Source organism: Phallusia mammillata, chromosome 3 (assembly GCF_965637545.1).
Source record: "Phallusia mammillata chromosome 3, kaPhaMamm4.hap1.1, whole genome shotgun sequence".
Lineage (NCBI taxonomy): Eukaryota > Metazoa > Chordata > Ascidiacea > Phlebobranchia > Ascidiidae > Phallusia > Phallusia mammillata.
The window spans coordinates 27,024,897-27,527,362 of record NC_137254.1 but is presented as its reverse complement, the minus strand read 5'-3'; the positions used below and the strand labels follow the sequence as shown (position 1 = coordinate 27,527,362).

At 37.9% G+C, this 502,466-nt stretch overlaps 53 protein-coding genes, 10 long non-coding RNA genes, 1 other non-coding gene and 8 pseudogenes across 93 annotated transcripts in view; 54 read left to right on the top strand and 18 right to left on the bottom strand.

Annotated features, from left to right (window-relative positions):
• Positions 1 to 3,784, bottom strand: part of LOC145218891 (uncharacterized) — a 5,259-nt gene extending 1,475 nt beyond the window's left edge. Inside the window, exons 1-2 of the long non-coding RNA XR_013857776.1 lie at positions 3,343 to 3,784; positions 1 to 3,224 (exon numbers count right to left, since the gene is read on the bottom strand). The exon at positions 1 to 3,224 is cut by the window's left edge and continues 1,475 nt beyond it. This is a non-coding gene — a long non-coding RNA (uncharacterized LOC145218891). The remainder of the gene's footprint in view (positions 3,225 to 3,342) is intronic.
• A 68,506-nt stretch (positions 3,785 to 72,290) lies between these two features.
• Positions 72,291 to 93,288, bottom strand: LOC145218805 (apelin receptor B-like). Of its 2 annotated transcripts, XM_080086211.1 has the most exons (12): positions 93,106 to 93,288; positions 90,824 to 90,933; positions 89,746 to 89,886; positions 85,658 to 85,761; positions 85,084 to 85,162; positions 82,902 to 83,122; positions 79,065 to 79,189; positions 78,288 to 78,416; positions 77,538 to 77,623; positions 75,149 to 77,143; positions 73,814 to 74,982; positions 72,291 to 73,582 (listed from the first exon to the last, which is right to left on the bottom strand). In XM_080086211.1, exons 1-10 carry the CDS (start codon positions 93,265 to 93,267, stop codon positions 77,026 to 77,028), a joined length of 1,275 nt encoding a protein of 424 aa, XP_079942337.1. In that variant the 5' UTR covers positions 93,268 to 93,288; the 3' UTR covers positions 72,291 to 73,582; positions 73,814 to 74,982; positions 75,149 to 77,025. The 2 variants fall into 2 exon arrangements, with proteins under 2 accessions (XP_079942337.1, XP_079942336.1); XM_080086210.1 differs by having other exon boundaries at positions 73,814 to 77,143.
• Positions 93,289 to 94,938: 1,650 nt separating this feature from the next.
• LOC145217848 (solute carrier family 25 member 44-like) lies at positions 94,939 to 102,185 on the bottom strand. Its single transcript, XM_080085189.1, has 6 exons — positions 99,990 to 102,185; positions 99,778 to 99,888; positions 99,638 to 99,718; positions 99,101 to 99,231; positions 98,307 to 98,643; positions 94,939 to 96,977 (listed from the first exon to the last, which is right to left on the bottom strand). Exons 1-6 carry the CDS (start codon positions 100,125 to 100,127, stop codon positions 96,684 to 96,686), a joined length of 1,092 nt encoding a protein of 363 aa, XP_079941315.1. The 5' UTR covers positions 100,128 to 102,185; the 3' UTR covers positions 94,939 to 96,683.
• Positions 102,148 to 102,839, top strand: LOC145217850 (intelectin-1b pseudogene; annotated as a pseudogene).
• A 1,016-nt stretch (positions 102,840 to 103,855) lies between these two features.
• LOC145219920 (intelectin-1 pseudogene) lies at positions 103,856 to 104,969 on the top strand (annotated as a pseudogene).
• Positions 104,970 to 106,208: 1,239 nt separating this feature from the next.
• On the top strand, positions 106,209 to 107,879 carry LOC145217851 (intelectin-1-like). The gene is made up of 2 exons (XM_080085191.1): positions 106,209 to 106,838; positions 107,541 to 107,879. Exons 1-2 carry the CDS (start codon positions 106,209 to 106,211, stop codon positions 107,772 to 107,774), a joined length of 864 nt encoding a protein of 287 aa, XP_079941317.1. The 3' UTR covers positions 107,775 to 107,879.
• Positions 107,880 to 113,317: 5,438 nt separating this feature from the next.
• LOC145217849 (intelectin-1b-like) lies at positions 113,318 to 114,426 on the top strand (annotated as a pseudogene). Its single transcript, XR_013857508.1, has 2 exons — positions 113,318 to 113,872; positions 114,188 to 114,426. The product of XR_013857508.1 is annotated as an intelectin-1b-like (transcript).
• Positions 114,427 to 116,618: 2,192 nt separating this feature from the next.
• LOC145219919 (intelectin-1b pseudogene) lies at positions 116,619 to 117,828 on the top strand (annotated as a pseudogene).
• Positions 117,829 to 120,114: 2,286 nt separating this feature from the next.
• Positions 120,115 to 121,117, top strand: LOC145220072 (intelectin-1b-like). Its single transcript, XM_080087368.1, has 2 exons — positions 120,115 to 120,708; positions 120,887 to 121,117. Exons 1-2 carry the CDS (start codon positions 120,199 to 120,201, stop codon positions 121,115 to 121,117), a joined length of 741 nt encoding a protein of 246 aa, XP_079943494.1. The 5' UTR covers positions 120,115 to 120,198.
• A 2,982-nt stretch (positions 121,118 to 124,099) lies between these two features.
• LOC145219070 (intelectin-1-like) lies at positions 124,100 to 125,233 on the top strand. Its single transcript, XM_080086443.1, has 3 exons — positions 124,100 to 124,151; positions 124,265 to 124,875; positions 125,003 to 125,233. Exons 1-3 carry the CDS (start codon positions 124,106 to 124,108, stop codon positions 125,231 to 125,233), a joined length of 888 nt encoding a protein of 295 aa, XP_079942569.1. The 5' UTR covers positions 124,100 to 124,105.
• A 1,493-nt stretch (positions 125,234 to 126,726) lies between these two features.
• LOC145218779 (intelectin-1b-like) lies at positions 126,727 to 127,798 on the top strand (annotated as a pseudogene). Its single transcript, XR_013857735.1, has 2 exons — positions 126,727 to 127,395; positions 127,537 to 127,798. The product of XR_013857735.1 is annotated as an intelectin-1b-like (transcript).
• A 1,141-nt stretch (positions 127,799 to 128,939) lies between these two features.
• Positions 128,940 to 130,587, top strand: LOC145219918 (intelectin-1 pseudogene; annotated as a pseudogene).
• Positions 130,588 to 132,489: 1,902 nt separating this feature from the next.
• Positions 132,490 to 134,886, top strand: LOC145219917 (intelectin-1b-like; annotated as a pseudogene).
• Positions 134,887 to 136,233: 1,347 nt separating this feature from the next.
• Positions 136,234 to 137,266, top strand: LOC145219916 (intelectin-1b pseudogene; annotated as a pseudogene).
• A 1,150-nt stretch (positions 137,267 to 138,416) lies between these two features.
• LOC145220642 (intelectin-1b-like) lies at positions 138,417 to 139,444 on the top strand. Its single transcript, XM_080087852.1, has 2 exons — positions 138,417 to 138,936; positions 139,206 to 139,444. Exons 1-2 carry the CDS (start codon positions 138,432 to 138,434, stop codon positions 139,442 to 139,444), a joined length of 744 nt encoding a protein of 247 aa, XP_079943978.1. The 5' UTR covers positions 138,417 to 138,431.
• A 2,050-nt stretch (positions 139,445 to 141,494) lies between these two features.
• LOC145218230 (intelectin-1a-like) lies at positions 141,495 to 142,578 on the top strand. Its single transcript, XM_080085632.1, has 2 exons — positions 141,495 to 142,102; positions 142,300 to 142,578. The coding sequence occupies exons 1-2, from the start codon at positions 141,497 to 141,499 to the stop codon at positions 142,531 to 142,533; spliced, it is 840 nt and encodes a 279-aa protein (XP_079941758.1). The 5' UTR covers positions 141,495 to 141,496; the 3' UTR covers positions 142,534 to 142,578.
• Positions 142,579 to 142,834: 256 nt separating this feature from the next.
• On the bottom strand, positions 142,835 to 158,569 carry LOC145218229 (tyrosine-protein kinase HTK16-like). The gene is made up of 18 exons (XM_080085630.1): positions 158,495 to 158,569; positions 157,497 to 157,689; positions 156,890 to 156,961; positions 156,197 to 156,369; positions 155,153 to 155,332; positions 153,219 to 153,345; positions 152,653 to 152,828; positions 151,902 to 152,040; positions 151,293 to 151,430; positions 150,727 to 150,851; positions 149,897 to 149,978; positions 148,660 to 148,833; positions 147,741 to 147,887; positions 147,349 to 147,479; positions 146,562 to 146,708; positions 145,790 to 145,916; positions 145,051 to 145,133; positions 142,835 to 144,973 (listed from the first exon to the last, which is right to left on the bottom strand). The coding sequence occupies exons 2-18, from the start codon at positions 157,614 to 157,616 to the stop codon at positions 144,853 to 144,855; spliced, it is 2,262 nt and encodes a 753-aa protein (XP_079941756.1). The 5' UTR covers positions 157,617 to 157,689; positions 158,495 to 158,569; the 3' UTR covers positions 142,835 to 144,852.
• A 1,428-nt stretch (positions 158,570 to 159,997) lies between these two features.
• On the top strand, positions 159,998 to 176,224 carry LOC145219131 (uncharacterized). Its single transcript, XM_080086518.1, has 11 exons — positions 159,998 to 160,553; positions 163,512 to 163,738; positions 165,267 to 165,444; positions 166,359 to 166,465; positions 166,531 to 166,663; positions 167,260 to 167,327; positions 167,389 to 167,467; positions 169,679 to 169,871; positions 170,628 to 170,767; positions 170,949 to 174,578; positions 175,817 to 176,224. The coding sequence occupies exons 2-5, from the start codon at positions 163,640 to 163,642 to the stop codon at positions 166,654 to 166,656; spliced, it is 510 nt and encodes a 169-aa protein (XP_079942644.1). The 5' UTR covers positions 159,998 to 160,553; positions 163,512 to 163,639; the 3' UTR covers positions 166,657 to 166,663; positions 167,260 to 167,327; positions 167,389 to 167,467; positions 169,679 to 169,871; positions 170,628 to 170,767; positions 170,949 to 174,578; positions 175,817 to 176,224.
• A 1,587-nt stretch (positions 176,225 to 177,811) lies between these two features.
• On the top strand, positions 177,812 to 179,646 carry LOC145218730 (uncharacterized). The gene is made up of 5 exons (XR_013857714.1): positions 177,812 to 177,851; positions 178,116 to 178,168; positions 178,790 to 178,939; positions 179,229 to 179,286; positions 179,508 to 179,646. It is a non-coding gene; the product is annotated as an uncharacterized LOC145218730 (long non-coding RNA).
• Positions 179,647 to 180,531: 885 nt separating this feature from the next.
• Positions 180,532 to 180,881, top strand: LOC145217673 (uncharacterized). Its single transcript, XR_013857453.1, has 3 exons — positions 180,532 to 180,606; positions 180,680 to 180,738; positions 180,818 to 180,881. It is a non-coding gene; the product is annotated as an uncharacterized LOC145217673 (long non-coding RNA).
• Positions 180,882 to 189,562: 8,681 nt separating this feature from the next.
• LOC145217730 (uncharacterized) lies at positions 189,563 to 190,027 on the top strand. Its single transcript, XR_013857469.1, has 3 exons — positions 189,563 to 189,617; positions 189,760 to 189,850; positions 189,970 to 190,027. It is a non-coding gene; the product is annotated as an uncharacterized LOC145217730 (long non-coding RNA).
• Positions 190,028 to 190,369: 342 nt separating this feature from the next.
• Trnas-gga (transfer RNA serine (anticodon GGA)) lies at positions 190,370 to 190,443 on the top strand. Its single transcript has one exon. It is a non-coding gene; the product is annotated as a tRNA-Ser (tRNA).
• Positions 190,444 to 193,653: 3,210 nt separating this feature from the next.
• Positions 193,654 to 194,438, top strand: LOC145218778 (uncharacterized). Its single transcript, XR_013857734.1, has 4 exons — positions 193,654 to 193,749; positions 193,817 to 194,070; positions 194,182 to 194,251; positions 194,332 to 194,438. It is a non-coding gene; the product is annotated as an uncharacterized LOC145218778 (long non-coding RNA).
• A 1,874-nt stretch (positions 194,439 to 196,312) lies between these two features.
• On the top strand, positions 196,313 to 197,480 carry LOC145219219 (uncharacterized). Of its 2 annotated transcripts, none has more exons than XR_013857893.1 (5): positions 196,313 to 196,367; positions 196,435 to 196,688; positions 196,800 to 196,869; positions 196,950 to 197,330; positions 197,429 to 197,480. It is a non-coding gene; the product is annotated as an uncharacterized LOC145219219 (long non-coding RNA). The 2 variants fall into 2 exon arrangements; XR_013857892.1 differs by having other exon boundaries at positions 197,400 to 197,473.
• A 443-nt stretch (positions 197,481 to 197,923) lies between these two features.
• On the top strand, positions 197,924 to 199,296 carry LOC145219995 (uncharacterized). The gene is made up of 8 exons (XR_013857934.1): positions 197,924 to 198,243; positions 198,311 to 198,368; positions 198,457 to 198,536; positions 198,628 to 198,691; positions 198,751 to 198,819; positions 198,907 to 198,987; positions 199,059 to 199,124; positions 199,232 to 199,296. It is a non-coding gene; the product is annotated as an uncharacterized LOC145219995 (long non-coding RNA).
• A 124-nt stretch (positions 199,297 to 199,420) lies between these two features.
• Positions 199,421 to 201,309, top strand: LOC145219241 (uncharacterized). The gene is made up of 8 exons (XR_013857901.1): positions 199,421 to 199,490; positions 199,571 to 199,951; positions 200,021 to 200,121; positions 200,247 to 200,311; positions 200,543 to 200,865; positions 200,933 to 200,990; positions 201,079 to 201,160; positions 201,252 to 201,309. It is a non-coding gene; the product is annotated as an uncharacterized LOC145219241 (long non-coding RNA).
• Positions 201,310 to 201,378: 69 nt separating this feature from the next.
• Positions 201,379 to 205,986, top strand: LOC145219240 (uncharacterized). Its single transcript, XM_080086628.1, has 20 exons — positions 201,379 to 201,443; positions 201,531 to 201,615; positions 201,684 to 201,749; positions 201,857 to 202,115; positions 202,195 to 202,573; positions 202,643 to 202,742; positions 202,843 to 202,911; positions 203,006 to 203,202; positions 203,310 to 203,387; positions 203,499 to 203,565; positions 203,647 to 204,002; positions 204,072 to 204,171; positions 204,274 to 204,338; positions 204,409 to 204,850; positions 204,925 to 204,995; positions 205,079 to 205,160; positions 205,314 to 205,371; positions 205,482 to 205,551; positions 205,663 to 205,768; positions 205,892 to 205,986. The coding sequence occupies exons 11-14, from the start codon at positions 203,879 to 203,881 to the stop codon at positions 204,435 to 204,437; spliced, it is 318 nt and encodes a 105-aa protein (XP_079942754.1). The 5' UTR covers positions 201,379 to 201,443; positions 201,531 to 201,615; positions 201,684 to 201,749; positions 201,857 to 202,115; positions 202,195 to 202,573; positions 202,643 to 202,742; positions 202,843 to 202,911; positions 203,006 to 203,202; positions 203,310 to 203,387; positions 203,499 to 203,565; positions 203,647 to 203,878; the 3' UTR covers positions 204,438 to 204,850; positions 204,925 to 204,995; positions 205,079 to 205,160; positions 205,314 to 205,371; positions 205,482 to 205,551; positions 205,663 to 205,768; positions 205,892 to 205,986.
• Positions 205,987 to 206,102: 116 nt separating this feature from the next.
• Positions 206,103 to 209,306, top strand: LOC145219242 (uncharacterized). 2 transcript variants are annotated; one of them, XR_013857903.1, is made up of 13 exons: positions 206,103 to 206,463; positions 206,538 to 206,608; positions 206,692 to 206,773; positions 206,943 to 207,020; positions 207,155 to 207,239; positions 207,343 to 207,448; positions 207,572 to 207,672; positions 207,784 to 208,136; positions 208,197 to 208,283; positions 208,368 to 208,443; positions 208,538 to 208,597; positions 208,679 to 208,779; positions 208,857 to 209,306. It is a non-coding gene; the product is annotated as an uncharacterized LOC145219242 (long non-coding RNA). The 2 variants fall into 2 exon arrangements; XR_013857902.1 differs by having other exon boundaries at positions 208,365 to 208,443.
• A 1,010-nt stretch (positions 209,307 to 210,316) lies between these two features.
• On the bottom strand, positions 210,317 to 269,194 carry LOC145218408 (uncharacterized). 9 transcript variants are annotated; one of them, XM_080085820.1, is made up of 10 exons: positions 269,045 to 269,194; positions 268,540 to 268,654; positions 268,382 to 268,445; positions 267,031 to 267,105; positions 265,260 to 265,368; positions 218,589 to 218,855; positions 218,262 to 218,444; positions 218,112 to 218,186; positions 218,012 to 218,041; positions 210,317 to 217,943 (listed from the first exon to the last, which is right to left on the bottom strand). In XM_080085820.1, the coding sequence occupies exons 1-5, from the start codon at positions 269,144 to 269,146 to the stop codon at positions 265,302 to 265,304; spliced, it is 423 nt and encodes a 140-aa protein (XP_079941946.1). In that variant the 5' UTR covers positions 269,147 to 269,194; the 3' UTR covers positions 210,317 to 217,943; positions 218,012 to 218,041; positions 218,112 to 218,186; positions 218,262 to 218,444; positions 218,589 to 218,855; positions 265,260 to 265,301. The 9 variants fall into 9 exon arrangements, with proteins under 9 accessions (XP_079941946.1, XP_079941944.1, XP_079941943.1 ...); XM_080085821.1 differs by lacking the exon at positions 218,012 to 218,041 and having other exon boundaries at positions 212,290 to 212,302; XM_080085818.1 differs by lacking the exons at positions 265,260 to 265,368; positions 267,031 to 267,105; positions 268,382 to 268,445; positions 268,540 to 268,654; positions 269,045 to 269,194 and having other exon boundaries at positions 210,317 to 212,302; positions 212,372 to 217,943; positions 218,589 to 218,854.
• An 863-nt stretch (positions 269,195 to 270,057) lies between these two features.
• On the top strand, positions 270,058 to 271,882 carry LOC145217886 (WD repeat-containing protein 74-like). The gene has a single exon (XM_080085264.1). The coding sequence runs from the start codon at positions 270,505 to 270,507 to the stop codon at positions 271,660 to 271,662; it is 1,158 nt and encodes a 385-aa protein (XP_079941390.1). The 5' UTR covers positions 270,058 to 270,504; the 3' UTR covers positions 271,663 to 271,882.
• LOC145217887 (vesicle transport protein GOT1B-like) lies at positions 271,882 to 273,205 on the top strand. The gene is made up of 5 exons (XM_080085265.1): positions 271,882 to 272,010; positions 272,082 to 272,173; positions 272,232 to 272,410; positions 272,645 to 272,726; positions 272,805 to 273,205. The coding sequence occupies exons 1-5, from the start codon at positions 271,986 to 271,988 to the stop codon at positions 272,841 to 272,843; spliced, it is 417 nt and encodes a 138-aa protein (XP_079941391.1). The 5' UTR covers positions 271,882 to 271,985; the 3' UTR covers positions 272,844 to 273,205.
• A 292-nt stretch (positions 273,206 to 273,497) lies between these two features.
• On the bottom strand, positions 273,498 to 286,793 carry LOC145217885 (serine/threonine-protein kinase 26-like). Its single transcript, XM_080085263.1, has 12 exons — positions 286,664 to 286,793; positions 285,788 to 285,920; positions 285,559 to 285,660; positions 284,302 to 284,430; positions 283,585 to 283,641; positions 283,304 to 283,412; positions 281,321 to 281,478; positions 277,932 to 278,117; positions 277,271 to 277,410; positions 276,461 to 276,611; positions 275,941 to 276,077; positions 273,498 to 275,213 (listed from the first exon to the last, which is right to left on the bottom strand). The coding sequence occupies exons 2-12, from the start codon at positions 285,824 to 285,826 to the stop codon at positions 275,186 to 275,188; spliced, it is 1,236 nt and encodes a 411-aa protein (XP_079941389.1). The 5' UTR covers positions 285,827 to 285,920; positions 286,664 to 286,793; the 3' UTR covers positions 273,498 to 275,185.
• Positions 286,794 to 288,803: 2,010 nt separating this feature from the next.
• Positions 288,804 to 295,759, bottom strand: LOC145220649 (uncharacterized). Of its 3 annotated transcripts, XM_080087860.1 has the most exons (8): positions 295,437 to 295,759; positions 294,937 to 295,060; positions 293,827 to 293,910; positions 293,655 to 293,714; positions 293,015 to 293,092; positions 291,853 to 291,921; positions 291,641 to 291,759; positions 288,804 to 290,120 (listed from the first exon to the last, which is right to left on the bottom strand). In XM_080087860.1, exons 1-8 carry the CDS (start codon positions 295,752 to 295,754, stop codon positions 289,866 to 289,868), a joined length of 1,107 nt encoding a protein of 368 aa, XP_079943986.1. In that variant the 5' UTR covers positions 295,755 to 295,759; the 3' UTR covers positions 288,804 to 289,865. The 3 variants fall into 3 exon arrangements, with proteins under 3 accessions (XP_079943986.1, XP_079943989.1, XP_079943987.1); XM_080087863.1 differs by lacking the exon at positions 291,853 to 291,921; XM_080087861.1 differs by lacking the exon at positions 293,655 to 293,714.
• A 26-nt stretch (positions 295,760 to 295,785) lies between these two features.
• LOC145220644 (E3 ubiquitin-protein ligase DCST1-like) lies at positions 295,786 to 310,120 on the bottom strand. Of its 2 annotated transcripts, XM_080087854.1 has the most exons (15): positions 309,974 to 310,120; positions 309,701 to 309,910; positions 309,129 to 309,268; positions 308,632 to 308,797; positions 307,243 to 307,386; positions 307,033 to 307,157; positions 306,462 to 306,616; positions 306,216 to 306,315; positions 306,051 to 306,146; positions 305,386 to 305,530; positions 305,135 to 305,236; positions 304,217 to 304,473; positions 303,747 to 303,938; positions 303,157 to 303,310; positions 295,786 to 295,851 (listed from the first exon to the last, which is right to left on the bottom strand). In XM_080087854.1, exons 1-14 carry the CDS (start codon positions 310,104 to 310,106, stop codon positions 303,188 to 303,190), a joined length of 2,088 nt encoding a protein of 695 aa, XP_079943980.1. In that variant the 5' UTR covers positions 310,107 to 310,120; the 3' UTR covers positions 295,786 to 295,851; positions 303,157 to 303,187. The 2 variants fall into 2 exon arrangements, with proteins under 2 accessions (XP_079943980.1, XP_079943981.1); XM_080087855.1 differs by lacking the exon at positions 295,786 to 295,851 and having other exon boundaries at positions 303,092 to 303,310.
• On the top strand, positions 300,644 to 302,929 carry LOC145220651 (uncharacterized). The gene is made up of 2 exons (XM_080087865.1): positions 300,644 to 300,867; positions 302,267 to 302,929. The coding sequence occupies exons 1-2, from the start codon at positions 300,713 to 300,715 to the stop codon at positions 302,457 to 302,459; spliced, it is 348 nt and encodes a 115-aa protein (XP_079943991.1). The 5' UTR covers positions 300,644 to 300,712; the 3' UTR covers positions 302,460 to 302,929.
• A 136-nt stretch (positions 310,121 to 310,256) lies between the features above and the next one.
• On the bottom strand, positions 310,257 to 312,201 carry LOC145220648 (ankyrin repeat domain-containing protein 53-like). Its single transcript, XM_080087859.1, has one exon. The coding sequence runs from the start codon at positions 312,050 to 312,052 to the stop codon at positions 310,676 to 310,678; it is 1,377 nt and encodes a 458-aa protein (XP_079943985.1). The 5' UTR covers positions 312,053 to 312,201; the 3' UTR covers positions 310,257 to 310,675.
• A 261-nt stretch (positions 312,202 to 312,462) lies between these two features.
• LOC145220650 (transmembrane protein 11, mitochondrial-like) lies at positions 312,463 to 313,622 on the top strand. Its single transcript, XM_080087864.1, has 2 exons — positions 312,463 to 312,780; positions 313,064 to 313,622. Exons 1-2 carry the CDS (start codon positions 312,573 to 312,575, stop codon positions 313,447 to 313,449), a joined length of 594 nt encoding a protein of 197 aa, XP_079943990.1. The 5' UTR covers positions 312,463 to 312,572; the 3' UTR covers positions 313,450 to 313,622.
• A 74-nt stretch (positions 313,623 to 313,696) lies between these two features.
• Positions 313,697 to 317,516, bottom strand: LOC145220646 (E3 ubiquitin-protein ligase RAD18-like). Of its 2 annotated transcripts, none has more exons than XM_080087857.1 (12): positions 317,426 to 317,516; positions 317,267 to 317,348; positions 316,605 to 316,666; positions 316,474 to 316,544; positions 316,330 to 316,390; positions 315,837 to 316,260; positions 315,597 to 315,729; positions 315,399 to 315,512; positions 315,126 to 315,324; positions 314,929 to 315,010; positions 314,748 to 314,870; positions 313,697 to 314,573 (listed from the first exon to the last, which is right to left on the bottom strand). In XM_080087857.1, exons 1-12 carry the CDS (start codon positions 317,453 to 317,455, stop codon positions 314,410 to 314,412), a joined length of 1,545 nt encoding a protein of 514 aa, XP_079943983.1. In that variant the 5' UTR covers positions 317,456 to 317,516; the 3' UTR covers positions 313,697 to 314,409. The 2 variants fall into 2 exon arrangements, with proteins under 2 accessions (XP_079943983.1, XP_079943984.1); XM_080087858.1 differs by having other exon boundaries at positions 315,837 to 316,257.
• Positions 317,517 to 318,409: 893 nt separating this feature from the next.
• LOC145220645 (glutamate decarboxylase 1-like) lies at positions 318,410 to 326,606 on the bottom strand. Its single transcript, XM_080087856.1, has 15 exons — positions 326,469 to 326,606; positions 326,026 to 326,121; positions 325,795 to 325,947; positions 325,484 to 325,573; positions 325,248 to 325,338; positions 321,324 to 321,430; positions 321,117 to 321,232; positions 320,962 to 321,041; positions 320,726 to 320,897; positions 320,116 to 320,259; positions 319,737 to 319,886; positions 319,512 to 319,561; positions 319,380 to 319,434; positions 319,214 to 319,303; positions 318,410 to 318,863 (listed from the first exon to the last, which is right to left on the bottom strand). The coding sequence occupies exons 1-15, from the start codon at positions 326,548 to 326,550 to the stop codon at positions 318,684 to 318,686; spliced, it is 1,656 nt and encodes a 551-aa protein (XP_079943982.1). The 5' UTR covers positions 326,551 to 326,606; the 3' UTR covers positions 318,410 to 318,683.
• Positions 321,873 to 324,503, top strand: LOC145220643 (intraflagellar transport protein 80 homolog). The gene has a single exon (XM_080087853.1). It carries the CDS (start codon positions 322,055 to 322,057, stop codon positions 324,335 to 324,337), a length of 2,283 nt encoding a protein of 760 aa, XP_079943979.1. The 5' UTR covers positions 321,873 to 322,054; the 3' UTR covers positions 324,338 to 324,503.
• Positions 326,607 to 328,922: 2,316 nt separating the features above from the next.
• On the top strand, positions 328,923 to 334,177 carry LOC145217556 (pre-mRNA-processing factor 17-like). Its single transcript, XM_080084815.1, has 12 exons — positions 328,923 to 329,190; positions 329,399 to 329,491; positions 329,597 to 329,723; positions 329,783 to 329,836; positions 330,158 to 330,450; positions 331,055 to 331,174; positions 331,486 to 331,677; positions 331,861 to 332,008; positions 332,145 to 332,260; positions 332,667 to 332,800; positions 333,002 to 333,179; positions 333,537 to 334,177. The coding sequence occupies exons 1-12, from the start codon at positions 329,008 to 329,010 to the stop codon at positions 333,756 to 333,758; spliced, it is 1,860 nt and encodes a 619-aa protein (XP_079940941.1). The 5' UTR covers positions 328,923 to 329,007; the 3' UTR covers positions 333,759 to 334,177.
• A 48-nt stretch (positions 334,178 to 334,225) lies between these two features.
• On the bottom strand, positions 334,226 to 348,988 carry LOC145217561 (uncharacterized). 2 transcript variants are annotated; one of them, XM_080084825.1, is made up of 4 exons: positions 348,663 to 348,988; positions 348,238 to 348,405; positions 335,325 to 335,429; positions 334,226 to 334,933 (listed from the first exon to the last, which is right to left on the bottom strand). In XM_080084825.1, the coding sequence occupies exons 3-4, from the start codon at positions 335,421 to 335,423 to the stop codon at positions 334,751 to 334,753; spliced, it is 282 nt and encodes a 93-aa protein (XP_079940951.1). In that variant the 5' UTR covers positions 335,424 to 335,429; positions 348,238 to 348,405; positions 348,663 to 348,988; the 3' UTR covers positions 334,226 to 334,750. The 2 variants fall into 2 exon arrangements, with proteins under 2 accessions (XP_079940951.1, XP_079940950.1); XM_080084824.1 differs by lacking the exons at positions 348,238 to 348,405; positions 348,663 to 348,988 and adding an exon at positions 336,227 to 338,475.
• On the top strand, positions 338,524 to 340,564 carry LOC145219915 (ubiquinone/menaquinone biosynthesis C-methyltransferase UbiE-like). The gene is made up of 5 exons (XM_080087216.1): positions 338,524 to 338,740; positions 339,369 to 339,480; positions 339,613 to 339,733; positions 340,021 to 340,164; positions 340,478 to 340,564. The coding sequence occupies exons 1-5, from the start codon at positions 338,524 to 338,526 to the stop codon at positions 340,562 to 340,564; spliced, it is 681 nt and encodes a 226-aa protein (XP_079943342.1).
• LOC145217560 (methyltransferase-like protein 27) lies at positions 341,460 to 343,466 on the top strand. 3 transcript variants are annotated; one of them, XM_080084822.1, is made up of 5 exons: positions 341,460 to 341,676; positions 342,121 to 342,232; positions 342,665 to 342,785; positions 343,003 to 343,146; positions 343,364 to 343,466. In XM_080084822.1, the coding sequence occupies exons 1-5, from the start codon at positions 341,460 to 341,462 to the stop codon at positions 343,439 to 343,441; spliced, it is 672 nt and encodes a 223-aa protein (XP_079940948.1). In that variant the 3' UTR covers positions 343,442 to 343,466. The 3 variants fall into 3 exon arrangements, with proteins under 3 accessions (XP_079940948.1, XP_079940947.1, XP_079940949.1); XM_080084821.1 differs by having other exon boundaries at positions 343,003 to 343,152; XM_080084823.1 differs by lacking the exon at positions 343,003 to 343,146.
• On the top strand, positions 345,096 to 348,198 carry LOC145217559 (methyltransferase-like protein 27). Of its 3 annotated transcripts, XM_080084818.1 has the most exons (5): positions 345,096 to 345,312; positions 345,716 to 345,827; positions 346,408 to 346,528; positions 347,002 to 347,145; positions 347,489 to 348,198. In XM_080084818.1, exons 1-5 carry the CDS (start codon positions 345,096 to 345,098, stop codon positions 347,564 to 347,566), a joined length of 672 nt encoding a protein of 223 aa, XP_079940944.1. In that variant the 3' UTR covers positions 347,567 to 348,198. The 3 variants fall into 3 exon arrangements, with proteins under 3 accessions (XP_079940944.1, XP_079940945.1, XP_079940943.1); XM_080084819.1 differs by lacking the exon at positions 347,002 to 347,145; XM_080084817.1 differs by having other exon boundaries at positions 347,002 to 347,515.
• A 228-nt stretch (positions 348,989 to 349,216) lies between the features above and the next one.
• On the top strand, positions 349,217 to 352,423 carry LOC145217558 (protein lifeguard 2-like). Its single transcript, XM_080084816.1, has 9 exons — positions 349,217 to 349,507; positions 350,090 to 350,156; positions 350,217 to 350,327; positions 350,514 to 350,567; positions 350,636 to 350,726; positions 350,925 to 351,008; positions 351,095 to 351,232; positions 351,541 to 351,588; positions 351,901 to 352,423. The coding sequence occupies exons 1-9, from the start codon at positions 349,321 to 349,323 to the stop codon at positions 352,042 to 352,044; spliced, it is 924 nt and encodes a 307-aa protein (XP_079940942.1). The 5' UTR covers positions 349,217 to 349,320; the 3' UTR covers positions 352,045 to 352,423.
• A 1,978-nt stretch (positions 352,424 to 354,401) lies between these two features.
• Positions 354,402 to 361,338, top strand: LOC145217744 (uncharacterized). 2 transcript variants are annotated; one of them, XM_080085091.1, is made up of 15 exons: positions 354,402 to 354,778; positions 355,003 to 355,084; positions 355,246 to 355,320; positions 355,460 to 355,574; positions 355,640 to 355,702; positions 355,767 to 355,812; positions 356,159 to 356,249; positions 356,425 to 356,568; positions 357,797 to 357,869; positions 358,102 to 358,150; positions 358,314 to 358,432; positions 358,529 to 359,525; positions 359,767 to 359,877; positions 359,947 to 360,016; positions 360,292 to 361,338. In XM_080085091.1, the coding sequence occupies exons 1-15, from the start codon at positions 354,561 to 354,563 to the stop codon at positions 360,739 to 360,741; spliced, it is 2,703 nt and encodes a 900-aa protein (XP_079941217.1). In that variant the 5' UTR covers positions 354,402 to 354,560; the 3' UTR covers positions 360,742 to 361,338. The 2 variants fall into 2 exon arrangements, with proteins under 2 accessions (XP_079941217.1, XP_079941218.1); XM_080085092.1 differs by having other exon boundaries at positions 354,426 to 354,778; positions 360,298 to 361,338.
• A 2-nt stretch (positions 361,339 to 361,340) lies between these two features.
• LOC145217743 (baculoviral IAP repeat-containing protein 3-like) lies at positions 361,341 to 375,081 on the bottom strand. The gene is made up of 12 exons (XM_080085090.1): positions 373,955 to 375,081; positions 373,550 to 373,742; positions 372,708 to 372,777; positions 372,516 to 372,616; positions 371,939 to 372,344; positions 371,569 to 371,761; positions 371,259 to 371,472; positions 371,098 to 371,198; positions 368,840 to 368,957; positions 365,838 to 366,069; positions 364,502 to 364,600; positions 361,341 to 362,252 (listed from the first exon to the last, which is right to left on the bottom strand). The coding sequence occupies exons 1-12, from the start codon at positions 375,012 to 375,014 to the stop codon at positions 362,106 to 362,108; spliced, it is 2,934 nt and encodes a 977-aa protein (XP_079941216.1). The 5' UTR covers positions 375,015 to 375,081; the 3' UTR covers positions 361,341 to 362,105.
• A 4,572-nt stretch (positions 375,082 to 379,653) lies between these two features.
• On the top strand, positions 379,654 to 383,295 carry LOC145217625 (uncharacterized). Its single transcript, XM_080084919.1, has 8 exons — positions 379,654 to 379,855; positions 380,233 to 380,328; positions 380,401 to 380,542; positions 380,689 to 380,868; positions 381,290 to 381,389; positions 381,502 to 381,656; positions 382,023 to 382,192; positions 382,924 to 383,295. The coding sequence occupies exons 1-8, from the start codon at positions 379,706 to 379,708 to the stop codon at positions 383,119 to 383,121; spliced, it is 1,191 nt and encodes a 396-aa protein (XP_079941045.1). The 5' UTR covers positions 379,654 to 379,705; the 3' UTR covers positions 383,122 to 383,295.
• Positions 383,296 to 383,365: 70 nt separating this feature from the next.
• On the top strand, positions 383,366 to 391,549 carry LOC145219914 (uncharacterized). The gene is made up of 2 exons (XM_080087215.1): positions 383,366 to 385,136; positions 390,481 to 391,549. The coding sequence occupies exons 1-2, from the start codon at positions 384,213 to 384,215 to the stop codon at positions 391,405 to 391,407; spliced, it is 1,851 nt and encodes a 616-aa protein (XP_079943341.1). The 5' UTR covers positions 383,366 to 384,212; the 3' UTR covers positions 391,408 to 391,549.
• LOC145217627 (matrilin-1-like) lies at positions 386,197 to 389,191 on the top strand. 2 transcript variants are annotated; one of them, XM_080084921.1, is made up of 8 exons: positions 386,197 to 386,349; positions 386,490 to 386,585; positions 386,849 to 386,990; positions 387,167 to 387,346; positions 387,413 to 387,512; positions 387,631 to 387,782; positions 388,180 to 388,352; positions 388,921 to 389,191. In XM_080084921.1, the coding sequence occupies exons 1-8, from the start codon at positions 386,212 to 386,214 to the stop codon at positions 389,113 to 389,115; spliced, it is 1,176 nt and encodes a 391-aa protein (XP_079941047.1). In that variant the 5' UTR covers positions 386,197 to 386,211; the 3' UTR covers positions 389,116 to 389,191. The 2 variants fall into 2 exon arrangements, with proteins under 2 accessions (XP_079941047.1, XP_079941048.1); XM_080084922.1 differs by lacking the exon at positions 388,921 to 389,191 and adding an exon at positions 388,720 to 388,755.
• Positions 391,550 to 391,831: 282 nt separating the features above from the next.
• LOC145217628 (uncharacterized) lies at positions 391,832 to 395,506 on the top strand. Of its 2 annotated transcripts, XM_080084923.1 has the most exons (8): positions 391,832 to 392,000; positions 392,295 to 392,390; positions 392,965 to 393,103; positions 393,671 to 393,850; positions 393,923 to 394,022; positions 394,153 to 394,307; positions 394,725 to 394,897; positions 395,161 to 395,506. In XM_080084923.1, the coding sequence occupies exons 1-8, from the start codon at positions 391,863 to 391,865 to the stop codon at positions 395,353 to 395,355; spliced, it is 1,176 nt and encodes a 391-aa protein (XP_079941049.1). In that variant the 5' UTR covers positions 391,832 to 391,862; the 3' UTR covers positions 395,356 to 395,506. The 2 variants fall into 2 exon arrangements, with proteins under 2 accessions (XP_079941049.1, XP_079941050.1); XM_080084924.1 differs by lacking the exon at positions 392,295 to 392,390.
• A 675-nt stretch (positions 395,507 to 396,181) lies between these two features.
• On the top strand, positions 396,182 to 400,182 carry LOC145220508 (von Willebrand factor A domain-containing protein 2-like). The gene is made up of 8 exons (XM_080087720.1): positions 396,182 to 396,355; positions 396,551 to 396,646; positions 396,838 to 397,033; positions 397,443 to 397,625; positions 397,780 to 397,879; positions 398,210 to 398,361; positions 399,135 to 399,307; positions 399,748 to 400,182. Exons 1-8 carry the CDS (start codon positions 396,206 to 396,208, stop codon positions 399,940 to 399,942), a joined length of 1,245 nt encoding a protein of 414 aa, XP_079943846.1. The 5' UTR covers positions 396,182 to 396,205; the 3' UTR covers positions 399,943 to 400,182.
• A 79-nt stretch (positions 400,183 to 400,261) lies between these two features.
• Positions 400,262 to 404,033, top strand: LOC145220509 (collagen alpha-1(XII) chain-like). Its single transcript, XM_080087721.1, has 6 exons — positions 400,262 to 400,720; positions 401,123 to 401,299; positions 401,709 to 401,808; positions 402,205 to 402,359; positions 402,823 to 402,995; positions 403,617 to 404,033. Exons 1-6 carry the CDS (start codon positions 400,582 to 400,584, stop codon positions 403,809 to 403,811), a joined length of 939 nt encoding a protein of 312 aa, XP_079943847.1. The 5' UTR covers positions 400,262 to 400,581; the 3' UTR covers positions 403,812 to 404,033.
• A 1,113-nt stretch (positions 404,034 to 405,146) lies between these two features.
• Positions 405,147 to 408,491, top strand: LOC145217626 (uncharacterized). The gene is made up of 8 exons (XM_080084920.1): positions 405,147 to 405,427; positions 405,492 to 405,587; positions 405,641 to 405,782; positions 406,210 to 406,389; positions 406,804 to 406,903; positions 407,073 to 407,227; positions 407,584 to 407,756; positions 408,087 to 408,491. The coding sequence occupies exons 1-8, from the start codon at positions 405,287 to 405,289 to the stop codon at positions 408,279 to 408,281; spliced, it is 1,182 nt and encodes a 393-aa protein (XP_079941046.1). The 5' UTR covers positions 405,147 to 405,286; the 3' UTR covers positions 408,282 to 408,491.
• Positions 408,492 to 409,174: 683 nt separating this feature from the next.
• LOC145217624 (matrilin-1-like) lies at positions 409,175 to 412,782 on the top strand. 2 transcript variants are annotated; one of them, XM_080084917.1, is made up of 8 exons: positions 409,175 to 409,584; positions 409,638 to 409,733; positions 409,806 to 409,947; positions 410,209 to 410,385; positions 410,751 to 410,850; positions 411,310 to 411,464; positions 411,887 to 412,059; positions 412,418 to 412,782. In XM_080084917.1, exons 1-8 carry the CDS (start codon positions 409,279 to 409,281, stop codon positions 412,607 to 412,609), a joined length of 1,341 nt encoding a protein of 446 aa, XP_079941043.1. In that variant the 5' UTR covers positions 409,175 to 409,278; the 3' UTR covers positions 412,610 to 412,782. The 2 variants fall into 2 exon arrangements, with proteins under 2 accessions (XP_079941043.1, XP_079941042.1); XM_080084916.1 differs by having other exon boundaries at positions 409,197 to 409,584; positions 410,206 to 410,385.
• Positions 412,783 to 414,038: 1,256 nt separating this feature from the next.
• Positions 414,039 to 417,106, top strand: LOC145220504 (matrilin-1-like). The gene is made up of 8 exons (XM_080087718.1): positions 414,039 to 414,217; positions 414,273 to 414,368; positions 414,447 to 414,588; positions 414,675 to 414,854; positions 415,281 to 415,380; positions 415,766 to 415,920; positions 416,357 to 416,529; positions 416,888 to 417,106. The coding sequence occupies exons 1-8, from the start codon at positions 414,074 to 414,076 to the stop codon at positions 417,077 to 417,079; spliced, it is 1,182 nt and encodes a 393-aa protein (XP_079943844.1). The 5' UTR covers positions 414,039 to 414,073; the 3' UTR covers positions 417,080 to 417,106.
• Positions 417,107 to 418,202: 1,096 nt separating this feature from the next.
• On the top strand, positions 418,203 to 419,117 carry LOC145219913 (uncharacterized). Its single transcript, XM_080087214.1, has 4 exons — positions 418,203 to 418,259; positions 418,320 to 418,458; positions 418,580 to 418,759; positions 418,949 to 419,117. Exons 1-4 carry the CDS (start codon positions 418,203 to 418,205, stop codon positions 419,050 to 419,052), a joined length of 480 nt encoding a protein of 159 aa, XP_079943340.1. The 3' UTR covers positions 419,053 to 419,117.
• Positions 419,118 to 419,253: 136 nt separating this feature from the next.
• Positions 419,254 to 420,331, top strand: LOC145218917 (matrilin-3-like). The gene is made up of 3 exons (XM_080086323.1): positions 419,254 to 419,624; positions 419,688 to 419,860; positions 419,926 to 420,331. Exons 1-3 carry the CDS (start codon positions 419,582 to 419,584, stop codon positions 420,115 to 420,117), a joined length of 408 nt encoding a protein of 135 aa, XP_079942449.1. The 5' UTR covers positions 419,254 to 419,581; the 3' UTR covers positions 420,118 to 420,331.
• A 2,557-nt stretch (positions 420,332 to 422,888) lies between these two features.
• Positions 422,889 to 428,484, top strand: LOC145217769 (ATP-dependent zinc metalloprotease YME1L1-like). 2 transcript variants are annotated; one of them, XM_080085109.1, is made up of 16 exons: positions 422,889 to 423,038; positions 423,223 to 423,354; positions 423,415 to 423,562; positions 423,790 to 423,851; positions 423,914 to 424,094; positions 424,284 to 424,364; positions 424,424 to 424,585; positions 425,131 to 425,283; positions 425,467 to 425,599; positions 426,037 to 426,215; positions 426,510 to 426,662; positions 426,804 to 426,955; positions 427,021 to 427,102; positions 427,336 to 427,457; positions 427,666 to 427,749; positions 428,119 to 428,484. In XM_080085109.1, the coding sequence occupies exons 1-16, from the start codon at positions 423,009 to 423,011 to the stop codon at positions 428,377 to 428,379; spliced, it is 2,115 nt and encodes a 704-aa protein (XP_079941235.1). In that variant the 5' UTR covers positions 422,889 to 423,008; the 3' UTR covers positions 428,380 to 428,484. The 2 variants fall into 2 exon arrangements, with proteins under 2 accessions (XP_079941235.1, XP_079941234.1); XM_080085108.1 differs by having other exon boundaries at positions 424,421 to 424,585.
• A 62-nt stretch (positions 428,485 to 428,546) lies between these two features.
• On the top strand, positions 428,547 to 432,311 carry LOC145217773 (uncharacterized). Its single transcript, XM_080085113.1, has 7 exons — positions 428,547 to 429,163; positions 429,763 to 430,072; positions 430,135 to 430,292; positions 430,464 to 430,570; positions 431,111 to 431,239; positions 431,477 to 431,622; positions 431,949 to 432,311. The coding sequence occupies exons 2-7, from the start codon at positions 430,036 to 430,038 to the stop codon at positions 432,053 to 432,055; spliced, it is 684 nt and encodes a 227-aa protein (XP_079941239.1). The 5' UTR covers positions 428,547 to 429,163; positions 429,763 to 430,035; the 3' UTR covers positions 432,056 to 432,311.
• Positions 432,312 to 433,579: 1,268 nt separating this feature from the next.
• LOC145217770 (uncharacterized) lies at positions 433,580 to 437,589 on the top strand. The gene is made up of 7 exons (XM_080085110.1): positions 433,580 to 433,817; positions 433,880 to 434,037; positions 434,193 to 434,299; positions 434,676 to 434,804; positions 435,070 to 435,215; positions 436,139 to 436,405; positions 437,049 to 437,589. The coding sequence occupies exons 1-7, from the start codon at positions 433,781 to 433,783 to the stop codon at positions 437,228 to 437,230; spliced, it is 1,026 nt and encodes a 341-aa protein (XP_079941236.1). The 5' UTR covers positions 433,580 to 433,780; the 3' UTR covers positions 437,231 to 437,589.
• Positions 437,590 to 437,800: 211 nt separating this feature from the next.
• Positions 437,801 to 443,088, bottom strand: LOC145217774 (uncharacterized). The gene is made up of 2 exons (XR_013857486.1): positions 443,024 to 443,088; positions 437,801 to 439,500 (listed from the first exon to the last, which is right to left on the bottom strand). It is a non-coding gene; the product is annotated as an uncharacterized LOC145217774 (long non-coding RNA).
• On the top strand, positions 440,359 to 443,424 carry LOC145217771 (uncharacterized). Its single transcript, XM_080085111.1, has 6 exons — positions 440,359 to 440,495; positions 440,663 to 440,769; positions 441,591 to 441,719; positions 441,824 to 441,969; positions 442,280 to 442,615; positions 443,032 to 443,424. Exons 1-6 carry the CDS (start codon positions 440,424 to 440,426, stop codon positions 443,229 to 443,231), a joined length of 990 nt encoding a protein of 329 aa, XP_079941237.1. The 5' UTR covers positions 440,359 to 440,423; the 3' UTR covers positions 443,232 to 443,424.
• Positions 443,425 to 443,731: 307 nt separating this feature from the next.
• On the bottom strand, positions 443,732 to 447,101 carry LOC145217772 (uncharacterized). Its single transcript, XM_080085112.1, has 6 exons — positions 446,956 to 447,101; positions 446,539 to 446,645; positions 446,145 to 446,273; positions 445,533 to 445,675; positions 445,001 to 445,276; positions 443,732 to 444,732 (listed from the first exon to the last, which is right to left on the bottom strand). The coding sequence occupies exons 1-6, from the start codon at positions 447,052 to 447,054 to the stop codon at positions 444,545 to 444,547; spliced, it is 942 nt and encodes a 313-aa protein (XP_079941238.1). The 5' UTR covers positions 447,055 to 447,101; the 3' UTR covers positions 443,732 to 444,544.
• A 2,464-nt stretch (positions 447,102 to 449,565) lies between these two features.
• On the bottom strand, positions 449,566 to 462,715 carry LOC145218258 (sortilin-like). Its single transcript, XM_080085667.1, has 18 exons — positions 462,412 to 462,715; positions 462,066 to 462,205; positions 461,816 to 461,903; positions 461,605 to 461,756; positions 461,103 to 461,257; positions 460,707 to 460,834; positions 460,315 to 460,462; positions 459,191 to 459,300; positions 458,272 to 458,415; positions 457,694 to 457,805; positions 457,154 to 457,319; positions 454,982 to 455,169; positions 454,227 to 454,413; positions 453,785 to 453,896; positions 453,464 to 453,550; positions 452,534 to 452,694; positions 451,689 to 451,893; positions 449,566 to 451,091 (listed from the first exon to the last, which is right to left on the bottom strand). The coding sequence occupies exons 1-18, from the start codon at positions 462,640 to 462,642 to the stop codon at positions 451,074 to 451,076; spliced, it is 2,532 nt and encodes an 843-aa protein (XP_079941793.1). The 5' UTR covers positions 462,643 to 462,715; the 3' UTR covers positions 449,566 to 451,073.
• Positions 462,716 to 463,357: 642 nt separating this feature from the next.
• LOC145218262 (cathepsin L-like) lies at positions 463,358 to 471,412 on the top strand. Of its 2 annotated transcripts, XM_080085672.1 has the most exons (12): positions 463,358 to 463,621; positions 464,283 to 464,431; positions 464,570 to 464,641; positions 464,846 to 464,918; positions 466,150 to 466,324; positions 467,736 to 467,866; positions 468,426 to 468,574; positions 469,082 to 469,259; positions 469,685 to 469,869; positions 470,207 to 470,297; positions 470,441 to 470,499; positions 470,762 to 471,412. In XM_080085672.1, the coding sequence occupies exons 1-12, from the start codon at positions 463,576 to 463,578 to the stop codon at positions 470,834 to 470,836; spliced, it is 1,383 nt and encodes a 460-aa protein (XP_079941798.1). In that variant the 5' UTR covers positions 463,358 to 463,575; the 3' UTR covers positions 470,837 to 471,412. The 2 variants fall into 2 exon arrangements, with proteins under 2 accessions (XP_079941798.1, XP_079941797.1); XM_080085671.1 differs by lacking the exon at positions 463,358 to 463,621 and having other exon boundaries at positions 464,178 to 464,431.
• Positions 471,413 to 472,029: 617 nt separating this feature from the next.
• On the top strand, positions 472,030 to 473,132 carry LOC145218266 (uncharacterized). Its single transcript, XM_080085677.1, has 4 exons — positions 472,030 to 472,588; positions 472,646 to 472,714; positions 472,817 to 472,898; positions 472,970 to 473,132. Exons 1-4 carry the CDS (start codon positions 472,391 to 472,393, stop codon positions 473,014 to 473,016), a joined length of 396 nt encoding a protein of 131 aa, XP_079941803.1. The 5' UTR covers positions 472,030 to 472,390; the 3' UTR covers positions 473,017 to 473,132.
• Positions 473,133 to 473,170: 38 nt separating this feature from the next.
• Positions 473,171 to 474,601, top strand: LOC145218267 (uncharacterized). Its single transcript, XM_080085678.1, has 4 exons — positions 473,171 to 473,641; positions 473,707 to 473,775; positions 474,149 to 474,230; positions 474,289 to 474,601. The coding sequence occupies exons 1-4, from the start codon at positions 473,459 to 473,461 to the stop codon at positions 474,333 to 474,335; spliced, it is 381 nt and encodes a 126-aa protein (XP_079941804.1). The 5' UTR covers positions 473,171 to 473,458; the 3' UTR covers positions 474,336 to 474,601.
• A 46-nt stretch (positions 474,602 to 474,647) lies between these two features.
• On the bottom strand, positions 474,648 to 483,104 carry LOC145218257 (N-terminal kinase-like protein). Of its 2 annotated transcripts, XM_080085664.1 has the most exons (20): positions 482,854 to 483,104; positions 482,610 to 482,743; positions 482,396 to 482,519; positions 482,228 to 482,324; positions 481,826 to 481,961; positions 481,673 to 481,763; positions 481,281 to 481,436; positions 481,061 to 481,219; positions 480,674 to 480,814; positions 480,302 to 480,382; positions 480,048 to 480,203; positions 479,779 to 479,910; positions 479,388 to 479,520; positions 478,583 to 478,708; positions 478,168 to 478,334; positions 477,315 to 477,443; positions 476,410 to 476,584; positions 476,160 to 476,323; positions 475,775 to 475,922; positions 474,648 to 475,564 (listed from the first exon to the last, which is right to left on the bottom strand). In XM_080085664.1, exons 1-20 carry the CDS (start codon positions 482,968 to 482,970, stop codon positions 475,437 to 475,439), a joined length of 2,694 nt encoding a protein of 897 aa, XP_079941790.1. In that variant the 5' UTR covers positions 482,971 to 483,104; the 3' UTR covers positions 474,648 to 475,436. The 2 variants fall into 2 exon arrangements, with proteins under 2 accessions (XP_079941790.1, XP_079941791.1); XM_080085665.1 differs by lacking the exon at positions 477,315 to 477,443.
• Positions 483,105 to 485,344: 2,240 nt separating this feature from the next.
• Positions 485,345 to 493,237, bottom strand: LOC145219912 (uncharacterized). Its single transcript, XM_080087213.1, has 4 exons — positions 493,205 to 493,237; positions 491,965 to 492,402; positions 486,189 to 486,424; positions 485,345 to 485,581 (listed from the first exon to the last, which is right to left on the bottom strand). The coding sequence occupies exons 2-4, from the start codon at positions 492,356 to 492,358 to the stop codon at positions 485,345 to 485,347; spliced, it is 867 nt and encodes a 288-aa protein (XP_079943339.1). The 5' UTR covers positions 492,359 to 492,402; positions 493,205 to 493,237.
• Positions 493,238 to 497,835: 4,598 nt separating this feature from the next.
• Positions 497,836 to 501,667, top strand: LOC145219148 (uncharacterized). The gene is made up of 3 exons (XM_080086541.1): positions 497,836 to 499,400; positions 499,466 to 499,579; positions 500,192 to 501,667. The coding sequence occupies exons 1-3, from the start codon at positions 498,509 to 498,511 to the stop codon at positions 500,593 to 500,595; spliced, it is 1,410 nt and encodes a 469-aa protein (XP_079942667.1). The 5' UTR covers positions 497,836 to 498,508; the 3' UTR covers positions 500,596 to 501,667.
• Positions 501,668 to 502,466: the final 799 nt, after the last annotated feature.

Below are 502,466 nucleotides of genomic sequence, written 5' to 3'. Positions count from 1 at the left end.
AACGATAAAGCAAACACAAAAACAAAGTGTCCACTGGATGATGATGAATTCTGAAACAAGAAAACAGCTGATTAAAACGATAAACAATGCACATAAACGATAAAGCAAACACAAAAACAAAGTGTCCACTGGATGATGATGAATTCTGAAACAAGAAAACAGCTGATTAAAACGATAAACAATGCACATAAACGATAAAACAAACACAAAAACAAAGTGTCCACTGGATGATGATGAATTCTGAAACAAGAAAACAGCTGATTAAAACGATAAACAATGCACATAAACGATAAAACAAACACAAAAACAAAGTGTCCACTGGATGATGATGAATTCTGAAACAAGAAAACAGCTGATTAAAACGATAAACAAAGCACATAAACGATAAAACAAACACAAAAACAAAGTGTCCACTGGATGATGATGAATTCTGAAACAAGAAAACAGCTGATTAAAACGATAAACAAAGCACATAAACGATAAAACAAACACAAAAACAAAGTGTCCACTGGATGATGATGAATTCTGAAACAAGAAAACAGCTGATTTAAACGATAAACAAAGCACATAAACCATAAAACAAACACAAAAACAAAGTGTCCACTGGATGATGATGAATTCTGAAACAAGAAAACAGCTAATTTAAACGATCAACAAATAACAAACACAAAAACAAAGTGTCCACTGGATGATGATGAATTCTGAAACAAGAAAACAGCTGATTAAAACGATAAACAAATCACATAAACGATAAAACAAACACAAAAACAAAGTGTCCACTGGATGATGATGAATTCTGAAACAAGAAAACAGCTGATTAAAACGATAAACAAATCACATAAACGATAAAACAAACACAAAAACAAAGTGTCCACTGGATGATGATGAATTCTGAAACAAGAAAACAGCTGATTAAAACGATAAACAAAGCACATAAACGATAAAACAAACACAAAAACAAAGTGTCCACTGGATGATGATGAATTCTGAAACAAGAAAACAGCTGATTAAAACGATAAACAAAGCACATAAACGATAAAACAAACACAAAAACAAAGTGTCCACTGGATGATGATGAATTCTGAAACAAGAAAACAGCTGATTTAAACATAAACAAAGCACATAAACGATAAAACAAACACAAAAACAAAGTGTCCACTGGATGATGATGAATTCTGAAACAAGAAAACAGCTGATTTAAACGATAAACAATGCACATAAACCATAAAACAAACACAAAAACAAAGTGTCCATTGGATGATGATGAATTCTGAATCAAGAAAACAGCTAATTTAAACGATAAACAAAGCACATAAACGATAAAACAAACACAAAACAAAGTGTCCACTGGATGATGATGAATTCTGAAACAAGAAAACAGCTAATTTAAACGATAAACAAATCACATAAACGATAAAACAAACACAAAAACAAAGTGTCCACTGGATGATGATGAATTCTGAAACAAGAAAACAGCTGATTTAAACGATAAACAAATCACATAAACGATAAAACAAACAAAAAAACAAAGTGTCCACTGGATGATGATGAATTCTGAAACAAGAAAACAGCTGATTAAAACATAAACAAAGCACATAAACGATAAAACAAACTCAAAAACAAAGTGTCCACTGGATGATGATGAATTCTGAAACAAGAAAACAGCTGATTAAAACATAAACAAAGCACATAAACGATAAAACAAACTCAAAAACAAAGTGTCCACTGGATGATGATGAATTCTGAAACAAGAAAACAGCTGATTTAAACATAAACAAAGCACATAAACGATAAAACAAACACAAAAACGAAGTGTCCACTGGATGATGATGAATTCTGAAACAAGAAAACAGCTGATTAAAACGATCAACAAAGCACATAAACGATAAAACAAACAAAAAAACAAAGTGTCCACTGGATGATGATGAATTCTGAAACAAGAAAACAGCTGATTAAAACATAAACAAAGCACATAAACGATAAAGCAAACACAAAAACGAAGTGTCCACTGGATGATGATGAATTCTGAAACAAGAAAACAGCTGATTAAAACGATAAACAAAGCACATAAACGATAAAACAAACACAAAAACAAAGTGTCCACTGGATGATGATGAATTCTGAAACAAGAAAACAGCTGATTAAAACGATAAACAAAGCACATAAACGATAAAACAAACACAAAAACAAAGTGTCCACTGGATGATGATGAATTCTGAAACAAGAAAACAGCTGATTTAAACGATAAACAATGCACATAAACGATTAAACAAACACAAAAACAAAGTGTCCACTGGATGATGATGAATTCTGAAACAAGAAAACAGCTGATTTAAACGATAAACAATGCGCATAAACGATAAAACAAACACAAAAACAAAGTGTCCACTGGATGATGATGAATTCTGAAACAAGAAAACAGCTGATTTAAACGATAAACATATCACATAAAAATAAACGATAAAACAAACACAAAAACAAAGTGTCCACTGGATGATGATGAATTCTGAAACAAGAAAACAGCTGATTTAAACGATAAACAAATCACATAAACGATAAAACAAACACAAAAACAAAGTGTCCACTGGATGATGATGAATTCTGAAACAAGAAAACAGCTGATTAAAACGATAAACAAAGCACATAAACGATAAAGCAAACACAAAAACAAAGTGTCCACTGGATGATGATGAATTCTGAAACAAGAAAACAGCTGATTAAAACGATAAACAATGCACATAAACGATAAAGCAAACACAAAAACAAAGTGTCCACTGGATGATGATGAATTCTGAAACAAGAAAACAGCTGATTAAAACGATAAACAATGCACATAAACGATAAAACAAACACAAAAACAAAGTGTCCACTGGATGATGATGAATTCTGAAACAAGAAAACAGCTGATTTAAACGATAAACAAAGCACATAAACGATAAAACAAACACAAAAACAAAGTATCCGCTGGATGATGATGAATTCTGAAACAAGAAAACAGCTAATTAAAACGATAAACAAAGCACATAAACGATAAAACAAACACAAAAACAAAGTGTCCACTGGATGATGATGAATTCTGAAACAAGAAAACAGCTGATTAAAACGTTAAACAAAACACATCAAATAAAAAAACCAAAACACAAAGACGAATTGTTCGCTGGCTGTTGATGATATTGCGTGTCCATGGATTTGTAATCATAGAGTAGTAGAGAGTAGTAGAGTTTCTAAAACAAAAACAAAACCAATAAAATAGAACAAAGGAATAGTTACAAAGTTTTCTGACAAGCAACTGGACAATCAAATGTACTAACTAAGTCTTCAGTGCACAGGCAAATAACTTACCGTAGATTTTATAACAAAGCACAGGCAGCAAGAGAGCTGAAGAGAGAATGCCTCCTAAGGCCTGAATCAAAGTTATTTAGCTTAAGTACCATGTTTTGATTACTCTGTCTTCTCTTTAATACAGTTTACCACAACTCCACAAAGTATTGTTCACTGCGGCATGCACACCGAATAATTTCACTAGTTAAATCTCAATCTGAAAATTTGACTCCTTTTGAAACAACGACCTTCACCACCAGTTGCTAAAGAAAGAATGACAGATCACACACGGCCAAGGTCTGTCGGTTCCCCTTTTTTTCTTTTGTTTAACCAATCAGAACACTGGCTTTGAAAACGTCATATGAACAGCGCCTTTAAAGCACCAATCAGTGAATTCCACCCTTACACAAACGCTGGCAAAATGCGGAACTGGTGCGACGTGGATTAATTGACAACGCGAAAAACAGACCTGAAAAACAATTCAAACTTAAAAAATAGGCCTTCCGTCGAACTTCTAAAAGATGTAAATCGGAATCAAAAAACTGCTACTTCAACTAGAATTTCGTTAGTGGTCTTTACATGCAATGCAAAACTAAATGGACGAAAAGCTTATGACAAATCGAGGTCTTCAGTTTTCGGAATTGCGACATCAAAACATCCAAAAAACCTTAACTTCAGAACATAAAGTAAATCGAATGTGGGTTCCTGCTGCAATGTTTCTATTTTAATTAAATTGTCGCCTCCCTACTGCTCCACTCTCATAAAGGTTGAAATTGTAATATTCTAATTTTAATTAGGTTTTACACGCCCATGGTATCCTACTGAACCTCCAATGGGTTGATATTGCATTCGCAAATTTAAGATGTAAATTGGAATTTGAAAATTTAACGGAAAGGCTATAGCTTGCAGCCGTTTTCGATCTCGCGAAATAAAGATATCGAAAAAAATTCAATTTGGGGTAAGGTACTGCCGGAATATTCGAATTTTTATTGGGTTCTAGACGCCCATGGCCTCCTATTGAACCCCCAATGGGTTGATATTGCATTCGGACAACTAACGTTTGAACTGGAATTGCAAAATCGACGGAAAGGCTATAGCCTTGCAGCCGTTTTCGATCTCGCGAAATTAAAGTATCGATGAAAATTCAATTTTGGGTGGGTTGCTGCCTGAATATTCGAATTTTAATTAGGTTCTAGACGCACATGGCTTCCCGTGGAACCCCAATGGGTTGATATTGCATTCGAAAAATTGAGATGTAAAGTGGAATTTGAAAATTTGACGGAAAGACCATAGACGTGCAGCCGTTTTCTATCTTGCGAAATTAAAATATCGATAAAAATCTCAACTTTGGGTGGGTTACTGCCGGAATATTCGAATTTTAATTAGGCTCTAGACGCCCATGGCCTCCTACTCAACCCTCAATGGGTTGATATTGCATTCGGACAACTAACGTTTGAACTGGAATTGAAAAGTCGACGGAAAGGCTATAGCCTAGCAGCCGTTTTCGATCTCGCGACATTGAAACATCGATAAAAATCTCAACTTTTGGTGGGTTACTGCGGGAATTTTCGAATTTTGATTAGGTTCTAGACGCCCATGGCCTCCTACTGAACCCCCAATGGGTTGATATTGCATTCGGACAACTAACGTTTGAACTGGAATTGAAATGTCGACGGAAAGGCTATAGCCTTACAGCCGTTTTCGTACTCGCAAAATTAAAATATCGATGAAAAAATCAATTTTGGGTAGGTTACTGCTGGAATATTCGAATTTTTATTAGGTTCTAGACGCACATGGCCTCCCGTGGAACCCCAATGGGTTGATATTGCATTCGGAAAATTGAGATGTAAAGTGGAATTTGAAAACTTGACGGAAAGGCTATAGACTTGCAGCCGTTTTCGATCTTGCGAAATTAAAATATCGATACAAATCTCAACTTTGGGTGGGTTACTACCGGAATATTCGAATTTTAAGTAGGTTCTTGACGCCCATGGCCTCTTACTCTACCCCTAATGGGTTGATATTGCATTCGGACAACGATCGTTTGAACTGGAATTGAAAAGTCGACGGAAAGGCTATAGCCTTACAACCGTTTTCGATCTCGCGAAATTAAAATATCGATGAAAAAATCAATTTTGGGTGGGGTACTGCCGGAATATTCGAATTTTAATTAGGTTCTAGACGCCCGTGGCCTCCTACTGAACCCCCAATGGGTTGATATTGCATTCGGACAACTAACGTTTGAACTGGAATTGAAAAGTCGACGGAATGGCTAGCTATAGCCTTGCAGCCGTTTTCGATCTCGCGAAATTAAAATATCGATGAAAATTCAATTTTGGGTGGGTTGCTGCCGGAATATTCGAATTTTTATTAGGTTCTAGACGCACATGGCCTCCTGTGGAACCCCAATGGGTTGATATTGCATTCGGAAAATTGAGATGTAAAGTGGAATTTGAAAATTCGAAGGAAAGGCGATAGCATAGCAGCCATTTTCGATCATGCGAAATTAAAATATCGATGAAAATCTCAACTTTGGGTGGGTTACTGCCGGAATATTCGAATTTTAATTGGGTTCTAGACGCCCATGGCCTCCTACTCAACCCCCAATGGGTTGATATTGCATTCGGACAACTAACGTTTGAACTGGAATAGAAAAACCGACGGAATGGCTATAGCCTTGCAGCCGTTTTCGATCTCGCGAAATTAAAATATCGATGAAAATTCAATTTTGGGTGGGTTACTGCCTGAATATTCCAAGTTTAATTAGGTTCTAGACGCACATGGCCTCCCGTGGAACCCCAATGGGTTGATACTGCATTCGGAAAATTGAGATGTAAAGTGGAATTTGAAAACTTGACGGAAAGGCTATAGACTTGCAGCCGTTTTCTATCTTGCGAAATTAAAATATCGATATAAATCTCAACTTTGGGTGGGTTACTACCGGAATATTCGAATTTTAAGTAGGTTCTAGACGTCCATGGCCTCTTACTCTACCCCTAATGGGTTGATATTGCATTCGGACAACGATCGTTTGAACTGGAATTGAAAAGTCGACGGAAAGGCTATAGCCTTACAGCCGTTTTCGATCTCGCGAAATTAAAATATCGATGAAAAAATCAATTTTGGGTGGGGTACTGCCGGAATATTCGAATTTTAATTTGGTTCTAGACGCCCATGGCCTCCTACTGAACCCCCAATGGGTTGATATTGCATTCGGACAACTAACGTTTGAACTGCAATTGAAAAGTCGACGGAAAGGCTAGCTATAGCCTTGCAGCCGTTTTCGATCTCGCGAAATTAAAATATCGATGAAAATTCAATTTTGGGTGGGTTGCTGCCTGAATATTCGAATTTTTATTAGGTACTAGACGCACATGGCCTCCCGTGGAACCCCAATGGGTTGATATTGCATTCGGAAAATTGAGATGTAAAGTGGAATTTGAAAATTGGACGGAAAGACCATAGACGTGCAGCCGTTTTCTATCTTGCGAAATTAAAATATCGATAAAAATCTCAACTTTGGGTGGGTTACTGCCGGAATATTCGAATTTTAATTAGGCTCTAGACGCCCATGGCCTCCTACTGAACCCCCAATGGGTTGATATTGCATTCGGACAACTAACGTTTGAACTGGAATTGAAAAGTCGACGGAACGGCTACAGCCTTACAGCCGTTTTCGATCTCGCGACATTGAAACATCGATAAAAATCTCAACTTTTGGTGGGTTACTGCCGGAATATTCGAATTTTGATTAGGTTTTAGACGCCCATGGCCTCCTGTGGAACCCCCAACGGGTTGATATTGCATTCGGAAAATTGAGATGTAAAGTGGAATTTGAAAATTGTACGGAAAGACCGTTGACGTTCAGCCGTTTTCGATCTTGCGAAATTAAAATATTGATAAAAATCTCAACTTTTGGTGGGTTACTGCCGGAATATTCTTATTTTAAGTAGGTTCTAGACGCCCATGGCCTCTTACTCTACCACTGATGGGTTGATATTGCAATCGGACAACTATCGTTTGAACTGGAATTGAAAAGTCGACGGAAAGGCTATAGCCTTACAGCCGTTTTCGATCTCGCGAAATTAAAATATCGATGAAAAAATCAATTTTGGGTGGGGTACTGCCGGAATATTCGAATTTTAATTAGGTCCTAGACGCCCATGGCCTCCTACTCAACCCCCAATGGGTTGATATTGCATTCGGACAACTAACGTTTGAACTGGAATTGAAAAGTCGACGGAAAGGCTATAGCCTTGCAGCCGTTTTCGATTTCGCGAAATTAAAATATCGATGAAAATTCAATTTTGGGTGGATTGCTGCCTGAATATTCGAATTTTAATTAGGTTCTAGACGCACATGGCCTCCTGTGGAACCCCAATGGGTTGATATTGCATTCGGAAAATTGAGATGTAAAGTGGAATTTGAAAATTCGAAGGAAAGGCGATAGCATAGCAGCCATTTTCGATCATGCGAAATTAAAATATCGATGAAAATCTCAACTTTGGGTGGGTTACTGCCGGAATATTCGAATTTTAAATGGGTTCTAGACGCCCATGGCCTCCTACTCAACCCCCAATGGGTTGATATTGCATTCGGAAAATTGAGATGTAAAGTGGAATTTGAAAACTTGACGGAAAGGCTATAGCCTTACAGCCGTTTTCGATCTAGCAAAATTAAAACATGGATAAAAATCTCAACTTTGTGTAGGTTAATGCCGGAATATTCGAATTTTAAGTAGGTTCTAGACGCCCATGGCCTCCTACTGAACCCTCAATGGTTTGATATTGCATTCGGACAACTAACGTTTGAACTGGAATTGAAAAGTCGACGCAAAGGCTATAACCTTACAGCCGTTTTCTATCTCGCGAAATTAAATTATCGATGAAAAATTCAAATTTTGGGTGTGTTATTGCTGGAATATTCGAATTTTTGTAAGGTTCCAGACGCCCATGGGTTCCTATCGAACCCCCAATGGGTTGATATTGCATTTTTCAATTTTGAGTTGGTTACTGCTGAAATATTGGAATATTTATTAGGTTCTAGACGCCCATGGCCTCGTGCGGAACCCCCAATGGGTTGATATTGCATTCGGAAAATTGAGATGTAAAGTGGAATTTGAAAATTTGACATAAAGGCTATAGCCTTGCAGCCGTTTTCAACCTTGCGAAATTAAAATATCGATGAAAAATTCAAATTTTGGGTGGGTTACTGCTGGAATATTCGAATTTCTATTAGATTCTTGACGACCATGGCCTCCTATCGAACCCCCAGTGGGTTGATATTGCATTTTTCAATTTTAGGTGGGTTACTGCTGAAATATTCGAATTTTTATTAGGTTCTAGACGCCCATGGCCTCCTGCGGAACCCCCAATGGGTTGATATTGCATTCGGACAACTAACGTTTGAACTGGAATTGAAAATTGGACGGAAAGACCGTTGACGTTCAGCCGTTTTCTATCTTGCGAAATTAAAAAAATATTGATAAAAATCTCAACTTTTGGTGGTTTTCTGCCGAAATATTCGAATTTTGATTGGGTTCTAGACGCCCATGGCCTCCTACTCAACCCCCAATGGGTTGATGTTGCATTCGGACAACTAACGTTTGAACTGGAATTGAAAAGTCGACGGAATGGGTATAGCCTTGCAGCCGTTTTCGATCTCGCGAAATTAAAATTTCGATGAAAAATTCAATTTTGGGTGAGTTACTGCTTGAATATTCGAATTTTAATAGGTTCTAGACGCCCATGGCCTCCTACTGAACCCCCAATGGGTTGATATTGCATTCGGAACATTGAGATGTAAAGTGGAATTTGAAAACTTGACGGAAAGGCTATAGCCTTGCAGCCGTTTTCTATCTCGCGAAATTAAAATATCGACAAAAATCTCAACTTTGGGTGGGTTACTGCGGGAATATTCGAATTTTAAGTAGGTTCTAGACGCCCATGGCCTCCTACTGAACCCCCAATGGTTTGATATTGCATTCGGACAACTAACCTTTGAACTGGAATTGAAAAGTCGACGGAAAGGCTATAGCCTTGCAGCCGTTTTCGATCTCGCGAAATTAAAATATCGATGAAAAATTCAATTTTGGGTGAGTTACTGCTGGAATATTCGAATTTTAATAGGTTCTAGACGCCCATGGCCTCCTACTGAACCCCCAATGGGTTGATATTGCATTCGGACAACTAACGTTTGAACTGGAATAGAAAAGTCGACGGGAAGGCTGTAGCCTTACAGCCGTTTTCGATCTCGCGAAATTAAAATATCGATAAAAATCTCAACTTTGGGTGGGTTACTGCTGGAATATTCGCATTTTAAGTAGGTTCTAGACGCCAATGGCCTCCTACTGAACCCCCAATGGGTTGATATTGCATTCGGACAACCAACGTTGGAACTGGAATTGAAAAGTCGACGGAACAGCTATAGCCTTGCAGCCGTTTTCGATCTCGCGAAATTACAATATCGATAAAAATTCAATTTTGGGTGACTTACTGCTGGAATATTCGCATTTTTATTAGGTTCTAGACGCCCATGGCCTCCTACTGAACCCCCAATGGGTTGATATTGCATTTTTCAATTTTGAGTGGGTTACTGCTGAAATATTCGAATTTTTGTTAGGTTCTACACGCCCATGGCCTCCTGCGGAACCCCCAATGGGTTGATATTGCATTTTTCAATTTTGGGTGGGTTACTGCTGAAATATTCGAATTTCTATTAGGTTCTTGACGACCATGGCCTCCTATCGAACCCCCAATGGGTTGATATTGCATTTTTCAATTTTGGTAGGGTTACTGCTGGAATATTCGAATTTCTATTAGGTTCTTGACGACCATGGCCTCCTATCGAATCCCCAATGGGTTGATATTGCATTTTTCAGTTTTGCGTGGGTTACTGCTGAAATATTCGAATTTTTATTAGGTTCTAGACGCCCATGGCCTCCTGCGGAACCCACAATGGGTTGATATTGCATTCGTACAACTAACGTTTAAACTGGAATTAAAAAGTCGAAGGAAAGGCTATAGCCTTGCAGCCGTTTTCGATCTCGCGAAATTAAAATATCAATGCAAAAATTCAATTTTGGGTGGGTTACTGCTGGAATATTCGCATTTTTATTAGGTTCTAGACGCCCATGGCCTCCTACTCAACCCCCAATGGGTTGATATTGCATTCGGAAAATTGAGATGTAAAGTGGAATTTGAAAACTTGACGGAAAGGCTATAGCCTTGCAGCCGTTTTCTATCTTGCGAAATTAAAATATCGATATAAATCTCAACTTTGGGTGGGTTACTACCGGAATATTTGAATTTTAAGTAGGTTCTAGACGCCCATGGCCTCCTGCGGAACCCCCAATGGGTTGATATTGCATTTTTCAATTTTGGGTGGGTTACTGCTGAAATATTCGAATATTTATTAGGTTCTAGACGCCCATGGCCTCCTGCGGAACCCCCAATGGGTTGATATTGCATTCGGAAAATTGAGATGTAAAGTGGAATTTGAAAATTTGACATAAAGGCTATAGCCTTGCAGCCGTTTTCAACCTTGCGAAATTAAAATATCGATGAAAAATTCAAATTTTGGGTGGGTTACTGCTGGAATATTCGAATTTTTATTAGGTTCTAGACGCCCATGGCCTCCTGTGGAACCCCCAATGGGTTGATATTGCATTCGGACAACTATGGTTTGAACTGGAATTGAAAAGTCGACGGAAGGCTATAGCCTTACAGCCGTTTTCGTTATAGCGAAATTAAAACATCGATAAAAATCTCAACTTTTGGTGGGTTGCTGCCGGAATATTCGAATTTTAAGTACGTTCTAGACGCCCATGGCCTCCTACTGAACCCCCAATGGGTTGATATTGCATTCGGAAAATTGAGATGTAAAGTGGAATTTGAAAACTTGACGGAAAGGCTATAGCCTTGCAGCCGTTTTCTATCTTGCGAAATTAAAATATCGATATAAATCTCAACTTTGGGTGGGTTACTACCGGAATATTTGAATTTTAAGTAGGTTCTAGACGCCCATGGCCTCCTGCGGAACCCCCAATGGGTTGATATTGCATTTTTCAATTTTGGGTGGGTTACTGCTGAAATATTCGAATATTTATTAGGTTCTAGACGCCCATGGCCTCCTGCGGAACCCCCAATGGGTTGATATTGCATTCGGAAAATTGAGATGTAAAGTGGAATTTGAAAATTTGACATAAAGGCTATAGCCTTGCAGCCGTTTTCAACCTTGCGAAATTAAAATATCGATGAAAAATTCAAATTTTGGGTGGGTTACTGCTGGAATATTCGAATTTTTATTAGGTTCTAGACGCCCATGGCCTCCTGTGGAACCCCCAATGGGTTGATATTGCATTCGGACAACTATGGTTTGAACTGGAATTGAAAAGTCGACGGAAGGCTATAGCCTTACAGCCGTTTTCGTTATAGCGAAATTAAAACATCGATAAAAATCTCAACTTTTGGTGGGTTGCTGCCGGAATATTCGAATTTTAAGTACGTTCTAGACGCCCATGGCCTCCTACTGAACCCCCAATGGGTTGATATTGCATTCGGACAACTAACGTTTGAACTGGAATTGAAAAGTCGACGGAAAGGCTATAGCCTTACAGCCGTTTTCGTACTCGCGAAATTAAAATATCGATAAAAAAAAATCAATTTTGGGTGGGTTACTGCTGGAATATTCGAATTTTTATTAGGTTCTAGACGCCCATGGCCTCCTACTGAACCCCCAATGGGTTGATGTTGCATTCGGACAACTAACGTTTGAACTGGAATTGAAAAGTTGACGGAAAGGCTATAGTCTTGCAGCCGTTTTCGATCTCGCGAAATTAAAATTTCGATGAAAAATTCAATTTTGGGTGATTTAATGCTGGAATGTTCGTATTTTTATTAGGCTCTAGACGCCCATGGCCTCCTACTGAACACCCAATGGGTTGATATTGCATTCGGAAAATTGAGATGTAAAGTGGAATTTGAAAATTGGACGGAAAGACCGTTGACGTTCAGCCGTTTTCTATCTTGCGAAATTAAAAAAATATTGATAAAAATCTCAACTTTTGGTGGTTTACTGCCGAAATATTCGAATTTTGATTGGGTTCTAGACGCCCATGGCCTCCTACTCAACCCCCAATGGGTTGATGTTGCATTCGGACAACTAACGTTTGAACTGGAATTGAAAAGTCGACGGAATGGGTATAGCCTTGCAGCCGTTTTCGATCTCGCGAAATTAAAATTTCGATGAAAAATTCAATTTTGGGTGAGTTACTGCTGGAATATTCGAATTTTAATAGGTTCTAGACGCCCATGGCCTCCTACTGAACCCCCAATGGGTTGATATTGCATTCGGAACATTGAGATGTAAAGTGGAATTTGAAAACTTGACGGAAAGGCTATAGCCTTGCAGCCGTTTTCTATCTCGCGAAATTAAAATATCGACAAAAATCTCAACTTTGGGTGGGTTACTGCGGGAATATTCGAATTTTAAGTAGGTTCTAGACGCCCATGGCCTCCTACTGAACCCCCAATGGTTTGATATTGCATTCGGACAACTAACCTTTGAACTGGAATTGAAAAGTCGACGGAAAGGCTATAGCCTTGCAGCCGTTTTCGATCTCGCGAAATTAAAATATCGATGAAAAATACAATTTTGGGTGACTTACTGCTGGAATATTCGCATTTTGATTAGGTTCTAGACGCCCATGGCCTCCTACTGAACCCCCAATGGGCTGATATTGCATTCGGACAACTAACGTTTGAACTGGAATAGAAAAGTCGACGGGAAGGCTGTAGCCTTACAGCCGTTTTCGATCTCGCGAAATTAAAATATCGATAAAAATCTCAACTTTGGGTGGGTTACTGCTGGAATATTCGCATTTTAAGTAGGTTCTAGACGCCAATGGCCTCCTACTGAACCCCCAATGGGTTGATATTGCATTCGGACAACCAACGTTGGAACTGGAATTGAAAAGTCGACGGAAAGGCTATAGCCTTGCAGCCGTTTTCGATCTCGCGAAATTACAATATCGATAAAAATTCAATTTTGGGTGACTTACTGCTGGAATATTCGCATTTTTATTAGGTTCTAGACGCCCATGGCCTCCTACTGAACCCCCAATGGGTTGATATTGCATTTTTCAATTTTGAGTGGGTTACTGCTGAAATATTCGAATTTTTGTTAGGTTCTAGACGCCCATGGCCTCCTGCGGAACCCCCAATGGGTTGATATTGCATTTTTCAATATTGGGTGAGTTACTGCTGGAATATTCGTATTTTTATTAGGTTCTAGACGCCCATGGCCTCCTACTCAACCCCCAATGGGTTGATATTGCATTCGGAAAATTGAGATGTAAAGTGGAATTTGAAAACTTGACGGAAAGGCTATAGCCTTGCAGCCGTTTTCTATCTTGCGAAATTAAAATATCGATATAAATCTCAACTTTGGGTGGGTTACTACCGGAATATTTGAATTTTAAGTAGGTTCTAGACGCCCATGGCCTCCTGCGGAACCCCCAATGGGTTGATATTGCATTTTTCAATTTTGGGTGGGTTACTGCTGAAATATTCGAATATTTATTAGGTTCTAGACGCCCATGGCCTCCTGCGGAACCCCCAATGGGTTGATATTGCATTCGGAAAATTGAGATGTAAAGTGGAATTTGAAAATTTGATATAAAGGCTATAGCCTTGCAGCCGTTTTCAACCTTGCGAAATTAAAATATCGATGAAAAATTCAAATTTTGGGTGGGTTACTGCTGGAATATTCGAATTTCTATTAGATTCTTGACGACCATGGCCTCCTATCGAACCCCCAGTGGGTTGATATTGCATTTTTCAATTTTAGGTTGGTTACTGCTGAAATATTCGAATTTTTATTAGGTTCTAGACGCCCATGGCCTCCTGCGGAACCCCCAATGGGTTGATATTGCATTCGGACAACTATGGTTTGAACTGGAATTGAAAAGTCGACGGAAGGTTATAGCCTTACAGCCGTTTTCGTTACAGCGAAATAAAAACATCGATAAAAATCTCAACTTTTGGTGGGTTGCTGCCGGAATATTCGAATTTTAAGTACGTTCTAGACGCCCATGGCCTCCTACTGAACCCCCAATGGGTTGATATTGCATTCGGACAACTAACGTTTGAACTGGAATTGAAAAGTCGACGGAAAGGCTATAGCCTTACAGCCGTTTTCGTACTCGCGAAATTAAAATATCGATAAAAAAAATCAATTTTGGGTGGGTTACTGCTGGAATATTCGAATTTTTATTAGGTTCTAGACGCCCATGGCCTCCTACTGAACCCCCAATGGGTTGATGTTGCATTCGGACAACTAACGTTTGAACTGGAATTGAAAAGTTGACGGAAAGGCTATAGTCTTGCAGCCGTTTTCGATCTCGCGAAATTAAAATTTCGATGAAAAATTCAATTTTGGGTGATTTAATGCTGGAATGTTCGTATTTTTATTAGGCTCTAGACGCCCATGGCCTCCTACTGAACACCCAATGGGTTGATATTGCATTCGGAAAATTGAGATGTAAAGTGGAATTTGAAAATTGGACGGAAAGACCGTTGACGTTCAGCCGTTTTCTATCTTGCGAAATTAAAAAAATATTGATAAAAATCTCAACTTTTGGTGGTTTACTGCCGAAATATTCGAATTTTGATTGGGTTCTAGACGCCCATGGCCTCCTACTCAACCCCCAATGGGTTGATATTGCATTCGGACAACTAACGTTTGAACTGGAATTGAAAAGTCGACGGAATGGGTATAGCCTTGCAGCCGTTTTCGATCTCGCGAAATTAAAATTTCGATGAAAAATTCAATTTTGGGTGAGGTACTGCTGGAATATTCGAATTTTAATAGGTTCTAGACGCCCATGGCCTCCTACTGAACCCCCAATGGGTTGATATTGCATTCGGAACATTGAGATGTAAAGTGGAATTTGAAAACTTGACGGAAAGGCTATAGCCTTGCAGCCGTTTTCTATCTCGCGAAATTAAAATATCGACAAAAATCTCAACTTTGGGTGGGTTACTGCCGGAATATTCGAATTTTAAGTAGGTTCTAGACGCTCATGGCCTCCTACTGAACCCCCAATGGTTTGATATTGCATTCGGACAACTAACCTTTGAACTGGAATTGAAAAGTCGACGGAAAGGCTATAGCCTTGCAGCCGTTTTCGATCTCGCGAAATTAAAATATCGATGAAAAATACAATTTTGGGTGACTTACTGCTAGAATATTCGCATTTTAAGTAGGTTCTAGACGCCCATGGCCTCCTGCGGAACCCCCAATGGGTTGATATTGCATTCGGACAACCAACGTTGGAACTGGAATTGAAAAGTCGACGGAAAGGCTATAGTCTTGCAGCCGTTTTCGATCTCGCGAAATTACAATATCGATAAAAATTCAATTTTGGGTGACTTACTGCTGGAATATTCGCATTTTTATTAGGTTCTAGACGCCCATGGCCTCCTACTGAACCCCCAATGGGTTGATATTGCATTTTTCAATTTTGAGTGGGTTACTGCTGAAATATTCGAATTTTAAGTAGGTTCTAGACGCCCATGGCCTCCTGCGGAACCCCCAATGGGTTGATATTGCATTTTTCAATTTTGGGTGGGTTACTGCTGAAATATTCGAATTTCTATTAGGTTCTTGACGACCATGGCCTCTTATCGAACCCCCAATGGGTTGATATTGCATTTTTCAATTTTGGTGGGGTTACTGCTGAAATATTCGAATTTTTATTAGGTTCTAGACGCCCATGTCCTCCTGCGGAACCCACAATGGGTTGATATTGCATTCGGACAACTAACGTTTAAACTGGAATTAAAAAGTCGAAGGAAAGGCTATAGCCTTACAGCCGTTTTCGATCTCGCGAAATTAAAATATCAATGAAAAATTCAATTTTGGGTGAGTTACTGCTGGAATATTCGCATTTTAATAGGTTCTAGACGCCCATGGCCTCCTACTGAACCCCCAATGGGTTGATATTGCATTCGGAACATTGAGATGTAAAGTGGAATTTGAAAACTTGACGGAAAGGCTATAGCCTTGCAGCCGTTTTCTATCTCGCGAAATTAAAATATCGACAAAAATCTCAACTTTGGGTGGGTTACTGCGGGAATATTCGAATTTTAAGTAGGTTCTAGACGCCCATGGCCTCCTACTGAACCCCCAATGGTTTGATATTGCATTCGGACAACTAACCTTTGAACTGGAATTGAAAAGTCGACGGAAAGGCTATAGCCTTGCAGCCGTTTTCGATCTCGCGAAATTAAAATATCGATGAAAAATACAATTTTGGGTGACTTACTGCTGGAATATTCGCATTTTGATTAGGTTCTAGACGCCCATGGCCTCCTACTGAACCCCCAATGGGCTGATATTGCATTCGGACAACTAACGTTTGAACTGGAATAGAAAAGTCGACGGGAAGGCTGTAGCCTTACAGCCGTTTTCGATCTCGCGAAATTAAAATATCGATAAAAATCTCAACTTTGGGTGGGTTACTGCTGGAATATTCGCATTTTAAGTAGGTTCTAGACGCCAATGGCCTCCTACTGAACCCCCAATGGGTTGATATTGCATTCGGACAACCAACGTTGGAACTGGAATTGAAAAGTCGACGGAAAGGCTATAGCCTTGCAGCCGTTTTCGATCTCGCGAAATTACAATATCGATAAAAATTCAATTTTGGGTGACTTACTGCTGGAATATTCGCATTTTTATTAGGTTCTAGACGCCCATGGCCTCCTACTGAACCCCCAATGGGTTGATATTGCATTTTTCAATTTTGAGTGGGTTACTGCTGAAATATTCGAATTTTTGTTAGGTTCTAGACGCCCATGGCCTCCTGCGGAACCCCCAATGGGTTGATATTGCATTTTTCAATTTTGGGTGGGTTACTGCTGAAATATTCGAATTTCTATTAGGTTCTTGACGACCATGGCCTCCTATCGAACCCCCAATGGGTTGATATTGCATTTTTCAATTTTGGTAGGGTTACTGCTGGAATATTCGAATTTCTATTAGGTTCTTGACGACCATGGCCTCCTATCGAATCCCCAATGGGTTGATATTGCATTTTTCAGTTTTGCGTGGGTTACTGCTGAAATATTCGAATTTTTATTAGGTTCTAGACGCCCATGGCCTCCTGCGGAACCCACAATGGGTTGATATTGCATTCGTACAACTAACGTTTAAACTGGAATTAAAAAGTCGAAGGAAAGGCTATAGCCTTGCAGCCGTTTTCGATCTCGCGAAATTAAAATATCAATGCAAAAATTCAATTTTGGGTGGGTTACTGCTGGAATATTCGCATTTTTATTAGGTTCTAGACGCCCATGGCCTCCTACTCAACCCCCAATGGGTTGATATTGCATTCGGAAAATTGAGATGTAAAGTGGAATTTGAAAACTTGACGGAAAGGCTATAGCCTTGCAGCCGTTTTCTATCTTGCGAAATTAAAATATCGATATAAATCTCAACTTTGGGTGGGTTACTACCGGAATATTTGAATTTTAAGTAGGTTCTAGACGCCCATGGCCTCCTGCGGAACCCCCAATGGGTTGATATTGCATTTTTCAATTTTGGGTGGGTTACTGCTGAAATATTCGAATATTTATTAGGTTCTAGACGCCCATGGCCTCCTGCGGAACCCCCAATGGGTTGATATTGCATTCGGAAAATTGAGATGTAAAGTGGAATTTGAAAATTTGACATAAAGGCTATAGCCTTGCAGCCGTTTTCAACCTTGCGAAATTAAAATATCGATGAAAAATTCAAATTTTGGGTGGGTTACTGCTGGAATATTCGAATTTCTATTAGATTCTTGACGACCATGGCCTCCTATCGAACCCCCAGTGGGTTGATATTGCATTTTTCAATTTTAGGTTGGTTACTGCTGAAATATTCGAATTTTTATTAGGTTCTAGACGCCCATGGCCTCCTGCGGAACCCCCAATGGGTTGATATTGCATTCGGACAACTATGGTTTGAACTGGAATTGAAAAGTCGACGGAAGGTTATAGCCTTACAGCCGTTTTCGTTATAGCGAAATTAAAACATCGATAAAAATCTCAACTTTTGGTGGGTTGCTGCCGGAATATTCGAATTTTAAGTACGTTCTAGACGCCCATGGCCTCCTACTGAACCCCCAATGGGTTGATATTGCATTCGGACAACTAACGTTTGAACTGGAATTGAAAAGTCGACGGAAAGGCTATAGCCTTACAGCCGTTTTCGTACTCGCGAAATTAAAATATCGATAAAAAAAATCAATTTTGGGTGGGTTACTGCTGGAATATTCGAATTTTTATTAGGTTCTAGACGCCCATGGCCTCCTACTGAACCCCCAATGGGTTGATGTTGCATTCGGACAACTAACGTTTGAACTGGAATTGAAAAGTTGACGGAAAGGCTATAGTCTTGCAGCCGTTTTCGATCTCGCGAAATTAAAATTTCGATGAAAAATTCAATTTTGGGTGATTTAATGCTGGAATGTTCGTATTTTTATTAGGCTCTAGACGCCCATGGCCTCCTACTGAACACCCAATGGGTTGATATTGCATTCGGAAAATTGAGATGTAAAGTGGAATTTGAAAATTGGACGGAAAGACCGTTGACGTTCAGCCGTTTTCTATCTTGCGAAATTAAAAAAATATTGATAAAAATCTCAACTTTTGGTGGTTTACTGCCGAAATATTCGAATTTTGATTGGGTTCTAGACGCCCATGGCCTCCTACTCAACCCCCAATGGGTTGATATTGCATTCGGACAACTAACGTTTGAACTGGAATTGAAAAGTCGACGGAATGGGTATAGCCTTGCAGCCGTTTTCGATCTCGCGAAATTAAAATTTCGATGAAAAATTCAATTTTGGGTGAGGTACTGCTGGAATATTCGAATTTTAATAGGTTCTAGACGCCCATGGCCTCCTACTGAACCCCCAATGGGTTGATATTGCATTCGGAACATTGAGATGTAAAGTGGAATTTGAAAACTTGACGGAAAGGTTATAGCCTTGCAGCCGTTTTCTATCTCGCGAAATTAAAATATCGACAAAAATCTCAACTTTGGGTGGGTTACTGCCGGAATATTCGAATTTTAAGTAGGTTCTAGACGCTCATGGCCTCCTACTGAACCCCCAATGGTTTGATATTGCATTCGGACAACTAACCTTTGAACTGGAATTGAAAAGTCGACGGAAAGGCTATAGCCTTGCAGCCGTTTTCGATCTCGCGAAATTAAAATATCGATGAAAAATACAATTTTGGGTGACTTACTGCTAGAATATTCGCATTTTAAGTAGGTTCTAGACGCCCATGGCCTCCTGCGGAACCCCCAATGGGTTGATATTGCATTCGGACAACCAACGTTGGAACTGGAATTGAAAAGTCGACGGAAAGGCTATAGTCTTGCAGCCGTTTTCGATCTCGCGAAATTACAATATCGATAAAAATTCAATTTTGGGTGACTTACTGCTGGAATATTCGCATTTTTATTAGGTTCTAGACGCCCATGGCCTCCTACTGAACCCCCAATGGGTTGATATTGCATTTTTCAATTTTGAGTGGGTTACTGCTGAAATATTCGAATTTTAAGTAGGTTCTAGACGCCCATGGCCTCCTGCGGAACCCCCAATGGGTTGATATTGCATTTTTCAATTTTGGGTGGGTTACTGCTGAAATATTCGAATTTCTATTAGGTTCTTGACGACCATGGCCTCTTATCGAACCCCCAATGGGTTGATATTGCATTTTTCAATTTTGGTGGGGTTACTGCTGAAATATTCGAATTTTTATTAGGTTCTAGACGCCCATGTCCTCCTGCGGAACCCACAATGGGTTGATATTGCATTCGGACAACTAACGTTTAAACTGGAATTGAAAAGTCGAAGGAAAGGCTATAGCCTTACAGCCGTTTTCGATCTCGCGAAATTAAAATATCGATGAAAAATTCAATTTTGGGTGAGTTACTGCTGGAATATTCGCATTTTTATTAGGTTCTAGACGCCCAGGTCCTCCTACTGAACCCCCAATGGGTTGATATTGCATTCGGAAAATTGAGATTTAAAGTGGAATTTGAAAACTTGACGGAAAGGCTATAGCCTTGCAGCCGTTTTCTATCTTGCGAAATTAAAATATCGATAAAAATCTCAACTTTGAGTGGGTTACTGCCGGAATATTCGAATTTTAAGTAGGTTCTAGACGCCCATGGCCTCCTACTGAACCCCCAATGGGTTGATATTGCATGCCGACAACTAACGTTTGAACTGGAATTGAAAAGTCGACGTAAAGGCTATAGCCTTGCAGCCGTTTTCGATCTCGCGAAATTAAAATATCGATGAAAAATACAATTTTGGGTGACTTACTGCTAGATTATTCGCATTTTTATTAGGTTCTAGTCGCCCACGGCCTCCTACTGAACCCCCAATGGGCTGATATTGCATTCGGACAACTAACGTTTGAACTGGTATAGAAAAGTCGACGGAATGGCTATAGCCTTGCAGCCGTTTTCGATCTCGCGAAATTAAAATTTCGATAAAAAATTCAATTTTGGGTGAGTTACTGCTGAAATATTCGAATTTTAATAGGTTCTAGACGCCCATGGCCTCCTACTGAACCCCCAATGGGTTTATATTGCATTCGGAACATTGAGATGTAAAGTGGAATTTGAAAACTTGGCGGAATGGCTATAGCCTTGCAGCCGTTTTCTATCTCGCGAAATTAAAATATCGACAAAAATCTCAACTTTTGGTGGGTTAATGCCGGAATATTCGAATTTTAAGTAGGTTCTAGACGCCCATGGCCTCCTACTGAACCCCCAATGGTTTGATATTGCATTCGGACAACTAACCTTTGAACTGGAATTGAAAAGTCGACGGAAAGGCTATAGCCTTGCAGCCGTTTTCGATCTCGCGAAATTAAAATATCGATGAAAAATACAATTTTGGGTGACTTACTGCTAGAATATTCGCATTTTTATTAGGTTCTAGACGCCCATGGCCTCCTACTGAACCCCCAATGGGCTGATATTGCATTCGGACAACTAACGTTTGAACTGGAATAGAAAAGTCGACGGGAAGGCTGTAGCCTTACAGCCGTTTTCGATCTCGCGAAATTAAAATATCGATAAAAATCTCAACTTTGGGTGGGTTACAGCCGGAATATTCGAATTTTAAGTAGGTTCTAGACGCCCATGGCCTCCTACTGAACCCCCAATTGGTTGATATTGCATTCGGACAACTAACGTTTGAACTGCAATTGAAAAGTCAACGGAAAGGCTATAGCCTTGCAGCCGTTTTCGATCTCGCGAAATTACAATATCGATAAAAATTCAATTTTGGGTGACTTACTGCTGGAATATTCGTATTTTTATCAGGTTCTAGACGCCCATGGCCTCCTACTGAACCCCCAATGGGTTGATATTGCATTTTTCAATTTTGAGTGGGTTACTGCTGAAATATTCGAATTTTTGTTAGGTTTTAGACGCCCATGGCCTCCTGCGGAACCCCCAATGGGTTGATATTGCATTTTTCAATTTTGGGTGGGTTACTGCTGAAATATTCGAATTTCTATTAGGTTCTTGACGACCATGGCCTCCTATCGAACCCCCAATGGGTTGATATTGCATTTTTCAATTTTGGTAGGGTTACTGCTGGAATATTCGAATTTTTATTAGGTTCTAGACGCCCATGTCCTCCTGCGGAACCCACAATAGGTTGATATTGCATTCGGACAACTAACGTTTAAACTGGAATTAAAAAGTCGAAGGAAAGGCTATAGCCTTGCAGCCGTTTTCGATCTCGCGAAATTAAAATATCAATGCAAAAATTCAATTTTGGGTGGGTTACTGCTGGAATATTCGCATTTTTATTAGGTTCTAGACGCCCATGGCCTCCTACTGAACCCCCAATGGGTTGATATTGCATTCGGAAAATTGAGATGTAAAGTGGAATTTGAAAACTTGACGGAAAGGCTATAGCCTTGCAGCCGTTTTCTATCTTGAGAAATTAAAATATCGATATAAATCTCAACTTTGGGTGGGTTACTACCGGAATATTCGAATTTTAAGTAGGTTCTAGACGCCCATGGCCTCCTGCGGAACCCACAATGGGTTGATGTTGCATTTTTCAATTTTAGGTGGGTTACTGCTGAAATATTCGAATTTCTATTAGGTTCTAGACGCCCATGTCCTCCTGCGGAACCCCCAATGGGTTGATATTGCATTCGGACAACTAACGTTTAAACTGGAATTAAAAAGTCGAAGGAAATGCTATAGCCTTACAGCCCTTTTCGATCTCGCGAAATTACAATATCGATGAAAAATACAATTTTGGGTGACTTACTGCTGGAATATTCGCATTTTTATTAGGTTCTAGACGCCCATGGCCTCCTACTGAACCCCCAATGGGTTGATATTGCATTCGGAAAATTGAGATGTAAAGTGGAATTTGAAAACTTGACGGAAAGTCTATAGCCTTGCAGCCGTTTTCGATCTTGCGAAATTAAAATATCGACAAAAATCTCAACTTTGGGTGGGTTAATGCCGGAATATTCGAATTTTAAGTAGGTTCTAGACGCCCATGGCCTCCTACTGAACCCCCAATGGTTTGATATTGCATTCGGACAACTATCGTTTGAACTGGAATTGAAAAGTCGACGGAAAGGCTGTAGCCTTGCAGCCGTTTTCGATCTCGTGAAATTACAATATCGATGAAAAATACAATTTTGGGTGACTTACTGCTAGATTATTCGCATTTTTATTAGGTTCTAGACGCCCATGGCCTCCTACTGAACCCCCAATGGGTTGATATTGCATTCGGACAACTAACGTTTGAACTGGAATTGAAAAGTCGAAGGAAAGGCTATAGCCTAGCAGCCGTTTTCGATCTCGCGAAATTACAATATCGATAAAAATTCAATATTGGGTGAGTTACTGCTGGAATATTCGTATTTTTATCAGGTTCTAGACGCCAATGGCCTCCTACTAAACCCCCAATGGGTTGATATTGCATTCGGAAAATTGAGATGTAAAGTGGAATTTGAAAACTTGACGGAAAGTCGATAGCCTTGCAGCCGTTTTCTATCTTGCGAAATTAAAATATCGACAAAAATCTCAACTTTGGGTGGGTTAATGCCGGAATATTCGAATTTTAAGTAGGTTCTAGACGCCCATGGCCTCCTACTGAACCCCCAATGGTTTGATATTGCATTCGGACAACTAACCTTTGAACTGGAATTGAAAAGTCGACGGAAAGGCTATAGCCTTGCAGCCGTTTTCGATCTCGCGAAATTAAAATATCGATGAAAAATACAATTTTGGGTGACTTACTGCTAGATTATTCGCATTTTTATTAGGTTCTAGACGCCCATGGCCTCCTACTGAACCCCCAATGGGCTGATATTGCATTCGGACAACTAACGTTTGAACTGGAATAGAAAAGTCGACGGGAAGGCTGTAGCCTTACAGCCGTTTTCGATCTCGCGAAATTAAAATATCGATAAAAATCTCAACTTTGGGTGGGTTACAGCCGGAATATTCGAATTTTAAGTAGGTTCTAGACGCCCATGGCCTCCTACTGAACCCCCAATGGGTTGATATCGCATTTTTCAATTTTGAGTGGGTTACTGCTGAAATATTCGAATTTTTGTTAGGTTCTAGACGCCCAAGGCCTCCTGCGGAACCCCCAATGGGTTGATATTGCATTTTTCAATTTTGGGTGGGTTACTGCTGAAATATTCGAATTTCTATTAGGTTCTTGACGACCATGGCCTCCTATCGAACCCCCAATGGGTTGATATTGCATTTTTCAATTTTGGTAGGGTTACTGCTGGAATATTCGAATTTTTATTAGGTTCTAGACGCCCATGTCCTCCTGCGGAACCCACAATAGGTTGATATTGCATTCGGACAACTAACGTTTAAACTGGAATTAAAAAGTCGAAGGAAAGGCTATAGCCTTGCAGCCGTTTTCGATCTCGCGAAATTAAAATATCAATGCAAAAATTCAATTTTGGGTGGGTTACTGCTGGAATATTCGCATTTTTATTAGGTTCTAGACGCCCATGGCCTCCTACTGAACCCCCAATGGGTTGATATTGCATTCGGAAAATTGAGATGTAAAGTGGAATTTGAAAACTTGACGGAAAGGCTATAGGCTTGCAGCCGTTTTCTATCTTGCGAAATTAAAATATCGATATAAATCTCAACTTTGGGTGGGTTACTACCGGAATATTCGAATTTTAAGTAGGTTCTAGACGCCCATGGCCTCCTGCGGAACCCACAATGGGTTGATGTTGCATTTTTCAATTTTAGGTGGGTTACTGCTGAAATATTCGAATTTCTATTAGGTTCTAGACGCCCATGTCCTCCTGCGGAACCCCCAATGGGTTGATATTGCATTCGGACAACTAACGTTTAAACTGGAATTAAAAAGTCGAAGGAAATGCTATAGCCTTACAGCCCTTTTCGATCTCGCGAAATTACAATATCGATGAAAAATACAATTTTGGGTGACTTACTGCTGGAATATTCGCATTTTTATTAGGTTCTAGACGCCCATGGCCTCCTACTGAACCCCCAATGGGTTGATATTGCATTCGGAAAATTGAGATGTAAAGTGGAATTTGAAAACTTGACGGAAAGTCTATAGCCTTGCAGCCGTTTTCTATCTTGCGAAATTAAAATATCGACAAAAATCTCAACTTTGGGTGGGTTAATGCCGGAATATTCGAATTTTAAGTAGGTTCTAGACGCCCATGGCCTCCTACTGAACCCCCAATGGTTTGATATTGCATTCGGACAACTATCGTTTGAACTGGAATTGAAAAGTCGACGGAAAGGCTGTAGCCTTGCAGCCGTTTTCGATCTCGTGAAATTACAATATCGATGAAAAATACAATTTTGGGTGACTTACTGCTAGATTATTCGCATTTTTATTAGGTTCTAGACGCCCATGGCCTCCTACTGAACCCCCAATGGGTTGATATTGCATTCGGACAACTAACGTTTGAACTGGAATTGAAAAGTCGAAGGAAAGGCTATAGCCTAGCAGCCGTTTTCGATCTCGCGAAATTACAATATCGATAAAAATTCAATATTGGGTGAGTTACTGCTGGAATATTCGTATTTTTATCAGGTTCTAGACGCCAATGGCCTCCTACTAAACCCCCAATGGGTTGATATTGCATTCGGAAAATTGAGATGTAAAGTGGAATTTGAAAACTTGACGGAAAGTCGATAGCCTTGCAGCCGTTTTCTATCTTGCGAAATTAAAATATCGACAAAAATCTCAACTTTGGGTGGGTTAATGCCGGAATATTCGAATTTTAAGTAGGTTCTAGACGCCCATGGCCTCCTACTGAACCCCCAATGGTTTGATATTGCATTCGGACAACTAACCTTTGAACTGGAATTGAATAGTCGACGGAAAGGCTATAGCCTTGCAGCCGTTTTCGATCTCGCGAAATTAAAATATCGATGAAAAATACAATTTTGGGTAACTTACTGCTAGATTATTCGCATTTTTATTAGGTTCTAGACGCCCATGGCCTCCTACTGAACCCCCAATGGGCTGATATTGCATTCGGACAACTAACGTTTGAACTGGAATAGAAAAGTCGACGGGAAGGCTGTAGCCTTACAGCCGTTTTCGATCTCGCGAAATTAAAATATCGATAAAAATCTCAACTTTGGGTGGGTTACTGCCGGAATATTCGAATTTTAAGTAGGTTCTAGACGCCCAAGGCCTCCTGCGGAACCCCCAATGGGTTGATATTGCATTTTTCAATTTTGGGTGGGTTACTGCTGAAATATTCGAATTTCTATTAGGTTCTTGACGACCATGGCCTCCTATCGAACCCCCAATGGGTTGATATTGCATTTTTCAATTTTGGTAGGGTTACTGCTGGAATATTCGAATTTCTATTAGGTTCTCGACGACCATGGCCTCCTATCGAATCCCCAATGGGTTCATATTGCATTTTTCAGTTTTGCGTGGGTTACTGCTGAAATATTCGAATTTTTATTAGGTTCTAGACGCCCATGGCCTCCTGCGGAACCCACAATGGGTTGATATTGCATTCGGACAACTAACGTTTAAACTGGAATTAAAAAGTCGAAGGAAAGGCTATAGCCTTGCAGCCGTTTTCGATCTTGCGAAATTAAAATATCAACGAAAAATTCAATTTTGGGTGAGTTACTGCTGGAATATTCGCATTTTTATTAGGTTCTAGACGCCCATGGCCTCCTACTGAACCCCCAATGGGTTGATATTGCATTCGGAAAATTGAGATGTAAAGTGGAATTTGAAAACTTGACGGAAAGGCTATAGCCTTGCAGCCGTTTTCTATCTTGCGAAATTAAAATATCGATATAAATCTCAACTTTGAGTGGGTTACTACCGGAATATTCGAATTTTAAGTAGGTTCTAGACGCGCATGGCCTCCTGCGGAACCCCCAATGGGTTGATATTGCATTTTTCAATTTTGGGTGGGTTACTGCTGAAATATTCGAATTTCTGTTAGGTTCTTGACGACCATGGCCTCCTATCGAACCCACAATGGGTTGATATTGCATTTTTCAGTTTTGCGTGGGTTACTGCAGAAATATTCGAATTTTTATTAGGTTCTAGACGCCCATGTCCTCCTGCGGAACCCACAATGGGTTGATATTGCATTCGGACAACTGACGTTTAAACTGGAATTAAAAAGTCGAAGGAAAGGCTATAGCCTTGCAGCCGTTTTCGATCTTGCGAAATTAAAATATCAATGAAAAATTCAATTTTGGGTGAGTTACTGCTGGAATATTCGCATTTTTATTAGGTTCTAGACGCCCATGGCCTCCTACTGAACCCCCAATGGGTTGATATTGCATTCGGAAAATTGAGATGTAAAGTGGAATTTGAAAACTTGACGGAAAGGCTATAGCCTTGCAGCCGTTTTCTATCTTGCGAAATTAAAATATCGATATAAATCTCAACTTTGGGTGGGTTACTACCGGAATATTCGAATTTTAAGTAGGTTCTAGACGCCCATGGCCTCCTACTGAACCCCCAATGGTTTGATATTGCATTCGGACAACTATCGTTTGAACTGGAATTGAAAAGTCGACGGAAAGGCTGTAGCCTTGCAGCCGTTTTCGATCTCGTGAAATTACAATATCGATGAAAAATACAATTTTGGGTGACTTACTGCTAGATTATTCGCATTTTTATTAGGTTCTAGACGCCCATGGCCTCCTACTGAACCCCCAATGGGTTGATATTGCATTCGGACAACTAACGTTTGAACTGGAATTGAAAAGTCGAAGGAAAGGCTATAGCCTAGCAGCCGTTTTCGATCTCGCGAAATTACAATATCGATAAAAATTCAATATTGGGTGAGTTACTGCTGGAATATTCGTATTTTTATCAGGTTCTAGACGCCAATGGCCTCCTACTAAACCCCCAATGGGTTGATATTGCATTCGGAAAATTGAGATGTAAAGTGGAATTTGAAAACTTGACGGAAAGTCGATAGCCTTGCAGCCGTTTTCTATCTTGCGAAATTAAAATATCGACAAAAATCTCAACTTTGGGTGGGTTAATGCCGGAATATTCGAATTTTAAGTAGGTTCTAGACGCCCATGGCCTCCTACTGAACCCCCAATGGTTTGATATTGCATTCGGACAACTAACCTTTGAACTGGAATTGAAAAGTCGACGGAAAGGCTATAGCCTTGCAGCCGTTTTCGATCTCGCGAAATTAAAATATCGATGAAAAATACAATTTTGGGTGACTTACTGCTAGATTATTCGCATTTTTATTAGGTTCTAGACGCCCATGGCCTCCTACTGAACCCCCAATGGGCTGATATTGCATTCGGACAACTAACGTTTGAACTGGAATAGAAAAGTCGACGGGAAGGCTGTAGCCTTACAGCCGTTTTCGATCTCGCGAAATTAAAATATCGATAAAAATCTCAACTTTGGGTGGGTTACAGCCGGAATATTCGAATTTTAAGTAGGTTCTAGACGCCCATGGCCTCCTACTGAACCCCCAATGGGTTGATATCGCATTTTTCAATTTTGAGTGGGTTACTGCTGAAATATTCGAATTTTTGTTAGGTTCTAGACGCCCAAGGCCTCCTGCGGAACCCCCAATGGGTTGATATTGCATTTTTCAATTTTGGGTGGGTTACAGCTGAAATATTCGAATTTCTATTAGGTTCTTGACGACCATGGCCTCCTATCGAACCCCCAATGGGTTGATATCGCATTTTTCAATTTTGAGTGGGTTACTGCTGAAATATTCGAATTTTTGTTAGGTTCTAGACGCCCAAGGCCTCCTGCGGAACCCCCAATGGGTTGATATTGCATTTTTCAATTTTGGGTGGGTTACTGCTGAAATATTCGAATTTCTATTAGGTTCTAGACGACCATGGCCTCCTATCGAACCCACAATGGGTTGATATTGCATTTTTCAGTTTTGCGTGGGTTACTGCTGAAATATACGAATTTTTATTAGGTTCTAGACGCCCATGTCCTCCTGCAGAACCCACAATGGGTTGGTATAGCATTGGGACAACTAACGTTTAAACTGGAATTGAAAAGTCGAAGGAAAGGCTATAGCCTTGCAGCCGTTTTCGATCTCGCGAAATTAAAATATCAATGAAAAATTCAATTTTGGGTGAGTTACTGCTGGAATATTCGCATTTTTATTAGGTTCTAGACGCCCATGGCCTCCTACTGAACCCCCAATGGGTTGATATTGCATTCGGAAAATTGAGATGTAAAGTGGAATTTGAAAACTTGACGGAAAGGCTATAGCCTTGCAGCCGTTTTCTATCTTGCGAAATTAAAATATCGACAAAAATCTCAACTTTGGGTGGGTTAATGCCGGAATATTCGAATTTTAAGTAGGTTCTAGACGCCCATGGCCTCCTACTGAACCCCCAATGGTTTGATATTGCATTCGGACAACTATCGTTTGAACTGGAATTGAAAAGTCGACGGAAAGGCTGTAGCCTTGCAGCCGTTTTCGATCTCGTGAAATTACAATATCGATGAAAAATACAATTTTGGGTGACTTACTGCTAGATTATTCGCATTTTTATTAGGTTCTAGACGCCCATGGCCTCCTATCGAACCCCCAATGGGTTGATATTGCATTCGGACAACTAACGTTTGAACTGGAATAGAAAAGTCGACGGAAAGGCTATAGCCTTGCAGCCATTTTCGATCTCGCGAAATTACAATATCGATAAAAATTCAATATTGGGTGAGTTACTGCTGGAATATTCGTATTTTTATCAGGTTCTAGACGCCAATGGCCTCCTACTAATCCCCCAATGGGTTGATATTGCATTCGGAAAATTGAGATGTAAAGTGGAATTTGAAAACTTGACGGAAAGTCGATAGCCTTGCAGCCGTTTTCTATCTTGCGAAATTAAAATATCGACAAAAATCTCAACTTTGGGTGGGTTAATGCCGGAATATTCGAATTTTAAGTAGGTTCTAGACGCCCATGGCCTCCTACTGAACCCCCAATGGTTTGATATTGCATTCGGACAACTAACCTTTGAACTGGAATTGAATAGTCGACGGAAAGGCTATAGCCTTGCAGCCGTTTTCGATCTCGCGAAATTAAAATATCGATGAAAAATACAATTTTGGGTAACTTACTGCTAGATTATTCGCATTTTTATTAGGTTCTAGACGCCCATGGCCTCCTACTGAACCCCCAATGGGCTGATATTGCATTCGGACAACTAACGTTTGAACTGGAATAGAAAAGTCGACGGGAAGGCTGTAGCCTTACAGCCGTTTTCGATCTCGCGAAATTAAAATATCGATAAAAATCTCAACTTTGGGTGGGTTACTGCCGGAATATTCGAATTTTAAGTAGGTTCTAGACGCCCAAGGCCTCCTGCGGAACCCCCAATGGGTTGATATTGCATTTTTCAATTTTGGGTGGGTTACTGCTGAAATATTCGAATTTCTATTAGGTTCTTGACGACCATGGCCTCCTATCGAACCCCCAATGGGTTGATATTGCATTTTTCAATTTTGGTAGGGTTACTGCTGGAATATTCGAATTTCTATTAGGTTCTCGACGACCATGGCCTCCTATCGAATCCCCAATGGGTTCATATTGCATTTTTCAGTTTTGCGTGGGTTACTGCTGAAATATTCGAATTTTTATTAGGTTCTAGACGCCCATGGCCTCCTGCGGAACCCACAATGGGTTGATATTGCATTCGGACAACTAACGTTTAAACTGGAATTAAAAAGTCGAAGGAAAGGCTATAGCCTTGCAGCCGTTTTCGATCTTGCGAAATTAAAATATCAACGAAAAATTCAATTTTGGGTGAGTTACTGCTGGAATATTCGCATTTTTATTAGGTTCTAGACGCCCATGGCCTCCTACTGAACCCCCAATGGGTTGATATTGCATTCGGAAAATTGAGATGTAAAGTGGAATTTGAAAACTTGACGGAAAGGCTATAGCCTTGCAGCCGTTTTCTATCTTGCGAAATTAAAATATCGATATAAATCTCAACTTTGAGTGGGTTACTACCGGAATATTCGAATTTTAAGTAGGTTCTAGACGCGCATGGCCTCCTGCGGAACCCCCAATGGGTTGATATTGCATTTTTCAATTTTGGGTGGGTTACTGCTGAAATATTCGAATTTCTGTTAGGTTCTTGACGACCATGGCCTCCTATCGAACCCACAATGGGTTGATATTGCATTTTTCAGTTTTGCGTGGGTTACTGCAGAAATATTCGAATTTTTATTAGGTTCTAGACGCCCATGTCCTCCTGCGGAACCCACAATGGGTTGATATTGCATTCGGACAACTGACGTTTAAACTGGAATTAAAAAGTCGAAGGAAAGGCTATAGCCTTGCAGCCGTTTTCGATCTTGCGAAATTAAAATATCAATGAAAAATTCAATTTTGGGTGAGTTACTGCTGGAATATTCGCATTTTTATTAGGTTCTAGACGCCCATGGCCTCCTACTGAACCCCCAATGGGTTGATATTGCATTCGGAAAATTGAGATGTAAAGTGGAATTTGAAAACTTGACGGAAAGGCTATAGCCTTGCAGCCGTTTTCTATCTTGCGAAATTAAAATATCGATATAAATCTCAACTTTGGGTGGGTTACTACCGGAATATTCGAATTTTAAGTAGGTTCTAGACGCCCATGGCCTCCTACTGAACCCCCAATGGTTTGATATTGCATGCGGACAACTAACGTTTGAACTGGAATTGAAAAGTCGACGGAAGGCTATAGCCTTACAGCCGTTTTCGTTATAGCGAAATTAAAACATCGATAAAAATCTCAACTTTTGGTGGGTTACTGCCGGAATATTCGAATTTTGATTAGGTTCTAGACGCCCATGGCCTCCTACTGAACCCCCAACGGGTTGATGTTGCATTCGGACAACTAACGTTTGAACTGGAATTGAAAAGTCGACGGAAAGGCTATAGCCTTACAGCCGTTTTCGTACTCGCGAAATTAAAATATCGATGAAAAAATCAATTTTAGGTGACTTACTGCTGGAATATTCGCATTTTTATTAGGTTCTAGACGCCCATGGCCTCCTACTGAACCCCCAATGGGTTGATATTGCATTCGGACAACTAACGTTTGAACTGGAATTGAAAAGTCGACGGAAAGGCTATAGCCTTACAGCCGTTTTGGTACTCGCGAAATTAAAATATCGATGAAAAAATCAATTTTGGGTGGGTTACTGCTGGAATATTCGAATTTTGATTAGGTTCCAGACGCCCATGGCCTCCTACTCAACCCCCAACGGGTTGATGTTGCATTCGGACAACTAACGTTTGAAATGGAATTGAAAAGTCGACGGAAAGGCTATAGTCTTGCAGCCGTTTTCGATCTCGCGAAATGAAAATTTCGATAAAAAATTCAATTTTGGGTGAGTTACTGCTGGAATATTCGTATTTTTATTAGGCTCTAGACGCCCATGGCCTCCTATTGAACCCCCAACGGGTTGATGTTGCATTCGGACAACTAGCGTTTGAAATGGAATTGAAAAGTCGACGGAAAGGCTATAGTCTTGCAGCCGTTTTCGATCTCGCGAAATTACAATATCGATAAAAATTCAATATTGGGTGAGTTACTGCTGGAATATTCGTATTTTTATCAGGTTCTAGACGCCAATGGCCTCCTACTAATCCCCCAATGGGTTGATATTGCATTCGGAAAATTGAGATGTAAAGTGGAATTTGAAAACTTGACGGAAAGTCGATAGCCTTGCAGCCGTTTTCTATCTTGCGAAATTAAAATATCGACAAAAATCTCAACTTTGGGTGGGTTAATCCCGGAATATTCGAATTTTAAGTAGGTTCTAGACGCCCATGGCCTCCTACTGAACCCCCAATGGTTTGATATTGCATTCGGACAACTAACCTTTGAACTGGAATTGAATAGTCGACGGAAAGGCTATAGCCTTGCAGCCGTTTTCGATCTCGCGAAATTAAAATATCGATGAAAAATACAATTTTGGGTAACTTACTGCTAGATTATTCGCATTTTTATTAGGTTCTAGACGCCCATGGCCTCCTACTGAACCCCCAATGGGCTGATATTGCATTCGGACAACTAACGTTTGAACTGGAATAGAAAAGTCGACGGGAAGGCTGTAGCCTTACAGCCGTTTTCGATCTCGCGAAATTAAAATATCGATAAAAATCTCAACTTTGGGTGGGTTACTGCCGGAATATTCGAATTTTAAGTAGGTTCTAGACGCCCAAGGCCTCCTGCGGAACCCCCAATGGGTTGATATTGCATTTTTCAATTTTGGGTGGGTTACTGCTGAAATATTCGAATTTCTATTAGGTTCTTGACGACCATGGCCTCCTATCGAACCCCCAATGGGTTGATATTGCATTTTTCAATTTTGGTAGGGTTACTGCTGGAATATTCGAATTTCTATTAGGTTCTCGACGACCATGGCCTCCTATCGAATCCCCAATGGGTTCATATTGCATTTTTCAGTTTTGCGTGGGTTACTGCTGAAATATTCGAATTTTTATTAGGTTCTAGACGCCCATGGCCTCCTGCGGAACCCACAATGGGTTGATATTGCATTCGGACAACTAACGTTTAAACTGGAATTAAAAAGTCGAAGGAAAGGCTATAGCCTTGCAGCCGTTTTCGATCTTGCGAAATTAAAATATCAACGAAAAATTCAATTTTGGGTGAGTTACTGCTGGAATATTCGCATTTTTATTAGGTTCTAGACGCCCATGGCCTCCTACTGAACCCCCAATGGGTTGATATTGCATTCGGAAAATTGAGATGTAAAGTGGAATTTGAAAACTTGACGGAAAGGCTATAGCCTTGCAGCCGTTTTCTATCTTGCGAAATTAAAATATCGATATAAATCTCAACTTTGAGTGGGTTACTACCGGAATATTCGAATTTTAAGTAGGTTCTAGACGCGCATGGCCTCCTGCGGAACCCCCAATGGGTTGATATTGCATTTTTCAATTTTGGGTGGGTTACTGCTGAAATATTCGAATTTCTGTTAGGTTCTTGACGACCATGGCCTCCTATCGAACCCACAATGGGTTGATATTGCATTTTTCAGTTTTGCGTGGGTTACTGCAGAAATATTCGAATTTTTATTAGGTTCTAGACGCCCATGTCCTCCTGCGGAACCCACAATGGGTTGATATTGCATTCGGACAACTGACGTTTAAACTGGAATTAAAAAGTCGAAGGAAAGGCTATAGCCTTGCAGCCGTTTTCGATCTTGCGAAATTAAAATATCAATGAAAAATTCAATTTTGGGTGAGTTACTGCTGGAATATTCGCATTTTTATTAGGTTCTAGACGCCCATGGCCTCCTACTGAACCCCCAATGGGTTGATATTGCATTCGGAAAATTGAGATGTAAAGTGGAATTTGAAAACTTGACGGAAAGGCTATAGCCTTGCAGCCGTTTTCTATCTTGCGAAATTAAAATATCGATATAAATCTCAACTTTGGGTGGGTTACTACCGGAATATTCGAATTTTAAGTAGGTTCTAGACGCCCATGGCCTCCTACTGAACCCCCAATGGTTTGATATTGCATGCGGACAACTAACGTTTGAACTGGAATTGAAAAGTCGACGGAAGGCTATAGCCTTACAGCCGTTTTCGTTATAGCGAAATTAAAACATCGATAAAAATCTCAACTTTTGGTGGGTTACTGCCGGAATATTCGAATTTTGATTAGGTTCTAGACGCCCATGGCCTCCTACTGAACCCCCAACGGGTTGATGTTGCATTCGGACAACTAACGTTTGAACTGGAATTGAAAAGTCGACGGAAAGGCTATAGCCTTACAGCCGTTTTCGTACTCGCGAAATTAAAATATCGATGAAAAAATCAATTTTAGGTGACTTACTGCTGGAATATTCGCATTTTTATTAGGTTCTAGACGCCCATGGCCTCCTACTGAACCCCCAATGGGTTGATATTGCATTCGGACAACTAACGTTTGAACTGGAATTGAAAAGTCGACGGAAAGGCTATAGCCTTACAGCCGTTTTGGTACTCGCGAAATTAAAATATCGATGAAAAAATCAATTTTGGGTGGGTTACTGCTGGAATATTCGAATTTTGATTAGGTTCCAGACGCCCATGGCCTCCTACTGAACCCCCAACGGGTTGATGTTGCATTCGGACAACTAACGTTTGAAATGGAATTGAAAAGTCGACGGAAAGGCTATAGTCTTGCAGCCGTTTTCGATCTCGCGAAATGAAAATTTCGATAAAAAATTCAATTTTGGGTGAGTTACTGCTGGAATATTCGTATTTTTATTAGGCTCTAGACGCCCATGGCCTCCTATTGAACCCCCAACGGGTTGATGTTGCATTCGGACAACTAGCGTTTGAAATGGAATTGAAAAGTCGACGGAAAGGCTATAGTCTTGCAGCCGTTTTCGATCTCGCGAAATGAAAATTTCGATGAAAAAATCAATTTTGGGTGGGTTACTGCTGGAATATTCGAATTTTTATTAGGTTCTATACGCCCATGGCCTCCTACTGAACCCCCAACGGGTTGATGTTGCATTCGGACAACTAACGTTTGAACTGGAATTGAAAAGTCGACGGAAAGGCTATAGCCTTACAGCCGTTTTCGTACTCGCGAAATTAAAAAAATATTGAAAAAAATCTCAACTTTTGGTGGGTTACTGCCGGAATATTCTTATTTTAAGTAGGTTCTAGACGCCCATGGCCTCTTACTCTACCCCTAATGGGTTGATATTGCATTCGGACAACTATCGTTTGAACTGGAATTGAAAAGTCGACGGAAAGGCTATAGCCTTACAGCCGTTTTCGATCTCGCGAAATTAAAATATCGATGAAAAAATCAATTTTGGGTGGGTTACTGCTGAAATATTCGAATTTTTATTAGGTTCTAGACGCTCATGGCCACCTGCGGAACACCCAATGGGTTGATATTGCATTTTTCAATTTTGGGTGGGTTAATGCTGAAATATTCGATTTTTGTTAGGTTCTAGACGCCCATGGCCTCCTGCGGAACCCCCAATGGGTTGATATTGCATTTTTCAATTTTGGGTGGGTTAATGCTGAAATATTCGAATTTTTGTTAGGTTTTAGACGCCCAAGGCCTCCTACTGAACCCCCAACGGGTTGATGTTGCATTCGGACAACTAACGTTTGAACTGGAATTGAAAAGTCGACGGAAAGGCTATAGCCTTACAGCCGTTTTCGTACTCGCGAAATTAAAATATCGATGAAAAAATCAATTTTAGGTGACTTACTGCTGGAATATTCGCATTTTTATTAGGTTCTAGACGCCCATGGCCTCCTACTGAACCCCCAATGGGTTGATATTGCATTCGGACAACTAACGTTTGAACTGGAATTGAAAAGTCGACGGAAAGGCTGTAGCCTTACAGCCGTTTTGGTACTCGCGAAATTAAAATATCGATGAAAAAATCAATTTTGGGTGGGTTACTGCTGGAATATTCGAATTTTGATTAGGTTCCAGACGCCCATGGCCTCCTACTCAACCCCCAACGGGTTGATGTTGCATTCGGACAACTAACGTTTGAAATGGAATTGAAAAGTCGACGGAAAGGCTATAGTCTTGCAGCCGTTTTCGATCTCGCGAAATGAAAATTTCGATAAAAAATTCAATTTTGGGTGAGTTACTGCTGGAATATTCGTATTTTTATTAGGCTCTAGACGCCCATGGCCTCCTATTGAACCCCCAACGGGTTGATGTTGCATTCGGACAACTAGCGTTTGAAATGGAATTGAAAAGTCGACGGAAAGGCTATAGTCTTGCAGCCGTTTTCGATCTCGCGAAATGAAAATTTCGATGAAAAAATCAATTTTGGGTGGGTTACTGCTTGAATATTCGAATTTTTATTAGGTTCTATACGCCCATGGCCTCCTACTGAACCCCCAACGGGTTGATGTTGCATTCGGACAACTAACGTTTGAACTGGAATTGAAAAGTCGACGGAAAGGCTATAGCCTTACAGCCGTTTTCGTACTCGCGAAATTAAAAAAATATTGATAAAAATCTCAACTTTTGGTGGGTTACTGCCGAAATATTCTTATTTTAAGTAGGTTCTAGACGCCCATGGCCTCTTACTCTACCCCTAATGGGTTGATATTGCATTCGGACAACTATCGTTTGAACTGGAATTGAAAAGTCGACGGAAAGGCTATAGCCTTACAGCCGTTTTCGATCTCGCGAAATTAAAATATCGATGAAAAAATCAATTTTGGGTGGGTTACTGCTGAAATATTCGAATTTTTATTAGGTTCTAGACGCTCATGGCCTCCTGCGGAACCCCCAATGGGTTGATATTGCATTTTTCAATTTTGGGTGGGTTAATGCTGAAATATTCGATTTTTGTTAGGTTCTTGACGCCCATGGCCTCCTGCGGAACCCCCAATGTGTTGATATTGCATTTTTCAATTTTGGGTGGGTTACTGCTGAAATATTCGAATTTTTGTTAGGTTCTAGACGCCCATGGCCTCCTGCGGAACCCCCAATGGGTTGATATTGCATTTTTCAATTTTGGGTGGGTTAATGCTGAAATATTCGAATTTTTGTTAGGTTTTAGACGCCCAAGGCCTCCTGCGGAACCCCCAATGGGTTGATATTGCATTTTTCAATTTTGGGTGGGTTACTGCTGAAATATTCGAATTTCTATTAGGTTCTTGACGACCATGGCCTCCTATCGAACCCCCAATGTGTTGATATTGCATTTTTCAATTTTGGGTGGGTTACTGCTGAAATATTCGAATTTCTATTAGGTTCTTGACGACCATGGCCTCCTATCGAACCCCCACTGGGTTTATATTGCATTTTTCAATTTTGGGTGGGTTACTGCTGAAATATTCGAATTTTTATTAGGTTCTAGACGCCCATGGCCTCCTGCGGGTCCCCCAATGGGTTGATGTTGCATTCAAACAACTAACGTTTAAACTGGAATTAAAAAGTCGAAGGAAATGCTATAGCCTTGCAGCCGTTTTCGATCTCGCGAAATTAAAATATCGATGAAAAATTCAATTTTGGGTGACTTACTGCTGGAATATTCGCATTTTTATTAGGTTCGAGACGCCCATGGCCTCCTACTGAACCCCCAATGGTTTGATATTGCATTCGGACAACTAACGTTTGAACTGGAATTGAAAAGTCGAAGGAAATGCTATAGCCTTACAGCCATTTTCGATCTCGCGAAATTACAATATCGACAAAAATTCAATTTTGGGTGACTTACTGCTGGAATATTCGTATTTTTATCAGGTTCTAGACGCCCATGGCCTCCTACTAAACCCCCAATGGGTTGATATTGCATTCGGACAACTAACGTTTGAACTGGAATTGAAAAGTGGACGGAAAGGCTATAGCCTTACAGCCGTTTTCGTTACAGCGAAATTAAAACATCGAAAAAATCTCAACTTTTTGTGGGTTACTGCGGGAATATTGGAATTTTGATTAGGTTCTAGACGCCAATGGCCTCCTACTGAACCCCCAATGGGTTGATATTGCATTCGGACAACTAACGTTTGAACTGGAATTGAAAAGTCGACGGAAAGGCTATAGCCTTACAGCCGTTTTCGTACTCGCAAAATTAAAATATCGATGAAAAAATCAATTTTGGGTGGGTTACTGCTGGAATATTCGAATTTTTATTAGGTTCTAGACTCCCATGGCCTCCTACTCAACCCCCAACGGGTTGATGTTGCATTCGGACAACTAACGTTTGAACTGGAATTGAAAAGACGACGGAAAGGCTATAGTCTTGCAGCCGTTTTCGATCTCGCGAAATTAAAATTTCGATAAAAAATTCAATTTTGGGTGAGTTACTGCTGGAATATTCGTATTTTTATTAGGCTCTTGACGCCCATGGTCTCCTACTGAACCCCCAATGGGTTGATATTGCATTCGGAAAATTGAGATGTGAAGTGGAATTTGAAAATTGGACGGAAAGACCGTTGACGTTCAGCCGTTTTCTATCTCGCGAAATTAAAAAAATATTGATAAAAATCTCAACTTTGGGTGGGTTACTGCCGGAATATTCTTATTTTAAGTAGGTTCGAGACGCCCATGGCCTCTTACTCTACCCCTAATGGGTTGATATTGCATTCGGACAACTATCGTTTGAACTGGAATTGAAAATTCGACGGAAAGGCTATAGCCTTACAGCCGTTTTCGATCTCGCGAAATTAAAATATCGATGAAAAATTCAATTTTGTGTGACTTACTGCTGGAATATTCGAATTTTTATTAGGTTCTAGACGCCCATGGCCGCCTACTGAACCCCGAATGGGTTGATATTGCATTTTTCAATTTTGAGTGGGTTACTGCTGAAATATTCGAATTTTTGTTAGGTTCTAGACGCCCATGGCCTCCTGCGGAACCCCCAATGGGTTGATATAGCATTTTTCAATTTTGGGTGGGTTACTGCTGAAATATTCGAATTTCTATTAGGTTCTTGACGACCATGGCCTCCTATCGAACCCCCAATGGGTTGATATTGCATTTTTCAATTTTGGGTGGGTTACTGCTGAAATATTCGAATTTTTATTAGGTTCTAGACGCCCATGGCCTCCTGCTGAACCCCCAATGGTTTGATATTGCATTCGGACAACTAACGTTTGAACTGGAATTGAAAAGTCGACGGAAAGGCTATAGCCTTACAGCCGTTTTCGATCTCGCGAAATTAAAATTTCGTTAAAAAATTCAATTTTGGGTGAGTTACTGCTGGAATATTCGTATTTTCATTAGGCTCTAGACGCCCATGGCCTCCTACTGAACCCCCAATGGGTTGATATTGCATTCGGAAAATTGAGATGTAAAGTGGAACTTGAAAATTGGACGGAAAGACCGTTGACGTTCAGCCGTTTTCTATCTCGCGAAATTAAAAAAATATTGATAAAAATCTCAACTTTTGGTGGGTTACTACCGGAATATTCTTATTTTAAGTAGGTTCGATACGCCCATGGCCTCTTACTCTACCCCTAATGGGTTGATATTGCATTCGGACAACTATCGTTTGAACTGGAATTGAAAAGTCGACGGAAAGGCTATAGCCTTACAGCCGTTTTCGATCTCGCGAAATTAAAATATCGATGAAAAAATCAATTTTGGGTGGGGTACTGCCGGAATATTCGAATTTTAAGAAGGTTCTAGACGCCCATGGCCTCCTACTGAACCCCCAATGGGTTGATATTGCATTCGGACAACTAACGTTTAAACTGGAATTGAAAAGTCGACGGAAAGGCTATAGCCTTACAGCCGTTTTCGATCTCGCGAAATTAAAATATCGATGAAAAAATCAATTTTGGGTGGGGTACTGCTGGAATATTCGAATTTTAATAGGTTCTAGACGCCCATGGCCTCCTATCGAACCCCCAATTGGTTGATATTGCATTTTTCAATTTTGGGTGGGTTACTGCTGAAATATTCGAATTTTTGTTAGGTTCTAGACGCCCATGGCCTCCTGCTGAACCCCCAATGGGTTGATATTGCATTCGGACAACTAACGTTTAAACTGGAATTAAAAAGTCGAAGGAAATGCTATAGCCTTACAGCCGTTTTCGATCTCGCGAAATTAAAATATCGGTAAAAAAATCAATTTTTGGTGGGTTACTGCTGGAATATTCGAATTTTAATAGGTTCTAGACGCCCATGGCCTTCTATCGAACCCCCAATTGGTTGATATTGCATTTTTCAATTTTGGGTGGGTTACTGCTGAAATACTCGAATTTTTATTAGGTTCTAGACGCCCATGGCCTCCTGCTGAACCCCCAATGGGTTGATATTGCATTCGGACAACTAACGTTTAAACTGGAATTATAAAGTCGAAGGAAATGCTATAGCCTTACAGCCGTTTTCGATCTCGCGAAATTAAAATATCGATAAAAAAATCAATTTTGGGTGGGTTACTGCGGGAACATTCGAATTTTTATTAGGTTCTAGACGCCCATGGCCTCCTACTGAACCCCCAATGGGTTGATATTGCATTCGGAAAATTGAGATGTAAAGTGGAATTTGAAAACTTGACGGAAAGGCTATAGACTTGCAGCCGTTTTCGATCTCGCGAAATTAAAATATCGATAAAAATCTCAACTTTGGGTGGGTTACTGCTGGAATATTCGTATTTTTATTAGGTTCTAGACGCCCATGGCCTCCTACTGAACCCCCAATGGGTTGATATTGCATTCGGACAACTAACGTTTGAACTGGAATTGAAAAGTCGACGGAAAGGCTATAGCCGTACAGCCGTTTTCGATCTAGCGATATTAAAACATGGATAAAAATCTCAACTTTGGGTGGGTTCATGCCGGAATATTCGAATTTTGAGTAGGTTCTAGACGCCCATGGCCTCCTACTGAACCCTCAATGGTTTGATATTGCATTCGGACAACTAACCTTTGAACTGGAATTGAAAAGTCGACGCAAAGGCTATATGCTTACAGCCGTTTTCTATCTCGCGAAATTAAATTATCGATGAAAAATTCAAATTTTGGGTGGGTTATTGCCGGAATATTCGAATTTTTGTAAGGTTCCAGACGCCCATGAGTTCCTATCGAACCCCCAACGGGTTGATATTGCATTTTTCAATTTTGAGTGGGTTACTGCTGAAATATTCGAATTTTTGTTAGTTTCTAGGCGCCCATGGCCTCCTGCGGAACCCCCAATGGGTTGATATTGCATTCCGAAAATTGAGATATAAAGTGGAATTTGAAAATTTGACATAAAGGCTATAGCCTTGCAGCCGTTTTCGACCTCGCGAAATAAAAATATCGATGAAAATTTAAAATTTTGTGTGGGTTACTGCTGGAATATTCGAATTTTAATAGGTTCTAAACGCGCATGGCCTCCTATCGAACCCCCAATTTGTTGATATTGCATTTTTCAATTTTGGGTGGGTTACTGCTGAAATATTCGAATTTTTGTTAGGTTCCAGACGCCCATGGCCTCCTGCGGAACCCCCAATGGGTTGATATTGCATTCGGACAACTAACGTTTGAACTGGAATTGAAAAGTCGACGGAAAGGCTATAGCCTTGCAGCCGTTTTCGATCTCGCGAAATTAAAATATCGATAAAAATCTCAACTTTGGGTGGGTTACTGCTGGAATATTCGTATTTTTATTAGGTTCTAGACGCCCATGGCCTCCTACTGAACCCCCAATGGGTTGATATTGCATTCGGACAACTAACGTTTGAACTGGAATTGAAAAGTCGACGGAAAGGCTATAGCCGTACAGCCGTTTTCGATCTAGCGAAATTAAAACATGGATAAAAATCTCAACTTTGGGTGGGTTCATGCCGGAATATTCGAATTTTGAGTAGGTTCTAGACGCCCATGGCCTCCTACTGAACCCTCAATGGTTTGATATTGCATTCGGACAACTAACGTTTGAACTGGAATTGAAAAGTCGACGCAAAGGCTATATGCTTACAGCCGTTTTCTATCTCGCGAAATTAAATTATCGATGAAAAATTCAAATTTTGGGTGGGTTATTGCCGGAATATTCGAATTTTTGTAAGGTTCCAGACGCCCATGAGTTCCTATCGAACCCCCAACGGGTGTAAAGTGGAATTTGAAAATTTGACATACAGGCTATAGCCCTGCAGCCGTTTTCGACCTCGCGAAATGAAAATATCGATGAAAATTTCAAATTTTGTGTGGGTTACTGCTGGAATATTCGAATTTTAATAGGTTCTAGACGCCCATGGCCTCCTATCGAACCCCCAATTGGTTGATATTGCATTTTTCAATTTTGGGTGGGTTACTGCTGAAATATTCGAATTTTTGTTAGGTTCTAGACGCCCATGGCCTCCTGCGGAACCCCCAATGGGTTGATATTGCATTTTTCAATTTTGGGTGGGTTACTGCTGAAATATTCGAATTTCTATTAGGTTCTTGACGACCATGGCCTCCTACTGAACCCTCAATGGTTTGATATTGCATTCGGACAACTAACCTTTGAACTGGAATTGAAAAGTCGACGCAAAGGCTATATGCTTACAGCCGTTTTCTATCTCGCGAAATTAAATTATCGATGAAAAATTCAAATTTTGGGTGGGTTATTGCCGGAATATTCGAATTTTTGTAAGGTTCCAGACGCCCATGAGTTCCTATCGAACCCCCAACGGGTTGATATTGCATTTTTCAATTTTGAGTGGGTTACTGCTGAAATATTCGAATTTTTGTTAGTTTCTAGGCGCCCATGGCCTCCTGCGGAACCCCCAATGGGTTGATATTGCATTCCGAAAATTGAGATGTAAAGTGGAATTTGAAAATTTGACATAAAGGCTATAGCCTTGCAGCCGTTTTCGACCTCGCGAAATAAAAATATCGATGAAAATTTAAAATTTTGTGTGGGTTACTGCTGGAATATTCGAATTTTAATAGGTTCTAAACGCGCATGGCCTCCTATCGAACCCCCAATTTGTTGATATTGCATTTTTCAATTTTGGGTGGGTTACTGCTGAAATATTCGAATTTTTGTTAGGTTCCAGACGCCCATGGCCTCCTGCGGAACCCCCAATGGGTTGATATTGCATTCGGACAACTAACGTTTGAACTGGAATTGAAAAGTCGACGGAAAGGCTATAGCCTTGCAGCCGTTTTCGATCTCGCGAAATTAAAATATCGATAAAAATCTCAACTTTGGGTGGGTTACTGCTGGAATATTCGTATTTTTATTAGGTTCTAGACGCCCATGGCCTCCTACTGAACCCCCAATGGGTTGATATTGCATTCGGACAACTAACGTTTGAACTGGAATTGAAAAGTCGACGGAAAGGCTATAGCCGTACAGCCGTTTTCGATCTAGCGAAATTAAAACATGGATAAAAATCTCAACTTTGGGTGGGTTCATGCCGGAATATTCGAATTTTGAGTAGGTTCTAGACGCCCATGGCCTCCTACTGAACCCTCAATGGTTTGATATTGCATTCGGACAACTAACGTTTGAACTGGAATTGAAAAGTCGACGCAAAGGCTATATGCTTACAGCCGTTTTCTATCTCGCGAAATTAAATTATCGATGAAAAATTCAAATTTTGGGTGGGTTATTGCCGGAATATTCGAATTTTTGTAAGGTTCCAGACGCCCATGAGTTCCTATCGAACCCCCAACGGGTGTAAAGTGGAATTTGAAAATTTGACATACAGGCTATAGCCTTGCAGCCGTTTTCGACCTCGCGAAATGAAAATATCGATGAAAATTTCAAATTTTGTGTGGGTTACTGCTGGAATATTCGAATTTTAATAGGTTCTAGACGCCCATGGCCTCCTATCGAACCCCCAATTGGTTGATATTGCATTTTTCAATTTTGGGTGGGTTACTGCTGAAATATTCGAATTTTTGTTAGGTTCTAGACGCCCATGGCCTCCTGCGGAACCCCCAATGGGTTGATATTGCATTTTTCAATTTTGGGTGGGTTACTGCTGAAATATTCGAATTTCTATTAGGTTCTTGACGACCATGGCCTCCTATCGAACCCCCAATGGGTTGATATTGCATTTTCAATTTTGGGTGAGTTACTGCTGGAATATTCGAATTTCTATTAGGTTCTTGACGACCATGGCCTCCTATCGAACCCCCAATGGATTGATATTGCATTCGGACAACTAACGTTTGAACTGAAATTAAAAAGTCGAAGGAAAGGCTATAGCATTACAGCCGTTTTCGATCTCGCGAAATTAAATATCGATAAAAAATTCAATTTTGGGTGGGTTACTGCTGGAATATTCGCATTTTTATTAGGTTCTAGACGCCCATGGGCTCCTACTGAACCTCCAATGGGTTGATATTGCATTCGGAAAATTGAGATGTAAAGTGGAATTTGAAAACTTGACGGAAAGGCTATAGACTTGCAGCCGTTTTCTATCTCGCGAAATTAAAATATCGATATAAATCTCAACTTTGGGTGGGTTACTACCGGTATATTCGAATTTTAAGTAGGATCTAGACGCCCATAGCCTCCTACTGAAGCCCCAATGGGTTGATATTGCATTCGGACAACTAACGTTTGAACTGGAATTGAAAAGTCGACGGAAAGGCTATAGCCTTACAGCCGTTTTCGTACTCGCGAAATTAAAATATCGATGAAAAATTCAATTTTGGGTGACTTACTGCTGGAATATTCACATTTTTATTAGGTTCTAGACGCCCATGGCCTCCTACTCACCCCCCAATGGGTTGATATTGCATTCGGACAACTAACGTTTGAACTGGAATTGAAAAGTCGACGGAAAGGCTATAGCCTTACAGCCGTTTTCGTTACAGCGAAATTAAAACATCGATAAAAATCTCAACTTTGGGTGGGTTACTGCCGGAATATTCGAATTTTGATTAGGTTCTAGACGCCCATGGCTTCCTACTGAACCCCCAATGGGTTGATATTGCAATCGGACAACTAACGTTTGAACTGGAATTGAAAAGTCGACGGAAAGGCTATAGCCTTACAGCCGTTTTCGTACTCGCGAAATTAAAATATCGATGAAAAAATCAATTTTGGGTGGGTTACTGCTGGAATATTCGAATTTTTATTAGGTTCTAGACGCCCATGGCCTCCTACTGAACCCCCAACGGGTTGATGTTGCATTCGGACAACTAACGTTTGAACTGGAATTGAAAAGTTGACGGAAAGGCTATAGTCTTGCAGCCGTTTTCGATCTAGCGAAATTAAAATTTCGATAAACAATTCAATTTTGGGTGAGTTACTGCTGGAATATTCGTATTTTCATTAGGCTCTAGACGCCCATGGCCTCCTACTGAACCCCCAATGGGTTGATATTGCATTCGGAAAATTGAGACGTAAAGTGGAATTTGAAAATTGGACGGATAGACCGTTGACGTTAAGCCGTTTTCTATCTTGCGAAATTAAAAAAATATTGATAAAAATCTCAACTTTTGGTGGGTTACTGCCGGAATATTCTTATTTTAAGTAAGTTCGAGACGCCCATGGCCTCTTACTCTACCCCTAATGGGTTGATATTGCATTCGGACAACTATCGTTTGAACTGGAATTGAAAAGTCGACGGAAAGGCTATAGCCTTACAGCCGTTTTCGATCTCGCGAAATTAAAATATCGATGAAAAAATCAATTTTTGGTGGGGTACTGCCGGAATATTCGAATTTTAAGTATGTTCTAGACGCCCATGGCCTCCTACTGAACCCCCAATGGGTTGATATTGCATTCGGACAACTAACGTTTGAACTGGAATTGAAAAGACGACGGAATGGCTATAGCCTTACAGCCGATTTCGATCTCGCGAAATTAAAATATCGATGAAAAATACAAATTTTGGGTGGTTTAATGCTGGAAAAGTTGAATTTTTATTAGGTTCTAGACGCCAATGGCCTCCTACTGAACCCCCAATGGGTTGATATTGCATTCGGTAAATTGAGATGTAAAGTGGAATTTGAAAATTGGACGGAAAGACCATTGACGTGCAGCCGTTTTTCTATCTTGCGAAATTAAAATATTGATAAAAATCTGAACTTTGGGTCGGTCACTTCCGGAATTTTCGAATTTTAAGTAGGTTCCAGACGCCCATGGCCACCTACTCAACCCCTAATGGGTTGATATTGCATTCGGACAACTAACGTTTGAACTGGAATTGAAAAGTCGACGGAAAGGCTATAGCCTTGCAGCCGTTTTCGATCTCGCGAAATTAAATTATCGATGAAAAATTCAAATTTTGGGTGGGTTATTGCCGCAATATTCGAATTTTGTAAGGTTCCAGACGCCCATGAGTTCCTATCGAACCCCCAACGGGTTGATATTGCATTTTTCAATTTTGAGTGGGTTACTGCTGAAATATTCGCATTTTTATTAGGTTCTAGACGCCCATGGCCTCCTGCGGAACCCCCAATGGGTTGATATTGCATTCGGACAACTAACGTTTAAACTGGAATTAAAAAGTCGAAGGAAATGCTATAGCCTTACAGCCGTTTTCGATCTCGCGAAATTAAAATATCGATAAAAAATTCAATTTTGGGTGGGTTACTGCTGGAATATTCGTATTTTCATTAGGCTCTAGACGCCCATGGCCTCCTACTGAACCCCCAATGGGTTGATATTGCATTCGGAAAATTGAGATGTAAAGTGGAATTTGAAAATTGGACGGATAGACCGTTGACGTTCAGCCGTTTTCTATCTCGCGAAATTATAAAAAAAATGGTGAAAATCTCAACTTTTGGTGGGTTACTGCCGGAATTTTCGTATTTTAAGTAAGTTCGAGACGCCCATGGCCTCTTACTCTACCCCTAATGGGTTGATATTGCATTCGGACAACTATCGTTTGAACTGGAATTGAAAAGTCGACGGAAATGCTATAGCCTTACAGCCGTTTTCGATCTCGCGAAATTAAAATATCGATGAAAAAATCAATTTTGGGTGGGGTACTGCCGGAATATTCGAATTTTAAGTAGGTTCTAGACGCCCATGGCCTCCTACTGAACCCCCAATGGGTTGATATTGCATTCGGACAACTAACGTTTGAACTGGAATTGAAAAGTCGACGGAATGGCTATAACCTTACAGCCGATTTCGATCTCGCGAAATTAAAATATCGATGAAAAATACAAATTTTGGGTGGTTTAATGCTGGAAAAGTTGAATTTTTATTAGGTTCTAGACGCCAATGGCCTCCTACTGAACCCCCAATGGGTTGATATTGCATTCGGTAAATTGAGATGTAAAGTGGAATTTGAAAATTGGACGGAAAGGCTATAGCCTTGCAGCCGTTTTCTATCTTGCGAAATTAAAATATCGATGAAAAATTCAATTTTGGGTGAGTTACTGTCGGAATATTCGTATTTTTATCAGGTTCTAGACGCCCATGGCCTCCTACTGAACCCCCAATGGGTTGATATTGCATTCGGAAAATTGAGATGTAAAGTGGAATTTGAAAATTGGACGGAAAGGCTATAGCCTTGCAGCCGTTTTCTATCTTGCGAAATTAAAATATCGATAAAAATCTCAACTTTCGATGGGTTAATGCCGGAATATTCGAATTTTGAGTAGGTTCTCGACGCCCATGGCCTCCTACTCAACCCCAAATGGGTTGATATTGCATTCTGACAACTAACGTTTGAACTGGAATTGAAAAGTCGACGGGAAGGCTATAGCCTTACAGCCGTTTTCGATCTCGCGAAATTAAAATATCGATAAAAATCTCAATTTTGGGTGGGTTACTGCCGGAATATTCGAATTTTAAGTAGGTTCTAGACGCCCATGGCCTCCTACTCAATCCCCAATGGGTTGATATTGCATTCGGACAACTAACGTTTGAACTGGAATTGAAAAGTCAACAGGAAGTCTATAGCCTTACAGCCGTTTTCGATCTAGCGAAATTAAAATATCGATGAAAAATTCAAATTTTGGGTGGGTTATTGCTGGAATATTCGAATTTTTGTAAGGTTCCAGACGCCCATGGCCTCCTATCAAACCCCCAATGGGTTGATATTGCATTTTTCAATTTTGAGTGGGTTACTGCTGAAATATTCGAATTTTAAGTAGGTTCTAGACGCCCATGGCCTCCTGCGGAACCCCCAATGGGTTGATATTGCATTCGGACAACTAACGTTTGAACTGGAATTGAAAAGTCGACGGAATGGCTATAGCCTTACAGCCGTTTTCGATCTCGCGAAATTAAAATATCGATGAAAAATTTAAATTTTGGGTGGGTTACTGCTGGAATATTCGAATTTCTATTAGGTTCTTGACGACCATGGCCTTCTATCGAAATCCCAATGGGTTGATATTGCATTCGGTCAACTAACGTTTAAACTGGAATTGAAAAGCAGACGGAATGGCTATAGCCTTGCAGCCGTTTTCGATCTTGCGAAATAAAAATATCGATGAAAAATTCAATTTTGGGTGAGTTACTGCTGGAATATTCGAATTTTAAATAGGTTCTAGACGCCCATTGCCTCCTACTCAACCCCTGATGGGTTGATATTGCATTCGGAAAAATGAGATGTAAAGTGGAATTTGAAAATTGCACGGAAAGACCATAGACGTGCAGCCGTTTTTTATCTTGCGAAATTAAAATATTGATAAAAATATCAACTTTTGGTGGGTTACTGCCGGAATATTCGAATTTTAAGTAGGTTCTAGACGCCCATGGCCTCCTACTCAACCCCTGATGGGTTGATATTGCATTCGGACAACTAATGTTTGAACTGGAATTGAAAAGTCGACGGAAAGGCTATAGCCTTACAGCCGTTTTCGATCTCTCGAAATTAAAATATCGATGAAAAAATCAATTTCGAGTGAGTTACTGCTGGAATATTCGAATTTCAATAGGTTCTAGACGCCCATGGCCTCCTACTGAACCCCCAACGGGTTGATATTGCATTCGGACAACTAATGTATGAACTGGAATTGAAAAGTCGACGGAAAGGCTATAGCCTTGCAGCCGTTTTCTATCTTGCGAAATTAAAATATTGATAAAAATCTCAACATTGGATGGGTTACTGCCGGGATATTCGAATTTTAAGTTGGTTCTAGACGCCCATGGCCTCCTTTTCAACCCCCAATGGGTTGATATTGCATTCGGACAACTAACGTTTGAACTGGAATAGAAAAGTCGACGGAAAGGCTATAACCTTACAGCCGTTTTCGATCTCGCGAAATTAAAATATCGATGAAAAATTTAAATTTTGGGTGGGATATTGCCGGAATATTCGAATTTTTGTTAGGTTCCAGACGCCCATGGCCTCCTACTGATCCCCCAATGGGTTGATGTTGCATTCGGACAACTAACGTTTGAACTGGAATTGAAAAGTCGACGGAAAGGCTATAGCCTTGCAGCCGTTTTCGATCTCGCGAAATTAAAATATCGATGAAAAATTCAATTTTGGGTGAGTTACTGCTGGAATATTCGCAATTTTATTAGGTTCTAGACGCCCATGGCCCCCTAATGAACCCCCAATGGGTTGATATTGCATTCGGAAAATTGAGATGTAAAGTGGAATTTGAAAATTGGACGGAAAGGCTAGAGCCTTGCAGCCGTTTTCTATCTTGCGAAATTAAAATATCGATAAAAATCTCAACTTTGGATTGGTTACTGCCGGAATATTCGAATTTTGAGTAGGTTCTCGACGCCCATGGCCTCCTACTCAACCCCCAATGGGTTGATATTGCATTCTGACAACTAACGTTTGAACTGGAATTGAAAAGTCGACGGGAAGGCTATTGCCTTACAGCCGTTTTCGATCTCGCGAAATTAAAATATCGATGAAAAATCTCAACTTTGGGTGGGTTACTGCCGGAATATTCGAATTTTAAGTAGGTTCGAGACGCCCATGGCCTCCTACTCAATCCCCAATGGGTTAATATTGCATTCGGACAACTAACGTTTGAACTGGAATTGAAAAGTCGACGGGAAGCCTATAGCCTTGCAGCCGTTTTCGATCTCGCGAAATTAAAATATCGATGAAAAATTCAATTTTGGGTGACTTACTCCTGGAATATTCGCATTTTTATTAAGTTTTAGAAACCCATGGCCTTCTATTGAACCCCCAATGGGTTGATATTGCATTCGGACAACTAACGTTTGAACTGGAATTGAAAAGTCGACGGGAAGGCTATAGCCTTACAGCCGTTTTCGATCTAGCGAAATTGAAAGATGGATAAGAATCTCAACTTTGGGTGGGTTAATGCCGGAATATTCGAATTTTAAGTAGGTTCCAGACGCCCATGGCCTCCTACTGATCCCCCAATGGGTTGATGTTGCATTCGGACAACTAACGTTTGAACTGGAATTGAAAAGTCGACGGAAAGGCTATAGCCTTGCAGCCGTTTTCGATCTCGCGAAATTAAAATATCGATGAAAAATTCAATTTTGGGTGAGTTACTGCTGGAATATTCGCAATTTTATTAGGTTCTAGACGCCCATGGCCCCCTAATGAACCCCCAATGGGTTGATATTGCATTCGGAAAATTGAGATGTAAAGTGGAATTTGAAAATTGGACGGAAAGGCTAGAGCCTTGCAGCCGTTTTCTATCTTGCGAAATTAAAATATCGATAAAAATCTCAACTTTGGATTGGTTACTGCCGGAATATTCGAATTTTGAGTAGGTTCTCGACGCCCATGGCCTCCTACTCAACCCCCAATGGGTTGATATTGCATTCTGACAACTAACGTTTGAACTGGAATTGAAAAGTCGACGGGAAGGCTATTGCCTTACAGCCGTTTTCGATCTCGCGAAATTAAAATATCGATGAAAAATCTCAACTTTGGGTGGGTTACTGCCGGAATATTCGAATTTTAAGTAGGTTCTAGACGCCCATGGCCTCCTACTCAATCCCCAATGGGTTGATATTGCATTCGGACAACTAACGTTTGAACTGGAATTGAAAAGTCGACGGGAAGCCTATAGCCTTGCAGCCGTTTTCGATCTCGCGAAATTAAAATATCGATGAAAAATTCAATTTTGGCTGACTTACTCCTGGAATATTCGCATTTTTGTTAAGTTTTAGAAACCCATGGCCTTCTATTGAACCCCCAATGGGTTGATATTGCATTCGGACAACTAACGTTTGAACTGGAATTGAAAAGTCGACGGGAAGGCTATAGCCTTACAGCCGTTTTCGATCTAGCGAAATTGAAAGATGGATAAGAATCTCAACTTTGGGTGGGTTAATGCCGGAATATTCGAATTTTAAGTAGGTTCTAGACGCCCATGGCCTCCTACTCGACCCTCAATGGTTTGATATTGCATTCGGACAACTAACCTTTGAACTAGAATTGAAAAGTCGACGCAAAGGCTATAACCTTACAGCCGTTTTCTATCTCGCGAAATTAAAATATCGATGAAAAATTCAAATTTTGGGTGGGTTATTGCTGGAATATTCGAATTTTTGTAAGGTTCCAGACGCCCATGGCCTCCTATCAAACCCCCAATGGGTTGATATTGCATTTTTCAATTTTGAGTGGGTTACTGCTGAAATATTCGAATTTTAAGTAGGTTCTAGACGCCCATGGCCTCCTGCGGAACCCCCAATGGGTTGATATTGCATTCGGAAAATTGAGATGTAAAGTGGAATTTGAAAATTTGACATAAAGGCTATAGCCTTGCAGCCGTTTTCGACCTCGCGAAATTAAAATATCGATGAAAAATTCAAATTTTGGGTGGGTTACTGCTGGAATATTCGAATTTCTATTAGGTTCTTGACGACCATGGCCTTCTATCGAAACCCCAATGGGTTGATATTGCATTCGGTCAACTAACGTTTGAACTGGAATTGAAAAGCCGACGGAATGGCTATAGCCTTGCAGCCGTTTTCGATCTTGCGAAATTAAAATATCGATGAAAAATTCAATTTTGGGTGAGTTACTGCCGGAATATTCGAAATTTAAATAGGTTCTAGACGCCAATGGCCTCCTGCTGAACCCCCAATGGGTTGATATTGCATTCGGAAAATTGAGATGTAAAGTGGAATTTGAAAATTGGACGGAAACACCATAGACGTGCAGCCGTCTTTTATCTTGCGAAATTAAAATATTGATAAAAATATCAACTTTGGGTGGGTTACTGCTGGAATATTCGAATTTTAATAAGTTCTAGACGCCCATGGCCTCCTACTGAACCCCCAACGGGTTGATATTGCATTCGGACAACTAATGTATCAACTGGAATTGAAAAGTCGACGGAAAGGCTATAGTCTTGCAGCTGTTTTCTATCTTGCGAAATTAAAATATTGATAAAAATCTCAACATTGGATGGGTTACTGCCGGGATATTCGAATTTTAAGTTGGTTCTAGACGCCCATGGCCTCCTACTCAACCCCCAATGGGTTGATATTGCATTCGGACAACTAACGTTTGAACTGGAATTGAAAAGTCGACGGAAAGGCTATAACCTTACAGCCGTTTTCGATCTCGCGAAATTAAAATATCGATGAAAAATTTAAATTTTGGGTGGGTTATTGCTCGAATATTCGAATTTTTGTTAGGTTCCAGACGCCCATGGCCTCCTACTGAACCCCCAATGGGTTGATGTTGCATTCGGACAACTAACGTTTGAACTGGAATTGAAAAGTCGACGGAAAGGCTATAGCCTTGCAGCCGTTTTCGATCTCGCGAAATTAAAATATCGATGAAAAATTCAATTTTGGGTGAGTTACTGCTGGAATATTCGTAATTTTATTAGGTTCTAGACGCCCATGGCCCCCTACTGAACCCCCAATTGGTTGATATTGCATTCGGAAAAATGAGATGTAAAGTGGAATTTGAAAATTGGACGGAAAGACCATAGAATTGCAGCCGTTTTTCTATCGTGCGAAATTAAAATATTGATAAAAATATCAACTTTTGGTGGGTTACTGCCGGAATTTTCGTATTTTAAGTAGGTTCTAGACGCCCATGGCCTCCTACTCAACCCCTGATGGTTTGATATTGCATTCGGACAACTAACGTTTGAACTGGAATTAAAAAGTCGACGGAAAGACTATAGCCTTGCAGCCGTTTTCGATCTCGCGAAATTAAAACATGGATCAAAATCTCAACTTTGGGTGGGTTAATGCCGGAATATTCGAATTTTAAGTAAATTCTAGACGCCCATGGCCTCCTACTGAACCCCCAATGGTTTGATATTGCATTCGGAACACTAACGTTTGAACTGGAATTGAAAAGTCGACGGAAAGGCTATAGCCTTACAGCCGTTTTCGTACTCGCGAAATTAAAATATCGATGAAAAATTCAATTTTGGGTGACTTACTGCTGGAATATTCGAATTTTAAGTAGGTTCTAGACGTCCATGGCCTCCTACTCAACCCCCAATGGGTTAATATTGCATTCGGACAACTAACGTTTGAACTGGAATTGAAAAGTCGACGGGAAGGCTATAGCCTTGCAGCCGTTTTCGATCTCGCGAAATTACAATATCGATGAAAAATTCAATTTTGGGTGACTTACTGCTGGAATATTCGCATTTTTATTAGGTTCTAGACGCCCATGGCCTCCTACTGAACCCCCAATGGGTTGATATTACATTCTGACAAGTAACGTTTGAACTGGAATTGAAAAGTCGACGGAAAGGCTATAGCCTTACAGCCGTTTTCGATCTCGCGAAATTAAAACATGGATAAAAATCTCAACTTTGGGTGGGTTAATGCCGGAATATTCGAATTTTAAGTAGATTCTAGACGCCCATGGCCTCCTACTGAACCCCCAACGGGTTGATGTTGCATTCGGACAACTAACGTTTGAACTGGAATTGAAAAGTCGATGGAATGGCTATAGCCTTGCAGCCGTTTTCGATCTCGCGAAATTAAAATTTCGATGAAACATTCAATTTTGGGTGACTTACTGCTGGAATATTCGTAATTTTATTAGTTTCTAGACGCCAATGGCCTCCTACTGAACCCCCAATCGGTTGATATTGCATTCGGAAAATTGAGATGTAAAGTGGAATTTGAAAATTTGACGGAAAGGCTATAGCCTTGCAGCCGTTTTCTATCTTGCGAAATTAAAATATCGATAAAAATCTCAACTTTGGGTGGGTTACTGCCGGAATTTTCGTATTTTAAGTAGGTTCTAGACGCCCATGGCCTCCTACTCAACCCCTGATGGGTTGATATTGCATTCGGACAACTAACGTTTGAACTGGAATTGAAAAGTCGACGGGAAGGCTATAGCCTTACAGCCGTTTTCGATCTCGCGAAATTAAAATATCGATAAAAATCTCAACTTTGGGTGGGTTACTGCCGGAATTTTCGTATTTTAAGTAGGTTCTAGACGCCCATTGCCTCCTACTCAACCTCCAATGGGTTAATATTGCATTCGGACAACTAACGTTTAAACTGGAATTGAAAAGTCGACGGAAAGGCTATAGCCTTGCAGCCGTTTTCGATCTCGCGAAATTAAAATATCGATGAAAAATTTAAATTTTGGGTGGGTTATTGCTGGAATATTCGAATTTTTATTAGGTTCCAGACGCCCATGGCCTTCTGCGGAACCCACAATGGGTTGATATTGCATTCGGAAAATTGAGATGTAAAGTGGAATTTGGAAATTGGACGGAAAGACCATAGACGTGCAGCCGTTTTCTATCTTGCGAAATTAAAATATCGATAAAAATCTCAACTTTGGATGGGTTACTGCCGGAATTTTCGTATTTTAAGTAGGTTCTAGACGCCCATGGCCTCCTACTGAACCCCCAATGGGTTGATATTGCATTCGGACAACTAACGTTTGAACTGGAATTGAAAAGTCGACGGGAAGGCTATAGCCTTTCAGCCGTTTTCGATCTCGCGAAATTAAAATATCGACAAAAATCTCAACTTTGGATGGGTTACTGCTGGAATATTCGTAATTTTATTAGGTTCTAGACGCCAATGGCCTCCTACTGAACCCCCAATGGGTTGATATTGCATTCGAAAAATTGAGATGAAAAGTGGAATTTGAAAATTGGAGGGAAAGACAATTGACGTGCAGCCGTTTTTCTATCTTGCGAAATTAAAATATTGATAAAAATCTCAACTTTTGGTGGGTTACTGCCGGAATTTTCGTATTTTAAGTAGGTTCTAGACGCCCATGGCCTCCTTTTCAACCCCCAATGGGTTGATATTGCATTCGGACAACTAACGTTTGAACTGGAATTGAAAAGTCGACGTGAAGGCTATAGCCTTTCAGCCGTTTTCGATCTCGCGAAATTAAAATATCGATAAAAATCTCAACTTTGGATGGGTTACTGCCGGAATTTTCGTATTTTAAGTAGGTTCTAGACGCCCATGGCCTCCTACTCAACCCCTGATGGGTTGATATTGCATTCGGACAAGTAACGTTTGAACTGGAATTGAAAAGTCGACGGAAAGGCTATAGCCTTACAGCCGTTTTCGATCTCGCGAAATTAAAACATGGATAAAAATCTCAACTTTGGGTGGGTTAATGCTGGAATATTCGAATTTTAAGTAGATTCTAGACGCCCATGGCCTCCTACTGAACCCCCAATGGGTTGATGTTGCATTCGGACAACTAACGTTTGAACTGAAATTGAAAAGTCGATGGAATGGCTATAGCCTTGCAGCCGTTTTCGATCTCGCGAAATTAAAATTTCGATGAAACATTCAATTTTGGGTGACTTACTGCTGGAATATTCGTAATTTTATTAGTTTCTAGACGCCAATGGCCTCCTACTGAACCCCCAATGGGTTGATATTGCATTCGGAAAATTGAGATGTAAAGTGGAATTTGAAAATTTGACGGAAAGGCTATAGCCTTGCAGCCGTTTTCTATCTTGCGAAATTAAAATATCGATAAAAATCTCAACTTTGCGTGGGTTACTGCCGGAATTTTCGTATTTTAAGTAGGTTCTAGACGCCCATGGCCTCCTACTCAACCCCTGATGGGTTGATATTGCATTCGGACAACTAACGTTTGAACTGGAATTGAAAAGTCGACGGGAAGGCTATAGCCTTACAGCCGTTTTCGATCTCGCGAAATTAAAATATCGATAAAAATCTCAACTTTGGGTGGGTTACTGCCGGAACATTCGTAATTTTATTAGGTTCCAGACGCCAATGGCCTCCTACTGAACCCCCAATGGGTTGATATTGCATTCGAAAAATTGAGATGAAAAGTGGAATTTGAAAATTGGAGGGAAAGACAATTGACGTGCAGCCGTTTTTCTATCTTGCGAAATTAAAATATTGATAAAAATCTCAACTTTTGGTGGGTTACTGCCGGAATTTTCGTATTTTAAGTAGGTTCTAGACGCCCATTGCCTCCTACTCAACCCCTGATGGGTTGATATTGAATTCGGACAACTAACGTTTGAACTGGAATTGAAAATTCGACGGAAAGGCTATAGCCTTACAGCCGTTTTCGATCTCGCGAAATTAAAATTTCGATGAAAAATTCAATTTTGGGTGACTTACTGCTGGAATATTCGTATTTTTATTAGGTTCTAGACGCCCATGGCCTCCTACTCACCCCCCAATGGGTTGATATTGCATTCGGACAACTAACGTTTGAACTGGAATTGAAAAGTCGACGGAAAGGCTATAACCTTACAGCCGTTTTCTATCTTGCGAAATTAAAATATCGATAAAAAATTCAATTTTGGGTGAATTACTGCCGGAATATTGGAATTTTAAGTAGGTTCTAGACGCCCATGGCCTCCTACTGAACCCCCAACGGGTTGATATTGCATTCGGACAACTAACGTTTGAACTGGAATTGAAAAGTCGACGGAAAGGCTATAACCTTACAGCCGTTTTCTATCTTGCGAAATTAAAATATCGATAAAAAATTCAATTTTGGGTGAATTACTGCTGGAATATTGGAATTTTAAGTAGGTTCTAGACGCCCATGGCCTCCTACTGAACCCCCAACGGGTTGATATTGCATTCGGACAACTAATGTATCAACTGGAATTGAAAAGTCGACGGAAAGGCTATAGTCTTGCAGCTGTTTTCTATCTTGCGAAATTAAAATATTGATATAAATCTCAACATTGGATGGGTTACTGCCGGGATATTCGAATTTTAAGTAAGTTCTAGACGCCCATGGCCTCCTACTCAACACCCAATGGGTTGATATTGCATTCGGACAACAAACGTTTGAACTGGAATTGAAAAGTCGACGGAAAGGCTATAACCTTACAGCCGTTTTCGATCTCGCGAAATTAAAATATCGATGAAAAATTTAAATATTGGGTGGGTTATTGCTGGAATATTCGAATTTTTGTTAGGTACCAGACGCCCATGGCCTCCTACTGAACCCCCAATGGGTTGATGTTGCATTCGGACAACTAACGTTTGAACTGGAATTGAAAAGTCGACGGGAAGGCTATAGCCTTTCAGCCGTTTTCGATCTCGCGAAATTAAAATATCGATAAAAATCTCAACTTTGGATGGTTTACTGCCGGAATTTTCGTATTTTAAGTAGGTTCTAGACGCCCATGGCCTCCTACTCAACCCCTGATGGGTTGATATTGCATTCGGACAACTAACGTTTGAACTGGAATTGAAAAGTCGACGGGAAGGCTATAGCCTTTCAGCCGTTTTCGATCTCGCGAAATTAAAATATCGATAAAAATCTCAACTTTGGATGGGTTACTGCCGGAATTTTCGTATTTTAAGTAGATTCTAGACGCCCATGGCCTCCTACTCAACCCCTGATGGGTTGATATTGCATTCGGACAAGTAACGTTTGAACTGGAATTGAAAAGTCGACGGAAAGGCTATAGCCTTACAGCCGTTTTCGATCTCGCGAAATTAAAATATCGATAAAAAATTAAAATTTTGGGGGGTTAATGCCGGAATATTCGAATTTTAAGTAGATTCTAGACGCCCATGGCCTCCTACTGAACCCCCAACGGGTTGATGTTGCATTCGGACAACTAACGTTTGAACTGGAATTGAAAAGTCGATGGAAGGGCTATAGCCTTGCAGCCGTTTTCGATCTCGCGAAATTAAAATTTCGATGAAACATTCAATTTTGGGTGACTTACTGCTGGAATATTCGTAATTTTATTAGTTTCTAGACGCCAATGGCCTCCTACTGAACCCCCAATGGGTTGATATTGCATTCGGAAAATTGAGATGTAAAGTGGAATTTGAAAATTTGACGGAAAGGCTATAGCCTTGCAGCCGTTTTCTATCTTGCGAAATTAAAATATCGATAAAAATCTCAACTTTGGGTGGGTTACTGCCGGAATTTTCGTATTTTAAGTAGGTTCTAGACGCCCATGGCCTCCTACTCAACCCCTGATGGGTTGATATTGCATTCGGACAACTAACGTTTGAACTGGAATTGAAAAGTCGACGGGAAGGCTATAGCCTTACAGCCGTTTTCGATCTCGCGAAATTAAAATATCGATAAAAATCTCAACTTTGGATGGGTTACTGCCGGAATTTTCGTATTTTAAGTAGATTCTAGACGCCCATGGCCTCCTACTCAACCCCTGATGGGTTGATATTGCATTCGGACAAGTAACGTTTGAACTGGAATTGAAAAGTCGACGGAAAGGCTATAGCCTTACAGCCGTTTTCGATCTCGCGAAATTAAAACATGGATAAAAATCTCAACTTTGGGTGGGTTAATGCCGGAATATTCGAATTTTAAGTAGATTCTAGACGCCCATGGCCTCCTACTGAACCCCCAACGGGTTGATGTTGCATTCGGACAACTAACGTTTGAACTGGAATTGAAAAGTCGATGGAAGGGCTATAGCCTTGCAGCCGTTTTCGATCTCGCGAAATTAAAATTTCGATGAAACATTCAATTTTGGGTGACTTACTGCTGGAATATTCGTAATTTTATTAGTTTCTAGACGCCAATGGCCTCCTACTGAACCCCCAATGGGTTGATATTGCATTCGGAAAATTGAGATGTAAAGTGGAATTTGGAAATTGGACGGAAAGACCATAGACGTGCAGCCGTTTTCTATCTTGCGAAATTAAAATATCGATAAAAATCTCAACTTTGGATGGGTTACTGCCGGAATTTTCGTATTTTAAGTAGGTTCTAGACGCCCATGGCCTCCTACTCAACCCCCAATGGGTTGATATTGCATTCGGACAACTAACGTTTGAACTGGAATTGAAAAGTCGACGGGAAGGCTATAGCCTTTCAGCCGTTTTCGATCTCGCGAAATTAAAATATCGATAAAAATCTCAACTTTGGATGGGTTACTGCCGGAACATTCGAATTTTAAGTAGGTTCTAGACGCCCATGGCCTCCTACTGAACCCCCAACGGGTTGATGTTGCATTCGGACAACTAACGTTTGAACTGGAATTGAAAAGTCGACGGAAAGGCTATAGCCTTGCAGCCGTTTTCGATCTCGCGAAATTAAAATTTCGATGAAAAATTCAATTTTGGGTGAGTTACTGCTGGAATATTCGTAATTTTATTAGGTTCTAGACGCCAATGGCCTCCTACTGAACCCCCAATGGGTTGATATTGCATTCGAAAAATTGAGATGAAAAGTGGAATTTGAAAATTGGAGGGAAAGACAATTGACGTGCAGCCGTTTTTCTATCTTGCGAAATTAAAATATTGATCAAAATCTCAACTTTTGGTGGGTTACTGCCGGAATTTTCGTATTTTAAGTAGGTTCTAGACGCCCATGGCCTCCTACTGAACCCCTGATGGGTTGATATTGAATTCGGACAACTAACGTTTGAACTGGAATTGAAAATTCGACGGAAAGGCTATAGCCTTACAGCCGTTTTCGATCTCGCGAAATTAAAATATCGATGAAAAATTCAATTTTGGGTGACTTACAGCTGGAATATTCGTATTTTTATTAGGTTCTAGACGCCCATGGCCTCCTACTCAACCCCCAATGGGTTGATATTGCATTCGGACAACTAACGTTTGAACTGGAATTGAAAAGTCGACGGAAAGGCTATAACCTTACAGCCGTTTTCTATCTTGCGAAATTAAAATATCGATAAAAAATTCAATTTTGGGTGAATTACTGCCGGAATATTGGAATTTTAAGTAGGTTCTAGACGCCCATGGCCTCCTACTGAACCCCCAACGGGTTGATATTGCATTCGGATAACTAATGTATCAACTGGAATTGAAAAGTCGACGGAAAGGCTATAGCCTTGCAGCCGTTTTCGATCTCGCGAAATTAAAATATCGATGAAAAATTCAATTTTGGGTGAGTTACTGCTGGAATATTCGTAATTTTATTAGGTTCTAGACGCCCATGGCCCCCTACTGAACCCCCAATGGGTTGATATTGCATTCGGAAAAATGAGATGTAAAGTGGAATTTGAAAATTGGACGGAAAGACCATAGACGTGCAGCCGTTTTTCTATCTTGCGAAATTAAAATATTGATAAAAATATCAACTTTTGGTGGGTTACTGCCGGAATTTTCGTATTTTAAGTAGGTTCTAGACGCCCATGGCCTCCTACTCAACCCCTGATGGTTTGATATTGCATTCGGACAACTAACGTTTGAACTGGAATTAAAAAGTCGACGGAAAGGCTATAGCCTTGCAGCCGTTTTCGATCTCGCGAAATTAAAATATCGATGAAAAAATCAATTTTGGGTAACTTACTGCTGGAATATTCGTATTTTTATTAGGTTCTAGACGCCCATGGCCTCCTACTCAACCCCCAATGGGTCGATATTGCATTCGGACAACTAACGTTTGAACTGGAATTGAAAAGTCGACGGAAAGGCTATAACCTTACAGCCGTTTTCTATCTTGCGAAATTAAAATACGGATGAAAAATTCAATTTTGGGTGAATTACTGCCGGAATATTGGAATTTTAAGTAGGTTCTAGACGCCCATGGCCTCCTACTGAACCCCCAACGGGTTGATATTGCATTCGGACAACTAATGTATCAACTGGAATTGAAAAGTCGACGGAAAAGCTATAGTCTTGCAGCTGTTTTCTATCTTGCGAAATTAAAATATTGATATAAATCTCAACATTGGATGGGTTACTGCCGGGATATTCGAATTTTAAGTTGGTTCTAGACGCCCATGGCCTCCTACTCAACCCCCAATGGGTTGATATTGCATTCGGACAACTAACGTTTGAACTGGAATTGAAAAGTCGACGGAAAGGCTATAACCTTACAGCCGTTTTCGATCTCGCGAAATTAAAATATCGATGAAAAATTTAAATATTGGGTGGGTTATTGCTGGAATATTCGAATTTTTGTTAGGTTCCAGACGCCCATGGCCTCCTACTGAACCCCCAATGGGTTGATGTTGCATTCGGACAACTAACGTTTGAACTGGAATTGAAAAGTCGACGGAAAGGCTATAGCCTTGCAGCCGTTTTCGATCTCGCGAAATTAAAATATCGATGAAAAATTCAATTTTGGGTGAGTTACTGCTGGAATATTCGTAATTTTATTAGGTTCTAGACGCCCATGGCCCCCTACTGAACCCCCAATGGGTTGATATTGCATTCGGAAAAATGAGATGTAAAGTGGAATTTGAAAATTGGACGGAAAGACCATAGACGTGCAGCCGTTTTTCTATCTTGCGAAATTAAAATATTGATAAAAATATCAACTTTTGGTGGGTTACTGCCGGAATTTTTGTATTTTAAGTAGGTTCTAGACGCCCATGGCCTCCTACTCAACCCCTGATGGTTTGATATTGCATTCGGACAACTAACGTTTGAACTGGAATTAAAAAGTCGACGGAAAGGCTATAGCCTTTCAGCCGTTTTCGATCTCGCGAAATTAAAATATCGATGAAAAAATCAATTTTGGGTGACTTACTGCTGGAATATTCGTATTTTTATTAGGTTCTAGACGCTCATGGCCTCCTACTGAACCCACAAGGGGTTGATATTGTATTCGGACAACTAACGTTTGAACTGGAATTGAAAAGTCGACGGAAAGGCTATAGCCTTACAGCCGTTTTCGATCTCGCGAAATTAAAATATCGATGAAAAAATCAATTTTGGGTGACTTACTGCTGGAATATTCGTATTTTTATTAGGTTCTAGACGCCCATGGCCTCCTACTCAACCCCCAATGGGTTGATATTGCATTCGCACAACTAACGTTTGAACTGGAATAGAAAAGTCGACGGAAAGGCTATAACCTTACAGCCGTTTTCTATCTTGCGAAATTAAAATATGGATGAAAAATTCAATTTTGGGTGAATTACTGCCGGAATATTGGAATTTTAAGTAGGTTCTAGACGCCCATGGCCTCCTACTGAACCCCCAACGGGTTGATATTGCATTCGGACAACTAATGTATCAACTGGAATTGAAAAGTCGACGGAAAGGCTATTGTCTTGCAGCTGTTTTCTATCTTGCGAAATTAAAATATTGATATAAATCTCAACATTGGATGGGTTACTGCCGGGATATTCGAATTTTAAGTTGGTTCTAGACGCCCATGGCCTCCTACTCAACCCCCAATGGGTTGATATTGCATTCGGACAACTAACGTTTGAACTGGAATTGAAAAGTCGAAGGAAAGGCTATAACCTTACAGCCGTTTTCGATCTCGCGAAATTAAAATATCGATGAAAAATTTAAATATTGGGTGGGTTATTACTGGAATATTCGAATTTTTGTTAGGTTCCAGACGCCCATGGCCTCCTACTGAACCCCCAATGGGTTGATGTTGCATTCGGACAACTAACGTTTGAACTGGAATTGAAAAGTCGACGGAAAGGCTATAGCCTTGCAGCCGTTTTCGATCTCGCGAAATTAAAATATCGATGAAAAATTCAATTTTGGGTGAGTTACTGCTGGAATATTCGTAATTTTATTAGGTTCTAGACGCCCATGGCCCCCTACTGAACCCCCAATGGGTTGATATTGCATTCGGAAAAATGAGATGTAAAGTGGAATTTGAAAATTGGACGGAAAGACCATAGACGTGCAGCCGTTTTTCTATCTTGCGAAATTAAAATATTGATAAAAATATCAACTTTTGGTGGGTTACTGCCGGAATTTTTGTATTTTAAGTAGGTTCTAGACGCCCATGGCCTCCTACTCAATCCCTGATGGTTTGATATTGCATTCGGACAACTAACGTTTGAACTGGAATTAAAAAGTCGACGGAAAGGCTATAGCCTTGCAGCCGTTTTCGATCTCGCGAAATTAAAATATCGATGAAAAAAATCAATTTTGGGTGACTTACTGCTGGAATATTCGAATTTTAAGTACATTCTAGACGCCCATGGCCTCCTACTGAACCCACAAGGGGTTGATATTGTATTCGGACAACTAACGTTTGAACTGGAATTGAAAAGTCGACGGAAAGGCTATAGCCTTACAGCCGTTTTCGATCTCGCGAAATTAAAACATGGATAAAAATCTCAACTTTGGGTGGGTTAATGCCGGAATATTCGAATTTTAAGTACATTCTAGACGCCCATGGCCTCCTACTGAACCCCCAATGGTTTGATATTGCATTCGGACAACTAACGTTTGAACTGGAATTGAAAAGTCGACGGAAAGGCTATAGCCTTACAGCCGTTTTCGTACTCGCGAAATTAAAATATCGATGAAAAATTCAATTTTGGGTGACTTACTGCTGGAATATTCGAATTTTAAGTAGGTTCTAGACGCCCATGGCCTCCTACTCAACCCCCAATGGGTTGATATTGCATTCGGAAAATTGAGATGTAAAGTGGAATTTGGAAATTGGACGGAAAGACCATAGACGTGCAGCCGTTTTCTATCTTGCGAAATTAAAATATCGATAAAAATCTCAACTTTGGATGGGTTACTGCCGGAATTTTCGTATTTTAAGTAGGTTCTAGACGCCCATGGCCTCCTACTGAACCCCCAATGGGTTGATATTGCATTCGGACAACTAACGTTTGAACTGGAATTGAAAAGTCGACGGGAAGGCTATAGCCTTTCAGCCGTTTTCGATCTCGCGAAATTAAAATATCGATAAAAATCTCAACTTTGGATGGGTTACTGCCGGAACATTCGAATTTTAAGTAGGTTCTAGACGCCCATGGCCTCCTACTGAACCCCCAACGGGTTGATGTTGCATTCGGACAACTAACGTTTGAACTGGAATTGAAAAGTCGACGGAAAGGCTATAGCCTTGCAGCCGTTTTCGATCTCGCGAAATTAAAATTTCGATGAAAAATTCAATTTTGGGTGAGTTACTGCTGGAATATTCGTAATTTGATTAGGTTCTAGACGCCAATGGCCTCCTACTGAACCCCCAATGGGTTGATATTGCATTCGAAAAATTGAGATGAAAAGTGGAATTTGAAAATTGGAGGGAAAGACAATTGACGTGCAGCCGTTTTTCTATCTTGCGAAATTAAAATATTGATAAAAATCTCAACTTTTGGTGGGTTACTGCCGGAATTTTCGTATTTTAAGTAGGTTCTAGACGCCCATGGCCTCCTACTGAACCCCTGATGGGTTGATATTGAATTCGGACAACTAACGTTTGAACTGGAATTGAAAATTCGACGGAAAGGCTATAGCCTTACAGCCGTTTTCGATCTCGCGAAATTAAAATATCGATGAAAAATTCAATTTTGGGTGACTTACTGCTGGAATATTCGTATTTTTATTAGGTTCTAGACGCCCATGGCCTCCTACTCAACCCCCAATGGGTTGATATTGCATTCGGACAACTAACGTTTGAACTGGAATTGAAAAGTCGACGGAAAGGCTATAACCTTACAGCCGTTTTCTATCTTGCGAAATTAAAATATCGATAAAAAATTCAATTTTGGGTGAATTACTGCCGGAATATTCGAATTTTAAGTAGGTTCTAGACGCCCATGGCCTCCTACTGAACCCCCAATGGGTTGATATTGCATTCGGACAACTAACGTTTGAACTGGAATTGAAAAGTCGACGGAAAGGCTATAGCCTTACAGCCGTTTTCGATCTCGCGAAATTAAAATATCGATGAAAAATTCAATTTCGGGTGGGTCACTGCTCGAATATTCGAATTTTACATAGGTTCTAGACGCACATGTCCTCCTACTGAAACCCAATGGGTTGATTATGCATTCGGAAAATTGTGATGTAAAGTGGAATTTGAAATTTTGACGGAAATGGTATAGCCTTAATTGCAGCAGTTTTCGTACTCGCGAAATTAAAATATCGATAAAAAAATTCAATTTTGGGTGAGTTACTGCCGGAATATTCGTATTTTTATTAGGTTCTAGACGCCCATGGCCTCCTACTGAACCCCCAATGGGTTGATATTGCATTCGGAAAATTGAGATGTAAAGTGGAATTTGAAAATTTAACGGAAAGGCTATAGCCGTGCCGCCATTTTCGATCTCGCGAAATTAAAATATCGATAAAATCTCAACTTTGGATGGGTTACTGCCGGAATATTCAAATTTCAAGTAGGTTCTAGACGCCCATGGCCTCCTACTCAACCCCCAACGGGTTGATGTTGCATTCGGAAAACTAACGTTTGAACTGGAATTGAAAAGTCGATGGAATGGCTATAGCCTTGCAGCCGTTTTCGATCTCGCGAAATTAAAATTTCGATGAAACATTCAATTTTGGGTGACTTACTGCTGGAATATTCGTAATTTTATTAGTTTCTAGACGCCAATGGCCTCCTACTGAACCCCCAATGGGTTGATATTGCATTCGGAAAATTGAGATGTAAAGTGGAATTTGAAAATTTGACGGAAAGGCTATAGCCTTGCAGCCGTTTTCTATCTTGCGGAATTAAAATATCGATAAAAATCTCAACTTTGGGTGGGTTACTGCCGGAATTTTCGTATTTTAAGTAGGTTCTAGACGCCCATGGCCTCCTACTCAACCCCTGATGGGTTGATATTGCATTCGGACAACTAACGTTTGAACTGGAATTGAAAAGTCGACGGGAAGGCTATAGCCTTACAGCCGTTTTCGATCTCGCGAAATTAAAATATCGATAAAAATCTCAACTTTGGGTGGGTTACTGCCGGAATTTTCGTATTTTAAGTAGGTTCTAGACGCCCATTGCCTCCTACTCAACCTCCAATGGGTTAATATTGCATTCGGACAACTAACGTTTAAACTGCAATTGAAAAGTCGACGGAAAGGCTATAGCCTTACAGCCGTTTTCGATCTCGCGAAATTAAAATATCGATAAAAAATTCAATTTTGGGTGAGTTACTGCCGGAATATTCGTATTTTTATTAGGTTCTAGACGCCCATGGCCTCCTACTGAACCCCCAATGGGTTGATATTGCATTCGGAAAATTGAGATGTAAAGTGGAATTTGAAAATTTAACGGAAAGTCTATAGCCGTGCCGCCGGTTTCGATCGCGCGAAATTAAAATATCGATGAAAAATTCAATTTTAGGTGGGTTACTGCCGGAATATTCGAATTTTAATTAGGTTCTAGACGCCCATGTCCTCTTACTAAATCCCCAATGGGTTGATATTGCATTCGGACAACTAACGTTTAAACTGGAATTGAAAAGCCGACGGAATGGCTATAGCCTTACAGCCGTTTTCGATCTCGCGAAATCAAAATATCGATAAAAATCTCAACTTTGGGTGGGTTACTACCGGAATATTCGAATTTTAAATAGGTTCTATACGCCCATGGCCTCCTACTGAACCCCCAATGGGTTGATATTGCATTCGGACAGCTAACGTTTGAACTGGAATTGAAAAGCCGACGGAAAGGCTATAGCCTTGCCGCCGTTTTCGATCTCGCGAAACTAAATATCGATAAAAATCTCAACTTTGGGTGGGTTACTGCCGGAATATATTGGGTGGGTTACTTGGAAATTTGATAAGGCCAGGTAGATAACCGGTAGTCTTAAATTGAAACGAACGAGAATTTAAACCGGTTTCAAAACCGTAAACCGGTTCCGACCGGATAATTTGTCGAAACCCGAACCCGAAAATATACATTTTTAATAACCTGAACCGAACCCGAACCCTCAAAAACAAAACCAAGTAAACCCGAACCGGACCTAAATCCATATGAAAAGCGATTCGACTCCCTGATTGCAACCGAAAATATGACATTTGGATTTGTCCTGAAAAATAGCTTTGCGCCTTTTTTGAATTTGCGAAGTTTACAATTCTAGTAAAGAAACATTTTTTGATCGGTTTCTGCCGGAATATTATAAGTTGCAATTTAAACTGTTATGGTCTCATACCGATCCCCGATGGGTAAAATGCAATTAACAGCGACTTTTGCAAACTTGAAAAGATCAGTATAAATTCTTACTCGTGGTATCCTGCTTGGTCTGTATTCTGAAAGTTTGTGTCAATTTCCGTAAACCTTGAGCGAAGTGATGTGATACTTGTTGTTGGTGCAGATGTGATTGCGCCTGTGGTATAGCGAAGAAATATAACTCTTGTTTGTTTTAAATTTTACCAATCTAAAAGTTCAGTTTTAAACACAAGCTTGGTTTAAATAAAATTATAATCTTTATTTTGTTTAAAAATGTGACATTACGTTCTGCCAATTTTAAAGAGAAGCTCCCCTTTCGCAACTTTACTCTATTAACTCATTAAATATGTTTTTATTTGCAAGAGTCGCGGGCCTTAAAAAATTTTACACACTGAGTTTGCCACAAAATAACGAAAAAAGTGCACGAGTATGTCAGACGGAGATTGAGGCGAAAAACAAGGAGATGTGAAAACCCGCACTATTTCACCTTTGGTCGCTTGTTTGTGCTAACTTCAATAAACTGAGAAGACGCCAGAAAATATTGCCAGTCATTGGGATGTGATTTGGCTGCTTGGGTCATGAGAAACGCCACGATTCGCAAGTAAGGTGACACTTTAGCTTTATATACTGTCGATTCGTGCAAGCAGGGAGTAAAAAAAACGAGCTAAAGGCGAATCATTAAAATAATAGAAAAAAGAAACCACACTTCTAACTGACTCTACATTTAATGTTATACTCCACTTCTTATCTCAAAACTTTTAATTTGTGCAATTTTGTTTTGGCAAAAGCGGTGTTTTATATACAAGTGCTATCATCAACAATTTACCGCCCCATCCGTCAGCCAGTTACTGGATCGGAATGTCTGATATTAAACAGGAGGGTAATTGGCAATACATCGACGGTGTGCCAGTGACAGAAAACAACACAAATTTCGCACATGGGGAACCAAACGACAACCCCCCAAAGCAGGAGCCGAATGTGGAGAGTTATGGGATTCAGAAAATTTTCAAATGGACGACTTAACTTAGCGGTAACACTAAGAAGATGAACGACTATGCTAACTGCAAATAACTATATTTAGGACTTGTACATGGCAGGGGTCATTAATGCTGTTTCTCGATGGATTTGTTACCGGACGTTTATAACTTGATTGAAGGCAGTTTCGCGAAAAAATGCCTACCTTAGGTTCACGATAAAAACTCTTTTAGATTTATATCCTTACACAATACATCAATGCAAACAAGCCACAAATCTTGCCGGCATCGCAGATTGTGCCTCTCAGTCCAAAATTCTTAGTTAAAGAATTCGTTATTTGTTAAACGCACAAAAAATAAAATAATAACCACCACTTTGTTGTCTTAAATCTATATTATAACAGCCAATGCATATTTATTTGCAGGCAAGAGTTTACCTATTTTTTTCGCCCAATCATTTTATTCACTATATAATTAACCGGTGCGTTTTATGAATATAGTGCCGTTGCCACTTTTGTTTCAATATTTAAGCTGATGTCACTCAAAATATGTACAAAGAAGTTTTTTATCTAAATTGTTTCAAAAAGGCTTTTTGTTAACTTGTATTAAATAACATAAACAGAAAAAGAAAATGTCTAAGGACAGGCAGAGACAGGGGAAACTGCTTGCTAACACCAGGTTGTGTAACAAAACTAACACAAACACCTCCTTACATACAATCCAATGCTATCTTATCTGTTATAAAAGGTAAACAAACTAATCCACATGTTAATAAAATAGTATTAACAGAAAAAGTTTTACTTTCACATGTAAAATTTTGTTCATTTAATTTCTTACCTTCATTCTCGAGTGCTTTGGTTATTTATTTCTATATTCAACAAGAGCAGCTTGAAGGTAATGAAAAAATCAGACCAGCATCACATCCATCAAGACTAAAGCACCAGCTATCAAATAAGTTACAGTTAATGCATAACAGCAGACTCTACAGAAAACATAGCAACTAAGATTGCAAACTACGACACGCTAAACCAGATACAATCAGTAAAGGTTTAATTATTGTAGCTTACTTGCTGGCCAAAAACTAAGATACCATCAGAACGCAACACTTTTTACCACACACAAGAGGTTACTGCAGTTCTCTGACTCACTGCGAAACAATTAGCTGAAACAGCGCGAGCACCTGCAGCACGTCTTGTGCTTGCGGCTGAGTAAACAAAACGAAACGAAAAAATAAACATCAACCCTGTTCAAGCAAATTTTAAATTTTTCGTGCTATATATTTATTTTAATAGAAAGCAATAAACCAAAAATGTATCAGCTATTAAACCAAACTAAAAAAAATAGTCAACAATAAACAAAACTGGAAATATCAACGCAACTTGCCTCTCCGTGACTTTGGGCGCTTCATGTCACAAACAAATTGACTTTGACCTCAAATTTTCGTTTAGGTTCTATGTTGTTTTTGATGTATGTAAATCCTTCTCTGTTGTTTGTGGTGTAAATCTGCAAATAGTTCATAAAACTTGCTACGTTGCCTAAAATATAAAAGAAGCTGCGTCAACAGTAATTGCCTAATAGTGGTTTTGAAGTAGATTCCAGAGTAAAGTTCTTACACCAGTATAACTAATTTAGCTTTATGTATGTGCACACAAAATATGTCAGTACAAGTATCAACCAGCCTTCCTCGAAATTACTATGTAACTATTTATACCACCAAGGTCGCAATTCTCAAGTTTCGCAGTCAGTAACTTGCAACAACACCAATCGCCTTTGAGACAAAACCCAGGTTACTAAATCTCAATAGTTAAACAGTTTCCTATATATGTTGTTTTAATGTACAAGGGGTATGTATTTTAAAGATAATCGTCGTTGTTTACGCTTTTTATAATAGTCATGTAAAATCCAGATACGAGTTCTCAATCCCAATCATATTTTGCCATATCATTAACCAGTGCTTCGAATTTTTCAGCTTCAAACTCAACTTTAAAAAAACTTACACTGCCCTCAAGCGGAGGAAAATACGAGCAATTCGAAACCAACAATTCGTAATGATTATTAAAAACGCTATGGTGTACTATTTATTTATGGTAAACCACTCAAAGACAAGCTACCAAACATGCTGTGCACGTTGGACCAAAGACTTTTTGTCTAGTTTGTAAGTATGAAAAAAATGTCTGTTTGTGCACATTACTTAACTTATATTTAAACCCATAAACTGAAAATAAGTTTGGATGTAAGCAAAGACGATTACCCGCAAAAAAGAAAAAAAAATCTACTTAAGCAAAAAGAGTAAAAACTGTCAGCTAGCAACATTGTCAAAAAAAGCACATCCGACGCATTAACCAGTCAATCACTTAGTATTGCTTATAAAACCAACATCCCAAATAACCGCAAAAACATTTTATTTGAAAGAACCTATCAATACGTTCTATAAATACTACTTGGTTGTAAATACCAAGGATATAGTTTCTTACATAGTATAAGCAAAATGTTATTTCAAATTTCCTACTTTAGTTCCAGATTGCTTTAAACATTCGTTTCTGTATCCAAACTGAACAGCTTGCAGGGAATAGAAACATTACATACAGCATTTCATCAAGGCTACAGCCCTTTATACCAAAAGTACAAACTACAGGAGCATCCAGAAACATAATATCCAGAATTATATTAGGACTAGAACACCCTAAACCGGATTAAATAAGCAGAGATAATTAGGTGTTGCAACCTACTATAGCTAGATAAAAACAAAACATCTGACATAACATCAGCTAGCATAACCTTTCAACACACACAAGAGACTACTACAGCTCTCCGGGTCACTGCTAAACAAATGTAATGTAAACTAGCACCGAGTGCGCACCTATGGCAGATCTCCTGCCTGCAGCTAAAACGAAATAAAAAAGACTGCCGGAAGGCCTATAGGGGCACGTGTTGCCGGTTTGGATGCGTGTGAAGTGAATTGTGCATCGCAAGCATCGGGTCTAAGCGTTTTTTTGGCCGACACATTTAAGAGCAGCGGGGCAAAAAAAACATAAAAATGACCAACATTTACGTTAGGTTAAGCTTCAGGGCAAGTCAAAATGTTCCAAACATCTGGGAATGAAAACATATGAATATGGAATAACACTGCAGCATTCACTACTTGCTACCTCATTTTTGTAGATTTCAACTTTTTGCCTCAAATTGATTAACCGAAACACGAAACATATTAGCCTTTAAGACATAGTCAGTCATTTCTCCCAAAGCTTAGATCGCAACACTAAAGCCGATTAAAACTGTGCACAGAAAAACTCTCCACAAAATTTTACTTGCAGATATTGATCAGCGGTAAACAAAGAAGCACAATATAGAGAATACTAATAATGTCCATTTCATTTTTTCTTGTAGGCTTATGTCACTTTACTAACAACATGATATTTCGCGGAGGCTAACAACCAAATGAATCGTTTGCGGTTAGTTCAAGATTCTCTTAGAGATAGCGAGTGCATTTGTTGCACACCAACCATCGACCATCCGGAAGTTCAAAGTTGTCCAGTAAAAAGGGCATTGTGGGTTCATACAGCACCGCCATTAACATATTTTCAAACTCTTTGTTGCTCAAGGTCAGACAAGCCAATCCAATAATGTCAGGGGAATAGCACATTTTTATTGATCGAACTTGAACATAGTGATTTTATATAAGGCTACTTGTTTGTCAGAGCCAGAAATGCCTTACGCCACATTTTTTCCTGAAAACATTGAACCATCAAACTAAAATTACATCTTACTCTTATATGTTTTTATCTTTGTTTCTTGACTACTAAATTTCAACCGCTAAAACTGTCAGACATTTTTTTTATTATGTAGCCTATAACATAGGAACCAAACCACGACAATATAGTGTATCTTTTATTGGTACTGTAGGACCATGTAAAACTACAAATCTGCTTCAGAAATTTGACTTTTAAACCCGCAGAATTCATACTGATCCCTTCGACCTCCAAATGTTATTCAAACTGCAAATTTTACGCCGTGTTTTAAACCCATGCCCCGACTGGAAATATGCAGAAGACTCGGATAACATCACAACGTCAAATCTGGATAGGTTTCAGTGGATGTAACGAAAAGTTGAGATAGAAACATACCAGAGTGTTTGGTCGTGCTCGCTGGTATACATAGTTCCCACCGGTTATAAAACCACCTGGTGAATATGTTGTACCTAGTAGTTAAGTCCAAGGAAAACAGGGATGCCAATATAACGAAAAAGGAAACTGCAGAACCACAACCCAAAAATGTTTCCTCAAAACCAATCGCGGTAGTTCAGTTAGTAAAGTTTAGGCAGTTGATGGGGCCAAACTGAAATAGTTACGCAAAAATACACAATACGACAGCTAAGGCGAGAAGAACATACATCCAATAGTGTAATCAACCCGAGCGATCACGACCCACTTCATAGTATTTGAATAAGAAGATTAAGAGGCCTACAATTTAAATCAACTAATACTTCATCAGGTTTCTTACTAGTTTATAAACATTTTGCACAAAGGAACTTCATCTGAACGATGATTATTTAAATATCAGGGCCGTCTTGGCATGTTGTTTTTAACAGTGCACTGGGAAATTTTGATTTAACGATAGACGGGTGCGCCCTTTAAGTAACACTGCAATATATATAGACGAGTAAAACATAACAAAACTTGTGATTGGATGATGATTATCGTTATGAAACTGAACTGCCTGTCTATGTTTTATGGTAAACGAAGCAATAAACGAAAAAAATAAAAGCCATACACTAAAAAAACATAGTTCACCGAATAGCTAACGAAACTATACCATACACTTCTAAATTTACAACGAACGCAATAAAAACACAATAGTGAAGAACGTATAACATACATATTTACATCAATAAATACATAGATCTATAAAAGTACAACAACAAACTTACACTAAACAAATACGATTAACATATGTGCATATTGATCTACAAACACAAAAGGAAATTTTATTTTACGAAACCACACAAAAGCGCCAAAGCAAAAGCACAATCCAGTTATTATCTGCAAGTTTAAGGGGAGAGAGAGGCATGACGTCATCAATCCACTCTGACGTATTGTCCGTATTCAATAAATGTCCGTAGTTGTGTGATCATCATACTCTTTTCCTCAAACAGAACTTAGATTTGTTACTGAAACAAGAATACACAACAGACTAAAAAATACTAGTCCACAAACTGTTGCATTAAACTATTTACTAAACTTACAGCTACCGGCTAAAACAGTGTGCACCCATAATAGCCTTTAGCAATATACTACTTTATTAAAATCAGAACTAGGATTTTGAATTTAGTTCGCATTAATCTATTTCATTACCTTTATTCATTTAATTGTCATCTACTATAGAGTTTATCACAATTTACCCCTGAAATGTAATCCTTTCCAGAATTGATTGGTGGAAATAAACCGGAGTTGCTTGAATCACGTCGGCAAAGAAACTATACCCAGTATATTGGTTCGGTAAACGTCATTTGAACAAAAAAACAGTTTATAAACACACAAATATACGGATGCTGATTACAGCAGTGGTCGGCAACCGACGTCCGCGGCCTGATACCGGTCCGCGAAGAGTTTGTCACCTGGCCTTATAATTTTTCAGGTTAAATGCTATAAAACATTTTGGCCATGTATCCCGGGGATGATAAACTAATTGAGGCGTTTCATCGCTAAATATTTGTAGTTTTTTGAAGACCGGTCCGCGATAAAATTTCACTTTCAAAAACGGTCCGCAGTGCCAAAAAGGTTGCCGACCCCTGGATTACAGAAAACACAAAACAATCAAGTGGACATGCAAAAACAACCAACACCATGCTTGCTATTTACAGCAGCATCGGTATAAGTGGATTACTAAACGACAAGTTAAAAGATATCAGCCTTAACTTTCACTTAATGTTGCGTCCTAATTAGTCAAGCAGCACAGTTTTCATTTTCTATACATTTCTAATAAAAAAGTTGTAATATCATGCGTAGACCGCACAAGTGCACTTTATACAGTCCCCACATGCTGACCCTACTATACGCTATACAATTCACATTACAACTGCAATGTTACACATACGCACCTGTTCAACTAGATGACTGACTATGTTTGCTTTAAACCAAAGGTTGTCAAATATGCAGCGAGTAGTCATACCTACACCTACTGGGATCGAGACTTATATTAATAATAAAATAATATCACTTAACTGAATACTTTGATGCTTTTTGTTATCGTTGCTTCACCGTCGCCCAACACTTTTGCAGGAACATTTTCCTGCAAAACAAAGCAAAAGGAGTACCCGAAATTCACAGACAATTTAAACTACAATAAAAAAGTTTTAATTATATCAACATGCGTGAACCGCATAAGTGCACTTTACACAGTCCCCACATGCTGACCCTACTAGACACTATACATATACATTCAACATATATAACTGTTACTTGCCTATTTGAAGTTCCGTGTTGGCTGTTGCATAACATGTCAGGATTTATCTGTCGCCTGGAAGCTATGCTTTTCCGTTGTGTCATTGAAGAGCAGCCATTGGATAACCTGAAACAAAATAAACCAGCAGCAGAAACGTGTATTCAAAAACTAACCTCAATACATAATCTTGCAAACTATACATTTCGGTATCAGTGCAAGAAGTTGCCCAGTGTGCACCCAAGTTTACTTCTACACAGACACCGAACAAGTTGATTTACAACAAACAAACTACCTGCAACTTTTCCATCTTCTAGCAGACTCCCCTCGACACAGCCACCTTCATCACAAGTTGATAAAGAAAGAATGACCGACCACACGCGTCCAAGGTGACAAGCCGATAGGCAATGGAATATAACAACACTTTTCCGCTAGGGGACAGTAAATATATTTTTGTATTTTTGGAGAAACTATTAAATTCTTATGATTGCGGTTGGTTTTAACGTTATTTATGATTTTAAACCTTCACCTGACCCGAATAGCCCTAACCTCCGGCATTTCTACAAGTCTGCGAAACAAAAGGTAAAAAATCAGCGGGATTGGAACCCAAAACTTATGCGTAAGAGGCATTGTTGCTACCCCTACATTACACAAGCAGTCGCATTGCAACGGTTTAAACAGCACCTATAAACTACGCATTTAGTTATACATTGAAGGTACTTATGAAATTTATGGCTTTTAAAATTATTCAAAATTTACAAGCATTTTCGGCGATAAAATATAGGTTTGGTATTATTTTATTAGTACATAATACTGACCCGACCAATTATTCAGGATTCAACAAAAAATGCACCCAGCGGAAACAAGTGGTTATGTTCCACTGCTTATCAATTCGTTCCAAGGTGTGACGGTTATTTTTTTTTTCTTTTTGTTTCGACCAATCAAAACGCTTGCCCATTAAACGTCATATCGGCGCGCTGTAACCGTCCAATGGCAGGCTTCATTGCACCGATTAGTGAGAAGTGTTTAAAGTCAACTGATTGATTGCGAAAGGCACAACCTCCGCCGAGAAAGCATTTGAAAGCCAGACAAAAATCAATCAATTTTTAAAAAATACGGGTGGTTTCACGTGTAAAAAATGTGCTGTAATTAATATGTTTTTCAGCTTTTAACGTTTTTACTACAATTTTTGACGTTTGTATTTTTATGGTTATCCAAGAAATCAGATTGTGTTGCAGTAAACCAAAAAATATTTAGGTTAACATGATTTATTACTTCAATCGGAACTGTAACAGTGCACACAAAGCAATGTGTTTTAGCAAATCCGAACAGAGCTAAAACGAGGAGTAATATGCTTCACTTTAAGCTAAATAGTTACTATGTAAGACGTATATATAGTGCGTCTATACGGATTAGCTTAATTATAACTGGCACATGTTACCAAGGCTCAAACGAAAATCAAACCGAATATACCTTGCTTAATCATTTGTAATACTTTGTTCTGGAAAAGGCAACTATAAAGTTAGTTGGAACGTAGGGAATATAATGTATTTTACCGCAGTGAGCTTAAATCTGCTATTTTTTGCACAACAGAATGTTGGGAATTATCCTTAGTAACGATTATGTCAAATACCGCAGAAACCAATATGTTATTTAAATTAGCCATTGCCACAAACCTTTTCTCATAGGTCAAAGCATTATAATCATAATAAGTCCTTTCAAAAACGGTTGCTTGGTCATATTACCAGGTACTTTAAAACACGTAGGCAAAAATATGAAACTAGCATTAATCGTATACAAAAATGTACCAAAATCGGCTGCGTTGGACTTACACAAAGTAACAAGCGTCAATTGGACAAGTCATAAATAATACTGCAGAAAGTAGCAAAAAACTGCAGCTCAAAAGTCGTGAATAAGCCAAAAAGAGTCTGTGAAACTTCATGGAAGGTGAAATTCGGTGACAAATTCACACAAAAACGTGCAATGCCTATCCTGAGGCACCAATAATTAAACTGGTAGTACCACCATACCTGCAGTAACAGCAATGCTTGCAGTTCCAGGCGTACCTTTGATACCCAACATACCGGAGTGTTTGAAGGCAAATATAGTTCGCAACTATAGATAGATGAACAGGCACGTTCGGTGCTTGTGTTGCCTATGAGGCAAGTAAAGTCAAAGCGTTGAATTTTGATGTGTTGGTTTCAAGGTTTTGTTTGGTTGTGGCGGAGTAAGAAAGGCCTTTGTCTCCACTCTCTGATTAAGCTCCATGCTCGGACTCTCGCAGTTCTTGCTGTAACAAATAGGATCGACTTGAAAAAGGATCAGTTGCTCCAGCCGGGTTTACTCGGATATAAAGTATGACCAGGGTTGCATGACCGTAGGACTAAAAGCGACTGCGCTCAAACTTTTTAAAAGGTATTTTCTGGCAGCCGAACAACATTAGATTCCTTGCTGGAAAAAATCGGGTTCGTTATGTGGCTTAGTAGTTGATGGTTTTTGCTAGCCTTTGATTTAGGCAGGGCCAATACACAGACAAACGGATTTTAAATACGAAACTTGTTTAAAAGTCACCACGCTGGCGGACTATTTGAGGCTAAAAACACGCTGGCGAAATAAATATTTTCTGCTTCGAAAAGTTTCGAGAGGTTTGATAGGTGATGCACAACAATAAACAAAGTATATACCTAGTTAAATTCGTTGATCTTGTCACCAGAAGACCGTCGATGTCACAATGAACTTCCTCGAAGCTGTCCCCTTTAGTTGCCGAAACCTGAACAAAAAAAATGTTAAAAAGCACTCGTTTTTGCCCCTCTAAGATGCCAAACTTGCACAGCTTTTGGAGTAATAAGTAATAACACATTTTTGCTGTTTGCCGTTTCTATTTAGGGCTAAAAACATCAAACGTGGTCGAAAGAAATTAATTGCAATTTGATTATATTGTGTGAAGTTGTTTTGGATAAATAATAAAATCAATAAAAAGTTGTATACCGTTGTCATGCACATCTGAATTTCGTAATCAAGCTCTGCGGCTACTTAATGACATGAACGCATAGCGAAGAAAATCGATATTTCGTGGCCCACTTGTCAACACGGAAAGTGATTGGTTTGGACACATAAATGCGAAGCATTACTTGAAAAATTTGGACGTGTTTCTAAAAGTAACCCATAAGGTTTCGATAGCTAACTGATTTTAGCCTGCAAATAAATGTTTCCTAACTTGTGCTTTATAATATAAAAGGTGGAAATCGTTAAAAGAATGGCAACAGAATTGGGCATAATTCCCTGGACCAATTCACTAGGATTTAGGACAAACGGTTTCGAATTTCTAAAACACTTCTGGCAATAGTATTTTTGTACTGACGTTTCGGCGTAAGCTTTCGTCTCGTACGCTGGAAAAGAAGCTTTAGTGCCTTGTTTAAACATTTCTCACTTACTATCACAACATTGGGAGCGGCGTGTAGATTATTTAAATTCTCTCGTTTCGATTTCGCTTTGGCAAAAAGTTCTTCAGCTCTTGTGACGAGACCACATTTCGCTCCTGCTTCTTTGAGTGTGTCCACGATCTGAAAATTCCAAACTTAAGATTTACTGGTATTACAAACAGGATAAACAGGACAGACTAACAACCTGGGCGATATTAAGTTGGGTAAACCCCACTTTAGTCATACAACTGCTGGGTGAAACCCACTTTAGTCATACAACACAACATATTTGTGGCATCGAACAAAATGGTTTTATGGACTGTTACTCCCAACAAACTGTCGTTGGATGGCTACTCTAGTCAATAAGATCTATACTCTCGTCACCAGCTGTACTGGTAAGAACTTATAGGTCGGAACAATGTTGTCTGCTTGTCACTTATTGGCTTGACCAGTGTTTTTTTAAGGTGTTTTGGGGGACCGTTCTCCAGCGGTTTCCCAAAATTTGCCAGTAGCCTAATAAATAATTCGTTTAAGCAAATATGGCTATTTTTTGGTATTTAAATGAAACACTTGCGGTCTCTTAAAACTGCTTAGCGGTCACCCAAACCAAACCTTAAAAAAAACCTGGGCTTGACCATATTTTATTTCTAAATATGCGAGTTTCCAATTAATATCACTGCATTGTAATCAGAGCATTATCTTGTGAAAAACGCACTGTGACCTGTATACAACTCTGATTTCGGTCTTAAGCTTTCAGGGTTACAACTCTGATATAACTTAAGCTTTTACCTTGGTTTTCAAGTCTCTCCGCATAATCACATACAGTATCGGATTGACACAGCTATGTCCCCACGCTAAACAGGTGCTGAACATATGGATGTAATAATGGAGTAGAGACGGGCAATCCGGTTCGGCTAAACATAGACAACGAAATATAAAATACTGAACATAACAGTGCCCCAGCATTGAACAGTAGACCGTACTATAACAACATAAAAACCCTAGCTATTAAGGAAACCGAGCTGTTTTGACATTGTCGGTCGCATCACAGTCACCTTGATTCTGCTGAGCCGAGATAAAAATCTCATGGCGGGACACCGTGCGTCTACTTGCCATTTAAACAATATTTTTTGGCTTCCTAAAAAAAAATAGATACAGAAGCCAAATATCTATCAAAACAGTTTTGTTATCAATTACAGGGCCTCAGCGTATGCAAAACTTTATTCGCAAACGGTAAAAGCCGTTTCACCAAAAGTTTTGCACCATTATTAGAAAGACGATTTATTTTCTCGCTCAGTTTCTATGTAATCCCCTTTGCTATTGCATGTACAGAGGAAGATGTACAATCCGAGTGTTTAAGGTCAACATTCAGAGAACAGTTATCTCTCGCTGGGACGCATGACTGACACCCAGCGGCATAAATATTTAATGTCGTTTTGACGAGAAACCACAGGTCGCATAGTTAACGAGCGATCACCATGTTTGTGACCCAATCACACCATGACGTAAAGCCTGCCGCTAAAATTCCGACTGCCTTCAATCATGATGAAACCTTCTGATTAACTAGAGCCGTGGGATTAAATCTATTTCAGAAAGGTGACACAAATGTTTAAATATAAAAATTTGTTTGACAATTATGTAACGTGCTCATATAGGCTACGTTTTAGTTACATTTCAGCATTTTTTCAATGTGCTAAAAAGTCATATACCAGCAATACGTAACTGTTTTATATTGCAATAACTTCATGATAAAACTACAAATGACAAGCTGTTTTACGTAACTGTTTAACCATGACAATGTAAAGAAGCGACAACGCAAAAAATTGACTTGACTGTGACATTTACGCCATCTCTAAAAGAAACAGGCGAATTAAATAGTTTTTAAGCGACCCAACTTTAGGGCCACTGACCCAGAATAACAGCGTTTAACCTACAGCGATCTGTACTATTCAATTTTTAATGGGCGGAACTGGAACTAGAAATAATTTATTTTGTAAACAATTGTCCCTTGACGCATTTTTAATGTTGGGGGTGGTGTGCAATTTTTTTGGGGACGCAGCTTGTATGTTTTTTCTACGAATCTACCCAAAGTGCAGCATGGACTATTTAAACATTGATATCGAACTGAAGGTGCCAGTTGGGCGAAATATATATATTTCATGTAAATTTATTGACTGATTTTGTTACTTGGAAATGATTTTTCATTCTTAGCTTTATGTTTTTATGCGACATTTGATCAATCTAGATCAGGTGGAAAATAATAACAAATTTTGGCGTACACAATCGTGGCTCCTTCATTAGAATATATATGTACTGGCGGCCGTGCATAACAAAAAAACGTTAAATATTCGCCATCTAAAACTGCTCTTCAAAGACTTTTCTGTCAAAAAAATATTTTATTAATTAAGGGCCAAGTATAGGCATATGCATCAAGCCAGAAGATATAATAGTTAAGTTCATTGAACACATTGGCGATCATCGGCGAGTTTAGAAGAACCTATAATACAGCCTTTAATAAGTAAAGATTATGCGACTTAGATGTAAATAAACGGAAAATAGTCAAAATTCCGCATGATGGCAAAATCAATATATTATTCATGCTTGACACCCGTTTAAGAGGCAATTGACAACGCAATATAACAGTATTTTTACACATGCTCTTGTAAATGCACATTTCTACGTTGGACAGAAATGCCTTATATTAAACGAGCGTCGTTTTTGCGAAGTTATTAGATCTCCTGTAAGTTTTAAACAAACCCACGGGGATCCTTTAACAAAACACCTGATCCGCCCAAACCGATTAAGAAGTGCAATGTGGAGTCAACTTGGCGATAAAACGGGTCCGGTTACTTTGAGTTTGTAAATGATACCGTTAAGCTGCGAATGAATCCCTTCAGCAGCAAAGGAACTTTTTACGGCTTTATTGCTGAGCTCATCAATATTGCATGGTTGTATATTTTGATATGCAGCGAAATACAACTGTGTTATGCAAGAGATTATCTTTGACCGTGTACGTTTAATTTGACTATGTACGTTCATTGCTAAGCGATAGATTTATTGCATTTATTTACATAGTAATATGCTGTGTTTTGCAAAACGGTTGTGGTCTTAAAGTTGGCGCGCAATGTTTTGTTTGATAAATTGGAAAAAGCGCTTTTGTGCAAAGTTATTCTGCACATGAAATACCAACTCTGAACCGCCTAATGTACCTCTGGTACTGGCCACCTTTACAGTTTTGAAGTTATGTGGGGGTGGGGGTCAAACACTTTGGTTTTAAGTAGGTGATGCAGTAAAAATGTTTATAGACCAATTTGTTTGACCCCCACCCCCACATAAGTCCAATGCTGTTTAAATGCTTACAATGGAAATTGCTAAAAGCCACAAGAAGACTGACAAGAAGCAATTACATTAAATGCAAAATGTGTGAATTCGCCTAAAAAGAGTAACTATATTACAATGCAAGCATCTCGCAATTTTAAATAGAAAATTGCTGTGTAAAAAGAAGCACTCGCAAAAAAACTAAACTAAAAAAATTTTTTTTTTTAATTTAAAGTTCCTCAACTGAAAATTGTTTCAACGTATTAGCAGATTTGTCAGGTTATTGTGATTCTTACGTAACCGTTGTAAAACGCAAGGGAAAACTACACAGCAAATCGATTGTAAACCCTGTCTGATTCCCTGATATTTCCCAATGGGTTTTGGGACTTTAAACGAACAGCCAAATATAATATTTGTTGCCAAAATCACCATTAGGTGCCACGTAAGGTTCGCCAAACTCTCATTTACAGCTTGCCGATATGTTAAGAGTTTTTTTTGGAATGATGCATGACTTAACCTACCTATAATGTCGTGTTATCGTTCATTATAATGGCAGGTGAATGCATTACAGTAGACAGGTTTCAATCTACTTCAGGTCAGCTTTTAGTCATACATTTTGAAACAGGGTAAATCCCATAGGTATTTTTTGTCCACTTTCGTTTAGACACACTCTCAGTCAGCTAACTGAAAACCCACAAAACCAAGTAAGCCTGTAAGTTACCTATTGATCTGTGCCATTTGTCAGTCATTTTGTTACAATTATTTTCGACTTGTTTGTCTTATCGCTTGGCCTTTCTGCGTTTGGTGGCAAGCCACATTTGATAAGACTTTCTATTGCGTTTACATTGCATGCGCTATTTTTTGTTAGTGAATTTATTACACAAAGATATGAAACGTATTTGGAATATTTGCATGTAATGAGTAAGCTCTTTTGGCAAGAAGCATGAACTTCCTCAAGAGCAAAACATAAAAGTCATATTTTGATATGGTATGAAACAACTAAATTACTTATCAATTTTGACATAAAAAGTTTCAACGTTGCGCAGCAAAATTTACTGCAACTGTTTAAAAGGTGGAAAGCAACGTTAATCTCTTTGCACCATTGAAATTTCCAGTCGAACGTATGCAACATTAATGACCATATTCGTGACCTACAACGCTTTCTGTATATAAAGTTTGAACGTTGCGCACCAGTTTTGCCTGGTTGATTTTTTAGTGCTATTGCGTAGCTGTGTGTTCCTTTCGCAAACAAAATAAACTCAACTCAACTCCTACACACTGGGTTTGCCAATAGATTAACTGACTTACCCATAAGCTTGAGAGCTTGTAGCACGTAAACTATATTGGAGACTTGGTTGGGAAGCCAGCAGACGATAAAGACAACGATCACCACCAGCACCAGGACTGTGACCCGTTCCTGTAGTTTTCCTGTTAACTTTCCTCCAGTTTTACGAGTCTTGAGGAAGACAGCAATACTGGTGTAGCAAGCAGCGATTACCAGCAGGGGCAGTGTGAACCCGATTACAGATCTGATGACCAAATAGCAAACATCAATTGACTTAGTCAAGATGAACACAAATGGGATCAGCCCTGAAGCGTCTGTGCAAACCAGCGATCAACACACAAATCTTTTAGCCTGCGCCATGCCAAATGGAAATGCTAGGAGTTCGGCTGATTCGGTATAAGTTTTAGGTATCAAGTTAGTGTGTCAAGGAACCGATAGTAAATTTTATCTTCAAAGAGGTAAACGCCATGTTTTTGCCTTAACGTTGATGCAAATACAAAAAGTTTGTACTAAAGGATAAAACTATTTAGACATGATTGTATGGAAATACAAAACGTCAAAATTTAAAAATCTGAGATCAGACAAAATCAGCGTTATTTGGTTACATTATCTTGTACAGGTTGGTCCCATAAACACATTTCTAAACAAAGCAAGATGTTAAGATTTCTTACGACTAGTAATGGTATAAATGTTTTTTATGAATGAATTTAAAGATGTTTTCTAAGAATTTCAAGCAGAAATATTCGTGTATAAAGACCAAATGAAACTCTAATTCCCCGAGCTTCTGCATAACATAAGGAGAGCTATAATTGCCAAACCGCCATAAACTTGATAAATTATACATAAGATCATATACGTTGGGTCGAAATAATTAAAGCCGAAAAACCTAAATTACGTTGCATCGAGATGACAGTGGTCGCATGTTGATCCGCCAACGAGATTTATTTCACCGATTTGATGGGTTACATGAAATGTCAAGAATTAAAGTTTGATCTAAGGCAAGACTTATTATTAATCTTTTGTCGATTTGATAAGAACCAATAAAATCACATTGTTTTAAGTCAGTGGTGGCCAACCTATGGCGCATGCGCCAAACGTGGCGCATTGCATGATTAGAAAGGGCGCATTGCCTTCTTTTGATAATCATGAAAATCAAATTACCAAACTAATAAATAAATAAATTAAGCCAGCCCCATTAATTATATATATATATATAGTTTATCAGAGTTATTTTTTACTTAATAGTTCTTATTTCTTATTACTATCCTTCTCATGCAAAAGTTGTTTCTTTCTCTTTCTCTCTATATACAAGAAGAAGTCATAGAAGGTGGGGTTACGAGACATTTATGGCGCATCCAACACAGTATGTTAAAAAGTTGGCGAATGGTATGTAGAAGGTTGGCCACCGCTGTTTTAAGTGAAAGCATATAACACGTGTATATGGAGTTAACATGGGAATGATTGATCTAATTAATATGACACATTTGCAGACATTGAAGTGAATTTTATAATTTAAACATGTTTTATAGGTCTTTTCAAAGCATATTGTCAGACCCTTTTATGAAACTTTATCCCTACCAAGTTAACGGTTACAACATTTGTGCAAATAAGACAACCACAAATATCTCGTTACAACTATGATAATCACCATATTTGAATACAGAACCGTATGTATTAGTGATTTTGCCCATATTTAACCCGACTTAATCGGTTTCACAGGTAAGCCATACGTTTTGGTCAATAGCCTGGATGTAAATTTGGACTGGTTATTACACTAAATTGTAATATAGATTAGCTTCGGAAAGTGAAAGAGAGATGTTATTTTTTTTGTTTTACTGCGTGACATCACAGAAAACAGGACATGCCAATGCGACAGTTTGATTCTTCACTGTGGCAACATTAGCATGCTTCTCTACTAGGTCGTTCTTTTTATATGTTTCTTACGACAGGGGTCGGCAACCTTTTTTGCACTGCGGGCCGTTTTTTAAACTGAAATTGTATCGCGGACCGGCCTTCACAAAACTACAAATGGAAAGCGAACATTGGTCATAGAAACGTTTGAATTTTAAATGCACATTTTTCCAGTAAATTTGTCTACATATTTTGTTATTATGACGTCCTCAAGCAAAACCGGGAGTTAAATATATTGGCTTGTTTATTACTTATCACATCAAGTTAGTCGTTAAAAAGTTCAAACTTATTTACCTCGAAACAAAGTGAAAGATGAAGAAAGGCTTGCGTTCCGGCATCGTCTCGTTAAAAGTCCATGTGCAGTGGTATTTGCCTGTTTAAAAAACAAACATTTGTTTCACGCAAAGTTTCTTTGATTGCTAAAGCTATAGAACACTGCGAAATATTAAGTATTATTCCGGAACTTTTAAATAAATAAAATCCCGAAGTGCTAAAACTCAACCGCGTTAGAAGGTCGATGCGCGATTTTAGATTTGACATTTGGAAAATCCCGATCTATTATAAGCCCAACATATTTTGGAGTTTGATTTGAATGTCAAGCAACAATATTCATGCATATACATATATATCACGTTCTGATGGATAACGTAAATATACACAAACCCAATTCAACCGTTAACGAAAAATATTTTGGTTTGAGATAAATAAGCTTTAAATGGAAATAGAAAGGAGACTTTTTCTGCCAATTCGGTGGCGAAATACAAAAACAAAATTGTGTTAAACAATATATGTAAACATCACACAGTTAGAGAATATTTTGTCAATGAGGTTTGTTTTAAAAATAGGCTAGTTTGTGCTGAAAACATGCCTGTTTCAGTTTCGTTCAGTCCTCGAAACACGGCGGGAACAATGCTAAGACCGACTGATATAATCCACACAGCAATTGATCCAATCAGCGCTGTTGAGCGGCTCCTGTCAATAAAACATCATCAGTATTAAATTCAAGTTCCATACATTACAGGGTGGTTAAGTGTAGTTAAGAGGCAGGTACATGCACCATTTATATAAAGGCAAATCAATGGTTTTGCAGAGTTGCATATAAATATATTTTAAAACGTTTTGTGTATAAGAAGATGTTGAAATCTGTCAATCAATGACACGTTTGTCTGGTAAGAGGATTGGGTTGTTTTTCCACAATAAGTTATTGGCAACCTTCCATGTAAGAATAACGGTAGATTACATCTGTGTACTCTAGGTTTTGTATTTGTGTATCCCTATAGGTTCTGTCGGCCCAGTAACAGATCCCACACACGCGTAGAAAGTTATACAAAAGTTTTTAATGTTCAAGTTTAGCGATATTCACATGTCCACGTTGCTATCTAATATCCTGCCAACATAATATATCGCTGTCCGGCACGCAGACAAATTTGTGATATAAAGGAACACACCGCCAGACGGTGCGACAGATCCGTTTGAAACAGTTCATATTGCAACAGAATATAAGGGCTCTTATTGCAATAAGTTTCATCAAATCCCACATGCTGTAGCCTACATGGTCAAAACAGAGCTCATATTCCACTTGGACTTTGTATTGCAGTGAGCACACAACTCTGACCACAGATGAGTCCAAACCCGACCTGAACCCAAAAGTACAATCACGAACCTGAATTGCTTTTAAGAAGCCGGTTTAAATCCGCAAGTTTGATTGACAGGTCCATAAAAGCCAACAAAAAGTATGTCAGTATAGAATACAATAGAGCAGACATACACGATGGGCAATAATAAACATTGGCTTAAACAGGAAGTTAGGCTTTAGGTTAAGTCCTGCAACTGGCTACTTAGCTGGGTAATTATTGTCAAGTTAGGCCCAAATCAAATCCGTTTGTTAAAAAACAAAACAAAAAACAACTGTGAGTTTAACGGATTGAGACATGATTTTGAATACTTATAACCAACTCGAATTCAATTTTAGTTGAGATTAATGAATAGTCATTTTATCAAAATTGTTAAAAGTTAATATAAGTTCAAAAATTAAAAGATTTAATTTCTAGCAAATTTTGTTAGTCCATAATTACAGTCTAATGTTATGAAAAAGGTCGACACAACAAATTTCCGCACTAAGAACGTTGAAATCCCAGCATGTTTGTTGGAACGTTTATATCACCGAGCTGTCGTGGCGTCGCGTGCGTTACGTTCGGGAACGAAACGAGACGTCAAAATATTCGTCTGAAATATTAATAATTGATGGCGCGTCTTTTGCCATGCAACATATCGTGTCAGCAGCACAATTATCACCGTGAAAACACCAAACTCAAGGCTCTGTGGTTGTATCATACAAACCCTGTGTTCCAAGATTTATGACAGACTCGACTGAACTTAAATATAAGACACTGGGGTTACTACAGGTTTCTTAACTTTGAGTCCACGATCTCCTAATGACACAGAAAAACATATTCAAATTTTAATTTCTGTTTCATTACATGATTTTTTCAATTCCGCCGATGGTCACTCATAGCCTGAAAGCTTAAAAAGCGCTGCTCTGGACGATTTGGATTAGTTTTGAACGAACCTAGCTTACGCAGTTCAAGCTAGCAAAAGTTGATTAAAAAATAACTACTGTTTGGGTAAAAGCGTATTTAAAAGACATTTTAAGGCACAAAGTCATGCTTTGGAAAGGTTATCATTAAAATAATGAAAATGAGCCTTTGCTGCATGCTCGACATGGCATAAGTTTTAGTACCCGTTTTCTAGCTGCTGAAATAATATATTCGTATTTGACTATGTGTATTGATCCGTTTTGGGTTTGACATTCACGATGGATTCGTGCAACGAAGTGCACGTCATACGGCTGAAATACTGGCCAAATTATACCCCTTTCCAATGCCAGTTGCAATGCCAAAGTTTTCCATTGAAAAAAACATGCTTGCAGCCATTTCAAAATCTTGGATACCACGCTTATTAAATACTGCAACGTACGCAGAATGCTAAAGGGTGGCATAAATAGATGCCTGGCTAATAAAATGCTAAAGAAGTGTCATATGGCGGCCTTTGAAGATGTCACATGGTCTTTGGGAAGTCAGTTACCCCCGGATGCATGAGTCCCAATAGACTGGGCCATTCCCTAAGGTTAATAGGCAAAGCGATGGGATTAAATCGGGCTTTGTAACCCGCCATTTCATTAACCCTTTTTAAGCCATGACCCGTACCCTCTGCATGGTCAAATGTTACGCGAATATTAGATTATTCATGGTAATTGACTCGCTGCATGGACACCATGGTATGCAAAATGACACCCTCAAGAGTAAACAAGCCCATTTTGCACCAAAACTATAGACAGTGATTATTAACTACTTTAAATACTGTAATTTTGTGACTTAATCGTTTTGGCGCATATGTTGTATAGACTGTAATATGCAAAACTGATACCGATGCTTCAGAGTCCCTAGATCAGTGGTTCTCAAACTGTGGAACGCGCATAACTAGCGGTACGCCGGAACTTTTCAGGTGGTACACGAGTATCTTTCTGTGATATACCTAACCGAGTTTAAGCCTAATATCTAATTTCAAGCCGATCTAAAATTGCAACTCATCCGACCCGACTGATCAGCCTTGGTTTAGGCGAAACTCGTGTCTTGGACATTCTTTTGAAATTGCTAAATATGCTAAACAGGTTGAGAAAGTGGGATTATTTCTTGGTCTATTCATTCATACCGGGTTTAGGTTTGGGTGGTACGTAGTGATATACAAAAAAAAATGTCAGGTGGTACGCGATCCGTACAAAATTAAGAACCACTGCCCTAAATCTGCCGACTCAAATAAAATCCACCAAAATTTTCTTGAGTTCGCAACCACTTAGGGACATATAAAATCATTTTTTCAAACTGTTTCATTACATTATGCTTATTCGTCGAGACAGCAAAGGGTTATGGTCAGGCAAGATCGTCCCCATGACATAAAAGAAGTTTTAGACCTATTAAGAAAGTTTTAGACCTATTAAGTTTCCATAAACAAAAATAATACTTATACAACAATCATAACGGAATATCAAGGTTGTTTCTAGGCGATCAGTGGAAAATGACATGCATTAAAACCTTTTGTTTATAACTGATTTAATTAAATTTTCTTCGTCGTTGCTTTATTCTTATTTACTGTTTGATTTAAATTGTTTGAAACTGTTCTGGTTTCATGTACAGTTGCAGCACTATATGAAACCTTTACTACGACTTGTTGTTTAAGCTGTGCCAATCTGTTGTATATCAAACCCAGCCTGTCAATCAAATGCTTTGACAGCTGACATATTATTTACACGAATGCGCGATCCATTCGTTTTCCTTTTTACAACTTTTACCAAAGTCGATGGTAATTGCGAAAGACCATTGGAGTTTGTCCATCCATATTTCATCCTTACAAAATAAATTTTCTCGCAATAATTGCCGCGTAGACCGATTTAACTCCGCATGACGTCGTTAAGGACCACAAACCTCGTTACAGAACAATTTTGGAAGGTCGTATGGTCACAAAAACATGGGAATTCGAAATAAGAAAGTTTGTTAAGGTCGGAGTGTTAATAGGATAGCATGAAATCGGTAATTGGACATTTTAGTTGTAAAATATTTCTGGGTGTTGTTTTCAAAACCTAAACGACGTGTTTATTGCCTCATAACAGTGTAAAAAATACTTGTTGTAAAGACATACGTTGTGTGAACATTTCATAGGTAACAGTCCTAAGTGAGGAACATTTTTTATCCAATGACAATATCCCACACAATAGTTTGTCTCGTCAAGATTAGGTAATTTTTTAATTGGGAAAACATCAATAAACTTGTTGAACGATCAGACGAAAATCAGATTTATGTCAATATTATTTCCATACATTTATTTATATTTTTAAATATTTTTTGGGGTATGTACATTAAACCCTGTTTATAAACTATTTTAAAAACGTCCATGACATACCTCAAGGCTCTGCAAGTGTTAGCAAACACCACAGCAAGCAAACGATCAACTGCCATCGCCGTAAGAAAGAACACGCTGGCGTACATGTGAAACAAAGTGCTTGCACTTGTCAGCTTGCACAGAACATACCCGAAGATCCACCTGAAAACGAGTTGAAACCGCTTTAAACTGGATTTGAAATTGACGACACGCTTACAAATTAGGACTATAATCAATAAGAAAAGCTCAAAAGAAAAATATCGTTTTTTTTACCTTGTCAAAAACCGGAAAGTAAAATTGAAAGAAACAACATAAAACGCATCGATAAATAGTGTTAATAATGTGATGCTAACATGTGAATGATGTATGTAGACTACAAGTAAGTTCTTTAGTCAGTGCTACAGCAGTTCGATATTAACGATTTCTGGAAAGTGGGGAACAAACTAAGAGTTAAGTGACACTAAACCTTTTAGGAAAGCTATTTTAGCCAAACCACTGAAGAATACTGAATGCAATAACTGTTAGTCAATAGACACTAAAACGTCTTGTTTATTGGATTTTTTAAAAACATTATCGATTAAACTTCATCTTTCGTCAGGTTGTTTTATTTATTGGTCCTAGTTTGCATACAGTTTCCATATTTCTGTCAACCTTTAAAATCGACCTACACAAGCTAATATATGTTTTAAGTTGTGTTGGCCGATCGAAAAGCAAAAAAACGCGCTTAAATTGAGGCATTTTAGTGTCTTCTTTATCGCAGTTTCGCGACAATACTGACGTTTTACATAAGCTACACGTCGGCTAACGCACTTAGCTGTATGGTTAATATCGGGAAATTGCCGCTATACTTATCACTGAGTCGGACCCATGTTTAGCGGAAAGAAAGAAAATTGGTTTTGAAAAAAAATTAAATTGTGTGTTAATTAACATTTATAGGCAAAAAACGAAATGTCGCTGAACCAACTTTAGGCTTTAAATAAACCGAAAATTGTGTACTTGTAAGTCAATTGTCTCTGAAATAGGTTTACATGCGCTTTGATGGGTGAAATACAATCTTTCAAATGAAGTACGTAGTTTATGGTGTTTGATTTGTGTTCACCTGTTGTTTAATGCGAGTTCGGTTGTCCAAAACGGCAACATTGATAGAAAAATGAAGTCGGCAACTGCAAGATTGGTCACAAAAATGTCGGTGATACTTCGACGAGCTACCTGCAAAACAATACAAGATATTCATAAACCAAAAGTGTATCACACCTTTGACAAGTTCGCAACGTACAAAACTGTGGCTGCAAATTGGGTTTCTTGTCGCTATAGGAAGGCAAAAAAAGTTTTTGTTGTCATGTTTACCAACAATACTCTAAACTCGTAACAAGCTTCTTGTTAAAGATTTGTAATGACGGTGTAGCTGCAGCGTGTTTAATTCATTAACAGTGCCCTACACTTTATTGTGCATCACAATGTTTACTGAAATTGTGTCGCCGTGTTTTTCTTTCACACAGCAAATAAAAAGTACTTTACTTTAAATTACCCGTAAAGAAAGTCACAGCAGTATATACATAACGAACAGTCAACAACAGTAGGACTAACTGTGTTAAAGCCTTATTTGGAAGGTCGAATGTTTGATGGCAAACATACTGAAGTTAAATCAATGGGATTTCAATGTGGGCTAGAGCAACGGCTTTAAGTGGTCTATAAAAATGTCCCCCGTATAACAGTACCAATAGGTTACACCTGTATGGGTAAAAAAATCGTAAATTTCCGGAATGGTTTTGAATATTTTTTAAGGTTTTCAGGATATTTTTCTTCACACCTCATTAAAAATGCCATTAAAACTTAAAGCAATGTAGTTTTAGTCTTATCTTATAACACTAGCCAATTAGCGAAAGTGTACGCAAAGGCGCGTGTGAAAATCAATAGGACGTTTCCATTTGTCAAATGTGATAACAAACACTGATGAGAATTTTCCATTAATCCAGCAGGACTAAAAGATTTTACCTTCAAACCTGTCAGAGTATCTAATAAGATAATTCAATTGCTGGTATGTTGTACTTTGAGAATTAGCTCTTTACACCTAGCTAACCTTGAGAAACCGTAAGTGCGCCTAATAAATTGAAACAAAACCGTAACAGTATAATTGCACATTTCGGACAGAAATGAACTATTTTAGTGCGAAAAATAGCAAAGCCACACAACCACAAACACAACGATTAGCGAATACATATTATGCGGCGTTGAATAGCATATAGTGCATGTGTTGACACTGACTTTTAATAGAAGGACTATTTGTTCAAAAAGATATGTAATGTTTGTAATGGTATTCACGTCACCCAGTGAAAGCACATCCGGTCGTAAGTGGAATAAAAACAGTGCGTGGTTGGCAATAACGAAAGTCTGCAATAATCAAAACAAGTCGCATTGTTTTTCGTTTGCAATTATGTTTCTCAACAAGCATTTCAATTAAACGCCATTTTTTTAAATGAATTAGCATAGCAAAATAAGAAAAGCGAATATTTTGTTTTTGCGCACAAATACTATACCACAACGTGATGATCTTTGCTATTTACACAACTCAATTAGTTATATTAATGGCACAAAACAGCACGACTTAGAAAATTAGCTTTCAGTTTCCAACGAGTCAAACCTTTCAAGCACACCTTGGGACACTGACTACGTACGGGAGAACCCATAGGGAATTGCATTAGTCGTTTCTAACTTCATTTTGTTTCGTGCCCGTGTTGACAGGTGAGTCAAACAGCCACGTTTTTGTGTTAGTATTTTCGTAGGTTTTAAACATGTTCTTATCTGCGGGGTCAGTTGTTATCGATTACATAATGTGTACGCTTCACCAAACACAAAAAAGTAAAGTGAATGTGGCTGATTCAGTCAATCGAAACAAAAAGTTGGATTGAAACAAAGTCGCTTGTTTTCAATCTTATTTAATAACTTGACCATCGAACATTGAAATGTAAAAAAGACCCTTTCTAACGCTAAAATGCGTAACCAACTTGCAGAAGTTAAAATAAGACTCAAGTAAGTTTGGAATGACAACCGTGTAATGATTGTAAGAAAAGGCAATTCCGCCACAATATTACATATATTGCCTTACAAATAAACCTTCACCACATGGTTTAACGTAGGTGATTGACTGTCGAGAACGTTTCTGTCGAACAAACTTTGATGGACGGTTTAGCATTTAAATTTGCATAAAAACAGGTTGACAGAACACTGGGTCTCATTTGCGCCGCAATCTTATACCCACTTTCAAGCCTAATTAGTGGCTTATTGTAGGCTACTTGTAGGTTCGGGTCCCCATTTCAGGTTTGCTTACAACAAAATGCCACAAATTCGTAAAGAAACCGTATGAGCTCAATCCCTACTTACTTTAAACTGCATAACATATAGCACAAGTCCATTTCCAATTAGTCCCACCACACAGACTAAAGTGAAGATAGTGGGAAGAATAATAGTTCTAACGACAAGTTCAGTGGATAATCCATGTTCTTCGGTCGCATTGCCAGTGATGTTAGGCGCATTACAGTTCATCCTATCTCAGTACGATATACCTGCCGATAAACAAAATTTGTTAACAAACAAATAATAATGTTACTGGAAAACTTACTGGAGATATGAAAATCAGTAAAAACATAATTTTCGTCGTTAAAACACTTCAGCATTAAGTAGAAAGTGGTTTAAAGCCTGAATTTTGTATTTGTTACACATAAACACGGTTACATCCAGTTTAGCCTACTCTCATCAATCAACGCGATAATGGTAATGTTCAGCACACAGTTAAATAAAATCTATCTTAAATCAACTGCGCGCCATTTCATATCCACTAAGTCCTTGTCAACACAAAGACATGGACACAAAGACATTTTGTATGGAACATATACATTAGTTGAAGACAGATGGAAACATTATCAGTCCTCAAACAAAGTCGTAACCGGTTCTTTCTTCCCAAACGACTCTTATAATAGGTTTATGATGCATGCCTTCCCGTTTAAAGATAAATACCATAATTGCATATAGGTTAATTGGTAGTGCCTATACTATAGTTAGACATTATTATGTGTAAATATATATGTACTTTTTTTGCACAAGAAATTGGAATGGCAAAATCGCTATCATTGTCAAAGTTCACAAATATGCGGCAAAATCTTGAGATTTATTGGCTGTCAAGCCTGTACCTTGCATATTAAATAATAACACAACTAACATACACTCTATCTAAAACACAAGTATTGTAAGGTAATCTCCTCTCTACTTGTCTTCAATTCAAACTGTTACAGAATACAACTACTGAACAGCTGAACGGACTTGAGCCATAGCGTTTAAGGCACAAACGCAAATGAGGCACGTTCGAAACAAGGCGCGACTTTTATAACAGCACTGCCCGGCGCCTTTCTTTCCCTAAAGCATTTTCCTGAGCAGCCAACGTAGCACAATCCACCTCAAAATCAGGACCACCGTGAAGAGTAGATCATAGCGTCTTGTTTTTTTAGCCAATAAGCACTCATATTAAAGTACACATTTTTGAGCGACGCTATCTCATATTGGGTAGTCATTACTTACATAAGCTTGACCCTAGCGCTTCAAGAAAGTTCAGTGACTTAAATGCAATTGGCTGGCTTCGCTTGAACGTTAATACATAGGGTTTCTTCACTCCGCGTGTGTGGTATAGGGTTGCTTTATACTTATGTTATAATTCTACACGTCTGTGTGGGATTATCTTAAGATTTCAAATAATAGGGATTTTACTAACAGTGTGCAATTTGTCACATAGTGATGTCAAGGGTATAGTTTGAGGTAGAGTTTTTGATGCTTGCAATATTACTTTGCACGAATGCAGAAAAATGTTAATTATGTATCACAGTTTTTAAATATTTTGGCGCCCTACTGTTCAATCATAGTACTGGTGTTTCCTACTGTTCAACTATGGGTTTTTCAATATAGAACTTTTAACGTTATTGTTCAAACATAAAAACATTTTACAAACGAAATTGATTTTAAAAACTTCAAGCTAGGTGGCACGACACAGATTTTTTCAAACTTTGTTAGGGCAAAAGTCTTGTGGTGGTTCGGGCTTTTAAATAAATAACGTCAAAACTCTTTGCCCTCAGCAAGTGGCTAAATATTTTACATGCACTTTACCACTCGAGCACGCAAATGTGAGCACTTGGAAAAGTGAAAAACAACATTCTTTTCAATCATATGTTTGCGATAACAGCCGTATATTTCATCTATTCTACGTTCGTGGCAACAATACGAAACAACGTAACAAAATCAATTAAAATACACGAATTTGCCTGACAGTCAATCACAGTGTGTATCGGAAACGATGTCCATTGCAAAGGACGAAATTCAATTAGCAAATTTGAGGACAAAAACACACACAAACAATTTGACCTAAAATCACATGCGAAATTCACACAACAAAAAACGGTGCAACGACAAATGTATATCAGTTTGTTTTTGCTATTCCCTTACGTTTGTTTGTGACAAACAAGCGCATAAAGGAACAAGAAAATATAGCATGGGATATGGTGGAAGCAATCACCAAGACAAGAGAAGTGACAACCAAACTTACCACGGGCTAATGTAAACGCTATATTAAAAGATAGTAGATGACAAAATGTATTTGCAACCATTTTTGTAAAACAAGTCGCCATAACTTTTTTAGGGCGCATGTTAAGCACTATGACCACATTATACACTGTTTACCGTACGGCAAGCAAAAAAATTTCGAATAAACGCAAGTACATTGCAATTGCGTTGTTTTAATCAACCTGGGTTCATTCAACATTGAAGTACGAATTCAGCTCCCAATGCAACATTGATAAACGCATGTCAAATGCCAAGTGTCAGACCAGGGGTTCTTAAATATTTTTAGAACTCTTACCCAACCTTCCAAATGTAGTTTAAGTCAAAACTGGTTTTTGTTTCACCGAAAATGCAGTTTTAAACTTTCAAACAACATCAACCAGCAAACTATTACAAGATTCAAATTTTTAACGTTTAAATTCAATATGAATTTGGGCGTATGAGCATTTAGAAAGAAAGTTTTTTAGGGAATTTCTGTGGAAATGCCCATGAAAACTTATTAGAACCATTGATGTAGAACGAAAGTACAAACGCAACCAAGATGTACATACTGTTAAGCAAACACAGACTTGAGGTCAAGCATTACTGGTCGTTCACATTCAACTGCATAGAATTTTCTGCACACATTCTCGTTCCATCTAACATTGTGTGAGAGCACGGCGTACATGGCAGGGTTTAAGGAGTTAGAGTCGAACTCGGTAGTACTCGTTCTCTTTAAAGTGGAGTAGGAGTTATGTTTTTTTAGACAATACTGATTGCCGGTCAGTTTTGTTAATAACCAAGAAAAGGTTGTGCAATGGCAACATAGAAAAGGTGCTGGAAATTCCTTTATGAAGAGGAATTTGGGAGCATGTTTAATCGAACCTACAACTAGGACACACCTAGATAGAAACAATACGAATCTTTGGTGTACTTACATTACACACAATATACGCAATGCATAAGCCATATCATCACATGTCCAAAAGAAGTGTTTTGTGATGTTTTGGACACATCATCCCAATCTCTGTTGTTTTACTCACCTTACTGTTTAGGAGTAATTGTCAAACGAAGCGCGTGGCATTGTTGCCAAGTCAGAAATAAAACGCAAACGCGGTGATAGGAGAAAAACGCAGAATAAATAAATAAAACATAAAAGTAGTTTCGCAACTGACAACACACACACACACACATGCCAAATCATTGGCTAGTTGTTGTTTTTTCTAAAATAAGACAATAAAATAATTTGATACGCCGACCGGGGGACTTTGTTTCTGACTGCAGGGCAAAATATTAAGACCGCCTTACGACAAAGGGCAACGTTTCCCCTTACTTAGGGCTAAAAACTGCGGTTTCTTGATGCAAGAATGAAAAAAATGCTATTTGGTAGCAGTCGGCACAAGGCTGACGTCATCGATATCGCCGTACCGTGAGTGGTCAAGAATCTTGTGGGTGGTACGGGGGTGTGTCTCGTAGCCGTTTCGCGCCCGGGCGTCGTCATTAAGGCTTGATTTTTTGATGTACTCGTAAGCAAGGACGATGACACATGAACTAATCGAGGATTGGGCGATACGTGCCGACATGCCACGTGTTAGACCGTGGTAGCCTTCTTTGTTAAGTAGAGTTCGAAAAATTTGCCAACTGCCCACCGATGTTCCACTACTGTTCGCCACCTAATTAAATGCAATACAGATCAGATAAGTGATAATGCATGGAATATAGGTCACGGTTTGGGAATGAATTTCCTAATCAGCTGTTCTTACCACCGCCTTACTAGAAGTGTAATACTTATTTCAAAGCTGATTATTACATAATTCAAATCATACAATTTAAAGTAATAGGTAAGAATGGAAGCAGCCATGATAAATGTATGTTTGCGTTGTGGGGAATTTGATCAGCCAAAATTTATTAGAAACCACGTTGAATTGCAAAGCAGCGAGGTGTAAAAACAGATGTAATACAATGTGTTTTACATTACTACTTACATGTCTATTTACTCCTGTATATTACTTATTTTATTAAAGGCGTTCAACGAAAAGAATAATAAAAACAACGCTAATAGCCGTTATCTACAGCAGGGGTGTGCAACCTGTGGTCCACAACCAAGTACGGCCCGCAGAGTCGCTTGGAATTCAAATGTACTGGAAAACGATTCCAATTATTACATATTTTTGAGCACATCAATGCACCCGGTGGTATTTTTTTGCAATCTGACACTAGAGCGGAAAGAGACAGATGCATTGTCAATTGACGCAACACATTACATATGTAATACACTCAAATGCTACAACCAGGCTTGGGTGCACAAAGAGTGCTTGTTAAAAACGCGTTTGACATGAACAGTGGAGTATTATGTGTGTCGACATACGTATGCATAGAATCACGTAGTGATGGTACTAGATTTCAAGGAAACCAATGTTTTCAAGACAAAATATTCGTGACTGATACGTTCACGTAACAAAACGTAAAAATGCGACGTTGTTTGAAGTATCGCGCAATAACGCCTAAAATGTGTTTTTAATTAAAGTCATCAAACAAACATTACATAAAGATTTGCTAAAGAAACACCACATGAGAACTAATGGAAAATGGTAATTAGCCAAACAGCCAAAACACAACAAAATTTCGAAAAGAGTTTAGAAATGAAGATGATAAACTTGTTATTGTAAAGGTGTAAAGCATGACAGGTTTTTTAAAGGGTTGTTTGTTTGTTTTAAAAACAGATGTTGCCGTTTAGCTGTTAAAAATACATCTGACTAGCATGGTACTGGGTTACTAAAATGTTTGCAAAGAAAAAAAGTATTTTGGTAGCATAACAATGCTGCCAAAAAGATAACATTGAACTTATATCCAGATGTTACCAAGATGTTTAAGAAAAAAATGTAAGTACTTTTGTGCGCTTCATACCCTAGTGTAGCACAGAGTCCTTAGTTTGTCACACAGAAACATTATACACTAGCAGTATGTTTACATAAATAAATGTGCATATAAGAGTAACATACCTGTAATTGATATCTTGTCCTAACCACATCAAGAGGATTTGTCAATAACACTGCAGTGGTAGAACCCAATAGACCTGCGGACAAAATCCTAAATTGTTCTCGCACCCAACTGTCACTGTGTGGAAGAACGCCTTCCAAAAGTTCAGAGTATAGGTAGTAAAAGCCCCAGTAAAAAGCACTGTTGCTTCCGTATGTGGATAAAGAAACAAGGTAGCCCCTGTACAGGCCTTTAAGTCCTTCCGTTTTTAATATGTGCCTAAAAATGCGTACAGATTGTCCGATAAAGCTGAGTTTCTTTGTTTGTACAGCTTCAGTTGCTATAACTTTGGCTCCGTTTCTGTGGAATAATGGTAAAAAACAAGTTCCAAAGTTAAATACACACTTGTCATTGTCACTTATTCCAGGATCATTTGCATCCAATCATATCTTTATATGGTTAGTATTAAAATAAAATACTTTTGAATCTATACATGGATCTGTTTATAAGTTTCATAAGGAAAATGACGGCTCAAATAGACAAATAGCTTTATTATTTAAACGTCTGGCAAATCAGCGATATGAGGGGTGAAATTCAGTTATATCCATTTATAAACATGCGAGCTACACAAAAGATTGATAAAAAGGTGCAAAGCAAGCGTCACATAAAGTTTGAATAATTAGGCATGTCACTGTTTTAAGTCTACTCAGGCTGTTATTTCATCAATAATAGTTTTCAATACCTGAATATTAAAAAACCATTCGCAAGGCCACTATGTGTGAAAGTGTTTCACATGGCCAATAAGTTAGAAACCTACTTGGTCTTTTTGAGATCCACAGATGTCATTTTATGTCTGGAACCTAAAACTTGTTGGTGTTGCGCAATAATATCAACGGGTACCATGATTGTTTGTGAAACAGTGGAAGCCATAAAACCACCACATAAATGCTGAAACACAACATGGACAATTTACACAGAGCAGAAGCATAATGGACTGCAACTTTAAGCAAATCTGTATTGTTATTGTGTTAAAATTATCAATTTGCTAAAGGATGTTCAAACCGTACAAATACAAATTTTACAATACCTTTTAAATCCAAACTTTATGGAAAGAAATTTAAGCACCAAAGGCAAAACCATAAACTAAAGTTTAAGTCTATCAAGTGGGGCAAATTTTAAAAAATTGTAGGTTTGAGCTAAATTAAATATATATATATATATGTGGGAGTACAGGGCTTACAAGTTTGACCTTTCAAGTTTTGTCATGCTTATGCAAGCTATATGCCAAGTAGATATGATTTGGGAGTGTGCCTTATAAATATACAAACACTGTGCTCTTAGAGCTTTTACATACCTGCACCATTAAGGATTGATTATTAAAAATGGTTTGTTTGCTAGTTTCATAGGCAGTGATGTAAAGTTGTCCAGCAAACACCTAAATAAACAACACTTTGTCAAGCTAGTCACCTTATCAACACAAATATATCATCTTACTTGTAATAAACTTATTGGAAAACCCTTGTAAAAGCCTCTTATGCCTTCCCTTTTTCCAATCTTTTTAAAAGCATCAATCAAACCATTGTATGCAGTTTTCCCTTCTTGGGCCTAAAAATCACTTGTATTAATTGATTTGTTGGCTATAATATATCTTTCGCTATAGTGTAGTGTGGGGGAATCATTGTGCAAAAACAAGAACAAAATGTCACCTGTAACCGCGTCTTGACAAGGTTCATTGGGTAAATTGTAAACCTCAAAACACCAGACATGGCCAATCCATAAGCATAAAACTTTTTCTTGTCCAAATCGGTCCACTCAATAATTTGGATATTTTTTCCTTCCTTCATGGTTTTATTTTTCTTAACTCCACTTTTACAATGTCAAAGAATATGACAGTAATTCGTTGTATTGGATGAGGTTTTGGAATACAATCTCATATTTGGCAATACATCATCAACATCACACTCCCATTAAAAGCTAATTTCTACACCTACAACTGAAACTTTGGTGAGTCAAATATTTAGCCTTTTATCCATGATTAAAGACAATACACACTAACTAAACGAGTGGTTCTCAAACTTTTTAGACTTGTGGCACATTAAAGAACTATACAATATAAAGATACATAAAGAACTAATGTCCTTTCCATGGCACATTTCGCAGTTAAAAATAACAAAAGTTGTTCAAAGAATGTTAATTTTCAACCTTATTGTGGTGGGTAAGGATGATTTTTAGTACCGATAACCAAAATATGAACTTTAAAGCGTTGTTATGTTTACTATTATCTAACCATCAAGTCTTTAGCACCAGACAATGTTTCCACTTTAAAATATAAAATATCTTGCACGACACTTGGAAATCTCTCACGCCACATAGTTTGAGAATCACAGAACTATAAACATTATCTTCTCTTATAGGAGGTATGGTGTACTTTATTGTACAAACGTAATAGCTTCATAAGCCTTTGATCTACTGTGACAATCTTTACATATAATGAACTATGTCATAACCTGAATACGTCACACACACAGTGACGTCACTGGTCAATGCGACATCATCAGTTTACGTCAATGCTTCGGTATTTCTTACAATTTTATGACTTCTTTCTTATTTTTTGCTGGTCTTCGCAATTTTGCGGGCAAGTATCTATCAAAACGTTTTGAACAAGCTGACAGCACCAACACTAAGCAAAACGTAATTAAATAATGGTTTTCGCTGTTTTCATTACATGATGAAATAAAAGACAATGCAGCTAACTGTAGGGTCATCCGAATGAAACATATCCGATGATCTGTACGTATATAGTTGGAACAAGTTAAACTTCCGTATTGTCTTCGTGCACCAAATATTTTTAAAGGCGGACAATTAAACCCCGGGGTGTTATTAAGAATGTATGTATCTCAAAATCACAATTTAAATGCAGCATGTACCCCTTTTTGTTTTCAAATAAGTGTTTATGTAATGAGTTGTGCACACTGCGGTCAGGTAGCGGCCACTTTCATTGCGTTTAACGTGCATGCTAAATTAAGTTTCTAAATCTCCAAAATATGTTGAAAAGCTACTATGCAATAAGACAAGGCGTGCATGCATGGAAAAGCGCCGATAAACAACGTTTTCAAACACATAAGATGAAGGATCATGCCCTTTTCCACTTCGGACCAAGTAATCAACCTTTTATTTGTTGTGTTTTCATGTGCACATTTTCTCACGAGACTGAAATAGCCTACATCAAGACATCAGCATGTTTTACTTGTGATGCGGTGTGTACCAAGAGGGTCAAGAAGTAGGCCCCGGAGTAAAAATGTTTGATAAACAATACCGTGCACAAAAGGAATACAGCTTTCCACACGTCCGATTCCAGTTTATCCACTTAATACAAAAGTACACAAACGCTTATCAACGCTTTAATGTTAGCCTTGTGATAAATATATGGATGGAGGGAGAAATGTCCTAAGAAAACCATAGATGGGAGATCCAATTAACGTAGCATTTTGCCTTTAAATAGCTGGTGAAAAATATGACCTGGTCAGTAATCAAGTACTTAAGGCTCTGAAACAAGAAGGACAAGACTTTTTTAGCCTTAGTAGAAAATGGTTTAGCTGCAACTAGCAAGAAGTATTAGGTGTAAAGCATACCAGTTAAACGACAAATTTAAATTAAACCAACAACTTTTACCATGTTGTTTCTTTCATTGCAGAACTTTCTAGAACCTGAAAACTATGTTGCGGATAATACTTTTTTTGTTTGCAGTCGCCAACACTGCTTGTAAGTTTAAGCATGTTTTGATGTTGTTTGTCCTGATCACCACCTAAACACCGCTTTAACAAATAATAAAACTTGGTCTATTTTGGAAACAAAAACATTAGTATTTTTGCAGGGGCACTTTTAACTTGTGAAGGAATGAAGGGAAAAACATTTCGGAGTGGTGTGTACAATCTCAACACAACAGATGGAGTCGAGTACCAAACCTACTGCGACATGCTCACCGACGGTGGAGGATGGACTCTGGTTGCATCAATACATGAAAACAACGCACATGATAACGGAAGATGCACAGTTGGAGATAAGTGGTCCAGTGAACAAGGTAACAATGAACTAACAAATCATGGTGACGGAAATTGGGAGAATCTAAAAACTTTCGGCAACGTTGCATCTGCAACCAGTGACGACTTCAAAAGCTTGGCTTATTTTTCCATCGATGACGCCAAGGACATTATGATCTGGCAGGTTCCAAATAATACCCCATTGTCGATGTGGAGAAGCAACTCGTATCTTCGATATAGAACCTATGGTCAATTCCTTTCTGGGTTAGGCGGTAACCTGCAAAATTTATTTCAAAGCTACTATCCTATTAAACAAGGAATTTATACCTCTGGAAGCGACAGCGGACCAAGTTTTCCAGTCAAATACGATGAAGGATCGCCAGCTGATACTCTTTCCCACTTCGGAACGGAAACCCAAATGTATTTAACAGCAGGATATATACAGGTTATGCAGGAGTTTGTTTTGAAACCTCCCTTTTTAGGATAATGCGTTTACGTTTAGGCCTTATGTGTAGTTAGTTGGTACATTCAAAAGAGGGTATGTATAGTTGGTTATTTGCATTGATCCTAAAATTTTGGACCAAGACTTGCGAAAAAGCGCTTTTGGGGTCTTTTTGCGGATAAAAGCGGAAACATATTCCTAATTGGGCATATAATCGTTTAACAAATAATTATTGATATTTTATTTCAGTTTCGTACTGTGAACAGTGCGCAAAACATTAATGCTCTCTGTCCTGGAGTAAAGGTCGACCCTACATGGGGCGGTTACCCACAAACTTGCATCGGTACAAGTGGATACTGGGGCTCTGTTTTCAACTGCGGAGATTTCAGTGGAATGGCAGTAGATGGTTACATAATCAGAACTTAAAATGCGAATTGTTAAAATCAGTCTCTTGATTTCAAAAACTATGCGTAATGTCTATTTAATAGCGATTCGTGGCTCAACACGTGCTGTAAATTTAGGCACAAAAAAATAACTCAAAGACAGGCGAAACGGTTTCTAGCAATTTATTTTTAATGAGATACATGCTCCTGAAATTTGGCTACAAGATACGGAATTCTTTGCAAATATCATGTTTTTCAAAACAAAGTGCATAATATCTACAGTATAACAAAACAGTAGAATCTGTTCACATGGCTCTGTGGCCCATTGAAAATGTCTTGGTGGCCCAGTACTGGGCCATGGCCCACAGTTTGGGATCCACTGAGTTAGGACACACCACACGGACACATGTGATCAGTTTTGTAGGCGCGCCTTCTTTATCGAAAAACATCTGTGGCATGATGAGTATGATTTGTTCAGTGTCGCAAGATTTCTAGGTACTTAAAGAGTAAAACCTTACTACAAACACTTGCAAATAGGCTAACAATAATCCAGCAACAAAACACCACTGCTGTGTTTGTAGTTGATGAGTTTAATACTATTCCAATATTTGATTAACTTACAGGTAGGCCTACAGACCATTAATATTAATATTTGAAACTTAGAAATATATCAACAAATTTCCTAGTCCTGTGGGAACCATATAAATATGACAACTCAGCATCAGTTATGTTCACAGATTCTGCTACAAAGACATGGCGCTTGTAGGGTTTTAAATAACGTTAGTAAGGTTAAAAAAAATTAATGTATAAAAACTGTTTTGTTTTTATTTATATGTGTTAATTAACATTATAAAAAGGTATTACTGCACCAGTATTCGGAAGGAAAAACAATGTTCACGTTCTTAAAGTTCTGTGTCTTCCTGTCAGCAAGTTTGTCTTTCTCACGTAAGTACAAAGAAACAATAAGTTCAACATAACAAAAGCAATTTAAGTTTCACGTACATAATCATATAAAGTTGTACAAAAAGATTTTTTTTTCACAGACGGAATACAATCCTGTGAAAAATTAAGGGAAAGACGTTTCGGAGTGGTATGTACAATCTAACCACAACAGATGAAGTTGAGTACCAAACTTTCTGCGACATGATCACCGACGGTGGAGGATGGACTCTGGTTGCATCAATACATGAAAACAACGCACACGATAACGGAAGATGCACAGTTGGAGATAAGTGGTCCAGTGAGCAAGGTAACAATGAATCAACCAAAGACGGCGATGGAAATTGGGAGAATCTAAAAATTTTTGGCAACGTTGCATCTGCAACCAAGTGACGACTTCAAGAGCTTGGCTTATTTTTCCATCGATGACGCCAAGGACATTATGATCTGGCAGGTTCCAAATAATACCCCATTATCGATGTGGAGAAGCAACTCGTATCTTCGATATAGAACCTATGGCCAGTTCCTCAACAAATTGGGCGGCAACCTTCAAAATCTGTTTTAAAGTTACTATCCAATAAAACAAGGTGTGTATACATGGCGAAGCGACAAAAATTAGATAGACTTATAATAGCAATCCGTGTTTTGCAGTTCCGAACAGTTAATGGTACCCAACAAGTCAATGCCATATGTCCTGGCGTTAAAGTCGACCCAGCACGGGATGGTTACCAACATTCATGTATTGGTGGAAGCTCGTTTTGGGGCGGCGCTATACACTGCGGAGATTTCAGTGGAATGACAACGGACGGTTACGGAACAGGAACTGGCCTCAGTGTCGACAAAACTTTGATCGAGACAGCTTTCTTGATCTTTTACCGTTAGCACTCTGATACGGAGTGACAATAATGCACATGATGAGTAATTTCCAAGGTGCTGAATAAAACAAAATGTTTTAACCCACAAATGTGTGCTGATCATCAATAAACCTATGATACAATATCAGAAATTTAAACGTTGATAAGAATAAATAAGATCAGCTTCTTGCTTTTGAAAACTCTGAATTGTTCATATTTTGAATTGAATTTTGCCTGCAAAGTTTGTCTGTGAGATCGAATACATTCTCGAATGCTTACAAACGCCACTGCATGACGTCACATCTACGTCATCACTCGAAGACACAATGATGTACATGTGGGTCAGGTAAAGACAGAAGGGAGTGCGCACGTATCTGCATAGAAGAAAAAGTGTAACAAGAAAAACAGAAATTAACATGATCAACTAAGACGGGATTGAATCTAACTAAGATGCGTGACATTCTCGAAAGTATGTAAAAATAGGTTTCCGTCCAAATTTATAATGAAAAACTACAAAAACGACCAATTTGTTTGTACGCTTTGTCAAAACTGAACCGATCAAGGCAAATCATTTTGATTTAAATTTTCTAACATTTGCAAGCTTAGAATTGCAAAAACTAATTAAGGAAATACGCCTAGACCTGAAACACCGACAGCTTTGAAAACTGATTCTGAAAAATTTTGACACCAAATCGTGGAAGATCGATAATGTTTAAATGGAAAGAAAGCGCTCGCAAAATCAAACTTCGTTGCAAATGGCAGATCAAGTAGGTAACTAGGACAAAGGCAGTGGTCGTAAAAAGTAATAAATTTGCGCCACCATCGACTTAAATCATCACAACGTTCAACGAATTGTTTCTTTGCATTGTTTGCCTTAACGATTTGCAAACATACATACACAGCTACGACCCATCGGTAGTTATGCTTAAAACTTAGAAAATTATTGACAAGTTTCCAAGTCCTGCGGAAACTCTGAACAACAAGTCGCATCAGTTATGTTCATAGATTCTGCCACAAAGACGGCGCTTGCAGGGCGTTAACTTCGTGGGGTTTAATGATGTTTCACAATTACAAAAAAGTTTTCATTTATATGTGTTGATTTAGATTGGAAAAAAATAAGTGATTAAGAAAAAAAACAATGTTTAAGCTTCTGGAATTCTTTGTTTTGCTGTTGGCAAATGTGTCTTTCTCACGTAAGTACAAAAAACAATAATGTCTATCATAAACATAACACTACAAATCTGACGCATTAACACCAAGTTGAACAATGACATTTTTCTCCACAGACGGAATGCAGTCCTGTAAAGACATGAAGGGTAAAACGTATCGGAGTGGTGTGTACAACCTCAACACAACAGATGGAGTCGAGTACCAAACCTACTGCGACATGCTCACCGACGGTGGAGGATGGACTCTGGTTGCATCAATACATGAAAACAACGCACACGATAACGGAAGATGCACAGTTGGAGATAAGTGGTCCAGTGAACAAGGTAACAATGAACTAACAAATCATGGAGATGGAAATTGGGAGAATCTAAAAACATTTGGCAACGTTGCATCTGCAACCAGTGACGACTTCAAAAGCTTGGCTTATTTTTCCATCGATGACGCCAAGGACATTATGATTTGGCAGGTTCCAAATAATACCCCATTGTCGATGTGGAGAAGCAACTCGTATCTAAGATACAGAACCTATGGTCATTTCCTCACTAGCTTTGGCGGAAATCTCCAAAATCTATTTCAAAGTTACTATCCAATACGACAAGGCGTGTATAACCCTGCAAGCGACAACGGACCAAGTTTTCAGGCCAAATACGATAAAGGATCACCCGCTGATACTCTTTCCCACTTTGGGACGGGCATCCAAGCTTATTTAACAGCAGGATATATACAGGTTATACAAGAATTTTTTGGAATCCTCCCGTTTCAAGATAATGCGTTTTTTTGCGATTGTAATGATCGGAAGGGTTTAGGATTGTCACGTTTCCGATTTCACGGATACGCAAAAGTTTGGGACTGACTATCGGAAGTTCCTTTAACGACTAACGCTCGTGTACTCTGATCGGCGGCAAACCCTTTCCTTTTACATTTATTCACGTTCAACCATACGTACTCAAAACGACAAACAAACAATCCAGCACTACTTCGCAGTTATCTCTCAATTCTATCTTATATTCTATGTATATCATGTTATTAGATGGGCGCTCTTATATAGCATGCGTAACAATAACGGGGAAAAAGGCGTTAACTCACTGTGACGATTTCCTTCAGATAAAACAATGATGACTTGCACCCCGTAACAGCGCGACCTGATAAGTTGGCACATTGAACACATAAACAAAAGAAGTGGTAGTGTGAACGGCGATTCGCAACAAAAGACTTGACGGTGTGAAACGGCCATTCGCAACAAAAGACTTGACCCACACAGTTAACCTCCAGCCGTTTTGGGATAACGTCGCTTGAGAACTGGGTGGCAGGATATTATCATTGGGCGGTCTAGAATATTTGTGACAAGGATCAAGAGATACAAAAAATAAAAAAAGAACCGTGACAGCATCAGACAACGTAATAATGAATGTCACCAATTTATTTTTAGTTTCGAACCGTTAATGATTGGCAAAACATCAATGCCATCTGCCCCGGTGTAAAGGTTGACACATCAGGAAAACAGAACTATCAAAATGCTTGTATCGGAGGAAGTGGATTCTGGGGCAGCGATTTTAACTGTGGAGATTTTAGTGGAATGGCAGCGGATGGATACGGAACAGGAACTAGCCTCAGTGTCGACAAAACGTTGATCGAGACAACATTTTTGATTTATTATCGTTAACCCAACAATAACAAATAACCATTAATTGAACAAGGTGTAATTTACAGGTAATCAATAAAACGATTCTATCATTCATTGTTTCGAATAAATGCTGACCATAGACAACTGCACAAAAACATTGTTGGATATAGAAGTATCAACAAAAATACTCGGGATCCGCCGAAGTTAAAAAATAAAACACTCTATAAGGTGTAAAACGTATGTGATACATTCCACTAATTTGTGTGGTAAACAAAACACAGCAATATTTCTCGATGGCTGCATATTGCTCAGTGGCGTCATCCAGTGAGATTTTGTGCAAAGTAAACTCACAAGTGAGGTGACGCACTCTACTCTTAAGTAGTGGCAACGCACTTGACAGCAACTTAAGATTAGTGACGAGATTAAACCGTTTCCAAAAAGGCTGACAGAAGAAAATTATCGCGTAATGATTAAAAGTGCCAACAACTAACATTTTACATCGCAAAATATAATGTTTAAAATTCATAACGTTTAACTTTTGTCACTGCTTGAATGAGTATTGAGTTTTGTGTAGGTCAACCCTGTCGTGTTGGGAAATATCATTAGAGTTAGCATAGAGTAAGGTTCATTAATAAAGCACCCGAAACATACAACAAAAATGATCTGGTAAAGAATTTTTTTTTAATTTGAAATGTCAACAAAAGGACAAAGCCATACCTATTTTACACTTTGTGGGTTTGACAACCAAATAATGGCGTTTCGAATGTTTAAGTATCGATGGTGTGACCAGAGATTTGATGCTCAATACAAAAACATGTCTTGAAAGTCTCTCTGGCTAATACTTCGTCAGCAAGAAACAACCTTTAGTCCGTAAAACTTTAGATATATCAGTTGAACTTTATTTCACCACACAACGTTACGTGCTGCGTTTCCACATGTAAACTTTCTCACAACGTCAATTCCAGCTACTCTGATGGTTCTGACGCGTGAACAAATATTTATGAACCGCAATGTTAGTCTTGCGACAAAAATATACTCATAATCCTGGGATAATGAGCAGATGATAGATTAAACGAAGTTGATTAAATTCGATTAATTAATCATTTCGAAACAACTTTAACCTAATCCATTATCAAAACGTAGTAAAATCAAAACATTTGTTTGTTTTTTCCGACGGCACAACTAAAAATCTCCAACCCCGAATGTGTTTCAGCACCAAAACCTCGAAGCATTCAAAAACTAGCTAACGATTTGAACACAGTAAGCCACGCGTTATGCAACAATTGTAACGCAACAATTGTATTTAGTTTCGAACTGTTGAAGATTCTCAAAATGCCAATGCTCTCTGTCCTGGAGTAAAAGTTGATCCAACTTGGCGTGACTTTGAGCATGCCTGTATTGGAGGAACTACATTCTGGGAGCGGGATTTTAACTGCGGCGATTTTAGTGGAATGGCGGCGTCTGGGAACGGGACGGGAGATATAAACAGCGTCGACCTAACTATGATCGATTTAACTTTCTTGATCTTTTATCGCTAAATCAACGACGCATGATAAGTAATTATAACTTGCACAACAAGTAATTTTGAAGTGCCAAATAAAATCGGTGATTCGACTTGACGAATGTGTGATGACCGCCGAGAAATGCTCAAAATTAAAACAAGAACGTAAAATATCCCAAAACAACATCAACTGCCATTTGATGGAAAAACTTGAACCCTTCTTACTTGTGTAACTAGATTTTAAGCGCAAATTATGCCTATAAGGCATATAGAACTCTCGTAAGCTCTCAGCAACCAACGCGTGACGTCACATATACGCCATCCTGCTAAGAAACAATGATATTAGAGCACAGGTAGAAGGGAAGGCGCGCCTACTTTCATAGAAGTAAATGCAGCACTCAATTATAAAGCAAACAAATATGAGATGAGGTGTGACTATGTTGATGTGTGACACTGATTTGAACTATACCACTAAAAAGGGTGACAAATCTTAACAATTAAGTCAGTTCTTTAAATCATAAGCCAAGTTAGTCCTCTTGCATAATATTAGAGTCTCATTTGCGTCTTGGTGACTTTAGTTTAATTTGATGAAAGATGGCTTATTTGTTCTTTCGGTCAACAGTTTTGCTTTCAACAGGTCGATAACTGCTAAAATTCTCATTACGTTTTATAATTGATGACAGAGAGCAGCAGACCAAGACAGGTTACAACAAAGCCATATCACCAATAGGTTTAAAGCCAAATGAAACAGACAGGTTTAGAATTATCATAAAAACCAAATGCTTATGAATAAACCTTTCTTTGCGATGGTCAATTTCAAAACATTTGCACAATCTGTAGAATTAAAGCAAGTTTGTAACCAGATTTTTGTTACAGCATGAAGGACATAAAGTCAAATGTATCACGCAAAGTCGACTCTAAAATGAGCTGACCATAACTTGGGGAACGATGCTCTATGCATTTTCCCTATTGGTAACAAATTTTAGGGACAGTGTCGCTCGCAACAATATTTTAGGTTACAAATCTGTGACCACGTAAAGAACGTCTTCATGAGCTAATGCACTAATCCCTTTGGCCATGCTACAAACAAGAAAAAAATGTAACATACGATGCAAGCTATATGACATTATATTGTCATAAAAAGTTGACGATCACAACAACCCCGTAAAGTCCAAAAGACACAGAACCACAATGGTTTCATCTTAATGAGTAACCAACCCCATGGTAATACTGCTGGTAATTTGACATCAACTTTACACTAGTGGTAATAAAATGAGCATCGTAAAATTAGGGTTTTTTTTGTAACAGAGAGATTAAAAATTGACAGGATTTTACAAGGAATGTGACAAAGCGTGGGGTACAATACACGCAATACAATGACGGAACCAGTCAGGGGCGGCTCGTGCGAGGGGGCTGCGGAGCTGCAGCACCCCCAGTATTTTTACTTGACATTCCTATTCCAAGTTGTTATACAAAACAATCTTTACATATAGCTTTTATGTTTGATCAGTGTATACTAAGAATAATTTTTATGGCATTAATCGGCATTTTATTAAAATAAAAATAATAAAAAATTTGTATTATTTAAAAATTAAAAAAAAAACAATAAGTTATCTATGGCGGAGCTGCAGCTCCAAATTCGTGACGTTTCGTGTCGTTTTCAGTTTTGCGCATGCGCACTTAGAAAAGCTACATGCCGGGCGAAATAGGCGAGAGGGGACTGTGGCTCGCGCAGCCCCTCCCGTGACGTAGCGCTAGTTGTGTTGTCTGCTTCGCGTCAGTGAGCTCCAAAGCCCAACCCGTGTGCTGTATATTTAGGGTTCGACGGTGGGTGCAGTTAAATAATTATTTTGCTATCATTAAATTTATTGTTTGTTAGTCTTGACTTTTTAAGATGACTGTAAGTGGGTTTCAGTTTTTATAGTTATCATTGAATTAAATAAGTGTATCTAACACCTTAAAAAAGAAAAAAAGGGTTATCTAACACCTTGAAAAGTCACAATTAACCTTTATAATAAATAACTGAATTAAAAAGTTTTATGAAAGTATGGGAAAAAACATCTGCTACTACAATGTCATGCAGGAATAAGCAACAACAAGAAATACTGATTTTTTGTTCTTAATGCTACCAAAGAAAAATTAAATTTGTGACTGTGAAGTTAAATGCCTCACTGAAATTCAGGCAATATCAAATGCAGAACAAACAATTGCAGAAGCAACAGAAATTTTAAAATACCTGAGTGAAGACAATTTAAAGTGTGGATTTCTTAACACACCATGTGGACAGTATTTGCAACCAAGTGCAATCATGTGTATTGATATAATGGACATGTACTGTTTGTCTAAACAGTAGCTGCTAAATTGCTTCACAGGAAGTGTTTCTTAAGAATGAACATTCTACAGACAAGATAGTAGTGACACCAAGCACATCCTATTGTTGACAAAGAAAAGCTGGTTGCTCAAATGAAAATGTTTCTGTAGATCTGATGTTCATGATTACTTTGAAAATAATTAATCTAGAGATGATGTTTTGACAAGTTAAATTACTAGGATGAAAAATTTTTAACACTGACAAAGATGCCAATTTTTCTGAGGAACACCAATATTTCCAAAAGACTTACACTTGCAGTGCTAGTACTAAATAGAAAAACAGTTTCTTAGTTATCATTTGGGATTAAGGAAGAAGCTATCATCATGCCTAAACTGTAACTTCATGATTCATTTTGGTTGTAAAAAGAAAGCACAAGATTTAATAATATGGTTTAAATTTGAGAGCGTTTCGTACTTAAAAAAGGAATTATAAGCTATTTGCCAGCAAGCAGCAACTATAGCAGTTAAGAAACTAAAATACAATTAATAGTCTGTATACAAAAATTCAAGAAAGGTGTTTAAATGAACAAGTTCTTCAAGAAAAGATGTTTAAATGAACAAGTTCTGAAACCAATGTAATGTGGTTGTTAAATTTGTTAGTTATGATACCAATAAAAAGCTGTATGGCTAGTTTTTTTGTGTGACAATAATCTGTGAAGTGTCATAGAATATGTTGAAAACGCTGACTATGACTAAATTTACTTAAATGAAACATGACAATTTTTGTTGTCGAACTAAAATACTTCGACCTTTTTCGACTCATTTATATTTATTTTTTCTATTACTTTTTTTTCTATATTCCTGTTGTGTTTTACCGTATTTACAACCGCTTCGTTTCGAAGCTGTGCCACGTGTGTTTTTGTTTTTCACATTATTACTGCATGTTATTGTGTTTGGCCCGTCGCTGTGCAAGTAAACAAAATACGCAAGTGATGCCGTCTGCTGTTTACACTCGTGTACATTATTGCGTAACAAAAATTACGTCACAATGGAGTTGCTAATACAGATTTGTATTACTTGTTTTTCTGCACAAAACAATAGCTAGAAAACTAGAAATGTAGCTTTTCAATATATTGCCAACTTATATGATATGTATGTTCAGTAAAGGCTAAAATTTGTGTGGGCAGCACCCCCACAAATTTTAGGCACGAGCCGCCACTGGAACCAGTATAAAGTAAAGCTTGTAAAATTTCCTCCGCACTAAAGCATGCCTCGTTTTATGTGTTCAACTCCCTGTTGCACAAAACCATTTAAACCAACGACCGAACTTACGGTACAATTACTATAACTGGATAAATATAGATGTCTGTTAACGAGATCCTGCCAAAACAACTTCAAATAAACGCACAAGAAGATTTTCAAACCATTTTAGCAACGTACCCAGCGCTATGGACACCCTAAACTGATGTTTCAGCTAATGAGTTATAAAGTATTAAACATGTTATTTTTTGCAGTAATAAGATATGACTGTATAGCAATAAAATACAGAAAAATGTTCAGATTTCTGCCAAGTTGTGCTTATCTGCTGGCAACAATCATCGCGTGTTCAAGTACGTGTAAGTTTGAATTAGTAACCGTCAATACATGCATCACACATCACTACCTTAAAGTTTTTTACACATATAGGCCTACTTGGTTAAGAATTATACTTGCACACAGACGCATTGCAATCCTGCAAAAAAATTAAAGGAAAAACATTTCAGAGTGGTGTGTACAATCTAAACACAACAGATTTGAGTATCAAACCTACTGCGACATGATCACCGACGGTGGAGGATGGACACTGGTTGCATCAATACATGAAAACAACGCACACGATAACGGAAGATGCACAGTTGGAGATAAGTGGTCCAGTGAGCAAGGTAACAATGAACTCACAAACATTGGTGATGGAAATTGGGGGAATCTGAAAACCTTTGGCAACGTTGCATCTGCAACCAGTGACGACTTCAAAAGCTTGGCTTATTTTTCCATCGATGACGCCAAGGACATCATGATCTGGCAGGTTCCAAATAATACCCCATTGTCGATGTGGAGAAGCAACTCTTATCTTAGATATAGAACTTATGGCCAATTCCTTGATAATTTCGGTGGCAATCTTCAAAATCTGTTTCAAAGCTACTATCCAATAAGACAGGGCGTGTATAGTCCTGGAAGCGATAACGGACCAAGTTTTCAGGCCAAATACGATGAAGGATCACCAGCTGATACTCTTTCCCACTTTGGATCTGGCACTCAACCTTAATTAACAGCAGGATATATACAGGTATAGTGATACCTCGTAGTTGGCGAAAAGTACCGTTTTGGAAATGTTTTGTTTCTGTCCGTAATATATTTACGACTACAGCGAAATCTTTCAAAACATCTGTTGGAACAGGTCACTTAGATAAATTTTACAGATTCGGCCGAAATTAACCCGTTTAAAACCTGTTTATGTGGGTCTGAAACCCGTTTATGTGGGTCTTATTACGTCTGAAGTTATTTAGATGACGTGAAAGTGATTTAAACTAATAATTTTGGATCTGACAAAGAAAAATTTAGCATCAGTTAGTTGATTAACAACTTTAATGATTTGTTTCAGTTCCGAACCGTAAACGGAGCGCAAAATATCAATGCCATCTGCCCAGGACTTAAAGTCGACCCAGCAGGAATAAATTACTTTCAAGATGCATGTATCGGTGGAAGTGGATATTGGGGCGACGATTTCAACTGCGGAGATTTTAGTGGAATGACAGTGAATGGTTACGGAACAGGCACTGGCCTAAGTGTCGACAAAACGTTGATCGAGACAACTTTCTTGATATTTTATCGTTAATGATTGCTTAGGGACTGAAACTTATCTCCAAGAATAACTTCCGATGAGCTTGATAAAAAAATATGCGATTTATTTCTTCAATCGTGTGAGCAAAAATCTCTCAGAACGAAAAATGTCTAAAAATAGCAGTCATTGAGTAACACACAATTTATTGTAATGTAATTGCACTAATTGCATCATGTGTCTGACACAAATCTTACATACCTAGAATTGCGTCATCATTACAATGCACAATGAGATATAACGCATGTCGTTTCTTATGTGTTTAACTCCTTGGTACACAAAAGATTTGAAATTAACGACCGGACTCACCGTACAACCACTTCAATTCGGTAATTAATGATGTATGTTAACGAGATTCTGCCAGACAAGCGTCGACCAAGTGCGCAAAAAGATTTTTAAACTTTTTTACATTTGTCTATTGTAAGATGTGTTATAAAAATTGCTAAAATGCGAGTTAAGCCGACACTAATGAACAAAATCCTCTGTAAAGAATGAAACATTTTATATTCATTCCACCACTTTTATGGGCTTAAAAAAATGTTTTTCTTAAGGGTTTTGGCGTAATGTCCTGTATAGCAGTGCTCGGCAACCGCCGGTCCGCGACGAGTTCGTTACCGGGCCGTATAATTTTTCAGGTTAAATGCTATAAAACATTTTGCTTATGTGTCCCGGGATGAAAAACTAATTTAGGCGTTTTATTGCTAAATATTTGTAGTTTTTTTTTTTTAAGACCTGCACGCGATAAAATTTCACTTTCTAAAGCGGTCTGCAGTGCAAAAAAGGTTGCCGACCCCTGCCGTATATAGGATAAATCAATTTTGTACAAACATTTAAACCTTTTTTAAGCCAGCTAAAAAGTTACTAGATATCCGCATATTGCTCCACAGCATCGTCAAGCGAGATTTTGGAGCAAAGTTGACTCGCACGTGCGGTGACACAAACACTCTACTCTTAAACGTAGTGGCAACGCATTTAACAACAACAAATGATCAATGGGGTGACTAAAGCGTTAGAAAAAGCATGAGAGCTAGCATTGTCCGACGATTGAAGTTCAACATTAAAAAAATCCAGGACATACAATAAAATGATCTAGACAACAATATCTTAAAGATTCATATTTTAACAAATAAAGACAATAAAGCTAAGCCCAACTGTTTTACTCTTTGTTCAGAATAACGTTTTAATTGTTCAGAGCTTGATGGTGTTACCATAGATTTGAGAAATAGAAACTGATGAAGCTCGATATAAAAACACGATAAGAAAAAAACATAAATTCCGGTATCTCAGACAAATACTTCGTTAGCAACAAATAACCTATGTCCATAAAACTTTAGATTTGAAAGTTTAACTTTAGTTCACCACAACGTTACGTGCTGCGTTTACATGTGTGTATTTTCTCACAACGTCAATTCCAGCTACTCTGATGGTACTGACGCACGAACAAATACTTATTAACCCCAAGTGTTAGTCTTGCGACAAAAATATACTCATTAAGTAATGAACATTAGGTTCGGACTAAGGTTTTAAAAAAACGGGATACATATGGGCTTAAGGCCCAGATCCTTAACATTTCTGTCACAATTTAGTCTATACTTTATGTGGACATATTTCCACGTGCGCGGGTTGTGTATTAATTTGTTGCAGCAAAATTTATTCGTAAAGTGCATTTTGAGATTCAATTGTTCAAAAAAGTATTGAGTTCGGACTAAAATTAGTACCCGCTAACGCCTTTAATAGAGACGGCAGTAAGGAAAAAAAACTAGGCAGATAGGGAAACTGATCACGTGATGACAGCGACAGGACAAAAAAATTGATCACATAATGTGGTTCCTCGGGAAATTGTAGAAAGCTTATTTACGTTGAACTTTGGTTCCCCACAACGTTACGTGCTGCGTTTCCATATGTACATTTTCCAACAATTCTAATTCCAGCTACTCCAACAGTTCTGAAGTGCGAACAAATAGTTATTAACACTTAAGTGTTAGTCTTGCGACAAAAATTACTCATTGGGTAATAATCCTGGGATAATGAGCAGATGATAGATTCAACGTACCTGATATTCTATCTTTAAAAGGCAGGTGGAAAACACATGATTAGCACAACCAAGTTAATCGCCCGTCGAGAAAGATGACAAGGCATGCTAAAAAGCTGAAATAATTATTTTTGTTTGTTGCAAAAGCTTGAAACTAAAAACATGTGTGGTATTATACTACTTTTGTTGGCGGTGGCCAATAATGCAGGTAAGTTTTAGCTCTGTTGTTTTGTTAAAGATAAGGTAATGTATTTTGGTTAACTCAATACTGAAACCAGTCCAATTGTGCAGACGCACTTAGGTCCTGTGACGAGGTCAAAGGAAAAACATTTCGGAGTGGTGTGTACAATCTAAACACAACTGATGGAGTCGAGTACCAAACATTCTGCGACATGATCACCGACGGTGGAGGATGGACTCTGGTTGCATCAATACATGAAAACAACGCACACGATAATGGAAGATGCACAGTTGCAGATAAGTGGTCCAGTGAGCAAGGTAACAATGAATCAACTAAAGACGGCGATGGAAATTGGGAGAATCTAAAAACTTTTGGCAACGTTGCATCTGCAACCAGTGACGGCTTCAAAAGCTTGGCTTATTTTTCCATCGATGACGCCAATGACATTATGATCTGGCAAGTTCCAAATAATACCCCATTGTCGATGTGGAGAAGCAACTCGTATCTTCGATACAGAACCTATGGTCAATTCCTTTCTGGCTTAGGCGGAAACCTCCAAAATCTGTTCCAAAGTTATTATCCAATAAGACAAGGCGTGTATAACCCTGGAAGTGACAGCGGACCAAGTTTTCCAGTCAAATACGATGAAGGATCCCCAGCCGATACTCTTTCCCACTTCGGACCCAGCACACAACCTTATTTAACAGCAGGATATATACAGGTTATACAGGAGTTTGTTTTGAATCCCCTGCGTTTTTGTTACGGACTTATGTGTAGTTTATATTGTTTGTTTTTTTGAAGAGGCAATGTAGTCTATAATAGATAGGTTGCGTTAAGAGTTTAGGGCCAAGATTTACAAACATACGCTTTTGGGGGTCATTTGACAAATAAGGTGGCATATATACCTAATTCAGCTTTGTATAACTTTATTTAAAAGTGACGCCATTTTTTCAGTTTCGGACCGTGAACCACGGACAGCGCATCAATGCTATCTGTCCTGGAGTGAAAGTCGACCCAGCATTAGGAAATAAGTATTATGCGTATGCTTGTATTGGTTCAGATGGATACTGGGCATGCGAAACTTGTTGCGGAGATTTTAGTGGAATGACAACGAATGGTTACGGAACAGGCACTGGCCTAAGTGTCGACAAAACCTTGATCGAGACAACTTTCCTGATATTTTATCGTTAACCCAATAATACCAAGTAGCAAGGAGTTATTTCCAAGTGCCTAAAAAAACCAAATTGTGATTCAACTTGTATAATAAATCCTGAACATAGACAACTGTACAAGTCCAATGTTGGAAATTAACATATCAACAAATAACACTCGAGACCAGTCGGTATCGAAGAACAAAACACTCCATAAAGAATAAAACATCTTTGATTTATTCAACCACTTTTATGGAGCAGACAAATCGAAGCAATACTTTTTCCATGGGTTTTCAGCTCAAAACCTATTAGAAAACGATTTTGGATGAGTACTTTAAATGATTTTAAAACCAGTTAAAAAGTTAGTCTATGGCTGTACAGTGCTCGGCAGCGTCGTCAAGCGAAATTTTAAAGCAAAGTTTACTCGCACTCGCACGTGGAGTGACATACACACCCTACTCCTAAACGTAGTGACAACAAACTTGGCAGCAACTTAAACACTGTAAAATGACTGAAGCGTTTGCAGAAAGAATTACAGAAGAAAATAATGACTTGATAATAAAAAATGTCACATACAACTAATTTTTTACATCGCAAAATATAATGTTTAAAACTTATAACGTTAACATTTTGTCACTCCTTTTGAGTAATAAATTTTGTTCAAGTCAACCCTGACGTGTTGTGAAAAATCATAACACGGAGCATTTTCTAACGAGTAGGATTCAGTACTATAATCCCAGAACATACAACAAAAATGATCGAGGCAACAGAATTTTAAAGATCCACAATTTAATAGATAAAGACAACAAAGCCAAGCCCAACTATTTTAAACTTTGTTGGTTCGGAACTAAAGAATGACGTTTCAATTGTTTAGACATTGATGGTGTTACCATAGATTTGAAAGTATAAATTATGAACTGATTAAACTCCATATAAAAACACGTTTAGCAAAAAATATAAATTCCGGTATCTCTAGCGAATACTTCGTTAGCAAGAAACAACCTTTTGCCCATAAAACTTTAGATATAAAAGTTGAACTTTAGTTTACCACAACGTTACGTGCTGCGTTTCCATATGTAGATTTTCTCACAACGTCAATTCCAGCTACTCTGATGGTTCTGACGTGCGAACAAATACCTTTGAACCGCAATGTTAGTCTTGCGACAAAAATATACTCATTAAGTAATGAACACAGAATAATAAGCGGATGATAGATTCAACGAGCCTGAAATTCGATTTTTTTATTTTGATATAGATTAAACGTTTGACCTAAGTCGTTATCAAAGCATAGCAAAATCAAAACACTTGATTTTCCAAAGGTAAGCTTACAACTCAAAACCTTCAACCCCGAATATGTTTTAACACTAAAACCTCGCATCAAAAACCAGCTAACAATTTGAACACAGTATGCCACACATTATGTCTTGCACGTAATGACAACCAAATTTGGGTAGGGTTCGGGCTGAGGTTTTTTGAAAATAACGGAATACTTACGGACTGAAGGCACGGCTTCACCACATTTCTGTCGCAAATTAGCCTATACTTTATGTGGACATATTTCCATCTGCGATGGTTGTGTATTAAGTTGTTGCTGCAAAATTTATTCGCAAAAGTATATTTTGAGGCCCAGTTGGTGCTTTAAATTAATGTTTAGAAACATGTATTGTGTTCGGCCTAAAAATTAGTACCCGCTAACATCTCTGATTGAGATGACATTCAGGACAAATTAAGCGGAACAAAGAAACTGACCACATGATGACAGAGGCTATAGAAAAGCATATTGACCACATAACGTAGTTTCTCGGGGATTTTAGATGACTTTATTAGGTTGAACTTTATTTCACCTCAACTTTCCGTACTGCGTTTTCATAAACATATTTTCCTACAATTCCCATTCCAGCTACTCTTCCAGTTCTGACGTGTAAGCAAATACTTATTAACCCTTAAGTGTTAGTCTTGCGATAAAAATGACTCGCATGAGGTAATAATACTGGGATAATGAGCAGATGATAGATTCAACGAGCCTGATGTTCTGTCTTTAAAGGGCAGGTGGAGAATACAGAATCAGCATAACCAAGTTAATCGTCAGTGGAGAAAGATGACAAGGCACGCTAAAAAGCTGAAATAACTATTTTTGTTTGTTGCAGATTTTATTGGATTGAAGCAAAAGTTTGAAATTAAAAATATGTGGGGTAATATACTGCTTTTGTTAGCGGTGGCCAATAACGCAAGTAGGTACTAACATTCGTGTTCTGTCAAACATAATATACTCTGGTTTACTTTAGACTGAAACCAGCCCATTTTTGCAGAGGCACTTGTGTCCTGTGATGAGGCCAAAGGAAAAACATTTCGAAGTGGTGTGTACAATCTAAACACAACAGATGGAGTCGAGTACCAAACCTACTGCGACATGCTCACCGACGGTGGAGGATGGACTCTGGTTGCATCAATACATGAAAACAACGTACACGATAACGGAAGATGTACAGTTGGAGATAAGTGGTCCAGTGAGCAAGGTAACAACCAAAATACTAAACATGGTGACGGAAATTGGGAGAATCTAAAAACCTTTGGCAACGTTGCATCTTCAACCAGTGACGACTTCAAAAGCTTGGCTTATTTTTCCATCGATGATGCCAAGGACATTATGATCTGGCAAGTTCCAAATAATACCCCATTGTCGATGTGGAGAAGCAACTCGTATCTTAGATATAGAACCTATGGTCAATTCCTTTCTGGCTTAGGTGGCAATCTCCAAAATCTGTTTCAAAGTTATTATCCAATACGACAAGGCGTGTATAACCCTGTAAGCGACAACGGACCAAGTTTTCCAGTCAAATACGATGAAGGATCACCAGCTGATGCTCTTTCCCACTTCGGTCCAAGCAGTCAACCATATTTAACAGCAGGATACATACAGGTAAAGTAACATTTACATTGAGCAAGGCTTTTTGGTGTGAAAGCTGGGTTGAATTTATTTCGTTTGGTAAAAGAAACACAATTGCACTAAAAGTGGGTAGAGGAATTACGGTTAGAAAGTAAGGCAGTTCATGTATTTTTTGAGATAGATGATTGACCGAAATTTTCTTTTTTTTCAGTTTCGAACTGTGAACGCAGGGCAACATATTAATGCTATTTGTCCTGGGGTTAAAACCGACCCAGTATGGACTAGTTACCCATTTGCTTGCATTGGTGGAAGCTCATTCTGGAGCAGCATGCATAACTGCGGAGATTTCAGTGGAATGGCAGCGGATGGTTACGGAACAGGCACTGGCAAAAGTGTCGACAAAACTTTGATCGAGACAACTTTCTTGATCTTTTATCGTTAACGCTATGACGTGAGTGTTGACAGTCCAATGCACAAGGAGTAATTACAGTTGTCAGAAAAAATAAAACACAGATAACTTAACCAACGAATATGTTCTGATGATCAATAACTGAAAAAGTAATGTTATAACTTAAAATATTACAAAGAATAATCAAGGTCCGTCTCTTGAATTCAAAAACGTACCATTGTTTTCTCCCCCTCTTAATTTTAGTACGTACGTTATAAGCATAAAGTACGTTATATTGCACTCTCCAATGCTCATAACACCTAGACATTGACGTCACACCTACGCCATCACTCGAACACACAATGATATATATTTGGGTCGGTCGGGTACACACCGAAGGGAGTGCGCAGGTACTTGGATAGATATAGAAGGCGAAACAATGAAGAAGAAAGGCAAAAGCAGCGAAAACCACAAAACAAGAAGACGAGATTGGATGTACCTACTAATGTTTCAAATTCCTGCAATGCAAGTTATAAGAATGTGTTAAAAATATTCCAGTATTTTTTTTAACTTATCTTCGTGAAGTTTGATCCCCTAGAAGACGACTTGACATTCTCGAAGCAAATACGCCCATTGGCAATTATTCAAAGGAAATATTTCACGCACGGAATGACGCTAAGGAAGGCACACTAGTGGCAAAACACAGAACAACAAAATATTATTCGAATGATTTTTGTGTGTTTTTTGTGAAAAACAGCAGGACGTGATCACGTGATATTAGTCAGTGATCGAAAAAAGTTATCCTGTCACCAAGCGTTAATATATTTTTAGAAAGGCTGTAAGTCTATGACACACACACCCTACCCTAAACGTAGTGACAACAAACTTGAGAACAACTTAAAATCCGTGGCATGGCTGAAGTGTTTACAGAAAGGAAGACACAAGAAAATGATGACTTGATAATAAAAAGTGTTCACGTGCAACTAAGTTTTTTCATCGCAAACAAAAGTGTTTAAAACTCATAACGTTAAATTTGTGCCACTCCTTATGAATATTGCGGTTCGTTCTGGTCAAAGTGTTGTGAAAAAACCCAAGAGCTAGCATATTCCAAAGAGTAGGGTTCACACAATAAAAAAACACACCCAACTGTTATAAACTTTGTTGGTTTGATAACTAAAGAATGTCGTTTCGATTGTTTAGACCTTAAAGGTGTTACCAGAGATCTGAGAAAAATTAAATGACTCAATACAAAAACACGATAAGCAACACCATTCTGGTTTCCCAGGCGAATACTTCGTTAGCACGTAAGAACCTGCTACCCATAAAACTTTAGATACAAAAGTTGAACTTTAGTCCACCACAATGTTACGTGTTGCGTTTCCATGTGTAAACTTTCCCACAATTCCAATTCCAGCTACTCTAATGGTTCTGACGTACGAACAAGTACTTATTAACCGCAATGTTGGTCTTGCGACAAAAATATACTCAACAGGTAACGAAAATAGGATAATGAGCAAATGACAGATTCAGCGAACCTGATATACGAACTTTTTAAGTTGATACAAGTTTAATCTATTCCATTATCAAAGCGTAGTAAAATCAAAACATTTTTTTCTAAAGGTACCACTCAGAACATCCAACTCCGAATGTGACACCAGAACGTCGAAGCATGTAAAATCAGCAAGCGATTGCAAAGAACACAGCATGCCACACGTTATGTCTTACACGTAGTGACAACCAGTGTTTGAGTCGGGATCGGACTAAGGTTTTAAAAAAACGGGATACATATGGGCTTAAGGCCCAGATCCTTAACATTTCTGTCACAATTTAGTCTACACTTTATGTGGACATATTTCCACGTGCGCGGGTTGTGTATTAATTTGTTGCAGCAAAATTTATTCGTAAAGTGCATTTTGAGACTCAATTGTTTGAAAAAGTATTGAGTTTGGACTAAAATTAGTACCCGCTACCGCATTTGATTGAGACGACAGTTAGGACCAAAAACTAGGCAGATAGGGAAACTGATCACGTGATGACAGCGACGGGACAAAGAAATTGATTACATGATGTAGTTCCTCGGGAAATTTTTGCAAGCCTATTTACGTTGAACTTTGGTTCACCACAACGTTACGTGCTGCGTTTCCATATTATATTTTCCAACAATTCTAATTCCAGCTACTCCGAAAGTTCAGAAGTGCGCGGATAAATACTTATTAACACTTAAGTGTTAGTCTTGCGACAAAAATTACTCATGGGGTAATAATCCTGGGATAAAGAGCAGATGATAGATTCAACGAACCTGACATCTCGTTGCGTTTACTGTATTATTACTGCATGCTAAATTAAGTTTTGAAATTTCAAAAATATGTTGGAAAGCTACTATGCAATAAGACAAGGCGTGCATGCATGGAGAAGCGACGGAAAACAACACTTTTAAACACATAAGACAAAGGATAAGCAGCTGATGCCCCGTTCCACTTCCGACAATAGAGTCTCCAATATTTGTTGCGATTTTATGTGCATATTTTCGCATAGCCTACTTTAGGACATCAGCATGTTTATCTTGTGATGAAGTGTGTACCAAGAGGGTCATTTAGAAGTGGACCCTGGTGTTAACATGTTTGATAAACAATACCGTGGACAAAAAGAATACAGCTTTCTACACGCCCGATACCAATTTATCCACCTAATGCAAAAGTACACAAACGCTTATCAACGGTTAAATGCTAGTCTTGTGATAAATATGTAGATGGAGGCAGAAATGTCCTGAGAAAAGCACAGATGGGAGATCCAATTGCCTTTAAATAGAAGGTGACCAGATCAGAAACCAAGTAGCCCTAATCAAGGCTCTGAAACAAGAAGGACATGGTGTTTTAGACTTTAAGGAAAAAGTTTAGCTACAACTAGCAACAAGAAGTATTTTGTCTTGTAGCACCACCAACAGTTGAACAACAATTTTGTTAAAAATTAAACTAACTGTTTTTGTCACCACTTTTACTACTTTGTTTCTTTCATTGCAGAACTTGTTAGAACCTGAAAACTATGTTGCGGATAATACTTCTTTTGTTTGCAGTCGCCAACACTGCTTGTAAGTTTAAGCATGGCTTTGATGTTACTTGTCCTGATTACCATCTAAACACCGCTTTAACGAATAATAAAACCTGGTCTATTTTGGAAACAAAAACGTTTGTATTTTGGCAGGGGCACTTTTATCTTGTGAAGAAATGAAGGGAAAAATATTTCGGTGTGGTGTGTACAATCTAAACACAACAGATGGAGTCGAGTACCAAACGTTCTGCGACATGCTCACCGACGGTGGAGGATGGACTCTGGTTGCATCAATACATGAAAACAACGCACACGATAACGGAAGATGCACAGTTGGAGATAGGTGGTCCAGTGAACAAGGTAACAATGAACTAACAAATAATGGAGACGGAAATTGGGAGAATCTAAAAACTTTCGGCAACGTTGCATCTGCAACCAGTGACGACTTCAAAAGCTTGGCTTATTTTTCCATCGATGACGCCAAGGACATTATGATCTGGCAGGTTCCAAATAATACCCCAGTGTCGATGTGGAGAAGCAACTCGTATCTAAGATATAGAACCTATGGTCAATTTCTTTCTGGGTTAGGCGGCAACCTCCAAAATCTGTTTCAAAGTTACTATCCAATCAGACAAGGCGTGTATACCCCTGGAAGCGATAACGGACCAAGTTTTCCAGTGAAATACGATGAAGGATCGCCAGCTGATGCTCTTTCCCATTTCGGACCGGAAAGTCAACCTTTTTTAACAGCAGGATATGTACAGGTTTGTACAAACAGATAGTTTTAGAAAATTTTGTGGAAAGCACTCCAGGCCAGATAAAAGTAGTGTTACTTCGTATAGTGTAATTTTGAAATTAGAAAGAGTAATGGTAGAAATTAATCCTTTGCAGTTTCGAACGGTAAACGGTGCCCAACATATCAATCCCATTTGTCCTGGCGTTAAAGTCGACCTAACATGGGGTGGATGCCAACATGTTTGCGTTGGTGGAAGTTCATTCTGGGGCGATGTGAAGAACTGTGGAGATTTCAGTGGAATGACATATAGTGGTTACGGAACAGGCACCGGATGGAGTGTCGACAAAACTTTAATCGAGTCAACTTTCTTGATCTTTTATCGTTGACAAAATAATGTGTACTTAGTTACTATAATGTGAAGAAGGAATAATTTCCAAGGTGACAAATAAAACAAATCTTTAATTTCATCCACGTATATGTGCTGATCAACAACAAACGCAAAATACTCAATTAGAACTTAAAGTGCGGAAAATAATAGCTCAGTCTCTTGATTTCAATAACTTTGCGTTATTCATATTTTGAACTTGAGTTTCGCCCCCAAAGTTTGCCCGCTGTGAGGTATATTACATAATTGCGTGCTTACGATATTCGACATATGACATCAAATCTTCGTCATCGCCAGGCACAATGATAGCCTATGCATTTTTGTCAAAGGGGAGTTTGCACAAACTCAGATAGAACAATAAAAACTGCAACGTTTAAGAACAATGGCAAATGCAGAGATAAACTAATTATTCCTACCACACGGATGCACATGAACCATTTTGCAACGGCAACTTCATTCACTGAAAAACGTCTTTGATGTGATGTGTTCAATTGGTGTAGCATTAAATGATTATGTAAACTAAAAGAGTATAGCCTTATTATGAACCCTTACACTTGGTTAGGAAACTAACAGTAAGCATTGTGTTACTATGCTTCGACAAACACATAATAAAGCTACGTTATAATCAAGCCATGATTTTGTTTCAAAAAAACGCAAGGCACTTCTGAAGTTGCGGTTTATGAATGAGCGAAAATGTACTATCTTACGTCGTCAAATATGGTCAAAAATTATGGATTCAGTCTCAAGATTTCAGTCTCAACAACATCTTTCAGTCTCAACAACATCTTAATTTCGATTTTCGGAGGCTGTTGGAGTCAATAATTTGGGTTGCAAGCACAAAGCTAATAAGATAAAGAAATCAGAATAACGACTGTCACGATACAAAAGCCCCCAACCAACTGCGCAAGAACAATGCACCAGTACGTGCGGTCGAGTTCCGAGCAAACGGACATGTAGGACAACAAACAATGTGCGTCATATTTGACGTGAAGTAACAAAAAGTTTAATAAATTCTGAAATGAATTAATCGAGGTTATAAGTAGGCACGCATTGCAAATAACAATAATCCAGCAACAAAACACCACTGCTGTGTTTGTGGTTTATGAGTTTAATACTATTCCAATATTTCTTTAATTCACGGGTAGGCCTACAGACCATTAATATTGGTATTTAAAACTTAGAAATATTCCAACAAATTTCCTAGTCCCGTGAAAACCTTATATATATGACAACTCAGCATCAGCATCTGTTATGTTCACAGATTCTCCTACAGAGACGTGGCGCTTGTAGGGTTTCAAATGACGTTCGTAAGGTTTAAAAAAATTAACGTATAAAGACTGGTTTTTTTTTTATATGTGTTAAATTATGAAAAGTTATTACTGTACAAGTATTTGGAAGGAAAAACAATGTTCACGTTCTTAAAGTTCTGTGTCTTCCTGTCAGCAAGTTTGTCTATCTCACGTAAGTACAAACAAATAAAGTTATAACATCATCAAAACAATTAAAGTCTAACATAACCATATGAGGTTGGACAAAGAGATTTTTTTCACAGACGGAATGCAATCCTGTGAAGAATTGAAGGGTAAAACATTTCGGAGTGGTGTGTACAACCTCAACACAACAGATGAAGTCGAGTACCAAACTTTCTGCGACAGGCTCACCGACGGCGGAGGATGGACTCTGGTTGCATCAATACATGAAAACAACGCACACGATAACGGAAGATGCACAGTTGGAGATAAGCGGTCTAGTGAGCAAGGCAACAATCAAAACACAAACAATGGAGATGGCAATTGGGAGAATCTAAAAACTTTCGGCAACGTTGCATCTGCAACCAGTAACGACTTCAAATGCTTGGTTTATTTTTCCATCGAAGACGCCAAGGACATTATGATCTAGCAGGTTCCAAATAATACCCCATTGTCGATGTGGAGAAGCAACTCGTATCTAAGATATAGAACCTATGGTCAATTCCTTTCTGGCTTAGGCGGGAACCTCCAAAATCTGTTTCAAAGCTACTATCCAATAAAACAAGGCGTATATACATTTGGAAGCGACAACGGGCCAAGTTTTCAAGTCAAATACGATGAAGGATCGCCAGCTGATACTCTTTCCCACTTCGGACCGGACAGTCAGCCTTATTTAACAGCAGGATATATACAGGTTTGCATAAACAGATAATTTGAAATTCTTGCTATCGATATAAGTGCGGGCAAGACTTACATGATAAAAACGAGATAAAAGTAGTTTTACACAGTAAATATGCAATTAGATAGATTAATGATAGAAATTTATATTTTGTAGTTTCGAACTGTAAACGGAGGGCAACATATCAATGCTATCTGTCCTGGAGTTAAAGTCGACCCAACGTGGGGTGGATACGCATTTGCTTGCATCGGAGGAAGTTCATTTTGGGGCGATGTGAATAAATGTGGAGATTTTGGTGGAATGGCACATAATGGTTACGGCTCAGGAACTGGTCTCAGTGTCGACAAAACTTTTATCGAGACAACATTCTTGATCTTTTACCGTTAGCACTCTGATACGGAGTGACCATAATGCACATCAGGAGTAATTCCAAGGTGCTGAATAAAATAAAATGTTTTAACCCAAGTGTGTTGATTATCAGCAAACCTAAGATACAATATCAGAAATCAAAATGTTGATAGGGATTAGTAAGATCAGCTTCTTGATTTTATAAACTCTGAGTTGTTCATATTTTTAACTTGGGCTTTGCCAGCACAGATTGTCTGTGAGATCAAATACATTCTCGAATGCTTACAAACACCACTATATGACGTCACAGCTACGTCATCACTGGAAGACACATTAGTATACATACGGGTCGGTCGGGTACAGACAGAAGGGAGTGCTCACGTACTTATACAGAAAAAAAGGATAACAATGACGGACAACAAGAAAAACGGAGATAAACATGATCGACTAAGACGAGATTGGACCTAACTAGGATGCGTGACATTCTCGAAAGTATATAAAAATAGGTTTACGTCTAATTTATAATGAAAGGCTACAATAAGGACCAATTTGTTTGTACGCTTTGTCAAAACTGAACCGATCCAGGCAAAAACATTTGATTTAAATTTCCTGATATTTGCAAGCTTAGAATTGCTAAAACTGATTAAGGAAATAAGCCTAGATCTTGAATACCGACAGCTTTGACAACTGATTCTAGAAAATTTTGACAACAAATTCTAGAAGGTCGGTAATGTTTAAATGGAAACAAAGCGCTTGCAAAATCAAATTTCGTTGCAAATGGCAGATTAAGTAGATAACCATGACAATGCCGCAATGTTCGTAAAAGTTATTAAATGTGCGTCACGAACGACTTAATTCACCACAACCTCAAACATATTGTTGCTTTAAATTGTTTGCAGTAACGACTTGCAAACGATTTGGTATCTGATAAACAAACAGCCCATACGGCTTATCTCTTTTATAAACATTTCCTCAAACGCATTCACGCAGCCATCGGTAGTGATACCTATCACAAAAAACTATTGACAAATCTCAAAGTCCTCTGGAAACAAGACAACTCGGCATTAGTTACGTTCATAGACTCTGCCACAAAGACGGCGCTTGCAGGGCATTAACTTCGTGGGGTTTAATGATGTTTCACAATTACAAAAAAGTTTTTATTGATATGTGTTTATTTAGATTGAAGAAAAATAAGTGATTTAGAAAAAATAATGTTTAAGCTTCTGGAATTCTCTGGTTTGCTGTTAGCAAGTTTTTCTATCTCACGTAAGTACAAAGAAACAATAACTTCTATGATAAACATAACAATACAAGTCTAACATAACCATATTAAGTTTACAATTTTTTCCCAACAGACGGAATGCAATCCTGTGAGGAAATCAAGGGAAAAACGTTTCGCAGTGGCGTGTACAATCTAAACACAACTGATGGAGTCGAGTACCAAACCTACTGCGACAGGCTCACCGACGGCGGAGGATGGACTCTGGTTGCATCAATACATGAAAACAACGCACACGATAACGGAAGATGCACAGATGGAGATAAGTGGTCCAGTGAGCAAGGTAACAACCAAAACACAAACAATGGCGATGGAAATTGGGAGAATCTAAAAACTTTGGGCAACGTTGCATCTGCAACCAGTGACGACTTCAAGAGCTTGGTTTATTTTTCCATCGATGACGCCAAGGACAATATGATCTAGCAAGTTCCAAATAATACCCTATTGTCGATGTGGAGAAGCAACTCGTATCTAAGATATAGAACCTATGGTAATTTCCTTACTAGCTTTGGCGGCAATCTCCAAAATCTGTTACAAAGCTATTACCCAATAAGACAAGGCGTGTATACATGGGGAAGCGACAACGGGCCAAGTTTTCCAGTCAAATACGATGAAGGATCGCCAGCTGATACTCTTTCCCACTTCGGACCGAACAGACAACCTTATTTAACAGCAGGATATATACAGGTTTGTATAGACCAGTGGTTCTTAACCTTTTGGGTGTGGTTTCCCACTAAAGTCAATCACCAAGTTCAAATCACCAAACTGATATTTTGTGTCCTACATTAACAAAACAGTATTCTTCGATTGAAATAATTTTGAAGCAATTTGGTCTGGACGTTACAGGCACACTGCAATCTAATTAAGTTTGAATTGTGCTTTCGTGAGGAAGTAAATTTGTGTGAAATATTGGAGTCTCATCGGCTTGCATTAGTCATTTACTCCATCACAATCAACAGAGGAAAGGCATTTATTCGTGAACAATAACACAGTCATTGATACTTTTAGTAATGTCTGTGACGCAACAAAAAAAAAAGTTTTTCTGCGCATTGTAGAACTGGGTGATATTAATCTTACATGTTATTGTGGAAAAAAATTGGATTAAATTAACTTTTAATAGTTAATTCAAGGCCGGATTCGACCCGCTGGCCTGAGTTTGGTGACCCCCGACTCACCCAATTTCCCTCTGAAAACATTAAATTTCCCACTAGTGGGAAATTTCCCACCGGTTAAGAACCACTGGTATAGACAGATAGTTTAATAAGGCACTGCAGGCCAGACTTATCCTTACATGACATGGTGTAATTGTGCACTTAGATAGACTTATAATAGCAATCCATGTTTTGCAGTTTCGAACGGTAAACGGTGCCCAACAAATCAATGCCATATGCCCTGGCGTTAAAGTCGACCCAGCACGGGATGGTTACCAACATTCATGTATTGGTGGAAGCTCGTTTTGGGGCGGTGATATACACTGCGGAGATTTCAGTGGAATGGCTGAAGACGGTTACGGCACAGGAACTGGTCTCAGTGTCGACAAAACTTTGATCGAGTCAACTTTCTTGATTTTTTACCGTTAGCACTCTGATACGGAGTGACAATAATGCACATGAGGAGCAATTTCCAAGGTGCTGAATAAAACAAAATGTTTTAACCCACAAATGTGTGCTGATCATCAATAAACCTATGATACAATATCAGAAATTTAAACGTTGATAAGAATAAATAAGATCAGCTTCTTGCTTTTGAAAACTCTCAATTGTTCATATTTTAAATTGAATTTTGCCTGCAAAGTTTGTCTGTGAGATCGAATACATTCTCGAATGCTTACAAACGCCACTGCATGACGTCACAGCTACGTCATCACTCGAAGACACAATGATGTACATGTGGGTCAGGAAAAGACAGAAGGGAGTGCGCACGTACCTGCATAGAAGAAAAAGTGTAACAAGAAAAACAGAAATTAACATGATCAACTAAGACGGGATTGGATCTAACTAAGATGCGTGACATTCTCGAAAGTATGTAAAAATAGGTTTATGTCCAAATTTATAATGAAAAACTACAAAAACGACCAATTTGTTTGTACGCCTTGTCAAAACTGAACCGATCAAGGCAAATCATTTTAATTTAAATTTTCTAACATTTGCAAGCTTAGAATTGGAAAAACTAATTAAGGAAATACGCCTAGACCTGAAACACCGACAGCTTTGACAACTGATTCTGGAAAATTTTGACAACAAATTGTGGAAGATCGATAATGTTTAAATGGAAACAAAGGGCTTGCAAAATCAAATTTCGTTGCAAATGGAAGATCAAGTAGGTAACCAGGACAAAGGCAATGGTCGAAAAAATAAATTAAATCAACATCGACTTAAGTCACCACAACTTTCAACACATTGTTTGCAGTAACGATTCGCAAACATAATTGTTGAAGAATAGCAAACAGAACCTATGGTCAATTCCTTGATAATTTCGGTGGCAACCTACAAAATTTGTTTCAAAGTTACTATCCAATAAGACAAGGAATTTATACTCCTGGAAGCGACAACGGGCCAAGTTTTCCAGTCAAATACGATGAAGGATCACCAGCTGATACTCTTTCCCATTTCGGTCCAAGCACTCAACCTCATTTAACAGCAGGATATGTACAGGTTTAGAAATAGATTTAACGTATTTCCTAAGCAGTTATTCAAAATACATTACGTGTTAGGCTATACTTTTTATGTACTGGGTCGATTAAAACATTTTGAGACAAGTTTCAAAAAACGTTTTCTATGTCCTATGACAAACAATCGCCGAGACCGTTTTCCTATTCAGCTTTAGATCATTTAATAATAAGTAACACCATTTTTTTTAAGTTTCGAACGGTGAACAACTCGAAAAACATTAACGTTATCTGCCCTGGAGTTAAAGTCGACCCAGCAGGAATAAATTACTTTCAAAATGCATCGGAGGAAGTGATGTCTGGGGCGATGTTTTCAACTGCGGAGACTTTAGTGGAATGACAGCAGATGGTTACGGCACAGGAACTGGCCTCAGTGTCGACAAAACTTTGATCGAGACAACTTTCTTGATCTTTTATCGTTGACAAAATGATATGTACCAAATTACTATTATGTGCACAAGGAGTAATTTCCAATGTGACCAATAAAATACATCTGTAATCTAACCTACGAATGTGTGCTGAACTCCAATAAGCGCAACGTACATAATCAGAACTTAAAATGCGGATAAGAATCGTTAAAATCAGCCTCTTGATTTCAAAACCACTGCTTCATATATATTTTGAACTTGAGTTTCGACTGCACAGTTTGCCTGCTGTTCGGTATACTATATATTTGGGTTTTCACAATAACCAACATATGACGTCAAATCTACGTCATCACTAGGCACAATAATAATAATCTATATGTTTTGCACGGTCGTTTTCAAGAAATATGTAGTTGACGCATATTATGATTGAACAAAATAAGATCATAATGTTGAAGAACGATGACAAATGTAGCAACAAACCAGTTAGATCTATTACCTAGACACAAATGATCAATTTTTCTGGCGCGTACATTTTCATCGAAAAACATCTTTGGAATGATGTGTGCAATTTGTGTAGTATCACAATAGTTTTATGCACTAAATAAAGCCGTACTAGAAACACTTACCGTTGGTCATGAAACTAATGGTAAGAAACACATAACCATACTTCGACAAACACATAATAAAGCTTCGTTGTGACCGCGTCAATATTTAGTTTCATAACAAAAAACATTAGGCACTTAATCTAGTTGTGGATCAGGAATGAGCAAAATTGTTTTTTGTTGTTGTTGTCAACTATCATTAAAGATAAAGGTCTTAAGGCAAGTCCTTCGATTACAATTTGAATTCGGACTCCGTTTGGCGATGACTTGCATGATTTCCAAACACAAAACTAATGACCTGATTAACGACGGTAATGATACGAAAACGCCCACCAACACTTCAGCAAACCGTGTGCGATTGTAATAAAGTATGATAAGACGTTTCGGAGTGGTGTGAACAACCTTAACACAACTGATGGAGTCGAATACCAAACATTCTGCGACATGCTCACCGACGGTGGAGGATGGACTCTGGTTGCATCAATACATGAAAACAACGCACACGATAACGGAAGATGCACAGTTGGAGATAAGTGGTCCAGTGAGCAAGGCAACCATAAAAACACAAAACATGGTGATGGAAATTGGGAGAATCTAAAAACTTTGGGCAACGTTGCATCTGCAACCAGTGACGACTTCAAAACCTTGGCTTACTTTTCCATCGATGATGCCAAGGACATTATGATCTGGCAGGTTCCAAATAATACCCTATTGTCGATGTGGAGAAGCAACTCGTATCTTAGATATAGAACCTATAGTCAATTCCTTGATAACTTCGGTGGCTATCTCCAAAATTTGTTTCAAAGTTACTATCCAATACGACAAGGCGCGTTCACATAGGGAAGCGACAACGGACCAAGTTTTCCAGTCAAATACGATGAAGGATCACCAGCTGAAACTCTTTCCCACTTCGGACCAAGCACACAACCTTATTTAACAGCAGGATATATACAGGTTATAAAGGAGTTTGTTTTGAATCCTCTTCGTTTTTGTTATGGACTCATGTGTAGTTTATATCGTTTTTTTGAAGAGGCAATGTAGTCTATAATAGATAGGTTGCGTTAAGAGATTAGGGCCAAAATTTACAAACATACGCTTTTGGGGGTCATTTGACAAATAAGTTGGCATATATACCTAATTAGGTTTCGTAAAATTTAATTAAAAGTGACACCATTTTTTTCAGTTTCGGACCGTGAATCACGGACAGCGCATCAATGCTTTCTGCCCTGGAGTGAAAGTCGACCCAGCATTAGGAAATAAGTATTATGCGTATGCTTGTATTGGTTCAGATGGATACTGGGCATGCGAAACTTGTTGCGGAGATTTTAGTGGAATGACAACGAATGGTTTTACATGAGCGAATCGAATCGTGTCGTTGATGCGCATTGTGTGACGTCACGATTTCGATTCGCTAAAGCGTAAAATTGCATGTTGCCGAAACGAATCGCATTCAAGGTTTTCAGATTTGCGCAAAAATGGTATGGTGGTTATTGTAAAGTGATATACAAACATAAGGTCGCTTAATTGTTAATTTTAAAGTATTTTTAGACTTTTAGTCTATTCTTCCGAAAAAATCTGAATTAATTTGTGTGCAGCAGTTGTTTGCGTCGAGTATAGACACCAAATGTACGAATTTCTTTATTGTGAACAGTTAAACTATCAGGAGTAGTTGGAAGAAACATTCAAAGTGTATAGATTACTCTGACTTAATTGTCCAATAGTAATAGCCTACGTGCTGATTTCTAAGTTTACATACTAAAACTGCATTACATTTCCAGGCCATGTAGCACATTAAAAAAATCCTTTATATGACTGTACAAATCTATTAAATTTGTTTCATTAGAGTCTCTTGTGCGTTATGTGTATAAAAAACGACTAATTTGTATAACTTTGCACCAGTTGGACGAAAAAATAATGAAAAATATAACTTGGTGTAGGGAACGTACGTTCAGCATTAACTACAAATTTCCCCGTTATATTCGGCACTAAATTTGAAAAAATACATATGGTTTCAAGTTGACTTACTTGTTCCCAAAAGAGTTCTTCTAAGCGTATTAGCGCCTAAGCGTATTCAAACCACCTGTGCCGAGCGCATCGAGAATCGGAGAAGTCCAATACGCTTTGCTTTTTTTCTTTTTCGAAAACGAGAGAAATGCGTATCGAATAAGCGTATCAACTACGCTTAAACGCTCCATGTAAAAAACCTTGATCGAGACAACTTTTCTGATATTTTATCGTTAACTAAATAATACCAAGTAGCAACGAGTTATTTCCAAGTGCCTAATAAAACCAATCTGTGATTCAACTTGTCGAATAAATCCTGAACATAGACAACTGTACAAGTCCAGTGTTGCAAATAACCCCATCAACAAATAATACTCGAGGTCAGCCGATATCAAAGAACAAAACACTCCATCTTCCATTTATTCCACCACTTTTATGGAGTAAACAAAACGAAGCATTATTTTTAAAAGGGTTTTTAGCTCAAAACCTTTTAGAGAACGTATTTGGATGAATATCTAAAATGTCAGGTGAAAAGTTAGTCGATGGCTGCACAGTGCTCCACAGCGTCGTCAAGCGAAATTTTGAAGCAAAGTTTACTCGCACATGGGGTGACATACACACCCTACACCTAAACGTAGTAGCAACGCACTTGACAGCAACTTAAATTAGAATTAGTGTCATGACTGAAACTTTTACAGAAAGCCTGAACAAAAGAAACTGATGACCTGATGATAAAAAGTGTCAACAACAAAGTATAATGTTTAAAACTCATAACGTTAACATTTTGTCACTCCTATATTGAGTTTTGTTCAGGTCAACTCATGACGAGTTGTAAAAAAACATAAGAGCTGGCATTTTCCAAAGAGCAGATTTCAGTATCAATATGCCCAGATCATACTACAAAATTTCTCTAGATCCATAATACAACAAATAAAGACTTGTCAACAAACGAAAGCCCAACAATTTTACACTTTTTGGATCGGTAACTAAAGAATGACCGTTTGAGTATTTAGGTCTTGGTGTTACCAGATATTTGAAAAGCATCAACTACTTTGGCTCAATATACAAACATGATTCAAAACTGTATATTATTGTCTATTTGGCGAATACTTCGTTCGTAAAGTACAAGCTTAGTTGAAGTGAACCAGAAGGTTATGTAGCTACCAAGTGCAGACTTTCCCACAAGTCCAATTCCAACTACTCTGCCTGTTCTGACGTGTGAGCAAATATTGAGTAACGCCAGTGTTAGTTTTGTGATAAAAATATACTCATTAGGTGCCGAATGGTCCTGGGATAATAAGCAGATGATAGATTCAACGAGCCTGATATTCAGTCTATAAACAGTAGAACGAGAAAGAGAACAACATTTTTTGAAGACTGTAATAAATTTTCTTTCGTTGCAGAACCTGGTAACTGAAACATGTTGTTTATTATAGTACTTATATTTGCAGTGGCCAACGAAGCAGGTCAGCATTAAGATTATTGCTATATTAGATTTTCATTTTGTATTACTATTACCGTGTGAAGCATAATATATTTTGTGTGACTTAAAATTGATACCAGGCCAATTTTGCAGGGGCACTGATGTCCTGTAACGAAGTCAAAGGAAAAACATTTCGGAGTGGTGTGTACAATCTAAACACAACTGATGGAGTCGAGTACCAAACATTCTGCGACATGCTGACCGACGGTGGAGGATGGACTCTGGTTGCATCAATACATGAAAACAACGCACATGATAACGGAAGATGCACAGTTGGAGATAAGTGGTCCAGTGAACAAGGTAACAACCAAAACACAAAACATGGTGATGGAAATTGGGAGAATCTAAAAACCTTTGGCAACGTTGCATCTGCAACCAGTGACGACTTCAAAAGCTTGGCTTATTTTTCCATCGATGACGCCAAGGACATTATGATCTGGCAAGTTCCGAATAATACCCCATTGTCGATGTGGAGAAGCAACTCGTACCTCCGATATAGAACCTACGGTCAATTCCTTTCTGGATTAGGAGGCAACCTACAAAATCTGTTTCAAAGTTACTATCCAATACGACAGGGAATTTATACTCCTGGAAGCGATAACGGGCCAAGTTTTCCAGTCAAATACGATGAAGGATCGCCAGCTGATGCTCTTTCCCATTTCGGTTTAAGCACTCAACCTCATTTAACAGCAGGATATATACAGGTTATAGAGGAATTTTAACCTATACTCAAAAAGCAGCTCTTCAAGATATATTCCGTGTGATAGTTACGGCTTCTTTAAGTTAAAACATTTTAAGAAAAGTTTTCAAAAATATTTTCTGTGTCTTACGACAAATAATAGCCGAGACCGTTTTCCTATTTAGCTACAGAAAATTTAATAATAAGTGATACCATTTTTTAAGTTTCGCACGGTGAACAATTCGAATAACATCAATGTTATCTGCCCTGGAGTAAAAGTCGACTTGGGGGGAGATGCATATCAAAATGCTTGTATCGGTGGAAGTGGGGTCTGGAACGACGTCAATAACTGCGGAGATTTTAGTGGAATGGCAGCGGAGGGTTATGGAACAGGCACGGGCAGAAGTGTCGACAAAACTTTGATCGAGACAACCTTCTTGATCTTTTATCGCTAAAATAATGAAGTGTACCAAGTTACTATTATGTGCACAAGGAGTAATTCCAAAGGTGACCAATAAAATACATATGTAATCTAACCTACGAATGTGTGCTGATCTCCAATAAAAGCAACATATATAATCAGAACTTAAAATGCGGATAAGAATTGTTAAAATCAGTCTCTTGATTTTTAAAACTCTGCGTTATTCAAACTTTAAACTTGAGTTTCGCCAGCAAAGTTCGCCTGTTGTGAGGTATATTGCATATTTGCGTGCTCACAATAGCCAACATACGACGTTAGAACATTAGCAAGCATAGAATTGGTGAAACTGATTAAGGAAATAAACCTAGACCTTGAATACCGACAGCTTTGACAACTGATTCTGGAAAATTTTGACAACAAATTCTGGAAGATCGATAATGTTTGAATGGAAACAAAGCGCTTGCAAAACCAAATTTAGTTGCAAAGGGCAGATCTAACCAGGTAACCGTGACAACGGCGCAATTGTCGTCAAAGTCATTAAATGTGCGTCACCATCGACTTAAGTGAACATAACCTGCAACATATTGTTGCTTTACATTGTTATAGTGACGATTCTCAAACATTATTGTTCCAGATTAACAAACAGCACCATATTCGTAAGTTACGATTAGATCATGTTCAAACACTTCCAATACCCAGCAACGGGCCATTGGTAGTTATGCCCGGAACTTAGAAAATTATTGACAAATTTCCAAGTCCTGTGGAAACTCCGAACAAGACAACTCGACATCTGTCATAGATTCTGCAAGAAAGACCTACGACGCCTACATAACGTTACTATTCGTAAGGTTTCAATAAAATCTACTTTCAAAAACTATAGATCATATTATGTTTTTTTTTGCATTTGTGTTGATTTAGATTATAGAAAGGTATTATAACAATGAAAACAATGTTCAAGCGTTTCGCGTTTTGTGTTCTGCTGTTAGGAAGTTTGTCTATCTCACGTAAGTACAAATAAACAATAATGTATATCATAAACCTAACAATACAAGTCTAACATTGCCATTTTAAGTTGTACAAAGAGATATTTCTGAACAGACGGAATGCAGTCCTGTGAAGAAATGAAGGGAAAAACGTTTCGGAGTGGTGTGTACAACCTAACCACAACATATGGAGTCGAGTACTAAACCTTCTGCGACATGCTCACCGATGGTTGGGGATGGACTCTGGTTGCATCAATACATGAAAATAACGCACACGATAACGGAAGATGTACAGTTGGAGATAAGTGGTCAAGTGAGCAAGGTAACAACCAAAACACAAACCATGGTGACGGAAATTGGGAAAATCCAAAAACTTTTGGCAACGTTGCATCTGTAACCAGTGACGACTTCAAAAGCTTGGCTTATTTTTCCATCGATGACGCCAAGGACATTATGATCTGGCAAGTTCCGAATAATACCCCATTGTCGATGTGGAGAAGCAACTCGTATTTTCGATATAGAACCTATGGTCAATTCCTTGATAATTTCCGTGGCAATCTTCAAAATCTGTTTCAAAGTTACTATCCAATACGACAAGGCGTGTATAGTCCTGGAAGCGATAACGGACCAAGTTTTCAGGCCAAATACGATGAAGGATCACCAGCTGATACTCTTTCACATTTCGGACCAAGCACACAACCTTATTTAAGAGATATTTACAGGTTTAGTGATACCTCATAGTTGGCGAAAAGTGCCGTTTTAGAATTGTTTTGTTTCTGTCCGTAACGAATTGCAACGACAACATCGAAATCTTCCAAAACATCTAAATGGAATCGGTCACTTAGATAAATTTTACAGATTCGGCCGAAATTAACCTGTTTAAATCCCGGTTATGTGGGTCTTATTATGTCTGAAGTTATTTAGATGACGTGAAAGTAGTTTAAACTAATAATTTTTGATATGGCAAAGAAAAAAACTTTAATGATATGTTTCAGTTCCGAACCGTAAACGGAGCGCAAAATATCAATGCCATCTGCCCAGGAGTTAAAGTCGACTCAGCAGGCTTAAATTACTTTCAAAATGCATGTATCGGTGGAAGTGGATATTGGGGCGACGATTTCAACTGCGGAGATTTTAGTGGAATGACAGTGAATGGTTACGGAACAGGCACTGGAAGAAGTGTCGACAAAACGTTGATCGAGACAACTTTCTTGATATTTTATCGTTAATGGTTGATTGATGACTACTTTTCTCCAAAAATAATTTCCGATGAGCTTGATAAAAAAAATATGCGATTAATTTCTTCAATCGTATGAACAAAAATTAATCTCAGAACGAAAAATGTCTAAAAATAGTAGTCATTAAGTAACACACAATTGATTGTAATGTAATTGCACTAATTGCATTATGTGCCTGACACATATATTACACACCCAGTCATTTACAAATTCAATGAAATACGTCATCATTTCAATACACAATGAGGTTTAAATCATGTCGTGTTTTATGTGTTCAACTCCTTGGTACACAAAAGATTTGAAATTAAAGACCGGACTCACCGTACAACCACTTCAATTCGATAAATAATGATGTGTGTTAACGAGATTCTGCCAGACAAGCGTCGACCAAGTGCGCAAAAAAATTTTCAAACTTTTCTACATTTTTCTATTGTAAGATGTTATAAAAATTGGTAAAATGCGAGTTAAGCCGACAATATTGAACAAAATCCTCTGTAAAGAATGAAACATTTTAGATTCATTCCACCACTTTTTTGAGGTTCAAAAATATGTTTTTCTTACGGGTTTTGGCTTAATATCCTGTATAGGATAAACCAATTTTGTACAAATATTTGAAACCATTTTTAAGCCAGCTAAAAAGTTACTAGATATCCGCATATTGCTCCACAGCATCGTCAAGCGACATTTTGGAGCAAAGTAGACTCGCACTTGAGGTGACACAAACACTCTACTCTTAAACGTAGTAGCAACGCATTTGACAACAACAAATGATCAGTGGGGTTACCAAAGCGTTGGAAGAAAATGATCGCGTCAGGATAAGCGCCCACATTGCACTATTTTTTGCATGGTCACATGTCATCAATAAACCAAAGATACAACATCAGAAAATATAATGTTGATAAGAATGGGTAAGATCAGCTCCTTGATTTTAAAAACTCTAGATTGTTCATATTTTTTTATTGAATTTTGCCTCCAAAGTTTGCCTGTGAGATTGAATACATTCTCGAATGCCTACAAACACCACTGCATGACATCACAGCTGCGTCATCACTGGAAGACACAATGGTATACGTACGGGTCGGTCGGGTACAGACATAAGGGTGTGCTCACGTACTTATACAGAAAAAAGGATAGCAATGACGGACAACAAGAAAAACAGAGATAAACATGATCGACTAAGAAGAGATTGGACATTACTAAGATGTGTTACATTCTCGAAAGTATGCATAAAAATAGGTTTACGTCCCAATTTGCATTGAAAAGCTACAAAAACGACCAATTTGTTTGTACGCTTCGTCAAAAATGAACGGATCAAGGCAAAATATTTTGACTTAAATTTCCTGACATTTGCAAGCTTAGAATTGGTAAAACTGATTAAGGAAATACGGCTAGACCTGAAATACCAACAGCTTTGACAACCGATGCTAGAAAATTTTGACAACATATTCTAGAAGGTCGATAATGTTTAAATGGAAAGAAAGCGCTTGCAAAATCAAATTTCCTTGCAAATGGCAGATCAAGTAGGTAACCAGGACAAAGGCAATGGTCGTAAAAAGTATTAAATTTGCGCCACCATCGACTTAAATCATCATAACGTTCAACGAATTGTTTCTTTGTATTGTTTGCATTAACGATTTGCAAACATACATACACAGCTACGACCCATCGGTAGTTGCTTAAAACTTAGAAAATTATTGACAAGTTTCCAAGTCCTGTGGAAACTCCGAACAACACAAGTCGACATCAGTTATGTTCATAGGTTCTGTCACAAAGACGGCGCTTGCAGGGCGTTAACTTCGTGGGGTTTAATGATGTTTCACAATTACAAAAAAGTTTTCATTTATATGTGTTGATTTAGATTGGAAAAAAATAAGTGATTAAGAAAAAACAATGTTTAAGCTTCTGGAATTCTTTGTTTTGCTGTTGGCAAGTGTGTCTTTCTCACGTAAGTACAAAAAACAATAATGTCTATCATAAACATAACAATACAAATCTGACACATTAATAACAAGTTGTACAACGACATTTTTCTCCACAGACGCAATGCAGTCATGTAAAGAAATGAAGGGTAAAACATATCGAAGTGGTGTGTACAACCTCAACACAACAGATGGATTCGAGTATCAAACATTCTGCGACATGATCACCGACGGTGGAGGATGGACTCTGGTTGCATCAATACATGAAAACAACGCACACGATAACGGAAGATGCACAGTTGGAGATAAGTGGTCCAGTGAGCAAGGTAACAACCAAAACACAAAACATGGTGATGGAAACTGGGAGAATTTGAAAACTTTCGGCAACGTTGCTTCTGCAACCAGTGACGACTTCAAAAGCTTGGCTTATTTTTCCATCGATGACGCCAAGGATGTTATGATCTGGCAGGTTCCAAATAATACCCCATTGTCGATGTGGAGAAGCAACTCGTATCTTCGATATAGAACCTATAGTCAATTCCTTTCTGGCTTGGGCGGCAATCTCCAAAATCTGTTTCAAAGTTACTATCCAATAAGACAAGGCGTGTATAGTCCTGGAAGCGACAGCGGGCCAAGTTTTCCAGTCAAATACGATGAAGGATCACCAGCTGATACTCTAACCCACTTCGGGACGGACATCCAAGCTTATTTAACAGCAGGATATATACAGGTTTTGCAGGAGTTTGTTTTGACTTATTACGTGTTGTTGAGGTGATATTTTTAAAGAGAGTTTGTATAGTGGGTCGGTTGTACTGGTCGGGAGGGTTTAGGATAAAGATAAACAAAAATGTTTTAGACTGTGAATAAGTTAGGTCGCAAATCACTAGTTCAGCATCAAATAATGTAAAAAGTGAAACTTTTGTTTAGCTTCGAACCGTAAACCATGCGCAACACATCAATGCTATGTGCCTCGGAGTAAAAGTCGACGCATCAGGGAAAGAACATTATGCAAATGCTTGCATCGGTGGGAGTTCGTTCTGGGGCGGCGAAAGCAACTGCGGAGATTCTAGTGGAATGACACAAGACGGTTATGGAACAGGCACTGGCAGAAGCGTTGACAAAACATTGATCGAAACAACTTTCTTGATCTTTTATCGTTAACACAATGACGTGTACTAATTGACTATATAAAGTGAACAAGGAATAATTTCCAAGGTGCTCAATAAAATATAATCTGTAATTGAACCTACGAGTGTGTGCTGGTCATCCAACTGAAAACGCCAATGTTTTGAAACAAAATGTCACAAAGAGTAGGCAAAGTCTGCCCTTTGCTATTAACAATATATCCAGAGTTATTTAATTCTTACGCTCGGAGTTATGACCGCAAAGCAAGCCTATGAAGTATATTGCGCTTTCAAATGCTCATAACACCCAGACATTGACGTCATAGCTACGTCATCACTCGAAGACACAATGATATATATTTTGGTCAGTCGAGTACAGGCAGAAAGGAGTGCGCGCGTACTTGGATAGATATAGAAGGCGAAACGATGAAGAAGAATGGCAAAAGCAGCGAAAAAACACAAAACAAGGAGACGAGTGTGGATGTAAATAATATCTACTGATGTGTCAAATTCCTGTTATGCAAAAGTTGTAAGATTATGTTAAAAATAACCCAGTAACGAGATTGAACATCACAACCTATCCGCAAACATATATGTCACAAAATATGTCGTGGCAGTTACACGCAACCTCAAAATATTGAGAAATCATTTAAAACAGAAGGGCAAAGAGAGAAGATAAATTTCACAGTTTCTAGTGCAGGTCATATGTTGATAGGTTAGGATCTTTGGACCAGCGCGTAACACCTACATGTAATTGGTGTTCCAACGATTTTAGCAAGCTAAAGATAGCGTGTACACCACGGAATGCAAACTCGAATCTGTTTACTCGTCTTACCAATTCTTCGTGAACTTTGACTCCCTAGAAGACCGCTTGACATTGTCGACGCAATAAGCCCATTGGCAATGATTCAAAGCAAATATTTCACGCATTGAATAGCGATAAGACAAGGCACACTAGTGGCAACACTCAGGACAACAACAAAAAATTATTCGAATGATTTTTGTGTTTACAGAAAAACTGACTGCAGGACTTGATCACGTGACATTGGTCAGTGACAGAAAACAACTCTCCTGCCACCAAGTATTGATAATTTTTTAAGGAAAAGCTGAAAGCCTATTTGGAATTGCAGAAAAACGTTCAGACATTAGCAAGAAAAATGGGGACAAATAACGCAACAGTTTTTCGGAAACAAAGTCGTTGTAAAATCCTTTTTAATGACACAATACTTCTAAAATCCAAGGCGATTTTAGCCACCTTTTGCATTGAAAAGCGGTTCAGTCCAGCCACAAAGAGCTAATATAAAATCTTAATTCTCAACGTCGGTCGGACGCATAAGGCACAATATGGAAACAAAGTACACACAATAACAGGGGTCTGGATAACAAGCTGGTAATGTTTAAGGAATTCGTGATTCGGGGTCATACATTTTAGTACAGTGCACTCATTACAGTGGGCTACACAAGCTGATAAATGTTGAAAGTAAAGAAGTTTGAAGATCTATGCGCAATTGAGACCCTTGGACGGATTAAAACTTGCTAAAACTTAAAAATCGGTGGACGGCAAAACTTTGGGGACAAACATAAAATACTCGTTAAAAGTGACAATACAATGTGAAACTGATGGAATGCAATTTTCCAATTGAGTTAGCCATGTAGGAATATAAAATCTGATCCAAAATTGTTGATATATTTCAGAGTTCTTCTAATTGAATCAACTCAAAACATTTTCAAAATGGGTTATGAATTACATGTTTAAGGCTTCTTTGTTGAAATCTATAACCGAAAAATTACAAATACTGGTTAAACTCGGCAAATATGGCAATTAACACAAATACCATTTGAAGTGCTCTTTTCTTCATGAGGCAAATAGTCTTGCCATGATACATTCCAACTGTTAAAGATCAAACATTCTATATCCATTGCGCATAGAATCACTTGAATGACTTCAAATACTATTGCAAATGCATTGCGGCACATGATGTCCTTTCTACAGTTTGGATTCCAATTCATTTCTGGCTTTGTACAGCAGAACATAGACAGAGATTAGTAGCATCGAGTGTTCAGCAGCATGTAACGAAAAGCTGACAAAGACTGCTTAAAAGATTGTTGACGAGATTGAACAAGGCTTCACCAATAGAAATCATACGATTTCCACGCATCACTGCGCAATGACGTCATCATCAGCCATTTTAAGCGCACCTGGTTAAAACGAGAAACCCGCAAAGAACAAAAAATGAAACTATACACTGCCTGACATTGGGGAAAACCCACGTAAGGGGTAAATGGGGGCTCGTTTCACCCCTAAGTGCACAGCGCTGGAGCCATGGAGAGTCCTGTGACGTCATCAGCACCTACGTCACGAGTCGAGGTTGTCACGGTGCCCGGGCACTTCCATGTTAAAATAGTCGGGGTCACTGCGAAACTTATGATGCAAGCGGAGAAAGGTCGGTCGCTCTTTTGGGTTGTACGCCCAGCACCTGGCGGGAAATCAAAGCAAAATTTCAGGGTAAAAGAGCAATAGTTTCCTGATGGTATTTAACAATGCTGCACGTACTGTAACATAATCGAGTAGACCTTCTCAGGGCATCCTTCAGGTCGTATTAGTCTTCGCTTGTCGTCTTCTATGTATTGTATTACCTGCCAAATTGGAAACAAGAAAAAATGAAGTCAAGCTGGTCAGTTGAAATTAAAATTTGCTGTTTAAGAACAATTCTATATAAATCTTCTACATTGCATAAAAAGCTATTGGCAAATAACCGAGGCTGATAGCTTGACAACTGTAGTCAACAAATCTACATGACATCAAGAGTTGCTAGTATAACAATGCAAACGCACTGAAACTTGAATATCAGGCGAGATCAGTGGTTCCCAACCTTTCGTGTACGATGGCCCCCTTAAAGTAACTTTTTGGCCTCGTGGCCCCCTTCAAGTTACCTTGTAGGACCTGTGCCCCCCTTAAAATGTAGATAGCAATCTCGCGTTGGAATGCGGTATTAATTTTGGCCTTAAACAGGTCTAATAGAGTAAATGAGCGTCACTACAAACAAATAGTATGTGAAATAGTCGATTAAATTCGGGAATAAAGTTAAAGTGAAAATGACTTTTAGTAGGTGTTTCTTGTGAATCTACGACCGTGGCCCCCCGGAACACAGCTCGTGGCCCCCCAGGGGGGCCATGGGCCCTGGTTGGGAACCACTGGGCAAGATATTTGTATGTTTAACCTACATGAAAAATAAAGCCTTCAGCAAAAAATTGAACCAATGTTTTTTATGTTTGTCAACACAACAGCTGACCTGAGCTCCAGTCATTGTCCCGTAAGGTTGCTCTCCCTTGGAAAAGATTTCCCACAAGGTTATGCCATAGCTCCACACATCCGAACTCGATGAAAAGGTACCATAGTTTATACTCTCTGGCGCGTACCTAAACAAATACAACAACCAAAATTTAAGATTCTTTGTTGGATAAAAGATAAGAAAGTTCTTTACACTTTGCGTAATGAAACATAAATAACATTTAAAAACGCCTCGATAGACAAATGAGGGTTGGAAAAATACAGGTCTTGGGGTCGCGCTCGTTACTTCAAAAGAGAGTGCTAGTCAGTCCATTTTAACCTTTAGCACACAGTCGTAACAACGCTGGTAGACTTTTGATATCTTTTACAACGCAACAAAACTACTCAAAGTTACGGTTGAAACCGTCTTTCTTATAACATACATATCTTCAATATATTCCAATAAATTTGTGTAACAAACCCAAAAACATTTCGAGTGCCCCCAATCATGGTCATCAGCCTCAGTTTGCTAAGCCATGATGTGTTTAACCCCGAGTTATAAATCAGACGGAATTTACTGGCCGGGTTCGGGCTTGATTTGAGTCTGCAAACACATTCGGCTTCATTTTCGCCGCATGTTTGCCAAGTTTTCAGGCTTTGTTTGTTTAAATGTCGGGCGCGGGTTTGGTTTCGGGCTTGTACTTTCGGTTTCGGGCAGCCATTTTAGGCCCGTGTTTAACTCTGGTTTAACCTGAACACAGCTAGGTAACACATAAGGTCAGGTGTTCACCTACCATTTGACAGGCCACCTTCCACCAGCTGATGCTTTGTAGTAATTGCTTCCGGCTCCTACTGCTCTACTTAATCCGAAGTCAGAAATCTTTACCAAAGCTTTCGACGCCAGCAGGATGTTCCTCAACGCTAAATCTCGATGAACAAACCTAATGAGAAGTTGTAAAGTAAACGTACGAGCCAATAAGGTATGTACACATAGTTCATTGTTTACAACATATTCAAATTACAATGTTACGAGCAGTGCCGAATCTTTGAAAACTTGTGGCTAAAATTGGGTTCCAAAATGATATTTTCGTAGATTATGGCATTGAAGCACTCAAACCAAATTTTCTTGCTATGGGCTAAAATCCTAAGTGCTCTATTTGGACAAACTTTGAGCAAGCTATGCAAATGCTCAGGCCACCAATACATGACAAAACAATAAACCGTTCGATCAATTATTCTTTAAAACTAAAATATTTCCATATTTCATTCTTTAACAAGATGCGCATGCGCATACGAACTTGACGTTGAATGCTTCACTATTTAAATATTCGTAAAATGAACTTTGTTTGTATATTATTTTGGCATCATTGACATTCAGCCGCATTTATGCGAGCGCCAAGAACCACTTCTGTTGTTTAACTGTACACTAAGCATCAATAAATGCTTAATGTCAAGCATTTGGGTACCGGCATATCCCTACAATTCCCTACTATATTATATTATATAGGTATTTTTCACAACTCGGGTCTAAATTCTTTAGCAGTTCGCCATCATTTGTGTATCACATAACAAGGCAATCACCCTTTGGATTCAAGGTAATTCATTCCACTTGCAATCTGGGCTCCCCACAATTTGAAGTCAGCTTGACCAACAGCAGAAGGGTAATCAAGAATATAATCAAGTGCTGATCCCATAGCAACCAACTCTTGTACCTAAAGTAAATAACAAGTAACATCACATCACAAATTTAATAAGAACCAGCAACATCAAAATATATGCCAACAGTTTATGGTTAGAAGTATTTAAAATTACAACATATCTATGCATTCTTGCAAGAACACGAAGCATTTGTAAGCATATATTCATTGATAGGATCTGTGGTTATGCAATAATACTTAGATAAAACATTCATATGATTCAGTAGGATAGACTGGTGTACTGTGTTTTACAGAATGCTGTTAGCTGATACTAACCATCATCATGGTTTCTCCTCTGCATATTCCATACAACTTGACAATACACAAATGATTGAGGCCCATCATGACACCGGCTTCACGCTCAAATTCAGCCTCTCCAGTATTTATGTGTTCACCATGCAAAGTTTTCAAGGCAACCGGAACCTAATCAATGAAAAAAGGTAATGTCAGTGTCAATTAGGGTAAGACTGTAAACATCAATCAGCTACAACCCTTACTTTACAAAAGTTCTTGTAATATTTTTGTGTCTGGGCATGCTGAGTACCACTCTTGTGTATTGTAAATGTTTGAACAGTGCAAAATTGTAAAGCTTGAAAGGAGCATTGCTCATGGCTGAGCACCACTTTACATCATACTGTTGCTCATTATTGTACAGAAGTACAGCTGACTTTAATTGAAAAACTGTGCATCACTTACTTTGCTATTCAAACGCTTGCATGCAAACATAATTTTTAAGTTTGCAACAAATACTTTAGTTCATATTCAAATAAACAAAGCATGTACAGTAAACTTCATTTAAACCAGATTCGATTAATCTGGATCTTTGCCTAATCAAACAAAATTTGAGGTAGAAATGACTTGTAATGTGGTAAGGCTTTAACATTGGTTAATCCAAATCTTTGCCTAATCCCGACAATTCTTTTGGTCCAAAGGGGCATCGATTAACCAAGGTTTACTGTAATAGGAAGCATATAAGATAGTATGGATAGGCAACAAAGACTTGGAATGAATTGAACCATTTTTTCATTGAACGTCAAAGTTTAACCTGGAGTTCTGTGATACTTAAAATAGATTTTCACGCATGTAGAAGCATTAGCCTTGTTTACTATTCAGTGTTGCCCCTAAGCTTGTAGTAAACTCTGATTTAAATCAATGTACATGTACAAACAAGAAAATAATACAAAAAATCAGTCACCTTCTTTCCTAGTGGGTTTGTCCAAACTCCCATTAACACTGATCCAAATTCACCCTGACCCAACTCTCGGCCAAGAACAATACTCGATGGTTCAATATCTTCCAATGTGTCACTTGGGTTTGGCAACAAACCAGGAATATAACTCTGCTGGATGACTCCGTGATTTTTACTTGGCTACAATGAAATAATTTGTTGCAGAAATGCACACTTCATTTAGGTGTAAAATAAAAGTTATAAAAATGCAATAAACATCAATTGCAAATTCTGAGGGATCCATTTTAAAGAACGATCTCTGTCTTAGACTTTTCTGTTTTTCCGTTTATTTGAAAAATTTTGACATCAGGTGATTAAATGTAATACTTCTCCAGAAGGATTAGTTTCCATTTTCAAAATGCTTCTCTGATTTGAAAACCTTGCACCATGTTTATCTCTCTTGTTCAGATGACAAAATGCAGACAAGATTGTGGAATCATATGCCCAACTTTAACTTCATTCTTCAAAAACTGTTCCTGGCTCCTCTTGACTCTCAAAAATTAACTTCAACCAAAAATGCTATTTACTCTTTAAACTAGTTTGACACATTTGTTTTAAGTCAAGTTTACTTTAGCTTTACCTTACCTGAAAGCCCATTCCACTTTAAAAACTCTATATATTTTCTAAAATCAGGGAGCTGTTGCTTTTCTTTGCAGATCTTTACAACCAAACATTTAATGTCGGTTTTTAGTTTTCTACAATCTGGTATATGTTATATGTTATTTAGAATAGTTGGTGCTCAGAGCAGAAAACTGTATTCTCGCTTACAGATCACAGTACAATCCCTGTGTCTGGTAAAACAACATTGAAACTCAAACAAATATTTAACGTTTATTGCACAAATCTTCTATGTTTCTGATATGCTTACAATACTTTCACTATACCTTAACAATCTTGAAAGAATATCTTTTGCTGGAAACTAGAAAACTTACCTTGTCAACTCTTAACTTAATAGTATTTTATACTCAGAAAATGCACATAGTGTGCTTTCACATCTTGCACTGTGTTAAGATGAACATAAATTCATAACTGGGATCAGCCCTGAAGTGTCTATGCAAACCAGTGATCATGGCTGATTCAGTATGGCACCTTCTATGGGCCTGGCGTACTGTATTGTATCTAATAAAGCTAAGTCTAGTCTGAATTCTTTGAAGTTTAACAATAAAAACATGGTAAAACTTATGCATATATGTATAAACAGTACCTTGTTGTTACTGGGTACAGGTGCTGGCGGTCGTTCATTCATTTTCGGCCTTGAGGGACCTGGAACAGGAGGAAGGTCATTCCTGCAAGGAAAACATGTTAAATTTGACTTGATCAAAATCTCAACCTATTTGATATCAGCTTCCTAAAGACAGACTACAGTTTGTGGTGCAGTATGTAATACAACAGACTACACTTTTGATTTTGAATGGTTACATATCAAAGCAGTGGTTTTCAAAGGTGTGCCCTTGAAAGTAGTGTATCCAAAGGTAGAGAAAGTTACTTTTTCAGATATAACCTTTATTGTTAATAGCGGATTTATTCACATTACTATTTAGACAATTTTTTTATGGTAGATGATTTGAAGCCAAAAACTAGCAGCACTGGAGTCCGGTTCACTTTCGGTCAAGAAAATGTTTGAAAATTCTTGTTTTTAACGTTATTTATTATTTTAAACCTTCACCTGATCCTAATAGCGCTAACCGCTGGCAATTCTACAAGTCTGCAAAAAAAGATAAAAATTAAATGAGATTCGAACCCAAAAATTATGCGCTTGAGGCACTGTTTCTTCCACTACACTATAGCAACAGTTGCATTCTGGTGGTTTAAACAGCACTTATAAAATATTTGACATTTGACCTAAAGTGAACCGGACTCCAGTGCAGCTAGTTTTTGGCATCAAAGTATCTAACTTTTTTATAGGTGGGATGTTGCATAGGTTGGCTGCTTACAGTAAAAACCTTTGAGAAACATTGTATTACAGTAACTTTGTATTACGGTAAGAGAAAAATTAAATGTAAGTATATGTGAATGATATGTTAATTAGCTAACCTTGCAAAGGGTGTCACTGGAGAGGTAAGTTCAGCTGGTAACCCATCAGAACATCGGCAGTAATAATCAATGAGATATTCCAACGAGGAAAACAAAGGTCCATCATCAATATAGAACCAATTATTCTGCATTGTAATATCATAAGTAACACAAATTCATTGCAGTTCGACTATATTTGTTAAAAGAAAAAAAAAACAGTTGTGTTTGTGTCAGAACAACAAACCTAAACGAGTAATATTTCTGGCCTTAACTATTAAAATAAGTAAATTTGAAAAAAGTGTACTTTTACATGTGCAACTGGTCAGATAGTTATAAGGGAAAAAATACAATACCAAAGTACTTAGTACCACACATGGCTGTTTTTAATTCACATTGCTTAACTAAGAAATACCATTTATATACTGAACAATGTGGCAAAAATAAAAGGTAAAAATACATTTTAAACTCTGTATTGATGTGCTATAGGCATATCTTATCCCAGGGTAGGTCAAGAGTGCTGGCTATAAATAACACTTGCAGTTTTTGCTTAAACTTATGAGAGAGAGAAACACAGTAGAGCAGTTTACCTTGTTTTTAATTTCATAGTTGAAAACAGTTTTGTCAAAGGACATGGTGAGCACATATTGACCGGGATGTCGTTTGCTCATTCGCACTAAGAAACAACCATTGCGCAAACCAGCATGTTCTAATAGTTCTACTGCTTTCTAAAAAACATTACACAACTTTTTGAAGCCAATCCTGTCAAATACACCACAAAGTATTTAGCAATTTATCCAAATTATATATATGTTTTAATAAGTCATAAATGCCACGACAATTAATCTCTTTGAGATATAGTGTAGCAGATTTAAAATAATCCACATTAAAACATGAATAAGTTAAGAGTCAAAGTGACATTAAAAAGCATAAAATAATATTTCCCTGAAGGGTAAAGAAGATTTATGCAAAGACTACATACAAGTAAGCACATCTATTAGGCACATATTAAAATACATTAAGTACTGATATCAAAAAGACAATTGAAAGCTATTAGGAAAGTGCAATTAAAAATTAAAATTTAGGTATTTTTTTCCTTTGCATAATTATGTATAATGCGTTGTTTCAAAAGGAAAGTCATTCATTCAGCTGCTAGTATGCAAAACCATTTTATGCACACACCCCACACAGGAACTTACATGTCTATCCACAGCATTGTGTAACCAATGTGATGAACTGTAGTGGGGTTTGGGTGGTTGGTATCTTTGGAGGATAAGAAGTGAATTGGTTTGGTGTCGTTTGTCTGCCAGATCCAGTGGAGTTTCGCCATTAACAGACCTGAGAACATCAGGAACTGATAGTTTAACAGCACTTATATGCCCAGTAAAGTCACAGAAACCGTAAAATGCATAAAAACCCTTTTAGGGATTACAAGGTAACTGTGTGGGCGAGAGACAATTATATCTACCAATTTCATTCAAACTTATCAAACATAACATGTCAAACAAGGATGGACAAGCTACAGGAAATAAAACAGAATATAACTGAAATGGGTTTTAAAACTCTTTTAGGACCGCTATCTTTATACATAAACTAGCAAAGCATTTTTTTTATATATATCACCATGTACCAAAAACATTGAAATTGAACCATCATTATATTAAGCAGGACACTTTCTATCAATATGAAAAGTTAATTTCCAGAAAATATTTCCACACTTTTTCAAAAACTCACAGATGGTATATAATTGGTTACTTTGGATATGCATTAGCTGTAAAGCAAATAAGTAGGACTAGCATGGCTGTGTAAAATGTGTGTTGCATTAGCTGTGCAGTGACAAACATTACACATGTAGATCATAATAAGGATCAGCCAATCCTAACCAAAACTACGGATATTAATCACACAAAACGCAACAAGGAAGCAGTTTAATTTAAAGGCACTACAAACCTTGGGTAACAAGCAGCACCATGTCGAAGTAACATGTCAATGCATTGGTGGTGTCCATAATAGGCTGCATCATGAAGTGGTACCCAGCCCGTCCCACAGCAACGGTCTTGAGGCTTTGAAAAGCAATGTTTCACCAGGATTTTGCAAGTTTCAGCATGGTCTCCCCTGCAGGCTAACTAAAAGATACAAGACAATGGCATGCTTTCAATGTTCTTTAACATATTATGGGGATTTTGGATTCATGCTTTTGAAACCACATTTCCGTTGAGGAAATTTTTACAATTTAGTACAAGATGACAATAAGTGCAGGTTACAACAATGAAAAGTGCTAGTCGTTTGTTAATATAGTGAATAAAGAATGACACACTATACTTGACTACAAACTTGTCACATTTACAGGTGTCCAAGTGCTGTTGCAATTGTTATTGCTGCTATAAAACAATGAAAAGTTCAAAATATGTTCATTAGGTGTACAACACCATTGTATAAAAACAGCACATAACGCAGACATAAAAGAGATGATCAACCATAAGAGAAGGGTGACAAAAAACAGTACAGTTTCTTACATGCAATGGTGAATTCCCTTCAGCGTCTCTTGTCTTAACGTCAGCCCCTCGCTTGTACAGCTCAAGCACTAAGTCATTCAGACCGCGAGCGGCAGCCTCGTGTAATGCAGTCCGTCCACTGTTATTCCTAACACATTAAATAACCAGGGTTATGATAGACATGGTTTTCACCATATTGTATTGTTTTTCCAAAATGAAAACAAATTTATGAAAAGCTTTTAGGACCTTTTGTTATAAGAGTACACAGTTTTAAAAATAAAAAACTTTTTTATATAACTTAGTTCCTTATCACAAAACATATAAATACTAGAAGGGTGGCTTAGCACATTTTACTATAGCATATACACTACAACCTATTCTGCAAACTGTAATATATTCTCTATATTTATTTATATTGGGTCCCATATTAGCCAACATTTTTTATAATCTTGATTTGTTTCTGCAGGCAGAAACTCATGGGTCCCCAAAACCGCAAAGTTGTAAACAGACAACCATAAGAAACGGTGCTATAAAGTCAAACACAGTGATTGGTAGTGTTACTTAAAAAAACAAGTTATGTAAAGTACAAACTGTCCAAATCTCATGCAATTGAGACATTGTTATAAGTTTGTGTGCCTAAATAGCATAAAACACTGACATCTCAAAATGGCATATTATACAAACTGTCAAAATGTATTGTTGATTAATTCGCCCATTTTGGGGGGTTGGTAGGGTAAATATTAGGGCTGCAGGGTGAAACACAATATTCGACAGCTACAAATGCCAAATTCAAAAAACTATCAAAAATTCATCCAAATCGGACGTTTTATAAACAATAGGTGGCTTAAGCAGTAAATATTGGGCTACATGGTGAAACACAATAATCGACGCCCTAAAATGGAACAATGAACAAACTGTCCAAATTTCATCCAATTCGGACATTGTTTAAAAAATCACCCATTTTAGGGGGCTAGTGGAGTAAATATTGGGGCTACAGGGTAAAACACAACAAACGATGCCCTAAAATGGCACAATGAACAAACTGTCCAAATTTCATCCAATTCGGACATTGTTCAAAATTTACCCATTTTAGGGGGCTAGTGGGGTAAACACTGGGGCTATCGAGTCAAACAAAACAAATGGCACATCTACATAACCATATCTACCATCTGTGAAAATTTCATCCAAATCCATCAAACATTTCTTGGCAAAGTGGGGGGAAGGGGACCCATAATTATTTGCATTTTGAATGACCAGTTTGGTATGGTATCCACTATCCATACTCGGGTAATTTTGTTAACCATATTTGTAACATTGGCTTGTCACAATTAAACAGACATTTAAGTTCCTTATTAGATAACATATATATAAATGTTATTTGCGTTTTTGTATATTTTTGTCAGATTTGCTCTGGTATCCACTATCCATACATTAAACTGGGTAATTAAGTTAACCATATTTGTAACATTGGCTTGTCACAAATAAACAGACACTTGACAAAGTTAGGTCATTGTCTGGTGATGTCACTGGCTTTTCAGACAAAACGTTTTCCCAATTACTCATTTCCAATGCCTTCTGTCAACATGACAATAGCCCTTCTTGGTAATGACACATATTACCCTGACATGGTTTTTGCTGCTGTCGAAAATGAGAATACCAAATCATTTGGGACTTGATAAAAACTTGCATTTGTAGCAACCTAATGCCAACAGCGACGAAAAAGGGTATATATAGGTACAGATGTGATGATTTATGTTACAATACATATGGATGGCAAATGTGTTCCATTTCTTACAAAATAAAATAATAGGGCCTTTAGTTGAACAAAAGACTTTTTTTAAGCACTTTAAAGCACTAAATACGACTTGTAGTTTCTGTCAATAAAGATTGATATGTTTTTGTTGTTTTCATTAGGTTTTTGATTTTCACATAAAAAACAAAAACAATTCTTTTACCTGGTGTTTAGGTGGGGACAGTTGGAATGGTTCAGAATTTGGTTGAACACTGCAGTATCAATTCCCTCATCTACTGCTTGATGTATTATAGTGTTCTCTCCGTACTGTTGCAAAAATGCAGGGACAGTGTGTCCTTTGCATGCATGAATCAGCGCAGTGGGCAAACCATTGCATCCAGTTCTGTTAAAATTAGGAGAATTGCTATTCACAGCAATCGAAAAACGTAAACAACCATGATAGAACATGCAAAAAGTACTAGTCAAAGCTAAGTAAATGGATCTTGGTTGTTTGTTTATGACAGCTTTTGTGAATCAAAAAAGTATAGTACACATACATTAAATTTCCCTTTTTTGCTGTAGCCAAGGCTTTTAACACTGGAACTGTTACAATTTTATGACACTATAATTGCAAACAGGTCTCTTAAGTTCAAAACAATACAATTTGATGCACATAAGTGAAAACAAACTTTTGTAATTTTACAGTAGTTAGCAAATGGTAAAGCATTGTGAAATTTCTTCACATGGTTGTTAATTTACCAGTAGCATGAACCATCAGTACAGAGTGCTCTAAGACAATTAAAACACTGCCAAAACCAGGAAAAATATGGTTAAACAAAAGCATGGCATTGATTGGATAAACAAACAAAACCCCGATTACAAACTGATGTTCATAGTATTGTTTGTTTTGCTTGACTGCAAACTATTTCCTCTAAAAGGGAAACTCAAAGGTAATAAATGCTTTGGTGTTTCCTCATGAGAGTATATATATAATTAATATGTGAGTTTTGCAACAACTATAAAGCGATACATTCACCCATACTTAAAACAATTTGTCAAACATAAAACAACTCAGATCTGCCAAACAATGCACAAAAGCAACTACTCAGCTACAACTTGAACAAAATAGCAGCTATAAAAACTACAAACAATAACAAAATCTTTACATAAAATTTGCAAACCGTAAGACAACGAAAAAAAATTGGGCTAAATGTGTAACTATACCAATATGAAACTCTCAAAAATAAAAAATTAAAGGCATTTTTACCTGTAAAAATGTACTAGCTGATCCAGACCTACAAAAGGTGGACCATTATCAATGCTAAAGCATCCAGAATGTGGGGAAGTTGTGATTTGAAAATGCTGCGTATCCCCTTTGTGGATCAAAGAAAGAACAAAACTGCCCTTAATGTTGACACTTTCTCGTACAAGAAACAAACCCTGAAACAAAAATTAAAATGTTGACTTTTATACATGAAGTATGACTTTTATATGGAAGTACAAAAATAGATAATGTGCCCTAAAATGTAAAAGTTAGACAAGTAACAACAAATCAAGATGATTGCTGTGCTTTAATTTTGCATCCACAGTCTATTAGATTGGTAAAAAAATTATAACAACATGCTAAGACCTAATGTTTGGAAACATTTGTGGTCACTACAATTGCTGCAGAGAATAACAGAATCAACTCACTGGGAAATGTATTAAAACATTTACTTTTAACGATGAAACAGCAAATTTAACAAGAAACTGGTAACATGACCCTATATGGCATTGGGCCACATCTCCAAATATAGTTGAGCAAATACAGGGGCCATCACGATAAAAATAGAGTACAGTAAAGCAGTGCTACGTAAATGCACCCAATAAAGTTTATGGACACAGTATAGGCAGAATGACGCTGATGCAATAAAACATAAGTCTGAGTTAAAGTTTGAAATTTACATCCACATCCTTGTACCTGCGTGGAGCCTGACTTTTTTAGATTGTGAACTGCATTGCCTCGTGTCAAACGCTGATGGAACCACAAGTCCTGCAAAAAGTGTTTCCATAAAATATTTTAAAGCAAGCAACACAAACTTTGTTCTGTTTTTAGTCCATGTAACATATGTAATTTTATAATCTAGAACTGCAGTTGTTAAAATATGGCTTATACATCAAATGCATTCCACTATTACTATGACTTACTCAGCCTGTTTAACTTTTCCATAAAGTTGTCAAACAAATATTGCTTTGCCAAAATTACACAAATAAATAGTATTTTTTCACTAAATTAAAAAAATACATCATAACCTTCTGTACTTTCAGCATTAGGTTTTTGCATATTAAAAAAGCAATGTTAAGAAACAAAGTTAAACCAAAAGTGTTGTTTATGGGAAACCTTTCAAAACCAAGCATACTCAGTAGTGGTCTTTATAATAATACATATATACTATATATTTAAAATGTCATGAAAATTGTTATCAAAGATCTATAAAAACCTCATTGCAAAGTTATTTAAATTGTATTAAAATCAAATTCTGGTAAAACATATTACAAATAAAACTTGTGTAATGTAGCATACCAACCTCATGATTGTGCGTTCTTTGCTTTGCATTATAATTTTCATAGTGTTTTATAATTTCTGTTAAATTTTCACCACTTTTAAGCCTTGCTGTTATGGTCCTTCCACCAAGTGGCTTGCTCATTATATTGGCAGGGGTTACTTTTACCAAACACTAACAGCAAAACATTGCAAGTCTCCTAATCCTTTTTGAGTAACTGTAACAAAAAAATTGTGGCAGTTAAGAACTAGCATTATGAAAAACAATTATTCAGACACAATAGTTGATATATCTTTACATGGGCATGGATATAACTAAACTATAACAAAATGAAAATGGGCAAGCAAGTATATTCCTTCTCGTACTTACGAAGCAGCAACAGTTTACCATGATTAAAGTTACCTACATGCTGAAAAACATATTGTTTCAGCCACCCCTTAATGTTGTGCATTAATTAAGTAAAATGCTGGAAATATAAATTTCATTAAATTCTGACAGTAAATCTAGGGATTCGGATATTTGAATTGATGCTGTTAACATTGGTATCACCCTTAACACAGCTAATTTGGTACATAATATAAACAAAAGTAAAATATTTTTTTGCCAAGTTGAAGCATATGTTAATAGTAAACTCCACAAAATTAGAACTATAGAATAGTTTTGCTGCACTGATATTGATTTTTTTCAGCTAAAACACCGAGAACCTTTTATTAACAGAATGTCACAGACTCACAACCGATATTGAGTAAGGACAATAGGTATGCCCAAAAAGCACGAGTTAGAGTTTACACAAAATTAAGTAACCACAACTATCTCAATTATTATGGTAAAAAGTGTGTTTTCTGACACTTCAGCGCAAAAGTTAACAATACACACAACAAGTGCGATTCGTTTCTTCAAAAAGTGACAGGTCTATATGACATGTTTACATTTTTACATGACTAAGTTTACCCACAACTGGGCAATTGGAAGTGAATTAAAACAAAAACAGCAACAACTTCAAAACTATTCAACTCACCCACCTTCTGCACTTCAACAATCTGCCGCCTTATTCCATAGCACTAGCATCAGATTTCCGGGAAGATTTTTGTTTCTATTTTCGGTCGTTACAAAATGAATTATTGCAGATGATTCATCACGTGTTTAAAACAAACTTCACTCTGTACTAATTAGTTAAATATAATTAAGATTTTTGATTGATTCTAAACAATCCGTTTTAAAAACTCAGCTTCCAAACTCATTTTTAATAAGTTTTGTAACGCAGGTTCTTTTTCCTTGATTTTACCTGTTTAAGGAAACCTTGTTTTCAAACTACATAGCAAATCCTGTAATTTTTAAAACAGGAATTATTTTTAAAAGTGCCTTTGTTATACTTTTTATTTAGTTTTGTTTTAAAATGTCAGAAAAAAGTACCCAACGTACTCCGATTTTTTGCGTAAAACTTAAACGTCAATCAAATCGTGTTGCGGTGGTCAACGTGTGTTTTAAAAGCAGTTTGTTGGTTTTTTGGTTTTATAATCTCTTTGCTTTGATTAACTTCAAGTTAGGTTACTTTGTTCTAAAGAATTTGTTGATAGATATCATATGACTATGTTGTGACGTAATTTCACGATGTAATGTCAAAATGCATTGAAATTTAGTTAAGACAAAAACACACATTAATTCATCTATTTATTTAAATTGGCCAGGTTATCATTTAAATTTAATCAAACTACATTATATATAGCCTAAAATATGGTACAAATGACCAAAGTACTGTTTTTCAGGCCAATGGTTCAAACAAGATGAATTTCCAAAATGTTGTACAAAATGGCGGATGCGGTCGTCCTCAAACAAAGAGATTCAGTAAGCAACCACGTAAAAGCTCTTGATTGGTTTAATTTATTTTTGACCTTTCATTTTGAATCTTTGCGGAATCCTGATTGGTCCAAACTATTAAAACGTCAGCCGAAAGTTCCAGTCACGTGATCGTCCTTGGACTTCCTTTTCGAAGTGATGAAGCTCAAAAAAGCAGCAAAATGGCGGCCCCTTTCCTTGATCTTGAACATTTTCGATGATCAGAAGTTAACCTGCACTAATTTGAGGTAAGTTTTACTTCTGCAGTAAAGTTTGTTGTGGTTTTAAAGAAGTGTTTAATTATAATAATTATTTAACTGGTTGCCGAAGCATTGTTTTCGCTTTGTCGCTTGACGCCAAACATCTGTCAGTTCGAACTGACATACTTGTAACGTAACAATCGTTTATTTTAGGAAAAGTTTTTGTGAACATATAAGTTGAGTAAAAGATGTAAAGATTTATTATGCAATAAACACAGTTAGGTAAATCGGTTGGTTTCTTTACTTTCATGTAGAACTGATTTTAGACGGTTTATTTTGTATGACACTACTTTGTAGCAATTTAATTTATAATTTGTATGTGTATTTCATTTAGGTTACCGTTGAATAGATAAACAAGGATATGTACAGTTGTTGTTGGTTTGACACAAATTTAGTCGCATCTAGTCTCAAAACTGTTGACTGATTGAAGACCGCAGTTTTTAGCCTTTCAGGTTGTGCTTATTGCGCGACTGGCGCTTTTTGCCTGGTTGTTTAGATTGTATCCATAGGTGTTTCACAAAGTCCTTGTTTTGTACTTTTTGACAATGTCTGACAAAGTGCAGAACCTGGGACAGTACTTTGTTATTGGTTTTTGACAAAAAATCTTGAATGCTTAAGTTAGCAGTTTATATCATGTTTGTGCAGAAGGCAAAGTAGGTGTAAGCTTTTACAGCTTCAGATGTTTTCGGGCGTAATGATGGTAAAACCTACTTTTTGTTGTTATCTTACTCATACTAGTATTGGATGACTGGATTGATTTTGAAAAAAATTATCGCGTTGTGTCAAAACATTAGAAAATGTTTGATTGCAAGTTATGGTACCATTGCATTATTATAGCAGCAGGATCCAGTTGATCAAACGCTACAGCAATTAATCCCTAAGTGCTGTGCTACCAGCGCGAACGGCGCTTTTTGCCCGTAGAGTCAAAATCTTGGGTGCCTTCGTTTGGAGTTTCGCAGTTCATTCTGTTCTAAAAACAGTGCGGGTAAGTTGACAGTTACAATTGTATTAAAACTGTATGTTTGATGTAGTTGGTTTAATGCGACAAAGGCGTAAAAGTGCTCTGCACAAAGTTGACGTTATGTTCTGTATTTGGTTTCTGATAACCGATAACCCAAGTTAATTTAGCTGGGACAATTTAAGTACTTTGGTAAAGTTACAAAAGTCTGCTATCTCTTAAGTTGTGTTTTTTGGGGGGCATCCAGCAATTAGGTATAGTCAATAGCGGTTTACTGTTTCATACGTTCCAGTCTACATCTAATTGTACACCTAACTATTTTTATCCTTGCTTTATCCGTCAAGAGTTTTCATAATGTTTCATACATTTATGGGTGCCTTGTGTATACCAGCCAGGGTGTTTCGGTTTGATAGGGTGCTGTTTAATTAAGATGCGTTAGCTGACACGGTGTAAAAATATCTTGTCTACCTGATGAAGTTAATGCAGATTTCTGTATGCTTGTTATGCCAGTACGTGTGCAACTTTATACCGTAGAACGTAGACCATTAGCACTTCGTTTCTACGCGTGTGCAGGTGTGCTATAGCCTGATGTTGTTAAAACGTTGATTTCTAACGCGATACATGCAAATTGTGTATTTAATACACGCAATATAACAAGGCTGACGGAAACTGTACATTTGATTTTCTTTGATATACGTAAAAATATCACAGACCAATTAGACACAAAAGCTCAGCTGCTTGACTTACGTTGTACTCGATGGAAGGCTATGCGAAACAATGGTCTAAAAAAAGACGTCATAAACAGAATAGAATGTTTGCTTACAAGTGAGACAACAATCTGCCCGTTTAGGCATAAGTATATTGAAAAGTTATTAATAAATACTAAGTAGTGCTTATCGCATGATGCAAAGTTTATGCAGCCTTTTTTGTGCAGGTCGTGTTTACTGCGCGAGCGGCGCTTTTTGCCTGTGGAATTTTGATTGTGTGCTTTGGTGTTGTTGCCCTGTTGGTGCTGACCTGTCATTTGGAAAGCACTTGGTAAAAAGGATTTTTTACTGGAAGTCGTTTTAATCCAGCTGAATTTTTAGGGTTAGTGTTAGGGTTAGTAGAAATAAGATAGCAAATTGCTTTGTTACACTGTCAGATCAAGTTGAAACGTAATCTTTGCTTTGTTCATGAGTGGTGGAAGTATTATGTGTGGAATCTTGTATGTTTTAAAATTGTAACCACACATTTTAAAACAAAGATATACACTGGCTGCCATAGTGAAATGTAACCTTCGTTTCGGCTAGCTTACAGGAGTATGGGTTGTGTGCCCCTGCTTGTTAGCTTACAGGAGTATGGGTTGTGTGCCCCTGCTTGCTAGCTTACAGAAGTATGGGTTCTGTGTAGAGATGTACCGAATATTCGGTTTGCCGAATCTATTCGGCCGAATCGGTCATTTTTGCAAAGATTCGGTTTCGGCCGAATAATTTGTTGCGATTCGGCCGAAACCGAATCTTTTACGAACACAAATTTAAAGCATTAAACATGTCTTTTTTGCTCATTAAGGTACCACGGAATCTTTCAAAAGCCCAAACATAACGAAAATCGCGTCAATTTTTGTCTTTTTCAACACATTATCGTTTTTCCCATTGTAGTCAAAAAATTAGTAATTCATTGGCAGGTTGCCAATCATGCTTGAGGCAATTTCAAACCCCACAGAACTGAAATGAGGACAAAACACGACTATTCTGCACTAGTTGCCTGGTAGATGAACATTTTTTCATGTCTTACGCGTCGTGTACGACTTCGCGTGACGTCATAATTGATTCGGTTGATTCGGCCGAATTTATTCGTCAAAACCGCCGAATATTCGGTTTCGGCCGAATCGAAATTTAGCCGATTCGGTACATCACTAGTTCTGTGCCCCTGCTTGCTAGCTTACAGGAGTATGGGTTGTGTGCCCCTGCTTTAAACAGTAGTAATGTAATTTCAGCTGAAGCGCAGTGCTGAAAAATAGTTTAAATTTTTCGTTTCATTACAGCTATAATGCCACTGCAAACTTATAACGGACAATTTCTTATTGCGTTATCCGTAGACAACCGCCATTATGACGTTCATTGTTAAGTGTTCGATTTTTTCGTGTACTTGCCTGCGCTAGAATAACAGTACCACGATTTAAATTAAAAACAGATCAGCCAATGTAAGCATGAAAAGTTTGCGATAAGAGTGGTGCAGGCTGCTATAATAATTTTGGGAGAATTTGAAAGCTGTAAATCACTTACAAATTTGATGTAGATCACTTTACCTCGACTAATTTACCCATGTACTGTTTTTTAGACACTAAAACGCTGAATATTGCGGGTCGTCGTGGAACCGCTATATGTCAGGTAAATTGCTGACGGTTAGTGCTTAAACTGCCTAAAACTTATTCAGCTATTTCCTGACATTTGTCAAAAATGCTATTGCGGGAGATTGCGGGACGTCTCAGAAGCGGAATGTTTTAGTTCGTTGCGGAATGTAACCGTCAGCAATTTAACCCGATATTCAGCGTTTTTCATGACGTCTCGCCATCTCGTCCCGCAATATTCTTGTGGAAGGACGGATCAGGCGCAGGATGTTTAGTCGGTCGCGGAATTTATCCGGCGGAATTTTTTTTAATGATTTTCTATTATAAAACCTTATCCCAACCTTCATACCACTAACCGTCAGTAATTTAACCCGATATTCAACGATTTTCACGACGCCCCGCAATATTCAGCGTTTTAGTATAGCTAAGTTGCCAAAGTAATGTCAGGTTGTATTTTCACGTTGTACCGTCGTCAAGATTTCCGTGTTAAACAACTTTTAAAAATAGATTTTAATAATGTGATAAGAACCTGTGACACAGCTTGCATAATCAAAGTCTGGGGTTTATGATTTAGTTGGCACATGGGCTATTTAATTTTATTTACTCTACATTGGTACAGGTATCTTTCTAATTATTTTTATTTTATTTTGCAGATTGGAAGAGCGAAAACAATAAACTGAGATATTTCATCAAACTAGTCTTGATGCCTGGACGTTATAACAACACATTATCCGTTCCTCTACAAGGCAACCGGGATTATAAACGATACTCCCCTTGAAAAATGAGATGCAAAGACTATGATATCCTACTACTAGGCTGCTATTTGCCTTTATCGTTGACACCATCCATCATGACGGACACTCTCCTATGGATTGCTAAGGTAACTCCTTACGATAAATTTATATTTTCGGTTTTATGCTATTGCTCTTGACCCATCTGTATTACTAGGGATTTTTGTAAGCAAACATTAGCACTTCGTGGCGTCACTCGATGTGCAAATGATCTGTTTTGCAATCGAACACCATTATATACCCCTTTTTGTCTCTATGATGCTTTTCTGTCCCGACAAATTGCATTACGCAGAAAATTTCAAAGTGAAAAAATTGATTCAGCTGCTGTATTTTCTTGCAGGGGGTTTTCATTATTAAGGAAAGTTTTACAATATTGCATCGCGAAATTTTGTTTGCTTGTTGGTTTTTGTCACTGTCACTTTGTTTTCATTCTTTTTCGTTGTGGCACCTTACCTACGTTTGTGTTATGGCACCCTCGCTGTTTCCCCTTATGGTTTGCAAAGCGCTGATTTTGCAAAGCGCTGATTGCGCCGGAATGCGCCAACTGTTCCGCATGCCTAAAATAGGGCGTCGCTAGTCGACGACTTGGCTTTTCTTGGCGGGAGATGGCTTTTCTCTTTTTTTTCTCGCCGTGAAACGTGGTGGTGGTGGTGGTGGGTTGCCACGTGCCCGGTGTAACGTACGTTTCTTTTACATTGTTTTGAATATAAGTCCGCGCCGATAAGCTAAACCAGTGTGCGGGAGTAATTGGCTGGACCGGTTACTAATTAAGTAAGCAGGTTTGGTGTAAGCGACCATTTTATCAGGCCAGCCGAAATAATTCGTTAAAAATTGCATTATGGCGCTTTTTGCTATAACCCAAATTGTGGAACTATTGCGATTGTCACATAAAAAATAAACGATGATTTACCGCGTGTGTTCAAATACTTAAAACATAAGAGGAGAAATGACTGTTTAGTTAAACAAGTAGCGGCCTTTGCTGAAATATAAAACTGTGATGGGGTCGAAATTAAATGAAATTTTTGCGCCATTGTGTTAACCGAGAGCTCTTCAACCGGGGTTCCGTACAACCCGTTCAGGGGTTCCGTGAACTTTAAGGGTTGCACGGGGAGTAGCAATTCGAACACGAATGATTCATAGTATCATTGTTTGAACACCTGCGCAATATTGTTAACCTTTGTCACGCCATTGATCAATTGTGACGTAATAAATACAACCTTGTTATACTCCAGCTAAGTTGCGAGATTAATGTAGAAACGATCGATCCACATAACACGGCAATGCGTTTCAGTTAACCGTTTAATTTAAGTCAACCTTTGTGATGTGCTTTGGATGTGTATGCATCTTGTTTCTTTGATGTAGCCTACTTGTATTACATTCATTAAAATTATTTTATGGGGGTACCGGAAAGTTTGACAAAGTACCTGAAGGGTTCCGCGTCACTAAAAAGGTTGAAGAGCACTGTGTTAACCGTTTAGTTTGTATTAAATTAATTGTACTTTGCTACGTTTGTAAAACCTTGAACCAAGCTTTACAATTTTTTGCTTGAATGCAGATTGTTTTTTTTAAACGTGCCTGAAGAGAACAAACAAGCAACATCGACATTTTAATCAACAGTTACGGTTTGCTTTTTCAAATGGACCGACCAAACCCATGGAAACATTTTTGTCCTCTTGCCAGACCGCTGTTTTTGTCCTCTTGTCAGACCGCGGCAGGAACGATTTGTCTACTTATATTTCCATGCTCGTCGCCACATTCAGCTGTCGTTTGACATTTGCTCATAACATCACCATACGTAAGTTGCAGTTATAAAGTATCTCTGCCGGTATTTTTTTTGTCGATTCTTATAAACAGGCCCGTGCCATTGCTTATATCAGTGGTTCTCAACCGCCGGTCCGCGTCAACGTTTCGGCCGGTCCGCCAAATATATTACAATTTTATATCTCAATTGCAAAATGCAAGATGTTGAAGGCAGAGAAATCGTGTGGAAGTCAACGCTCTACTTCGCCTTGCAGAAACTTTATTAGAACCGCGTTTAACACGTATGATATCAAACAGACAGCAGTAAACTTCTCATTTAATTAAATTTTTCATACTTTTTTGATCTGCATATTTTTGTCGTGATTACATTTTGGGTTGATTTTGAAAGTCCACCGGTCCGCAAAATTATTTTTGAAAGTTTACCGGTCCACAAACTTACAAGGTTGAGAACCACTGGCTTATATTATATAAGCCTTATAAGCAGGGTTGCCATACCGTCCTTATTTCTAAGATTTGTCCTTATTTTTGATTTGAGTCCTTATTTTGTCCTATTTTCAACAATTACTATAGTCAAATCCCTGCTACAAGTAAAAGGAAACCGAGACCTGGCCTGTTGTGAGATGCACTTAGTATTTTCTACGAACAACGATTTGCTGGAACAGATTGTTTCTGGCCAAAATATCGCAAATGATATGCTATGACTCGTATAAATGCAAAGATTTGTTCAAAAACGTTTGATTCGTTTCGCATAAAATCTTAATTTTTCGTTGTCCTTATTTTTGGTTTTAAGTCGATGGCAACCCTGCTTATAAGCTATGTGAACTACAGTTTCTTTTGGAGTCTAACATTATTGCCTTGTTACGTCACAGTTCTTTAATAACGTGTTTGTGGCGGAAGAAGCCCATTGTAAACTATTATGAAATAAAACTTTTTATGCATCGTTTCTAGAAAATTTGTCGTCGCTGAATCAGCTGCGACGTTGCTACGAAACCATCTGTACGATGACCACAAGTGCAAGGCTCAATATCGGGCGAACTCTCACGTATCAGCTTATTGTAACCCAATTGCTGGTGAGTGTCAATTTGTAATCTCACATTGAATTTTTGTGTTTGTTTCTCAGATTGTAAATATCCACATTTTACAATTGAGAGTATTTAAACCTGGATTCTGGAAAGCATCGAAAGGAAGAAAATATGGAACACCGAGATTCAACATACAAGTCTCGTTGTCCTGGACATTTAGCTGAAATACGGGTTTGTTTTTTGTCATTGGCACAGAGTTGCAAGTCGGACCGGGCTTTTCGGGCCGGGTTCGGGCTTGGGTATTTGTGAGAAAACGGGCCTGACTTTACGTTCCGTGTCCGCCATGTTTTTTAAATAAAATCACTCAGCTAAGTAACAAGTCTCTGGCTTTGACCTAATGCCCACCCCACTCTAAAACGTATTGTTTACCCCATTGTCTACTATTGTTCATTGTGTTTGTTGTCTTTCTCTTTTTTCTTTCTCATCCTTTGTTGCAAGGCTTTTTTGGATAGGCCTGTCAATCAAAATTTCGGGCCTAAACGGGCTTCTCAAAAACGTTTCGGGTTCGGGCCGGGCTTCGGGCTTATTCTTTCGGGTTCAAATCAATGCTTTTTCTGCATGTAGAATTTTCAGTATGTTCCGGCAACTGTTCAACCACTAAATCTTACGTGACTGATTTTGAAAATTGCGTACTCTATGATGGCGTGCTTTGGGTGGGAGGTTTTTAAAACGGTAGGAGCAAAGTCTTCATACCATCATCGAATTTATTGTAGATTTGTACATGCTGTTAAAAAGGTTTTTGTTGTAATCACATAATATTTATTTAGGTTCACGTTCATGACCATGCTTTGTCCCCAAGGCCATGACGTCAATGCGGAGAAACGTCATCACACAGGTTTGCCTGATAGCAAATCGTATTTCCGGAATCTTGCAGCAAATTAACTAATTTTCTTTAGCAGGGTCCATAGAAACGCATCATGACGTCACAGACTAACATTTGTTTCTATATGTCACATGCAACTATGGATGACTGAGGTAGCCTGTTTTATTGCTTTAAAATCTCGTAATATCTATTGATTAACTGTTTGTAATCCTTAATATTACATTTGCTGTTATTTTACGTACTCACATTAATTGAACTGCCCGTGTAAAAAAATATCAAAAATTTACAATTTATATTTAACGTTTTTGGTAATGTACATTTTACTCGACAACTTAAGCCACCGTGGTTTAAAATAGAACTTTTTCTGTCTTGTAAACTTGTTAAAGCGTCGCTGAAGCAGCTGCGACGTTTCTGCGAGACCGTCTAATGCAGTGGTTCCCAACCTTTTTGACTTTGCGGCACCCTATCAAAGAGATAATAGTTTGCGGCACCCTGGCAAAACTGGATCAATGTTATGAGGTTTCTGTATTTCAAATAACTGTATGAAACAACACAGAAACAGTTGTATGAATGCATTTATTCAAAAGTCAGTGTGAATATTGTTGGGCTTGGTTTCTTGCACAAAATCCCTTAATATATGGGGGCACATGCGATAAGCCACCCGCATTTCTTCCTCGAGGAGTCAATCTCGTTTTGTAATATTTATGTTCGTTAATACGGATAATCCACTCTCACATAGGTATGACGTGAAACACTGCAACAAAACATGGCTTTCTTTCCAACGCAAGGGTATTCATTTTCAATTTTTATCCAGAACGCGTCGAGAAGCATCTGCTTGTGCATCAGCTTAAATTTTCCATCGTTATGCTGTTCAAACTTTTTTATGGAAAGAAACGCAGCGAGTCGAAATCTTTGTTTGTTTTTTCCTGGGCGAGAATCCAAAGGCTTAGCGAGGAGTATCTACTTACCGCCTGCGACTTCCTCACTAAGCGACTCTCCAAAAAGGAACCGGGAAATACTGAGAGACGCAAAACTTAATACACACTGAAACCCGGTTAGAAATAAATAAATTCCGCCGGTAAAGTTAAAATAAAGAACGGGCCGCAGTATTGCAACATCAATATCTCGCGGCACCCCTGAGCATGGCAATTGGCACCCCAGTGTGCCGCGGCGCCCCGGTTGGGAACCACTGGTCTAATAGTCGTTCAGCTTAATTGTTGGTTGGTGTACATCAGGGGTCTCAAACTCAAATTGCTTGAAGGGCCAAAAACAAGCTTTTAAGTAAGTCGAGGGCCGCACTATTGAAACATTTGTTACAGTGTAACATAGAAACAAACGAATTGTATGACTAAAAACTGAAATGTTTATTTATGCCATTACCTACATTAAAAAAACAAAACAATAACAAACAGATATACAGTGTAGCAAAGTGAAAGAACCAACTATGCTTTATTGCAGTGGTTCTCAACCTATTAAGATTGCAGACCGGTAAACTTTCCAAACAAATTTTGCGGACAGGTGGACCAACTGTGCTCCAATTACTTATTATCGTTCTGCCTTATGAAGTCTCCTTTTCGCTTTTTGTTAGTTTCTGCGCCACCCATATCAAGATTTGCATGATCGTTTTAAGCCATATTGTAAATTTGAACCACTAGGGTTAGTTTCTTCCTCTGTCTTCACCAGTACAACTAACTTGCATTCACTGTTGGGTTTTTTGAAAGAACATTTTACTGTCAAATTTTGCTAAATTTCGTTCAAAAGTCTTTAGCTTTCACATGCAACTGGTCTTAAATGAGTTGCACTTTTTGGCACTACACTTACAGCATTGTGACGTACGATATAGTCCAAAGTAGACTCTGCAGAGTTCATAAACTTTGCCTTACGTCACAATGCTGCAAATTACGGAACGTGAGAAATTCTGAATCAGTTTAATGTTTTATTTCTTTATTCACTGGACAAGCCTTCAATATCTTGCATTTTGAAATTGAGGCACAAAATTGTAACATATTTGGCGGACCGACGGTTGAGAACCACTGCTTTATTGCTTTGTATGAAAACATTGACCTACAATGCCGCAACAATGTAAATAATATGACGCAAAAATCGCAAATCGTTTTCTAATGTGGAGCTATTTCGACTTTTTCCTTAAAACGTTGCATATACCACCGATAGAGAGTGATTCTATCCTGTAAACTTTCTGATCTGATATGGTATTCCGCTTGAGTAAAACACATAACTTTTAAAAGTTACTTCGCGGGCCGCACAAAAACTCTTGGAGGACCGCATTTGAGACCCCTCACTGTACACCATATTCCATTTTTTGTGTGTGTTTTTTAAAGATGATTCTCGACGTTGTTGCACAGACAGCAGCTGGAACCAGTCCCTGAAAATCATTGAAGAAAAGAGAATGTGCAACACCGAAATTCAACAGTACAAGTCTGATTGTTGTAATATTTTCGTCGTGCTTCGTCAGGCTACACTTGCACCTTAATATGACGTGACTTCGCTCTTACGGGAACAACACCGTTTAAATAGTGCAACATCACCCTTAAACAGGTATTTCAAAGTGTAAGTTACAATGTTCCGCTACCTACTGCTTTGTCAGAGACATAACACAAGGTGTTTATTTATATGCTTAACGAAAACGGCGTGATCACATACGGTCACGTGATATACTGTTTACATAGAGATCATTTAATACTAATTGTAAACACTGCACAAGTGATGATCAGTTTTGTTGTGTCGTGGTTTCACACTTTAAATTCCTGACATTGCCAAGATAACTCGTATAAGAAATTTTTTCACTTCTGTCTAACATCTTTATATTCGGGCTATTTGCGTTACAAAGTAAGTTTGCTTCTACAAAATAATTAATAATACACGATACAAAAAAAAACTTTTTTAACACTAAATGGCACCACATGACTTCTTGTTTTTTGGCCCATATTTTTATGCAAACCTTGTGTATTCATAAAAATATTAAAACAATTTCAAATTTATCATCATTTTTGCTATTTGTAATTTGTTAACCAGGCAGTCATACATGTATTGTGATGTGAAGTTCTAGTGCGAAATTATCATCGTCTGATAGTTTTTGTTATAAATCACGCATTTACATGTCGAAGTTGATGACCTTGGTCTGTTACTGCGTTACTAAGGAAATAACTTTACCACTAAAACGCGTTCCGATATAGGTTCCCGATTTACATTCGTTCTGATGTACACAACAAAATTTTCTTACTGGAGGCTGAAAAAACTCTATTCTACTTTTTCATAAAGTAAACTTATTTGTTTCATGTGTGACGTTTAAAGGAGAACACGTCTAATGAGTCATTGAAGTGGTAATGATATTGCTAAGCAATCATCAGCTGATTGATGCAGACCTTATTTCATGGGATGAAATCTCTCTATCGGTCATGCCAGCTTACTGCACTACTGCAACAAAAATTCTGGTTAGTGTTGTTTTTCTATTACCAAAAATGTTAAATGATATTAAAAAAGGCTTAATTCGGTGTAGAGTACACTCCGTCATAAATAAGCTCACATGTCAAGGTTTTTTACATCACTGTAACCAGTTTTGCTCAACATTTGTGGTGTCATTTAAAAATTAACATAAATGTATATATATCGCAGATTAGGAACACTTAAGTCCAATTCAGCGATCGAGTGTGCTTGTCTGGACTGACTTGAACAAAACCTCCCACCAGGCCACTCCTATTACAAACAATACTCTGCAATCAAAATAATGTTATCCTTCTACCACCATGCCAAGGGAAAAACAAGTTTGGCTTTATTTTTGTGCTTTGCATAATAACACTAATATATATTTTTCTACTTTTTTAATTGACTAACAAAACCACAATTTCATTTCAAAACTACCAGCTACATCTAACTTTGTAATTTCAAATAAGTTCCAAATTAACCCAACAACGTTTGTGGTCAACCTGATATCATCTTGAGTTCCAAAACCTTTACATCACGTTTCAAAATTAAAATCCAGATCCACATTTTTACCAAAACTCTTGCTTGCTTTTTTTTGATTTGGCAGTGCTGTCAATTGCATGTTTATTATTTATTATCATTTTCAGCGCTGCCGCTGCATGCTTTCGCCGGTGCCCCGCCTTTTCGGATTTTTTTGTTTATTTTAAAAGCAAGAGTTTTGGTAAAACTGTGGACAATGTCGATTTTTAAAGCGTTATGAGGTAGTTTTTGTAACTTAATATGAGCGGTGCCGCTTGGTTTGTTACCAACACGTTACAAACGTTTGGTTTGTTACTAACACGTTACAAACGGCTTAACCTCAAAATTCATTAATGTGTCTGTCAATTGCAAAACCGTTAAATCTGCCTCGTTTTTGAGGCACAAAGTTTTTTGACAATATTAGTTTTTGTAAAACGGCTCTTGACCCCAAGGTTTGCGATAATTACAAACTATGTAATTAATATTAGTCACCTTTTGATTGATCGCATCATTTTATATTATATTGTAACGTTCAGATGCCATCACTCTATCACATGTAAGTTAAAATTGTGTGTTGTAACGTTTTGTCCTTACCTGAAACGTGCTTGTTTCACCAGACATGCAAATCAGACAGATGATAGCTGACGAACGGAAAAAAAGTTGTACCGAATTGAATGACACATTTCCTTCAGGTAAAAGTTAAATTAACTTGCCGTGCACGTCATTTAAAGTCGCATTTTCCATTCCCAGTTGAAAGGTCATTTATCCAAAACAATTTCAACCCATAGAGGATGGGTAGGAGGCCACGGGCGTCTAGAAACCAATTAATATTCCGGCAGTAACCCACATATAATTGAATTTAGCTTCGATATTTAAATTTCGCTAGACCATAAACGTCTGGTAGACTATATAGCCATACAGTCCCATTTTAATTCCAGTTTAAATGTCATTTTTCCGAAGGCAATTTCAACGCATTGGGGGTCGGTAGGAGGAGGGTCTAGAAACCGATTAATATTTGAAGATTCCGAACCACTCAAAGTTGAATTTAGCTCCGCACTAACCCACTTAAAGTTTAATATGGCTAATATAATTGAATTTCGCAAGCCCTAAAATGCGTGCAAAATATAGCCTTTCAGTTGCGGTTTGATTACCAGATTAAATGTCATATTTCTAAATGTAATTTCAACCCAATGGAGGTCATTAGGAAGCCATGTGTGTTTAGCACTGATGCTAAATTGAAATATTTCTGAAGTAATCCACCCGAAATTAAATTTAACTTCGATATTTGAATTTGGCAAGCCCGAAATGACCTGCAAGACTATAGCCCAACAGTCGCAATTTTAATTTCAGTTGAACGGTACTTATTGGCGTTTAGCACTGATGCTAAATAGAAATATTCCGACAGTAACCCACCCGAAATTGAATTTAGCGTCGATATTTGAATTTCGCAAGCCCTAAAATGCGTGCAAAATATAGCCCTACAGTCTTATTTTCAATTCCAGTTTAAATGTCATTTTTCCAAGGCAATTTTAACGCATGGGGAGTCTGTGGGAGGCCATGGGCGTCTAGCACTGATGCTAAATTGACATATTCCGTCATTAATCCACCCAAAATTGAATTAAGCTTCGATATTCGAATTTCGAATGTCAACAAAGCGTGCAAAACTATGGCCCTGTCGCAATTTTATTTCGAGTTCAAATTTCATATGTCTGAATGCAATTTCAACCCATTGGGAGTTTTAACCCACGCAAAATTAAATTTAGCCACGATATTTAAATTTTGCTAGACCACAAACTTCTGGTAGACTATAGCCCCACAGTCGCATTTCAATTCAAGCTAAAATGTCATTTTTCCGAATGCAATTTCAATGCATTTGGGGGTGGTAGGAGGCCAAGCGTCTAGTACTGATGCTAAATTTAATTATTCCGACACTAACCCACCCTAAATCAAACTTAGCTTCGATATTTGAATTTCGCAAGCCCCAAAATGCAAAATATACCCCTTCATTCGCATTTACAATTCCAGTTTAAATGTCATTTATCCGAATGCAGTTTCAACGCGTTGAGGGTCGGTAGGAGGCCATGGGGGTCTAGCACTGATGCTAAATCGAGATATTCCTGCAATATCTCACCTAAAAATGAATTTAGCATCGATATTTAAATTTCGCAAGCCCCCAAATGCAAAATATATCCCTACATTCGCATTTACAATTCCAGTTTAAATGTCATTTATCCGAATGCAGTTTCAACGCGTTGAGGGTCGGTAGGAGGCCATGGGGGTCTAGCACTGATGCTAAATTGAGATATTCCTGCAGTATCCCACCTAAAAATGAATTTAGCATCGATATTTAAATTTCGCAAGCCCCCAAATGCAAAATATATCCCTACATTCGCATTTTCAATTCCAGTTTAAATGTAATTTTTCCGGATGTAATATTAGCGCATTGGGGTTCGGTGTGAAATATTCCTGCAGTAACCCACCCAAAATTCGCAGTTTTAATTCTTGTTCAATAGTGATTTTCTGAATGCAATTTCAACCCATTGCGGGTCATTAGCACTGATGCAATTGAGCTACTTCTAACATAACCCACTAATATGTGTTGTTTATAAAATTATGCTTGCCGTTGTTTGGTTCATGATTGTCTGTGTGGCGTTTTAAATACGCGAGCTGTGATTGGTCGATGACAAAAGGGGATTCCACATACCTCGCTTGTGTTGGCTCATTTTTTCCTGGTGAGTCTTGTCGAAGGATATTGTGTTAAACAGCTAGAATGTTAAGCAGGTAATGCTATTGTTCTAAGACTTCTAGTTAACTTATTGGTAGTTGTGCAGAAGCAAACTCTGGTGCACATTGGCTTACTTGCTGCATTTTAACCAAGGTGTAATTTTTAAAATGCATTCAAGTTATCAAATACACAATACTGCTGCTAGATTTGTTTTTGTTTCAGATAATTTATTGATGTTTTCTGTGTCCAGTTTAATTGCCAAGTAAAGAAATATTACATGAACGAAATAATTTCATGATGGGAAACCAGTTTGAAGTTTAAAGCAAAGTTGAGTATTTCTTTCTCGTGTCATATTGCTTACAATAAAATTTAAATTCTGATTGTGTATGAGAAGACAGCATAAAGTGTACTTATTCTGTTTTCTCACTTTATTAGAGACCTGAATTTTGGTGTGAACAAACCATCTATTGTCCTGAGTTTGGCTCTGCTCATTTTTTTACAGAACACTTGAAGCACGACAGCGGTGTCCCATTTCAAACTGGAACTGGAATTAAAGAAACTAGGTCTTTGAATGAAAGGTAATTAAATTATAAGGCCAGTTTCTGCAATTTGTAGTTAAAAACTTGAACCGCACCAAACCTATTTTAGACAAAGCGTTAAAAAATCGTAGTATATTGTCGTATATATATCTCCAGAAAATATCACTTTGGACAACACGTGGTTTATGAACAACGTAGTAAGACAATTGATTGTAAAGATAATTAAAATGTTTAAAAGTATGGTTCAATCATTTTTGAGTAAGCAAAAACTTAGCTAAGATCAGTAGTTTTTAACGCAGACGCATGTTTTCGCTGAGGGGGCGCTAGAGAATAATTGGGGGGGGGGGAGGTCGCTGGGAATAGATAGAGCAGAAACAAAACGTCAAAGTTGTTTTTGGCATATCTCTTCCTGCGACCAGTAAGTAAATTTGACTAAGTGTTTACACTTGTGTACGTTGTTTTGCAACGTGTTTTTGATAATGATGTCACAATGCATTTAGTGCAAATCGCAATCTGCTAGTTGTCGGGGAAAACGTCACATTTTAACGTGTGATTTGTTCACTGCTGACGTACGAAAGTAGGGCTCCCAAGGATAAAATTGACCGTTTTTTTAAAACTTTAAATAGTGTGAACACGCACATTCAGAAGTGTTTCGCCTTGCCTGACATGTTATACAGTAGGAAACCTTTACAGCTTAAATACGGCCCTGGGGGCTAACGGGGCCTAAAATTAAGTAAAAAAAACACCGCGTGAGTGGGAACGGTGTGTAACCGCCACAATCCACCGAGCGTACTCGATAGAGCACCGAGCATTGACGTGAGATTCTCGGTGCTCGACCAAACAGAACAATTGTAGTTTTTGCACATCACTGGTTCGAAATTAAAAGCAGTTAGCAACGATTTGAGTGTTAAAATATAGCTTAAAGATTGGGCTCCCAATTATCGCATTGATATTGAGCGTAAAATAAAATCGTTTTGATTTTTGTCAGTTTTGAGGCGGCGATTATAAATTATGCTAATCTAACAAAAGGTGTACAGGAAAAAAGGTTGAGAAACACTGACTTAGATGAACGTAACACCGAGCAGACTCAGCTTCCTATGATAACTTACTATCTAAGGTCGAAATTTGCGACTGCTGGATACCTTTAGTGGCGGGTAAAATGCGTTAATAATTTGTGTTTAACCGCACCTACATTTTGACACAAATACTGAAGAGAGCAATGTAAGTGAACTTGTTTAAGATGCTATTCGGACTAATTTTTTGTTCTTGCTTTGCAGGTCGATGCACTGTGCCAACCTTTCTGTTATGTTCAAACTAACGAGCATTGGTTCATTTGCTGGAACACGTCGTGCAAACTGAAAATGACGTTCCCCATTAATGTTACTTTAAAGCAGTAGTTCTCTAAACTCGGTTTTCGGGGCCGCATGCGGCTCCCAACTACTTATTTTGCGGCTCGCACCAGACCTCAGAAAACCACCAAACATTGCTATTTTAGCTTTCAAAGTCATCTTCTTTAGTGATTTTCTCAAGGTTTCGTTTGTTTTGCGGCTCCCTACACACTTAAAAAATACCATTTGGCCCCGACAATAAAAAAGTTTGAGAACCACTGCTTTAAAGGCAACCGCTTGCTAGTTGATCATTATCTCGACTATCATTTTGTTTTTCGTATATTGTTGTTGTTTGTCAATAAATTTTATGATATCGCATGTGAGAGTATAAGTCCCAACAGAGTTTTTTTTATTTATTTTTTAAACCGTCAACTCAAATAGCCCAAACCGTCAGCACTTTTAATAGTCTGCATAGTAATAATTTTTGCATGGTTGCGTCCTTCGAAATAGCGGCGATCTTGTAATATATGATAAACGAAGCTTTGAACAGCAATAATGCTGCCACCGTGGCCAGAATTTATAGTCTATCTATCGATAGTTCGAGCACCGAACGGAAGAAAATATAAAACACTCGATTTGCATTTCGATTACAGGAGCTGATGATGCCACACAGGCGAAATAGGCAATATATTCCTTTATTGAACCGACTGATTCTGTTTCACCAAGGATTTTACCATCCATTGGTTTTACTTTACTCTAGTTAAAAAGGCAAACAGTGATCGTCAGGTTAAGCCATGCTGTTGATGGTTTTGATCTATTACTAAAGTTGTTATTTTGATAAAACACTCACATTTTTAGTACCATATTAACTTACATTTGTTGCATATTTTTATGGGGGCATGGTTAGATTTTTTACCACACTAATGTTCATTTGGTGCTTAGCACATACATTATTATCAACAACTACATTTCAATGTATTGTACAAATCTAACCAGAGCCGAACTTCAGTTAAAACCACAGCTGGTATGTGTAGGCTCCACGAAAGAAGGGGTGGGTAGCAGCCGGTGCCGCACAAGGGCCCACAACAGTCTAAAAGGGGCCTATTATTATCTTAATTAAAATTGACAATTACACTTTTACCGTTTCTATGAAGCTAAAAAATTTTGATATAGTTGTCCAATCAAGGATTATGTTTTTTTAGCTAGTTTTAACGCCAGTTTTGTTACATTGTTAAGGGTTTGTAACCACAGACAAAGAGTGCGTGTAACCCTCTCTAAATGTTGCCATCACGTAAGTATATACGCAGTGACGTCATCAACGTTTTGACTCATGGATTAGTGCAATTATGGCACTGCAATAAGATTTTGTGATAAACAGCTTTAAACCAAAGTTTCGGACAATTTTAATATCTTTTGCAAATGGACACGATCCCAAAATGACTTTTTGTTCAACACTTATTTTCCATACCAGTACGTACTGGTGAAGGAGCGTACCTATACGTGCGATCGAAGTTTTTATTCTGATTTTGACTGCGTACTGTACTTTATCTTGTCTCCATTTTGATGTGACAAATCCAGTTCTGACTGGTGATCGAGTAGGGACCCAGAAAATGTCTTGCACCAGCGCATGTTTCTCCTCTCCAGGGCCCTGGGTATGCATATTTGTCGTACGTTTAGGCTGTGGTCATTTGCAACGTTACAAAAGCTGTGTCACGTGATACCTCTTTGACCATTGGCGTTCTAACGCTTGGCCTCTAGCATTCAATTAACCTACTCCCAAACACAACTCACTAATTGGTGTAATAACGTTTGCTGTTGGTTGATTTTAAGATCGCCCCTGTGACGTGTTCAGAGCAAGAGCTCTGATTGGTCAAAGGGGGAAAAAGAAAAAAGGGAGATGTCACAATCCTTGCTTGCGTGTGCTTGCTCATTCTTTCCTGGTGACCCGTGCCGGAGGATGTTGTGTGAAACGGGGAGTGTGCAGGTAATGCTATTGTTGTAAACTTACTTGTTGGTGTATGTGTAGCAACAAACTCTCGTGCACACAGGTTTACTTCTGCATTGTAACCGATGTGCAATTTTTAATGTAGATTTAAGTTTCGAAAACTTATATAATGCACGATACTGCTGCTAGGTCTTTTGTTTTGGATAATTTGTTTATCATTCCGTAGGCGTATTCGATTTCCCACCAAAGAATCTTTATTTCAAGAAAATAATTATGCATTGATTCGTGTTAATTTTGTTTCAGATTTTGGATACAGACCGCACCTACGTTTTGACACAGATATGGAAAGCAGCAATGTAAGTAAACATGTTTATAAAAATCCCCTGAAAAAAGTTATCAAAATGTAAATTTAATAAACATACCGGACATACTAAATATAAAGTAAACCCATAACTTTGATAAGTTTGAAAAGCTGTACAACGCCGTCGGCTCGTCCTTATAGTGCGACCTAACCGGGAACTAAATCTAACACTTCTACCATGTTGAAATGAATAGCTAGCCCGGTGCTTGAACATGTTGCACTTCATTTATGCATGTAATGGGTTTTCGGCAACACTTCGTTTGTTGGCATTGGTAGAAGTGCGCTGCTTGCCGAAATTTTGAACAAAATAGCATCAATTAAACTTTCCGTAATGTGGACACTCGATATGCTGCAAATTTTTGGCCTTAAAAGCGTAATTGGTCAAACATATCTAAAAGTTATAGCGATGCAAATCACAGGGATAACGTTGTAATGAGATGTAGTCGCAAAGTATGCTATGCCTGATTAAATCATCACATTTATTTGTTGGTCGATATTGGGAAGACAGTTTAACGTGCAATTATCCTGTCTTCGCATGTTGACATATTTTAGCATATAATAATGTAGCTTTAATTTTCTATAAGTTTCTGTCTCTGCTGTGTTTTCTTTCATACAGTGTAAACGACGTGGAACGGCACGGTCATTTTCCATGTCGAGAAGGAACGCACAAGGCGTTTAGAATTGAAGGATAAATGAACATGTGATGGTTATTTTCTGTGTTGTGCAAAACGAACTGATTCGAAACAACAAGGCATTCGAATTGAAGGTAACTAATTTTAGAAAGAGTTTTAACTGTTGCAATTTTGGTTTACAAACCAGCGACCACACTAATATTACTCCAGCAAATCTAATTTAAAACAAACGTAAAAATATACCTAGACATCGTCCCAGAAGGTCCTGCCGCTTGTTAAAACATAGTCGGGACGTTGGTTGGAAAAAAATGAAGTTTAATATAGTTCTAAGGTTAAAATATGCGGCGATTTACTAGTCCTGCATGTCAAATGTATTGTTTTGGGCCAAATTTCGTTTTTTCCTATTCAACTATGCTTTTTTAGATTTTGGTCACATACCGCACTTTTCAAACAGGATAAAAAATACAATGAAGGAAGCAATGTAAGTTAACTCACAGTTTTTAAATACAAAAACTTAACTATACAGTTTAAAATTAAATAGTTCGGTGCCTGTTTAGAAGTAAATTTGGGTGCACACTGGTTTACTGCTGCACTGCCACTGACACCGAAATAACATTTTGCGGGGTATTTTTTGTGAGTTAATATCTTTGGATAATGTCTTATCAAATACACGGTAATGCTGTCTTGATCATTTTGTTTTAGGTTTCCAATCATCTCCACTAACTATAATTGAAGAAAGTCACTTCACATGATTAAAGAAAGTACCAGCATGGAAACATTTGCAAAACAGGCGGGTTCATATAATTTTTTAGTGTATCTTACAATATAGTGAAGAATCTAGTTTTGCATGCTGATTTCTCATGTTGCACTTCATGTTGGGCATGTCACGTGTGTTGCAACTACTAGATTATCAGCATTGCTGTAAACAAAAGATTTAAGGTAGATTTAGTATTGTGTACTGTTTTTTTTGGTACTGCTTCTCTTTTTATAGGAAGGCAAGCAACAAGACCTGTATCGAGATCCCGGAGAACAAAGATTGTCTTCGACCGAAACAAGTTAAGTACAATTGATTTTTAAGTTTAACATGGCTGAAATAGGTTGTAGTAAGGATTTAAGCTTTGCACGGTGATTTGACTTTGCACGGTGATTTGCTTCACTTCGTGTTTTGCATGTCACGTGTGTTGTGACTATAAGTAAGCGTAAAAAAGCAAACTTACGCTAGTTTTATAAGTTTGCTTAGGTTCCCTAAATGCATGGTACTGCTAATGGATTGTTTTTTTTAGAGTTTATACTTTGTGCATCAAGGCAACGGGAAAACAGGCACGTACAAGTTTGATTTAAATTGACTTATTGAAACGTCTCGATTTAGCCAATAAAATGTGAAGATAGTATAGCAGCTTTTGCTTTTCTATTTATAGGATGGCAACGAGACAGGTATGGAAAACTCGGTTCACCAAGACTGTCTTAAAACTGAATAAAGTTAAGTTCAAGTGATTTTAGTTGACGTAAATAGCCTGCCGCACAATTCTATAAGTTGTAGTGAGGATTTAAGCATTGCATGGTGGTTTAGCATGTTGCACTTCATGTTTTGCACGTTACTTGTGTTTGACTACACGGAAGTGTAATAAAACCTGTGAAGATTAGAATAATAAATCAAATTTTGTGTAGTCTTAGTTAGGTTTGAGCATCTTATGCCGCTGTATGTCTTCTTGCAGGTTGCAGTCGATTGTTCATCGAAGTTTCTACAAAGTATGGAAACCTGCTATAAAGCGGAGGAATCTGGTTCATATGCGAAGATGTGGTAAGTATTCAACCGTATAGTAACAATCCTTTGTCGAAAGCCTGGAATAATAATCACTAATATTTTTCTTCAGTACTGGCTACCCTGTGCTGGACCACAGGACTCATTGACCAACAGTTGAATCCTTAGCAGGTTAGTGCAATGCAGCGTCAGTAGTCATAATCCTTTTTAGTATCCCTACATATGTAATGTTTGTTTGTATTTTCTTTAGTTCCCGCAGAAATGCGCAGATCGACCGTGCAACCGACCGCATGTTCAAATGGCATCTATGCAGGTAATTCTGTTGTTACAGAGTAAATTAATTTGTATCGATGTGAAAGCAAACGTGAGTGCACACAGGTAGCTTCTTAAACGATGGACTGCTAATGTATTGTTTTTTTTAGGTTTTGTTTTTACTTTTGTGCGTCCAGTTGCGGTCAGAGCGCTTAGTGTACAGCTGAAGACAACAAACAAACAAACAAACAAGTACGTAAAAACTTTCATCAGATTTACATAATAAAACGCTTCAAGTTAGCCAAAAACTGTAAAGGTACTGTAGAGTGCACATACTATTTTTGCATGTGACTTAAAAAATGTATAGTGTTAATAAAATTCAATACTATGTTGTGTTTCTTGGTACTGCTGTTTTTTTTTGATTTCATAGGCAACAACAGTCGCGTGGAGTCGAGATGGAAATTGAAGCCAAACCGATTGAAGTTAAGTTAACCAACTAAGTTATTTTTTATGGTTTTCAGTATGCATGCTGATTTGGCAAGTTGCACTTCAATTTTGGAATGTCACGTGTGTTCTGACCACTGGAATGTTAGAATCGGTAACAAAAGATAGAAGTAAACTAAATTGATATCTATGTGTTGCGCTTCTTGGTTTCTCTCCTGCTTTTGTTTTTATAGGAAGACAACAAGTCATGAATCGTGTACTCGAAGAACCGAGATTGACTTCAAACCGATTAAAGTTAAGTTAACCTGTTGTTTTTCGTACTTTTTGTCGCATAGTTAACGATGAAGTAGTACACAGTAAGGATTCACGATTTTGGCATGTTGCGCATTGTGTTTTGCATGTCACGTGTGGTTTATATTAGGAGATGTTAGATGTAGGTAAACAACCTCGCAGTAACGATACATTGTCGTGTAGCTGGAGTAATTATCGCTAAAATTGTTATTTTCAGACGTCAACAAGAGTCGCGTGGGGCGAAGATGGAAATTGAAGCCAAACTGATTGAAGTTAAGTTAGCTAATATTGAAGTAATTGTACTTGGTCGAATTATTAGCAACTCTTGGTGTAGTAGTATTATAAGGATTCACGTGTGTTTTTGCATGCTAGTTAGGAATGGTTCACTTTATGTTTGGCATGTCACGTGTGTTCCTACTATTAGATTATTAACATCGGTGTAAACAAAAAGAAGTGAAATAATTTATGTCGGTTTCTTGCGTTTCTTGCTACTGCTTTTGTTTTTCTTTTAATAGGAACGCAACAAGATATGAATCGTGAACACGGAGAACCAGAATGAAAACCCTGACTTCAAACTAAGTTGTAAGTTTTTCGTGGCGTAAATAGTTTACAGCGTAATTAGCGACCCCAAGTTAAGTACACCGCTGACTTAAATATATTATGTATGTCTTCTTACAGGCCCATTGTACATCAAAGTTTCTACGAAGCATGGAAACCTACCGATGAAGTTCGAATCCGGTTTATATCCGAGATGTAAAATTGAAGTAAACAACCTCGAAGTTTTGAAAACCTTCGATAATTATTGCTGAAATTTTCTATTAGATCCGCAAACCCTCTACTGTCTTGTAGGACCGCACAGATTCTTGGCCAATGGTCAAATCCTACACAGGTTAGAGCGGCCGTAGGCCTAATTTAGTAACTTATATGTATTAAACTAAATGCGTATTTTTTTTCTTTAGTTTCTCCTGAGATGTGCAAGACTTACCGACAGTGCGCCCTGGGATGTGCCCAAAACTTGCGTTGTGATTCATGGAAAGCAAAACGGTAAAACCAGTTTTTATGACAAGTGTGATGGGTCATTTTGCCTGGTTTCACCATCTTATGTTGCCTTATGTTAGGTTTTGCAGACATGTTTTCGTCAAATTACGAAGCGTGGAAAAATGCTAAAGCAGTGGAGGAATCCAATTCATATTCGGAAATGTGAAACGTAAGTAAACAACCTCGAGTAACAAACCTTTGTCGAAAGCCTGGGATAAATATCGCAAATAATTTTTCTTCAGAACCGTTGAACCAGTGCTGTCTTGTAGGAGGGATCCTTAATCAAAGGATATTGGTCTATCAATATGCTTTTTCTGGTCGCGTTAAAGGTGGATTGTCATCTGTAATCTATGCAGGTAATTCTAAATTCTGTTGACGCAAACTTGGGTGCACACTTCAAAAATAAATGTATGGTAAATGGATTGTGTTTTTTTCTCTGCTAATGGATTGTTTTTTTTTACAGTTTGTTTGTAAGTTACCTTTATGCATCAAATAGTGTTTAGAGCGCATCGTGAATTGTTGAAGGCAACAATCAAACAGGCACGTAAATATTTTTGTTGAAATTGGCGTGATAAAATGACTAAATAAAGTCAATAACATGTAAAGTATATCTCTACTTGTTTCTTAAAGCGTGTGTTGTTAAGCATTTTAAATAATTTTTCTGTTTCTTGGTACTGCTTCCGCCTTGTTTTAGCACTAAGCCAACAAGCGATACGTAGAGCCAAGATGGAATATGGTAAGTCTGTTCTTTTCGTTCGGCGTGTGCACAATGTTTAATCTATGATTTAATTTCAATAGAAATCCACCGGTTAAGACAAGGCATTGCGACTTCGAGAGGGCCGAAGAATGAAAGGAGAGAGTCTCATCGCTCTTGTGAGAAAGAAAAAGAAAGAATTTAGTAAGTGTGGAAAGCCACTACTCGTATTAAACAAAGCCATGAACCACTGTCAATGACAATCCGTATTTTGGTGTATCCTAAAAAGTTGTCACTTTGGAGACGTTTTGCCATCGACATACATAGTGTAGTGGTTAAGTTCCTGTGCTGCGGTTTCAAGGATTCGGGTTCGAACGATGGGGTGTACACCTCTAATTACTCTTTAGCAAAAACATTGATCTTAAAACACATGTTGTTTTATATTTTTTATGAAAGATTATGTGTTATGTGATATACAGCACGTCGAAATCATTTAATTTTCTTAAAAAATACTTCTAAAAAATGCTTGTCTGACATAACACATTTATTCCTCTTATTGCACGTCAAAGTTCAGAACAGAGATATTGCGCGATTTCCCGAGATGTGAATTTAATGTGAGTAAATTTTAGTTACATGACTTCGGCATACCCTACAAAACGCAGTATTTTGTCGGGAAACTTATTGTGCATATTGAAAGAACTAAGTCATGTTGGACATAACCATGGTTTGAAATTGGCAATATGCTGTTATATTTGGGGTAATGCTGCTAAGAACAATATGCTTCTGTGAACAAACTGGGCTATTTTTTTATTTATTAGGTTACAATATAAATGTGCTATTTCTTGTATATTGTAATCCGTTTAAACTAAACCATCTGTCAAACGAAAGCTAAACTGCTTTCTGCAATTAATGTTTGTTTCTTTTATTCTCTTTAGTTCCCGCGGAAATGCGCAAGACCATGGAATTGTTGCAGTAAGGCTTGCCATTGGACGGGTTAACAACATCCGTGTGACGTTTCAAAGGCAATGGTTCTGATTGGTGGACAAAAAAGAAAAAAAGGAAACCGACATACCTTGAGCGCGTGCAGGCGTCCATTCTTCTCCTGCTCGTGTCTGGGGTGGATGGGCGCATAAGATCTGCAGGTAATTTTATATTCTTTTATGATGCAAAAAAAATCGGAAAGCAATGTGGTAAATAAAAAATAACACTGCTGTTACGTCGTTTTGTTTTAGGTTCTGTTTGGATTTTCGTGCATTCAATGATGGCTAAGCGACGACTGAACAGTTGATTGCATGAAACATGGAATTTTCTGTTTTTCAACAATCTTGCAGGCATGTGAATGTTTTCATTCATTTCCTATATTGAATCACCTTGGTAGTTACATATCCTTTCTTTACATGTATAGTGTGAACGTAACTAAATACTGCGTTGTGTTTATTGTTTCTGCTTTTCTTTGTTTTTTGTTTTTTTAGGAAAAAGTCGCGTAGGGCCAAGATGGAAGTCATAACCCAACCGATTAAAGTTAAGTTACCCTTTTAAGGTTTTTAAGGCTTACTATCAAGTTATATTACAGTTTCCAACTTTGCATGGTGGTTTGGCCTTTTGCATGTCACACTGCCTGTTCGGTTGTCAGCATGAGTATGAGTGCACACCTACAGGATTGTGTGGTGTGTTTCTTGGTACTGCTTTTCCTTCTTTTACAGAAAGGCAACAAGACGCGGATCTTGTGCTCGGAGAACCAAAATGGAAATACCTTTGACTTCGGAGATTTGCCGCATCATGGCAACGACGTACTTAGTTGTAAGGTTGTAGCATAGGAGTTACACACTTCACAGGTAAAATGTAAATAATCAAAAAAGTTGAAAAAATCAACTGAAAAAGCCTGGAATAATTATTTGCTAATTTTATCCATTAGATTCATCGAACCTGCGCTGTCTTGCAGAACCGCAGGGATCCTCAACCAACATTTAAATCCTCAGCGGGTTAGTGAAATAGCAGTAATAAATCTTTTTAGTGTCTCTACCGTGTTTTAGTTTCCGTGGAATTGCGCAAGACCGTAACGACTAAACATCCGCGTGACGTATCAAAACAAGCGTTGTGATTGGTCAGAAGCAAAATGATACAGGTGAGACCAAAGTTTAAGGCGCGTGCGATTGGCCATTCTGCTTTTGCTGGTTTCAATATCTGTATTGCTGTACGATTTATCACAGTTTCTAGAAAGCATGGAAAACTGCTCAGTGGAGAAACCCGGTTTGTACTCGGAGATGTAAGGAAGAAACGTCAGAGTAACGATCCTTTGTCGAAAGCATGGGATAACTATCGTTAATATTTTCCTTAAGAACCGTCGAATCAGTGCTGTTTTGCAGAACCGCAGGATTCTTTGCCGAACAGATGTCGGTCTGCTTTTTCTGGTCGCGTTGAATGGAGTCATCAGTGGTCAACGCAGGTGGTTCTGTTGTTACAAAGTAAGTTAATTGGTATCGATGTGGAAGCAATTTAGTTTTATTGTGCGAAAATCTCGGGATTTAGTGTGTTTCTAAGTTTGTTTATAGCTTCCTTAGATGATAAACTGCTGATGATTTTAGGTTCGTTTTTACTTTTGTGCATCCAATGGTGGTTCGACTGCATAGCGAACAGTTGAAGGCAACAAACAAACAGGCACGTAAATATTTTCATAAAATTCATATAATGAAACGCCTAAAGTTAGCCAATAAATTGTAAAGATAGTGTAGAGTGCACATACACTATCTTTGCGTGTGACTTAAAACTAATAAAATATAATACTGTGTTGTGTTTCTTGGTACTCCTTTATGCTTTGTGTTTCGTATAGGCAACAACAGTCGCGTAGAGTCGAGATGGAAGTTGAAGCCACACCGATTGAAGTTAAGTTACTCTGTTCTTTTTTGTTTGTCCTGAATTAGGCATGGTTAAAATTTTGCTATTTGTGCTTGGCATGTTACACGTTGTGCTTGGCATGTCGCGTGTGTTTTGACAATTGTCAGCATCGGTGCAAACAAAGCACTAGTAAACTAGGTATAGCACTGTGTCATGTTTCTTGCTTCTGCTTTTCTTTTTAGGACGGTAACAAGACACGAAGCTTGGAGAAACTAAGATTGACTTCAAATCGATTAAGGTAAAGTACTAAAGTTAACCTATTTTTTTCGTACCCAAAATGGTTTACCGCATAATTAACGACGAGTAAGTATAAAGTGAAGATTGAAGATTTGGGCACGTGTGTTTTGACTTTAACTCAAATGTTTTCACAATAACCATGACTGGAGTTGATCCAATGTGTGTTTCGTAACTCTTATTTCAAGTCGATATATTTAATTCCAAAGACAGCACTCTTTTTCATAGAAGTGCAATTTTAACCCAATTTCTAATCTACTTGTCTGCAGATAAAACGCCGTGGTTCGCATCGTTGTTCGCCAAAGGCAATGTAAGTTTGACATATGGTACCTTGGTAAATGTGCGTAATTTAATTTTTGTAAATGCATCTACAATTATACTTATATGGTACAATACCAATAGTAACCTTGTTGCTCGTCCAGCTTTAAAACGATATATTGCAAGATGTATCGAGATGTGAATTTAACGAACGATTACTTTGTATCTTGAATTAATTAGTTACATCATTTTTGCATGCCCTATAAAACATAGTGGCCCAATATTTTATCAGGAATTTTATTGTGCATTTTACGTCTTGTTTAATAAAACTGCGTTCTGAAATGGAATGTGTTGTAATCTCTGTACTTTAAATTAGAGAAATACACTGCTAAGAACAAGCTGGGCTATTTTATGGTACGTTGTGTCGTATTTGTGCTATTTTGTGTAAAATTAATGCTTGTTTCTTTTATTCTCTTTAGTTCCCGCGGACTGATTGTTGCAAAAAGGCTAACCCTGAGCGGGTAAAGAACATCCGTGTGACGTTTCAAAGGCAGGTGCTCTGATTGGTGGACGAAAAAGAGAAAAAAAGAAAACGACATACCTTGAACGTGTGGTGGCGGTCCTTCTTCTCCTGCTCGTGTCTGAGGTGAATGGGCGAATGAGATATGCAGGTAATTTTTTTCTTTTATGATGTGAAATACATTTATTAGGTACACACTTATTTGCTTCAGCAACGATACCGAAAAGCAATGTGTTCAATAGATTTTTGTAGCTTTTCTAAATACATGGCACTGTTGCTATCTAGATGCATGGTGGATTGTTTTGTTTTGCATCCAATGCTGGTTAGACCGCCGACTGAACAGTTGATCGCATGAAACAAGGAATTTTCTGTTTTCGAACAATCTTGCAGGCATGTAAATATTTGCATTTATTGCCTGTAATAAAACGCTTAGATTTAGTTACAAAACATGTGTAGATAGTGCATCGTGCACATATCCTATCTTCGCATGATATTTAAAACGTATGTAAAGTATTGATTAGGTTAAATACTGTTGTTTTTGTTTCTTGGTACTGCTTTTTGCTTTGTTTTTACAGGAAAGAGTCGCGTAGAGCCAAGATGGAAGTCACAGCCAAACCGATTGAAGTTAAGTTTCCTTTTTAAGTTTTCACGGCCTAATGACTAGCCTATTATTAAGTTATATTACAGATTTATACTTTGCATGGGGAATTGGCATGTTGCATGTCACATACCAATTTTATATGGAGGTTTGGCACGATGCATGTCACACGTACTGCCTATTAGAATTAAACTGGACTTAGTATGGTGTGTTGCGTTTCTTGGTACTGCTGTTGCTTATCTTATAGAAAGACAATAAGACGTGGATCGTGTACACGGACAGCCGAAATGGAAAACCCTTTACAGAAAAAAGTTAAGTTAATCTAATAAAATTATTAGTTGTAAAGTTGTAGCATAGTAAGCGTTATAGTTTGCATGGTGACTTGGCATGGTGCACTTAATGTTTTGCAGGTCACGTGTGTTTTAATCATTAGTAAGCGTAATGACACATGCAAGGACTAACAATTGTAAATGAATTGTAGTTTAGTCTCAATTAGGTTTAAACGTCTGATGCTGTACAAAATATTGTTGCAGACTTTTTGGATAATTATCTCTCTTTTTCGACCATTGCTTCCGTAAGGATCCTTGAATAACGGTTACATACTTCACAGGTAAAACACAGCACACTACTTTTTTTAAAAAAAATAGGATAACTAACGTGTTTACTGTTTGTTTGTTTCTTTTATTCTTTTTAGTTCCCGCGAACTAATTGATGCAATAAAGCTTGAGATTGGACGGGCAAAGACCACCCGTGTGACGTTTCAAAGGCAGGCGTTCTGAATGGTGGACGGAAAAGAAAAAAAATGAAACCGACATACCTTGAGCGCGTGCTGGCGGTTATTCTTCTCCTGCTCGTGTCGGAGGTGGATGGGCGAATTAGATATGCAGGTAACTTTCATCTTTTTTGATGTTGAATAAACCGAAAAGCAATAAGTTCAATAGATTTTAGTAGTGTTTCGAAATACATGGCACTGTTGCTATGTAGACACATGGCGGATTGTTTTGTTTGCGGCTTCGTTTGGATTTTCGTGCATCCAATGAACGTTAGACCGCAGACTGAACAGTTGATTGCATGAAACATGGAATTTTCTGTTTAACAACAATCTTGCAGGCATGTAAATGTTCACGTTCATTCCCTGTAATAAAACGCTCAGATTTAGTCACAAAACATGTGAAGATAGTGTATCGTGCACATATCCTATTTTCCAATGTTGCTTAAAACGTATAGGGCGAACTTAATTAAATACTGCGTTGTTTTTCTTGTTGCTGCTTTTGCTTTATTTTCACAGGAAAGAAGATTCGCGCTGTGTCAAGATGGAAGTTATAACCAAACCGATTCAAGTTAAGTTTTTGTTTGGCCACATAATTTCAAGTGCAAAAGTTGTATTATATTAAGGAATCCAACTATGCATGGTGGTTTGGCATGTTGCATGTTGCATGTCACACCGACTGTTCGGTGACAGTATGAGTGTGGGTGCACATCTAAGGATTATAATTAAATTAGACTTAGTTTTATGTGGTACGTTTCTTGGTACTGCTTTTGCTTTACTTTTTACAGAAAGGCAACAAGACGCGGATCGTGTACTCCACAACCAACAAGGAAATACCTTTGACGTTACAGATTAAAGTTAAGTTCTACGAAGCATCGAAGCCAGCGAAAGCAGTGGAGGTTATACATGTTATATGTATATGAGCGCATTTTTAGGTAAGTAAACAAGGCTTAAACTTTACACCTGAATAATTATCGCTCTTTTCTCTTAGTACCTTCGACTATTGCTTCCCATCGGACCGTAAGAACCCTTGACACAAGAGATCCATCCTTGACAGGTTAGTACAACACAGTACAATAACATAGGATAATTAAAGTGTTCTGTATTTGGTTTTGCTGTATGTTATAAAAAACATTGTTTGAATATACTGTAATTTACTGTTTGCATCAGGTAGAATATGAATGGATTTTGTATTGCAGACGTCTTGGAGATTGTCACCTGAAGAGGCATCGCAGCATCGCAAACACTCTGCTCAATGGCTGCAAATCCAAATCATATTGTACTTTATCTGTGAGTTACGTTACTGGGATTTTTGAACTTCTATAAATTTGTAAAAGTTTCGTCTGATTTGTACTGCCAAGTTTGTTTTTTGGTCCGTTTTAATTCTTGGGCCTGCCTTTTATTTTTAGTAACTCATGGTGAAGAGAAACTACTGAAGAATGGCGAGAAGAGAATACTAAAGATTTACAGCGTAAACGATGGAGGTAACTTCCTTGACAACACAGTTGTTGGGTGTCTGTGCAGAAGTCAACTTAAATGCACACTGGTTTTCTTCTGCACCAGTATATAATAATTGCTGTCGTATAATTATTTTAGATAACTTAAGAAATGCTGCTGATGCATGGTTTTATTTCAGGTTCTCAAATTGCCATTCGAAACATTGGTTTAGTATCATCGCTGAATAATATTTAAATCCTCTACGGGTATGATACGGTCGAACTGGCGATCCCCTAGTACGAAGCTGACATGTGCAGCATACGAGGCAGGCAACGGTGCTTGTGATTCGACTTTCGGCGGATTCTCCACTGAGCCTGTGTAGCTCAGTTGGTAGAGCGCGAGTCCCGGAAAGACTCCTGTCGTGGGTTCGAATCCCACCGCAGGCTAGATTTTTCTAGTCTATGCCTTGCCATATGGGAATGCTTGGGAGACCAGCTGATTCGGTATAACGCCTTGAACAGGCCTGGCGTACTATGATTTATCGATATGTATGCCGTGATCGCTGGTCTGCATCGACGCTTCAGGGCTGATCCCAGTATGAATATGTTTCATCTTAGCTCTACGGGTATAAGTGCAACATAACATGTGATCTGCAAGTTTTTATAAAACCGGTTTAATTTTGTGCAACAGACAGCTGAGAACCCGACGAGGCATCTCTTGATCAGAGACATTCTGCGAAAAATCGTATTTGAACTCGCCTGTAGGTTTTGTTTATTTATGGGAATGTTCCAACTTTAAACACAGTTTATAAATCTCTTGTCTGTTCGATAATACAAAGTTTAATGTAATTTGTGTCCACGTGCTGCGTGCTCAAAGTTTGGTATCTGTCATTCTTTTTTAGTTAAATTGTGGTGAATACGAGTCTACAACGAGAGAAGACCGAAGATGATTTGCAGAGAAATGGATGCAGATAATGCTGTTCGTCAAAAGCGTGATGATGTTTTCTTGGTGAATGCAGTAGCAGTTCGTGACCTCGGCTTGTTTTGTGCAACAACACAGGTGGTGGAACATGTGGCATATCTTCATCAGAGACTTCTTTATCTCAATAGCAACGGAATCAAATCACTATTGATCTTGCCAGTAAGTTTTTTAATCACAAAAGCTTTTCTTTGTGTGACCAAAATGTCTTAAGTCTTTGTTCTTCAGTTACTTATTGTAAAAAAGACTTGGCGATGAGAGGCCACCGAAAATGATTACAGCGGGAAGATGCAGGTAACTTGTTTATTTGCGAACTAGCTGGTCTAATGTGGACTTAAATACGTACGTACCAAAAAATAAATACGAAACGTTAACTAGACCGGTTTGTTTTTGTGGAACAGAGTTTGGGACCGGATGAGGGAGGTATCTATTCACCAGACTTCTCTTTTCTGCATTGCACTTCAAATATTCCCTCACCTGTAAGTTTTGTTTTTTCGTTTATTATAAATCTTGGATATTGTTTGTTGTATGTTTTTGGTGCTTGGTTCCTTAGTGTGTACCAGGTTTGTTATATGTCAATCTTGTTGCAGTAACTCGTGGTGAGGAAAGCTGGGGGCGATGAGAGACCACCAAAGACGACTTCACAACCGAAATATTCCAGGTGATTTTTTTGCTAAAAACGGCATGTGGTTGACTGCAATACGTTTTTATATTTCATGATGTTGGGTCGTTTTGCTTCAGGTTTTCTGCCATTTTCTTACGTTGCCACCTGAAAGATTGGATTTGGGAAACATCAACCAATGGTTTACTTCATAATCTGCGACCTCAAGTCCAGTAAAGACCCAATAGTTAAGTTGTAGTACAGCAAGTATTGAAAATTTTGCATGGTAATTTTGCATGTTACACTTCAAATTTTGCATGTCACGTGTGTTCTTTCAGTTGACAGCATGGATAAAAATGTTAACAATAGAACTTTTAAAGATAACAATAGTAACTACCGTATGTACATCCAATGTTGCTGTAAGTTTTGTTACAGATGTTCGTCAATCTACGCTTCTACAACCTGTTCCGAAGCCAGTAAAAAGCAGTGAAGAAATCCTGTTCATATGCGAATATGTTTAATGTAAGTATTAACAAACCTAAGAGGATTTGTTTAAAAAAAACATTATTATTTTTTATGTTTTAGATTCAGATCCTTATTTTGACTTATGCTGTCTACAGGTCCGTAAGGATCCAGCAGTTAAATCTTAGCCAGTATGGCGACAGCCTGACCAACATTCCAATATTTTACAGGTTAGTACAACTTCAATTTATGAATCAAATAAGCATGAGAGTGCTAAATGTTTGGTTTTTCTGTATGTCAAAAAAAGTATTGTTTCTGTATGATGTTTTACCTGCAATCTTGTTTTGTGTAACAGACGTCTTGAAGAATGGATTCTGACGAGGCATCTTTTCACTTGTGTATCTCATTTGGACCTTGCCTGTAAGTTGTAATTTATGTTTTTGGCTAGTCGATATTTTCAAGTTTCTTTCTGTTGTTTTTTCTTTCATAACACATTGCGAAGAAGAGTTCGTGATGAGGGACGACTACACAAAAGCTGAAAATACATAGCACGTCTTACTTTGCAGTAAGTTTTATTTAAAAAATCCGTTTCGTGGCAACAAATGTTGTCGTGCTAAGTTTCTTTGCTGATTGGTACATTTGTGTTTATAGATGTCGGCCATGGGAGACGTCAACAATGACTCAAAGCGATAAAGTTGCAGGTGATGTTGTTGTTTGCAAGCAAACTTAGAATTTTAAGCATGCATTTCTCGTTGTTGCAACGAGTAACAAGCTTCTCGTTGTTCTCGCATGTTGCAATGGCATGTTGCACTTACGGTTTTTCACGTCACTTGAGTATAACACTTTGTGAAACTACTTTTAATGTGAACTCGACAACTGCTGTAAGTTTTGTTGCAGATGTTTGTCCGAGCATCAAACCACTTCAACAATGATAAAGCCAGTTCAAATATTTTAACGACGCATGAAAATCAATGTAAGTTTGCTTCTATAAGGTTAACTCGTCCACGTTAACGCTTCTATAAACTCCAGTTTTGTTTCAGTCCACCATCAGACAAAATCGAAATCAACTGCGAAGACAAAACCTGAAGGAATTCAGTTGTAAGTTGACAGTCATACGATAAACTGTATTGTTGTTTTGAATCAAATAGACTGTTTTATTGCATACTATATTTTTTGTGCAGAACCTCCTTCGACCAGCGCCACTTACTGGAAACGTTTTTTTTAAGACTGCTGGGATCGAGTCGTTCATCGATAAACAGGTAATTACCTGTACCATAACTTGTGTCACAGTTTCTTCACAACCTATTCCATAACCTGAATGTTATTTTTGATACCGTACTTGTTTCCTGGAAATTTCACAGCAGCGCTGCTCACTAGAAAGCACAGCTGTATGGGCGACTTCATCGAGAAACAGGTAATTTACTAAACCACCCTACGAAATCACACTTTCTCTTTCACTTCGTCTTTTTTAGTCAAATTGTGGTGAATAAGAGTCTGCGATGAGAGAAGACCGAAGATGATTTACAGAGAAATGGATGCAGGTAATGCTGTTCGTCAAAAGCGTAATGATGTTTTCTTGGTGAATACAGTAGCAGTTTGTGACCTCGGCTTGTTTTGTGCAACAACACAGGTTGTGGAACATGTGGCATATCGTCATCAGAGACTTCTTTATGTCAATAGCAACGGAATCAAATCACTATTGATCTTGCCAGTAAGTTTTTTTAATCACAAAAGCTTTTCTTTGTGTGACCAAAATGTCTTAAGTCTTTGTTATTCAGTTACTTATGGTGAAGAAGAGTTGGCGATGAGAGGCGACCGAAAATGATTACAACGGGAAGATGAAACTTGTTACTTGTTTATATTTGAACTAGCTGGTCTAATGTGGACCTAAATACGTACGTACCAAAAAATAAATACGAAACGTTAACTAGACCGGTTTGTTTTTGTGGAACAGAGTTTGGGACCGGATGAGGGAGGTATCTATTCACCAGACTTCTCTTTTCTGCATTACACTTCAAATATTCCCTCACCTGTAAGTTTTGTTTTTTCGTTTATTATAAATCTTGGATATTGTTTGTTGTATGTTTTTGGTGCTTGGTTCCTTAGTGTGTACCAGGTTTGTTATATGTCAATCTTGTTGCAGTAACTCGTGGTGAGGAAAGCTGGGGCGATGAGAGACCACCAAAGACGACTTCACAACCGAAATATTCCAGGTGATTTTTTTGCTAAAAACGGCATGTGGTTGACTGCAATACGTTTTTATATTTCATGATGTTGGGTCGTTTTGCTTCAGGTTTTCTGGCATTTTCTTACGTTGCCACCTGAAAGATTGGATTTGGGAAACATCAACCAATGGTTTACTTCATAATCTGCGACCTCAAGTCCAGTAAAGACCCAATAGTTAAGTTGTAGTACAGCAAGTATTGAAAATTTTGCATGGTAATTTTGCATGTTACACTTCAAATTTTGCATGTCACGTGTGTTCTTTCAGTTGACAGCATGGATAAAAATGTTAACAATAGAACTTTTAAAGATAACAATAGTAACTACCGTATGTACATCCAATGTTGCTGTAAGTTTTGTTACAGATGTTCGTCAATCTACGCTTCTACAACCTGTTCCGAAGCCAGTAAAAAGCAGTGAAGAAATCCTGTTCATATGCGAATATGTTTAATGTAAGTATTAACAAACCTAAGAGGATTTGTTTAAAAAAAACATTATTATTTTTTATGTTTTAGATTCAGATCCTTATTTTGACTTATGCTGTCTACAGGTCCGTAAGGATCCAGCAGTTAAATCTTAGCCAGTATGGCGACAGCCTGACCAACATTCCAATATTTTACAGGTTAGTACAACTTCAATTTATGAATCAAATAAGCATGAGAGTGCTAAATGTTTGGTTTTTCTGTATGTCAAAAAAAGTATTGTTTCTGTATGATGTTTTACCTGCAATCTTGTTTTGTGTAACAGACGTCTTGAAGAATGGATTCTGACGAGGCATCTTTTCACTTGTGTATCTCATTTGGACCTTGCCTGTAAGTTGTAATTTATGTTTTTGGCTAGTCGATATTTTCAAGTTTCTTTCTGTTGTTTTTTCTTTCATAACACATTGCGAAGAAGAGTTCGTGATGAGGGACGACTACACAAAAGCTGAAAATACATAGCACGTCTTACTTTGCAGTAAGTTTTATTTAAAAAATCCGTTTCGTGGCAACAAATGTTGTCGTGCTAAGTTTCTTTGCTGATTGGTACATTTGTGTTTATAGATGTCGGCCATGGGAGACGTCAACAATGACTCAAAGCGATAAAGTTGCAGGTGATGTTGTTGTTTGCAAGCAAACTTAGAATTTTAAGCATGCATTTCTCGTTGTTGCAACGAGTAACAAGCTTCTCGTTGTTCTCGCATGTTGCAATGGCATGTTGCACTTACGGTTTTTCACGTCACTTGAGTATAACACTTTGTGAAACTACTTTTAATGTGAACTCGACAACTGCTGTAAGTTTTGTTGCAGATGTTTGTCCGAGCATCAAACCACTTCAACAATGATAAAGCCAGTTCAAATATTTTAACGACGCATGAAAATCAATGTAAGTTTGCTTCTATAAGGTTAACTCGTCCACGTTAACGCTTCTATAAACTCCAGTTTTGTTTCAGTCCACCATCAGACAAAATCGAAATCAACTGCGAAGACAAAACCTGAAGGAATTCAGTTGTAAGTTGACAGTCATACGATAAACTGTATTGTTGTTTTGAATCAAATAGACTGTTTTATTGCATACTATATTTTTTGTGCAGAACCTCCTTCGACCAGCGCCACTTACTGGAAACGTTTTTTTTAAGACTGCTGGGATCGAGTCGTTCATCGATAAACAGGTAATTACCTGTACCATAACTTGTGTCACAGTTTCTTCACAACCTATTCCATAACCTGAATGTTATTTTTGATACCGTACTTGTTTCCTGGAAATTTCACAGCAGCGCTGCTCACTAGAAAGCACAGCTGTATGGGCGACTTCATCGAGAAACAGGTAATTTACTAAACCACCCTACGAAATCACACTTTCTCTTTCACTTCGTCTTTTTTTAGTCAAATTGTGGTGAATAAGAGTCTGCGATGAGAGAAGACCGAAGATGATTTACAGAGAAATGGATGCAGGTAATGCTGTTCGTCAAAAGCGTAATGATGTTTTCTTGGTGAATACAGTAGCAGTTTGTGACCTCGGCTTGTTTTGTGCAACAACACAGGTTGTGGAACATGTGGCATATCGTCATCAGAGACTTCTCTTTGTCTCGAAAGCAACGGAATCAAATCACTATTGATCTTGCCAGTAAGTTTTTTTAATCACAAAAGCTTTTCTTTGTGTGACCAAAATGTCTTAAGTCTTTGTTATTCAGTTACTTATGGTGAAGAAGAGTTGGCGATGAGAGGCGACCGAAAATGATTACAACGGGAAGATGAAACTTGTTACTTGTTTATATTTGAACTAGCTGGTCTAATGTGGACCTAAATACGTACGTACCAAAAAATAAATACGAAACGTTAACTAGACCGGTTTGTTTTTGTGGAACAGAGTTTGGGACCGGATGAGGGAGGTATCTATTCACCAGACTTCTCTTTTCTGCATTACACTTCAAATATTCCCTCACCTGTAAGTTTTGTTTTTTCGTTTATTATAAATCTTGGATATTGTTTGTTGTATGTTTTTGGTGCTTGGTTCCTTAGTGTGTACCAGGTTTGTTATATGTCAATCTTGTTGCAGTAACTCGTGGTGAGGAAAGCTGGGGCGATGAGAGACCACCAAAGACGACTTCACAACCGAAATATTCCAGGTGATTTTTTTGCTAAAAACGGCATGTGGTTGACTGCAATACGTTTTTATATTTCATGATGTTGGGTCGTTTTGCTTCAGGTTTTCTGGCATTTTCTTACGTTGCCACCTGAACGATTGGATTTGGGAAACATCAACAAATAGTTTACCGCATAATCTGCGACCTCAAGTCCAGTAAAGACCCAATAGTTAAGTTGTAGTATAGCAAGTATTCAAATTTTGCATGGTAATTTTGCATGTTACACTTCAAATTTTGCATGTCACGTGTGTTCTTTCAGTTGACAGCATGGATAAAAATGTTAACAATAGAACTTTTAAAGATAACAATAGTAACTACCGTATGTACATCAAATGTTGCTGTAAGTTTTGTTACAGATGTTCGTCAATCTACGCTTCTACAACCTGTTCCGAAGCCAGTAAAAAGCAGTGAAGAAATCCTGTTCATATGCGAATATGTTTAATGTAAGTATTAACAAACCTAAGAGGATTTGTTTAAAAAAAACATTATTATTTTTTATGTTTTTGATTCAGATCCTTATTTTGACTTATGCTGTCTACAGGTCCGTAAGGATCCAGCAGTTAAATCTTAGCCAGTATGGCGACAGCCTGACCAGCATTCCAATCCTTTACAGGTTAGTACAACTTCAATTTATGAATCAAATAAGCATGGGAGTGCTAAATGTTTGGTTTTTCTGTATGTCACAAAAATATTGTTTCTGTATGATTTTTTATTTGCAATCTTGTTTTGTGCAACAGGTGTCTTGGAGAATGGATTCTGACGAGGCATCTTTTCACTTGTGTATCTCATTTGGATCTTGCCTGTAAGTTGTAATTTATGTTTTTGGCTAGTCGATATTTTCAAGTTTCTTTCTGTTGTTTTTTCTTTCATAACACATTGCGAAGAAGAGTTCGTGATGAGGGACGACTACACAAAAGCTGAAAACACGCAGCACGTCTTACTTTGCAGTAAGTTTTATTTAAAAAATCCGTTTCGTGGCAACAAATGTTGTCGTGCTAAGTTTCTTTGCTGATTGGTACATTTGTGTTTTTAGATGTCGGCCATGGGAGACGTCAACAATGACTCAAAGCGATAAAGTTGCAGGTGATGTTGTTGTTTGCAAGCAAACTTAGAATTTTAAGCATGCATTTTCTCGTTGTTGCGACGAGTAGCAAGCTTCTCGTTGTTCTCGCATGTTGCAATGGCATGTTGCACTTACGGTTTTTCACGTCACTTGAGTATAACACTTTGTGAAACTACTTTTAATGTGAACTCGAAAACTGCTGTAAGTTTTTTTGCAGATGTTTGTCCGAGCATCAAACCACTTCAACAATGATAAAGCCAGTTCAAATATTTTAACGACGCATGAAAATCAATGTAAGTTTGCTTCTATAAGGTTAACTCGTCCAAGTTAACGTTTCTATAAACTCCAGTTTTGTTTCAGTCCACCACCAGACAAAATCGAAATCAACTGCGAAGACAAAACCTGAAGGAATTCAGTTGTAAGTTGACAGTCATACGATAAACTGTATTGTTGTTTTGAATCAAATAGACTGTTTTATTGCATACTAACTTATATTTTTTATGCAGAACCTTCTTCGACCAGCGCCACTTACTGGAAACGTTTTTTTTTCATGACTGCTGGGATCGAGTCGTTCATCGATAAACAGGTAATTACCTGTACCATAACTTGTGCCACAGTTTCTTCACAACCTATTCCATAACCTGAATGTTATTTTTGATACCGTACTTGTTTCCTAGAAATTTCACAGCAGCGCTGCTCAATAGAAACCACAGCGGTATGGGCGACTTTGTCGAGAAACAGGTAATTTACTAAACCACCCTACGAAATCACACTTTCTCTTTCACTTCGTCTTTTTTTAGTCAAATTGTGGTGAATAAGAGTCTGCGATGAGGGAAGACCAAAGATGATTTACAGAGAAATGGATACAGGTAATGCTGTTCGTCAAAAGCGTAATGATGTTTTCTTGGTGAATGCAGTAGCAGTTTGTGACCTCGGCTTGTTTTGTGCAACAACAGAGGTTGTGGAACATGTGGCATATCTTCATCAGACTTCTTTGTGTCAATAGCAACGGAATCAAATCACTATTGATCTTGCCAGTAAGTTTTTTTTTTAATCACAAAAGCTTTTCTTTGTGTGACCAAAACGTCTTAAGTCTTTGTTAATTCAGGTACTTATGGTGAAGAAGAGTTGGCGATGAGAGGCGACCGAAAATTATTACAGCGGGAAGATGCAGGTAACTTGTTTATATTTGAACTAGCTGGTCTAATGTGGACCTAAATACGTACGTGCCAAAAATAAATACGAAACGTTAACTAGACCGGTTTGTTTTTTGTGGAACAGAGTTTGGGACCGGATGAAGGAGGCATCTATTTACCAGACTTCTCTTTTCTGCATTGCACTTCAAATTTTCCCTTGCCCGTAAGTTTTGTTTTTTCGTTTATTATAAATCTTGGATATTGTTTGTTGTATGTTTTTGGTGCTTGGTTCCTTAGTGTGTACCAGGTTTGTTATATGTCAATCTTGTTGCAGTAACTCGTGGTGAGGAAAGCTGGGGCGATGAGAGACCACCAAACACGACTTCATAACCGAAATATTCCAGGTGATTTTTTTGCTAAAAACGGCATGTGGTTGACTGCAATACGTTTTTATATTTCATGATGTTGGGTCGTTCTGCTTCAGGTTTTCTGGCATTTTCTTACGTTGCCACCTGAACGATTGGATTTGGGAAACATCAACAAATGGTTTACTTTATAATCTGCGACCTCAAGTCCAGTAAAGACCAAATAGTTAAGTTGTAGTATAGCAAGTATTCAAATTTTGCATGGTAATTTGGCATGTTACACTTCAAATTTTGCATGTCACGTGTGTTCTTTCAGTTGACAGCATGGATAAAAATGTTAACAATAGAACTTTTAAAGATAACAATAGTAACTACCGTATGTACATCAAATGTTGCTGTAAGTTTTGTTACAGATGTTCGTCAATCTACGCTTCTACAACCTGTTCCGAAGCCAGTAAAAAGCAGTGAAGAAATCCTGTTCATATGCGAATATGTTTAATGTAAGTATTAACAAACCTAAGAGGATTTGTTTAAAAAAAACATTATTATTTTTTATGTTTTTGATTCAGATCCTTATTTTGACTTATGCTGTCTACAGGTCCGTAAGGATCCAGCAGTTAAATCTTAGCCAGTATGGCGACAGCCTGACCAACATTCCAATATTTTACAGGTTAGTACAACTTCAATTTATGAATCAAATAAGCATGAGAGTGCTAAATGTTTGGTTTTTCTGTATGTCAAAAAAAGTATTGTTTCTGTATGATGTTTTACCTGCAATCTTGTTTTGTGTAACAGACGTCTTGAAGAATGGATTCTGACGAGGCATCTTTTCACTTGTGTATCTCATTTGGACCTTGCCTGTAAGTTGTAATTTATGTTTTTGGCTAGTCGATATTTTCAAGTTTCTTTCTGTTGTTTTTTCTTTCATAACACATTGCGACGAAGAGTTCGTGATGAGGGACGACTACACAAAAGCTGAAAATACATAGCACGTCTTACTTTGCAGTAAGTTTTATTTAAAAAATCCGTTTCGTGGCAACAAATGTTGTCGTGCTAAGTTTCTTTGCTGATTGGTACATTTGTGTTTTTAGATGTCGGCCATGGGAGACGTCAACAATGACTCAAAGCGATAAAGTTGCAGGTGATGTTGTTGTTTGCAAGCAAACTTAGAATTTTAAGCATGCATTTTCTCGTTGTTGCGACGAGTAGCAAGCTTCTCGTTGTTCTCGCATGTTGCCATGGCATGTTGCACTTACGGTTTTTCACGTCACTTGAGTATAACACTTTGTGAAACTACTTTTAATGTGAACTCGAAAACTGCTGTAAGTTTTTTTGCAGATGTTTGTCCGAGCATCAAACCACTTCAACAATGATAAAGCCAGTTCAAATATTTTAACGACGCATGAAAATCAATGTAAGTTTGCTTCTATAAGGTTAACTCGTCCAAGTTAACGTTTCTATAAACTCCAGTTTTGTTTCAGTCCACCACCAGACAAAATCGAAATCAACTGCGAAGACAAAACCTGAAGGAATTCAGTTGTAAGTTGACAGTCATACGATAAACTGTATTGTTGTTTTGAATCAAATAGACTGTTTTATTGCATACTAACTTATATTTTTTATGCAGAACCTTCTTCGACAAGCGCCACTTACTGGAAACGTTTGTTTTTTTCAAGACTACTGGGATCGAGTCGTTCATCGATAAACAGGTAATTACCTGTACCATAACTTGTGCCACAGTTTCTTCACAACCTATTCCATAACCTGAATGTTATTTTTGATACCGTACTTGTTTCCTAGAAATTTCACAGCAGCGCTGCTCAATAGAAAGCACAGCTCTATGGGCGACTTCATCGAGAAACAGGTAATTTACTAAACCACCCTACGAAATCACACTTTCTCTTTCACTTCGTCTTTTTTTAGTCAAATTGTGGTGAATAAGAGTCTGCGATGAGGGAAGACCAAAGATGATTTACAGAGAAATGGATACAGGTAATGCTGTTCGTCAAAAGCGTAATGATGTTTTCTTTGTGAATGCAGTAGCAGTTCGTGACCTCGGCTTGTTTTGTGCAACAACAGAGGTTGTGGAACATGTGGCATATCTTCATCAGAGACTTCTCTTTGTCTCGAAAGCAACGGAATCAAATCACTATTGATCTTGCTAGTAAGTTTTTTTTAATCACAAAAGCTTTTCTTTGTGTGACCAAAATGTCTTAATTCTTTGTTATTCAGTTACTTATGGTGAAGAAGAGTTGGCGATGAGAGGCGACCGAAAATTATTACAACGGGAAGATGTAGGTAACTTGTTTATATTTGAACTAGCTGGTCTAATGTGGACCTAAATACGTACGTACCAAAAAATAAATACGAAACGTTAACTAGACCGGTTTGTTTTTGTGGAACAGAGTTTGGGACCGGATGAGGGAGGTATCTATTCACCAGACTTCTCTTTCCTGCATTACACTTCAAATATTCCCTCACCTGTTAGTTTTGTTTTTTCGTTTATTATAAATCTTGGATATTGTTTGTTGTATATTTTTGGTGCTTGGTTTCTTTGTGTGTACCAGGTTTGCTATATGCCAATCTTGTTGCTGTAACTCGTGCCGAGGAAAGCTTGGGCGATGAGAGATTACCAACGATGACTTCACAACCGAAATATTCCAGGTGATTTTTTGCTAAAAACGACATGAGTTTGACTGCAATACGGTTTCATATTTCATGATGTTGGGTCGTTTTGCTTCAGGTTTTCTGGCATTTTCTTACGTTGCCACCTGAAAGATTGGATTTGGGAAACATCAACAAATGGTTTACCGCATAATCTGCGACCTCAAGTCCAGTAAAGACCCAACAGTTAAGTTGTAGTACTGCAAGTATTCAATTTTTGCACGGTAATTTGGCATGTTACACTTTAAATTTTGCGTTTCACGTGTGTTCTTTCAGTTGACACCATGAATAAAAATGTTAACAATAGAACAAAGATAACAGAAGTAATTACCGTATGTACATCATATGCTGCTGTAAGTTTTGTTACAGATGTTCGTCAAGCTATACGCTTCTACATCTTGTTCCGAAGCCAGTAAAATGCCTCGAAGAAATCCTGTTCAGATGCGAACATGTTAAATGTAGGTATTACCAAACCTATGGAGGATTTGTTTAAAAAAACATTGTCACTTTTTATGTTTTTGATTCAGATCCTCCGACGTATGCTGTCTTGCAGGCCCGAATGGATCCAGCAGTTAAATCTTGGAACCAGTATGGCGACAGCCTGACCAACATTCCAATCTTTTACAGGTTAGTACAACTTCAATTAATCAAATAAGCATGGGAAATAGGTAATTTACTAAACCACCCTACGAAATCACACTTTCTCTTTCACTTCGTCTTTTTTTAGTCAAAATGTGGTGAATAAGAGTCTGCGATGAGAGAAGACCAAAGATGATTTACAGAGAAATGGATACAGGTAATACTGTTCGTCAAAAGCGTGATGATGCTTTCTTTGTGAATGCAGTAGCAGTTTGTGACCTCGGCTTGTTTTGTGCTTTGTGCAACAACAGAGGTTGTGGAACATGTGGCATATCTTCATCAGACTTCTTTGTGTCAATAGCAACGGAATCAAATCACTATTGATCTTGCCAGTAAGTTTTTTTTTTAATCACAAAAGCTTTTCTTTGTGTGACCAATTCAGGTACTTATGGTGAAGAAGAGTTGGCGATGAGAGGCGACCGAAAATTATTACAACGGGAAGATGGAGGTAACTTGTTTATATTTGAACTAGCTGGTCTAATGTGGACCTAAATACGTACGTGCCAAAAATAAATACGAAACGTTAACTAGACCGGTTTGTTTTTTGTGGAACAGAGTTTGGGACCGGATGAAGGAGGCATCTATTCACCAGACTTCTCTTTTCTGCATTGCACTTCAAATTTTCCCTTGCCCGTAAGTTTTGTTTTTTCGTTTATTATAAATCTTGGATATTGTTTGTTGTATATTTTTGGTGCATGGCTCCTTTGTGTGTACCAGGTTTGTTATATGTCAATCTTGTTGCAGTAACTCGTAGCGCGGAAAGCTTGGGCGATGAGAGACCAACGATTACTTCACAACCGAAATATTCCAGGTGTTTTTTTTTGCTAAAAACGACACGAGGTTGACTGCAATACGGTTTTATAATTCATGATGTTGGGTCGTTATGCTTCAGGTTTTCTGGCATTTTCTTACGTTGCCACCTGAAAGATTGGAGTTGGGAAACATCAACAAATAGTTTACCGCATAAAACCCCAAAGTTAAGTTGTAGTACAGCAAGTATTAAATTTTTGCATGGAAATTTGGCATGTTACACTTTAAATTTTGCGTTTCACGTGTGTTCTTTCAGTTGACACCATGAATAAAAATGTTAACAATAGAACAAAGATAACAGAAGTAATTACCGTATGTACATCATATGCTGCTGTAAGTTTTGTTACAGATGTTCGTCAAGCTATACGCTTCTACATCTTGTTCCGAAGCCAGTAAAATGCCTCGAAGAAATCCTGTTCAGATGCGAACATGTTAAATGTAGGTATTACCAAACCTATGGAGGATTTGTTTAAAAAAACATTGTCACTTTTTATGTTTTTGATTCAGATCCTCCGACGTATGCTGTCTTGCAGGCCCGAATGGATCCAGCAGTTAAATCTTGGAACCAGTATGGCGACAGCCTGACCAACATTCCAATCTTTTACAGGTTAGTAAAACTTCAATTTATAAAATAAATAAGTTTTTTTGTATGTTGCAAAAATATTGTTTCTATATGATGTTTCATCTACAATATAGTTTTATGTAACAGACGTCTTGGAGAATGGATCCTGACGAGGCATCTTTTCACTTGTGTATCTTATTTGGATCTTGCCTGTAAGTTGTTGTAATTTATGTTTTTGGCTAGTCGATGTTTTGAAGTTTCTTTCTATTGTTTTTTCTTTAGTAACAAAGGCGAAGAAGACTTGGCGATGAGGGACGATTAATTCATGATTGATGACGCTTAATATGTTTTGTAACGACATGTGTTTTTACGCTATCTTTCAAAAGAATAGTCGGCGACAGGATGACCTGCAGAGAAAAATGTGGAAAAAGGTAATTTTCTTGTGTACAGACAAACAGGCACTTTCCTGTTACTGCTACGAATACTTGCATGTTGCCTTGGCATGTTGCACATACGGTTTTGCATGTCACTTGTGCTTAGTTGACTATTCGGTTGCCAGCAACGTTAAAAGTAGAACCCTTTGTAAAACTGCTTTTATCGTGAACTCGAATGCTGCTGCCAGTTTTGTTGCAGATTGTTGCAGACGGAGCATCAGACGAGCATCAAACCACTTCAACAATGGCAAAGCCAGTGGAAATATTTCAACAACGCATGAAAATCGAATGTAAGTTTAAGTTACGCTTCTGTAAGGTAAACTCTTCCAGGTTAACGCTTCTATAAACTCCAGTTTTGTTTCAGACGTTCAACAAACCACAACCAGACAAGCATCGAAATCAACTGCGAAGACAAAAACCTGAAGGAATCCAATTGTAAGTTAACAGTCATTCGATAAACTGCATTGTTGTTTTGTCTACAATTGACTGTTATATCCCATGCTCTATTTTTTATGCAGAACCTTCTTCGACCAGCGCCACTTACTAGAAACGGTTGATTTATTCATGACTGCTGGGATCGAGTCTTTCATCGATAAACAGGTAATTTACTCTACCACATAACTTATGCCACTGTCTGTTTTAATTTATACCGATAAATTGTATTTCTAAGATGCGCACTGCTTAGCCTTTACCGATGTGTTAAGCATTTGGCAGTTTGTGCAGATATTACGTTTGCTATCCCTATTGTTCCAGGGACCACCGCTGCAAAAAGTGGAACTGGAGAAGGCATTTTTTATCCAATCTTTCACAGGTTAGTACAACTTCAATTTATAAATCAAATAAGCATTGGAACGCTAAACGTATAGTTTTATCTGTATTGCTTTGTATGATGTGTTATCGGCAATCTTAATTGTTTAACAGATGTCTTGGAGAATGGATTCTGACGACGCATTTTTGCACTTGTGATTCGCATATTGATCTTGTCTTGCCTGTAAGTTCTGTAATTTATGTTTTTGCTGGTCGATGTTTGTTTTTTCCTGCGAAGGATAATATTGCTGATATTTGATAAAATTGTTGTTTTTGCATTTTTGTTTTCATTCAGAACCTTCGACATGTGTTGTCTTGCTGGACCGTAGGAATCGTTTTCTAGCAGTCAAATCTAAGGGCCAAGATGGCGGCAGACTGACCAACATTTCAATATATCACAGGTTAGTACATCTTCAATTTATAATTCAAATAAACAGAGGAATGCTAAATCTTTAGTTTATTCTGTATGTCAAATAAACATTGTTCCTGAATTATATTTTATCTGCAGTCTTGTTTTGTAACAGATGTTTCGTAGAATGGATCCTGGCGAGGCATCTTTGCACTTGTGGAATCACATTTTGCAACATTTTAAAACTGCAAACCCAAATCACGTCTTACTTCGCCAGTGAGTTTTGTTTCAATTAATTCATGATTTATGACGCTTAATATGTTTTGTAACGACATATGTTTTTGCGCTATGTTTCTTTACTGATTGGTACGTTTGTTCTTTTTGCAGTAACTCTTTTAAAAGAACAGTCGGCGACAGGATGACCTGTAGCGAAAAATCAACAATGGACTGCCGAGAAAAAGTAGAAAAAGGTAATTTTCTTTTTTACAGACAAACAGGCACTTTCCTGTTACTGCTACGAATTCTTGCATGTTGCACATACGGTTTTGCATGTCACTTGTGCTTAGTTGACTATTCGGTTGCCAGCAACGTTAAAAGTATAACCCTTTGCAAAACTGCTTTTATCGTGAAGTAGAATGCTGCTGCCAGTTTTGTTACAGATGTTTATCGGCGCATCAGACGAGCATCAAACCACTTCCACAATGGCAAAACCAGTGGAAATATTTCAACAACGCATGAAAATCGAATGTAAGTTTAAGTTACGCTTCTGTAAGATAAACTCTTCCAGGTTAACGCTTCTATAAACTCGGGTTTTGTTTCAGACGTTCAACAAACCAGAACCAGACAAGCATCGAAATCAACTGCGAAGACAAAAACCTGAAGGAATCCAGTTGTAAGTCAACAGTCATTCGATAAACTGCATTGTTGTTTTGTATCAAATTGACTGTTATATTCCATGCTCTATTTTTAATGCAGAATTTTCTTCAACCAGCGCCACTTGCCAGAAACGATTGATTTATTCAAGACTGCTGGGATCGAGTCGTTCATCGATAAACAGGTAGTTAATCCACCATATAACTTATGCCACTGTCTGTTTAAATTTATAACAATAAATTGTATTTTATTACTAGAGGCTATCTAAGATGCACACTGCTTAGCCTTTACCGATATGTTAAGCATTTGGACAATTTGCGCAGATATTACGTTTGCTTTCACTTTTGTTCCAGGGACTACCGCTGAAAAAAGTGGGACTGGATGAGGCATATCTTCATCGGACGTTTCTGTATAACACATCAAATTTTCCAGTAAGTTAGTTTTTAATAATTTTTGGGTATTTTTAATGCGTATTTTCGGATTGGTGCTTTGTCTGTTGCAGTAAACTTAAATGTAGGTACAAATTGGTTGACTGATGCACCGGTTGACTTCATTTTGTTTTTAGATGTTGGTTTGTCGACGTTTCTGCTTTCTGTTCCGAAGCCTGTAAAGCAGTACAGAAATCCGGTTCGTGTGCGGCCATGTTAGATGTAAGTAAACAACCTTAGAGGCACGGCACTTCGCCGCATACGAAGGATAATTGTTTCTGATATTTGATAACATTGTTGTTTTTGTATTTTTGTTTTCATTTAGAACCTTCGACCTGTGTTGTCTTGCTGGACCGTAGGAATCGTTTTCCAGCAGTAAAATCTCAGAGCCAAGATGGCGGCACACTGACCAACCTTCGAATATATCACATGTTAGTACATCTTCAGTTTATAATTCAAATAAACAGATGAATGCTAAATCTTTAGTTTATTCTGTATGTCAAACAAATATTGTTCCTGAATTATATTTTATCTGCAGTCTTGTTTTGTAACAGATGTTTCGTAGAATGGATCCTGGCAAGGCATCTTTGCACTTGTGGAATCACATTTTGCAACATTTTAAAACTGCAAACCCAAATCACGTCTTACTTCGCCAGTGAGTTTTGTTTCAATTAATTCATGATTTATGACGCTTAATATGTTTTGTAACAACATATGTTTTTGCGCTATGTTTCTTTACTGATTGGTACGTTTGTTCTTTTTGTAGTAACTCTTTCAAAAGAATTGTCGGCGACAGGATGACCTGCAGCGAAAAATCAACAATGACCTGCAGAGAAAAAGTAGAAAAAGGTAATTTTCTTGTTTACAGACAAACAGGCACTTTCCCTTTACTGCTACGAATTCTTGCATGTTGCCTTGGCATGTTGCACATACGGTTTTGCATGTCACTTAATTGTGCTTACTTTGTAAAACTGCTTTAATCGTGAACTCGAATGCTGTTGCCAGTTTTGTTACAGATGTTGGTCGGAGCATCAGACGAGCATCAAACAACTTAATGGGAAAGCCGTGAATAATACAGTTTTTCAACGACGCATGAAACATTACGTACGCGTATCTAGTGTAAGTTTATGTTGCGCTTCTTATAAGTTAACGCTTCCTTAAACTTCAGTTCTGTTTCAGACCACCACCACCAGTCAAGCATCAAAAGCAACTGCGAAGACAAAACCCGAAGGAATCCAGTTTGTGTTCTACAACACCATCCCAAAAGTAAGTTGACAGTCATATTCGATACACTGTTTTGTTGTTTTTTAGCAAAGTGACAATTTATTTCATACTGTATTTTTTAAGCAGAACCTTCGACCAGCGCCACTCACAAGACACGGTTGATTTATTCACTGCTGAGATCGAGTCGTTTATCGATGAACAGGTAACTATTCCACCATATAACCTGTACCAGTGTTTCGTCATCAGTTATTGTATAACCGACATGTTATATATGTGATACTGTATTTGTTTTCTAGAAATTTGGCACCGGCGCTGCTCACATGAAACCACAGCTGTATGGAAGACTTCATCAAGAAGTAGGTTATTAATTTACTAAACAACCTACGAAACCACTGCGTCTCTTTTACTTCGTAATAACAAGCTTTATTTTATTGCAGGAGAATATTCCGTCACCGCTTGCGAGGAAAAAACTTTCTACCTCAAGGATTGTCTCTCGTGAACACCGCGGACTCTGAATTTCGTCCAACTGAAACTGAAGGCAAGTGAATGTTAACTATACACGTCAGTCTTTAAATGAATTGTGTTTTAATAACAACAACATTTATTTTATTGCAGGAGAAACAAACTTCTACCTCAAGGATTGTCTCTCGTGAACACCGCGGACTCTGAATTTCGTGTATGTTAAGGCAAGTGAATGTTAACTATACATGAGTCTTTAAATAAATTGTGTTTTAATAATAGCAACATGGAAAGGCCGTTTAACGGGCCCTTATCCTGTCTTTACATGTTGTAATGTTCTGACGTAATTGTGAAATATGATGCAAATTGTGACGACCTGATGCTGCTCTATTGTTTTTTATTTTACAGATAAACAAGTAAAATTGGGGCGGACGAAGATCAACTGATATGGAAGCTTCAGTTTTGTCGCAATATTAGCGTCTATATTTTCGTTTGGCAGTAACTTATGTTTTGATCATGTTACTTTCTGTTTTCATACATATTTGTCGCCATATTAGCGTGTTTATATTTTGTCTACGTATTTTCGCAATAAAATTACGAATTATATTTGACGCAGGTGCTTTCGTGCGCTTGGTGCTTCATCGAGACTTAACTTCATTCTGCTGCAGCGGAGATGGATATATTTTGTTTATTTTTTTGTAGTGTTTTTCATGAAATTTTTGCATTTTGTTGCGTATTTGGGAGGGGAGGGAGAAGTTTCTACTCTCGGCGCGGGTTCGTATCAGTGGGAAGGAGACTTGCGTGCGCGGGTTTGCTTCAGGGGGAGGGAGACTTGTGTGCGCGTGCATCAGGGGGAGGAAGACTTTTTGCGCGGGTTTGCATCAGGGGAGGGAGACTTGTGTGCGCGTGCATCAGGGGGAGGAAGACTTTGTGCGCGGGTTCGTATCAGTGGGAGGGATACTTGCGTGCGCGGGTTTGCTTCAGTGGGAGGGAGACTTGTGTGCGCGTGCATCAGGGGGAGGAAGACTTGCGTGCGCGGGTTTGCTTCAGGGGGAGGGAGACTTGCGTGCGCGGGTTTGCTTCAGGGGGAGGGAGACTTATGTGCGAGGGTTTGCATCAGGGGCAGGGAGACTTGTGTGCGCGTGCATCAGGGGGAGGAAGACTTTGTGCGCGGGTTTGCATCAGGGGGAGGGAGACTTGCGTGCGCGGGTTTGCTTCAGGGGGAGGGAGACTTGTGTGCGAGGGTTTGCATCAGGGGCAGGGAGACTTGTGTGCGAGGGTTTGCATCAGGGGCAGGGAGACTTGCGTGCGCGGATTTGCATCAGGGGCAGGGAGACTTGCGTGCGCTGATTTGCATCAGGGGGAGGGAGACTTGTGTGCGAGTTTGCATCAGGGGGAGGGAAACTTTTGACAGACGCGGGTTTGCATCAGAGAAAGGAAGGTTTGTGACAGGCGCGGGTTTGCATCAGGGGAAGGGGGCGCGGGTTGACCTGATGCTGTTTAATTTTCCTTTTACAAATTCTACAGAAGAACTGATATGTTTTATCTAGTCTGCTTGAGAAAACAACCAACCACTTGATGACTCATTAATTAAAACAATAAAAAAATGAAGCCGAGAAATTTTATTCAAGTTTATTAAACGATAAAACACACAAAGCACAATTATAACAACAAAAGGAATGAAGAGAAAAAAACAAGGAAACAGCAGATTAAAACGATTACCAAAACACAAAAAACAAAATGTCGGCTGGGTGGTGATCAATCTGAAACAAGAAAACAGGCTGATTAAAACGACAAAATGATCAAAAAGCACAAAAAGACACAAAAAACACAAAAAAAAACACAAAATAAAAAAACAAAAAACACCCACAAAGCACACAAAAAGCACACAAAACACACGTGACAGACACAAAACACACGTGACACACACACACACACACAACACACGTAACACACAACACACACACAAAACACACAACACACACACAAAACAACACACACACAAAACACACACAACACATACACAACACACGTGACACACACAAAACACACGTGACACACATAGAACACACGTGACACACACAAAACACACGTAACACACACAACACACGTGACAGACACACACACACAACACACAAAAAACACACACACAAAACACACACACACACACAACACACACACAAAACACACAACACACACACAACAGACACACACACACACAACACACACACGTGCACGCCCCAACACACACAACACACACACAACACACGCACACACACGCGCACACAACACACATACAAAACACACAACACACACACACACAAAACACACACACAACACATACACAACACACGTGACACACACAAAACACACGTGACACACATAGAACACACGTGACACATACACAAAACACACACAACACACACAACACACACACACAACACACACACAAAACAACACACAAACAAAACACACACAAAACAACACACAAACAAAACACACACAAAACAACACAAACAAAACACACACAACACATACACAACACACGTGACACACACAAAACACACGTGACACACATAGAACACACGTGACACACACAAAACACACGTAACACACGTAACACACACAACACACGTGACAGACACACACACACAACACACGTGACAGACACACACACACAACACACAAAAAACACGAGACACACATAGAACACACGTGACACAAACAAAACACACGAGACACACATAGAACACACGTGACACAAACAAAACACACAACACACAAAACACACACACACACACACGTGACAGACACAAAACACACGTAACACAAACAACAACCGTGACAGACACACACACACACACACACACAACACACACACGCATAAACGTGACACACGCGCACGCCCGAACACACACAACACACGTGACAGACACAAAACACACGTGACACAACAACACACAACAACACACACAAAACACACACAACACACACACAAATCACACACAACAAACACACAACAAACACACAACACACACACAACACACACACAACACACACACACAACACACACACAACACACGTGACAAACACACGCACAACACACGTGACACACACGCACGCAACAAGCGCACACAACACACGCGCACACACAAAACACACAACACATACACAACACATACACAACACACACACAACACACACGCAAAACACACACACACAACACACACAAAAAACACACAACACACATACAACACACACACAACACATACACACAAAATGTCCGCTGGATGATGATGAATTCTGAAACAAGAAAACGGCGGATTTAAACGATAAACAAAACACATCAACGATAAAACACAAAAACAAAACGTCCGCTGGATGATGATGATGAATTCTGAAACAAGAAAACAGCTTTTTAAAACGATAAACAAAACACATCAACAATAAAACAAACACAAAACACAGACAAAATGTCCGCTGGCTGGTGATGAATACTGAAACAAGAAAACAGCTGATTAAAACGATAAACAAAACACATCAAAGATAAAACACAAAAAAACAAAGTGTCCGCTGGATGGATGGATGATGAATGATGAATTCTGAAACAAGAGAACAGCTGATTAAAACGAATAATCGAAACACATCAACGATAAAACACAAACACACACAAACAAACAAAATGTCCGCTGGCTGGTGATGAATCCTGAAACAAGAAAACTGCAGATTAAAACGATAAACAAAACACAAAAACGATAAAACACAAAAAACAAAATGTCCGCTGGATGGATGATGATGAATCCTGAAACAAGAAAACAGCTGATTAAAACCATAAACTAAACACACCAACGACAAAACACAAACACACAAACAAAATGTCCTCTGGATGGATGATGATGAATCCTGAAACAAGAAAACAGCTGATAACAAGCGATTAAAACGATAAACAAAACACATCAACGATAAAACAAACAAAATGTCCGCTGGATGGATGATGAATTCTGAAACAAGAAAACAGCTGATTAAAACGAATAAACAAAGCACATAAACGATAAAAGACAAAAAAACAAAATGTCCGCTGGATGGATGATGAATCCTGAAACAAGAAAACAGCTGATTAAAACGATAAACAAAGCACACATCAACGATAAACAAAACACACCAACGACAAAACACAAACACACAAACAAAATGTCCTCTGGATGGATGATGATGAATCCTGAAACAAGAAAACAGCTGATTAAAACGATAAACAAAACACATAAACGATAAAACAAACACAAAAACAAAGTGTCCACTGGATGATGATGAATCCTGAAACAAGAAAACAGCTGATTAAAACGATAAACAAAACACATCAACGATAAAACAAACAAAATGTCCGCTGGATGGATGATGAATTCTGAAACAAGAAAACAGCTGATTAAAACGATAAACAAAACACATAAACGATAAAACAAACACAAAAACAAAGTGTCCACTGGATGATGATGAATTCTGAAACAAGAAAACAGCTGATTAAAACGATAAACAAAACACATAAACGATAAAACAAACACAAAAACAAAGTGTCCACTGGATGATGATGAATTCTGAAACAAGAAAACAGCTGATTAAAACGATAAACAAAACACATAAACGATAAAACAAACACAAAAACAAAGTGTCCACTGGATGATGATGAATTCTGAAACAAGAAAACAGCTGATTAAAACGATAAACAAAACACATAAACGATAAAACAAACACAAAAACAAAGTGTCCACTGGATGATGATGAATTCTGAAAAAAGAGAGCAGCTGATTAAAACGAATAAACAAAACACACCAACGACAAAACACAAACACACAAACAAAATGTCCTCTGGATGGATGATGATGAATTCTGCAACAAGAAAACAGCAGATTAAAACGATAAACAAAACACAAAGAACAAAATGTCCGCTGGATGGATGATGAATCCTAAAACAAGAAAACAGCTGATTAAAACGATAAACAAAGAACACATCAACGATAAACAAAACACACCAACGACAAAACACAAACACACAAACAAAATGTCCGCTGGATGGATGATGATGAATCCTGAAACAAGAAAACAGCTGATTAAAACGATAAACAAAACACATAAACGATAAAACAAACACAAAAACAAAGTGTCCACTGGATGATGATGAATCCTGAAACAAGAAAACAGCTGATTAAAACGATAAACAAAACACATCAACGATAAAACAAACAAAATGTCCGCTGGATGGATGATGAATTCTGAAACAAGAAAACAGCTGATTAAAACGATAAACAAAACACATAAACGATAAAACAAACACAAAAACAAAATGTCCGCTGGATGGATGATGAATTCTGAAACAAGAAAACAGCTGATTAAAACGATAAACAAAACACATAAACGATAAAACAAACACAAAAACAAAGTGTCCACTGGATGATGATGAATTCTGAAACAAGAAAACAGCTGATTAAAACGATAAACAAAACACATAAACGATAAAACAAACACAAAAACAAAGTGTCCACTGGATGGATGATGAATTCTGAAACAAGAAAACAGCTGATTAAAACGATAAACAAAACACATAAACGATAAAACAAACACAAAAACAAAGTGTCCACTGGATGATGATGAATTCTGAAACAAGAAAACAGCTGATTAAAACGATAAACAAAACACATAAACGATAAAACAAACACAAAAACAAAGTGTCCACTGGATGATGATGAATTCTGAAACAAGAAAACAGCTGATTAAAACGATAAACAAAACACATAAACGATAAAACAAACACAAAAACAAAGTGTCCACTGGATGATGATGAATTCTGAAACAAGAAAACAGCTGATTAAAACGATAAACAAAACACATAAACGATAAAACAAACACAAAAACAAAGTGTCCACTGGATGATGATGAATTCTGAAACAAGAAAACAGCTGATTAAAACGATAAACAAAACACATAAACGATAAAACAAACACAAAAACAAAGTGTCCACTGGATGATGATGAATTCTGAAACAAGAAAACAGCTGATTAAAACGATAAACAAAACACATAAACGATAAAACAAACACAAAAACAAAGTGTCCACTGGATGATGATGAATTCTGCAACAAGAAAACAGCAGATTAAAACGATAAACAAAACACAAAGAACAAAGTGTCCGCTGGATGGATGATGAATTCTGCAACAAGAAAACAGCAGATTAAAACGATAAACAAAACACAAAGAACAAAGTGTCCGCTGGATGGATGATGAATTCTGAAACAAGAAAACAGCAGATTAAAACGATAAACAAAACACAAAGAACAAAGTGTCCGCTGGATGATGATGAATCCTGAAACAAGAAAACAGCTGATTAAAACGATAAACAAAACACATAAACGATAAAACAAACAAAATGTCCGCTGGATGGATGATGAATTCTGAAACAAGAAAACAGCTGATTAAAACGATAAACAAAACACATAAACGATAAAACAAACACAAAAACAAAGTGTCCACTGGATGATGATGAATTCTGAAACAAGAAAACAGCTGATTAAAACGATAAACAAAACACATAAACGATAAAACAAACACAAAAACAAAGTGTCCACTGGATGATGATGAATTCTGAAACAAGAAAACAGCTGATTAAAACGATAAACAAAACACATAAACGATAAAACAAACACAAAAACAAAGTGTCCACTGGATGATGATGAATTCTGAAACAAGAAAACAGCTGATTAAAACGATAAACAAAACACATAAACGATAAAACAAACACAAAAACAAAGTGTCCACTGGATGATGATGAATTCTGAAAAAAGAGAGCAGCTGATTAAAACGAATAAACAAAACACACCAACGACAAAACACAAACACACAAACAAAATGTCCTCTGGATGGATGATGATGAATTCTGCAACAAGAAAACAGCAGATTAAAACGATAAACAAAACACAAAGAACAAAATGTCCGCTGGATGGATGATGAATCCTAAAACAAGAAAACAGCTGATTAAAACGATAAACAAAGAACACATCAACGATAAACAAAACACACCAACGACAAAACACAAACACACAAACAAAATGTCCTCTGGATGGATGATGATGAATCCTGAAACAAGAAAACAGCTGATTAAAACGATAAACAAAACACATCAACGATAAAACAAACAAAATGTCCGCTGGATGGATGATGAATTCTGAAACAAGAAAACAGCTGATTAAAACGATAAACAAAACACATAAACGATAAAACAAACACAAAAACAAAATGTCCGCTGGATGGATGATGAATTCTGAAACAAGAAAACAGCTGATTAAAACGATAAACAAAACACATAAACGATAAAACAAACACAAAAACAAAGTGTCCACTGGATGATGATGAATTCTGAAACAAGAAAACAGCTGATTAAAACGATAAACAAAACACATAAACGATAAAACAAACACAAAAACAAAGTGTCCACTGGATGGATGATGAATTCTGAAACAAGAAAACAGCTGATTAAAACGATAAACAAAACACATAAACGATAAAACAAACACAAAAACAAAGTGTCCACTGGATGATGATGAATTCTGAAACAAGAAAACAGCTGATTAAAACGATAAACAAAACACATAAACGATAAAACAAACACAAAAACAAAGTGTCCACTGGATGATGATGAATTCTGAAACAAGAAAACAGCTGATTAAAACGATAAACAAAACACATAAACGATAAAACAAACACAAAAACAAAGTGTCCACTGGATGATGATGAATTCTGAAACAAGAAAACAGCTGATTAAAACGATAAACAAAACACATAAACGATAAAACAAACACAAAAACAAAGTGTCCACTGGATGATGATGAATTCTGAAACAAGAAAACAGCTGATTAAAACGATAAACAAAACACATAAACGATAAAACAAACACAAAAACAAAGTGTCCACTGGATGATGATGAATTCTGAAACAAGAAAACAGCTGATTAAAACGATAAACAAAACACATAAACGATAAAACAAACACAAAAACAAAGTGTCCACTGGATGATGATGAATTCTGCAACAAGAAAACAGCAGATTAAAACGATAAACAAAACACAAAGAACAAAGTGTCCGCTGGATGGATGATGAATTCTGCAACAAGAAAACAGCAGATTAAAACGATAAACAAAACACAAAGAACAAAGTGTCCGCTGGATGGATGATGAATTCTGAAACAAGAAAACAGCAGATTAAAACGATAAACAAAACACAAAGAACAAAGTGTCCGCTGGATGATGATGAATCCTGAAACAAGAAAACAGCTGATTAAAACGATAAACAAAACACATAAACGATAAAACAAACAAAATGTCCGCTGGATGGATGATGAATTCTGAAACAAGAAAACAGCTGATTAAAACGATAAACAAAACACATAAACGATAAAACAAACACAAAAACAAAGTGTCCACTGGATGATGATGAATTCTGAAACAAGAAAACAGCTGATTAAAACGATAAACAAAACACATAAACGATAAAACAAACACAAAAACAAAGTGTCCACTGGATGATGATGAATTCTGAAACAAGAAAACAGCTGATTAAAACGATAAACAAAACACATAAACGATAAAACAAACACAAAAACAAAGTGTCCACTGGATGATGATGAATTCTGAAACAAGAAAACAGCTGATTAAAACGATAAACAAAACACATAAACGATAAAACAAACACAAAAACAAAGTGTCCACTGGATGATGATGAATTCTGAAAAAAGAGAGCAGCTGATTAAAACGAATAAACAAAACACACCAACGACAAAACACAACACACACAAACAAAATGTCCTCTGGATGGATGATGATGAATTTTGCAACAAGAAAACAGCAGATTAAAACGATAAACAAAACACAAAGAACAAAGTGTCCGCTGGATGATGATGAATTCTGAAACAAGAAAACAGCTGATTAAAACGATAAACAAAACACATAAACGATAAACAAACACAAAAACAAAGTGTCCACTGGATGATGATGAATTCTGAAACAAGAAAACAGCTGATTAAAACGAATAAACAAAACACATCAACGATAAAACACAAACACACACACAAACAAAATGTCCGCTGGATGGATGATGAATCCTGATACAAGAAACAGTTGATTAAAACGATAAGCAAAACATATTAACGATAAAACACAAAACACACACAAAAATGTCCTCTAGATGGATGATGATGAATTCTGAAACAAGAAAACAGCTGATTAAAACGAATAAACGAAATACATCAACGACAAAACACAACACACACACAAAATGTCCGCTGGGTGAATGATGAATTCTGAAACAAGAACACAGCTGATAACAAGCGATAAACTAAACGTATCAACAACAAAACACAAAAGAGATACCCGAACAAAATGTCCGCTGGCTGTTGATGAAACTTTGTGTCCATGGATTTGCAATCATCCCCTCTAGTCGAGTTTCTGAAACAAAAACAAAGCAAATAAGATTGAACAAAAAAATGTCACAAACTTCAACTACACGACAAAGTAACTTACCGAAAATTTATCTGAAGTCATTATAAAATAGTTGTCACTAGCCAGACAGTCTGCAAAACAAAGCAAAGGCAGCAATGCAGCTGTACCCAACACGAATCAATACCAACTAAGATGAATAACATCATTTCCTCACACGTTGTTCTCGGGGTTTCTCATCCTTTCAATGAAACAGAGAAATGCTTCCTAAACAAAAAAACAAAGAATGCTTCCTCCACAAAATTACTCAACAGAAGTACCATTGCTTTGATTACACTGTCTTCACTTCAACACAGTTTATTCTACCTCGGCTAAGCATTGTTTACTGCGACTTGTACACCAAAGTTTCACCTGTAAAATCTCCGCCTAAAACTTTGACTCCCTTCGACACAGCGACCTTTACCAACATTTGCTAAAGAAAGAATGACAGATCACAGACGGCCAAGCTTAGACGGTTTCCTTTTTTCCTTTTCTTCAACCAACCAGACCACTGGCTTTCAAAACGTCACATGGGCGGTACCTTTACTGCACAAAGCAATGAATTCCACCCGTAGTCGAACGCTGAAGGAGAAATGCGGAGCTGGTGCGACGTGTTATATCACAACGCCCAATGCAGACCTGGAAAAAATAAATCTTTAAAAAATAGGCCTACCACCAAATTAACAAACCTAAAGGGTGCAAATCGAAATCGAAGAATTACTACTAAAACTGGCATTAAGTTAATATCATTGAACTGACATTAAAAAAAATCGACATGGAGCTTTTGAAAAATCGACGGTTAACAGCCGTCTTGGACTTGCGAAATTAAAACATTGATAAAAAAATAATTTTGGGTGTGTCCAGTCGGAATACACGAATTAAGATTCGGTTCCAGACGCTCATGGCCTCCTACTGACCCCCCAATTGGTTAAAATTGCAATCGTAGAAGTGACATAAAAAACTTTAATTAATGAAATCGATGAGAAGCCTTGCAGCCGTTTACGGCTTTGCGAAATTAAAATATCGAAAAAATGGATACTTAGGTAAGTTACTGCCGGAATATTCTAAGTTTAACCAGTTTGTAGAGGCCCATGTACACCCACTGACGCCCTCAATAGGCAAAAAATTGCATTTGGAAAATTGATATTTAAACTGGAATTGAAAAATCGACGGAAAGCCTATAGCCTTGAATCTGTTTTCGATTTTGCTAGACGCTAATGGCTTCATTCTGACCCTCCCGATGGGTTGAAATTGTTTCCGGAGAAATGACTTTTTATCTAGAATTGAAAAATCGACGGAAAAGCTATGGCCTTGCAGCCTTTTTCGGTCTCGCGAAATTAAAATATCGATAGAAAAGTCAGTTTTGGTGGGTTACTGTCAGAATATTCGACATGAAATTAAATTCTGGACGCTGGTGGCCTCTTACGGATCCCACAATGGATTGAAATTGCATTCGGAGAATTGACTTTTTAACTACAATTGAAAAATCGAATGAAAGGCTATAGCTTTACAGCAGTTTTCGGTCTCGCGAAATCAAAATTACGATAATAAATTTAATATTGGGCGGGTTACTGCCGGAATATTCGAATTTTAATTAGGTTCTAGACGTCAATGGGCCCCTACTGACCCCCAATGGGTTGAAATTGCATTCGGAAAAGTGACATTTAAAGTAGAAATGAAGAACTTACGAAAAGGCTATAGCCTTGCAGCCGTTTTAAGTCTCGCGAAATTACAATATGGATGAATATTACAATTTTGGGTGGGTTACTGCCTTATTGTTCGAATTTTAATTAGGTTCCAGACGCCCATGGGCCCCTACTTGCGCCCCTAATGGGTTGGAATTGCATTCGGAAAATTGACATTCAAACTTGAATTGAAAATTCGACGGAAAGGCTATAGCCTTACAGCCGGAATTGTCGAAATTAAATTAGGTTTTAGACGCCCATGGGTCCCTGCTGACGCCCCCAATGGGTTGGAATTGCATTCGAAAAATGCATTGGGACTATAATCAAAAAGTCGATGGATATGATATAGCCTTGCAGCCATTTTCGGACTCGCGAAATGAAAATATGGATGAAAAATTCGATTTTAATGGGTTACTGCCGGAATAATCAAAGTTTGATTAGGTTCTAGACGGTCTTGGGCCCCTACTGACCCCCCAATGGGTTGAAATTGAATTCGAAAAGTTGACATTCAAACTAGAATTGAAAAATGTACTAAAAGGGCACACCCTTGCAGACCTTTTCGGTATCGCGAAATTAAAATATTGATGAAAAATTTGATTTTGGGTGAGTTGCCGCCGGAATTTTCGAATTTTAATTAGGTTCTAGACGCCATGGGTCCTTACTGATCCCCTAATGGGTTGAAATTGCATTCGGAAAATTGACATTTGAACTAGAATTGAAAAGTCGACGGAAAGGCCATACCCCTGCAGCCGATTTCCGTCTCAAAAAATCAAAATATCGATAGAAAATTCAATTTTGGGAAAGTTACTGCCGGATTATTCGAATTTTAAATAGGTTCTAGACGCCCATGGGCCCCTACTGACCCTCTAATGGATTGAAATTGCATTCGGAATATTGACATTCAAACTTGAATTGAAAATTCGACGGAAAGGCTACAGCCTTGTAGCCGTTTTCGGTGTCTCTAAGGAAATATAGTTGAAAAATACGATTTTAGTGGGTTACTGTCGGAATAATCGAAGTTTGATTAGGTTCTAGACATCCATGGGTCCCTACTGACCCCCCAATGGGTTGAAATTGCATTCGGAAAATTGATATTTAAACTAGAATTGAAGAATTTACGAAAAGGGTACACCCTTGCAGACGTTTTCGGTGTCGCGAAATTAAAATATGGATGAAAAATTCAATTTTGGGTGAGTTGCAGCCGGAATATTCGAATTTGAATTAGGTTTTAGACGCCCATGGACCCCTATTGACGCCTCCAATGGGTTGGAATTGCATTCGAAAATTGACATTGGAACTATAATAAAAAAGTCGATGGATATGATATAGCCTTGCAGCCATTTTCGGACTCGCGAAATGAAAATATGGATGAAAAATTCAATTTTGGGCGGGTTACTGCCGGAATATTCGATTTTTAATCAGGTTCTAGACGTCCATGGGCCCCTACTGACCCCCCCAATGGGTTGAAATTGCATTCGGAAATTGAAGTTTAAACTATAATTGAAGAATTTACGAAAGAGGTACACCCTTGCAGCCGTTTTCAGTATCGCGAAATTAAAATATGGATGAAAAATTCAATTTTGGGTGAGTTGCCTTCGGAATATTCTAATTTGAATTAGGTTTTAGGCACCCATGGGCCCCTACTGGTCCCCCAATGGGTTGAAATCGCATTCAGAAAATTGACATTTAAACTGGAATTGAAAAGTCGACCGAAAGGCTGTACCCTTGCAGCCGTTTTCGGTCACGCGAAATTAAATTTTGATAAAAAAATAAATTTTGCTGGGTTACAACCGGAATTTTCGAATTTTAAACAGGTTTCAGACGCCCATGGGTCCCAACTTACACTCCCAATGGGTTGGAATTGCATTCGGAAAATTAACATTCAAACTAGAATTGAAAAGTCGACGGAAAGGCTATAGCCTTGTAGCCGTTTTCGGTGTCGCGAAACGAAAATATCAATGATAAATTTGATTTTGGGGACGTAATGCCGGATTATTCGAATTTTAAATAGGTTCTAGTCGTCCACGGGCCGCTACTGACCCACAAACGGTTTGATATTAAATTCAAAACATTGACATTTAAACTGGAATTGAAAAGTCGACGGAAAGACGGTAACCTCGCAGCCGTTTTCAGACACGCGAAATTAAAACATCGATGAAAAATTCAATTTTGGGTGTGTTAGTGCCGGAATATTCGAATTTTAATTAAGCTCTAGACGTCCATGAGCCCCTACTGAACCCCCAATGGTTTGGAATTGCATTCGGAAAATTGACATTTGAACTGGAATTGAAATGTCGACGAAAAGGGTACACCATTGCATACGTTTTCGGTATCGCGAAACTAAAACATCGATGAAAAATTCAATTTTGGGTGAGTTGCCGCCTGGAATATTCGAATTTGAATTAGGTTTCAGACGCCCGTGGGCCCCTACTGACCCCCCAATGGGCTGTAATTGCATTCGGAAAATTTTCATTTGAACTGGAATTGAAAAGTCGACCGAAAGGCTATACCCTTGCAGCCGTTTTCGGTCACGCGAAATTTAAATTTCGATAAAAAATCAAATTTTGCTGGGTTACAGCCGGAATTTTCTCATTTTAAACAGGTTTCCGACGCCCATGGGTCCCAACTTACACTCCCAATGGGTTGGAATTGCATTCGGAAAATTAACATTCAAACTAGAATTGAAAAGTCGACGGAAAGGCTATAGCCTTGTAGCCGTTTTCGGTGTCGCGAAACGAAAATATCGTTGAAAAATACGATTTTAGTGGGTTACTGCCGGAATAATCAAAGTTTGATAAGGTTCTAGACGTCCATGGGCCCCTACTGATCCCCCAATGGGTTGAAATTGCATTCGGAAAAGTGGCATTTAAAGTGGAATTGAAGAACTTGCGAAAAGGGTACACCATTGCATACGTTTTCGGTATCGCGAAACTAAAATATCGATGAAAAATTCAATTTAAGGTGAGTTGCAGCCGGAATATTCGAATTTGAATTAGGTTCTAGACGCCCATGGGCCCCTACTGACGCCCCAATGGGTTGGAATTGCATTCGGAAAATTGACATTCAAACTTGAATTGAAAATTCGACGGAAAGGCTATGGCCTTGCAGCCGGAATTGTCGAAATTAAATTAGGTTTTAGACGCCCATGTGTCCCTACTGACACCCCCAATGGGTTGAAATTGCATTCGGAAATTGAAGTTTAAACTATAATTGAAGAATTTACGAAAGAGGTACACCCTTGCAGCCGTTTTCAGTATCGCGAAATTAAAATATGGATGAAAAATTCAATTTTGGGTGAGTTGCCTTCGGAATATTCTAATTTGAATTAGGTTTTAGGCACCCATGGGCCCCTACTGGTCCCCCAATGGGTTGAAATCGCATTCAGAAAATTGACATTTAAACTGGAATTGAAAAGTCGACCGAAAGGCTGTACCCTTGCAGCCGTTTTCGGTCACGCGAAATTAAATTTTGATAAAAAAATAAATTTTGCTGGGTTACAACCGGAATTTTCGAATTTTAAACAGGTTTCAGACGCCCATGGGTCCCAACTTACACTCCCAATGGGTTGGAATTGCATTCGGAAAATTAACATTCAAACTAGAATTGAAAAGTCGACGGAAAGGCTATAGCCTTGTAGCCGTTTTCGGTGTCGCGAAACGAAAATATCAATGATAAATTTGATTTTGGGGACGTAATGCCGGATTATTCGAATTTTAAATAGGTTCTAGTCGTCCACGGGCCGCTACTGACCCACAAACGGTTTGATATTAAATTCAAAACATTGACATTTAAACTGGAATTGAAAAGTCGACGGAAAGACGGTAACCTCGCAGCCGTTTTCAGACACGCGAAATTAAAACATCGATGAAAAATTCAATTTTGGGTGTGTTAGTGCCGGAATATTCGAATTTTAATTAAGCTCTAGACGTCCATGAGCCCCTACTGAACCCCCAATGGTTTGGAATTGCATTCGGAAAATTGACATTTGAACTGGAATTGAAATGTCGACGAAAAGGGTACACCATTGCATACGTTTTCGGTATCGCGAAACTAAAACATCGATGAAAAATTCAATTTTGGGTGAGTTGCCGCCTGGAATATTCGAATTTGAATTAGGTTTCAGACGCCCGTGGGCCCCTACTGACCCCCCAATGGGCTGTAATTGCATTCGGAAAATTTTCATTTGAACTGGAATTGAAAAGTCGACCGAAAGGCTATACCCTTGCAGCCGTTTTCGGTCACGCGAAATTTAAATTTCGATAAAAAATCAAATTTTGCTGGGTTACAGCCGGAATTTTCTCATTTTAAACAGGTTTCCGACGCCCATGGGTCCCAACTTACACTCCCAATGGGTTGGAATTGCATTCGGAAAATTAACATTCAAACTAGAATTGAAAAGTCGACGGAAAGGCTATAGCCTTGTAGCCGTTTTCGGTGTCGCGAAACGAAAATATCGTTGAAAAATACGATTTTAGTGGGTTACTGCCGGAATAATCAAAGTTTGATAAGGTTCTAGACGTCCATGGGCCCCTACTGATCCCCCAATGGGTTGAAATTGCATTCGGAAAAGTGGCATTTAAAGTGGAATTGAAGAACTTGCGAAAAGGGTACACCATTGCATACGTTTTCGGTATCGCGAAACTAAAATATCGATGAAAAATTCAATTTAAGGTGAGTTGCAGCCGGAATATTCGAATTTGAATTAGGTTCTAGACGCCCATGGGCCCCTACTGACGCCCCAATGGGTTGGAATTGCATTCGGAAAATTGACATTCAAACTTGAATTGAAAATTCGACGGAAAGGCTATGGCCTTGCAGCCGGAATTGTCGAAATTAAATTAGGTTTTAGACGCCCATGTGTCCCTACTGACACCCCCAATGGGTTGGACTTGCATTCGAAAATTGACATTGGAACTAGAATTAAAAAGTCGATAGATATGATATAGCCTTGCAGCCATTTTCGGACTCGCAAAATTAAAATATCTTTGTAAATTACGATTTTAGTGGGTAACTGTCGGAATAATCGAAGTTTGATTAGGTTCTAGATGTCCATGTGTCCCCTACTGACCCACCAATGAGTTGAAATTGCATTCGGAATATTGACCTGTAAACTGGAATTGAAAAGTCGACGGAAAGACTATAGCCTTGTAGCCGTTTTCGGTCTCGCGAAATTAAAATATCGATGAAAACTTCATCTTTGGGAGGGTAACTGTCGGAATATTCGAAGTATAATTAGGTTCTAGACGTCTATGGGCCCCTACTGACCCCCCAATGGGTTGACATAGCTTTCGGAAAATTGACATTTGAACCAGAATTGAAAAGTCGACAGAAAGGCTACAGCCTTGCAGCCGTTTTCGGTCTCACGAAATTAAAACATCGATGAAAAATTCAATTTTGGGTGGGTTGTTCCAGGAATATTCGAATTTTAATTAAGCTCTAGACGTCCATGAGCCCCAACTGACCCCCCAATGGTTTAGAATTGCATTCGGAAAATTGACATTTGAACTAGAATTATAAAGTCGACGAAAAGGCTGTAGCCTTGTAGCCGTTTTCGGTCTCGCAAAATTGAAATATCGATAAAAAATTCAATTTTGGGATAGTTACTGCCGGATTAGTCGAATTTTAATTAGGCTCTAGACGTCCATGAGCACCTACTGTCCCCCCAATGGTTTGAAATTGAAGTCAGAAAATTGACATTCAAACTAGAATTGCATTCGGAAAATTGACGTTCAAACTAGAATTGAACAATTTACGAAAAGGGTACACCCTTGCAGCCGCTTTCAGTATCGCGAAATTAAAATATGGATGAAAAATTCAATGTTGGGTGGGTTACTGCCGGAATATTCGAATTTTAATTAGGTTCTAGACGTCCATGAGCCCCTACTGACCCCCCAATGGTTTGAAATTGAATTCAGAAAATTGACATTTAAAAAAATTCAATTTTGTGGGTGGCTTACCGCCGGAATATTCAAAATAAAACTAGAAGGGTGGCTTAGCACGTATTGCTCTTGCACATACACTATAACCTATTCTAAAACATTGATATATTTCCTATGCTTATTTTATATTGGGTTCCATACCATCCACTGTTTTTTATAACCTTAGTTGTTTCTGCAAGCAGAAACTCATGGGTCCCCACACATGCAAATTTGTAGATAATGCATTACAAGAGATAACCATGTGAAAGTTTAGTGTTGTAAGGTAAAACGCAGTGATCAGGACTGGGCCTAAATATTATTACTATGTACAAACTATATAAATTTAGATTCACCCAAGGTATTGTTTGAAGTATGTTCTATTTAGCGTTCTTTTTCAAAGAAACGAAGGAGTAAGTAGTGGCATAATGGGGTAAAACAAAAAAATGAATAGCAAATTCTACAAGCAGTCCAATTTTCATTCAATTCGAACATTGTGAAAAGGGTTACACATTTTAGAGATTAGTTGGTTAAGTTGTGGTGCTACAGGGCAAACCATAACATTTGAGGACTTAGTATGTTTGATAAAATTTGCAAATTTCATATAATGAGGACATTTTTTAAAAGTTCATTTATTTTAGGGGGCTAGTTAAGTAAATGTTGGGGCTACAAGATAAAACACGTCAATTGAAACCTACAAATAGCATAGTCCACATACTACCCAAATTTTATCCAATCCCGACACTGTTTATAAAACTGACCCATTTTAGGGGGCTAGTAGGGTAACTAATGGGGTTCGACACACAAACTAAAAAAGATATGAAACCTCAATGACTCAATCAATAGTACTGCAAAATTTCAGCCCAATCCGCCAATGTTTAAAACTTCGACCACTAGAGGTGTTTTGAGCAACAAACGTTAATGTTTCTGACGTCATAGGGCTATTAACAACCCCCTAACTGCCATGGCACTAAATGTTCACCAAGCAATCCACAAAGTCACAAACGAGTAACATATAACTGCTTGCACTTGTAACACTATTGAGCAACAGAAATCTTTCGTTTGTGGTGCCAAGAAACATACAAATACGTTTTACACTTTGGGGGCTTGTGGGGTAAATGTTGGGGCTACAGGGTTGAACACACCAATCGACATCTATAAATGGCATACTCTATAAGCTATCCAAATTTCAGCCAATTCTGACACTGTTTACAAACTCACCCATTTTAGGGGATAGCGGGGTAAATACTAGGGTTATTTGGACAAACAAAGTGGGATGCACATCTATATAACTTTATCTACCATCTGTATAAGTTTCAGCCACATCCATCAAACATTTGATGGAAAAACAAGTCGGACAAACTTTGAGAAGAAAATAACCTATTTTAGGGAGCTAGCGGGGTAAATACTGCGGTTATCAACAAAAACAAAGTAGGATGCACATCTACATAACTATATCTACCATCTGTGTAAATTTCATCCAAATCCATCAAACATTTGATGGAAAAACGAGTCGGACAAACTTTGGGAAGAAAATAACCCATTTAAAGGGGCAAGCGGGGTAAATACTGGGGTTATCAACAACAAAAACAAAGTAGCATGCACATCTACATAACTATATCTACCATCCGTGTAAATTTCAGCCAAATCCATGAAACATTTGATTGAAAAACGAGTCGGACAAACTTTTGGGAGAAGAAAAAGGAGAAGAAAAAACCCCTTCAGGGAAGGGGACCCATAATTAGGTTCTCGACGCCCATGGGTCCCTACTTACACCCCCAATGGGTTAGAATTGCATTCGGAAAATTGACATTTAAACTGGAATTGAAAAGTCGACGGAAAGGCATATAAACTTTTAGCCGTTTTCCGTCTCGCGAAATTAAAGTATAGATGAAAAATTAAATTTTGTTGGGTTACAGCCGAAATATTCGAATTTGAACCTTGTTGCGGTTTTCGGTGTCGCTAAATGAAAATATCGCTGAAAAATTCATCTTTGGGTGGGTAACTGCCGGAATAATCGCATTTTAAATAGGTTCTAGACGTCCATGGGTCCGTTCTTACCCCCTAAATGGCTAAAATTGCATTCGGAAAATTGGCATTTAAACTTGAATTAAAAAATTTGCGAAAGGTACACCCATGCAGCCGTTTTCGGTATCGCGAAAATAAAATATCGTTGAAAAAATCAATTTTGGTGGGTTACTGCAGGAAAATTCGAATTTTACTTAAGATCTAGACTCCCATGGGCCCCTGCTGACCCCCCAATGGGTTGGAATTGCATTCGGAAAATGGGCATTTGAACTAGAATTGAAAAGTCAACGGAAAGGCTATAGACTTGCATCTCTTTTCAGTCTCGCAAAATTAAAATATCGATGAACAATTCAATTTTGGTGGGTTACTGCAGGGATATTCGAATTTTAATTAGGTTCTAGACGCCCATGGGCCCCAACTGACCCCCCAATGGGTTGGAATTGCATTCGGAAAATGGGCATTTGAACTAGAATTGAAAAGTCAACGGAAAGGCTATAGACTTGCAGCTCTTTTCAGTCTCGCAAAATTAAAATATCGATGAACAATTCAATTTTGGTGGGTTACTGCAGGGATATTCGAATTTTAATTAGGTTCTAGACGCCCATGGGCCCCAACTGATCCTCTAATGGGTTGGAATTGCATTCGGAAACTTGACATTTGAACTAGAATTGAAAAGTCAACGGAAAGGCTATAGACTTGCAGCCGTTTTCGGTATCGCTAGATTAAAATATGGATGAAAATTCATCTTTTGGTGGGTAATTGCCGGAATAACCGAAGTTTAATTAGGTTCTAGACGTCCATGGGCCCCTGCTGACCCCCCAATGGGTTGAAACTGCATTCGGAAAATTGATGTTCAAACTAGAATTGAAGAATTTACGAAAAGGGTACACCCTTGCAGCCGCTTTCAATATCGCGAATTTAAAATATGGATGAAAAATTCAATTTTGGTGGGTTACTGCAGGGATATTCGAATTTTAATTAGGTTCTAGACGCCCATGGGCCCCAACTGATCCTCTAATGCAGTGGTTCTTAACCTGTGGGTAATTACCCCCAAAAGGGGTAATTTGGCATTTTAAAAGGGGTAGCATAGATATTCTGTTATAGTTATCATTAGATTCTTGGTTATCATTATTGCAACCAGCAAACATTTTGTAATGAGGGTAAAATGTATTCAAAATAATTCAATAAAAATTCAATCTTAATACATTTATCGGCGTCCTGCCACATGTTCAAAATAAAAAAGAAGTAACTTCGATGGCAAACGTTTCTAATAAGGGGTAATTGATATCCATCAAAACATTTTGTGGGTAACAACAGAAAAAAGGTTAAAAACCACTGCTCTAATGGGTTGGAATTGCATTCGGAAACTTGACATTTGAACTAGAATTGAAAAGTCGACGGAAAGGCTATAGACTTGCAGCTCTTTTCAGTCTCCCAAAATTAAAATATCGTTGAAACATTCATCTTTTGGTGGGGAACTGCCGGAATAACCGAAGTTTAATTAGGTTCTAGACGTCCATGGGCCCCTGCTGACCCCCCAATGGGTTGAAACTGCATTCGGAAAATTGACGTTCAAACTAGAATTGAAGAATTTACGAAAAGGGTACACCCTTGCAGCCGCTTTCAGTATCGCGAAATTAAAATATCGATGAAAAATTCAATTTTGGTGGGTTACTGCAGGGATATTCGAATTTTAATTAGGTTCTAGACGCCCATGGGCCCCAACTGATCCTCTAATGGGTTGGAATTGCATTCGGAAACTTGACATTTGAACTAGAATTGAAAAGTCAACGGAAAGGCTATAGACTTGCAGCCGTTTTCGGTATCGCTAGATTAAAATATGGATGAAAATTCATCTTTTGGTGGGTAATTGCCGGAATAACCGAAGTTTAATTAGGTTCTAGACGTCCATGGGCCCCTGCTGACCCCCCAATGGGTTGAAACTGCATTCGGAAAATTGATGTTCAAACTAGAATTGAAGAATTTACGAAAAGGGTACACCCTTGCAGCCGCTTTCAATATCGCGAATTTAAAATATGGATGAAAAATTCAATTTTGGTGGGTTACTGCAGGGATATTCGAATTTTAATTAGGTTCTAGACGCCCATGGGCCCCAACTGATCCTCTAATGCAGTGGTTCTTAACCTGTGGGTAATTACCCCCAAAAGGGGTAATTTGGCATTTTAAAAGGGGTAGCATAGATATTCTGTTATAGTTATCATTAGATTCTTGGTTATCATTATTGCAACCAGCAAACATTTTGTAATGAGGGTAAAATGTATTCAAAATAATTCAATAAAAATTCAATCTTAATACATTTATCGGCGTCCTGCCACATGTTCAAAATAAAAAAGAAGTAACTTCGATGGCAAACGTTTCTAATAAGGGGTAATTGATATCCATCAAAACATTTTGTGGGTAACAACAGAAAAAAGGTTAAAAACCACTGCTCTAATGGGTTGGAATTGCATTCGGAAACTTGACATTTGAACTAGAATTGAAAAGTCGACGGAAAGGCTATAGACTTGCAGCTCTTTTCAGTCTCCCAAAATTAAAATATCGTTGAAACATTCATCTTTTGGTGGGGAACTGCCGGAATAACCGAAGTTTAATTAGGTTCTAGACGTCCATGGGCCCCTGCTGACCCCCCAATGGGTTGAAACTGCATTCGGAAAATTGACGTTCAAACTAGAATTGAAGAATTTACGAAAAGGGTACACCCTTGCAGCCGCTTTCAGTATCGCGAAATTAAAATATCGATGAAAAATTCAATTTTGGTGGGTTACTGCAGGGATATTCGAATTTTAATTAGGTTCTAGACGCCCATGGGCCCCAACTGGTCCCCCAATGGGTTGAAATTTCATTCGGAAAATTGACATTTAAACTTGAATTGAAAAGTCAACGGAAAGGCTATAGCCAATTGTAGCCGTTTTCGGTATCGCGAAATTAAAATATCAATGAAAAATTCAATTTTGGGTGGGTTACTGCCGCAATATTCTAATTTCAAATTAGGTTCTAGACGCCCATGGCCTCCTTCTGAGCCCCCAATGGGTTAATATTGCATTCGGAAAATTTACATTTAAACTGGAATTGAAAGGCTATAGCCTCGAAGCCGTTCTCGGTGTCGCTAAATGAAAATATCGATGAAAAATTCATCTTTGGGTGGATTACTGCCCGAATATTCGAATTTTTAGTAGGTTCTAGACGTCCATGGGCCCCCACTGACCCCGCAATGGGTTAAAATTGCATTCGGAAAATTGACATTAAAACTAGGATATTAAGAATTTCCGCAAAGGGTACACCCTTGCAGCCGTTTTCGGTATCGCGAAAATAAAATATCGTTGAAAAAATCAATTTTGGTGGGTTACTGCAGGAAAATGCGAATTTCACTTAAGATCTAGCCTCCCATGGGCCCCTACTGACCCCCCAATGGGTTGGAATTGCATTCGGAAAGTTGGCATTTGAACTAGAATTGAAAAGTCAACGGAAAGGCTATAGACTTGCAGCCGCTTTCAGTATCGCAAAATTAAAATATGGATGAAAAATTCATCTTTTGGTGGGTAACTGCCGGAATAACCGAAGTTTAATTAGGTTCTAGACGTCCATGGGCCCCTGCTGACCCCCAATGGGTTGAAACTGCATTCGAAAAATTGACGTTCAAACTAGAATTGAAGAATTTACGAAAAGGGTACACCCTTGCAGCCGCTTTCAGTATCGCGAAATTAAAATATGGATGAAAAATTCAATTTTGGTGGGTTACTTCAGGGATATTCGAATTTTAATTAGGTTCTAGACGCCCATGGGCCCCAACTGAACCTCTAATGGGTTGGAATTGCATTCGGAAACTTGACATTTGAACTAGAATTGAAAAGTCGACGGAAAGGCTATAGACTTGCAGCCGTTTTCGGTGTCTCCAGGTTAAAATATCGTTGAAAAGATCATCTTTTGGTGGGTAACTGCTGGAATAACCGAAGTTTTATTAGGTTCTAGACGTCCAAGGGCCCCTGCTGACCCCCCCAATGGGTTGAAACTGCATTCGGAAAATTGACGTTCAAACTAGAATTGAAGAATTTACGAAAAGGGTACATCCTTGCAGCCGCTTTCAGTATCGCGAAATTAAAATATGGATGAAAAATTCAATTTTGGTGGGTTACTGCAGGGATATTCGAATTTTAATTAGGTTCTAGTCGCCCATGGGCCCCAACTGATCCCCCAATGGGTTGAAACTGTATTCGAAAAATTGACGTTCAAACTAGAATTGAAGAATTTACGCAAAGGGTACACCCTTGCAGCCGCTTTCAGTATCGCGAAATTAAAATATGGATGAAAAATTCAATTTTGGTGGGTTACTGCAGGGATATTCGAATTTTAATTAGGTTCTAGACGCCCATGGGCCCCAACTGAACCTCTAATGGGTTGGAATTGCATTCGGAAACTTGACATTTGAACTAGAATTGAAAAGTCGACGGAAAGGCTATAGACTTGCAGCCGTTTTCGGTGTCTCTAGGTTAAAATATCGTTGAAAAAATCATCTTTTGGTGGGTAACTGCCGGAATAACCGAAGTTTAATTAGGTTCTAGACGTCCAAGGGCCCCTACTGACCCCCCAATGGGTTGAAACTGCATTCGGAAAATTGATGTTCAAACTAGAATTGAAGATTTTACGAAAAGGGTACATCCTTGCAGCCGCTTTCAGTATCGCGAAATTAAAATATGGATGAAAATTTCAATTTTGGTGGGTTACTGCAGGGATATTCGAATTTTAATTAGGTTCTAGACGCCCATGGGCCCCAACTGGTCCCCCAATGGGTTGAAATTTCATTCGGAAAATTGACATTTAAACTTGAATTGAAAAGTCAACGGAAAGGCTATAGCCAATTGTAGCCGTTTTCGGTATCGCGAAATTAAAATATCGATGAAAAATTCAATTTTTGGTGGGTTACTGCCGCAATATTCTAATTTCAAATTAGGTTCTAGACGCCCATGGCCTCCTTCTGAGCCCCCAATGGGTTAATATTGCATTCGGAAAATTTACATTTAAACTGGAATTGAAAGGCTATAGCCTCGAAGCTGTTCTCGGTGTCGCTAAATGAAAATATCGATGAAAAATTCATCTTTGGGTGGATTACTGCCCGAATATTCGAATTTTTAGTAGGTTTTAGACGTCCATGGGCCCCCACTGACCCCGCAATGGGTTAAAATTGCATTCGGAAAATTGACATTAAAACTAGAATATTAAGAATTTACGCAAAGGGTACACCCTTGCAGCCGTTTTCGGTATCGCGAAAATAAAATATCGTTGAAAAAATCAATTTTGGTGGGTTACTGCAGGAAAATTCGAATTTTACTTAAGATCTAGACTCCCATGGGCCCCTACTGACCCCCCAATGGGTTGGAATTGCATTCGGAAAGTTGGCATTTGAACTAGAATTGAAAAGTCAACGGAAAGGCTATAGACTTGCAGCTCTTTTCAGTCTCGCAAAATTAAAATATGGATGAAAAATTCAATTTTGGTGGGTTACTGCAGGGATAACCGAAGTTTAATTAGATTCTAGACGTCCATGGGCCCCTGCTGACCCCCAATGGGTTGAATGTGCATTCGGAAAATTGACGTTCAAACTAGAATTGAAGAATTTACGAAAAGGGTACATCCTTGCAGCCGCTTTCAGTATCGCAAAATTAAAATATGGATGAAAAATTCATCTTTTGGTGGGTAACTGCCGGAATAACCGAAGTTTTATTAGGTTCTAGACGTCCATGGGCCCCTGCTGACCCCCCCAATGGGTTGAAACTGCATTCGGAAAATTGACGTTCAAACTAGAATTAAAGAATTTACGAAAAGGGTACATCCTTGCAGCCGCTTTCAGTATCGCGAAATTAAAATATGGATGAAAAATTCAATTTTGGTGGGTTACTGCAGGGATATTCGAATTTTAATTAGGTTCTAGTCGCCCATGGGCCCCAACTGACCCCCAATGGGTTGAAACTGCATTCGAAAAATTGACGTTCAAACTAGAATTGAAGAATTTACGAAAAGGGTACACCCTTGCAGCCGCTTTCAGTATCGCGAAATTAAAATATGGATGAAAAATTCAATTTTGGTGGGTTACTGCAGGGATATTCGAATTTTAATTAGGTTCTAGACGCCCATGGGCCCCAAATGAACCTCTAATGGGTTGGAATTGCATTCGGAAACTTGACATTTGAACTAGAATTGAAAAGTCGACGGAAAGGCTACAGACTTGCAGCCGTTTTCGGTGTCTCTAGGTTAAAATATCGTTGAAAAATTCATCTTTTGGTGGGTAACTGCCGGAATAACCGAAGTTTAATTAGGTTCTAGACGTCCAAGGGCCCCTACTGACCCCCCAATGGGTTGAAACTGCATTCGGAAAATTGATGTTCAAACTAGAATTGAAGAATTTACGAAAAGGGTACATCCTTGCAGCCGCTTTCAGTATCGCGAAATTAAAATATGGATGAAAAATTCAATTTTGGTGGGTTACTGCAGGGATATTCGAATTTTAATTAGGTTCTAGACGCCCATGGGCCCCTACTGGTCCCCCAATGGGTTGAAATTGCATTCGGAAAATTGACATTAAAACTAGAATATTAAGAATTTTCTCAAAGGGTACACCCTTGCAGCCGTTTTCGGTATCGCGAAAATAAAATATCGTTGAAAAAATCAATTTTGGTGGGTTACTGCAGGAAAATTCGAATTTTACTTAAGATCTAGACTCCCATGGGCCCCTACTGACCCCCCAATGGGTTGGAATTGCATTCGGAAAGTTGGCATTTGAACTAGAATTGAAAAGTCAACGGAAAGGCTATAGACTTGCAGCTCTTTTCAGTCTCGCAAAATTAAAATATGGATGAAAAATTCAATTTTGGTGGGTTACTGCAGGGATAACCGAAGTTTAATTAGGTTCTAGACGTCCATGGGCCCCTGCTGACCCCCCAATGGGTTGAAATTGCATTCGGAAAATTGACGTTCAAACTAGAATTGAAGAATTTACGAAAAGGGTACATCCTTGCGGCCGCTTTCAGTATCGCAAAATTAAAATATGGATGAAAAATTCATCTTTTGGTGGGTAACTGCCGGAATAACCGAAGTTTAATTAGGTTCTAGACGTCCATGGGCCCCTGCTGACCCCCAATGGGTTGAAATTGCATTCGAAAAATTGACGTTCAAACTAGAATTGAAGAATTTACGAAAAGGGTACACCCTTGCAGTCGCTTTCAGTATCCCGAAATTAAAATATGGATGAAAAATTCAATTTTGGTGGGTTATTGCAGGGATATTCGAATTTTAATTAGGTTCTAGACGTCCATGGGCCCCAACTGGTCCCGCAATGGGTTGAAATTTCATTCGGAAAATTGACATTTAAACTTGAATTGAAAAGTCAACGGAAAGGCTATAGCCAATTGTAGCCGTTTTCGGTATCGCGAAATTAAAATATCGATGAAAAATTCAATTTTGGGTGGGTTACTGCCGCAATATTCTAATTTCAAATTAGGTTCTAGACGCCCATGGCCTCCTTCTGAGCCCCCAATGGGTTAATATTGCATTCGGAAAATTTACATTTAAACTGGAATTGAAAGGCTATAGCCTCGAAGCCGTTCTCGGTGTCGCTAAATGAAAATATCAATGAAAAATTCATCTTTGGGTGGATTACTGCCCGAATATTCGAATTTTTAGTAGGTTCTAGACGCCCATGGGCCCCCACTGACCCCGCAATGGGTTAAAATTGTATTCGGAAAATTGTCATTTAATCTAGAATATTAAGAATTTACGCAAAGGGTACACCCTTGCAGCCGTTTTCGGTATCGCGAAAATAAAATATCGTTGAAAAATCAATTTTGGTGGGTTACTGCAGGAAAATTCGAATTTTACTTAAGATCTAGACTCCCATGGGCCCCTGCTGACCCCCCAATGGGTTGAAACTGCATTCGGAAAATTGACGTTCAAACTAGAATTGAAGAATTTACGAAAAGGGTACACCCTTGCAGCCGCTTTCAGTATCGCGAAATTAAAATATGGATGAAAAATTCAATGTTGGGTGGGTTACTGCCGGAATATTCGAATTTTAATTAGGTTCTAGACGTCCATGAGCCCCTACTGACCCCCCAATGGTTTGAAATTGAATTCAGAAAATTGACATTTAAAAAAATTCAATTTTGTGGGTGGCTTACCGCCGGAATATTCAAAATAAAACTAGAAGGGTGGCTTAGCACGTATTGCTCTTGCACATACACTATAACCTATTCTAAAACATTGATATATTTCCTATGCTTGTTTTATATTGGGTTCCATACCATCCACTGTTTTTTATAACCTTAGTTGTTTCTGCAAGCAGAAACTCTTGGGTCCCCACACATGCAAATTTGTAGATAATGCATTACAAGAGATAACCATGTGAAAGTTTAGTGTTGTAAGGTAAAACGCAGTGATCAGGACTGGGCCTAAATATTATTACTATGTACAAACTATATAAATTTAGATTCACCCAAGGTATTGTTTGAAGTATGTTCTATTTAGCGTTCTTTTTCAAAGAAACGAAGGAGTAAGTAGTGGCATAATGGGGTAAAACAAAAAAATGAATAGCAAATTCTACAAGCAGTCCAATTTTCATTCAATTCGAACATTGTGAAAAGGGTTACACATTTTAGAGATTAGTTGGTTAAGTTGTGGTGCTACAGGGCAAACCATAACATTTGAGGACTTAGTATGTTTAATAAACTTTGCAAATTTCATATAATGAGGACATTTTTTAAAAGTTCATTTATTTTAGGGGGCTAGTTAAGTAAATGTTGGGGCTACAAGATAAAACACGTCAATTGAAACCTACAAATAGCATAGTCCACATATTACCCAAATTTTATCCAATCCCGACACTGTTTAATAAACTGACCCATTTTAGGGGGCTAGTAGGGTAACTAATGGGGTTCGACACACAAACTAAAAAAACTATGAAACCTCAATGACTCAATCAATAGTACTGCAAAATTTCAGCCCAATCCGCCAATGTTTAATATTTCGACCACTAGAGGTGTTTTGAGCAACAAACGTTAATGTTTCTGACGTCATAGGGCTATTAACAACCCCCTAACTGCCATGGCACTAAATGTTCACCAAGCAATCCACAAAGTCACAAACGAGTAACATATAACTGCTTGCACTTGTTACACTATTGAGCAACAGAAATCTTTCGTTTGTGGTGCCAAGTAACATACAAATACGTTTTACACTTTGGGGGCTTATGGGATAAATGTTGGGGCTACAGGGTTGAACACACCAATCGACATCTATAAATGGCATACTCTATAAGCTATCCAAATTTCAGCTTATTCTGACACCGTTTACAAACTCACCAATTTTAGGGGATAGCGGGGTAAATACTAGGGTTATTTGGACAAACAAAGTGGGATGCACATCTATATAACTTTATCTACCATCTGTATAAGTTTCAGCCACATCCATCAAACATTTGATAGAAAAACAAGTCGGACAAACTTTGAGAAGAAAATAACCCATTTTAGGGAGCTAGCGAGGTAAATACTGCGGTTATCAACAAAAACAAAGTAGGATGCACATCTACATAACTATATCTACCATCCGTGTAAATTTCAGCCAAATCCATCAAACATTTGATTGAAAAACGAGTCGGACAAACTTTTGGGAGAAGAAAAAGGAGAAGAAAAAAACCCCTTCAGAGAAGGGGACCCATAATTAGGTTCTCGACGCCCATGGGCCCCTACTTACACCCCCAATGGGTTAGAATTGCATTCGGAAAATTGACATTTAAACTGGAATTGAAAAGTCGACGGAAAAGTTTATAACCTTGCAGCCGTTTTCCGTCTCGCGAAATTAAAGTATAGATGAAAAATTCAATTTTGTTGGGTTACAGCCGAAATATTCGAATTTGAATTAGGTTCTAGACGCCCATGGCCCCTAATGATGCCCCCAATGGGTTGGAATTGCATTCGGAAAAATGACATTTAAACTTGAATTGAAAAGTCAACGGAAGGGCTGTAGCCTTGTTGCCGTTTTCGGTGTCGCTAAATGAAAATATCGATGAAAAATTCATCTTTGGGTGGGTAACTGCCGGAATAATCGCATTTCAAATAGGTTCTAGACGTCCATGGGCCCCTGCTGACCCCCCAATGGGTTGAAACTGCATTCGGAAAATTGAAGTTCAAACTAGAATTGAAGAATTTACGAAAAGGGTACACCCTTGCAGCCGTTTTCAGTATCGCGAAATTAAAATATGGATGAAAAATTCAATTTTGGTGGGTTACTGCAGGGATATTCGAATTTTAATTAGGTTCTAGACGCCCATGGGCCCCAACTGATCCTCTAATGGGTTGGAATTGCATTCGGAAACTTGACATTTGAACTAGAATTGAAAAGTCGACGGAAAGGCTATGGACTTGCAGCTCTTTTCAGTCTCGCAAAATTAAAATATCGATGAAAAATTCAATTTGGGTAGGGTTACTGCCGGATTATTCGAATTTTGAATAGGTTCTAGACGCCCATGCGCCCCAAGTGATCCTCTAATGGGTTGGAATTGCATTCGGAAACTTGACATTTGAACTAGAATTGAAAAGTCGACGGAAAGGCTATAGACTTGCAGCCCTTTTCAGTCTCGCAAAATTAAAATATGGATGAAAAATTCAATTTTGGTGGGTTACTGCAGGGATATTCGAATTTTAATTAGGTTCTAGACGCCCATGGGCCCCAACTGAACCTCTAATGGGTTGGAATTGCATTCGGAAAATTGACATTTAAACTTGAATTGAAAAGTCAACGGAAAGGCTATAGCCAATTGTAGCCGTTTTCGGTATCGCGAAATTAAAATATCGATGAAAAATTCAATTTTGGGTGGGTTACTGCCGCAATATTCTAATTTCAAATTAGGTTCTAGACGTCCATGGGCCCCTGCTGACCCCCCAATGGGTTAAAATTGCATTCGGAAAATTGACATTTAAACTAGAATATTAAGAATTTACGCAAAGGGTACACCCTTGCAGCCGTTTTCGGTATCGCGAAAATAAAATATCGTTGAAAAAATCAATTTTGGTGGGTTACTGCAGGAAAATTTGAATTTTACTTAAGATCCAGACTCCCATGGGCCCCTACTGACCCCCCCAATGGGTTGGAATTGCATTCGGAAAATGGGCATTTGAACTAGAATTGAAAAGTCAACGGAAAGGATATAGACTTGCAGCTCTTTTTAGTCTCGCAAAATTAAAATATCGATGAAAAATTCAATTTTGGTGGGTTACTGCAGGGATATTCGAATTTTAATTAGGTTCTAGTCGCCCATGGGTCCCAACTGATCCCCCAATGGGTTGAAATTGCATTCGGAAAATTGACATTTAAACTTGAATTAAAAAGTCGACGGAAAGGCTATAGACTTGCAGCCGTTTTCGGTATCGCGAAATTAAAATATCGATGAAAAATTCAATTTTGGGTGGGTTACTGCCGCAATATTCTAATTTCAAATTAGGTTCTAGACGCCCATGGCCTCCTTCTGAGCCCCCAATGGGTTGAAACTGCATTCGGAAAATTGACGTTCAAACTAGAATTGAAGAATTTACGAAAAGGGTACACCCTTGCAGCCGCTTTCAGTATCGCGAAATTAAAATATGGATGAAAAATTCAATTTTGGTGGGTTACTGCAGGGATATTCGAATTTTACTTAAGATCTAGACTCCCATGGGCCCCTACTGACCCCCCAATGGGTTGGAATTGCATTCGGAAAATGGGCATTTGAACTAGAATTGAAAAGTCAACGGAAAGGCTATAGACTTGCAGCCCTTTTCAGTCTCGCAAAATTAAAATATCGATGAAAAATTCAAGTTTGGTGGGTTACTGCAGGGATAACCGAAGTTTAATTAGGTTCTAGACGTCCATGGGCCCCTGCTGACCCCCCAATGGGTTGAAACTACATTCGGAAAATTGACGTTCAAACTAGAATTGAAGAATTTGCGAAAAGGGTACATCCTTGCAGCCGCTTTCAGTATCGCAAAATTAAAATATGGATGAAAAATTCATCTTTTGGTGGGTAACTGCCGGAATAACCGAAGTTTAATTAGGTTCTAGATGTCCATGGGCCCCTGCTGATCCCCCAATGGGTTGAAACTGCATTCGGAAAATTGACGTTCAAACTAGAATTGAAGAATTTACGAAAAGGGTACACCCTTGCAGCCGCTTTCAGTATCGCGAAATTAAAATATGGATGAAAAATTCAATTTTGGTGGGTTACTGCAGGGATATTCGAATTTCAAATTAGGTTCTAGACGCCCATGGCCTCCTTCTGAGCCCCCAATGGGTTAATATTGCATTCGGAAAATTGACATTTAAACTGGAATTGAAAGGCTATAGCCTCGAAGCCGTTCTCGGTGTCGCTAAATGAAAATATCGATGAAAAATTCATCTTTGGGTGGATTACTGCCCGAATATTCGAATTTTTAGTAGGTTCTAGACGTCCATGGGCCCCCACTGACCCCGCAATGGGTTAAAATTGCATTCGGAAAATTGACGTTCAAACTAGAATATTAAGAATTTACTCAAAGGGTACACCCTTGCAGCCGTTTTCGGTATCGCGAAAATAAAATATCGTTGAAAAAATCAATTTTGGTGGGTTACTGCAGGAAAATTCGAATTTTACTTAAGATCTAGACTCCCATGGGCCCCTACTGACCCCCCAATGGGTTGGAATTGCATTTGGAAAATGGGCATTTGAACTAGAATTGAAAAGTCAACGGAAAGGCTATAGACTTGCAGCTCTTATCAGTCTCGCAAAATTAAAATATCGATGACAAATTCAATTTTGGTGGGTTACTGCAGGGATATTCGAATTTTGAATAGGTTCTATACGCCCATGCGCCCCAACTGATCCTCTAATGGGTTGGAATTGCATTCGGAAACTTGACATTTGAACTAGAATTGAAAAGTCGACGGAAAGGCTATAGACTTGCAGCCGTTTTCGGTGTCGCTAGATGAAAATATCGTTGAAAAATTCATCTTTTGGTGGGTAACTGCCGGAATAACCGAAGTTTAATTAGGTTCTAGATGTCCATGGGCCCCAACTGGTCCCCCAATGGGTTGAAACTGCATTCGGAAAATTGACGTTCAAACTAGAATTGAAGAATTTACGAAAAGGGTACACCCTTGCAGCCGCTTTCAGTATCGCGAAATTAAAATATGGATGAAAAATTCAATTTTGGTGGGTTACTGCCGCAATATTCTAATTTCAAATTAGGTTCTAGACGCCCATGGCCTCCTTCTGAGCCCCCAATGGGTTGAAACTGCATTCGGAAAATTGACGTTCAAACTAGAATTGAAGAATTTACGAAAAGGGTACACCCTTGCAGCCGCTTTCAGTATCGCGAAATTAAAATATGGATGAAAAATTCAATTTTGGTGGGTTACTGCCGAAATATTCGAATTTTAATTAGGTTCTAGACGCCCATGGGCCCCAACCGACCCCCCAATGGGTTGGAATTGCATTCGGAAAATGGGCATTTGAACTAGAATTGAAAAGTCAACGGAAAGGCTATAGACTTGCAGCCCTTTTCAGTCTCGCAAAATTAAAATATCGATGAAAAATTCAATTTTGGTGGGTTACTGCAGGGATAACCGAAGTTTAATTAGTTTCTAGACGTCCATGGGCCCCTGCTGACCCCCCAATGGGTTGAAACTGCATTCGGAAAATTGACGTTCAAACTAGAATTGAAGAATTTACGAAAATGGTACATCCTTGCAGCCGCTTTCAGTATCGCAAAATTAAAATATGGATGAAAAATTCATCTTTTGGTGGGTAACTGCCGGAATAACCGAAGTTTAATCAGGTTCTAGACGTCCATGGGCCCCTGCTGACCCCCCAATGGGTTGAAACTGCCTTCGAAAAATTGACGTTCAAACTAGAATTGAAGAATTTACGAAAAGGGTACACCCTTGCAGCCGCTTTCAGTATCGCGAAATTAAAATATGGATGAAAAATTCAATTTTGGTGGGTTACTTCAGGGATATTCGAATTTTAATTAGGTTCTAGACGCCCATGGGCCCCAACTGGTCCCCCAATGGGTTGGAATTGCATTCGGAAACTTGACATTTGAACTAGAATTGAAAAGTCGACGGAAAGGCTATAGCCAATTGTAGCCGTTTTCGGTATCGCGAAATTAAAATATCGATGAAAAATTCAATTTTGGGTGGGTTACTGCCGCAATACTCTAATTTCAAATTAGGTTCTAGACGCCCATGGCCTCCTTCTGAGCCCCCAATGGGTTGAAACTGCATTCGAAAAATTGACGTTCAAACTAGAATTGAAGAATTTACGAAAAGGGTACATCCTTGCAGCCGCTTTCAGTATCGCGAAATTAAAATATGGATGAAAAATTCAATTTTGGTGGGTTACTGCAGGGATATTCGAATTTTAATTAGGTTCTAGACGCCCATGGGCCCCAACCGACCCCCCAATTGGTTGGAATTGCATTCGGAAAATGGGCATTTGAACCAGAATTGAAAAGTCAACGGAAAGGCTATAGACTTGCAGCTCTTATCAGTCTCGCAAAATTAAAATATCGATGAAAAATTCAATTTGGGTAGGGTTACTGCCGGATTATTCGAATTTTGAATAGGTTCTAGACGCCCATGCGCCCCAACTGATCCTCTAATGGGTTGGAATTGCATTCGGAAACTTGACATTTGAACTAGAATTGAAAAGTCGACGGAAAGGCTATAGACTTGCAGCCGTTTTCGGTGTCGCTAGATGAAAATATCGTTGAAAAATTCATCTTTTGGTGGGTAACTGCCGGAATAACCGAAGTTTAATTAGGTTCTAGATGTCCATGGGCCCCAACTGGTCCCCCAATGGGTTGAAACTGCATTCGGAAAATTGACGTTCAAACTAGAATTGAAGAATTTACGAAAAGGGTACACCCTTGCAGCCGCTTTCAGTATCGCGAAATTAAAATATGGATGAAAAATTCAATTTTGGTGGGTTACTGCAGGGATATTCGAATTTGAATTAGGTTCTAGACGCCCATGGGCCCCAACTGGTCCCCCAATGGGTTGAAATTTCATTCGGAAAATTGACATTTAAACTTGAATTGAAAAGTCAACGGAAAGGCTATAGCCAATTGTAGCCGTTTTCGGTATCGCGAAATTAAAATATCGATGAAAAATTCAATTTTGGGTGGGTTACTGCCGAAATATTCTGATTTCAAATTAGGGTCTAGACGCCCATGACCTCCTTCTGAGCCCCCAATGGGTTAATATTGCATTCGAAAAATTTACATTTAAACTGGAATTGAAAGGCTATAGCCTCGAAGCCGTTCTCGGTGTCGCTAAATGAAAATATCGATGAAAAATTCATCTTTGTGTGGATTACTGCCCGAATATTCGAATTTTAATTAGGTTCTAGACGTCCATGGGCCCCTGCTGACCCCCCAATGGGTTGAAACTGCATTCGGAAAATTGACGTTCAAACTAGAATTGAAGAATTTACGAAAATGGTACATCCTTGCAGCCGCTTTCAGTATCGCAAAATTAAAATATGGATGAAAAATTCATCTTTTGGTGGGTAACTGCCGGAATAACCGAAGTTTAATTAGGTTCTAGACGTCCATGGGCCCCTGCTGATCCCCCAATGGGTTGAAACTGCATTCGAAAAATTGACGTTCATACTAGAATTGAAGAATTTACGAAAAGGGTACACCCTTGCAGCCGCTTTCAGTATCGCGAAATTAAAATATGGATGAAAAATTCAATTTTGGTGGGTTACTTCAGGGATATTCGAATTTCAAATTAGGTTCTAGACGCCCATGGCCTCCTTCTGAGCCCCCAATGGGTTGAAACTGCATTCGGAAAATTGACGTTCAAACTAGAATTGAAGAATTTACGAAAAGGGTACACCCTTGCAGCCGCTTTCAGTATCGCGAAATTAAAATATGGATGAAAAATTCAATTTTGGTGGGTTACTGCCGAAATATTCGAATTTTAATTAGGTTCTAGACGCCCATGGGCCCCAACCGACCCCCCAATGGGTTGGAATTGCATTCGGAAAATGGGCATTTGAACTAGAATTGAAAAGTCAACGGAAAGGCTATAGACTTGCAGCTCTTTTCAGTCTCGCAAAATTAAAATATCGATGAAAAATTCAATTTTGGTGGGTTACTGCAGGGATAACCGAAGTTTAATTAGGTTCTAGACGTCCATGGGCCCCTGCTGATCCCCCAATGGGTTGAAACTACATTCGGAAAATTGACGTTCAAACTAGAATTGAAGAATTTACGAAAAGGGTACACCCTTGCAGCCGCTTTCAGTATCGCGAAATTAAAATATGGATGAAAAATTCAATTTTGGTGGGTTACTGCAGGGATATTCGAATTTCAAATTAGGTTCTAGACGCCCATGGCCTCCTTCTGAGCCCCCAATGGGTTAATATTGCATTCGGAAAATTGACATTTAAACTGGAATTGAAAGGCTATAGCCTCGAAGCCGTTCTCGGTGTCGCTAAATGAAAATATCGATGAAAAATTCATCTTTGGGTGGATTACTGCCCGAATATTCGAATTTTTAGTAGGTTCTAGACGTCCATGGGCCCCCACTGACCCCGCAATGGGTTAAAATTGCATTCGGAAAATTGACGTTCAAACTAGAATATTAAGAATTTACTCAAAGGGTACACCCTTGCAGCCGTTTTCGGTATCGCGAAAATAAAATATCGTTGAAAAAATCAATTTTGGTGGGTTACTGCAGGAAAATTCGAATTTTACTTAAGATCTAGACTCCCATGGGCCCCTACTGACCCCCCAATGGGTTGGAATTGCATTTGGAAAATGGGCATTTGAACTAGAATTGAAAAGTCAACGGAAAGGCTATAGACTTGCAGCTCTTATCAGTCTCGCAAAATTAAAATATCGATGACAAATTCAATTTGGGTAGGGTTACTGCCGGATTATTCGAATTTTTAATAGGTTCTAGACGCCCATGCGCCCCAACTGATCCTCTAATGGGTTGGAATTGCATTCGGAAACTTGACATTTAAACTTGAATTGAAAAGTCGACGGAAAGGCTATAGACTTGCAGCCGTTTTCGGTGTCGCTAGATGAAAATATCGTTGAAAAATTCATCTTTTGGTGGGTAACTGCCGGAATAACCGAAGTTTAATTAGGTTCTAGATGTCCATGGGCCCCAACTGGTCCCCCAATGGGTTGAAACTGCATTCGGAAAATTGACGTTCAAACTAGAATTGAAGAATTTACGAAAAGGGTACACCCTTGCAGCCGCTTTCAGTATCGCGAAATTAAAATATGGATGAAAAATTCAATTTTGGTGGGTTACTGCCGCAATATTCTAATTTCAAATTAGGTTCTAGACGCCCATGGCCTCCTTCTGAGCCCCCAATGGGTTGAAACTGCATTCGGAAAATTGACGTTCAAACTAGAATTGAAGAATTTACGAAAAGGGTACACCCTTGCAGCCGCTTTCAGTATCGCGAAATTAAAATATGGATGAAAAATTCAATTTTGGTGGGTTACTGCCGAAATATTCGAATTTTAATTAGGTTCTAGACGCCCATGGGCCCCAACCGACCCCCCAATGGGTTGGAATTGCATTCGGAAAATGGGCATTTGAACTAGAATTGAAAAGTCAACGGAAAGGCTATAGACTTGCAGCCCTTTTCAGTCTCGCAAAATTAAAATATCGATGAAAAATTCAATTTTGGTGGGTTACTGCAGGGATAACCGAAGTTTAATTAGTTTCTAGACGTCCATGGGCCCCTGCTGACCCCCCAATGGGTTGAAACTGCATTCGGAAAATTGACGTTCAAACTAGAATTGAAGAATTTACGAAAATGGTACATCCTTGCAGCCGCTTTCAGTATCGCAAAATTAAAATATGGATGAAAAATTCATCTTTTGGTGGGTAACTGCCGGAATAACCGAAGTTTAATCAGGTTCTAGACGTCCATGGGCCCCTGCTGACCCCCCAATGGGTTGAAACTGCATTCGAAAAATTGACGTTCAAACTAGAATTGAAGAATTTACGAAAAGGGTACACCCTTGCAGCCGCTTTCAGTATCGCGAAATTAAAATATGGATGAAAAATTCAATTTTGGTGGGTTACTTCAGGGATATTCGAATTTTAATTAGGTTCTAGACGCCCATGGGCCCCAACTGGTCCCCCAATGGGTTGGAATTGCATTCGGAAACTTGACATTTGAACTAGAATTGAAAAGTCGACGGAAAGGCTATAGCCAATTGTAGCCGTTTTCGGTATCGCGAAATTAAAATATCGATGAAAAATTCAATTTTGGGTGGGTTACTGCCGCAATATTCTAATTTCAAATTAGGTTCTAGACGCCCATGGCCTCCTTCTGAGCCCCCAATGGGTTGAAACTGCATTCGAAAAATTGACGTTCAAACTAGAATTGAAGAATTTACGAAAAGGGTACATCCTTGCAGCCGCTTTCAGTATCGCGAAATTAAAATATGGATGAAAAATTCAATTTTGGTGGGTTACTGCAGGGATATTCGAATTTTAATTAGGTTCTAGACGCCCATGGGCCCCAACCGACCCCCCAATTGGTTGGAATTGCATTCGGAAAATGGGCATTTGAACTAGATTTGAAAAGTCAACGGAAAGGCTATAGACTTGCAGCTCTTATCAGTCTCGCAAAATTAAAATATCGATGAAAAATTCAATTTGGGTAGGGTTACTGCCGGATTATTCGAATTTTGAATAGGTTCTAGACGCCCATGCGCCCCAACTGATCCTCTAATGGGTTGGAATTGCATTCGGAAAATTGACATTTGAACTAGAATTGAAAAGTCGACGGAAAGGCTATAGACTTGCAGCCGTTTTCGGTGTCGCTAGATGAAAATATCGTTGAAAAATTCATCTTTTGGTGGGTAACTGCCGGAATAACCGAAGTTTAATTAGGTTCTAGATGTCCATGGGCCCCAACTGGTCCCCCAATGGGTTGAAACTGCATTCGGAAAATTGACGTTCAAACTAGAATTGAAGAATTTACGAAAAGGGTACACCCTTGCAGCCGCTTTCAGTATCGCGAAATTAAAATATGGATGAAAAATTCAATTTTGGTGGGTTACTGCAGGGATATTCGAATTTGAATTAGGTTCTAGACGCCCATGGGCCCCAACTGGTCCCCCAATGGGTTGAAATTTCATTCGGAAAATTGACATTTAAACTTGAATTGAAAAGTCAACGGAAAGGCTATAGCCAATTGTAGCCGTTTTCGGTATCGCGAAATTAAAATATCGATGAAAAATTCAATTTTGGGTGGGTTACTGCCGCAATATTCTGATTTCAAATTAGGGTCTAGACGCCCATGACCTCCTTCTGAGCCCCCAATGGGTTAATATTGCATTCGAAAAATTTACATTTAAACTGGAATTGAAAGGCTATAGCCTCGAAGCCGTTCTCGGTGTCGCTAAATGAAAATATCGATGAAAAATTCATCTTTGTGTGGATTACTGCCCGAATATTCGAATTTTTATTAGGTTCTAGACGTCCATGGGCCCCTGCTGACCCCCCAATGGGTTGAAACTGCATTCGGAAAATTGACGTTCAAACTAGAATTGAAGAATTTACGAAAATGGTACATCCTTGCAGCCGCTTTCAGTATCGCAAAATTAAAATATGGATGAAAAATTCATCTTTTGGTGGGTAACTGCCGGAATAACCGAAGTTTAATTAGGTTCTAGACGTCCATGGGCCCCTGCTGATCCCCCAATGGGTTGAAACTGCATTCGAAAAATTGACGTTCATACTAGAATTGAAGAATTTACGAAAAGGGTACACCCTTGCAGCCGCTTTCAGTATCGCGAAATTAAAATATGGATGAAAAATTCAATTTTGGTGGGTTACTTCAGGGATATTCGAATTTCAAATTAGGTTCTAGACGCCCATGGCCTCCTTCTGAGCCCCCAATGGGTTGAAACTGCATTCGGAAAATTGACGTTCAAACTAGAATTGAAGAATTTACGAAAAGGGTACACCCTTGCAGCCGCTTTCAGTATCGCGAAATTAAAATATGGATGAAAAATTCAATTTTGGTGGGTTACTGCCGAAATATTCGAATTTTAATTAGGTTCTAGACGCCCATGGGCCCCAACCGACCCCCCAATGGGTTGGAATTGCATTCGGAAAATGGGCATTTGAACTAGAATTGAAAAGTCAACGGAAAGGCTATAGACTTGCAGCTCTTTTCAGTCTCGCAAAATTAAAATATCGATGAAAAATTCAATTTTGGTGGGTTACTGCAGGGATAACCGAAGTTTAATTAGGTTCTAGTCGTCCATGGGCCCCTGCTGACCCCCCAATGGGTTGAAACTGCATTCGGAAAATTGACGTTCAAACTAGAATTGAAGAATTTACGAAAATGGTACATCCTTGCAGCCGCTTTCAGTATCGCAAAATTAAAATATGGATGAAAAATTCATCTTTTGGTGGGTAACTGCCGGAATAACCGAAGTTTAATTAGGTTCTAGACGTCCATGGGCCCCTGCTGACCCCCCAATGGGTTGAAACTGCATTCGAAAAATTGACGTTCAAACTAGAATTGAAGAATTTACGAAAAGGGTACACCCTTGCAGCCGCTTTCAGTATCGCGAAATTAAAATATGGATGAAAAATTCAATTTTGGTGGGTTACTGCAGGGATATTCGAATTTTAATTAGGTTCTAGACGCCCATGGGCCCCAACTGAACCTCTAATGGGTTGGAATTGCATTCGGAAACTTGACATTTGAACTTGAATTGAAAAGTCGACGGAAAGGCTATAGCCAATTGTAGCCGTTTTCGGTATCGCGAAATTAAAATATCGATGAAAAATTCAATTTTGGGTGGGTTACTGCCGCAATATTCTAATTTCAAATTAGGTTCTAGACGCCCATGGCCTCCTTCTGAGCCCCCAATGGGTTGAAACTGCATTCGAAAAATTGACGTTCAAACTAGAATTGAAGAATTTACGAAAAGGGTACATCCTTGCAGCCGCTTTCAGTATCGCGAAATTAAAATATGGATGAAAAATTCAATTTTGGTGGGTTACTGCAGGGATATTCGAATTTTAATTAGGTTCTAGACGCCCATGGGCCCCAACCGACCCCCCAATGGGTTGGAATTGCATTCGGAAAATGGGCATTTGAACTAGAATTGAAAAGTCAACGGAAAGGCTATAGACTTGCAGCTCTTATCAGTCTCGCAAAATTAAAATATCGATGAAAAATTCAATTTGGGTAGGGTTACTGCCGGATTATTCGAATTTTGAATAGGTTCTAGACGCCCATGCGCCCCAACTGATCCTCTAATGGGTTGGAATTGCATTCGGAAACTTGACATTTGAACTAGAATTGAAAAGTCGACGGAAAGGCTATAGACTTGCAGCCGTTTTCGGTGTCGCTAGATGAAAATATCGTTGAAAAATTCATCTTTTGGTGGGTAACTGCCGGAATAACCGAAGTTTAATTAGGTTCTAGATGTCCATGGGCCCCAACTGGTCCCCCAATGGGTTGAAACTGCATTCGGAAAATTGACGTTCAAACTAGAATTGAAGAATTTACGAAAAGTATACACCCTTGCAGCCGCTTTCAGTACCGCGAAATTAAAATATGGATGAAAAATTCAATTTTGGTGGGTTACTGCAGGGATATTCGAATTTTAATTAGGTTCTAGACGCCCATGGGCCCCAACTGGTCCCCCAATGGGTTGAAATTTCATTCGGAAACTTGACATTTAAACTTGAATTGAAAAGTCAACGGAAAGGCTATAGCCAATTGTAGCCGTTTTCGGTATCGCGAAATTAAAATATCGATGAAAAATTCAATTTTGGGTGGGTTACTGCCGCAATATTCTAATTTCAAATTAGGTTCTAGACGCTCATGACCTCTTTCTGAGCCCCCAATGGGTTAATATTGCATTCGAAAAATTTACATTTAAACTGGAATTGAAAGGCTATAGCCTCGAAGCCGTTCTCGGTGTCGCTAAATGAAAATATCGATGAAAAATTCATCTTTGTGGGGATTACTGCCCGAATATTCGAATTTTTAGTAGGTTCTAGACGTCCATGGGCCCCCACTGACCCCCCAATGGGTTAAAATTGCATTCGGAAAATTGACATTTAAACTAGAATTGAAGAATTTACGAAAAGGGTACATCCTTGCAGCCGTTTTCGGTATCGCGAAAATAAAATATCGTTGAAAAATCAATTTTGGTGGGTTACTGCAGGAAAATTCGAATTTTACTTAAGATCCAGACTCCCATGGGCCCCTACTGACCCCCCAATGGGTTGGAATTGCATTCGGAAAATGGGCATTTGAACTAGAATTGAAAAGTCAACGGAAAGGCTATAGACTTGCAGCTCTTTTCAGTCTCGCAAAATTAAAATATCGATGAAAAATTCAATTTTGGTAGGGTTACTGCCGGATTATTCGAATTTTGAATAGGTTCTAGACGCCCATGCGCCCCAACTGATCCTCTAATGGGTTGGAATTGCATTCGGAAACTTGACATTTAAACTTGAATTGAAAAGTCAACCGAAAGGCTAAAGCCAATTGTAGCCGTTTTCGGTATCGCGAAATTAAAATATCGATGAAAAATTCAATTTTGGGTGGGTTACTGCCGCAATATTCTAATTTCAAATTAGGTTCTAGACGCCCATGGCCTCCTTCTGAGCCCCCAATGGGTTGAAACTGCATTCGAAAAATTGACGTTCAAACTAGAATTGAAGAATTTACGAAAAGGGTACATCCTTGCAGCCGCTTTCAAAATCGCGAAATTAAAATATGGATGAAAAATTCAATTTTGGTGGGTTACTGCAGGGATATTCGAATTTGAATTAGGTTCTAGACGCCCATGGGCCCCAACCGACCCCCAATGGGTTGGAATTGCATTCGGAAAATGGGCATTTGAACTAGAATTGAAAAGTCAACGGAAAGGCTATAGACTTGCAGCTCTTATCAGTCTCGCAAAATTAAAATATCGATGAAAAATTGAATTTGGGTAGGGTTACTGCCGGATTATTCGAATTTTTAATAGGTTCTAGACGCCCATGCGCCCCAACTGATCCTCTAATGGGTTGGAATTGCATTCGGAAACTTGACATTTAAACTTGAATTGAAAAGTCAACGGAAAGGCTAAAGCCAATTGTAGCCGTTTTCGGTATCGCGAAATTAAAATATCGATGAAAAATTCAATTTTGGGTGGGTTACTGCCGCAATATTCTAATTTCAAATTAGGTTCTAGACGCCCATGGCCTCCTTCTGAGCCCCCAATGGGTTGAAACTGCATTCGAAAAATTGACGTTCAAACTAGAATTGAAGAATTTACGAAAAGGGTACACCCTTGCAGCCGCTTTCAGTATCGCGAAATTAAAATATGGATGAAAAATTCAATTTTGGTGGGTTACTGCAGGGATATTCGAATTTTAATTAGGTTCTAGACGCCCATGGGCCCCAACTGACCCCCAATGGGTTGGAATTGCATTCGGAAAATGGGCATTTGAACTAGAATTGAAAAGTCAACGGAAAGGCTATAGACTTGCAGCCCTTTTCAGTCTCGCAAAATTAAAATATCGATGAAAAATTCAATTTTGGTGGGTTACTGCAGGGATAACCGAAGTTTAATTAGGTTCTAGACGTCCATGGGCCCCTGCTGACCCCCCAATGGGTTGAAACTGCATTCGGAAAATTGACGTTCAAACTAGAATTGAAGAATTTACGAAAAGGGTACATCCTTGCAGCCGCTTTCAGTATCGCAAAATTAAATTATGGATGAAAAATTCATCTTTTGGTGGGTAACTGCCGGAATAACCGAAGTTTAATTAGGTTCTAGACGTCCATGGGCCCCTGCTGACCCCCCAATGGGTTGAAACTGCATTCGGAAAATTGACGTTCAAACTAGAATTGAAGAATTTACGAAAAGGGTACACCCTTGCAGCCGCTTTCAGTATCGCGAAATTAAAATATGGATGAAAAATTCAATTTTGGTGGGTTACTGCAGGGATATTCGAATTTTAATTAGGTTCTAGACGCCCATGGGCCCCAACTGACCCCCAATGGGTTGGAATTGCATTCGGAAAATGGGCATTTGAACTAGAATTGAAAAGTCAACGGAAAGGCTATAGACTTGCAGCCCTTTTCAGTCTCGCAAAATTAAAATATCGATGAAAAATTCAATTTTGGTGGGTTACTGCAGGGATAACCGAAGTTTAATTAGGTTCTAGACGTCCATGGGCCCCTGCTGACCCCCCAATGGGTTGAAACTGCATTCGGAAAATTGACGTTCAAACTAGAATTGAAGAATTTACGAAAAGGGTACATCCTTGCAGCCGCTTTCAGTATCGCAAAATTAAATTATGGATGAAAAATTCATCTTTTGGTGGGTAACTGCCGGAATAACCGAAGTTTAATTAGGTTCTAGACGTCCATGGGCCCCTGCTGACCCCCCAATGGGTTGAAACTGCATTCGGAAAATTGACGTTCAAACTAGAATTGAAGAATTTACGAAAAGGGTACATCCTTGCAGCCGCTTTCAGTATCGCGAAATTAAAATATGGATGAAAAATTCAATTTTGGTGGGTTACTGCAGGGATATTCGAATTTTAATTAGGTTCTAGACGCCCATGGGCCCCAACTGGTCCCCCAATGGGTTGAAATTTCATTCGGAAAATTGACATTCAAACTTGAATTGAAAAGTCATCGGAAAGGCTATAGCCAATTGTAGCCGTTTTCGGTATCGCGAAATTAAAATATCGATGAAAAATTCAATTTTGGTGGGTTACTGCCGCAATATTCTAATTTCAAATTAGGTTCCAGACGCCCATGGCCTCCTTCTGAGCCCCAATGGGTTGAAACTGCATTCGGAAAATTGACGTTCAAACTAGAATTGAAGAATTTACGAAAAGGGTACACCCTTGCAGCCGCTTTCAGTATCGCGAAATTAAAATATGGATGAAAAATTCAATTTTGGTGGGTTACTGCAGGGATATTCGAATTTTACTTAAGATCTAGACTCCCATGGGCCCCTACTGACCCCCCAATGGGTTGGAATTGCATTCGGAAAATGGGCATTTGAACTAGAATTGAAAAGTCAACGGAAAGGCTATAGACTTGCAGCCCTTTTCAGTCTCGCAAAATTAAAATATCGATGAAAAATTCAAGTTTGGTGGGTTACTGCAGGGATAACCGAAGTTTAATTAGGTTCTAGACGTCCATGGGCCCCTGCTGACCCCCCCAATGGGTTGAAACTGCATTCGGAAAATTGACGTTCAAACTAGAATTGAAGAATTTACGAAAAGGGTACACCCTTGCAGCCGCTTTCAGTATCGCGAAATTAAAATATGGATGAAAAATTCAATTTTGGTGGGTTACTGCAGGGATATTCGAATTTTAATTAGGTTCTAGACGCCCATGGCCTCCTTCTGAGCCCCCAATGGGTTGAAATTTCATTCGGAAAATTGACATTTAAACTTGAATTGAAAAGTCAACGGAAAGGCTATAGCCAATTGTAGCCGTTTTCGGTATCGCGAAATTAAAATATCGATGAAAAATTCAATTTTGGGTGGGTTACTGCCGCAATATTCTAATTTCAAATTAGGTTCTAGACGCCCATGACCTCCTTCTGAGCCCCCAATGGGTTGAAACTGCATTCGGAAAATTGACGTTCAAACTAGAATTGAAGAATTTACGAAAAGGGTACACCCTTGCAGCCGCTTTCAGTATCGCGAAATTAAAATATGGATGAAAAATTCAATTTTGGTGGGTTACTGCAGGGATATTCGAATTTTACTTAAGATATAGACTCCCATGGGCCCCTACTGACCCCCCAATGGGTTGGAATTGCATTCGGAAAATGGGCATTTGAACTAGAATTGAAAAGTCAACGGAAAGGCTATAGACTTGCAGCCCTTTTCAGTCTCGCAAAATTAAAATATCGATGAAAAATTCAAGTTTGGTGGGTTACTGCAGGGATAACCGAAGTTTAATTAGGTTCTAGACGTCCATGGGCCCCTGCTGATCCCCCAATGGGTTGAAACTGCATTCGGAAAATTGACGTTCAAACTAGAATTGAAGAATTTACGAAAAGGGTACACCCTTGCAGCCGCTTTCAGTATCGCGAAATTAAAATATGGATGAAAAATTCAATTTTGGTTGGTTACTGCAGGGATATTCGAATTTCAAATTAGGTTCTAGACGCCCATGGCCTCCTTCTGAGCCCCCAATGGGTTAATATTGCATTCGGAAAATTTACATTTAAACTGGAATTGAAAGGCTATAGCCTCGAAGCCGTTCTCGGTGTCGCTAAATGAAAATATCGATGAAAAATTCATCTTTGGGTGGATTACTGCCCGAATATTCGAATTTTTAGTAGGTTCTAGACGTCCATGGGCCCCCACTGACCCCGCAATGGGTTAAAATTGCATTCGGAAAATTGACATTTAAACTAGAATATTAAGAATTTACTCAAAGGGTACACCCTTGCAGCCGTTTTCAGTATCGCGAAAATAAAATATCGTTGAAAAATTCAATTTTGGTGGGTTACTGCAGGAAAATTCGAATTTTACTTAAGATCTAGACGTCCATGGGCCCCTGCTGACCCCCCAATGGGTTGAAACTGCATTCGGAAAATTGACGTTCAAACTAGAATTGAAGAATTTACGAAAAGGGTACACCCTTGCAGCCGCTTTCAGTATCGCGAAATTAAAATATGGATGAAAAATTCAATTTTGGTGGGTTACTGCAGAGATATTCGACTTTTAATTAGGTTCTAGACGCCCATGGGCCCCAACTGGTCCCCCAATGGGTTGAAATTTCATTCGGAAAATTGACATTTAAACTTGAATTGAAAAGTCGACGGAAAGGCTATAGCCAATTGTAGCCGTTTTCGGTATCGCGAAATTAAAATATCGATGAAAAATTCAATTTTGGGTGGGTTACTGCCGCAATATTCTAATTTCAAATTAGGTTCTAGACGCCCATGGCCTCCTTCTGAGCCCCCAATGGGTTGAAACTGCATTCGGAAAATTGACGTTCAAACTAGAATTGAAGAATTTACGAAAAGGGTACTTGCAGCCGCTTTCAGTATCGCGAAATTAAAATATGGATGAAAAATTCAATTTTGGTGGGTTACTGCCGAAATATTCGAATTTTAATTAGGTTCTAGACGCCCATGGGCCCCAACCGACCCCCCAATGGGTTGGAATTGCATTCGGAAAATGGGCATTTGAACTAGAATTGAAAAGTCAACGGAAAGGCTATAGACTTGCAGCTCTTTTCAGTCTCGCAAAATTAAAATATCGATGAAAAATTCAATTTTGGTGGGTTACTGCAGGGATAACCGAAGTTTAATTAGGTTCTAGACGTCCATGGGCCCCTGCTGACCCCCCAATGGGTTGAAACTGCATTCGGAAAATTGACGTTCAAACTAGAATTGAAGAATTTACGAAAATGGTACATCCTTGCAGCCGCTTTCAGTATCGCAAAATTAAAATATGGATGAAAAATTCATCTTTTGGTGGGTAACTGCCGGAATAACCGAAGTTTAATTAGGTTCTAGACGTCCATGGGCCCCTGCTGACCCCCCAATGGGTTGAAACTGCATTCGAGAAATTGACGTTCAAACTAGAATTGAAGAATTTACGAAAAGGGTACACCCTTGCAGCCGCTTTCAGTATCGCGAAATTAAAATATGGATGAAAAATTCAATTTTGGTGGGTTACTGCAGGGATATTCGAATTTTAATTAGGTTCTAGACGCCCATGGGCCCCAACTGAACCTCTAATGGGTTGGAATTGCATTCGGAAACTTGACATTTGAACTTGAATTGAAAAGTCGACGGAAAGGCTATAGCCAATTGTAGCCGTTTTCGGTATCGCGAAATTAAAATATCGATGAAAAATTCAATTTTGGGTGGGTTACTGCCGCAATATTCTAATTTCAAATTAGGTTCTAGACGCCCATGGCCTCCTTCTGAGCCCCCAATGGGTTGAAACTGCATTCGAAAAATTGACGTTCAAACTAGAATTGAAGAATTTACGAAAAGGGTACATCCTTGCAGCCGCTTTCAGTATCGCGAAATTAAAATATGGATGAAAAATTCAATTTTGGTGGGTTACTGCAGGGATATTCGAATTTGAATTAGGTTCTAGACGCCCATGGGCCCCAACCGACCCCCCAATGGGTTGGAATTGCATTCGGAAAATGGGCATTTGAACTAGAATTGAAAAGTCAACGGAAAGGCTATAGACTTGCAGCTCTTATCAGTCTCGCAAAATTAAAATATCGATGAAAAATTCAATTTGGGTAGGGTTACTGCCGGATTATTCGAATTTTGAATAGGTTCTAGACGCCCATGCGCCCCAACTGATCCTCTAATGGGTTGGAATTGCATTCGGAAACTTGACATTTGAACTAGAATTGAAAAGTCGACGGAAAGGCTATAGACTTGCAGCCGTTTTCGGTGTCGCTAGATGAAAATATCGTTGAAAAATTCATCTTTTGGTGGGTAACTGCCGGAATAACCGAAGTTTAATTAGGTTCTAGATGTCCATGGGCCCCAACTGGTCCCCCAATGGGTTGAAACTGCATTCGGAAAATTGACGTTCAAACTAGAATTGAAGAATTTACGAAAAGGGTACATCCTTGCAGCCGCTTTCAGTATCGCGAAATTAAAATATGGATGAAAAATTCAATTTTGGTGGGTTACTGCAGGGATATTCGAATTTTAATTAGGTTCTAGACGCCCATGGGCCCCAACCGACCCCCCAATGGGTTGGAATTGCATTCGGAAAATGGGCATTTGAACTAGAATTGAAAAGTCAACGGAAAGGCTATAGCCAATTGTAGCCGTTTTCGGTATCGCGAAATTAAAATATCGATGAAAAATTCAATTTTGGGTGGGTTACTGCCGCAATATTCTAATTTCAAATTAGGTTCTAGACGCCCATGGCCTCCTTCTGAGCCCCCAATGGGTTGAAACTGCATTCGGAAAATTGACGTTCAAACTAGAATTGAAGAATTTACGAAAAGGGTACACCCTTGCAGCCGCTTTCAGTATCGCGAAATTAAAATATGGATGAAAAATTCAATTTTGGTGGGTTACTGCCGAAATATTCGAATTTTAATTAGGTTCTAGACGCCCATGGGCCCCAACCGACCCCCCAATGGGTTGGAATTGCATTCGGAAAATGGGCATTTGAACTAGAATTGAAAAGTCAACGGAAAGGCTATAGACTTGCAGCTCTTTTCAGTCTCGCAAAATTAAAATATCGATGAAAAATTCAATTTTGGTGGGTTACTGCAGGGATAACCGAAGTTTAATTAGGTTCTAGACGTCCATGGGCCCCTGCTGACCCCCCAATGGGTTGAAACTGCATTCGGAAAATTGACGTTCAAACTAGAATTGAAGAATTTACGAAAATGGTACATCCTTGCAGCCGCTTTCAGTATCGCAAAATTAAAATATGGATGAAAAATTCATCTTTTGGTGGGTAACTGCCGGAATAACCGAAGTTTAATTAGGTTCTAGACGTCCATGGGCCCCTGCTGACCCCCCAATGGGTTGAAACTGCATTCGAAAAATTGACGTTCAAACTAGAATTGAAGAATTTACGAAAAGGGTACACCCTTGCAGCCGCTTTCAGTATCACGAAATTAAAATATGGATGAAAAATTCAATTTTGGTGGGTTACTGCAGGGATATTCGAATTTTAATTAGGTTCTAGACGCCCATGGGCCCCAACTGAACCTCTAATGGGTTGGAATTGCATTCGGAAACTTGACATTTGAACTTGAATTGAAAAGTCGACGGAAAGGCTATAGCCAATTGTAGCCGTTTTCGGTATCGCGAAATTAAAATATCGATGAAAAATTCAATTTTGGGTGGGTTACTGCCGCAATATTCTAATTTCAAATTAGGTTCTAGACGCCCATGGCCTCCTTCTGAGCCCCCAATGGGTTGAAACTGCATTCGAAAAATTGACGTTCAAACTAGAATTGAAGAATTTACGAAAAGGGTACATCCTTGCAGCCGCTTTCAGTATCGCGAAATTAAAATATGGATGAAAAATTCAATTTTGGTGGGTTACTGCAGGGATATTCGAATTTGAATTAGGTTCTAGACGCCCATGGGCCCCAACCGACCCCCCAATGGGTTGGAATTGCATTCGGAAAATGGGCATTTGAACTAGAATTGAAAAGTCAACGGAAAGGCTATAGACTTGCAGCTCTTATCAGTCTCGCAAAATTAAAATATCGATAAAAAATTCAATTTGGGTAGGGTTACTGCCGGATTATTCGAATTTTGAATAGGTTCTAGACGCCCATGCGCCCCAACTGATCCTCTAATGGGTTGGAATTGCATTCGGAAACTTGACATTTGAACTAGAATTGAAAAGTCGACGGAAAGGCTATAGACTTGCAGCCGTTTTCGGTTTCGCTAGATGAAAATATCGTTGAAAAATTCATCTTTTGGTGGGTAACTGCCGGAATAACCGAAGTTTAATTAGGTTCTAGATGTCCATGGGCCCCAACTGGTCCCCCAATGGGTTGAAACTGCATTCGGAAAATTGACGTTCAAACTAGAATTGAAGAATTTACGAAAAGGGTACACCCTTGCAGCCGCTTTCAGTATCGCGAAATTAAAATATGGATGAAAAATTCAATTTTGGTGGGTTACTGCAGGGATATTCGAATTTTAATTAGGTTCTAGACGCCCATGGGCCCCAACTGGTCCCCCAATGGGTTGAAATTTCATTCGGAAACTTGACATTTAAACTTGAATTGAAAAGTCAACGGAAAGGCTATAGCCAATTGTAGCCGTTTTCGGTATCGCGAAATTAAAATATCGATGAAAAATTCAATTTTGGGTGGGTTACTGCCGCAATATTCTAATTTCAAATTAGGTTCTAGACGCCCATGACCTCTTTCTGAGCCCCCAATGGGTTAATATTGCATTCGAAAAATTTACATTTAAACTGGAATTGAAAGGCTATAGCCTCGAAGCCGTTCTCGGTGTCGCTAAATGAAAATATCGATGAAAAATTCATCTTTGGGTGGATTACTGCCCGAATATTCGAATTTTTAGTAGGTTCTAGACGTCCATGGGCCCCCACTGACCCCCCAATGGGTTAAAATTGCATTCGGAAAATTGACATTTAAACTAGAATATTAAGAATTTACTCAAAGGGTACACCCTTGCAGCCGTTTTCGGTATCGCGAAAATAAAATATCGTTGAAAAATCAATTTTGGTGGGTTACTGCAGGAAAATTCGAATTTTACTTAAGATCCAGACTCCCATGGGCCCCTACTGACCCCCCAATGGGTTGGAATTGCATTCGGAAAATGGGCATTTGAACTAGAATTGAAAAGTCAACGGAAAGGCTATAGACTTGCAGCTCTTTTCAGTCTCGCAAAATTAAAATATCGATGAAAAATTCAATTTTGGTAGGGTTACTGCCGGATTATTCGAATTTTGAATAGGTTCTAGACGCCCATGCGCCCCAACTGATCCTCTAATGGGTTGGAATTGCATTCGGAAACTTGACATTTAAACTTGAATTGAAAAGTCAACCGAAAGGCTAAAGCCAATTGTAGCCGTTTTCGGTATCGCGAAATTAAAATATCGATGAAAAATTCAATTTTGGGTGGGTTACTGCCGCAATATTCTAATTTCAAATTAGGTTCTAGACGCCCATGGCCTCCTTCTGAGCCCCCAATGGGTTGAAACTGCATTCGAAAAATTGACGTTCAAACTAGAATTGAAGAATTTACGAAAAGGGTACATCCTTGCAGCCGCTTTCAAAATCGCGAAATTAAAATATGGATGAAAAATTCAATTTTGGTGGGTTACTGCAGGGATATTCGAATTTTAATTAGGTTCTAGACGCCCATGGGCCCCAACCGACCCCCCAATGGGTTGGAATTGCATTCGGAAAATGGGCATTTGAACCAGAATTGAAAAGTCAACGGAAAGGCTATAGACTTGCAGCTCTTATCAGTCTCGCAAAATTAAAATATCGATGAAAAATTCAATTTGGGTAGGGTTACTGCCGGATTATTCGAATTTTTAATAGGTTCTAGACGCCCATGCGCCCCAACTGATCCTCTAATGGGTTGGAATTGCATTCGGAAACTTGACATTTAAACTTGAATTGAAAAGTCAACGGAAAGGCTAAAGCCAATTGTAGCCGTTTTCGGTATCGCGAAATTAAAATATCGATGAAAAATTCAATTTTGGGTGGGTTACTGCCGCAATATTCTAATTTCAAATTAGGTTCTAGACGCCCATGGCCTCCTTCTGAGCCCCCAATGGGTTGAAACTGCATTCGAAAAATTGACGTTCAAACTAGAATTGAAGAATTTACGAAAAGGGTACACCCTTGCAGCCGCTTTCAGTATCGCGAAATTAAAATATGGATGAAAAATTCAATTTTGGTGGGTTACTGCAGGGATATTCGAATTTTAATTAGGTTCTAGACGCCCATGGGCCCCAACTGACCCCCAATGGGTTGGAATTGCATTCGGAAAATGGGCATTTGAACTAGAATTGAAAAGTCAACGGAAAGGCTATAGACTTGCAGCCCTTTTCAGTCTCGCAAAATTAAAATATCGATGAAAAATTCAATTTTGGTGGGTTACTGCAGGGATAACCGAAGTTTAATTAGGTTCTAGACGTCCATGGGCCCCTGCTGACCCCCCAATGGGTTGAAACTGCATTCGGAAAATTGACGTTCAAACTAGAATTGAAGAATTTACGAAAAGGGTACATCCTTGCAGCCGCTTTCAGTATCGCAAAATTAAAATATGGATGAAAAATTCATCTTTTGGTGGGTAACTGCCGGAATAACCGAAATTTAATTAGGTTCTAGACGTCCATGGGCCCCTGCTGACCCCCCAATGGGTTGAAACTGCATTCGGAAAATTGACGTTCAAACTAGAATTGAAGAATTTACGAAAAGGGTACATCCTTGCAGCCGCTTTCAGTATCGCGAATTTAAAGTCTGGATGAAAAATTCAATTTTGGTGGGTTACTGCAGGGATATTCGAATTTTAATTAGGTTCTAGACGCCCATGGGCCCCAACTGGTCCCCCAATGGGTTGGAATTTCATTCGGAAAATTGACATTCAAACTTGAATTGAAAAGTCATCGGAAAGGCTATAGCCAATTGTAGCCGTTTTCGGTATCGCGAAATTAAAATATCGATGAAAAATTCAATTTTGGTGGGTTACTGCCGCAATATTCTAATTTCAAATTAGGTTCCAGACGCCCATGGCCTCCTTCTGAGCCCCCAATGGGTTGAAACTGCATTCGGAAAATTGACGTTCAAACTAGAATTGAAGAATTTACGAAAAGGGTACACCCTTGCAGCCGCTTTCAGTATCGCGAAATTAAAATATCGATGAAAAATTCAATTTTGGTGGGTTACTGCAGGGATATTCGAATTTTACTTAAGATCTAGACTCCCATGGGCCCCTACTGACCCCCCAATGGGTTGGAATTGCATTCGGAAAATGGGCATTTGAACTAGAATTGAAAAGTCAACGGAAAGGCTATAGACTTGCAGCCCTTTTCAGTCTCGCAAAATTAAAATATCGATGAAAAATTCAATTTTGGTGGGTTACTGCAGGGATAACCGAAGTTTAATTAGGTTCTAGACGTCCATGGGCCCCTGCTGACCCCCCAATGGGTTGAAACTGCATTCGAAAAATTGACGTTCAAACTAGAATTGAAGAATTTACGAAAAGGGTACACCCTTGCAGCCGCTTTCAGTATCGCGAAATTAAAATATGGATGAAAAATTCAATTTTGGTGGGTTACTGCAGGGATATTCGAATTTTAATTAGGTTCTAGACGCCCATAGGCCCCAACTGGTCCCCCAATGGGTTGAAATTTCATTCGGAAAATTGACATTTAAACTTGAATTGGAAAGTCAACGGAAAGGCTATAGCCAATTGTAGCCGTTTTCGGTATCGCGAAATTAAAATATCGATGAAAAATTCAATTTTGGGTGGGTTACTGCCGCAATATTCTAATTTCAAATTAGGTTCTAGACGCCCATGGCCTCCTTCTGAGCCCCCAATGGGTTGAAACTGCATTCGGAAAATTGACGTTCAAACTAGAATTGAAGAATTTACGAAAAGGGTACACCCTTGCAGCCGCTTTCAGTATCGCGAAATTAAAATATGGATGAAAAATTCAATTTTGGTGGGTTACTGCAGGGATATTCGAATTTTACTTAAGATTCATCTTTTGGTGGGTAACTGCCGGAATAACCGAAGTTTAATTAGGTTCTAGATGTCCATGGGCCCCTGCTGATCCCCCAATGGTTTGAAACTGCATTCGGAAAATTGACGTTCAAACTAGAATTGAAGAATTTACGAAAAGGGTACACCCTTGCAGCCGCTTTCAGTATCGCGAAATTAAAATATGGATGAAAAATTCAATTTTGGTGGGTTACTGCAGGGATATTCGAATTTTAATTAGGTTCTAGACGCCCATGTGCCCCAACTGTTCCCCCAATGGGTTGAAATTGCATTCGGAAAATGGGCATTTGAACTAGAATTGAAAAGTCAACGGAAAGGCTATAGACTTGCAGATCTGATCAGTCTCGCAAAATTAAAATATCGATGAAAAATTCAATTTTGGTAGGGTTACTGCCGGATTATTCGAATTTTGAATAGGTTCTAGACTCCCATGGGCCCCTACTGACCCCCCAATGGGTTGGAATTGCATTCGGAAAATGGGCATTTGAACTAGAATTGAAAAGTCAACGGAAAGGCTATAGACTTAATAATTGCAGCCCTTTTCAGTCTCGCAAAATTAAAATATCGATGAAAAATTCAAGTTTGGTGGGTTACTGCAGGGATAACCGAAGTTTAATTAGGTTCTAGACGTCCATGGGCCCCTGCTGACCCCCCAATGGGTTGAAACTACATTCGGAAACTTGACGTTCAAACTAGAATTGAAGAATTTACGAAAAGGGTACATCCTTGCAGCCGCTTTCAGTATCGCAAAATTAAAATATGGATGAAAAAATCATCTTTTGGTGGGTAACTGCCGGAATAACCGAAGTTTAATTAGGTTCTAGATGTCCATGGGCCCCTGCTGATCCCCCAATGGTTTGAAACTGCATTCGGAAAATTGACGTTCAAACTAGAATTGAAGAATTTACGAAAAGGGTACACCCTTGCAGCCGCTTTCAGTATCGCGAAATTAAAATATGGATGAAAAATTCAATTTTGGTGGGTTACTTCAGGGATATTCGAATTTCAAATTAGGTTCTAGACGCCCATGGCCTCCTTCTGAGCCCCCAATGGGTTAATATTGCATTCGGAAAATTGACATTTAAACTGGAATTGAAAGGCTATAGCCTCGAAGCCGTTCTCGGTGTCGCTAAATGAAAATATCGATGAAAAATTCATCTTTGGGTGGATTACTGCAGGGATATTCGAATTTTTAGTAGGTTCTAGACGTCCATGGGCCCCCACTGACCCCGCAATGGGTTAAAATTGCATTCGGAAAATTGACATTTAAACTAGAATATTAAGAATTTACTCAAAGGGTACACCCTTGCAGCCGTTTTCGGTATCGCGAAAATAAAATATCGTTGAAAAAATCAATTTTGGTGGGTTACTGCAGGAAAATTCGAATTTTACTTAAGATCTAGACTCCCATGGGCCCCTACTGACCCCCCAATGGGTTGGAATTGCATTTGGAAAATGGGCATTTGAACTAGAATTGAAAAGTCAACGGAAAGGCTATAGACTTGCAGCCGCTTTCAGTATCGCGAAATTAAAATATCGATGAAAAATTCAATTTGGGTAGGGTTACTGCCGGATTATTCGAATTTCAAATTAGGTTCTAGACGCCCATGGCCTCCTTCTGAGCCCCCAGTCGGTTGAAACTGCATTCGGAAAATTGACGTTCAAACTAGAATTGAAGAATTTACGAAAAGGGTACACCCTTGCAGCCGCTTTCAGTATCGCGAAATTAAAATATGGATGAAAAATTCAATTTTGGTGGGTTACTGCAGGGATATTCGAATTTTAATTAGGTTCTAGACGCCCATGTGCCCCAACTGGTCCCCCAATGGGTTGAAATTGCATTCGGAAAATGGGCATTTGAACTAGAATTGAAAAGTCAACGGAAAGGCTATAGACTTGCAGCTCTTATCAGTCTCGCAAAATTAAAATATCGATGAAAAATTCAATTTTGGTAGGGTTACTGCCGGATTATTCGATTTTTGAATAGGTTCTAGACGCCCATGCGCCCCAACTGATCCTCTAATGGGTTGGAATTGCATTCGGAAAATGGGCATTTATACTAGAATTGAAAAGTCAACGGAAATGCTATAGACTTGCAGCTCTTATCAGTCTCGCAAAATTAAAATATCGTTGAAAAATTCATCTTTTGGTGGGTAACTGCCGGAATAACCGAAGTTTAATTAGGTTCTAGATGTCCATGGGCCCCTGCTGACCCCCCAATGGGTTGAAACTGCATTCGGAAAATTGACGTTCAAACTAGAATTGAAGAATTTACGAAAATGGTACACCCTTGCAGCTCTTATCAGTCTCGCGAAATTAAAATATGGATGAAAAATTCAATTTTGGTGGGTTACTGCAGGGATATTCGAATTTTAATTAGGTTCTAGACGCCCATGGGCCCCAACTGATCCTCTAATGGGTTAAAATTGCATTCGGAAAATTGACATTTAAACTAGAATATTAAGAATTTACGCAAAGGGTACACCCTTGCAGCCGTTTTCGGTATCGCGAAATTAACATATCGATGAAAAATTCAATTTTTGATGGGTTACAGCCGAAATATTCTAAATAAAATTAGGTTCTAGACGCCCATGGGCCCCTACTGACGCACCCAATGGGTTGGAATTTGATTCGGAAAATGGACAATTGAACTGAAATTGAAAAGTCGACGGAAAGGCTATAGCCTTGCAACCGTTTTCGGTCTCGCGAAATTAAAATATCGATGAAAAAGTTGATTTTGGGGGGAGTTACTGGCGGAATCCCAGGGCCCCCTGCCGACCCCCCCAGTGTTTGAAATTGCGTTCGGAATATTGACATTTGGACTGGAATTGAAAAGACGACTTCTAGCAATAGCCTTGCAGCAGTTTTCGATCTCGCAAAAAAATGTTTGAAATTGAAGACTTTAGTTTTGGGTGGGTTTCAGCCGGAATAAACGCCTAATTGCAACCTTTTTGGTCTTGCGAAATCATAATTTATATTTAAAAAAAATTGATACATTTTTGGCGGAGTATCATAATTTGAATTTTAGGTGTCATCGGTCTCTTAAGGCCCCCGATGGGTAAATTGGCATTTGTAAAAACAATATACTTTTGCTAACTTGAAGAGGCCAATACAAAATCTTACTCGCAGTATCCTGCTTGATCTGTGATTTTCTAACGGTTTCTGTCAATTTTCGTGGAACTTGAGCGAAATGAAGGAGTACTTTGTTGTTATGGTGCAGATGTGATTGCGCCTGTGGAATAACAAAAGCAAATAAAGCACATGTTAGTATTAAATTTACCAATCTACAAATTCAGTATACGTGACATACTAGCTTGAAGTTAGGTAAAATGATAGTCTAGATTTTTTTAATGTGAAACATCACGTGATGCCAATTTCAAAGAGAAGCACCCCTTTCGCAAATTTTATAATTCAAAGTAGACCACTGCAACTTGAATGCATGTAAGGCCAAAGTTGGTCATGTAATATGCGTATGATGACATTCTATATCAATAAGAGTTATTTTCATAAGTCCTAACGACGGCATTAAAACCGTGTAAATAAAATCTTTGTGTAAATGTAAAAATCTATGCTGTGTAAAAATCTAAAATCTATCAAACCACAATATCGTTATATCTTGTTTAGTGCATTTTGCTAATATCTTACGTTTGACTGTTCTGCTTTTATGTTTAAATTGACTAGTGTGCTAACTGCATCGCCTTTAGTCACAATTTCAAAAAATCTTGATATATCTAAGCTTCATACATGCCAGGGGTCATCGACTGATAGTACGTGAAAAATTACCGCGCAGTTAATGCTTGATTAAAAAGTGGTGCGCGAAAAACATGCCTGTCTTTACCCTAACAACTTTATCAAATTGTATATCCCTACACAACATCAATAAAAACAAGCCACAATACGTGCACGCAATACTTATAAGTAGTCTTAACACACAAACCCAACTCCCAGTCCAAAAGTCTTTGTGAAAGTGTTACTGGAATTTCTGGTTCTCATTTGTAAAATTGAAATAGCTTAATAATCACCAGTTTGTTGTCCAAACTATGATATAAGTCAATGCATCATAGTACGCCAGGCCTATTAGACGTGTACCGAATCAGCTGGTTTCCCAAGCATTTCCATATGGCAAGGCACAGACTGGAAAAATCTAACCCGCGGTGGGATTCGAACCCACAACAGGAGTCTTTCCGGGCTCTTCCAACTGAGCTACACAGGCTCAGTGGAGAAACCGCCGAAATTTATCATAAGTCAATGCATGTTTATTTGTAGGCAAGAAAGACTACTTTTTCGCTCAATAATTTCTTTCACATTTTATAATTAACCGGTTCGTTTTATGAATATAGCGTTGTTGCCAGTTTGCAGCGAAACTGTTTGTCTGATTTGTTTAATAAGTCTGATTGTCAACTTTTGATAAATTACACACTCAGAACAAAATGTCTAAGGGCTTGTAGAGACAGAAAAAAACTGTTTGCTGATACCAGACTGTGTAAAAAACACTGACACATCTTCGCATGCTAGACATTATAAAAGTCAATACAATCCTTTAATTCAGGGGTCGGCAACCTTTTTTGCACTGCGGACCGGTTTGAAACTAAAATGTTATATCACGGACCGGCCTTCAAAAACCACAAATAATCAGCACTGAAAACTAATGACAATTGTTACAACTTTGATTCAAAGTGAACCTTGAGCAAGTTTTATGCGGCCCGGTAACAAACTCCTCACGGACCGGCACCGGGCCGCGGACCAGTGGTTGCCGACCACTGCTTTAATTTATTTAATATTATCTGCTATAAATAATTAACAGACTAATCCATTTATTTGTAAAATAGTAAGAACAGAATAAGTGTTAGTTTAACATGGATGCATGTAAAGTATTGTATAACTGATTTCCTACCTTTGTTCTCGAGTGCGTTGGTTTGAAGGTAAAGAAAACGTCAGACGAGCATCACATCCATCAAGACTAAAGCACCTGATATCAAATAAGTTACAATTAGTGCACATCAGTGAGTTACAGGAAAATTGTTCAGAGCACAACATCTAACATTACAAGACCACAACACGCTAAACCAGCTACAATCAGTAAAGACAATTTTCGTTATTGTAGCCTACCTGTTACCCCAAAACAAAATATCATCAGCAAGTATAGCACCTTTTAACACACACAAGACGTGACAGCAGTTCTCTGGCTCACTACGAAACAAACTAACAGTTGAACAGAACAGCGCAGATCCCTGCAGCGCGTCTTGTGCTTGCGGCTGATTAAACAAAAAAACAACTTTGCCAGAAACCCAATCAATTGGCAAAACACTGACTCTCTGAATTAAAAGGTGTAAACGTAACGGTTATATATTCCAAACACTATTATTGAAAAACAAATAACGAAACAAACGTTAAAAAGTATTGCGGACACAAAAGCCATTTTATTGCTTTCAGTAACTAACTTCCAGGCTACCTTTACTAATTAAACAAAATTAACAATGTTCTGAACTAGTACAGACACAATGTTCAACAAAAATTATGCATTATACTAAACAGTAAAAAGAAAAAAAAGCACGAGACCAAAAAAGATTGAAAAACACTGTACTAGTGGCTATTGTATTAGTCTTTTCAGGTTGTAAAGGGTGGAATTAAATACCTATTTGCAAAAAATAAAATGAAGAGAATTTAAAACAGAAAACACTGGAAATCGCGTCCAGCATACGAGATAAGTCTATGGGATTTGTTGAGACAATCCAATGTTGAATGTCGGACTTTTTCAGAATATTAACAGATTTAGGTCAGGGGTTGGCAACCCCTCTGGCACGGATGTCAAGGTCCGGATGCAAGTAGGTTTTTATGTTCGTTAAAACGCAGCCTGTAGTTACGAATCCACCTACATTCTAGTTATTATTTACATAATGACACAAACTACTTCTAAACATAAATTTTTTACCATATGACATAGCAAGTAAATCGACACGCGGCGTTTAAAAGGTTGTGGCCCTTGGTTCAGGTTACTAAAAAATTGACCTGATAATCAGATACGTAGGCTAATTCGAATTCTGATTTTACAAAAAAAATTACTTTAATTCGTACATCCTGTCGATACAAAGGAGACATGTCTGCCAAAACTAATTAATTCGGTGACTTAAACTTTCGGTTCTGGTTCACGTTTGGATGTCACGTTGGTTTGACTTAAACTTTTAAGCTTGCCAACGGTTTACAGAATAAATTAAGACAAACTTATAAACACGTAAAAATCTTACATCAGATATTGAGGTGTCATACAGAATTGGGTATAAGGATCAGTGGTCAATGATATACAAAGGTCTGCAATTTTCACAAAGACATAAGTTAGTTTAATTAAACATTTTACTTCAAAAAATATTCCAATTTCTAACACTTTCTGCAAGTATGAGTTTACCTTGCATCGACGCACATCTTTGAAAATGCAGCATATTCATCAGGAAAAGATAACATGCAACAATTATGCAGCTCAAGTTCCACTGCGGGTGTTTAAAAGGTCGGGATTTGGCGACCTGGGAAGCGAGAAACGCAACTGTTCGCGTGTATGTAATATAATAATGTAGGCACACCTACATATTTCGCAAGTATAAATATAGAAAGATGGTTACGACAGACCTACATGGTTTTGATAAAAAATTATTTAACAGCAAATTTGGGTGTGAGCGAAGACAATTAATTGTAAAAAATCTACTGACGAAAAAAACTGTCCGCTTGCAATATGTTACAAAAATGAAACAACCAACGCATTATAACCACTCAATCAACTCAGTATTGCTTATAAAACCCACATCCTAAATAACAGCAAAAATATTTTTTAAACGACCCTTTTAAACGATCAAAAAATATCGCTGTAAAATAGTATTCAACATAGTTTAAGCAAAATGTTATTTTAAATTTCCTACTTTAGTTCCAGATTGCTTTAAAAATCCGTTTCCATATTCAAACAGAACAGCTTGTAGGGAACATTCCAAATAAGCATAAGTTACAGGAGCATCCAGAAACATAACATCCAGAATTACATTAGAACTACAACACCCTAAACCTTGAGTAAGTAGCCTACAGATAAGTAGTTATTGTAGCTAACTGGTCAGATAAAAAAAAAAAAAAAACATCAGCAAACATCACCTTTCAACACACTAAAGAGGTTACTACAGCTCTCTGGGTCACTGCGGAACAAATGAATGTAAGTTAGAACTGAGTGAGCACCTTTGGCAGATCTCCTGCCTGCAGCTGAAACGGAAGAAAAAAGTCTGCTGGAAGGCCAATTGGGTCAAAGGTTGCCGGTTTGGCTGCGTGTAGTTAATTGTGCTCGCTAGTTGCGGATCTAGCGGTTTTTGAGGCCGCTACTTTTAAGAACAACTGGGCAAAAGTAACACAAATATTACAAACATTTACATTAGGTTAACAGGCAAGTCAAAATAAGTGGAACATAATGTTTTAGGATGTTTTTTGCATTTTAGTCAGGTCATATTAATTAAGTCAGCAAGCAAGCAGTAAAAAGGTAGACTGTATAAATTGCTGGTAGCAACGAAAATGTAATTTTCAAAACTTTACATTATAATTCCTAAACAATATGTCATCTTTACTTTGCATTTTAGCATGCAGGGTTTATTTTCCCAACTAATGTCAAAATTTAAGACTGCCTAGTGTAGTTTGTAGTAGACCTGTAATAATTAAATGACATAAAAATGCCTGCAACCCCAAACAACACAACCTGAAGCTCATGGTGGGAAATAACCCGTCTTTGTTTCAGTACTTAAAGGCAGTTGATTGAAACCCTGCATTACGCCATGTTAAATATATTGCGATATATAGCTTACTGGGCTCTCGCTTTTGTGGCAGTTTATTTCTTCTGTAATTTTTTTAAGCTTAATTCAAGTTTTTGCTTGAATTTTTACTTAAAATTTTATTTTGAAATGTCGAAAAAAGAGCCCAACCGACTCCGTTTTTGTGCGTAAAAACTTGAACGTCAATCAAATCTTGTTGCGCTGGTCAACGTGTATTTTAAACGCAGTTGGTTGGTTTTTGCTTTAGGTTAATTGAAAAAAAGGATCGTAACGTTGGAAGACACTTCTATCACTGATATAGTGAATGAAAAACACGTTTCATGTATTAAACGACAGTTGACCGAAGACGTTGAGTTATTAATAAACATTTGAAATTCGGAAAGACGAAATTTCTGAATAGACTAACTATAGTTTATGAATTATTCATATATGAATCGTTAGCATATAATCATATTTTACTGTTTGAGCATACTATTCTAATTATTGAGTAAAATAATGACATATTTTATATTTGTTTGCTTGTCTGTTGTGTTTTGTTTTTGAAAAATTAGGTTGTCAACTTGTCACAGAAAACAATGCCCAACGAAGAAAACGTTTCCAAGTTGGCCAATGTGTGGCTAGGTGCAGAAACAGGTTTACTTAAGTCTGTTGATTTGTGCAAAAAAGTTGCAACCAATCACTTTGAACAGGATAAATATGGAAAAGAGCATGAGATTTGTTCCATGTGCTGGGCAAATGTGGAAAAAACAAAGCTCTACACTGGGCATAAAAGTGGAGCAGCACGGTGTTTTGATCTGTCCAAAGGAACCTATACTGAAACACACACTATACCTGGGTTTCAAAGTGACAAAGAAAAATTGGTAGGACTAAATACTGTCAAGGACTCATTTCTCACTTGTACTTCAAAAGGCTGTGTAAAACTTTGGTCAGGTTGCAGTGATGATGTAACAACTGAGTTTCCTGCAGGGGATGATGTAGCCTGTATAAGTTACAATGAAGACACACATTGTGTTGCTGCTGGCGGAAAAGAAAACCTTATGAAAATTTGGGATTTAAATGCAACAGAACAACCTGTGTTTAAATCAAAAAATGTGCCACCAAATTGGTTGCAACATAGGGTTCCGGTTTGGGTGACAAGTATATTGTTCCTTCCAGAACCTACCAAGGTGCTGACAACCACAGGGACACATAATGTTAGAATCTACGATATCAAAAGTGGTCAGCGGAGACCTGTACTAGAGACAGAGTATTCTGAATATCCTCTCACAGCTTCAGCACTGCTACACAGCAATGACAACCAAGTAATTGTTGGTAATACAAGAGGAGAAATGGCCTCATTTGACCTTAGAAAAATGAAACAAGTGTTGCGTTGCTACAAAGGTTTTGCTGGAAGTATTCGAGACATTGTTTGCCATAAGAGTATGCCCTACATCTTTTCTTGTGGCCTGGACAGATATTTGCGTGTTCATAATGCAAACCAGCCTAAACCTATCCACAAAGTGTATCTCAAATCAAGGTTAAACTGCTTATTGGTGACAGATGAGGATATTGAAAAATCAGAAGGTGACAGTAAAGGAACAAAACGTAGAGCTGATGGAAGTGAAGATGAAAACGAAGTGGGACTCTGGGATAAAATGGACGAAATTTCTGATGATGACTCTGATGAGTTGTCTTCAGACAGTGGTGCTGATGTCAATGAAAATACTTTAACTGAAAAACGACGGAAATCTTAAGACTTGTGTTTAGTTGAAAAGTCCATTATTGTCTTAGTGCTAATGGTGAACCGATACATTAAGTTAGATTATTTGAATGCATGTTAAGTCCACCTAATTAATATTGTATGACAGCAAAATACTTCATGGATACATTGTATTACATTACTTGTTGTTTATGAAACTCATTTTGGTTACATTTGCACACAATAATGGTTTAACACTTTTCATGTTTTTCAGATTTTTTGAATTTTATTTTACCATTAATGCAAATACTGATCTATACATAAAGATACTTGCATCTGCAATTTATTTTACTTGGTACTTTCAGCCCTATTGTCAAGATGTTGTCTGTCACGGATAGTCAAAGTGGGTTACATTTCTGCCTTGTTAACAATTTTTGTTGCGAATTGTTTTATAATTGTATCCATTTGTTGCAGAAATTGGAATCGGCCTTACTGGATTTGGGGCATTCTTTCTATTTCTAGGAATGGTTCTTCTCTTTGACCGAGTTCTACTAGCATTTGGAAATGTAAGGACCTAATTAAGTTGTTTGTACCCATTTATATATTTGCTCTTTTTGTTTTCAGTTGCTTTTTATTAGTGGATTATCCTTCATTATTGGACTGCAAAGAACATTCAACTTCTTCTTTCAACGACACAAAATTAAGTCAAGTGGATTTTTCTTCTCAGGAATTTTGATTGTTCTGCTTGGTTGGCCATTAATTGGCATGCTTGTCGAAACCTATGGATTTTTTCTCCTATTTAGGTGAGTTTCAAAACAGAGCCAAACTTCAAAAAGCTGCTTCATGGACATATTTGTGTGTCGTTTTTATTTTTCTGAACAAAAATAGCTATCTAGTCGTATTTTTTAATAGGTTTGGTCCATAAGTTGACATAGAAAAAGGTTGCATCAATAAACGCTGTAAACAAGAGATTAATTTCCCAATTTTTATTTATGAAAAAAAAGCAATCCTAAACAACAATTGTTTTATGTTTTTAGTGGATTCTTCCCAGTTATAATCAACTTCTTAAGGCGGATACCAGTCATTGGAAGCTTATTCAACATCCCAGTAATTAATAAGGTCAGTAACAATTCTGAACTCAGCAGTGGGTCAGTAGGATAAGACCAAAGTCTAACATTTATCTGTTTGTTTTGGTAGTTTGCTGAAAAGCTTGAGGGCCAACACCCCATGGTGTGAAATGACTGAGCAAATGCGAACAACACTTGCCTTTTGGTCTTGGTGCTTGCAAAGTATTTTAGTATTTGACATGACACTGGGCTGACAAAACATAACTTGACACTGAATGGAATTGCCTTGCAAGCATGTTGTGCAATAGAAATGACTTTTGTATGCTTTCAACTATTATAGTTTTATTCCGCTGTTTGTTTTGGTTTACTTTTTGTTGCATATTTTGTGGTACTTTGCTATTTTAAGGGAATAACTACATACAAAAGCGTTGTGGTTTGGGTGATATTCCTAAGAACAGAATGAAAATTCATCTGTAATGTTTAATCACAGTCTGTTGGGTGTATAGGCAATAAACTTGATTGTAAATTAAATATTCTTACATTTTAATGGAAGAACTATATACCAACGTTTTATGGTTAGAGTATAACTAAACACACATAAGTTACGATAAATATAAATTCATAACTGGTATCAGCCCTGAAGTGTCTATATACAGACCACCGATCTTGGCACACTCGTATATAAATCACAGTGCACCAGGCCCATTGAAGGCACCATACCAAATCAGTATGTCATACTAAGGTTTAATCAAAAAAACATAAGGTTTAATCCAAAAAACATCTGTTGAATGTGTATCTATGGTTCTGCAAGCTTGGATCCACATTGAAGTAAATAACATTGTATTTATAAAACATCTTTTTTGCGAAAGAATGTCACACATATACAATAGCATTAGCACATATGGAAAATTCTGCACTGTGAATTACATTGTTGGTTTTGGTCACACAGCAAAAGAGCATTAACAAGCCACAATTAGACAAAAGGAAAGCAACTTGGTAACCATATATAGATAATATGAACTTGGGATACAATAAAAGCATGAAAAAGCTTCATAGCAATCCAATGAAAGTGAGTGATATTGAGCAGTTTTTGCACAGTGTACTCAAAAGTTGAATTCCTTTTTATATCGGATTGCGAATGTTAACGGGCTTTACAATATGTGTTCATGCCAGATGCAAAGAAGCTATAGGCAGATGTGATGGAAGTGGGTTTGGATAAAGGCACAAAAGGCAATTGCACTTTAAAGGAGAGATCAACGGCCATCTGACCAGAATAAGCAGATTACAAAATCAGAAAAGATTGTCCCAGTTCTAATTGTGCTAACCGCATCAATTAAACTATAATCACAAGCATAGCACATACTTTGAAATCCAATTTTAAATTGCCAAAACATCTATTATTCCCCAAATGATATTATAGATTTCATGAATTATGGACTCGTTTCTGGCAAACAGCAAAATGTCCAGCGTAATGGCATAAAAAAGCTGCACCATAATCACGGTTGAAGAAATAACTGATTTTCACAGGGCAGGGACACATAAAGGGAAGCAGGGGCAAATAGTGTGGAAACTGGTTGTTGAGAAAAATACCTGGCATATTTTTTTCTACACTTATGGAGTGTGATTGGGTTCCAGAAAAACTGTTTGAACAGGTTTCTGGTCCACTATGTTGCTTTAGCATACACCTGATAGGCTGAAAACCCACCTTAGATATATTTAACCCCGCTGTCCCCATGGCCAAGTGCTGCCTTGTGACAAGGTTGATAATATTTGTGATATGCAATCGCAATAAATCGTTCCACCAACACCATGAAAACTAAAGCTTATGTTGTGTTGCTGAAATGATGTTGTGTTTTCATTTTACGCTGCATGACGAAGGATTTCTTAGGCTAATCACAGTAAGGTTTTTAAAACACAAGGGTAATGACATTTCACATTTTAAAGTTAGATGCTGCCAAAGAAAATAAGATTGGCATTTAGGTATAATAGTTTGGTAAAAAAATGACTTGAAATCCTGCATTATTTCTACATTGGAGTTTAACACATAAATGATTGCCTTGATTTAGTTGGTAATTAGAAAAAAAATGATGTGAAAATCTACAAAAACGTTAATTGACAAAAGTTTTCAGTTGACCCAGCTACATCACGAGGCACAAAAGGAAATGGTTTTACCCTTCCCTAGTGAATAATGTTGTTGGACAAAAGAGTTCTAATTTACCAAAATTATAATTTTGTCAAAGAGCTTAGAAAATGACATTTGTCAAAAACCACTGGCCTACATCATAAGCCAGCAAATTCAATTACAAAGATGTAACAGAATTAATGCAACTTTCAAAACACAACAAGATGATACATAGGATGAATGGGACCATTGCGGATGTATGGAGTGAAGCGGTTTGGGTATCAGATTATATACGGCGCATAATGAATCCTACTTTGAATTGCAAACTGAACCACTGGTGCCCAAATCAGTGCAAGGAAGATACGAAAAACCTGCACAGCAGGAAAGTTTCACCTGTCAGCCTGTGATTCATTGTACCTAGAAAATGTGAACAAATGTGTTAGAAAGAGATAAAAATCTGCTTGGTATATGATGCCTACTAGGGATGGGCCGAGCAGAACCAAAGTACTTAATACTGAACATCGCGGTTTTTGATGCTCGGTGCTCGGCCGAGCAGTTGCACAAACTGACCTGAGCATTAAATTTGCATAATCATGCCCATTTACACGAAACCAGTGTTCGAAAATTTATCCAAGAATGAAAATGACTGTTTTATTAATTGCGTCAGATGTTGGAATAGCTCGTATTTCCGGGGTGTGTACAGCTTAACACATCGCTGGTGGCGTTAGAGACTTAGGAAAGCTACAAAACTAGCTGGAATTGGGAATGTTTGCCTCGAGCGTGCTCAGCCGAATCTTTACAAAATGAGGACTCTGGGAGAAAAGTTATACAAATTTGAACCAAAGTTGCCATCTAAGAACTATTGAGAGTCAAGGTTGGGCCTTATACCACATACTACATGAAACTTTTCCATAAACCTAAAATGCAGCAGCCTTTAACTACAACAGGAAAATATAAACAAGGCTTAGTTAACGCAAAATAGAAGAAATCTGTTTCACAATGTTAGATAGTTTCAAAACATGAGTGATAAAATGGCTATGTCGACATAACAAGTTTGTAAAAAAATCTCTCTTGGAAAAAAATTAACTGTAAAAACTGTAGACAGCACCCTAGTTGGACGAAGTATTCCTGATATTTTACTGACCTCTTAAACCTGGTAATAATTCCTTCAACAAGGTTGTCAATAATTCCTGGACATTGGGTATCTGCTTCCTTCAGTGATTTCATAATGCCATCCAATGCTGGCCGACGAACTTCATTCTCAAACCTGTTTTCTTTGAGCTGAAAAGGACATTGGTCCAATGGTTTGTGATGATAATGGACTATTTCGAACAAAGTGAATACAATTTTATATGCAACAAAATGCCAGTGTCACAGAAAAAGCAATACAAAAGTGCCATTGTTTGCTAACCAAACTATAAAATAAAATTGTTGCTTCTTTTTCACAAATAAATGGCGTTTAATGAAAGATTTTATCTCCACTTAACACCAATGTGGCTGTATGGTTTGGAATTTAGGACAAAAATTTTAGTATAAGTACAAAAATATATTTGATCTCTCTGACATAGACAATTTATTGCCAAGGAAAATATGTTGTGGGATTAAAGCATTGTGAGCTTATATCAATCTCGGAGATGGAACATTAAAATACAGCACAAGTGTACCTGTTTAATTAATGGTTCGAGCAATTCAGTCAGTGTTTTGGATTGCATAGTAAGTTGGTTGGTACTCTGTATAATTCCCTGTACATTGATATGGGAGCGAACTGTATCAAACTGCCAGCCATCAGAATTAGTGTCATCCTCTTCCACTTCACTGCAAAATATCAAACAAACAGTTATATACGTGTGTAGCTGCAAACAGTTTTAACCCCTAAGGCTAAGACTTGAAATGCATTGCCCTTATCAAAGATGGTATCACCCAACAGGATTTTTTTAGTGAAAAGACAATATTGTGGGCATCAGTACACCAAGCCATAGAAACACAGAACTTAAAAGAGAATGTAACTACCTCCAGGTTAAGAAGTAATAAAAGGTTTAATTTAAATGTGTTTGCAGTATATATGTTATATATATGTTTGATAACATTTTAAATTTTAAGCTGCAGACAGTGCTTTTCATCGCCTGTATATTCGATACACCACAGAGGAAACTGGCTGCAGCTTATCATTTATTGGCTTTTATTTTTAAATGAATTTAATCAAATAAAAATTAGAAAGGTGAGTTTCCTATATATATATATATATATATGTATAATTCCATTTTATGAATTCTATATCCCACTAACCAACTTACTATACACACCATTTGACCTACTATCATTTATGGAAGGGGACCCATATTTATGAATTTACATTTTGGTTAATCTAGTCTTCATGTCTGTAAACCAACCTAACAAGCCTGTTATTGTTACATTATTTCCAAGAATGCATGGAAATGGTAGATACAGATATAGGAAACGTAAATCATCCTTACTCTCCGGATTCTCCTGAACTTTCTGAATCATTGTTGTGGACTTTCCAAGCCTTGTATCTATCGATAAGCTCAACAAGATGTGATGTCTTTTTTGCCTGCTTCAAAAACTTGTGCTTGAGCAGATCTTTTGCTGGTGGACGCTGCAACAAAAGTACACATTTCAGTAACAGTCTTAAAGCCACAAAATGTATATATAAGCCAAAACTTTGAGCATTCAGTTAACATCTTCAGGCTATTGTATGGTATCGAGTTTTAGACAAAGCAAAAAATCAAATTTGTATGTTCAAATCTTTCAAACAGCTATTTACAATTTTTGTACACAAATACCTAAAATGCTTCAAAACGGGGGAAAATATACTAACACCATACCTCACGACAGACCCACATTTGATCCAATTTCGATTGTTTGCACAAAGAGCACAAATACCTATTTAAAACGGTATATCTCCAAAAAGCCTGACTGGTAGAGCTTTCGAGGTTGTGATTAGGTATTATCAATAAAACTAACTTTAAATCCTAGTTCATAATGTACAATTTTCAAAAACTTACTTCTTAACTGTACCTGTCTTTAGCTGCAAAATTAATAATTTAGCCCTTTGCCCCACCTATCGAAATTTAGTAGCTCCACCTAAAACATGTAACTTGCCAACTTTGAACTTACAAACTTTGGTTCTTTGTTGAGGCAGGCTTCAATGAACTGTTTGAAATCTTTTGAGTAGTTTCCATCGAGGGTAGGTGGATTATTCTTGGGAATTAGGAACAAAACACGCATTGGATGGAGGTCTGCATGAGGGGGTTCTCCTTTAGCTAGTTCAAGGGCTGTTATTCCCAATGACCATATGTCAGCCTGTAATGCAATAGCATTATTATACTTGGCCACAATGTTTTAAACAGTATACAATCACAGGGGCAGTCAGTAAGCCCACTCTGCCTATGGTTGGGGTCCCATGTAAACTGTCCTTTTTACTAAATATGGGCTGAACCGAGCCAGAACCTGATTATTCGGCACCAAGCATCTCAATTTTTAATGCTCGGTGCCGGCTGAGCAGTCACATGAACCAAGCTGGGCATTACAAAAAAGAAATAATGCCGACCGTGACAGAAGTTTTTGAAACGAAAACATGCTTTCATTGGCCAACTGTACGCAACACATATGACATCTAGATGTGCGAACAGTGTAAATGGAAGTTTTTGTGACATCACAATACACGAAGCATGCTAGATCAAGCATTGAGCTTTAATGTGAGATGCTCCGTGGTTAACCAAGCAGAACTCTTTTAGTTTTTGCCCATTCCTACTTATTACAAAGGCATTAAACATGATTTGCATTAGGCAAATAAATTTTATCAATGATTGATATCTTGCTAACAAGTACAATGGGTGAGTCTGCAGTTTTGGCCACAAGTTATAGACTAACGTTCCACATTATGTGGCTTTCACCATGGTCAAGGGTCACTGAATATTAAAGTAATATATTAGGCCAATTCATTTGAAGCATCATAAAAAATTATATGACTGTCGAAATCTCATGGCCAAAAAAATAGCCTACTAAACACTTCAATCAAAATTTGCAGGATATTTGGCATGAAACTATTTAATTATTTTTTAGTGGCTATGAAGCTTGAGGCTCACAGTTCGCAGGCTATGAGCTGGGTCATAAAAAGTATGTGATATAAAATAAGCACAAAAACTTTTGTAATAAAACGACAGTAAAAAACTAGAAGGGTGGCTTAGCACATATTGCCCTTGCATATACACTATAACCTATTTTAAAACATAAATATATTTCCTATGCTTATTTTGTATTGGGTCCCATATTAGCCATCGTCTTTTATAACCTTGGTTGTTTCTGCAGGCAAAAACTCATGGGACCCCACACATGCAAAGTTGAAAATAATGCAATTCAAGAGATAACCATGAGAAAGTCAGGTGTTGTAAGGTAAAACACAGTGATCGGCACTGGGCTTAAATAACAATACTATGTAGAATACAAACTATAAAATTAGATTCACCCCAGATATTGTTTGAAGTATGTCCTATGTAACGTTTTAAAAAACTGACCCATTTTAGGGGGTAGTAATTCTTTTCTTATTATTGAAATCTTCTTTCAAGTAAAACGACCGCGACGATTCAGGGTCATTAAAATCAGATGAACTTATTATTGAAATCTCCTTTCAAGTAAAACGACCGCGACGATTCAGGGTCATTAAACCCGCTTTTTTTTGTTTTTAGACACTGATGATGCTTTTTATAGCGAAATGCATTTGTTTTGATAAAACAAATAAAACATAGCGACAGATTTAGTGGTTTTTCACACTGAATTTTCTCCATTTTAGGGGGCTAGTAGGGCAACTAATTGGGTTCGACACACAAACTAAAAAATATATAAAAACCACAATGACTCAATCAATAGTACTGCAAAATTTCAGCCCAATCCGCCAATGTTTAAAATTTCGACCACTAGAGGTGTTTTGAGCAACAACCGTTACTACATACAACTGGTTGCCCTTGTAACACTATTGCTCCAAAGAAATCTTTCGTTTGTGGTGCCCAGTAACATACAAATACGTTTTACACTTTAGGGGCTTGTGGGGTAAATGTTAGGACTACAGGGTTGAACACAACAATCGACACCTATAAATGGCATACTATACAAGAAATCCAAATTTCAGTCAATTCTGACACTGTTTAAAAACTCACCCATTTTAGGGGGCTAGCGGGGTAAATACTGGGGTTATCAACAAAAACAAAGTGGGATGCACATCTACATGAATATATCTACCATCTGTGTAAATTTCAGCCAAATCCATCAAACATTTGATGGAAAAACAAGTTGGACAAACTTTGGGTAAAAACACCCATTTTAGGGGGCGAGCTGGGTAAATACTGGGGTTATCAACAAAAACAAAGTGGGATGCACATCTACATAACTATATCTACCATCTGTGTAAATTTCAGCCAAATCCATCAAACATTTGATTGAAAAACGAGTCGGACAAACTTCCGGGGAAAAATACCCATTTTAGGGGGCTAGCGGGGTAAATACTGGGGTTATCAACAAAAACAAAGTGGGATGCACATCTACATAACTATATCTACCATCTGTGTAAATTTCAGCCAAATCCATCAAACATTAGATGGAAAAACGAGTCGGACAAACTTTGGGAAGAAAAAAACAGAAAAAAAACAAAACAATTCGAGTAAAATCAATATGTGTCCCCTTCAGGGAAGGGGACCCATAATAACAAGTAGTATAATCTGACTTTTTTTATTAGTTTTTCACAGAATTGTTACACAAAAAAGAGTTTAGCAATTTGACCAGGGAATTTACCCAAAATCCTTACAGGAAGTTTAACTGGGTTCAGACTTATGTCAGATGATGCAAAAGTGACCAAAGTACATGATGTTACATGTGTACTAAGTTCCTACACATGTAGTAGATATAGAGTAAGTAACCCATTACATGCATATATTAGATTATTAGACATACTATTCGCAAACAAAATTTGCTAAGAGCAGTTCCCAAAACATATGGTGCAATTATGATGTAATCTAAATTTTATCATGCAAGGGAAGTGGCAATGTATTTAGGTTGTTTATTGATCCTATTAAAATATATAGGGTGTTAGTTGTTTTATGGTGAAATAAAGCAATGATGTCATTTATATTTTTACATTTCAAGTCCAGTAAGCGCTACAAGGCATGTTAATTCCAATGACAGTAGGGGTACATGTGATGTGAACAAATGTGATGCAATACTTTATAGCATGTGTCAGCTAAGAAAACAATTTACTTTTAAAGTTGTGTATCATCTCCTTAATCATGACAAGTTTTGGCATTTATTAACCTCTTAATTTATTACTGTTATGAAACAATTCAGTTTTCCCATTATTCTTGTCTTTTATGAAATAAAGTAACTAGGTTATAAGATCAACGATTAGGAAACCAGTGTTGGAAAGAAAAACTGTGCAAAACCAAAGTGTGCCCTTTACCAAAGAAAAAATGGGATGTAAAACATTGTAATAAGTTTTTCATGACCTAACAACACACCTTGAAATCATATGCTGACTGCTTAATAACTTCAGGTGCCATCCAGAAAGGAGTGCCAACAAAAGTGTTTCTCTTGATCTGAGTGTCTGTAAGTTGTCCAGCAACCCCAAAGTCAGCGAGCTTTACATCACCACTCTCGGAAAGCAATACATTGGCAGCTGAGGAAAAACAGGAAGATTTAAAGGTCAACGAGTAAAGGGAAGAAAAGTACTAAATGCTAGGTGAGATAAAGAAGCTACATTGACAAGTGAATTTGACATCTCCTTTAAGGATCTTTTTGTCAGATGTGAAAATTTTGTTGACATAGATAAAGTTGTAACCCAAAATTTACATCAACGAAAAGCAGCACAATTTATTCATTTACATCAACTCTTAAATCAGAGGTGGGCAACCTGCAGCCCCGGGCCAAATGAGGCCCTTCATTAAAGGTTGTGCTTTTCGCAGACGCTTGAATTTCAAATGTACTGGAAAACGAGTCCAGCTATTATATATTTTTGAGTAGATTAATGAGCCCGGTGCAATTTTTCTGCGACCAAGCAATATTTGGCTAGAATCAAATGCAAAGTTTACTTGCAGTTAAGCATATTTGGTAAGCAACTGAGTACAATACATTGTGTTATACACAGGTGCGGCCCGCGATTTGATTTTGACAATTGTTATTGGCCCCACAGTAAAAAAGGTTGCCCACCCCTGTCTTACATGAACAAAAACACATTAAGCCACAAACAGTGCACGCTTTTTGGACCTAAAAGGTCTGATCAGTGCAGCCAGTTTAGTGAACAGAATATGTGAGGCATGGCTTTACAGCCTGTTACTCTCAACAAACTGGAGTGCTATTGGAAGGCTACACCAGCCACTATCGCATATTTCTCGTCACCAGCTGCACTGATGAGACCTTATAGATTAAAACAGTGTGCACTGTCTACAGCAGTGGTTCCCAAACTATGGTACGCGTACCACTAGTGGTACGCGAAGGTCTCCAAGGTGGTACGCGAGCAACTTATTAAGTTCACACAAAGCGATCTTTATTTCACACAAGTTTTAATTCACACAAATTACGTAGAGCGTGAAATTTCACACTATATTTCCTACTAAATTCTAATTCATTGGTGTATTGCCGCATTGAACTGTTAAGCAAGGTTTCTTTGTGACGAAATAGATTTATTATGACGTAATGAATCTGTTATTACGACGTAATAAGTCCTTAAAGTCAGTTTTTGTAATAAGCTACTAGTTGTGTTGACAGTAGCACTGTAGCGAGGGCGGTAAAAGTTTGACTAAGTTTTGTTTAATATTTACGAGCCTTTGGTTACTGAAGGCCAAAGTTACTAAGGTAAAGTTAGTTAGTAAAGTTTAGTAACATTTTTATTCATTAAATTCTAACATGATTGTAGGTGGTACGAGAACGCTGCATGAACCAAAAAAATGGTACGCGAGTAGATAAAGTTTGGGAACCACTGGTCTACAGCTTATCATTAACTTTAAAAAAAAAACCTTTGAAAATATATACGGCAGAAACAAATGGAAAGAAAATGGACCATGGTTATTAGGGATGTGCCAAAACTGCAAATGTTCTGTTTGGTCGAGCACCCTCGGTGCATTATGACGTCACAAAAAATCCCCTTTCTAAGGTCTCTTACGTCACCAGCGGTTTATTATTATAAGCTGTAGATCCCATGAAGTACGCGTTTTTCCACCATCTAATACATTTGAAAAATCATTCGTTTTGGTTCATAGATACCCTTTCGAACACTAGTTACGTATGTTAGTAGGGCATGAATATGCAAATTTAATGCTCGGGTCAGTTCGTGCAACTGCTCGGCCAAGCACCGAGCATTAAAAACAGCGATGCTCGGTACCAAGTACTCGGGTTCTGGCTCGGCTCGGGTCAGCCCATCCCTAATGGTTATGTATAGTACAGTGCACTGACAAATAGTAAATATAAAATGTTTATTGTTCCACAAGTGGCTAGAAATCAATTACCTTTCACATCCCTGTGTAGTTTCCTTTCACTGTGGAGATATTCAAGACCTTTAAGAATTTCACGAAGAATTGTGGCAATGAATGGTTCCTCAAAAAAACCTGCTTTCATCTGAAAATAAAGCATAAAAAAATCAGAAAATATATACTATCAAATATCAAAGTTATCGTTCAACCAATGTGATGCTAGATATAATGCTTGTTGTTTAGAGAACTATTCTATTATCTGATTTGTATATGGTTACTTGCTTAATTAGGACTATAAAGTCCATGTTATATCTTACCAAGTCAAGTGCAGAACCCCCTCCAAGGTATTCCATAATAATCCATAACTTTGTGCCCTATAAGAGAAGACATAAAATGAGTATAGAATTAAAAGGTCACTATGTAATATGTATACTTAGCGTTTAAAAACAAATTTGTCATTAGTTACAGTATGTATAATTAATTTTCTAGGAATAGGAATGTATTACCATACTCCGGTGCTTGTGTTACTGAATAACCAGTAACAGAACAGGAGTAATCAGTCGTTTGTTTTTATTAAAGGGGACTTCATTCTTTTTATTCAACAGTTCCTTTTGAGCTAAGTCAGCTGTTATGTGTACTCCGATATTAATTTGCAATTGATCTAAGCACAAACTGCTTACAAGTAAATTATTAACCAGTTACCATACCTTTGGCAAATGACTTGTTCAACAAAACATGTATATTTGGTTACAACTGAGTATTGTATGATGAATTCTGACTCCGACAATTCAATTCACATGCTAACGTAATGCTAATAAATTATTTTAAGTTTCTACAGTACACTCTAGTGGTAGCCGCATAAACTTGTTATCACTGCCTTTTAGAGTGTTATTAATGTCTTTTGTGGCTTTCTAATAAGTTTGGGTTTCACAATGTGGCAACATCCTGATGAAAGTGTCTCGTATCAAATGTCAAAGCGTCACTTTAGGCCACAAAACATCTGCTGAAAGAGCAATAATTGTATTTTAATTTACCTTGAGATATGAGCCATGGTATTTTGTGACATGAGGGGAGTTGCATTGACTCAGCACAGTTATCTCTTGTTGAATATCTTCAATCTCATCCTCAGCCTCTTCCAAGTCAATGATTTTAATCGCAACAACCTAATAAAAAATGCATACTTTTAGTTATCGCAATAGAACACTCTGTATGGTCAGGGTGGGTCCACTTAGAACTAAACTTTGTATCATTAAAATTTCTCACAGGTGCATGGAAATGTTAACTGAATATACACATTCAAATCCCAAAGATATTGTATTCTATCACAAACATTGTGATGTACAATAACCCAAACAAATTAAAATAAACTGTATAGTATACAAAAACAGCCATATGGTTATTCATGGCATATATTCTAGGCCCAAAGCAGCACATATTAAATCCACTACAAGCCTTGCTTCAAAATTAAATTACAGTACACATCCAACAATTATGTAGAAACCATTAGGCGTTTAAAAATAGCACCCTAAATGTTTGTTTAAAGTTGCAACATAGCCATTGCCTTCAACCAATATTTGCATAAACAAGAAGTCAAATATAGAAAAGCAACTGACAGTTCATATTCACACAAGGCAAAGCTTTCTTCCACTATATTTAGCAGTGTTTCATACCGGAACGGATTGTTATACCGGAATGAAATAAATAATTTTTGGCTCAAATACAGGAAAGAAATACCGAAATAAAAAAAATCAAATAACCGGAACGGAATACCGTTATTTGTTATTCCGGTATTTCGTCGAAACATTTGACATGAAACAATTGCTGAAAATTTCGCGCCATTATAGCTCTTACAATTTACATTCGTTTGACCATCATTGACAAATGTTATGTGACGTAACAACCACCGACAATAATTTTTGTGTGTTGCAACTTTCTTTCTTTTTTCGCTTAATAGCTGTAAAGACCACAAAAAAATGTTCTTTTGTCAAGACCGAAATACTGAAAAATACTGTTATAAATTTATTTCGGTCAGACCGGAACGAAATGAAAATATCGGTCCAGAATGAAATAACAAAATAAATAATTTGCTCAGAACGAATAATGTTCTTTCGTTTCGTTCCGGTATGAAACACTGATATTTACGACATTATGATCAGACACCCCCTAAAATGCTTACCACCCCCTGAAAACACATTTTGTACCTGCAGTCAATGAGTTTGTACTGGATTATTTACCTGAATTAAAATAGTAAATGGGATTGTACTACATTTTACACCCCATAGTGAACTAACCTCTGACGTTCGGTTGTCAATTCCTTTGTAAACTTCTCCAAACGATCCCTTGCCAATCCTCTCCTGTTTTGTGAAAAGCTTTTCAGGATCCAAGGCCGCTTTCTGGAGAAATGAACAAAATTTTTTATTCTTGTACACAAGACTGAGTCAAGTAAATATCATGTCGAAACATATTTACAACAGACATATTTTTATGTTAAAGGTAATAAATTACAAACCAAAAGTTTACCTGCTGGCCCCGAAAGGCTATATTTAATGGATTAGACATCGCTTAAACTTTTTCCACACTCGATGATGTTGGTGGTGGTCCAGGTTAATAAATAATACTGTTATGTTTGTACCTATTGCAGCTAAGCATGAATCTGCACCAAAATAAAAACCTTGTGACTATAAAAGGACATTCAACACGTAGAACAGGCATTTTTAGAGAAAGAACACAATCATGTATGGTCACACCGTCACACCAAAAGCAACCACTTCACAATGAATTTAAATTTTCTCATTTTATACCCTCCAATGCAAATTAGCAAAAAGGCACCAATCTAACTCTTAAATCTAAACTGAACATTTTACCCTACTAAACAATTATTGCATCACTGTGAATATTTTAATCAAATCACTACACTGCAGATATTAGACTAAAAATAACATTTCAGATAGAAAGTGGCATCATTTAGTTACTATAATGTCCTATTAGACTATTATTAAGTGTTTGTCCTATTTGTTCTGTTGTGACATAGAAGAAAACATATTCAAAATCCTTCAAAACAAAGAATAACTTGTATAAGTTAAGAAACAAAGTTTGTTAGAAAAGAGCACTAAGGTTGGACACCACATTTTTAACTCTATTTTAAAGAGACATGTGAGTATAGTAACTCGTAAAGTACCGTAAAGGCAATAAACATCACATTTTAGCAAAAAACAAAGGATTTGTAATACTTCTGCAACACCTTATTAACGTCGTTGTGTTCGCCGCGAATGCTAGCACAATTGAAATTAAGTAAGGTCAATACAATTTCTACAACAAAAACTAAAACACAACAATTGTATTACCCAAAAATTGCTCAAAACACACATTAATTTCGTTCACAATTTTTTCACGTACCTATTGTCGTTTTGCACCTTGACAGTTGTGTCCTACAGGATAAAATCAGTCGAAGGCTTTTTCAAACGTACACCTAAAAATTTTCACCGAATTTTTACATTTTTCACCTTTTTTCACCGAATTTTTACATTTTTACTACGTTACCTAAAATCGTCATAATTTGGATTTTTGCCTCTTTTACCTGCAACCAATTTGCCGCATATTTTTTTTCAATTTAAAGCAGGGGTTCTTAAACTGGGGGGCGTGAAGGGTTCGCAAGGGGGGCGCAGCACATTATGGCAGCAAAGTTTTCACTTGCAAACAATTGTAAATGAATGTATAGGAATAATGTCGGCACTGATTTCGACCTTATTGTTTGAAGTGAACGCTTCAATACTCTGAAATGGATGTCCAGTTGTACTAACCAAACTTTTCTACACTGCGGGCCGGATACGTTTAATACTAATTCGCGCGTGCCGCATGGTTTACATGCCCTATAGTGCCGCCTTTTTAAGCTTAGCCCACGAGGGTATTTTTATAGGGGTGCCAAGATTTTTTTTTTTTGGTCATTTTAAAAACCCATTTAAAATCTTAAATTGTAAATTGTATAGTTAGTCTCATCTTACAAGGAATGTTTGTATATTACGTTACAAGTAACACAATAAGGCAATTGTTTGCGCACAATTAACACTCTTTGTTTTGTCTGTGACGTAATAAACTGACTTTGGACGTTGCAATCCTATGAAAGTCGGTAATATTAATTTTACATGTCGTAACAGTAAACTTTCGTAAGGAGTAGATTAATTTTTGACAGTAACAAAGTTATCACTACGTTTTGGCAAACCTAAAAAATGGGATCGCGGGCCGTAGTTTGGTGACCCCTGTACTATATACTCGGCTGCACATTCTTTATTTGTTCGCAATTTCGCATTAGAGATTGCTTTGACTTGTGAATCAACAATTTCTGGGCAACATATGCGTAGTTTACAAGAATACTGGCAACGTGGCTCTGTGCGCGCGCAAAGAAAACTTTTTTTCGCAACTTTACAGTGTTGAAGTGGCTTTTTCTAACGATTGGAACTAACTTGACAGTAGCTTAAGGCGGACCTACGATGTATGTTGTTTTCAAAAAACAAGAAAATGGCATCATCAGTGCTAACGTATTTTAGGGGGGGCGTGAGAATAAATAAATAGTGTCAAGTGGGGCACGACCGAAAAAGTTTAAGAACCCCTGATTTAAAGAGATGGCTGATGCACCATGCGTTTGCACCCCTAAACAGACATTTGCACCCCTAAACTTTTACCTTACAAAGATCTTGTCGTTCAGTTATTTATTGATGTTAAAACTGACTATAACCCACTTGTTTTGCACCCGCTGGTAACAAAGATATAATAGCAGAACAGAGCGTACCAGGTCATACAGGGAAGGCCTAGGCCAGTAGTTCTCAAACTGTGCGTCGCGACGCCCTTGTGCGTCGTTTCAATTTTCCAAGGGCGTCGCAAAATAATTCCGTTCCGTGGCTTCACAACTTTAATAATAAGTTTCCTCATTAACTTTTATTTGCTGGTGCGTCGCAAGTCTAAAACACTTTTGCAGAGGCGTCGCAATAAAAAAAAGTTTGAGAACCACTGGCCTAGGCTAGGCTATACCCTATCACAGTGGCTCTCAACCAGGGCTCCGCCAAGCGTTTTCAAGGGGTCCACGACAACTTCTTATTTCCCGCAAAACGAGATTAATAAATCGCGATTTGAAAAAAAACGCTTGGGCGTTTAAAATAGCATGAAACTTGTTTGAGAACATTCTTCGTAGGCGACAAACCACAGTGCATTATGACATCTAAATCCCTTCGTGATGCAACAGACGCCAATTGTCAGTGGAAAACAACGTCACATTACACTGTAATGGCTCTTTCTTGTTGATTCCCGATGTCGCAACCCAGAAAAAGCGATTAAAATTTTGGTCCTGGACCGAATGTGGTTGTAACTTTATACATCATGTTTTGGTTGCTTGTTGATAAAAAAAAAGGTACCAAAAACTTCCGAGGGGTCCGCAATTAGATTACAGCACCGAAAAGGGTCCGCGAAGGCAAAAAGGTTGAAAACCACTGCCCTATCATGTTTTGCTTAAGCTTTCATACGGTACTTTGTTTTTTCCGACACTTTTTCTTGACACAAGAGAAGTTTATTAAAACTATGTACAAAAGTTGAACTAAGTCCAAAAAAACGTTTGGACCGAAAAACAGAAAAAAACGCATTTTCCAACTAAATCATTAAAAGCTAATCAAACGGCTTTGTAAGTCTTGTACAGATTTTGAACTATTAATTGAGCCTACATGCATAGACGCAAATAGTTACAGAAATAAAGAATGTTTTCAGGCACGAAAGGCGCGGTTCAATATACAATAAATTTAACATAGTCATTTAACTACTTGGACACACCTAAAATAAACCGAACAGACATACGGCTAAGGGTGTTGTTAAGTGCAATATAGTGCCAATTTGTCAGCATAAAGTCGAAAAACGTGTTACAAAACAGGATTGGAAATGGAAACATCTTGTTATTTTATAAAAGGCAGGTATAAAATTAAAGATTGAGTTGTAAAATGTTTACTTGAACTGATGTATAAGAAGAGGGAAAGAAAAGAACAAAAAGATAACAACAGTTTTTGCAAAAAATCAATTTACAAAAAAGGCACGTTTTACGTTTATTACCTGCCCCAGGCATAGCAATAAACGCTTTACGTTTCAGGTAGTCTAATAAACGCTTAAAGATAACAGTATTCATAGGCGTTTTAAACAAACTCTAAAATCAGATGATTATCTTAGAAATTTTACACAGTGCTTGGATAATTCAAAGGCGCCGAGCATAACATGTAAACTTCCCTCTTTTAAATATAAACTCTCGACATTTATATGCATTTTTCACGTAACAGTATACTGCAGGTATTATTATAATCTTTACAACTAACTTAACAAAATACTCGGCGCTCCTGTTTAAGCAGAATGAGTTACATAATGGCCTCGGAAAACAGCAAAATAAACTTGAACTTCATTGTCATTAAAAATTGAAACAAAAAATTAAAGCCCCAAAATAATTTTGCTAAAAAAAACGCTTGAATCAGCTGTGTACTGCAAGAAACGTGTGAAATAGGACGCCTAATTGAGTAATAAACAACCCAACTTTGAGACGGGCAAGCTGTCTTTATAATTTACAGTCGACACTTCATTTACCCAAGTAGAAGGCTCCGAAGTACGTTGTTTCTGGCCGAAGAAAAATGTCAATCCCACTTGGGGAAATTTTTACTGAGATGCCTTCACCATTTCGAAGATACGCAACTCCGCTGGATGAGCAAGTAACAAGCATGTTCTCTTCGTTGGTTGGCCGCGAAAATTGACACTTGGAAAAGACTTGAGCTCCTCTTGTTTTGATTCCAATCTCGGACACCATATTTGGCATACTGTTTGTCTGGAAGACGACCTGTACATTAAGGTAAAAGTGATTATACAATTCTGTGCAATGGCTATGTAACTAATAAGGTAAATAGCCGATGCCACTTGAAAGAAATACAATCACCGCGAAAAGGGAGATTTAGTCGTTTAAAGAGACTTAATTTGTCTTTCAGAATTTTGACAACAATATAGCTTGGACGTTTGTCGGTGGGTGGCGCAAGACCAACACTACTAAAAATGTCACGGTTTTATTGCCCGCAAACCACTTAAATGGCTCGTTCTTAGGAACAGGATGACTAAGCAAAATTCACTTTCATTGCCATACCCGAAATTGGCGTTTCGCATTTTTTTCCTTTAAACGCGCAAATTTGTATTTTAAACCTGCTTTGTTTTCAGTAAGACCTTGGGTTGACCAATGCTAAATTTTATGAGCGTGCTGGCACCACTAATGCAAAAACAACATTCATGTTTGCACATATAAAACTTAATGTGTGGACTTTGGCTTGACCAGCAGGTAAGCAAATTTGGGAGCAATGAGTTCAGTCTAAACCGAAGTTTTACAGACCTAAACACGTTATATACGCTATTGCAGCCAGGCAGAACCTTATAGAGCTCTTCTGGCAATTGTATTTTTGCACTGACGTTTCGACGTCCTATAGAGGTCGCCTTTATCTGGGCAAATAACATTGAATGCGCGTAGTACTGTGCATGAGAAACAAAGGAACGTGGTAGCTTCAGTTCAATTTTTTCGTTTAGATTTATGGACAATTAAATTTACATGTTTTTTTGCTCTGAGTCATTGTCATATTCCCTTCAAAGAGTGACGCAACTTGTGGTTTGGCTTTAGTTCTAGCTACTACCAAGTTAAACATTTACAAACACAGTTTGCTTTTGTAACTAACCGCAGAAAAGCAGCTTTTGTAAAACTTTACAACAGCAGTTTGTTACAGGTTTCGTTTCGTTTTTATGTCAATTCCATACCACTTGCAGTTGTTTTGAATGCAGTTTTTTGAAATGTTCGAACCATATTGCGACACAAAATTTTCGAACAATGACATTTAAGATACTTAACAAAGGGGTGTGCGATGTAAGTTCTGAAATCTATAAACAAAACCCAAATAACGACGCAAAATTACCAAGAACACAAGTTTCATTGTGGTTAAATTGGCACCAAATGGGGGTTGTGTCTATTAATACGTAATACGTGATGTAAGAACAAAATGTAGGCGTAAACCAACGTAACTAAGAAACAAATGCTAAAAGTTTTAACGTATATATTACATCATATGCGGGTGACAAATACTGAAACCGTTATTGAAGTACAAACCAGCATAATTAGGTAAACTATCAACAACCCTATGCATGCGGGCATCGCAGTCGTCCGTGGGTACCAAAACAAATAGTTACTCCCATTTGTATTGAAATATGGATTTTTTTAACATGTTTTAACGTATGTGTCGAACTGGTAGCTCTTTTGTCATTTGGGAATTTTAAGGTAGCCCTCGTGTTTAAAAAGTTTTGTGACTCCTTAAGTAAACAAATCCACACCTGGCTGTACATAAAGTAGAATCCATCCTGTGGCACCGTAATGTAACCTCTAGTAAGGAGATTCTCCACGTTAAACCGGGGCTGAGAAGGCATTTTCCAAGCTATCATAGTTTCGCGATCTGCAAAAAGTATAGATTTTGTACTTTTACTGAACCGCTGGGGGCACGTATTTTCATACCACATCTATGGGACATAAAAATTTGGGGTTGTACCTAATATTTCAATGGCTGGGGTGGCTGCTTCTCCTTGCGTGGCGTTTGGCTTCTGCGAATGCGTCTTATCTAACAACCACAGAACGACTTAGTTTTTACTGAATTAGGCGACTTTATTTAAAGTCTCATACGAAAAGTGGTTGCAATTGTATAGGAACTTTTATATTAAATATGTTGTAGTATAAAATCTGTAAAAAGGCAATTTTCAGCGGTATTTTTCACAATATTCTTACAAATTACAAGAAGTTGAATTATATACGAACAGCGTATATACGCAAGAGGATGCCAATGTGTATTAAGACAAAGAAATGCTGGGTTAGACTAAGAAATTTTATCCCAGCTGAGCTATTTGTATTAGTTTTTACTCTATAAAAAGCCTAAAACCGCAGCTTTTATGATTGGGGTTTGTATATGCCATGAATTTGAACTAAACGTACTACATTTCGAATAATAAACTAACAAATTACGTGTGAATTATTCCTTGAACTGTCAAATATATACAACAATTTTTTTTCGCACGATTTAAATGACAATTGGGTATAGTTATAATTATTTTGTGGTAATTAGCATTACCAGCAACGAGAGCTGCTTTGGGGGCATTACACACAAAATGTCAAGATGAACAGTCCACACAAAAAGTAATCAAGTAAAATATTATATAGGTAATGTTTTCCTCGAATGTTACGTTCAAAGTTCGAAAAAATAAACAGCAAGTCTTCCAAGTGCTCAAAACCACGTAAGACTGAAAGGGCAATCAAATATTATCTTACTCTTACATTATATACATAAAACAGCTTGAGCGACAAGGTAAAATTGTAATAATACGCAAGAAACCGCTTGTCATATGAGTCCAAGTTCGGTTCGGGTTCTCTTTTTTATTGTTTTTGGAGATTAGAGTTAGGTTCTGGTTCAACGCCGCAAAAAAATATGGGGTTAAACTCCAGTTCGGGTCTTTTTTAAATGAAATTTACTAAAGGGTTTAATAAATTAACCGCTCAAACCCGTTTATAGGTTTGGGTTCGACTCCCTGAATACACGAACTATTTATTTAACAAGCGGACTAAAAACGCCCATACAAACAAGATTGTAAAAAATGGGAAAAAAATAAGATGGTTTTGTTGACATACTTTGAGGGTTAAAATTTTTTGTTTATTTGTTTTACCTTCAGCGAGTATTGTTGCTGCAGGGCGTAAATCTCTTCCGTCCACGGATTGAATGTGAATCGCAATCGCTTTTTTGCCTGCAACACAAAGGGATGCAGATAGTTTGGTGTTTAATTAATTTCACCATAAATTTAATTAAAAAAAACAGTTCTATCGAGCAAAAATCTTTCTATTTTACATTCTATTGTCTGCGGGAGATTCCTTATATCAGGGGTCGGAAACCTTTTTTGCACTGCGGACCGTTTTTGAAACTGAAATTTTATCGCGGACAGGTCTTTAAAAAACTACAAATATTTAGCAATAAGATACGTGGGCAAAATGTTTTATAGCACTTAAACTGAAAAATGATACGGCCTGGTAACGGGCCGCGGACCGTCCGTTGCCGACCACTGCCCTACATAACGAAGTGTTGCGCCAGTTGCATCAGAACAATAAATTTTTGTGAGAAAATGCATTCATTAAATTCCGACTAGTCAAAATAATTACTATGTGGGAATGACGGTGACAAAATATTATAACTGAAAATAAGTAAAAAACGAAAAAAATGGTCACGAAAAAAATGTTTCATATGACGGCATGCTTCGATATGTAAATTAATAAAACCAAAGAGTTTTGTGGAAGGAAATAACAGCGGAGTACCAGAGTTTTCGGGTAAAACTGCGTTTCGTTGGACTCTTCTTGGTCTTTTGACTCCGCAATCTAGAATAAGATGTAACTAGACTGACAACAAGCGAATTCAGAACGAATTCGTTGCCTTTACCAATGTGTGGCGAGAGGCATGTGTAAAAATATTTAGAAAATATAAGTCTACCTTTTTTCCTGCTTCCTTTGCCCTTTCCCTTCTTTCTTCTTGACTTTTTTATTTTGCGCGGTTTTGTTTCATCGCTGGCTGCACCTGTACGTACGTCATAAGTTAAATGCTTTTTGTCATGCAAAAAGTCCCCAAAGTCTTGGCCACAAGAAAATGTTTTCCCCAATATATCTAATGTAGAAAAATATTCGTTTTGGACATTTCTGACGCTTTGGCTCCAACTTGTCAAGAAATTGTCATTTTTTCGCTAAATGCTCTTAAAAACATCATATTACGCAAATCTGCAACGGGTCCGAAATTGGGGTCTAAAAGCTCGCCCCATGTTTTTTAGATACAAGCTTCGAATGCGCCTTTAAGTTGGTAAAATTACATGAAGCTGATGTGGTTGAGTGTGAATCAGGCCCTAATCAAGCTCGTGCTATTCAAACTTCAACCCGGGTCTGGTCCCACTTACACCTTTGATATCAAACATTTTGAGATAAATGGAAAAACATAGGCTATTCATTCGTAACAGGGCGTGCAAACATTTCAAAGCTTCATCTGACGAGACACAACAAAACCTTTAATCGGGGCTATTGCTATTGACATGCTAGAGACGGAAGTATAACCGTGAATATTTTCTGTGGCGGCCACTGTACATAATCCTATAAGTAGAGTTTCTGTCTAAAGAAGGTCAAACACAGCATGGATGGCAAAAAAGAATCCAAAATAAAACTAACAAAAACAATTTAACATTATAAAAAACAATATTTTCATTTTGTACCGATTATGTCAGTCTTTGTGCAAAACAAAACAGGCATTGCTTACATAAAGTTATAAACCAGAATCCCAAATAAATATCAACCACCTTTTATTTATTCTTGCAAAGCCCCTTAATGGCTTAGTCGCGAGAGCATTTGTGCACAAAGCGTACATAGGTTATTCTGCATTTAAGACACCCAACAGTTTTTGACATACTATTGTGCCTAATCTTTTGACAATATAGTCAACTAAAACTTTGTTTCGTGTCATTAAGAGGTCATATAATTCGCTAGGCCGCAGTTAAACCTACAAAATGGAGAACTTAAGACCAGCGCAAACAAAACCATATAATTGCTGAAACTGTATTACCTGGTGCACTGCGTCTGGCAACAGCATGTGGAGATATCCATTGCTGGTTGACATTTCCATCAGAAATGACTCCAGGAAATTGATCTTCTGAGTAAGTGTCATCTTTTTGTTGTCCATTGGAATGCTTTTGTAAAACATAAATGTTGACAACAAAAAATGCAGGAAGTTTGTGGAAAGCATTGTAGGCATTAACGCTATGAAAACGTTTGCTAAAAGTATCAGAGCGCTGATGTGTTGAAGACTTATGATTTTAATTAGTGTTTTGCAGCCCAATGGTTGCAAACTTTATTGTGCCTGTGGAAAACCATTAGCGGACTTGTAACATAAAAAAGACTGTAATCGCACTTACCTAATAGCCTACACTCTACTTTGGAACCATTGCGAAACTATTTAAAAAGTTGTATAGCACTTATTATAACATTACAGTTGCTTTTTACGACCCTATAAATGTCACACTTAATTAAAATCAGGCTAATATTGACAATGGACCATATACGAACCAAATCTTTTTTCTCGCCAGTGGGCCCGGCGTCAGTGCGGTGTACCGACGAAACTTCGTTCCTCATCTCGGTCGCAAACCTGTCCATCAGCCAGCTAACGTCATTTCGCACTGAGGCGAGTTCCTGATTAAGGCGGAGATTCCATAAAATCTGCACCGAGCAAAGCAACGCCAACATCGCTACAGGAACAAAGCAAGCGATCCGGTAAGTCGCATTGGATTTGCTCCTTTGCTTGCACGAGACACATTCAGTGACATCACGAGGTGGTGACGTCACGTACATGACGTCATCTTTGGACGAAAAGCCGGGAAAACGCATGCTGCTGCTGTTGCTGCTACAGACTGGGTAACTTTACTTCACAATAGGCTGAGCTCCTTGGATTAAAAGCAGTACTTGCCCCTATGAAGCGTTACATCTGAAAGACATCATGATTTTCAGTTAAGGCAGAATATTTTTGAGGGGATCAAGCGATGCCCTGGTGCGTTGTTGCGTAATTGCGGAAGCGTTACAAGATTACAAGCTATTCACTTTTGTGAAAAATTTTTTTTTTTGAAAAACAACGCTGAAAGATAAATGCTATCGGTCGTTTGGTATGTGGCAGTGCGTATGCCATAAACGATATACCCGAGTTACCGGATAATGCAAAATAATATTGTGTCAAAGGCTTCACCCTAACAAGTATGTTATAAGCTTACAACACAGACTTAGCGGGCTTGAAATTGAAACCTGAATTTTGTCAACACTGTAGCCCTAATTGGAGCCGAAAACTGGATTTAACATAACAAAGTTACGACACCAATGTGGTTAAGTGTAAATCCTGAATCAAGCAAACTTCAGTTCAAACTTAAACCAACCCTGTCTAAACCCGTCACAACTGGTCCGACGAACAATTCTAATACAGCAGGCAGGTTAAAAGCAACTATACATGCCTACATTAGTTCTTAGCAGTAGGCGAAACTCTGGTCTCGTCTCTCTTGTTAAAAAACATAGTATTTGCCCATGACTCATAACACCCTTAACACTTTCCCAGGGGTGATGGGGCTTACTTTTGACGAGCATTAGATCTATTGTTGTGGTATTAGGGAGCCAGAAAACCTGAAAGCGGCATAGCTTGTATGTAAATGGCCAACACAATTTAACAATTTTCACACATATGCTTTTGGGTTTTATTTTTTTATATATAAAAGTATCGTGTAAAGCCCAATCTCTATCCAGCTTTTAACCAGAATCGGGCCGAGTTTTTGAAAGGGTCTTCAAAGTTCCATACGGGAAATTGATTTGTGAGTCTATTCGAAACGAGGACTGCACTCTAATAATTGCACTTTATGGCAATTTTGAGTAATTTTAATTGACAACAGAACCACACAGCCGACAAGATATTCAAATTTTCGCATCAATCCTAAATCTATTATGAATTAAACCGGTGAAATATGCACTAAATTAAAGGTTCTTGACTGTAGGTAGACTTAATATATCTTCCGAAATAGATACATATTGAGAAAAAGCGTTAACTTTAGCTGAGTGGTTATTGAAAAATAAATGTGTGGCTAAATTTTGCCTCCAAAACGGGCAAACGTGGAAAAAATGGCGGACCTCCATGTTTAGCCTACACCAAAACGACCCAGTCTATAGCTTCTAAGCTAGAAGTCTTACCTAGGGATCATTATCACATCGTATTCTTTTACAATTCCAGTTAATATTTATTACAAATATACGTTGTTGGCTTTTTAATGACCAATATTTGTTTTGCTATTGCGTTTACTGTTTTTGCGCGTCACACATTAAAGGTAGGCGGCTACAGTCGCCTGTTGTTGTAAATAATTGAAGCGATGTGTTTTGCTTGGTCGGCTTGAACAAATAATTCGAAATACTGCAGCATTCATGGTTAACCAAAAGCCGTTTCGCCAACATGCTACACACAAGCCTTTCATTGCCAAGGTATTCATACTGTGTTTAGGTTTCTTTTATTGGCAACTTGTTTGCATGCTTGGTTGAAACACCCTGTGGTTGCGTTTAAATACATTCTTAGCAGCACCAATGAAAAAATAAGGCTAGGGTTTATAGCTACACAAATTTGATAACTTGAATTAAGTGCCTGAAAATGACATCCGTTGTAATACACTAGATCTGAGGTCTGATTTTGAACATTGTTAACAAATGACTGAGAACTCTATTGTGTGATTTTATGCTTAAAGTAAACCAAGTTAGCGTACTAAGCTTTTTTGGCATACCAATATGGAGTTGAAAACATCAAAAAATCCATTGCCCAAACAATACAAAGCACAGCCTATGCTGGATATTTCCAAAAACATTCTCTCTGCAAAAACAACCTTAATTTACACCAGCCTTCTGTCTCTATGGATTCTACAGCCTGCATATTGGACACTTCACGTATCTTATCTTGACCTTGGCTTCGAAATTGATCTCGCGACAAACAGGTCCTTCTCTGGCTTTGTCTGCAAAGCTACAACAAATGCCGCTGACTTTTGCTCGGCGCACAACTGGATGGAAACAAGCGTCCCCTTTTTCGTGCTTGCGGCGTTCAACGCAGCCGCCTTGCCGTTGGGAAAGCAGTTTTCTTGTAGCTAGTCTATTTACGCAAAGTTAAGTTCCTGAGCTGCCAAATTTTATGCAAATTCGTTGGCACTTCCTATTTGAATGCTGCAAACGAAACGTTTTGTTTTTTTTCTGTTCGCTTATTACTTGGCTGAAAACAAAGTTCTGTTTTCGTTTTTGCGGCAGTTTCATGAGTAGGCCTGCGTAAGGTCCCCAAACCCCTTAGCCACAAGTATGCCTCAAATCGCTCACAGACTCATTTAAATATTGCCGGTGTTCGGCCGCTGCCGCGGTTTTCACTTTCGTTGCGAAACTAAAGTTTTGTCCAGTGCACGAATATAGAACGCAGCACCGTTTCAAGCCATTCTGATGAGAAACGACACTTTTGCAATTGGGGTTAATGTCATCATTTCTGTGTAAGTAGATCCCCATAGCAACCACAGCCCATACAAGACTGCCATTTCAAATTTGTGCACAATATTTATTTATAACTGCAAGTCCTGCCAAACAGCTTATTTGCCAACACGCTTGTAGCCTACGTTGCAGCAGTCCGTTTTACGTCACTCCGAAGTGAACTTTTGATGTATCACAGCACTGCAGTTATTTTGGGCTGGGCAATATTCGTGCTGTTGTATTGCGTTTATGTCAGATTTAATTAAATAGCACGGCAGTCCAAAAACATTTACGATTGCTGACTAAAAAACTGGGACTTTGAAAAGCAAGTCCAAGCTTATTTTTAGTATACTACGCGACCTTTTAAAGACCTGTTGAGATTCATTAGTGAGTGTGTCGTAGTCGCTGGGAAAAAATGCATTTTTATGCTAGTAATAAGCACGTGTTCATGTTAGCAAGCTTATCAATTTGAATTTTAGGTATGCAAAAGGCCGTCAACGTTAATTGCATAATTCAACAAAGAATCAAAATACATAATATTTCTAGATGTACATAATATTTCTAGATGTAAGACTCTAGCAAAGCGTTCCCTATCCTAAAGGCCGGATAAAAAGGTTGCTTTACATATAAGGTAGAGCAGCATCACAGCAACAAGTGAATAGAACGCGCTGCGCGTCACCGAAGATGTGAAAGAAAAACACACAACGGTCGGCGAACGCGTTCTGGGTGTCTGTTGCTAAAACCAAACATAAACGTCCAGAGCCGTGTATTGTAACCTGAGAAGTCAATGACGTCTCACAGGCAGCTTGGTTTCGCTGCAAGTTGCTAATACCAATGCTACACAACCCTGATTGGTCGATGTTTTGTTGCCATGACAGATGTATACGATATGATGTTTGTAGTCTAGGGGCCACTGGGGTGCAGAATTATGGCTAACATTTAGTTGCATCACGTTCATTTCAACAGAATTGCTTAAACAAACACATGCCGTTAAAATGTCTAATGCAAGTAACCATGAAAAGTACAAATTGACCCTAAAAAATCTTTAACGACGGTATTTTCATTTTTCATTCAACGTATAGGCTAATATGTATAGTCTATTCAATAATATACAAAAAGGCACCTTAGCAGGAACGTGTTTAGACGGTATATGTTTCCAATATAATACTATGTGCAAAAAACGCTAATAATTAGTCGGTTATACAAGTAAGTTGCAGCAAAAGCGAATGATTTGTGCCTTGCACTTTTATCGCTTGGGCATCCGCTTCAAAGCATTTCCTAATCGAGGAAGCAGAAATAGAGCGTTAAAAGCAAACTGGCATGGGTAGGCACACGAAGTTAGTTACTAATTAACTCACCAGTTAAACTGTTTGAACACTTACTGTCGATTGTCACAACAAGCATTCTAGCAAGCAAATTATTGCATCTTAATTTGTGAGTTCAAAGTACACTTAAGAGAATGAGTTTTTACAGAAGTTGCAAAAATGTAAGATTAGACTTGGTTAGACAGCACATAATGGCTTTAAAAATTGTGTTTCAGAAACAATTTGTGCAAATAAACGTGCCAACTGTGCCTGCAGAGTTATATCATTGCACACAAGCTCGGTATTTCGGGTTGACCATGTAGCAGCACATAAAAAACCTTAGCAAAAGGTCTGCATAGCAGTGTTGTGTATCATCGTTCAGTATACATTACCATGTGTTTTGGAGGTCCAGAGCTACTAGTCTTTCGCTCTGTTATTTCGAGGTATCGGCTTTCAATTCTGTTTAGCTTTACCGGATATCTTTCGGTTTCGATAGCTTTATTCTATTTTGAGAGCACAAAGGGTTAAAACGCAACGTTGCGTAAAGCTGTCACCCGCAGTTGGTGCATTAAGCAAGCAGCTCCATCGTTCAGTCTTGGCCTTTGATTGTCCTTCCTAGTTATTTTTGTGTCCCATGCTCACTGAACTTTCATGCTGGTGTGCAGTTTGCCTTTTTCCATAAATAGGGCTTAATACAATCAGTAAAATGAAGCTCTTGTAAAGACCAATGTCTGGCCAAATTATACGGCGTGTCAAAAATGTAACAAATCCTCGAACAGTATTAGTACGCCGTATATCATCTCCAATAGTAACCGTCGTGGATTGATGTTTGTCTTGTATACAGTTACTAAATTACGTGTTGTTTTTGTGTGTGTTTTTAAATAAGATATGGTTCAAGATCTTTAAATCTTTAGCAAACCTTGTGTACATAGTTCGTTTGGGCCAATTCTAAAATCATTATTTGTTTTCATACAGAATTGATACTAACATAAACGAAGGCTAACATAAACACTTAAATCAAGGATGCCTGCTCCTAACGAGACTGCTACATACGGAATGGTGACTGCTGCTTATTTCGCCTTGTTCATGTATCGATACAATCGGGGTCACATCGCCACAGACAACAGGTCCATGGTTAACGTGGGAGTTTTGTTCATGCTCGCTCAACCGTTGTGTAGGTAAGCGAACTCAAATCCACCCAACATAATGTAATATTAACCATTTGTTTACAAATACTCAGCCAAAATGCAATTTGTATCAATTTGTAAAGACGAGTAATTCTAAAAACATGAAAGAGATACTAATAATTTTGTTGTTGCAACTTTTATGTTGAATGCGGACTTTTTGATAAGTATAATAAGGCAAAAACATTTTGCGCATCTTTTATATTCAAGGTTCTGTTAATTTAAGCATATGTGGTTTTAGAGTGGTTTAATAAATGCCCAGAAGCGTAGTAAAGACATTTGAAAATTACGGGTTAAAACGATCAAATTACATTTTCCAAAACAAATAAAGTTCCGGACGGCCTGATCTAGGCCAAAAACTGTGTTTAGTAGTTAAATTACAGTTCTATTAATTCAAGAACATGTGGTTTTCTTGGTGGTTCAATAAATCCTAAAGAAAGGTTACGAGATTTCAGAATTATGAGTTTAAACCATCAAATAACATTTTCCAAACACATAAAGCTTCAAATCACAGCCAGATGATGACCAAACCATGGACAAAACCTGACAAGCAACCAAACTTTCAACCCAACCTCGCGTAGGCCTCTTAAAAGCCGCAACGCGACCTTTAGAGCTCTCGGCTTGGAAAAGCAGACTGCAACACGTAAAGGGAAACCCCCTCGCGCGAGAGAGAAGTATCGCGGATCTAGCTGCGGTCGAATTCACACAAACGAGACTTTGTTGACTGCCAGTTCGACGAAAAAGCCTTTCAGCCAACCTTGACAAACACACGTGACACGACGCAACCCAAAACAAATACTTGTGTTGATTTTATTGGGAGGCTATATGTTGGGTTGGGTTGGGTTGCGCTTAGTTCATGGATACACGTAGATATTATACGGCCGAAGGCTATGGTTGCGTACTTTGTTGTGTGTATTCAGTGCACTGTTAACACGTTGCTAATTGCTTTGCTTAGTAATGACCGCAATACAAACAAATTAAACGTGGCGTAACAAAGAAAGAAACAATTAGACTATTTAAGAGATCACGGACCTATCAAAAATGGGTGCCCGACCTATAGTATACTGTCACCAAACGAACAAATAGGAAACATAATATTTTATAACAGTAACTGCTGCTTCGGTTTCTTGTCTACAAGCGAGTGCTGCAATAAATAGAAAGGCACCAAACTGGAGTAGCACCGGTACGCCATCTAATGGACATAAAATAACATGGAAGGCAGACACAAATCCGTGGGTTTCAAAATATTTAAACTGGGAAAGGAACTTGGACGAAAGGTCCGGCGCGTCTGACCCACATAGAGAGCTAAAAAAATGATCGGAATTCGTCCCTGGGAGTGTCCTGTGAGAATATTTTTTAAACCTAACTAATACATTTTCCTGTATTGTTTTAGAGTAATAGGTGGATCGAACGGCCTTATGGTTTTCATCTTTCTGTGCATGAGCAGCATAATACTCATGCCGTCGCCACAAGATGATGCAAGAGAGCGGCGGGCACGGGAGCAAAAGAAAGCCGAAAAGGGTTCCAGCGCAAATAAGAAATCGGACAAACAAAAAACGAAAAAAACGACCAAAAAAGAAGATTGACGCGCTAAAGACTAAACTTTCTTGTGATTAAAAAGCGTTTATTTCGTCGTATTGTTGCCAGCGGGTTCGGGTTTAACGCTGAAGCTGATGTTGAAAATGAACGAGACTTTGCAATTAGAAGAAGCTGTGTAATTTGTCTTTATTATGTTTGCCATTTTTAAACAGTTTTCGTCCCTATTTGCACACAATGTGCTTCATGTTGTTAAAAGCTAACCTTATATAGCCTGCGTTAATTCATCTACAAACCATAGCGGACAAATTTGCATTTACAAGAAGCAACAACGTATTTTTCCATCTTTGCGTGGTCTCTGGTGTGTACAATGTACTGAACAGCTAAATATACGCGAAATAACACCGCTCTTCTACAAACGCAACAATGAAATATGTGTTAAGACCCAGTGACATACCAGTGCAATAATCTATGCATTGTCACCGCAAAACCGCTAAATACAACCACCACGTAGAATTTATCTCTCACTTTATTTTTGACGTACTTTCTTTAAAGGAAGTTTCATGTACTGTATCTGCAAAACTGCACACTGTTCAATAACAATTAGGCTTTCGAAATCACTCACTAAACTGCAAAACAACTGCTTTTGCTAAAATAACTTACAATGGTTTCCACCCACTCATAAATTTGTCAATGATTTACAATCGCTTTTTTAGTTGAATGGTAAAAAGTGTCCTTATATATCACCTCAGTAAGAGTTGAGTTTCAGCTGAGGATGTCATGGAACAACGTCTTCATCTTTCTCCGAGTCTTCCGCTGTCTCTTCCGGTTCCTCAAAGATCCCGAATTCCATCCGCTCTTCTTCTGTAGGCTCATAGTTCTTGCAAGCCCAACAACACTCCTATGGTATAACATAACGTGTTTAAAACTGCTACCATATCAGTATGAAAATTGGAGAATTGTGCGTGAATAAGTGTGGTAAGGGGTCGTGCCCGTTCTTTATATTTCACACTTGAGCTGTCTTTCTCTTTCTTAACCCCCTTTACGTCCCACATTCCCTTCTCGGCCTTTTCCTTGCGTGTCTTATATTTCTACATATCGTGTGTTACTTGGTTCTTATTTCGTTATATGCCTGCTTTCTTAACACAAAGTAAAGGAAAACGACAACAAATTCTATACACACAAACATCATTTAATAGAGTACCAGGCTTTCGACATTTATGAAACACCAGGCATTTAAATAGGGCATCTTTTTAATATAACTCTAATATAAGGTTAAATTTCACACTGCCTTTATGGACAATATCACCAATGGTTACAAACCACGTAATTCTTACCCCGACTTCTTGCCAGCATACGTGGCAGTACCGGATTCGGCATTTTTCCTCTTCACATGTGATTAAAGGACGTTTCGAAGACTCCTTATCTTCACAGATCAGACACCTTAACTTTCCTAAGCCAAGAAGATTAAAGCAGCGATCAAGGAACGGAAACTTGAATCGTATTACTTCTAGTAAGGAGTGTTTTTGCTGAAAAATAAAAACGTGTTAATAGCCTTAAACGAAATTATGACATAGTTATTGGCGTAGGAATAGCTATTTTATTTAGAGGGTTTGGTAAAGATACTGGCATCCTCAATAAAAGTGTGCAAAAATATCAACAAAAATGCGTCAATCACTATTTCAAATATGTCGCTAAAAAGGTGCTTTCCTTTTTCAAAAACTGGCAGATATAGCTTCCAAAATCCATAGTTTTGAAGTAAAGGCATCCTTACAAAACTACCTAAACTTTACACAACAAAACAAACCTTCAATCGAAAATTTCTTGCCAATTTCTGCACACTAAGTCGAACGTGGGCAAGGCGGTTTTTTCTTCGCCGCATTAGATCTCCATAAATCATTACAATCCGGCTTTTTTCGCGTCGTCGGTAAGCAATAGCTGCTATCACGTGGCGGAGACGTAAAGCGTAGGCGTCCAACATGACAGTGAAAAGTAGAACAGAGTAGAGACTCCCGATCCAAATATAATCGCTTATGGGTGTTTTTTTGGCTACAGGAAGGCAATCTGTAAATTCAATCTAATTAAGTTTTATTCGTATAATTAAGAACACACAGCGACACAACTGCACTGGACAATCACCAAGTGGAAAATGAATGAGAGTTATTGTTTGTTTTTGTTGTTGAATAGTACGAGGTGGTTTATAGCAGGGGTCGGCAACCTTTTTTCGACTGCGGAACGTTTTTGAAACTCAGATTTTATTGCGGACCGGCCTTCAAAAAACGACAAAGATTTAGCAATGAAAACGCATAAATTAATTTATCATCCCCGGGAACTCGTGGCGGGTCGGTACCGGGTCGCGGACTGGCGGTTGCCGACCACTGGTTATTGTTTGTTTTTGTAGTTGAATAGTAGGTGGTTTATAGCATCAACTGAGTAAGCGAGCAAAACGGGTGCGAACAATACAATTCGAACTGATTTAATAACCATATTTTGTCGATGAAAACAAATCAAACTTAAACAAATCAGCAACTTATTTATGCAACAGAACCTTTCAGTGGCATTTTAGTGGATTTGGCGTTTACTTACCACCAAAGTATTGGATGAGCTGTGTTTCATTTAAAAGTAGCACAATTGCAATCCAAACACGGTAAGAAATAACAATGGTTTGCGTCACCTAATAAGGTGTCATTGAAAAAAATCATAGTTATCTGTTCACTTACTGTACCTAAGTTAGTTGTGGAACTATCCAATACGTGATCATTGTCTTCAAAGGGTTTAAACAATCTCTTGAGCAACACAGCAACCGTTCTGTTTCCCTCTACCACGACTGCGAGACGAAAATATAAAGTTTCGGCAAAAAAATGACAGAAAACAAATACTGTGTTTGACATTGGGCAGAGTCACTTCCAAACTGCGTGGATAAATAAACTTCGAATGTAGGACAGAACAAGTATTTGAAAAAGAGTTACTACTTACCTTCCAGCATATGCCTTGCACTGACATCTACGTCCACTTTCCCATGTTTCCGAATCAAATAGAGAAACTTGTAGATCACATGATCAAATAGAAGCAGAAGAATAGTAAAGAGGATGTTAGCCACAATCTTAATCAGTTTAAACACCTGCCAAAAGCAAAAGAACTGCTCGCGTGATTTTAATGTACGATTAACTAGAGCTGTAAGCCGGGTGAAGATTCAGGCCCGCTTCGCTCTCAAGTTCAAATAAAACACACTAGGCCAGGGGTTTCCAATATTTTTCGACAAATTTCTCCCTTAGCAGATTGAAACATTTTTATTCCTACCCAATATACCATTTAGCGATTAGTGAATGCTAAATCATACAAATGTCGTTTACAACTGGATTTTTTTTTCAACTTCACAGGTTATATTTCAAGAGCTTAAGTGATGATTTTTAAACCACCTCCAATTAAAGCAAATTTCGCCCCAAAGTTTTCCTCCACGGTTGGGAACCATTAACTTTCTAATTCTGAGCCTAATTCTAACTTCAATTTAACAAAATTCCCGGGTTCATTCTGGGTTTTGGGCTACTACTATCGGGTTTGAGGCAGGTTCAGGCCCGCCTACAACTAATGGTGAGTAAGAACTAAGATGAAATTATAGGCCTTATAAAACAAGCACTTGCCACTGATTTCTTCTCAGCTTGCGTAAGTTTGAGCGCAGTGGGAAAAATGACATTCCGTTTTTCCAATCTAGATAACGGTATGAGATGTCTTTTCCCCTGTCAAAACAACAAGTGATTTGCACAATATGCAAGGATGACAAAAGGCGTTGGTTACAGTTACTATACCTGGTTCTTTCTCTCTGCGTCTTTTTGTTGGAAATAGGACGTAACATAAAGATTATCGAACCTTACATCACGTAGATAGTTTTTGTTGTAGGAGAATGCCCTGAAAATATTACATTTTGCATTGTAGCACTCACAATCATAAACAAAAGTTACAGCTGAAGTTACCGTGAAAGGAATATAAAACTTTTGTTTGAGCAGAAATAGATATGCAACGTCTAAAATCAGTAGTTTATTCCAACGACTTACCCGGTTAAAACAAAGATAAATGAGACCGCCACAAATTTCTTTATCAGTGTAATGGAGAAGTCGAAAATTCGTTTCTTAGCAGCGTAGTCTGACTCCAATCGTTGTGCAATCTCTTCTACTGTTACTACCCCTGTCTTCTGATCTGGAAGCGGAACCTATAAGGAATCATCATTAGGTCAATCAAAAAGCTAAGATAGATACATGTAAAAAAATGTTACTTAACAAATCAAACAAATCGCAATAACGTGTAACAAATCTTAACAACACAACTTTTCGATTTACAGCGAATTCTTTAAAATAAACGAATATACTGGTTTCAGATATTGTTGTAGATCTGATCTATTGCAATAGTATTCCAAACGGCATGTACTGTTTTGATACATATTGTTGTAAACCTGGGAACTTGCAATTACCGCTCTGTATACCGAATAACTGACTGAGTATTATAATCAGATTAAAACAAGTCTAGAACTAACTTCAATATGGCATGTACGTGATTTTTACAAGCAACGTAAATTGAACATCTTTAACGGTATAAAATCAATTCCTACTGCTTGAAAATGGTTTCTACCTTCCATTTCATTTCAGTGTCAAACTCATCATCTAACTTATCCGTGATTCGATTCATGTCGCTGTAATTCCTATTTACCACTTCATTGTCAGTATGAGGAACACCCTGACACATTGTATCGAAATCTAAATGCCAAAAATAAACAAAGATTTTGTATGGCTTGTGACTTTAATTAAAATCGGCCTACTATCCACAACGTAGGTAACTTACATCCGACAACATCGCAAAGAAACGAAGCCTTCAAAACGGCGCACAAAATATCTCGAATGATTGGAATGCCGATCGTATCCCAACAATCTTGCTCCTTTTGACGAAAAAATCGCACACATTCGGCGATTCCATGCCCGAACACTCCTGTATTGTAGTACAGACTTTATTGGTCTCGGTCCATTTTGTCTAAGTACAATCATCGAGGACTTGAAGCATAGGCGCCGAACACGGGTATGCCGGGTACGCGTGGCATACCCGGAAGAAAAACTCGGGTATGCCGCATACCCAAGAATCGGACCAATGTTAGTCATGCGTTGTTGCTTTGTAAAATAATTTCGACTAATACGTAGCATACGCAAATGATTTCAATCTAGGTTATTGTCTCACAACCATTAAATTGTTCGCATTCATTACAGTTGTGAAACGTATTCGAGAAGCATTGGAATTTAAACATTAAAAAGTGGTAAATAGCACAACAAAGGTATTGGCGCTGTCCTATGGTAGAAACGCCGCTTGTGTGTTTTGTCAACAACCACGTGATAAAAAAGTTTACCGTTTGTGAACTAAATTATAAAAATACAGCACAACCTTTGTTGTAACTGCCTACACCACAAGAACAACGACTGGCTAGTTTCAACCGAAAAACAAACAATTAACACCCAATGTTACGTCACAAACGTAAGGTTGGTACTTAGCCTACAAAAATTAACGTTGTCGAAAGTTTCAGGCAGGTCAGAACATCGTTGAAACAAAGTACACTGAACTTTAAAATTAATTGTGCGTCACATACAACTCACTGCGTTAAATATGCGACACGTTGTAAACGAAACAAGCGACGTTAAAACGAACAAAAAGGATTATTGTGATTGCTAGGCCAGAAGTGTGTGCGCTTTGTTGCGTGAAAACTAAGCATTTTTGTTATAGTTATTACAGAGAAGATAAATGTTAAACATTAAAGTAATTTGCGACGCACGGCAAAGTATGTTAGGTGACAGTCGAACTAAATCTTTTCTATCTTTATTGTTTTGCCTACCCGTAATTTCGGCAAATAGGTCGTTAAATTGCAACAGTAGCAAAAGGGCCTGGCGGTGGAATTACGTTGTGTAAAGCTTATATACTGCAACTTTAATGCATTCTTACCATATGCACCCGCAGAAAATATATTTGGCATTATATGACGTCATTTTGTGACGTCATATAATACGGCATACCCGGAAAAAATTCAATGTCGGCGCCTATGACTTGAAGCAAATGTATAGAATAAAGAGTGAAGACAATACACCGATAACAGAAAATACGTTTTGTGTCGTTATGTGTATTGGCGGACTTCCAAAAACATTTGCAGACTCTTTAAATCGGAGGATTAAACGTAAAAGTTAAGTTAGTAACCTGTGCAACGCCTCACGGCATCTGTGCGCAATTTTCCGGTGATATCTTGATCTTCTTCAAACCGATCATTCGCTTCGTGGAGCTCTTTGCTCCATAGTTCCTGTTTCATTTGATCTAGATTCTCGCTCATAGCTTCCTCTGTCTCATTCATAGCCTCGGCGTCATCCTAATAAAAGTAATCTATTTGGTTTACACTGGTACATACGTATTCATAGATTGTATTTCTACTTAATAGGTTATTTGCTATAAAACGTGCTGAACTTACGTTTAGATAAACTCAAATCAAAATATGACAAGGAAAAGCGATACCCAAGTGATTTGAGGTTATGGCTGATTTTATTTAGGACAACTGGACCAATTGGTTTACGTAAAATATAGTCTACAAGTTAGGTTTTGAGCGGTAGGATCTAAGACTTTGCCCAAAGACTTTTAAGTTACTAGTTTAATTTGGTCATCAACAATAGATGCAGTATCAGTAAATGGGCCAGCAAACATACCACGACTTGTCTTAGGCCAGCAGTGACCGGTGCATGTAACAGATGCATGAGTTTTCCCATCTGTTCGCTTTGCATCCGTGAAATACAGGTCATACTGTGCATAACTTCACCACTGTGGTACATTATGTTCGAAATTGGTCCTTGATAGAGAAAAGGCAATTTACAGTTTTATTTGAATTATTGCATACTCATGGCACACATGACTTTTCTTTCTAAAAAAACATTTCTAGCAGACATTGCTCGCAAATAGTACACAAAGCAATGCCGCTTACAGGCACCGTTATTTAATGCCCATTTATCGAAGAAATATCTAGCACTTTGACGCCCCACAAACAAGAACATTATTACAAAAATTTTAAACATAACAACAATAAAACTGTTACACGGAATATTACACGATATTGTATAAAATCGGTTGTAAAACGTAATGCCACATCGTCACTTTTTCTTTGGACTAATTGACATTGTTTACGCACAAAGATAATCACAAAATCAATGACCTTCCCCGAATTAATACTTGTTCTCTGTGCGTTACAAAGCATAAAACCCTATGTTGACACTAACAAACACACCTGCTAAAATCCATGTGGCCAACAAGGCTTGAAGTGCACCGCGCCCAGTTCTTCCCACCATTGCTGGCAAACATAGTACACCTACACATCTGCACTGAACAGAAACAGCACAACCGAAACCCGCCAGAATTACAAGCGTGTAATAAACAACGTCACCTAACCATGCTTCGCCTGGGGCAAAGGCTCCAGAAAACGTGAAAATGTAGAAGCCTGCAAAAGTACACATTTCCTCTTATGCCTTTTTATTACCCTAGATAAGCCTACTACACTTACCATGCGCAACTAGCACTCCAAACACTGCACCACACACGAACTTAATTCCATAGTACTCGCCTGGCTTGCTTCTGATAAAACGTTGCAGAAAGTTTCTTCTTTTGCGTCCAGAGGCATTTTGTGTTTCTGCCATTTTGTATCAAACGGATAAATGGTGCCTTGATCATTGTCAAACACAGTGTCATTGTTATGCAACAATGCCTGTCCACTATTGTGTGCATTTGTGGTTTATTCACGATAACTGCAGACACGTTTGTTTAAAATTGCTGACAAATGAAGCTAACTAGATGTCACAACCAACTTTACAATTCACATGTCAAAACACAAAAAAGTTACCAAAGAAGCAAACCTTTTGTGGGCACAAGTATAATAGGTAAAACCTTTTAAAAACAGGTACTACTGCAGGTAATTTTGCTGTCTTAGTTTACAAACAGCACAACACAAAATCTGAAAACTACACTGGTTTGGATTAACACTAAATTATTTTTCAACATAGAATAACATCATTTGTACAAACAACAACAACATCAATGATGAAAAGGCAAGTTAAATGAGACAATAACCACTTATATTTAACGATTCAAAATTAATAGCACAGTGTCATGAGTATACATGAGTTAGTTTCTAACAGAAATGTTTCATTAAAATCATAACATAAAATATAGATTAAATGTGAACAGCAGCATAACATCCGTTTCAAATTTAGCTGCTGTTCTTTATCTCAGAAGGTAATGTGGAAGGGGTTGAAATGTTGTCGCTAATTTTTAATGTAACCGCAAGATGGTGAGCAATTTCCTCATACGGAGGATTTTCTACTCTTCGCTTATGGTGAACATCCGCAATGTGCACAGGTTTAAAACCTTCTGGAGCTTGGAAGCGCTCTTTATCAGGTCTTGATAATGCCCTCCACACGATAGAAGGAGGTAGTCTGGGAATTTCAACTGCATTGCTTTGAACCTCTCCCCCAGGAAGCATGAGCTTCACACTGGGCAACCCACTTGGTGCTTTTTCAACCTGAACTGGAAGATTAGCATCCAAAGGTAATAGTTTGTGTTTTTCCTCATCTGGATTGACTCCAAGTGAAAGTAACACTGGTTGTTTAATATTGGTACAGGGCAATGAATTTACATTGGTACTGTAATTCCACATTTTCCTCATGGGTAGTGTTTTGCCTGTTGCAGGTGTAACGGGTTGTAGAGGGTACCCTGGTTTATTTTTTGATCGAAATCTACGATGTGCACCATCCAGTTTTGACTTAGCTGGATACATTGATCCCCGCTTGTCTCTATGATTCCTTTTTTTAGTGCTAAACTGATGAGACAGCCTTTCCATTTTCTTTGCACAGTCATCAATGCTTCCATTTGCTCCCAGCCTCTTGTACAACCCATCCACAGAATTACCCACTTTAAAGGTTTTTAAAGGGTAATCAAAATAGCCCTTGTCCTCCATCCAATTATCAAAGGTGATATCGCTGAAGAAATCTCTTTCATTTTGCAGCTGATGAACTGCAGTCTTTTGCAGCTGGCAAACACGACTTCGCAACAGTTTTAGTTTTTTAGATTCACTTTGTACATCCAGCTTATCCTGTTTCCATATCGCATCCAGAATAAATCGGGCACAAGCCCTATTCCCCCAAAGTCTAGCAACATCATATGCTGTATGTCCGTCGCTGTTGTACTCATGCAAAGGGGCATCAAAGTCAAGTAAAAACTGCACACAGTCAAGAAGCCCTGCACTGGCAGCCTGGTGGAGTACACTGATGTTTTCTTGGTTAGTAGTGTTCGTAACATCAGCACCACATTTTACCAAATATTTTGCACACTGCAATGCCCTGTCGCCATTGTTTTTGTTAATACACAGGTGTAAAGCATACCAGCCGTCCAGCGTTGGAAGATTAGGATCTACTTGATATGTTTCAATTAAGATTCTAAGACAGTTTAGTCTCCCATTAACGGCAGCCCAATGTATTGGGGCATAACCACTTTTGTCATATCGGTTGGCATGGCTGGGACTGGTTAAACTCTGGACTAACCACTCTGTGTCTCCGATTTTAGCAGCAAGAAATATGTCGGCACTCATGTCGAGACTTGCTTCTCTTGCTCCGATGTATTAAAACCGTCTACATTTCGCAAAATGTCGGGTAAACATCTCGCGCCACAACTACAATGAAAATATTCTTGAAACCATGGTGAAGTGAAACTTTTCGCTGTAGCGACATCCAATGATTGAATAATAAATTTCATAGTTTGCGTGTATTATTTTGGTTGTAAATCTACTTTACAAAAAAATATTCTATCGTGTTTTCAGTCATTAGAAATTGGGTTTATTATCAAAAACGCCTTTTTTACATCTATTTACTCATGCAGAAAATGTGCTGCTGTCGCCTCCTTTAATTAAATAAAATTAAAGTTATCAGCAAGTTCACCTTCGAAATCACGAATTTGCATTTTACTTTTTTGTTAAATTTGTTTTGGTTACAAGTCAAGTTATAGGGCTTTTAAGTCAGTTTAGACGCGTTTAACCAAACTAAACATGTTTCAGGTTATGGAATAGGTTAAATATACTGGGCATGCTGCTTTTATGAACATACTATAAGGTAATGCAGAACATCTTGCATGGCTTACTGCTACAAAAGGATTTCGATAGCATGAGCAGCTCTGATAATGTCAGAAAAACATTGCAAAATAAAACTACCGTGATACGAGAAGTGTATGATGGTATTAATTCCCAGGAAAGATTCGAATATGAGCTTGAATGTGCATTGGAGGGCAGTGTGGATTACATTGTTATTGAACCAACAAAGCTAGGTGAGTTTTCGCAAGTGTTTCGTTTTACTGTGCTTATATTTAGTGTTCAAAAGCACTGCCTTTGTGTGAACATTTTTGTGTTTTATTACTATCGATTTTAAATTAAACAAATCAGTTTTTTACTTGCAATCACATTGATACAACTGCACTTACTCTTTCATCATGCAGTTAGATTGACACAGTATGCGAAAACTGTAATTTTGTTGTTTACTTCAATTAAAAAGCAGACATGTTAAACAGTAGTTAATTCTGCCCTGAACTGACATTACCTTTTTATTAACAGGCGAAGAAACAAGCAGATGGATTAGAGTTGGAAACTGCCTTCACAAAACCGCAGTCCTTTCTGGCCTTGCTTCATTTATTCTTCCTCAGCTTTTGCCCGAAGGGACGCCTCCTGCCAATATATATGTTGGTCTTCCTACTGCTGTTCTAAGTGTCAGCTGTGCAGCTTTGTATGGCATTTCATGGCAATTCGATCCCTGTTGCAAATACCAAGTCACCGTCAATAGCCGTGAACTTTCTCAACTGAACGTCCAAAACCTAACCAACCCGTCACCTGTAGTCTTGGTGCACAGGGACGATAAGTATAGAAAAACACTTCACAACTGTGTTGCCCTTTGTGCTGGACTTTTTGCAGTCAGGGCAGTATACGAATTTTGGTCCAGTTGACCATGTTAAACTGACAACTGCTGGTGCTTCGACTGCTGCTGAAGTTCATGGATGACATCGAAGACTGCTATTTCTGTTTCTTTTGTGTCTTGCCCAATTAGCAAATTATTTGCCTTTGTGCGTGGCATTATTGGTGCATGAATTTTATGCAACAAAGGGCACATTCCTTTTTATGTGTTGAAATATCTTGTTCAGTGAGGTGAGCAGGAGCTTTTAGATGCACTGAAATATAAACACAAAACATACACTTTGCTGACACTCCAAATAGTGAAACAACTAATGGTTGATATGATTGAAAAAGTCATACAACACATTTTTTCAAGTAGAAACAAAAACATGTAACATGTATTCCTTTAAACTTAGTCCAATGTCCAGTTGCACTAAGCACCCCATTGTAATGCAGTTTTAATGAACAGAATACTTACAGGGATATTGGTGTTTAGGAGAGGTTTTGTTATTAAAACAATATGTATTATAATTTGTTCCCATAGGGCAGTGACTAGGGGGTGCAAAAATGCTGAATCATCAGGGTTAGGGATTATTAGTTACTTATGACAGGGGTTCAAAAACTGGTTGGTGAATTCTAAAGGTGCTTACTGTTGACAACAAAATAGGCTGTTTTAAATGCTTGTATATGGTGACACACTTGTACCAATGTCTAATGGTCACAAAATTGAAACACTAGATCAGTGAAAGACTGAAAACTTTGACAAGTCTGAAGTCGTCCACCGTTTTATTAGACATATATATTTCATCTAAGTAATAGGCATCGTCAAGGCATTTCAATGACACAAGTTGATGTCGAAACGTCATGCTTTATGAAATATATATGTCTAATAAAACGGTGGACGACTTCAGACTTGTCAAAGTTTTTAGTCTGTTATTATATGCGACTGTTGTCTCCATCTGTCGTACTGAGTCTCTGGTAACTCATGATTTATAATATACTACACGCAGTTACTAGATCAGTGATGCATCAATAAAGTTTTTAATCTCTTCTCCTTGACTGTCCGCCTGTAATACCGCATTTAGGTTTCCTGCTTGATGGTTTTGTGGAACTTCAGTGTCACATTCACTGGGAGTGGCACCAACATACAACTCAGGTGAACCTGGGTCAGAGATATCTGCAAAGCACAATTAAAAGAAAGAATTGAATCCTTGTTTTATGTACAAAAAAACAGGATGAGTTTTATGACATAAGGAGTATAGGTATTAGACTTGAGAATTCAACTATACACCAAGAGATTTTTTGTAAACGTGATAAAACAAACACATTTGTAAGGGCCACTAAGACTTGCCTGAAGAGGCTTTCACATCATTTGAGAGGTGGAGGACACTGCTGCACAGGTCCAAGCTTTCACTAGTTTCACCTTCTGAGGGCAACCTTGAACCATGGTTTAAACATGTTTTTTTACCCTTGTCTGAGGAATACAAATATCATCAGTTGTGACTCTAATAATTGTAAGCAATGGACAAAACCTTTAGTTCGCTTTTGTGGAAGACTCTTCTTCACAATCTCTTCTAGCTCCTTGTACTGCTTGGCATGTCTCTTAAGGTGTTCCTGAAAATCAAATACCGACACTTCAAGTAATTTTAGATCCTTATCCATTTCTCTTATTAAACACAACTTTCACAAGCTCTTTGCATCACTGTATGTACTGCATAATAGGTCAAACCTTTTTGTCAAGTCCATTTCCACAATTACTGTTATCATGACCAAGCAAAATTCGCTTTTTGGCATTCCTGGTTGCTCGAGTAGTTTGAAACTTTTTCTCCATTTCTTCTCTTTCAAGCTCTTGCAAAACTATTGTAAGTCTTCTTGGTTTAACCTTGTCTTGCTCTGCGAAGAACTTAACCAAAAACTCTTTGTGTCTCCTGAAGGCACATAAAAATATGCAAGGTGACAATTTCTTGAGTATCAAATCATTTTGTAGAGGATTTAGTCATACCGAACAAGTTCTTCTTTATTTCCAGATGTTGACAAACCAATTTCCTTCATCTTTTTCTTCAGTTCTTTTAGAGAAATCAGGTTGTATGCAATTTTAGTGATAGCTGGTTTGTTTCTACATAAATTTACACAAAAAATGTGCAAACTCAATGATTAACAAAATTGACAATTAAACACATCTAACAATGTCACTAGTCACATTTTTTGTCGCTTTGGAGTATTCTGTCTCAGAGCCTTTTTCTTTTCTTCACGGGCCAAACAGTTGTCAAGGTGAGCATTCATTTTGGGACATAGCACTGGCAATCCACACACAGGGCAATCTGCTTTAACATCTAAATAAAAAAAGTATAATCAAGTAAAACAGTTATATTTGCAAAACACACAAACTTTACAACACATTCACAGCATTCATCAGGCTTGAAATGTGACAAAAACAAACCTTTGTCAGCTTTGGATGTATTTGAGATTACGACAGGTGGATTTTCACATTTTAAACTTTGCTGTGCACATGTTATAGAGGATGTACTCTCTCCATTACTTTTAGTTGCTACTTCTGAATGAAACATTTCAGTACTTGTCCCAGACACATTGCAAGGCTCCAGAGACAAGCCTTGGGACTGGGTGCAGAACTCCTGCAGTCCCAAGGAAAATTCTGGAGTGTTTTCTACTACTTCACAATCTAAAAACATAACTGGACTCTTTTTAGAGCAACTTGCTGCTCCGGCTACACATGTTTTTGGAGATTTATTCCCTGCATCTGTATTTATAGTAGAAACTTCACATGGTTGTTGTTCAGTTGGCAAGGACAGGTGACTGCCAGTAGAAAGGTCTGAAAACGTTGGTAATTGACAGAATAAAGGCTGCTAAAAAAAAACACAAAAAACAATTGTGTTGATAGAAATAGAAAAATACATTAGCAGTAAAATACTCACAGATGTTTCAGGTTTTGTTGACCCATTATTATCATTGGTTTGTTCTTGTTCCAAACGGTCTCTACAAAGATATTTATTAAATATCAATAATTGAGCAAAGTTGTCATACTTTTGTAATAGATTTCCCTACTCTGTTTTTTTTACCTTAATTCATTAAATCGCTGTACAAGTCCATCTATTATTCGGTTAGGGCTTAAACTTCCTTGAGATGCATCCTGCAATGAACAGTCATGTTTTAAATTTAAATAGAAAATATGGAGTTAGTTATCACTTACAATTCCACAAATTGGGCATTCTTGCTTGATAGCAAAATAACGACGAATGCAAATGGAACAAACTGCAACAACAAAGGTTTGAATTTGGCTAAAATAGGTAAATACAAATGGTCAAGGGTAGATACTTTAACACCAAAAACTAGCGGCACTGGAGTCCGGTTCACTTTAGGTCAAATGACAAATAGTTTATGAAAGTTTATAAGTGTTGTTTAAACCACTAGACTGTAGTGTAGTGGTAGAGACAATGCCTCATGCGCATAATTTTTGGGTTCAAATCCTGTTTATTTTTATTTTTTATTTTTTTGGTAGACTTGTAGAAATGCCTGCGGTTAGAGCTATTCGGGTCAGGTGAAGGTTTAAAATCATAAATAACTTCAAAAACAAGCTTTTTCAAACATTTGACCTGACGTTACCTTCTTGACCTAAAGTGAACCGGACTCCAGTGCTGCTAGTTTTTGGTGTTAAAGTATCTACCATGGTCAAGTGCATATACTGGTTTCATCTTAGCTAGGTTTTTTGTAGGAATATTTGCCTATTGAATAGCCTTGTTTTCTTGAGGGTTTTGTCGAATATTTTACAAACAAAAAGAGTAAGAACAGGAATAAAACTAACTTATCAATGTGCAATAAAAACGGAAAACCTAGAAACTACATCATACTTACAATTGTGAGAACAAGAAACAATAATAACTGGAATTTTAAACGGTTCTTTGCAAATTGGACAACATAGAGCTTCCTCAATTAGCTGAAAAATGAACAGGTGTAACTGGTAACTATTTTACTGGGTCTTAAATAATCTACTACGTTAAAGTATTCATTTACCTTTACACAAGCCAATGCCTTTTCATTCATTTTTACCGTCTTTCTTATGAGCAAGCAAAACAAACAATGCTGCAAGTTGTTTGCCGTAGGGGAATTCCCAAACTGAACTTTAGAAACCATATGTAACAGGAAAATATTTTATTTTTCTTATATATTATAGTAATATCCAGGGAGTCGAACCGGAACTGAACCCGAACCCGCGAACCGGTTTGAGCGGTTAATTTCATTAAACCCGAACCGAACCCGAACCGCTAATTACGATTTTCTAAAAACCCGAACCGGAGTTAAACCCCGTATTTTGTTTGGCGTTGGACCCGAACCGGGACCGAACCAGTAAAAAATGCAGTCTGTTTTATATTTTGTATTTTTTTTCTCAAAACAGCGCACTGAAGAATATACGAGATAACACTTGTAGGGCGTTTCAAACACAACAGTGCACGGGCAAAATGTTTTTTGCAGTTTGATAAGACCAGGTAGATCAGTGGTTCTTAACCTTTTTTCCTTGCTGCACCCCTTTCAAATCACAAACCAATTTTCGCACCCCCTTACAAATCACTAACCAATTTTCGCTCCCCCTTCTGTAATTGCTTAAATAGAATAGACCTAAGCAACCTTAATGGGTCAGCATCCCCGCACCCCCTAGGAACAGTTCTCGCACCCCTTGGGGGTGCGTGCACCCCAGGTTAAGAACCCCTGAGGTAGATGATGGGTAGAATTAAATTGCAACGAATAAAAATTTGAACCGGTTTAAAAACCGCAAACCGGTTCGGACCGGATAATTTGCCTAAACCGGAGCAAAACCCGAACCCGAAAATATACATTTTTAAAAACTTGAACCGAACCCGAACCCTTAAAAACAAAACCAAGTGAACCCGAACCGAACCTGGACCCATATGACAAGCGGTTCGACTCCCTGGTAATATCAATGTCTTTTCTCTTTTACCTATTCATCGCATATAGTAAATGCAGAATCTTACACGTCAGTTATAACGTGTAGCACATAATTCATGTTTTTATTGCTCACAACACGAGTAAAAATGGAACTTTACAATAATTTAAACACTTCCATGAAAAACAACAAATTTTCAACGATATACTTCTTACAGTAAATAAAATATGATTGACAATGGCAAAGTACTTCACTCGTAAAAATTGTAGGTCAATTGTACCTTCACGCCGAAAAACAATATAGTTTACACAATGAAGAATAAACTTACGAAATATACGAAATGGTAATAAAATCTAGATAGATAAACAGTTAGAACGACAAATCGGAACCCAAACGTTGTATCTCAGCAACAAGAAAGTCAATATCTTCCCTGGTTACAGCAGCATTGCTTACAATGTTACGAAAGAAGTTTACTTTGTCATCGAGCGGTTGATAACCGATCATCATTGTTCCGTTTTCCATCATCATAGCTTTGATTGCAGGGGCCACCTTTATTACAAATCATGGAGAATTTAACAGTTATGATAGGCAAAATGATCATTATCCCAATTATGCTCGATTTGTACCCAACACGATTCATTTTGACGTATTTTCATGAATCATGAGATATTTGCAGGTGGTATATTTGACAAGAAAGTAGATGTTACGTAAACTGTTCTTGCTCTTTTAAAGTACATTTTATGTAGTATATCAAAAGTTGGCAAGAACTACAAAAAACAGGAATTTGTCTAAATAACAAACTTGCTATGTTTCAACTGAGAGAAGTCTGTTCAGTATAAAAACTGAAGTCAAACATCGCCCTCCGAGTAAAAATTAAACAAATCTACATAATTGGATACCTTGTTTAACTGACACTTTCTTTCATGTTTGTCGGAAATCTTTTGAATGCATTGTGGAACAAACCAAAAACACACATTAGTGTACTGAGGCTGAAAACAAAAAGTTCAGTTTCATAAACGTCAACACTTCCAATAAAGTATTTTTTCTAATATGTACACAACTTACATCAGCAAACACCAGTTCAAAACCCTTTGTCTTCTTGATTTTTTCAACCAAATATCTAAAACAAAAATCGGCATCGTTAATTAGATGAGAGTTAACAAGCGTTTGAACAAAAAACTGTGAATAAAATCATACTTGGAAAGTTCTATACATTTGTCCACGTGTTGTTCAAATCCTTTGTCGCCCTAAAACATACGCACGTGAAAATAACATTTATACTAACCTCATGTTACCGCTAAGATTGTTTTTCAATGAAGCCAATGTCCAACAGAAAATGATTGATAAACTGCCGTTATAACAGCTTTGGATTTTGCAAGCAGGTCAGTTTTTTCTTGATAAAAGGCATATATTGGTGCTTACCTTTGCTCTCCAGGCCAGCCAGAGTTTAAAAACATCAACGTGTCGCCCACATTGAATGGTTTTGTCTCCAGTATCATAACTCATGTCATAATGTTTATCAGTCTGAAACAGGTAGTCTGCTTTCATTCCATTACACGTTTCCAAAATTCCCTGTAACAAAAAAGGCATGCAACACGTTGCAGAAAACAGAAGAAAACGTTAAAAAAAGTGTTACGAGCTTGACAATGTTTGTCGTGATAATAGGTAACAAATTTCCAGTTAAAAGACAACAGCAAACGTTTAAAGGTCTTGTCGAAGCAATATCGAACACGTTCAATTACGATTGGTTTGTTTTTTAAGTTTTGCAGAAGATCTCATTTTTGTTGTTGTTCGTGACTACCTCGTGCTTGGTGAGAAGCGCTGAACATTGAAGTACAATTCCCATCATTTTATGTGGGTTCCATGTGACGGAGTCTGCCAATTCTATCCCTTCGACGAGGTGGCGATGTTTGCGTGACAAGAGAACTCCTCCACCCCAGGCCGCCTGGTCGAAGCAATTCACAGACGTAAAGCCTAAGTATTACTAAAAACTTCGAATGCAAGAAGGTTCAAACTACATGCAAGAAGGTCCAAAATCGAATGCAAGAAGGTCCGTATTTAAGCTTAAACGACGTAATGGCCCAGCCAGTGGATTCAAAGTCTTAAACCATCAGGAACCAAGGAAACTTTGTTCTTTCTCTCAACGACATGAAATAGCCCCCACCTCAAGGCGTTTCGGAGTTATTAAATTTAATTTTTACGATCCACCAGGAATGTTTGCAGGCCGAAATTTGCTTAAAAATTTAGTGATGTAAAAGGATGCACATGTGTCCTATAGCGTTGTGTGGTCATGATTTTGTATTGGCTACTATTTTCATTTTCAGTGGTATTGTGTTGCTATACTGATTCTGTTACTTTTACCAAAAGTTTAACTTAACTAATGAAATATATTTAAGAAGCATGAATCTTACGTCCACATGGAGCCAGATGTCATATTTCCGGCATATCTCTGCGATTTCAAGAATAGGATCAAAAGCTCCTAAAACTGTGGTACCAGCAGTGGCTGTGACGTAAAACGGTACTTTCCCTTTGAACTTGGCCTGCAAAATCTTCAACTCGAGGTCTTCTGGTAGCATGCGTCCCCTGAACATGTAATATGCATGTTAAATAATCTTACACGCTATGTTGGAAATACAAAATTGTATACCGTTCATCAGTTTTGACATCAATACAGTTGTTTGTACCAATTCCCATGACAGCCGCAGGTCTTCTGTTTGAGTAGTGAGCCTGTATTGAAATTCAAACAGTGGGTTAAAATGTCATGCAACCTTAAAAGGTTTTGCATCAGTTATTTAAACTTACATGTCTGGATTGAAACATAATCAGCTCTGGTCCGTTGCGCATACCCGTTTCCCTTACATTCGGTAAAATTCTTTGCCGGGCCAGCATTGCCGCATACAGGTTGTTAATAGTCCCGCCTGTATAGTAAATCCACAGGTAAACAAACATTTTAAAAGATGCCACTTTGTTTATTAGCTTTATTGAAGGTAATTTGATAAAGAAACAAACCTGGTGAAAAAATTCCGTCTCCTGTATTCCAACCTACAACTTCTCTCATTTTTCGCAAAACCACATCTTCCATTAGCACAAACACTGGAGCTATTTCGAATGTAAACCTGCAGAGATTGATAAAAATACTTTGAACATAATTGCCACCTAACTCGAAACCCCACTGAGGTTTAAAATTTAAGAATAAAACAACAGCTACAAATAAGGATACGTAATCGTGAAGCGCTCGTGTAATCGGATGATCGGACGTAATATTTGAAAACTGTCAATAAATGTTTACCTTTGTGGCTTTTGTTTGTGACATACTTATATCATTTTGGCAAAAATAGTTTTTGTTCGATATTTAAACTATGTTTTATTGTATTTTGCGCAAAATCCGTCAACATTATGCGTCCAAATCACACTTATTTACAAAATATACGCTTCTCTCATACGTTTTAAGGCAGGCATTTCTAAAGCAAAGTTAATTTGTTGTTATTAATTAGCTTCAAAATCTATGCTACCCATGTATTTTTGGGTGTATTTTAAGCTACTTTACTGCTTAGTATGGCATGGAACATTTATAAATACGTTTTAGTTGCCAAACCTGAATAATATGTGTTGTAAGGGCCGGTTTGTGAACATTTCAGTATTCGAACGCGTTAGTTATTTTTTGTTTTTAATACGGTTTATAAAGGCATTTCCTAGACCATTATTATTACTTATTGCAGAAAACTAAATTCTGGTACGAAATGAGACTAAAGTACACTATTCCAAAAGATGCCGCTCACAGTGACAGTGTCACCTGTGTTGCTTGGGCTTCATCTGATCACGTCATTTCTGCAAGTGATGACCACACAGTTATGAAATGGAACTTGCTTAGTGGTGAAAACACAATCCATTGCAAATTGCCCCAAGAGCTTTTTCCAACTCATTTAGCTCGTCTTTCTGTTTCAAATCCAGGAAGCAAAAATGTACCAGCATCTGATTTGTTTGCTGTAACTAGCACCGATGGAAAATTTTACTTCTTGTCTCATGCTGGCAGAATTGAGAAGAGTGTTCAAGCCCACAAGGGCGCTGTATTGTCAGGAAAATGGAATCAAGATGGAACTGCTTTTCTGACTTGTGGAGAGGATGGCCAGCTGAAAATGTGGTCCCGTTCTGGTATGCTACGATCAACCATTGTCCAACTCCCGCAGTGTGTGTATGCTATTGCATGGGGTCCTGATTCAGACCAAATATTGTACACTCAAGGAAAATTGCTTGTTATTAAACCACTGCAGCCATCAGCTAAAGAAGTGTCATGGAAAGCACATGACGGTGTTGTCTTAAAAGCAGATTGGAATCAAGTCAATAGACTGATTGTTTCTGGTGGAGAAGACTGCAAGTACAAGATTTGGGACCACTTTGGAAGACCCTTATACTCAAGTGCACCATTTGATTACCCAGTAACTGCAGTCAATTGGGCCCCAGGAGGTGACCTGTTTGCAGTTGGGTCTTTTAACTCAATCTGTTTGTGTGATAAGTCAGGCTGGTCGCATGCACTGGAGAAGCCATCATGTGGAAGCATTTTTGACATTTCATGGAGCAATGATGGTATGCAGCTTGCAGCAGCATGTGCTGATGGAAATGTAATTTTAGCACACTGTGTGGAAAAGCGATTGGAATGGTGCGAATATGAAGTAACCTTGGTCAGCCGTAAAACAGTGGAGGTTAAAAATGTAGCAAATGATGCCCATGATACCCTTGAAATGAAAGACCGTGTCATCAAGATAAGCCTGGATTACAATTACTTAATAGTGATAACATCCACACAATGTCATATATACAGCACAAACAACTTCAACACCCCAGCTATATTTGATCTCAGAGAAGGGGCAGTTTCTTTTGTGCAACAAGCCGAAAAGCACTTCTTGCTTGCAGACAAGGCAGGCCTGTATGTCTACAGTTACGAAGGAAAACATGTGTGCAGTCCAAAATTGCCAAGTACTGTCCAAGTTGGATCACTGACAACAAAGACTGCTGTGATAAGTACTGATGTGCTTGCAATAAGGGATAGCAAAGATGAGAAGGTGGTGTTTTTGATAGATGCTCACACTGGAAAACCATATGGCGGAGGTCATCCAATGACACACAAAATTGAGGTAGTTCAAATAGCTTTGAGCATGTGTGGGGCAACTTCTGAAAGACACCTTGCTTTAATTGACAAAAACCATGACCTTTACCTGACACCTGTAAAATCCATTGGATCTGGGTTCAAACTCAATAAGCTTTCAAATATGGTGCATTCAGTTCAATGGAATACAACAGTCAATATGTTGTGTGCATTACAAGATTCCCGTATGCTAGTTTGGTTTTACCCTTCAGCTTTGTTTGCAGACAAAGATATCCTGCATCATACTGTTTATGAAAAGGACAGTAGCGACCTAGGCAAATATCCAGAATTGTGTGGGTACAGAGATAACACCATCACACTGCGACGCACTGACGGATCTTTGGTATCGGTTGCAATATCTCCATACCCAAGCATTCTAAATCAATTGGTGAGCAACAATAGATGGACCGAGGCGCTGACTTTGTGTAGGTTTACCAAAGAGAAATCCCTCTGGGCATGTTTGGCTGCTATGTCCCTCAAAGAAAAGGATTTAAATGTTGCTGAAATTGCCTATGCTGCTGTTGGAGAGGCCAGCAAAGTGGAACACCTTAATCAAATCAAAGGCATTGCCTCAAAACCAGTGCAGTCAGCTGAAATGGCATTGTTCTGTGGTAATGCATATGAAGCAGAGGCTATTCTTCTCCAGAACAACTTGATTTTCAGAGCAATTCAATTAAACATGGACCTTTTTACCTGGGAGCGAGCTTTGGATCTTGCTGTAAAACATAAGACTCACATTGATACTGTGCTTGGATTTAGACAGGTTTATTTACGGAAGACACACAAGCCTGAAACAAGCAACAAATTCAAGCAGTACTCCCAAGGCGTTGACATCAACTGGAAGAGCATCATGTCAAAAATTGAACTTGAAATGCAGTGATATATTTTGGTGTTTAAAAGCCTTGTGTTCCAAAACTGGTTGTATCAATTTAGAGTTTTTTTTCTGTACATTATTTTTTTTAAAAGTATAGCTGCGTTGTATAAATTAAATTGTTTGCACTGTTTACAACTGTGCCAGCTTTATAATAAACGTTGTTTATTTTGTAGTTAAATGCCTGTTTATTGCAGTTGACTAGGCCAATTACAAAGCATTGACATTTGTTCCTACCTACTTACCTTCAGCATTACACAGTATATAAAAAGGTGACAAATTGCCCAAAATGAAGATCAGGCGTTGTATATCATGGCACCAAATCAGATAAGGAACATTATTAGAATAATTAAAATACAATGCGTTGGTGGCTCGTTCATTAGACCTCGTCCATTATCATGTCTTACAACAGACGGGCATCAATTTGTAATTTGGCAAATTAGTAGCTGTCGATGCGAGGGAAAGGCGAAATTAGCCCCCGATGGTGCGGGTTTATGTGGGTTTAAAGTCGACTTACGGTTAAGACGCGCCGGGCAATGGGAAATCGATTTTTTATGTAGCTCTGAAAGGCAATTCATGTTTGTTACGTCACATGCAGTTTTGATTCAAAACATTTTCGATTTTTTTCAGTGTTTCCCAAAGGGTTTTATTCCGGTATTGTTATTTGGTATTGACTGCGTGGTTACGGCTTTGATTGGTTCGTGACAAATGGACGAACATATCCATAATGTTTTTCGAGTCTTATTATCATGTGCAGTTATTTCTGAAAGCCCCCACAAAACAAAACTGCCTTCTTGCATGGTTACGCTGTAAAAAAAGTTTGAAAATCCAACTAAATACGATTTTTCAACTCCTGCTAACAATTCTCAACCTATTTCCCAACAATGCCCAACGTCACGTCCACTCCATGCATTCTTACATGTTGGTATTGGCGGTAGCAGTGATCCATTCGGCAGCCAGTGACACAATATCTAACCCACTGCTTAGTTGGTTGAAGTAACGTGGATGACCTTACGTAATGTAAACATGTATTAGTTCCTTGGATAAAAGTTTAAACGCAATTGCTAAAAAAATGTCAACAGCCGCAAAAACTATATGTGATGCCAATGTAGCTTTAATACATAAACTACTATTCAAATAATCAACAAGATCCACCTGTTTTGACTCCGTATTTTAATGTGTCACGGCAGTCCACTAAAATTTGCTCCAATGATTCTTGCTCGCCAGTCAGTTCCAAAGAAAAGCCTTTCACAACACAACAATTTAAGTGTGATAAATCATTTCTTAACCACGACCCAACTTTCGAGTCTAATTCAGGTTATGTTAAAATTGGGGTTAGGGTCAGGTTTTGGCCCAATTACGGACCCGTATAAACAAGTCTATGTCACTAATTAATAGCCTACTTTGTTAAACGCAACTCCAGAATTGCTCATCAACACTGTTGACAAAACCTACGGTAAACTTACCTTCGATACCCTGTAGAAACTGGTGCGGGTGATGAAAATCGAGAACCTTCGAGTTGCGATCGAAAGTCTTGTAAATGTAATTTAACATTATATCGAAAACCTCCTTAAGAAAAGCCTCAGTGGGTTTCTGGTCCTTAGAAAACGGCAGCAGGTCTGATTCATCAAAGCAAAAAAGTTCATGTTGAAAAAGTGCGCAGCACAAAAACGTTTTCGACACTTTTGATTTCTTACTTTTTACGTTTTTTAGCCCCAAATCCATTTCATCGCTTTTCCATTCCTCCAATGAGAGCGCCTTTTTCACCGTCTTATGTCCTTGCTTTTGAAGAGCTAAACAAAAAATAAACAACTTCATGAGAACAGTTTATGAAGGGTTAGGGACTCTCAAACAACAAGTAATTGAAAAGGGATTGATTTCGAAAGTTCGTTTGAACAAAAATATGAATTCTATTTGAAAAGGCAACTGATCCATAACTTTAACAATCACCGTAGTAAATATTATTGTTGTCATTTTATGTACAATTTTATAGGCATTTGCATTTCTTTCATTAACTTCTTTTTGTCAATCATTTTCTGGGCATTGAGGCAATCAATAGCACAATAATTTGCATGCGTGGTTCTGCAATTTGCAAGTTCTCCGAAATTTTAGGTTGGCAGCTTTAAACAGTCAAACAAACCTTTTAAATACCCAACGCTTGGACTTTCAGAGGATCCACTTCTCATGACTTTGTTCCAATCTACATCCCGTATGTTTTGCATATTCGTTGGATGACCAGCTTTTACCCAATGTACCAATTCAACAGCGAATTTGTAAAAATCTGAAGGAGACAATATTTTAAATAGTGAAAATAGTGGGCCAACAAGGCGTAAAAAGCGACATGCTTATTGTTCAAACGTATAGAGTGTTGCAAAAGACAAGATATAGTTTCGTAAATTTCGTAAATGCATATGTTTTTTCGATAAAATTAACATAAGTTGTATTTAACCTGTATTTACTACATACAAGCTCCTAGATCAGGTGTGCACAACCTTTTTGTTAGGGTGGCCGCATCGCGGATCCTTATTTCACCAACGGTCACCAATTGCCGGCTTGTTTGTTTTTCAAAATTACTATTGTGCAAGAAATAGGTTTATCTCATATATATACCATCTAATGGCGCCTAAAACAATTAATTTCTAACTTGATGCACAGATTGTGCTGAACAGTCTGACTAATAGTTTATGGCGCCATCATCTATTTTGTGACGTTTGCGATACCTGTTTTCACACAATATGCGTACAATCTGATGCATATATACTACTAGGCTGGTAACTTTTTTCCAGCCCCACAAAATCTTTTTGAAAATCATTTTTTAGCAAAATAGTTTAGTTACGTCACGGCCGCCAGTACGCATATTTTAACCAACATGTTCACGGCCGCACAAACTCGTCCCTACCTACATCTTCCATCTACTCGTAGAGAAAATAAGGAAACAATGCTTGCTATGAGAATCCTTGAGCAATTAATATATAAGTTGCGACGAAATTGAAACTTTGAGAAACTGTTCTCTCTATCATGCTCTGATTCACGTTTACGGTTGAAAACTGCCCTTGGTCTTTTTGCTCAGAATTTTAAAGCCATGCATTGTGTACGTCAGTGGTTCTCAAACTTTTTTATACTGCGACGCCACTCGAAAAGTTTTCTGGACTTGCGACGCACCAGCAAATAAAAGTTAAAGAGGAAACTTAATATTGAAGTTGTGTTTATTGATACAACAACAAAAAGCATCGAAACGGAACTATTCTGCGACGCCCTTGGAAAATTGAAACGACGCACAGTTTGAGAACTACTGGTGTACGTAATTGAACAACTAGTTTTTAATCTGTTTAGTTGTCACTACCTTTTTTCCGGTCTATTTTCCTTAGGTGACTGCAAAACAAGTTTATATAACGACAACGAACTTCGGGCTATTGCTACTTTTACAATAGATACCAAGCTAAAAGATAATGACACTTGTACCGTTGCAGACAGTCTCAAATATGCCAGCTACGTCGACAAACTTGCGTTGCTAGTGTTTAAAGGTAGCGTAGTTTGTCTTATAATCTCTTGCTTGCTGTTCTGTAATAATATGCAGTCTGCAGCAGTAAGGCTATAAATCTGCAGCAGTATGGCTATAGGGGGACATGTTTGTTGGCTATATACCTGCGGATTAGCATTCGAAGACGCCTTTTTCGTTTGTGGCGCATTGATGATTTCGCTGAATATCTTTCATCTGTCCAAGTCTCTATTCGATCGATTTTTTGCTTGTTCTCAAATTGACGCTCCCACATCAATTTCGTACATGAATTGGCAATAAACGTCTGTTGGATTTCTCTGAAACAAAAGACGCCATGCGTTAGGATTACATTTATTGTCGATTGGGAAAACAACGATTTACATCAGGCACGTTAATTTGTGTCCAATCGATCCAAATAAAAGCAGGAAAACATTCTTTTAGATTTGTCTAAAATCACAGCATCGAAATAAATCTTTAGTTTTTCAGAACGGTTTCTGTACAATGACAAAGTGAATCAAAAATAATACGTGTTGTAAGTTTGCAACGTGCTTATGAAATTCTCAATCTTTAGCTCCGAAAACTTCGCCTTATGACAGAATAAACATATAAGTTTAATCATTATGGGCCCTGTTAGAATTCTTGCCTTGGCTGATATATGCACTGTCCGATAGCCATTATTCAATACCCAGGATGGCGCATTGCCGTTTGGGAACTGGGTTGGACTCGATCGTTGCATGAATACGATACAGCATTCACAGTGACTAGTGCCACAACATATTTGATCACATCTAAGTTTTTGAGACGCGGAAATCATACAATATATATTGGCTGATTGTCATTAAAGGCATGTAGGCTAAGCTATTAAGCATGTAAATGTTACAATATTCAAAAACTTAAGAAACGATGTAGACATGCAACGATTTACTGACCCTCTTTATGTAAATGATACTTGATGGTTGATATGTAATCGTTGTCAAATACGAAATTAAATTTGACACATAAGTTTAACACCATTAACATTAAACTTGAATTCTTCGCACATGATTGCGGCGTGTCGCGTAATTTGTGACAAATACGCGACACACGACATCAACACATTTGCTTCAAGCGCGACAACAATACATTGCGTTTGTTTTTCTGTTTTGAATTTAACTTAATTAAACAACGTCATTTGTGCGAAATGGAAGCTATTGCTTCGTTAAAAAATGCTTATGCGGATATTTCGGATGGGGAATCGCCAGGCTCGTCAGATACCGACGAGAAAACGGTTAACGAAGAAGAAATGCTACACCTGAAACCGTTACCAACAAGTAAACCGATTTCTCTGGCTGTCGTTGCTGCAGCACCTGAAGTCATTTCTACGGTAAGAAAGCTATAATATTAAAACTATATTTCCTTTTCTGAATTGTACATCACAATAAGATTGTCAGTTGACATAGCGTTGAAAGAATGTAAAACCAGAATGCCAAGCTTCTACACTGCTGGTAGTTAAGCAATGTGTTACATCTAAATTATCATTACTCTTATTTTGACAATTTTGTTGAACTCTATGCACCTTGTTACGTTTACAGAGAGACACAAGAGGTCCCAGTGTTGTTGATCACATAAACAACAAAGTGGTCACTTACAATCCTACTTATGAAGAGATGCATGCCCCGGAACAGGTTCGTACATAACTGACTATCAAAAGAATACATTTCATTTATGTATCTAATCATTAATGTTTGGAACCTGAATGAATTGGGTCTTTAACTTCGATTCATTTTTAGGGGCCAGCAAACCCATTTAAAACAAGGCAACAACTGGCTCAGAAAAATACTTTAGCCGGTTATGTGGAAGAAGCACATTTTAGTGCCTTTAACTTTGAAAACCAGAGAAGAACATTTCATAGCTATGGTGAGTTTTATAATGTTTTGTTTTCATGGAATCAACCATCTTTGTTTCTTGTTTTTTAGGATTTGCAATCGATCCATCAGTAGATACAGCAGATCCGATAGAAAAACTTGTTGGTAAGTGTTTGATCATTGATGTTAGTTTTCAAACTCTATCAGATAATTTAACACAGTGGTTCCCACCCTTTCTGGTGCCATGACCTCTTGATAACATTTGCCAAGTTGAGGTGACCCAAAGGACAAGATTAGTAGGTTCAAAATTAAAATTGACTGTATTTTTTCTCAACAATAAAGTGGTCCATGAGTTTTTTTATTGGGGCTAGTGGTCCATTGCCTAAAACAAGTTGCAAACCACCCCTTATGCAACTCCAGGCAAATTGTTAGGCGAAAAAAAATGTTTATGCCAAAGCAATTGACTCTTTTAATTAACTTTTGCAGTTAATATGACAAACTTTGATGATTCTGATGATGAAGAAGAAAAAGACAAAAAAGAAAATGAGGACACAACTGAAGAGGGGGAAATAAAAGAAAAGGAAGAAAAAAAGGGCAAAAAGAAGCAAGAATTAGAGGTTGTCATGCCAAGTGACACCAAGACTGTATTTGAGAAAATTAAGGCAAGGCCACAAGATAAACGAAAAAGAGTGAGACAAAATGATCCCGAGGACATTGAAGGCTTTTGTGGTCCGTGGGGTGGATATGTAGATGAAGTAAAAATTGCTAAACCATCAGAGGTAAGTTACAACATGTATGTTATAGTCATAGGCGTCGATTCCCGGGGTGGCATGCCTCCCCAGTAAAAATATCTGGGGTGGCAGCCATTATAAAATAACTATGCTGCCACCCCAGAAATTGCCTAACCGCATTTATACTTGTGCCTTACATATATCCGTTTCTTTCATTCACATGCGATCTTTCTAGCGGTCGCTATATTTCGAGCATGTGCAAAGCAAGCAACGCAAAATCTTTACTGTTTTTAGACAACGCATGGGGAAAACCCATTTTGAGCATCAATAACACATCACTAACGCATTGTGACATGATAACTACACAACTAGATGGACGGTTTGTGATGTGACTTTCACAGTTGTTACGTCCAAGTTAAGCAAGAATGCATACAGAGTAATACACGTTATACGCTGTCAATATCCACGAAATGGCATCTACAAACCTTAACATTTAACGTAGTGTGGTTTGATCACATGAGGAATTACTTCAAAATTTTGCCACCCCACAAAAGAAACTTCATGCTAAAAAATCGACGCCTATGGTTATAGTTAAATACATAAATTGATGATAATCTGATAAACATTGGTTTTCAATGTTGTGTTTGTTAAGGAAATGCAAAAAGAACTTGATGAACTCACATCAAAGAGGAAGAAGAGAGGAAAGAAACCTGAAGAAAAACCAGTTGAAGAGAAAACTACATTACATGTCAAGGACCCTCTTGATTATCAGGTAGTTAATTCCACCACATGTTAAGACACTTTTTAAGTAATCTGTAGACTTGTACACTGTGTAGTCATTGAGATCAGTTGATTTGAGTTTACTTTCTGGCAAAATCATGTAAACAATTCTACTAGAACCAGAAGTCTAAACCAGAGAAAAAAATACTCATAAATCATCTGAATATCTATTTGTACCTGTCTATCCCACAACATTTAATTTATGGATTATTTAATTTAACATCTTCCCAACAATTGGGACTGTAATCCTGTTACTTTCATAAGCTCTGAAAGCTGTAAAAACTGAACTCATTTATCCACCAGGGTCGATCCTATCTGCATATCCCACAAGATGTTGGTGTTAATCTGAAATCAGACATGCCTCCTGCGAAATGCTACCTTCCCAAAAAGCTTCTCCACACCTGGACTGGTCATACAAAATCTGTGTCCTCTATTAAACTTTTTCCAAGGTCTGGGCATTTACTATTATCCACATCTATGGACTGTAAAGTCAAGGTAAGATCATTTTCTGACCAAACAAAACCAAATTTATTACTATTTTGATCTGCAAATTATCTGTTTTGCATTCGAAGCATGCATTCTCTCTTAGAATAAACTTTAATATCATTTATTGTTTGAACGTGTATTTTTCTATTTCAATCTTTGGCAAGATAAACCTTAATTATATGTACTCCACAGTTATGGGAAGTTTACAACAAACGACGTTTGCTACGTACGTTTACGGGACATGGAAAGGCTGTTCGTGAAGCTGCATTTAATAATGATGGAAGCAGATTTCTCACGGCTGCTTACGACCGATTCATAAAACTCTGGGACACAGAAACAGGTACTTCCCCACATTTCAAACACTTGCGCATTCCTGCGAGCTCTACAATTGAAGCTTGTATTTTGAGGCTTGTTTTCAATTTGCGTATGAATCTACAGGACACTTTAAAAATATAACATACTGTAACTTTTCACAGGCAAATGTATCAAGAGATTTTCTAACGGAAAGATACCTTACTGCGTGAAATTCAACCCAGACCAAAACAAACAGCATCTATTCGTTGCCGGTCTTTCTGACAAAAAGATTGTAACGGTAAGAACCAAACAACGACTTCAATATATCTTTCGACTTGAGCCTATATAGCTGGACTCATAACCACACAACAGCATTGAACAACCAAAACTTCAACGTTACCCAGTTCAAAAGCTTAATGCATTTGGTGGTTTAAGGTAAATGCTAAACACCGTATTACAAGGCGTGATTAACGTTTAGAAAAAAGTAAATTTGTCACCAAATGGCGTACGTGGTGGGTCCAGAAAAAGGGGCCCAAAAACAAAAATCACCCGAGCTAAGGAAAGAATTCTCATTTGTCAAATTCTGCACTAGGAAGGTTGATGGCCAGTCGAAAGGGAAGGTTCTATAATTAACCTTGTAACAACATAGGTATTTTGTACCTGTACGTTTTGTCCGTTTAACTATATATATTTTTCACTTGTAGTGGGATATAAATTCCGGTGACGCGGTACAAGAGTACGATCGTCACTTGGGGGCGGTAAACACAATCACTTTCGTTGACAACAACACCAAGTTCGTGTCTACTTCAGACGATAAAAGTCTTCGCGTCTGGGAGTGGTAAGAAAACTTGCTTTGTTTAACTGTATACAAAAATAACATTTCCGTGAAAGCTTTTGACACAAATTGGGGAAACAGCCTTATGTAACTAAATTTACACAATTTAAACTACAAAAAGATTATTACGTAACAAAAACAAACAAATCAGTGTTATAAGCTTGCCAAACGTAGATGGTAAACGTTTACATTTTTCCAAAATAGGGACATCCCTGTTGATTTCAAGTACATTGCTGACCCTGGAATGCATTCTATGCCAGCCTGCACACTGGCACCCAATGAGAAATGGCTTGGATGTCAGTCGCTTGACAACAAGATTGTCATATTTGACGTGCAAGGCAGATTCCGCCAGAAGAGAAAGAAAGTGTTTAAAGGACACATGGTAAGTTAAACTTGTATTCAATGGCAAAACAAACGCTTGTCTGTCTCTCTGAACTTCAGTATGGTGCACAGATGTATAATAATAAGAAATTTGAATTTAGAAAGCCTTATTTGGTTGATAATACCAAACCAGAGCTTTATGCAGCACCCTTCGAGCTAACTATGAAAGTCCCAAATTGTATCACCAATTGGAAGTACGCACTGCAACCGTTTTTTAAAAACCCCCACATACTAGTACAGCACGGTACGTTTCGACACATCTAACTTTTACAACTGATAATTAAAACCTACACATGAATGTAAAAACCAAATTATGATCCGAATTCTAGTTTAACGTTTAAACATGTCTAATCGACAGGTGGCAGGTTACGCCTGTCAGCTGACATTCTCCCCTGACATGTCCTACGTGGCATCGGGTGACGGCGATGGCAAAGTGTGTATATGGGATTGGAAGACTACGAAAATGTACAGCAAGTTCAAGGCACACGACAGCGTATGCATCGGCTGCACCTGGCACCCGCATGAGACCTCTAAGCTTATAACATGTGGCTGGGACGGTCAGATTAAGCTCTGGGATTGAAAAGTTGGATTTTTTAATGTCAAGTGGATGTCAAGCGCCAAGAGAGGTGCCAATCAGGAATCCTGTATGGTTTTTAGCGTTGCGTGTGGCGATTCGCAATCAAGTCTTGACAAGCTTTTACTTTGGTTAAAGCTTGTTTCTTGAACTGGTTTATACTTGAATCGCTTATAACCCCTCGTAATGCATTAAGCGCATTGAAACAGTGGTCTTGAATTCCTTTTTATAACTTGGATATCTGGTTTACTGCTAACCAGCTAACCATGAGTAGAATTTGAAACTGTTATGCGTTACCACTAGGTCTCTTTTTTGCAAACCCTGCCAAAAGTATCTGTACCAGTTTTTGCCGTGTTTACGCGATTTTCCAACAATCCCACTCGCCAAATGATATAAATCATTAATAGATATCATTGTGTGTCAAATGTGCCTGAATCGTAAGAAGAGTAGAGACTTTGAAGTGTTAAGACTTGTCCAGCAACTGGTTGTAGATTTGACTTTATTTAAATCTGAAGTAATTATCTAATACAGTAATAAATGTTCACAGTGTTAAATCTCTAAGCGCAAAAATAAATGACATAAAAAAGGGAACTATACGCAACCACAACAATACGCAATGATACACAATATCACTGGTGTGCAACAGTCTAGCAGTAGCTTCTATCAATTAACCACTTAAAACATAGGAGTGTGGTTTACAATCGAACTTATCAAGAGCTACTAGATCCGTCGGTTTCTTTGCAGAAGCAAAAAGCAATCTGCAACGTGTGGAAAAACTTTTTGAAATTTGATTGTACAGTCGAACTCAGAAGGCAGCTTCGTTTTCAATACGAACTGAAAGCATAGTTCCAAAAAACAGCACCAGAAAAACTATATCCATCATGAAGTTTTGTGGTTTTCTGGGACACAATTGCTTGGTTGACTCAATTAAAATGGAATAAAAACAATTGCACGTGACAAAATATGTTTTGAATTGAGCAGGAAGTAACATATCCTCTTTAACGTTTCTTTTTCTTCTTTTTTCCTCCCTTTTTGCCCTTCTTTTTCCCTTTCTTCCCTCCCTTCTTTTTACCGCCTTTCTTTTTTCCTTGTTTCTCTTTCCAGGCGGCATATTTTTCCTTCATCTCAGCGGAAGGCCCCTTTCCTGGCACGAACTCCACTCGTTTGCCGAGACATTGTATCTGAAACATACATGCGGACATCCCTTTAAGACTGAGATATTTTACACTGTTTTTCAAGCATCTGGTTTTAAGGTAACAGCCAATGTCCTCACGACCAGAAGTCTTTCTAAATACATAATTTCGTTATCAATGCAATACCAGATCAAGTCGAAAAGATAACGTAGGAACACTTGGACATTCCATACATTTAAAACACACAATGTTCGTAAGATTCTTTTTCGCAAAGTTTCATCAAGTCGATAACAATTTTCTTAACAAATTGAGGCTACAATTTGTATAATTTTTACCAAGAAAATATGTGATAAAGTATTGCCGAGAGCAGAGATGGAACATAGGCAGAAAAGAAGCCGACTGATGCAGGCCTGTGATTAGGTCAGTTTCTCATACCCACCTGGTTACATCTTTTGCAATGAGCTGTTTCGACCATCAAACCAACAAATTCCCCCTTCAAACAATCGTTGCAGAAACGGGTACCACAGAACCGACACATATAGGTCTGAAAACGGTCAAAAGCATGTTTTACAAAGCAAATTTCAATCAATCGGTTTTGACGCATCTTTTCGGGCCGGGTTTGGTTTAGTATTAGAGAATTTTAAGTTAAATATTATTTTATCAACAGTTCAAATCAATTAAGGTTCGTTAAGTTGTCTACCGTAAGGCAAAAAAACGCGGGTAGGCTAATAGGCTAACAATGAACCACAAATGAATGCGAGGTATGACTTAACAGGAAATGTCTGTAGCCTAACCATTAAATAAATTTAATTTGCTGCTTTTATAGCAGGAAGTTATGTTCATGTTTTAATTAAAATATTTAATTGTGTACGCTTAGTGGTCGTTTTTAGCGAGTTTTAACCGTTAGCTCAAAAACTACAGCGTGGGTAGGCTATTCTATATCTTAATAATCAACTGGATCGTATATTTTCAAGTACTCAAACTCAGCATCGTTCTGTTCATTGTAAGTATCTTTTGTATATTCTTTAATTCAACCAAGCACTATTGATACCAGTAAAGTATCAGTTCTATCAGAAATAGTCGCAGCATAGTGTTTGTATATAGCTATAAGACATCCACATTTGCAGTGTTTTGTAGCTATAACATGCATAGACCTATTTGCATGTAAACTTAGTGGAACGAATTTGACAAGGTTTCCGTTTCATTAACTCTTGATTTCACACAAACTTCTCAGTAGGGGGGAAATCATGGCCTTGTTCAAATACCTAAATGACGCAAATTTACTTTTGACGTTCAAACTCAGTAACACTAAAGACGGACAGACTATAAAACAAAACTTACCGTATCGTTATACACACATCCCCAGCGGCACATACTGAAAATGCTTCTTCGGAAACACCAGCAAATCTAATCCATGTTCACAGCAAGCAAACGTCAATATCTTTATCAGTGTATCAGTGCAACGTACAGAGGCAAAGGCCTATACTACCGGCGTTTCTTTCTCCGCCTCAAACATACACAACACAGCAACAAAAGGCTGCAAACGCTAAGGATAATGATTGTGTAAACACGATCGCCGATACTGTGTTAGTTTAGTATCACCGCTTCGTGGGAGTTTTAAGGCTTTCAGATCTATGTATTACCAAGGCGACGAGTGATGCTGGCATATAGTGCACATTTAATATCCCGTAATAAGAGAGTTGATTACATTCTACGAAACTACGACATGTTACCGCCGAATGTTTAGCTTATGTTTTTTTACTGTCAGATTCTGTTGTCAATGGTCAATGTTTTCCATTCTGTTCTGCTCGCAAAGTTTAAGCACAAAAGAAAATCTATGCCTCGCATAAAATCTAAACTAAACGATGTAGGCCTAGTTCAATTCGGCCATTAACTCGTTGCTCAAAACTTGGGTGCTAAATTCAACGCTTCATTGGAAGAAACCTCCATACGAAAGTGACCATATACGAAATCACGGACATTTCATCTCTTTTGTGTAAAAAACACATAATTCGTGGACATATTGTCCTATAACTTTCCTGCTATTTCGCCACAGCAGCACGAATTCCCAACACAAGCATATCCGATACTTAATACGCGAAAGTTCTGTTACTTTTTGACAACATGAAACTGATATCAAATCAGATTGAACCGCCCAGGAGCGCCAAACAACAAAAGCAGTGAATGTGTCGACCCACAAAAGCGAGTTACAATTGGAAGGTGACTTTTCAATACGCGCTCCGACTTTTGGAAGAAAAGAAACGAATTGCCTAGCAGTCCTAATTCAAAATTTTCTGTAAAGTTGTGATCTAAAGGGTGACACGCTCTGGCCCGTCGATCAATAAACCTGCCAAACAACCCAATATCCGATTTAGGAATCACGTCAAGTTAATGGAGCCGTACAAGTCAAGTTTTAAGGTAACGAGTCTTATCGAGCCGGGTCAAATCTCGCAGGTTTTGAGCCTATTCCAAATGGTCAAAAGTGCCTGTTATCCAAAGCGCCTTGCTATCATTCACCAGTGGCCGACAGTTCCTGACCAACTGGCAATGCAACACTACCCATCTGACAGCTATTAATTCTGTCATTCATAACGTATTGCGCAACTGTTTTTGGCTTAACCCTTGTTCTGGTACAATTGTGTCGTTTCCCCACTAAACTGCATTGGGATTGGGAAAAAAACAAATTAGAATTGAACAGAGAAACATACCACAAACAGAGCCTTAAGGGGAGAAGAGGGTACTGGAAGAAAAAGAAAGTTGATCTGTAAATGATTATAGTGAGAATTTTTAAGATAATTATTCGATCTATTCGATGAAATGGAACCGTTCGTTGTAGATTTGTTGCATCTCTTTTCCGTATATCAGACAAATTTAAACTAAACGGCGTAAACAACCTTTAAACTAAACGGCGAACAAAGGATACCACTTCTCCTCTACAGAGCATTGCAGCAACAGCATTGCTCCTTCCTTTCCCCGAATCGCTACAACACACGATGCTCCTCACGGCTCATTTTGCGCTTGGAGGTCGATAAGGAGCCTTCATTTTTCGGCACAATCAGAGCGACAGTCCCTTGTACGAACTGGAGGATGAACACAAATATCAAAGCGATTTTCCAATTTATTCAATGAAAATATAGAAAACGGATTCATTATGTAAAGTATCTCTAAAACAACATTTGGAAATACAATGCTCTTCTGTTACACTTAATTGTTCTGCAGGGTGGTTTCCAGCCCCGGAAGGAAGACAAATGCACGCGCAACAATCCATTACTACATACGAACAAACACAGACACAAAAGGGCGGGCAAAACACTTGAAGTTGCGAAGTGTTTTGATTCAGTTACACACAGTGAGATGGGCGGGTTTATAAAAATCCAAGTTACCTGTTGTAATTCCCAAATATCTCTGCTTTTAAAAGTTTAGCATACGCTTATGTTGCTTTGTATGCAAATATAGGCTACGCTTATTAGTATTCAAATTAGGTTTAGCTGCAAGACAGATAAGAAAAAAATTAAGTTCGATTTGGTCGTTAGTTGTGACTTTTGATATTTAAGTTTTGTGAAACCATGAAGAACACTGACAAACCATTTTCTAACGAGTTTTGTTTTAGTTTCTGCAGCAAAACGGGAAAGTTAACAATGGCCAAGAACCCAGTCATAGATATTTTGTTCGAATCTCTGACGGAATCAACTCAAGAAAACCAGATCTTGTACCGAAAGATTGCGCGCAATTACGACAAAAGCTACAAATCGTTGTCATTATTGGCTCCGACTACTCTTGCAAACACCGTTTCAGAGTACTTTTCTGCTAGTGGACGAAACTCCAAGGATCTCTACACCTTAGACGTGTGCTCAGGTAATGGAACTGTAACAGTTATTTTGCAAGGTAACTGCAATATGTTACTGATAAAAAATACTTGATGTTTACATCAAGAGTGAAGTTTAAACCTTAAAAACAACGTTGCAATGTTGCGTTGATGAAAAGAATTAGATGTATATTTGTGAATTTTAAACCTTAACGGTTAATTGTCTCAGCATTCTTTGCAAGCACAAACACAAAAGATGGTTAAAGAAACATATGTTGCCACTGCCTTGTGATGGGTGGATAATATAAGAAAGGAAATGACGCTCTGGCTTTGGCATACACGCGCGCATTTTTCATCAATCGTTGAAACTTGAGATAAAAGTTGGTCTAGAGTCGCTAGAAATATTTTGTGGCACCTGTTACAATTTAAAAATCGCTGTACCAGGGAAAAGATCCACAAGCAATGTTTAGAAATATTCATCAGCTGAGCTTTTAATATAACACTGAACATGATTCAAAGAACATAAAAATAAACTTGCATACAGATGTTTAATCCGATAACCCACCATTTTCTAAACCAAAACATCCTTATTTCAACAATTTCTTCATCTTGTTTAACAAGGAACGGCATTTGTTAAAAAAAGCAAACAAAGTGTAAAGCGTTCTTTCTCATGTTCAGGAACAGGCCTTTGCGGCGAAGCGCTCCGGAAAGTTGAATGGTTGGGAGTGATTGATGGAGTAGACGGGTGCAAAGAAATGCTCGAAGTTGCTCAAACAAAAGGAATTTACCGGTAATTATAGCATGAATGTGTTCATATGATGCACCTGATACCCTTTTGTTAATATTGAGGGGAAAAACAATAGTAGTTTGAGTTGAAACACACGATGCATTAGCGTGTGCCGTAAATATCTATGTTGTGCAGAACGCTGTATCATCAGTTGATTTCTGCCGAGTCACCGCTACCAATACAAAATTCGAGCTACGATCTGGTGACGTGTACAGGTGGTCTAAGTTTTGGTCATCTACCATATCAATGTCTTGAGGTTGGTTTGCCATCAATGATTTCACAAAAGCAAACTTCAAACTTGTTCAACGTGACACTTTAGATTAAACAACCAACAGCAAAACTTCAAAAGTTAAAAAAAAAATAAGTATGTTTTTAGTCCAATTTCCATTCGCACAGGCAGATATCGGTGTGGGTAAGCTGCAGAAATGCATCATACCTTGTTGCAAAGGCAAAGCGAAATACCCTTGTTTTATTGGCATTGCAAAAGTTCGGACCCACTTACAACGTGGCCATGTTCTGATTTTTATTCCGTTTATGATTTAGATGCTCCTGGACATTCTGGTACCCGGTGGTTTGTTGGCTATCAATGTAAGTAGCTACAAAAATCCAGGATCGGACGTCAAATATCAGGAATCTGTTGAAAAGACTATGAAGCAACTGCTTGGAAAGTGTACCCTGGTGAAGGAGGTAATACAACTTGAAGGTCTTTGCTCAAATTAAAGCCAGTACTCTTGTGCAGTGAAATTAACACAACAATTTAAGTAATGGATCAAAGGCCATCAGGAAAAAAATTTGGAATTACTCGACTTCAAACACTGGTTTCTCACTTCAAATAGATGATACAGGTCTGATCAGGCAACAATTTGCCACATGTCGCGCAGTGATTCATGCTCTTACCTAGAGATTGGTAACGCACAACATTGAATCAAAAAACTATTTTGTTTTTCATCGGCCTTAGATTTCCTGACTTGGAAATTTAAAAACTTTGTATTTTTCACAGGTTCGAGTCGACGTGGTCAAAGATGACACACGCTATTCGCATGGTATTGAATACGAGCAGATTTTGTGCTATCAAAAGGACGCATAGCAAACCAAGTTTCATATTCCGGATAAACATAACCAGATGTTTTCAATGTTTCAAGTCCAAAAAGTTCAATACTTCACGTTTGAGGATTTTTGTGTTGCTTAAAAACAAGTTCAGCAATAAATGCTCATTTTATTAATCATGATCGTAACATGCGTGAATTCTTTAGTTTGAAAACGTTTACAGGTGTAAATTGAAGCTTAACAGCGGTCAGACAAAAGCGTTTCCTGAGTTGCATTATGCCAAAAAACAGGGTATCATTATCAGTCGAGTCTTAGTCAAATCAGAACACCAAACAGAACCCATCATCTCCGCTTCTTTCTTTTAATGCAAGTAGCCCAATTCAAGTACTTTTATTGCTAACATTCGAGTCTATACAAGTCGTCGAAAAAGGTGATTCGAGTTTTCCCAAAACTGCTAAAAAACTTGAATTTGTGCTGCATTTTTAACGCCTGATGAACGATTTGCTGCAAAAGCTTTGATAACTGACTTAGTTTTTTTCTCTTTTTGCATGTATATGTCAGCCTTACAGCTTTTCGCTGCAATGTAACGGGTTGATGCTGTCAATATTCATTCTAGAAAGAACATAGTTCCACTCTGTCTGCACATAAAAGCAAATATTTGCCAACAAGCGCTCCAAGCCAATACAATGGTCGGCATTTAAAGCTACAGGCTTGCACTCCGGTTCAACTAAATGTTTCTGAGTTAAAATTTATGCCTTAAGGCGTTAGCCCGCAACTGCTAGTGTAAGCTGTTGTTTGTTTTATCGTCTCTAAAACAGCTCTTTTGTTGCTGATGTAGTCATCATGAGATAGTTTTGAGAAATTATGTGTGTAAACTAATTTTGTCAATTTTGTTTTTTTTTGTTAACATTTGTCAACAGTAACACGAGGACATAATGGACAACGATAAACAAGACATTATAAACCAAATGTTGAGTCAGCTAACTGATTCAGCAAAACACAATCGGGAAGTGTACAGCAAAGTAGCAAAACATCTCGACGAAGGTCAAAAAGCAGGTGTTAACTTGTCAGTTAATCAAATGACGAAAGGTATAATGGAGATATACAAAGACAAGGAAACTGAGGAGCTAACAGCTTTGGACGTTGCCTGCGGTAAGTATGCATTTTTTTCTGCAGGTGATCGAGGCTAGGCTAATACTAAAACTTGGATCTATGCGGTTTTGACAAAACTCCAACAGAGGTTGATTACGAAGAATTTCGAAACTAATCAAACTTTTCGGTAAAGCATGTTTGCAAGTTTAATCATGAACTTACTGCCAAATAACTGGTGTATAAAGAATACATCATGCATACGTTTCAACAATCTCTGTCGTCATCATCAGTGCAGGCTTGTACACCAGTTCTTTGGCAGTAATGTCCATAATTAAATTACTTTTCAAGTCCGTGTATAGTGTTCCCATGTTTGCAAGGTTTGACAACCATGCAATACTTACAGTTTACTATGTGTCCCTTCTATTTATTTACAAAATCTTTGTAACATGGTTCGACCACAACCAAATGCTGGTGGAATTGAGATTAACACAATCAAATTTTCAGGAACAGGCCGATGTGCTGTTGCATTACGAAACGAAGGCTGGCTTGGACCAATTGATGGACTTGATGGATGCCACGAAATGTTGGAGGTTGCCAAGACCAAGAATGTTTACCGGTGGGATAAATACAGCATTATTTATATATCGAAGTTTTATACACTCGCAAGAGATGTGGTTAGCACTAGTCTTGAAGTATTTTACCGTTCGTGGACGTAATAGTTTTAGTATCTGGCCAAATGTATTGAAGTACCTGACCAATTGAAAGACAATAATAAAATAAGCTGCACTCCAAGATTAGCAAGCACTGTTCAAACGATTTCAAGGCCTTATCTAAATACAAATATATAACAAAAAGTCTGGTCCAGGTTGGTAGTAAGAAGTTACATCCGTCAACCGAATATAAACACAATATCAAAGCGGTTTGGCAATAGAAATGAATAAACCGAAACACATGTAAGAAAGCAATAACGCAACAACTAACAACCACACAAATTCCAACCATTTAGAATTTGTAACAACCAATGATGTATGTTTTGTTACTTTGACAGAACTCAGTATCACGAAATGATTTCACTTGAGACGCCATTGTCCTTAGAAAAATCCTCGTATGATTTGATCACGTGCTTCGGTGGGCTGAGTTTTGGACATATTCCACACGACTGCCTCGAGGTAATAAAAGTCTCCCCATTACATATTTCTACAGCAAGAATAGTCAACACAGCGGAGAACTACCCGGTTTTGTTGATAAAGACCTAAACTGTATAATAGAAAAGACAACAAGTTGCATTGCGCCAATCATAGAAGCATTGGTTGTTGTTTCTACCACATACTTTACCGTTGGGACCAAATTATAACGTTTGAGACAAAACACGATATGTTGTTACAGATGCTGATGGGTCTTCTTGTCTCAGGCGGCATACTAGTTTTCAGTTACAGTGATTACACAAACCCGGGTTCAACAGTGCAATACAAGAAATCACTAGAAGAAAAAATTGAAAAGTTGAAAACCGAATACGAGATCATCAAAACAGTTAAAGTGTTACATTTTTTAAATCTTGATTGGTATTTACGCAAGTCATGGCCTTTTTACCGTGCTGCTGTGTTTGCGGCAAAATAGTCAAAGCAACGGCCAGCGAACACATAAGAAATGTTGGACTTGAAATTTTGCTAAAAGTCATATGTCGGAAAATTGTAAATTTGATTAGTAAAGCAAAACGTTGATTGGTAAATGTTGATTTGTTTTGCAGGACGAATCATACTATCCACGAGCTGATTTAACGAAAATGATGGGAGTCGTCAACATTGCATACATCAGAAAGCCATAACTTATGAATAAAATTGTCGATTGCGGATCTAGTAAGGTCCCGGCAGCTAACAAGGCCCGTTAAAAAACTATTGCATATAACTGAAAAACCATTTAACCGTTCCAGGCCAAACTCGGCATGATTGTTGCAGAGGTTGATATTAAACATCCATTAAATTTTGAAAACGTTTGCAAGTTTTGTTTTTGTAGGATAACAGTTTAAAAAAAATTAAAACTTGGGCCTTTAATACAAACCTATGTTGTTAATAAAGCCCAACATTTTCATGTTTTCAAAAATAGTCTAGAAACCAATCAAACTCATTTATACTTTGCTTCGGTCAAATAAAAGTTCAAACAAGCAACGTTATTAACTCATATTACATATATACTGTTAACTAAGACATATAACTGTTAATCTGAAAGTACTAAAACAAAGAATAAACGACCCCTTGACGTTTGATAACCAAAAATATTAAATGAAAGATTACTTCCACAAACATCTTATTCAGACTTTTTATCTCCCTAAGAAAGCAAAAAAGCAAATTTTGCGCATATCAGTCGCCTTTACTATAAAAGACATTTGAGAAAATGACAAAAAATCATTGGGCCTTATTGCAAGCAATGGCTGACAAACAAAACCGTAATAAAATTTATTTTAAGTATTCTAAACTAAAATGACCCCATTACTAATGTATCCTAATAAGTTTTCATTTCGACAACACAATCTTTTCATTTTTGTTACCAATTTTAACAAAAAATAATAAAAAGTCAAAAATAAACACTTCTTTATTTGGATTGGTCATGATAACAATTACACATAACTTTCAGGTCCAAAAGTTTGTAAATCATTTTGAGTACAAATATATTTTAAAATAACATCAAAACGGAAGCATTTTTTCTGGCACATAAAAAAATATTAGCAGTGGGCCTTATTACCTTCCGGGCCTATATACCTTCAGGTACCTTAAATAAATTTTCCGCCCACAAAACAACGCCACACACAAGGATGCCAAGTCCCTATTCCAAATTTCACTTTTTGTGAAGCAAATCTGACGTTAGTTTCTTTAACCGCTTCAAATATTGGTTTTTGCCCTTGGTCATATTGAATTTTAGTGGTTAGACCAAGGTAATAAATATGGATGTGTGGTAGAATCTTGAAAACAACCAAAAAGTTCGGTGTAGAAAATACGAGTTTTGCATTGAAGACCATCTATTTATTTGTTACTATAGAAAACTATGAACATTGCAGAACATAGAGTGCTCTACGGCGAAGCAATATGTGCATTTCAAACGTTAATTTTTTTTAAAATTTTTCAGAGATCATTTAAGGTCAATCTGTTAGCCTGATGGCTTAGGAAACAATTATGCAAGTGACACTACAGTTTGTCGAGGGTTATGTCGCTTTATTTCAGTTCCATTGCCTTTTAGAGACCAACCTTTTTGTGATGTAATAGATTTGCTGCAATGTGGCAAAGCGATTTGTTGTGGAACTATACTGTACTGTTAGTGTTTTTTTTTTTTTGTTAATTATTATAGCTATTGTAAACTAAATGCCCAAACCCTATTAGCCCGTTTGCACAAATTGTTGCAGCGTTTTTGTCGGCGTAATTAGACACTTCCGCAGTCATAGTGACACAAAAGTCTATGTAGTAATATAGGCTTCTTCTTGAACAACCATGAACATAGACAAACAAAAAATTGTTCCTCAAATGTGGAGTCAGCTGACTGATTCAGCAAAACACAATCAAGAAGTGTACACAAAAGTAGCAAAACACCTCGACGAAGGTCAAACAGCGAGTGTCAACCTGTTAGTTAACCAAATGATGGACGTTATTATGGAGATTTACAAAGACAAGAAGACAGAGGAGCTTACAGCTTTAGACGTTGCCTGTGGTATGTTACATTTCGTTTCATGTTGAGCTACTAAAAACGGTTTGTATAACTTAACAATTTAGGTTACACACAGTGGTGGAAGTGAAATTTTTTGTCAGCCGGTTATATCACAAAAGTCATATTTTTCAGCCAGTTCTGTTACAAAAAGTCATTGACAGTAGGCTAACCAGTAATGCTAACCGGTTCGCTGATCTCATAAAATTTCGTAAGACAGTTCTATAAAACCGGTGCGAACCGGTTGAATCCTACCACTTGCTACACGGTGTTACAAATATATACGTCTTTGTTTTTTCTGTCAGTCTTTTATGCTGAACTACGTCTTCACAAGTTGACACCCAATCGTTTAGTAACAATCCATAACAAAGATTGGACTCAGATTGATACTTAACTATCAAAATTTCAGCGGCGGGTCGATGTGGTGCAGGGTTGCGCAATTTCGGCTGGCTAGGACCAATCGACGGGCTGGATGCCTGCAAAGAAATGCTGGAAGCTGCTAAGACCAAGAATGTTTACCGGTGAACACAATAGACAGTTTATCAGTTATTGGTAACTCTTGCACATCCAGTACAGAAAACGTGGTCATTGAATTTACCAAGTCACCCGCCAGAATTTGTCATCAAACTTTTAGGAGACTTCTTGGGGTTGAAATCAATTTCTCTTTTTATATACAGCATAATATATAAGCTAAATAATTTACATTACACCGGGCCTATTGAAGTCCTCATACCGAAATAGCCGGTCACCAAACATACTGTGATTTATATATGAGTGTGCCGTGATCACTGGTCTGCATAGATGCTTCAGGGCTGATCCCAGTTATGAATTGTGTTCATCTTAAACTAAATACCGTTCTTCTGTCAAATGTATTACGTTATCTCACATTCATTGTCCTGTTCATGTCGCCTTTAGGAGGATAATCCCTGTTATATGCTACAATATACCTTCAACATTTAAAAGGTCCACAACAAAATAATTGTCAAAATAAGAAATAGACCCAAAAATAGTTTGAAAAACTTTTTTTAAAGTGGAAAACCAGTTGTAGGTTTTCAAACCATTTAATCTAAAACAAAATGACAGTTTATCCTTTCTTTACAGAACTTTGTTTCAGGAAATGATTTCTCTCCAGTCACCATTGCCCATAGAAAACTCTTCCTATGATCTGATCATATGTTTTGGAGGACTTAGTTTCGGACATATTCCTCATGAATGTATCGAGGTAAGACTGGGTTTGGTTGCAATGGCACAGTACGAAGTAATTTCTAAATAAGAAAATCATTGACAGAAATTGAACAGGTGTAGTTGATATCATTGGACTAGCTAAAACCAACTGCAAAAAAATGTTCACCTTGCCAGAGGTAATTGTGCAACCAAGGCACAAATAGTAAATAAACGATAAACACGCTGCTTGGACATTACAACAACATTGTAATAAAGCACTAACTATAAGAAGAACTGGTTCTACACCCCAAGCACTGTTACAGCTAAATGATAACTATAAATTCATGATGTACAACAAAAATAAAGCATCGTTGACAAAGGCTGATGCCACATTCACATTCAATTTAAGGAAACAATTAAATACTAATTTCAAAACCAGGCAGTGAATTATAAAACAAGTATACACCTCCCGCAAATAAAACCCAGAGACTGGTAACATCATTACGACAAAATCAGCCTATTTTGTTACAGATGCTGTTTGACCTGCTTGTTCCAGGTGGCATTTTTGTTTTTAACTACAGTGACTACACAAATTCAGGTTCAACAATCAAATACAAAGCATCACTTGAAGAAAGATTTGAAAATTTGAAGACCAAACATGAACTCATAAGAATGGTTTCAAATTGTTCATTCAATATTATTTGTTTCACACAACAGAAACAGAGTATTCTGCCAACCTGCAGCACCAAAACAGTATTGTAGCTGGTTAAATGAGTCCTGGTGCAAAAAATATAAACAAAATTACTCCTTGCATGTGAATCATTTTTGAAAGTGGCATGGTAAAAATTTCTCTCAAATATTTTGACAATGCATCAATTGCAATCTTATGGTTACGTAAAGAAAACTGTTTTAAAACTATATACTGGTCCTCACTGGTAACTTGCAAAAAGAAATTACAAGCCTTTTACATCTTGTTTTATAGTTATTTGTTTGGATTGTTATTTCAAATTTTTTGTAGGATGACTTCAAGTATCTACAAGCTGATCTGCACAACTTGACTGGCGATATCAACATAGCATACTTCAGAAAATCCTAACTTTTGTGTATAGTTTATATTAGAAACATGTTGATTTTACGCTTATGTCAAAACTTTGAATCTTTTATATATTGGTAGTTTAAAATAAGTAAACAAAAAAAATACAGATATAACAAGGCCACTAAATGTTTTACTTGTTGTTGTTGTTTTGCATCATATTATTGATATCTTTATTAAGTTCATGCTAAGAAAGGAAAATGAAACAATATATTTGATGTTCCAGAGTCTCTGCAAGTATGGCAATATGCTTGCCAATGAGGATGTATTCATAATTTGTGGCAAAGAGCTAATTTTGCTGATGCCAAATAGTTTTAACCTCAAGTTAAATGCATATAGCTTCACCAAGTTTGTGATATTGCCTGAACCAAGGCATAACAATAAACTTGTTACAACTCAGTGAACCAACAAAAACTCAAACATTAGACAAAACTGTGCTAGAACCAAAATCAGCCCAAATCATGTGTAATCAATACATATGGTTTTAGTTGCAGGTAATCATACAAAAGATTTCAGTAAACAAAATCTCGGACTGATTCAAGTTTACTGAAAGCTTCAGTTTTGTATGCAAACATCAACATCGATAGGTAAAAACTTTACTCCTTAAAATCAATGTAAAACCAAATAAACGTACATACCAACTTTTTGATCACACAAGGTGAACTATAGTTTACCTATAGGTAAAAGATTATGTCCTTGTTGTAATGCCATTGAATGTTTGCCTATTTCCTTAGCAGTGTGATGTGCATGTCAGAGTCATTGCAACCTCTTGGGTCATTTTGTTGACCGTAAAGTTCTGATTTTCAATGAGAATGAAATTCAACAATGCTGATCCAACTTTTCTAAGGTAGAAAACAAGCACTTAATATTAACACTATAGTGAGTTGAGTAGTGTTAATGACATTTAACAGGAACATTTTAACTGCTATATGCAAAAACTACTCTACTTCGTTTTTAAGCAGATCTAACAACTGACGACAAGCTTAGTGGTGTGTTGCATTAAGGAGATGCAAATAACTTTAAACAACGAACAAATATGGTAGTTTTATCACTTTACTGTTTCAACAAAACATTTTTAAATTGCGTAAAAGTACAATACCTTCAATCTTATTCTTTTGTTGTGGTTGTTTTGCTTCAAATAGCAATACAATTAAAGAGGAATAAGTACAACAAATTAACAATAAAACCAATTCAAGTTGCGCCAATATCATGCTTTCGGAAGACGTTTACAATTTTTAATTCGCTGTAGCGAAATTCCGCCCAATTACAGAAACATTAATTGTTGGACTTTTGTTTTGCGTCAATTTTAGTTTTTCAACCATTTTGATGTAATTTGATGTTTCCTTCCGTTGGTTTTAGGTCAATTATTAAACGCCATAAAAGTTTATATTTTAGGAACTGAAAGTCCGTTCCGCTCTTGAGATTATTCAGTTTGAGTCATCGTCATGCCTGACTCGTTAAAATTATTTTTTCTCGTGACTTCGGGAGGGTGAAAAACCGACAACAATACAACTTAACTTAGTTCCTCATTTATCTTTAAATCGTGATTGGTGAAAGTCAGCTTTTCGTTGAAAAATTTAACTGAATCAACAACTGATAACCTTCGTTACTTAAGATCTACATAAGACAACAATAACGTGAAACGGTTTTGTTCTGCAGATATTTATTAGTTTGTTTAACTGATAAATGTTCATGACATGTTGCTTGTTTTGTTCAGAGAAACCTAGTAAAAAGTGAGTGAGATCAGTTCAGGCATTATGTCAGCACCACCTCCAACATATAATGATGCTGTTGGTGAAAAATCTCACCCACATGGGGTGCAACCTTCCGCCCCATACCCAACGGGGCAGCCTGCCTACCCCCAGCCTCAACCAGGACCAACTATGTATTCAACTGGTTACCAGCCTGTAAATACTCAACCATATCAAGGTGCACCAGTTCCAGGTATGTGATTATGCTTAAAATCTAAGTTGCTCTGGTTTGAACTGAAAGTTGTTGGTGTGATCCAGTCTGCAGAGTGTGGCAGCTGCACGCGCAATTATTTTTGTAAAAAAAAATTTTGCACGCCAATTTTGGGGGGTTGCACGCGGAAATTTCGCTCCAAATGCATTTAATTGGCCTGTCTTCACTTCTTTTACTTGCTATGCGCCTGCTGAACTTGGCCTCGCACGCGAACTTACGGGTCGTGCACGCGCGCACGCGGGACATGTTGGTCCTTCACGCACGAGATCTCGTCGGGAACTGCCATGTTCTGCAGACTGGGGTGTGATGACTGAGATGTCAAACAACATTTTTATCATGTTAAAACTTGTTTATACTTGGTTAAAAAACTATATTTCAAGTCACAAAATAGTTGATTTTAATTCTGTCATGGTTTTATCAATCACAAAAACCAGAAAACTTTTTACTTTTTTTAAGGGCAAATTGTTTTTAATGACAAATATAGCAGGCCCTAACAGACGAAAATGTTACATGCTTTACTATTCAAATGTTTAAACATGCAAAATTAAATGTGTTTCTTTATAGATCACAGTGGCTTCACTGCAGTCGACAGTGGACCAGAAAGAGCTGAAGGTGGAGGATTTACTGCAAGGTGAGATAGTACACAATGTTTTCACTTAAATAAGTTTTTTGGGATTGTTCTGCTGTTTAGGTCAGGCTTTGATGACAAAAATGTCCGAAGGATGTTTATCAGAAAGGTCTACATTACACTCGGTCTTCAACTGCTTGTCACATTTGGTTTGGTGTGTGTCATGACATTTGTGTAAGTCAAGCTTATTTTGTTGAGTTTTGTTTTAATTTTCTGGTGTAGTTTTGTTTTTAGTGAGTAATGAATCTTAAAAATTATATTTTTAAGCCATATTTACTAACAACAATTGTTTGGTCTCACATTTACTTCAAACATTTTTCTTGATTATTGTTGGTAATATTTCTGTGATGTATTTTATAGGACTCCAGTGAAAGTCTTTGTTCAAAACAACCCACCAGTCTATTATGCAGCATAGTAAGTTCCTTCATGCATTTCCTGTTTTTGTAGTGGATATTTGTTAACAGGTGAACATATTTTTACAGTGCCGTGTTCCTGGTTTTGTTCATTACCCTGATTTGTTGCAGCGGTATCCGAAGAAAGCACCCACAAAACATAATTTTGCTGGCAATCTTTGTAAGTTACATCTTGTTAGTACAATAGTGACATTAAAGAACAAACAACTTGTATTAAGCATCAAAAGCTTGCTTTTTATTGTCTGAGGAAATATAGGATTGAGATAGGTTGAATACATGTTTATAGTTGATTAAGTTGACTGATTTAATTACTTCATGTTTTATTCAATTTGTTGACATTTTGCTCCAATTTATTTAGACACTTGCTTTTTCCTATATGGTCGGAACCATTGCCAGTTTTTACAACACCAATTCAGTTGTGATTGCCCTTGGGATAACAGTGGTAAGATTTTCACTTCAGGAAGTTATTTAAATCTAGCACTTCAATCTCATGAAGCGGTCAGCCTGTGATCTATGTTTACTTTGTAGGGTGTTTGTATTGCGGTGACCCTGTTTTCAATGCAAACAAAGTTTGACTTCACAAAATGCTCTGGACTGCTGTTTGTGCTTGTCCTTGTGCTTATGCTGTTTGGTTTTATCACCATCTTCACCTACAGATACAACTGGGTAAATATGTTTTCAATAATTTTTAGTTTACCATCCAGGTCCCCTGTGACAGTGATTGTAATCTGCTTTAAGGGCCATCTACTTTGCTAGAAATGTAGTTTTTTTCTCATTAAAAGAAACATGGCAATACAATTTGGTCTATAGAGTAAAACATATGACTACTAACACTACATTCTGTTTATATGATTGATTGGTAAATTGCATTTGCACATTGAGTGTAGAAGGCGGATAAAACATACAAACAAACTCTATCTTACTTTCTAATGAGAAAATGATTAAGGTAATCCTGACTGAATTTATCTTTTCAGTATATTCATGTGGTTTATGGATCCCTTGGTGCCCTTGTCTTTACACTGGTAAGTATTTCTTATGTTATTGTACTGATAGCAAAAAATAAAATAAAGGGCTTGCATGGAAAATATGATACCCAATGGTTTCACAGTTACGTTATGTGTAAATAGGAAACATTTGTCACAAATTTCTTACTGAGTTCACTGGATAGACATCATACTCTGCAGTTTTGGGCCTTATTTATCATGACTTTTTATGCACTCAAGTTCACTACATTTTGCCATTTATTTTATCAGGTGCCTATAGTATTGGTAAATAACATACTCAACTCAATCCCTACTAAACATTTGCCTTCAATATGTGTCATATGTTTGCAGTTCCTGGCTTTTGATACACAACTAATCATGGGAGGAAAGCGTTATGAGCTTGAACCTGAAGAATATATCTATGGTGCCCTTAATCTTTATGTTGATGTTGTCTACATATTTATCTTCATACTTTCCCTGTTTGGTGACAGTTAGTGTATTTTACTGTGTTTTTGAGCAATCGAAAATCTATTCATACCTTCCTTGTTCAGTGACAGTTAATGTATTTCACTTTGTTTTTGAGCAATGTAAAACCTATTCTAACTCACTGTTGATACTTTGAAGCTTTGTTTTTCTTCTATGAACCTAAAAAACAGCATGAAGATGTAAAGAAACTTGGACTAACTGTGAAATCTTGCTGAACTTGCATTTGGTGCTGCCCAACTAGTACAACATAACATGTTGGTTCTAATATATTTATTTTTGTTTGAGAATTTAATTTGTCCAAATAATTTAAATGAATATGTTTGTGTGTACTATACATATCAGTAATGTGTATACTGTGCATGTGGAATAAACGTGTTTTGCTATTGTGGTTATACCTCAAAGATTATTGTGCTTGAGACGTATAGAAAAGGTTTTGCTAAATGTGCTCCCATCAGGCCATGCGAACCAGCTCATAATGCGGTCTTGGTAGCAAGCGTCAAACAGCTGACAAAGCGCTAGGTTTGTATATAATGTGGTATTGGTTGGGCGCATGGGCGTCCGCAGCGGGGGGCAAGAGGGGGCGCGTCAGATGATTTTTTTCTGAAATACCGTTTATCGAACGGCGACGTCACGATGGTATTGCCCTCCCCTGTAATTTTTTCCTGCGGACGTCCATGGTTGGGCGTTTGGCTTTCTGTACACAGGTTGCAAACCAAGGTATGCTCATTGGGCATTTAAAGTAAGCAGGCCACAAATAAATTTTTCAAAAACACGCTTTAAAAACCACCACATACTTTAGTGTGCTTACAAACTTAAGTTGTCTGGAAGTTGACAAAATTATCCACCAAAACCTTAATCAAGGCATTTCTATTTCAACATATGTGTGTATAAAACAGAACGCGCTTTCCAGGGTTATAAACTGAATGAAAGAAAAGGTCACCTGTCGTAATGTGAAAGTCGGCCAGAAGATATTAGGTGACGTGGCTTAACATACCGATCGTATGGGCGTCGCTTTTAACTAAAACAGCAGACACTCATACCCAAATAAAAACAAACTTGGATTTACGGGTGTAACACCATAATTGCCATAAACTTCGAACGGGTACGGCCTATCCAGTACCATTTTGAAACGAACATCACGACTAAATTAAAGACTGCGAATAATTAGGGCGCTTATGCGCAGGAACTTGTCATTGCAGTTTTCTTAGTACCTGTTTTGTAATTTTTATTGTCCGTACATAACTACGAGCAATATTATCCTGGTCAGGCACAGTGGAGTAGGCAGCCAAAAATTTTGGGAGGGGCCAAATAATTTGTTGTCTTATACAACTTTTTGCTAACGCTCGGCGTGCTTTTACCAAACACGTAACTACAGCCAAACGCTTTATTGATTTATTTCATGTCTGCATAACTATGAAAAGCATGGATTTCGGCTTACAATTTGGTGACAAAAGTCATTTTTAGTAATTTATATATTCCTTTGATAGTTAAGAGACGAAACCACAATGATGAGGGACGAAACTACACTAAATTAAAGTTTATCAATGTACAACTTTGAAAATTTGGGAGGGGCCATGGCCCCTTTGGCCCCTCCCTGGCTACGCCACTGGTCAGGCATGTCCACTTTAAAGAAGAATTAGCACACAATTGCTGCCATTGTATGCGTCAGGACTAAAGATCTGTGCACAAATAGTCCTAGAAATATTGCGAATGATTTGAACTAAACATTGCTACAAGAGAGGTAAGAATTGTTTTACGGCAGTGGCGCAACCGCAAAATTCTGTTAAATCCTTCGTGTGGCGCAACACTGCAATTCAATCCAATGCAACAACCGATTGTGCGAGAGAGCTGTAAAAGGAAAAAGGCCATAGGAGAGAAAGAAAATAGAAGATCGAAACGTCATAAAACTCCCTACGTAGTTTGCTAGACAGCCAGACGGTGTTCTGTTGGTTGCTTGTTGTACGTGATATTGCGAAAAGTTCTGCTTGTTTTTGTAATTAGAACGAGAAAAAAAAAACACATCTTACTTGTTTAGTTGCTAGGAAAAGCTGTTGCTAGGCAGTTATTTCGTCGTCATGGCAGATCAGGACAATGCAAGTGTGGAGCATATGTTTACTTTCCGGCGCACCCACATCACAAAAGCGCTGGTAACCGGTCACATAAAGTTGTGCAGCTAATCAACGCAGATTTTTGCATTGATTTGGTTAGTCTGAATTCAAACATGATATTTTGGCCACGTAAAATTTTAGTTGGCAACCAAATTTATACAATATTATTCTTTTTTACGAGAAATTATAACTTTTTTAAGATTGTGGGTTTATTTCAAATGCAATGTGGTTCTGAATTTTTAATTACTATACAGTTATAGTGCAGTCAATGAGAATAAAATTACCGATTTTGACCAGTTACAGTTGTTGTCAAGGTAATTTTTGCAAGTTATTCCGTGTGCACTGAAGCATAGCTTTGTTTTTGTCTACGCTGGTATTGCGAAATAATGACGTCAGGGTCCCGTGGCAAATTTTGCTATGCGCATGCGCAGAACGGCCCGTCTTGTTTGCGTCGCTCCTTCATTTTCCTCTTTCGACTGGGAAATGGCGTCGGAGAAGGATAACCAGTGGACGTTTTCCAAGGAACAATTAGAGAAATCTCCCAGTCGAAAGCATGGAATTGATGCGGAAAAAGAGTTGAGCTATCGGCAGCAAGCAGCCAATCTTATTCAGGATATGGGACAACGGCTAGCTGTGTATCCTTAAATAAATTTTTGAAAAGCTGATTTCGATCGATACAATTGATAATTTTTGAGTCAATGGGAATTTTTTACAACCTAATTTGCTAACGTTTATGTTGTTAACCAATGATTGTGGCATTTTTCAAGCTATGTAACGGTTTTTTTGGTAAAATTTTAGAGAATGTAAAAATTTTGAGAAATTTTTTGTTTTCCTTGACCATCTTTTGTTTCAAAACCAGTAATCAACTCACAATCAACACAGCTATTGTGTATATGCATCGATTTTATATGTACCATTCCTTTACAAATTTCTCTCGATATGTAAGTTATTTTCAATTTTATGTTACAATAAACCTTTTTTACAGTATTATATGATGCTAGCCAACAGTCCAGTTTGTCACCTAATTGCTGATTTTGATTTAAACAAATTTGGAAAAGATAATCTCTTACATGATTTGATTTTAATAAAAATATTCTGTTAGGCCATAGCACCAACTGCCTTATTTCTTGCTGCAAAAGTAGAGGAGCAGCCTAAAAAGTTGGAACATGTTCTCAAGGTAATACATTTTCAGATTTGATTTAATTTATATGTATTCTATGCCTACTACGTACAACTAATAGTCATTTTTTGCTGCCATGTTCTGCTTTTAGGAAATCTTGTATTCTGCGGTTAATGTTTTGAACTTTTTATTACAGATATGTCACACTTGTCTTCACCCTGAAAAGCCACATATTGACACACACAGCGATAGTTACCTAAAACAAGTTCAGGAATTGGTACAAAATGAACTTATTTTACTGCAAACCCTAGGTAGGCTTACTGCAGTAAGAAATATAAAGACCATGATTTAACAAGCTAACTCCGTTTTTTTTTAGGTTTTGATATATCCGTAGACCATCCACACACACATGTTGTTAAGTGCACACAGTTGGTTAAAGGTAGGTCTTGACCAAATTGCGGACAGACATGAAACTTTTAACTACCATGTGCTCTGGTTTTTAGCAAGTCGAGATCTCTCACAAATGGCGTACTTCATGGCAACTAATAGGTGGGTTGCAGTTGCGAAAGATTTATGTAAAACAGTGTTTTCAATATTTACCGATCTGAAAAATTGTTTTAATGTGAAATGCATAATTTGCTTCGTAGTTTTAATTTGTGAAATTGTTAGATCATAGAAATTATAAATTTGTTTTATGACAGCATTGATTTGTGCCATGTATATAAAATATCCCATCAATATTTTGGTTTTGTTCACCACATTTACAATAGCAAATTTTAGACGAAACATTGAACAGTCCAAGGTGTTATGTTTACACTGCTGGTGTCATTGGCAAAACAGGCTGTGTAGAGCCGTGCTTATGTGACTAATAATGACATGTATGTTTTGGTTCTAGCCTTCACCTGACAACCTTTTGTTTGTTATATAAACCAGCTGTTGTGGCTGCAATGTGCATCCACTTGTCCTGCAAATGGTCTAACTATGAGGTAAGAAGCTTTAAATACAGCATATACATTTTGTTAGAAGCATTAATCGTCATTTCTTATGTTAGCAGCTTTGAATTTCATAATAGACTATACTCTGTTTTAATGGTAAAAATGGTTTTAAATAGCTTGAATAATCAATGTTGTATATACAATAAAAAAAAAATTTTCTATTTAGATTCCACTTTCATCTGACAGAAAAGCATACTGGGCATACATGGATCCGTCAATCACAGAACCTATGCTTGATACCATTGTGAAGGAGTTCCTAAAAATTCTCAATCGATGCCCAACACGGCTAAGGAAGCTTAAAAATTATCGGGTAATCACGATTTCTATTGTGATTTAATTGGCAGACTTGTGAACAGAAATCAGGTAAAGCTATAATTTCGAAGCCAAAATTATAAAGTTTCAGTTAACATGTAGGATTATGTGTAGTTAAGTTGTTGTAATGCAGGCTGGTAATATTTTCGTGTGCCAAGGCCTGCCCTAGTGTCTTCAGCATAACACGTTTTTGTTCTATTTGCTCCCCTTATGCAGGAACGTCTCAAGCCAGTTTTGATTTTGCGTTGTTACTACAATCAATGGACAGTTACTCAGTCGGGGTTAAAGGGCATGCATACCTATAAAGTTGCACCCATGCCAAAGTTTAACCAAGTTTGCGGCTAGGAATGGCCTGTGACGCCCTAACGAACTGTGCTTAAAGTGACTTATAAGCCATGCAGTGAGCACATCGCTTGCGTAAATGCAGCCAGTTCTAGTCTCAGAAAGGGTGTACACTGCCAGAGCAGCCGTAAAACAGGTTTTCAATGATTTGGTATGGGCAACTGGTGTAATATGGTTTCGTCATACTTTCGTTAATCACCCAGACAACTCAATGTAAAACTACTACCGTGCTTTGTAAGGTAAGAGCTAAACCCACATCATTTAATCCTTAAATGTTTGTGTAGCCATGTTTGTTGTGTGGTAAAATGTGGATAGTCATTTTCCCATTGTTTCAAAAAAATTACCTTCATTGAAATCTTTCAACAAAAATGGCGGTTTTGGGCCAAACTGATGTTTGTCTTGATTTAATTATGTTTTAACGACCCTTATGGAAAGCCTAATAATAACACAAGTTAGGAGGAGACACTTGTTTGAAATCCAATGTGGGCTCATATGGGGCGTTGAAATGTCGATTACTTACGATAAAAACTACTGGAAGAGCATTACTTGTTTATTTATTGCCAACCCTATATATATAGTCCAAAAACCTGTTCTTGTGGTTTGCTGATTATCCTCCCTAATTGCATTTCTGTTGCGAGACAGACCCTGGGGCAGCTCAGAAGAAGTTATGAAAGAAAATACAGCATTACTGTTGCTAAGAACTATCCGTTTTCTACATTTGTGACTGCAAGCCGTTCCAGTGATTGCTTTAACTAGCTGTGTTGAAAAGTGCTAATAGGAAATGTGGAATGAGATAAATTGTTACCACCATTGTTTGTCCCACATTTTTCACCTAATACTTACCCTTTTTGTGAGATTTGTAAAATGTTTGTTTGTTTTTTCAGCCTGCACCTTCAGGTAGTGAGAAAGATGAAATAAAAGAATCTGACACTAGAAGCAATCCACCTCGTGAAACTGGTAATTCAGTTATTTCATATAAACCAAGTGACAGTCGAAAGCATTTAAACAAGCTTGACTCTTCACATTATCATTGATGAGTTATTGGTGTTGATGCTGACATTATTGTGCAAGATTCCAAGGTGGCAGATACAAAATGTCTGTTGTCCATTTCACCCCTGCAACACCATAAATGACTCACCTACTTTTTTTGTACATGAAAGATGACTGATGGTTTGTAATTTTATTTCAGCACAACCTCAAAACCAACAGGAGTCAAGTCAGATCTCTGCTGCTTCAAAGTAAGTGTTTTAATCTTGTTACAAAAATGCCCATAAAACAGGACTATAAAACTTTAAGTTGCAAGAGATGTTAAATTTTTCTGGACCATGTTTTTACCTCGTTAAAAAGTTCAACAAGATATAATAAGATGTACTACAGTATAACATTTGCGTCTTGATTCAGAGAGAAGAAGCCGACTATGTCACTGGAGGAGTACAAAAGGACACACAAAGGCCAGCCCTCGAAACAACCACCACAGTCTTCCCATCCAACACAAACTAAACCTGTTCAATCTAATCCTGGTGAGCACAATGATAAATTTTTTTAGGCTTTTAGAAGCAGAACATGCATGTCTATTATAATAGTCAAACATAAAATGAATGTTTTCGTTATTTCAGTCCAATCAAAGCAGCAAGCTGATGGAAGAGTCCCTCATCACCGTGATAACAATAAGCCATCTGCACATCATCTACCTCACCCTAATTCACAGTCTCGTCCTCATCAAGTAAAGCAGGAGCAAAGAAATGATTTAAACCGCCAACAGCAACAGCGGCCTAATCCACCAATGTCATCTCAAAGCCACCAATCGGTTGAAGGTCATAAGCAGCAAGTTTTCAAAGATCCTGCATTGCAGAGAAATATGATGGCACCTGGACAAAGGGATGCCACTAAGATGAAGATTCCAGGAGTTAAACCTGATGCTGTGAAACCAACAGGAACAGGAAATGAACAGAATGATCCAGCTGAAATTCTAGCAGTGAGCAAAGACCTTGAGGGTCGAATTCGCAGTGAGAAGATTATGCAGAATCGGCAAATGCATGCAGAGCAAAGCCATCATCATCGATCGGCAACACAACCCACCCTCGGTGGAAGTCAAAATGTTACAAAGCCTGATGGCTCACGAAGGCACCATAGTGAAAAGGCTGCCCATCATGAAGGTGGTAACCAAGTGCGACCAACCAAGGATTTCAAGGTCTATGACCGAAAAACAGTAATAGAAATGTATAAGAAACATCCTGATAAACTAAAAAGTTACTTAAAACACAAAGCACAAGCTATGGCTCTTACCGATGAAGAGAAGCAAATGTATGCCAAGATGCAGCATTATGAAGAGGAACGTAGAAAGCGTAAGGCATTGGAAAAGCAACAAAAAGCCAAAACCCATGTTGAGAATGCCACAGCTCCTATAGCATCACCTAGTGGCGGCCTTACATTGCGCATTAAGCTACCTCCAAATCCTGCACAACCTGCTGGTGAACCTGGATTAAATACCTCTGTTGCAAAAATTATTGGATCCAGTTCTGGTTCGGGTTCTGAAGCTTCACCTGCCAGGCCTCGTAAACGCGGACATGGAAATGAACCTGCTGAACATTCTGCTCCGAAACAGTCACGCAAGTAGGTGTCTGTTTTTTCATCACAATTTTTTTAACTTGTGTATGTAGATTACATGATGCAGAAAAATACATCTATGTACAACAAGTTCTTTGGTAGTTATATTTATGATTAAATTACTCTTAAAGTCTGTGTATAGTGTTGCTAATGATATGGTATGTTTTTAGGACTTTAATCTATTCAGCGTGGGATAAAAAATAGCACCCGGACCAATCACTAAACACATGTAACTTTCATTTTTTAGACTTGAGGACCATCAAAAACATCATAGATCCAGTGGCAATGGATCTAGTAGCGGTGGTAGCTCCCATAAACACAAACGACACCATCAGCATCATAGTAAACATCATTCCAGGTCAGTTGCCAGTTCAAGTAAATCACAGTCTTGTAAAAAGCTAACTTGTGAGTTTTGGATTTTTAATAGGTCATCGAAAAATGCTGAACATATTGATGAAGCTGTGTTCCAGAAATCACTGTCTGCCGCTATTTCCAAGGTAGGAATTTCTCTTAGTTTCAAACGGTGTTACTGGATACCTATTTTATTATCTTATTTGATTAGAATCAAGTTATTACAAAAAGACAATATGCTATCCTTTGGCATATATCTTCTGTGGCCAATAGAAAAACCTTTGTTAGTATTCTTTATTTATTGTTTAAACACATGGCAGCAAAAGAGTAGAAATAACATCAAACAAAAATATATCGGACTTGTTTTGATTGTAAATCATCTTTCCTTGCAATCGTTAATCATCTTTCACCTTTTGCCAAGGTGCAGAAATCGGGCATTCCTACTGTGACTTTAAAGAAGGCATCAAACGGTGGCGAAGGCACATACGTTGCGTCCAGTGGTCACAACAAACCCGAGTTTGACCCAAACGCACCAGTACCATCCACTGTGCCTGATGAAATTTTTGAAGACGACCACGACAGTGGAGCCTTCATGGGCGGCAACTCTCAAATGGGTTCCATAGTGTCTAGGGACTCTACTCCAGAACCTGGTGAGATTAAAGGCGACACCCCACCTTCACAGTACTGGAAAAAATCGGACAATCATAAGCATGGGCTGGTTGCAAGTGGTCGCGCACCTAGTCTGTTCTCGCCTCAAAGCGACAACGACTTGAAGTTGCAGCGCTCCTCTTCGGGCTTCGGTTACCATAGTAACAACGAAAACGAGTTTTCGTCCCCGCCACCGCCTCTGCTCCGAAAACCGGTACAGTAGGTAAGGTCCTCTTTCTCTTTGTAAGTGATTTTTGTTCTGTGTGTATTCGGAAACCTGGCGTGTGCGCACTGCCTCATATATATATTCGCAATTTGTTTATTCCACCGTGGATTTTGGGTGGCCAAGTAATGTTCGAGCTCTGTATATTTATTCATGTGTGTCTCAATTCGCCGTGTTTTGCTACATTAGCAGTGGTATTTGTTAAACTGCGCAAAACTCCGAAAAAAAAAATACATAACCTTCTTTTCCCGCATTAGTAGTCTTGCTGTGTACATGTGTAATTTATCACCTAAATTCCGTAATGATTGAACATACGTTTTTTTTTCAATTGCTTTGAAACCTACGACTAAGTTGTCTTTGTAAAAATGTGTTGCATCTTGTCGTGTTCTTGTAAAAACCATCTTTTTGGTGGCTAACCTCTTTTGTTCGTTTCCATTGCTTTGCGATGTGATAATTTTCGTTCGCTGTTATTATTAGTTTCAGTGAAGGCACGCTTTTGTGCACTAAGGTAAGTACGTTTCCTCTGTTTTTTCTCCATTTTGGTCATGTTCATAGGCAATTTGATGACTAGTGCGACAATAAAAACACCTAAAAAGATCTCTGTTGTGTTTTTTTTTTCCAGTGTAAATTATTCCTTGAAAACGAAAATAGCAATCTTTGGCGGTGGAGTTCTAGTGCGAGCCGCAAAATAAGTAGTTGGGAGCAACATGCGAACCTGAGAGCCGCGTTTGAGAATTACTGGTTTGGAGAGATTCCTCGCCTTATTGCAGTGTTTTTGCGTTTTTGAAAGCCACGTCAAATCTTGTTTACAGTATACATATGACAAGCGAAGAGAAAGGAATATACAAGTAAGAACTGAACACATTTGCAACAAATGCCATTAGCAGCAATTAAGAAGTTGTTGAACTTCATGTCACACAGTATTTGAAGTGAGGTATGAAGTAATGTAGATGGGATACCGCGAGTTAGCCACTAACTTGGATTGATAACTAAAAAACTAAGGCAAACAAAAAAGAAAATTTCGCAAAACAAAATGAAACACAGTCAAGAAACAAGAAAGCGCCACAAAAACGAAAACAAATGGCACGCAGGTATATAAACAGCATAACATGGTATACCACAAGGCTTCTAAATACAAATTTAAAACATTACAATTCTCCACTGACACTTGCAAAAACGATCAACAAGTGTCGTTTAGTTGGTCAATCAAAGTACATTCAACTTTAATTTCCATCTAGATTCATTCTTTGTTGCTCCTAGAAGCAATTTCTCAAACCAACAGGCAACATCTCGTACTATTCTTATTGCATAATGCAGATCCGTTTAAATAGTCGCTCCTGCGAAATTTTCAGGGCTACTCGGTTCTAATAGTTGCGTGAAAAAGTACGAATTCCCTTCTCGATTCGCACCCGGCATACCGGACAAAATCTAAGGGCTCTCGTGCATTCCATGCAACAGCATATATGATTACATGGTATAAAAACCATGTCAGCTCTGCGGTCTAAACAAACCTAAAAATGTATAAAAAAGATTAATATTCAGGGTTCTAATGTCTCCATTAATACAACGTTGACCTTCGCTTAAATACTTAGGCCAAGTCGGACCAGTGCCTTTTCTCAATATACGACCATCGTCTTAAGCATTTAAGCCAGCACAACTAGAAAATCTCCTCAAAAACCACAAAAGTAAGTGAGGCATAAACGGATGTTGTACTCTAAAAGGTTGGTCTTTCGAACATTCAAACCTTGGCTACAGAAAACTAGTCTGTGGTGGGATTTGAACCCACGAGAGCAGACTGCCCGTTTTTTGTCGCTTTAACAGCTGATTTGCACAGAGGTGAAGCTAGGTTAGATTCTGGTACGTTTGCGTGTAGTTTGATAAGGATACCTCATGGAAGAGGTTCTAACCCGGACAAAAATGATCTCCAAGGTAAACTGGATGAGACTTGTGGCTAAATATCAGAAGTCATGCACGTCCACCAGTAACGTGCGTCTATTAAAGTGGCATTAAAATGGTTTCAAATTAGTTAGGAAAAGCTACGAAATAATAGTAACAAAGACACGGGTTCACTAGACTAGGGTTTCAGTGACACCCACCAACACACAACAGCAAAACCTAACTTTAACACACAAGGCTGCCCAAATAACTACCTATAGTGTTAGGAAAGCCATCTTCCATTGTGAGCAACTTTTTCACATCGTAATGCACATAATTATATAATTATAATTATAATAATTATATGTATATTTAGGTGATCAGTGGGCCACGGTTTTTTTTTGAGTTATTTCAATGGGCCGTAACCTTTATTAAGTTGGGAACTACTGTACTTGTGTCCAATTTGGGTTTGGAAACTCAACAACTTGCAAGTTGATGTTTCATTCGCTCAGTAACCCATGCTTGTGCAAAAATCGTCAAAGAGCTTTTGATACAAAGGCCTTTTTTACATGATACTCCCTTTAGTTTCCGAAAACTGGTTGCAAAACAAATTGAAAAATGTTTTTCTCATGCAGTTTATTTCAATAGGCAATTTCCTTTATATCCGCGGGAGCTATTGTTGCAAGAATATGATCTGTTTGGGAGTTTCCTACAATAACGCTGCATTTCGTTGCAAAACTGCGGACATTGCACTAATATTGCGTAACGTACGTGCCAGGAAGTCCCAATATAAAATGCCATTTATCGTAACTCTAAGGTGACTGAAAAATTACAACAGCAGTAGCAATTCTATGTTTTACATCATGTACAATCAGATTGACACAAAGTAAATATGCTCTATAAGTCCCGATTGGTAGGCTTTACAAAGGTGTAATTTATAACCTGAAAGTGCTAGGCCCAAGGGGGAAACAACAACTGATTTTTGGCTTATTGTAAGGATCTTTGGATCTGAAAAAAATCATTTCCCATAAAAATTTTGAGCCTATGTAGAGTTAAAGTTTTATTGAAAACTGCTCCAATGACGTAATTGATGATATTTTTCGAAACGTGACATGAATTTGTGAAATAGTTGCACGATGTAAATACATGGGTTTTAAAACATGCTGTAATGTTAGGGACGATGAAGCTCACCGAAGCAAATAGTTTGTTGGTAAGTCCGTTACCCTTTCATGACATACAAAAACAAAAAGTGTTTACCTCTTATTCTAACCACATGTAATAAGTGTGCGGACGAATATGCTATCCCAAAACGACATGAACGCCCAAACCTAAATAGGTGGAGGACCACCGGTTTTAAGATCTAGTTATCTAAAACGAAAGCACATTTTTTCATCTTAAATACACATTTCAGCCAGTGACAAGACAGTTAATTCCATTAGAAGTTGTTGTCATAGGGTAATTTTTGCTCATGATTTTCGCAACGTGACATGACTTTCCCGAAATAGTTGCACGATGTAAACACATGGGTTTCAACACATTATGTAATGTCAATGGCATTCAACTCCCAAAAGAAAAACACCAGTATTGTCTCCGACAAGCCCGAATAGGCATATCCAAACAATCTGAATCATTCCAAGTTTGGAGAACGGTTATGTGAAGGTGGTCAGAAATTTACCCCACTCTAAAACAAATTTCCTGTCTCTGACGGAACTGGTTTGTTTTCACCAGCACATTTTGGTATTGCTTATATACTTTCACCTATTTTGAAACGTTAATATATTCGTCATAATTATTTTTATGTGGTCCCACATGGGCACATCTATATCTACTATTTGTGAAAATTTTATTCAAATCCATCAAGCATTTTACCAACAAATGTCGGTACCTTGCAAAGTCGTTCTGAAGTGAGCTCTTCTAAACGCTGTTGCAAACGCGTAGCTTCATCCACATGCTCGTCCTCTTCCATGTCCAAGTTCTGGTTTTCCTTTCATAAAAAAAACATACCTTGGTTATAATCATAGCACGCCAGGCCCATTTAAGGCATTATACCGAGCCAAGCCAGTCTTCAAAGCATTTCCAGCATATGACAGGGTATATCTTTAGATACAAGAAAAATCTAGCCTGTGGCGGGATTCGAACCCACGACAGGAGTCTTTCCGGGACTCGCTCTAAGACCTGAGCTGCGCAGGCTCAGTGGTGAACCTGACAAAAGTCGAATCACAAGCACCATTGCCTGCCTTGAACGCTACCCATGTCAGCTTCTAATTGGGGAGTCGCTATTTTGACCATTGATCAGGTAAGATGATTACATAAATCATATCTTTGTTATGATACGATATATATATATACCTCAACAGGTATGAAAGCATTTATTTACAGGTTAAAATCTGTTTCCTTCCTTAAATAAGACAAATATATTTTGCCATAATAGCAGCGTTATGATGCCAGCAAAGGAGGTGGAAATCTCTACGGGAATAGGGAATGATTGTCAGAATCAATTCGCTAGGATATATGATTCCCGGAAATTAAATTGTTGGCTGTAGTTCCTTCTTCTGATATGCGATACTTGTCATATAGGAATTTGAACATGTTGTAATATGACTTTAGCAAGTTCCTTTTTCGGACATGATGCAATATGCCCATGGAGTGGTCTAGACAGGGGGGACATAACAAAACCATTCGGTTTCTAAAGCTTGCATAGTTAAAGCTTAGTTCCTCATTTCACATATAGCTTTTGTTTGTTGAGTTTTTTGTCCGCAAGGATCACCAGTGTGTACAAATGGCGCAAAATTGGGATTTTGGAAAAACCCTCTCATGAGTTATTCCGAACGAGGATAAAACCACCTACAGACAAAACTTTGGGACTAGTGCTTACAGTGACTCACCTTATCTTATCGCCGTGTGGTGTGACTAGCAAGTCGGACCGGGTTTGGTCACAGGTTATGTTTAACAAACAAGCTTGGTTAGGCCTGACTTGACATTGTAACGGGAACCGGAAAGTCCCCGGTCGTGGGTTCGAATCCCACCGCAGACTAAATGTTTGTAGCTATGTCTTGATATATGAGTATGCTTTGGTGACCTAAGATTCAGTATTACGCCTTCAATAGGCCTGGCGTACTATAAGATCTCTATGTAAGTGCGCCGTGATCGTTGGTCTGCATGAACACTTCAGAGCTGATTCCAGTTTTATCTTTATCTCTAGTAAAGGGATAAGTATCTACCTGATTTTCATGTGATCCGCTAACAATGTCCACAGAATGAAAAGAAGAAGCAGACGGCATTGATTCAGGAACATCCCTCCCTTCCTCTTGAATTTGCTCCATTGAGCTCTGATAAATGTCTTCCTCCTGCTGCTGGAAGTCCTCCGTTGGAAATTGCAGGGAGGTTGATCTGGATGCAGTTGATGGCGCAGGTGCAGATTCCGCAGGCCGTCTCTCCTCTTCATTTTGGCTCCTGAACGCGAAACAAGATTATTTAGTTGCTGATTGATTTAATGTTTGCAATCGCCGTTTTCCTGATATTTTTTTTTTTGCATTTCAGTCGTCAATTTTAAAGAACAATTGCTCAAAACACCAGCTGTAATCCATACAGACAGAAATGTTCAAGTTTTTAATGATAAGTGGAATATATTAAACTTTCATGCATAATTTGGCATTTAAATGTATTGTTCCAGAACTGCTGGGTTTATTGTAATCTTAATGATTTAAAATGAACCCCAAGTCTGACGAAAGTTTTAGTTTTTTTTGCATAGACTTGCAATATTTAGATGCCCTTGTTCCGGCTAAATGACTTCTATGATGAAATAAGCGAACTGCAGTGCCCAAAAGGTGCAGTTCTATCGTGGGACATCTTATTGTGCAAAAAAAAACGGTATGTGAAGTAATTGTTTCAAGTGCTTCTACGGTTGGTATTCGGCAGTAAGTTATTTTGGTAAAATGTTACAGGGGTGATTTTGGGGTTTCGCCTTGTTGAAGAGGTCAGGACGCCTGGCCTAAAACGTCAGATAACAATGACTACAATAAGAATGTGAAGTCGTTTGAAGCCAACTTAAGGAAAATACAACAACCTATCAGTTGCCTGTCAACTTATCAGGAGTATGATAGACGTTTAGGAATTTTATCGTAATTCATCACATGACACTCACTTGAAATGTGATGTTAGTGTCACGGGAAGATTTAGTCACAAAAAAACGATTTGTAAAATGCGATTTAAATACCCTGCAGCAATTTTATTGAAATCCGATTTAGACATGTATAAGAGGCTTTGGATAGCAAACCCACATAAGACTGATTATGATGATGCATTAAGGCGAGAAATGAATTAATTCATCATAGAAAAGTTGCACAAAACCATTTACTGTACAATAAGCAGATTTTCCGGCATGAAATGTGCCTACTAAGCGCAAAGTCCGTGTGGCGTGACTATACATACGGTACAATGTTCATTAATTTAAATACATGGCAAAGGTTGGTTAGTAATGTCAGTGTGGTATATAACGAACGAACGGTGTAGCAAAGGTCTTGTTGGTTTCCTTATCAATCTAATGGCCTGTATAATTTTGGTGTTCGTATGTTTACCCGATTTGCCCCCTAAACATCACTTTGACAAACAAAACTCTCAGAACTAATCGCTATAGCACAAGTATTCAACGCAAGTATTAATCGCTATTCTTTTCCACATTTTTCTTAACACCTCGAAAGATTAATGATTAACGGAAAACCGCGGTTTTACTATTAGGAGTACTTCGTATCCAGGCAACATACTGGTATACTGCGTTGCTAGTTTGGCGTGTTATTGTGAATGTCAATGCAACGTGATAGTGAACCTATATTGCAAAGTCTAAAGATCCTATAACATATTTTGTAGTCTCGGTATAACAGCCCTCAGCTAAAGTTTAATTTCGGTGTTTGAACAAAGGATTACAACTTAAGTACATACATTTTGTTTGCATTGCAAGGCGTAATCCTTACAGCGAACATCCTGTACGTAGCAGCGCAAAAGTTGTTTACAACGAATTGCTAGCGAACACCCATGTGACTCACTTTATTGCTATTTGCCTTAAAAATGACGACATTTATTGCTTATTGAGTAATTTCCCTTTCATGTTTGCGTTTTGATGACCCCCAACATGTTTTTCAGTACAGTGTAGCCAACGATTTTATGACATACTTTGGCCCACTCAGTTCTTACATTCGCTTAAGATAGAAATTGCACAAAATCCTTTTTTTTTCTTGAACACACCAATCCCGCACACCAACAATGTTTTCTTAGTTTTTTTGTTATAACCAAAGCCTGTCAAAGTTAGACTTGTGGGTAAAATCATTTACACAAACACATACCGCCATATTAAACTTGCCTATACATTAGATGTTAAGTCTACCCTTATTATATACACAAAGCACAGGAGCAACCCTAAATGGGTTTAACGACCAAAATAGGGCAAAGTCAAGATGAAATACCGCAGCATCGAACTGAAACGCTTTGCTGAGTTGACGATTTGCCGGTGTCAGCATATTTGCACTTACAAGCTATTTCACTTGGCGCCTTTCCGTTGCGGCTAGCTACATGCCTGTTCAACGATGCAAAGGTCGAATGTTTAACAGTTGCCAAACACACGAAATGAAAATGACTCGAAGGTGTTGTAACTCCAAAATGATGTGGAACAAAAAAAATATCCTAACGATGACCAAGCAAAAAACCAGTTTAACTTTACACCTACGTCACATTTGAATCGTCATTTGTTTGAATTGAAAGACATTTAAGTGTGCAAAGCAAGTCACGCTGACCCGGAAAAACGGCTTAGTCATCCTTGTGGGTGTTTAGGACTATTAGTACCTGCAGAAAGTTTTTCAGAGCGCCCCATACAGGTAAGTAAATACTCTACTGCCATAACTAAAGAAAAACAAAACAAAACCGTATTTCTCAATGTCATTCAAGTACTCCCGGACTCATCTAGGAACTAGACATTGGACCGGACCCTATTCTAGAGACTGGACTGGACCCTATTCTAGACATCGGACCCGGCTCTAGTCTAGACATTGGACCGGACCCTATTCTAGAGATTAGAACAGACTTACCTAGATTCTAGTCATCAGACCGGACTCGATATTCTAGAGATTGAACCGTACTCATCTAGATTCTAAACTTTGGATCGGACTTATTTAAATTCTAGACCGGACAATAGATACAAGACATTGGACCGGACAAAATGCGCATAACTTACGTCTGTTCGTGGCTGACAACAGCATCCAACAGTTCAGCTGCACTTGTGTACGGATCCCCTTGTTGATCAATGCGGATCTGCATCACTTGTCGAACAACATCGACATCAAATCCCATGCCTGTCAAATCACCATTTGATTTTAATCGATGATATATGCAGAGGTTTGTATTGCGATTTATGTTAGGTGCAAGGTTGTAGAGTCAGAGTCGTAGGTTTCGGACGAAGGCAAACTCTTTAATGCAAGGAGTGGGAATTGGGAGTCCGATTCGGATTTTTACAATCCAAAAACGAATGTTTCTACCAACTCGGTTAACAGTTTACCCTTTACAGGGCTATAAAACAGCGACATGGATTCTTGTAAACGACAAAATTAATACGCATTTTTTGAGTTCCTAGGAAAGTTGGTGCCGACACATTTTTTTGCTCAATTAACCGTTGTCGGAAACATTTTTTCTGAAAACATTAAATTACCATATCATTTTCATCTGCAAAGAAAAGCCAAAAAGCAAAGCATGGCTACTACTCCAGCCACTACCCCAAAGGGGTGTTAAATATTGATAACATGCCTTAAGCCTGGTAAAATAACGCAACTCAGGGGGGGGGGGGGGGGGGGGATTTGAAAGGGGTGCAGCAAGGACAAGGTTAAAAACCACTACTCTAGATTTATCCGCAAGGTTTAACGATCGGGCATTATAAGGACGTCAAATAACAATATGGTTTGAACATATGGCGATAATTCAAAGAACTGTTTTCCAGATAGCATTATTGAGTTGGTTCCATGTGGTTTCCTTGTATGGCAAAACGAAAGCGGAATTTATACTACGAGGTTTTATATTTAAAGCGAAACCGGAATGTTATGACGGTTATTGGTTCCTGGAAATCCAATAACAATAGACGGCAAAAGCAAATTGAAATTCCTGGTCTGAACAATGGAGTGTGAAAGCTAAAGCATTTTCGGCATTCAAGTGTTAAAATAATTCTATCAACTTCTCGTATAGAAAATCAAAATACAATTGCCACTTCGCGTGTTCGTGTGAAAAAGGGGGAACGTTTCCGTCTGTGGTGCAATACAAAAAAAGCATACATTGCCAAATTCTTTTCAATGACCTTAACTAAAAGTCTTTGTTGGCAAAGCAAATACAATTCAGTTGTAAATCACCCATACGACCGCTTTGTTGGACCTCTTAAAATCAAGATTGCGACAGAAGGGACACCCGGGGAAATACCCTGGGGTAAACAACTTTGATACCATGTCAATTGAGTGTGTTGGCTGTAAGAATTCCTCAGAACTGTTGCTAAAATTTTTGGCCAATTCAGGGTGTGTGTTTAAAACCATAAAAGTGATGTTTCGTGCGTCAAGGTAAGAATTATGTATTTATGTACGTAACCTTTACATGTAATTTTACGCCCAATTTTAAGAAAAGGCATAGAAAAAAGAATAACGTGGTTCACCCACAACACCCACGTGTTTCGAACTTTTTTGGTCATGAGTCACCACGCCAAACAATTCTTGACTGGTAATTTTTTAAAGATTTCAAACATACTTCACAGATCATCGATCAAAGCGCAACTTTCGCAACTATGTGAAATTTTTATCTCATGATGCATCAGACCATGCGTGGTTTCGTTAAAAGCAAGTGAAACTACATGTATAGAACTTTGCTATGCCAAAAACCTTAGCTGTAAGCGGTGTAAGGGAAGTCGCAAAGGGTTTGTGACCTTTACTTTTGTGTCAGGACAAACAATCGAAAAAAATCAGATTTGTTTTCCGAAACGTGTTGCCCCACAGAGCATGACAAATGAGGTGCAGTTCAAAGTACTTTACGCAGATCGGGTTTCAGTATACCCTCTCAATGAAACTAAAATCACGTCACGAGTACCCCTTTCTTGTTTTTATAAAGGCGCAATACCGACGACAAAAACAACTCTTTTCTACGAATTTACTGTGATCATAATCAATCATCCTAAACGAAGTAACAATTCCTCAAACTTTTTTTTTTCTTACTTGACCTCACAGAAATTTCCCAATGGGAAACTCCCCTATTATTACAGGTAGTATGTTGTGATAATGACCATCTTTTTTTCTTAATGAATAAAGTGACTTTTAACTACCACCTTCACACAATAACACTTTAGTTTCAAAAACATTGTTTAATGTTTTACAACTTTCTTCCATGCATTCCTAAAAATCGTTAATTTAAAAAACCAAACTTATGCAATAAAATGTTGCTTAACCACATAAGAGCATAAAACCTTACCAACAATGGCCGAGGCAACTTCAGAATCCATAGCTTCTTCTAAAACACTTCTGCTTGGCTGTCTAACCTCTTGTGTTTGAACAGGAGGATTTACCGTAGCTCTAAGTCCGAAAAATGATAATAGAAACATCTTTGAACAGCAAAACACAATATATACATACCTTGGAGCAACATCAAGACCTTGTGATCTAGGAACTGGCCTATCAATATCTGGGTATCGGGCCACTACAGAATGTACATACTCTACTCCTTTATTTTGCAGGACATACTCGCATGTCGGGTACCATTTCGCATGTTGTTCCCATGCGTCATCATTTCTTCTCCAATTTTGCAAACCGCCGTTACAGTAAAAGCACTTAACGCGGTCACGCACACCTGTAGTTTACCAAAAAGTATTGTAAATTTGTAAATAAGGAGAAAGTTTTAATACCTATCTTAGTAGCATTTAAGTTTAAATATTGCATGACAAACCTAGAGAAAAAAAGCCCGCCTCTGCGATCATTCGTGGGGTTGCTCGTGTATATAACCAATTTACAAATGTTGCGAGTCTGTTGTCAATTTGTGCCATGTGCGGTGTTGATGGGAATTCACACGGAAACATTTCTTGAAGGCCGATTCTTTCCTCCGCTGTTAATGCTCTGGTGCTTACTGGTGGTAAAGGTGGCTGAAACAACATTTTCTTACTATTACTCATGTTTTATTGGCAAAATCTGGTTTCCTTTGCTTGTAAGAAGTGATTAGGTCAGAACAATGAGTCAATAAAATGTCCTCACTCATGTCTACTTTTGTACTGGAGCAAATACAGATCCTCCAAAACCAGCAAAATTAAATTTTTCCTAACCTCAGAAACTTCTGGTACATTCCGGGGTTCACATCCTTGAGCCATTGCACAACTGGGAAAATGAGAAAGATGTTCAACTGCAGGGTTGTCCATGAGTGTCCAGTTGCGCAACACGCCACCACAACTAAAGCATTGTGTGCGGTCAAGGTTGCCTAAATAAAACCAGCCTGCACTTGCCATCCTTCGAGGTGATGGTAAAGTGTCCCTCGGCCAAGCTGCAGTAAAGGACCGAACTCTTTCAACCTCCTGACAGAGGTCAAGCTGACGAAGAAATCTTTCATGATCCGGATCGATTATATTTGCCATGTGTCGCATGAGTGGGACGCTATGTACAGGTGGTGGAATAGGGGCTGGGGCATTGGATGTATTGACCACAGTTGCAGTTTGAATTGCAGAAGGTGGAGCACTGAAAAAAATATAAAACTTGCTGGCACCTCTTACTGGTGGGTGGTACTAAATACTGCATGTTAAAGCTTGATATCACAGCGTATGCTGACTAGATGACACAAAATCCATAGGACAAGAATAATCGTAAGAACCTTCACTAAATTATGCATTAGTCCAATGCGTCACTTACACAGCTGGTCGACTAAGGTTTTCATTCGATAAAAGTGTAGGTGGAGCACTGGCTTGATTCCTGTTCATTAAAATGTCACCAGCACTGGGTTGACGTCTAAACTATAAAATAAATATAAGTTGTAAAAAGGGAATCAAAAATCAAAATAATTATATTAAAAATGTATATATATGTGTGTGTGTAGAAACTTACTGAATCAGCTTCAGGATGGAGTGGGATGTTTCCACAACTGTCTTCTTTTCTTGTGAACTTACATGTTGATCTGCAAATATTTTACTATTACTAAAACGTAATGTGGACAGATGCCTTAAACAATTTAGTTGCATTGTTATATATTTATTGTATGCTATTCTGTGAAAAGAGTACCTAACACTGTCAAATTCTAACCCATTAGTAAGGAAACTGAAAAGTACACCATGTCAATACTGTTCAGGTATATATGTATTTGTTTACATTTCTTGGCTTTTTGCAAAAGGTATTGCATCCGAATACTACAAAATTGGTAATCTGTTTTTCAGGCAGATCCAAAGAATTGAGCCTATTTGGCTTTCATTTGCATAGGGGTTGTATTTAGTTTAAATGATACATAAAACACTGAAAAGCTGCATGTAAATTCGTTACCACCAATTGCACAATGTTTGGTTAAGGCATACAACTTGTAGCAAATCTTGTCCAATATTCAAATCAGGTCAGGTAAACATTGCCCAAAACCAATTTACATGGAGGTTTTTTAATTGGAAGTTTCACAAGGAGACAAACTCTTTACAGTGTAGGGATGGAGAGATTTTTTATCAGACTTCGAAACCAAAAGTCAAATATCCAATGTCCTTACAAACATAGAGCTTTTTCAACTGGGAGGCATTAGAAACTTTGTGCCCAGAGTAATGTTTCTTAAATGGTGCACCCCAAAACAACCACAAAGTTGGTTTAAATGATGTGATTTTTCACACTACAATCAATGGTGGGTCCCCAAATTTTTTTGGTTTTTTCATAGGGGTCATGGTGAAAAAGTAAAAAAAAAACACCAATCTAACCTGTGCATTCGAAGCAAAAAAGGGTCCATTTGAGGTGTTAAGTTTTCCATTATATTATCACATGCGAAACATTGAACCTTGTCAGAAACACCTAAATAGTAAAACCCAGCTTTTGCGTATTGTTGTGCGTTGATGCGAATCGTCTGTGGCAGCCTCGCAAAAGTTGACATGCGAAATATTTCTCTTCGGACATCTATAAAAAGTAAATGACATTAATAGTTTTTATTTATTCACTTCTTTAATCATTATTAGAGTTTCTTCAATCCTTACCACATATATATTGTGTAAGAATATTACATTTTACATCTTCTAATTTGGTTTTATACCTTAATGTGCAATATAGACTTTTAAATTCAACAAACTGTTTGACCATCTTAAGTATCAGTTACCATATGAGGGACCTACCTTCATTTGGTGGACTCAAGAGTTTATCTGAAGTGTTGTTATCCTGTGATTTACCACTTGTAACTCTTACATTGCTTTCAGGATCAAAGTGTATTTTACTTTTATTTGAAGTTTTAGTTCGTTTATTTGGAAAATTCAAATCATCCCACCATCCTGCAGTTTTTTCTATTTCATGTAGCAATTGTCTCAATACAAAAATATTTCTCTCCACAAGGGTCGTCTCAAAACAAGAACATTCAAATTCTTCACACCTATGGCTAATAGTCAGTAATATTAGATATTGCTGTTTGGTATCTTTTGGCATTTCCATTTCCAGCTCAAAACATTTGGCACTTGTTCTTTTGATTCTGTCATCAGGACAGACATTATGGTTTAACAATAAACATATTGTGTTTAATTTTTTTTGACTTTTTTTAACGGAACCAAATTCCACATCGTAAGTATTCTTCACATACCTTGATAGGCTTGATGCCATTTGTATTTGCAAAACATTTTCATGGTCACAAAAACTGTCCAGTGTGGACAATATTTTCTTTGAAATTAGGTTTAATTGTTCTTTTGTAACACAACAAACAGACAAAGAAATTTCTGACAAGCAAAGTTTATCCAACTGTGTGTTTAAAATTGCAACAGAATTTTCTTCACATTTCTTCTGGCTTCTCTTACAGAGAAAAATGTTCAACAACAAATAAAGGTAGCATTGGAATGGCAAAAATACTTGACTGTACAAGATTACAATTTGAGACAAAGTTCTCAAAGTTGACAATGAAAAGTACATCACGAGTAAAACTTGTGAGGCATTGTAATGTTGATGAGCAACTGTAAGAAGATTTTGAAGGTCAATCTTTCTGTTAAGGCCCTCATTTTCTGAAGACCACAGGGACTGGGTGTTGTTGCTGTTTGAAATTTTCCTTGTTGGCTTGCTTAATGAACTTCCAGAAACTTGTATGTTTTTGTTGAATAGTTTGAGAACCTTCAAGTTATTTTTAACATATACTGGAAGGGTCTGTCCAGCTATATGCATATTCTTAACACGCAACTTGGATTGGGATACACACATGTTGAAGTTTACATGACAAGAGCAAACTTCTCTACTGACAAAGTAAATCAAAATAGTTGGTTACTATTAATAAAAAAACACTAGATTGACTGACCTGACAGTGACAATATATCTTTTACCCAGCACTTAAAATACACAACACACATTATTTCTGTATTTTCTGCCAACTGCCAATTAAAGCACAACTCGGAGTTAACTTCCTTAAATTTGATGGGCAACAAACAAGCCACAACAACTATCATTTTCATGCAGATTAAAGAACGGAACGAAACCCCCACAATTAAAATTTTGATTTATCACGTCACAAAAAGTACGTTTATGCCAGAATAGTCGCGTGGCGGGAAGTCGCGCTGCAATCTACTGAACTGGACTCCAGTTTCCCAGTTTCGGTCCGTAACGCCACCTAAATTCCGACGTGAAGTTTCGAGAATTAGCACATGTCAGTGACAGACAGTTTCTAACCAACTTAACGATCACGTGACTGTTACTATATTTTGGTATTCTATGGTCCAACGCACCGGAGAGTCGGAGACCAGAGGTGTAGGCTACAATGTAGAGCAGAGGCGTGCAACATACGGCCCGCGGGCCAGTGTCCGGCCCGCGGCACCTACTTTCGTGGCCCGCGCAGACTTCAAAGTACTCCATCAATTATGAATACTTTTTACTGTTAGGGCATGGAATGTTGCTATATGTACATCAACACTGGTATTTTCGACTTTGTACAACGTCACGCCTTGATAAGGTTTTATCTACTGTGACGACATATTCCCGTTGTTGCATCATAGTGTGCATTATGACAGAACTGCCTTTGTAGCAATAATTCAGTAACATGATTTATACGTAGGTGCAGTAAACATATTGACATTTATTCTACGAAAAGGTTAGCACAGTGGTTCCCAACCAGGGCCCATTGGCCCCCAGGGGGGCCACGGGTGTGGATTCACCAGAAACACCTACTAAAAGCCGTTTTGTTTTTTGATAACTTTAACTTTATTTCTAATTTAATCGACTATTTTACATACTATTTGTCTATATTGAGGTTTTTCATGATTATGGATTCTTGTTTACTCTATTCAACCTGTTTAAAGCCGAAATTAGTATCGAATTCCTACACGAGTTTGCCATTTACATTTGTTAAGGGGGGCCACAGCGTACAAAAGGTTGGGAACCACTGGGTTAGATATTCCATTTATTGAAAAGTACTCAAAGAGTAACTTGATTGTGTGCGCTTTGCTATTATATAAGCTGTTTAAAAATGTATGTGTTGCTTTATTGTTTGGCCCCCAGCTTTATTTTAACTGTAAGTTGTGGCCCACTGCGATAAACAGTTGCACGCCCCTGATGTAGAGCCTGACTCCGAATCCAATCCGGCTCCTGAAAAAATTCGCGATTCACCACGGAAAGCACCCGAATGTTATTGTCATCAAACTAGTATCTCCGCAAAACACAACTATCCATATAACTAAATCTTTATTTTTAACAAAACAATAGTGAAAGCAAAATGAAGTCCTGCCGTAGCTCCTGCTGATCTAATAAAACGTAAAGCCTCCGGCAAACTGGCAAACTTCGGCTCTAGAGTGTAGACACTCCCAAACTCAGGCTCGTGTAGTCTACACCAGTTCTCTTCAATCGGTGTGCACGGTGCAACCTAGGGTGCACCAAAGTATGCATGGGTGCACAGAACGAAATGGTAGGCTATACAACGTGCATCACAAACTTTTGATGAACCCATTATTGCTCGACTTTTAGGATGTTAGAAAATAAGATGTACGTTTCAACTAATGTATAAACGAACATCTGCATTTTTTTAAATTCAAAATCTACATCAAAAGACGTTTTGCACAGAGTACAGATTGACGCTAATTTACGCCAAAAGTTTTTAGATAAAAAATGCGGCTGCCCAATTGACACGATGATATGCATGTGTAGGTTTTATATCGCTTTTTCCCTCAGTTTATCTTTTTCGTCACAACAACAAACCAAAAAATGTTGAAGAGCACAGGTCTACACCTCTACCGTAGACATAATACTTTAGTCGTTTTGGTCGAGTCTAAAGTCGCTGTAAGTTCCTTATTTATGACTTTGGACAGTTGTGATTACCACTAGATCAGTTGCTGTTTACGTCCCACCTACACTGATTCCTACAGTGTCATCTAAAAAATGCTTTTACTTAAAATAAAATCTGTAGGCTGTTTTTCAGTATTTGATCTGTTTTCCTGCCATGTAGGCTACATTACAATCAAAATCAGAGGTGTTATCAGACTGCACGGCCGCAAATACAGAAGAAATTCTACTACATGCGCGCATCATCAGATGCACTCCTTCGCCAAACAAAAGCAAATGTGATTTATCTTCACTTTAAGTCTTTTCGCACCATACGTCACTTTGAATCAAGAAACATTTTTTGGGGAGCCACCTTTTTGGTTATAACCAGTAGTGGGAGTCGGTTCATAGATTATAGATTACTGGTTACCCTCAATGGACATTTTGTAACAGAACCGGTTGAAAACAGTGAATTTTGTGATAGAACCGGCTGAGAAAAAAATTGAATCCCCACATTGGTTATAACGGACAAATGATAACTTTAAAATGTGTAGGTTATTTCTTTCGAAAAACTTTTGTGACTTGATCTCTATCAACACAGTAACAATAGTAGCTAGCACTTTGAGTGCCGATAGAAAATGTTATATAAGGGATTTGATATCATATAGCCTATCTGAGTGGATTGTGATATCATAAAGCCTAATAAGCCTATGGTTAAATTATACACAGTACAATTGTGCTGCCTATAACCTAAATCACATACCATGTAAAAAAAACACGGACCATGTGCACCATTCTGTTAGCTCAAAAACAGTAAAACAGCAGAGATTACGGAAACAACATCAGATACGTAAATACGACAGACATTGTTCGATGGATCAAACATTCGAGCTTGATGCGTTAAACAAACACTGACTTTCTTTCTATTACTGTGTCCCCTCTTGCACTTATGGGCTAGCACAGCCAAATGCAAGGCATTCATTATTATAGGAACTAGATAGAAACAAAAGTACACAGAAAGCGGAACTGAAAATGGACTTCGTCGCTTGGTGTCTGGTGCAGTGTTAGGCAAATGCTTGTTTGTACAAATAATATTGTTATGATTATAAATTCAAAATCGGCATACTTCTTTAATTTTTGATACATTCAACCAACTCGTGAAGTTTTTGAAATAATTCTCTAGCCGGCAAGTGTGTTTCGATCAAGACTTTGACGAGTTTCCTTCTAAATGGCTTGAAGATCTACAAAGCCACTACTGCCAAAACCCATGCGTTCACGTCTTGCACGAACATGACAAGAAATAAATTGGAGTGTAACATTAGCATTCAAAGAAGACAATTTCAACCTTTCATGTTGGGAGCTGGATTCTAACGTTTATGTAAAATACATTTAAAAATTCGTTATATCTGAACCATCGTTGTTACTGATATCAAAGATGTTTTTCTATCGCATCGTTTTTTTCCTTGATGTTTTAAAGTCGGCTCTGGTAATAAAAAAATTGAGATTATTGTTTTCGACTAGTGAGTTTTCGCACGTAGTATTCCTGTATATTTTTGTTCGGTGAGGTTATTGTGTAGGTTTTGGTTACTATGATCCACATGCGTTCGGTTAGTCACGGGTTTTGATGCTGTGGTATTTTTGAATACGGTAACTCATAGAACATTAAGTCATTCGTAAGGATATTACAAACAAAAATTCATTCCTAAGATCATTATATTCTATTCGGTATAGAGTTTTTTGTCGTTTGTTCAGTTAAATGCAATTTCAAAATATAGTGGGACACAAAAATGTTTTCGCATAGTGTACAAAAAGAAGAAAAAAATACCAACTCAGATTACCCATACTGCACGATGGCGAGGTTCAGGCGCATTACAGAGAAACTACAACTGTTTCCACCTTGTAAAATTTGACATTACCACGACGTGTCAATTGCTAAGGTGATGTCAAAACGGAACAATACAGAGTAAGATTGATAGCACGTCGGCAATAGAAGCATCAATTATCTGACAATTATCAGGTCGTCAGTGTTTCCCGGTACTCTTTACAATACTTGTAAAGTGGAACTAGGGGCAGGTTGCATTGTAGATGCATAACAAGTGTTAAATGACATTTGAAGCCATGTACAGCGCATGTTAGGTGATGAAGTGCCATAAACTTATACATTACAACAGCTGAGCAAATAAAAACCTAAGTTCCACACGCCCCCACATTTGTTGCTTGCATTTAGCAAAAACGTTTGAAGTAAATGTTGTAATTTGAAAAGTGACATGCAATATTCTTGTACCTTTTTTGTCAAATACCATTCTCGAAACGTATTGGAAACATTTGGTTAAAAAGCATTTACTACGACGACATGTAAGGAAAAATCAGCAAAGATTTAAACATTTTTTCGTTTTTATGTCCTTTAAACAGCCCAGCATGTTTTTGTAGAAGTGTCATAGGTGAAGTTCCTGTAGGGTTTAAGACGACTTTAATCCGGTGTTGTATGACCTGGCTATTTAAACAATTACGACTGCAGGACACTTTACAAGCATTTTAACGACGTGGCCATGACCACCTAACAATAAATACCAACAACGCAACACTATAAAACAGGAACGGCAGCAGTGTCAAGTGCTTACATTTTAAAACAGCTTGCAGCAAATACCATGAAGTTCTTGGCTGTTGTGTTGCTCTCTCTTGCTGTTTTGTTATGTTTTGGTGGCTCGGTGTCACCGCTGAAATGCATTACTTGCCATGGAGCGTCCAGCTTTGAAGAATGCGACCAAAACGACGAACAACAATGCCAAGTTAACCAGGTAAGTTATATAATAAACTTTGCATGATAAAATCTTGCTTTTTATCTGCATTCAGTTTAAAACAGCTACTTCAGACTTTTATAACACGCAACTATTTGTAAAGTTTTTGCCCAAACCTTACATTTAATTTGCAGTAAATTGTACTAGTGTCCGTTTTACTATAGCTTTCTCAAACTTCGTGCCAGGGTTTCCCTTTAATTGGGTTTGTTTGCGCTCCAAGTGTAGTTAGGTTTGTTTGTACTTTAAAGAAAATCTATATTTTATTAACTAGCAAAATTTATGAAGCGGTTATTTGATAACTGGAGTGACATGAAACAATGTAAGGGCTATTCTATGCTTTTCATTGTAACAGTTTGACCTGTTCCGTATTTTAACAGAATGCATGTGAAACAGTAGTAAGAAGATACATGGACAAGATTTACGTAACCAAAGGTTGCAAGCAAGCCATGTCCTGCAACAATAACCAACAGCAGGTAAATGATTTAGAAAACACTTCATGTACGTTAATAAGTATTTTTCTTACACTTGTTATTGTTTTGTGACAGAACAACAGACCTTCAGGCAAATCTACTCAATGTAATGTAGATCAAGTCAACTCGTTTTGTACTTGTTGTTGTGATGGAGATTCTTGCAACGCTGAAATTGACAACTGCCCTTCTACAGTATCTGTCCCCACTTCACCGATAGGTTGGTGTAGTATTAAAATACTGCTTCCCGTAGTATGGATCCGCAGTATTTGGCAGCAAATTGCAACATTTCTATCAAGATATATATACGTTACCGACAGATTACAGCATAACATGAGTCACAAACAACATTTCTTTGTTTTTCAGTCGGACATGACAATTGCCAAGCACCACCCACGAGATTTCCACATGGAAACATCAACTGCGAAAACGGAGTTTGCAAATATCAATGCACTGATGAAACTTATGAGCTGTGGCCTGTAGGAAGAGATCAGAACGTGTGTGGAGCCGACGGCAACTGGCAATACGATACACCTTGTTGTGCAAGTACGTCGCATTTATAGTTTTTAGTGTAAAGAAATAGAAACATTTATAGCCACAATCGCGGTTGTGCCTTAGTGTACACTGTACAGTATGCACGAAAAATGGCTTTGAGAAGTCAAATAACCACGCAAACAGCACAATGCTTTTACCGAACAAAAAAAAGTAGGTACACTGTTCACGGCTTTGAATAATCTGAGCAAAAAATCAGAACCAGTATATTTGTGTAGAACATAACTACGTTTCGAAGTGCTATTGTCGACGATGACATCTGACGTTCTACACAAATATACTGGCTCGATTTTTTTGCTCAAAAATAAATAAATAAATATGCGCACCAATTAAATAGTAAGTTAGTACGCGATTGCCTGACAGTTCTGGCGATAGACGTTTCAATTAAATATTACCAATATATTTATTTTTGAAGGACCTTGCCCACCATACGCTCTTTACGATGATGTTAGTCTTTACCACCTTAAATCTGGAATTTTCGAGGAAATGTTCAGCGTTCTATCGGAACTTATGAAGTAAGCTTCGAAAGCCGCTCATGCAATAAATATATTAAAAATAAATAAATATTTTGTTGCAAAATATGTATAGGAGTATAAGTTTTAACGTAAACCAACGATTTTGAATTAGATCCATCCACGTCGGACCAGATTCATCACTGGCTGCGGCTTTGTCGTACGGATCCGAACCTCATGTGGCTTCAGTTATTAATTTCAACGACTACGAATATAACGGAACTTTGTATTCTCAACTGGCAAGAAAACGTCTGCAAGCTGCCGATCAAGGTAAAAAACTTAACTCCACAAAATAAAGCAATGATTCCCTACTTGTTTTGTAGCGCATTAAACGTTGGACAAGGTTGTAAGCTGTGCTGTGCCTTTCAGTCCCATTTAAGGAACCAAATATAATTTTGTGGTCTTAAACGTGGATGTTATTCAGATATAGATATAACACACCCAAAACAACCCCAATTTACATCCAATTCAAACTCTAACTGTCTGTTTCAAAGCCTTGTGGGGCCAAGTCTTTTCAATAATTCGCTACAGCGACGTAACATAGAATTGTATTTATGACTTCAAACAACGATGCCAAAATAAAAATGTAACACATGCACCAGTAAATATTTAAACGACTGATTGATTTCTTCGCAGGTCCAGTCAACACAGGCGCTGCAATCCAGTTCGCAGTGGACAACATACTTAAGTCCGAGCTTGGTATGAGAGACAACCGCGTGCCGAAATCGATTTCTATTGTGATTGACAGCAATTCAGATGATGACGTCAAGACTGCAGCTGAGAACGCAAGAAGTTTGGGATATTTAGTAAGTTACTGTCAATTGTCGATACAGTATAAAGGAGCAATTCCCCCTTGAAATTTAAATGTACTTCCAAATTACCAATGTTGTCAAAACCTGATGAAAGTAAAAGTATCACGCTTTAAAAAGTGGTGTAGAAAAAGTCCGTATATGACTAACCAAGCGAGTTTAACTGTGCCTGTCTTATTAACGTTTCTGGTGTCGTTTTCAAAAGGTTTGTCGTTTTGTTGCATTTTCGACAGACTGAATGCGTACCATGGTACGTCGCAATTTTTTCCTAGGCAGAATGTTTTTTAGGTTTTATGCAACGCAATACTACTGTATACAATTTATAACCATGTAAATAATTACTTAAAATCGTAATCCTTCCCCGTAAGTATGCATGATTCATAAATTTGCCCTAGATTCTTTGTTTCTTTTTTTGTCAAATTTTCTGCAGGCGCCCATATTGATCCTCCATTCTCCAATTTCGCAACAAATGAACCCAAAGCATCTCATTTACTAAAACCTTTAACACAAGGGGACACTTATAAAAATTACTGTATGCCGTCTTTCGTTTTTACACCAGTCGGCCAACCAAGCACACAAACCAAACCTAACTATTTTGCACTCAATATTGTTTCAACGTAACGCAGATATTTTCGCTTGGTGATAGTTTTGAGTACAATTGTGACGCTATGTCGTTTTTCTCCAAGCGAAATAAACCTACCTTATTTTAACACTAACATTTCATTAAGGTCTACGTGTATGCATATGTACGGGAAGGAGTTGTGTATGATGATCAGCAGCTGTTGGACATCACTGGCGATCCAAAACACATCTTTAAGATTGGTGAATTCACGGAGGACTTTACGGCACCCTGGATGCAAGACATGGTGGATCATTTTTGCTCTGATCCTTGCGTTCATGTTTTACACGATGACAATCTCCTCTAAATCTTGATAAAAATGAAAACTAAACAGCCGGCAGCAGGGCTAACTTTTTTCAGAAAAGGCGCTGTTTTATTTGTGGTTGAATTTCAACTTTGCAATATTTGCGTCGCAAACTTGTTTAATTTTTAAAATGTAAGTTTGGTGTTAAAAGTGGAGTACACGTTTTCTATGGTTGTGCGACTATATCAACACACATGCTATTAAGTGTCAAAAGAATAGCTAAACTCACAGCATACGGATATTTTATAAGAACAGTCAAAGAAACGACGGGAAGTCATTGGGATTTTACAAAAACGACAATATGGGGCAAAGATTTGGTTTAAATTAGTTGAACGCGAGTATATCCTGTCAGTTCCTGTAATGAAAAATTATTTGTTATAAGATGGCATACACAGTATATTTGTAGTTTAAATTGTCTGTTGCGCGGAACTTCAGGATGGTTAGGTGGCCTTGTCCTGTAGGCACTATTTATCAGCAAGATGGAAATCGTGTCAAAACGATTGCATTTGATTCTGTCACTTAGGTAAAACCCTTAAGCCCAAGCAAAAGAGCAAAAGCGCAGATTACGGAGCATGGATCGCAAGGAAGCTTAAATCAATGTCTGTTTGATTGACAATAGCAGGCAGAAATGAGGCGGAAGGTAAAGGGCAAACCATATTTTTTTTTAAATGAACAGCACGTAGTATATATCAGTCCAACGTGAATGGCTTAGACGGAAAGTCCTTTTAAAGTAAAAGGCGTGTAGCCTACTTTGCTATTTGAAAGTTTTGTACAAGAAGTAAACCAAGTGAGACAATGTTTTTGTGAAGAAATGATACAGTACTAAGCAACAACAGATATGCTGCATTAAATAAGTTGTCTGGTGGAAAATAAGCACATTTTTGTAAATATCCCAAAACTTACTCTAAACAGCCAGGCAGAGTTACATTACAAAAAGACTTGCGGAATTGTTTCGTTACGAGTCATTAAAGTCATTAAACCTGAAAAGTTATTTATTTTGTATTTTGATAGACGTTTTGCCTTTTTGCATGCAAAGTACAGACAACGCTATTAACGTGAAAGATTATAACAGGACAAATTAGAATACTAGCACAATGAAGATAGTAAACAACACAACGCACGAAGGTATGATTAAATTTCATTCAGACATTCGCCATCAACAAGCGCCATGGATTGCAGCAGTTGTGATAAGTAGTGTGTGTATTCCACTTTCAATGTGGGTATTTGCATCTGCGCTTTGCTATGGGTTTAAACACCGTAAATTCTCACGAAGAAACGATGGATTTGTTTTGTACTCAATGGCAACTGCGGCTGGAGCATCAGTCCTCGCTTTTGTCCTTTGCATTCCCTTTATGTTTCTTGTAGAGTTTACCACAAGCGAAAGTGAGTTTTGCAATATCCACACAAAGCTTTCGGTGGAAATATTGACCACATCAAACTCTCTGGTTTATCTGTTCCTATGGAAAAGGCAAGCAACTGTATATCAAATTCCGACGCTTGAACACCTTCAGCATAGATGGATTAAAATTGTAGGTTACATCAGCATTGTTCTTGTGGTTTTCGGGACACACGCTTCCGCCATAGCTTTTAATTTGGTTAACAAATTTGCAGTGACTGAATTCGGTTGTAATTCTGTGGACCATTACCATATATGGCCTGTCCTTTTTGGATCATCCCTTTACACCATAGGACAAGGATTGATGCTTTTTCTTCTTATGTATCCGTTATATTGCTCGACGCAAAGACGTGAAACTGAAACCAGTATGGGCATGGTAAAACGCACAACAGTTGCAACATTGATTTGCGTTGTAACAGACGCTGTCGCTTGTGTTTTGAACGGTATCTTTCAAGACATAGGAGGACATATTCCATTATCAATATTTGGACTAAGTGCTACGGCCAATCTCACTGCTGTTCTGCTAACATATGAGACATGGCGGTCGATACTTATTTCGCCTTTTAATAAGAGGAGTGATCAAAGAAATTCAATTGGTCTCAGACGATTGACTCATGCACAAGCATAGGTCCTGAGTTGAAACATGCTTACCAAAGAAAAATAGATGGTGTTTAATTTGAAAATCTACAACGAAAGGACCTTGCTTGTCATTTCGCTTGAGTACTTGATTCGTTTCGCAAACACTAAAATAAATCTGTAAGATAAAAAAAATGGAACCATGTAACATACAATACAATGTTGCTTTTTACGCAATGAACCATTTTCCATACTGTTGAACGAGCAGAAAACGTTGAGGCAACCGTTTAAAAGGATAGTGTTTTGTGTTTATCGTGACACTGTGTAGGGTCGATAGACCTGGTCGAAAGGGCAAAAGAACGGATTGACATATACATGCACGTTCATAAGGTAAAAAAGCAGTGCGGGTTTAAGTCATTATTAATTTGTGGAAATATGCCGGTTGTTTGGATAGTCCCCCCAATAGCTACAAATTTAATATGCGTTGTAACTTTCTGTCAGATTTTCACCTTGTAAACTTTTTTTCATCTGCGTAGTGTAACATCACCACTGTTCTACTAGCGTATGATATGTGAAGTTTGAACGTTATTTCGCACATTGATGACAGTAGGGTAAATAAACAAATTGTTTTTAATACTTGCAGCAAAAATTTGGATAAATTTCGTGGAGAGAAAATATCGTAATTTAAACGACAACAAAAATTTTAACGCAGTCAAACGTGGTTATAACGATTACAACTGCAACCTGGTTGTAACAAACTGTATGTAGGAAATGTGTTAACTATGTATGAATTGAACATGTATGGTGTAGCACATCTTAATTAGAACAGGGTGCGTTCGAAATTTAATAAATTACAAAATACATGCAAATACTTGACAGACGTATTTTCGACTGAACCAGGGCGAAGTAAGAGATTTGAGTAAGTCCAGGTTTTATGTTTAGGATACACACCGCAACAAACAATGGTTTAGAAGCTGTTTACCACTGTCGTTGATTACAAACGTGTAAATATTTGTGCGCTGTGCCCAAGAGGCAGGTCTTGTGAAAACAACTCAGAAATATATATACACATCCTAGACAGTTGAGTTGACAGAATCAAAAGACTGCGTAAAAAATCTACTATGAAGTTCTGGATTGTAAGTATATTTGTTGCTTACGCTATTGCAAGCGTTACAGCTCTGAAATGCATCACATGCAAAAATGCTATGAGCTTTGAGACATGTGACTTAGAAGGAAAACAACGATGTATGGAAAATCAAGTAAGTGATTTCAATTGTGCAATACGTAATGTAAATCATCATAAACTATTTTGATAATTTAAACAGCACATAAAATTTATGTAAATGTTAACTACCGTTTTTCAGTGGCAATATTTGTTTACGGCCCTTTGATTTCGCAGAACTTATGTGAAACAGTGATACGAAGATACAATAACCAGTTGCGTATAAGCAAAGGCTGCAAAAATCCGAAACCTCACAGAAACTACCCAATGCCGGTAAATATCTAAAGATATTTGTGCTAGAATGAATTATTAGATGGAAAATGGACGTATTGATGCAAAGTAAAAAAGATTGTACTTAGGAAATCATTGAAATAGACTTGAAGACATGTGTCAACAAAATGTGAAGCAAATTGTTTGTAAGTGGTTATTGTAATGCTGCTACAATCTAGTGCGTTACTTTTATACGTCGAAAGAAACACACTCCAGCATAGCTCCGTCCTATTGTTCTTTTCAATAATGTAATTGGTTTGTTGCAGAACGACAGGCCTTCAGGCAAATCTACTAAATGCAATGGAGATGAAGTCAACTCGTTCTGTACTTGTGTCTGTGAAGGGGATTCGTGCAACACTGGACTTGACAACTGCATTTTTCCTATATCTGTCCCCACATCTCTACAAGGTTAATTTGTTTTACTGTGCTTTCCCCTTATTTCCCACAAGCACCATCCATATAATTTAATTTGTAAAATTCAAACGGCTTCTATATTAACAATGAAACTCCATCTAGTAAAGGTTTGGGAAACCGCTGGTCTGAGTAGAGCAGCGTTCGTTACCAACAATTACTTTGTTTCTTAGTCGGACATAACAACTGCCCAGCACCACCACAGAGTTTTCCACACGGAAAAATCTACTGCGAAAATGGAGTTTGCAGATATCAATGCACTTCACCAATTTACGAGTTATGGCCAGCAGGAAGAGATCAGAATGTGTGTGGAGCTGACGGCCACTGGCAATATGACACACCTTGCTGCGCACGTAAGCAAAGTGTTAATTTTTAGTAATGAATATTCACTTGGAAAATACACCATGTGTGCTTTACAGGTCCTTGTCCACCATACGTCCTATACGATTCTCTCAGTTTGTATCACTTCAAACCTGGTAGCATTGAAAACGCTATTCGGACTTTAACTGAAATTATGGGGTAAGTTTTGCCACATTCTGGCAACAGAATGCTTTGTTTTAAAAAAATGAATAAAATGCGTTACGCACTTAGCTCAAACTTTTTGCAACCTTTAATTGTTGTTTAACGTGTTATACAGATCGGTCCATGTTGGTCCAGAATCCACCATTTTGGCAGGATTGTCTTTCGGCTATGAGCCTGTTGAGTCATCAGTGATTCACTTTAAGGATGGGTATAATATAAATTCCTACGGCATACTGTTTGGAGAACGGTTGCAAACCTTTCAGGATGGTAAGTCATGTTGTTTTAGGGTTGACTCTTCGGCGCTTTTGTAAGTATAATTGTCACCCTTTGCTGATGTATGTCACTCTTTTCTGATTTGCTTTCCTGATATATGAACAAAATGGTTCATTTCGCCACATACAGAAAACTTGGACAATACAAATTTTGTAGACAGTCCTGATGTGGGTTTAAGAAATAGAACAATATTCTTTCGATTTTCTGAGATAATAGCTGGTGTGTCGTTAACCACTGTGTTTGCTTGGTTTGGCAGCAGCTTTAGCCATGCTAAAAATGTTGCAACATAACACACAGCTGCTGCAGTACGCAAAGCAATAAACAAGCACATAATAAAGACTAGAATAGCAATAGCAAACCGTTTTTAAGTGACTTGCGTGTTTTGTTTCAGGAACACTTGTCAACACGGGCGCTGCGATCCAGTACGCAATAGACAATATGTTCAGACCCGAACTCGGAATGAGAAACCATCGAGTGCCGAAAACAATTTCAATCTTTACTGACAGCAACCCAGACGATGATGTCCAAACTGCTTCGGAAAACGCTCGCAACCTTGGTTACATCGTAAGTTCACATAATAGTTTCATTAAACTCTTGTAACCAATGTTTGATTTCCCATTTGCGATAAATTATAAACAACTATTCAGCAAACTCACTTTATCAAAACCAAAACGGTCGTTTTCGCGTTGTAAGTAATATTGCTGTTCCCAGTCATATAACGGGGTAGCAAAAGCTGCGGCTAAAATCATGAGTTGTTAAACTCCAAGCGCACACACTTTTCTTCACCATGCAAAATTTTACACCATGCAGGGGTCGGCAACCTTTTACGCGACGCTTGTCAATTTACTTGTTATTTTTATGTTGTAATGACTTCGCGTGGCAACATTTTTATGGTTTGTGCCAACTAATATCAGTGGTGAACAGAAAGCAGATATATGTGCGTGTCAGCTAGATTTTAAGATTAAATGATTGACCAATGATAACAAGCAATGTAACACTTTGAATTAGCACTTTAATATAAACATGCCATGAAAAATCACCTCAAATGCCAACCTTGGCAAGCGTGCCACATGCTCTACCCATAGCAATCATGCAAACAAGGTATTCAAAACTAACTCTTTCATACACACAGATATATGTGTACGCGTTTGAGCGGGAAGGAGTAGTCTTTGATGATGATCGATTTTTGGAAATCACCGGCGACCCGAAACATATATTCAAGTTTGGAAAGAATTTTGACAGTTTTCCGGACACATGGTGGAAGGACCTACAAGAACATTTCTGCCAAGATCCATGTGCCCATGCTTTGCACGACCATGAACTTTAAAACTCGTTTCTTTCATCGTCGCACCAAATACAATATTGTGTAAAAAAATTGGTCAACATTAAACTTGCACATTGGTCATGGCTCTACAAAAAGCACTGAAACGTTTGAGAGACTACCCAAGAGCGGCTATGCTTGGCTGCCTATAATCTATTCAAATTTTGTTTGTGGGACAGCGTTTTTGCTCACAAATAGCCAACTTTGTTTTCAGAATTATCGAGAAAACGAAGGAGAAAACGCTGATAGAAGGTCATTGGCTTTGGCATGGTGTTTATACCCAGTAAATTTCAAAACGCTAAAATTTCAAATCTGTAATCGCGTTCAAAAACAAAGAGCTAGAAAAATCATTTAAAATACTTAACAAGCAATTTGACAAAACGGCTAATAACATACAGTTTGATATTTTAAAGAAATATTTGCATACGTGTCTAAAATGCAAGAATTTAGGGCGCGTATGAAAGAAAAACAACTCAAAGGCGTGAGAAAAACTCTTCATAAACGAAGTCTAAACGGGGATAAACAAAATTTCCTACTACTGCTTTAGGATGCGTATAAGAGTAATGACTATAGTTGGGGTTTTTGTACTGCGGTTATTGCTTGCTAGTTAAATGATCAAGTTCCGACAGTTTCGCGCAAAGCAGTTGGTGTTTCAAAGTCTAAGCCGTTATTTCCAAGTACCAAGTGCTTCATGATCAGAGTCAGCACTTCTAAACAATTTCATCACTGTGTTCGCATGGCCTAGCGTGTGTCATAAAAACACGGTGTGTGATGAAAAGGTATTTTCCAGAACGCGTCCTGGGAAGTCAAAATGTCCGCTGATTTGTAACAAATTACAGCAAAAGCCAAGTGTATTTATGGCTTAGGGTTGTTATGGCATAAGCAGTACGCAGTGTAATGCCTTGTACAAAGGATTGCTTCTATAAAGTCTCATAGTGCTTGCAGATAATATATATATATTTGTCAAGCAAGAAGGAATAAGAATCCAAAGTGTATGGAAATTGACAATTTGATGATATAATTCTCTAAAATGTCGTTCTTTAACGATACAACACATTTAAAAGAGTTGTTTTTTAGCAGTGCATATGATCCTATTTGTAACACAACTTAGAACAGTATTTTCCATTAAGGAAGCACAAGTCACTGGAAGATTTAGAATTTTCGTAAGTTCTTATCACAAGAAATATAATACATGATCAGTAACACCAGCAAGTTTGTTGCTCCCAAATTAGGAGAGAAAGCGTCGTAACTTTATCAATTTGATAATAAAGTTGCAGAAACATTTCTCTTTCAAATTTAAATCAGACAAGTTTTAACTTACTTTAGGTTTAAATTGTATTTATTGTTTCAATTTCTCTGGGGCTGTAACAGAAATTAACCGTTGTGTATTGTTTAAAAAGAACAATGAACTCTGCAAACAACACGATGGCTAGAAGTCCTTTAAAAATACGACATATGGAACGCTACGAAAAGCCAAAATGGATCGGTGCGATAGTAATAAGCAGCATGTGTATTATGCTTTCAACGTGGGTATTCATTTCTTTCCTGTTCTACGGCTTAAAACACCAAAAGTTTTCGAAGAGTAACGGCGGCTATGTGCTTTACCGACTGGCCTCTGTAGCAGCAGTATCGGTCCTAGCGTTTCTTATCAGTATTCTAGTGGTCGTCAACGTAGGTTTCTTACCTGGCGAAACCACCATGTGCAACGTTGTGGTAAAAATTTCGATAGAACTACTGGTAACTTCAAACTCTCTGGTGTACTTTTTTCTATGGACCAAACAAGCGACGTTGTATCAGAGCCCGCTACTTCAGCACCTTAAAAATACATTGATTAAAGTATTGAGTTATAGCAGTATTATAATGATGGTCGTGGGTCAACATCTTTCTGGGATAATCTTCAACGTGCTTAACACATATGAACACACCGCGTGCGGCTGCCGTTACAAGGGCGACTACATCGCTTGGCCTGCCCTTGTCGCTACATCGGTTAATGCCATCGGTCAAGCGTTAATGCTTTTCCTGCTCTTATATCCGTTCCATTGCGCTAAGCAAAGACATGGAAGCAGAGCTAGCCTGTCTATCGTAAAACGCACAACAATTACAACTCTCATCTGCGTTTTGACGGACGCTGCTGCGGCTATTGTGAACAAGTACCTTCCCCAATCAAGCAGAAAGATTCCACTGTCAATTTACGGACTTGATGTTACGGCGAACCTCATGGCCGTTTTGCTGACCTACGAAACATGGAAAACAATTGTTACTTCGCCGTTCGGTGGGAGCGAAGGCCCCAAAAACTGAGCATTTTCAAACACATGGCTCTTACAGTTAAATCAAACGTTGCTATTGTCCACTATTTTCATTCTACTGTAAAAAAACGTGTCAGTGTGATGTGTTTTATTATTGCACCCCGCCTGCGCTAAATAAAATCAGAATGTTTTGACGAGGTATGTTTTTCAGCAGTTCAGCTTTATAATACGGCTGTTATGCAGCGCTTTATAACTGAAACGTAGGGGTAGCAAATGTACCATAACAATAACAACAACAATAAGCGCTTTAAAGTCCACGTTTATGTTTATGACATACGCCAAGCCTTAAGTGTTTCGAAGCGGGTTTTACAGGTGTTGTTTATGACACACGTGTTAATCTTAATGTTTATCGTGCCCAAGAGGCAGGTTTTGCAAAGAAAGGTCACAAAATGGGGTTTATAAACAAATCCATCTCTGCTGTATCGGTGATAGCTCTATGACAAAACCATGAAGTTATTGGTTGTTACTATACTTTTTGCTTGTGCCATTGCAAGCGTTTCAGCCCTAAAATGCATTACATGCAAAGGTGCCTCAAGCGTTGAACAATGTGATTTGGAAGGAGAACAACAATGTTTGGACAATCAAGTAAGTGATTTTAAGTACACCAACACTTACAGAAGGAATTCAAGATGGTTTTGGTTCCAAGCGCGAAACAGCAGTTGTGTTTGTTTTTGTCATGACTGCTTAAAATTTCTATGCGTCAATGGAAGGGAATATATAATAAGTAATGTCAATTTTCAAGCAGAAATTATCGCTGTTTTTATTAAAAAAAAAAGTGGGAAACAAGCTTTATCTTGGCTTACATTTGAGTTGTTTTGGCCTAATTAACACGTTCTTAGCCTTTGAAATGCGAATTTTGTTACTTACTTAACCTTTCAGAACTCATGTGAGACGGTGATAAGACGATACAACAACCAAATGCATGTAAGCAAAGGCTGCAAAAATCAGCAAGCTTGCAAAAACAACCAACTGCAGGTAAATATATGAAGATACTGGTGATACCAGAACCTGTTATTGCAAAGTAATTAACGCACCCAGTTGTATTTGAGAGATCCTTGAAAAAGACTTAAAGACATATGTTAACAAAAAGTAGAAAAATAAAGTGTTCGTAGGTTATAAGATAAGCCCGCAAGTGTCTTGAATTTTTCAACACAACTTAAACTAAACAGGGGATTTAATAAGCAAACGAATGCTGTCTAACAAATTAATGACACACATCCGACAGTTTAGCTCAAAGCAATTCATTTTCCCGGGTACTTTTGGGGAAGCAGCTATGTGTAATTACGCATTATCAACCATCATCGCCCTGTCATCCCTGCATTCGTACGTTATTAGCATGGAAATGCTATTTTGGCATTTCTTCTGCTAAAGAGGTTCTAACAGGATGCACAGTGTCATCTATGTAATGTAACAATTTCGTATGATGTATAGGCTTGCCTTATACTATAGTGAAATAACTTTTTTTGCGGTTATGCGGTTCGTAGGTGTTAAACATACGTTAGGAATACATTTTCTGTTTGTCGTTACAAAAATATTTGTTTTTTTGCAGAACAACAGACCTTCAGGCAAGTCTACTCAATGCAATGGAGACCAAGTCAACTCATTTTGTACTTGTTGCTGTGATGGAGATTCTTGCAACGCTGGACTTGAAAACTGTTCTTCCGCTGTAACCGTCCCCACATCACTAGGTTCGTTTATACAACAGATCATGACAAGCAACTTACAAATAAACCATTTGGGTTAAAAGTGAAAGCGGGCTAAAATTTTACTCTCGAAAATGGGGCACTAATGTTAAGAAGAAACAAATTTGGCAGACAGTCCACGTCAAGTTTCCGGAATGTATGACTAAAACGCAACAAATCAATTCACAAAGCAAATACGGCGTAGGTTTTTGGGTTTGAATCTGGCCTCTTTTGTGTTTAGCGAAAGCTTAACGCGCACTCGACCCGTAATATAAACTAATATAAACTGGGCTAAACAACAACTGATGCAAAGTTTCTGCAAGTAAAATATAATTTTTTCGCAAAACTAGTGTCTGCAAACCATTTAAGCATGGTCGGGACAAAAATAATTCGTTGAGGGCAAAAATTCCGTATAAAGCCTACAACTGGCCAGTCATACTAAGATTGTGGGCAAAAAGTGTCTATTAAAATCGCCAACCTACTACATAACCAAACCAAATTCAAGTTTAAGCTGTCAATTGAGATTATTCGATTCTGTATACATACAGAATATGTAAATGACTTGTTTTTTAGTCGGACATGACAACTGCCCAGCGCCACCAAAGAGTTTTCCACATGGAAACATCAACTGCGAAAACGGAGTTTGCAAATATCAATGCACTGATGAAACTTATGGCCTGTGGCCAGTAGGACGAGATCAGAATGTGTGTGGAGCTGACGGAAACTGGCAATTTGACACACCTTGCTGTGCACGTAAGTACTTCGTGCCCGAAAAAGAAAAGAAATTAGAGTAAACCCATTCAACGATGTTTTTTTATGTTTTAGGACCTTGCCCACCTTACTACTTGTATGACTTCGTGACATTGTATCACTTTAAACCGGACAACGTAGAAAATATGTTTCGTGTTCTAGGAGAACTGTCACAGTAAGTTTGCTTTTAAATTACTCCTGTTGTTTATCTTTTACTTACATTAAACAATACGCAACAATTCTCTGTCAAATTATCAAAAAAGTAATAAACAATAAAATCATAACCATTCGTTTCGTGTTTTCAGATACATTGTCATTGGTGCCGATTCCACAATGGCCGCGGGCTTATCATATGATTCTTCTGTTCATTTGTCATCAATCACTAATTTCAACGAATATCAATACAATGAGACTATAATGAACACACTTTTCGGACAAAGACTACGGCCCTCGATTGAAGGTAGGTGTATCGGTGTAATGACCTCACCTCATGTTTAAACACCAATAGAGAAAATTGTCTCATAAATTTTTGTCTCAACTCATGTAAATTTAAAGTTTGACTATTGAACAACTAGAGAAAAGTATTACTGGGTGTGTGTTTTTTTGCTACTCAATCGAAGTAATGTTATATCACTCATATAAGTGCCAAGTCAATACACGTGTAAGCCAAGTATTTGGGGTGTAGAACCGTTTAAAGTCTCTTCTAAACGGTCATAGCGTTAAAGACCGTGAGGTTTCACAAACGGTGTCGGATAAAAAATATTCATAGAAATAAGCTACCAGGAAAAAACTGTGAGTTCAAATGGGTTCATAACATCAGCGTTAAAGAATACAATCTTTTAACCACCATATGCATAAGAATTCCTGCCTATCACAGGAACACCTGTTAACACTGGAGCAGCGATCCAATACGCCGTGGATAACATGTTTAAATCCGAAAATGGTGCAAGAGACTCCCGGGTACCAAAAGCTATTTCCATTGTCATCGACAGCAACTCGGATGATGACGTCAAAACTGCCGGACAAAACGCTCGGGATCTTGGATACATTGTGAGCTATATTATTTTGTCAATTTATCATTGAAAAGATGCGCGTTTAAATATTGTTATACTAACACTTAGGATCGTCAACACACTGAGCGTCTACTATGTAAGGTATTACCCTCTTAAATGTCAAAAAAGAGAAAAGAAAATGTTGGTGCCCTGTTTCGTGTTAAAAAACAACAATAAATGCATTACAACTCTACATAGACTTACAGTTCCAGCGAAATACGGTATTTTCTTTCTAATAAACTAAAACATTTACTTGCACAGATATACGTCTACGCATTTGAAAGGGAAGGAGTTGTGCTTGATGACCAACAATTGCTTGACATCACTGGAAATAAAGATCACATCTTCAAATTTGGAAGCGATTTTGATGCTTTTCCAGAAGACTGGTGGAAAGACTTAAATTCTCACTTCTGTGACGACCCATGTGTTCACGTTTTGCACGATCATAACCAGTAAAATGCTTCAGTCTGGTAGCACATCAGCGGCACGAAATTTTGTACCAAAAATTTTTGTATGAATATTGTGTACCAAAAAATTTGTATAATGGAGTATTTTGTGGCTCAGTTGATTACAAGAAAAGAAATAAAAGCACATGCACAATTATTAATCTTGTTTGCAAGAGCTGTTTATATTGTTGTGCAGATAGACTGTAATATTGTAGAGAAGACAATTGTGTCGTGAGCTGTTTTCAAATCTATTTGAATAAGCAGTTTGTGTGAGTCAAAAGTAGAGTAATCTATCATACACACAGATATATTGAGTGAACGACATAAACTCACATTTTGGCAAAGATCCTTGCGAGCATGTCTTAAAACTAAAAGCCCTAAGGGTGTCTGGTGTCAAATTGGCGAAAAGAATATTATATTACATAGGTCTGACTAAAAGTCCCGTTTCAAATGTGTTGCACTGTTTCTGACTTTAATCGTTAATTGAAACAAGATGTTGACAAAAAAAATATAATTTCAGGATAAACATATGCACTGTTATAAATGCTATTGGTCAAAGCAGTATTTAAAATTTTATTAGTTTAGAATAGCCGGACGCCAAACACAGTTTTAAATGTGCGACCAACCACACAGGAATATTGACAACGTTACTGCAAATGTACTGTTTTAGCTTATGTTTGAAATAGCTGCTCCTTAGGGTTCGCAACAGGTCAAAATGTTGTTATGATGTCAGGGTTATCAATCGACAATATCAGACATACGTCGCAAGATAAGACGGTCAGTTGGGTACACGACCAAATCAAATAAGTTACGAGTGTTATTTTACAGAACTGTTCTGTGTGGAAGGTATCATACTAAGAATGCATTGCTTCATAAGGTTTTTGATTTGCTGCTGTGTTTTTGTTTGTGCTTTTTCTTATGCAACTGGACTACGATGTATAACATGTCAGTCAGCAGCTAGTACAAGGGCGTGTGATCGCAGAGGGGAACAGACTTGCCAACCAAACCAAGTAATGTTTGTTGTGAAATCCTATTAGACCTGTATTTCGAGTTTCTTAAAAAGATATTTAATCAATTTTTAAACCTCAAATATCGTAACTTTAATTTAAAGTATCGTCTTATTCAGTATAACGCATATTTAACATCAATGTTTAAGTCCTTAAACTTTTATGTCATAGTTTCAAAAAACTTTATTGTTTTTGCAGAAATCCTGTGAAACAGTGATAAGAAGACACAACAGAAGACTACAAGTTAGCAAAGGTTGCAAGGACTCGCATGCTTGCAGAAACAACCAGAACCAGGTATTCTGTTCATTTCCAAAATGTTTTGAATAATAAAAATTTGTATAATCTGTCACCATGGGACAATTTATTTTGCCATTTTCGTCATTAAAAGTGTTTAAAGCCTTGACAAAAATAATTGACAAAAATACGGTATATTGCTATATATACTCTCTCTAAAGAACACGACGTTTTTGTTTTGAAAAACACAGAACAGAGCACCTTCTGGAACTTCAACACAGTGTAATACAGATCAGGCCAATTCAGTTTGTACGTGTTGCTGCCAAGGAAATCTGTGTAATGCTGGATCGAACACTTGTCTGTTAAATGGGCCTGTGCCGAGACCAAGACCTGTTCCTAACCCCAGACCTTTACCCAAGTCAAGACCTGTCCCTAGATCAGCACCGGGTTGGTATTACGTTGATAACTTATCTCCTTTAGAGATGCGTTTCCCTAACTTAGAAAAGAAATTAGTTCGGTCACAAAACAAACTGCCAGAAAACGTAATGAAATAAACCAGGACCTCTCGTTCTAAACATTGCAGACCACTTGCGAGAGTTTTTTTTAAAATTGAGTACGTGTTGAACTGGGTCACATAATGCAATACGTTAGAACAGGATAGTTGGCAAAAAAAGTTTTTCCTTCTATGCTGTGTATTTAAACGCTTGTTTCTGGTTGACAATAATTAAGATAAATTAGTTTTGGGTTGTGGCGTACAAGGTTGCAGTAGGTATCAGATAGATTGAATTACAATGCTGTATGATTTACTGATGCTATAGTAAGTACAATATGACTAAACGTTACTCTTCCTGAGCAGAAAGAGTTTACAACAATTGCCCATCACCGTCGACCAGCTTGCCGCATGGAAGAGTCAATTGCGAAAACGGAGTTTGCAGATATCAATGTACTGACCCAAGTTACGAGTTGTGGCCAGCAGGAAAGGATGAGATTGTGTGTAAAGCCGACGGCAACTGGAATAGTAAAGCACCTTGCTGTGCACGTGAGCAAATACAAATCATGTTGCGTCTGTGATAAGAACGAAATGGTCGATAAGAACGATTTATATGAAACAGTATGGATTCTAACTCAGTAACCTGCTTTCAGTGATATACACGTAGCTTCCATTGAATCTTAGTTAGATGTTTAATTTTTAGGTCCCTGCCCACCTTTCATGTTATTCGACTCCGTGGGCTTGTATCATTTCAAAGCCAGAAACATGGAATCTGTCTACCGAACATTTGTAGATGTCTCAAAGTAAGTGGTTTGGTTCGATTCAAACTCAGTTTTAAGTTGTTTCTTACAAACAAACAAGCAGACAAAAACATGGATACAAAGATTGTCATTTTATCAAAAATTGTTTTTTAAAATAAACACGGTAAACTGCAAGTGTATGCAAAAGATAATTCACCAAAACGTGTGTGTGTTTAACAGTATTCCCTCCTACTTTGCCTGGAGCCTTGGGCGTCACTTTTTACAGATTTTGTAAGGCCAGGGTTGAAATAATAAAATGTATTAAGCCCACAACATTTTTGACACCTACATCGTATGGACCAAAAAGCATGTGTTTTTGGTTTTCAATTTCAGCATTACTATAAGCGAAGATACTACCATGGGCGCAGGGTTTACGTACGGCGCTCAGCCCAACCTTCAGTCCGTCGTTAATTTTGATGATTACAACGGCAACGCAACTTTGTTTGGCAAACTTTTCGGAGAAAAATTTCTACCTGTGGCAGATGGTAAGTCAAACTTATCTCTTTTATATGTTAGTCATAAAAGTCCAAACTAACAATAGATCAAAACGGCAGTAATAGAACAAAACCACCAACAGCATGGCCTCAAACGGATAATCACAGTTTGCCCTTTTTAACTATAAAACAGTAAAACCAATAGACAATGAAACCCTTGGTTAAAACAGAATCAGTCGCTCCATGTAATGTAAAGGAATGCATATTTCGCCTAAGTGGCATCATCAGTCTCTGTAAACGGATGTAAAAATGAGTGCCAAAAACAAACACAGTAAAGTAAATAGTTGATAAACATGCAGTGTGTAAAGTTTTTCCATCCAGCGAGTGCAAATCAAGCTTGATTAGCTGATAATTCTGATCAGGTCGACCTTCGGCAGAGAAGCAAAGACAATCTAAAATTTGATGATTAGGGTGGTGTGCGAAAAGAAAACGAAACTATGATTTTAGTTTTAACTTCTCTACATGTTTGCTGCGAACCATGTCTTTGATTGAATTTTCCACCAAAAGATATGTCTGGAAGAGTTAGATGTGTATGCAACATATGTTTTGATACTTTTTGGCCGCGTTCACATAATTACAATGTAAAGCATGTGAATTTGCAAATTAAGAGTTTAATTTTGCTGAAAAACTATTTTTGGCTTAATCCACATACACTTACAGGAATTAAATGTTGCTATACACTTAAACTCTCTAGAGCAGTGACTGACATGTAATAACGCGGTGTTTGAGGTTTCAGATTGTTAATTATTCACCTTATCCCACAGATTCGCCAACCAACACAGGCGCTGCTATCCAGTTTGCGGTAGACAACATGTTAAGAACGGAGGTCGGAATGAGAGACGAACGAGTGCCAAAAGAAATAACCGTAATCACTGACAGCAATTCAGACGACGACGTACGAACCCCAGCAGCCCACGCTCGTAGCTTAGGATACCTTGTACGTTTTACCAAGTCCGTTAACTTGTTGATATTGAACAGTGGTTCTCAAACTAAGCGCGTACCACCTGGCGACTTTTTCTATCGCTGCGTAGTGCGCACCACATAATGCCTTTTTGGATGGACAGATCAAAATGTTCGCTTTATATTGACATAGTCAGTTCCTTATTCGGACAGAGTCAAACAACATACTTTCAAAAGGTTTTGGTAAATAAATTGCACATGATGGAAATGTGTTCCTAAATAGCCGAGTAAGCATTGGCCATGGTTATAACATGAAAGGAAAAACGTGGATGCTTTTGAAACATCATAACAAACTCGTCATAATACTTCGTATTAACGTGCAGTTGCCTTATGTAAAAATGTTACACAGCATAAATTGTTCATGTTCAATTTTGATGAAATCTGTTTGGTGAACCATGTATCTTAATGTTTTTACAGATGTACGTGTATGCGTTCGGGAGCGACGGATATGTGTTTGACGAACAGCAACTATTTGACATTACAGGGGATAAGAAACATATATTTAGGTTTGTCGAAGGTTCACCGATTTCGGTGGAGGAAACCTTGAAAGATTTAGCTGGCCACTTCTGTCAGGACCCGTGTGTCCATGTTTTACATGACCACGATCGTTAGACTGATAAAACTGATTACAAAATACACACAACTAAATCTTTTAGCGCACTTAAACCAGTATGTGTGTGAAATAACTGACACCGCTAGTACTTAAAAAGAGTTTAACATGATAACAAACATAGTTTTTTCGGATTCGTAACGTCTTGCAATGTCCTTTTGTTCTACTTTGCACTCGACTTGCGACTTGTGTTATCTTTACGTTTTGTTGTTTATATGCATAAAAAACTCGAACACCTGCAACACTTTAGTGCAAAAACTTCGTTTTGATTATTATACTTCTTCATTAAACTGTTTAAATTTTGAATCGAAAAAGTAATAGAGAAATGAAATGAGCGTTTATGTGTAAATCACAAAATCTGAAAGATCTCAGGGTATCTGCTTTCAAATCATTCTAAATATAAAACAATCTGAATTTCACATAGAAGCCGTGTGACACTTTAAAAAATGTGTTTTTGTAAATTTGTAGTAACAAACCGGGTGGCAAAAAAGTAGAATATTATCAAAACTGCTGTTTAAATTTATTTTCAAGGCCAGTTTCTCTGAACTTGCCAAGGTCAAACTTGCGGTCACTGCTATCGTTCAAACACATATTCTCACAAGGCAAGATATCGCGGTTAGAAATAACAAGAACCAAATTCAATGACCAAATTCAGTGCGCGTTACATTTTGCAGGTTCTTTCATTCACAACGAATCATATGTTAGGTATGCAGTGCTTTACTAGCGTTTTGCTATGTTGCTCCGCTTTTTTGTACGTAGCGGGAGTTAGATCAACATCAGGTTGGTAAAACACGTATTTTACTAACATACTGTCAATAATAAACACTTAACCAAGTGAACAACACTAGAAATGTACGCAAAAGTAGCTTCGATAAAAGAAATAATGTCAGGCAACTAGACCATGGTAAATCAGCATTCATCAGCTTTTAATAAATCACAGTACGCCAGGCCCATTAAAGGCGTCACACCGAATCAGCCCGGCTGATTCGGTGTGACGCCTTTAATGGGCCTGGCGTACTGTGATTTATATATGAGTGTGCCGTGATCGCTGGTCTGCATCGACGCTTCAGGGTTGATCCCAGTTATGAATTTATGTTCATCTTAGCTTTTAATAAAGTTGCTGTTCGCATTTATCAATGCAAAATAGAGTTTGTATCTAATCAGAAAACCTATTTTGAGCAGTCAGGTTTAACTGTCCACCGCCACCAACTAACTTTCCACATGGAAGTATCAACTGCAAGAACAGAGTTTGCAGATATCAATGCACTTCACCAAACTACGAATTGTGGCCAGTAGGAAGAGATCAAAATGTGTGTGGAGCCGACGGCAACTGGCAATATGATACACCTTGTTGTGCACGTAAGTCAGTGATTCTCAACTGGTGATCCATGGGCCACTACTGGTCTATGATGACTTTTTGGGTGGTCCACAGGAAGAATTTCATTTGGTGATAAACTGGAAATAGTTGTATATATATATTTTTTTGGAATATTCAGTACGAAAAGAGCTTATCCAAGTTATTGGCTATTTGTTGTTAGCTGTCAGTTGTTCAATGTCACTTCCTCAAAATTCTGTATTGAAGGAAAATAGATGATTTCTTTATCCATATAATTTGCAATGGACTGATCAACGCTATTTATTTAATTAAACTGGTAAAAACATCCGCCGATACTTAACTAATGCATTAGTTAAGTATTGGCACAAAACAGTTGTACTCTAACCTTTAGTCAATTTCTTGTAAAGTGTTTTTGTATTTTGTGTGTTGCAGGCCCATGTCCGCCTTATCTATTGTCTGATTCCGTTGGTTTGTATCATTTCAAAAGAGGAAGCATGGCGTTTGTTTTCCAAACCTTTGCCGAAATCCTGAAGTAAGTGAATCAGTTCGAAATATGGCCATGTGAATTTAATTGACTCTTGACACAAAAATACCTAGAAAAAATGCTGCTTGAAAACAGATCCTTGAAGATCAAATGAGTGAATAGCAAGTGTGAAATTAGTTAAAATCGCAAAAGCACTCAACTTTTTATAAGTTTATAAGAGTTTGGTGTGAAAGTCTTTTCGAGATTAATTTCGCAAGTAACACAATACTTTGCCATTTGCAATTTGTTTGATATTTTGTGTAGTATTTGCAACAGCAGCAACTGTTAAACTTGTAGTGGTAAGAAGTTATCAATTTATATAATCGCCAGACGTTTATTCTTTCTCAAACCATAGCGTACATGGTTTTCTTTTGCAATCGTGACATGAATGTTTTGTTAATTCAGAATAATTAATATCGGCGCGGATTCAACAATGGGGGCTGGATTTACGTACGGTGTTGGACCGGTCTATTCTTCTGTTATCAATTTTAATGAATATGACGCTAACGCAACACTGTTTGGAAAACTTTTCGGAGAAAGACTTGGACCTGTACCAGATGGTAAGTGTACTGACATAACTAGTCGTAAAAATGTCATGCAAATCAGCAATATGTGTAAAGGTCAATGTGTTAAACCAGTGTTGTACTCATGTCACCATAAAGGCAATATCGCAATTTAATTAACCATATCAATAAACAATAAAAATATGCAATATTCGAAAAGTCTTTTCTTTAAGCAGTATATTAATAAATGATTGGACATTTCATCAAAAAATACACAGTGTCCATTCAAGTCGCCGAGTTGTTGGTTCATTAGATAAAGTTGAGTCTGGCTGTTTGATTAATCGAGTAAATTCGTGTTTTGTGTTTAAATATTTAAACGGGGTTGAGTTTGAGTGTTTATTACTTGCGTCAATTCTAAGTTTGTCACCGTTGGACTCTACAGGGGAGTTTTTGTGACATTGTGTCCACAGCCGAAATTTAAAGTTTTGCTCAAAGGTAAAAATGTGTGCTAAATTTTCAGATTCGCCAACCAACACAGGCGCTGCCATCCAGTTTGCGGTTGACAGCATGTTAAGAACTGAAGTCGGAATGAGAGACGAACGAATTCCCAAAGAAATAACCGTCATTACTGACAGCAATTCAGACGACGACGTACGAACCCCAGCAGTCTATGCTCGTAGCTTAGGATACATTGTAAGTTTTACCAAGTGGATTTAATAGTTACTTTGGGGTGCGAAGGCTGACAGTACTATCAATCAATCAGGGTGCCGTGCTAAATTTTTAGCGTTGGTTTTAGCCAGGAGATCTTCTTCTTTACGTGTCTTCTTTCGTTTTTGTACTTCATGGCTGATTACTATAAGGGCATATATATATCTGCAGTGGAGGCCCCACATTCCTTCTGGGGGTGTTTTTTTCCGAGACACCATCTTTATCTAGCTGACGCTTGGCATTTTTAAGTTCATCCGCCCTTCATTAGGTCTTTTTTTGGTCCTAAACGGGTTGCTATTTGCTAGCCACCCTTCACACTACAGAAGTGTACTGATGTGGTGAGCCGGTTTAGTCGACGACGCGACTATGAATCAGGTAGTACTGGATTACATAGTACCGGTAGCACGCTAAGCGTGACCTGACACAATACTATGCCAACTTAAAAAACATACATTGGTGAAAGAGAACGCGCAAAATTAAGAAACTAGTTGTCGAAATGAGGTAATGTTTTGTTTAATGATATTGTTGCTTTTTTCTGTAATGCGAAACTGCTTTTCTTAATTATCAAGCTTAATTTGGTGAAAGTGAATCACATTTTGTATACAGATTTACGTGTATGCATTCGAGAGAGAAGGCTATACTTTTGACGAACAGCAACTGCTTGACATCACTGGAAATGCCAAACATATATTTAGGTTCGTCGAGGGTTCAACTGTTTCGGTGAAGAAAACAATAAAGGATTTGTCTAAACATTTTTGTCAGGACCCATGCACCCATATCTCACATGAAAACAACCGTTAGTGTGTTGTTTATGAGTATTTTAGCGCGTTGTAATGGGTGCCGGTTTGATTTTGTGTTTGGTTGTCTTTGCGTTAACCCAAATCCGTGCTTTGGAATGGTGTTTCGTTTGTAATTTTGATAAGATCAATGTATTTTCTGTTATAAAGAGCTTAACTGCTCAAAAATCGATACAACTGTTATCCAGGCATTTAATTATGTGTAAAAACTTTATTGAAAATTACACTTCAAACGAAAAAAAAATGTTTCGTTTGTGTAAGCGTCTAGAGGCGCCAAGACCATCGCCAAGTAAGAACCTTAAAAAAGTGCTGTTCTCAGATTAGGAGCATAAACAGCAATGCAGTAATCATCCAACGGTATTTTATTACTTCCAGCTATCATTTTCAGCTTTACAGGGTGTGTCCATGTTCAAACACGGCAAACAATTGCCAGTTTTACCTACAAAACAACGATGATTAAAATAGATGTACCCACAACCTTTTTCTGACAGCTATAGTTGCTGCTAAAAACTCGCTTTTTAGGAAATGCGAACGTGTCATGAAGACAAAATGCTGAAAAAAGGTATAGGCTCTGACACTCTTTCGTCCATTTACACTTAAACTAGGCCTACCATACGCCCTCTTTTTGTCCTCCTTTTTAACAAAAACCAAGTTGTCCTTTGAGGACAAGAAAAAGTACCCAAATGTCCTCCTTTTTAAAGCATTTAACAGAAGAATGGACGGGATTTACCAAATACATAAGTGACAATTATGTCTTTGAAAACAAAACAAACAGACAAATATTCATCTTCAGCTTATATTTTAAAGATTACAGGTGGATTTTACATTTAAAAAAACAAGGTTGTTTTAGTGTAGTGATGTGATAAACGTTAAACTTTATCCGAACTATAATTTAACACCGTCTAATTTCAAAGGCTTTTATTTTTGGGGAACCTTAAAGTATTTTTTCATGTTCATGTTCTTTTCAACAATGTGTCCTCCTTTTGGGGGCTGGAAATATAGTAGGTCTAAATTAAACATGACAACTTCATTGAGTTTATTACTGAGGTAGACAGATCATATGTCAACTTGGTTTGATCTAATATCTGCACAGACTGTTGATCAAAAAACAAAAAACACCTAAGTTAGTCACGTATTCAATTAGCATTTTCGACCTTTTAAAGATTAACTTGTTTTTACTGGTAATAAAACACCTTGTTTTATTGCATCTTTAAACGACCCTGACAATAAACATGGGCGTTTCTTCTAGTCAAACAAGCACTATGTCATCGAACAGCCAGTTGCATAACAATCCAATCGATACCTTTAGGGCATGAGAGTGAACATGGTTTTAAGTAACAGACTGCGCAAGTCACGTACAAAGTTGAAAATATCTGTGTCACAACCACAGGTCAAGTTATTAAGGGATATTTCGACAGGACCGACTTCGGTAGCTTCAACGCTTTTAAAATTTACGCATTAAAACAGAAAACTTGAGAGATGAGGGTTGTGAATGCACTGGTGATTGTTTTTGGCGGCCTTTTACCTATCGTGGCAGCTTTAAAGTGTTTAACTTGCCAAAGTGCTTCGAGCATAGAAGAATGTGACCTTAACGGAGAACAACAATGTCAAATAAATCAAGTAAGCTTGTGAGGTCAAGTTCTAATTCAACCTTCTTTAAAAACAAGTAAACATGTGTTCAAAGAACTCCTGTGAAGTTGTGGTGAGAAGATACAAGGACAAGATAAGCGTGAGCAAGAGCTGCAAGAATACACAAGCTTGCATGAACAACCAACTGCAGGTAATGATAAAAACAAGTTTATCGCTTCGCCTAAAGAAACATGTTAACTGCAGAACAACAGACCATCAGGAATTTCAACTCAATGTAATGGAGACCAGGACAACTCGTTTTGTACTTGTTGCTGCCAAGGCGATTTGTGTAACGCTGGATCTGACACGTGCTTGACGCCTAATTATGTTCCTGCGTCACCACAAGGCCAGTACATCAATTATAATTGAATATAATTATAATGCAGCTACAAAAAATTGCTGGTTGTTGCTCAGTTTGTAAGTTTGGCCTGTTGAACACACCAAAGGTTAGTTATAAATATTTGTATAGTATGCAGGAAAAGAAAGTCATAGGCCGATGTAAATTGCAAAACAAAACTTAGATTGCTTTAAATTGCAAATATTGTTTTTCAATAATACCACTGATCTGACAAACAGTTCGGTCAAATCGAAGCAACTTTAACACATCTGTTAGGTCAAGTAGTACGACAAACGGTTTGGTTCTATAATATGTTTTAAAAGACCTAAGCATATTTATAATAAAACATAGTTGGCCTTCGAACTGTGGTTTGTCAGTTAAGTAGCCGGGCAACAATAACCCAACGGTATAAGAAATATCTGTGTTTACACCCCAGTCGGTTCCAATGACTGCCCATTGCCACCACGGAGTTTTCCACACGGAAACATCAACTGCGAAAACGGAGTTTGCAAATATCAATGCACTGATGAAACTTATGGGTTGTGGCCAGTAGGAAGAGATCAGAATGTGTGTGGAGCCGACGGCAACTGGCAATACGATACACCTTGTTGTGCACGTAAATATTAGGACATAAAGTAAACATTTGTAAGACATACATCACAATTGCTGCCGTACAGAGATTTTTTTAGAAAGACGACGCTGTCCAAAACATCTATTTCGCTAATCCGTAAAGCCAATGTACAGCTTCTTGTTTGAATAGAACTATTATTCTTTTTGAATGACGGGGATAATGTTAACATCAAGGAATGAGGATAATATTAAGCGAAATATATGTAAAGGTCATTTTAAAACATCAATAAACTGCGATCGTGTGGCTACAACTACTTTCATAGAGCAAACTAGTTTAAAACCCGCTAAAACCCCTAGTTTAAAAACTACTTTAAAAAAAACAGATTTTGTCGTAAGTATTAGGTATCGTTTAGTTCTGTTTTAACATGACAAGAAAAAAGTTTTACGTTGTTGGTTTCAGGACCCTGTCCGCCCTACGTCTTGTATGATGCAGTGGGCCTGTATCATTTCAAGACCAGCAATGCTGCACATGTTTGGCGAAGTCTCGGGGTGTTGGCAAAGTAAGTTGCGTCAAAAAAAGTCTAGCAGAAAAATCATAGAAAAATCAATCTTTTTAACAATTAGCATATTTACACAAAAAGTTTTGCAAAACTGCCCATTGTGAATATATTTCTCTATTTGCCCAATTGTAAAAACAATTATACTTGCAAAAAGTTATTATATTTTTAGTCAGACAGATTTCGACTCGGATTCAACAAAGGTAGCAGGTGTTTCGTTTGGTCCTCAACCTCACCCTTCATCAGTGGTATACTTTAACGAATACGGAAACAACAAAACCCTAATGGACTCATTGTTTGCTGCGAGAATTCGCCCTTCTGAAGAAGGTATGTTATGTAAACTTTTGTGTCGTTCTGAACCTTAAAGAGTTTGCAAACAAACCGTGTAGCAAGGTTTAAAACAATAATGATGAGTAAAACATTGCGGAATAACAGAGACGTCTTTACGTAGGGATGGTAAAGGTGCTGATCATAAAGTTGTCGAGAAATGTACCTCCGTCGGAGCATTGAACGCAACTACTCCATGTTAATAAGGTTGTGAGTTCCAATTCAAACTGGGGCTCTTTGGTTTACGAGGGGAAAAGACTTGATTACCATTACCACAAACAACAAGTTAAAACCTAATCAAGCACCATAAACACCACCATAATATGTAACTTGTTCACGTAAATGCATTCTTTTAGGTACTCCCGTGAACATAGGCGTAGCGATCCAATACGCATTAGACAACCTGTTCCAGTCTGATAGAGGAATGAGGGACGAACGAGTACCAAAGGCCATATTTATTACCACTGACAGCAACTCAGATGATGACGTCAAGACGGTCGCTGAAAACGCAAGAAAACTTGGATATATTGTAGGTTTTTTTTTCCTTTATAGCTATTTTAGTTGTAGAACTATTCTTTCCATGAGAAAAACGAAACGAATTGAAATATTGTGGTGCTATATATGTGTTCAACTCCAGGTTTTTAAATCTTTTTGAACTCTCCCTTCACATAAATAATGCCGAGTTTAACCTTGTACAAACATAGCAAAAATAACTGGTATATAGCTCAAATACTGATTCAATATTGTGAGTCTCGTTACCTCAAAGAAGGTCAACCGGTTGTAAAATAAAACACAAATCTACAAAAACCAATAAGATTGACATGTTTTCACAAAAAAAACAATTTTACTAAATTTAAAGATCTACGTGTACGCGTTTGAGCGGGAAGGAATTGTGTTCGATGAACAACAGTTGCTTGACATCACAGGCGAGGAAGATCACATTTTTAGAATTGGAGACGACTTCGACTCATTTCCTGATAACTGGAAGGACGATATGACAAAGCATTTCTGTGCAGACCCATGCGATCATGTATTACACGATCATAAAATTTGAAAACTTTTGGCACCGAATAAAACTCAATGTTTAAACTATGTGTGCCCTTACAACTGCAATAGGTTTACTTGAAGTTGTGTGAAATCTAACGAAGTTTTTTTGTGATTGATTTTATTAAATGCTGCAAAAGCGTAAACAACAAAATAACGTTCTTAGATGTTGTGGTTTGTGTTGATGCATTTTGAAATAAAACTAGTATACTAAACAGTAGCTGCAAAAAAATGAACTTTGACAGCTAAACGATCACAGAAAACAACAAATTGACTTGCAAACACCTAATTTTAGGACCTCCATTATTAAGCAACATCGCGAAAGCACTTTGATAAATCGAAGAAGATGACAAAAAAATTAAGTCACCAAAACTAGTCTGGAACATATTGAAAAAAACAAGAGAACCTGTGCACCAGGTCATTTATAGTCTTGATGCTGACCACATGTACAGAAATGGAAAGGACCAGTGGCGGGCTTTAGCCGGTTCGCACCGGTTCTATAGAACCGTCTCGCAAAATTTAATGAGATCAGCGAACCGGTTAGCATTACTGGTTACTGTCAACGGACTTTTTGTAACAGAACCGGCTGAAAAATATTACTTTTGTGATAGAACCGGCTCAAACAAAATTGAATCCCACTACTGGAAAGGACAAATATAAAAACAGATTGAGGTAGAACCTCGCGGCCCCTCAACCTATTGAAATACGGGTAAAGCGATGTGTGCAACGCGTTCTTCCAAAAAATACAATTTTTCAAATGTCTTAAGGCTATTTTAATGTCGTCCCTTTACGTGTTGCCGAAACCAGTTTGACCAATCACTGAACCGGTCAAAAACTGTCTTAAGGCTATTACTGTACCGACGTTCATAAAATCTACGCTTGCATGTTAATATCGTGACCAGCACCCTATATAAGTCAAGCGTTTTTTACCCTAAATCAATCCATTTGAAAGAGCGCTCTATCGAAATTTAGACTCGGTAACTTAAGTGTAGTGTTCGGCGTCGTATATGTTTAATTTGTTTGTTTATTCAAGGAATCAGATATACGGTGTGCTCGGAATTGTTTACCCTAAGGGTCAGTACACACGAAAAGACTGGCCAGTTATAGATAGGGCAAAAAGTGATTATTATTTTGTGTCTATCAGAGTTTACATGAAAACAAGTTTAAGAATGGTAACTGTTGCATTGTTTTGGCTTTTTGCCTTTGCTTGTTATCACCAAGTGGCTTCTGGGCTGGAATGTATAACTTGTGATCGTGCCTTAAGTAATGAGGAATGCAATCTTCAAGGAAAACAACAATGTCATATTAACCAGGTACAGTAGAATGTATAAAGGTGATCTGGTTTTTAAAACGCAATGTTTTGCAGAACTTCTGCGAAACGGTGGTAAGAAGGTACAAGAACAAGTCGTATATTAGGAAAGGTTGCAAGGACACCATGGCTTGCAGTAACAACCAAATGCAAGTAAGGGAACACGTCTGTTGCTTTCCTGAAAGGTGCCAAAAAACTCTGTCAAAACTATTTGTTTGTTGACAGAACAACAGACCTTCAGGCAAATCTACTCAATGCAATGGAGACCAAGTCAACTCGCTTTGTACTTGTTGCTGTGAAGGAGATTTGTGCAACACTGGACTTGACAACTGTTCTCCCGCTTTATCTGTCCCCACATCACCGATAGGTTGGTGTAGTATTGAAATACTGCTCCCCGATCAAATCTGTATTGCCCTGCAGTACTTGGTTGCAAATTGCAACATTTCTGTCAAGAAAAACCGACGTATTAAAGTATGTAACATTAGTCAAAAAACTGACACCTGTTTAAACTTAGTACACGTCTCTTCATCGCCAAAGAGTCAGTGCTTCATGTACATATTAAAACTAATAAAATTTAGTTGTATGACTTTCGCTAAATACCAAGCCGTATACTTGCACATTGTAGTAGGCTTCAACGACTGCCCAACGCCACCAACTAACTTTCCACATGGAACTATCAACTGTGAAAATGGAGTTTGCAAATATCAATGTACTGATGAAACTTATGGCCTGTGGCCAGTAGGAAGAGATCAGAACAGATGTAAAGCTGATGGCAACTGGCAATATGACACACCTTGCTGTACACGTAAGAGCTATAAGATAAGTTGAATTTGAGAGATCTTTATCTGACGATCAGTGCTCTCCCAAAATTACAATATTTTACTGCAGTTACCAAATTACCGTCTAAATAATAGATACTGCTGTGGACTAATTACAATACGAAAAAGCTTACTTTTTGACGTGATATAACAACCGCGCGTCAGTGTAAAAACACGACGTTAGATACAAACAGTAACCTAAGTATTCAAATAACCACAGCAGAAAAATTGAATTAACGTTAAATCCAAGAAGTTTCAGTTTGTAATTTATACATAACAAGCCATTTTATTTGGTTTACGATAAAGAGATTTGTAAACCCATCATTGCTTCATAATCTGTTTGGTTTAACAGGTCCCTGTCCACCATACTTCCTTTTCGACTCAATAGTTTTGTCTCATTCGAAACCTGAGTTTTCTGACAGGAGATTGGAAACACTCTCCGCAATTATCGGGTCGGTACAGCTTCTAAACACATAGTTTCAAGTACGCTTAAATTGTTTTCAATTGCAAAACAAAACTACATCAAACAGTGAACTGAAGGTGCCAAAACTTTTTGGTGAAATATATATTCCGTAAAACTATTGTGTACAACGGTTGATTCTGTTTGGCCTAGTGTTTATACACTGGGTTTTGAATTGTATTGATGTAGAGAACAGTAATAACCGGAAAACTGCTACTGTAGGTGGATTTCAGTTCAAACTAGACTTTATTTTTTTGCATCAAATAGTCTCCTGTTTTTGTTACGTAAAGTTCATTTTACAACAATGTGAAAAATTAGTTTAGCCCGGATTTCGAGGCTGTGTACTTTCGGTTTCGGGCCCCCGTACAACTTTAAGTCAAGGCTTCAAGTTGTATTTCACAATGTATTTTAAACTGATTTATTTTTAGTGAAGAATGATGTATTGTTTTAGATTACTGGACATAAGTGCAGAATCTACATTGTTCGCTGGTGCGTCATACGGCGCAGAGCCTTACGAGTCGTCAGTCTTTAACTTCAACGACTACGAGTACAATAAAACGCAAATGTTGCAACTCTTTCTAGAAAAAAGAACTCCTACTGAAAACGGTTAGAATTTTCAATTGTCTGATTTGCATATGAACGTCGTGGCATTATCGTAAAGTCTTATTATCCTTAATAAGACTATATGCTATAAAACTTATTACCGGGTTGTGTTGTGTTGTGTTTTTCCACGAAATAGGTGTAGTTGAAATTAACACTCGGTGATACAAAGCAATTTCACAACATTGTATAACACGGTGTATAAGTAGAGCAAGGTTTTACTGGCGGGGTTGGGGGTAAGTTTAAGTAAAATAGTATTGATTTGGGCCTGACAACAAAATAATTTTCGACGCAAAATATTTTTATCGGGTTTGAATAGGTTTCGGGCTGGTACTTTTAGTCTGCCCTGATTTCAGCCTAAAACTATAAAAATTACGAAACGAAATCGTTCGTATGGCCTTTTTGTTAAACAATCCTTGATTGTTTAGGAGTTCCTGTTAACACCGGTGCAGCAATTCAGTACGCGATTGAAAACCTGCTGCAGAGTGATAAAGGAATGAGGGACGAACGAGTACCAAAAGCCATTTTCATCACAACTGACAGCAACTCTGACGACGACGTTAAGACAGCAGCAAAAAGGGCCCGAGACTTGGGATATTTGGTAAGTCAACAAGCAAATGACAACATCAACTTATGGCGCACAATGTTTTACAAATTACCAGCAGCAATAATTTTATTTTAAATAATAGACCCTAAACAAAAATCTTTCAGCAGGACGCGTACGTCTACCTGAGCAATAATGTAAAAGTTTACGTTTTTACAGGCCAACAAAACAAGATTAAACTACTTTTAGATCCAAAACATTTACAAGTGCATACAAAATGCCATAGTCCGACAATAACCGCCCAGTTAGGTTTATCGTTCAAACTATATTTGACTAAGTAAGGAAAGCCGTAAGCAACTGACCATAGCATCTACCAAGCTAGTTCTGCATCCACGATTTCTGTTATGACTCGCAGATGTACGTGTATGCTTTTGAGAGGGACGGTGTGACTTTGGACGACAAGCAGTTGCTTGACATTACCGGCGACCCAAAGCATATATTCAAGTTCGGCATGGATATTGAAACGTTTCCTGACTTTTGGTGGCAAGACCTGGTTGACCACTTTTGCGAAGATCCGTGTGTGCACGTGTTACACGACCATTCATAAATATGAAATACCTGGACTTCTGTTCAATGAGTGTGTTGGTTCGCGTTTTTAGTTGCACATTGCTTAGTTGTGTAACAACAAATTTGCTCAAACAGCTTTACATAACACTGTCTTCATTTGAATTTTATGTACTAATGAACATTTTAACAAATACAACAAAGAAACAAAACAAACCAGCGTGGAAATTTTATATTTCAAGGACTAGACTTCGGTATCTGCAATTCAACAAAACAGTGTCGCAAAACTAGAAAGAGTCTTTTGTTGCCCAAATAAACGGAAACACCAAGCAGTTGCAACCAACGCATTGCGTATTTGTTTCTGCACATCACATGGGCCAAACTTACACAACATGCACGCCCACTTTATTTAAGTCCACGTTAGTTGAAAATAAATTTGCTAAGGTTTTTATGCTTCCTACGAAAAGCATGGCATTGTTGATATCTGCTGGCATGAACAACTATTATTTAGAAAAACGTTGGCACGCGATGACATAAACACATGGAAATAACAAGTAAATTGGCACACTTCGCCTAAAAGGTTGCCGACCCCTGTTCTAGGCCTACATTTTGCTTAGCACGAAATAGGTAAAACTCCTTTCGGGAACAAGTAAACTATTTTCATTATTTTAATGCCTTGTCCTCCGTACCTGTTGCACGACGGGGCGGTTTTGTACCATTACAAGGCTAGCAGCGCTTCGACTGTTATGCGCGCGCTCCCTGCAATCACAAAGTAAGAAAGACGTTTAACTCTTTGAACCTAAGCTCTCTAGCGCCTCTAAAGTACACATGTGTTAAGTAGTTACCCGACAAAACAAGTAAACAACTGGTGCAACAAAACTCATTGTTTAAATAAACTGCAAGTACACTTACAACTCTAACAAGTTAACTTGAAGATGTGGCAAAAGAGTGTTTATCTTAAAAAAGTATTTTTATGATTTATTTTACTAAATGCTGCAAAATCGTTAACAAAAAATGACGTTCTTGGATACGATGTCTGTGGTTCTTGTTCATGCACAAAGAAATAAAACTAGAATACTAAACAGTAGCTGCAAAAAAATGAACTTTGTCGGTTAAACGATCACAGAAAACAACAAATTGACCTGCAAACGACTAATTTTAGGTTCTGATTTCAGACACGACTTTTGTGACCAGCACATTGTGTATTTGTGTCAGTAACTTAGACTGTACTGACGAAAATGTTCTTGCATTTTTAGGGGTTCAAACTCTCCCGGGGACGAATCTAGACCAAGTTTTTTTGTTGAACATGGGTCAGGCGTGCCGGACCATTAGACTAATTTCCATTGTTAGTAAATTGTGTGAATAACTCCGTTTCCAGTGCCGCAGAGGCTCTCGTATTCTCGCCTAGGGGCATGCAAGTAAAGACTGACCCGTTAGCTAGAGCAAAAATTGACTATTATATCGTTGAACTGTGTCTATCACAGTCTAGGGTAAAAAAAGTTTAAGAATGGTAACTGTTGCATTGGGTTGGCTTGTTGCCTTCGCTTGTTGTCACCAAGTGGCTTCTGGGCTGAAATGTATAACCTGTGATCGTGCCTTAAGTAATGAGGAATGCAACCTCCAAGGAGAACAACAATGTCATATCAACCAGGTTAAGTAGAATGGAAATATTAGTAACCTGTTTTTAAAAAGGCAAAGTTTTGCAGAACTCCTGCGAAGCGGTGGTAAGAAGGTATAAGAACAAGTCGTATGTTAGAAAAGGTTGCAAGGACACCATGGCTTGCAGTAACAACCAAATGCAAGTAAGAGAAAACGTCTGTTGCCTTCCTGAAGGGCGCAAAAAACTCTGTAAAAATAATTGTTTATAAATATATTGACAGAACAACAGGCCTTCAGGCAAATCTACTCAATGCAATGGAGACCAAGTCAACTCATTTTGTACTTGTTGCTGTGAAGGAGATTTGTGCAACGTCGGAACTGACACCTGTTTAAACTTAGTACACATATCTGTATCACCACAACGTCAGTACTTCATACACATCTTAAAACTAGTAAAAAGTTGTTGTAAGTTTTATGCAAAATACCAAGCCATATATTGCACATTTTAGTTGGTTTCAACGACTGCGCAACGCCACCTAGAAAAATTCCACATGGAATCATCAACTGTGAGAACGGAGTTTGCAAATATCAATGCACTGATGAAACTTATGAGTTGTGGCCAGTAGGAAGAGATCAGAACGTGTGTGGAGCTGACGGCAACTGGCAATTCGACACACCTTGTTGTGCACGTAAGAATTGTTAAATAAATTAAATAAAGGTGATGTTCAACCTCGGCAGATCTTAATCTGAAGATCACTGCTCTCCGGATATTGCAATATTTTACTGCAGTCAGTAAGAAATATGTATGAAATTAAATCTCAACAATTTGGCCGAAAGATCAGATATAAATTATATTTGAATAAGAAAGTAAATAATCTAGGATTACAGACCGATACATAGACAAAACTGTCTTACGATTGACAATACAAAAAAAAACTCTTTTTGACCTAACGACGCTAGAATTTTAAGCGTTTAAATAATTACTGCAGAAACCTTGCATTAAAGGTAAACCTCGGAAGTTTCAATTTGTAGTTACTAACGAACTAGCCTTTTTTAGTTCATAATAAAGAGAGTTATAAACCCATCATTGCTCCATAATCTGTTTGAATTAACAGGACCCTGTCCACCGCACTCCCTATTCGATTCAATAGTTTTGTCACATTCGAAACCTGAGTATTCTGTCAAGAGTTGGGAAACACTCGCCGCAATTACCGGGTCAGTACAGCTTCTAAACACAAAAGCTATTTCCAGGTACACCTAATATTTGATAACTGCAGCACAAATAACGACAAATAGATTTTTTTTCTTCTGTAAACTGCAGAATGCCCTGCATGAGTTGTAAGTTATATTTTATTTTAAACCAAACCGACTTTATTGGGACCTAACTTAAATTTGTGTCTCTATTGCTGGGTAATTTTAATTTCACTTTTGGACCTAATACGAGAAGGGTTTAGGCCGAATTTCTAACTTGTACTTTCGGGTTCAGGTCGAGTTTGGGTCCGCTTACAACATTGATCTGAGGTTCAAATTCTTTCAACCGCATTACATAATACATTTTAAAACTGATATATTTTTAATGAAGAATGACGTATTGTTTCAGAATAATTGACATAAGTGCAGAATCTACATTGTTCGCTGGAGTGTCGTACGGTGCAGAGCCTTACGAATCGTCAGTCATCAACTTCAACGACTACGAGTACAATAAAACGCTAATGTTGCAAATCTTTCAAGAAAAAAGGACTCCTACTGAAAACGGTTAGAATTTCCAATTGTCTGATCCGTACATGAACGTGGTGGTTATCGTAGAGTCTTACTATCCTGTTTGTGTGGCAACATACGCTATAAAACTTATGTTGTGTCTTTCCACAAATACTTACGGTTTAAAACTCATATTCCGACAGAGATTCAATTGAAATTAACACTCGGTGATACAAATCAATTGCGCAGCATTGCATAATACGACATGAGTTATAAGTAGAGCCAGGCTTTGGGCTTGTGGTGGTAAGTTTAAGTAAAATAGGCTTGATTCGGACCTTGCAACAAACTAATTTTCGACGCAAAATATTTTTTATCGAGTTTGGACAAGATTTCGGGCTTGTGCTTTTAGTCTGCCCTGATTTCAGCCTAAAACTATAAAAATTACAAAACGAAAATTGATCAAGTGTCCTTCTGTTGAACAATCCTTGTTTAGGAGTTCCTGTCAATACCGGTGCAGCAATTCAGTACGCGATTGAAAACCTGTTGCAGAGTGATAAAGGGATGAGGGACGAACGAGTGCCAAAAGCCATATTCATTACAACCGACAGCAACTCAGACGATGACGTTAAGACAGCGGCAAAAAGGGCCCGAGACTTGGGATATCTCGTGAGTTAACAGGCTAACGCCAACCTTAACTCACAACATTTTACCATTTACAAGCAGCATCAAACATTTTGAATTCACAAAAAAAACTACGCAAAAGTTCTACAGCAGGACGCGTGAGCAGTATTGTAAAACTCTACATTTTTTTTTACTTCAGAAACGAAAAACATCTCAATAAATTGTTTTATCAATGTAGGTCTACGGCCAGTGCCTACAGAATGCCATAGTCCGACTATAATCGCCCAGTATACAGGCTTTTCCCACATACTCTATTTGAATCAGTAACTAAAGATGGTAAATACCAGAACATATATCGTTGACAACCTAGATCTGCATTCATTAGTTCTACTATAACTCGTAGATGTACGTGTACGCATTCGAAAGGGACGGAGTGACTTTGGACGACGAGCAGTTGCTTGACATTACCGGCGACCCAAAACATATATTCAAGTTCGGCATGAATATTGAAACGTTTCCCGACTTCTGGTGGCAAGACCTGGTTGACCACTTTTGCGAAGACCCGTGTGTACACGTGTTACACGATCATTCATAAATATGAAATACCTGGACTTCTGTTCAATGAGTGTGTTGGTTCACGTTTCTAATTGCACATTGCTTAGTCTATATGTCTTAGTTGTGTAACAAGAAGTTTTGCTCAAACAGATTTACCTAACACTGTCTCCATTTGAATTTTATATACTAATGAACATTTTAACAAATACAACAAAGAAACAAAACAAACCAGCGCGGAAATTTTATATTTCAAGGACTAGACTTCGGTATCTGCAATTCAACAAAACAGTGTCGTAAAACTAGAAAGAGTCTTTTGTTACCCAAATAAACAGAAACACCGAGCAGTTGCAACGCATTGCGTATTTGTTTCTGCACATCACATGGGCCAAACTTACACAACATACACGCCCACTTTATTCACGTCCTACGAAAAATTAAAGCAGCGCTTATCATAGAATACTGGGATTTCACATAGACATGTAAATTGATAACCAATTATTTTTTACCGGTCTGGACTCTGTCTGCCAAACCCATTTCACAGAAAGCTATTTGCTCGCACATAGGTAATTTAATAGAATCGTAGAATCACATAATAGAATATTTTAACGCAAGTTACATGTGCAATTAGCCGGATGTGGTTAAAAACACATGTTGGACATGTTTTATGTTGTAACACTACACTCTTAACTAGACTTCGTCAGACTAAGTGCCAAAAAATCGCCAGAATAAGTGGGGGCAAGAGAAGTTCTTAGAGCATAAAAATCTGAAATTTACTACACATATTTGCTGCAGGTATTAATCACCCCAGGGCATACAACAACTGTATTTTGTGTAAAACATTTTTGCCGATTTTGAAAGTGCTATGTAGCCTAAACACTATGAGAAAGCACAGTCAGCTAGTATGAAGGATTTAGTTTTGCTGTCGCTCGTCTTTGCTATTTTGTCTTTTGTGTTTACCCCCGTTTTGTCACTAAAGTGTGTTACATGTAATAGTGCTTTGGGCTTCATAACATGCAATCTTAACGGAGAGCAGCAATGCCAGGGATCTCAGGCAAGTTAATGTGTTAGTTTTATCAAGTCAAATGCATTATGTGTAAACATATATATATATATATATATATTAGGACATCTGTGAAACAGTAATAAGACGACACAATGACAAAATGTACGTTAGCAAAGGATGCAAGAAGGCCTTGGCCTGCAGAAACAACCAAAAACAGGTGGGAAAGAAAAATAGTCAACAAAACACCCAACTATATTTCTACATGCTTCTTTTCCAGAACAATAGGCCTTCAGGCAAATCTACTCAATGCAATGGAGATCAACTCAACTCATTTTGTACTTGTTGCTGTGATGGAGATTTGTGTAACGCAAGAATTGACACTTGCTTCTCTGATGTGTCTTTCCCAATTTTGTCGGGTTGGTTTACTGAGAAGCACTATAGAAGCTAACAAATGTCTGCTTGGTGTTTTTAAACTAAATTTTAACCTAAATACAGTTCCAGTAGGAAACGAACTTGGCTTTATTTGTTGTACAAAAGGTGGATTCAATGACTGTCGACTGCAACCAAACAGATTACCGCATGGAAACATTCACTGCGAAAACTCACTTTGCAGATACCAATGCACTGAGCCAACTTACGAACTGTGGCCAGTAGGACTAGATCAGAACGGTTGTGGAGCTGACGGCACCTGGGAATATGATCCACCATGCTGTGCTCGTAAGGTTTATGAGATGTACACACAAAAATTAGGTTTGATTATTCTTTATTCAGAAAGAAGTTAGAAACAATTTAAATATTTCATTATGGAATCCAAAATGCTCACAAAAGTTCTAGGACTACATTTTGCTTCGCATGTAATAGGTAAAACTTCTTTCAGTAACAAATAAACTATTTTCAATATTTTAGGCCCTTGTCCACCATATCTGTTGCACGACTGGGCGGTTTTGTACCACTACAAAGATAGCAGCGCTTCAATCGTTATGCGCGTGCTTCTTGCAATCACAGAGTAAGAAAGACGTTTAACTCTTTGAACCTAGACCAGTGGTTCTCAACTGGTGGTCCATAGACCACTAGTGGTCCATGATGACTTTTTGGATGGTCCACAGGACGTCCGCTAAGTTTGTCGATAAACTAGAGATTATTGCATATTACATATTGAAAGAGTATTGAAATGTTAGCTGTTAATAATTGTATCACACTTCTGGAAAATCGGTTTTAAAGAATTATGTTTCAAGCCCAAATAGTAGTTTTGTATGTGTACTTCAATCTTGCTCAAAAATAAAATGGTCCACGATATTAGTTTTACTTGCGCGGTGGTCCATGGCCGAAAACGAGTTGAGAACCACTAACCTAGTCTATAGAGCCTGTAAAGGCCACAGGTATTAAGTAGTCACCCGACAAACGCAAGTAACGACTGGTTAGTTTAGATTGATTGATATTGGCGAGGAATCAACGCTTCTCGCTGGAGTATCGTATGGAGCTGAACCTTACAACTCGTCAGTTATTAACTTTAACGAGTACGAACACAATAAAACCCTAATGATGAGTATCTTTCAAGAACGAATGCAAACTTCCAAAGTTGGTAAGTTTAAAACATGAAACAATACATTGCGTCAACAACAATCATCCATGTGTTTAATGATAGATTCACTTATCAATACGGGAGCAGCAATACAATACGCTTTGGACAACCTTCTAGACATGGAAAAGGGTATGAGAGACGAGAGGGTTCCAAAAGTCATACTTATCGTGACAGACAGCAATCCATCCGATGACGCAACGGCCGCGGCGAAAGTAGCACAAAAAATGGGATATCACGTAAAATCAAGCCTAAATGTAAACTTTAATTATACCTAAGCATAGCATATTTATATTTTTTACAGCTGTACGTGTATGCATTTGAGCGGGATGGTGTTGTGTTCGATGACCAGCTATTCCTTGACATTACTGACGACCCAAATCATATATTCAAGTTTGACGAAAATTTTCAAACCTTTTCTGACGCATGGTGGAGCGAATTGGCACTACATTTCTGTAAAGACCCTTGCGTCCATGTTTTGCACAACCACCGTTAAGCAGTGAAAGATGTTAGCACTGACAACGTACAGTGAACATGAGAAACGAAACATTAAAAAGCATTATTAATATCACTGATGATGGCATGAGCATTTGCCGAAACGTTTGAATCGTCGCTTTTTACGTCTATTTGGGCCGTAATATTCGTCATTACACCTATGATCGAAACAGTGTACTGTGTTTCATTTCCCGAAAAACAAACGACAGCATGTTTATACAAAGCTTTTTCGACCTTCAAAACAAGTAAGAATAAATGTTTGTGGTGATATGTGGTCATTGACAGCTGTTGTGTGCTAGAAATGACGTTGAGCATTTCCAGAGTCATAGAAATAACGCGTACCCCAACTGGCAAATTTGGCCGCTATTTGTAAAAGCATGAGCCTCGTGTTGCAATGGGTGCGAAGAAACAGGTTTTTAAGGCTTTAGCTGTTGTTCACGAGCCTAAAATAGACTCAGTTTGTACTTCAAACTTCCCAAGTGAGTAAATATTGTTAACATATGAGAGTATTACTGCGTTGTGAGAGAGTAAGAGAGTAACAATAAACAAGCAGTAAAAAAACTGAACAATGTGTTTACTTCATTGAAGAAACCTGGCAGCACTTTTTCCTGCAAACTGCTTTTTTGTAAGGCTTTTTTGGTAACTGCTTTGCCATGAATATGAAGTCGAAGCTTCACATACTTTTTCACAATTTTGGGCACAACATCAGCATGGAAGTTGGGAGTTTCCAAACTTTGTAGCATGGGAAGCAGAATTTTAAACTTTTCATTTTCTGCTGTCATTTCGAAATTTGTTTGACGGAAAATACTTTCAGCCTGTTTAAGGATTACCAACAGCTTCTTAGAAGGGTGGCAAAGATGCATAGTAATTTTCTGTTGATGTAGCATAGGGCAGGGCTACTCAAACTTTCTTGCTTTGCGACCCCATTTTAGAACAGAAATTTCTACGCGACCCCTTGATGGGTATGATGCAAAGAAATACTTATATTTTAAATATATACCATTTAATGGCGCCTAAAAAGTCTAAATTAATATCTAACTTGATACACAGTCTTAAATTTTATGACGTCATAATCTCTATTGTGACGCTTGTGGTATCTGCTTTTTCGCATTGTTTGCACACAATAGGCATAAAAAGTCTGCCGCATATGGTTACTAGGCTGGTAATACTCTTTTAAGTTCTACAAAATGTGCTTAGAGCAGTTTGAATACACGGGAATGATGTTTAAACAATAAATGTACGCACGTATACCATTTATTGTGACTGACATAATCACCCATAATGTTTCGCGACCCCAAAATTACATTACGCGACCCCAATTGGGGTCGCGACCCACAGTTTGAGAAGCCCTGGCATAGGGTATGGTCGTATATGGCTGGCTGTATATATGATCGAAGCGGGTGAGACGGGATTCCTTGCTTGAAATTGCAACACGATTTTCGCAATATGTTATGCATTCCTAGTAGTAATTTTTTTTCAAATTTAAAAAGGTCTTCGTGGATCCCGTTGTTAGTTTTTTTTTCTGTGTAAAATTGGTCCGAATGGTTTTAAGAGTGGTAAAGGTTGGAGACCCCTGACATATGTGCTTATTGTTTCAAGGATAGAGTAGTGAGCTTAGCCTAATAAACTTAACTAAACGGAAGCCTACACAGAAAGTTAATTGACAAGGATCAGAGCACCGTATCTAACGTTTTCTCGTGTCGCCGTCAGTGTGACTTCCGAATATTCCAAATTTATGCCGGGATAGAAGTGTTTTGATCGCAAAAATGGTAAACGCAGCGGTTCCTAAACTGGGGTCCGCTGTCCTTTAGGCAGGGTATTTTGCGGGGACCGGGAAAAGGTGGAAGTAATTCTATATTTATATTTGGCGTCAGTTTGTGCAACTGAATCAGTTTAAATCAAAATGAAAGTAAGGATCGACCGTCTCCATTGCTAAACTTTATGCATGACAACCAAACAAAAATGCCATTGTTCGCGCACAAATACAATGCTTTTGTCTTGTCTGTGATGTCAGATTTGGATTATGGTTATGCGCAATTTTGCATAACTAGCTAAAATCCTGCAATCAGCTTTTGTTTTTCTGAAATACACATTCAGGCTTGCGGACCGTGAGCCCTCGAAATAATGGCAAAAGGACCGTTTAGAAAAAATAACGAAAATGTTTGAGAAAAACTGGGCTAATGAACCGAGATAAATTTTGTCAGGGATTGTGTATCATAATATATGGCAACCCTAGTCTAACACAAAAGGGGTCACAATTAGGCTTGCGTGTTGTGATTGCGACCTTGGAAAGAACACGTTTATGTTGATACTTGTCATCAAAAATAATTTAGGGTAAGTGTTCATTAATTTGTGACGGCCAGCTCAGTAAGTTAAATGCTAGGATTGATGCAAATTCGTTCCTCGAACGTTCACCATAAGCTTTGCTGCAGCCCAGCCTTGGCGTATTGCAATTAGTACCACATTTGCAGACTGTCAATTTATCCAACTAATTTGTTGATGTTTGGGAAATCGAAGTGTTTGTTTAAGAAAAAGAAACGGTGGAATAAACAAACCCGTTTTGAAAGTGCCCATTTTTACGTGCGATTTTTAATTTCGAAAATGTTACGTCATGGTCACGTGATTACGGTAAAGCTGACTGACTGAACTGAATGACTTGGTTGAGTATTGAGTAATCAGTTTATTGTGTTAATTGTGGCACACATGTTTTCATTGTTTTGTGCTTTTTCTGAAATTTGTTTCTGATATTGTGTACTGCTAATGTTTATGTATAACAGAAAATTTTGGTTTTATTCAGCTGCACATTATGAATAAATCTTTTTATTAATGAAGTATTGAAATAAAAAAACAGTCAACTATTTTAACTGACTAAGTAGGTTTTAGCATTAATCTATGTTTTGTGTGGGAACTTTTAGTCCACAGGTAAGAAAATAATCACACTTTGCATTAAAATAAAATGTGGTTTCATTTTAGTTGTCACTTTGCAATCACTGTTATATTAAATGTTCTGCATGTAGTGTAGATCTGTTTTAACAAAAGTGCCAAGCTTTGGTTTATCACAATCTTTCATTAGTCTTAAATAAAGACATGCTCTGAATATTTTTAGGCTTTGTTGCCTGGGTTCACCTCTGGTCTACATGCCGTTCGCCATGTAACCTCCGCAACGCAAACAAGTGCAAAAAAACACAGCACAGAGGCAACAAAAAATCAGAAACATGAAACAAAAAAAGTTTCAAAGGTTGGAAAAAGACTTGTTGCATCTTAGGTTGCTTCGTAACGACTCTTACTTTTATTGCAGATTCCATTTTTACCCAGTTACCTTGATCGGATGATGCCCCTCACTACTTTGTTGAGTAGTGGTGTTAAAATAGACAATCTTAGTGCGATAAATGTATCTGCAAGTGAATCAAGATGGATGACACAGCTGTTAGGTCAAAACAAACAATGTAAGAATGCTTACTTTTTTGTGCAAATTCATATTTCGAAGTTTATGCGGAGCTGAAAACGACAACTCTAAAAGATTTACATTTTGGTACAAACTTTTTCAGTTCCTTTTCCCTTTACCATTTTAACACCAAACTGATGATAACAATAGTAATCAATAACACATTGACAATGAAAATGTGTGTGTTACTGTGTAGAAAATGTTAATCATACGTTTTTTTATTTTCAGTTCATTTCCAGAGTGTTCGACATTTTAAAACACCAAGATCAATCATCAATGAAAAATCCAAAGTATTACTGTTTATGGTTAAATTTAAAACAAATCAAACTGATTAGTTTACTTTTGTTTTAAGGAAAAAACTAAATCCAGTGTAAGCAGGGAAACAATAAATTCAAGCATTCAAAATCTTCTCAAGTCATACGATTTGCCAGCTAAAAATGCCACTATGTTGCGACTTGGTATTGAAGAAGGCTTGCAAATTGCAAATGGACAAAAGTCAGGGGGAGACTCAGGATCAAGTTTTCAGTCTTTTTGTAAGCACTGTTAGTATAGTACACATAATCAATACCACAACAACAATCCAAAGACCTTTCACACTGTAAATTCTTTTTATCCGCTAACAGTGCACTACAGGACTGAAGAGATCTAACAAACTGTTTGCTTCTAATTATTTAATCAAAAGATTTGTTATTAAACCTTAACCAAATATACTTTGTTTACAGATAGCAAAGGCATAGTTCGGGACTTCTTGCTGTTTGGCATATTGGCTTACATTGTGTACAAAACCGTACAAAAGTTCCCAAGTATGTATACAGCAGTGATAAGCAGGTTTTATGTATTAACCGTCCCTTGATTTCAGAAGGCATGTCGATGTTCAAGTCCACAACGGAAAAAGCAATCGTTAGTGATGTCACATTTGATGATGTGTGTGGGATTGATGAAGTTAAGGATGAAATGAAAGACATTGTGGAATACTTGAGAGACCCTGAGAAATTTACGAAGCTTGGAGCAAAATTGCCCAAAGGTTTGTGTGAAGTTCACAAACTTAATCCATGCCATAATGATTACTCTATTATCTGGGTACATCATGAATGCAGAACTGTTGCAGATGAAAGTTTACTATAAAAATTCAGAATACATCGTTCTGATTCATGTATAAAGCAATACAAAGATATTTTTCCTGACGCTTGTTTAGCACTTTTTTTAATCTTTTATGTGACTCCAGTGGTTATAAGTGAATGTAACTAAAGTAACCCCTCTTGTAGTGAATGTAACTAAAGTAACTGAGTAGATTCTATTTGAATAAGGAACTGATGATGCCATTATTAGGCGAAATATGAATTCCTACTTTCCAATTTACTGACTGATTCTGTTGGCAATTGAGACAGTCCTCTCAAATTTCGAGTCTCTTATCACTGATGATTACATTTGCCAAATGTTAGAACAATATATAAAGCATGTCACTTTAACGTCTATTTGGGCCATAAAACTTATTAAAAGATCTGTGTATAGTGTTCCATCATACAAAGATAATATTGCTATTTTGACATGTAAACTGTTTTTTTTTAGGTATTTTGTTTATTGGTCCTCCTGGCACAGGCAAAACTTTGCTTGCAAAAGCAGTAGCTGGGGAAGCTGGTGTCCCATTTTTTTATGCATCTGGCTCAGAATTCGATGAACTGTTTGTTGGTGTTGGAGCTCTTCGTATCAGACAACTCTTTGGTAAGACAAATACTCCCTTCAATTTTTAAAACACATTTTTGTCGTCTTGTTTTGATGTGACGTTTCAGTGTCTTAGACAGCCTTTCATAGGTAGCAACATAATACCAAAGACATACAAAGGGCAAGACCTTAAATATTTTGCCTTGAAGGTTTATCTGAGAAAGCATTCTTTTCTTAATGTAGAAAAGGCACGGGCCCAATCACCTGCAATCATTTTTATTGACGAAATTGATGCTTGTGGCAGCAAGCGTTCCAACTCATCTAGGCAACCATATGCTCGACAAACTATCAACCAATTACTTCAAGAAATGGACGGGTAAGTAGTACTTTCCAACCTTGTTATACAATTCCTCCCTTAACAATTCACAACATTTTAACTTCTTCCTGATATATTGCATAGTAGATGCTAAACCTTGCAAAGATCATTTGATATTAGATCTTGTATCAACTTCACAAGTCATATTCCCGGAGCTTAAGTGTCTATTTACAAACCACATTTAAAAAATAAAGTAAACTCCTCTGGTTTAGTACATTAGTAGACCGTGTTAGCAGACCGCCCAAGTCGTTGAAATAAAACATTTTTGTCATAACTACAAATATGTAATGCTGAATCTTTACTGTGATCTAGCAACTTGAGTAACCTAAGTTACAAACAAGGTATCACTGGTACTTATTACTATCGGTGCTACAGTATAGTGTTCTGAAGTACAGATGTCAGCGATATAATTCTTGTAAATTAATGTTTTATCGCAGCTTTGCTAGCAAAGAGCACATCATTGTGATGGGTGCAACCAACACTGGAGAGATATTGGACAAAGCCTTAACTCGACCTGGTCGGTTTGACCAGAAAGTTAACATCATGTTGCCAGACATCAAAGGACGCAAAGACATCCTCAACTTGTATATTGGAAAGCTAGGTTCTACTTCAGAAGGCAAGGCAGACTTTTCCAAATTTTTCAACCATGTTTAAAAGAAAATACTAATCCATGTGTTGCTGAATCCAGTGTTCAAGAAAAAGCACATACACTAGTTTTTATTTCAGCTGCATAAACAAATTGCAGAATGACAGTAAAGGGAAAATAAGTACCAAAACACTTTTACATTAATAAAAATAACAGTTATAGTATTCACCGCGCACATATTTTGCTTAATGCGTTTCTGCTTTTCCTTTGATTTACTTCTGTAAACACCAAGTGCAAATATTTAATGTGCATCTGGCTTCACAGTTAACGTTGATCGGATTGCTTCTCTGACTGGTGGTATGTCGGGTGCAGATCTCAATAACCTTGTCAATCAAGCTGCCCTCCGTGCTGCCAAAAACAGTAAGGAGACTGTCGACCAGGAGGACTTGGAATATGCATTGGACAAAATCAGAATGGGTGAGTTTTATGTGCCGCAGGTTTAAAAAACGTGTAGGTCGCCGAACCATCTTCGGCGTTGTTGTAATTAGGCTGTTTTATCAAAATATTTTATTTTTCTTACTCTATGCCTAACGCACAGTATTGCACAAAATGTTGCAGGTCCGGAATTAAAAACAAGAATACGAACGGAAAAGGACTTAAAAAACACTGCACACCACGAAGCTGGCCACGCCCTAGTCGCTTACTACACTCCAGCTGCTCAGAACATATACAAAGCCACAATACGACAACGAGGCCAGGCACTGGGCCATGTGAGTACACGTCTGGGGTGATGATTGGTTGGATTTAACACATGACATGTTTGTAAATCTTGTAGGTTTCACTGATGCCATCAGCAGAAGACGAGATTTCGCAGTCTAAAGCGCAACTTTTAGCCATGCTTGATATTTGTATGGGAGGTATGTAAAATTTCATGCAAAAAACGCCGCCACTGCCCTAATATTGAAAAACGATAGCAGAAAATGTGTTTGTATGAAAAAAAATCACGTCATATTTGTAAAAAATCCTTTACATTTGTGTGGAGTTTATGCTTTTTCGTTGTGCACCCCCACCATGTTGTGCGGTACATATAACTGATTTAAAAGTGGGTTTATTGAAAAAAATTGACACAATGTATTTTGGATTTCTGCAGGTCGAATAGCTGAAGAAATCCTTCACGGCAAAGAAAAAGTTAGCACTGGAGCTTCTTCTGACATCCAGTCGGCCACAGTTACTGCTTACAAGCTTGTGTGTCAGTATGGAATGTCCGACAAGGTAACTAAACCTAAATTTTGTCACTTTCCACAAAAAACAACCAACGTAAATTAAGAGCTATGTATCGAAATCAGTATACCCCTATACCAAAAACGCCCCCAAAAAATCGTCTGTACTGTTGTGTCGATCGGAAATTTTAATTACGGTAGAACAAGTTTCTTACATTTTTTTCTTTTCGCCCAAACTCTGACCCATTGTTTGTTGACAGTTGGGACTTATGACGTACGACATCGATCACCTGAGTCAAGAAACAAAGCGAGTTGTCGAAATGGAAGTCAAAAACGTTCTTGAGGTACAGTGAAAAATATTTCATTCTTGTAGGTCCTAAACCGCCATAAAACGTCAACAAACCAGATGTGCAAAAATTTTTGCAATTGTTGCGGGCCTTTTATCGATGAGTTCCTCCTTGAACTATTCAAAACATGTTCATTTCCTCCATTAGACCAGTTAGTGGATGCTTAACCATACAAAGATCATTTAAAAAGTGGTCTTTTATCATTTTCACAAGCCATATCGCTTTGTAAAGCATATACAAAATAAAATAAATTTCTCCCTTGAAAAAATCTCTTCCTTTTCTCCCTTGGGAACTGAATTATTTGTTACATGACCTGTAAAAAAGAGTACGCAAGATGTGTTCAAGCCGGCTTATTTCTTTCAACAGACATCATACGAAAAAGCTCGCAAATTGCTCACTACGCGTAGCAATGAGCACGCGCTCCTCGCCGAAGCCCTCATCCGATACGAGACACTTACTATGGATGAGATCAAGGTGCTCCTCGAGTCTGGTGACCTGCAAAAGATCGGGACTCTGCGACAGAAGGAAGAACGCGCAAGATTGAAGAAAAAACTAGAAAAATCGATTGCCATTGCAGCCCCAGTTATTGATTACGTCCCGGCGGCTCCTGAGCAAGCTGAACCATAGCGCCCTAAAGTGGTTGTTTTTTTGTTTTTGCCTGAACGCGGGGCGTCAACACTGTTTGTCATGGGGTAATTGTAACTTAGAAAATAAACGAGGGGCGTATTTCAAGCAGTTTTTTTACGTTTTCACCACTTTGTGAAAGAAGTAGCCGTCAGCCCAATTGTGGCATATGCTTTTGAGAGACACGAGAGACAAACTTGCCTTCTTCTTTTTTCTCTCCTTTCGAAGATTCCCTTGTACAAGAAACTTACACCCCATTTTATGACTGCCTCTTACATAAGGTTATAACCATTTTTCTAAATAACCAAATACTTGGCATTGCGGTAAAATTTTACCTATGCAACGGGTACGAAATACATCCAAAACAATAGCAGTTTTAAAGCATGTTTGCTGAACAAGAGCGCCTTGATTGCCTGTAAACTTTGTATAATATCATTAGTGTAAAAAAACATTAGTTTGTCAAATTGAGTTGAACTTCACGACGTTATGTCATCTTTACGTTTTTGTTTTGTTTGTCAGGACAATTGCCTGAAATTTTTGTACTGTATTTAAAAAAAACGCTGTGTTACATACTTTGCAATCGCAAGAAAAATAAACAGTAAGCAAAAAACGTAATGCTTAATGACTTTTATTTTTTCTCGGTTCCTTTTTACGCTGGCCCCGCGAGAGGGGTGCAGTCGGTGCTCCGCGCCAATGTCCACAACAGTTCAAGGGACTCTTGAAAATCAATGGACAATTACGCAGTTATCGGTATAACGCCTTTAACTGGCCTGTTGTATGAAAGCAGGTAAGCATTACTTTTTTGTTGTTTAATTAAGCTTAAACATGTTGCTGCTGATTGCCGAGTATAGCATTTTAATTCTCTCTTGATACAAAAAATAACATCAAGGTATAACTACAATGTTCAAAAGAAGTCAGAAAACTGACACATGTTTTTCCTCTCCCGAGCCCTGCTTTCTCGTGAGAAGCGCCAAGAAATCATCATACATTCTGTTTTGCAACAGAGTTTTATCCAAGTGCCGATGCGCCCTGTATGAAAAGCGCGATAGAGGCCAAACCAGTTTAATTTAGACCGACACCTTGATCGTTAAGACAAATTGTCCTTTCCGCTTATCCTTTGTGCGAAATATCACGTTCGATAGGGTCACTGCAAGCACGAATATTAGATACTTTCCAAAAAAACATGCACCCAGAGATTCTAACAACACCATGCTCTTGTCATCGACCTTAAGGTCACAACTTCCGTTTAAAACAGCTTACTTTGTATAGGCTATAGCTTAACTAATCACAGTAATCCACAAGTGATTGAAATTAAATCGTGATTCGCCCTCATGACAGGTGGCCTAACTTAACCCCTAAATGCATTATTCTTTTTGCACTGCACAGGATTAACCCTGTATGATTAAGAAACGCCGGATTCAGATAAAGCTGAACGTGCGGACACTCACTTTTCAAAACTGTGAATGCGGCGTTTGATCACTTAAAGAAGGAAGTTCTTTCCATCTTTCTTGTCAACGACATTCCCAAGAAAATTATGTATTGCACACTCTGAACACGTAATCTTACCATAACAAAGTCAACTCGGGATAATTTGCTGGTATAAATTAGTCGAGGGAGGTAATAGTGCCTTCACTTTGTGATTATCCAGGAAGAAAAGACATGGCAAAGGCTTTCTTTTCATTTTGCATTGCAGTGGGTAAGTGTATGCGACAGAACAATGGTATTTACACTAGGTCGTAACATTTTCTTATTCTTTAGCTCTTTTTGCCGGGGTTAACGCACATGGAAGGCTGCTGGAGCCAGCAGGAAGATCAAGCTTGTGGCGACTGAAGGACAAAGATCCGATGATAATTCCGTTCGCCGCAGTCATAGAGCCAAACTACAGTGACAATGAACTTTACTGTGGTGGATTTGCAGTAAGAGTATTCCTTATTCGTTGCAGTTTGGGTCTTTTTGCATAGCGCAAAGACTCTTCGAATATAGCGTAGGTCTATACTGCGTCCAATCAAAACATTTTTTATGTTTGTGTTATTTCGTTGAGATGCACAATGTCACCAACCGTCCTTGCTTATAAAGTTATATTGTAGGTTCAGCAAGCCAATGGTGGAAAATGTGGAGTGTGTGGGGATAATTACGCGGATCTAGACAGACCAAATGAAGCTGGTGGCAAATACGCAAAAGGCGTTATAACAAGGCAAGCAAAAATGAGTTCATAAGTTTTATGTGCTTTGCTGCATTTTATAATAGGAAAGCCTCAGTAGTGGTAATTAAATTTTTTGTCAGCCTGTTCTATCACATTTTTCAGCCGTTTCATTGACAGTAACGAGTAATGTTAACCGGTTCGCTGATCTCACAAAATTTCGTGAGACGGTTTTATAGAACCGGTGCGAAACGACTGAATACCAACACTGGATAGCCTACTTTAGTTGCATTGTTGTTCCTTTGGACTAAAATTGTTCCATGTTAATTTCATACCTTTAGTTTTAATGCAATAAGATGTCACGCTCTTATATCAATCAGCAATTGAACTGGACCCTTTTACCAATTAAACCAAAGAAAAGGAACTAATTTAAACCATCACATTAACTAAGAATGCCATGAGATTTTTGTCTGGTTGCTTGGAAACTGGTTTGGCAGCTAATTTAACCACGCTAACAGTTTTAACTACCATAGACAATTGGGAAATTCAAGTCCGTTAACATATCAAAATTCATATTCCAAATTGTATTTTTAGAATCTACAACCGTGGACAGTTGATCGACGTTAAGGTGCAGATAACCGCTGAGCACAAGGGATATTTCGAATTCAGACTGTGTCCTTGGGACGATTTCAAAACTCCTGTCACCCAAGATTGTCTCAACAGGTAACTGGGCTAAAGGTCAATCAACAGCCATTGTTTAGTCTCCCATAAATAGATTGCATTACAAAAACTGCATTCATCAAGTTTTTTTGTTTTATTCTGAGCTCTATGAACAAGAAAAAAAGCGGTGCCCCAAAACCCTCATGCATGAACAAAACTCAAAACGTGCTTGAGAAACTAGACAAAGACAAAGCTTTACCCCCTCCTGAATTGTTGTGACTTAAGATCACATGTTTTCAGCTTTTTGTTGCGGTTTGAGGACGGTGATACAAAGTGGTATTTGTCTTCTACGCCGGAACCGGTCGGTTTTCACGACCTAAAACTTAAACTACCTGATGATGTGGTATGCGAGAAACAGTGCGTGTTGCAGTGGAAGTATCATACAGGTAAATATCAAATAGCGATTATTTAACAATGCGAGTCCTGACAAAACAGGTTTTCTTTACAGCGCATATTTTTTAAACTATTTTCCTATGACACATTTCAAAGATAAAGTTTAGATTGCGACTGTACCCCAAAAATGTACCCCGTGAAGGTATATCTAACTCTAATTGAGAACCTATGGTCTCGACTAACCCTAATTTCGTCAAAATATGCTGTAGGATTTAATTCCAGGTGTATAGCTTAAGGGCCGTATAAGCCATAGGCCCAATTTACTCTTTCAGGACATATAAAAGATTTAAAGAGTTCGAATATGTCTATTACAATGTAGGCAATTCGTGGGGAACAGATGAAAATGGCGTCAGTGGACTTGGTCTGGGACCACAGGAGGAGTTTTACGCTTGTTCTGACATCATGATCGTTGATGGCGACGAGTAAGAAGCTACCGACGGCGCAGATACAACCACGACTATACCCCAGCTCCGACTACCACAACAACAAGATCCAGTACTATGACTTCCAGCCCTTTCGTGAACCTTCGTCACCTGTCTCTTTTTGTAACCTTCTATAGACAAGAAACTGATACATCTTTTTATGACTGCGCTTACACGGTTATGTTTTGTGCTGTATTTAAAAAAACGCTGTTTTACGTACTTTGTAATCGCAAGAAAATAAACCGTCAGAAAAATTGCAAGTACCTTTGATGTCATGTACATAGCGTAATGCAGGGGTCGGAAACCTTTTTTGCACTGTGGACCGGTTTGAAACTGAAATTGTTGTCACAGACCGGCCTTTAAAACCACAAATGTTCAGCACTGAAATCTAATTACGATTATTACAACTTTGATTTAATGTAAACTTTCAGAAAGTTTTCTGCGGCCCCGTAACGAACCCCTCAAGTTGAGAAAAACATAAGTGTTGAACGTAAGTGACTTAATTCGGTATAATGCCTTTAAGTTGACTGGGTGCTATTATGGCGATTAGACATCAATTGTTTATTGCTGTTTTTAAATGTGTTGCTGGCGATTGCCGGGTATAGAATTTTGAAAAAAATAGTTCACTATTTTCATACAAAAGAGAATTTAACTACGTCAAGGCCGTTAAAAGGGCGCGATAAAATGTTTGTTTTCCGTCCAGGACCTTGCTTTCTCGCGAGAAGCCCCATGAACACATACATTTTGTTTCCAACATAGTTGTGCCAAGTAGGCCTACACAAACCGCGATCGAGGCCAAATTTTCGGTCTAACTAGGACTGACAACTTCAACGTCAAGATAAATTGTTCTTTCCGCTCAACCTTTGTGCGAAATATCACGTTCGATGGCCATTGTAAGCACGAATATGAGATACACTCCAAAAAACCCAAAAACCCATGCACCCAGCGTTTAGCAACTCCATGTTGTGGTCATAGGCCTAAAGGTCACAATTTCCGTAAAAACACCTTTATTGTAATAACCTAACTAACCACAGTAATCCACAAGCGATTTTAATAAATCGCGATTCGCCCTCATAACAGGTGACCTAACTTAACCCCTGAATGCATTGCTCTTTTTGTACTGTATAGAATTAACCCGGTATGATTAATTAAGAAACGCCGGGTTTACATCGCGATTCGCCCTCATGACAGGTGACTTAACTTAAACCCTGGATGCATTGCTCTTTTTGCACTGTATAGGACTAACCCGGTATGATTAATTAAGAAACGCCGGGTTCACATCAAGCTAAACGTGCGGACACTCACTTTTCAAAACTGCGAATGTACCATTTGATCACTTGAAGAAGGAAGTTCTTTCCATCTGTCTTGTCAACGACATTCTCCAGAAAACTATGTATTGCACACTCTGAACACGTAATACCATGACAAATGCGACAACGCAAAGACTTAAATCATTTTGACAAGTTAACAACCAGTTGAAACGCGTCAAAGACGTAAAACATACCATGACATGCATTTGGCGTAGCAAGTCACACTGGAAGGAACGGAGTTAAGCAAAGTGGTTGAACCCATTGTTTACCTCCTAACACGTGGTGCAACCGTTGTAGGTGATTCAGCTCAGATCTCTGCGAAAAGCTGATATTTTTTTCCTCTTTAGGAAGTCAGTTGGTATAAGTTATTCGAGTGGGGCCATAGAGCTTTACTTTGCTGTTGTCCAGGAAGTAGAGACATGACAAACGTCTGCTTTTTATTTTGCATTGTAGTGGGTAAGTGTAGCCGACAGAACAATGGCATTTACAATTGGTCGTAACTATTTGTAATATTCTAGCTCATATTGTCGGGGTTAACGCCCATGGAAGACTTCTGGAGCCTGCAGGAAGATCAAGCTTGTGGCGACTGAAAGACAAAGATCCCATGATAATTCCTTTCGCCGAAAACATACTGCCAAACTACAACGACAATGCACTTTACTGTGGTGGATTTTCAGTAAGAGTAAACTTACTCGTTAAAGTTTATGTCTTTTTTACAAAGCGAATACCGCTTCCAATCAAAAACAGTTTTTGTATGTTTGTGTTATTTCGTTGAAATGCACAATTTTGGCAACCTCCTTGCTCTTAAAGTTTTTTTCGCCGTAATTTAAGGTTCAAAAAGCCAATGGCGGAAAATGTGGCGTGTGTGGGGACAATTGGGCGGACCCTAACAAACCAAATGAAGCTGGTGGCATGTTCGCACGAGGCGTTATAGCGAGGCAAGTAAAAAACGAGCTCATGGTTTTTATAAGCTTCGCTGCATTTTAAAATAGAATACTTCAGTTTTATTTTGTTCCTTTGACCTACAATTTTTCCATCACAGTTTTATTTCTTTAGTTTCACTACAATACAAAGTCACGTTCTTATCTCAATCAGCAATCGAATTGGGCCATTTAAGCAATTTAAACCAAAAAAGTAACTAATTTGAACCATTACATTAACTGTGAATGCCAAGAGTTTTTTGTCTGGTTGCTTGAAAACTGGTTTGGCAGCTAATTTAAACACACTACAGTTTTAACTGCGGTAGATAATTGGAGAATCTATAAGTCCGTTACGTAACACATCAAACATTAACAACCAAATCGTTCTTTCCAGAATCTACAACCGTGGACAGTTGATCGACGTCAAGGTGCAGATAACCGCTGAGCACAAGGGATATTTCGAGTTCAGACTCTGTCCTTGGGACGATTTCAAAACTCCTATCACCCACGATTGTCTCAACAGGTAACCATATGCTAAAGGTCAATCAAAAGCCATTGTAATTGAATAGTTTCCCATGAACAGCTTGTACTTAAAAAAATCTGCATTTATCGAACGTTTTTTTGTTCAACTGTGATTTACAAAAACTGCATTCATTCAACGCTCCATGAACACGAAAAAAGGGTGCTCCAAAAGCGACCCCATGCATGAAAACGTGCTTGAGAAACGAATGAAACACAAAGCTTTAACTACTCTAGAATTGTTGCGGGTTAAGATCATATGTTTTTAGGCATTTGTTGCGGTTTGCGGACGGAAACACAAGGTGGTTTTTGCCTCCTCCGCCGAGAGCCATCGGTATACACGACCTAAAAGTTAAACTTCCTGATGATGCGATATGCGAGACACAGTGCGTGTTGCAGTGGAGGTATCACACAGGTAAAGTTTCGTGTTACTTCGCCTATATAACAATTCCCGACAAAACAGGTTTTCTTTACAGCACATGTTATTTAACCTATTTTCCTATTACAAATTTCAAAGATAAATACCCTAAGTTCCCTTAGCACACTAATTTGAACACATTTACTAACGTGTATTCAGCCAGAAGATGCACCAAGTGAAGGTAAATACACCCTATTTGAAAACATCTGGTCATATAGACTGCCATTTTCGTCCAAACACGCTGTAGCCCCTACAGCAGTGGTTCTTAAAGTATGGGTCGCGACCCAAACATGGGTCGCGCAGGGTCACAAAATGGGTCGCGCTGTGGTGATTCAATTCTGCCCAAACGAACTTTTTACATTTCATTTTTTAAGTATTTTCAATTCTCAGTCATGACTGAATTATTGTATCATAGCCATTTTATGTGGCTTTATCTTAGTAACCTTGGAGTATTGCAGCATAAGTAAGTGGTTTTCTGAGAGTTTTGATAGCACCGTAGCCAAATACAGCCTCACTCGACAACGCTATACAGCAAAATGAACCAATCATTATAACATACAGACATAGCCTTCCAATTTTCTATTACGCACACGGCGATTGTAACACGTTAGCACGGGGAATGCTATAGGAGGTTAATCATATGAAACTGAACTTGAAAAGTAACAGTTAGCATTTAAGGATGATAACTATTCATACAAAAATAAAAAATACATTTTTGTTGTTTTGGGCTTGGGTCGCAAGATGTTCATAAAGCTCAGATTTGGGTCGCGGTCAAAAAAGTTTGAGAACCACTGCCCTACAGTGTAGGGTATGATTTAATTTCAGGTGTAATGGTCGTATAAGCCATATGCCCCATTTACCGTTTCAGAACCTATAGGCCTATAAGGTATAAAGAGTTTGAATGTCTATTTACAATGTAGGCAATTCATGGGGAACAGATGAAAATGGCGTTAGTGGACTTGGTCGCGGACCACAGGAGGAGTTTTACGCTTGCTCTGACATCATGATCGTTGATGACGACGAGTTAGAACCCACTGACGGCGCAACTACGACAAGTACTCAGCCACCGCCTATGACAACTACAACTACCCAGGCCCCTACTACCACAAGAGCCACGACTAGGACTCGCAGACCCACAACAACCCAGACAAATCAACCGATCACCGCGGCACCTGCAAAACCACCAGGTGTGTGCTGGTATTTATTTACGGCTGACCGGAGAAGCGTCATGCCACCTAAAAACCGGCAGTAAGCGTTTTTGTGCACAAAGCTTATAGGCTGTGGTTAAGTATTCCACCCGCAATACTTGATAATCCCAAGATTTTTGGTCCAACTGTTGCATGAGAAACAACTAGCCTATGTTTAAATTAAATCATCCATTAAATTTCAGGTGCTTAGGGGGCAGCTATAAAAAGCGCAAGTTTCAATATGCCTAGGTAATGAAAAACGACAACCCAATTTGATTTACTTCGTTCATCACGCACTCATGCTTGCAACATAGATCTACCTGTTACCAAAAAAACTTTATGTAGACTTGTTGCGAGATTGCTTTGCAAAGAAAGACTTGGGGTAGATTTTTTCTTCAAATAATGCCAGGTAGTTAACAAGACAAACAATTTCTAAAGATTTGGTGTAACCTGAACAATTGTTCTTCCATTTTTCGGTTAAAAGATTTCGTAAAAAGTGGGAGAAACGGTTTACGTTCTAAAATAAACAGATTTACCCACCAACCGTCGATAACAATAGCTTCCTGCACAATACACCAAGTCACTTAGGGCCTGGGCTATAGAGGTAAAGTTGGACTGATTAATTTGTGTTTTTATTTTTTAGAGATTGACTGTCAATCGAGCTATGCTTTCTCACCATTCTACTGTCTTAACTGCAACCAGTTTTACCGGTGCGTAGCTGGCCACCCAAAAGCGTTTGTTTTCAATTGTCCAGCAGGAACTAAGTGTGAAAATGGCTTGTGTAAGCATCTATACGCAATCAAGCAATGTGGGGTCAATCATTAGGCGTCATCAAACATATACCACTGTATTTACCAGACATATATAATGTAGCTTTGCGTTTTCGTATGTCATCACAATAGTGTAACATTTAGTAATGTCTGTGGTAGGTTCTTGGCTAACCACTTCATGAAGCTTACTTTAAGCATGAACTTTTATTGTAGGTAACTAGTTTAACAGTTTTTAGCAAGCTTGTTTTTGACGGCCTGCTTTCAAAAGTCATAAAGTTAACAGGTCCGAAGTATGATTTGACAGTAGTTTGAAAAGCATTTGAAATCTAATTGTCACAAATTGTTTGTGTCTATCAACCATCGTATGCAAAGTTTGTTGATTTGAGTTTGTAAAAATATAATCCCAACATTCAATTTCGTCGTTGTTTACTAATTTTTGTGAAAAATTTGCCAGAGCAAACTTATAAGTTCTATTGAACAGACAGAACCAGCAAGGCTATTGCTTATACAATAATATTCCAAACTAAAGTAAGTCCATAGGGTAGCCTACATTAAATTCCTTCAAGGCCAAAAAAGTATTGCATTGCACAGCCTTTTCAGAACAAAATCAGGTCAAACTGCCAGACGCCTTTGCGAAAAGCACTGTTTTGAAACGATGAATAAATAAGTCAACAGGTGTTTAAAATTGATCACAAAACACCGTGAAATACCACAGATGAAGCCGTGATAAGCCAAAACGCCTCTTTCCGGTATTCAAACAACGTAAAAAATCATGTTAGTTCCACTTGTTGTATAACGACTAAAATGAAAGACCGGTCATTTAGAACTAAGCCTTATGTCCCGGTGCTACAAGGACTTTAACAGCGCCCATAGACAGGGCTACATGGATTCAGTAATGCAGTAACAAGCAAAGAGTAATCATTATTAGTGTTTAGGAATATACCTTTTTCAAAAAAGGCCTAAAGTACCCTCATCATAGAACATGTATAAATCGTCGCACAAAAAAACAAGTCATCATGGATAAACTACATGATATACCTGGGTTATGAATAATATGAACAATGAGAACCGAACACCATTTAAATAACACATAACTTCTGAAGTAGTAGGTCTAGTTATGATAGAAACTTTTTTTATTTATGGAATATAGTGCACCTATAGACTACACAGCTGCACAGACGTTCCATGTTATGTTTTTTATGCTCAACTTGCAAAATCGTTCGTCCAACGAACGCTTTAAAGCTGAAGTTGTGGTTTTAAGTTTAAACCCACAACAGTGACAACCGAATGACACACCCTATATTATGGTCGAACACATAAACACCTTCAATCTGTCGTTTGCAGGTTTTTGTAATCAAAGCAAAGTGTTGTATGCTTTATAACAGAAATCGTTAACTTGGACTTCTTCGACAAGCAGATCCACCTTTGCGACTTGTTTACAAAACTGTCTCGTTACATTTTAGCAGGTAGTGCAATTGACCTGTAGGCTATATCTTGCCTGTCCTTTTAGTGACTATTTTATTTAGGTAGCGATTAACCGAGCCGATACCACTGTTTAATCGCTATACCTTTATTTTACAACTTTCTTGGTTGGCATTGTGTTGCAGTTTCCAAACTTTGGTCCTGACGGCAACAAATTTGTGTCATTTTGAATTTCCATTGAAGAAGTATTCCAACAAGAGGCAGCACTTGGACATACATATATAGATATATAACTTACCTTATGTAAAAGCATGTGAGCCAATAAATGATAAGCTGCAGACAGTGCACACTGTTTCGACCTATAAAAAGACAGTGCACTGTCTGCTGCTTATCATTTATTGGCTCACATGCTTTTACATTTATACTGTGACACTGAGCCGACTTCACTGTGGTTCCCAAGCAGTTGCTTGGCCATTGTGAGCCAGTTTCATCTGTGCTGTATGCCCAGTTGTGGCATCGCACAAACTAGGTGATGCATGGGGTTGTACCCTGCTGCTCCCAACAAACTGGAGTGCCGTTGGAGGGCTACACTATAGCCAATGCGGCCGATCTCTCGTCACCAGCTGCACTGATGAGACCTTATAGGTCGAAACAGTGTGCACTGTCTGCAGCTTAACTTACCTTACTTGTGGAATTGCGTTGTGGTCAATGGCAACAAAACCGAATTTTGCACTTTTCCGAGTGCGTAGGAATCCTATTAAAATAATCAGGATGTTGCCATTACCTGTATCGTGACTTTACACTGTTGATGTTGCTGAAAGGACTATTCCATATATCTCATTCATTTTACCAATTAGGCCACACTTGATCATAGTTTGTGAAATCCCCGAGGCCAGGAAAAATCTGTAAAAAAAACGATTTTAACAGGAGCACAACTTTTTTTTAAGTTTAGAACTTTGTACAGACAAAATGGACGTAGGTAGGTTAGGGCCACAACATTTAAAACATTACAGTACAAAAAAAGAATAAAATCTTTGTAATTTAGCACACTTAATTTTTCAGGCCAACAAAAAATTTCAACTGGATATAAAGGCCAAATATAAAGGTTAAAAAACTGACAAAAGTTTTTTTTCAGGCCAATAAGCGTTTTGTGTGTTAGCCTGTAAAAATACACAGGAATATTTGTCAACTCGTGGAATTTGGCAACAAAGTTGGCCTGGTAGGTCAGTCGTGTCAAAGGTTGCTGCGTAACACGTGACAAAGGGAGAAGAGCATGAGACATTTAAACTTTCACGACAAAAGTAAGCATTTATTTTCGCAGTATTCGTTTCAATTTTCTCTTAAACGTTCCTTTTTCGTGCTAAAAATCTCAGATCCTGCGTATAATAAGCAACGGTCAGCATGAATTCATTACAATTAGGTATTATTGATGGCAAGAATGTTCTTGTCGGTTTTTGTCTTAGTGGGTAAGTTTGTTGACAGTTGAAGATGTACCAACTTACAGTTTAATTAAGGTTACAATGCGCACAGAATAAAAATAAAAAACGAAACGCAAGCGTATTGGTTACCGTGCAAAAACGGGCAAACCCATAATAATAATGCCTAATATTGGTTAAAAGGAAAACTATTTTAAATCAATTGCAATAAAGACCGTAGCCATTTGATGCAAAAAAAAACAGTTTAAGATTCTAATTTTACCATTGCCCTAATAAAATAGCAAATCGGATAATTATTTCGCAGTTTTGGTAGCGGGCACAAGCGGCCATGGAAGACTTCTGGAACCACCAGGTCGGTCAAGTCTGTGGCGCTTCAAGTACGAAGACCCGATGCTAATCCCGTACGCTAATATTATTGTACAAAATAAACGCGACCATCAACTGTATTGTGGTGGCTACTGGGTAAGGGTGCGCTTGCATGTTTGTTTGACAATTTGTAGCGAGTGTGCTTTTAATAAATACAAAATTACCAAAGAGTTAGTGTTTATATAACTCAACATGCAGCAACAAACAGTAAAACTTTTACCTATAGTAAAGTAGTTATTTTCATTAGAGATTTGGTACCGCAGGTCCAGCAGGAGAACGGTGGCAAATGTGGAGTGTGTGGAGATAACTGGGCTGATCCCGTAAAACCCAATGAAGCTGGCGGAATTTACGCACTTGGAATTATAACCAGGTGAGTTTTTGATGATATTTATATCTGAACGTTGAGTTACAGCCCAATTAATGTCTCACAGGAAACCCCTAAAACCATATATACCGAGAATATTGAAATACTATTAACACTATACGCCTGTTAAAGTAACCAGGTTTCACATAAAAGAACAGTGGCTCTAAAGCGTTTCACGCTTGAGTTGTGCATAAAAGGCTAAAAGTAGAAAATGTTAAAAAAAACCAATCATTTGCGACTTCAGTGTTATCTTATGCTATATGGTGACGAAAAACTAGGATGGGGCTTATGTGTCGTCAAATACGTACGTATTTCGCCAGCAGCCCCAAATCACGACATGATTCAACAAAAACTGTTACATAATCACTGCCGGAAATCGCCAGTTACAGAAGGAAAGCGTACACAACCCGCGGCCGCGGAGACGAAATTAGTAGGCCGTGAACATGTATACTAAAAATTAAAATACACGTACTGGCGACCGTGACGTAAATAAAACTCTTTTGCTACATATTTGTTTTTCAAAACTGGTCTAAATAGAGTTTGTGGGACTGGAAAGAGCCCGATACGCGTCAAATTTTCTTTAAAGCACATTATGGACAACAATGCGAAAAAAAACACCACAAATGTCACAACAAACGATGGTGTACCTTAAGACTGTTCTCCAGACAGTTCAACTTGTGGATCATGTTAGAAGATAATCTGGGATTTTAAGGCGCCATTAGATGATATATATGTACAAGGAGACACCGGGAGGCCACTGTGCAATGCGGTCGTCATAGTAAAAAGGTTGCGCACCCTTGATGTAAATTTGTTCAAATATTTTGAAGGATTTATAACCGTGGACAAGTAATCAACGTTAAGGTGGAAATCACCGCAGAACATAAAGGCTACATGGAGTTTCGCCTTTGCCCGTGGAATAACATCACTAACCCCGTTACACACGAATGCCTCAACAGGTAACAATGGGTCAAATAATCATCCAAGAGTTTTTGACACAACAGAAAAACAAACAAAGATTTCAGTCATATGACATAACTATATTTACGTTCAATCTCTCAAGGCGACAACTTCGACTTATTGACGGCACCATTAGGTGGTATCTTCCCACTAACCGTACAGCGGCTGTGGGCATTCACGATTTTCAAGTCATTTTGCCATATGATGTTCTTTGTGAGCAGTGCGTTTTTCAGTGGAAGTATCATGCTGGTAAGCATTTTTTCGCAATATTTAACAGGCAATAATTAGTACTGAGTGACCTTGTGTTTAGTACTGAGTGACCTTGTCCAAAGTTGGGAATGTTTAAAACTTAGCTTCATGCTTATCATGTAGACATACTAATAAAGATTGGACCAAAATCAATGTAGTTGCACAATAAAAATCTTAGATGGATCTATGCCTGATTTATTATACAGTAGTATTAATCTGCTTAGGAGTGATTAAAGAAATTGGCTTATTGCATTCAGTGAGCAGCCTATTTGTGGGTGACTCCTAAATCAACCTTTGGCAATTTGTATAGGCAACTCTTGGGGTGTCGATGAAGAGGGTGAAGGTTTGGGATATGGACACCAGGAAGAGTTCTATGGCTGCTCTGACATTGCAATTCAAGCCAACAATGCTGGTAACCGTCCTCAAAGCACCACTACTCAACCTGAAACCTCCACACTAACAACACAATCAAATATGACAAGCACCCAACCATCAACAACTACAAATGTGCAACCCACTACATACAAGCCTCCAACACCCAGCACATATACACCTCCAGAACCCAGCACATACATGCCTCCAGCAACCAGCACTGCTGTAACTCCAGCACCAACTACAACTAAACCTGCAGCACCAAGTCCACCAGGTAAACAAGTACATATATATATATATATAAACATATGATACAATATGTCATATAAATATAGTTCTGACAAGAAACAGACAAGTCAATATATTTTTAAAAAAGATTGATGTTACTCAAATGAAAATGACATAGGGATTGTTGAACCATTATGTTTTTTTCTTCACAACTCTGAATTATATACATCAATGTAATTTCAGTATAAACCTAAAACTAGCCTATTATTAGGACAAAATCAATTTTACACTAAACTAACTGTCTGTAAGGACTTCAAAGTCAAACTAACCTAATGGGATGAAAAGCCACTTTAGCAAAACTGTTGTGTGCAAGTGGCTTTTCTTGTAATAGAGTGCTACACTTTTTTTCAATGAGTGTTTTTTAAAGGTTTTTTTTTCTAATACAAATACTTACTTGTTTAGTGATCGATTGTTCAAAGGCAGTTTCTGGGCAGGTGTACTTCTACACTTGCACTTCATTCTACCGATGTGTGTTTGCCCATCCAAATCCATATATATTTGATTGCCCACAAGGGACTGTGTGTGCAAGCAATGGCCGATGCGTTCATGCATTTATGGTGCCTCCACCGTGTGGCAACATGGATCCAAACAGAAAGTTTTAATACAAAGTAACTAAATACAATGGAAATTATTTTACATATCTGCATTAAAAACAATTTATATAAGCAACCTTCCATCAATATCATACATATTCTTGATAATTTTTTGGTTATCATGTGATCATTGTAGACTGTGGCTTTTTGTATCCAAATCAGACAATATCAAAATCCGTAATACAATCATGACAATTTTTTATCCGGCCAATCTTCTGCTTCATAGAACAATTTACAGGCATAGTGTTACATTGTCTCTGTAGTGTTACTTGCCCAAACTAAAGTTACTAAAGGTATATATTATATTTGACTAATACAGTATCATAATTACTACACACAAATAAGTAAAGAGTTTCCCACCAAGTTTAGATGAATACAAAGCTGATATGCACAGTTTCCATTTTTTAGCAAAAAGTCTGACACATTTGGTCCATAAATTCAGATTGTTGGACATTTCCGTTTAGTAGCGTTTTCCAGTATTTGTAGTTACTATGTTAAGGTAAAAGTGCTAAAAACAGAAACATAAGGAGTTTAGAAAATACACATGTTTAATATACCAAACCACACAAAACAACATGTTTTCTAGCAGATTTGTTAAAAAAGTGGTGTAAACAAATTCTTTCTTTTCGCTACTTGTAACATTATCCAACTGTGTTATCCGTGCATGTGATTTTATTAACTCATTGCTTTAGTCATACAATATACACAGTGAAACTTATTCGCTTCTTTTTTGACATTATTTATGATTTCAAACTTTTTAACACGCTGCCGCGCCTTTGTCGACATTTTTTCTCTCGAAATGCACAAACTAAAAAAAGCACAATTTTTCCGTGACTCTCCAATATTTTTTTTTGTTTATTAATTTAAATTCATTTTCAAAATTGTAATGGATGAAATGTTAACACAAACTTTTAACAAAACAAGACTTTTCTCATAAATAGTATGTATTTTTGTGTGAAATCAACATACTTAAATACGCTTTTGTTTGTGCACACATTAACAAACTGCACACATAAACAAACTGCACACATAAACAAAATAAACTTTGACACCACAGATCAAAATAATCAAACTGCAAAACTCCAACAACATTTTCAAAGAAGCATAGAATAGGCAACTACGAAATACAAACAAGCTATAATACAAAAGCTACAACTAAAAATTAGAAACCTATACGTTTAAATGTTAAATAGAGGTACATGCACAATCTAGTGAAGATATGGTGAGTCTACGTAACAGGCAAACTACTGCAATTGAAATACGAAACAAAAATACACATTTTAATCAACTTTTGAATATAAACAATAAAGCAGCAAACACTATTACAGTTTCTTTTCTCCGCAAGGGTAGGAGACATCCCAAAGGTGCTTGCATCTTCCATCGAAATCACAAACAGTGCCTTCTGCGCATAGAAATTCAAACGGGTGCTGATTTTCATGGGCGCATATATAGAACGAGTGACAATCACGGAAGAATGGTTGGCCGAGTGTTGCTGTCGCGCAGTCAATTTCTGCAAAAAAAGGATTATAACTGACTAGAACCACACAGATTGCAAATTCCTCATAATGTAGCTAGGCTAGGCTGCTTTGACTTTAACACACAATCCTATCTTGCTATTTTGGTTGTCACTATAAAGTACTATAAAACGACATTATGAAACCAAAAAAACTCTTTATTCCAAGTTTTAAAGCTTACAAACTAAGATAAAGACGATTCCGTTTGAAGTTTATGGTTTACTGCTATTGAAAATTGCAAAAAGACATTTTCCCAGTTTTTACCTGGAGCTGGTTCAGACATTTCAGGTCTGGCCATAGTTGTCGTGGTTGGTGGTGGCACGGTCGTTGTCGTGGTAACGGTTGCGTCAGATGACGTTTCGGTCGTCGTGGTAACAGGCGCCTCCGTAGTAGATTTAGTAACAGCGTTGTTGGATACAGTTGTAGTTGCCAGAGGTACTAAACCATCGCTCTGGATGGCGAAATCAGAGCAACCATAGAATTCTTCTTGGTCTCCATAGCCAAGACCTTCGCCGTTTTCATCTTTGCCCCAAGAATTGCCTGCAACAAAGCAATAATTTTATAGGCACATTTCAAGTAACTTGACATAGTATTGTTGGCCGGTGATAGCCCTGGCGAACAATGACTTTTTTCACATAGTTCGAACAAAGAAGCTCCCGAGGACGAATTCTGATCAGTTTTTTTATGTCTGTCTGTGGGTTAGGCGCCCTGGACTGTTCGGCCACCTGCCCACGTACTAACTTATGATTTTATTGGTGTAGGTTTTATTTTCAGTTTACATGACAAGGATTCACACCTGTGTGGTATCGCCACTGGAGAACGCACTGCTCACAAGTGACATCAGCAGGGAGCTTGACTGCAAGGTTATGCGTGGCCTGGGCTAACTCAGGATCCTCAGGCAGATTCCAGCTAAGGGCCCCATTGACTTCAAGCAAATACCTGGAAGTCAAACAAAACACATATTAATTCATTGGATTAGTAACACAATGCTTGCTTGAGGGGATATAACATTTAAACGGGACAAATGACATTCATCCAGTGGTGGGATTCAGCTGTTTGCACCAGTTCTAGAAACGTCTCACGAAACATTATGGGATCAGCGAACCGGTCAACATTACTGGTTAATGTCAATAGACTTTTTGCAACAACACCGGCTAAAAATATGACTTTTGTGATAAAACCGGCTGACATTCATCTGTTATGAAACAGCTGCAATTATACTTATTTGATTACAAAAGGTCTGTGCAGAACGTCGTTGCAGTTTGTATCAAGAAACAATTATCAATTGGCCAAATATGACTGCAAGCTTCCAGGCGAGGGAGATCGAGATTCGCTACAGGTTTTCGAACTCGTCGTCAAAAAACAAATTTGTGATTTTGCGCAAAGTCGTATGATGAACTTTAGTTACCTGTCTAAGCATTCTTGCGTAATAGGAGCATCAACGTCGTTCCAGGGACACAGACGAAATTCAAAGAAACCTTTGTGTTCAGCCGTTATTTCCACAGTAACGTCGATAGTTTGTCCCATTTCAAAGTTTCTAGAACAGAAAACGAAGTTTATTTTACCGTTACCATTTTTTAATGCGAAAAAATTCAAATCAACATTAATGCGACAACCCTTTTGGGTTCTTCGGGCAATTTCATTTTTGCCGACGTTTCGACGTCCTAAACAGGTTGCTTAACCAGAAATACAATTGCCAGAAGAGCTCTTAAAGGTTGTCTATTGTGACTGGCAGCAACAGCTTATGAATAGAAATGCAACAATTAAGTTACAAAAAAATGTTTTGAGCAATCGGCACAAACCTTGTAATAATCCCAAGAGCATACTTTCCTCCCGCTTCGTTTTCCTTTACAGGAGAGTTATAGGGGTCGCCACACACCCCGCATTTACCTCCCTGCTCAATTTGGTTCTGAAAAATGCACAAAAATTGAAACATTACATATAGAACAATTTCACGAATCACCATGGAGAATTCATTTCATTGCTATTAAACTGTTTTTAAGATGAAAATTTGAACCGTTTACAAAACAACTGACTAATGTCTATACAAAAAAAACATTTAAGTTATATCATGGAACGCCTTCAATGGGCCTGGCGTTATATGCGCTACAGAAAGAGTACCATTTACATGTGAAAGAGTTACAAAAAGATGGTCTTTTTACACCGAGCCATACGTTCAAACGCGCCTTAAATAATTTTAAAACAAAGTTTTAGTTTACCGCTCTGCCGCCGCAGTTTAGTTCGTTGTCTTGATAGTTGGATTGTATTTTATCGGAGTAAGGTATCAACATTTCATCGGTATCTTTATACCGCCACATACTAGATCTACTGGGTGGTTGAAGAAGTCTGCCATGAGCATTAACGGATACAGAAAATGCTGCAAAACAAGTTTGAACATCACAGTCCAGTTTCATAATGTCTTCACTTAAAATTTTAAAAAGGATAAAAATTGCAACTTACACAAGACAGCCAATAGGGCAAAGTATACTGAAGTCATGATTTTCGGAAAAATGTTGTTCTTCGCTTGTCTTGGACGTACTTGCGTTTGCTTCGATTGCTGCGAATGTTCTGCTTGAAACCATTCTGCATCTTGCTTTATATAATACTTGCTGCTTTGAAGAGAAAGGGTGGACACCGTATTTGGCATACAAAAGTTTGTTGGTGCGATCCGTATAGCAACGCTTTGCCTTGACGCCAGTATTCGCTTGTTTGATAAATAATAGCCAAGGAGTGGCTTTTCTCCGGCCGGGAGCCTATTGTCTTGTTTTGATACTGTCTGACAGGCCGAAACCGATGTCAAATGCCTCGTTACTTGGCTAATGACGGCCAGTCAATAGTATATCCAGAACAGTGACGTAAATATCGGCCGTACCGCGCGTAAACCCAATGTTTGCCAACCTCTGATTTAATTGCATTGGACACATTGGCGGTTAGCAAGGTTGAGACAACGCTGTTTGCTTGATGTCTTGACGAGGTGGCGAACGATTGTAATGAGAAACGCTAGTGTGTGTTCCTGTATCCTTATACGTTAGATGTAACTATTGCCTGTCCGACCACAAACAAACAATTGATTACTAAGGCATGGAGTTCACTTTATTGACAGTCGGGCACTTAAGATTATTTTTTGTGCTTCGTTCGAAATGATGTAACCATTGTTTTTCATCACAAACACACGTGGTTGCTAAAGGCTGGTACCAAACACTGTATGGTACCCCATGGTTTTCTGCATGTGAAAACATAAGCCAGTGGTTCTTAACCTTTTTTCCTTGCTGCACCCCTTTCAAATCACCAACCAATTTTCGCACCCCCTTTCAAATCACTAACCAATTTTCGCTCCCCCTTCTGCAATTGCCTAAATAGAATAGACCTAACCAACCTTAATGATTCAGCATCCCCGCACCCCCTAGGAACAGTTCTCGCACCCCTTGGGGGTGCGTGCACCCCAGGTTAAGAACCCCTGACATAAGCGCATAATTCTAAAGAAAATGTTGTATTGTCCATGTGGTACCATGCTTGTGCGTGCAGTACCATATGTTGTTTATAGTGTCACTGGTTGCTGAAGGATAGAAAGCTAATTCTTAACAGGGTTGATTCGAATTGAAAAGCAGGATTCATTTTTGCAAAAGGGTATTGACAAAAATAGTTTATGATTCAGTGGTGTGTTTGTGAAGGAACTACTTTAAAATTACTTTTACTTTTATTGGCGGTTTTTGGAAGCCAAAAAATAAGTTATAAATGTCAAGGCGCAAACTTTTTGACAATGGAAACGCAAACTTGGATTGTATTTAAAATTGCATGAGACAGGTCAATTCGAGACACTTTGAGCTTTATTGACAATGAAACTTCTCAAATTGAGCTTGTCACTGGCTAAAACCAAACTTATATGGTATTTGGTTAACCACGCCTATTGATTTTCCTTTAGTTAGTGGGTTGTAACTTTTGCGGCATGGGTAGACTTTCGTTTGAGCCGCGGTATAACCATGGCAAGTAATAAAAAGTATTCTTTTAATTTCATTCGGTTCTACTTGGACAAAGCTCGCAATCTTTAAATAAAATCGCGGCCGATTTCAAAGCTATAACATTTGAACAAAACCCATTCGAACTCGACAAGTTATTTGCTGAAAAAACAGTTACCAGTGGTTACGTCAAATAACGAAAAAAACATGTTTAAATGCGCCGCGAAGATTGCTGACTTAATTATAAAAGTCGTAGTCTATAACTGGTCAATATAATTTTGATTTGTGGTTTCGTAACAGACAAAATGAAATAAATTGTGGGAACACGGACTTTGGTCTAAGATAAAAGCGTTGGCTTTTGGTCCGGTATGATATTAACAAAAACTGTTTTGCTTCGTCAGCGAAATGAGGCTGTAAAAACGTCACTCACGCTCTTTGTTTAACCTTCGCCCACACAAATATGAATTTTCCATAATGGGAATTCGCGTAGATAAAAAAATAGACTATGAGTACAACATAACGCTAAACAAACAGTGTTACTAAAGTGAGCAAGTCATTCAGGCCTGTACAATCAGGTGTATCTGTGGGGCATTTTAATCTGTTATCAGGCCGTGCAGAGTCAATACTTTATGCAGGCTGCACATAACACTAAAACACAAAGACCCTCCGCAAAACGATGCAGGGCTTCGTATTATGCTTTTTTCTTGAATACTTCTACATAACTGAGTGCAAACATTTTTTCGCAATGTGACGTTAAGTGTGTGTTTGTCGTCACCATTTTTCCACTACGTAGCATAAAACACAAATCACAAGGTTACGTCATTACGACTGGTATTGCGTAAGTATGACGTATTTCACAAACAAACAACACCGTTTTTCACAGTAATCTCGAATTTATTAGATCTGCACTGAAACGAAAAGGGGCAGAACAAAAATAGGCACCGCTCCTAAAATAAGTTTATGTATGGTCAACAGGTATGTACAGGAATAAAGGAAGTGGCCCTTGGAAGAGAATGAAATAATACCTAAAGCCACACGACTATAACAAAACATTTAAGGCACAAAAAGTAGGCGTTTTAACACAACATGAAACATGTGGCCGTGTTGAAAAGAGGTTGATTTTCAGCCGTAATTACAAGTCCAGGGTGTTTTTGGTCAAATAGGCATTTGAGGCTGTTTATCGACCGAATAGGCATTTTATTCATTAAATAACAGAATATAAACACATTTTCAGCTTCGCGCTTGGACGAAATTGCACATAGAGGTAAATTTTCTGTGCAAACAGAAGCGCCTGAAAATGGGCCACAGAGTGTAATAGACAAGTTTTGATTGGCTGGGCTGCATCTGCGTTTGACCAATCAGGGCTGCTTCGTCTTCAGTACCCCAACGACATCGAAGACTTTTGAACGATTTTTCACATTGTCAAGATACGCGCAATAGTAGGTTTTGACTTGCATACATAAAGCAACCATACAGAAGATTGTTTCAATGTTATTATCCGAGGGAGATTGAAAATCGACAATTCACGTAACATGTAGATTTTCTATAGCATAGGTTCTAGAAGGCATACATGTGAAACCCAGACACTTTCGTATCGACAGCAATCAATCTCACAACGCACATGCATCTACTTCGTGAACTCTTGGCAAAAATCGACGAGTTTCCAATTCACTGCAATATGATCGACCCCGACCATAGATTCTTAATCTTTAAGAATACTGTAAGTTCTTCAGCAGTTTTAGCGCTTTATAAAATTGAGTAGCCAGTATGCATTTTGCTTGTACAATTCATCCGTTTATGTTTATGGGCAAAAAGTTTTATATTTTAGCAAAATTACTGTAAAGATTGACGATAATATTAAAAGTCCTGGTTTAGAAGATCATGGCAAAATCATATATATCTTTGAATATGTCGAAAGGTTATATTCAACACAAGACTGCCACAGGTTAATTGCAGTATAATGTAGCGATTAGGAGTTTTAATTACTGCATTGACCTGTGAAGAATCAGAAAAGGCCTTACGTGACTGGTTACTTTTAAAGTACCATTCAAGGATCATACTCCTAAATTCTACAGCTCAACGTCGAATAAATAAACATGGTAAAAGCGAAAGAACCATTCACACAAATCACAATCTTTCAAGCGTGCCTATACTGCAAGTTAACGCAGAAAGAAATCAAACCGACCCATGACGTCACTATGACATCACATGCTCTTGACGTAGGACAGGTGGACGTTTTTACAACACAAGAAAAATCGCAATGTACAATGCATAGCTGAGTAGAAGTGGGCTACGGGAGTGACTATAAGACTGGAAGGGATTTTTCGGCTTGGGGCGCAAAATCATTGATGACATCATCGAGAAAGGGCGTCGTCGTATGGTCACGTGACAAGGAGGTCCTAAAAAGTCGCGTTATTAGCTGGGCTGTTACAAATAAGTGTGTTGCATTAAAATATTAATGTGTAAGTGATAGGAAAAGGTGATAAACTAGATGTTCTTTCCTTGACAAGAGCAGGGTATGGTTGTATGACGTCACACAAATATGACGTTTAATCGCCGTAATCGCAGCTTTTGAAAAATTTTACTGCGTTTTAACTTACGGACTTTGTTTACACCTCTGTACATGTTTGTCCAATGTACTGCACATTTAAGTCCAAACACCAAGCAACAAAAATAGCAATAAACGTTAATGAAAATCCTAATAGTTACGCTCGGCACAGCCATAATGGGACACAGAAGAATCTAAATGACGCATTGCCAAAATTCAGGAAGTTTCAATTAAACGCGTTCCGGTTAATCGCACATTTAGTTAAACCGTTTTGAGATGGTGACTCTTTGTTTAAAAAAACCCGGTTAATCGCATATTCAGTACCACTGTATAGGGTTTGTCAATCGAAAGGCTGCATTATGTTCAGAAAAAAATCATTTATTTGCATAAAAGGTTTGACAGTTTGAAATGTGACCAACCTAATACGCAGAATACAATAGGTACGTACCTCATCGGAATCGTCATGATACGACAACGTCGCTCCATTCTTAGGCTTCATGTTAGCCAGAGAACTTGGATCAACGATTACTGTGTCATCATCATCATCAACCAATGAAGAAGTGCCCACTAGAGGGTGCACTGCGGACCCGTTGGCTCGCTTGGCTGCTTCGTTGTCGTCTTGTGCAAGTGGCGTATATCGTACCCGCAACATACTGTAAAAGAAACAAAAGGGTAAGTACCGACTGGGGTTGACAAAACATAAAGACGGTGTGTTTTTGTGGGCTGTATTTATCTCAATCCAAGTTGCTTTACAAATATAAGGCAAAATCAAATCAATCATTCAAATTTATTTTGTTTACAGCCCCCTGAAGTTATCGTGTCGAAAATACAGCTGGCAAAAAGCACGTATAGTTAAAACACATTGTTATCGAAAACGATTTTCCTTTGTTTTCATCGTGTTAATTTCAATCAAGTGCCTAGGAAATTTGAGTCTTTATCAAGGTCAAGTTTGAGTCCCTTTTTTGAAGTTTTTAATTTGATTTCTCATGGTTTGTTGTTTGCCTTAGCGTTTTTAAACATCCTTAGCTGTTTTCATGGCGTTGCTTAACGTTCATAATAGAGCCATTCATACATTCCACTGGTCATTCAGTGGTAGCCTTTCTAGCATTTTGGAACAAGGCGAATAGTCCAGCCTTCTGTAAGATTCGAACCCACGGCAGTAGTCTAAACATGTGAGGCACCATACTAATAAAACTACACATAGGCTTAAAGGCACATGGCACATTTACTGTGGGGTCATTTTCCAAATATAGCTATAGTGCAATCTGCCTATTTATGTCGTGCATTACTTACGTTTTTCTCTTTCTATACAAAAGCACTCCTAGAGCGACTCCCATCATTATGACAATAATCACAAGGAAGATGACAAGGCCGATATGGCGGCTTGTGTGGCGAGGTGTGTACGATACAAAGTCATTGGGATCAACCCCAAACTCTTCATCAATGATCTGTGGCTGCAAAATGATAGGCCTGGTTACAAGTATGCACAAATGATGCTTTACGCCAGTGGTTCCCAACTAGGGGGTGATTTTGTAATTTGTAGGGGGAATTTGTGTCACAATCTGGTTGTCTGTGATCTGTGTTAGTTTAATTTCTGTTCTAAGAATTACATTGAAATGTTAAAAATTTGTAGGGGGGGAATTAGATTTGAATATCGACTAAAAGGGTGCACAGGACAAAAAAGGTTGGGAACTACTGCTTTACGCAGAACTATGACAAACGGTTGTTTGTATTACTATTTGTTAAACGTTGTGTGGAACAAACCAAGTAAGGCAATACTCTCCTTTTAGGTATCCGAATTTATACTGAATTAGTTAGAATTTATTGTAAGTATGGTTTTAACGGGTAATGTGATGGAATTATACAGTAGCTTTTTTGTTTTTGGTCAAAAAATTAATTGCATTTTGTTTTCAATATCAAATTGCAATCCATAAATAGCGTAGGTATCCACAACAGTTATTCGGTGCAATGCACTTTTTACCATGTAATAACTAACAAAATCAATTATGGGACCTTTTTATAAATAATCGTTGCACAAATCGTTTCTATGTGAAGAAGGCATTTCCTTGAAAAAAAAACGATGTTTGTGGTGCCAGAATTTTCTGCGTGTTCGCTGTTTTGCAGCTCTATTTACATTTCCAGTGAGGAATTCAAGGAACAAAGACAGAAAAATCACAAAAGAACTTTACACAGGCCACAAAGACAGTCTGTACAGTCATTTACCTTTGCACAACTTTTCTTGAGATCTTCGGTTTTGGTATTGGGCTGAACGCCACCCTGGCACTTGTCTCCAGGTATCTTGCGGTAACCCTGTGCACACAAACGTTGTAAGCTTCAAAAAGTGGATGCGAGAACACCTCTTATGCACAATACTTGCTAAAAGGCAATCTTTAAAAACGACGTGCCTTTATAGTGGCCTTTGGTAACTTTAAAACTAAACTTATGGCATTCACTGCACAGTAACACAAAACATACATTACTACAGAGTGGTAGTATTGAGTATGACGATATTTCAATAAGAAGTGATTCAGACAGTTTAAGTACCTTCGTTTCAATAACTTCCTCTTCGTTATCAATGCAAATGTCCATGTTGGATGTGGCGACTGCCGGGTCTTTCACACACATTGACTGGTCGTTGCGAACGTAAGCGTAATCACTAGTTAAAACAAGAAACAACCATAGTTTTAATTTCGCAAAAACAAGGCTGCTTCAATGCAGGGTAAGGCCAAGTAACAGCAATGTCACATAAAAAGCATCTACATTTTCAACGTTTCTACGTCTACTAAATAAGTTTAAGGAAATGAACATATACGGCTACCTAAAATGTGTAACCATAGTTTTAGAGTAGACGAAGAAATACAAAAGTATACCAAATGTTCAAAAAATCTGCACACCAAGCTGAGTAAATCTGTTCCATTACCGTTTTGTCACAAATTGGTTCCGTAAAATTTCTTAAATCCCGATTAATTTTCAATTTTCAACGTACCATATGTAGTCGCTGTATTGACACGCGCAAGGTTGTCCAACAGGATTATTCACTAGTGTCTGATCGTTAACACACAGACTTCCCTTTGCTCTGCGGAAATACATCTTCTTTTCACCAAGTAGGCAACCTTCATCGGATAAAGTGTTCGTTTCATGTGCTGTCCATTTCTGATAGTCTTCTCTGCCACCTGAACGAACACAGTTTGTGCATATTCAGTCACAGAGTTAATTCTTAACATTGTCCCGGAAAGACTCCTGTCGTGAGTTCGAATCCCATCGCAGGGTAGATTTTTCTGGCCTACGCCTCGTCCTACGGTGGTAAATGCTTGGTGACCAGGCTGATTCGGTATAGCGCATTCAATGGGCTGGCGTACTATGATTTATATATGAGTGTGCCGTGATCGCTGGTCTGCATGGACGCTGCACGACTGATCCCAGTTGTGAAATATTGAGACAGGATAGGCATAATTGTGTCGATACAGCGTTTCATGCATGGTCATACATTTTCATTATTTGGATAAGGTCCATAACGATAAGACAGAATTGTATTAGGGTTTTGCACACAAGTATCGGTTCTGTTTTTTTTTATCACTTTAAATGGATACCTAAAGAATACTAAAATCACAGGTAAACAGTCCTATAAGGAAAAAAAGGCAGTAATATTGTGTAAAACATTTTTTCTGTTTAGATTTTTTCTGTTTTTCTGTTATGTCTGATAATGACTGTAGTATCACACACATTATGCTTCATACTTACATGAATCTCCCATTGCTGGTCTAAAGTCAACAGTAATTGCCATCCATGAGCCATCTCCACTCCTGTTCCATCCCCATATACTCACATCGGTTGATTTCTCGCCTGGTTCTGCTGATATGCCAGTGATCTGAATCGGTGTGTCAGTAAACTTGTATGAGTGCCAGCAGTCTCCCTCATCAAAAGAAAATCTATGAAACAAACACATTTTTATGGAAACTGATGATCAATTAAGGCTAATGTAGTGTTTTAGTTTTAAACTAGAAAAGTGGCTTTCTGATATACTTCAATTTTATATATTCTATACGATATTTACCAATTTACTATACTATACACGATTGTATCTACATGTATGATTGTTTTTGCATGTAAAAACGAATGGGTCCCCACATACGTGTTTATGCAGATATACGGTAAACCTATGTTGCAGTTATTTTTAGATTCTTAAGGACAATTTTTTTACAAAGCATTAACTTAACTTTAAAACTTTTTGTCCGTATTCTTTTTGCATCATTATTGTCATATAATTACAAAAAATCGGCGAAAAAAGAACAGGGAAAATACTTTCAAATTAATCTCTTACTTTGACCTTGATATTGTCGTTCAAGTTCAGTTTTAAACATATATTTTCCTAGAAAGCCTTAACTGTTATATTAGACACTATATAAAAAAAGTCGTTTGCTACAAAGGTATACATAACAACTTGTTTTTCACTTAACTTTGTTTCGCAAAAACGACTGTTTAATGACCTTTTGACACTGTTTTTAACATCATGCAGTCCTCAGTGTTCAACAATACCGTTTAGCCTAATTTATACATCACTTAAGTACTGATTCTTGAATTGATTTGTCAAAAATAAAGAAGATACGTTATGAAGAAAAATTCTTAACTGTGTTGTAATGCCTACAAGTTGACCTTTAGTGACCCGTGGTTATGCGACGGCCAAGCTGACAACGGGAATTTAATAACCAATTATCGCGGCGTTTGAAAAAGTTAAGTTTATTTTTTCATATTTATGTTGATCAACGACGTTTTGCCTGACATAAACGAAACCGAAGTACGTTTATCAAGTTTAAATTACGTCTTAGGTTTAAAAACTTTGCAAAACTGAAAATGCGTGTACTGACTCAATAAAACGACACAGCATTGCTGCACAAAAAAACAGCTGATTTCTAATCACCCAAACGACTGTCTCGTAAAACGTCTGTCCGGACGTCAAGCTGAGCACTCCCGCTCTGCCGCCTTAATCGTGAACCAGTGAATTCCTCCGTTGGGACTTATATCTGACTGATAGCGTACACATATTATGGGTTGTAAAGGTAAATACTTTAAATACTAAACGAGTACCCTGCTTAAACAATTGTTATTTTTTTAAATATTTCTGCACCATAGGGCTTGTATTTCTGCCTTAAAACTAAAACCGATTATTTCGGGGTTTAAAGGGTGAAAAATGGGTGAATCCGAAAAAAAGATACAAAATTCTTTAAAAAAACCTTACATTGCGCCAAACAACAAAGCATGAAACTCCAAGACGCTGTACTTTAGTCAGTACAACGGTTTTAAAAAAATTACGTTTTGGGGGCCTGTGGGTGAACCGTTGGGCCAATCGGGGTCAAACTTCAGGAGGATCAAATTTGGATTATTAACTAACATCTTTGTAAATTTGAATAAATTTAAAGCACTCTTTCTTGACCAAACGCGTCTCACAAACCAGCGTTAGACAGAAAAAAGAAAAAAAAACACGGACAAAAACAATATGAGTCCCCTTCAGGGAAGGGGACCCATAATTACTTCTTGAGACTTAAATCATTAAAACTTAATGTCAAAGGACTTTTTATCATACCTATGATGCACGAAAAGGTCTGCTTAGGTAATTTTTCCAGTAAACTTTGCAGATCTAGATATTGTTAAAATTGGTCTCGAATTCAACAGAAGCAAGGTACTGAGTCCCCAAATTAATGATTAAGGCATTTTAATGCACTTGTCTTCACAAAACCAACCATTTGTGTCAAAATCATACACAGTAAAATGGTATAATTGTGACAATGCGGAGTGTTATGACATTATACATCTGCCTAATTAAGTTGTCACTGAAAGCATAGAAAGAAATCCAAAACTGAACAGTAGCAAATACTATTAGCTGCACAAAGTTAATTCAAACTTTACATTAAATACCTAATTGTGTTTACAAGTTCAGATTTAGATGGAACAGCAAAGAGGATGCCACCAGAGTCACCAATTCCATAATGATATGGACCTGAAAGGTTAGCAGGTTGTTTCCATGTGTATCCTCCATCATTTGTCAGGAAAACATTTGGTGGGTTGAAGTTAAGACCATCACCTGCAATAAACAACCAATACAGATTTAGATTATATATTTATTCATGTAATAAGGTTAGACAAGAGAGTATACTCAATACTACATTATTATGACTAAAAGTTAGAAAGTAACATTGCAAAACCATTGCAGTTGGGCGAGTTAAAGGGGAGGTCTGGTAAAAAAACATACTTTTTTCTATTGCAAAACTCCTTAAAACAGACATATTTATTTTTAAATATTTTTCGTGTGGAAAGTCCAAACAGAAAAAATGTATGAACACATAGTGATTCTAACTTCAACCAAACTTAAAATTTTGACCAAAAAATGGTACAAGTTGATAAAAAATGCAAAAATTCTAGTAAATGTAAAAAAACAAACAGTTTTTTTGCACCTACCCAAATTTCCATGTGCCATGATTATACCAACAGCACTGGGGCTGGAAAGAGGCAGCGCAGGTAGACTGACATGCTTGGATGCACTGAAGTAATTGTGAATTTGAAGCTTGCACTGTCAAAAAGCAACCAACCATTGAGTTAGAGCAAACAAACTTAAGACAACATCCTGTTCAGTTGAGACTACTGGTGTTTTTTTCATTCACTTTAAATGGGAACTGCAACTCCTTATACTGAATATTAAATAAGAAATATGAACCAAACTATTGTACATAATACAAACCATTAAAATAGATTATTTACAACAACTTATTACTAATTGAACAGGATAAAAAATGTTAAACAGAAGTGTGAATGTAAAATCATGTGTTTTATTTCATCACAAAACATCTAGTAAAATTCAGATTCAGTAAACTGATAATAATATTTTAGTGTCCTGGGACTTTTTTGTTATTGAGTCATTGGTTATTGTATGACATCATACAACGTTACTATTTTATCCAAAAAAGTCAAATTTCACAATCAATGGCTTTAGGGTACACTGTATCTACATAGTGTATTTATAGACTGTATGTATATACCTCTTTTTCTGATGAAGGACAATGGCTGCCTGCTGGAGATGAAATAGAGTCCCATACACCTCCTTTGTCAAATGTGATTCTTGAGTGCACGGTATTGTCTTTAGTAAGTTGTGAAGTAATGTACACCCCTGGCAGTGATTTGACCTGCAAAAGTATTGTATATAACATAGAAGTAACAGCACATTTTGAACCTTGAGCAAATGAAAATGTCAAATTACATAGGGTATGCCTCCATTTAACTATATTCAGTATTGCCATTTTAAAACAGATTTTTGAATCTGTATGATTGAAAAACTTTGGGCATATAATATTTAAAATGTTTTCAGTCTGTAGTTTTAAATGCATAAAACAGCTTTAATGCCATTTACCATGCACTTTGAATGCACCGTATATAGTTTAGTTATAAAACAACAAGTCTATTGTTACCTTAACGTGTGAAACAACCATTATACGTAGACAATATAGCAAACACACAATGGGCCAAAACAGAATCAATGCATTTTGCTCTATTGCTTGTGTACAATAAACTAAGACAATGGGTGAGCTACAGGTCGCATATTTCCTGTTCTATTGAACAAAATACACAGCAGTTAATATGCAACCTGGCAAATGTATTAGGTGAGGTTTTGTGGGATTGGTTTGCCTGTAAACACTATTAGAAGGAAATGGGTGTTCCTGGTTTTGAAACCATTCACCAAGTGATTTTTTTGGAATAAAAATTGGTCAAGGACACAGGGAAAAACATTTTAATAAAATAAACATTTTTGCCTGTTGTACACTTTCTGCTGAGCAAAAACACAAATATATAACCAAGCAATGCAGAACAAATATAATTTTTTGGTGTTGCAACTCAAACAACTCGTGTCTACTTTAAAAATCGTAAAGCTTGTAACACAGATTGTTTAGATTTGATTATTACCCTGTAGAAATCAGTGATGCCTTGTGTGTTGGGGTAAAGATGTCTGGTAAGAGATTTTGAAAATATTATTCCACGCTCCTCAGAAGTGTAGATGTTGCCATGTCCAGTGTCTAAAGAAAGTGAACCACAATGAATTAACTAGGCAAGTAGTGCGTAGTAAGTTCGAAACCAATCAAAACAAACTATATTAAAACCCAGTGGTTCCCAACCGGGGAGGAATTCCTCCCTAGGGAGGAATTTTATGAATTCAGGGGAGGAATTTCATAAAAACTGTAAAAAAAAATTCTGTTGGAAATGTAACAGAATATTTTTGCATATACATTAGGGATATGCATTATAATTTGGATCCGGTTCACATTTGAAACCGGTTGGTTGTAAAGGGTTCTGAAATAGACATCTAATTATAAAGTCTTCTTGTATATACGGCCGCATGCTACGTTTCAGGCACTTAAATTAATTAATTATTGTCATAACAAAGTCCATTGTTTTAACATTTTTGTTTTTGGCACTCTGGCTGATGCTTAGTTGCTTAAAAACTGAACAGTCGACAGTTAGTAAACAGTATATATGTGTAATGAAACTAGATTCTTAGTTGCATATCATTGTTTGTGTAGATTTTAGTTGTAGCCTAAGTTTTAGTCAACTACCAGTATTTAAAAGAGACGAGTAGTATAAAAAGAACTGTGCCGCCATTACAACTACTTTCAGAGCGCAAGCGAGACGAAATTTCGCATTGAGTAGTAATGTGAAATAAATTGATATTTTAAATTGCTAAAATTTTGTATGTTATATTTGTTTTTCATCTTATGGGGAGGAATGAATAGTTCGGAAATTGGCAAAGGGAGGAATGTAACAAAAAAGGTTGGGAACCACTGCTTTTACCCAAACATATCACCTGTAATCATAACAATCCAATACAGTGTTTGGCTTTTATTTAGTTAAAAATGTAGTTTTTGTTAAAATTTGTAAGTAATACAAAGAGTTATGTGTAAAATGTAATGATATCATTGAAATTACATATACATCACATGATCATGACTCACTATTCAATCTTTAAATAAATGCAAAATCACAGCCATAGCAACTTTTTACACCAAGTAAAATGCTATTTGTATATTACTTACCACCTGCTGCATCAACATGCACAAACACCATGCTTTCTGACATGTCCAAAATAGAGTAGAACTGGTCAGGATTAATAAGAGGCAATTGTGCGGCATTCCAGGTTTGGCCTTGGTCTTTTGAGATATGCATAACCCTACTTCCATTGTTCTGCAATTGAATGTTTTTTTAGCATCTGCCTAATGGTAAAAGAATTTTGTGTAAATGATCCGGCTATTTATTTGGCAGATTGTTTTAGCCAAGTACAACAAAAAAAGCGTTACTAAACAAAAAAAAATACATATTACATATCCTTAGCATAGGTTTTCGGTTTGGTACCAGTTTTGAACATCAATTCATTTTTGCAAGATAATTTTATATAGGACACATCTGAAACTTAATTGGTACAACTTACCCCTGGAAACTGAACAGAAAGAAAAAGGAAATCATTCTGCACAGCAAAACTATGAACATGTTGAGCGAGAAGAGTTCCAGATGTTGCTGTGGACATCTGTTTGTAAAGCTCATTCTCTGTGCTTTTTGCTAAAACAAAATTATATTTAGACAGAGTGTTAACGCTTGTGTGGTTGTATTGAGAATAAATGTACATTGTTTTTCCTAAAACATTTTTTTTCTAAAAGGCTTTTTAGGGGGAAATACACAAGAAGTTTTTCTGCACCCTAGCAAGTGTTCTCCAAAGATATCCCACTAATGGTGGCAATAAAAAGTATGGACATAATTTGCAAAAACAGAAAAACAAACATGTTTCTGTTTACACAAAATGTCAGCCTAGTCCCAGCATATAACTTACATGACATTCTGCCACTTGGATCAAATGTGTAATAAAAAAGGTGCTTCACTATTGGATCCCACTTTCCAGTGTGAACTTGGTTTTTGACCAATTTCCATTCACGACCAAAGTCAGTTGACATGAAAAGGCTGTTGTTTGTTGACTTGGCGAGCAGACTACAAAAATATCACTTGTCATTGTCAGTAATCAAAACATATTCTTTTTAGATTAGGTCTAATTTCATTACAAATATATTTAATGATCAAGAAAAATTATTTCTTTTTCGTAAGTCTTTTAACCAACGCTGAGCGCAGTGTACAGAAGTTGCTACAAATACAAATGTGCAGAAAAAAGGATGCTGCCACTATTTTTACCAACATGTGTTGCAGTAATATCAAGTGCAACAAACTAATGCATACTATTTACATTAAACAATATATATATAGTCTATTGGTAACACAGAAACTTGTTTCAATGCAAAAAAATGTCCCATGCACAAATGTTTCACTAATGTGCATATTACCTGTAATCATCTGTTGGACTGAACGTCAAAGTTGTGGCGTCCATAATAAACGGACAAATTGCCTTTTGAAAGGTGGCACCAGTGTCAGTGCTAACATAAATATTGGTATGGAACGTAGAGGTAAAGGGGGAAACATATCCAATCAAGATTATCTGAATGAAACAAAAACCATGAAACAACAAGGCTATTGAGTTTATCCAAGAGCTCTCACCTTTCCACTATCATTAGGGCTAAGATGGATTCCATTTGACTTTCTAATGGTGTCGTGACCAATTTGGTCTGAAATGTCAACAAATGACCTAAAATAAATAAATCATGGTTGAAATGAAGGGTAATTCAACTCTGTTTAACAAGCCTTAGGTTTTTGCTCAAGTTAAAGTCTCTTGTTACATATTACTAATGTGATGGACAAATTGCTTCAAAAAAGACTGCATCAATATTTTGCATCAATCAAAACTTACTGTCCACGATTTGTACTCCTATAAAGTCTTGAAGGTCGAAATGAGATGCCAAAATTTCGTGTTGTTAGTGCAAGCATAACACCTTGGTTACCAGACCATGTAAGAGATATGGCAGGATTCTCGTCATTACTGAAAATGTGCTGCAAAAACAAGTACAAGTTTTGACTATTTTTGTAAGAAATATATATCTTTTATACCACAACATGCACATAAATATGTAGAACAAATTCAGTACATCAAAAAGGATTTTTTTAAATTGCAACTGTAAGCAGTTAGTTTAAACAGGTGTAATGAACAACCAAAATTTTTAGTAATATGACCAAAAGAACATGAGACAGTTTTATACCTTTGTAGTCTTGGGACTTAATACATTTTGAACATCCGGAATAGAGTTACAAACAGTGTCCCGTTTTTGCCTGTTAGTGTTGTCTGAGTTCAAAGTTGATTCTTCACTCCGTTTTGTCCTTGCAAATTTTTTTGTAAATGTTTGCATGTCATGACAAAAAGTTGGTAAACTTGTGTGAAATATAACAGAGACAAACAGCAGAATTGAGAAACCGCTTGCCTCAGCAAACATTATGAACTTTAAATTGTTCTTGACTGTTTTTGTTCTATAGCTCCAACCTAAGCACACACAAAATATGAGACACATTGAAAAGCTTATAAAAAAACAGAAACCATGACTAAATCAATTTTAAGCAGCTAAGTGTAATACTGAATAGTTTGTTCACCATATCATTGCACAACACAGCTCTCAGCAAGCTGTTCAACTAACGTTTAATTAAATCAGTCTATACTGTATGCACATGAAAGGAGCAGACTACAAAGAAATTAGTCTTGCAGCTTGCACCATGTAAATATATTCATTGCACAAGTTGAAGTCCATCACCTTGTAAAAATAAAATCAAAAATCTATTCAAAAATCTAAAACATTCAGTCAACCACTACATTCGTTTAACCGTAACAATTAACATGAGAAAAAGGTTTTGCTTAACACCATAATGCTTTTAAACTTGTAACAACGGCCAATTGGCGCTCTGCTTTACTAAAATACTAAGTTCTTTGGCATATGACTAAACTCACAATAGTTTGTATTTGCACTGGAGGAACCTTAAATCAACCGACACGCTTCACTAGTTAACCACGCAAACAGTGACGCAGACTTGTGTCACATGACAAAGCAAACTGTCATACAGTTTTTTCTTAGCTCTTTGATCCCAAAAATCTACCTTTCTCGATAGTTTTCAGTTATAAAGGTTTAATGACATGCTAGGGGCACCTGGGCCACTCATTTTGTTGTATAGTATTAAAATTCGGTCGGCACACAGTAGTGATCTACTTCAAAATAACATTGCACTTACATAGCATCAGGGACAGCAACAGGAAACGGCTGCGAAAACCATCAGGAAAAAGGCTGTAAAAATCCAAAACAAATGATTCTAATCCATTGCCCACCCATGCTTCATATTGTTGAAAACATATTTGTAATGCAATCTAGGACGTGCAGCGAATGCTAGTTGCTCATTCATTTTACGCTTGGCTTTCAAATTCGATTGGTAAGTATTATTAAGATTATTAGCTATGTTGTAAAACAAAAGATGCCTTAACTTGACCAACTATAATTTGTGTTGCGTTGAAAAACGGATAATCTTTGGACCTCAAAAGCACCGACTGTTATTTCCCAGTAGCTCGTAGCGCTAGTGAATCTAGTGATGCATAACAAAAGAGAAAACGCTTTTAACGATAAGTGTTTACTAGTTACCTCTGTAGAGCCTGCCCTACAGTGTAGACTAGCTTAGCCTCGTTTAAGTCGTTTGTAAGCTTGTGTTGACAGCAATCCAGCATGTTTCGTTTATCGTGCTAATTCAACGTTGATATGCGTCTATCTGGCATCGTTTGTTTCTTAAGTAATGGCTAAACTTGTATCATCTTCGTCATTATCATCTTGTTTATTTTTTGTTTTAATAGTTTTGTTTTTTAAACAAGTTTCCAACAATCTTAAATAATTCTGTTGCCTACTTTTAGTTTTCTCAAGAAAACATCTTGAATAAACAATGTAACAAATATTTTGGTGGTTGTAATGTTTTTTTTAGGTTTTGGTCATTATTATTTCTTACATTACAGAATCAATTTGATTTTTTGTTGTTGTAGTTTAAGCCATGGATTACATTAGATTGTCATTACTTGTTACTTGTTGCCTTTTACCCCTCACCAAAGGGGGATTGGTAGGTTTGCTTGGGGCACCAAAGATTTTTCCAGAACCTGAAGAATTGACTGAATATACTAACCTCATCAATGAGGCTCAAAACACGGATGGTTTAGATGCCCCATTCAACGCTTCAAGAATAGTTTGTGCAACCAAACAAGTAAGGAAAAAACAACAGATATGTGTGTGTATTTTATCAGATCTTTTTGTCTTGGTTAGTTTTTCACAAATAACAAACTCAAAAATACAAAGCATTGTTAGTGTAAAAAGCAATCATAACCACAATTTTGTTTTGCAGTTGGTATTTGGAAATTTATTCAAAATATATTATCTGGTTCCTTGCTCTGATGATGATTGTGCATTTAAGCAGGTAAAATTGGTCAGTTTTTTACCATTTTAAACATTGTAAAGACATACATTTAAAAATGAATAGTTTTACTAAAACTAGTGTGATTAAAATAACCTTCAAAGTAAGACTGCACAAACGTTACAAGTATTAACTTTTTTTCCTTATTGATATGAAATATGTATTACTGTGTTTATAAATCATTAACTAGTAAAAAATGTTTTTTAGTGTGAGGCAAAAGTATTAGTGCAGCCATTGCAAAAGTATTCTGTGCATGCTGAAGTAAAATGCGACCAAGATGGTAAGTTCTTAGCTAATTTGTTTTTATGTTGTACTGTAGCATATTCACCTAACACACTACCTTACTGTACCTGCTGTATGTTGGGAAGCTATTTCTGGCATGTTTTTGTGTGAGCTATTCTGTGATTTTTTTCACTACTTGAAGTCAACTAAACCCTACTGCAGTAATGGGACGATACCAGGTTTTGAAGCGAGTACAGATACAGAGTACCACATGTACATACCTTCGATACCGAGTACTTAAGTATAGTGTTGTACTTAGTTGTATATCACTGGCTAATTGATCTGTCATGGCCGGAGTACAGGCGTGCACACACATGCCGAAAAATGTATTTTCCACACGATCGTGAAAAATATATACATAACCTGGCGTTTTCCCGATTTTGTGCTGTCTGAAGCAAGTATTAGCATAAAGTTGCCTGCATTCTTATGATGTAAACCGACCTTCGGTATTCGCACATTGGTATCGAAAACTGAAACAAAATATTTCGATACCGAGTAGTGATGGGACGATACCAGGTTTTGAAGCGAGTACCGATACCGAGTACGAGTACCACATGTATATACCTTCGATAACGATTACCGAGTACTTAGGTGTAGTGTTGTACTTAGTTGTATACCACTCGGGGTACAGGCATGCACACACTGAAAAAAAAATGTAATCTCCTTGTGATAGCGAAAAAAATATACGTAAACTGGCGGAACTTTTTTCCAATTTTGTGCTGTCCGAAGCAAATATTGGCATAAAGTTCCCCCGTATTCCTATGGTGTAAGTCGGCCTTTAGTACTCGCATGTTGGTATCGAAAACTGAGGCAAAATATTTCGATACCGAGTACGAGTATCGATACCACTGAAATCGTTCGATACCATCGATACCGAGTACCGGGTACTCGTCCCATCACTAATACCCAGTATGAGTATCGATACCACTGAAATTGTTCAATACCATTGATACCGAGTACCGGGTACCCATCCCTTCACTACCCTACTGACATTCATAATAAGTCAAATGTTTTACATTAAACTAGAAATAGAACGATATGAATTTTTTATAGCCGAAATCGATTATTAGTAGTTAAGTGGGCCGATAACCTATATTTAAAACTGATATTTTGTTTGCAGTTATAGCATAAATATGTACCTTTTTTTAATAAATATATATACTTTAATGTCTGTTTGAAATGCAAACATTGGGTGATTGTATGACAAGGAATTTGTTTTGTATTTTTAGCTAGAGATGGAGTGCAAACTTGCAAACAATTAAAAAAAGCTCATCAAAGTCGACCGAAACGAAGTGTAGGTAATAACATTGGTGTTGTGACTATGGAAAAAAGCAATGATGGATATGATACTAATATCAAGCCCTACTTTGACGAATTCATTAAAAGTTATGAGCGTGAATACAGGTATATTTGTTTACTGTATGTATTTGGATGCTAAATCATTGGTTGTGAGGGTTTAAGTCAGCGGTGGGCAAACTTTTCAGTGCAAGGGCCGCATTCAAAGGTTTTTAATCTTATCGGGCCGCATAGTATTTCACCAACGTACGCCAATTGCTTACTTGTTTTTTTGTTTTTTTCACATATATATATCATTTTAAGTCGCCTAAAATGCCCAGATTAATAATTTCTAACTTGGTGCATTAGTTCAGCTGAACGGAGCTAACTGTTTATGACGTCATAAACTGTATTGTGACGATTGCGGTGCCTGTTCTTTCGCATTGTTTGCACACAATAAGCGGATAAAAAGCCTGGCGTATATGGTCACTAGGCTGGTAATCTTTTTTTCCAGTCTCACGAAAGCTGTTTTTAGCTGTTTGAAAATCAAAATATTAGGCAAAATAGTTTTAGTTACGTCACGGCCGCCAGTACATGTATTTTAACATACATGGCCACGACCGCACAAACTTGTCTCCGCGGCCGCATGTCGCCTTACGGCCGCACGTTGTGTACCCCTGATTTAGCCCAAAATATTAAAATAGTATATTTTCAGCTATGTGCAAATACGTTTGTTGTCACTTTAATGATTGTACACACATTGGTTGAAACGCTACAATTGTAATTGTTTTCAAAAATAAACAAGCATTTGTTTCAACATAGGCTACACCACGTTTTTTTGTTAATAAATTCCTTGCGCTAACATTAAACAATGCGAGCCACTTTTAATAGCCGTGTTTAATGTTCGTTTGCAAAGAACTGCAACGACCTAAACTTGATCCAAAGTGACCAAAGTTTTGGCGTCAACATTGCAAAGTGGGCTGTATTTGAAAACGTAAACCGCTTTTACTTTATCGAACAAAGAAATTGTGTCAAGTGACGATTTGCATAATAACGTGGCAGAAACAACCGGCTAAAGCACATAAAAAGTATCTGCGTTTAGGCAAGTCGCATCCCCGGTATTTTTAAAACTCTACGCCTGTGCTTATAATTCTATTCAGTTGCTTGGTCACTTTCTCTTCAAAGTTTGCGAACATTTGGCGGGCCGCACAAACTCCTTTGTCGGGCCGCATGCAGCCCGCGGGCCGTAGTTTGCCCACCCCTGGTTTAAGTCCTTGGGACATTTTTTTTCCATTGTTGACTTAAATTGTCATGGTAAACATAAATGCTAGGTCCTGAAACTGTGCTTAGAAGTTGAAATAAAAAATGGACGCTTGCCCGTAAATATTTGTAAATTGAATGTAACAAACTGCACATTATACCACATTGCACTTACATAACATAACGTACAGCTCATCCAATTAAAAGTGAAGAGAACCTGTAGATACACTAACAAAGTCATAATAATCTTTTGAAACCTAAAACTGTTATATTTTAACAGTGAGAGCGGAAACTCTGAAGTCTATCAACAAAAGTACAAGGTCTTTGAGAAAAACTTTAAGATCATGAAATCATTGAATGAAATGGGAGACAATGCTGTTTATGGCATCACTAAGTTTATGGATTATTCCTGTGAGTAAACAATATCAGTTTTATTTTTTCTTATTGCCTGTTTTAAATGCATCAAGAAACCTTCACAGGATGGTAATGTGTTTTCATATACCGACTGGAATATTTGGAGTGAAAGTAAACAATGTAAATATGTGCTGTAAAATGTTTTCATGATGTGCAAAGCATGTTAGTGGTTTAATACAAGCAATATAACAGCAGTATGTGTGAAGGAAATGATGAAATGTTAGAATGTACAATTACAGTTTTGATTCTTTAGTAAAAATAGTGACTTTTTATGCAGCATTCTTTTAACACATAGCTATTTTTTGGTGATTTGTGTTGTTTACAAGAGTTGTTCTACCCCAAAATTTAGTTTTGTGCAATTCTTTGTGCTGCATTACTCTGCTACTTATGCTATTATAACAAAGATGCCCGTTTAAAAATCATTTTAACATTGAAAATTGAACAAAGACTTTTTTGTTGTACTCCAACAAATGTTCTATATGTTTGTATTTAAAGAAACAGCTCTTCATTGAAGAAATTCTACTAGGTATTTTTAATTTTTTCTGCAAATTCTTAGATGATGAATACAAGAAATACCTGGCCCCTGGTTTCACTAAACAATTGGTTTCAATTCGTGAAGCAGATATGTCTTCTCTTGATGTTAACGGTATCCCTGAATCAGTAGATTGGCGTGAAAAGGGAGCAGTTACAGCTGTCAAGAACCAGGTACTGTGTTTAATGTTGCTGGGCATTAATTTCATTTCCTGTAAACAGCTGCGTCATCATCACATGAGGCTTAATGATCATGTGACCGATGGACCGAGCTAAAAGTCCAACACAGTTTTTACTGCAAAGTCCTAATATAGTTCTTGCCCCAGCTTCACGGAAGTACATTTATGCAAAGTTGTTATTTAATTAATTTGTTCATCAAGGTTTTGCTGTTTGCATTTATTTCTTGATCCCAATCAGGTTCCCAACCTAGAAATCAGGTTATTGTCTGAAACTGTGTTATAAGAGTTGACAGTATGTTTTACTAAATTTAAGCTTGAATCACTTTGTTTTTTTCTTCTTTGTGTTATATATAGTTGTTAATTTATTTCACAATTCAATGTACACAAATGTGATATATTACCATTGCACAAGCAGAAGTATTTGTGCTGTTGATTTTAGATGCATTGTTTTTACAAATTGTTTCCTTTAATTGATGCAAAACATTGTTATTTTATTTTACAGGGCCAGTGTGGGTCATGTTGGGCATTTTCAACAACTGGTAATGTGGAGGGCCAGTGGTTTTTGAAGCATGGCAAACTTTGGTCGCTTTCTGAACAGGAGCTGGTTGATTGTGACAGCCTTGACCAGGGTTGCAATGGGGGACTCCCCTCCAATGCTTACAAGAGCATTGAAAAACTAGGTATGGATTTTTGTGTACTATACCTTTCTTACTTATTAGATTTGTAATACCAAGCGTTTTTTGTCTGTAAGATTTCCAGTTTCTGTGCAAAAATTTATTGAAGTGTTTTACTTTTTCAAACAGCATTAACAAACACCAAAAATTATGCACTGTTCTTTATACCCCAGAGCTATTACAAATATTCAGTGGAAAATATTTTGAATATTGTAATCCTGTGCTTTTATTATCACATATAAATAGCAACATACTTATTTTAATTCTTTGTTTTTGTCTGCTTCCTGCCCTAACCCAAAGGTAACATTTGAATGACAATAGCAGGGCAGTATTATAATATTCAAACTAATACCATATTATGTGCACCTGTGCACCTTAGCTAATACCAGATTTACATTTGCATGTTTTTAACTTGAACTTGATACCTCCAGGTGGACTTGAAACTGAATCAGATTATCCTTATGAAGCAGCCAATGAAAAGTGCAGTGTTGATAAAGCTGATTTCAAAGTGTCTATTAATGACTCAGTTGCATTGTCCAAGGATGAAGGAGAACTGGCTGCTTGGCTTGCTAAAAATGGTCCAATTTCTATTGGAATAAATGCTAACATGATGCAGGTAATCAATTGTTTTTTTTTCCTGATGACTGTTACGCTCATAAAAATTTGAATTTCCTGTTTTATCACAAGTCCATTTAATCATTTTTGATTGAGTTTCCTGACTTTAAGAACAGCACTACTTGTATAGATTTCATTTTGCAATGAGGTAAAAATGTTTTATCATAAGCTACAGTTTGAGTTAAGGATGTGCATACGGTTAATCATAACTTACAGGCATGCATGGTCAGTTTTGTTCCTTCTGAAAATGCAATTAAAAATAATATTGTAACTTTATTCCAGAAAAAATCAATGGCTGTTAAATAAAGAACTAAATTAACAAAAAACATTCTTTCTAGTTTTATTTCGGAGGAATTGCACACCCTTGGAAAATCTTTTGCAATCCTAAAAGCCTGGACCATGGAGTATTGATTGTTGGATATGGCACTGGTATGGAATCTATTCAACTGACTTGAAAACATTGAAATGAAGCATGCCACACTCTTTGCATGATCCTCATACAGAAATTAGACATCCTGATCAGTAGGTACAGTTTAAATAAGCCTTAATCTATATGATTGTTTTTTGTGTAGAAAATGGTACACCATATTGGATCATCAAGAACAGTTGGGGACCCAATTGGGGTGAAAAGGTGAATATATTTTGAGTATTGTAACTTACCTTGACCTTTGTGATAAAAACCATGGCAATGCAACCATTCTGAAACAGTCCTAAATGATTGCAATAATCCTAAATTGTTGATAGAATACAGGAATTTATTGCTAAAATGTGACAAAAACCTATTAAGGAAATGAAAATCTCTCAATTTTTTGCTTGGATAAAAAATGTTGTTATACTAGGAAAAGTCAACTGTTAGTGTTAACATTACCATATTGTCTTTGTATTTGTTCCAGGGTTACTATAGGATCTACAGGGGTGATGGTTCATGTGGCCTAAACCAAATGGCAACGTCTTCCATTGTTGATTAAGCAAATGACGAAGAAAACTTCTATGTTGTATCATTGTAAATTTATGTGTTCCTTACTATTCATGTATTAATGTGTGACATGATTTTAAAGCTTTTTATAAGGCCGTTTTACAAAAATCAGCTTTTATAATGATTTATTATCAGTTATTGTACATTTTTAAGTGTTTAACGTGCTTTCCACAAGCAGGTACAGTTTAAAGCAGTGGTTCTTAACCTTTTTTCCTTGCTGCACCCCTTTCAAATCACCAACCAATTTTCGCTCCCCCTTCTGTAATTGCTTAAATAAAATCGACCTAACAAACCTTAATAATTCAGTATCCCCCGCACCCCCTTGGAACAGTTCTCGTACCTCTTGGGGGTGCGTGCACCCCTGGTTAAGAACCCCTGGCTTAAAGCATTGAATATTTTTCTTCATGCTTTGCTTATACATTATGCAGCCTTGTTTCATATGACAAAGTTTTAATTGTTGTATGATTATGGTTTGTATTAAGTGGCCTTGTATCTGACAAGTTCCAATGCAGTGAAGTGCAATGTATATTTTTGTGGGTACACAACATGTTTGTCATCATTCAAACAACCTTGGTTATCTAAAGCCTGAGTCAAGGTTAGTGCCACAACCTTTCAGTCTGAACTAAGACTCATTTTAACCAATTGGTAAAATCTCTACAAAGCAAACCAACAGACAGGTATTACACAGGTTAAGACACTGGATACGGCAGGTACAGTAACATTTAAAGAGATTTATATTCTTGTTGTGTCTGCAGGTGGGTTGTGAACCGTTTTTGTCCCAAAACCAACCTTCAGTTATAGTTCTCCAATCATAGCAGCAAAGAAATAGCTACAGAACGAAGGCTGTTTTGGTATAGGCCTACCCTGCTGAATAAATATCTTGTGTATTGTGGCGGATTGATCCTAAAAATGCATCTAATGAAACACATTTTCTACGGTGTAAAAAAAGCACTGTAATTGGATGCATTTGCATGCCATGTCCTGCTTTAGGGCATAGCAACATCTTGGTCACCGTGTTTATGGTCATGATCTATGACAACGCAAACTCATTGTGTTTGCAGTCATCTATGTTTACACTTGTTCTTTACCTGCCTTTAGGGCCAATGATAAAATTTCAGTTGCTTCCTCCTCTGGTAACAGTGTCGGTCAGTTAACTTTATTTTGCTTGGTGAAAGGAAATGTACGAACACATTTGCATTGCTCCAATCACCAATCAGGCCGGAAGAGAATGACCAATGATTGAGGTCAAAATTGCTACCAAAACGACGCAAGTGCTGCAGCTACGTCGTTTTATTAAGCACTCATTCAAGTACAGTTTCAAAATAGCCTTTTCCGCCTTAGTTGTTGTTGGGGCTTTAACAAAATGTACAGTAAAAGAAAGTGACAGAGTTTGATATGCTTCTCCCTGAACGTTGTCCAGGCGTTGGTTGGGAGGGATGCTTTAGTTGACAAGTCAGTTTAGTGATAGGTAAACTTCTAGTCAATTATACCTGATCATCTAAGTCTTGCCCCTATTTCAAGCTTTTCTAGTTCAAAGACAGTAGAAATGTTTTTGTGTAAGCTTGTTATCGCCATTTGCGTGGTTGGTGTGGATTTGCTGCCTACCGATGCTGGATTGCTTGGGTCTCAAACCAGGTTTGATCCCAATAAGGACACAAATTTCCTTCCCTGGCAAAATATGTTGGACGAAAACAGCATATCGCTTCCGTTCAGACAGCACCAACTGCGTTGTTCCACTGAACAAGTATGTGCAATTAACGTATTTGGTGAAAAATAAGTAAATTGGCCTTCTCTAACACAGGTGGTCCAGGGAAATATGTTCCGATTTTACTACTCAAAAACCAGCACAACTTCAACAGGAACTACAAATGTAAGAATATAGAAAACTTATGGGAAATGTTTATTTCATTCGAATACATTTAATAAGTTATTGGATTTGCATTAAACACGCATCAATTGACTTGCTTCGTAGGAAAACTGCATAGACAAAGTTTGGATTCGGTCTTGGTTGCAAAAATCCATCACAGTTGACACCGAGTGCAACACAGACCAAGGTAAACAAAAATTTCGGCTACATAGATTGCTATTAGTTTTCTTATTACTTGTAAATGTTTTTTTTTTTCAGTTGCTGAAGGGTTGGACGACTGCAACGGACTTCCAGTTACCAGCTAATTCGTAAAGGACCGATATTGCATACTGGTGTTGCTTGTATGTTTTGAACAAATGATTTGTTTGTCAATTTTCCCGCCATTTTGGTAATCTCCCACAATAAAAAACATATCAGTCGATCTTTGCTTTTTGTCTACGCAAACGTGTTGGTAGTCATCGACGACAAGCAGCATGTTTATAATATACTGTTGAATATGGTGTTAAGAAAACCTTTACAGAAACGCTTGCATTGCCGATCTCAGAATATCTCCGCAAACTCGTGGACACCAACCACAAGCGCTATGTGTATGTGAAAAAAGTGGCTAATATTTACATATCTCTGCTGAATTTGATGCAGTTCACTATCTAGTAGAGGCGGCGGTTGTGGTTCACAGCTGTTTTGAGCCTAACCTGAGTTTCACACAGTCTTTAATACAAACTTTGGTTTAGGCATTAGCTATTAGAAATGATGCACAAGGTTGTCATTTGGATTTGTTGTTTGGTTGTTGGTTTGCTACCTAATGGTGGTGCAATGCTCGGATCTGAAGCCAGGTTTAACCCAACAAATTCACTGAGTTTCCAGTTGTTGATGGCCAAGGGCATATCATTTCCATTTCAGAAAAAACGATTGCTTTGTTCCACTAAACAGGTGAGAGCACGTTAACCGAGTCAAGTTAACCGAGTGACAAACATAAAAATCGAGTTTTTCTTCAGTTGGTCGAGGGATACTTGTTCCGAATGTACTACTCAAAAACCAGCACATCACCAACAGGGACTAAAACGGTATGTTTTAAAAAATACGGTTGTTTGGCCTCTTATCTAACATGTATCTTATTCGTGAAGGTTTGTACAGTAAAGCAAACTTAGCACAGCACCTAAGGCTTCATAATAGGAAGTAGCTGCAGCGCTTTTCTATAGCATCCCCCGATTGTGCCCTCGACTTTTTGACGCCCAAAGTTTAAACGCTGCGCCCAATTATTTCCGGCTTTGTGCGTTCTTGTCGCCATGTTTTCGATTACATAGGGAACTCAATTCAACTGACTATCTTTAAAAAATGTGTATATTACCGCAAAGTGCATTTAACATTTAACGGCACTAAGTTTTATGGTATGGATATGTGAAAGCGCACATCAATTCAACGCATTTTGTATTTCAGAAATATTGTTTGGACAAAATTTGGTTTCGGTCTTGGTTGACAAATGGTGTCGAAATTACCACAACGTGCAACACAGATAAAGGTAATTTTGCCTACACAGGTTGCTTTAGTTCTTTATTTTATAAAAACGCTCTTTTTAGTTGTTCAAGGGTTGAACTACTGCAAAGGACTTCCAGTTAGCAACTAATTCGTATCAATGGCTGATATAACATGCTACTTGCATATTTTAAACTGAAGGTTTGTTTGTTTCTTGACATGTGGTATTAAGAGCACATTCCAATTCAGTGTTGTGTCCGTATTGATTTCTGCGTTGCTTCCATCGGTTAAACTTTTTTAAACCAATTCATGCTTTCTGAAGCTTATCGGGATTTTTAAAACAAGCTTTAAAGAGGTTGTGTGTGTTCAGTGCTTGTTTTCTGGTCAAAATTGATTCTGCCCGAACACGAGGATTTGTATTAGAGAAACTTTTTCCTTCAAATGTAATCGAGTATTGTCAATCTGTAGCAAGTGACTAAGTGAGCCACTATGGCAATTTATTGCACGATAAAATATCATCAATACAAAAAAAAGTTGGGTTAGCTGTTCTCGAGTAAAGGGTTCGTTAAGGCCACCAGAAGCTTTAAACCATTTTCCAACAGCTTCACTAGAAGTTACCAAGGGCTGCTATGTTCGTTAATTCAAACGTTCTGAGGATAGTAAAAGGAGAATCACTGGTAAAGTGGATTTATCACAACCAAGATATTTCCAGGTTTGTTGTGTCTAAAATTGCGTCGAAACCTTCAGGATATGGAACGCACCTATTGTCTATCGAACTCCAGTGTGGTAAAACTAATATGACGCGAAAAGAAACCTCGGTGCACAGTACACGTTTGCGAGTCCAAACCGCAATTCTTCTACCGAACAAAACATATGTTGTAATATTTAAAACGAGTCAGGGTTATAAGTTAGCCAACATAACACATAGGGATTTTTTAATATTTTTTTCATGGGCTCAAAAGTCGGTACAATGGACATATGTTCTCGCAAGGACAGTTGACAATATTCAGATGTGATAAAGCAGCGAAGGTAACAGAAATAATGTTGTGTCTAATAGTGCACCAAAAACAACAACGCAAACTTGTTGTAAATAATATAAAAAGCAATACTAACAAAGGAGCGTACCCTGGCGCTGTCACTTGAATAAAAAAGCGGATATTTTATTCTTTTCTATTTCCGAACAATTGTTACCCCTGGAAGTGCTGCGACCCCTGCCATTTTGCAGAGTAAAATTTGACCTTTGACCACAGGGTCAGTCACATTTTCTGGCGCCCAGCTTCTTCGGGCCTGCTTTGGCTGATCTTTTTTCTTCCAGTTGCTTCTGTCTTTGTTTTCTTCTCTCCTCGCGTTCTTGCTTGGCCTTGTCAGCTTTTGAAACTCCTGAACCGGAAATGCGAGTATTACAAATATAAAAGAACGATACACCAATAATTAGACTTAGTCATGTAAATTAGGCTAGGGCGATTTTAAGGTGTGAATAAACGGTGGATGAGCCGGAATGAAAACTTATCTGTCTTTCTATCGCATGTGCTAAATTGAATTCTTTTTCTTGCTCCAAAGGACAACACATGCATAATTCTTTTTCCTTACCTTGATCATCGCCCCATGAGTTGTCATTCCAACTATCATCTTCCCAACCTGCATCAAAATCAGTGCTGGGCTTGGGTGATGTCTTTTTCACAGGCATCTTGTTCACAGGTTTTGTCTTGGCTTGGGAGCGATTCTTCTGACCCAAGGTCTAGGAAGTCAAACAAACATTGTGTAATTTATAATATCAACAACAACTGCATCTGTAATTTTGTAACAACTTCTCTAAAAGTACGGAGATTGAACGTTTATTTTCGAAGCACACCTTACACAGCAAAATTATTGTTTGTTAAGTATTGAACTAGGTCGAGTTACTTGTGACTTGATTTGAGTTCAAGTCACTCAGAAATTTATGTTAAACAACTTTCAGGTATCTGGCAGCACAAACCTTTTTCGGTTTGGGAGCAAATTCATTGAAAAAATCCTCTTCTGGATCCTTCTGTGCTTTGCTTTCAGTTTGATTCCAGTTGTAAGTGCTAGCTGGTGTTAAATCAGACTGCACTGTTTGGGCAGAAGACGTATTTGATGGCTTGTTGACACTTGGGGTGGGGTCTGTAATAATAGCAACCAAGTAATACACTAACCTATCAATTTGTGGAACAACAAAGACCCAAACATTTTCAAGTGTGGTTGCTTACCAAACCCTTCATCTTGCCAACCATTTGACCAATCATCTTCAGTCTTTTTGTCAGCTGATCCATTATTATCCTGTGAAGTTTCCAGTAAGTCAGCATCCCAACCTGAATTGCCCCAACCCCCATTGTCTCCATTGGTTTCCGTTTCATTGTCATCTTCATGTGATTGTGAGGTTTTCTGCAGTGCATGAGTGATTCATATGATTCAGAGAGCTTTAACAACAACAAACTATAGTTGTTTTGAAACTGAATGCAATAACAACTGTTGGTCTAGTCTAGTATTTGTGCATGTATTTGCACAGTTTACAGTTTTTTCAAGCTTTTGCTGTTGTTGAGAATGGTGTACAATTCATCTAAACCAATGAAAATGGTTATTGACATGACTGATTATGTGAATTGAACAAACCATAATGTGCACTCAACAAATTTGACACAAACATTCACATGCAAATTAAATAAATTACATGCCATGTGACCAGTGGTGGGATTCAAATTTTTGGTCAGCCGGTTCTATCACAAAAGTCATATTTTTCAGTCGGTTTTGTTATAAAAAGTCCATTGACAGTAACCAGTATTGCAAACCAGTTCAATGATCTCATAAATTTTGGTGAAACGGTTCTATAGAACCTGTGCGAACCGTCTAAATCCCACCACTGAGTGTGACACACCCACAATCTAAATCTACCACACAAACTAAAATTAAAACTTTACCACAACTAAAGCATGCAAAATGCCTTGGCGTATCTGATTTCAAATGATCTACATGAACATTGACAACCCACTTTTATTCCAACTTTTGGTAGAAGTTGATAAAGGTGCTTTAAGCCCTCCATGAACCACCAAGAGGGTTTTATGAAGTCTGCTTTATATCGGTGACATAACATTATCTTTTTTACAGTTCTGAATACCTGGGCATGTAAATCGTCCCAAATATTTTCTTCCATTTCTCTTAACTTTCTTGTGGTGATCAATTTGCCCCGATATGTCTTCCTTGGCTTGGCAACAGGCGGCAATTTGCCGATGTCGCTACCAAATTCCTGGAACACCGCCATGCATTCGTCATCATTACAAACAAGGTTGATTGCAATGCAAAGCATGCATTATTGTGACATGATAACATATGAAGTATTTGTATATTAAAGTGTACTGTTGAAATCCATACACTGTTCCATGATATAATCACACAAAAACAAACTAAAATTACATCTATTGGTGGGATTAATCATAAGATCTAAACTTGACATGCAAATGGAAATCCAGGGTTCCATTGTGTTCTATTTTACTATTTCTCATTTTGGTGGTAGTGGTGGTTTTAAAATAAGTAAGCAGTGCCAGTTTTAGTATTGTACTTTCTAACACAGCAAGTACAAACAATTCCGGTTTGTCACACAATTACTTTGCCAAGCTATGTTATGCAATTAACCAGACAATTTTTTATTTAGGATTTTAGATCTGTATGCAATTAAATGGATTAGGTGATGAACTGCATTTGTGTATGCATATAGTAAGGGGAACCAAAGAAAACTTGTGTGATTTATTAATTCTTATCCATATACCTGCAGAAAAACGGTATTGAGTGCATCAACAGTAAATATTGACTTTTAAATTGTGTACACAAAACATTTAATTACTGTCCAATGACTAACATAATTAATTTCCAAAAGTAACTCCTAATTGAACAAGTTAATACACCTGGTTACACTAATTGCACCATACACCACACCACAAGCAAACCAGAAGGACAAAGTGGTTCTCACTGACCTCTAAGCTATCCCAATCATCATTTTCATCCCAGCCATTATCATTTTCATCTTCATCCTCTTCATTTGTGTCTTCCACTTTTGGAGTGGGTTTCGGTGAGGTAACTGTATTATCAATAGGTTTTGATTGTGTTGCATCTGGTTTGTTATTCGCGTCTTTTGCAGGATCTGTGTATAAAGAATAAGTACCTCAACTACACTGTACCAAATACATTAAGTTTCAGGATGTCGTAATTTGAAGACAAGTTGTATTAAGGATAAGCAACACTTCTATCATGTTTTCAGCTGAAAGGTTAAGGTTTTGGGGTTGATTGCAACAACCTAAAACTTGACATACATTTACAGCCATTAAAATGCACCTTTAAGGGATCTGAAATTGTGCCTTACAAATAAAATGAACTACAAGATTTGCCTACCAGTAGGTTGTGGGGTAGCTGCTTTATTTGTGTATAATTTGGAAGTTAATGATGAAACTCCTGTCATCCAGCCAGCCCAACTTGCTGTGTTGGTAGCAGATGTGCCAACTGTGTTTGCTACTTGGTCTGGAAAAAATGTCTGGTATAAAAATCACAACATGGATACTGTATGTAATAGCTTTAACATTCAGGTGAAATAAGTTACAAATACTGTTGCATTAAGTTCACTTTAACATGTGTATATGGTAGGGATGTGCCAAAACTGCAAATGTTCTGTTTGGTCGAGCACCGAGCATCTAACTTTAGCGCTCGGTGCTCGGCCGAGCACGCTGGGTGCATTATGACGTCACAAAAAATCCCCTTTCCACGTTTAAGCTCTACAAGGTCTCTTACGTCACCGGCGGTGTTTTATTAAGCTGTACATGCCCTTTTAAGTACGCGTTTTTCCACCATCTAGTGCATTTGAAAAATCATTCGTTTTAGTTCATAGACACCCTTTAGAACACTAGTTACGTATGTTAGCAGGGCGTGAATATGCAAATTTAACGCTCGGGTCAGCTTGTAAAACTGCTCGGCCGAGCACCGAGCATTAAAAACAGCGATGCTCGGTACCGAGTACTCGGGTTCTGGCTCGGCTCGGCCCATCCCTAGTATATGGTATGGTCTTAGGGAGTTACACAGACTAAAATCAAACTTTAATGTAGCAAAATCCCAGACCAAAGTTAGGTTTGTACTGGACTAAAAAAAAATAAACAGACTGCAGTTTAGTGATTGTGGTCCAGTAGAATGGTTAGAAAAAGCCTACCCATTTTTAAAGCTTCTTCTGGATCATCTGAAGCAGTTTGAAGTTTGTCGATAAAAACTTTTATCGTCTTGAAAGCATTTTCTCTTACTTGTTTGTCAGGATCCACTGTCATTGCACAAAGAGCAGGAAGGGCCTTTGAACAATAGATTGTAAAATACTTGTTATAGGTATAAATGCAAAACTTCAGATTTTCAGTATCTCCAATGACTATTGCTATCATACAATGTTACAAACATAATTTTGTTCATGCAGTATTTTGGAGGTAATTGTTTTGTCATTGACATAAATAAGTGTTGTTTAGCATAAGTAGCCTTGAAAGAACAGAGAAAGTACAAATATATGACAGCAATTTTAAAATCTGTATGTGGCAAAAAGATGATACTGGACTTACCTTATAGGCACAATCTTTGGTAGTGAAGTACTGTATGTTGTTGCACATTGCAAGCACTCCAGCTGTTCGGGCTGCTGGGAAAGGATCTTTCATGGCTCTTGCAAATGCAGATGACACAACTTTTTGTCGCGTCTGTAAAAATAAGCTATGATAACCTAGTTCCAATACAAGTTCATGCAAGATAGCAATGTCATTTAATTATGTCCAAAATAACAAAGCAGATTAGATTTTGAAAAAGAATAAATTTTCAACAGTTTGTGAATACATACTGCTGGATTGAGATGCTGGGTTAGTTTTCCCAAACAGACAGTGGTGTTGGTTCTGATTGGTCCCTGGTCGTCACGAGATTGCAACCGAGCAAAGTGCTTCATCAGTTCATTGTTAAGATTGTTCTCATTGAGCTTGGGAGCCAGCAAAAACATGCCCTAAAATGTAAAGTATTTTTCTATTGCAGTTCAGCTTGTGGCAGTTTGTTCCTTATCAGAAAAAAAAAGTTTTCAAGAAAGGTTAAGCAAAAACCAACCTTCACAGACTGCTCACGAATTGCAGGATTTGTATCCATGAAGCCAGTGATCATGTTTGGAAAGACTTGGGAATTAACAACCTGTTAAAAAACGAAGTTTTTTGAATGCTGAAAGTATAGTCCTGAGGTGATGATTTTTGTGCAACTAAACACAGCATTGCAAAGTGCAAACTGCTGTGTTTAGCCACCAAATTACCCTTCATACTTAACTACTAAAGCTTTACTGTGTTTATCTGAACTATGTTCAATGAGCAGATACAAACAATGCCTTGATTAAAGTATATTCTGTTATTTCTTAAGCAAAACATCAAATAAACATAGTTACATGACCATCACAATGCAGTACAGTGTTAGTTGGCCAAACAGACTTACAGCAGGTTGCAGATGCTCTACAAACAAGGGCAGCTGCCGAAGAAGATGAATTCTAGTTGCACGATCAGTTGAAGTGAATAGTTTTACAACACATGGAACAATTTGGGCTTGATACTCTGTTGTGTCAAGATGCTTTCCAAGCTAACAAAAACATGGCATTATACTTTTGGGGTTACACATAGGCAAAGACAGGTTAACTGTTGTCATAGCAATGACTCAAGTCATACTCTAAGTGTATCCTCAGATGATAATATATACAAATGTACAAAAACAACTGCTAAGCTTGTCATAAAGCTAAGTCAAACTTGAACAAGTTTAAGATACAATTTGATTGTCATGTGTTATTCTTGTTTTACTATTTAGCATTGCATGACAATCAGCTCCTACTTTGAATAAGGGGGGAAGAACTGCAGGTCCTCCATTTCCGAACTGAAATGCATTTAAAAGCTGGGGAAGAATCTTGTGTTTACTGTATATGATTGGAAATTCGTCCAAATGCTTTGTTAGGTCAGTAAAGAATAGGGCTTGTTCATGAGGTTCTTTAATCTGAAACAAAAGGCATTTTTTACTTTGCGCAAAAACACATGCTTTGTTTGATCGGACAAACCTGGATTTCTTCGAGGAAAAGATTGGTTTGCACAAAGTGATTGCTCATAAAAGATCCCTGTACTTTGCAGCCTTCCAGGAATTTGTCAGGGTTAGGTCTTGATGTTGGGTTAGCAGACACTAGCTCACAGTAATTGCGAACAAGTGACTTTGGAATCTAGCAAAAACAATACAGAAAAATATACATATGGAAAGTCATTTTCTGCAGTTTGCAATTTATAAAGTGCATGGGTAGAGAACATACAAATAATTCAAGTCAATACAGATGATTCTGGCTATACATCTTGATAACAAACTACAGTTTAGGATTCATGATGAAATAAACAGAGTTTGCAATTAAGCGAAAAATAGGTGGCACGGACAGCTTTTTCACACAACATAAAAATAACATACCTTGCCAATAACTTTTAAGGATGAAGTTCTTGGTAGCCTTCCATTAAAAACTTCCCATATCAGACAGCCCAAGCCCCACATGTCAGAGGACCTACACAGAAATGCCACATATTTTACATACAAATACAGGTGGCATTGTTAAGTAGCTCTCACCATTTGGGGGCTTTTCTTTGTCTGCCAGATGACTGGCTCTTTTCTGGAGGATCATACTTTTCAAGGGCTGGGGCAGTTTTAATGGGAGGCATGTTGCTTCCCTCGCCTGTAGCTGGGTACATGTAATCAATTCCACCTGACAAATCAAAAGAATTGTATTACTATTTGCCTGTATACCAAAACTAATCTTCCATGAAATATATACTTAAACATATGTGCAAGATTAAGCTAACCAATACTGTTTCTTATGACACAAGCCCAAATTTGTTTTGAACAAAAAATTCTAAACCATGCTATAGGATTGTATCTAGAAATTTTAGGGTATAATTTAGGGCCTAGTGACATGGAAACAACAAAAGCAATATGAGAATGACAAGAAACAATATTTTAGGAAATTCATACCAAGCTTCCATTCCCCAGCAGAATCAACAAACATAGATGACATGCAAACATTATTATGGATCACATTTACGGAATTCAGAAGGAAGCTTAATCCTTTCTGCGAACACAAAAAATAATCTTTTAACTTGGATATAAAACTGAAAAGGTATTAATTGTTTTTCTACTTACCACTATTTGATGAAGTCCCCATGAAACTGCAAATTCATTAGTTTTGGATTCAATTTCTTTCAAGTGCACAGCCAATGGCATAACTGGCTCAGTAACAACGTATATGCATTTGTCTGTTTCCAAACTAAATTGTAAACAAATTGCCAAATGCTGTAGTTTAGAAGCGTTTATTCCAAAATTTGATGGTAATATACTACAAAATGTAATGTATTACCTGTCAATAAAGGTGAGTATATTCGGGTGTTTCAAAGTTTTAAGCCTCTTTACTGATGCCTGAGCAGTTTGCTTGGCAGTTTCACTATTTGCTGATACATCAAACAGGAATACTGACACTGGTTGACCATTGCTCTGTAATTCATTGTTAAACAGTTGTTCATTCCATTTTACATACTCAGTTCTTAGTCAAGACTTTAAACCTGAACCAAGCATTTTGTATATTTCCTTTTATCAACCCTTACCTTCTGTTTTCCGGCATGCATTGTCCATATGCTGTGGTCGGCATCAAGGCCTTCAACCTTCTCACCAACTTCATAGGGAAATCCTTTTGCAGGATCTCGCGAAAAGAACGACCACATTTGTTTAATCAGCTATGCTTTGTTGCAAAGCACACTTAAGAAACAGTAAATGGTTATAAAACAGCAATACAACAAATAGTGATTGCAACAACTGCAGGCTCCTATACTTTTTGAAGCTGTCAACAAAAGTAAAGAAGAATGGCATTGTATTTTGACCGGTACTTTATTGATTGTTGCCTCATATGCCCACTAAAAATGGCAACATATAGTGGGTATCAAGGTATGTATTACAACCTATGTTTAACATGCCATCTCTAAAACTACATTTTATCACTTAAAACTGGAAATAACAAAAACAAAACACAGTCCCTTAAACCAGACTGAAAAGTCATTCCTGTTACGCATCGCTGATTTTTGACCTGCCAGCTGATGCATGATGACGTCACGTTGTTGATGTGGCCTGAAATTTCGTTTGGCGTTTTTTTATGCATCCACACTAATTTTCTTGTTAATAAATAAACACGAAAATAAAACACTGTAAATTTTACTTGTTACTGCATTCTTATTCTTCCAAACTGAACATTTACATCAAATTATTTTTAACAACGGGAAAAACCCTACAATGATTACGTTTTGTTTTTGTGGTTGATTCAAAGACATATAAATGGTCACATAGCGTTCAAATTCTGATATATTACGGGTTAAATGCAATGGTGCAACATGTATTCTATTTATTGTCAATTCAATATGTGCTTTTGCAGAGAAAATTCCCTACTTTTGTCTTGACTGCCCCTTTTCATAACGTTTACGATACGTCTTTGTAGGTAACTGTAACTGTCTCTATTATAACCAGCAGTAGCTAAACCTTAAAGATGTCATTTGGTTGCTATGCTGAGCATGTAATTGATCGGTTAGACTCAAGCATGACAAGGATTACTCTGGAATCAGTTGCACAACAGCTACAGTGTTTGAGCAGTACTTTTTTTCAATTGAAGAAAGGAACTCGAGATATTAAAATGACTGCGTTACTACAAGCACAACAAAAAGAAACGTTAGCGCAACTTTTTTTAGGTCGCTTATTGTGGCAATGACTGAAAGCAATATCACAGTTTGAATTTTCTTGAGATGTTTTGCACTTTACAAAGCATATGAAGCAGTGGCAGAAATTGTCATTTTTTGATTCGGATTTAAACTTTTCTTCGACCTTCGAACACAAGCAAAAAGGAAAACGGAAAGCAAAGCAAAGCCAATCGACACAGCAAAGTGCTGCAATTACAAGCAGTGGGGCAAAATGCCAACAAACAGACAACACAGGTCAGACGTAGCAATATCCTATTCGATGTGCCGCCAAGTTTTTGTGTACTTTGGGGTTTATCGTATTTGTGTGTTGGAAGTACGGCCATTAAGCCCATGTAGTGATAAAACCAAAAATGTTCTTTTGCATGAAATATGTCAGATTACTATTACTGTTAGCACTTGGTGAAAAATACAACAACGTTATAGAAACTATAGTAGAATGCTGATACTTGCAATTTTCGCGATATTGGATTGTCAAAAGCACAGAAAAATCGAAAAGGGTCCTGCAGTGTTATTCTCATTAATACATGAAATACACAATACAAGACAGTGGTGAGATTTAGCCGGTTCGCACCGGTTCTATAGAACCTATAGAACCGTCTCACAAAATTTTATGACATCAGCGAACCGCTTAGCATTACTGGTTACTGTCAATGGACTTTTAGTAACAGAGCCGGCGGGAAAATGTGACTTTTGAGATAGAACCGGCTGACAAAAAATTTGATTCCCACCACTGATACAAGTGTGCATACATTACACCAAATATTTTTGACATTTACGCTCGACCTTAACTACCATGAATAAGTTTAACATGTGCAAATACGTCAACTGTTGCAATATGGCTGAAAAAGGTTCTGTTGCAATAGCAAAGTATGGTTGCTTGTAAACTGAACTTGTTTTCAAATTCGGCAAATGCAATATTTCTCTAAACCTTCAAGGTAAAATACGAAAATACCACACAAAATTTATGCCGCTGGGGTGCGCTAAAGACCTGCTGAAATTGAAAATTGTAGACACATGTAAAGTGATTGTAGTTTGAAAAGTTGTGACAGTTTAATACAGACCAAACACTTACACTTTTTTCAGGTCTTAAGTTATAATGATTTTTACAGCAAAAATGTTTAAAAGAGTATTGAATGTTCAATTTGTATTTTATAGATTTTTACAATCTGAACACGAGCCAAAAATATAGATTAAAACACTATACAATTTGTACCGTGAGCTTGCTTATCAGTAGAAAGTAATAGTTGAAATACTGTATTAACTCTCTAACCTCGCCTAGGGTTTACCAATTGCATTTTAAATACAAACTCAAGAACATGAAAAAATACAACAAAGTATACTGCCCATCACCGTCTTAATACTTAAGTTTCACATCGTGTCCATTCATAACCCTGTCCCTGGGAGGGGTAACAAGTGGAGAAAAATTTTGACGTGGATCAAAATGCAAAGGGGGCGTGGTTAAGGCGTGGTCTTTGTGCTGGAGTTGATCCATACCATGAGTAGCAACCATATCACTTTCTGTCTTCACAATATGGGGCTCCACATGTCCGTTGTGTACAAGATGATGCGGGTGTTGCTGTTGTTGTTGTTGCTGTTGTTAAAAAGGAGCAATTTTGTTGTATATGGACCAATCAAAAAAAGGATCAATGCTATTGCTTAAACATTTGTTGGCTTTTCTGGTCAAACACAGCAAATCGACATTTTTTGGTAAAATCTGTATCTATTTGGGGATGGTAGAACAAAGCAAACGATTTACTGCTAAAACTACATGGTTAGTAATCATTCACGTTTTTTTGCGATTCTGACAGCTTTTAATAAATTTACCAACTTCAGAAAGTAGGCAGAATATATGGTGATTTCGTAAATCAAACGTACAATTTAGGGAATTACTGTAGAATACTTTCCTAACACACAGTGAACTCAAATTGTGTTTAATTCAGAAAGAGGACTCGCAACAACTTCTTTGACATCTATTTGCAGTAGTATTTTGTTTTTGCTAAACTAGTTTGAGTATTTACTTATTTTTTGGTGTAAATAGGTTATTTACTTTCAAAACAGCAGTTTAAAATCTATTTACAAATAACAACCTTACATTCTTTTTTTTTGGTTGCTGACAGTTAGGTTGCTGAACATCTTTTGGGTTGTTTTCTTAAATTGTTTCTTAAACAGCAATTTAATGAAGCAATCAAGTTACTTACTTGGTCTTTTTGTTCCCGAAGTTTCAGCTTTTTATCTTTTACCCTTCTATTCTGGAACCAGATTTTGACTTGGCGGTCTGTGAGATGCAGATCTTTGGCTATGCTCTCTCGTTTCTGTCTTGTGATAAAGTTGTTGGCCCGATATTCCCTTTCCAGGCTGCTAATTTGTGATTTGCTGTACGGCTGGCGTTTCTTACGTGAATGATGTTGCGATGCTGGGTGGTGGTGTCCGATGGCTGTATGAAGTATAATGGTCTTAATTAATGACAGTTCATACAGATTGATTGCTTAGAACAGGGGTCGGTAGCCTTTTAACCTTTTTTTGTACTGTGGACCGTTTTTGAAACTGAAGTTTTATAGCGGATCGGCATTCAAAAACTACAAATAACTTATTCAGCGATACAAGCGCCTAAATTAGTTTATCATTTCCCGGGATACGCGGCAAAATGTTTTAAATTTAACCTGAAAAACTATACGGCCCGGTAACGAACTCCTCGCGGACCGGCGGTTGCCGACCACTGGCTTAGAAGAGACATCGAACATTGAGACATTGAATTTATTATAAATGCGGAGACTGTAAAATGCTGAGAAATGTCATCAAAACTGAATTAAGTTTCGAAAATAGATTTACTACACTTTATGCCGAGCGTACAGTCACGTTGTTTTTGTGGGTGAGATATATGACGCTTATTTTTTATAGCTGTGAGGTTTGTAACGGTTTATCTTTTGTAGCGGGGAAAGAAAATAGTTCAGGAAACTGGGATTAAGAAATAACAAATGCTTTTTGAAAGTACAAAAGGGTGGCTGAGAAGTTGTTTGTGTTTTCTACCGTTGAAAATCGCCCCGTTACATGGACACACACAACATACACTGTATAAATTTAAAAATATATTTGGACCTCTTCAAAAACGCTGCTAAAAGGTTAACACATTATAGTACGAACATCAAATCCAGTCAAACACTGCTTTACAGCAAAACGCAACACTAATACCAACGTTCAAGTAAGAGTCGCCAATTTGCGCGCGGTTCGACAAGGGACTTTTTGCGTAACGCATCAGTCTTTCGGCAAAATGGCCGATGACGCGAAAAACGCGCGCGAGTCAAAGGCCAAGACTTCGACAGGCCAATTTACGATGTCACAACCGCAAAAGCTTCAACGGAGCCTGGCGCCGCGTGTATTCGGGACCTGAACTCGGCTCCCTTTCCGTCTAGGCCCTTTTGCTCGTAAAATAGCAAACTCAAGACGCCATTATCAAATATTGATGCTTTTCTAACGTTGCAGGCCCCCATATGCGCTATGCGCCCCTTTATTTGACCAATTGTATATCCAAAGCGTATAACCGTTATAGGATTTTTGTTATGCGTTGTGCTGGTTAATGGTTTTGGCGCCAGCGTATACATGACACGATCAATCTTTTTGCAGCATGAAATTGCATATTAAAGCCTTGCCTGCTCTGGACCTTGCGTAGAAAACTACATGCCACAACTAGGATGTCTAAACCTTTTAGCAGTACTTTGCCATATGAGTGCGTAAGAGTCCAATGTAGGCAAAAACGAAGAAAAACTGATTTCACCAAGTTTTTTTGAACAGGACCATTATATTATGTTGCAACATTGCTAAATTTCTCCTTTCTCAAATTTGCAGCATTCAAAGTCATTTCCTAATGTGATATACGTTACGTAAGTATACACCATGTCGCATTTTCCAATTTAGGACAACTAAATCAATAAATCGTCGCTGCAAATATCATACTTTTTGACATTTTGCGCGTACTTTTCGTGTCTGCAAAAAGAAACTCCCATTTTCAGAGGCCCATGACAGATTTAGACCCATGAAGTACTCGCTCATGTGTATCACAAGACGTTACAATGCTTTGGACTATATGTTGAGTGCAAGAACACGCAACATGTACTTTGCCTAACCTTTGTAGCAAATGTTTGGCGAATCAAAATTTATATGTACTGAGTACGAAATGACCATTTTTGGGACCCACAAAATTCGTTATTTTTTATGCCGATTTTGGCATGACTATTGCACAGAATTTGTCAATTGCGAAAAATCTGGGACACGTTTACCTAGTTCAAACATAACCTTTTTCTTTATGAGTAATGCTAGCAAATGTTTACATAAAAAAACATTATTTATGTCCAGCATTCTGGCATTTATTGTAGTTTTGTTTTCCTAAACAGTGGCTTTGCTGTAATGATTTGACATGAAAATTCCTATTTACTTATTTTAGTTTTATTCTGACTTATTTTGCTGATTAAAGCAAAATAAATGCTCCTAAAAAATCACCAAGCAAAGAATGACTACGCAAACGTAAGAACGTTTCGAAGTGTAAAGATGTGAAAAGGACACGCATGTTGCATCATGTTAAACGCACCGCCAATCTATTTCCGTTTCTCGATTCCAGGAACGTTTTCAATGGGATTCCAGAATTCGACAAGCTGGATAATCCTAATAAAACGGAAGAAGAATTTCGTTGGCTGGAAGCCATTCAAATTGCGCAGATCTCTTTTCATAAATTACCGCAGGTTTGTAATTGAGGACTTTAGGAGCGTTTTACTACCAGACGGCAAAATGCTACCAAATGCTGAACAATGGGCCCCATATTGTATCCCGCTGTGCAAATAGAGTGAAAACGCACACACGGGGACCCATAGCGCAGTAAAATCAAAAGATCAGAGGAGATTTTTCACCTGCAATACTGACATGACCCAGGCCAGGCCTCGTTACTAGCATAATAAAATTCGGTATTTTTTCGAAGGCAAACATTACACGAACAGCCATTACAAACGGCTTTGGCACTGCTCCACGCTTTCCATACGTGTACATCAGTTGCCCAAATCCGCCATATTTTTATCACCAGCCCTAATAAAAAAGAAAGGCGCAACTTTTCATGTGGTATGTAGGTACCAAGTTTTATGCTATAATTTATATTAAAAGCATTGGGGCCAATAAAATTCAGTTTGATAGAGCTTGCCGCTTTCTGCTGTTTGACTAGCAAATCGGTTAACTGGTTTACTTAACGCTTTACGAGTTTTTCTTGAACGCTGTCAGGTAATTAAATGATTGATCTTTCCGCTTCTAATGTCCCCAACTGACGTCGACAGTCGCAACATCCGCCATTTTTATTCACGTGACAAACTTCCATTTATCTGCGTCACCACGATTCAGAACGAAAACTATTTTAATGTTGGAAAAAAAATCCCTTCAAACATAAAGTCAAATATTACTCGGCCAATAGTATGTTAAAAATCGTGTAGACTTCAAAGACCAAAAACCAACCATTAAACTAACGTTTAAGAGAATTTTATGTGATTAACGCTTGTTTGTTTGCAAGCACTTAAAATTGTTCTGCAGTTAAAACATTTGTTTTTGAGTAAACATTTTAAATTAACTACGGCAGCCATTTTGTTTTTTGCTTCCGTAGAAAGAAGTTGTCTCACACCTAAATTTAAAATGGTTTTCAACAAAATTTCCAGCAGGACAAACATATTTATAAAAATAGAAATAAAGATTTAAAACTACATTCATTCGTACTTAACATAGCATTTGAGGTCATTACGGGTTACTCCAATACATCATCGACTACCAATGGGATACACTAGGTGGTCTGTAGGTCGTATAGCGCCCACACAAAGTAAGTCATAGCTCAGAATTGAGCCTCAAAACTGAAAAATTTGAATTTGCGTCGAAGCATTTTGATCCATTGGCCTGATCGAGCCAATTACACACACATTATACGTCGACGGGCAAACACAATTTTGGTCGGCGCCGTTGTTCAAGCCACGACCCTTCAGTTGACCACCAAGGGTTGGAACCACGGTAAAACGATACCCCAAGGCCCGCGCAGCCATTTAACCGGTCGACCGATCGCACACTGTCGAACACCAATTACAGTTGCCCAGTGCAAACAGTGCCATGTTGCTGGTAACAGTTATCTACCAATAAAACCCTACCGACACCTTAATGTCTGTAGGTGATCAGTTACGCCTCCAACATAGACAATTTCACATCAGCTCGAATGGGGGTGTTAATTTGCGTTGGTGTCGTATTGAGCGCGGCAAGGCGTTTTGGCACATGAATTATAACTACCTTCATGGGGGGTCGGCAAATTTTCTTGTCAAGTAGTGATACATTACTCGTGATGTTGAAACAGGGTTTTAGGTGTGAGCGCCATTTGCCAACATTTTAATTTATGCCAAGTCAAGCTATTAGAAAGGCTACATTGCGTTTTTGGGGTCAACCGTTGTATCAGCATCGCATCGTTGGCAACACAGTTTCACCCAATAACAACTGCATGTATTTTCCCAATTTTTAGCTGAAAATTTGTCATTTTCTGATATGTTTTGGGTAGCATATTCTTTTGTGTTTCATTACAACCAAACCATGCCCTTCTGCAGAATCATACTCTTTTACAGAACACACAAACACGGCTTTTAATTTAGTAGAGATTAAAAGTAAGTGCTTCAAATCAAAATTGAATTGTCCCAAATCTATTTTAGAAAAACTTATTTTTCATCTCTTCAAATAATTAAAGAAGCCATTTGCATTATTTATGAACTTTACCTATAATTTAACAAAATTGGGTTGACACCAAATGACCAATTCCATTTTTTTAGTAATATTTATACTATTCAACAAAAGTGTTATGCACTGAAAAGTACGCACGTTTTCGTTCTGTTCTTTAACTTTTAGATAGGCTTGTAGCAAACTAGCAAACAGCAACTAAAATTGTAGACTATCTCATACAGCCTGCTCATAGACATAAAATTCCAAAAAGCTTTTAACAAGGCTAGAAATATCGCCGAAACGAAAAACAAACCTATAAACCTAGGAAAATTCAGTACAAAACCAAGCATACTTTATGGTACAATATCACCAAACAATTTATGACAAAGTCTTATGCCTGTTTCTCATACTGACACTTCATACAAACCTTAAACTTTAAAGCTACATTATTGTTTAAACCTATGTAGAAAACTATATTGAAGCTACCTCAAAAATAGACTTTCAGGCCTAAGAAGTTATTGTCTATGTTTTAGATTTGACAGCGTGTGTTTTATGCCTGCGGAGACTCGCAAAAAGCTGTTTATGGGCGAAATTTTTGTGCCATCGCAAAACTTCACTACACAGATACGAGAGACGATTTTACAATTCGTCGCATCGGTTCGCTTTTCGTATAAAACATGTAAATCCCACCGTAAATGGTCAAGCGGCTTAAATTTTGTAGAGAATTTAACAGCACAGTATATTTCCGAATATGAAATAGACTTTTATACGCTCCTTTATTGTGACAGTGTGGGAACCTAGTCTCTGTGAAATAGAGACATTACCCACGTTATCGCTAAAGTATTACTAAAATTACAACGCAGGTATAAAGATTTTTTGACATATTTTATCTAGTAGTTGAAGGCGAAAACTGTCCGAAATATATTAGATTCAAATTTTTTAAAGCGATATGAAGGATTTGTTATTCAGTTTAGGAAGTAAGAACAGTCTGATTTGCTAAAATCACAGAACACAATTTTTTGACTTTTGTTTGTAATTTTAATGAGTTAAAAATGTAATTCTCAAAGATGTTTAGGTGTGGGTGCCATTTACCAACATCTTAATCATGTGGATGTTGTGGTTATATGTGCCCATGACATCACTGAAATATGAAGAATTTGTTAAGTCAGCTTGTGAAGTAGGAAAGGCCTGTTTTGCTAGACTACTTAACATTATTTTGACTATTTCTCGTAATTTCAAAAAAATTCAAATTGTTCAAACCCTCACTGCTTCTGTCCATGTTGAACATAATCGTTGGAAAATTCATTGGCCCCAGCTGGGTGTTGGGGTCTCCTACTCCGCCACCCCCTGGAGCAAACGGGGTACTTGGGTGATGAAAACTGTGGGGCATCATTGCCGAAGCGCCCCCAGAGTTACCCCCACCGACTGGATGATAATGGGTGTACTGCCCCGGGTGAAGGTTGTACATAGAGCCTGGATTGGTGGATTGGTTAGCGGCCACCATTTGACTTGCTTGACCAGCGGTTCCGAAATGAAGGAATGAGCTCGGTGGCGATTGGCCGATAGGATGGGCCCCATGGGGCGCATACCAGCTTGAGTAATGTCGATGTGGGGGCAAAACACAGGCTGCTGTGCCCTGAACCGTTGCTTCCATGCTTGTGTGGTTCGCGTCGTTCCTCGTTCAAAAATATTTCGATCCTTCAAATAAAGTTTATATTTGAAATTACCCGTATATTTATTAACAACAATCAATTATAGCGTCCTTGACTTGTAATGAAAAAAGAATGCATTTCGCTAAAATTCAGGCACCATTAGCATGAAGACAATCAGACAAATCTTAGATGCTAAGAGAATGCTTAAAAAGTTAGGCATGACCATTAATGGTGTTTCACTACCTATATCTACTCATTATCAAAAGTATGTTTAAATAATTCTTTAAAGAGTTTTAAACAAACATCTCGAAGTATCAGAATATTAAAAAAAGGCCCCAGCGCTCCTCGAGATCGAGAAAAAAACAATGCAACAAACAACCAAAGAAACATCTTTTTTTAAATTTAAATAATAGGCTTAGAACATAATTGGTTTTCATTTTATGAACGAAACCAGTTTCTGTTGGAAAGGAGTGTAGTCAACATGATTTCAAACTAAGCATGGACTTATATATTTTACAGTCACGTTACATTTTGTCTTGGACACTGCTGTGCAGCCAACTATACCAAACATTTGTTTCATGCAAACTGCAATGTCTAATCGTACAAAATGTTAGTATGGGTTTGTGATAGAAAATGTGACTTCTATCAAAAGATACAGATGTATTGAAAAACGTGAATCTGCAATAATATAAAATAAAAAAACCGTGTATATATAAATTTTATTGTTTTAAGTCCTAAATAAATTATGTTTAGCAAATTTTTTTAACACTAGCTTAAATTATATTGTTTTGTTTCAAGATGTTTATTGACACTTTAAATTGGCCATAAAAAGCACAAAATATTCTCACCTAAATTCTTGAACCAATATAAAAGTTACCCGACGATTTTTTACTGCAAGAATGTACTAGAAGCTAAACCAAGACTGTGTAGCAAAACCACGTCACAAATTTTATACTCTGTAAAACATATTTTAAGCGGACATAAAATTTGTATATACGACCTTCCTTGTTAAATTAATCGTGTTATATGCCAAGCTCTATATTGAAATAGTAGTACGCCAGGCCTATTGACGGCGTTATAGTTTTTACTGTCGATTTTGCTGCTTATGTACATCACACTGCAGTGCATACCTACACCTCACCGTCAATTCGAAATTATATTTATTTTTCTTGTGCGCTTAGTTTAACCTTTTTTCGTGTAAACTTAAATGTGCAACATATGTCTACTCATAAGAACACTGTTTACATATTTGTTTATTTAATTGATGATACTTTTATTCACATAAAGCGTTTGCTGCGAAACGTTTAGTAATTTACAACAAAAGAATATCGCTTTTTAATGTAAGATAGGCTAATCAAGTTTTCAATCGAAATAAGTTCACTGTATGTCTTCTTATATACTGATGTGAAAAAACAGTAAACCTGCCCAACTAACTTGAAAAACGATTTTCGAAACTCTGCCTCATACGCACAACCTAATAACTAAGCTTTTTCGTGGACTGGAACAGTAGCCGGTTTAGATGTAGCACAGGTAGCTTCTTTGTAAACAGCACAAGTGCGATGAAGCTTTGGCTGTTAGCGGCCCCCTTTCGACTTTACGACTCGGGCGAGAGGCTACGCTTTAACGATATTTTTACGGTTTCCTGTGATCAACCTCTATACGTTCGCAAGCGATGCACAAAGCACCCCCGGACCAAACAGGAACTAAATATCAAACATACAGGCAATGCAAGAATCTAACTACGCCTTTGAGCAGTTTTATTCTTATAATCTGAATTTTCGAGGTAACTCCAAAACTGCACAAAATGAAATGTGATTTAAACATGAAAACATTTCCAAACAGCTAACAAAGCATTGTCTACAGGACTTGCTTTAATAAATTGCTGACTTCCTAAACTTAACGTTTTCATCAGTAAGTGATCCTCATGTTTTGCTCAATAAGACTTGTAATGGCGACCTTGGCTTGAAATAAGATGCTACTACATATCCTTAACCTTGCTGTTAAACTTAAGGGTCTTTATTGCCTTGCATTGACGGCTGCTTCTTGTAACCTGACTTTCAAGCAGCCTTAAGGCTGTGTTCAATTTGCCGAAAAAACAGCGCCCCTCTTTAATTTGTCTCTTTTGTGGCAATAAAACTCATACGGTACCCCATAACCTTTGGCAACCCTGTTACTCGCGTTTTTATCGCCATGTGGTCACACAGTAGCTAAGTGACTTATTGCGTGACGCGATATTAAGGCAAAATGAAAAATATTGGTTTAGGCACTAAAATGGTTTAGTTATAGTTAAGTGTATTTAAAACTGTTTCAGCAATAAAAATGACTTTGATTTTTATTTTGCTTGGTAAATAATTTCATATATTTTTTAGATCAAACACTATACCCACACCTCAAAATTATACCATAACATATTTTTATGGTTTGACGTCGTCGTTAGAACCGGTTGTTAACTCCAACGTTTATATCAGTAACCCTTCAACCTAGCATTTCTCGACTGGCCATCGTTTACGTTTTTTCTTGGGTCCTAAACATTTTTGCTATTTAACAATACATACACAAAGCCGTTGATATAGAGTTTAGTGCCAAATATAAGTTCCTTTGATTCACAATGCCTTTGTAAGCAGCATGTTACGAAACCTGGTTCTTTCATGTTGGCCGTATTGCTTGCATGACAACTAACGGGAGTCTAACACGCAACAGCCAAATGGACCGTTTTCTTGCATGCAACAGCCAAATGGGCCGTTTTCTTGCATGCAACAGCCAAATGGGCCGTTTTCTTGCATGCAACAGCCAAATGGGCCGTTTTACGTAAAACTTATCCAAAACATTCACAGGCTATTCTGTTTCATAAGCGAACCCGTAATTTGCACATGAAGCCTTAAAAATTTTCGCTGAATGTTAAAACAACAATATGAGGGGTTTGGGTTTGTGCATTGGCAATACGAACCACGGAAAGGCTACAAAAGCACGGCAAATCGATTGTTGCCTCGTAAAAACGGAAATAAATTCTAGAATCCCGGATAACTGTTTACACGTAAGTCCAAATACCCAGAAAGTCCGAAATGTGCCATGTTCTACTTTTTTTAATAAGATGTAGTATTTCAAGATCATTTGAATGTGATGTATCAAAATGTTTCAAAAATACAAATTCAACAAGTGTCAAAAAAGCAATATTGTCATCATATGCCTCGTTAATAAATGTTCTATACATATACTTACATAATATATAATGCTGCATGTTTTTTTTGCTGGTAGTAATAAACCAACCAATTTATGTGCAAATTTGCCCCTTGCATTCATTTTAAACATTTTTTTGGGTTTTAAGCGACTTAATTCCAACTTCGAAAAAGCTGTGACTTTATTTACTGATTCAGATAATTTGAAAGCGATTGGTGGACTCTTTTGCATGTTTAAGAGCACGCAATTTGCTTAACCCCCAAGGCCGACAAGTTAAATTTAAGTTTGAACATCTGAAGACATGCACATAATGCGGCCAAAAAAGCGAGTTGCTTGTCGCAAACATTCCGTCGCTAACGTCTTGTCAGTCAGTGGAACGGCACGGGGCACCTGTCGTAATATGACGTGGCACCCGCTTTGTTACGACATAATTGCGAGGAGTTAAACGCGCGAGACTTCGGAAGCGACTCGTTGCTTATTGAAGTCGTTTGCACATGTTTATGTCATTCGGAAACTGAAACAGGTAAACCAACTTTCACTGAAGCGAGCGACGCCGTGCTTTCTTACTCCTGGGAACTGCGTGTTAACGCCTCGCACGCTTAGAGTATCAAACCAGTTGGACATAAGCAATAAACCTGCATTTGAATTACACGCTCCGTTTTGATCTGACTCTGCGACTTTGAAGCCTCGACCTGGGTAACCTGTGTCTATCCAACGGTGCTTGCTTGTGAACCAGGGCCCGTAGCTCTGCTGGTTAGTGGTCATGGCGCTTTGATTTATGCCGTGTCTGTTTTCTTTCGTGCTCCGCCGATGCCGAAGTGCTAGGCCGGCGCGTTCAAACTCAACTTCTCCGTTTAGGGAGTGTGGTAGGCACAGACAAGACATCATTCTTGTGGATTGCTTTGACTTGCCGCCCTGCGCCGAGAGAATAAATCGAAAAACCCGAACACAAAACAATTTAGTCACACTTTTTGCTATTTACAAATTTGGCAAATTACAGTAAATAAAAATTTGTTAGATATCGTGAAGAATTTTGACACCGCATTTATGCCACAACATTCGTATTTTTGACCCAAAACATTTTTTGACAATCTCTTACCCAAATCGCTTTTTTGCAGTCCGTCGTTCAAAACAAGCCGTTCGAAACAGGTTTGAGTATTATAATTTTTAAACTTCGAAAAGTAGTTGAAATTTTCTGTGTTCAAACTTTAAGGCTAGAAAAACTTATAGCGCATTTTTTGTCAAAACAAGTGCCAACAAATTTGGTAGTTGGAATTTTGTTGCTTAAATATACCCGCTATGGGCATAGCCGCGGTATCGAAGGGTTCCATCGTACACTAGCGCAAGTGGATGATACAAGACGACACATGCCGCAATGTATTGATACGTAACTAAAAGCAGAGCTGGAAAATGGCCAATGTTTTTTCAACTGGATTCAATCACGCGTCTTCAGCGGGACTGGAACGTGCACGAAGACCACTGAAGTCGTTTCCAACTTGACACAGCACTTTGTAATGGAAACTGACGTGGTGTTGGAAAAATGCAAGACGCCGAAAACGGTATATCACTCAGTGCGACAAGTGGGTTTTGTTTATTTATTGACTTCCTATACTAGATTTTATTACATGTGCTAGTATAGGAAATCAGGAATATATCAATTGTCTATTAACAGTATTGATTTACAATTTATAAAAACACTATAATTCAATTTGAGACAAATGCAATTAATTTTACCCTTACATGACCATATAATTCCAAACGACCAAAGCTTCCATTCCAACCATTAAACTACAAAAAAAATATTGTTTGTTGAACATATCCATCTGACTGCACGTCCAGCGATATGAAATGTAATAGTGTTGGTAAAATAATAATAAATACATGTCATGTCTGGCAGTTCATGTCATCAATTGAAAAGTATCGGTTGCAGCCAGCTCCTAAATCACTAAAGCACTATAAGCGTAGGCGCCCCTTTCAAGTGTAAACAATAGGTGGTAACAGTGTGGGAAATTCAAAGGCAAATGAGGACCCGTGGCGGTGGTAGACCCTGATCGAACCTAAAACAATAGGCAAGCGGTTTCGTGTCATAACTGTTTTGAATGCTTTAATTCCTGGGTCCTTTCCTTTGTATGCTGGGCCATAAATCACAGGCGAGCCGCCCTGAGAGAAAGCTAATCATTGACGGCACTGCTAGGCATACGAGACCCGTCGTAGTTTGCGTTTTATGGCAAAGAGATGATCAGTTGACTGATGAGCAGCACAGCAGAAGCAGCATCACTCATAAGCAACAGGTCCGACAAAGAGTCGCTCATTTCTTGTCAGTTATGCGTCTCCGTAAATAATGGATTCGAAAACAGTTTTTTTGCATTGAAGGAGCAGTACTGAAGGCAGATAGAGAATATACTTGCTTAGCAGTGTAGTTTATTATGCAGCTAAATAGCTCTTTACGAGGTGTCGATACAGTGGCTCCACGATAATAGATCGGACATTGGTTCCTTTGCGAGATATTTATGAGCAGTAAACGTCCTAATGCTTGTACAGATTAACTGCAGCATGAGTGGGCAGGTGACAAAACGACGTAATAAAGTCGGTTATAATAAAAAATATACGACGGATAGTTTTCAGGTAGCAACAGATTACAGCATTCGCGGCAAGATATTTCTGCCAAAAACTGCTTATATTTGGCAGTTTACAGCTCGCATCACTATAGCTGTTGTCGGATTTATTGGGCTCGATTCACCGTAAACTAAAATATACGACTGTGTTAAATCTGTTTTACAAGATCGTTTTGGCGAATTTATGCCGCGTGTGCGAATTTAACACGTTCTAAGTGATTGTAAACGCATATCTCTTTAAGGGCGTAACAGAATTTTAAAATCATCATAATATACCAATGATTTAACTTACAGGTGTTTACATTATATATTATAACTTGTCGGATAAAAGGTGTCTCATCACGTTGCTCGTATCCACCAATGACAGCGCAAAGCGATTCAACGGGGAATTACCACTTAAACATGAATTTTGTTGTCAGCGACGGGAACCCTCATCCTGCCCCATCATTGCCCCCAAATATCATTTCAATTGAACATTCGGCTCCTCCTCCCTTACAGATGGACTCCACAAAGGTATATTCCCCTTCAGATGGGTATTTGGGGCGATCAAGGCTTCCTAGTGACGCTGAGCTAGGACACATTGCAAGTCACCAGTACCAACGTAGGGAAGATATTCACCACTGGTCTGAACAGCCGAAATATTCCACGGCTCTGCCAACAACCGACACCCGTCATAAGGATCAAATTTCGGTGCAACATTTGCAAAGGGAGGTGAAGCATATTAAACCAGAAGCCCACCAGCCTTGGAAAAACCACACTTCCGTACCTATTTCCTTTGGCGAGAACGTGCCTTCATACATTCCGGAAATACACCGGAAAGTAAGCAACTCCCAGTCTGTAGATGGCGCCGATTCAACAGGGGAGCTGCGCGTCTCGCCCAAGTCCCTCGCTTCAGTGAGCCAAAGCGACCAGGAAAATGGCCGACATCAGCCGACGTCGGGCGTCGATGAGATCACGCGGCGGGTTTTGCAGCAACCGATCCCGGTCAAGACCGACATGTCGAGCCCGATCCATCCCGCATTTTCGACAGTCGGCAAACCGGCGCAAGATCACGGTGCTGGGTACTACACAAACGATTTAAAATCCCGCATAACTTCACAGGGTTTGTACGGTAATGTTGGAAACACGGATCATTCAAGGTATTCAGTTTCACATACCCCAGCCAGCCACGAATACCATCAGTTTGACTCGATCAGTCAAGCCACAGCGGTTGCTACCAGTCATTCCACAGACGGCTTGTACTTCGGAACTGGTAAGTCAAACTTCTCATCTGGAAGCCGAATATTTTGGCGGAAAAGTAATAAGTTTTTTTTGCAGTGGACCACTACGGTGCGCCAATCCACCAATACCCCCATTTTTATTACCCACATTATCACCACCAAACCGGTCTTCACGCTCCATCAGCTGATTTTACGCCGTTCTCTTCTCAAGGTTGGTTTGAAGAGTTTTTTTATTGTGTCATGTAATAAATCCTGATTGCTTTGGTAAACATATATAAAGCAACATGTCTTCAATTCGCATAAAATCGGCCCTTACCGAAAACTATAGTCATAAATAAAAGGGCGGGCACCCATGCTTTAATATTGTGTTTGGACGTCCGATATTTAAAATGTAATTTTGTATTATGTCTTTTTTGATACTCCAGATATTTTACAAAAAGGGTTGTTGTTTGCCAGGGGATGTGTGACAGTTTTGAAAACACTTAAGGAAATATATTTCAAATGTCATACGAGTGTTGCACCTAACGTATAGCACAAAATGTAAAAATCACTATCTTCTTCCTTCACTATGACACTATGGTAATTTTGTCACAAAACGCATAATAATTTCAGTTAACTTGTGGAACACACACTTCTAGTAGCACAAGTGTAGGTGCTTTTCATAAAAATGTCAAAAAATGTCTTTTAATTTCCTCTCTTTGGCCCAGCAAAAGTTTAAACCCCGTCAAAAACGAACGCATTATAATTCACGTGGAAACACATCTCAAGCATAGTGTACAAGCCCATAAATGTACAAATAGTGACATAATATTATTTTCTTCAGTCGCTCCTCACGACCCAGTGGCCCTAGTCAACCAGCCATATCACCACCACCATCCACCTTACGGCCCCGGCGTTCCGTCTCAGCATTACTCCCCTGATATGACGACGATCGGCCGCACCGGTCACCAGCGTCGCCGCCGCCGCCCGTACACCAAGTACCAGTTAGCTGAATTGGAAAGGGAATTCGCTATGAACGAGTTCATCAGCAGGGAAATGCGAGAGGCAATAGCCCATAGGGTTAACTTAAGCGACCGACAAGTCAAGATTTGGTTTCAAAATCGTCGCATGAAGAAGAAAAGGATGTTGAACCGCGGGGAACTTGGCGGCGAAGATGAGGACGAAGACAAGTTAGCGAACGACGAAGAGACCGACGAACGCCGAGAACTGACTTTTATTAGTCCCTGACGTTTTAACTACTTCCTGACATGACGGGTTGTCAAGCCCTATTGTGTGGGAACAAGCATGCTGGACACGTTGATGAGATGGAAAACGTGTATTGTGTGAAAACCTCGCGTTTTGCACAGTTTTTTTTACAAGTGCTACTGGTCGGCGACTAAAGGCTCTTTGCATGTGCGACTGTACACGCCTAAAACACCTAACATTTAACAGTACAGACATAGTAGGCCCATTCAAAGCGTTATCCTAAATCAGTCTGTCGCTCAAGCATTCCCATATGGCAAGACACATGCTGTATGTTAATCTGAACAGTAGAGGTATTGATTTTGAAAAAGTTCTCTTTGTATTATGTAAAAAAAGTCGTTAAGGCTCGTTAAAAGACTGAACATTTGGTCCAGGTTATTTACCCATACACTACAACAAAGATTGGGATATTATTTAGAAAAATTGGTAATTAAAATACAAGTGAATATTTTTAACAAAGCATAACGGTTTAAAATACTTCTGTCATTAAAAATATTTTTGTCAGGACACCACAATATGTCGAAACGCTAAAACCAGGTTTCCTTCTAATTTATTGCCCTCTCTGTTCTTTATCCGACTTTTATAAAGCCACAATTGTACGCCAAAGGCTGGAAATACAGTTATGCTTGAAGTCTAAAGCTAAAAAGTGCATCAAACAGCCTTGGAGCAGTCGCCATTTTACTTTTATTTGTATTTCAGACACCGTTTAGGACTAGTTTTATATTCCTATCTGTCAACACAGCTTTTGTTCCGTTACAGCGTCGTTTTTTTCTTATTTTTTGCTGTTTTTTATCCAATTATTGCATACTGGCATTTCACGGTTGAATCAAACCATCGTTAAGTTAAAAACAGATGATCGTCCATTTATATATTTATAGTCTTTTCAACGCTGTTACATATATTGCATAATAGTTCGAGTTTTCATTGGAGTTAGTGGCCCATGTTTTTTGGGCTTATTCATCTCTCTGGGCTCACACTGCCTGTAATTCGGTTTCGTTTTGCTTTATTTGTCATTTTTTCTTATATTTTGATAATAAAACGCCTAAGCGCTACGCCATATGGCACGACCTGATGCATTATAATATACTAGCGGTTATAATGAACCAGAACTGTGCAGTTATAACATTCATCAAAAAATTCCAAGGTTTTGGCTGCTTGCGCCACCATAGGTTAACAGGTGAAATGCATGCAAAGACGGCAATAAAAAATGTTAGCTTAAGCGAGTCAATATTATGACGTCAAACGATACATTGCCTGACTACGAGGCGTCTGGCACGAAGGTAAACTTGCGGCTTCCCGTAAAAAGCTTCATTGTCCCTTTTGCACCCTCTTTGATACTCAAGGCCAACCGGGACATTGCTTTTGATGTTTTGTCTTCGAACGACTTTTACGACCCACAAAATGAAATCGGAAGAATGTTGTGTGAAACGTTGGCACAACAAGCTATCGATTATCGATATTTTTTGGGAAAATAAAAAAGCAGGGCATTGGGGCAAGGTTTTAGGCTTTAAATCCCAGAAGCCTGATTCCAACAAGTTATGTTGCTAGTTCAACAAATTTGATTTAATGAAACAAAAATATCAATTTTGCTACATATGGATATATTTTATTTTTTGACTGAACTAAGCATTTAAAAATGTGGTTTTTATTCTCTTAAAACTTTTAAGTTTATCAAAATAAAATGCAACCGCCAAAAACTTTTTTCCGAAACACTTTTCGTAAACGTTTTGACAATTTCTGTTACTATTATCAGTGCAAAACCGAATACAAGTTTTCTTTTCAATAAAGTTTTAAATAATCTACCCTTTTAATTTGTGACTAGCGTTTTCGAGGCAAACTCTATTGCTTTAAGTTTC

Coding starts and splice junctions, on each gene's coding strand:
- LOC145218805 (XM_080086210.1), bottom strand. CDS start 93,267: ATGAACTGTAATGCGCCTAACATCACTGGCAATGCGACCGAAGAACAT. Junction 77,624..78,287: donor CCGCTCCCAATGTTGTGATA/GTAAGTGAGAAA, acceptor TTTTTTGTTCAG/GTTTCGGCAACTAAAGGGGA. Junction 77,144..77,537: donor AGATCAACGAATTTAACTAG/GTATATACTTTG, acceptor TATTTGTTACAG/CAAGAACTGCGAGAGTCCGA.
- LOC145217848 (XM_080085189.1), bottom strand. CDS start 100,127: ATGAAGGAAGGAAAAAATATCCAAATTATTGAGTGGACCGATTTGGAC. Junction 98,644..99,100: donor GTGGATCTCAAAAAGACCAA/GTAGGTTTCTAA, acceptor ATTATTCCACAG/AAACGGAGCCAAAGTTATAG. Junction 96,978..98,306: donor GGACAAGATATCAATTACAG/GTATGTTACTCT, acceptor GCATTTAATTAG/GTGGCGAACAGTAGTGGAAC.
- LOC145217851 (XM_080085191.1), top strand. CDS start 106,209: ATGACATTTTTCTCCACAGACGGAATGCAGTCCTGTAAAGACATGAAG. Junction 106,839..107,540: donor TAACAGCAGGATATATACAG/GTTATACAAGAA, acceptor ATTTATTTTTAG/TTTCGAACCGTTAATGATTG.
- LOC145220072 (XM_080087368.1), top strand. CDS start 120,199: ATGCTCACCGACGGTGGAGGATGGACTCTGGTTGCATCAATACATGAA. Junction 120,709..120,886: donor TAACAGCAGGATACATACAG/GTAAAGTAACAT, acceptor CTTTTTTTTCAG/TTTCGAACTGTGAACGCAGG.
- LOC145219070 (XM_080086443.1), top strand. CDS start 124,106: ATGTTGCGGATAATACTTCTTTTGTTTGCAGTCGCCAACACTGCTT. Junction 124,152..124,264: donor TGCAGTCGCCAACACTGCTT/GTAAGTTTAAGC, acceptor GTATTTTGGCAG/GGGCACTTTTATCTTGTGAA. Junction 124,876..125,002: donor TAACAGCAGGATATGTACAG/GTTTGTACAAAC, acceptor AATCCTTTGCAG/TTTCGAACGGTAAACGGTGC.
- LOC145220642 (XM_080087852.1), top strand. CDS start 138,432: ATGCTCACCGATGGTTGGGGATGGACTCTGGTTGCATCAATACATGAA. Junction 138,937..139,205: donor TTATTTAAGAGATATTTACA/GGTTTAGTGATA, acceptor TTAATGATATGT/TTCAGTTCCGAACCGTAAAC.
- LOC145218230 (XM_080085632.1), top strand. CDS start 141,497: ATGCAGTCATGTAAAGAAATGAAGGGTAAAACATATCGAAGTGGTGTG. Junction 142,103..142,299: donor TAACAGCAGGATATATACAG/GTTTTGCAGGAG, acceptor ACTTTTGTTTAG/CTTCGAACCGTAAACCATGC.
- LOC145218229 (XM_080085630.1), bottom strand. CDS start 157,616: ATGAGCAAGCCACTTGGTGGAAGGACCATAACAGCAAGGCTTAAAAGT. Junction 152,829..153,218: donor AAGGGAATTCACCATTGCAT/GTAAGAAACTGT, acceptor TGTATCTTTTAG/TTAGCCTGCAGGGGAGACCA. Junction 145,917..146,561: donor GGAAGGTGGCCTGTCAAATG/GTAGGTGAACAC, acceptor GTATTTGTTTAG/GTACGCGCCAGAGAGTATAA.
- LOC145219131 (XM_080086518.1), top strand. CDS start 163,640: ATGAGATGCAAAGACTATGATATCCTACTACTAGGCTGCTATTTGCCT. Junction 165,445..166,358: donor TGCTCATAACATCACCATAC/GTAAGTTGCAGT, acceptor CATCGTTTCTAG/AAAATTTGTCGTCGCTGAAT. Junction 166,466..166,530: donor CTCTCACGTATCAGCTTATT/GTAACCCAATTG, acceptor TTTGTTTCTCAG/ATTGTAAATATCCACATTTT.
- LOC145219240 (XM_080086628.1), top strand. CDS start 203,879: ATGTACATCATATGCTGCTGTAAGTTTTGTTACAGATGTTCGTCAAGC. Junction 204,003..204,071: donor CAGATGCGAACATGTTAAAT/GTAGGTATTACC, acceptor TTTTTGATTCAG/ATCCTCCGACGTATGCTGTC. Junction 204,172..204,273: donor AACATTCCAATCTTTTACAG/GTTAGTAAAACT, acceptor TTTATGTAACAG/ACGTCTTGGAGAATGGATCC.
- LOC145218408 (XM_080085815.1), bottom strand. CDS start 212,141: ATGTGTTTTGTTTATCGTTTTAAAAAGCTGTTTTCTTGTTTCAGAATT.
- LOC145217886 (XM_080085264.1), top strand. CDS start 270,505: ATGCCCAACGAAGAAAACGTTTCCAAGTTGGCCAATGTGTGGCTAGGT.
- LOC145217887 (XM_080085265.1), top strand. CDS start 271,986: ATGTTGTCTGTCACGGATAGTCAAA. Junction 272,174..272,231: donor TTCTACTAGCATTTGGAAAT/GTAAGGACCTAA, acceptor TTTTGTTTTCAG/TTGCTTTTTATTAGTGGATT. Junction 272,411..272,644: donor GGATTTTTTCTCCTATTTAG/GTGAGTTTCAAA, acceptor TTATGTTTTTAG/TGGATTCTTCCCAGTTATAA.
- LOC145217885 (XM_080085263.1), bottom strand. CDS start 285,826: ATGTCTAATCCATTAAATATAGCCTTTCGGGGCCAGCAG. Junction 283,642..284,301: donor ACCATGGCTCATATCTCAAG/GTAAATTAAAAT, acceptor CTTCTCTTATAG/GGCACAAAGTTATGGATTAT. Junction 277,411..277,931: donor TCAACAAAGAACCAAAGTTT/GTAAGTTCAAAG, acceptor CTTTTGTTGCAG/CGTCCACCAGCAAAAGATCT.
- LOC145220649 (XM_080087860.1), bottom strand. CDS start 295,754: ATGCGTTTTCCCGGCTTTTCGTCCAAAGATGACGTCATGTACGTGACG. Junction 293,093..293,654: donor AGTTTTACCCGAAAACTCTG/GTACTCCGCTGT, acceptor TTTGTGTTGCAG/GCAAAAAAGCGATTGCGATT. Junction 291,760..291,852: donor CCCAGCCATTGAAATATTAG/GTACAACCCCAA, acceptor TACTTTTTGCAG/ATCGCGAAACTATGATAGCT.
- LOC145220651 (XM_080087865.1), top strand. CDS start 300,713: ATGCCTGCTCCTAACGAGACTGCTACATACGGAATGGTGACTGCTGCT. Junction 300,868..302,266: donor CTCGCTCAACCGTTGTGTAG/GTAAGCGAACTC, acceptor GTATTGTTTTAG/AGTAATAGGTGGATCGAACG.
- LOC145220644 (XM_080087854.1), bottom strand. CDS start 310,106: ATGGCAGAAACACAAAATGCCTCTGGACGCAAAAGAAGAAACTTTCTG. Junction 309,269..309,700: donor GGCCACATGGATTTTAGCAG/GTGTGTTTGTTA, acceptor TTCTCTATCAAG/GACCAATTTCGAACATAATG. Junction 308,798..309,128: donor CTGGCCTAAGACAAGTCGTG/GTATGTTTGCTG, acceptor TACTTTTATTAG/GATGACGCCGAGGCTATGAA.
- LOC145220648 (XM_080087859.1), bottom strand. CDS start 312,052: ATGAGTGCCGACATATTTCTTGCTGCTAAAATCGGAGACACAGAGTGG.
- LOC145220650 (XM_080087864.1), top strand. CDS start 312,573: ATGCAGAACATCTTGCATGGCTTACTGCTACAAAAGGATTTCGATAGC. Junction 312,781..313,063: donor TATTGAACCAACAAAGCTAG/GTGAGTTTTCGC, acceptor TTTTATTAACAG/GCGAAGAAACAAGCAGATGG.
- LOC145220646 (XM_080087857.1), bottom strand. CDS start 317,455: ATGAATGAAAAGGCATTGGCTTGTGTAAAG. Junction 315,513..315,596: donor ACTCCAAAGCGACAAAAAAT/GTGACTAGTGAC, acceptor AAATTTATGTAG/AAACAAACCAGCTATCACTA. Junction 315,011..315,125: donor GAAATGGACTTGACAAAAAG/GTTTGACCTATT, acceptor TTTGATTTTCAG/GAACACCTTAAGAGACATGC.
- LOC145220643 (XM_080087853.1), top strand. CDS start 322,055: ATGAGACTAAAGTACACTATTCCAAAAGATGCCGCTCACAGTGACAGT.
- LOC145220645 (XM_080087856.1), bottom strand. CDS start 326,550: ATGCAAAACATACGGGATGTAGATTGGAACAAAGTCATGAGAAGTGGA. Junction 319,304..319,379: donor TTGAACTGGTGTTTGCTGAT/GTAAGTTGTGTA, acceptor TTTTGTTTTCAG/CCTCAGTACACTAATGTGTG. Junction 318,864..319,213: donor GAAAGTGTCAGTTAAACAAG/GTATCCAATTAT, acceptor TTTGTAATAAAG/GTGGCCCCTGCAATCAAAGC.
- LOC145217556 (XM_080084815.1), top strand. CDS start 329,008: ATGGAAGCTATTGCTTCGTTAAAAAATGCTTATGCGGATATTTCGGAT. Junction 329,724..329,782: donor AAGAACATTTCATAGCTATG/GTGAGTTTTATA, acceptor CTTGTTTTTTAG/GATTTGCAATCGATCCATCA. Junction 331,678..331,860: donor CTATGGACTGTAAAGTCAAG/GTAAGATCATTT, acceptor TGTACTCCACAG/TTATGGGAAGTTTACAACAA.
- LOC145217561 (XM_080084824.1), bottom strand. CDS start 336,259: ATGTGCCGCTGGGGATGTGTGTATAACGATACG. Junction 335,430..336,226: donor GATGTGTGTATAACGATACG/GTAAGTTTTGTT, acceptor GACCGTTTTCAG/ACCTATATGTGTCGGTTCTG. Junction 334,934..335,324: donor ATTGCAAAAGATGTAACCAG/GTGGGTATGAGA, acceptor TGTATGTTTCAG/ATACAATGTCTCGGCAAACG.
- LOC145219915 (XM_080087216.1), top strand. CDS start 338,524: ATGGCCAAGAACCCAGTCATAGATATTTTGTTCGAATCTCTGACGGAA. Junction 339,481..339,612: donor CAAACAAAAGGAATTTACCG/GTAATTATAGCA, acceptor TATGTTGTGCAG/AACGCTGTATCATCAGTTGA. Junction 340,165..340,477: donor AGTGTACCCTGGTGAAGGAG/GTAATACAACTT, acceptor TATTTTTCACAG/GTTCGAGTCGACGTGGTCAA.
- LOC145217560 (XM_080084821.1), top strand. CDS start 341,460: ATGGACAACGATAAACAAGACATTATAAACCAAATGTTGAGTCAGCTA. Junction 342,786..343,002: donor TTCCACACGACTGCCTCGAG/GTAATAAAAGTC, acceptor ATGTTGTTACAG/ATGCTGATGGGTCTTCTTGT. Junction 343,153..343,363: donor AGATCATCAAAACAGTTAAA/GTGTTACATTTT, acceptor TTTGTTTTGCAG/GACGAATCATACTATCCACG.
- LOC145217559 (XM_080084817.1), top strand. CDS start 345,096: ATGAACATAGACAAACAAAAAATTGTTCCTCAAATGTGGAGTCAGCTG. Junction 345,313..345,715: donor AGCTTTAGACGTTGCCTGTG/GTATGTTACATT, acceptor TCAAAATTTCAG/CGGCGGGTCGATGTGGTGCA. Junction 346,529..347,001: donor TTCCTCATGAATGTATCGAG/GTAAGACTGGGT, acceptor ATTTTGTTACAG/ATGCTGTTTGACCTGCTTGT.
- LOC145217558 (XM_080084816.1), top strand. CDS start 349,321: ATGTCAGCACCACCTCCAACATATAATGATGCTGTTGGTGAAAAATCT. Junction 349,508..350,089: donor TCAAGGTGCACCAGTTCCAG/GTATGTGATTAT, acceptor GTTTCTTTATAG/ATCACAGTGGCTTCACTGCA. Junction 350,157..350,216: donor GGTGGAGGATTTACTGCAAG/GTGAGATAGTAC, acceptor TCTGCTGTTTAG/GTCAGGCTTTGATGACAAAA.
- LOC145217744 (XM_080085091.1), top strand. CDS start 354,561: ATGCGCATGCGCAGAACGGCCCGTCTTGTTTGCGTCGCTCCTTCATTT. Junction 356,250..356,424: donor GCAAATGGTCTAACTATGAG/GTAAGAAGCTTT, acceptor TTTTCTATTTAG/ATTCCACTTTCATCTGACAG. Junction 356,569..357,796: donor GGAAGCTTAAAAATTATCGG/GTAATCACGATT, acceptor TTGTTTTTTCAG/CCTGCACCTTCAGGTAGTGA.
- LOC145217743 (XM_080085090.1), bottom strand. CDS start 375,014: ATGTGTGTATCCCAATCCAAGTTGCGTGTTAAGAATATGCATATAGCT. Junction 371,473..371,568: donor GGCGGGCTTTTTTTCTCTAG/GTTTGTCATGCA, acceptor GGTAAACTACAG/GTGTGCGTGACCGCGTTAAG. Junction 368,958..371,097: donor AGTTGCCTCGGCCATTGTTG/GTAAGGTTTTAT, acceptor GTGATTTGACAG/GCATGGGATTTGATGTCGAT.
- LOC145217625 (XM_080084919.1), top strand. CDS start 379,706: ATGAAGTTCTTGGCTGTTGTGTTGCTCTCTCTTGCTGTTTTGTTATGT. Junction 380,543..380,688: donor TGTCCCCACTTCACCGATAG/GTTGGTGTAGTA, acceptor TTTGTTTTTCAG/TCGGACATGACAATTGCCAA. Junction 382,193..382,923: donor CAAGAAGTTTGGGATATTTA/GTAAGTTACTGT, acceptor CATTTCATTAAG/GTCTACGTGTATGCATATGT.
- LOC145219914 (XM_080087215.1), top strand. CDS start 384,213: ATGAAGATAGTAAACAACACAACGCACGAAGGTATGATTAAATTTCAT. Junction 385,137..390,480: donor GACGATTGACTCATGCACAA/GCATAGGTCCTG, acceptor GGGCTGTAACAG/AAATTAACCGTTGTGTATTG.
- LOC145217627 (XM_080084921.1), top strand. CDS start 386,212: ATGAAGTTCTGGATTGTAAGTATATTTGTTGCTTACGCTATTGCAAGC. Junction 386,350..386,489: donor AACGATGTATGGAAAATCAA/GTAAGTGATTTC, acceptor TTGATTTCGCAG/AACTTATGTGAAACAGTGAT. Junction 387,347..387,412: donor TGACACACCTTGCTGCGCAC/GTAAGCAAAGTG, acceptor TGTGCTTTACAG/GTCCTTGTCCACCATACGTC.
- LOC145217628 (XM_080084923.1), top strand. CDS start 391,863: ATGAAGTTATTGGTTGTTACTATACTTTTTGCTTGTGCCATTGCAAGC. Junction 393,104..393,670: donor AACCGTCCCCACATCACTAG/GTTCGTTTATAC, acceptor CTTGTTTTTTAG/TCGGACATGACAACTGCCCA. Junction 393,851..393,922: donor TGACACACCTTGCTGTGCAC/GTAAGTACTTCG, acceptor TTTATGTTTTAG/GACCTTGCCCACCTTACTAC.
- LOC145220508 (XM_080087720.1), top strand. CDS start 396,206: ATGCATTGCTTCATAAGGTTTTTGATTTGCTGCTGTGTTTTTGTTTGT. Junction 397,626..397,779: donor TAAAGCACCTTGCTGTGCAC/GTGAGCAAATAC, acceptor TTTAATTTTTAG/GTCCCTGCCCACCTTTCATG. Junction 397,880..398,209: donor ACATTTGTAGATGTCTCAAA/GTAAGTGGTTTG, acceptor TTTCAATTTCAG/CATTACTATAAGCGAAGATA.
- LOC145220509 (XM_080087721.1), top strand. CDS start 400,582: ATGACCAAATTCAGTGCGCGTTACATTTTGCAGGTTCTTTCATTCACA. Junction 400,721..401,122: donor GGGAGTTAGATCAACATCAG/GTTGGTAAAACA, acceptor TATTTTGAGCAG/TCAGGTTTAACTGTCCACCG. Junction 402,996..403,616: donor CTCGTAGCTTAGGATACATT/GTAAGTTTTACC, acceptor TTTTGTATACAG/ATTTACGTGTATGCATTCGA.
- LOC145217626 (XM_080084920.1), top strand. CDS start 405,287: ATGAGGGTTGTGAATGCACTGGTGATTGTTTTTGGCGGCCTTTTACCT. Junction 405,428..405,491: donor AACAATGTCAAATAAATCAA/GTAAGCTTGTGA, acceptor ATGTGTTCAAAG/AACTCCTGTGAAGTTGTGGT. Junction 407,228..407,583: donor AATTCGCCCTTCTGAAGAAG/GTATGTTATGTA, acceptor GCATTCTTTTAG/GTACTCCCGTGAACATAGGC.
- LOC145217624 (XM_080084916.1), top strand. CDS start 409,279: ATGTTTAATTTGTTTGTTTATTCAAGGAATCAGATATACGGTGTGCTC. Junction 410,851..411,309: donor ACACTCTCCGCAATTATCGG/GTCGGTACAGCT, acceptor GTATTGTTTTAG/ATTACTGGACATAAGTGCAG. Junction 411,465..411,886: donor AAGAACTCCTACTGAAAACG/GTTAGAATTTTC, acceptor TTGATTGTTTAG/GAGTTCCTGTTAACACCGGT.
- LOC145220504 (XM_080087718.1), top strand. CDS start 414,074: ATGGTAACTGTTGCATTGGGTTGGCTTGTTGCCTTCGCTTGTTGTCAC. Junction 414,369..414,446: donor GCAGTAACAACCAAATGCAA/GTAAGAGAAAAC, acceptor ATATATTGACAG/AACAACAGGCCTTCAGGCAA. Junction 415,921..416,356: donor AAGGACTCCTACTGAAAACG/GTTAGAATTTCC, acceptor ATCCTTGTTTAG/GAGTTCCTGTCAATACCGGT.
- LOC145219913 (XM_080087214.1), top strand. CDS start 418,203: ATGTACGTTAGCAAAGGATGCAAGAAGGCCTTGGCCTGCAGAAACAAC. Junction 418,260..418,319: donor GCAGAAACAACCAAAAACAG/GTGGGAAAGAAA, acceptor CTTCTTTTCCAG/AACAATAGGCCTTCAGGCAA. Junction 418,459..418,579: donor GTCTTTCCCAATTTTGTCGG/GTTGGTTTACTG, acceptor GTTGTACAAAAG/GTGGATTCAATGACTGTCGA.
- LOC145218917 (XM_080086323.1), top strand. CDS start 419,582: ATGATGAGTATCTTTCAAGAACGAATGCAAACTTCCAAAGTTG. Junction 419,625..419,687: donor AATGCAAACTTCCAAAGTTG/GTAAGTTTAAAA, acceptor GTTTAATGATAG/ATTCACTTATCAATACGGGA. Junction 419,861..419,925: donor CACAAAAAATGGGATATCAC/GTAAAATCAAGC, acceptor TATTTTTTACAG/CTGTACGTGTATGCATTTGA.
- LOC145217769 (XM_080085108.1), top strand. CDS start 423,009: ATGTTTTGTGTGGGAACTTTTAGTCCACAG. Junction 425,600..426,036: donor TTACTTCAAGAAATGGACGG/GTAAGTAGTACT, acceptor GTTTTATCGCAG/CTTTGCTAGCAAAGAGCACA. Junction 426,216..426,509: donor GCTAGGTTCTACTTCAGAAG/GCAAGGCAGACT, acceptor CTGGCTTCACAG/TTAACGTTGATCGGATTGCT.
- LOC145217773 (XM_080085113.1), top strand. CDS start 430,036: ATGGCAAAGGCTTTCTTTTCATTTTGCATTGCAGTGG. Junction 430,073..430,134: donor TTCATTTTGCATTGCAGTGG/GTAAGTGTATGC, acceptor CTTATTCTTTAG/CTCTTTTTGCCGGGGTTAAC. Junction 431,623..431,948: donor GCAGTGGAAGTATCATACAG/GTAAATATCAAA, acceptor ATTACAATGTAG/GCAATTCGTGGGGAACAGAT.
- LOC145217770 (XM_080085110.1), top strand. CDS start 433,781: ATGACAAACGTCTGCTTTTTATTTTGCATTGTAGTGG. Junction 433,818..433,879: donor TTTATTTTGCATTGTAGTGG/GTAAGTGTAGCC, acceptor GTAATATTCTAG/CTCATATTGTCGGGGTTAAC. Junction 434,300..434,675: donor GCACGAGGCGTTATAGCGAG/GCAAGTAAAAAA, acceptor CGTTCTTTCCAG/AATCTACAACCGTGGACAGT.
- LOC145217771 (XM_080085111.1), top strand. CDS start 440,424: ATGCTAATCCCGTACGCTAATATTATTGTACAAAATAAACGCGACCAT. Junction 440,770..441,590: donor GCACTTGGAATTATAACCAG/GTGAGTTTTTGA, acceptor AATATTTTGAAG/GATTTATAACCGTGGACAAG. Junction 442,616..443,031: donor TGCAGCACCAAGTCCACCAG/GTAAACAAGTAC, acceptor TTACTTGTTTAG/TGATCGATTGTTCAAAGGCA.
- LOC145217772 (XM_080085112.1), bottom strand. CDS start 447,054: ATGTGGCGGTATAAAGATACCGATGAAATGTTGATACCTTACTCCGAT. Junction 446,274..446,538: donor GCTCTTGGGATTATTACAAG/GTTTGTGCCGAT, acceptor TTTCTGTTCTAG/AAACTTTGAAATGGGACAAA. Junction 445,676..446,144: donor ACGCAAGAATGCTTAGACAG/GTAACTAAAGTT, acceptor TTTGACTTCCAG/GTATTTGCTTGAAGTCAATG.
- LOC145218258 (XM_080085667.1), bottom strand. CDS start 462,642: ATGTTTGCTGAGGCAAGCGGTTTCTCAATTCTGCTGTTTGTCTCTGTT. Junction 457,320..457,693: donor CATGGCACATGGAAATTTGG/GTAGGTGCAAAA, acceptor TGTTTATTGCAG/GTGATGGTCTTAACTTCAAC. Junction 452,695..453,463: donor TCAAGAAAAGTTGTGCAAAG/GTAAATGACTGT, acceptor ATCATTTTGCAG/CCACAGATCATTGATGAAGA.
- LOC145218262 (XM_080085671.1), top strand. CDS start 464,225: ATGGATTACATTAGATTGTCATTACTTGTTACTTGTTGCCTTTTACCC. Junction 464,432..464,569: donor TAGTTTGTGCAACCAAACAA/GTAAGGAAAAAA, acceptor TTTGTTTTGCAG/TTGGTATTTGGAAATTTATT. Junction 464,642..464,845: donor ATGATTGTGCATTTAAGCAG/GTAAAATTGGTC, acceptor AATGTTTTTTAG/TGTGAGGCAAAAGTATTAGT.
- LOC145218266 (XM_080085677.1), top strand. CDS start 472,391: ATGTTTTTGTGTAAGCTTGTTATCGCCATTTGCGTGGTTGGTGTGGAT. Junction 472,589..472,645: donor TGCGTTGTTCCACTGAACAA/GTATGTGCAATT, acceptor TCTCTAACACAG/GTGGTCCAGGGAAATATGTT. Junction 472,899..472,969: donor CGAGTGCAACACAGACCAAG/GTAAACAAAAAT, acceptor TTTTTTTTTCAG/TTGCTGAAGGGTTGGACGAC.
- LOC145218267 (XM_080085678.1), top strand. CDS start 473,459: ATGATGCACAAGGTTGTCATTTGGATTTGTTGTTTGGTTGTTGGTTTG. Junction 473,776..474,148: donor CACCAACAGGGACTAAAACG/GTATGTTTTAAA, acceptor TTTGTATTTCAG/AAATATTGTTTGGACAAAAT. Junction 474,231..474,288: donor AACGTGCAACACAGATAAAG/GTAATTTTGCCT, acceptor CGCTCTTTTTAG/TTGTTCAAGGGTTGAACTAC.
- LOC145218257 (XM_080085664.1), bottom strand. CDS start 482,970: ATGTGGTCGTTCTTTTCGCGAGATCCTGCAAAAGGATTTCCCTATGAA. Junction 480,815..481,060: donor TTCTTCCCCCCTTATTCAAA/GTAGGAGCTGAT, acceptor TGTTTTTGTTAG/CTTGGAAAGCATCTTGACAC. Junction 475,565..475,774: donor CTCATGGGGCGATGATCAAG/GTAAGGAAAAAG, acceptor TTTCCGGTTCAG/GAGTTTCAAAAGCTGACAAG.
- LOC145219912 (XM_080087213.1), bottom strand. CDS start 492,358: ATGGAAGCAACGGTTCAGGGCACAGCAGCCTGTGTTTTGCCCCCACAT. Junction 486,425..491,964: donor CATGGACAGAAGCAGTGAGG/GTTTGAACAATT, acceptor TACTTCATACAG/CCATCGGACACCACCACCCA. Junction 485,582..486,188: donor TTCGGGAACAAAAAGACCAA/GTAAGTAACTTG, acceptor TTTTAACAACAG/CAACAACAACAACAGCAACA.
- LOC145219148 (XM_080086541.1), top strand. CDS start 498,509: ATGACAGCGCAAAGCGATTCAACGGGGAATTACCACTTAAACATGAAT. Junction 499,401..499,465: donor CGGCTTGTACTTCGGAACTG/GTAAGTCAAACT, acceptor TTTTTTTTGCAG/TGGACCACTACGGTGCGCCA. Junction 499,580..500,191: donor TACGCCGTTCTCTTCTCAAG/GTTGGTTTGAAG, acceptor TATTTTCTTCAG/TCGCTCCTCACGACCCAGTG.